At 42.9% G+C, this 519,161-nt stretch overlaps 6 protein-coding genes, 2 long non-coding RNA genes, 4 other non-coding genes and 1 pseudogene across 44 annotated transcripts; 9 read left to right on the plus strand and 4 right to left on the minus strand.

The window, feature by feature from the left end:
- Window positions 1–22,247: 22,247 nt before the first annotated feature.
- SKAP1 (src kinase associated phosphoprotein 1) lies at window positions 22,248–350,968 on the plus strand. Of its 5 annotated transcripts, none has more exons than XM_003827495.5 (13): window positions 50,936–51,146; window positions 82,992–83,097; window positions 115,871–115,896; window positions 133,660–133,761; window positions 290,926–291,003; window positions 292,509–292,592; window positions 295,585–295,709; window positions 297,978–298,041; window positions 300,191–300,385; window positions 309,762–309,812; window positions 317,839–317,939; window positions 342,754–342,862; window positions 346,280–350,967. In XM_003827495.5, the coding sequence occupies exons 1-12, from the start codon at window positions 51,101–51,103 to the stop codon at window positions 342,853–342,855; spliced, it is 1,080 nt and encodes a 359-aa protein (XP_003827543.1). In that variant the 5' UTR covers window positions 50,936–51,100; the 3' UTR covers window positions 342,856–342,862; window positions 346,280–350,967. The 5 variants fall into 5 exon arrangements, with proteins under 5 accessions (XP_034797414.1, XP_057156226.1, XP_003827543.1 ...); XM_008952854.4 differs by having other exon boundaries at window positions 317,842–317,939; XM_034941523.3 differs by lacking the exons at window positions 50,936–51,146; window positions 115,871–115,896 and adding an exon at window positions 22,248–24,044.
- Window positions 97,165–97,380, plus strand: LOC112437700 (small nucleolar RNA U3). The gene has a single exon (XR_003026251.1). It is a non-coding gene; the product is annotated as a small nucleolar RNA U3 (small nucleolar RNA).
- LOC130540928 (uncharacterized) lies at window positions 172,538–186,004 on the minus strand. Its single transcript, XR_008954961.2, has 3 exons — window positions 185,836–186,004; window positions 184,746–184,805; window positions 172,538–173,036 (listed from the first exon to the last, which is right to left on the minus strand). It is a non-coding gene; the product is annotated as an uncharacterized LOC130540928 (long non-coding RNA).
- Window positions 268,977–269,289, plus strand: LOC106633952 (U6 snRNA-associated Sm-like protein LSm3; annotated as a pseudogene).
- Window positions 283,634–283,740, plus strand: LOC112437713 (U6 spliceosomal RNA). The gene has a single exon (XR_003026257.1). It is a non-coding gene; the product is annotated as a U6 spliceosomal RNA (small nuclear RNA).
- Window positions 350,969–357,341: 6,373 nt separating the features above from the next.
- On the minus strand, window positions 357,342–372,569 carry SNX11 (sorting nexin 11). Of its 6 annotated transcripts, none has more exons than XM_055101279.2 (9): window positions 372,266–372,501; window positions 369,337–369,396; window positions 368,977–369,060; window positions 368,016–368,070; window positions 367,441–367,527; window positions 366,701–366,801; window positions 361,290–361,385; window positions 360,903–361,115; window positions 357,342–358,852 (listed from the first exon to the last, which is right to left on the minus strand). In XM_055101279.2, exons 3-9 carry the CDS (start codon window positions 368,994–368,996, stop codon window positions 358,579–358,581), a joined length of 846 nt encoding a protein of 281 aa, XP_054957254.1. In that variant the 5' UTR covers window positions 368,997–369,060; window positions 369,337–369,396; window positions 372,266–372,501; the 3' UTR covers window positions 357,342–358,578. The 6 variants fall into 6 exon arrangements, with proteins under 6 accessions (XP_054957254.1, XP_054957252.1, XP_003827545.1 ...); XM_055101277.2 differs by having other exon boundaries at window positions 368,977–369,208; XM_003827497.4 differs by lacking the exon at window positions 368,977–369,060 and having other exon boundaries at window positions 372,266–372,529.
- Window positions 372,570–378,510: 5,941 nt separating this feature from the next.
- Window positions 378,511–412,313, plus strand: CBX1 (chromobox 1). 2 transcript variants are annotated; one of them, XM_003827494.3, is made up of 5 exons: window positions 378,511–378,825; window positions 405,269–405,445; window positions 406,132–406,309; window positions 407,207–407,301; window positions 410,793–412,313. In XM_003827494.3, exons 2-5 carry the CDS (start codon window positions 405,306–405,308, stop codon window positions 410,935–410,937), a joined length of 558 nt encoding a protein of 185 aa, XP_003827542.1. In that variant the 5' UTR covers window positions 378,511–378,825; window positions 405,269–405,305; the 3' UTR covers window positions 410,938–412,313. The 2 variants fall into 2 exon arrangements, with proteins under 2 accessions (XP_003827542.1, XP_008951093.1); XM_008952845.4 differs by lacking the exon at window positions 378,511–378,825 and adding an exon at window positions 378,866–379,341.
- LOC112437716 (U6 spliceosomal RNA) lies at window positions 393,148–393,254 on the plus strand. Its single transcript, XR_003026260.2, has one exon. It is a non-coding gene; the product is annotated as a U6 spliceosomal RNA (small nuclear RNA).
- An 8,614-nt stretch (window positions 412,314–420,927) lies between the features above and the next one.
- NFE2L1 (NFE2 like bZIP transcription factor 1) lies at window positions 420,928–434,249 on the minus strand. Of its 15 annotated transcripts, none has more exons than XM_003827492.5 (6): window positions 433,970–434,249; window positions 430,790–431,811; window positions 425,829–426,041; window positions 425,303–425,392; window positions 424,921–425,079; window positions 420,928–424,128 (listed from the first exon to the last, which is right to left on the minus strand). In XM_003827492.5, exons 2-6 carry the CDS (start codon window positions 431,297–431,299, stop codon window positions 422,782–422,784), a joined length of 2,319 nt encoding a protein of 772 aa, XP_003827540.1. In that variant the 5' UTR covers window positions 431,300–431,811; window positions 433,970–434,249; the 3' UTR covers window positions 420,928–422,781. The 15 variants fall into 15 exon arrangements, with proteins under 15 accessions (XP_003827540.1, XP_008951082.1, XP_008951081.1 ...); XM_008952834.6 differs by having other exon boundaries at window positions 425,829–426,008; window positions 433,970–434,116; XM_008952833.5 differs by lacking the exon at window positions 433,970–434,249 and adding an exon at window positions 433,568–433,700.
- Window positions 434,250–434,351: 102 nt separating this feature from the next.
- On the plus strand, window positions 434,352–439,961 carry LOC134729491 (uncharacterized). The gene is made up of 2 exons (XR_010110621.1): window positions 434,352–434,803; window positions 434,967–439,961. It is a non-coding gene; the product is annotated as an uncharacterized LOC134729491 (long non-coding RNA).
- A 4,659-nt stretch (window positions 439,962–444,620) lies between these two features.
- Window positions 444,621–456,258, plus strand: COPZ2 (COPI coat complex subunit zeta 2). Of its 7 annotated transcripts, XR_004667124.3 has the most exons (10): window positions 444,621–444,759; window positions 445,501–445,575; window positions 448,480–448,561; window positions 449,122–449,213; window positions 449,683–449,738; window positions 450,191–450,268; window positions 453,251–453,302; window positions 453,917–453,955; window positions 454,638–454,751; window positions 455,950–455,985. XR_004667124.3 is itself a non-coding variant. In XM_063598958.1 (9 exons), the coding sequence occupies exons 1-9, from the start codon at window positions 444,649–444,651 to the stop codon at window positions 454,689–454,691; spliced, it is 639 nt and encodes a 212-aa protein (XP_063455028.1). In that variant the 5' UTR covers window positions 444,621–444,648; the 3' UTR covers window positions 454,692–456,258. The 7 variants fall into 7 exon arrangements, 6 of the variants coding, with proteins under 6 accessions (XP_063455028.1, XP_034797418.1, XP_063455027.1 ...); XM_063598958.1 differs by having other exon boundaries at window positions 454,638–456,258; XM_034941527.3 differs by lacking the exon at window positions 454,638–454,751 and having other exon boundaries at window positions 455,950–456,258.
- On the plus strand, window positions 445,194–445,254 carry MIR152 (microRNA mir-152). Its single transcript, NR_163077.1, has one exon. It is a non-coding gene; the product is annotated as a microRNA mir-152 (primary transcript).
- A 44,493-nt stretch (window positions 456,259–500,751) lies between the features above and the next one.
- CDK5RAP3 (CDK5 regulatory subunit associated protein 3) lies at window positions 500,752–513,547 on the minus strand. 3 transcript variants are annotated; one of them, XM_003827484.6, is made up of 14 exons: window positions 511,406–511,597; window positions 511,151–511,196; window positions 508,912–509,043; window positions 508,531–508,631; window positions 508,114–508,162; window positions 507,221–507,399; window positions 506,905–507,044; window positions 506,545–506,689; window positions 505,736–505,846; window positions 504,647–504,725; window positions 503,608–503,696; window positions 501,732–501,937; window positions 501,196–501,367; window positions 500,752–501,093 (listed from the first exon to the last, which is right to left on the minus strand). In XM_003827484.6, the coding sequence occupies exons 1-14, from the start codon at window positions 511,409–511,411 to the stop codon at window positions 501,028–501,030; spliced, it is 1,521 nt and encodes a 506-aa protein (XP_003827532.1). In that variant the 5' UTR covers window positions 511,412–511,597; the 3' UTR covers window positions 500,752–501,027. The 3 variants fall into 3 exon arrangements, with proteins under 3 accessions (XP_003827532.1, XP_008951079.1, XP_034797421.1); XM_008952831.6 differs by lacking the exon at window positions 511,151–511,196 and having other exon boundaries at window positions 511,249–513,547; XM_034941530.3 differs by lacking the exons at window positions 511,151–511,196; window positions 511,406–511,597 and having other exon boundaries at window positions 508,869–508,918.
- Between the last annotated feature and the right edge of the window lie 5,614 nt (window positions 513,548–519,161).

The raw sequence follows: 519,161 nt of genomic DNA on the forward strand, positions 1-519,161 counted from the left end.
GCAGCTATCTGCTAAGCCAAGTCTGAATTTCATCTCCTTTTATATCTTCTCTTCTGGGCAGAGGGAGCTGACAAGCAGTAATATAAGCATAATGGAGGCGGGGGGAAATAGAAGACCTATGCACTCCAGAAGGATCTGAACAATCTCATGTCCATTGTGAAGAAAAACCAAGGGAAATATCACAATAGAACAAGGTTCTGAGTTCCCTCTTCTCATCTTAATAATACTTGGTCATCTGGGTGTTTTTAGGGTTGGGTTTAGATTAGGTTTAATTTATAATTATTGTCTATGTTAGGATTAGGGTTAGGGTTGGGTTCCAGTTAGGTTTAGATTTCAAATTGGGATTCAGGTTTAGGTTAGGGTTAGTTTAGAGTTAGGAATGAGAAATTAGGTTTATTTATTTATTTATTTATTTTTTGAGACGGAGTCTCGCTCTGTCACCCAGGCTGGATGCAGTGGCGTGGTCTCGGCTCACTGCAAGCTCCGCCTCCCGGGTTCACCCCATTCTCCTGCCTCAGCCTCCCGAGTAGCTGGGACTACAGGCGCCCACCACAACACCCGCTAATTTTTTGTATTTTTAGTAGAGACGCGGTTTCACCTGATCCGCCCGCCATAGCCTCCCAAAGTGCTGGGATTACAGGCGTGAGCCACTGCACCTGGCTTAGGTTTATTTATTTACTCATTCATTCATTCATTTATTGAGACAAGGTCTTGCTCTGTTGTCCAGGCTGGAGTGTAGTGGCATGGTCATGGCTAACTGCAACCTCTGCCTCCTGGGCTCAAGCAATCTTCCCTGCTCAGCCTTCTGAGTAGCTAGAACTACGGGTGCATGCCACAATGCCAAGCTTATTTTTGTTTTCATTTTTTAAATTTTTCAGACAGGGTCTCACTCTGTCACCCAGGCTGGAGTGCAATGACGTGATCTCAGCTCACTGCAGCTTTGACCTTCCCAGCTCAAGGAATCCTCCCACCTCAATCCCACAAGTAGCTGGGACTATGGGTACACATCATCATGCCAGGCCAATTTTTGTATTTTTTTGTAGAGATGAGGTTTCACTATGTTGCCCAGGCTGGTTTCGAACTCTTGGCCTCGAGTGATCTGTCCACCTTGGCTTCCCAAAGTGCTAGATTACAGGTGTGAGCCACGTGCCTAGCCTTAGGTTTATTTATTTATTTATTTAGAGACACAGTCTCACTCTGTTGCCCAGGCTGGAGTGCAATGGCATGATCTCAGCTCACTACAACCTCTGCCTCCCAGTTTTCAAGTGATTCTCATGCCTCAGCCTCCTGAGTAGCTGGGATTACAGGCATGTGCCACCACACCTGGCTAATTTTTGTATTTTTAGTAGAGACGGGTTTCGCCATGTTGCCCAGGCTGGTCTCAAACCCCTGACCTCAGGTGATCCGCCCACCTTGGCCTCCTAAAGTGCTGGGATTACAGGCGTGAGCCACTGCGCCTGGCCTCCTTTGGTTTATTATTATTATTTTTTTTGAGACAGAGTTTCTCTCTTGTTACCCAGGCTAGAGTGCAATGTCACAATCTTGGCTCACTGCAACCTCTGCCTCCCGGGTTCGAGCAATTCTCCCGCCTCAGCCCCCCAAGTAGCTGGGATTACAGGCATGCGCCACCACACCTGGCTAATTTTGTATTTTTAGGCCACCACACCTGGCTAATTTTGTATTTTTATTAGAGACAGGGTTTCTCCATGTTGGTCAGGCTGGTCTCAAACTCCCGACCTCAGGTGATCTGCCTGCCTCGGCCTCCCAAAGTGCTGGGATTACAGGCATGAACCACTGTGCTGGGCCTGGTTTATTCTTAAAGTTAAGGTTAATAGTATTAGTTTATTTTAGAATTAAGGTGAAAGTTGAGACAGCATTTCTAAAGTTGGCAATATGGACATTTGGGGCTGAATAATTCTGTTTTGAGGGTGCTGTTCTGTGTATCCTAAACATTTTAGAATGTTTAGCAGTATTCCTGGCCTCTACCCATTAGATTCCTCTTTTTTTTTTTTTTTCTTAAGGCTAGTCAAGCGAAGCAGTGGGAGTGGAGAAGGAACAAAGAAATCTGTAACTGGTTGTGATCAGTTAGTTGTAAACACCACTGCACTTGGACCAGCCTACGGATTAGATTCTAGTATTTCCCCTCTGCATTGTAGGACCCCAAAATATCTCTAGTCATTGCCAAATATTCCCTGAGAAGAAGAGGGGTAATCACCCCTGACTGAGTTAAAATAAGGATTAGGGTTAATGTTGAGATTGTTTTTAGAGTGAGGATTAGGATCTGGGATCAGGTTGTGTTTACATTTTGAGTTGGGTTCAAGTTTAGATTAGGATTAGAGTTAGGGTTTGGAAACGATTTAGATTTAGGGTTAGGAGTAAGGCTAAGGCTCAGGTTCAGGTTCAGGTTCAGGCTAGGTCTAGAGCTTGCACTTTGGTTAGGTTTAGGTTAGCACCTTGCAGAGACAAATGTATTTCAAAAATATTACACAATGAATTTCAAGTCTGAGTACAAACAATTGTAGGGCTGCCAAGCCACTATTTCTCTCCATTAGCCCTACTGGGAAGTGGCTGTCATAGCACACTGCTAGGAAATATACCCACACAGGGGAGCTGCCCATCGAACCTTGCTGAGTCTGGGGAAGGTGACTTCATAATGGCCTTCAGGACTAAGGAAGGTGATAATTTGGGGTTGTTCCTTATCTATACTCTGTGTGACATGCAGACTTCCGGAAACTGGCCTGTGTGTGCTCGCATGCATGTGCATACATACTCTTTGTGCAGAGTGATGATTTACATCTTATTTCGTATCCCTATTTGCACACGGTGGCCACAAAGGTCCTTATGCTTACTGTTAAGAAACCAGTGCAGCTGGGCAGGGTGGCTCATGCCTGTGATCCCAGCACTTTGGGAGACTGAGGCAGGCGGATTACTTGAGGTCAGGGGTTTGAGACCAGCCTGGTCAACATGGCGAAACCCCGTTTCCACTAAAAATACAAAAAAAAAAATTAGCTGGGCATGGTGGTGGGTGCCTGTAATCCCACCTACTCGGGAGACTGAGGCAGAGAATTGCTTGAACCCAGGAGGTGGAGGCTGCAGTGAGTCAAGATCACACCACTGCACTCCAGCCTGGGTGACCGAGTGTGACCCTGTCTCCAAAAAACAAAACAAACAAAACAAAAAAGCAGTGCCTATGTGAGGGCTCTCCTTCTGTCAAGTTGCGCAGGTATGAGGAAAGGGTTCCTAGCAACAGTAAGGTGACTCAAAGACCCCAGCAATGGGAGGATCTTGGAGCTGGACACCATGACACCAATTTATTCTCATCTTCATTGTCCTACTGTGTGTAAAATCACAGACAAGTTCATCTCTCTGTCTCAGTGCTCTCATTTGTAAAATAACCAGAATAAACCTTACCTGAAATCTTACCTGGAAGTTCCATCAGGGATAAAGTTTATTTCAACAAGCTCTTGGAATGTTTGGGAAGGAAGATGCTGCATCAACCCAAAATATTTTTATTGTTTCTTGTTTCCAGAAGGAAAGGGTGTACAGAGCTTCCTCCAGCACAGCACCCATCTGCCCATGTCAGAGAACACAGGAGGAATGGTGGTGCCAGAGGCAGATGCAACAGAGAGGGAGCCATGCTTCACTAGCTTGTCAACATGTCGTTAGGGTGTTCCTGTGGGAACCAAGAGCAGAGGCAGGAGGCAGGAGCCGTGGGAGGGAGGGAGGAGGGAGGAAGAGAGAGAAATGGAAGAGATGAAGGGGTCCATGCCAGTACCACATTCATCCCTGTCATGAGGAGAGCTCTATCAAAGCAAGGCCAGGCCTATAAATCAGGCCATAATTAGTTGCAAAGAGAAAGCTTTAACATCCTCATCAAATTGATTAATACATCTTGCAGCACAGGACAGGCTGGCCCTGCCTTGGAAAAACTGCAGGCTCGCCCAGCGAGGTGGGAATGGAGTGGGGAGAAAGGATAGCTCTAGCCCTGGCAGCACGAAGTGAGGTGAGTCCTGCCCCTCTGTTCACTCCCTTGAAGAAGGCTCTGACAGGCGGCAGTGGGACTGGCTCTTAGTGCAGGAGTTCCTCATGGGCCTGAAGCCTGGAGAATCAAAGGAATGCGTTAGTTTTGCCAGGAAATAGCCCCGATACTGTTGGCAAGTCATTTATCCCCCCTCTGGGTCTCAGCTTTATCATCTGTAAAAGGGCTATGTTGGACCACAGGAACTTTAAGTTTGTTTCCAGTTCTGACATCACAAATGACTGAGCCTAATGGACAAGGATTTTTGAGGGTCATGGCTAGCGAAGACCTCACTTGGGGTTTAATTTCTAGGACATCCGATGAGAAGTCAGGAGTTTGGGACAAACTTAAATAAATCATTCTTACTTCAGGCTTGAGATTACCAAGCATTACCTATGTGTCCATTCCTGAGGCCTGAGCAGCAGATACCCCTCGTCCTTCAAGGCAGCACTGAGAGGGAAGATAGCAGATTAACTTGGATTCATGATCTGGCTTAACCACTTACTAGCTCTCTGTTTGGGAAAAGTTACCTAACCTCTTCAGCTTCCTCCTCTGCAAGATAGGTGTAATAATGCCTACCTTGCTGGACCATTAGGAGGAATAAATAAGATATAAATAAAGTGTCCAGCTCAGGGCCTGGCTTACAGTAGGTGGTCACCAAGTAATAACCAGTATTATCTTTGTGGACATGACTCTTGACGTCTTCACAATTACATCCAAATTACATGGAAACTCAAAAAGTAAAGTCCAGTGAAAAAGTAAAGTCCTTACTCCATTTGAGATGTCCAACTAGTCACCCTCTCAGGATAAAAAAAAAAAAAAAATCAATATGTAGCATTTTTGTTTGGTAAAAAGCACTGGACTGAAACTAGGAAGACTTGGGTTCAGATCTCACCTTTGCTATTTATGAATTGTGTGATTTTGTGCAAGACCTTTCACCTCTCTACGTCTAGCTGTCCCTAATGAGGAATGTTTTCAACATCCAATCAAACAATATGTACAAATGATCCTTGTAAACTATAAAGTATTATTAAAAATATAAATCATTTCATAAGCAATGTTCTGGGTATCCATCACCCTTGTCTGCTGCTGAATGCCCCTGAACTCCCCTGTCTGGAAGGACAAACAAAACAGTCTCTTTTCAAGCCCCTGGGACATGTTCCATTACTTGAAGGGATCCTATGTCCTTATGTCCTCTATGGATCATACTTTCCCTGTCTCCACTTTAACAAAAAATCTGACCTAATTGCTCATAATAACTGAAGAGCCTCTACTTGGTGGTATCTGGGTCACATCTAGGTTGATGTAATGACACTATCCAAAAACCTGTTCTTTCCTTCTTCTACAATAATTGAACTACACGGCATATGGCTGCATACACACACACACACACACATATATATATATATACACACATATATGTATACACATACATATATATATATTTCCCAGCCACCTTACAGTTAGGGCAGATCATGTGACTAAGCTCCTGATCATGGAATGCAGGCAGAAGTGATGTGGACCACCTATGGGCTGGGACCTTAAGAAAGGTGCCTCGGCTGGGCACGTTGGCTCATGCCTGTAATCCCAGCACTTTGAGGCCAAGGCTGGCGGATCATGAGATCAGGAGATCAAGACCATCCTGGCTAACATGCTGAAACCCCATCTCTATTAAAAATACAAAAAATTAGCCGGGTGTGGTGGCGGGTACCTGTAGTCCCAGCTACTCAGGAGGCCGAGGCAGGAGAATGGCGTGAACCCGGGAAGCGGAGGTTGCAGTAAGCCGAGATCGCGGCACTGCACTCCAGCCTGGGTGACAGAGTGAGGTTCTGTCTGAAAAAAAAAAAAAAAGAAAAGAAAAGAAAAAGAAAAAAAAAGAAAAAAGAAAGGTGCCTCATCCATACTTTTTATTCTTCTTGAGACCTAGAACATGAGGGTACCCACAATCTAGCTTGGATCATGCAGACGAAGGCTATACCTGACTGGGTGTTGTCCTGTAATCCCAGCATTTTGGGAGTCCAAGGTGGGAAGATCAATTGAGCCCAAGAATTTGAGATTAGTCTTGGCAGCATAGCAAGAGCTTGCCACTATTTATTTTTTTAAAGAAAAAGGTGGAGGGGGTGCCGCCAGGCACAGTGGGCTCATACCTGTAATCCCAGAGCCTTGGGAGGCTGGGGCAGGAGGATCACCGGTGGCCAGGAGTTTGAGACCAGTCTGGGTAACCTAATAAGAACAAAAACTAGCTGGGCAAGGTGGTGTGCCCTTGTAGTCTCAGCTACTTGGGAGGCTGAGGCAGGAGGATCACTTGAGGCCCGGAGTTCAAGGCTGCAATGAGCTATGATCATGCACTGCACTCCAGCCTGGGCAACAGAGTGAAAAACCTGTCCCAGAAAAAAAAAAAAAAAAAAAGGCTACAGGCTAGGGAATGGTGGAAAAGCAAGATAGAAGGAACCTGGGCACCTGCATGATTGCATGAAGCAGAGCCGCTTGCTAAAAAATAAACTTCTATCTTGAACCATTGAATTTTGAGACATCTTTATCAGATAAGCTTAATCTTTCATTCTAACTATTTGCAAGAGTCCAGAAGTTTTCTGACTAATTCTACTACCTCTAAGTCATAGTGCCAATCCATACCAAATGTGTAAGATGTTCTCCATTTACTTTTTTTTTTTTTTTGAGACAGAGTCTCTATCACTCAGGCTGGAGAACAGTGGTGCAGTTACAACTCACTGAGGCCTCGCTTCCCAGGGCCAAGTGATCCTCCCACCTCAACCTCCCAAGTAGCTGGGACTACAGGTGCGCACCACCATTCCCAGCTAATTTTTTTCTACCTTTGGTAGAGATGAGGTCTGATATTGGTTAATGCTGAAATGAGTTAAGATTTGGGGGACTGTTGATAAGGCATGATTGGTTTTGAAATGTGAGGACATGAGATTTGGAGGGGCCAGGGGCAGAATGATATGGTTTGGCTGTGTCCCCACTGAAATCTCAACTTGAGTTGTATCTCCCAGAATTCCCACATGTTGTGGGAGGGACCCAGGGGGAGGTAATTGAATCATGGGGACTGGTCTTTCCCGTGCTATTCTCGTGATAGTGAATAAGTCTCACGATATCCGATGGGTTTATCAGGGGTTTCTGCTTTTGCTTCTTCCTCATTTTCTTTTGCCTCTGCCATGTAAGAAGAGCCTTTCGCCTCTTGCCATGATTCTGAGGCCTCTCCAGCCATGTGGAACTGTTAAGTCCAATTAAACCTCTTTTTCTTCCCAGTCACGGGTATGTCTTTATCAGCAGCGTGAAAATGGACTAATACAGGGTCTTGCTATGTTGTCTAGGCTGAAGACTCCCCAGTTTTAAAGACATTTTAGGAGATCTCTCTGCTCCTGTTTTCTTGAAGGCTGGGCCTGCAGCTAGCTCAGAATCAGTAATAATTTTATTACAAAGCTCTATAATAATAATAATAATTATTATTATTATTGAGACTGAGTCTCACTCTGTTGCCCAGCCTGGAGTGCAATGGCATGATCTCGGCTCACTGCAACCTCCGCCTCCTGGGTTCAAGTGATTCTCCTGCCTCAGTCTCCCCAGTAGCTGGGATTACAGGTGCCCACCACCATGCCCAACTAATTTTTGTATTTTTAGTAGAGACAGGGCATCACCATGTTGGCCAGGCTGGTCTCAAACTCCTGACCTCAAGTGATCTTCCTGCCTCGCCCTCCCAAAGTGCTGGGATTACAGGCGTGAGCCACTGCACCTGGCCTCTATTAATATATACTCAAAACTATCCTATAAAAATGTTTAATTTTCTTCCTCCTTGTACCATCATATTATGATAAATCTTACTCTATTCCTGGAAGGCAGCTGCAACTGGAATGGGTGGGAAGATGGGACAGAAATTAAGACAACTGCAGATAAGAAGGAGGACGCCTGGGGGAACCCACAGGAATCTGAACTTCAACCCTGGCTCAGGAAACAGGGCAGGAAGCGCTCAGGGAATACAGACCTGGAGAAAAGGACTAGAGATGCTCAAATGACTCATCATGTGCCTCAGGAAGAGGAATTTTGAAAGTATGGACACTGAGTCTTGTGTTTCTAATCTCCAAGAAAACGTGATGCTTTCTAGCTGGCCCACTTCCTCATCAGTTAAGATTTTCACAGAGCCTCTGACATTTAGAAAGCCTATCTCCTGACACCCACCTTTTGGAATGTGGTCCTGGGCAGACTCAGAATTGCTGTTTAAAATGTTTAATTGAGCAGATGGTTTGGAATGTGAGGACTGAATACCCCCTTTTGAAAGCCAAGAGCTACGGGAGTCTATCAGGCATGGGATGGGGGAAGAGGAGAAAACGAAGGAAGGACATCATTCCAAATAGCCACAGGTGGGAAGCCAGAGTGGGGAGGAGGGGTGGCCTCACTTTGTCACACCACTGACCTGAATCACAGGGCAGGGCCGGAAGGGAATGCCAGTTGCAAATCTTCCCACCTCATCTCACAGCTCACCAAATATTACGGCTTCACACATAAAAACCAGAGTGCTAAGCTGCCAGGAGTGTTAAACTCAAGTAGCTGTGACCAGAAGCAGGCAGGCTCTGGGGACAGGAGTGGGGAGGCTGTCACAGCAGGGCCAGCAGCTCCCATTGGACCCTCCCAGTTCTTAGGTAGCAACTGAAACTGAGCAGGAAATGTAGCTGTTGCCCTGAGAGCCACCTCTGCTGCTCGCCTCTCCATGCTGACAGCATTTAGGGGAGTCCTGCACCTCCTTAGCAGGAGCTGGGCTGCCTCTGAGCAGAAAATAAATGCTTTCAAGCCACATAAATCAATGAAAATTAGCGGGAGTCAAGGTAAAAATCCATCCTCCACCACTTGGATGTTTGAGCCAAGGTTCTTCTCAGTGATTTAGAGCCATGTAATTAGAGTGATCCAATCTCAGTTGCTGTTGTTGTTTTTTCATCCTCCCTTCTCTTTCCAGACAAAGTCCTCTCCTATGAGGCAGGTTCCCACTGGCCTCTAGCTCCTCTGGCTAGAAACAGGTGTGTGCACCTGTCAGCTTGGCACCTTGATGGATCTCTGTGCTATCTTGGTTCGCCTCCTCCCTGCCTGCCCCTAATGAACAGTCCGCCCCAGGCTAGGTATGAGATGTGGGTGGGGAGACACACCATCCTTCATAGTCGCCCTCTATCCTCCGCAGAAGTAGAGAGGTGTGGCTGCTAATCCCCAGGTGAAATGTGGCCCCATCCCAGAGGTGGAGGAGGGGGCTGGAGTAAAGAGAGCCTCTGACCTCTGAACTGGGGAGAAGATTGATAATGGCATGAAGGTTTCCCAGCCTTGTGACCCCTGCCAGATTAGGAACATAATCCAGCAGTTGACAGACATGTAAGGTGGGATTCAGAGGAGTTAGGTGCCTGGATTTACATTTTAAAAAGGCCCCAAGGCCCAGAGGGACAACATGACATGAGGAAATGCAGATAGAATTTAGAGTCCCAGAGACAAAGATTCAAATCCCATCTCCATCATTTCCTATCCATATGACCATGAACAAATTTCATCAGCTCTTTGAGCCTCAGTTTCCACAATTTAATTTTACTTAAAATTAAAATATTGATGCTATCTCACACAGAATTCTAGTGAAGATTAGATGAAGTAATCAATGTAAAGTTCTAGCATATAATGCCTGGAACATAGCATTTTTTCCCAACACGCTACCTTTCTGCCTCTCAAATCTTCTCCTTGCTTGAGGCTGTACAACAAGCTAGGAAAGGAATTACAACCCTAACCCAGCTCCTGACATCTTGCTCAGGAAGTGACCTATGTGGGGCTCTCAATCTAGATGCTCACTGAATGGCAGAGAAAACAAAATTAGTAGTTTCCTTCAGGAGGCCAACTAGAACATGCCGCCTCTGAAGAGCGAGGAAGCACGACCAGCATGCTGTGAGGTACCTTGCCAGGTTCAAGTCCTGCCTCAGCCTTTTTTTTTTTTTTTTTTTTTTGAGACAGGGTCTCTCATGCTTTGTCACCCAGGCTGGAGTGCGGTGGTGTGACCATGGCTCACCACAGCCTCAACCTCTCAGGCTCAAGTGATCCGCCCACCTTAGCCTCCCAAGTAGCTGGGAGAAACACCCCCAGCTAATTTTAAAAATATTTTGTTGAGACAAGATCTCACTACGTTCCCCGGGCTGGTCTTGAACTCCTGGGCTCAAGAGATCCTCCTGCCTCAGCCTCTCAAAGTGCTGGAATTACAGGCATGAGTCACCACGCTCAGCCCCTCAGCCACTTTTAAGTTATGACCCTGAGCAATTCCCGAAGCCTCAGTATCTCCCAATGTAAAGTGGTTATAATTGTAATTCTTGCCACAGGGTGGCTCTGAGATTCAAAGGAAATAGTGAATGGGAATACCCTTTGCAAATGATTCCGTATGTATAATGAAGTAACAACTTTACTAACAGAATTTCTCTTAGGAAGGGAATTCTGCTTAGAAGAATGCCTTGATGTGCTTAACACATGGCAGATGTGCTCACAACTTCAGAGAAGGGAGAATATTGCTCTGCATGAGAGAGAGAAGAGAAAAAAGAGGAGGAGGAGCAAGGCACCAACGGGATGGAGAGAGGCCAGGTGTGGAGAAGGGAGAAGTGAAACTCCATACCGTTGGATTGACAAATGGGTGTTTAATAACAATGATGCCCATTGTGCCCCTTCAAGTTGTCTGTGCTGCATAATGTAAGCTCTCTCTTTCTCCCCTACAAAATCTTTGAGTATATCTATTAAACTCACAATTTTTAGAACATCAATCACAAAATCTGGTGATTTACACATATTCTTTCATTTATTTCCCCTATAACTTTTCACAGATGAAGATACAGGCTCAGAAAATATGGACAACTTGCTCAAGGTCACACAAGTGACAGCTGTTGGAGGAGGGCTCTGGATACTGTAGTGCGTTGCCCTTCTGGGCCTCAGTTTTTGAGGTTAAAAAGGTCACTTAACCTCCATGGGTCCCCAGTTTTTCTATATTTAAGAAGTATCTTGGCTGGGCACAGTGGCTCACTCCTGTAATCCCAGCTTTTTGGGAGGCTGAAGCAGGTGGATTGCTTGCCGCCAGGGGTTCGAGACCAGCCTGGCCAACATGGCAAAACCCCATCTCTATACAAAAATTAGCCGGGCATGGTGGCGTGCGCCTGTAGTCCCAGCTACTTGGGAGGCTAAGGCAGGAGAATTGCCTGAACCCAGGAGGCAGAGGGTGCAGTGAGCCAAGATTGTGCCACTGCACTCCAGCCTAGGTGCACAAAAAAACACAAAAATCTTTATTGCTTCTTTCCTTGGTCACTCAGATACTTGATAGATGAAAGAGGTCATAGATGTAAAGTACTTTCAGAGATTTTAAACAAACAACTGTGAAAGAGAGCTGTTTATTAATATAATACACATCTCCCCATGCTAAAAGGTCTACTTAATCCATCCTGTCCTAAGAAGCCAAAGAGAACTAACCTTCACTCCTGTTTAGAGAGAACAGTTTAGTTTGTCCTTTCTAGTCCAGTGCCAAGTCTATTGCACTTTGCTTTCTCACAACAGAAACCAAGCATATAGATCTCCCTTAAAACCACACAAGTCCAAATAACATGATCATCTCAAAGGATTCCCTTTCTCCTGGAAAATATTTAACAAACAGCTTTCCAGAAAAAAAGTTAAGTCCTGATTTGTTGCATTTGTCTATTTCCTTGGTGTAAATAATTCCACCATGCCTGATTTCAACTTTCTTCATGACATCATTGAAAACAGGATTAGGAAGAGATGTGCAGTTATAGTGTTTCTACCAGCTAGGTACACCACACATAAATAACCCTAAAAGGTTAGATAGCAATGAAATTTAGCAAAATAATTAGGAAGTGATGATATTTAGTATCTTTTTTTCTTTTAAATATAATTTGGGCCACGTACAGTCACGGTGGCTCACACCTATAATCCGAGTACTTTGGGAGGCTGAGGCGGGAGGATCATTTGAGGTCAGGAGTTCAAGACCAGCCTGGCCAACATGGCAAAACTCCGTCTCTAATAAAAATACAAAAATTAGCCAGGCATTTTGTCACACACCTGTAATCTCAGCTACTTGGGAGGCTGAGGCATGAGAATCGCTTGAACCTGGGAGGTTCAAAGGTGACAGAATGAGACTCAGTCTCAAAAAAACCTATATATATGTGTGTGTGTGTGTGCATAAATATATACGTTTGTATATATATACATATAATTTATTGTAACTTTATACCATTTTAGTTTGTTTTCTTTTCTTTTTTTTTTTGAGACGGAGTTTTGCTCTTATTGCCCAGGCTGGAGTGCAATGGTGTGATCTCAGCTCACTGCAACCTCTGCTTCCTGGGTTCAAGAAACTCTCCTGCCTCAGCCTCCTGAGTAGCTGGGATTATAGGCACCCACCACCATGCCTGGCTGATTTTTGTATTTTTAGTAGTGACAGGGTTTCACCATGATGGCCAGGCTGATCTCCAACTCCTGACCTCAGGTGATGTGCCTGCCTCGGCCTCTGAAAGTGCTGGGATTACAGGCATGAGCCACAACATCTGGCCAATTTTAGTTCTTTTTAAAAACAATTTATTTTTGCAAAATTCTTGACAGTTTAACAATCAGTGCTCATGAGCAAGAATGTGGCAGCTTCACTTCCCTCCTTGTGACCTGCACTTGCACCTGCACTCAGGCAGGCCGGAGCACAGAAGCTGAGGCATGTTGGAGAAAGTGCCAAGTGCTTCTGTGATATATTTTTCATTTCTAAAAACAAGATTCACGAAGAAATAACATGCTGAATTGAAAAATGGTTATTTCGATCTCAAAGATTCTTTAATTGAAAATACTCATCTAGGTCAATTCCCTAGCCATGAGCAAGAATTCTTTCTGGTTCTGTTCTCCAGGGTACCTTATTGATCACAGTCCTGTTGGAAAACAGATGGCACACTCAAATGGGGTTTGTCTGAGAAAAGTTTAATGCAGGCATATTTACAAAGATATGGGCAGGGTTCAGAGAAACCCATAAGAAATGGTGCGGTTAGCCAGAATAGGGAATAATGACCACTCGAGGCCTAAAGGATTGGGAAGGAGCAGTCCTCACAGTCTGGAGAGAGTTGTAGGAGAGGGTTGGCCCACAGGAGCTGTGGCCTTTAGTTGAGAAACATAGCCACTGTCAACCTGAGGCCCAGCTGGGGGAATAAATATCCTGATGCTACCCTCAGCCTTTTCCAGTGGCTTGCTGCATAAAAAATTATAAATGCATTCTCCTGTTTCCCTATAAAAACTTCAGGTAAAGTCACTATTTTTTTTTCTTTTTTGAGATGGAGTTTCTCTCTGTTGCCCAGGCTGGAGTGCAGTGGCACGATCTCTGCTCACTGCAACCTCCGCCTCCCAGATTCAAGCGATTTTCCTGCCTCAGCCTCCTGAGTAGCTGGGACTACAGGCACATGCCACCACACCTGGCTAATTTTTGTATTTTTAGTAGAGACAGGATTTCACCATGTTAGCCAGGCTGGTCTCAAACTCCTGACCTCAGGTGATCCACCCATCTTGGCCACCCAAAATGCTGGGATTACAGGCATGAGCCACCCTGCCTGGCTGGTAAAGTCACTATTAATGTCACTTAAGTCACTGCTTCTTGAGCACTGACCATTGGCTGAGCCCAACCAGAAGCCAGATGACAAGGGAGCCTGTTGAAGCAATGAATAAAGGAAGCGAATTCATCAATTCACTTCTTAGTCCCAAGAGCAGGGGAATAAGGATGGCAAGTGGATTTGGAAGGGCAGAGAGATTATCCAGCACAGTTCCTCAACAGCTCACTGCAAGAAGTTATTCCCATTGAAGCATCTAGGCTAATGCTCCTGAAATTTTATTGGACATACTTATCACCTAGGGATTAAAATGCAATTTCTGATTCAGTAGGTCTGGGATGAAGCCTAAGAGCCAGGTGATGCTGATGCTGCTGGCTGGAGACTACCCTTTCAGTAACAGGATCTTAGGCTATCCCTGACCTCCATCCTAAGCCCCATTGAGCTTGTCTAGCTAAGGGGATCGGGGCCAAAAAAAAAAACCCTTAGTGCTTCCCTTCCCACTTCCTATCTCTCTTTCCTCTCCTTCTACCAAAATGTCTTCCTGATGCAGCCCAACTACCTAGTAACAATCCAGAATTCTGTTCTCTGTCCTCCTCTTCTCCCAAGGCCAAGCTGGAAATGGGGTGAGTTTGTGGACCCCCAGTACTTTAAAGCAGACCTCTTCAATGGAGGAAATCCTTAGGGAATATTCCAAATTCCCCACAACCTCCCCTGTGTAGTTTTTTTGTTTTTTGTTTTTTGTTTTTTTTGAGACAGAGTCTCACTCTGTTGCAAAGGCTGGAGTGCAGTGGCATGATCTCGGCTCACTGTGACCTCTGCCTCCCTGGTTCAAGCAATTCTCTGCCTTAGCCTCACGAGTAGCTGGGATTACAGGCACTCGCCACCACGCCTGGCTAATTTTTTTTTCTTTTGTATTTTTAGTAGAAACAGGATTTCACCATCTTGGCCAGGCTGGTTTTGAACTCCTGACTTTGTGATCCACCCACCTCAGCCTCCCAAAGTGCTGGGATTACAGGCGTGAGCCACCACACTCGGCAGTTCTTATTTTTTCTCCTCATCCTCATCCTTATAGTCAAGGTTTCTGGAGAAAGCCAGTGATCTCTCAAAAGAAAAAAATTTTCAGCCAAGCCATGGGATGGGATTGGGCAGAGAAGTGTCCCCACTCCCCATTAGAACTTTTCATTGCATGGAGTAGCTCAATGGCCATTCCACTCGTGCACCTTTGAAAGCTGCCAGGGTGTCATTATTGACTGGCTCTGGCCATGATAGAGGTCCCTGGAAGGCACAGCGCTGGGAGTTGTTCACAAATCTTGAGCATTAAATAAAAGATGTGCCTGTGTTTGTGTGCGGGACCGATTGGCCACCAGGAGTAAAATTGTGGGTGGTATGTCCATTCCTGGACATATGCAAGCCAGAGAGGCTCCCATTTCTGGATTAATGGGAATCTTCACTCAGCTAGTAATGAGTGCCAGGAAGCAGGTTAAGTCTTCATTCCTTACAAGGCAAGGATGCAATAACTCACAAGACTTAGGAACAGGTTTATTTAGCTCTGTTCTAAAGCAGGAGGAAGTAGCTGTGGCCTTATCCCTTGGACCCTTGTTCAGCTTGCTTGATATAAGAAAGATTGGCCCTACGACTATTCCCATTAATTCTAGATATGATGCAGGTATTCATGCTAGCAGGTATATATGTATGATATATGCTTGGTGGGGGGCAATGATTGTAAAGCTGGAAGTTGGATCAAGGTAGTTTAAGTACAACTTCTCCTCCTCAGGAATGTAGATAATCTCCTCCTCCTTCTCCTTCTTCTTTTTGAGGTGGAGTCTTGCTCTGTTTCCCAGTCTGGAGTGCAGTGGCGTGATCTTGGCTCGCTGCAACCTCCACCTCCCAGTTAAAGCGATTCTCCTGACCCAACCTCCCAAGTAGCTGGGATTACAGTCATGCACCACCATGCTCAGCTAATTTTTTGTATTTTTAGTAGAGGCAGGGTTTCACCATGTTGGCCAGGCTGGTCTCGAACTCCTGACTCAAGTGACTCGCCCACCTCGGCCTCCCAAAGTGCTGGATTACAGGCATGAGCCACCACGCCCAGCCAGGAATGTAGACAATTTTCTGAAAGGAGGACAATGCAAGAACAATAATTAGATGTAGCCCTTCTGAGACTTTCCTCATTATCTATGTTCACTTACCATAGTTCCCACATGGGATAATTTCCATGCACTGTTCTAAGAACAGGAGCCACAGTAAGGGAGGGCTTCCCAGTGATGGCTTGCTAGTGAAGTCAGCACCAGATATTCAGACTCTACTAGTAAATGACTCCCCAAGGGGCATGTATCTGGTGGCCTGGGGATAGTCCTGCTTGCCCCTTTTCCTGAAAGAAAGCAGAAGAGGATGTGTCCCCAGGTTCCTGGCAAGCAAATGAACCATCCCATAACACCCACCTTTCCATTTATTTGGCACTTACAAACCTGACACCATAGAGCAATTTAGTTTATAAGGAACTCTTTGACTACATTACCACATTTAATTTTTACACAAACCCGTGAGATAGTTAGGGCAGGTTTATTACTATTTTACAAACAAGGAGCTCATGTTTGGCCGGGTGCAGTGGCTAATGCATGTAATCCCAGCACTTTGCAAGGCTGAGGTGGGAGGATCGCTTGAGGTTAGGAGTTTGAGACCAGGCTGGGTAACATAGTGAGACCCTCGTCTCTAAAAAAATATAAAACTTAGCCCAACATGGTGGCATGCACGTGCAGTCCCAGTTACTTGGGAGGCTGAAGTGGGAGAATCATTTGAGCCTGGGAGGTTAAGGCTGCAATGTGCCATAATCTCACCATTGCACTCCAGCCTCAGTGACAGAGTGAGACCCTGTCTCAAAAACAAAACAAAACAACCCAAAAAACAATCGAGGTTCACAAAAGTTAAATTATGTACCAACTCATCTAAAGTCATAAGACTCTTAGGCGGTAGAGCCAGGACTGGAGTTCAGGTGTTCTGACTCTTAACACGGTGTCTTTCTTTAAGCTGCCTTCCTTTTATACACTTTTGTCTAGTAGCTAATTTTAATTAATTCCTGAGTTTGTCCCCTACAGATTTGTGAGTGCTCAGAGAGCACTCTGAGAGAGTCTTTATCTCTTTCATTTACTAATATTCCCTCAACACTTTCAGCAGTGCCTGATACCTAGGATGTGCTTCATAAAATTATGTTGAGTAAAGACAGGAAATAGATCACCAGAAGGTGGGACTCTAATTTTGACTTCTTGGTATCCCTTGCAATATTTACACAATGAGAGAGTAAATATTATTGATAAGCATAATGACCTAACATCCAGTGGGGGTGTGATGACTCCCAGGAAGCCATCCACCCTGTAAGGTAATATATTTTAAGGAAGAGGATCCCTGCCATGGCTTCCCAAATTCTAAGCACTAACTCTCTATTCTTAGCCTTTCTCATTGTCTTCAACTGCCCCTCTCTCATCCTCAGGGTTAGGACATTTGCCCTTCAAACAGACTGCCCGGAAGTTGAGGCTTGTGTCTTTTTGATTTAGGAAATAGGCTCTATGGAGCCTCGTAACAATAGCTCTCATCTCCATGTGTTCCCACTGCCACCAGAAATTATAAAATGGTTTGTTTTTCTCTTGGCAGCCTCCACCCAACGGTTCCCCATGCGTGTGTTGCTTTCTTCAATTTTCCCCTCTACAAAATCTGGTCATGTTTAATAACAATAAATCAGAGGAGAGATTGCAGCCCAGAAGAGAAGTCTGAGGCAGCCGGGGTTTCCACATCTGGGGCCCATTCGATTTGAAGTGATGACAATTCCTAATAAATGTTAATGGAGAACCTCCTCAGATTCATACACTCCAGCCATAATTTAGCCTGTCTCTATGCCAGATGACCTTTTGAATATCCAGAGTACACCCAGCATAGCAGCAGCTACAGCCCTGGACTGCTTCCTGCATATGAAGTGGAAAAAACAAGGCTTGTTGTTATTGATTATATTTCTCCATTTTCCCTTCCCTGGATTTTTCTTTCAAAGGCTCACAAAGCCTTGGGACTCCCTCAGCCACCCAGGTGGTTAGAGACAACACAATCTAGTTAAAGGATGTTACGCTCTGCTCCTACAGGAGAGCTCCCTAAGAAGTCTGACAGCCAGTGCTGGTCACAGAGAAGACAGGGCTGGACATCAAAATTCTCCCTTTCCAGCCAGGTGCAGTGGCTCATGCCTGTAATCCCAGCAATCAAACGAACAAAAACCAAAGCAAGCAAACAAACAAACAAACAAAACCCCCACAAAATTCTCCCTTTTCTTGGCTTCTGAGACCCTCTGCTGATTTTGTTTCTCTATCCCTTTCACCAGCCACGGCTTCCCCCACCTGCCCTTGCTAACTAGGCAGTGTGCCAGTCTGGCTTCAGTCTCTGGCTTTTCTCTTCCTATACCTGTCACCTCCATGAGTCCAATGACCACAAGCGGTTTTCTGTTCTGACTTCTCTCTGAAGGTGTAGTCCTGAATTTCTTTCTTTCTATTCTTTCTTTTTGTGAGGCAGGGTCTCACTCTGATCCCCCAGGCTGGAGTGCAGTGGTGTGACTTCAGCTCACTGCAGCCTTGACCTCCTGGGCTCAGGTGATTCTCTCACCTCAGCCTCCCGAGTAGCTGGGATTACAGGTGCGCACCACCATGCCCAGCTAAGTTTTTGTATTTTTAGTAAAGCCGGGCTTTGCCATGTTTCCCAGGTTGGTCTTGAACTCCTGGACTCAAGCAATCCACCCTACTCGGCCGCCCAAAGTGCTGGGACTTACAGGCATGATCCACTGTGCCTGGCCTAGTCCTGAATTTCTACCTAAGGGCTAGGCATTTTCGCTTCATAATCAGCCATTGTCTAAATTCTATTGTCTAAAATACATTATCATTTCTCCCAAACACAGCTGGCCTCTTCTCCAACTTCCATGTATCTATTAAGAGCATTTCTATTATTTCAGCTATACAGGTATAAAATCATGGCGCTTCCTTAGGCACCCTCTCTCTCCTGCCTCCCTTTCCCATCAGGCGATAGAACTATTGAATCTTCCATCCATCCAAATCTCATTCCTTTTCACTCCCACTGCCACCCCACACTTTAGGCCCTTATTCCTCCACCTTGAAATTACCTTCTAACTGCTCCCTCTCTCTGCTAAACCATCTCTGAACACAGCGATCACATATATCATCTCAAGATGCTTTTTTTTTTTTTTTTTTTTTTTTTTTTGAGACAGAGTCCTGCTCTGTGGCCCAGGCTGGAGTGCAGTGGCGCAATCTCGGCTCCCTGCAACCTCCACCTCCCAGGTTCAAGTGACTCTTCTGCCTCAGTCTCCTGAGTAGCTGAGATTAGAGGCATGCACCACCATGCCCGGCTATCAAGATGCTGTCTTGATCGGTCCTTCCACAGCTCAAAATTACTCAGTGGCTCTCCATTGACTGAGTATTATTATGATTCAAAGTTTTTCACAATTAGGTGCCCATTTACAATGGAGTGAATCTTTATGTTTCCCCCAAATTCATATACTAAAATCCTAGCCCCCAAGGTGATGGTATAGGAGGTGGGACCTTCGGGAAGGGATTAGGTCCTAATGGTAGAGACCTCGTGAATGGGATTAGTGCCCTCATAAAAGAGGTGGTCCCAGAGAGTTAGCTTGCTCTTCCCACCATGTGAGGACACAGCAAGAAGGCACTACCTATGAAGAAGCAGGCCTTTACCAGCCACCAAATCTGCTAGCACCTTGATCTTGGACTTCCCAGCCTTCAGAATTGTAACAAATAAATTTCTGTTGTTTATAAGCCACCCAGTATATGGTATTTTGTTACAGCAGCTGGAGCAGAGTAAGACACCACTGAACTATCTAAGATCACATAGTGTAGAAGCCAGATGTTTAGACTGTAAATCCTATCTCTTTTTCATTATTTCCCCCTTACCTGGTCTAGTGACATGCCCTTATTAGAAAGAATTTATTTAACAAATTTTTTTTGGCCAGGCACAGTGGCTCACGCCTGTAATCCCAGCACTTTGGGAGGTTGAAAAGGGTGGATCACCTGAAGCCAGGAGTTTGAGACCAGCCTGGCCAACATGGTGAAACCCTGTCTCTACTGAATTTTTTTTTTTTTTTTTTTTTTTTTTGTGACTGCTACATGCCAGAGTTTGCTGAGTACTGGAGGATGAAGTTGTGAATATGACAAACATTGTTCCTGCCTTTATGGAAACACTTTCTAATGGGGGAGACAGACAAATAAAAAGAAAGAAAATAGGCAAATAAAATAATTGCAAACTGCTAGGAAATAAATAATTTATAAACTGCTAGGAAAGAAAGCTAAGAGAAAATAAGGCAGTTCTATGACTTTATTTTTTGCTCAAGGCTGAATCTTGCTGTTACCCAGGCCGTAGTGCAATAGTGCGATCTTGGCTCACTGCAACCTCTGCCTCCTGGGTTCAAGAGATTCTCCTGCCTCAGCCTCCCAAGTAGCTGGGATTACAGGTGTGCACCACCACACCTGGCTAATTTTTTGTATTTTTAGTAGAGACAGGGTTTCACTATGTTGGCCAGGCTGGTCTCAAACTCCCGACCTCATGATCTGCCTGCCTCGGCCTCCCAAAGTGCTGGGATTACAGGTGTGAGCCACCACACCTGGCTCAGTTCTATAATATTTTAATTAGGCTTCCAAACTCTCATCTCTCCCATTGCTACTTTTCTGGTTCCTGAAGATGATCACTTCTTAAGGACCCACCTTCTAATAGCTCCAGTAAGGAAAACCATAGATGATACTTTGTAAATGCAAATAATTCCCTGAATGCACCTCTATTTTATTCATCTAAATATATAGTAAACAATTCAAGCTAGATTTGGACATTTAGAATCAAAGATGTAATCTAGTGATCCCTCATTTGGACCACAAATGAGATAGATCTTTACATTAATGTATGATGGATTTAGGTTAGACACAATGAAGAACTTTGCAGCAAAAGTTCAGTGGAACAGGTACCTGAGGGAGTGTATCAGTCAACTTTACTAAAATAATGCTGCATAACAACTAATCTAAAATCTCAGAAATTTATAACATTTATTTTTTGCTCCCAGGTTTGTGGATTGGCTGCAGTGATTCTGTTCAGGTTGTGAATCTTGTTCAGGTCTTCTCCATGTAACTTCTCATTCTGGGACTCAGGCCGAAGTGACAAGGGCATGCTCTTCTCGTGGCAAAGGGTAGAGGTGCAAGAGACCAAGCTTAACCAAGCAAGTAGAGTTAAAGCCTCTGTTTACATTCCATTGGCCAAAACAAGTCACATGGCTAGACCCATCATCAATGGAGTGGGGAAGTTTGCTCCCCCCACGGAGGGAAATAGAGAAGAATGAATGTTTGCTGAGCAATAATACACTCCACCACAGGGAGGTTATGGAGTTTCCTTCACAAGTGGTCTTTACAAATAGAAGAGGTTGTTATCTCTCTGGGTTCCTCTGGGTACCATATTACCTGAAGTATAGCAAAGGAAGACCAGAAGACATGATTTCTTAAAGATGCCTGTTTTGGTACAAGGGCAATGTAATTTGTGTTTGATATCTGGTTGCCACTGAAGCCCCTTTTCCTTTTCCACCAGAGCTGTGCCATGGGGGTGATTTCCAGGCCAAGTCTTAATATCAGAGTCTCTGCGTGATTGTATACAAGTGACAGTCACACAGCAAACATAAATACAGATGGCTCTGATACCATCGGGGAACAGTATTCCTGCCATCGGGCCAGTTTTGTCTGCTGCTACAGTGCAGTTAACTCTGGAATGAAATTGGAAAACTAACTGATGGTCAGAGAGGACTGGAAAGATTTTCATTTGTAACTCAGACAGGCAGGGCTCAGCAAAAGGTGATGCAAGAGCAGATTTTACCATAGGCTCAGTAAATCCAGCTAACAAACATGCATGCATTGTATTGAATCACTTAAGGATCTTAATATTTGAATGTATTCAAATGGAAAGACGTGATTGTTCACTCACACCCTCAGCGGTTTTTGACTCCAAGGCTTCATATTCTGTACCCTTTGCACCCTTGGTGATAACCTTTCCTTCTTCTACCTCTGTGTGCTCATTCTCCCTCTTCTCCCTCCCCAATATCTGTTATCAGGAACTCCTTAGGTCCTACTGAAAGTATAGTCCCCAGACCAGCAGTAGCTGGTCTCAGGTGCATCACCTGAGAACCTGTTAGAAATGCAAATTTTGGGGTGCATTCCCCAGACTTGCTGAATCAGAATCTCTGGGTTTGAGGTGGGGAACAGTTGTCTCAGGAAATTGTGTTTTCATAAGCTCTTCAGATGAGAACTTAAGCACATACACAGAAGTTTGAGAACTACGGCAATTCTGACTCAGTAGGTCTGGGTGAAAGCCATGACTTGCATTTCTAACAAGCTTGCAGATGATACTGATGCTGCTGTCTGTGGACCACACTTTGAGTAGCGCTGCTTTAGAACTCAATTACATACACATGAAACGATGGCCAACAGTTAAAAGCCTTACTGGTCCTAAGTGGATAGGATCAAAGTCTTAGTGAATAAAATGAGCCACTAATGGTGGAATTTTACGCAACAGCCACCAGGTTTTTTTTAAAGTATGTTTTGAGCCGGGCATGGTGGTTCACACCTGTAATCCCAGAAATTTGGGAGGTTGAGGCAGGCGGATCACTAAAGGCCAGGAGTTTGAGACCAGCCTGGCCAACATGGCGAAACCCCATCTCTACTAAAAATACAAAAATTAACTGGGTGTGGTAGAGTGTGCCTGTAATCCCTGCTACTCAGGAGGCTGAGGCAGAAGAATTGCTTGAACCCAGAGGTGGAGGTTGCAGTGAGCCGAGATTGCGTCACTGTACTCCAGCCTGGGCAACAGAGCAAAACCCTGTCTCAAAAAAAAAAAAAAAAAAAAAAAAAGGAAATGTATATTTTGGTCAGAGGGTGGGCCTGGAGCCTCTGAAGCCACACTGTGTGTGATTACCTTCCGTCCCACATACAGAATCCATCCTGTCAATGGATGATTAAAGAATGAATGTAGCACGGAGGGAAAGCACTGGGCTGGGAGTGAGGAAATCTGGGTTCCAGTTCTTGCACTGTCACTGAGATTGTGCACGTTGTTGGGTCCCTTACCTCTCTCATACTCATCTATATAACTGAAAAAATGAACTGATGAGAGATACACAATCTCCAGCATCCCTGCCCCACTGTGCCCACTTTTTCGCCTTGGTTTTTCAAAAATATTTGTGGGTAAATAGTAGGTGTATACACTTATGAGGCACATGAGATATTTTGGTACAGGCATGCAATGTGTAAGAATTACATCATGGAAAATGGGTATCCATCCCCTCAAGCATTTATCCTTTGTGTTACAAACAATACAATTATACTCTTAGTTGTTTCAAAATGTACAATTAAAGTATTATTGACCATAGTACCCCTGTTGTGCTATCAAATATTAGGTCCTATTCGTTTTTTCTATTTTTTTTTTTTTGTGCCCATTAACCACCCTACCTCCCCCTCAGGCCCCCCACTACCCAGCCTCTGGTAACCATCCTTCCACTATCTCCAGGAGTTCAATTGTTTTCTTAGATCCCACAAATAAGTGAGAATATGCGATGTTTGTCATTTTCCATCTCTTTAAAAATTACACAAGGTTATGATTACCTTAGCAACGATTTCCTCTTCAGACGAGTAAGCGAGTCTCAAAAAATGGTAAACCAAAGCTGCAGAATTGAGGGCCCATAGAGTTGAATGCTGTGAACCATGAGTAGAGTTGCGCCCGACTCTAACCATCCCACCACACCCGCCTTAGTGCCTACTCAGGGTCGGGGTCTCCACTTCCCACTTCCTAACTGGGTGACTTGGGGCAAATTACTCTCTCTCCTGGAACTGTGGTTTTCTATTCCATAAAATGAAGATGAAAATAACACCTACCTAATAGGGTTGTTGTGAGGTTTAAAATCATTAATACATGTCAAGTGCTCAGGACAGTGTCTGGCACGAGAAGAGCATTCGATAAATGTCAGGGACTATTACTCCAGGAGGAGGAGGGGCCGCCCTCATCAGCCCCCGCCACAGACTGTTGAAATCTCGAGCCCAAGCTGCAGGTTTTCCTCTGTCCTGTAGGTGGCGCCTCCCCGCGTTGAGCGTGCCACCTGCGTCCTGGAGCGCTTCCAGAAAGCGGAAAGAAGTAAGTCTTCACATCTCTGCTCAGTTCAGGATTGCTAGAGAGGAATCTTCTGCAGTCACCTGAAGCCTGTGCCCAGGACAACCAGGTTTTGGGATCCGATTTCCTTCCTGGAGTGGCTTTAAATCCATTTCTCGCTGCACCCCACCCCCATCACCTGGGCGCCTCCCCTGCACCTGCAACCCAGAAAGGCTCCTCGGAGGATTGCACTCCCAGCACCTGAGGTAGGCAGTTGAGTGGGAGTTTCTTTGCTACTCGGTTAAAATGACAAATTGGTACACGAGTGCTTAATGAAAGATGCTGGAAACATCCTTGGAGATCAGAAAAATCGCCTCTCCGAGCTGACAGCCAGGCCATCTGCATTCCCGCATTCCTATTAATTCCTTAACAATAAACGACAGGAGCGCCTAGAGGGTTAACAGCTTAATTTAATCTCTGAGATTCCTTCCTGGAGCATTGAGAATTAGAAAGGCATTTACACAACGTAATCTGCACACCTGATTTTTCCCCACTTGATGTGTCTGGGACTAGTCACACCCATTTCTGACACATCTCCAGACAGAGGCTCTGCCTCTCTGGCTGATGACTGCATAGTCGCCACAGGTTGCTGTGGACTCTGAACCACGTGACTGGACTCTTAGTGTCACAAGATCTGGCTTCTTAGCAGCTGCCCCCATAGTTGCTTTACATTATGTTCCCAGGGCCTTTCAGGGACAGGAAGGTCCCCAAATAGAGATAGAAAGGTGGTGCCCAGTTGGGAGTGAATTTCCTTCCCTTGTGGGAAGCAAGGCAAAAATGGGAAGAGGTACGTGGTAGCAGCAATCAGCTTGGAGAGCTGTGAGGTCAGATTTTGAGAGTCCCTGGCAGATTGAGAACTATTCTTTGGAAATGCTTGACTGTAATGCCAGTCCTCTCATTTTATGGGTAAGGAAACTGAGACTTGGAAATGTCTAATAAATTTGTTTAGGCCCTATGTCCAGGTAATGTCAAAGCCCCAAAGTAGAATTCAGGTCTTTTTACTCCTGGACAAATATTTGTTTCACGATAAGGTTGGCAAATAGATTTCATCTTGCATGGTAACTCCCATCATAGGCTGGTAGGGGCTGCCCAGGGCCCTATGGGCTTCTCAGGGTATGTCCAGGCATAGCAGGAAAAGCCTCAGTGACCATTTGAAGATGTCTTCCAGGAACAGGGAAGGAGCAAAGGTGCCAGATATTTGCTGTCCCTGCATTTTTCATGCTGTTTCCTTCAGGTTAAAGCATTTAAAGGCTCTATTAAAATGGAAATGTTAGCTGGGAGGGGTAATGCATTAAGCCATTATCTGTCATTAACACCTTGGGTAAAATACATTGAAGATTAGTTTGCTAGTTGCCCAGCAGGTCCCTGGAGGAATGAGAGTTTTGACCCAGATAGGGGCCAGGGAAATGACACACAGCCCTGCCCATAGGGGTGCAATATTTGGAGGCCCATTGCAGATAGGAGTTAGGTTGAACACACTGGATATCTAGTGGAAAGAACTCTGAGGTACCAAGTTAGGGAAAGAAGTGACCCTGAAGACATTTTTGCACAATTCTCTTCTTGGTTTACCTTGTATAACACAGTTTCTACCAGTCACACTGCTTGATCCTTCGTTTCTCCACCTGTAAAATAAAATTAAAATTTTTAATACCAATGCTTGCCTCCTACCCCAAGCCAATTAAATCAGAATGTCCGGGAATGGGACCCTGCTCTCCCTTTCCCCCAACACTTCTCTATAGAACATTCTGGTCTTGGTATTAGTCATCGTACTGAAACGGGAAATTTTCCTTGACCCCTTCATGGACCTTGCAACAGGGGTGCCTCAGTTACTTAGCCCCCAGCTCTCAATCCCTCACAGGAGGGGGAGCACACAAGTGAGCAGGTGCAGGAGCCAGAGTGACTGCTTTTGGGTGCTGGCAGGAGCAAAACTGTGCAGCCCTGCAGCAGCATCTGTGGGGGTACCCGCAACCTCTGAAGACCCAGAGGGCATGTGTTACAGTGTGCTCTTTTAGCTTTTCTGTCCATGAATGGCTTAAGTGTTAACAGCTCAGTGGAGGGTCAGTGTGACAACCTTTTGCGCCCATACCTGAGTCCTTGCAACCAAGGTTGCATGAAAAAATTGAAGGGTGATGAATGCGGAGAATTTTATTACTGATGAAAGTGGCTCCCAGCAGGATGGGGAGCTGGAAGGGGGATGGAGTAGGAAGGTGATCTTCCCATGGAGTCCAGCAGTCCCCTGCTGTACACTTCTCCTAAGTCCCACCATCAAGCCATTCCTCTGAAGTCAAGCTGTTTCTTTCCAATGTCTGGCTACTTCTTCTCTTCTCTCCTTCTTTGCCATCTGCCAGTTGGGCCAGGGGATTTAATGGGTACAGGATGGGGGGTGAGACAGGTCATGGTGATTTTGGAAAAGGCAACATTTGAGCAGGAAAATAGGAATGCATGCTCTCACTTTGGACCGCGGTTCTAGGCTTGAGGGTGGGGCTTCGCCAGGGACCCTGCCCTTTTCTGCCGAGAATTTCCCTGCTTCCTGCCCCTACCAATACCATCCTGTCCTTATCCACACGCTAACATATTTTATATACTTACAATGATATAGATTCTGTATCATTTTATATTTTGAATGTGTCAAAATGCAGAAGCAGGTAACAAAAAACTAAAAGTGTCAATAAAAGTTCTTACTCTCTCACAAAATAAGAAATGTAGAGGTCTTATTTTGGTTCATCAGCTGAAAAATGCTATGACTGACCAGGCTTCCTTCATCCTTTTGCTTTTCTACCTTCAGTGTTGGCTCTTGGTCTCTAGGCTTGCATGGTTGCCATGGTTGAAGAAATCATGTGCTCATACAACTATATTCATAGACATGAATGAAAGAGTAGGAGCCTCATGCATACTCGTCTTTTTAACTAGAATAAAAATGTCCTCAGACGTCTCCCAGTAGTCTTCCCCTTCCTCTCCTTGGCCAGAACTGTGTCATGTGGCCTAATATAATCTGAATGTTTGTGTCCCTTCAAAATTCATAAATTGAAATCTAATCCCCAATGCAATATTTTAAAAGGTAGGGCCTTTAGGAGGTGATTAAGTCATGATGGTGGAGCCCTCATAAATTAGATTAGTACCTTTGTAAAACAGGCCCAAGGGAGCTTGTTCACTCCTTCCATCATGTGAAGAAGCAGCAAGAATGCACCACCTATGAAGCTGAGAACACGCCTTCATCTGAATCTGCTGGTACATTGATCTTGGACTTCCCAGGCTCCAGAACTGTAAGCAATAAATTTCTCTTGTTATGAATTATCCAGCCCGAGGTATTTTGGTGTAGCAGCATGAATGGACTAAGACAAGGCCATTCCTAGTTGTAAGGGAAACTGAGAAAGCAAGAATCTGGTTTTTCAGTCTCTGTTGTGAGAGGCAGCTCTGCCAGAAGTATATTTGAGAAGCAGTAAGTATATTTGAGAAAACATGGGACAAAATTAAATATCTATAACAGCAGTTGAGGACTTAAATGCAGCTGCTACTTTATATACTATTTTCTTTACCAACTAAAGCCGTTTTCTTCATATCTGTGGTTCTAGCTCCTGAGACCACAAATTCCTACCTAGGCAGGAAGTATAAAAGAAGATCAAGGCCATTTAGATGTGTTTGTTAATTTGTTCTGTGACTATAAATGTCTTCCTGAACAGCAGACTCTTGTCATCTGGGATCTGATTCCTCCACCTCATCTTGCTAACTAACCTCACAGTGTTGAGACCTTCATCATACTCTTGAACAAGGGAGACTGCCCACTTTCTGGGATCTGTGCTTTCATCTCTAAATCCCCAGACCTGGTGTGTGTCTCTCCTTAATATCTGCACAGCTCTCTAGTGATCTTATCTCCCTGACAGGCAAACCAGGTTCTGCTGTAGAGTGTGTGAAAAAAGGCATGACTATAGTTATAAATCTGAATATCTATGGAACAAGCCAAATGTGTAAATATTTAGGAGATACCAAACCAAGGAACCATCAGCGGAGTTAATCAAATTAGGGCTAGCTCCTGGCAAAATTTGACATTTAAAAAAAAGGCCTTTGGTTAATGGGTTAATATCCTTAATGTATAAAGAGTTCTTACAAATATGTAAGAACAAAGGGACAAATATCCCTAAAGAAAAATGAATAAAAAGTAGAACAAGGTAATTTATAAAAGAAGTAATATGAAAGGCCAGTACATACAGTTTTAAAAGTTTATCCTGGCTGGGCGTGGAAGCTCATGGTTGTAATCCCAGCACTTTGGGTCACTTGAGCTCAGGAGTTTCAGACCAGCTTAGGCAACCTGGTAAGACCCCATCTGCACAGAAATAAAAATAAAAATAAAAATCAGCCAGGTGCGATGGTGCACACCTGTAATCTCAGCACTTTGGAAGGCAGAGGTGGGTGAATTGCTTGAGCCTCAAGAGTTCAAGACCAGCCTGGGCAACATGGAGAAACCTGCCTCTACAAAAAAAACAAAACAAAACAAAAAAAAACAAACTTTAAAAATTAGCCAGGTGTGGTGGTGCATGCCTATAGTCCCAGCTACTTGTGAGGCTGAGGTGGGAAGATCACTTGAGCCTGCGAGGTTGAGGCTGCAGTGAGTCGTGATGACCACTGCTCTCCAGCCTAGGGTGGGCAGGGGACAGAGTGATACCCTGCCTCAAAAAAACAAAACAAACAAAAAAAGCCCCACAAAGCTCATCCTTACCAATAATCAAATAAATATTATTTAAAACAGTATACCAATTTGTCAACTTGACAAAGGTTTAAGAAGGTTCTAAAAAATGTAATATATATAATATGCTAGATAAGATTAATTCACACTTGATATTCATTCCCACTATTTCTGATGTGCTTTTTTGTACTGCAGAAGCTGTAAAGTAAAATACTGCATCTTCCAGACTCCCATGTAGCTAGGGTTCTGGATGTGAATTGGGTTCTGCAAGTTAAATGCACTTTGCTGAGATTTGTATGATGCTGCCTGCCGCTGTGCAGAGGCTTTAGCCATGATTCTTTTGGGTTAGATCTTTTAAGTAGTTGAGCCCTGTGGCAAATAATAGGCTTCGTAATAGCTAATGTGTAGGATGCTTTAAATAAGATAGAAGGCCAGGCATGGTGGCTCACGCCTGTAATTCCAGCACTTTGGGAGGCTGAGCGGGCAGATCATGAGATCAGGAGTTCAAGACCAGCCTGGCCAACATGAAGAAACCCCGTCTCTAATAAAAATACAAAAAATTAGCTGGGTGTGGTGGCACACACCTGTAATCCCAGCTACTGGGGAGGCCGAGGCAGGAGAATCTCTTGAACCCAGGAGGTGGAGGTTGCAGTGAACCGAGATCATGCCACTGCACTCCAGCCTGAGTGACAGAGCAAGACTCCGCCACAAACAAACAAACAAAAAGAAAAGAAAAGAAAATTTCCTGTATATTAGCTTAAGGAAATTAATTATTTTGTCCCAATTTTGGCTCTGGCTTCGTGGCCTTGAACAGGTCACCTATCTCTCTGGGTTTCAGTTTCCTCATCTATGCGGTAAGCGGTGAAAGATGTATCAGATTACTCCTGCTGTCTCCAACATCCTAGCCCCATACCAATCAAACACAGGGCTAGCTCATTTCTCTTTAGGAGCATCTGTCATTCAGGTGACCCTAACTTGGCTTGAAGATCAGTGGGGAACCCCAGACTCCTGTTGTGGCAGATCAAATTTCATTTCTTTGGTCAACTCATTTGGTCACAGTAGAGATCACATGTACTTGCAGTGTTAGTATTTATGTGTGTTTGCCATTTTAGTTCCATGACTCTTCTACACAAGTGGGTGGGTTCATGTGGTTTTACGGTGCCTAGGCCAGGGTCCTTAAAACTCTCCTGCCAATGATTTCCCACCCCCCACCCATCCTGAATGCTGGCATAATGCATTCACCATTAGAAATGGCTCTATTAGGTCAAGGAATTGTTTCTAGTTAAAGTGAAAATACATTATGAAAAGAAGTGATACATTAATATATTAACCTCAGCTAACTTCATTAGCACTTATTACACATAAGGTTAGCTAACTGGTTATCATTTTGGAGGGCAGAGAGCAGATCTGGAGGAGAAAGGGAGCCCAGGCTTGACAAAGTTTGACTGGGAGAAAGGGTTCCCGAGAAAAGCAAGATTAGGTGAGGCGCCACAATGGGACACACTGGGAACCTTGGAGACAGCATGAATGTATGAATGTACTTCTTTATTTATTTATTTTTTTGAGCCCAGACTAGAGTGCAGTGGTGTAATCTTGGCTCACCGCAACCTCCGCCTCCCAGGTTCAAGCAACTCTCCTGCCTCAGCCTTCGCAGTAGCTGGGATTACAGGCACACTCCACCACACCCAGAACATTTTTGTATTTTTAGTAGAGACGGGGTTTTGCCATATTGGCCAGGCTGGTCTCGAACTCTTGACCTCAGGTGATCCACCTGCCTAAGCCTCCCAAAGTGCTGGGATTACAGGTGAGAGCCACCGCGCCGAGTTGAATGTACTTCTTTCCTTCATTCAAACAAATAAACATTTATCAAGCCTCCATTATATGCTAGGCACTCTGTCAGGTGTTGTGGATACAGAGATGAGTAAAAATTAGTTGTGATTCCTAAGGAGATATGATCTAGTTGGGGAGAGGGATGAAATGTAAAGTAGGCAAGAAAGTACTACATGCACACACACAGATGTATATATGTACACATATACATCTTCAGTGCGTGCACAAGATAAGGAGTGGCCAATTCTTGGGAGGCATCAGAACAAATTTCATGGAGTCAGTATTTCTTTCCTTCCTCATATGAAGAAGGAGCCGTGAGGGGGAGGGAGGATGAACAAGCTGCAGCTACCTCATTATTTTTATCTAGGGCCAGCCTTGATAAGGGAAGTGAAAACTCTTCTTTGTGATTGGATAATGAGACAAATAAATTTATAGAGGAATTGGAGGCAGAGTCCCATTTGAATCCTATCCTTTGACCTTTGGAGGGCAGGCTGTCTACCCAGCATCTGAGAGTCACCAGTAGCAACATGGGGTACAGCTTTTGGTGGCTGAGAGCAGGGGCTTTGCTGTCAGACTCTCTGGGTTTGAGCCCTGGCTCTTTGACCTTGGGCAAAGTACTTAACATCCATGGCTCCGGTTTTCTTGTTTGTAAAATGGGGAAGAAAATAACACCTGTTTCATGGAGTTGGGAGAATTAAATGTAATAATGCATAGAAAACACTGTAGTAATTATCATGGATTTTTCTGAGATGTGTTCTATAAAACAAAAATGACCTAATTCAGTAGTAGAGCCGAGTGATTCTAGCTCTAGTTCAGTATCTTTTACCTCACTGGCAAAACTGACAGCTAGTCGGTGGTGTTCCAGGGATCTTGCAAATCTTTTTTATAACCCCTTTGTCTGCCTTGTATTCCCATCCAGTTCTTTTGTAATGATCATGCCTCACATTCAGAAAATTCAGGACAGGAAAATCTGAGTGTGTTAAATTATACATCTAGGGTTTGTTTTTTGTTTTTTTGTTTTTACTTTAAGTTTTGGGATACACGTGCCGAATGTGCTGGTTTGTTACATAGGCATACATGTGCCATGGTGGTTTGCTGCACCTAGGTTTTAAGCCCCGTGTGTATTAGGTATTTGTCCTAATGCTCTCCCTCCCATTGCCCGCCACCCCTCAACAGGCCCTGGTTTATGATGTTCCCCTCCCTGTGTCCATGTGTTCTCATCGTTCAACTCCCACTTATGAGTGAGAACATGCAGTGTTTGGTTTTCTATTCCTGTATTAGTTTGCTGAGAATGATGGCTTCCAGCTTCATCCATGTCCCTGAAAAGGACATGAACTATTCTTTTTTAAGGCTGTATAGTATTCCATGGTGTATATGTGCCACATTTTCTTTATCCGGTCTATCATTGATGGGCATTTGGATTGGTTCCAAGTCTTTGCTTTTGTAAATAGTGCTGCAATAAACATACGTGTGCATGTGTCTTTAGGATGATTTATAATCCTTTGGGTATATACTCAGTAATGGGGTTGCTGGGTCAAATGATATTTCTGTTTCTAGATCCTTGAGGAATCACCACACTGTCTTCCACAATTGTTGAACTAATTTACACTCCCACCAACAGTGTAAAAGCATTCCTATTTCTCCACAGCCTCGTCAGCCTCACCAGCATTTGTTTTTCCTGACTTTTTAATAATCGCCATTCTGACTGGTGTGGGATGGTATCTCATTTTGGTTTTGATTTGCGTTTCTCTAATGACCAGTGTACCTCTAGGGCTTTATATTCGTATTACAAAATAATTATTTGTTTTAAAGGAGAATTAATCTTTATGAAGTTAATTTCCTATGTACCTGCAAAGCTGAATGCAGAATATAAAAACTTATTTTTACATACATCTTAGAATCATAGAATTGTGAAACCTTAAAGTTGGAACAGGCCTTAGAAATCATCTAGGCCAGTGGTTTTCAAATTTTTATTATAGCTGCCCTATTTCTGTAAAAGTGTTATATTTCTTAGATGCATGATGCAGATGAAAGCAGAGTTACTCTGATTAAACCAGGATGGGGAGGTGAAGTACTCACTCCTTTGCCCTCTTGCCCTATCCTGGAAGCAGCTTCTGAACACCTCTGAGTAAGCCAAAGGCTTCTAGGAACATAAATTTGAGTTCCACTGATCCCACTTAACAATTTCGTTTTGTACATTCCTTTTGTAAAACGTGGTTCTACTGTTTTTCTATTAATTCAACTGTCTTATTTTCTTTTTTAAATTATAGGTTCCTTGAGGGCAGGAACCTTTTTAATAAAAAAATTCTGGGCTGGATGTGATGGCTCACACCTGTAATCTCAACACTTTGGGAGGCCGAGGTGGGAGGATTGCTTGAGCCTAGGAGTTCGAGACTAGCTTGAACAACATAGGGAGAACCTGTCTCTACAAAATAAAAATAAAAATAAATTAGCCAGGTGTGGTAGTGCACTGTATAGACTCAGCTACTCAGGAGGCTCAGGCAGGAGGATTGCATGAGCCTGGGAGGTCAAGGCTGCAGTGAACTGTGTTTGCACCACTGCACTCCAGCCTGGGTGACAGAGTGAGACTCTGTCTCAAGAAAAAAGAAAAAATTCTTAGTGTACTTTCTCTGCATGTGAGTATTTAAGGCCTTGTCAAAACCTTCCTGTTAGTGTCAGAAATGACCAGAGACTATAATTATATATAAACATCCTTTATTGAATCTTTGAAAAGTGATTTCATAGAACCATAGAATTTTCAGCTTGAAGGGACCCTGGAGAACATGAACTTTAACATTCTCATTTTCTGGATGTGGAAACTGGGGCCCAGAAAAGTGGTTTGGTTGATGTCATGTAGTGAGTTAATGGTAGAGCTGGGACAAGAGTCCTGGATGCCTGATTCTTGGTTTAGGGCTGTTTCAACTTATAACTTACACTGCTAGGATATTATAGATTTGTATTCCTGAGAATACACTTCAACTACCTACAAATCGTCTAACTTTTCTCAATAGTTAGACTAGAGAACTATCTTTATAATCCATGGCCTATATTTTATTATGTGTTTGTTTTGTTTTGTTTTGTTTGTTTGCTTTGAGACTGGCTCTCACTGTCACCCAGGCTGGAGTGCAGTGAGCGGCATGATCACAGCTCACTGCAACCTTGAACTCCCAGGTTCAAGTGATCCTCCTACCTCAGCCTCCCAAGTAGCTGGGACTACAAGCATGTGCCACCATGCCTGACTAGTGTTTTTTAGTCTTTGTAAAGATGAGGTCTCATTATGTTGCCCAGGTTGATCTTGAACTCTGGAGCTCAAGCAGTCCTCTCGCCTCTCAAAGTGCTGGGATTACAGGCATGAGCCACTGTGCCTGGCTCTGTGTAATTTTTTTAGTAATAAAAATTAAGAAGTACTGACATGAAGAGATGTCCATGATATAGTAAATAGAAATGCAACTATTAGATGTGTCCCTTTTTGTTTAAAGCTTTGGATATTTCCCTAAGGTTTATCTGGGTGTATTTTTCTATGGTCACTCTTGACTCAAGTATCTAGTGAACACCCAAGGATTTAATGATATAATAACCACATCTGTTAATTTTTATAAGTTGGCTTTCATGCCCTTATAACTCTTATAACAACCATAAAGTTATAAATTTACTTTCTTATTCTTTTTAACTATTACAGTGTTGCATAGTATCTATGCATCATAATTTTATAATTTATTTACTCAATTCCTTATTGACAACATTTAGGTTATCTCTGAATTTCAAAAAGTTGCAGTGAAATTCCTCACACATACATCGTTTTGCATAGCTGTGAGCATTTTTGTGGGATAGATTCCTAGAAGTGAAATTGCCGGATCAAATTTTGAGATACATTCATCCTCATATTTGTCTTTTGTTGCTGAAACTAAAATGAATAAACTCCAACATCTGTACATAACTTTGTAGTCTATCAAGGTTTTTACACACAGAAAGGTATTTGAAGCTTTAAACATCTGTGTGGGTTTATGGATGGAGAAAATGAGGCTTAGATAAGTAAGTTATTTGCTCATTCTTAGGGCTAGGGAGTGTACAGTCAGATTTGAAAACTAAGGCTTTTCACTCTAGGTATAGGGCTAAAAGTCCCTAGTGAAAACACAGAAATAAACTTAGGAGGACAACAGGAATGTGAATACATTTTCTTTAGGCATGAGAGCCCACAAGTTTGGTCTGTTGGTAGCTGTCAGCTGAAGCAAAAACATATCTGGACCTTACCCTGATGCCTTACTGAAGAGAGCACCAGCTTTCCTGTCAGAAGCCATCTTCATCTTCGCGAGTGTTTTGTTTGTTTGTTTGTTTGTTTGTTTTTTGTTGTTTTTTTTTTTGTTTCAGACAGGGCTTCACTCCATTACCCAGGCTAGGGTGCAGTGATACAATCTCAGCTCACTGCCTTTGCTTCCCGGGCTCAATCGATCCTCCCACCTCAGCCTCCTGAGTAGCTGGGATGACAGGCACCCACCACCACGCCTGGCTAATTTTTGTGTTTTTTGTAGAGATGGGGTTTCGCCATGTTGCCCAGGCTGATCACGAACTCCTGGGCTCAAGCAATCTGCTTGCTTCAGCTTTCCAAAGTGCTGGGATTACAGGTGTGAGCCACCGTGCCCAGCCCATAAGTCTTTATTTCCTGCGCAGTCTTCCAAACCAGATGTCCCCTGTCCCTCTGAGATGAGGACCTTTGGTGAAAAGTGGATGTTTTTAGATAGAGGTAGAGCATGTCTAAGAGTCCAAACCTTTAAATTATCCTGAGAACAGTTTGGTTGTATCTCCAGAAATGAACACTGCCATAGTCTGCCATGGTGACAAGAGGTTCAAAGGGTATTGAGAAAACTATTTGTGTCCCGGATGCAGAGGAGAGGAGAAGCCCTGAGATACGTGAATTAGACCTACTGGACAGGCCTTTATGAGCAAAAAAGCTGTATCTGTGTGAGGGGAGAATGTGGCATGAGACAGTTTTTCTTCTGGAGACAAGGAACTCTGTTCTGGTGAGCTTCCTGCTGTGCTCTAAGGACCTTCAAGTTGCCAGAGGATTTTTAGCATGGACTGGGCCCCATGAATGTCCGGTGACAATAAAGATATTCCTGGATAAACATTTCTTTTTTTTCTCTCCACCAGGGCCCTGTCCATGCTAACTTCTTTTAAACTTTTCAAACCGATTGATGGTAAAGCATACATCAAGTCATATTCAGTTTAATAGACATTTAGCGGGTGCCTACTATGTGTAAGGCCCTGTGGATGCAAAGCAGAAGAATATACAGAGATCTCTGCAGAAAGACTGCGGGGGCTTCTGTAGCACCTCCATTCTCAGCCACCCAATCCTACCCAACCACAGTATCTCTTGGGAGCAGATGCTGCTGATGTGGGCAGAGCAGAGTTAGCAAAGGCACGACTTGTCACACACCACTGCCACAATCCGTGGCTGTAAGAGGGCCTCAGCGACCTTTTGGGCGTGGGCTGTTTGGTTCAGCTTCCTCTTCTGAGACCCCATCTCCTAGCTGCATATTATGCTAGCAGGACCCAGAGAGATTTATTTGGTGACCTTTCTGCATGCGGAATCCAAGCAGGGGGAGGGAGAAAATCAGCTCCGAAGCGGTTAATTTTGCTGGCTCCTAAATTGATAAGCGGTGGTACGTCAGTCTGAAATGAACTCGCCTTGTTCGACGGGGTTCTAAGACAGCGGAACTCAATCAACAGCGGGCCGCAAGGTTCAAGGCTGCAATTCATCCCGCCGTGCCTCTGAAAAATGGGAGGTGACAGTTCATTTTGCCAGTGACAGTCTGTCGGTCTCGCTCGCTGCTTCTCCTGTCGATTGCCTGGCTGAGGTGAAGTGCAGCTCAGAAACACCCTCGTTTGGTATTCTACTCAGCTGAGCAGGATGGTCCCAGGACCCAAGGTGTGCAAATCTTACTGCCCCTACAGCTTGTCTTCTTCCCTTCTGGGAAGCTCTGAACTGCTCATGCATGATTATGGGTCCCAGGAGTCATCTTCCCACTTCCTGTCCTTCACCTTTCCCTCCAACCTTCACTTCCGGTGAGCTGGGCTTCCTCCTATCGCTGGGACTTTGTGAAAGAAAGCTAACCTGCTCAGGAGCCTTCCAGCCTACCGATAGAGGACTGCATAGGCAGCGACAAATGCGCGTGGTGCAGAGAAGTTACTAGTGCAAGTGGGGGCTTGAGGGAACACCAGACACAACCAGCTTGGCTCTGCCTTGGCAACCACAGCTTTAGTTTTAGAGAAAGCCCTTGAACAAGGGCAGAGAGAGGGGAAGGAGAGAGAGAGGTTACCTTATGAATGCATGCACCTAATCCCAGACTGCCACGTTTGCCTAGCACTTTCTACTTCTCTGAAAATGATAACACATATTTGAATTAAAGTTCATGTGTCTTTGCTAACTTTCCTCATTTTGATAACCATACTGGGTGTTTGTGGGGTTTTTTGAGACGCAGTCTCACCCTATTGCCCAGGCTGGAGTGCAGTGGCACGATCTGGGCTCATTGCAACCTCCGCCTCCTGGTTCTAGCGACTCTCCTGCCTCAGCCCCTGTTACTGGGATTACAGACACATGCCACCACGCCCAGCTAAATTTTGTATTTTTAGTAGAGATGGGGTTTCACCATGTTGGCCAAGCTGGTCTCGAACCCCTGACCTCAAGTGATCCACCCGCCTTAGCCTTCCAAAGTGCTGGGATTACAGGCGTGAGTCACTGCGCCCGGCCTCTTACTAGGTGTTATTTTTAAGGGAATATCCTCATTGTTAGAAAATACCGTTGAAGTTTTTAGGGAAAAGGAGCGTGATGACTGTAATTTACTCTCAAATTCAGAAAAAAATGTAAATTAATCTAGTACTAATTACTTTTCTATAATTAACATTTTATTTATTATGAAAAATAAAGTAAATTTAATAATTGATGATTATTAAATTTAATAATTAATAATCGAAGTTAATAATTGATAATTCCAAGTGAATGGTATACTTGAGTTCTAGATACTATGATAACTTTTCTGTAAGTTTGAAATTATTTCAAAATAAAATTATTTTTAAAAAACCCAACAGGCCAGGCATGGTGGCTCACGCCTGTAATCCCAACACTTTGGGAGGCCAAGGTGAGTGGATCACTTGAGGTCAGGAGTTCGAGACAAGCCTGGCCAACATGGAGAAACCCTGTCTCTACTAAAAATACAAAAATTAGCCAGGTGTGGTGGCACGCACCTGTAATCTCAGCTACTCGGAAGTCTGAGGCGGGAGAATTGCTTGAACCCAGGAGGCAGAGGTTACAGTGAGCCGAGATCACACCATTGCACTCCAGCCTGGGTGACAGAGCAAGACTCTGTCACAAACAAACAAACAAACAAACAGACTTACCTTGTAGCACTCACTCAATAATCCTTTATTGAGGACCTACTATACACCAAGCATAGTAGTTGCTGGGAATACATTAGGAAATAAGATAGGTAAGATCTGAACCCTCAGGAGGAGAAGACAGGTGGCAGGTAGACAAGTATTAGGTTGGTGCAAAAGTAATTGCTGTTTTTGCCATTACTTTTAATAATTTTAATAATTACAGATGGGATGTGAGTTTTGAATAGCAGGTGCTAACTGCTACAGGAATGTAGGAGAGGGAAATATAACCCAGTCTGGGGAGCCAAGGTTGGTTACCAGACAAAATGAAGTTGAGACTTGAAGCATGAGTAGGAGTTAGCTGGGTGAAGGGGAAGGGGAAGAGTGTTGTAGACAGCAGGAACAGCACATGTGAGCAAACGGAAGTGGGAGTGGGTATGACTCATTGAAAAACTGCAGGAAGTCTGTTACTGAAGATGATGGAGAGTAAAGGGTCCATGCAGGCAGCAAGGCTAGAAAGATAAGCAGGAGGTTATGGTGGTGGCGATGGTAGACGCTTGTTAGCCATTGTGAGGAGTTAGGAAGTGTAATATTGGGAAGCTACTAAAATTTTAATTAGGAAAGAGGCATGGGCAGATTTTTAAAAATGACATCACTGGTTTTAGGGTGGAAAATGGGTTGGTGGGGCGTAAAACCAGAGGGTTGCAAGGTAGAAGATGATGGTGGCTTGGACCAGGATGGTGGCAACAGACTAGAGAGAAACAGATTGTTTGAAACATATTTTCCAGCTAGACTTGGCAGAGGAAGAAAGAGGGAAGAAAGATGACCCCCCAGAGTTCCAGATTGGGCAACTGGATTATCCATGGTGCCATTTACTGACCTAGAGAAGTTGGAAGGAGAAGGTGACTTGGCCAAGAAGGGGGCAAGTGGTTGTGGAGTCTGAGTCCACCCTGCACATTTCACATCCAAAAATGTAACACCAAGTATAGCAGAGTCCCAGGCAGGATGGAACTAAGGCTTCAGTGAGTGGAGTGAGCATAATCATATCCCTGATTTTCAAGGGCTCAGAATTGGAAACTTTTCTATAATGATTCAGGCATACATAGGCAGGTCTGAAGAACAAGGGTATGATGGATAGATTGCTTTTTCTGTGCAGCAAACCTACCCATTTCTTCCAGAAATAACCAACTGTGTTGTCTAAGAATTTCTTTTCTCCCCTATTCCACACAGTTTCTGTAGGAGATGTTATGTAATTGACACCATCTCACACCCCACCACACCCCATGGCCACAACGCAGTCAGGTTGGGCCTACCAACTACTGGAGTATTAACAACTTGGACCGACATGAGTAATACATAAATGGTTGCCTCCTCCTCCTCTTTAAAACACTAAAAGGAACTTCAGTGCATGTTCCTGGAGTCCATGGTAATCCCTGGGAGCTGGACAAACCCTTGGTGCTTGCCACACTGATGATGTTAAGCTTGAGGCCAGGGAAGCCTGCTACTTACAAGATATGTGTTAAATGCTGTAAAGGGATCCTGGAAAAGGTTGGGAAATCTCCACCTTTCGAGATCATGGAGTTCTGGCATGTTAGACCTAGAAGGAACCTTATTTCCTCATTTATATTTGGGAAACTGAGTCCTTTAATAAAAAGGAAAGACAATTAAATTACCTGTCCTAGATGGTTTAGTTACTCAGCAACCAGAAGACATAATGTCAGACCAGATGTTCTCTTGGGGTTCCTATAAACTCCACTGTTCTTTGATCTTGTGATTTTGTGTTGGACACCAGCCAATGAAACCCCTGAGCAATCAGGTTTATACTCTCCTCAATGGCCTTAGAGAAAGAGTATGGCCTGGGTGGAGACAGTTGTGTGGAAGCCCACAGTTCTGTCACGTAACTATTTTCTTCTTTAGAATCTTCTCTCTTTTGGCATCAGCTGACACAGGAAGTGGTAAAGCTATTATCTGTAGATTCAACCAAATCACCATTTCCTGATTCTAATGTTCATCAACCACTTTTGAATCCTCCCCCCACTTCCCCTCTATTTTAGTTTGAGGTTCAAAAGCACCCATGAGGTAAATTAATACTCAGCCAAGCAGAGTGAGGCCCTGATGCTCTTGTGGTTCTGCCATTAATTTGCTGTAACCCAGAGACATCCAGGCTAGTCCCTCAGGTTTCTCTCTGTAGGTAAAAGGGTTTCTAAAGTTCCTTCCAGCTCTGAAATTCTGAGATTCCTTGTTGAATCTCATTCTGCAAGGGGAATCTTATGGACCAGCTCCCTCTGGGAAGAAAAATATTTCATGCAACCCTATGAATCTCATCTTAGTCCAAATCTTTTTTTGTTTGTTTGTTTGGTTTTTGTTTTTGTTTTTTAGAACACTATGCTGGAAAAGTGAAAGAATCAGAGAAGCAGGATAACTGGCAACTGAAGTCGGCCAGCATCTCATGTGAATTAGAAATGGAATCGGGGTGCTAGCATCCAAGTGACCAAAGAAATTCTTTGCTGAGGTTGCATGGAGTTTAAGGAAAGAGGCTATGGGGTCCTCCTTTGATGCAGCTACATTTCCCTCTGAGCCTCTGTCTGTTTCCTGTCAGTTTAGTGCAAAACTCTAGTCTACTACTCTGGGCTGGCTTAGAAAAAATGCATCCTGGTTTTGTTCCAATTCAGGATAGAGGTGGGGAAGTCCTGCTGAGCCTCTCCCACAGTGAGCCTTCCCCTCACCACTGGCAGCACTGACACCAGTGACTAGCATTCACTTCTTGGGGTATGAGTCCACTGAGGGTGGGAGGATCCTCACATTAACCATTATTGGGTACCATCTTAAATTGCGGACTTTGGAAGCCCTTGGCCTTCCCTTTCCCAGGCATTTTCTCCTTGGAGTGAAGATGTTGAAAGTTGGAGGTTAAATGACTTGCCCTAGGTCACACTGTTGGTGGCACAGCAGGGATGAAAACCTTGGCCAATCTTCTGAGTCCTTGGTCTGACCCTTACGCCACAGCTGCTCTTTGTATAAGGGACAGTCTCACCTCCCAAGGACACTGGGCAAGGATGCCAGGTATTGATATGACTGTTGTCCCAGTCCTCAGTGACCTTCTACATCCTGCAGCCTGCTCAGACAGTAGAGGAAGCAGCTCTGGGGCAGAGGGAACTGCCATATGCAGAGCTGCCCTGGTGGAGATAACAGGTTGTCTGTCAACGTATGAAGCCTATGTAGGGCCAGGACCACAGAGCTTCCATTGCAGGAGAAATTAAACCTGTCTTGCACACCAATCCCAGTGCTCTGATTACATTTACAGAGGTCACGGCCTGCATTCTGTCACCATGGAAACCTCTCAGGCTGCCAGGCTGTTGTCTGTGCATGTGGTTGATATTTAAAGGCAAAGTCGCAGCCCGCATTGCTGAACTATCAGCTGCCAGGGGCAATTGCTCTCCTCCACCAGCCAGCGTCCTGGTGCTTCATCCCAGAGATAAGAGGAAGGGGAAGAGATGAAGAAAAGGGCCCACCTGTCTCTAACAGGAAGGTCTTTTTAGTAGAGCCAGGTTTGTAGGGAGGCAGGCTATAGGGTGCAGGTGCTGGGATAGCAGATGACGGGCAGTTAAAAAGGGCCCCAACATTGTCAGAATATAAGCATTTTCTCGCAAGAACACAGGCCCTCATGTTTAGTGCATCTCATTTTTTCTCTGATTCCTCCTCCAACTCATGAGCACATGTCATAGTGGCCATATGGACCTGGGGAAGCCCCCTTTGCCTGAATGCCCTTGGTGGTTTCAATTTTGCACATCTGGTAGCTGCATGAATTGTGCTGATAACAATATAGCTTATGAAGGATCCCTACTTCTTCTAAAGACCCCATAGCACTGTCCTGGAAAAAGCTACCATGGGAGTGACTTATCAGGAGTCCCAGGTGTTGGAAGAGGTAAATAACACCAGATTCAACAGAGTAAGAAAAGAACACAAGTGCTGACTCGGCTTGTGACCATCAATTTTTTCTTTCGTCTCGAGACAATTATTTCCACACCATTGAATGAAGTGTAGATAACACGGGTACCTTAATAGGCTGAGAGCAGAGGCTGTTTAGAGGAGATTTCAAGCACTGTGAGCATAAAATGAACATGAATATTCTGCAATATGCATCTTACAATTTGTCATTAAGTGGATGGCCTCAGTGATGTGATGCAACAGGCTTTGATTGGAATATTGAGCTCTGAAAAAGGAAATTCTGCATCAATAGTCTCATGATGCAAAATATCACATATTACTCAATAAGACGTGTCATTGTGTTGAAAGTGCAGATGCTAAAAAGTACAGCAGCAGATAGGAACAGCTTGATCCACAAGGCACTTTTCTTTAGGAATTTACAGCCATTCCCTGAAGCTACTCAATTGTCCTTGGAGGTAGAACATGGTATAGCCTGAAATTACAATTCAGGAAATGAGGTGGATCTGTTTGATTTAGTTTCTAATCCTTCAAACTATGAAGACTTCTTTATGATGTTTTCTATTTCTCCACTTATTTATCTTTTCATTCAACTTCTCATTCACTCTCTTTTCCCTTTTTCTTTCTCACTAGCCTCATCCCTAGGCCATCAACCCTCCCACACACTCCCCAAGTCATGTCCGTCTGCCACAACCCCAGCCCTTCTGTAGAGCTTAGCCCTGCTGGCAGCTCTCCAGACTAAAGGGACTACAGACTCCTAGGATATGATCTTCTTTCTGATTGATTCTTTGCAGGGTCTTTATTTATAGTGAAAACTTTGTTTTTGCTGCAATAAGTGAAAAGAGGTGTTAATATCTCACGCCTTCCAGATCAGTGTTTCCCCCATGTGGTTTGGAGAACACTAGAAGTATTCTAGAATAGATAGGGCAGGGAGGAAATCTCTGGAGGTGGGTGGGGAGAATCTGATAACCTTGATTTGTTAGAGCCTGGTGCCAAGGAAGCCAAGGCCACTCTATTCATCTCTTTAAAGGCAGATTAGCTTCATAAAGAGGAAAACTCTCATCCTTGGCAACCAATGATACCTATATCTTGGCCACTCCTCAAATATATCTTTAATGAGTAAGAAAGATCAAATGAGAGATTATGGATAATTTGTATATATATTTATTGAGCATCTGACAGGTGCTAGTTTTTGCAGGGAATGCAGGGACAGTAATCACTAAACTTTACAAAGCACCTACCATGCTGCAGGCAGGTGTAAGCACTACATATATTAGCTCTTTGGATCTTCACGACAACCTTGAGAATACAGTTACTATTGCCATTTTACAGTGGAGGAAATTGAGGCATATGGAAGATAAGTAACTTGTCCAAGGTCACAGCAAGCGGTGGCAGATTTGAGCACAGGGTTGTCTGACTTTAGGACCACTACATTCTATACTCTATCACCTCTTTGATGGGGTCAGAGCCATGCTTTGGGATATATACTCTGAAGCTTATATGAGGGGTGGCATGGGATGGTGGGGAAATTGGATGTGGGAGGCCGGGTTAGAAGCCATTTCAACATATCACTTCCCAACAAAGATATTGAGAACCAAACCCAAAGAGGTGACATTAAGGACGCAAGGAGGGTAAGGATTCAAAAGCCACTGCGAGGAAGTAAGACTAGTGGCCTTAGTGGCTGTTTAGAATGAGTGAGGAAGGGTCCAAGATGACTTCTATATTTTGAGCTTGAATTACCAGGAAAACAGCAATGCCTTTATAACATTACCTTTTTCTTTTTTTTTTTTTGAGACAGAGTCTTGCTCTGTCTCCCAGGCTGGAGTGCAGTGACACGATCTCGGCTCACTGCAACTTCTGCCTCCTGGGTTCTAGTGATTCTTGTGACTCAGCCTCCTGAGTAGCTGGGACTAAAAGCGTGCGCCAACATTTCCGGCTAATTTTTTTATTTTTGTAGAGATGGGATTTCGCTGTGTTGGCCAGGCTGGTCTCAAACTCCTGGCCTCAAACAATCCACCTGCCTTGGCCTCCCAAAGTGTTGGGATTACAGGCGTGAGTCACCACACCCGGCCTAACTGTTGCAATTTATGGAGCATATACTATATACATACATCATCCTACTTAACCTTCATAATAACCCTGTAATGTAGGGATTATGATCTCCAATTTACTGATGAGGAACCTGAGGCTCATGGAGCTTTGCCCAGAGTCTTAGAACAGGTAGGTGGCAGAGCCAGAAACGGGGCCCAGGTCTTTCTGATTTGTAAGCCCATGCCCTGTCCACTGAGCTTTGTTGCTATTGCAATAATTAAGGAGAGAGGAAATAACAATTTGGTGGAACTGCTCAGATATCCAGGTGGGAATGTGGGGCAGAGGTACAAATCAGCAAAGCAATCTGTACAAAGGGGAAAGTAGTAGTAGTGTGAGAATAAAACCAATAGAGACTCAGAGAACAAAGAGAGAAATGAAAGAAGAGGGATGGGAGAAAGGCAAGTAGAAACTCTGGCGAATACCTATGACTAGAAGGTGAAATGAAGAGAGCCAAAGAAGGAGGCAGGGAAGTCACAGACAGTTAAGATGGACAGAAAGAGGATCAGATAGGGCAATGCCAAGCAAGCTATGTGCTTACAGCAAGAGCAGGTGGTCAAGACCATCCAATGATCCAAAAAGAAGGCTGGTGAAGACAAAGGAGAGTGGAGAAGGAGGTCAGTGATGCTCTTGGGAGAGATATCCCTTTGGTGGTGTGAAGACAGGCAGGCAAGGTTAAGAGACGGAGGAGAAAGGACATGAGATTTGATGGAGGAAGTTGATGGGGGCAGGGAAGGAGAGGAAAGGATGAGAGTTGGAGGAGGTAGAGGGGTGAAAGGAAGATCTTGGTTTTTAAGGATAGAGAAGACCAAGGATGTTAGCAGGCAGAAGGAAAGATTGAAGATGAAAAGAATGTGAGACTGAAGATCTCAAAGGTGGTGTAAGAGAGTGTGATCACAAATTCTAGTGGAGGGATGAGAGGAGGCAAGACAAGAGTGAAACTGAAAAGCAATGCAACATGAACTGACAGTGCCATTTTGTGTATGAAAGATAGTGTGGTTTACACAGGAAGAAAATGTTGTGGGAATGGGAGTCCAGGGATATTTAAGAATAGAGGCCGGGTACAGTTGTTGGCCAGACACGGTGGCTCACGCCTGTAATCCCAGCACTTTGGGAGGCCGAGGTGGACAGATCACCTGAGGTAAGGAGTTTGAGACCAGCCTGGCCAACGTGGTGAAACCCTGTCTGTACTAAAAATAAAAAAATTAGCCTGGCATGGTGGCATGTGCCTATAATCCCAGCTACTAGAGAAGTTGAGGCAGGAGAATCACTTGAACCCAGGAGGTGGAGGTTGCAGTGAGCCAAGATCCCACCATTGCACTCCAGCCTGGGCAACAAGAGTGAAACTCCATCTCAAAAAAAAAAAAAAAAAAAAAAAAAAGAATAGACATTTAGAAAGAAAAAAATGAAAATGAAATGGACACTGACACAATTCTGAAGGCAAGGAAAGAACATATCTTGAGGACCAACGATATCCACTAGGGCAAAGGTATTTTTACTCACTTTCTTACTTCGAAATAATCAGCTATTGCTGTTTTTATCTCTGACTCTAGTGCTTCTGTCTGTATTTGAGAATGCTAGTGGCTCTTGTTAGATTATATCCACTCATCTTAGTGTCAGTATCCTCCAAAGCACATGAGCACATGTGCAGTGCAGGCCAGAGCTTTCTACCAGCTTCTAAATAACTGCCCCTTCTCTCACCTTGAATCCCCCTGCTCCAACTCTGAATTCTAAGACCTGTAGTAAAGTGAGGAAGAAGAAAGGATAAAAAGTAAGGAAGGGGTTTGGGAACTTAAATTTTTTTACCTTTGAAATAACAGATGAAAAGAAACCAAAGAAACCCAGTTCGACTTTAGGAAATTGCTGTCCTTCTACCTTCAATCTCCTTAATCCCCCAGAAGAAAAGACTATTTCTTCCAGCTAGTTTCCAAAGTTATGTCTGCAAATATATAGTCTATAGTCTATAAAATTAGTCTTAGCCTCATCTGCTCTCATGCAGATTAGCTACACAGACTGTTTCCACATCTCACTCAGAGTGCACAGCTCATCTGGCTACAGCTGATACATTCTGAGTCCCCCCATCTCCACTTCAGATCCCCAAGAGAACCAATCAAAAACAGAGAATGTCAGAGTCAGCAACCTCTTTGGTCTTCAGGTCCTCTGCTGGGCTCAGCAGTGCCCCACGGGGATATCTAATGTGGTCTAAAGGATAGGTAAAGAAGATTTAAAAAAAAAAAAAAGGATTGGGAACAATAGAGAAAAAATAATAAGACGAGTGATAGATAAGATAAAGAAGAAAGAAAGAAATGTTACTATTTATTTATTTATTTCAGACAGGGTCTCAGCTTTGTTGCCCAGGCTGGAGTGCAGTGGCACGGCAACCTCGAACTCCTGGGCTCAAACAATCCTCCTGCCTAAGCCTCAAGAGTAGCTGGGACTACAGGCTTATGCCACCATGCCCAGCTAATTTTTGAAATTTTTGAATTTTTTGTAGAGACAGGGGTCTCACTATGTTGCCCAGGCTGGTCTCCAACTCCCTGCCTCAAGTGATCCCCCTGCCTCAAGTGATCCCCCTGCCTCGGCCTCCCAAAGTGCTGGGAATGAAACATTACTATTTAGATGGAGGAGGGCCAACAGTGATGACTTCGCAGAGTGGCTCAGTGATCCCTAGGCTGTAACTATCTATCTTAGGTATTTTTCAGTTCTACAAGAGCTTTGTACCCGATTCTAATGCACAGCTCCTGGTAAGCTGGGGGACCCTGGGTATAGTGCTGGGTCTGTTCCTTATCTTGAATTTGCTCCCTTTGAAGATTCTTTTGAGTTTTTATATAGTCCCTCATCCTGTTCCAAGCCTGTACCTCACTGAGAACCTGCTTATGGAATTGTTTCCTGATGTGATATGAGAAGCTGCTTATTTTGTTGTATGTATTAAGGCAGAGAATCTAGGAGTGTGAGCTGGAAGGGGAGACCATTGGAAGTGTATTTGTGTGAGTGTGTGTATAACAGGACCCTCCTAAGTTGAAGAGTTAGCTAATTGGTAAGAACAAGGCTTCTGGCAAGCCGTGGAAACTTCATTTTTAGGCCACTGAAGTAACATGCCCAAGTTAGCATCTTATGTCCATCTCCTCTGCCTTCAAGGTGGCATGATGCTTGGTTTCTGGAGCCTTGCAAAACATACAGTGAGCCTGGTTCTTGGCACCGACAGGATGCATCATCTCTCCTTCCACATCTCTTAATGAAGTGTGCAGCTCTTGGCCTCATTAGGCCCCAGCATTGTCAATAAAAGAGTCAATAAACCCGGTTGATGGGGTTGGGACCGAGAGGCTGAGAGGCAGTGGCTGCACATCCATAGGGCAGACGTCAGCTCCGCCACATGTCATGACCCAGCATTCAGGGATCAATAACCAGCTCGGAATAAAGCCTCAGAGCCTGCCCTCTGCAGTTTCCTCTCCAGACCCATTTCAGCCAGGGCAGAGCGGTGCCAGCCAGCTCCTGCTTTGCTTGCAGTTGTGTTCCCACTCCATGCCATTCTGGGTGCCAGATGCTTTTGTTTCTTCCTGATTGGTCCCTCTGGACATCCCATAGATGCCTATTTAGCGAGTGCCCACCTGGCATGAGAACATGTAGACAGCATTCCCAAGAAGCTCAGAGGCCAATATGGGCCCTATTTTCTGTGTCTTCTGTCTGCTGACAGTGCGTGAAGGGTCCCGGTGGACAAGGCGGTGTGTTTTCTGCATGTTGTGCTGCTGGACTCCATTCCTGGCTGTTCTACATCTCTTTAGATCCCCTTATCTTATCTAATTACAAGGAATTCCAGATTAATTTCATGGCCTCTGCTCCAAAGGACCTCTTATCTGTGAGGGCCTTGTATTTTAACCTTGTCATTCTTTTGTTGTTTGTCTTTAAGGGGCAGGCAGCTAAGAAGAGGATGCTAAGATCTTGCTGGAATTGGGTCTGGGGGGACGGGAAGAAAAGGGAGGCAGACAGACCTGAGATTTGTGTATTCTGTTCTGTCCTCCTGCCTGTGTGCAGAGACAGCTGGCTGCTTTCTTCCATGACAGCCATATAGTACCCAGCCACAGAGAACAGGACCCAGGCAGGGACTCAGCTACTGCCAACCTCTCCAGATTGCTTTGATATTTCTGACAGAACAGTAAAGGACTCGTGACTATCACGTTTTGCCTTGCCTCTCTTCACCTCCTCTAAGACTCCTCCGTGTGGTTTCCATGGCTACCCCCAATCAGATTTGGCTTCCTGCGAAATTGGATTTCAAAAAAGGACAAGGCTTCAAAGGAATTTGTCCATTTAACAGAATGTCATTAGGAGTGGGGCTGACTGCTGAAACAGGGTCCTCAGATGATTAAGGAAGGGCTGCGTTCATGTGTGGAAGCAGATTTCTGTCTGCAATGAGGAACCTTGATGCAACATGACAATACTGTATTGGAATCTGCCAGTCACTCACTACATACTACCCGACTGTGCACCTCCCTCTACCCCTGTCTCTCTAAAACCCAGAGATTCTTGTAAGGAAGGATGCATATAGAATACGTACACTGTGAGTTTTTGGTGTAAGTAAGCTATGACAGGCAGTGAAGCCTGCAAAGAAGTGCAATTACCTGGGTTTACTGCTCTTTATCAAACAATTCATTAGCTGGTAGCTTATATTAGTATGTGACACCATATCCTTGAAGAAGAGGGGGAGGTTATCAAATTTTCTTCTGTTGCCAAGAAGGAAAGCAAGGCAAAGTTTAGGTTGACATATGGGGAGACTTTGCTGCCCTTGCTGTATTTTTTTTGTAACAGTTTAGATTTACCCAAAAAAAATTGAGATGATAGCACAGACAGTTCCCATGTATCTTTCCTTGCTTTTTAGTATGCCTCATAAGTACTTCAAAATGATTCTAGAGCAGCTACAATTTTATAGGTGAAGTGGTGAAGTTGGTAAAAATGCCATGGGGGTACCTGGTACTTTATCCCAAGCCTGAAAGAGGTAGTCTGCACATTGCTATACTTTCTTTCTTTCTTTCTTTTTTTTTTTTTGAGATGGAGTCTTGCCCTGTCACCCAGGCTAGAGTGCAATGGCCTGATCTCGGCTCACTGCAACCTCCGCCCCCCGGGTTCACGTGATTCTCCTGCCTCAGCCACCCGAGTAGCTGGGATTACAGGCGTGCACCACCATGCCCAGCTAATTTTTGTATTATTAGTAGAGACAGGGTTTCACTATATTGGTCAGGCTGACCTCAAACTCCTGACCTCGTGATCCGCCTGCCTTGGCCTCCCAAAGTGCTGGGATTATAGGCGTGAGCCACTGCGCCCAGCCACCCATTGCTATACTTTCTCAGGGCAGGAAGGAGGATGAGCAGGAGCCAGATACCCCAGAGAGACTCATGCCAGCCTCTGTCCCCTCACCCCAATTTACTGCAGCTTGTAGGTGGGTCATGTGACACTGAAACCAATGCACCACTGCTTTTCAGATGGCAGGATGCACTGTACTCCTTAAAGGATCACACCCTCATCTTTGAGGCTGTATCTCTGGATGGGAAACAGTACAAGGAGGCAGGCACTTCTATCACACTCATCCTTCTCGATGGTTTCTTCTTACTGCTCTTGCCCCGTCTGCTAGATTGAGTCCATCATTATTGCCCTTATGGCTGTTGTAAAAACCATTTTACCCACTTCCCCCTGTGTCTTTTCCCACCACTCCTAATCTTTTCTACATATTCTGTAGGTTGAGTCTGAGAATAGAAATGCCATTTTTTACAAAGAAGGAAAAAGGCAGAGGTGGAGATGTGTGAGGCCACATACCACCCCGGAGCTCTGGTTAGGTCACTCCCAATCTCAAAAATTGTCAATGGCTCCCCAGTGCCCTCTCAATTAAGTTCAACATTCCTATTCTGACTTTCAAGTCCCTTCACAGTAGAGCTGCAGTTTATCTTGACAACCATAGTCTTTCTACAACATCCAGTAAAAGAGGGCTACTAAGTATTCCTCAAGCTGGTGAGGGCTCTTCCATCTTTCTTTACTCTGGTCCTTCCACCTGGAAAGTCCTCTGGCCCTTCAAAGTCTGGTGTGTTTTTCAGAGCCCATCTCAAACACCACATGCACCTTTAAACACTCACATGCACACTGGCACTTCTTTTTTTTTCTTTTTTTCTTTTTTAAGAGACAGGGTCTTGCTCTGTTGCCCAGGCTGGGGTACACTGGGGTGATCATAGTTGGCTGTAACCTCAGATTCCTGGGCTCAAGTGATCCTCCTGCTTCAGCCTCCCAAAGTGCTGTGATTACAGGTGTGAGCCACAATGCCTGGCCTCTTTCCTCCTTTTCTGGTATTCAGCTCCCTTCTTTTATCAACCATAGCACTTTATACTTTTTTCATGGCAGTTGACCTATTGTACTTTAAAAACCTCTTTATTTTGAGAATTATAGATTCACAGAGTTTCAGAAATGATAGAGGAACTCTGTCTACCTTTACCCAGTTTCCTCCAAGGGTAACATCTGGCACTATTACAGTACCATGTCACAACCAGGACACTGACACCAACTGTCCCTTGAATGAGACCCTGTGATTTTGTCCTTCACTTTCCTCCCTTCCGCAGCTCCTGGAGGGAAAGGGCTCTGTTCTCCTCTCCCTCAGCTTTCTCCCTGAGTTACCCCTTCCTTTCCTCAGGGCCTTTCCATCCTGAGGGAGAACAGCACAGTTTGGTTTCCTGTGTCCCTTGCTGCCACGCTGCCGCGATTCTCCCAAATGTTGGTGTCCTTATATTGCTTATTGGGAATTAATCATTTCCTTTCAACATTGTGGCTTCCCAAAGAGCGAAGTTTTGCCCTCTTTTCTGGGGATGGAGATGTGAACTGGACCGGCAATTGAGGGGTGCTATGCTTGACGGGGATCTCTTCCTTGGATTCTGCCTCCCCGCACCCTACTTCAGGCACCCCGTGGTCTTTCAAATCTGCCACCGTGAGGTCAACTGTTCGGTGCTTAGGATGGAGTGTCCAAGGCCGTGGGTCCTTTGAGCCTTGTGAAGTCTTTTGTTTTGGTGGGTGCTGGAGGGGCGCATCTTTGGCCTCGCACAGTGCGGTGCTTCCGGCACCCCCAATCCTTCTACCGTGGGGCTCCGGCGTGAGCGCCACGTGCACCCACGCCCCGCGCCCCGTTCCGGTCCCCGCCTGCCGCCCGCGCCACTTCCTGACGCGCCCGGGGACCCACGGCCCCGCCCCGCGGCCGGGCTGGGCGGGCGGCGACCGCGGCTGAGGTACAGGTGCCTCGCGGTGCAAGCCGGGTCGCCTTCCAGCCCGTCCGCCTCCCGACCAGGGCCCGCGCCCCGTCCCGCCTCTCTCCCGCCCAGCCAAATGCAGGCCGCCGCCCTCCCTGAGGAGATCCGTTGGCTCCTGGAAGGTAACGCCCTGGCGCAGGCCCCCTCCAGTGCTGAGCCGAAGGCCGAAAGGGGACACCAGGCCTCCCACGGCCAGGCTTTCTTTACAGCTTCGTCACTCACCTCCTTCTAGAACCTTAAGGCTTCTAGAGCCCTCAACTCCCTAGAGCCGGCTTTCCATCCTCTCACCTCAGGGCCCCTTTCACTCCCTGGAGTCCCACATCTTCTTTTGCCTTGAGGCACCTCCACGCCTCCACTTCACCTCCCCGGCTTCTAAAGTCCTCAGGCCAGGTTCTTGGTCCCCCATGCCACCTTGCCTGGTCTCCGACCTGTCCCTTTCTCCGAAGGACTGCCCTACATCTGTAGGGTTTCCCGTCCCCCTCCTTCCCCAGCCACGACTTCCTCACCTCTCACAGAAGACCCCAAACCTTCCTGCTTAGAGGTCCCCGAGGCTCTCCAGGGGGCTGCGAGGGGCTCATGGGATCCCCATGGGCCAAGGCCAGGTGGTTGACGTGAGTTTTTGTCAGTGCGAAAACCCCAGCCCTCCCTTTATCACCCTGCAGACGTCTAGGGGTCTCACCCACCCCAAGGCAGGCTCATTCTCAGTATGGGATTTCCTCCTTTTCTAGAAGTGCCCCCATTGTGGTGTGTTCACCTTCCAACTCCCATTGTGGTGTGTTCACCTTCCAACTACAGTGTCTAAGCGGTGGTTGAAAGAGTTCCGGCCATCCCCATCAACACTCAACACACACTGCCAACACTCCAAAGAGATGTCGCAAAGAGACTTTGCTAACGGGCAGTTTCATCTGCTGGGTTTCGTGGTGGAAGTCACTTTTACTTGCTTTCCTGTAACTAACCTTCCAGGGAGGACAGAGGCCTGGAATCTGCAGTCCCATAAGGCTCCCAGGAGGAAACTATTCAGAATTAAGCCTTTTGGCATCTAAGTTGACATATTTGACACATATTTAACAGATGGCCTGCTTTGGGCAGGTCATATTTTTGGCAAGCAGTATTTTTTTTCAGTTTCTCTCAATTTAATTGGTTTTATATCTCCATTACCTTGTTATCTCGGTATAAATGCCTCCTAATCAAATATTTGGCAAGTCCTTTTGGTCTCTGTCTGTAGCACTATTTCCATTCTGGATTGCTTCTATGTAAAAGCTGTCAGCTAGATATTTCTTTTGAGGTGAGGTTTCCAAAATCCATTTTACTTACGATCAGAATAAATCTAAATTTTGGGGGTAGAAAACTATTTGCAGGGTAAAAGAGCATTATCTGGGTGTCTAAGAAGAAACAATCCAGCCTTTCCCTCTGTTGTTGGTTTAATATTAGGCTTGTGAAGGAAGGCTGTAATTGTCTTTGGTTTCTAGGAGAGAAGGGACTGTGGCAAAAAGTTTAACTCTGCCCTTGCATTGAAATATATAAACTGATTCTTTTTATTGGTATCTGTCATTTGATGAGAGGAAACCTATTTTATAAGCTTATTAAACTATACTTCAGTTTTGTGTCTAGGCTTGGTAGAAAATTCCTTTTTATTTTCAGAGGCTTGCAATGAAATCCATTCCTTCAGCATTTTTGATGTGCAGTTCTTTATTGTTCAAAACTGACACTTTGGTAAACAACTCATTTCTGCACCTGCCACCTTCCTTTAGCTTAGATTATTTTCTTGTTAGCTGACTGTTTTTAATTGAAGTCTTCAGATCTCCTTCTAAAGCAGAACCTTTGTTTGCTGACAAGTAGAGCGGGGTATGAATGGAGATTAATTGCATGTCACATACTTCTGTATCAAGCTTGCTGTGTCTTAACAATCTCTGTTGGTGCTCAGGTCTTTAAAATATATGGAGGAGTCTGAAACCAAATTATAAGGAGCTTCGTTGGTTAATGTATTTCTTTAAGGCTTTTTTTTTTTTTTAAGTTTGCAATTAGAACTTGAATCTGAAGTAGAGAAAAAAATGTAAAGTGTGATTCATCCAGTAATTCTATTGAAAAATGTTTGAAGAATATGTTTTTTAAAGGTTCCTGTAACAATAATAGCAATATATTGGTTACAAGTTTTATTTCTTTTGGAACACAGTCACTGGTGTAGACCAGGAGGATTATTCATTGTGTTACAAATAATCTGTCCATATTAGAAACCCAAAATGGCCATCAATTTGTTGTTTGTTGCTATTTGTCTCCCCCACCACACACTTTTTAAGGTTAACTGTTGACAATTAGAAAAAATGGAGGTCCTGATCTCTATATAGTCACTCTGTGGGAGGGAGTCACAGGATGTGAGGGCTGCAACTCTAGTGCTGCCACATGGCTGTGGGGGTGGGGTTTCCACAATGAATTACTACTTTCATAAACCAAGGCATAAGCATTTGCACAGTGATTTAACACTGGACATCACAGCCATAACTTAAGCATTTATTTATTTATAACTACACAAGCATAAATGACAGGGGCATTTTTTGACATAATGTGTGTGCTTTTAAGAATAAAATATGTAAAGCATTGTGAAAGGTAGATAACAAAATTTTGCATAATGAAGAGAACAGAAATTCTCAAGGCCTAAAATTAATTTTGTTTAAATATAAAATTTGAAACATTTGGAAATGTTTCACTTGACCTAGAAACCTCACTTCTAAAAATCTGTCACTGAAGTGAAAGGTCATGAAGTAGTATATGCACGAAGATCTATCCTAAATGTTAATAAGTTGGGAGACTCAGGGTGATGGTTGAATGAATTATGGGACATTTGTCTCATGGAATACTTCACAGCCACTAAAAGAGTATTCTGTGGATCTATATATAGGCTTGGAAAGTGTCCATGGCATATTTTTAAGACTAAAAGGCAAAATGCATGATAGTACATGTAATATCCCATTTTTGCTTGAAAACCAAAAGACAAAACAAGAAAAGCCACATATGTTATAAATATTTGTGTAAGCCTAGGAAGAAGTAAAAAAGAATATATACCAGACTGTTAACATTGGCTTCCTTGAGAGAAGAGTGAGAGTTTGGAGGAGGGGAGGTTATTAATTTTTATTTCATACATCTTTGTGTTGTTTGAATTGTGACAATGACCATGCATTACTTCTGTAAACAGGAAAAAATAAACAGTAAGGGTATTTAAAAGAAAAAGGAACAAAAGACAAATAGAAACTCAGAGAGGTCAGAGTGCTAACGGACCATTTACTATGCTTGTGGTCATGTTTTTCTCTTTTTAGCCCTGAGGGGTATGGAAGGTGGAGAAATTAAAAAAAAAAACGCTATCTTGGATTTTTGGCAAATATCAAAACAGTGTGAGGTTTCTAGAGTAACTCAGGAAGTAGCTTCTTTAGATAGACTCTGTCAAGCTCTCATATAGAAATAGTAACTAGTCCCCTATCAACAAATAAATACCTCATAGATAAGTAAAATGGAGGGTGCTTTCTGCTTTATTAAAGAGGAGGAAATATTCAGGTCTGTTTTCAAATAATGGGGCTTCAGATGTAGAAGTTATCTTTTTGTTTTTGTTTTGTGATAACCACACCGAAAACAAAAACAATGAAGTGCTGGCAGTTTGCATAATCTTTGCTCCACAGATATAAACATAATCAGTCTCTTCTTCCTGGTCTTTCTAGCCCTGCTTTTGAAGTCAGAAGCAAAAGAGACGAGTATGAAGGAGGTGGAATAGATATTTCTTTGGTTCGTAGTTTGTCCTGTGTGATGGAATGGTGCCTACTGACATTACCCTGGTAGCTGATAGGTCCCAACTGCCTACATGGTACTAAATCCTGCCCAGAATATGGATTTAAGCCAAAATAACATTAACAACCTGGCTGCATGTAGTAGCAATTGCTGTGTTAATGCTGATTCTGATATGCCTATAGTTATTTATTTTTAAACTTCCTTGTAAAGAAGCAGTCATTAATCATTTCCTTCCAGATTGTTCTCCAGATCTGTATTCGTCAATGCAGTCAATCATAAAATCTGTTTCAGTATAATAAAATTCCAACTATGGGGAACTTGCAGAAATGAGTTGCTCTGGATAGCTGAGGAGATTCTCTTTAAGCACTCTTATCTTCTTATTATAAATATTTGTGATCAGGTTTTTCCTAAAATGCATTAGGAATTTTTCTTCTTTAGCCAACCAGTCTACGGCTATCTTCAAATGAACCTCTTTAGAGCACTCTTTAACTCAAAGTTGTTATAGTGAATATCTATTACCATACTTTATGGTAATGTATTGTTTAGGATGTTTGGCCGTAGTTGCCCCTGAACTGCTTTGTAAGTGTCTGTGTCTGCTTTATATTTTTATTTTCATTATTTTTTTCTTGCTGTTAGGCCAAGGCCTATCACTTTGCACCCTTGTCTGTGTGTCTACATTCCCAGTGCTTCTGGTACATCAGATAACCACGTTAGTTGGAATTGAGATATATGTAAAAGAAGTTACAAAGAGCTTTCTTGATGAACAAAGTACCCACACCTTTAAGTGTGGGCTTTGTAAGATGTATTTTGGCTGCTCAGAATCTTTTTTGCTTAATTTTTGAAACTGGATTGTCTTGCAGATCAGTGAGGCTACTGCTCAGTTGAATTCTGAAAAGTGAGATATGACTATAGTTCTACTCCTTTTTTATGTTAAAATTTTCTGATTATAAAAGTAATAATGCTAATTATAGAAAATTTAGAAAACACACAATAGGATACAGTTACTCAGAATCAATAATTGTTAAATTTCCATGTATTTTTCTCAGTGTTCATTATATGGATATACTTTAAAAGTTGGGACATATTTGTGCACAGGTTTGTCTATTGATTTTTCTACTTATAATTTTTCACTTGTTATTGTCTCCTGAGGGTTTTCGTTTCTTTTTGAGATGGAGTCTCACTCTGTTGCCTAGGCTGGAGTGCAGTGGCACAATCTTGGCTCACCACAACCCCCGCCTCCCAGGTTTGAGCAATTCTTCTGCCTCAGCCTCCTGAGTAGCTGGGAATACAGGCGCACGCCACCATGACAGGCTAATTTTTATATTTTTAGTAGAGACAGGGTTTCACTGTGTTGGCCAGGCTGGTCTCGAACTCCTGACCTCATGATCTGCCTGCCTCAGCCTCCCAAAGTGCTGGGATTACAGGCGTGAGTCACCCCGCCTGGCCTTTCTGAGGGTTTTCATTTTCTTTTTCTTTCTTCCTTTTTTTTTTTTTGAGACAGAGTCTCACTCTGTCTCCAGGTTGGAGTACAGTGGAGTGATCTCAGCTCACTGCAACCCCCGCATCCCAGGTTCAAGTGATTCTCCTGCCTCAGCCTTCTGAGTAGCTGGGACTACAGGCCCACGCCACCACACCCAGCTAATTTTGTATTTTTAATAGAGACGGGGTTTCAGCATGTTGGCCAGAATGGTCTTGATCTCTTGACCTCGTGATCCGCCTGCCTCGGCCTCCCAAAGTGCTGGCATTACAGGCATGAGCCACCGTGCCTGGCCTTTCCTGAGGGTTTTCTTAGATCACGGCTATGCTCTGGATGTTTGTGATTTGCCAAAATTTTTATGTTGAAATCTAATTACAAATGTGATGGGAGGTGATTAATGCCCTTATAAAAGAGGTCCCAGAGGGCCAGGCGCGGTGGCTCACGCCTGTAATCCCAGCACTTTGGGAGGCTGAGGTGGGCGGATCACAAGGTCAGGAGATTGAGACCATCCTGGCCAACACGGTGAAACCCCGTCTGTACTAAAAATACAAAAAATTAGCTGGGCGTGGTGGCGGGCGCCTGTAGTCCCAGCTACTCGGGAGGCTGAGGCAGGAGAATGGCGTGAACCCGGGAGGCAGAGCTTGCAGTGAGCTGAGATCGCGCCACTGCACTCCAGCCTGGGTGACAGAGCGAGACTCCGTCTCAAAAAAAAAAAAAAAAAAAAAAAAAAAAAGAGGTCCCAGAGAACTGCCTTACTCCTTCCACTATGTGAGGACACAGTTAAAAGGTGATATCTATGAACCAAAAAGCAGGCCCTCAGCAGAGACTGAATCTGCCGTTGATCTGGACTTTCCAGTTTCCCACTTGAGAAATAAATTTCTGTTGTTTATAAGCTACCTAGTTTGTAGTATTTTGTTATAGCAGCTCAAATGGAATAAGCCAATCGTTAAGTGAGTTTTTTTTTCCTTCAAGTTATATACCCTATTTTTATTCCACAAATAGTTTTACCCTAATGTCTTAAAATAAAAATCGGGCCAGGCATGGTGGCTCATGCCTATAATCCCAACCCTTTGAGAGGCGGAGGTGGGAGGATCACTTGAGCCCAGAAGGTTGAGGCTGCAGTGAGGTGAGATTGCACCACTGCACCCCAGCCTGGGTAATGTAGTGAGATCCTGTCTCAAAAAACAAACAAACAAGAATGTTTTCCCTGCTTAACTTGTTCATTTCTTACTTTTGGTACCATGAATTTTTCATCCTTGAACGCTATTTTATCTCTTAGATATTAACACTGTGCTGTTGACCATAATAGCCACTAGCCACATGTGGCTATTTCAATTTAAATTATTAATTAAATTAAATACAAAAAAAAAGTTGGTTCCTCAGTTGTGCTAGCGACATTTCAGCTGCTTAGTAGCCACAGTGGCTACTGTACTGGACAGTGTGTAAAGTCCTGGTAGTTGATGATCTAGAATATAATGCTGAGTGAATTTCTCAGGAAGGGTACTTTGATAATAGGCTTACTAAGCCTCTGTATGTCTGAGAATGTGTCTCCCTTATTTCATATAAACTTAGCTGTGGGCATGAAGTTCTGGGGTCACACTTTTCCCCTTCCTTCAACCTCCCCCCAACTAAGCCTCTAAAAGTTGTGCCATTATTTTTTGGCCTTCAGTTTTGTGAAGGAGAAGTGTGATGCCAGCCTGGTATATTTCATTTATAATCCACTCCTTTCAGCTGGGGTAGTATAGAATATTTTTCTTTGCTCTCAAAAATGTCACTAGTTAGTATCAAGGTCTTACTTGGACTTTTTAATACTTTTTGTTGTTGTTATTCAATAGCATGCCAGGAAGGCCTTTTAATAATTTTGCCTGGTATGTAGTGAACCTGCTTGATCTATGGACTCTGGTCTCCCTTTGAGTTGGGAAAGTTTTCTTCTATTATGCTTCTGCTCCATCTGTTTTATTCTGTCATACTTGGGTTTATAGCATACATATATTGGACTCCTGATATGCTCTCTCTGTTTCATCTTTTTTACTGTCTCATCTGTCATTGCTTTCATTATGGTTTTAAATTCAACATTTATTTATTTTTTAAAAAGTTGCCATGTATTCTTTCCTCATCATTCATTGTCTCATTTTCATTACGTCTATAAAGTGCTGATTTGTACATTTAATGACTTTTTGGATGTTGCCGAGAATTAGAAATTTTCTAAACATTTCTGTTCTTTAATAATAAATCTGCTTCAGAAGGAGGCATTGTCTTTAGTTCTTCAGGTGATCTTTTCTTTTTGAACATTAATGTTTTCTCATAGGTCCTGTATATTTTCTCTGTGTGCAATTTGCCTAGATTCAAATTCTAACTCTTCCACTTTCTTACTACCATTTACTCACTAAATGGACCATGGGCCTCAGTTTCTTGATCTGTAATATTGAGATAATAATGGTACCTATCTGTAGTATTGAGATAATAGTGGTACCTATCTTACAGAATTTATATGAAGAATAAAGGAATGAATATTTGGAAAGAATTTAGAACAGTATCTGGTATGTACTAAACACCATATAAATGTCTGATAAATAAAATTAAATTTTTTTTCACTTGAGTTATCCAGCTGACCTCTTTTGTTTGTTTGTTTTGGCAGCTGCCTTTCCACAGTAAAACTCCCAGTCATGGTCTTTTGCTTATATTGGTGGCCCATCCCTGTTTTTATCCTTCTTCTCCATTATGGGAGGCTTTTTGTTTGTTTGTTTTGAGATGGAGTCTCACTCTGTCACCAGGCTGGAGTGCAGTGGTGCAATCTTGGCTTACTGCAACCTCTGCCTCCTGGGTTCAAGCGATTCTCCTGCCTCACCCTCCCGAGTAGCTGGGACTACAGGTGCACACCACCAAGCCCAGCTAATTTTTGTATTTTCAGTAGAGATGGGGTTTCACCTTGTTGGCCAGGATGGTCTCGATCTCTTGGCCTTGTGATCTGCCCGCCTCAGCCTCCCAAAGTGCTGAGATTACAGGTGTGAGCCACCGCGCCCAGCCCGACTTTTAGGGATTCTTTCAAAATCTCCATTTCTTTCCTTCAGAGTCTAGTGATCATTTTGATGAGAAACTTTATGGAGGAAGGAGAGAGAAAATTAGCTTCATTGTTTTTGTTGTCACCTAGCCTGCAGTTCTCTGAGTTTTCTATATTCTTATAGATTCCCAGGCATATAATTTTTCTACCCTGATGTTTCAGTTGAAATTTTGTTTTGTCACAAAAGGATTCTCTGAGATAGCACTTGAAGCTTTACCTAGTCTGTTTGTGTATGACTGAGCATATCAGGAAAGATAAGTGTTCCTTGCCTTGTTATAGAACACCCTGTTTTGTGGCTGGGCATGGTGGCTTACACCTGTAGTCCCAGCACTTCAGGAGGCCAAGGTGGGTAGATCACCTGAAGTTAGGAGTTCGAGACCAGCCTGGCCAAGATGGTGAAACCCCGTCTCTACTAAAAATACAAAAAATTATCCAGGTATGGTGGCAGGCGCCTGTAATCCCAGCTACTCAGGAGGCTGAGGCGGGAGAATCACTTGAACCTGGGAGGCAGAGGTTGCAGTGAGCCTCCCGCCTCGTGCCATTGCACTCCAGCCTGGGCGACAGAGCAAAATTCATCTTAAAAAAAAAAAAAAAAAAACAAAACTCTATTTTGTGTGTGTAAAACTAGTATTTTGCATTAATTCTCAGTTTTAAAAAAAGGTCTATTCTCCTCCCTTTTGTTTGCTAAAATTTAAAAAAACGTGGTAGAGATATTTGAACTTCATTCTGATTATCGTCTAGTGTTAGATGGACTGCCTAGGTCTTTTGAACTCTAGGTAAGAGCTGCTCCCCATGGAATTTCACAGCTCTCCTCAGGATCAGGGTGATTCTCAAAGAGCATGCCTTGTCAAGGTCAGCTTTCCCTCCAGGCTTCCCTGCTGCTATGCATGCTGTCTGTCCTGGGTTGTGTAGGCCCAAACCAGTGGTTGCCAACAGGGGTGATTTTGACCCTGGGGGCTTTTGGCAACATCTGGAGACGTTTTGGTTGTTACAGCTCGGGAGGGTGCTCCTGGCATCTAGTGGGTAGAAGCTAAGGATGCTGCTAAACTTCCTACAGTGCACAGGACAGTCCCTCCACAGTAAAGAATCATCCAGCCCGAATTGTCAATAGTGCTGAGGTTGAGAAGCCCTGGCCTAGACATGTTTTCCTTCTCAATTTCCACAAAAGCCTATTCACATGAAGTCCCTATGAGTATAGAAAACATCCCTGGAGAATCAGGGGGTGCCAGGATGGGGAGGAAGGGTTCACATTACAGTAATGCAAATGATTTGAGCATTAGGCGTTCCTATTCCTAAATACCCTTCTGCCACCCCAGTTATCAGGGTATATCCTCTATTCTTTCACTTGATTTAGTTCCCAGCCTTATGCCTTCTCATTGTCACTTTCTTTCTTTATCCAATCTAAAGTAAAAAATACATATATTTTTTTCCCTGCCACATGAAAAGGCAGTTTAACTATCTGTATAGTTGTTTAGGTTCCCACCAATAGCGACACACAGCAAAACAAGTTATTTTCCCAAACAATGACAGTTCCTTCCCTAAGAGAAACTGTAGTACCAGTTATTAAGATAATATTTTTACCTAATTTCATAAGTATAATACTTAAACAGTTTTTAATCATTTTAAATATAGGAAAAATAAGGTAAGTATCAAGTTTTACCACCATCTGAGAATCTTAACATATTGACCTAACTATCATAGATCTAATTTTTTCATGTTATAACCCATTACACCCTACAGAAATCCTATAATTTCTGCTACATTTATTCATATTTGTTTCCCCTGTGTTTCCGAGTTCATTGCTTGCTTTCCAGTTTGTCAGTGCTGCATTATAGGTTAGGTGATTATAACAGATGGATTTTCAGGTTTGGAGTCTTTGAGTTCCACTGCTTAATTTTAGTATCCAGCATTTACATGGAAGATAGGACAGATCTGAGCTCAGGAATAGAGTGGTCTTACCATCCAGATAGCAAGTCTTCCTCAAGGCTGCTGACTCTAATAAAATCATTTGTGAATTATTTGAATTCTCATTTAGGGTCTCCTCCTAACATTGTTGACATTCTAATATGAGTATGTTATGGGAAAATAAAATTTTTATTCAAATAATAGACGCTTTACTAAAATATATCCAATGGCACATATTTGTGCTTAGTTAAACCAATATTGTAGTAGCTGGAATTAATTAAGGTACTATATATTATAAATCTAGTATGAGAAGTAGGCTGGGGTGCATAGGTAGCTACAGAAAACATCTATTCACTGCATTTTAATAAACCTTCTTAAACTACACTCCTTTAAAAATATCTTTTCTGGCCGGGCATGGTGGCTCACGCCTGTAATCGCAGCACTTTGGGAGGCTGAGGCGGGTGGATCACCTGAGGTCAGGAGTTCGAGACCAGCCTGACCAACATGGTGAAACCTCGTCTCTACTAAAAACAAAAATTAACTGGGTGTGGTGGCACATGCCTGTAATCCCAGCTACTCTGGAGGCTGAGGCATGATAATTGCTTGAACCCGGGAGTTGGAGGTTGCAGTGAGCCAAGATAGCACCACTGCACTCCAGCCTGGGTGGCAGAGCAAGACACTGTTTTGGGAAGAAAAAAAAAAGCCCCAAATTATTTTCTTTCTCATAACTTTTTGTATGAGCCCTTTTATCCATTCATCCATCTATTAGGTTGGTGCAAAAATTGAGGTTTTTGCCATTACTTTTAAATGGCAAAATCTGCAATTACTTTTGCAACAGCCTAATGTTTCTTTCTCCCTCTCTCCCTCCCTCTCTCTTCTTTTCTTCCTCTCTTCCTCCCTCCCTTCCTTCCATTTTTCTCCCTTTCTTCTTAGCACTTTAGGTATGACTTACATACCATTTATCTTAAGCGTTAAAATTGGTTGACTTAAACATATATAGACACCTATGTGACCACTCCCCAGATCAAGATACCTTATCAATATACACCCACACCACCTTCCATCCCCCTAGAAAGTTTCCTTTCCAGTCAGTATTCCCTCCCAGAGCTAATAACTGTTCTGACTTCTATCATAATGCAATCAGTATGTACTTTTTTGTATCTGTTGTCCACACTGTATTTTTGAAATGTATCCATGTTATTGTGTGTATTGGTTTGTTCCTTTTTGCTAAATAGTATTCCATTGTGTGAATATTCCACAATTTGTTTATCCATTCTTATGCTGATAAACAATGAATTGTTTTCAGTTTTTGGCTATCATGAATACAGCTGCTATGAGCATTCTTGTATAACTTGTTTTGTGAACATAAGCACTCATTTATCTTGGATAAATATATCTAGGAGTGGAATTACTAGGTCATAGGGTAGTTGTATGTTAAACTCCAAATACTTTTCTTAAGTGATTATACCCATTTTCCACTTCCACAAGCAGTATATGGGAGTTCCTGTTGCTCCATATCCTTACCAACACTTGGTATTGCAGTCTTTTTATTTTTAGACATTCTGGTTGATGTCATGTCCCATGCATTTTTTAAATTATGAAAATAACTGATAGATATATTTTTATTGTAAAATATTTGCACAACATAGAAGTATATAGAATATTTGGTGGGGTGGTTGTTTGTTTCTTGGGGTTTTTTAGAGACAAGTTCTCATTCTGTTGTCCAGGCTGGAGCGCAGTGGCACGATTACGGCTCACTGCAGCCTTAATCTTCCAGGCTCAAGTGACTCTCCCACCTCAGCCTCCTGAATAGTTGGGACAACAGGTGCATGCCACCATGCCCAGCTAATTATTTTTATTTTTAGTAGAGATGAGAGTCTTGCTGTATTGCCCAGTCTGGTCTTAAACTGCTGAGCTCAAGCAATCCTTTCTCTCCCAAAATGCTGGGATTACAGGTGTGAGCCACTGCACCCACCCTGGTTTGTTTTTATTGTTGTTGTTGTTTTTTTTTTTTACCATAGCAGTGTTGGAGACTTTTTCATGCAAATCAATCTATCCATCTATCTATGTGTATATATATTTAAATTGCTACATAGTATTTAACAATTTATTTAGCAATTGTCCTATTGATGGATGTTTAAGGTGTTTCCAAATATTTTATATATCCACACTGCTGTAGAAAACATCTTTATCTGTGTATCTTAGTGTACATATGCAGAATTTTCTTTTCTTTTCTTTTTTTTTTTTTTTTGAGACAAAGTCTCGCTCTGTCACCCAGGCTGTAGTGAAATGGCACAATCTCAGCTCACTGCAACCTCTGCCTCCTGGGTTCAAGTGATTCTCACACCTCTACCTCCTGAGTAGCTGGGATTACAGGCATGTGCCACCACGCCCGGCTAATTTTTGTATTTTTAGTAGAGACAGGGTTTCATCATGTTGCCCAGGCTGGTCTTGAACTCCTGACCTCAGGTAATCCTCCTGCCTCGGCTTCCCAAAGTGCTGGGATTACAGGCGTTAGCCACTGCACCTGGCCATATGCAGATGTTTCTATAGAATATATTCTTAAACTCTCAAATAAAGATTGCAAAAGTGTTAATCCTGGATTTCTAGGCTAGCTGCTAGTTAAAACTTGATCTAAAGTACTCTCATTGTTTTAGTTTCTGGTTTTTGTTTTCTCTGTGTTGTGAGTATATAGGTATTTTCATTTTTCCTCTACAGGAGGTAGAAGGAAAATTAAAAATACAAACGCTGCACATTTCTTAGGTCATGGGGCAAACACAGTTAGCAGGTCGAACCTAGCCACAACCAGAACATGCCCACGACTTTTCTATTGTAATGCTGACAACTTCCTGCAAACCAAAACAAAGCTGGTAGGTATAAGGTTTGATTTTAGCCTGCCAACACGTTTTCCTTCTTGGCAAAAGGTAAAAAGTATATGCCTTAATGATGACATTTTTCAGATCAAAAGTTTTAGGTAAGTTTAAAACATGTTCTAGACAAACTGAAAGTCATTTTTCCCCACTATGGTACTTTTATGTAATTGATGTGAAAATAGTGAAGGTTTCCATGAAGGTTTCAATTAATAGGACAGGAAAATTAAACACTAAAGTCTTAGAGGTTTGATTTTAGTGATATATTTAAGAGTGACTGCAGAAATCCTAATGGTCTGATAACTTCAGTGTACCTGTGACAGGGAATTGGGAATTATTATTTTTGTTTCTACCAGAAGCTGTCAATGAGACTTTATACAAGTGGGATTACCAACTAGGTTGCTTTCTTCCATAAAATAGCAATATGTAACTTAACGAGATACTTGTGACATTTAATTAAATGTATAGAATACTCAGATACCCTAGAATGAAATATGGTTTTCTACTGTTTCCAAGGTGGAGATTGTTTTGGTGTGGCAGGCATGGTTGGCTAGACATGACAAGGTGGTTAGGCATAGCCCATTATTTTTGGAAAGATTGTCTTACTGTTAGTAGTTCACTCATGGAAGTCCTGGGGATAACACAAACAGATTTTTAGTCCCTGCCCACCACCACCAGTACAAGGAGAGCCCTGGGATGGACCCCTGGGAGTCCCTCCTTTGCTTGTTCTCCTTTCCTCTTCTCCTCCACAAACCCAACAAACCTTTTCTATCCCTCTACCCTTTTCCACCCAGGGTCCCATCTCCAACCGGGAGGGGTGATGTCTGGTCTTTTAGGTTTTAACTGCTTCAAAGTATTCAGAGTGAAGTGTCTGCAAGATAAAGGAAACATTTTCCTTATAACTAGAAAAAAAATACAGGTATCATTGAAAATTTAAGAGAAGATGAGGCTGAAATAGCATCCTGCTCCTACAATTTTTTAAAAGTCAATACATAGATTATTTTCCAGTGTTCACTTAGATATATTCTTATAGAAGCAATGTTTTTATGGGAAAAAGGACCATGTTTTTAGGCTGATTTGCAGGCCAACCTATTTTTTAAAAACTACTTTTCAAGTATTATACCTAGAGAAGAGGACTATAGACAATATTTTGATGGGGGCTCACCTTCCAACTTGGGCTTCTGAAAACTCCTTCTCTGCTGAATATCTCCCCCTTCTACTTGCTTCCTCTTGTTAGTTGGGGGAGTGCACTCTTTATCCCCCTCCTCTCCAACTCCAAGCTCTGATGCTGGTACTTGTGACTGGGGAATGACTCCATTGAGCAGGGCTGGGCAGGAGTGAGGAGCTGATGGGAGCCAGGTTCGGGTTCTGAGGATTAGGGAAGAGACCATCTAAGGGGACAGAATGAGGGCAGGAATGGGGCCCCACGTAGGGAGGAGGTGAGAACCAGTGGAAGGGCCGAAAGGGAAGGGAGAACAGAATTTCTTCTTATGTCTCTCCCTTCTTTCCCTCTCCTGCACTCCCACCTCCAACTCTATCTTTCTGTTGAGAGTGTGACTGCCAACCAACAGGCTTAGAGGGCTATGAAAAGAGGAGAGGGGTTAGGGGATGGGACGAGGGATGATGGCAGAAGTATGCAGGGGGCTGATGAAGTAAAACGAGAATAAAATCACCAACAAAGAGAGAGAATGGACATTTCTGTAATTATGCCCAGTGAGGACAAGCATTCACATGTAAAGAGTATTTGCCAGTACTTGAGACTTTTTTTTATTTTTTAATTTTTTTTTGCCAAAGGGTGGTGCTAACCCTTTTCCCCATAGACAAAAACCTCAAGTATTTTCTTGAGTGTAATGCTAGAATAGGCGGAAATTTATGCCATTTTTCTTTTTGGAAATGTGAGTTCTGCTTTAGTAGTTCAAATACTTTTACGAAATTTCCCCTCTAGGAACACTTTGATTGGTATTTGGTCGGTGGAGTTGTTTTCAACAGCATTTGGCCATTCATCCTGCCTCCAAATAAAAGGTTGATTGAAGTGAACTTTTGAGTTTTAGAAACATATATCAACAAAAACCCTTGCAACTGTTAGGGAACACAGACAAATTTTTTTGCTTTTAGTGTACTAGGAGCATTACTTAGAAAACAGGAGGCAACCTTAATCTTTTAGTAGTTTGAAAAATGTGACCCATAAGATGGTCATTCTCCTCTAAATAAACAGAAGAGCAGCTTTGTGAATGTACAAGATGAGAGAATTTGGGAGAATGTAAGAAACTTTCACCAGTCTACAAAACCTAGTGCTCTTGGGTGCATCTTGCCAACTCAGAATCTTTTCAGCTGGCCTTCAAATTCTACAGCAGTTTTTCGCTGGGGTGTGATAATCATATCATGCCTCTAGTGTTGCAAATACCCTCTTTTCCCTTGTCCTTCAGTCATCTTTTCCTGTTTGCTTTTCCTACCCTGACTTGCTGACATAGATACCTATAAGCTACCTGGAAGCTGAGAGAATTTTCGTTTTAGGGCAGCTATGAATTATAACAGAAAGATGCATTTTTGTCAGAGCTGTGTTTAAGTTTTAAATATGCGACTTCAAATGATTTTGTATTACTTTTAGTATAAAATACTGTATATTGCTACAAGCTTGCCCTCCATATTAATCTTTCACCACCCTTCTCCTGACCTCTGTGTTCTGCCCTCCAATTTGAAATTTTTTGTCTCTCCAACTAAACTGTGATCTCTCACCTCTGGACCTCTGCATATGATGTTCCCATGCCTGGGCCATTCTTTTCCTCATCTCACCAACTTCCCACCTTTCCCCCAGTACACATTCTTGGCCTGCTAATTTTGGGGGTTTCAGGTGAAAGATGAGTTCTCTGAGAGGCCTTCCGTGACTTACCTTCCCCTCGAGACTAGGTGCCTCTACTATGGGCCTGTACACCCATAACTTCCTTTGTTGTCACAATTTATTCTGATTGTCTATTTAAGTCTATATTCTTTGCTAGACTGTAAACTCTTAGTTAAGGTAGAGATTAGATCTATTTCGTTTACTTTTTGTGCTTAGCCTGTGATAAGCATTCAACAAATATTTCTTGAAGAATAAATGCATTTAGACAATGTAGCATTGTTTATGGTTGTTTTTGATTTTTGCCTTTTCTCTTTGGTCTGAGGACATTTACACCATGCGGTATTGTTCACTCCCTAGTTAAAGGTAACTGTGGGAAGACTCTGTAGCATCAGGTCCTACATAGAGTGAATGCTGCGATGTTAGAAGCATCTGGGGGATGTTCTTATGCAGTTAGTGGTGCTTTTCACACTGGGTGTTACACTTACAGGAAGCTCAAGGCATTCAGATGTGACTGCACATGATGTTTATATTAGAAGAGCTCTTGTTTGTAAAAGGTTGATCACTTCATAGAAAACCCACCAGATAGAATAATGACCTTGGTTAAATAAAGGAGGTAATATATTGAGAGATCTTTTAAAATCTCTTCCCTGTTCAGTGGTGAGTAGTGTGTTCTGAGGGGCCTCTTTGGGTTATGGGTTGTAATCACTGTGAGTGGCATCATCTTTTACATTGAAGAGCAAATATATATATATATATATTTTTTTTTTTTTTTTGAGACGGAGTTTTGCTCTTATTGCCTAGGCTGGAGTGCAATGGCACGATCTTGGCTTACTGCAACCTCCACCTCCCAGGTTCAAGCAGTTCTCCTGCCTTAGCCTTTCTGGTAGCTGGGATTACAGGCATGTGCCACCATGCCTGGCTAATTTTGTATTTTTAGTGGAGACAGGGTTTCTCCATGTTGGTCAGGCTGGTCTCAAACTCCTGACCTCAGGAGATCCACCCACCTCAGCCTCCCAAAGTGCTGGGATTACAGGCGTGAGCTACTGCGCCCAGCCCTGAAAAGCAAATGTTTTATATACTGGTCTGAAGTTTCCTTTCCTAGGTCTTCATCAAGTTTTGGTATCAGAGTTATACTGGCTTCATAAAATGAATTGGAAAGCACATATAATACTGGAGATATGATCTCTCATGTAGACCTTGCTTTTTACTTCTTTATGGTTTTTTTTTTTTTTTGGTTATATGCTTATTCATCTAGTAAGTGTGTGGGTGTATTTTTAGAGCAGATTTTTTAAAAAAGCTGGATGAGACAGATGGAAGAAGTTATCTTTGTGACCTTTTATTCCCCTGAGTAGTGCAGGTAAAGAAACAAGTACTTAAATTAACATGTGACCTCCTAAAGTGTTTTGAAAGGAAGTCTTTTAAAAATTAATATGGAACAAACTTGAAAAGTAAAATCATAATAAAAACAGCTTGTCCTTAGTGACATCATTGGGGGATAATTATATCATGTTAATTATTTTTTAACAATTTTAGTATGCACAACTATAATTACATAGGCTATTTTACTTATAATTTAGTAAGGATATTTGTCAGTTATTACTCAAGAAAGCTGGAGGAAAATGAATTTAGTAAGAAGAGTTGATGTTCAAAATTATATATAGGTATAGTATTAATCATCTACAGGAATAAAGTATATACTTTAACACTCCACCTCCTGTAGGATCTTCTTTATTCCCCATTTGATCTCTGACCAGGGGGCTTCCTTTCCTTTTTCACAACGACTTGAGCTGATCGCACTACTACTGAGTGAAATGAAGATGAGGACCAAAAATTAAAGTCTATCCAATTTGTGAGTAATATTACCTCATGCTTGCATAATGATTTTTATTTTACTTATTTTTTTCTGATTCCAAAACACATATATTTAGAACATTTAGAAATATAGAGAATATAAAGAAGATGATGAAAATGGCAGCAATTCACTACCCAGAGATGGCCATTGTTAATGTTCTGGTATTTATCACAGTGCCTGACTGGCACAAAGGAAGGACTCAGTAAAGATCAGGTTAATGAATGAATTGAACCCTATCTTTTTTTTATTTGCAAAATATTAAGATTATACCATATGCCACTTTTTAAATTAATAGGCTTTATATTTTTAGAACAGTTTCAGATTTATAGAAAAATTAAGCAGATAGTACAGAGTTCCCCTATTCCTCGTTTCTCCTCCAGTTTCCCTTATTGTGAGCATTTCAGATTAGTATTGTACTTCTGTTACACTTAATGAACCAGAACAGATACATTCTTAACTAAAATCCACATTTCATTCAGTTTTCTTTAGTTTTTGCCTAATGTTCTTTTACTGTTCCAGGATCCCATCCAGGATACCTCGTTTAGTTTAGGCTCCTTGGGCGCCTCTTGCTGCAACAGTTTCCCAGACCTTTCTTGTTTTTGAGGACCTTGACAGTTTTGAGGAGTACTGGTGAGGTATATTGTAGAATGCCCCTATATTAAAATTTGTCTGGTCTTTTTCTCATAACTAGACTAGGGTTATGGGTTTTGAGGAGGAAGATCACAGAGGAAAAGTGCTATTTTCGTCCCATCATGTCAAGTGTACGTGCTATCAGCATGATTATGACTGTTAATGTTGACTTTGATCACCTGGCTGATATGATGTTTGTCAGGTTTCTCTATTGTAAGGTGACTTCTTATTCATCCTTTCCATACTCTTTGGAAGACAGTTGCTATGTGCACCCCACACTTAAGGAGTGGGAGTTATGCTCCCCCACTTTAGAGTGGAGTAGTACATAAATTATTTGAAATTCTTCTGCACTGGAGATTCATCTCTTGTCTCCCATTTATTTATTTATTTATTTATTTATTTATTTATTTATTTGAGATGGAATCTGGCTCTACCACCCAGGCTGGTGTGCAGTGGCGTGATGTCGGCTCACTGCAACCTCTGCCTCTGGGTTCAAACAATTCTCCTGCCTCAGCCTCTCGAGTATCTGGGATTACAGGTAGGCACCAGCACACCCAGTGAATTTTTGTATTTTTAGTAGAGATGGGGTTTCACCATGTTGGCCAGACTGGTCTCAAACTCCTGACCTCAAGTGATCTGCCCGTCTCAGCTTCCCAAAGTACTGGGATTACAGGCACAAGCCACCGTGCCCGGCCTCACTTATTTATTTATTCAACCATTTATTGATATAAGTATGGAATCGTGCATACTTATTTTATACTTTGGGTTACAATCCAATATTACTTTATTTTGTTGTGGAAATTGTTCCAGTTTTGGCCACTGGGAGCTCTTTCAGTTGGTTCCTGTGCCCCTTTTTTTTTTTTTTTTTTTTTTTGAAATGGAGTCTCACTCTGTCGCTCTGTCACCCAGGCTAAAGTGCAGTGGTGTGATCTTGGCTCACTGCAACCTCCACCTCCTGGGTTCAAGCGATTCTTGTGCCTCAGCCTCCCAAGTAGCTGGGATTACAGGTGCCTGCCACCACACCCCACTAATTTTTGTATTTTTAGTAGAGACCAGGTTTCACCATGTTGGCCAAGCTGGTTTCAAACTCCTCACCTCAAGTGATCCGCCCACCTTGGCCTCCCAAAGTGCTGTGATTACAGATGTGAGCCACTACGCCCGACCTCCTGCGCCCCTTTTGACATGTCCCATCAGTGTCTGTGTGCTTGTGTGTGTGTGTGTTTTCAGCACTTCCTTACTTTCTGACACTACAAGATTCTTTAGGCTCATCTTATATATTTCCTTCCCCAGTCCTAGAATCAGCCATTTTCTAAGGAGCCTAGGTTCCTTTTATTGAAGATTGGTACTAGAAATCAAGATGTTTGTGCTAGGTATGCTCCTTGTTACTGTGATGTCATTTCTTTTAGGTCCTCTTAGCTGACAAAGCAAGGAAATACACGTGTATATATTAATAATAACCTGATTTATATGTTTCTATATATAACCAACTGTATCTGTGTAAAGTGAAACATGGGCTCTTACTGATGTCTCCAATTCTAATTCATTACCACATGGATCATTCTAGACTCTTCGCCTTGCTATTCTTGCTACCTTTTCCCCTCCTTTCCACTCCAACAGTGAGAAACCTGGCACCCACCATTCATCATCCATTTACTTAATTGTTCAATTACAGTAAACATGTATAGTAGTATAAGAATTGTTAACCCATACACCCATGGCAAACAACTTTATTGACTAGAGTTCAATGTTTATGTTCAGTTCCTTTTGCCTGTAGTCTTGCAAATTCTGCTCATTTCCAAAGCTACTTAGGTCAGCGCCTTTTCCCTTTCCCCTTCAGTGAATTTATTTCTTAGATTGGTAATACAGTTAGATTACGTTGTTACAGTTTACATTCTTTCTTGAAATCTCCTAACCTCCTAAATGACTTCTTGAAATTTGCAGGCATTAAGGCTCACTCTGTGTTTTAAAGTTCCATAGGTTTCAACAAATGCATGATGTCATGTATCTGCCATTATAGTATCATACGGTATAATTTCACTACCCTAAAAATCCCTTATGCCTTACCTGTTTATCCCTCGCCCACTCCTGAACTCTATCTTTTTCTAGCTTGAGAGTTCATTCCTTTTTTTTTTTTTTTTTTTTGAGACAGGATCTTGCTCTATCACCCAGGCTGGAGTGCAGTGGCACAATCTCGGCTCACTGCAACCTATGCCTCCCTGTTCAAGCAATTCTTCCACCTCAGCCTCCCTAGTAGCTGGGACTACAGGTACGTGCCACCATGCCCAGCTAATTCTTTTTTGTATTTTTGGTAGAGACAGGGTTTCACCATGATGCCCAGGCTGGTCTTGAACCCCTGGGCACAAGTGATTTGCCCGCCTCGGCCTCCCAAAGTGCTGGGATTGTAGGCGTGAGCCACCATACCCAGCTGAGAGTTCTTTTTAATGCTGAATAATATTCCAGGGTATGGAGGTGTCACAGTTTGTTTATCTATTCACCTATTGAGGGACATTTTGGTTGCTTCCACTCTTTGGCAATTATGAGAAAATGTGTTATGAACATTCACTTGCAGATTTTTGTGTGGACATAAATTTTTAGCTTAATTGGATAAATACTTAAGAGTATGACTGCTGGATCTTATGGTAAGACTATCTTGGTTGCACCACTTGCTAGGTGTGTAACCTGGGAGCAAGTTCCTTTACCCAGAAAATGGAACAGCAGTATCTACCCCATAGGTAGCTCAGCCTATCCTGATGTGACATGATCTGATGTATATGTTAGGAAAGATTTTATTTTAAAAAGATTGATCACTTAGTGGAAAACCCATCAGGTTGATGGGGAGCTTGGTTAAATAGAGAGGTGACCTATCGAGGGAACTTGTTAAGTCTCTTTGCTGTTCACTAGTGAGTAGTGAAGTACAGCAGTGAAGTTGCTCAGGCACCTGCAGATCACATTCACTGTGAGTAGCACCATTTTCTAAATTGAAGGGCAAATGTATTGTATATTGGTCTGCAGTTTCTTTCCTTAGTATCTTAGTCATAAAGTTTTGGCATTGGGGAATACTTCTGTTTTACTACAGTTTTGTCACTAGTAGATATAAATACCATTAGATGACATTTTTGCCATTTATCAGGAAATTTTTTTGATTTTTTAACCTATTAAGGAAATATACAATGAATCAATAGTATTGAAACATCTTTACGTTCCCAATATAAGCTTTACATTAATATTTTAATGTATTACTAAGTTTGATTTACTAGTATTTTATATAGGACTTTTGTCTCTCTACTAACCTTAAACTGATTGCTTTCTGTGCTTTTAGAACTAGGGTTATGGTAGCTTTTACCAAATATTTGAACTTTTCCTCTTTTTGTATGCTCTGGGATAGTTTATATAGAATGAGAATTATTTATTACTCAAAGGTTTGAAAGACATGTATAAAACTATCTAAACTTGAACTTAATAAATAAAAAACATTTTGGCAACTTTCTTTCCCCCTGCTTATTAGCTTATTCAGAATTCAGGTTTTTCATTTCTCAATTTAGTTTTAGAAATTTATATTTTTCTCAGCAACTTTTCATTGAGATTTTCAAATTTATTTGCCTGGTGTTTTATTTTGTTTACATGGCACTTTATTTTTCAAAATAGCTTTTTAAAGAGATAAAATGATGCTTGTTATCACAAAACTTAAATTATATATAAAAGTACAAAGAAAAAAATTAAAAGCACTTGAACTCTTACCACTTTTGTAAAGTATTTCATGATCTTTCTAAAAATTTTGTTTTTGCTCCTTTTTACTCTGCCTAATTTTTGTATATTTGTGCTTTCTCTCCTTCTTCTTGATTGCATTTACTAATGGTTTATCATTTACTGGATTTCCCCCCCCTCTGAAAAATTCCAGCTCTTACACTTACACTTATGTAGCATTTATATATTCCTCCCCTGCCTTTTTTTTTTGGAGACAAAGTCTCACTCTGTTGCCCATGCTGGAATGCAGTGGCATGATCTCAGCTCACTGAAGCCTTCATCTCCTGGGCTCAAGCAATCCTCTTGCCTCAGCCTTCAAAGTAGCTGGGACTACAGACATGCGCCACCATGCCTGGCTAATTTTTGTATTTTTCTGTGGAGTTTCATCATGTTGCCCACGCTGGTCTCGAACCCCTGAGCTCAAGCAATTTGCCTGCCTGGGCCTCCTAAAGTGTTGGGATTACAGGCGTGAGCCACTGCACCTGGCCTTTCCCCCCTATTTTTAAGGCTTATGATTTTTACCCACTAAGTTGTACAATGGAACTCTTTAAAAAAAATAAAACCGTATGTGAAATCCTGGCATATAAAAGCCAAGCACTTGTGATTAAATCAAAGGGGAGTGAGGAGAAGGGAATTTCCCACTCTTTTTCTTTCTTATCAGAGGCTTGTGAGTCCAGAGAGCACTGTTAGAAAACCATTGTTCTGATACACTAATTTCTGCTTTTATCTTTATTGTTTCCTTCCTCCTTTTTCCCATAGACTTGTTTTATTGTTCTGTTCTGACTTCTTGAGTTTGGTGTTTATTGCATTTACTTATGTTCTTTCTTATTTAACATCAAAAATATTTAAGTCTATGAATTTGTCACTCCATCATCCTGGTCATATCTTGTAACATTTTATATAGGCTGTTTTCTCCTAAGTGGTAATTATAATTTTTGAGTTTCTCTTTGACTCATGGTATATGTAGGAGTATGTGTTTTTAATGTTTAAGTGTAGAGGGGTTTGTTTACTCTTTTTAATATCAAGTTCTGGTTTTATTTCACTGTGGTAATAAAATAAGATCTTTCTAGGCCAAACACGATGGCTCATGCCTGCAGCACTTTAGGAGCTGAGGCAGGAGGATCTCTTGAGCCCAGGAGTTCAAGACTAGCCTGGGCAACATGGCGAAACCCTATCTCTACAAAAAATTTTTAAAAATTGGTTGGGCGCAGTGGCTTACACCCGTAATCCCAGCACTTTGGGAGGCCGAGGCGGGCGGATCACTTGAGGTCAGGAGTTTGAGACCAGCCTGACTAACATGGGGAAACCTCGTCTCTAATAAAAATGCAAAAATTAGCTAGGCATGGTCGTGGGCACCTTTAATCCCAGCTACTTGGGAGGCTAAGGCAGGAGAATCACTTGAACCTGGGAGGCGGAGGTTGCAGTGAGCCGAGATCGCACCACTGCACTCCAGCCTGGGTGACATAAGTTAGACTCCGTCTCAAAATAAATAAATAAATAAATAAATAAATAAATAAATTAGGGAGACATGAGCCTTTAGTCCCGGCTACTTGGGAGGCTGAGGTGGGTGAATCACTTGAGCCCGGGAGGTTGAGGCTGCAGTGAGCCGTGATTGTGCCACTGCACTCCAGCCTGGGTGACAAGGCAAGACCCTGTCTCAAAAAAAAAGAAAAAAAAAAATTCTAATTTTAAATTGTTAAGAAATTATTGATTTTCCTGTAATTCAGTGTTTAATCAATATTTATAAATTTTCCATGGTAGTTTGTAAAGTTTGTATGCTGCTTTTGTTGTTGTTTTTTTGTTGGTTTGTTTTTTTGAGACGGAGTCTTGCTCTGTCGCCAGGCTGGAGTGCAGTGGCATGATCTCGGCTCACTGCAACCTCCGCCTCTCAGGTTCGAGCGATTCTCCTGCCTCATCCTCCCATGTAGCTGGGACTACAGATGTGTGCCACCACGCCCGACTAATTTTTGTATTTTTAGTAGAGATGGGGTTTCACCATGTTGGCAAGGATGGTCTCGATCTCTTGACTTCGTGATCCACCCGCCCTGGCCTCCCAAAGTGCTGGGATTACAGGTGTGAGTCACTGGGCCCAGCCTGTATTCTGTTTTTAGGTTACAAAGTTTAGTTCACTTCTTACTTCTGTTATCTTTTCTGTTAATTCTATTATTTGAATCCTCTATATCTGCACTGATCATCGTAGTAGCCATTCTCTGTCTGTGGCTATTAAGCATTTGAAATGTAACTAGTCTGAACTGAGATATAAGTGTAAAATGCACACTCGGGGCCAGGCACGGTGGCTCACACCTGTAATCCCAGCACTTTGGGAAACCGAGACGGACGGATCACCTGAGGTTAGTTCAAGTCCAGCCTGGTCAACATGGTGAAACCCCATCTCTACTAAAAATACAAACATTAGCCAGGCATGATGGCGGGCACCTGTAATCCCAGCTACTCAGGAGGCTGATAGGGGAATCACTTGAACCCAGGAAGCGGAGGTTGCAGTGAGCCGAGATAGCGCCATTGGACTCCAGCCTGGGTGACAAGAGTGAAACTCTGTCTCAAAAAAAAAAAAAGAAAGAAAGGAAAGAAAAGAAAAGAAAGAAGGAAGGAAAGAAAGAAAGAGAAAGAAAGAAAGAAAGAAAGAAAGAAAGAAAGAAAGAAAGAAAGAAAGAAAGAAAAAAAAAAGAAAATGCACCCTGGGTTTTGAGGATGTAATGCCAAAAAAGCAAAATAGCCCAGGAATAATTTTTATATTGGTTACATATTGAAATGATATTTTTGGTTAAATAAAAAATAAATACTATTAAAGTTAATTTCATCCATCTTTTTAGTACTTTTTAAATGAGGCTACTAGAAAATTTAAAATGAAATGTGTAGCTTCCATTCTGTTTCTGTTGGACACACTCCAAACCATTATTTATTTTTGTCTACTTCATCTATCCAAGACTAGTAGTAACATTAAAATGTTTTTTTTTAGTAATTTCTGCTTCTCTCACAGTTTTCATTGTATGTATTTTAGTGTGTTACTTAGCACATAACAGGTCATATCTATTGTGGATTGTACTTTACATCAAATGAAATTACCACCTTTGGCCTTTTAATAATAGTTTCTTTAATTCTATTTCGATATGAATTATTGCCATTCTTGCTTTTAAAAAATCATTTTGCCTAGGATGTTTTGTACACCTCTCTTCTTTTATTTTCAGCTTCATTTGTTTCGGATATCTTTTAAATAGTAATTAAACTTGTGTAATTTTTTGATACAGTACAAAAATTTTTGCTTTTAATACAGAAGTCTAACTTTTCACTGTTGTCATCTTATTTTATGAGTTCCACTTTTATGCTATTTTGCTTTTCTCTTTTCTATATTTTATTATATTGAATATTTTAAAAACCTTTAATTCTATTTTTATTACATTTACACTTCGAAAAATCATAGTTAAACCCATTGTCTTTAATTATCACTGTCAAGGATGAAGTAGTATCCATTGACCCTATGTAAATGTGTAATTTAGTATATATTTTCCTCTCTATTCATTTTCTAACTAGGAATTAGACTATTTTTACATTTTTTACATTGTCTCGCCATACGAATTTTTGTTTTGGTTTTGTTTCTATAGAGTTTCACCCTTCTTGCCCAGGCTGGAGTGCAATGGCATGATCTTAGCTCACCGCAACCTCCACCTCCTGGGTTCCAACAATTCTCCTGCCTCAGCCTCGGGAGTAGCTGGGATTACAGGCATGTGCCACTACACCCGGCTAATTTTGTATTTTTAGTAGAGATGGGGTTTCTCCATGTTGGTCAGGCTGGTCTTGAACTCCCAACCTCAGGTGATTCGCCCGCCTCGGCCACCCAAAGTGCTGGGATTACAGGTGTCAGCCACCTCACCCAGCCAAGAATTATTTTTGATATTAATATTTTTATAAATTTTAAACCATGTAGACCACAGTGATTTCTATTTTTTTTTTTTTTTTTTCGGAGACAGAGTCTCACTCTGTCTCCCAGGCTGGAGTGCAGTGGCGCGATCTCAGCTCACTGCACTCTCCGCCTCCCAGGTTCAAGGGATTCTCCTGCCTCAGCCTCCCAAGTAGCAAGGATTACAGGTGTCCGCCATCATGCCTGGCTAATTTTTTTGTATTTTTAGTAGAGATGAGTTTTCGCCATGTTGGCCAGGCTGGTCTCAAACTCCTGACCTCAAGTGGTCTGCCCACCTCTGCCTCCCAAAGTGCTGGGATTACAGGCGTTACCCACTGTGCCCAGCTGTGATCTAGATTTAACTTGTTTTGCAGTTTGACATTTATCACCACCTCTTTCTCTTCGTGGATCAGAACATATACTTGAGAAGATTTTCTCCTTCTATATGGCCAAACCAACATCTTGACTATGCTTGGAATTCTTAGAGCACACCATTTTTCCTTTAAAACTTTGTACACATCTCATCTTCTGATGCTTATTTTGTAGCAAGGCCATTTTGATTTTGTTCTTGTTGCTGTTGTTCTGTAGGTGTCTTATTTTTTTCTCTCTGGGTGCTTGAGAGATGTTTTCACTTTCCTTGAAATTTTGAAAGCTCAAAAGGATATGTGTAGGTGTTGTTATTTATACACACACACACACTGATACATATATATATGTATATATATTTTAACTATGATTTTCAAAGTGTAAATGTAATAAAAATATTCAATATAGTATTTTGAGACAGAGTCTTGCACTGTCACCCAGCTGGAATGCAGTGGGTTAATCACCGCTCTCTGCAACCGTGAACTCCTGGGCTCAATGGATCCCACTGTCTCAGCCTCCCAAGTAGCTACAGGCGTGCACCACCACGTCCAGCTAATTAAAAACTTTTTTTTTTTTTTTTTGTAGAGACAGGGTCTTGGTTTTTGCCCAGGCTTGTCTTGAACTCCTGGGCTCAAGCAGTTCTCCTACCTTGGCTTCCCAAAATGCTGAGATTACAGGTATTTATTTATTTTTTTAAACAGCTTCATTGAGATATAATTCACATACTATACAACTCACACATTTAAAGCATACAACTCAATGGCTTCTAGTATGTTCACAGAATTGTGTAACTATCACCACAGTAAATTTTAGAACATTTTCATTACACGGAAAGAAAACCTGAACCTCTTAGCCTTCACTCTCCAATCCCTCTTCCTGACTTTCTTTATCTACTTTCTGTCTCTTTAGATCTGCCTATTCTATACATTTCATGTAAATGGAATCATACAATATGTGGTCCTTTGTGACTGGCTCCTTTCACTTAGCATAATGATTTTAAAGATTCATCCATGTTGTAGCACATATCAGCATTTCATTTCCTTTTATTGCTGAATAATATTCCATTGTATGCTACATTTTATCTATCCATTCATCAGTTAATGGATATTTGGGTTGTTTCCACTTTTTAGCTATTAAGAATAATGCTGCTATGCCAGGCATGGTGGCTCACGCCTGTAATCCCAGCAATTTGGGAAGCCAAGGCAGGCAGTTTGCTTGAGTCTAGGAGTTCAAGACCAGCCTGGGCGAAGTGATGAAACCCCATCTCTACTAAAAATACAAAAATTAACCCAGCATGGTGGCATGCACCTGTAATCCCAGCTACTTGGGGGGCTGAGGCATGAGAATCACTTGAATCCAGGAGGCAGAGGTTGCAGTGAGCTGAGATCGCACCACTGCCCTCCAGCCTGGGCAATAGAGCGAGACTCTGTCTCAAAAAAAAAAAATGCTGCTATGAATATTTCTGTAAAGTTTTTGTGTGAGCACCTGTTTTCATTTCTTTTGGGTATTTCCTAGTAATATAATTTCTGGATCCTATGATAATTCTCTGTTTAGCCTTTTGAGGAACTGCTAGATTATTTTTCTAAGTGGCTGCACTGTTTTACATTCCTACCAGCAATGTATAAGGTTTCCAATTTTTCTACATTTTCAACAACATTCATTGTTGTTCTTTTCGCCTGTAACCATTCTAGTGGGTGTGAAGTGGTATTTCATGATTTTGATTTGCATTTCCCTGATGGCTAGTGATATTGAACATCTTTTAATGTGCTTATTGGTCATTTGTGTATCTTCTTTAGAGATATGTCTATTCAGTTCCTTTTCTCATTTTTCAGTTGGGCTATTTGTCTTATTATTACTGAAATATAAGAGTTTTAATATATTCTACATACAAGTCTTTCATCAGCTATATGATTTGCAAAAGCTTTTCTCTCATTCTGTGGGTTATCCTTTTGCTTTCTTCTTGGCCTTCTTTGAAGCACAATAGCTTTTAAATTTGATGATGCCTTGTTTGTCTATTTTTTTATTTGGTTGCTTTTTTTTTCTTGGTGTCATATCTAAGAAACCATTACCTAATCCAAGGACACAAAGATTTACATCTGTCTTTTTCTAAGAGTTTCATAGTTTTAGCTCTTATATTTAGGTCTTTGATCCATTTTTAGTTAATTTTTTTATATGGTGTGAGGTAGGAATCCAACTTCATTCTTTTGCATGTGTATACTCAGTTATCTCAGCACCATTTGTTGAAAAAACAAGTTTTTCAACATTTAATTGTCTTGACCCTCTTGCAAAAATTGACCATAAGTGTGAAGGTTTATTTCTGGATTCCCAATTCTATTCCTTTGAACTTTATCTCTGTCCTTATGCCAGTACCATATTTTCCTAATTGCTGTAGTTTTGTGGTAAGTTTTGAAGTCAGAAAGTGTGAGTCCTCCAAATTTGTCTTTCTTTTTCTTTCCTTTTTTTTTCTTTTTTGAGACAGAGTCTTGCTCTGTTGCCTGGGTTGGAGTGCAGTGGCGTGATCTCGGCTCACTGCAACCTCAGCCTCCCAGGTTCAAACAATTATTCTGCCTCAGCCTCCCAAGTGGCTGGGATTACAGGCACTAGCCACCACACTCAGCTAATTTTTGTATTTTTAGTAGAGACAGGGTTTCTCCGTGTTGACCAGTCTGGTCTTGAACTCCTGACCTCAGGTGATCCACCCGCCTCAGCCTCCCAAAGTGCTGGGATTACGAGTGTGAGCCAACACACCTGGCCATTGTCTCTCTTTTTCAAAATTGTTTTGGCTATCTGGATTCCTTACATTTCCAAGTTAATTTTAGGATTAGCTTTTCAATTTCTACAAAAAAAGCCAGCTGGGATTTTGATAGGGGTTACATAAAAGCTTTAGATCAGTTTGGGGAGTATTGCCATTTTAACGATATTAAGTCTTCTGATTATGAACATAGAATATGTTCTATTTATTCGTAAGTGCTTAATTCTTAATTCTTTTACCTGCTTTATTTCTTTTCTTTTTTTTTTTAATTTTTATTTTTGAGATAAGGTCTTGCTCTGTCACCCAGCCTGGAGTGCAGTGATGTGATCTCAGCTCACTACAGCCTCAACCTCCCTGGGCTCAAGTGAGGCCACCTTAGCCTCCCGAGCAGCTGGGACCACAGATGTGCACCACCATGCCTGGCTAATTTTTGTATTTTTTGTAGAGGCGGGGTTTCATCACGTTGACCAACTCCTGGGCTCAAATGATCTGCCCGCCTTGGCCTCCCCAAGTGCTGAGAATAATCCCAAGCATGGACCACCATGCCCATCCTACATGCTATCTTAAATGGAATTTTATTAATGTCCTTTTTGTTTGTTCATTGCCACTATATAGAAATACAGTTGATTGGCTGGGCATGGTGGCTCACACCTGTAATCCCAGCACTTTGGGAGGCCCAGGCGGGTGGATCACCTGAGGTCAGGAGTTTGAGACCAGCCTAGCTAATGAGGAGAAACCCTGTCTCTACTAAAAATACAAAAATTAGCCAGGTGTGGTGGTGCGTGCCTGTAGTCCCAGCTACTCAGGAGGCTGAGGCAAGAGAATTGCTTGAACCCAGGATCCAGAGGTTGCGTGAGCCACCACGCCCAGCCTGGCATTGTTAAATGACGTGAATATAAAACAAATTTTTAGGTGTGCCTATCCAACTATATAAATTCATAGCAATATTTTGATAGTATGTATCAGGGGTCCCCAACCTTTTTGGCACTGAAGACTGGTTTCATGGAAGACAATTTTTCCATGGACCGGGGGTGGGGGGGATGGTTTGGGGATGATTAAAGAGCATTAGATTTATTATGCACTTTATTTCTATTATGATTACATTGTAATATATAATGAAAAAATTATACAACTCACCATAATGTAGAATCAGTGGGAGGCTTGAGCTTGTTTTTCTGCAACTAGATGGTCCCATCTGAGAGTGACAGGAGTCAGTACAGATCGTCAGGCATTAATTCTCATAAGGAGCACACAACCTAGATCCCTCACATACACAGTTCACAATAGGGTTTGTGCTCCTATAAGGATCTAATGCTGCCACTGATCTGACAGGAGCTGGAGCTCAGGTGGTAATGCAAGTGATGGGGACCAGCTGTAAATACAGATGAAGCTTCACTTGCTCACCTGCTGCTCACCTCCTGCCATGTGGCCCTTTCTTTAAAATTTCATAATTATCAGATCACTGAGGAAATAAGGTTCCTGTGTGTGGCCCAGGGGTTGGGGACCCCTGATATATATGATACAGTTTCATATTACACGCACAATTTTTGGAGGTGGAAAATTTTAACTATATTATTTATACGCTTTTGGGGGATGACAAACCTTTTGTGCAGAATAAAATGTGTAGCCAGTGTTTCTGGCAGTTGTAATCATTATCAATGTATTTTGTCTTTGAAAATTTGTAGAACCACCCCCCCTCCGCAATTTCTTCCTTCAACATGACGTGATTTGTTTCATATTATGTATTTCTATCATGTCCCTATTTTATAATATATGTTCACATTAATTGCAGTTCCCTTCTCTTGGAGACATTTGTCTTTCTCATGTGGGTTCCTTCACTTGGTTGTATTGTCATTTTCATTGATGATGCATCTGCTAATTAATATTTCTTTGAATGCCTGCCCTTTTGTTCTTGATTTTTGCAGTTCAGCTCTATTTTTTATTTCGGCTCTATTTATTGGTATTTCTTTCTAGCTTCTATTGGCCTGTGACCTTCTGTGACTTATTTATAATATTACATGTTTATGAAATTGACAGTCCAGGCCGGGCGCGGTGGCTCACGCCTGTAATCCCAGCAGTTGGGGAGGCCGAGGCAGCCTGATTGTCTGAGCTCAGGAGTTCGAAACCAGCCTGGGCAACATGATGAAAACCCATCTCTACTAAAATACGAAAAATTAGCCGGCCTTGGCGGCGTGCGCCTGTAGTCCCAGCTACTCAGGAGGCTGAAGCAGAAGAATCACTTGAACTTGGGAGGTGAAGGTTGCAGTGAGCCAAGATGACGCCACTGCACTCCAACCTGGGCAACAGAGTGAGACTCCGTCCCCCCACTAAAAAAAAGAAAGAAATTTACAGTCCATTCTCTGCCATCAGTAATAATTAATATGTAAATGTTTACTTAAAATTATTTAGAAAACAGTTATTTCTTATGGCTAATATATGTCATAGTTTTCTAAATTCATAGCAAGGTCTTGGATTATTAGAACATGTTACCTACAGGTATATATAAAATTTTAGTTATTATTTATTCTGGTAACATATACAAAATATAAATTTTACCATCTTAACTATTATAAAGTATACAGTTCTGTGGCATTAAGCACATTCACATTGTGCCACAACTATAAAGTTTTTTTTTTTTTATCATACTTTAAGTTTTAGGGTACATGTGCACATTGTGCAGGTTAGTTACATATGTATACATGTGCCATTTCTTAATCCTTCTGATTTTCCTTTCTCCCTTAGTACATCTTTTCTGTTTTATCAACTTTCATTTTCTTTTAGATGCTGAAGAGTTTCTGGCAGAAGGTTTGCGGAATGAGAACCTCAGCGCTGTTGCAAGGGATCACAGAGACCATATTCTACGGGGCTTTCAGCAAATCAAAGCCAGGTTTGTATAAACTGGTTCCATTAATCTTCTTCATAAGCTTTAAAACAATTTATAATCAGTAAAATAAAGTCACAAGGTAAGACATACCTATCATAGTTCTTTATACTTGGCAGAAACTTAATAAATATTTACTGAATTGAACTGGAGGCAGGCAAGCATAGTTAGTGTAGTTTACCAAAATAAAAATGTTTTGATAATTATGTATGTATCTTGAGGTAATTATTCTGCTTTTAGCTTTGGATTTTTATGTTAGCCTTTATTGACCACTTTTGCATTTAACTAAAAAAATGGTGAAAGCTTTATGCTTGTCCAAATTATTAATGAGAAAGTGTTAGGCAGTATGAGATAATGTTCATTATGATTTTTGGTACTGATTTTACTTCCACATCTCCTTACCTCATAGAAAACTTAAATGAGACTTATCAAGTTGATTCTTTGACTATATTGGGATGTTTTATTTCTGGACTGGGTTGAAATATTATGTCATTTTTTAAAAATAAGAGGCCCTGATGTAATTTGTGCATTTTAGAATGTGAGCATCTGAGAGATGCAAACACTTGCTTGGGGAAAAAATAAAAATTTTCCTTTATAATATATTTTCTGACCACCTATTGCTTGAAATGGGTAACTGAATGAGAGCAAGGGATAAGTGAGTGTTCCTTAAGCCTTTTCAAACCTGGTGGCAATGTGATTCAGAATGTTTAAACTGAATATTCTTAGAAAAGGAAGAGCATCTGCAGGGTTATGGTTGGGATTTAATTTGCGTGGCTGACAGTTCTTAGTATCTGCTCTAAAAACCTCATTGAAACTCCATAGAAGCAGAGAATTTTATCCTTCGGGAGGGCACAGCCAGAATCTATTCCATTCAGGAATGTGAGAGAACCTCATGAGATGCCCTGCTGGATCTTAGTCAATCTTTCCTGCTGGCTAATTAAGCATCACTTTTACTCAGCAACTGGGGACTGTGTAATTATCAGCCTGGGTTGCCCTGAATAATTGAAACAAACAGAATGCAAAAGATGGGAGTTTTTTGCAAAAGTGGGAATATCTATAATTTTTGGTAGGTTGAAAGAGTGTTTAAAACAAAGTTCTCCATAATGTTATTTTATTAATAGATAAGTTTAGGCTTAGTTACATACCTGGAGACTTAGTAACCTATAGATTTTTTTTAATTTCACAAGTTTGCCTTTGTATTTTATGATTACTCTAAGGGTGGCATGCGGAATAAAGGTGGAATTATTTTAAATTGGGAGAGGAATACCCTAAAGATAATGGTGTATTTGGTGATTCAGTTGGTATAAATCTCTGATAAGGAATGCAAAAACACTTTTACTGCAGCTGTGGGTACAAATACACAATGAGGAGGAATTCTTTCCTGTATTTGTACCACAGCATTGAGAAAGGACTAAATTTCAATCTTAAGTTGGTAATAAAAGGCAAATTACGGTAACTCATTACTGTCAGCTGCATATTATTATACTTCTTAATCCTCTTTTAAAATACATACACACATGCACACATGCATGAACACACACGCAAGCTGAATTTGTCATGGGATAGAGTCAGTTTCTTGTTCTCAAATTCTTGTTCTCAAAGAACTTTCTGTGTGGTTTGTGGGGTAGACATTCAGGAAATCATCAGCGGGAACTTTAGGAAATATCTGCATTGTTGATGGGAGCTTTCTGTTCATTGACTTGTTGCAAGAAAGATGACACTTTATTTAGAATTTCATAATTATCAGATCACTGAGGAAATGAGGAGCCAGAAATTAGATACTGTACAAGAAAATGGAAAAACGAGGCTTTCCTTTGGCAAGCTGTTTGAAATTGCCTTACATCCACCCATTCAATCATCATTCTGTTAATGTAACCCTTGTTTTCCTGAATCCTCTTCTTCAGCCATATCACCTCTATTGTGCCATTTATAGCTGCCACATTTACTTATGTTGTGTGGCAGTTATATGTCCCCCAAAAAGCTTGGCATAAAAAGAAATTTAGAAGTCATCAAACTTGAGAGTTAAACATGTATGGCAGGCTAAAACGCAGTGGCTTACTCCTATAATCCCAGCACTTTGGGAGGCTGAGGCCAGAAGATCGCTTGAGGCCAGGAGTTTGAGACCAGCCTGGGCAACATAACAAAACTCTCTCTCTACAAAAAATAAAAAGTTAGCCAGGTGTGGTGGTATATGCCTGTGGTCCCAGCCATTTGGGAGGCTGAGGTAGGAGGATCACTTGAGCCTAGCAGGTTGAGTCTGCAGTGGGCCATGATCATTACATTGCACTTCAGCCTGGGCGACCAAGTGAGACTCTGTCTCAAAAAAAAAAAGAGTAAAAAATAAACATATGGCAAATACATGAACCATACAGTAACACAAAAATAATTAAAATTAATGAAGATCATTTAAAAGGTTTTCTTTTTAGTCATTTTTTTGTTTGTTTGTTTTTTGCTTTTTTAGACAGAGTCTCACTCTGTGGCCCAGGCTGGAGTGCAGTGGCACAATCACAGCTTGCTGCAGCCTCGACCTCTTGGGCTCAAGCGATCCCCCGACCTCAGCCTCCTGAGTAGCTGCACATCACCATGCCTGGCTAATTTTTTACTTTTTGTAGAGACAGGGTGTCACTATGTTGCCTAGGCTGGTCTGGAACTCTTGGACTCAAGCAGTTCTCCTGTCTTGGCTTCCCAAAATGCTGAGATTACAGGCCTGAGTCTCTGTGCCTCGCCTATTTTTAGTCAGATTAAAACAATAATATTTTAGGAGTTTGGTAAATTTGGGGGGGTGGTAACCTATCTAAAACTATAATTTAGCACTTCAAGCCTTATTTGGAAGGTAGATGAATCTCTAGCAAGATAACCTGGAAAAGCCACTACTAGATAAATGTAAATTATATATTTACACACACATATATATATTTTACAACTTCCTAGTCTCTTTGTTGTTTCCTTGCTTCCTTTAATTCTTTCCTCAACGTGTATTGCTCTAGAAACAAAAGGGTGGAGAGAAATAAAAGTAGCACTGCCTGTGATTCTTGGTAAACTTTAGGGGCTTAGCTCTTATTTTTATGGCTGGCTTGGCATTCACTGGTATTTGCCATGGTTGTGGACTTGCTGTAAATGGAAGCATCTGACTCCATCACAGCTATTACAATGTGCTTTTTGCTATTTTTTGTTGTCTAGAGTGAATGACCACAGGAAAAGACAATTGTGTCAAGAATCCTGGGTGTTCTCCAAGTGCTCATGTTTTTCAGTACAAATCACTTTAGCTATTCTGTGTTTAGACTTAGAAACAAAAAATAGCTATCTTTTTTTAGACTTAGAAACAAAAAATAAAATCCTATCTATATTTACATACTCTTTTCTTTTTGTTTGAAAGTGTTACCAATGAAGGCTAATATTTTCCATGTAACACAAAATAAAAACGGATAGCAATTTCTGTGATTCCAAGGAAATGAAGCCCTGTTGTGGTATTTGTTGTCCTAAGCTGTGATTTTCATTGCTTTTCTTAAAAACTAAACAGCTTTCACGTTCCAAGTCTAAGTTTTCATTGAGCCCTTTGGAGAATGGCTAGTATGAAAGCCAGGCAAAGGCACTTCCTGCTTTATTACGATGGTCACTGCAGGATTAGCACCAGATGTGAGACACCTGGAATGAAGCAGTTGTGACCTGTGCTCAGACACTTGATGGCATTCTAACGCATTGGGAGAAACAGTAGAGCATTTTTTAAATGTTTGATTCAGTGGAGGCCATCTGACTGCAAGAACACGTTGAGAGTGGGGGAGGGGTAAAGAAAAAAAAAATATATATATATATATATATTTTTTTTTGAGACCGAGTCTCTGTTGCCCAGGCTAGAGTGCAGTGGTGCGATCTTGGTTCATTGCAACCTCCACCTCCCAGGTTCTGGCGATTCTTGTGCCTCAGCCTCCCAAGTAGCTGGGATTACAGGCATGAGCCACCACACCTGGCTAAAGTTTTTTGTATTTTTGGTAGAGATGGGGTTTTACCATGTTGGCCAGTCTGGTCTCTCCTGACCTCAGGTGATCCACTCACCTTGGCCTCCCAAAGTGCTAGGATTACAGGAGTGAGCTACCACGCCCAGCCAAAAATAGAATATTTTTATTATTGAGATATGGCTTAATTTCTCTCTCAACGGCCCTTCTTGGATGACTAGTCATTTATGCTCCCTGTTGGAAGTGAAGGACAGAGCCAATGGAAGCAAACCTGGAGTATTGTTTCCTTCTGTGAAACTTAGTAATGCTGAAGGAGTTCCAAAAAGAGACCAGTAGATTTATATCACATTGAGATGGAAAGAAATAAAGAAATACATTTTGTGTAACAGGGTTATGGCACAAAACTCAGGACATTTAAACTACAGGCTGAAAGAATATCTTGAACGTGTCTCATTTGTGGGTGGCTAACCTATAGCTCTGTGTGAAACATGATATACTAGTAAAATCTCATAAAAATAATTCTGACTTTCTTTGGGAATTTCACGTTTTCTTTTCAGCTTAACGTGGATTTAGCTTTAAAACAAGATTTAGCTTAAGAATGTATAATTCTGATATTTTTGTATTATAGGAAGAAAGACAAGGAGTTAGTCTGATAAAACTCTTGGGAGCAAGAGTTTTGAAGTAGTATACTGTAAATATAATTACCATTAATTATATAGAGAGTTTTACTTTTCTTAAATGTTAATTATTGAGCTTAAAAATCCCCAAAACAAAACACATTCAAATAAAGTATGCTTATCAAAAGAACTAATGTATAATGTGCTATTAGTACATTTATGTTATTCACAAGTTTCAAGATTTACTCATAACATCTTTTTCTGTTTTTTAATTTTGCTACTTGTACTGGAGCTTCAGTGCCAATGCAGAAAAAAAAAAAAAAAAAAAGGAGGAGGTAGTTGAATGATCCATCTAAGTTTAAATAGCTCTGAAAAGGCTCTAAAGTCATAGCAATAATTTGACCACATCTGGAAGGTTAATAACTCATTTCTTCCTTTTTCAGTCTTATCCCTCCCTCCCATCCTTAAAGGAAGAAAAAACAAACCCACAACAACTTCAACATTATTTCTCAACTCATCAGTTATATCAGCCAAATTTTTGCTTAGTTCTCTGTTATTCAGTGGATGAATGTTGAGATTTCACAACTGAGTTAAAGAGTTTTGTGAATCTACTTCTCTAGGAATGAGAGGTTGTATTTATTGCTCTTTTAATCTGGAATGCCCTACAGGTGAGAATGATAGAATATTACTTACTGTTGATCTCTTGGCTTAACTTTTAAGACCTGGTAAGGAAGATCATCTTATGTGTTTTTTATGGCAAGTCTCTGGCCTTTCAAAATAGCTTTGAAATGTATAACTCTCCTTATAATTTTATCATAATGATTATTTTGTTTATTCTTTCATATGTGAGGCTATCTGGAAGTAGAACAATTTTTCTTAAATAACATTTTTTAATGTAATAATGACCATAGTCCTTGGTGGTTCAGAATAAACCATACCTTTGATATTTTCATTTTATATCTTTAAGATTTTAGATTGAAGTTCAGAAAAATGTTTTTTGTTATTGTTGTTGTTTGTTAGTTAGTTTTTTGTCTTTTTGAGACAGAGGCTCATTCTGTCACCCAGACTGGAGTGCAGTGGCATGATCTTGGCTCACTGCAACCTCCGCAAATTCAAGCAATTCTTGTGCCTCAGCCACCCGAGTAGCTGGGACTACAGGCGTGCACCACCATACCTGGCTAATTTTTGTATTTTTAGTGAAGACGGGGTTTCACCATGTTGGCCAGGCTGATCTTGAACTCCTGGCCTCAAGCAGTCCGCCCACCTTGGCCTCCCAAAGTGCTGGGATTACAGGCGTGAGCCACCGCACCTAGGACAATGTATTTTTAAGAGAGTTTTTAGATCACTTGCAAAACTAGATCATGTGTAATTCTTCCCAGTACTGAGCTCCTCAATCAAGAGTGAAAAGGAGTTTGGGATTGTGAGCTAGAACACAGGCAGGTAACTGAACTTGCACCCTTACAGTCTGACTAACCCATTAGAATAATAAGCTGAGCCGTACTCTTTAACTGTATAGTTAGGTCACTGAAATTTGCTTTACTCCTGATAGAATTTTAGCCATCGTTATCACTTGGGCACATTCCTATTAGCTACTCAATATGGATTTGTCTTGGTTTCAGAAAATCCTGTCTTTTTTTTTTAATACGTGAAGCCTCGCTGTCTGTAGATGGACTTAATTCATACCTTGTGTGAAAAGATCATCTGTATGAAATTACTGCCTTCATTTTTATCACCATTTGCTTTGGCTTTGATTTTAAGTCTCATTTGATCTGGAGCTAGCCTTTTGTCCCAGAGCTATGCTATTTTCTCTGTTTAAGAAAAGCCAATGAAAAAGGCCTCTCTGTATTTATCTGTTTGTGGATTCCAGGAACCTGTGGCTTGGGATCTTACTGATGATGGTTTTCTCTAATTTGCATGTTTTCTCTTGTTTCTGATATAGACCCAGCCTGTATCCACTTTCTGTGTTACAGGGAAACTGGAACAGAGGGGAGGGAAATGCAAGAGCACTGGGCCAACTGTCAGGAGCCAAGCCCTTTGTTCTGATGTTACTTCTGTAACACTGAGTCACTTGAAGATTCCCCTAATGATAATCTTATGTTTTCTTTTTAGGTTGCTTACCCAAAATGTTGTTTGGAATTATTTTTTTAAATAAATGTTCCAAAAATGCACACATTACCAACCAAACCTTAAAACTTCTATTTGATTTCTTTTATGGTACCCCCATGACTTTTTTAAAAATTTGGAATGTGATGCAGGAAATTTCATTTCTTGGGATTTTATTTCATGATTCTGTTGAAAATTAGTTGAGCATAAAGTGGGTTTTTATAATCACACCATGTGAATCATTTCTTCTTTGGATTCTGGATCTTCTCTCCTAGTGTGTAGCCTCCTCTAGTCTCCCTGAAGTACAGTGCTAGCAGGGTTGATAATGAAATGCAGTTCTGCTTATCACACTCAGCAAAGGGCTCAGAGAAGATGGGAAAAAAATCAATCCCACAGGAACTTCTCGAGTGCTAGACATCCATATTTAACCCCCAAGCATTTAAAATGGAAATGAGATATCTTAGGGTTTTAGTTTTTGATTTACACAAGATGTCATTGCCTCCTTGGCAACAGGAATATTTTAGAGACCAACTGCTGACCTGTTTGGGAAGATCTCAGCCTATCGCCCCAGGCGTGATGTAGTTTCTTCATATTTCTTTCAAAACTCTCAGCAGTGCTTTGCAGTAGCTTTGATTCTTTGGGCTTCGAAGGGTGTCCCTTCCAGGGCCCATCTTAGGAAAGAAAAAAAAAATAGTGTAGGGGAACAAACAGCTCATAAAAGAGGTGCTATCCCTGTGGCAGCTCTTACTGTAGTCAGACAATTAATAGAGTTTACAAACCAGTAGTACTAGAGCATGGCAAAGCCAAGAAAATTCCAATTTGATGCTGGTGCCTTGTTGTTACAAAATCCCCACTTGTAGTGAGCCATTCTTAAATCGTCCAGCTTCTGGTAGTTTTTATCACAGTGTGGTTTATAAAAGATATGTTATAATTAAATGCTGAAACTCAAAGCTCCCTCTTGAGTTTGTGAGCCTTGTTGAGGTTCTCATTATAATTTACAGAAAACTTTATGGCCACATAATCTCCAATTAGCTATTTCTCCAAGTTATATTAGTGAGTGACTCTCATTTGTAAATTCTACCATAACCACAAGGCCCAAACAATTTGGTAATTTAGACCTTCTATCACGTTTACCAAGTGCCTTTGTTCTTTTGTTGATGAGAGAACTGGTATATGAGAAATTACTCAAAGTAACAGAATTTGTTTAAATATTAGGATTTAGAATTTAGAATTTTATCTAGCCAAGCCATCAAAAAAATGAAGTGGCATCTTTCAAAGATTATTGGTTTTAAAAAACTGTAAACAAATATTGAAGTCTAGTTAATTATATGCATGCTGAATTGTTTGGGGATGGAGTGTTCTAATTTGAGCAGTTTGTTTTGGAATGTATAAAAAATAATATGGATGGAAGGATATATGACAAAGCAAATAAAATGTGAATCACAGCATATATCCACTAGATTGTGGGTGTACATGTGTGTTCTTTCAACTTTTGTGCAAAGTTGAAAATTTTCATAATATAAAGGTTTTTTATTGTTGTTTGTTTGTTTGTTTGTTTCCTGAGACAGAGTCTCACTCTGTCACCCAGGCTGGAGTGCAGTGGCGTGATCTCGGCTTACTGCAACCTCTGCCTCCCGGGTTCAAGTGATTCTCCTGCCTCAGCCTCGTGAGTAGCTGGGATTACAGGCATATGCCACCATGCCCGGCTAATTTTTGTATCTTTAGTACAGACAGGGTTTCACCATGTTGGCCAGGCTGGTCTCAAACTCCTGACCTCATGATCCGCCTGCCTCGGCATCCCAAAGTGCTGGGATTACAGATATGAGCCACCAAGCCCAGCCCCATAATATAATGTTATAAAAAATACTTCATTGGTTTGACTTTGCATTTCAGGAACCATGGATTTTATTCACTCTGGTTTCAGAAAATCGTAGACTGCCTCCATATGGGATATGGTTTTTAAGGATGATAATTTTCTAGAAATAATCTTATTATTTTTGGGTAATACTGAACTAGGGGATAATCCTCCAGTTTGTTATTTCTGACATAAGTAACAGGAAGTAGCTAACTTTTGTACTTCTTTAAAACTTCTAAACCAGCAATTATTAGGAGCTAAAATTCAATTCAAACATTCTACCTGGGATATCCTGAAATTTTGATTTTTTTTAAAAAAAGGAAAGGTAATTTCTGACTTTTCTCATAAATTTGATAAAAGGAAAGCTAATATGAGATTGGTAGTCCAGCAGGAAATGGAACTCAATTTTATAATTTAAAAATCATTTTATGGTATTAAAAATGACAGAGGTTAGAAACAAAGCTCTTATTCTTTTATTGAACTAGAATTGAAAGTGGCAGAAAATCATTTTGGCCCTAGTGCAGTAAATGTTATCACTAAAACATGTTCAGGGGATATTAGGACAGTCTCTCAAGCACCAGAGACAAAAGTTCACAAAGCAAGAACTGATTTTTCTGTCCTTATCTTGAAATTATTAAATGTACAGGAGACATGAAGGTATCTTAGTTCTAAGAGGACTGGAGATGAAGTATATGTTGAAAGTGATAATATTTCCATTCTGGAGAGGTGAGATGGAGAGAAGAGATAGTGGCATGGATGTCTCAGCAGTTACAGGCACGGTGGAGGGAAGAGAGTGCACAGGGATAGGAGGGTTCATGAACCAACACAGAGCTGAGAAATCCAAGACCACAAAAAATTATACTCATGCAATATTGTGAGCTGATGATGAAAATGGTAAGGAAGCAAGTGATACTATTCTTTAAAAGAATTGTGTGAAGATTATATTTAACAGGGAGATTAAACTGGGGCTCTCAGCAGCTACTTTATTTTGCGAATCTTGTAGGAGAAAAATGTTAAGTCCATTTGGGAAAAACCAATCATTTTTGAGTGTGCAGTGTGATTATGCTTCAGAATTTTGCATAAATGGAGCAGGTTGGTAGGCATATGTTTGCTGATCCTAAAATGGTTAAAATTCAGAATAAGTAAGACTCTTGTGAAATTGAGTTTTCAGGTTCCAGCCAGTGTTCTATGCTGCCATATGGCATAACTAGAATTAATTGCTGTTCTCAGTCTCTTGTTCTTCTACTGAATATTTAGGTGCCCTGTTTGAAATATTAGTGGTTCCACAGAAGTATTTAATCACATGAGATAGATGTTTGACATGTTCATGAAAGCAGTGTATGTAGCTAATAGTTGCTTAGAAGAAAAAGCCCCTCATGAGGTTTTCTAGCTTCCCTTCCCTGCTCCTGCCCCCATCCCCTAACTTGTTTTAATTAGAAAAATGGACACTGGATAGAAGGGTTAGCAAGGAAAGGAAGAAAGATTATCACGACTTTATAGGGGAGACAAGAAAAGATCAGACAATAAATTGCTTTCGCTAGTCTTTAGATCCTTGATACTCCAAGTATCAACATGGAACAGCAACCTGGAAACTTGTTAGCAATGCAGACTCTCAGGCTCCATTGAATGAGACCTACTTAATCATAATCTCATTTTAATAGGATCCTAAGTTTATTTGTACAGTATGCACATTAACATTTGAGAAGCACGGTTTTCACACATCAGATTCATTTTAAATTCAGTTTCTCAGAACTTAGAATACATATTTCTGGAGATCATAAGCTCCTTAAAGGCATGAATGGTCTTATAGTCACCAAAAAAAAAAAAAAGGTCTAGCATGGTGCTGGCATGTTGCATGAGTTCAATGATGTGAGTAAAATGCATGGTGAAAAACTGTTATAAATGTATTTTTAGGTCCTAGACTAGACCTGAGAACAACAAAAGACCCTCTTTATTAGGAAACTTACTATTTAGTAGCCAACCCTACATATTCTTTCCTAGAAATAAGGATGCTTTCTTTTTACTGAGTGTTAGGAGAGACAGAACCAAGGCATCCATCTCTTCACGTGTCTCCTCTAATAACATATCTCTAATATTCTAATTGGAACTGTGACAAAAGGTTACAGGGCTACTGACCATGTATTGGAGTTCTATCGCAGCATGGATGCCAGGCATTCCAGCCATCTTTGAGACCTATCAACAGCCCTCTACATTTGGCCGGCAGCATCCCTATTCAGCTTTGCACTTCCTTGTCTCTACCATTTCTCCTCTTTCTTGAAGACCTCTTTTCTAACTCCCCTGTGTTCCCTAGAATCTACGTCCTGTTATAACCAAACCCCACAATATCCTCCACCTCTTTTCTGCATCCTAAAGGATGGTTCTCCCACAGGACCCTCTTTGCTTGCGGCCCTCTTAAATAGAATCTGCTCGTTTTCCCAAAGTGCTGTTGGCATTCTTCAAGCTCCCTGCTGCTACTTCTGGACTTTCACTATTCAATCTTGCTTCACACCTCTCCCCTTTTAAAGTTTGTCTTTGTGGCTTTACAGTACCCTGTCCTTTTTTCATCTTTTGAGTTCAGAGTCCCCCCACACAGTATTTGAGGACTGAAGCATTGGCTCATAGTTGTTATCTTCACTCCATTCTTGATGTAGAGACTTCCTCTTTCTTAAATTCAGCTTTTCCTTCTTCATTATGTCTCTCCAATAATTATATAAATATACTCAAATTTCTCCTAATATTAATAAAATCATTGTGTCCTACACAGTGATTCCCTCTTTAGCTACTGTCTTTGCATCTATTTTTTTTTATTTTGTGCAGGCAAACTTCTTGAAATAGAAGCCTAGACTAGCTATTTCTGGCTTCCTGGTCTCTAGTCACTTCCCAGTCACTATTCAGTCCCCTTTAATCCAGCTTCTGCTCCTATTGAGCAACTTTCTCCAATGTACCCAGGTCTCCAATTGCCACAGCCAGGTGCTACTGTTAAGTCTTTGTCTTATTTGGTCTTTCTGTAGCATTTGACACTGCTAATCACATCCTTTTTCTCATAAATGTAAAAAACTCTACATTGATTCTCATGAATTCTCCTGGTTTTCTTCTTCCTTGTGTTTATGCTCTTTTTTAGGCCCTTGAGCTCATTTTTCTACCCTGCCCTCTTTGCTCTTGTTCCTCAGGGTTTTCTCTTTCCTCACCACGTTCTTCTTAGGAGGCAGTTACAGGCATGTCCATAGCTCCACAGCTTCCCCTGTGCATGGGAGACTCCCAATTCTACAGCTCAGCTGCAGTTCTCCCTCCAAGGCACCAGACAGCATATTGCATACCTCCTTCTGGGTGTACCTCAAACTTCACAAAGCTGGGCATACCCTGCTGGATGCCTACTCAGCAGCCACCATCCCTTCTTCCTTGACAACAGAATCATGATCTATAAGCCATTCTGCTTTGCCAGTGCTTGGTCTAGAGTTTACATAAAATATTGTTATGGCCAAATAAATGTAAGAAGACTTCTGAAAGATTCTCACAGGATAGTCTTATAGTTGGGAGATAGTAATACACTGAAATGCAGTAGGACGTTACTCTGCTCTAAGGTGTTAGAGCAGAAATATGGGAAGAGCCTGGCTCCTTCATGTCATCGTTGGGCCCTGCACAACTCTAGAATCGCCTGTCTTCAGACCTTTTGTTTTGTGGGAAAAATTAACTTCCACTTGTTTAGGCCCTTGTCAGTCAGGTTTTCTGTTATTTGTGGCTAGAAGAATCCTAACTGCTTGAATGTCCGGAACTGAACTCATTATCTTACATTCTGCTCACCTCTGAAGTCTACCTCTGCTTTCTCTAGGCCTGGGCTCCCAAGGCAAAATCCTGGGAGTCATTCCTGATTGCTCCCCCTTCACTCCCCAAACAAGAATCAACAAGGCCTGTTGATTCTTCGTTCTAAATGTCCTCCTCTTTCTCTTCCCTTTGTCACTAGCTAAACTTTAGTCTTCATAAAGTTGTACTCAAGCACTGCAGAATTCTCCTTTCTGGTTCTCTGCTTCCAGTCTCTCCCTGTTCCAGTTTATTCTGCTCCTCCATTCCATGTTGAAAGAGCAAACTTTTTAAAAAGGGTAATTTATTCGCTGGCGTGGTGGCTCACACCTGTAATCGCAGCACTTTGAGAGGCTGAGGCAGGTAGAGCACTTGAGGTCAGGAGTTTGAGACCAGCCTGGCCAACATAGTGAAACCCCATCTCTGCTAAAAAAAAAATACAAAAAAATTAGCCGGGCATGATGGCGGGCGCCTGTAATCCTAGCTACTCGGGAGGCTGAGGCAGGAGAATCATTTGAACCTGGGAGGCAGAGGTTGCAGTGAGCCTAGATTGCTCCACTGCACTCCAGCCTGGGCAACAGAGCGAGACTCCATCTCAAAAAAAAAAAAAAAAAAAAAAGGGCAGAGATTTAAGAGTTGAAGGATATTCAGTTTCCAGGTGGGAAAGGAGGTGGGAATGACAGGGAGAGATGTGGGAAGAGAAAATTAGGCTTTAATTGTGCAGCCTGGCCTTGGGTCACTTCTGTGCAAATAAACAGCTCTCTTCCGAAGTGTTTTACTCTGTGCTTAAATACATACACATGAAAATGAAATTATTTTTGAGCCTTGTGAAATATAGCAGTACTTTGAGTTTTATTTTGTGATTATTTTTCTAAAATTTTTTTTTTAATTAAGGAAGTTGACTCTCAAGGCCTTCATTAGATGAGGTATCACTGACTGGGAACAACTTCCATTTTTCAGATGTTATCCCTTTGAGCTGCACTGAACTGACACAGGATGAATCCTTCATTAGAAGAGGATTATCTACACTCTGTGTGACTATTTAGTAAAACATTTGTATTTGTCAGACTACTTTTCCAAAGTGAGGGTGCTTGAGTAAACCATTCACTTCCTCCTTCTCAAAACATCAGTCACCATGATTGATTTTTATGTTGGTAATAAAGAGAAATGGAATCAACTAAAAGCCGGGTGAGGATTATAGACCGGAAGCAGATAATTTACTTAACAAATATGTATTGGCTATTTGTTTATGTCAGGCACTATGCCAGGTGATCGAGACAGTGTCAGATAAGACATATTCTTGTTTTTCAAGCAGTTCTTGGGCCAGTGAGCGGCTAGACTCATCTTAGCTCCTCCATAGACCAGCATGGAGCCCACTACCCCCAGATAATCTGCTCTAGAAGGTTTGAAGGTTTGTTTTCAATTTATTACATGCCTGCAGTTTCACCCCTTAGAGATTCATTTGGGTTCAACGTCCTTTTTTAAAATTCAAATTCACCTGGAGGGTGAAGATACTTTTGGTTGTTCAGTCATGTGTACTAGACCTGTTCAATGGTTTCCTTCCAACTTTTGGTTAAGATGGCTTCACTGAGGACATTCAGTGAAGTGGTTTTTTGAACCACTATTACAGGCAATGCACAGTGCTAGGTATACTGAGGGTTATGGAAGTAACAGAGGATGCCTTTTCTCAGACAGAATGAGGACTTTAGAGGTTCGTTATCTCTGCAGCTTAAGAATAACAGTCATAAAGACTATACTTTCAGGGATCATTTCTATAGTTAGTTGCTAGAGAAGTTTCTCTGGACATGTGGAGCACCAGAAACCAGGAGGAGGAGATGTAATGTTCTCTCCGGAGCATGAAGCTGGCTCTTAGTGTTGCTTCGCTGCACCTGCCATTTGCCATTGACAATCATTCTTCTCTTCCTCTGGGAGAGTAAGGAGGAGAGGACACAGTCTGAGTGGTTCCCATTTATGTGGGTTTTTTTAAATTATACTTTAAGTTCTAGGGTACACGTGCACAACGTGCAGGTTTGTTATATATGTATACATGTGCCATGTTGGTGTGCTGCACACATTAACTCGTCATTTACGTTAGGTATATCTCCTAATGCTATCCCTTCCCCTCCCCCCATGTGGTTTTTTTTTTTTTAAGAATAATAGTCACAGCTAACATTCATCACACACATACCATGTGCCAGGCTCAGTGTCAAGAGCTTTCCTTACAACAGGTGTGTGAGGTTGATACTGTTATAATCCCTATATAGCAGATGAGAAAACTGAGGTTCAGAAAGGTAATGAACTTGCTCAAGGTTACATAGCTATTAGGTTCTAGAATTGGAATTTGAACCCAGCTAGTATGACTATTGGGAAAGCACTCTTATTGAGGCTCAACCTTGTCATAGAAAGTGAATAATGCAACTTCATTCATTCACTCATAGTTTCTACAAATGTTTATTGAACATATACTATGTGCAAAGCATTTTGTGGTGAACACAACATAGGTCCCAGTCCTTCTGTAACTTATTTTTGAGCAGAATAAACCAAATCATTATACAATACACTTACCTTGTAGGGTTGTTGTTATGTACATAAAAGTGCCTAACACAAACATGTCACATAGTGGATAGCCAACAAATATTCCCAAGAAATTTATAACCTCATGGGAAAGATAAAAAATCCTGCACAAATAACTGTAATTCAAGATATATTGTGGCAAGGTTTTAGAAGAGGCCATATTTTATTTTATTTTCCAGTTTTATTGAGGTATACAAAACACTGCACATACATAGTACTGTAAAAGCCCAGAGAAGGAAATCCCTTCTGGTGGGCTTGAGAAGCCTTCATGGATGAGTTGGCATCATGACTTGGCCATGGGGTGAATGGGATAGGTTTTTGGTAAGATACATTGCATGCAGAAATACCATGTGCTAAGACACAGAGGTGATAAAGTTTAGGCATTTTTGGGAACCAAAGGGTGATTCTGTTGATTAGGTAAAAGAGAGTAATGGGAGGTATGGCTGAAAAGACAAAATGGAACCAACTCCTGGAAATAAGAGTTTTGATCGGGTTTGAGGAGGACAGATAGGTAGTTTGGAAGAGTAAAGCATGAGGCACTGATAGGTAAGCTGAGGAGGGATGCTTTAGTAGTGGATAACATTTGGGTCTTTGGCACAAGGGCTGAGGCCACTGGAAGGCAGAAAATGGTTGCAAAGAAAGAGCATAAGAATGTCAAAGGTTGCCTATGTTCCCTGTACCCAGAGAAGGAAGACAAATCTCCTTTGCCATACTTGATTTTATTTTTCAGTATCATTGGGTATAATTTGTATACAAAGCACTGTAAATAAGGAATGCATACAATTTGGTGCCCTAACCACTTTTCAGAATGTTATGTCAATGGGAAAATACATTCTATGGATATATGCTTCAACTTTCGAAATATGATTGGTCTGAAAATTAAAGACTGTATTCACAAATTTTCAGATCTGTTAACAAGATTTAATAGATTTTCAAAGCTGGCCCAGGCAACTTTCAACTTTGTTTCATTAAGAAAATGTATTCCAAGGCCCAAACAACTGGAAATGAACTTTTAGAATACAGTCAATACTTGAATTGAGAGCTGCCTGTCTAGAATTTCCTTAATGGGCAACCACTGGTAAATATCTGTTTCCTTTAACGTATTTTCCAAAATTGCCCCATCATCAGGTTTTTTAACAAAAACCTGGGGATTTTGTTAAAATATATAGATTTCTAGGCCCCTACCCTGGAGATGCTAATTCACTAGGTCTGGGGTGGACCCTGAGAATTTGTGCTTCAATAAAAGGTCCAAGGGATTCTTAAGATCAGGAAAGTGTGTACAAATCTTTATCAGAATACCCTGTTTTTTGTTTTTTGTTTTTGAGGTAAGTGACTATTTTGGTTCTCAACTGAATTTTAACAATGAAGGGAAAATCTTTCCAGCAGGGCTTAAGACCTGTCAGTAGCTGACAACATTTCAGCCTGATTAGCTCCTGGGGTGAGGAGATGGGGATATGTTCATATGCTGCTCTGTGCTTCCTTGTGAACTGGCAACATCTCAAGATGTTTCTGATGCTGGAGAATCCCTCAAAGTGGGACAGAACTGAAAGCCCTGGTCCCAAGATGAGCCAGGTAAAGCCTGGGATTGACTGGTTGATTGTAATAGAAACTCTGAGGACCCCTGACCTGTACTGATATAGCCACAGAGCTGGTCACGTAGTCATTAGCTTTTAGATCAAAGTCCATTCCATTTTTTTATGGCTTGGATAATTGGGTACTTTATGTAAGGGTTTAATTATGACAAAGTAATAAATGGGTAAGAATGATACTTTAGGCCGGGCACGGTGGCTCATGCCTGTAATCCCAGCACTTTGGGAGGCCAAGGCGGGCGGATCACGAGGTCAGGTGTTCGAGACCAGCCTGGCCAATACGGTGAAACTCCATCTCTACTAAAAATACAAAAGAATTAGCTGTGCATGGTGGTGGGCACCTGTAATCCCAGCTACTCAGGAGGCCGAGGCAGGAGAATTGCTTGAACCCGGGAGGCAGAGGTTGCAGTGAACTGAGATTATGCCACTGCACTCCAGCCTGGGCAACAGAGTAAGACTCTGTCTCAAAAAAAAAAAAAAAAAAAAAAAGATACTTTAGTATAGAATCTTTACAATTAGGGACAAAAGTCAACTTGAGGGCAAAAGCAATAATCTGGATTAAGTAAGATGGTATGAATTTAGGAAAAGTGTGAAATAATTTTAAAATGATTTCTGGATTTCTGTATACATCTCAGTTCTTAAATAGAAGAAAGTGTACACATAAGGATAGGCATTTTATGAAAATGTCAGTAATTCATTGTAGTTCTTAGAGTGGTTACCAGTAGAAGCTGGCTTTCTAAATTCTGTTATTTATTGATTCACATTTTGGTGTAGTGTGAATGAGTGAAATAATGTTATATCTTTAATTAGGATTCTGTTGTTATTTTTCAATTAATCTATGTCAGTAACTTTAGCATTTGTATTAAATCATTTTCTTCACGAAAGCTTCTAATGAGGAAACAAATTGATTGTATTTATATATTGGATTCTTGCCACCGCAATGTGTATTCAGTCGTGTCTTTTGAAGTATATTTTTACTGGTCATTTTGTGGTTTGTCTTTGAAGCCAGGCTTTGGGGGAAAAAATTCTTCATTTGGATGAAGGTTTCAATTTAACAAAGCTTTCTTATTTTTGTCTCTCTTCTTTTTCATCCCTTACTTTGATTTTCTTTCTTTTTTCCCCTCTTGACTTTGTGTGAGTGATTTAGAGGAAAATGAAGGCACCCCAGCCCCACCTTTTTGGAATAAAATCCATACTTCATAGCATTGCCTGGAAGTGCCTTGCCCTCTGCCTGCCTCTCCAAGCTTGTCCCTACCCCTCCCTGAAATGCTCTCTTATACTGAATGAGTCTCATACGGAACTCAGACAGCCCTTCCTGTTTCTTACCTCCATTCGCTGATTTAGCAAACATTTATTGAGCACAAGCTCTATGCCACTGCCCCTTGAGGGCTCAGTGACAGAGAGACAAGAAGATGCTAATATGGTATTATAGGTGCTACTGAGAGGCATGCACAAATGTGCTGTGGGAACCCTAACATAGGACACTTAGCTGAGCCTCAAAGGATCATGGAGGGTCCGCTAGGAGAAGAAGGAGGCATGAAAGGAAAGGTTTGCTGGCAGAGGGTGCTTGAACAAGTAGGCAGGAGTGTGAGCGGAAGCCGGGGAGGACCTGAGAGCTGAGGTGAGCCATGGAAGGATTTCAAGCAGGAGAATGATAGGACCAGGCTTGCCTTTTAGGTCATTAAGATAATGAAGGTGCTAATGACTAACAGCTGACATTTATTGGAGGTTTACCAGGTTCTTTACGTGCATTACCTCTGTTAGTCCTCCCAAGAACCAAATGAGGCAGATGTGGTTATTATTTCTGTTTTAAAGATGAGGAAACTAAGGCTGCAGCAAAAGTCTCAGCTAGAAGATGGAGGAGCTGGGACTTCAACCCAGACCTGTCTGCAAAGACTTTGCTCTTCATGCTCATTCCATTCCCTTTTCCATCAGCACTGAGGAGAGTAGGTCAAAGGGAGGAGGATAAGGGCAGATGGACCGTTTGCGATGTGGTTACATGGATGTGGGTGAGGCCTTTTGAAAGCTCAGATGAACTCAGTGTCTGCAGAGATGGAGAGGAGATTGATTAAAAGGGTATTAAGGGAGTAGAATCTACAGGTCTTGGTGACTAATGGGATATATATAGTAATATAAAAAGAGGTATAGGGATGATTCCCAAGTTTCAGCTGGGTGGATAGTAATATCATCCATTGAAATAGGGAACACAGGGGTAGGAGAAGTTTGGGACCTGTGGCACAAAGGACAGTTCTACTCCTGAAAGAGAAGAGCAATGATATCTCCTGCTTTTGAATGTTTTAATGGACTAAAGTATTTAATATATGCAGGCACTATAGTGAAGTCTTTGGCAATTGGTTTCTTCTCTGGTCAGCCTGAGCTCTATGACCTATCCCTCTAGTCCTCTAGTCTTCTCTGATTCTCTTGTCTTTTCATCCCACAAGCCTAGAAAAATCCTAATCTTGGATCATCAGTTCAACTGTCCATCTTCTCTGTTTGTATATCTGGAAAGCTATTCAGTTCTGGAGAAAAATTGCACAATTGGATTGCGCCATAGTAAACCTTTTTATTTAATTTTTTTTTTTTTTTTTTTTTTTTTTTTTTTTTTTTTTGAGACAGGGTCTTGCTCTGTCACCCATGCTGGAGTGTAGTGGCGCAATCATGGTTCACTGCAGCCTCAACCTCCTGGGCTAAAGCAGTCCTCCCACCTCAGCCTCTTAGGTAGCTGGGACCACAGGTACAAGCCACTACACATGGCTAATTTTTTTTTTTTTTTTTTTTTTGTAGAGATGGGGTCCCACAATGTTGCCCAGACTGGTCTGAAATTCCTGGACTCAAGTGATCTGCCCACCTTGGCCTCCTAAAATGCTGGAATTATAGGCATGAGTCTCCATCCTGGCTGCACTACAGTAAAGTTTAGTCTTCAACCTCAGTCGAACCCTTAGTGATAACTGGTAGTTATTTCACATGCTCCACATCAGCAACCTTTTTCCTTAATTTTTTTTCCTCCACAAACCCTTGTCAGTCTTTACCTCATCATATTGCTTCTCACTCTTTCCATGACGTCACAGCCTACTTCACAAGAGAAAAGAGAGGCTCTCAGGTTGGAACCTACTCAGTATCCTACCCTGTCCCTTACTCAACATAACTGCTTTGGGGTGCTAGGCCGGTCCTTTGCCACCTTCTCTTCTTCTGGACCTGGCCCCTCTGCCTGACCTCCCTCTGCATCTTGGGCCTGGCCTCTCTGTGACCCGACCCTCCCCTTCCAGGCTTCTCTCTGATCTCGAATCCTCCCTTAGCAACTCTTATCTGCAGGCAGTAAGACATTCTGGCATTAGTCAGACATGGGTTCTTCTGGTCCCAGTTTTTACCATTTGCATGTTCCGGGCCAATTACATCACTTCTACACAATTTGATTATTTCGGCCAAACTGGTCCACAGTTGGGTTTTCTGTGCTCTTAGTCCCTCACAGAGTGTCTGGCAAATAGTGGAAATTTATTCATCTCTACTACTGAGAGAACAAACGCAGTATTCGTAACTTGAGATACAGAGACTGTGTTGGCATGTTAATGCTGAGATATCCACCTTGCCTAGATGAACTCTAATAACTAATCCAGCTTAAAAATTTTTTACATAACATTTGCCTTCAGGTGAATAATATGTCCATGTTCATAACAAGGAAAATATCAAAGGCATGATAGCCGAGTTTTTCCAAGGAGGTTTTAAATGTTTTTGTAGAAATTGTCTCATTTTTAAATGAATATCACATTTTTGAACTTGCCCCTGATTCTGTACAAGATAAACTGTGGTGGCCCCACAGTGTGGACTTTTAAACTCCTATGGTGCAATCAGATAACCTCTCCATGCTTCATTGTTCTCATCTGTAAAGTGAAGGCTAGAGTAAATGATTTTAAGTGTCCTTCCAGCTGTAAAATTCAGTGAGTATATGGGCCACAGTCACACATTCACTCAGCTACCAGTTATTCACTAATCAGATAATGGCGTCTCAGTGGTCGAAGAGTAGCTGTTAACCTGAAGCAAGCAAAAAATAAAACAAAATTAGGTTTTTAAGCGTCAACAGTGACAAAAATGACAGAGCAAGGGCCAAAGAGACAACAGTTTAGAATACAGTAATCAGCTGGAGTTATTTGTACATAAGCAGTACCTTGTTTTCTCCAATACACAAGTTTGGAACCGAAAGGCGTCTCTGACTTTCCTCTTGATGCTCTCCTCCTAGCCAGTCTCTAAGTCTGTTATCTAATGTGTTGTCTCTTCTCTTGCTCTCAAGTAGCTTCCTAAACTATCTCCCCACTTTTCTCCCTCCCATCCATGCTACACATCTCTGCTGGATTTGATGTGGACATCATTCTTTATCCTTAAAGACAAACAAACAAACAAACAAACAGACCTTTCAATGACTCCTTTTTATTTACAGAAAAAAACCCTCCAACTCTGACCTGTTATTTAGTGTTTTTATTTTGCCACAATGTATTTGGCTAGCATTTTTCCTTTATTAGTTCATCGAATTATAGTTTGTTGCCTATTACATGGAGGAAGTATGGGGATTGTGTAGACATACTAGTGAGATTTGCTGGTGAAAAAACAGTCCTCATGCTAGAAAGTAGGGGAAGGAATGTTAGAATGTGGGTTTCCAGTGTTGCAATCAGAAAGCTTAATCACTCACTGATCAAAAAGAGTTCTTAGGTTTCTTAATGTTTATACTCATGGTGGGTGTTTCATTGACCATAGCAATGATTCCATGTAGCAAAAGTGTTATAGGAGACTCTAGTGTTAAATAGTACTTTAATTTCTTTTCAAAATTTAATTTCTTTTTTGCTGTCCAGGAATGGACTTAAAAATTGTGGTGGGGGAGCAGGTGATGAGTTATACTGTCAATCTCAGATAATGTTGTTTATTATTTAATAAAAGTTTGATTGTGATCATTGTATTTAGTAGGTAGGTGAACATTGTATTATCTACCTAGATGGGCTTGTAAATATAGACTCAAGACCACAGAAATATTACATCCCCCAAAAGAACCCAGGACCTTCTTGTGATATGTTCTTCTATTATATAATTGAGTTATATGCCTATTGTCTGTTGTTACAATAGTATTTGTCATATTAGATTGTCATCTCATTATACACAAAGAGCTCATATTTTAGACTAGATTGTAAGCTCCTTGTAGGTAGGCATTAGGTCTTGTACTTTTGGTGAGATTAAGGAATTGGGACTAGAAGGATCACCTGCTCTTCCACCAAAGACCTTCCTTTTGCTGCCCAGTTGTTTCTAAGGCTGGTACCTGGACCCCTGGGTCCCAGGCCTTGGATGCCTCCACTGGGGACTTCCACCAGATGGTGCTGTTTTCCCATTTCTGTTGTTGGGTGTCACTGGCCATGTTACTATTTGCCACTAGTCCATACCTTCTGCAAGGTAGTAGATGGGACACTTTCAGAAGATAATTTGGAAGCAATATGAATCTTTCCAAGTGAGAAAAAAAAATTATAGGAAATATTTAGTGTATAGACTCTTAGCATTGCTCAGCAAAGCCATTTCCTTGGGCATAAATAAACTTCTACCATGTGGCTGACTGCTCAAGATCAGTTGCAAGGGGTTTTCCTAGCCTTATCAACTTGCATGGAATCCATGCCCAACTAGGTGTCCGTCTGAATCCTAAGATTCAATTTTCAATGCAGGATAACTCTTCAGTGTTAGCCTCTGCAGTCTGTTTGGAGACAGCCATTATCAGAGAACAGAGATGGTCCAGAGAGAGATAGAAGTCTTTGGACACTGAGTATTGCAGACAGCCTATGCATTCAGAAGGCATTGCTGTTTTAGTACAAAAAGGAAGTTCAAGCTGAATGCAGTGGCTCACATCTGTAATCTCAGCACTTTGGGAGGCCAAGGCAGGCAGATTGCTTGAGTCCAGGAGTTCAAGACCAGTCTGGGCAACATGGTGAAACCCTGTCTGTACAAAACAAAACAAAACAAAACAAAAAAAATTAGCCAGGCATGGTGGAGCGTGCCTGTTGTCCCAGATACTCAAGAGGCTAAGGTGGAACGATGGCTTGAGCCTGGGAGGCAGAAGTTGCAGTGAGCTGAGATTGTGTTACTACGCTCCAGCATGGGCAGCAGAGCAAGACCCTGTCTCAAAAACAACAAAAAAGAGAAGTTCAAATTTGGATGTCCTTAAGTCATTAAGAAGAGATTTGATTTTGTTCAGCAGGGGTTTACCAAGGCAGAGAGTATATGATGTGTTTTAAATTTCCATAAGTCACAGGTAAAATAACACTTTTAATACTTCAGTTGCAAAAAAAATTCATCTAGATGTTCTAGAGTTATAACATCACAGATGTTGGCCTTTCTGGATAGCTAGTTTTATAGTGCCATTACAACTCTATTCACCTAATTCAGTGGGTCATATCACTGAATGGTGTGTGTGGGGCAAAGGTGAGTTATTGACACTAATGAGGTCTATAGACTCTTCTCCAAGAGAAAAGAAAACAAGTGTTACATTTCACCCACAATTTTAGAGAGTTTAGGAAATCCCCTGAAGCCCAAACTATGGACTTCAGGTTAAAGACCTCTGTCTAACCACTCCCTAATATTCATATTAGGGTTGATTCATGCCCATAGGCTATCTAACAAAACAATTGTATCTTCTCTTAAGTACCAGATTTATTATTTTTTTATATTACAGCCAATAGGAAAGCAGTTAATATGGAATTTAAGAGCTTGGGCTCTGGAACCAAGTAGACCTGTGATATGGTTTGGCTCTGTCCCCCTACCCAAATCTCATCTTGAATTATAACCCCCACATGTCAAGGGAGGGACCTGGTGGGAGGTGATTAGATCGTGGGAGCAGATTTGCCCCTTGCTGCTCTCATGATAGTGAGTGGGTTCTCACAAGATCTGGTTGTTTGATAAGTGTCTAGCGCTTCCCACTTCTCTCATGTTCTGTCTCTCTCCTGCCACCCTGTGAAGAAGGTGCTTGCTTCCCTTTCACCTTCCACCATGGTTTTAAGTTTCCTGAGGCCTCCGCAGCCATGTGGAAGTGTGAGTCAGTTAAACCTCTTTTATTTATAAATTACCCAGTCTCAGGTAGTATCTTTATAGCAGTGTGAAAATGGACTAATACAACCTGGATACAAATCTTGGTTCTGCCACTTAGTAGCTATGTGATCTTGGCCAAGTTGTTTGACCTTCCTGAGTTTGAGTTTCCTCATCTGTAAAATGAGGATAATAGTAGTCCTGGGCTGGGCATAGTGGCTCATGCCTGTAATCCCAGTGCTTTGGGGAGGCCAAAGCAGGAGGATCACTTGAGGCCAGAAGTTCGAGACCAGTCTGGGCAACATAGTGAGAATTTGTATCTACTAAAATGAAAAATAAAGGAAATTAGCCAGGTGTGGTGGTGCACACCTATAGTCCCAGCTACTTGGGAGGCTGAGGCAGGAAGATTGCTTGAGCCCAGGAGTTCAAGTTTACAATAAGCTATGATTGCACCACTGCATTCCAGCCTGTGTGACAGAATGCAACCTTGTCTTAAAAAAATACTGACCTCCTAGGGTTTTTATGAAGATTAAATAAAATAATACATGTGCCGGGCATGGTGGCTCACGCCTGTAATCCCAGCACTTTGGGAGGCCAAGGCAGGCAAATCACCTGAGGTCAGGAGTTCGAGACCAGCCTAACCAACATGGAGAAACCCCTGTCTACTAAAAATACAAAATTAGCCGGGCATGGTGGCACATGACTGTAATCCCAGCTACTCGGGAGGCTGAGGCAGGAGAATCACTTGAACCTGGGAGGCGGAGGTTGCGGTGAGCCAAGACTGCACCATTACACTCCAGCCTGGGCAACAAGAGCAACACTCCGTCTCAAAAATGAATAAATAAATAAAATAACACATGTAAAACATATACCTAGCACAGGGCCAGACGTGATGGCTCATGCCTGTAATCCCAGCACTTTGGGAGGCTGAGGTGGGTAAATCACTTGAGGCAAGGAGCTCAAGACCAACCTTGCCAACATGGGAAAACCCCATCTCTACTAAAAAGATAAAAAATTAACTGGGTGTGGTGGCACACGTTTGTAATCCTAGCTACTCAGGAGGCTGAGGTACGAGAATCGCGTGAACCCAGGAGGCAGAGGTTGCAGTGAATGGAGATTGTGCCACTGCACTCCAGCCTGGGTGACAGAGTGAGACTCTGTCTCAAAAAATATATATATGATGTATATGCATATGTATATGTGTATATCTAGCACAATGCCTAACATGTAAGTGCTAATAAATGTTAATCTTTTTTTATAATTGGGAAATAGAATTATTTTTCCTTTCTTTTTTTCTTTTTCTTTTCTTTTTTTTTTTTTTTTTGAGACAGGGTCTTGCTGTGTCACCCAGGCTGGAGTGCAGTGGTATGATCATGGCTCACTGCTGCCTCAACCTCACAGGCTCAAGGGATCCTCCCACTTCAGCCTCCCAAGTAGCTGGGACTACAGGCATGCACCATCATGCCTGGCTTTTTTTTTTTTTTTTTTTTTTTTTGTAGAGACAAGGTTTCACCATGTTACCCATGGCTGGTCTCGAACTCCTGGATCCAAGCAACCTACCCGCCTTGGCCTCCCAAAGTGCTGGGATTACAGGTGTGAGCCACCACACCTGACCAGTATTTCTAATAATATGAGGATAGCTACAGTTGTTTGTCTGACCTGTTTCATCAGGATCTATCTAATTAGCTGACTGAGGGAATAAAGCTCTGAGTACTTTAATCTCAATAACCATGTTCTTTGGTTAGCTCCATGGCCAAGAATCTGATATTCTCTCCCTTGCAATCTGTTGATTTAAATTCAGTAGCCCTATTTTCAGCAGAAGACTGACAATGTTTTCTGTGAATTGTTTATTTTTTACAATTTCAACTTTTATTTTGGACACAGGGGGTACATGTGCAGGTTTGTTACAGGGTATATAGTGTTATGCTGAAGCTTGGGATACAAATGATCCCATCACCCAAATAGTGAGCATAGTACCCAATAATTTTTCAACTCCTACCCCTCTTTCTCTTTCCCCACCTCTATTAGTCCCTAGTGTCTATTGCTCACACCTTTATGTTCATAAGTACCTAATGTTTAGCTCCCACTTATAAGTGAGAACATGCAGTATTTGGTTTTCTGTTTCGGCATTAATTTGCTTAGAATAATGGCCTCCAGCTGCATCCATCTTGTTGAAAAGGACGTGATTTCATTGTTTATTATGGCTGCATCGTAGTCCATGGTGTATATATGCCACATTTAAAAAAATCTAATCCACTGTTGATGGACACCTAGGTTGATTCCATGTCTTTGCTATTATGAATAGCACTGTGATGAACCTACAAGTGCATATGTCTTTTTGGTAGAATGATTTATTTTCTTTTGGATATATACCCAGTAATGGGATTACTGGGTTGAATGGTAGTTCTGTTTTAAGTTCTTTGATAAATCTCCAAACTGCTTTCCACAGCAGCTAAACTAATTTACATTCCCACCAACAATGTAGAAGTGTTCCTTTTCTCCACAGCCTCACCAGCACCTATTGTTTCTTGACTTTTTAATAATAACCATTCTGGCCAGGTGTGGTGGCTCACGCTTGTAATCCCAGCACTTTGGGTGGCTGAGGCGGGCTTGAGCTCAGCAGTTTGAGACCAGCCTAGGGCAACATTGAGAAACCTTGTCTCTACAAAAAATACAATAATTAGCCAGGTGTGATGGCACGTGCTACTCCCAGCTACTGGGAGGCTGAGGTGGGGAGGATTGCTTGAGCCCAGGAGGTTGAGGCTGCAGTCAGCCATGATCACGCCACAGCACTCCAGCATAGGTGACAGGGCGAGACCCTGTTTCAAAAAAATATAATAATAATGATAGCCATTCTGATTGGTGTGAGATGGTTTTGATTTGCATTTCTCTGATGATTAGTAATGTTGAGCATTTTAAAATATTCGTTGGCCACTTGTGTGTCTTCTCTTAAGAAGTGTCTGTTCATGCCTTTTGCAAACTTTTTAATGGCGTTATTTTTTGCTTGTCCGATTAAGTTCTTTATAGACTCTGTGAATTTGGGGTGGCAACCTAGAACTGTGTGTTTGCAGTATGAAAGATACTGAAATATATCTGTAGACGAATCATATCTATTATAGTCATCATTTCATCCATAGTACCTGGGCAAAGGGCTTGTCATAGAAGACATTCAATAAATATTGAATTGGTTGACCGAGTCACTGAATTATTTTAGAATAGTAAAATATCTTTAGAGAAAGACTCAGTTAATTTTGATGATTGTTTTAATTGTTAGATTATATTTTCAAGACTTTCCTCCTTAGTTTCTCGTTAGAGGTCCTGTTCTGAAACTGATTGTTGGTGGTGGAAACTTGTCCACTTGTCCATTAGCTTTCTTATGATGGGTAAGTTATTTAATCCTTGATGCCTCAGTTTTCTTATTTAGAAAATGGGCATAATAATAGGGTTAGAGTGTGAGGAAATGGGTTAATGTAAGAAAAGTGCTTAGAGCAACATCCAACAAAATGTTCATAAATCTTAGCATTGTTGTTAGCACTACTGTTATTACTACTACAGTGACTGCTGCTTATCAAGATTCCCTCAATACTGTGGGTTCAATTTATTTGTACCTTTCTCCAAACTAAAGTTCATTTTTTATTTTTTACTTTTTTTTTTTTTTTTGAGAGAGGGTCTCACTCTGTTGCCCAGGCTGGAGTGCAGTGGTGCAATCATGGCTCACTGTAGCCTCAACCTCCCAGGCTCATGCAATCCTCCCACCTCAGCCTCCTCAGTACACACCCAGCTAATCTTTGTACTTTTTGTAGAGACAGGGTTTTGCCATGTTGTCTAGGCTGGACTCAAACTCCGGGGCTCAAGCAATATACCCACCTTGGCCTCTCATAGTGCTTGGATTACAGGTGTGAGCCACTGCATCTGACCTAAAGTTCAGTTAAAACATCTTTATTTATTATTTATTTATTTTGAGATGGAGTCTCTCTCTGTTGCCAAGGCTGGAGTGAATGGTGCGATCTCGGCTCACTGCAACCTCTGCCTCCTGAGTTCAAGTGATCCTCCTGCCTCAGACTCCCAAGTAGCTGAGATTACAGGCATGCGCCACTATGCCCAGCTAATTTTTTTGTATTTTTAGGAGAAACAGGGTTTCACCATGTTGGTCAGGCTGGTCTTGAACTTATGACCTCCGAAAGTGCTGGGATTACAGGCGCAAGCCACAGTGCCTGGCCAAAACATCTTTAATTTGAAAACACAAATAGCATACTCTACAATTTAGTACTAAAATTTTAAGACTGTTCTGTAGCTTAGAGAAAATATTGTGAAATTTTATTCTTCCATTTTCACTTTTGGAGGCATAAGTGAAGATGGGTTTATTTTTACTGAATGTAAAAATGATCATCATCAATATGGTTGCAACATTCTCTCTCTGCTCGTTCTGTACTCATCATTTTTCAGTTCCAAATATCATTTGCATGGTCCTGATGACACTGAGTATGGATATTGCAGAGGAGTGATAGCTTCCCTTTCCTATTGAAGCTGAAGCTTCAAAGAGAAGATTAAAGAAGTGTTTGTTATCTATCTGCACAGGCCTGATATGAAATTCTCAGAGGCTTTTAGGATAAACACAACTCTGTATGTGTGCATTTATATGCTTTTTCTTATGTATACTTCTATTGTGGTCTTTGTATTTTGGTTTAAAATTTCTAGTCTCAGACTTGTTGGACTCTCTGGCTAACAGAGAATTGTTTTCAGAAAAAGGGTAAGAATTGGAAGATGTTGGCAGGATTTTACTAAATCCCTCCTGAAGAGTATAGAATTCTCTATTGTGGAATTATATTTCTAGAGAACATGATGAAGGCCACCCAGGGAATATCTTTAACAAGACAAGACCAAGATCTTAAAGGTGTCCAGCAGGGACTAATCTGTGGTGCCCTCCAGTGAGGGATGTGATTGCTCACCTTTTGGGCTTTCCTTTTAGAAGTGTTCTTTGTGAGCTTTGGAATAGAGGTGTGGCTTTTTTAAAAAACAAACTCCCTATAGGGTTAATCCATAAATAATATTTAGAGAAAGAAGACAGGGAGAAAAGGTAGGATAGCAAGATACCTTCTGAAAAAGAAGGGAACTAACATTCCACTTCATACTGTTCCACATCAAGTTCTACATATAATTTTTATTGTCAGAGTTTTCTTTTTTTTTTTTGAGACAGGATCTCGTTCTGTTACCCAAGCTGGAGTCCAGTGGCGTGATCACAGCTAACTGCAACCTCAACATCCTGGGTTCAAGCGATCCTCCCACCTCAGCCTCCCGAGTAGCTAGGACTAGCATGTGCCACCACGCCCGGCTAATTTTTGTACCTTTTGTAGAGATGAAGTTTCGCCATGTTTCCCAAGCTGGTCTTGAACTCCTGGGCTTGGGCAATCCTCCTGCCTTGGCCTCCCAAAGTGCTGGGATTACAGGTGTGAGCCACCACACCTGACCTCAGATTTTTTTAAATTGACAAATGCAGCGGAATATATTTAAAATGTACAGTATGATTATATATATATATATACACACACATACATATACACACACATATACATGGTGAAAGGATTACCATAGTCATACTAATTAATACATTCATCACCTTACATGGCTTACATGGTTACCTTTTTTTTTGGTGAGAATGCTTAAAATCTACTCTCTTACCAAATTTCAAGTATGTAATACAGTATTATTAACTATAGTCACCATGCTGTACATTAGATCCTCAGAATTTATTCATCTTATAATTGAAAGTTTGACAGAAATACTTAATTATAGTATTACCAGGAATAAAGCAGGTTCTGCTATTTAACATCAACTAGATGGACCTACTACTTTATTTGCTACTGCTGAGTTCTTAAGGTATAACTACTATTGGCAGAAGCAATACTCTTAGTATATATGACTTATAAGATCATATTTCTTCTCGACTGACAAGAGAAACCAGGAAGCCAGGGCACTTTAAAGTAGGTAGAGAAAAGGACTGAAAATCTGTGTTAGTTGGAGTGGGCATCATGGGACAGGGAGGCACAGAAGTGGCTGAGATCATCAATAACATACTTCGCCTATTTAACAATTTACCTAGAGCACCTTTTAACTGCCACTGCATGACTAGGATTTTTTCTGGGCCAATAAATGAGAGCAACAGCAAAGTTCCTGCTGTTGCCATCATCAATATTTTGGAAAGAAGAGAGAGAGTGTACGTACACATGTGCACATACATGTATGCACATACTCGAACCCTAATTTCTATTTATATTAAATTAGAAGTTGGGTAATGATAGGAATTGGGGGTTAGGGAAGTGCCTCAAGAGAAGATGGAAAATAGCAAGAGTAGATGGAAAATTGCTCAGCCATTTGATGATTTGCTTGATTAGCTATGTTTTACAGAAAGGAGTTTTATGGAAAATTCTTCGTGGTGGCCAGGTACAGGTGCACTGTCTGCTAGGTGGAGATTGACCCATCATACTATTATTCACAACGTATTTAAGTTTCAGCCAGTTTCAGCTTACATATGCCCCTGCATTGATATGGACACTCCTTCTTCCCAGATTTTGAAGTGTTCCACTTCCCACCCCGTCCTCTGCCCCTTCCTCTCCCCTTTGCTACTGCAGATGTCAAAGCTGTCCTGGAATTTCCTCACCCTCTAACCCAAGTATCTTACATTTCTCTTCACCTGATTGCCAGCCCAGGAACTGTTCTGAAAAAGGAAAGGAACAAGGAAGGACGAATTGTCAGGTTTTTTCTCCACTTTCTTATGTCTGATAATGTTCCCCAAATTAAACTGTGAATTATGGCAACATACTTATTCTCCACTGACCTCTTCTGTCTTTATTTTCTGAAAATTTGTCACACACTAAAGAAATAACCAATATACTCACTGGGCTGATACTCTTCCCTGAAGAAGCTAAGCCTAATTTTAGTAATGTATGTACTAGAAGACACACCATTATCACCTATCACCTTTTCTGCATCTTTTTGGGGGGTTTATGGACCCTTTAAACTGCAAGCTTGTCCAACCTGCCTTATTTTGTTGTTGTTTTTCTTTTGTTTTTGTTTTAGGCTTTTAGCAGGGTGAAGCCATGATTTTTAGTTTCTACCTCTAGTGATAAGTGGAAAAGAGGGATGAGGAAGGGGCTTTAGTGGCCCTTTCTTAGTTTCCAGAAACAGAAACTAAGAACCCATGACTGTATTCTCTCCCTTGGGCACCCCTGCAAAAGAATTCTATAAAAAACTGTGGACTCCCTCCCTAGGTTAAAAAAAAAAAAAAGCTCCGACGCACATCTACACTCCTGAGAGGTCAAAATGAGGATAGAAAAGCATCCCTTATATTTGGTGGCGTGAAGGTTATTATGTCTATAGCAAGAGTTAATGTGCAATGGCTCTGAGCCTGACTGGAGGATGTTGAGTGAGTGGGCAGTGAGGGAATAAAATGAGCCAAGTGTAGACAGTGCTTTTGAAAATGTCACTGTGATGTGACGGGAAACAGGACAGCAGGTGGAGGGATGTGAAGGGGTGAGGGAGGATTTGCTTTATTTTTATATAAGCATAAATGCTGATGGAAAGGGCCAAACTGAGAGGAAGAGGTTGAATACAGACAAGAGAAAAATTGATAAAGAATAATGTAAAGTTCCTGTGAAGGCAGGAGGAAATGGGATCCAAAATACAGTAGTCTTTCTTGGGTAACCATCATATATAACATTGTTTTTGTGGGGAAAGAAATGCAATTTAGTTTCCAAATAAGTGACTTACAAATGATCCTTTCCACCACTGCTATTTTGTTAGTTTAAGACTTCAAGGGTTGCTGGATGCAGTGGCTCATCCCTGCAATCCCAACACTTTGGGATGCCAAAGTGGGAGGATTGCTTAAGCCCCAGCCTGGGCAACAAAGTGAGACCCCATCGCTACAAAACAAAAACAAAAACAAAAAAACAGTAACTGTTTTTCACTCTCTCATTGCAAGGTTGTTGAGAATTAGTAGTAATGTGTGTAAGCATCTAGGTGTGGTGGCGTGTGCCTGTGGCCCCAGCTACATGGGAGGCTGAGGTAGGAGGATCCCTTGAGCCCAGCAGGTCAAGGCTGCAGTGAGTGACGTTCATGCCATTGCATTCCAGCTTGGGTGATAGAGCAAGGCCTAGTCTCAGAAAAAAAAATAGATAAATAAAAGACTTCAAGGGTTGTCAGTTTTGCCAATTATTTCCCAAAATAATAGAGGAGATAGGATGGTACAATGAACTGCAAGAGCCCCATTCTTGGCTCAGACACTAAAATGTTAGACAACCTTAAGTCAATTGCACTAAAACGTTAGACAACCTTAAGTCAATTGTTCATGTTTCAGTTGTTGTTGTTGTTGTTTGTTTTGTTTTGTTGAGATGGAGTCTCGCTCTGTCACCCAGGCTGGAGTGCAATAGCGTGATCTTAGCTCACTGCAACCTCCGCCTCCTGGGTTCAAGCGAGTCTCCTGCCTCAGCCTCCTGAGTAGCTGGGATTACAGGCACACGCCACCATGCCCAGCTAATTTTTGTATTTTTAGTAGAGACAGGGTTTCACCATGTTGGTCAGACTGGTCTCGAACTGCTGACCTCGTGATCTGCCTGCTTTGGCCTCCCAAAGTGCTGGGATTACAGGCGTGAGCCACCACACCCGGCCCATGTTTCACTTGTAAAATTAAGAATTTAGGTTTAAAAGGCAAAGCCCAGGAGTTCGAGGCTGCAGTGAGCTATGATTGTGTCACTGTACTCCAGCCTGGGTAACAGAGAAAAAAAAAATTAGGCTTCAGAGGCATTTGAGATGTGTTGGTGTTGGTGGTGGGGTTTGACTGTTATAACAACTGGGAATGCCTCTGGTATTTGGTACCTAGGACCAGTGATGGTAATGGTCCTGTAATACACAGGCCAGATTGTCACAACAAAGAACCATCCTGCTGAAAGCCTGTAGAGCTCTTGATGAGAAACCCCAGGCCACCACTAGGTTCCCTTTTAGGACCTTTCCAGGTCTAAAGTCAAAATTACGTGAGGAATTTCAGTGAATTAAATGCATCTTTTAAGCCATTGAGACTCTTTCAAATCTCAGGGATAACCTTTTGTTTTTCTCAAAATTAGTAGTGACTTTGGCTGGTTATAGACTTTAGCAAGCTTTTTGGACCAGGTGCTATAGCTATGGTAGGCCAACCAAAATTGAGAAATACAAGTTTGACTTATTCCCTTTTTTTTCCCCCTTGTATTTCAGGTACTATTGGGATTTTCAGCCCCAAGGTGAGTCCTCTTTGACCACGTATGGTTTTATGCTAAAAATGTGTAAATGGGATTGTTTATTCCTGTCTCTTCTCTACAAGCTTCTCCACAGAGTGGCATTAACCATTTCCAAGGAAAGTTAGTGGAGTGTTTAATTAACCTTCACCCTGCTGCGCTCCCCTGCCCTGCTTTTTAGCAACAAGAAGCTCTATGCTTCCTCCTTCTGAGTGGACTGTTGCTAGATTATTTTATAAAACCAAGGCTATAATATGCTTTAATTCCTTGAGCTTTGTTAGGTGCCAACAGGATCCAGTAGCATTCAAATAAAATGGTAGCCAAGTCCATAATAAAAACCTTGGGAGGGTTCCAACTCAGCTAATCCTTCATTTGCTCCAGAAATAAATTCCAGTATGTTACCTTCTCGATCACAGTGCCCTTCCACACAGCCTGCCTGTCTGGCAGCAGAGAAATGTCAGAAATGGAGCAGTGTTGAAATTCCCACTAGAACAGTGTTATCACATTTTAATATGAGCCTTGCTGCAGCCTCAGTGCTTCTAATTGCTTTCAAACCATTGTTTTCCTGCTTTTGCTTGATGAACCCAGCATCTGGCATGATTTTAAAAAGTACTACAGACAGCTGTGTGCAAAATTAAAAAAAGAAAAAGGCCAGGATTAAAACACATTTTTAAAAGGTTCAGAATTGAAATATTTTTTTCCGAATTCAAACAGTTTGAGGGGATATCTTTTAAAGTATTTGCCTTCCTTCTTTTTAGTACTCTGGTTGAGAATGTCAGAAACATCAACCTGAATATTATCTTAAGTTATTATAAATGGAGGGGCTTTATTTTCTCAGATAATCACAGAGTTTTAGATCAAACTTACAAATAGCTTTATAAACTATTTTGCTCTATAACTTTCTTAACCAATTGTAAACTTTTAAAGTACTTTTTATTCTCTTAATGTTGTCACTGTATCCAACCTCAGTGAATAGTAATAACTTAAATAAATTAAAATTGTGAGTGATTATAATAGTTTTATTAAAATTTTTATTTTTCTGGCTCATACTTTTAGTGTATTTCAAGTTTTTATAAAGCTTTATTTTAAAGCCATCTTTAAGAAATAAAAACCATATATTTTCAAAGCTTCTTGACTCTCGTAAGTTAAAGTTGGAGCACTTACACTATTTTACATAATGTGATGTGCTGTTACTATATATCTCACTGTCCTAAAGCATTTATAGCTGAAAACATAGATTGAGCAGTGGATAATTTTATGTAATAATGTAGCAATTTGCTTCGCAAAATGTGAATTGCACTATTCAGGGGATGGCCCTATAGTTCAGGGTTTAACAGATGTTAACCAAAATCCACAGGGGGAAGCACATGATTGTGAACTGGCAGAAATGAATGGAACTGTGAGGGTAGAATTAATTACCTAAAGGAGAAATAAAGAGTTAGTGTCAGAGATGTGGTATAGGAATAGGCTGAGAAGAGAAAATAATTTTGGAGCTTAACACAAGAGACTATATGGGACTAAAAAAGACAAAGGGCACATCTTACCAGATTCTTGAAATGCTGGCATTGCAGTCATCTTTCAACATAAAGCAGCTTCTACCCATCCTTTCTCTCTTGGAGACAGGACAGAGGTAGAGCAGCCAAGGAGACAAGTGAAAATAGTTTATTTAGAACAGAAAACTGTATTCGCTTCTTGACAACGATTAAATATATGTGGCAAAATCTTAGTGCATTTGGAAGTAAATGTAAGGAAAGATGACATAGAAAAACTCATGCCCTAGCCCCCAGTCTCATGACTTCTCACAGATATTTTCAGGGGTAGGAGGAGTTAGTGAGAGGGTATCTTTTACCTTGCCCTTTTGATCAGACCTTAGCTGATTATGTGCTTCAGAAGCTGGTGGGATGGGTAGGAGCAGTAAGTGGTTTAGATAAGGTACAACAGGATAATTTAAGATTATGAAAAGATTAGAAATATGTAAGAAAGAGAACAACTAGCAGAAGAATCTTAAAAGCCCTGGAAAACTGGGTGGTGTTGGGATGGGAGTGAGAAAGAACAGAAATGCTGGCCCCAAACTTTCTGAGCATTTTTATCTGTGACAGGACCCTCTGTACAAGAAGATGATGGGATGAATTTTATTAACTCTGCATCTGCCTAAAAACACACTTGAGTTCTTCAAGATATTTGAACTAAACCAGGTCTGGTGCCTGGAAGGAAAATAGTCTTTAATTATAAAAGATCCATTATTTGTATATCCTTTTAGTAGCACACATTTTAAAAATAGCAGCCTTGGCCGGGTGCGGTGGCTCATGCCTATAATCCCAGTACTTTGGGAGGCTGAGGCAGGCAGGTGGATCACCTGAGGTCAGGAGTTCGAGACCAGCCTGACCAACATGGTGAAACCCTGTCTCTACTACATACAAAAAATTAGCTGGGAGTGGTGGTGCATGCCTGTAGTCCCAGCCACTTGGGAGGCTGAGGCAGGAGAGTCACTTGAACCTGGGAGACGGAGGTTGCAGTGAGCCGAGATTGTGTCATTGCACTCAAGCCTGGGCAACACGAGCAAAACTCTGTCTCAAAAAGGAAAAAAAAAAAAAACAAGGCAGCCTTATCAAGATATAATTCACATACCATAAAATTTACCCATTTAAAAGGTACAAGTTAGTGGTGTACAGTATAGTATAGTATAGTATAGTATAGTACAGTACAAGTTGTGCAACCATCACCACTATCTAATTTCAGAATGTTTCATCACCCCAATAAGAAACCCTGTATGGATTCTAGAGCCCATTATCTCCAGAGGTCGAGAGCCCATACTCTTCGTGACTGTTTTTCACTGTCTCATTGCAAGGTTGTTGAAGATTAGTAGTAATGTGTGTAAGCATCTAGCTTAGTACCTTGACATAGTGGGGAAAAAAAAGCCAGTAGTTTCTATTTATCATAATGGGACATTAATGGTAATTCTTTCTCTCACATTTCCACCTGCGTTTTTTTATTGGTCCACTGTCAACTTCCTGAATGATATTTATTTTAAAAAGGAAACAGGGAAAATAAAACATGATCCAAAGAATACATTACTTTAATGTAGAGGGGATATAAATGGAAGGGCACTTTTAATGAGCTTAAACATAATTGGAGAACATGAAAGAGGCTTTTTATTTTTACTTGACAATAAGACATAATATTGCTTTAATAATTCATGTCCTGCTTACTCAAAAAAAATTTCTACTTAATTTTTTACTTAAAGTTACAAAGAAAAGCCAGTGGAGTTTTTGCCATGGAATTTTTATAATTTCAGTAATCAATATCTAAAAGGTGATATCGATAACGCAATATTAATTTTGCCCTTAGATTTGATGGCAATATCACTTAAAGTTATTGAGCAAACTGATTTCCTTCATTTTGCTTCAGTTTCCCCTTTTATAAAATGAGTTAGTGATAGTTTTAATCAAAAATTTGATTATAAGGTATAATGTTTATAATTCAAAATTTATTTGCTATAAAAAATCTTCATGAATATTAGATTGAATTTCCCACCATAGACCCAGAATCTAAAACAAATGACATAATATTTAAATAAAAATCTAGGGAAGACCATGGGAATATTATATAGAATAATATCTTTTTTTTATCCAGTGGTCACTCACATTACATTTGTGGTAGTGGTAAACATGGGCCAGTGGAATCTCTTGCCAACTTAAAGATTCTTTGAGTATCTCTATGAGTGGTGTAAAAGGTTTCTGAGAAAATTATTCAGTATATTTCATTATGAAAAAATTCTACTTTGTGAAGCTTAAAAATCTCATTTTGAAATGGCAAGCCTATATTCACGTCAAAGTAAATCGATGCCTAATAATATAGCCTGGCAGGCCAGGCACAGTGGCTCATGCCTGTAGTCCCAGCACTTTGGGAGGCTGAGCAGGTAGATCGCTTGAGCCCAGGAGTTTGAGATCAATCTGGGCAACATGGTGAGACCCTGTGTCTACAAAAAAAACAAAATTAGCTGGGCATGGTGGCACAGGCCTGTAGTCCTAGCTGCTTGGGAGGCTGAGGTGGGAGGATCACTCAAGCCTGGCAGGTTGAGACTGCAGTGAGCCGAGATCGCGCCACTGCGCTTCAGCCTAGGAGACCGAGCGAGACCTTGTCCCAAACACACAAACAAAGAAATAAACAAATAAAAATATAGCCTGGCAAAAACAAATAGTGCTAAGTGAATAAGGAAATTATAAAGCCATGTTAACTGTAAATTAAGAGATTTAAGAGGTTTACCAATGAATGTATAAACTTTGTGCATTCTGAGTCAAGCAAACTATTAAAAAATGACATCTATGAGAGAATTAGAAATTTGAACACTGACTGGTTATTTTATGTTATTAGGAAACTACTGGATTTTTTTAGGTGTGGCAGTGGTATTATGGTTAATTTTTTTAAAAATAGTTCTTTATTTCAGAGAGAGGTGTGCCATGATATTTAAATATATAATGTCTGACAAATAATATGGGAGAGGAGAAAGAAACAGGGTAAGTATAGATGAGATGAGATCGACCATAAGTTGACACTTGTTGAAGCTGGATGATGTATATATGGGAGTTTATTACACTGTTTTGTCTACTTTTATACGTGTTTAAACTTCTCCATAATGTAAAGGTAAAAGAAAAAGGTTGAGATTGATTAAAAATGTAACATTTTTCTTTTATCTCTATCATGAGATCTAGTATATTAATGCATATATTGCTTTATGCCTCTGGATATAAAGTACATAGAATAGTGAACTGATTTTTTAAATTGTTGTTCAAGTTAATGTTTTATGATAGAAAGAACCTAAGCTTTGAAATCATACCTGAATTCGAATCCCAGCTCCTCTACTTAGAAACTTTGTTAGCTACGGCAAATTACATCAATTCTCGAAGCTTCAGTTTCCTCATGTATAAAATCTCACTAATAATATCTACTTCACAGTTACTATGAGTTGTAATGAGTTTTAATGAGATTATAACTCATAAGGAGTGCTTGCCACATGGTAGGCACTTACTAAAGTGGTAACAAGTATTATTATGTCTCAAAGTAGGGCGAGGCAAGTACATACATGTATAAAACCTTAATAATAAAATTTTCACGTATCTTTTCATAAAATTCATTCATTCATTCATTATAGCTGAACCCTGGTGTAGGGCCATGAAACTCACCATGTATATATTTGTAAGGTTTGTATTTATAGAGAGCATTTTTATTGGTGGTAGCCACTTCAGAGGCTAGATTTACAAGCTTTTTGCTATATGGTGTCCGAGACATGTTGAATGGAAGCACAAATGTTGCTTAACTTCTTGTCCCTTATGGTCACATACTTGGATCATGTAGTTATGACAACTACAAGAAGCAAAACATTAAAGCAGCAAAGAAACACCATCTTTACACTTTAAAAAAAAGAGGAAGGAAATTTCCTTTGAAGTTGAAGAGAAGTGTTTTTGAATTAATGGAGTGTACAGTGATTTTACTAAATTTTATTTATGAAAATACTCTTTGCATTCATGCCAAAAGGTTTTAGCACAGTCATAAGTAGGATTTATACAAAGAAACACAGCCCAAATTTATGACGTGTTTGCAAATGTAAGAAAAAGTCTAAATTTACAATATTTATAATTTATTTTTAAGTATCTTTCCACCACTATTCCTGGAATGCTGATATTTTATAAACACAAGCATTGGTTTTGAACCTAGACTATCTCAACCTATACTACTTTTTAAAAAAAGAAATATTCCAGCATGTTTTTCATGTCTTTTGGGGATTTAATAAGAGGGAAATGAACCCAGGCTGAATACTCCTGCCTTTGGCTTTGACTCAACCTTTTAACATCAACAGTCTTGACAGCTGCTTTTGTGGCTTGACTTCCTTCAGGCATTTTCCCCCTTTTTCTTATTTGCTACATTTTATACAAATTAATCTGTAGCAAGTGGACACACACACAAACTGTTTTTGAAGTTAATTACTAATTTTGATACCTTTTCAAATAATTTACTTCCTATACATCTACTGGTAGGGTTTTTTTTTAGTGGAATAATGCATTTTTTAAAAGGGCAGAATAATGCATTTCAAAATTAATGCAGCAATTGTTTTGCAATGACTATCAAAGATTCTTTTTTTTTCTTTCTTTCTTTTTTTTTTTTTGAGACAGAGTCTCGCTCTGTCACCCAGGCTGGAGTGCAGTGGCGCGATCTTGGCTCACTGCAAGCTCTGCCTCCTGGGTTCAAGCAATTCTCCTGCCTCAGCCTCCCGAGCAGCTGGGACTACAGGCGCCCGCCACCACGCCCGGCTAATTTTTTGTATTTTTAGTAGAGACGGGGTTTCACCGTGTTAGCCAGGTTGGTCTCGATCTCCTGACCTCATGATCCATCCGCCTCGGCCTCCCGAAGTGCTGGGATTATAGGCGTGAGCCACTGCACGCGGCCAAAAGATTTTTTTTTTAACAAAAAGACTCACTTTTTTCCTTTCTAAAGTTAACATTTCCCAAGATTTTTATGTCCTTTCTAAAAGTCCTTCCTATTCTGTAATAGATGATATTAAGATATAAAAAAAGAACTAAATTTTATGCAGGTAAAAGAAATCATTGGAATCAGGTAATGCTGCCTTCTGTATTCCCTACACAATGTATTATGTACAAGGATGTTCATGATAGCATTGTTTGGAATAGCAAACAGACAGCCTAAATGCCCAGCAATCGGGGACTAGTTAAATAAATATACACCCATTTAATGGAATGCTATATAGAGTTAAAAGAAAATGATACATATATATGTAATATGTATGTAATATGTAATATGGAAGGTTCTCCAAGGAGTATTGTTAGATGAAAAGGGTAATTTGAGCAAACTAGTGTGTATAGTTTGTTTCTGTGTGTGTGTGTGGCACAAGCACACGTGTTTTTATTTGTATATAGAATATTTTTGGAAGGATACATATGTATCTATTAACAGTGGTAATCACTGTTGAGGGGGATATTGATATGAATGAAAGAGAGAATATTCTTTGGTGCTATTTGAATTTTCACCATGTGCATGTATTATTTTTTAATGTTAAAAATTGGTTAAAATAAAAAATGAGATAAATCTATATTGCTGACATGGAGCAGTTGTCAAGATAAAGGGTTAGGAAGAAAAGCTGGATACAGAACAGAACAAATGTTACCATTTGTTTAAAAAGAGGGAAAAAATACATATGCCACACACACAGAGACCCTTGTTATATTAGATACAAAAATTCATAGAACACCCAAGAAATCTCACAATGGTTGTCTCTGGAGAGAAGGATCAAGAGAAGAGAGGATAGATGAACTTTCATTATATGCCTTCCTGTAACATTTGAAGGTTTTGCTCTGGGCATACTTAACTTTTTTTATTTAATAAAGAAGCTTTCCAAAACAAACAAAAAACCAGCATGGTAGTAATCTATTTTTCAGTAGAATCATGATTAGCAGTTTCTTACCCACTCAAGTTTTCATCTGTCTATCTATTCATTTATTTATTTATTTTAGTTTTTGAGACAGAATCTCGCTCTGTCACCTAGGCTGGAGTGCAGTGGCTTGATCTCAACTCACTCACTGCAGCTTCCATCTCCCAAGATCAAGTGATCCTCTCACTTTGGCCTCCCCAGTAGCTGGGACTACAGGCATGAGCCACCATGTGCAGCTAATTTTTGTATTTTTTTGTAGACATAAGGTCTCACCATGTTACCAGGCTGGTATCGAAATTTTGGGCTCAAGAGATTTGCCCACCTCAGTCTCCCAAAGTGCTGGGATTACAGGCATGAGCCACTGCTCCTGGCCTATTTATTCTGAAATGTTAATTAATGGGAAAGGCCCTGATGATGGTATAAAACAGCAGCATTCTCTGTTGTTTAATGTTTGAGAACGTTGGTATATATAGGTGTGTTGAGTTTACTTATCACTTAAAAGTGAATTTTTTTTTTTAGACAGAGTCTCGCTCTGTCACCCAGGCTGGAGTGCAGTGGCACGATCTCAGTTCACTGCAACCCCCACCAATAGGTTCAACCAATTCTTGTGCCTCAGCCACCCAAGTAGTTGAGATTATAGGCATGTGCCACCATGCCCGGCTAATTTTTGTATTTTTAGTAGAGATGGGGTTTTGCCATGTTGGCCAGGCTGGTCTCGTACTCCTGGCCTCAAGTGAAAAAGTGAATTTAAAAATAAATTATATGGCCAGTCATGGTGGGTCACATCTGTAATCTCAGCCCTTTGGGAAGCCGAGGGAGGCTGATTGCTTGAGCCTGGGAGTTCCAGACCAGCCTGGGCAATACAGAGAGACCCCATCTTTATAGAAGATACAAAAATTAGCCAAGCATGGGGGTGTGCACCTGTGGTCCCAGCTACTTTGGAGGTTGGGGTGGGAGGATCACTTGAGCCTGAGAGGTCAAGGCTGCAGGGAGCTGCAATTGCACCAGTGCACTCTGGCCTGGGTGACTGAGTGAGACCCTGTCTCAAAACAAAAACAAAACAAAAATAATAATAATTTTAAATTAGTATCGTATAATACTCATGGTGACTGATAAGGATACCTTTTCTTACCCCATCTTAGTCTTTTTAGAAGTTCACAGAACTTCAGATTTTCGTCTTCACATAGATGTCAAGGAAAATCAAGTCACTGAAAATTAATGACTGCTTTAAGTTTGTTTGATTAGCCCAGGGGACTTTGGTTGAGGAAAAAAACAACTTATAAATGATTTCTCTTAGAAGGTATCATTCCTGGACTAACACAGAAAATCAGGTGGGGAGTACAGTTTCTGAGCACAGAATTTTTACATAAGAATTAGTGTTCATCAAAACTTGTGCCTCTAACAAATTTTCATGTTCTAAACACCAAATATTGAGAGAAAAGTGTAGTCCATTTGAATACAAGCTTTTTTGTTTTTTTTGCTTAAAACTTTTTTGTGAGTAAGTAGGTTAAGCCTTCAGACCTGAAACCCAATGAATTTGCTTGATATTTTGAGGCTAAATAATGTAATAGGTGGACCCAATTCTATTAGAAAGCATTTATTTTTCATTTGGCTTCTCATCAACACATGCTTCTTTCAGAAACTTGTTTATGAAGATGGCTAAGTATCACTAGCACAGGAAAGGGACTGCTAAGTTATAGGCAAGGGGATTTATATGACATATAAAATAAAGATTCCAGTTTCTGCTGACTCTTGTGAGGCAAGTAGTGGAAGAACCAATCTTGTGAACCCTATCGGTCCTTGTCAGCTGATGTGAATTTAACACACATTTGCCATCCTGGAAAAGTTATTGATCATGATTAATCTCTAAAATGTATTTTCCTAAACTTAAAAAGTGATACCACTTACCCTTAAGATTTATGCACTTTACTTGTGTTAGTGATGCCTCAATTAAAAAGTAAGTTTTTTAAATAAAGAGATACTTTTTCATGTGAAACTTTTTTTCCAAGGAACCGAATATTGAACTGAATTCTTGACAGTGAGAGGTTTTGGCTGTTGATAATGATGTTACATACATGTTGTCAAATACGTGAATGAGAATCCCTGTTTGGAGTGGGATGTGGCATGGGGAGGTTGAATCTTGTCACCATTTGCCATTACAGCTTTAGTGGTATTGGAGGTTTATGTTATCACAAAGAAAACTTACCCTTTCTTCAGTATGTTAAAAGCTGGCTCACATGTTTAGGCCTGCTAATCTTACCCATAATCCATTCTTTACTATGTATTATTTTATTTTTACTCCTTGGACTTTTGAAAAACATTTCTTATATCTACCTGTAGCCTGTACAACATGTCTTCTTCTTCTTCTTCTTCTTCTTCTTCTTCCTTTTCTTCTTTCTTCTTTCTTCTTTTCTTTTTTTTTGAGACGGAGTCTTGCTCTGTCACCCAGACTGGAGTGCAATGGCGCGATCTCGGCTCACTGCCACCTCTGCCTCCTGGGTTTTAAGCAATTCTCTCTGCCTCAGCCTCCCAAGTAGCTGGGATTACAGGCACCTGCCACCTCGCCCAGCTAATTTTTGTATTTTTAGTAGAAATGGGGTTTTGCCATGTTGGCCAGGCTGATCTTGAACTCCTGACCTCAGGTGATCCACCTGCCTCGGCCTCCCAAAGTGCTGCAATTATAGGCATGAGCCACTGCACCCGGCCATCTCATTCTTCTTTAATGGAAGATATTGGAATCCAACTAGACTTATAGTTTCTCTCAAGAAGTTTCTTAAGTAATGTTGGCTTACCAATTGGGGCATAGTAGACCCTAAAATGCATCAGGATTGTAAATAAGTGCTAAGGCCTACTACAGCTTGCTGTTTGGGAGAAAGGAAAGATGGGACAAGAAAGCAAGATGAACCAATAGTAATAAAATTGCTACATTTATGTGGCATTATATATTTTTCAAAGGATTTTCCTGCTCTGAGACTTAAAGCATGATGGTGCCAGAAAGGAAACACATTCTTTAACCAAGCCAGGTCAATGCTATATTTAAGTATCCAACAGAATCAAACAGAAGGTGCTGGAAAAAAATCAGTATATTAATTTCACTAAGCCTGAGGTGGCTGTTCAAATTTTGCAAGCATGAAATTCATACCAAAAAGTGATATTTTGAAAAAATTACTACATTACTCGATAATAAATTTCAACTATGAATTGGACCACTTCTTTCTTGACCAAATCATTGACCAAATTTTGTTTTGTCTGTCAGTTCTACTCTCCATACCTAATGTGACTACTGCTATTATCACTAATAATCATAATTTATAGATTTACTTTACTAAAGTTAAAATACTAATTGATAGTATATACCATAAAGTCAACTCACTGGCTGTCATTCAATATGCTTTGCCTTTGAGTAATGATCATGATTTATTAAACATGCAGATTTTCAGGCTATATAGTTCAGTGGATTAGAACAAGAGCTTAGTAATCAGACAAGTTGGGGTGAAAGTCTGGCCCTGCCACTTATGAGTCACCTATATGACTTTGGGTAAGTTATTTCATCTTTGTGTCTCAATTTCTTTATCTTCATCTTTGGGATAATAATACATCTCAGGATTGTTTTGAGGATTAAATGAGATAGTCCACAAAAAGTCTTGACCCAGAGCTTGTACCCAGTAAGAGTTTAGCTAGCTATTATATAATTATTATTATTATAGCTAACTTTTTCCTATATGTCAAAAGATACTGAAAATTCAGTTGGATAGCTTTGTAATAAGAATTAAGGACTGAGAATACAGTGGCCCAAAGAAAACAGAACTATGAGCCAATAATTCCAGATTATGATTGCCTGGTTGCCATATGATAAATGCATTCATTTTACAATATATTTATCCACATACTACCAAATACCTAGGTTTATATATTTTGAATTATGTCAAAATCTCATTACTGTTGAAAATATTCCCACTCAGCAGGTTCCATTTTAGTACCAGTTGAACAATACCAGTGGTAGATGGAATGTGTTAGTGTGAAGCTGGAATGACTGCTGACAGGCTGTAATTTGCTTTATGAAGTGTTGGTTGTCACATATACAATTATCTGGTTTATATTTGTTGCTGCCAGCCCTACAGTTTGTTAACATCCAGGAGTTATGCCTTTATGTGAAACCTAAGAAGGGTTAAAAATCCTAGCATTTTCTTAGAGGGTGGGAGAGGAGAAGACAGTGGCTGCTTTTTTTTTTTTTTTTTTTTTTTCTCTTTTCTTGTTTCTTTTTTTTTCTTTTTCTAAGAACTAGGATGATGCTACACACTACAGCTCGCCCTACTGGTCAAAATTAAAAACTGCATTACAAAGGACCATTTTCTTGAGGGAAAAAAAGAAAAAAAGAACTTTTCAATTAGCTCCCACTGACATTTTCCTGTCCAATCCACCACTGACAGATATAGTTCATTCTGAGAATATCATTAAGCTATGCTGCCCTTTCGGTTGTTGGATTCACAGGTGTTGTTATAGTGATTATACTAAGAGTGTCTAATCAATTTGGCTCCATTTGTGATTATTTAGACTGTGCCACTCTCCTCAAATGTTATCTCTAAAGGTTCTTAAGAAGGCTGTTATTCTTAGCATGATTACATAATTAGCAAACAGTAAAAAACTGTAGTTTTTTACTAAGCTAAGCTAAAAACTATAGTCTTAGGCTCAATTTACTTCTTGTACATTTGAGATCCAGTTGGAGCAACTTTTTAAAAGAATGATAAATGGAAACTTTCTTTACCTGACCTATCATTTATTCTGTAGACTTAATGACATTCAGTACCATTACACTCACTGCCAGGGCCTTGGGGGGAAAAAAGGAATATTTATACATTGAATTATAGATAGGTGTAGTAAAGGAAAAAAAAAAAGAGATAGGCAGAAAGTCCGACTGTATAGAACAGAGAAGAATTTGAGACCTTCACTATACATGGATTAATCACAAGAACTAACCACACAGATCCAAATGGATATTTAGAAATTGGTGAAGCCTCTAGGATGTTCTCTGGAAAACATAGTACATTTTCTAATGCATGAATATGTGCAAGATGGTATGTAATTTATAATGGAAGTGTTGACAGAATTTTAGTTTTGGTGCAGCAAAAGTGCTCTATAATATATTTACGTGTGAGTAACATTTCATATATGGTCACATCTGTACCCAACATATATCTTTAGTTGGTATTAGATTCAATAACTTAGTTGAATGGTTATAATAAGTACCAATAAGCTGCAGTTTTGCTAACCTTACTATAGTTCAGCTTTGGGAGCTGTATTACTATTAAATTGGCCCATGAAAATCTGGCAATATTAATGCTATCAAGCATGAAAACTAACTGGACTTGGATCAGGGAGCTTTATTTGTAGCATTTTAGTGAGAATTTATTAGTTTAAAGAGGGAGCTGTATTTCTTATGGGATCTTAAATATTAAATAGAATAGGAAGTCATGTGTTTCCTTCCAACAACAACAATAATTTAAAATTTTTCAATTTTAAATTAATCTAAATTTCCTTATATAACCCAGAGATACTTGGTGAAGTAATAGCAAACCCTAGTGTTTTGTTGTTGTTGTTGTTCTTTTTTGTTTGTTTGTTTTTGAGATGGAGTTTTGCTCTTGTTGCCCAGGCCAGAGTGCAATGGCACAATCTCCGCTCACCGCAACCTCTGCCTCCTGGGTTCAAGCAATTCTCCTGCCTCAGCCTCCCAAGTAGCTGGGATTACAGGCATGCACCACCATTCCCGGCTAATTTTTTTGTATTTTTAGTAGAGACAGGGTTTTCCATGTTGGTCAGGTTGGTCTCGAACCCGAAACTCAGGTGATCTGCCTGCCTCGGCCTCCCAAAGTGCTGGGATTACAGGCATGAGCCACCACGCCCGGCTGCAAACCCTAGTTTTTAACCACGCCATATAAACAGTTGGTTGCAAATATGAATAGAGTCTTTATAATATAGCTCACAATTAATTTGAAGAGAAATAAAAGACGATGATGTAGACTAACAAAAAAATCGAGACTTTACATATTGAATAAGCAAACATATATGTTTTCTCTGTTATTTGTTATTTTCTCACTTTTTTTAATGCTTAAACCATTTTCTGTCTTTTTAAATTTCTTTCTCATTTCTCTGGTAAAATTGTCATTATGGCCTGTTTTTGTCTCAAAATAGTATCTGCAAATTCAGGACTAAACGGATTTGCTGTGAACTAAAATAGTTACAAGGGGAACATCATCATGGTTCATTTTTCTCCCTGTTTTATTTGGAATTGAATTAGTAAATGAAAGTTTTAGCAGTTTAATTCACTTCTCCATAAAGTTTATGGAGCAGCAACAGCTGGTTGAATCTGTGGCAGAAAAAGCCAACTTCTAGTGGCCAAGACTATTGTTTCAGAATTAAGGGAGAAAACTCATTAACTGTTAATGAAAACACAGGGAATAAAAACAAATAGCACAGAAACCCTAGGAAATAATTACCTTACACCTGACACAAAGCTGCTTTATTTTTCTGCTCCAACCCTCAGAAATTCACAACTTATCACTCTGTGGAGCATGAATGAGATTGAGTTTGACTCTCAGAAAAGAATAGAGAAATCATCCTGCTTATGGGCCCCTCAACATGTACTGGGTGGACAACCTGCCATTGAATATACCAAGGAGTGTATCTAACCCCCAATTCTTATGACACTTAGGCTACAGGAGCAAATTACCTGCTAATAGCAGGTGAACCTTGATATAGTTCCACTAGATCTTGTTTAGAAATACAAAGAGAAAGGACTGAAGGTAGTGGATGTGATTAATGGAGATATGATGTGTTAGAATATATATCTGTATAGAAATATATTGATTCTGAGGGAGTTGCAGTGGGAAAGTGTGTCTCCAGTGGCAAGGGGTCTTGCTTGTGAGAAATCCACTCTAAGCAGATAGAGTTCTAAGCCCTAATTGTAGAGCTGCTGAGTGGAAATGTCTGTCACTATAGTTTGTGATCATTTATGTCTGATCCCACTGGACTACAGTTGTGGCCATTTGGAACTGCATTTGTCAGAGCTATAGACAAATCCAGAGAACACGTGCGGTTATGTTTTAAAGAAAAATGATGTTCTTAAACAAATCCAAAATGACCACAATAATTGCTGTTCTTCTATAAAACTTTTCACCCATGCATCCTCAGTAGTTGTAATCATTTCAATTACACGGGAGTGTATATTTATATGGTATTATAGCCTTGTTTCTGTGTGTGCCCAAGGGAACTGGGTCACTTGATATGACACTAAAAACACTTATAACAACATCTCCATCATCAGGAACTAATTGCACTTGGGTGTAAAGCTTATTTCTAAATGTTCCCGCACCACAACCATTTGTACTACTGACCTAGGCTCTGTTTTGCTGCATTGAGTTGTATATCTATGTCGTTGTGTACTTTACAGAGGAACTGTCTCATGTTTGACACCAGGGGTGGCTGTTGAAAGCACACCTTGGGTGACTATACTCAGAAACCATAGGAATCACGTGGAAGTGACTTTTCCATCTGAAGTTAGGAAAGCAAGTGCCAAATCCAGGCAGGTGTTTTGGGTAAGACTTTAAGAACTGAGACTGTGAAGGCAATGTGATACCCTGGATTGGATCCCAAAACAGAAAAAGTACATTAATGGAAAGCTTGTGAAATCCAAATAGAGTCTGTAGTTTAGTTAATAACAATATACCAATGTTAATTTATTGGTTTTGGCAGATAGACCTCAATTATGTAAGAAGTTGACATTGGGGGAAACTGGGTGAAGGGTATGTAGGAACTCTGTACTATCTTTGCAACACTTACATAAATCTAAAATTATTCCAAAATGAAAAGTTCACTAAAAAAAAAAAAAGCCCTTCCTGATCTGCATGTTTTTTAAAACACTTAGAATGTGAGCATGTACTTTTTCTTTCTTTCTTTCTTCTTTTCTTTCTTTTCTTTTTTTTTTTTTTTTTTTTGAGACAGGGCTCACTCTGTTGTCTAGGTTGGAGTGCAGTGGTACAGTCATGGCTCACTGCAGCTTTTACCTCCTTGGCTCAAACGATCCCCCCATGTCTCAGCCTCTCAAGTAGCTGGGACCACAGGCACAAGCCACCGTGCCTGGCTAATTTTTCTACTTTTTGTAGAGATGGGGTATTGTCATGTTGCCCAGGCTGGTCTTGAACTCCTAGGCTCAAGCCATCCACCTGCCTTGGCCTCCCAAAGTGCTGGGATTATTGGTGTGAGCCACTGTGCCTGGCTAGGTTCTTTTTCTTTAATGGTGGATTTGCCACATTTTTGAAGCAAGCAGAGAACTTGGAGTCCAGAATAATAGTTTATACATAATGTTCAGTATATCCTACAAAAGTTAAATTTTGCTTGGCAATTCCAGTACTTTTTTTATTTTTAAGGATTTTTATTTGGCTTAAAATAAAAATTCCATTTAACCTTGCAGCTCACTTTCAGGTTACTAGCCAGGCAGTCCATTTAGATTGTGTTGATAATATAATTTTAGTGGACTTCCAGTGATGTAAAATTTGAGCATTTTAATCCTCAGTCCAGTATTTGAGAATTTTTCTGGTTATTATGGAAATTACACAGTGATGCTTTAAGCATAGCTATAAACTTTGTATACTGATAAGTAAACTAATAAAAGAGAGTATTTCTTCTGGCTTTGGCCAATGACTATTGTGTGAGTTTTCTACAATTTTTATTTCTCTTTTTCATAATAAACTTTATAGTTTATTTCTAAAGTCCTATATTTGTAGGTGTTCAACTCAGTTATGGACATCTACCTACCATACAGCATTTGAAGAAGAGTCTAGATATGATCATCTAATTTATGGAAAGAGAAGGCTACAGCCATTCTCTTTTTATCATTTTATAACCTCCCTGGCTTTCTAGTTTAATTGTAGGAAATAAACCTTTAAAGTGAGGCAATACAGATTCTATGTAGGTTGTTTGGTTTCACAGCTCCCTAGTTGAAATCCAAGGCCAAAACTCTACAGTATTTACTGAGATTAGCATTGATGATTTCCTTTGGAAATTAGTATTTGAGATAATATTAAATTCAGTTGAAAATCCTATTTTCATGTTTGTGAAATGAAATAAGCAGCTGTCAGTGTCCTTTTATTAGCAGACTGTACCTCTATTTGGGGGATTTTAAGGAAAGCCATTTGCAATACAGAGCCTTTTCTTCCGTTTTCTGAATGAGCTAACATCTTCTGTCTGAACCTTTTAAAGTATCATAATAACATCAGTCACTTCTACAGAATACAATCCAATGTATATTGAAAACACACAAAAGAGATTAGCATTAATTGCATAATTCAGTATTGTATATACATTACCTTTTATCAAAGCCATTTTACAGGACAAATATTATCTTCTTAGGGCTTTTAGAATTCCTAACAGGTCGGTTGCCTAGGCTGTAAACTAGAATTACAAAGAAAGAACTTTGTTAACGTTGCAGAACAAATAGGAATACAGTCCAGCAAAGTCTAGGTTTTCTCTATTTTTATAATACTTCTCTTACTTTTCAGAGAAAGACTATTGACCTTGCTATATTATATTATGTATAGAAGGTTAAACCTTTGGGTCAGTCCTATTTCATTTGAAATAGAGGCATGCAGGGTAAAGGTTGTAATTATTGGAGACATAGTATATATGAATATAAATTTAATTCTTTTTTTTTTTAGATGGAGTCTCGCTGTTGTCACCCAGGCCGGAGTGCAATGGTGCAATCTTGGCTCACTGCAACTTCTACCTCCCGGGTTCAAGCGATTCTCCTGCCCTAGCCTCCCAAGTAGCTGGGATTACAGGCGCCCACCACCACGCCCTGCTAATTTTTGTATTTTTAGTGGAGACAGGGTTTCACCATATTGGCCAGGCTGATCTTGAACTCCTGCCCTCAGGTGATCCGCCTGCCTGGGCTTCCCAAAGTGCTAGGATTACAGGCGTGACCCACCGTGCCTGGCTGAATATAAATTTATATAGCTATGTTTTTATTTTAAGTATGATAGAGAAATTTCTTTCTGGTGGCAAGAGGTATTCCCACTATAAGCTAACAGTTCCTAAGTTTTAGTGAGAGAGTTACTTGAGTGGAAAATTTTTCATCCATGTAAGTCAGTTCTTGAACCTATTTAACTGTTTCCTATATGTTAATGGATAGTGGCCATGTTCATCATCCAGTAAAAGATACATTTTTTTTTCGAATACTGGAAGAGTTCATACATAGATCCTTTTATAAGGATGTATCCTTTTATAAGGATGCCCAAAGATTGACCTTATTTTCTGTCTTTTTTGTCCCTCAGGGGGAGACATTGGACAGGACAGCTCTGATGATAATCACAGCGGGACTCTTGGCCTGTCCCTCACATCCGATGCACCCTTTTTGTCAGATTATCAGGATGAGGGTGAGTGTTATCCTTCTGGATTTTGGGTGACTGCCATACTTCATTATCTTTTGACCTGACATCTTTGCCTTTTGTCATTTTTGTATCTAGCAGCCTTTGGTGGGTTTTCTGTACTGGTAATCACTAGTTTGCAAAGAACAACTATTTGTTTCATTGTGGTGCTGATCCTCCTTGGTAATTCAATACTTCTGAAGTTAATGTACTTAGGGAGACACTAATTCCATATTGGAACAGGAAGACATCATTATTGATCTTTTTATAAAAACCGTAGCTCAATAGCTAAGAGGGCATTTTAAGATTTCAGGGCCTAGTTTATACCATTCTTTTGGATTTTTTAGCTTCACTGATTTACATGAGAATTGAAGCTTTTATTTAATGATTGTTGGATTATTAATTTTCTGTGGATCATTTGAGACCCGTGAGCTCATCATAGTATATAATAAGATACCATTTCACCTGTACTTCTCACATACCCCTGACCATATTGGTATTGCTCAAGGGGAAGGGAAAGCCACAAGAACCACAGTGTGAATCTTCCTAGAGCATCAATTTTACTTGAATATTTGGGAATGAGAGGAGTTAAATAATTCAATTGTTAGAAACATTATTTTTATATTCAAAATTCCACAGTATATAACATAATGAAATGCAAAATATACATGAATTTTTAAGATAAGACATAAAATATAAATATTTTGGCCTGATGGCTGCCAGTTTCTGGCTCAGGCCTAGATTTCCCAAGTGTGGGGATCCGCTGTGCCTCTTCTGTCATGTGGCCACCTGAGCAGAAGGTTTCATCATCATGGATGCGCATGGTTTTCTTATCAGAGTCTCTCTCATGCCTTCCCAGTAGGGTTAAAAAGGTAGAGATGCTACTAAATTGAACATTAAATTGGAAACACATTATTCGCTTAGGGATTGGGAATAAAGTTGGTAAATTATTCCTTACTTTTCTTTGTTAGTCTGCAATCTTTCCATTTCTTTTTATTTAGATTTCAAGAGCTTATAATTTCTGTTTTACTCTCTCTTTTTACTTTATCCATTGATTGTTATTTCATTTAGCCCTTTTGACAATTCATGTTTTTTTTCCCTTTCACTGACTTGATAACCTCCACATAAGAACTGGGAGTTGAATCACACAGAAACATTTTATTTTGCTTGGGCTTTGTATAATAGCACAATTAGTAATACCCAAGTTTTAAAATGGGGTTTGTAATATAGGATCTGTGTATTGATTCAGGTATTACACTAAAAACATTGTTTGGATTGAAAGTTTAATAATTACATTGGTAGCTGATTAATAATTGTAGAAAATTAACAGTGCAAAACAGGAAGAAATCAACTTTTCATTTGTTTTTGATTAATCTAATGCTTGACAGAATTAGAACAATAATGCCTCATTAATCCTTAGGTCACTTATTTGGTATTTCCAACTTTCCCAAACACAACTGAGAACACAATAAGTAATCCAGAAAGGCCTCTAAGTGGAAATAGATGTGACTTATGTACCTTGCTCTTGGAAGAACCCCTAAGGCCCTTTGCTGAGGAATCTTCTTACAAGTTTCTAACCAATACAGTGTTTTGGTTTCTCAGCCCACAGTAGAGCTTCAAATTAGAAGAAGGGGTACTATAAAGGCATCAATTAACAATAAGATTAAGGTAAGAAACAAGAACAAAACTTTATATAGAAAACAAAATCTATAAATAAAATTTATCTAAGAATAATTTTTTTAAAATAGCAGTTTGGGGTCATTTTCTATGATAGAGAAAAAGAGTGCATGCTCACCTAAGTGCTCAGTATCTTAATAAATTAAAACTTCTTTAGCCAGCATTTATTGCGCACTTACTATTTGCCTTGCATCATCTGTATGGTAAGCACTCTGCGTATGTCATCATTTGATCCTCAAGACTGCCCTAAAATGTGGATATTAGGTTTATCCTTATTTTACAGACAAGGAAACAGACTCAGGGAAGTTAACGTATCTAAAATCACACAGCTGGTAAGTAGTAGTGCCAGGATTTACACCTACATAGTCTGGTTCTAAAACCTCTGCTCTTAACCACTCTACTATCCTTACCACTATCCTTATCTGAGATATCCAAAAAAATAGATTCATACTCCAAACATTTTGGCAGATTCATACTCCAAACATTTTGGCTAAGACCATACAGATAAAAATACTATGCTTAAAAATATTTTCATTAAAATAGTTGAAATTTAGGAAAAACATTTGTGTTGAAAGAGGTAAATCTGGAAAACTCCAAAGTGCAAAACTCATAAGAGGAGTTAATTATATTAGTAATATTAAATTCTTACTTAATAAATTTTTGTTTTTAGTTCTATGCATGAAATTAAAAGAATTCCCAAAGTGACATAGTCAATGGTAGAGGTAGGAATAGACCTATTTCTATGTTAAAAACTTGATTGTAAGATGATGTGATACTGTTTAAATGTGAGTTTCTGCAAAGCATTGAATCTAGCACAGTGCCTGAGTGCCTAATACATAACAGGCACAATAAATGTTCATTTTCATACCCTGAAAATTAAAGATACATACATTTCCTGTGAAATTAAAGAGAAAGTTATAAAGGTGTCAAAATTTTTAGCAATCTCTATATCCTATTTAATTAGTTTTTACCATTATAGAGAATGGTAACACTTGATATGCTACTTATTCATTTTTTTAAACAAATGTTTGTTTAAAGATTCCTAGGTAACACCAAGACACTGTGTTAAGCTGCAGGTGAAAAATGCAGTGAGAAAGCAGATACAGTCCCTGCCCTCATGGAGCTTACCATCTCACTGGGAAAACTATTAATAAATAGACAAATAAAAAAATATAAAGTTAGTGTCTTTATAGATAGCTAAGTCAATTATTTATGAAGAAAAAATATTCCTCTTTATTTTTTATTATTTTTCTTTTTGAGACAGAGTTTCGCTCTGTCACCCAGGCTAGAGTGCAGTGGTGGGATCTCGGCTCACTGCAAGCTCTGCCTCCTGGGTTCATGCCATTCTCCTGCCTCAGCCTCCCAAGTAGCTGGGACTATAGGCGCCGGCCACCGCGCCCGGCTAATTTTTTGTATTTTTAGTAGAGACGGGGTTTCACCGTGTTAGCCAGGATGGTCTCGATCTCCTGACTTCGTGATCCACCCGCCTTGGCCTCCCAGATATTCCTCTTTAACATTCTTTGTAATGACAGTTATTTTAGGCTTTTCGAATTTTGTCTTCATTAGAAAATGTGAAAATATTTCAGATATTTTGTCTTCCACTGTCAGCTAGAGTAGTATCCTAGACTTGCCATTATAAAAGTATACACAGTCAGGCCCATCCACCCATAACTTTAGTGATGAGGGGCAGTAACCATGCTGCATATTGTGTTTAGGTCATGACTTTGTGAAAACTACAAAGAGTGCTAGAAGAATGTAGAAACCTGGCCAGGTACACAGCAAAAAATGAAAACCAAGGTTACAGGCTAACCCATGCATAAAAATGAGAGCCTGTTGCCACCTAATTACAATTCCTTCTCCTTTTCCTTTGTAAATGCCCACAATTTGAAGGCAGAGAGAGACACCCACAAGAGCACAGCCCCACCATCAGGAACAAAAACTTGCTAACAAGTAATAACATTTAGATTTCTGAACTAAAAGCATAGTTTTTACCATATGGAAGGAAAAAAATGTAGTAGGAAACACTGACCACAATACTTAGTACAAGAGCCAGGCAACTACAAAGCTCAAGATCTGATTGTTTTCAGTGTCCAAAATATACAGTGGATTTTAATGTATTTATAAACTTACTTTGTTAGTATAATGAAGAATCCCTGCATACCTACATTATTTTTTAAAGTGGATTGGGGAAAGTGATCATTCTATAAGCAGGATATAGTGACTCCTTCTGGAAGAAAAAGAAAAAATAAAATTATTTTAGAAGAAACCTAAAATCTATTATAATGTATTATTTGTTATATATGTTTACGTTCTAATTAAAGAATGGGTGAATGGATATTGAACAATTAAATCTGGATAGAAGTGAGAATATTTTAGAGCTTCTTTGTGCATCAGGATGTTGAAGGTTAGAGAAGATTCTTATTCTTCAGCAAAATGAGAAACAACTGGAAAAGGAAAGACCTGTAACTATCATTGGAAAAGAGTAGTAATGAATAACTGAAGAGACTGTTGTTGATTGATTTTATTACATACTTGATTTAAAAGGAACTGCAAACATGTTAAAGTACCAATAGTAGCTATTTTCAACTCCATGCCATTTCTGAAAAGTACATTTAAAAATATAGAGAATATTCTGGAAATAAAAAGAACCCTTTTTTTACAGTGCTATTTTTAGCACTTTTAAGACATTTCTCTGTTTTCATTTTAGTTCTGAAATACAAGTCAATTTTGGATTTAAGATTATGAATAATAATAGACTAGATTTTGTTGATCATTGTGGGTTTTATTTTTATAATAGTGGGGAGAAAGCATTAGATATGAATCTATTTTAAACAAAACTGTTTTAGTATTCTGAAATTAAAATGAAGGTTTAATTTACTGATTAAATTATTGTAGCCAGAGTTCAAGTTTGTCTTAAATTTCATGGTGCCAAAGTTAGTATCATGGAATCTGGGAGTTGGAAGGGATGATAAAGTCATCTAGTAATAGGAACCATTTATCGAGTGTTTACTATGCTTTACTAAGTGGTTTCCATGGGTTATCTCATTTAATTCTCAAACCAGCTCAGAGAGGAAGACACTGTTACCCATTTTACAGGTAAAGTATTCAGGCTTAGAGAAATTAATTGACTTGACCAAGGATGACACATCTAATCCACATGAGGGAATAGAGTTCCAATAGATTTCAAAGCCATTGCTTTTTGAAAAGTTCTGCTGAGGTGGATGTTTGTTCCTCTGTAGACATCTACTCTTACGGGCTTTCCAACTCATTTTCCTTATTGCTTTTTTCACTGGATATAATGTTGATTTTTAAAATAAATGTGTTCACAGCTAAAAGTTATCCTCTAAATGCTTTTACTGCATCCCACAAAATTTCATTCATAATTATTCTAAGTGTTTTATCATTTCCTTTATGATATTCTTTTTAACTTACATGCTACTTAGAAGCATTTTTTGTGTTTACATTCTAGTTTTTATTTTAGTTTGTTTTGTTGTAGTTTCAAGAATTTTAAAACCTACTCTTTTATTATTGACTTCTGATTTTATTACTTTATAATCTAAGAGCACAGTGTATATTATTTTGATTCTTTGGACTTTGTTGAGACTTCCTTTGTAGCTGTAATAATCAGGTTTTGCTTATGTGCTATGTGTGCTTCAGAAACATTCATTGATTACACTCTTACTCTTTTTATTTTTATAAATAATACTCTTTAAATCTTTTATATTCCTAGATTTTCTTTTCTCTCCTGAGAGGACTGTGTGAAATCTCCAATTACAATTGTAGATATATTCATTTTTTTCCATGTTTTGTTTGTTTTGTTTTCAGGGTCATATTATTAGGTACTTATAAAGAGCTCTAATTGATTAAAAAGACCCCCTCTTAATGAACTGAAATCCTATTCCTAGAACTTCCACTTATTAAGTTAGTTTCGCCTCTAAATCTATGACAGCACCCTCGATAGACTTTATTTTATTTATTTATTTATTTATTTGAGACGGAGTCTAGCTCTGTTGCCCAGGCTGGAGTGCAGTGGCATGACCTCAGCCCACTGCAACCTCCGCCTCCTGGGTTCAAGCGATTCTCTTGCCTCAGCCTCCTGAGTAGCTGGGATTATAGGCGCATGCCACACGACTGGCTAATTTTTGTATTTTCAGTAAAGACAGGGTTTCATCATGTTGGTCAGGCTGGTCTCGAACTCCCGACCTCGTGATCCACCCGCCTCGGCCTCCCAAAGTGCAAGGATTACAGGCATGAGCCACCGCGCCCGGCCACTGGTAGACTTTATACTCAGTGAGTATAAAAAATGTTCATAAGCCAGTTTGAGATCCCCATTATTGTGAGTCAGGGGTAAGGCCTGATTTTAGTGTATAAATTATATTGTTTCACAGAGTAAATAACCTGAGCTTCTTACAATGTTTACTGAGGTATGTGAATTAATGATGCAGGGATTAGAGGTAAATGACCTCACTGATCAGGATAAATCTTAGGTGGAATCTTGCTGACAACTTTGGAGTAAAATGTGCGTAATTTAGGGCTGCTTTACTTGGAGTGTTAGAAACCTATGTAGGTTCAGTCACTGGTACCCTAGCACCAATAATACATAGTATTCTAGCACCAATAGGACCCTAGTAGATTGAAAAAATTAATGGCTTAAAAACAGCAAGCCATTTGCTTCCTTCTCACTGATGGGGTTAGGCTTGTTAACTTTCTTCGTGTGTATTTTTTTAAAACTATGTAAGCTATGTGAACATATTTGGAGTTTTTAGTTCCTTTTTATTCTATGATATGAAGATAATGAAAATGATTCAATATAGTCTCTTTCCATAAATAAGTCTATAAATAAACATATATGCATACATACATATACTCAAGCAAGCATTTTTCTCATTTTCTTTTTATTCTTCAGATAACTGCTTTGATCTTTGTTGTTAGCTAGAAGGTATATTTTTCTTTAATAAAGGCACATGACTCCTGTCAAAGCTAATGGAAGTTATGTATGTGTGTTTAGAGGCACATACTGTGGAAGAACATAAAAACTTATATCCACGTCCGTGTTTTTGGAGCCAAATAATGAATTCCACAGTAGAACACACACTTTCATGAACCTGGTGGATTTCTAAACAAGTTTGTGTTGGCTTTAGGTGAGTCCATCAGATTTCAGATCATTGGGAGAAATTAAGGACTTGGTGTTGAGTTTACTGTGATAAGGGTAAGTAAACTGTCACTCAGGATCACAGTGGCTTCCTTCATGAAGATAAATGTCTTATTAGATCTAAGACATCGTGTCGTTTATATAGTCTGGTATAAATCACAGATGAAGATGACAAACTGGGCTTCCAAGTTGACAGTAATTTATATTACTTAAACAAATGGTTACCAAGGATTATACATGTTTTCATGAAGAATTAAAAAACAATAACAATTATCTGTCTATGAATGACCCGTTTTTCATTTTCAACCCAGCATTTTGGGCTGTTGGTGTGTGTTTAAACTCTAACTTTTCATCCAGTACCCAGTAAAGTGCTTTCACATGTGTTGATAGCTGGACATCTTCCATAATGCTTCTTTCACTGAAACAAACTCCTTGCAAATTTAACCCATACATTTGGGTTAAATTCTACATAAAATCATGGAATTTAAGAGCTGGAAGAGAGTTGGCAATCACCTAATCTAGTCTCTGTTTTAACAAAGAGAAAACTAAATTTTAAAGATGGTAAGTGGTCAGGCGCGGTGACTCATGCCTGTAATCCCAGAACTTTGAGAGGCCAAGGTGAGTGGATCACTTGAGGTCAGGAGTTCGAGACCAGCTTGGCCAGCATGATGAAACCCCATCTCTACTAAAAATACAAAAAAAATAGCTTGGCGTGGTGGCAGGTGCCTGTAATCCCAGCTACTCAGGAGGCTGAGGCAGGAAAATCGCTTGAACCTGGGAGGCAGAGGTTGCAGTGAGCCAAGATTGTGCCACTGCACTCCAGCCTGGGCGACAAGAGTGAAACTCCGTCTGAAAAGAAAGAAAGAAAAAGAAAGAAAGGAAGGAAGAAAAGAAAGAAAGAAAAAGAAAGGAAGGAAGGAAGAAAAGAAAGAAAGAAGGAACTAAGTGAAGAAGGAAGGAAGGAAAGAAGGAACTAAGTGAAGAAAGTAGGAAGGAAGGTAGGAAGGAAGGAAGGAAGATACTAAGTGTCTCCATCCTACAACTAGCAAGTGATAGAACCAGTATCATACCCAAGACCACCTCTCTGAGAGTGACCTCTCCTGGCTTACACTGCATGCATTCCCTCACCTGCATGATCTCAGCATGCTTTTCAATGCAGCCTCCAAATGGCTTTGTAGAAGGTCTGATCTTGGCTCCTAGATGATTTCTTGCAAGTTTCAGTCAAGTTCTTCAGACACATGTGTCTCTCTTGCCTATATATGTTCTTACTATTTTCCTAGGATGATTTGGAAGTGGTATAGTTTATAAAGAATTTCAAAAAGGCTCCATAAATGCCAACAATAGTTATGAATAACATGCATTAAGCCCCTGAATTGATTTGACATAGAACTAATTAATTATCTTTTTTGGCCTTTTTGTCCATGTTATAGATTTTAATACACTACTAATGAAGAGTTCATTATTGAATACCAATATTGAATGTCCTTATTCCATCACGAGTTTGGATGCTATGTAGAGGATATGAAAAAGGAATAAGATGTGATTCCTTAGTGAGCAAATAATCTAGTTGAAGAGAGACGATTCGGGCACTTTCACAACTAAGCATATGGTACATAATCCAGTGTTGATGACTGGGGACAGTTTGCAGAAAAGACTAATTGGTTGGACTTGCCGTAGTTCGGAAGAAAGTTAAAATAATATTTGACCTAGGTTCTTGCCAAAGTGTTTTTAGAAATCTTTTCCAGAGCCGAGTATGAGCAAAAGTCCATTCTTTGAAAGGTCAAACATTTATTGAGTTTCTACTCAGTAAATGGCAAAATAACAGTGAGCATTTTTAAGTGCAAATAGTTGATTTTTAAATGAGTGACTTGACAGATGAGAGTAAGCTTTTTTGTTATGCCTTGAGTATTCTTTGTCTCTCTCTGAATTCTAAACTAGTCAACAAATGTAATGGTAATGTGAAAGTTCTAGTATATGATTATCAAAGATGTTATATATATATGATTGATATATAAATCAATCAGAGGTGGGGAGGGGTTATGTATCTTTGGATGCTGTTGATTAGAAAATCTTATACAACATATTTTATTACCTTGTTCTTAGAATCTGTACATGCATTATAATTAAATGTAGCATCTGCTTTATAGATGAACATTGAATGACCCCAAGTTTGGCTATCTTTCCTAGGACAATCAAGACTAAATTTCTAGAGGTCTGAATTCTGAGGTATAATTTTAACCAACAGACTGTCCTTCCTCAAGCTCCAAAGTCACTGACCATTTTTACCTCAAAATCTCAAATTCACTTTAATCGGAAAGAATTTTGTTTAGGCATAAAATAACTCTTTTGGGCCAAGTGTATGTTTGTGTTTATACTTAATATATATATTCAACTCTTCCTGCTTTGATAGTTTTTGTTTTTCTACTAGTCATAATTTATTTTGGCCTAACATAGAAGTCTGACTTTTCAAGTAAAAAAGAAAGGTTAATAACACTATTTAACACAATGCTGACCCACGTCTTAGTCTAGAATATTATGGCTTACTAGGGAAAGGTTGTTGAATTCATAAACTATATGATACTTCTGCTCTAGGCTGCCTTTCTAACTTTGAGTGACAGCCTTTTTTATGTTGGGCCCTAAGTAGCTTAAGTCCGGATACACTGGTCTAGCAGGAAAGAAAGATTATATGGAATGGATTCTCTGGCTTGTAAAAGATTGGGATTTAGAGAGGAATTGTTCCTTTATGGGAAGTTTTCACTTATAGAAGCCCTTTCCAATTTGCTGACCCATTTTGTTAGAATATAGCTTATATGGTATAGTATATTTTCACAGAATACTCTGAAAGATATACATTGTTGTCTTGGTTAATTTTATTATTATGTTGTCTCATTATAATACCCCAGATTTTATTTTAATCAACAAAACATAGGGTTAACTAGAATTACTAGCTCTTCTCTCTACAAGTGATCATTATCATCAATGAAAGACATTTGTGAATGCCCAAGAATACAATTGAACCTAGAGATTGTCAGAGCTTAGGGAAAAAAATTACTTTGAGTTATCTAATCTAGCCCTTCTAATGAATTCACATCATTCTTACTAATATCTCATTTAATTAATTATCAAATATAGTGATTACACTTTGGGTCCTCCCTTTGCCGGACATCTTTCCCGCCCAACTATTATTCCTAATTTATTCTTCATGTCTAACCTAAACTTTTCCTTCCTTAGTTTCAGGCCATTGCTCTTTTCTATACCATCTTCTGAGACTGAATAATTCCCCTAATTCATTTATATTGTTACCTTTAGAAAGTATTAAAGACTGAACATTTATCCCCAGAGTCTTCACTTTTCCAAACTACATAAATTTCAGTTCTCTTAATCCTTACCTCACTCTGCCCCTGTCATACTTCCAGTGCTTAGGTATTTTATCACACTGCTTGATATTTTCCATTCCAAGGGGATCACCTAACCAAGAGAGCTGCCCTATGGGGAGGGGAGTGCTCAAGAGTAAAATCTCATATAAACCACTAGAAGATGCTTAAGTGTTTATTAGATGTTGGTATTGGTGATCATCTGGAGAGCACACCAGTGTAGTGCTTGCTTTGGCATATGTTGGGATATATGTGTATTTTAATGCTTAATGTATTATGGCCTGTTGTAATTGAATGTCTATAAAGTAGCAGTTAAGAGGGTTTTATAGACCTTGAAAGAGATCAGAATTCTCTAGCTCCCTCTCGTGGTAAAAGGAAATACTACTTTTGGGCTTTTCTGGATTTTTATTTTGTTTTGCTTTAGTGAAGAGGAAGGCTAAGATATGTAAGTTCACAACATGTGAGCTTACGTAGTGAATTCAAAAATTAAAACTGTTATATGTATCTGTGCGTACACATACGCATACTCAGATATGAGAAATTCCTGTTCTTTTATTAATTCCTTAAAACCTCAAAAATATTACTTTCTTAAAATCATTTCATATGTTCTTATTATTACACAAGTTAAAGGGAGGACAAATAAAACTATAATCTTGAGGGTTTGTTTTCCTAAACAGATAAATAAAGGGAGTGTGTTAAATATGAATTTTAAACCAAATTCACAGATATTTTTTTCTTTGCCAATTACAAATGGATGTGGTTAGCATTTCTAACATATTTAATCAGATCTCCTCTGTCTCCTACAACATATTAATTTTACCAGTTTTACAATTATTTTACAACTTATTATTGTAGCATTCCTTCTATGGTAGACACATTTCAGATATTAAAGTTCTAAGTAAGTAGCAAATAGCTGAAGAAGACACTGAACTGGTGTGCAAATGTCTTCATGTGAATTGCCTATGGAATAAATTTTTACAGGTAGCAAAAAATTATGTTTGTTTTCTAGGAGACTACTAAAAGTAACCCTTCTGCCTTGAAATAGTTGATCTCTAGACAAGAATCAATGAAAAGTTGCTATTAATGTGTCTTAGATGGCAATGCAAAAACTGATTAAAATTAGACAGTATCCCTTAGTTTGTTTTGTTTTGTTTCAGGCTATTCAGAAACTTGAGTAATGGTTAAGGTAGATTGCCTTTATGCTCAAATCACATTCTGATGAAAATATGGGGTCCTATTTAGTTATTCTGGGAACTCTAGGAATAAATTTGAGACCATGATTTTTAATATTAAATATTGCCTTTTTTCCTCAAAAGGGAACTGAATATTATACTAATTGAGGAATTGTAAGAGAAGAATCATATAGACATAGCAGAACAAAATGAAAAGGGGTCAGTCGCAGGTGAAGTGAGTGAGAATATACAATGATCAAATATTAATTAGGAAACTCATAATTTTGACTAATTTTTCTTCTTTCTCCCCAACTTTAAGAGATTATAATTATTTTTTTAAATAAGGAAATCAATTTACTTTTATTAAACTATGTGCTTCTCCCTTAAGATATGTGAATAAAATTTTAATCTCAGCTATTTATTAATATTAATTTTTAGTATTAACATTCCTATGAGCACCTGAAGACAAAATTTAACCAACCTACAGATCAAACATCTTAATAGCAAAACATTTATGGATCTACATAGGAATGATCTAATTTGTATGTATTTTTAAAAAATAATAATTTGATATAAAATTTTTGAGATTTAACTATAATCAGGTTAGGCAATCTTACCTTGATTTCTTGATCTGTGTCAGATTTCTTAGATACCTGCTGGGCCTGATTTTTTTTTAATGTAAAGGCCGTGCTTTCATGAGACAGATAAAATTGTGGATTTTTATAAAAACTCTGGAACATTCTTATCTGAGTAGAGAAGCAGAAGATGGCCTTTAGTTATACCTGTGCTATTTACTACTATGCATATTTCAATTGCTTTGGCCACCAAAAAGTTGTGATTGTTCTTGGGTATACATTCTTTATTGTTTTTAAGTTACTTGATATATTTTCACAAAGCTCTCTGAAGGGATCTGTCTTTACTTGGCTATTGGGAAAAGGTTCATTCTAGAATACTTATTTTTAAAACAGAACTTATTAATTAGCTTAATATTTTGTGCTCTTTCTTTTAGCACTATTAGGGAAATTACAATGACTAATTTTTTTGAATATTAAAGTTGATAACAGTATAATATAGAAATTGTTTGCAGAAGTTTAACTTGTGTAGCTATAAGAAGGTGTCAGGGTCTCTTGGGGTATCAGAATATTTGTCAAAGTGTAGGATAGAAGGGAATTTCCTAGGAAACTGCATCTGAGTACCTGTTAAGTATCTTATTTTAAATATAACTTTTTTATCATATAATTGAAACTGAAAGTAAGGCAGTTTACTTCTACCTTCTTTGCTTTCTAGCTCTGTGTGTGCAAATGCTTTCATCTGTAAAGCAAACATCTGCCTTAATTTTCCTAGGAAACATCAGGATGATTCAAGGAGCTCTTCATGTGGAATCTATTACATGTTTGCTTTCTCAAAAATAGCAAATTTACTTAAATTTGATAGTATTAGTATTTTAAATGTTTTCTCCCTAATTTGGATTCATTAAAATTCTCTATTTGTTTGGGATGAGATACATTAGAAGGAGCTAAACAGGGAAAACTTTTTACTGCTTTCATATTTGTTCCATGGATAAAATTTTAAATTTTAATATAATTCCCTAACTCTAAATATATTAATTTGGTTAGATATGTTTCATTCAGTGTTAAGAGGCAATATATATGGCTTGTCTTACCAGCAGAAAAACATTTTCCAGCAATATAAAACGTCTCAGCTTTGTCTAATTGAGATAAAAAGGTATATGAAAGAATAATGACTTTGCCTATCAGATGCAAAGAAATTTAGGACAAATGGTGGAAAAGTTCCTATCAATTCCAGTGCAGTTAGGAAGCCTAGGTTACTCCACTAACTAGATCTGGCAAAAATAAATGAGGACTAACTTGTGAAGGCACATAAATCATAAGCTTTCAGAGCGTTTACATTTTTATTTAATGCTGGCCTTCTGTCAGCCTTTTTGTTGCTTCTTACAAGCTTATGTTATTTCTTACATTATTACATTTTGTTGTTTCTTTTTGTTTTTAAGAAGTTATTTAAGGCAAACAGCTGAAATTGCACAAGTGGTGATTTGGTAAATTCTGCCAGTTGAGTAAGTAATTGTGACACATTTCATAGTTTGCTTATGATTGTTACAGGGTGAGATACTGTATATTGAAATTATGGCTGTTACAGTATGAATCACTGTACAGAACATTGCAGAGGTCCTGGTCTGGCAATGCAGAAGCCACAACCTAGGTAAAACGTTTCACAACTTTAAGTTTACTTTTCCTATCTAGAATAGGCAAAAATTGAATTCTGTCCGATTTAGTTATAATGTTCTTTAAACTCTTACCCATGTTATCACTCATAATAATTCTAACATATTATATTTTTCAGTCCAAGTGATATAAGACCATGCTGGGTATGATTTTCAATATATGGCAAAAGTGTAAAATTAAGGAAAGATTTCTATGAAATTTTTTGCACACTCTGCTAAATGAATTATTGAAATTCCAATAAAGAATTTTTTAAAAACCCTAAAAAGCAGTGTGGGTTTTATTTTTCCCTCAATTCTTTCAGCGCTCATAAATGTCTCCATGAAAGCTATATCTGCAGAGTTAGAAAAGGATATATTCCATAATATTTACCCGATCAGGAAGATTTTTAAAACGTGGCATCTTGATATGAGATATTGACTGAGGTGGGCTGGCTAGTTTTACTGGCCTGGCAGATGCAGCAGGTTTGCAGTAAATCCTTGTGGTTAAAAATCCCTGAGAAGTTTTTGATTAAGAAACTTTTACTATCCTTTTAAAATGAAATATGCTGGTCATTTTTTAAATGATAAAAGCAGATATTTTATGTTATCGTCTAAAGTTTAGTTTCTGAAATATATTTTAATAAGTTTGTTATATGCAAGTTCCTGGATTTCCAAGATGTTAACTTAAATTATCATTTCATAGTCCAGCATATCCAGAGAGCATGTAAAAAGAAATTATAAAAAGTAAGCCTATTCAACAAAAATAATAAAATTTTATATTTTAAATCAGAAAACCTGCATACAGAGAAGTTAATATGATTATTCTTGTATAAATGTTGAGTTATTTAAAGCTGTAATAATATAATAAACTATGCTGAAAGGTAAAATTAAAGAAAATGTACTTTAAAATAAGAATGTAATTATTTTTTAAAAGTGCTTTTAAAAAACAAACTAAAATCATGAGGTGGTTTTTAAAAAGGCATTACAAGTTACTTTTCTACTTAGAATCAGTAAGGACAATGATTAATTTACAACATAATGTGAAGAGAGTGACAAAATTTTATTGGGAAGGTATGTTTAGAAATAATATTTTGTATAAAAATTCACAATTAAAGTTTATAATTTATCGAGAATTAAATTTTGAAGATGATGCCTAGCCCTTTAAAAAGTCACATGTTCAATGAACATATTTTCTCCTTCCTTAGATGCTTTATTAACTAGCTTATTACTAAAAAAGCCATATATGGCCTTTCTTCTTAAATTTTGCATGAAAGCTAGTATTTTGCATGAAAACTAGATTTTTTAAAAGCCTTATATGATTATCTTTTTTTTTTTTTCCTTGAGACGGAGTTTCGCTCTTGTTACCAGGCTGGAGTACAATGGCGCGTTCTCAGATCACCGCAACCTCCGCCTCCCGGGTTCAAGCGGTTCTCCTGCCTCAGCCTTTTGAGTAGCTGAGATTACAGGCATGTGCCACCACGCCCGGCTAATTTTGTATTTTTAGTAGAGACGGGATATCTCCATGTCGGTCAGGCTGGTCTCCAACTCCCGACCTCAGGTGATCCGCCCGCCTTGGCCTCCCAAAGTGCTGTGATTACAGGTGTGAGCCACCACGCCCAGCCTATGTGATTATCTTTAAACTTTTTGATTTCATGAGGTAAGAGCCTAAGAGCAGAGGTTAAAAGAGATGTATGTTTCAAATTAATTCCTGGTTGCTATCGAAGAATGTGTCTATATATTCTGCCAAATTAAACTTATTTTTTTTTAAAAATCCACATCATATTAACAAAAACTGCTCCCTTAACTCACTAAGATTCTGTGTTCTATTCCACAATTTCAAAAGAAGTAGCTAAAACAATCGGCATCATTCTTCACCTAGATAATGCTTTCTCTGCAGCTAATAGCCCCTTGTTCATCAAGGAAACGAATGTGCACGGAGGTGACATGTTCTTCACCCACTGCTCTTTGTTCTAGGGTCCCTCAGACTGATTATATCAGCCTCAGCACTGATAAATATCCCCCCAAACTTTAACACTATGTTAAATTGAGTTATGAGGTTTTAAGGTTACACTCCTCTGGCTGAAGGCTGATTGTCTCTGAGAGATAAAGGAATCATGCTCAACGATAACAGAATCCTTGCCATGGGATAATCCTGGTTATTGAACTCATAGCTCTCTTTACTTGGTTACCTGGTCACTCTTTGTTTTTTTTTTCCGCCCCCTGGGGAAAAACTGGCTACTAAATTTGTGATTCGCCACTCTTCACCCACACCCCCAAAGATATTTTAGCAGGACCCACAACACTATAGCAGTTGAAAGAACGAGACAACTCAAGCAAATAAAACAGCTTCTTGAAATGTGCTGTCACTTAGGGTGTGCCAACTGCCAGAAGCAAGAGGGACACAATTCTTATTTGCCCTTCTGGCAGCATGAATGAAGAGGGCGGGTTGCAGAATGCTTCCCTTCTCCTTCCCCCAGCCTTCCAATATCTCATGCATATGTTTAACCTCTGGTGGTTTGTTTGGTTTTGGTTTTTCTTTTTAGAGTTGTAACTTTTGGATTACGCTCTGATGGCAGAAATTTTAGACTTGCTGTCCAGGCAAAATGTTAAGCTGCAACCTTTGTTGGTGACAGTGATAGTAGCAGTCGTTTATGCCAATCTGCAGTTCCAATCCACATACCACTCCATAAATGTCTTTATAATAGTAAAAACTACCAAATAATGGTAAATTAAAGGCTTTCTGATGAATTGTGAATACTCAATTTTTTCCCTCTCATATAAAATTTTTAAAACTTTTAAATTAAAAAAAATAATTAACTGGAATTGATAATACCATAGAGAAAAACTTAAGTTTACCTGCATTCTAGGAGTACGAGAGAAAGCCCTGTATAGGGAGAAGTGTTTAAACAAAAGCATAAATACTACCATCCTGCAAAAGATTTATTAGCCTGGCCTTCATTACCAACAACAGCAATCACTTACTTAGCACATAACTATGCTGAATGCATGGCACTCTATAAGGTGAATTAATAGTACCTGCTTTCTATAATAAATTTATTGAATGCCTACCACATGCCAGACATAGTATTTTACACACATTACCTCTAATCATCATTACTACTGTGCATTGTAGGTATTATTATTTCCTTATCACAGATGAAGAAATTCGAGTATCAGAAAAATTAACCTGCCCAAGTTCCTCCACTAATAAGGGGGCAGAGGCAGGATTTGATCAAGTCTCTGTAGTTCCAAAACCCATATTATTTCTAGTATGCCACACTGCCTCACAGAAAAGGAAGTAACATTGATTGTTTTTTGTTTTTTTGTTTTTTTAGACAAAGTCTCTCTCTTGTCCCCCAGGCTGGAGTGCAATGGCCCGATCTCAGCTCAGTGCAACCTCCGCCTCCCGGGTTCAAGGGATTCTCCTGCCTCAGCCTCCCAAGTAGCTGGGATTACAGGCGCCTGCCGCCACGCCTGGCTAATTTTTGTATTTTTTTAGTAGAGACAGGGTTTCACCATGTTGGCCAGGCTGATCTCAAACTCCTGACCTCAGGTGATCCTCCTGCCTTGGCCTCCCAAAGTTCTGGGATTATAGGCGTGAGCCACCGCGCCCAGCCACATTGATTGTTACTCCTCCAGATTTTTGTGTGCCCTGGTAAAAGGAAAACAGAGACTCCGGAGTTACTTTAAAAAGCAGTAGCACATTAATAATGGCTACCATGAATTGAGCACCTGCTCTGGCAGGCATTGTGCTAGGCACTTATATAATTTCTTATAGTTATCTTTTAAGACCAGTATTAAAAAAGACAAAGGGCGTCTAATTTCAAAATTCATACCTTTCCCACTACACCACATTGTCTTCCACTATTGTAGAGAAAAGGGGGCTCTAGCACTGTCCAATAGAACTTTCTGTAGTGATGCAAATGGTCTATAATATTTGCATTTTCTAGTAGAGCAGTCACTAACATTTGTAACTATTGAGCACTTGAAATGTGGCTGGAAGACTAAGAAACTATTTAAAATGTAATTTTTTAGTTAATTTAAATATACCCTTAAATAACCATATGTAGCAAGTGGCTACCAAATTGAAGACCACAGCTCTAGAAAAATGACTTCCAAACTAAATAGTCAAGAGTACCTGAAAATAGTATTTCAGAAATTTCTTTAAAAACAGATGGAATGGAAGTTTGGTGGGCGAGGGAAAGTAGAAAGGAAGGCTCAGATATAGGCTGGTTGAGAAGGTCAGAGGGGCAAGGTAGGTGAGTAGGCAGGAGAGCCCTCAAATAAATTTATGTGAGAAGCCCAGAGAAAACAGGATGTGGAGTGGAAGAAAGGAAGTGACCTGGCAAAGTGCTTTGAAGAAGAGCATTAGCATCCATAGTTAATGGATTTGCACAGATTGAAAGGTAAATAAAAATCAGCACTTTTTTTTTTCAGTATTCACCCACTGTAAATCACTACTTGACATTTTGATTGGTGGCTTTGGAGTAAGTTGTTTAAATGGTACTGAGATGTTTGTGTAGGACAGAAACTTACACTGCTATCATCCTATAGAAATCACAGAGCTCCTGGGTCATAAGGCTGTAAGTTTCCTCGGTACGGGGGTATCATTTATTCCTTCACAAGTATTCATTAAGTCATATAGGCCCTCTTGTTTCAAGTCAGTGTCATATCTAATCTTTCTCAAGAGATAGATTTTTCCAACACATTAAAATATTTTTTCATTATAAAAGTATTTAAGCCCCTGATAATAAGTAATGCTGTCACGAATTTGTACACTTTATAGCACTTTACACTTTAAAAACCTTGTTCAAATGCATCACCACATTTAACCCTCACAGCAGTCTCAGAGGCGAGTAGTATCCTTGTTTGATAGGTGAGGAAACTGAGCATGAGATTCATCTGGGATCACACATCTCACATGTAGCAGAGATGGAACCCAGATGAAAGCCAGACAGTTGCAGAGTATGGGTTCTCTGATCTCACTCTTGCCATTGTTGTTTCTCAGTATTCAACTCTGTCTGTGGTGATAATTATGGACATCGCAGTGAGCTGTAACACTTTTGTGCATGAGTGTCCATTTTTCTGATTAAGAAACAGAGGCACGGTGGGGCACAGTGGTTCATACTTATAATCCCAGCACTTTGGGAGGCCAAGACGGGCAGATCACTTGAGCTCAGGAGTTTGAGACCAGCCTGGGCAACATGGCAAAACCCCGTCTCTGAAAATAATGAAGAAAAAAATATTAGCCAGGTGTGGTGGCACGCACCTGTAGTCCCAGCTACTTGGGAGGCTGAGGGAGGACGGCTTGAGCCCAGGAGGTTGAGGCTGCAGTGAGCCAAGATTGCACCACTGTGCTCCAGTCTGGGTGTTAAGAGTGAGACCTTAGAATAACATGTTGAATTGCCTTCCTAGTAGGCAATTAGCAAAATGCAGACAGTGGGAAACTCCAGAGTCAAATATTCCGGTACTTAAATGGATAAATTATAAGGAAAAGAAAGGGATGAAGGGCAACATGTAGATTAAAAGAGATTTTTAAAACATAATAAAATGTCTTACATGGGCAAGAATTTTTTCAAAAGAAAAGAGAAATTAAAGTGCAGATGTATTGGAACCCTGGTCTGAAAACCTGATTTATTTTCTGCTCTATCACTTAGTCTCGAACTTTATACCTTTCTGTAGCGAAACTGACAGAATGTTCCATTAGCTTAATATTCAGTGATCACTTTGGAAAATACATATTTAAAATTTTTAAAAATAAATAGCAGTTGTTGCTCTTTAGTGTGTTGATCCTAGTGTCCCTTCTGAATGACCATAAACCTTTTGCCTATGCAATTTTCTTATTATGCTGGGCACGGTGGCTCACGCCTGTAATCCCAATACTTTGGGAGGCCGAGGCGGACAGATCACCTGATATCAGGAGTTTGAGACCAGCCTGGCCAACATGGCAAAACCCCGTCTCTACTAAAAATACAAAAATTAGCAAGGCATGGTGGCGCACGCCTATGGTCCCAGCTACTTGGGAGGCTGAGGCATGAGAATCACTTGAAGTGGGAGGCAGAGGTTGCAGTGAGCAAGGTCACGCCACTGCACTCCAGCCTGGGGAACATAGCAAGACTCCATCTCAAAAAAAAAAAGAAAGAAAGAAATTTCTTGTCACACACCTTGTGGTCGACACTTAAAATGGTTCTTTAGAAGGAAAGCATTTTAGATTGGAGAGCTTTATAATAAATTCCCAGTATTCTGTAAATCTTGATAATACTCAAGTTTAAAGTTCTGTGGTCATCAGAATGGGGAATAATCTAGAAAAACCAGTGGGGGGATTATTAGATATGTATTAATGTCCTGCTCTGAATTCTGATCCACCATCAACCTAGGAATAAAAACAAACATTTAAGACAGTTTTCAAACATAAAAGGAAAGCGCTTATAAGGTGAGCTATAATGTCCAAGTGTTCAAATTTGATCTAGATAAGCCATTCAAAACGAAATCACTTCTTCACTTACAGGGATGCTGAGTTTGCAGAAAAAAGTGTTCCAATGACAGACAACCTTGTACATGCTATTTCCAATCAATTCTGAAGCACCAGAAGATTGAGGCGCCTGAGCCATTTGACCTATAGAGCTTCCCACAAGCTCTATAGTTTCTTTTGTTTTTATCATCTCTATTTCTGTAGCTTTGAAACAAATGAACTTATCATGATTTTAAGAATAATATGAGGCAGGAAGATTTTGACAGGAGTTTTAATTAGTCTGGCCCATACTAAAACAAACAAATGCATTTCCCCCATTTATGGAGACAGTTCTGGCAAAGAGCAGGATGTATGTACAAGGATGTTCATTACCAGATTGTTTATAATAAAGGTCAAATTATTTATGCTTTACACCCCTGGAAGGATTACAAAGTGTTATAACATTAATATAACATAACTTTTTAAATTTCCCTATATTCTACTTGGTTATAACTTGTAGATTTACGTTGTTTGCACACAAAGATAATGATGATGATGTGTGTGTACATTTTTGACAATACAAAGTGTGTTTGTGTGAATTAATGAACAGTTTTCCCTTTAAAATGAAAGCTACTTATAGGATGAAGACTCTTTTGCTTGTAAATATCTGGTAGAGCACTTTTGTCATGGATTCTGAAATAGAAGAAGGTCAAAGTCTGGAAAGATATACATTGTTTTCCCTTCCATAAAGATTACTCTACTAATGAATGCTTCTCTCTAGATTGTACTTTGGTAATCCCGGACACTTCCTATTTTTATTTAACACCTATGGATTCTTGTACAGCACATTATATCTAGAATTGAAATCCAAAAGAAAATAAGTATAAACTAACTGTCCGACATTATATACTTTATTAAATAAATCTTGAAAATCTAAAATTTTTTAAAAGAAATTGAAATCCATAAACCAGCTTGGAGCATTTTCTTTAGGAAAACAGGGAGTTCTGACACTAATCTGCACCTTCATCCAACATTTATTGTGCCTGTTGTGTGTCAGGCATAGCCAGGCACTGGGACTACAGCAGTGAATAAAACATGACCCTTACCTCCAAAAACAGGCACACAGTCTAGTTGGAAAGATAATATTCGAACAGTAATTTGACTACAGAGTAGTAAGCACCAAAAATGAGGAGCATAAATGGTGATATGAGAGCATAGTGGAAGGAGCAGTAACTACACTTGGAAAGAAAACTGGAGATGAGGGAAAGCCTCTCTGAAGAAAAGATATTTAATTATGTCTTTTTTTTTTTTTTTTTTTTTTTGAGACGGAGTCTCACTCTGTCGCCCAGGCTGCAGTGCAGTGGCCTGCTCTCCGCTCACTGCAAGCTCCGCCTCCCGGGTTCACGCCATTCTCCTGCCTCAGCCTCCCGAGTAGCTGGGACTACAGGCGCCCGCCACCTTGCCTGGCTAATTTTTTGTATTTGTTAGTAGAGACGGGGTTTCACCGTGTTAGCCAGGATGGTCTCGATCTCCTGACCTCGTGATCCGCCCGCCTCGGCCTCCCAAAGTGCTGGGATTACAGGCATGAGCCACCGCGCCTGGCAATGATATTTAATTATGTCTTAAAAGAGCAATAGAAATGTATCAGGCTGGCCATGGTTGGGTGGCAGTAGGTGAAAATACTCACTGTTTGGTAAAAGTATAGGGAGTGACCACACGCTGCAGGTGGGTAAATAGTTTGGTATAGTCGAAATTGGGCAAAATGTAACAAAAACCTTAAATGTAAATGCCCTTTGGACTTACCAGTTCAACTTTTAGGAATGTAATTCAAGAAAATAAGTATACACAATAACATTTAATAATGTTCATTGTAGATGTTTACAAAAATTGGAAACAGGAGAAATACCTGAGCTACTACCATGCAACAGAATATGTGCAACCACTAAAAGTGGTGTTTGTAGAATAATATTTATATAATGACTATGGAAAGATGTTAATAGCTTGTTAAGTGAAAAAATAAGGTTATAAGACAGTACATACAGTGAGCTCCCACTTTTTGAAATGTATGTATATGTGTGCAAAGAAAAAAGACTATAATTCTCTTCACCAAAACATGTATAATTTTTATAATTAAAAATAAGCAATGAAAGTTACTTTTCAGAAAGCTTGGAAATAATACAGTTCCTGGAACATCAAGTAATTAGAAACAACCTAAATGTCTAATTACATGGGATTGGTTTAATAAATTATAGTATATCCATGTGATGGAATGCAGTGCAGCCATTAAAAATCATGTTGTCAGTAGAGGAGTCATATTATCATAGGAAAATGTTCATGATATATTAAAGGGAAAAGGCAGGATACAAAACATATGGAAAGGACATATACCAAAATGTTACCAGTGGGTTTTTCTGTGTTATAAGATTATGGGTTGCTTTTTTTTCCCCTTTGTGCTTTTCTATATTTTCTAAGTTTGCTGTTTGAACATGTTACTTTTTAAAATGAAAGGTCATTGGTTGTTTTTGTTTTTTCAAATGAGCATGCTAGAAGTTGTGACATTAAATAAGTGTTGAGTGTTAACAGCTCAGAATACATGAGAATCCACAATAACATGAGAACGTGTCAGGAGCAAACAGCAAAACAGCAGCATGTGTTTGTAAAGGTCAGAGTGTCCCTTAGAATATGCCAACCAGACCTGGGAAGACTCCCTGATCTGTCCCTGGAGCAGTGTTAGGAACAGTAGCCAGCCTCAACACTGTGGCTTATTTGGAACCTGACCCCACTCAGCATTGTTCCTCTTGTCCCTCCTTTTTGTCCAGGCCTTCCTATGTATCTCCCTCTTCGTTATGTTCTTTTTTGAAGGTAATGCTAATGTCTGATTCAACTTTGTGTTCTCACTCTTCCAGCCTCTAGGATCTGGCATGGTACTTTTCACATAGAAATGCTCAACAAATGCATTTATTCTTAGTATAATGCATATTATTACTAGTAAATACTTGTTAAATAAATTTGAAAATAACTAAATTTAAAGCTAAAGGTCACAATGCTTTCTATCATAATGCCTTGGATTTTGTGCCCTGTTTGCCCAGGGCAGCCCATTTAACTAACATTTTCAAGGATAACTTTCTAATGATCTAAGTGAGAAATTTTTATTTGGTTTTAATTGTTGAGTTTCCATAATCCATTAAATATAATTTGGACTCTGTTTATAAAATTTCTTGTATATTTTCCCTGTACTAAAAATGCATTAGCTATGCTGGAGCTCATCTGCCATTTCTCTTTCCGGTGATTGATACACTCTTCTGAGGTTTTACTGCAATTTGTCCACATTAACTTGGCTTCTTTTTCTCTTGCTTTTTTTTTTTTTTTACTGTTGTCTGAAAACTTAACTATTTCCCTCTTCCAAGTTGTAACATGCTCTGCTAATTGTCTACCAACGTTCATTCTACCTTATTTCTTTTTCTTTTTTGTTTTTGTTTTTGAGACAGAGTCTCACTCTGTTGCCCAGGCTAGAGTGCTTTGGTGTAATCTTGACTCACTGCAACCTCTGCCTCCTGGGTTCAAGCAATTCTCCTGCCTTAGCCTCCTGGGTAGCTGGGATTACAGGTGCATGCCACCACGCCTGGCTAATGTTTGTATTTTTAGTAGAGACGGGTTTTCACCATGTTGGCCAGGCTGGTCTCAAACTCCTGACCTCAGGTGATCTGCTCGCCTTGGCCTCCCAACGTGCTGGGATTACAGGTGTGAGCCGCCACGCCCAGCCATTCTACCTTATTTCTTACTTATAGAACCCTTATTTCACAGGGGCTATGTGCCCAGCTGAAAAGTGCAGAGGGCAGGTTTTTCTAATAAGGACATGAGACACAGTTCTGACATCAAGGTGTAAAGTGAAGTCACTAGAAGAACTGTCTCTCCAAAATAAGAAAGTTGAGAAAGCCGTTTGCCCCTCCTGTCTTCACCTTTGCTATTGTTCTGTCACCTTCCTCCTGCCTGGAATATAGACTTGCCGCCTATAGATACAGCAGCCACTTGCTCAGAGATATTATGTCTTACCCATGGCAACAATCAATAAGTAGCAAAGCTAGAAGAACATAAATATCCAGTCCACTCTTTCAGTTATACCTTGAGTGTAACTGTCAATGAACTTCCCTTTATTGCAGATTCTAGTAATTTTCCCACCCCCAAATGAACCACATATCAAATGAAATGGGTCTAAATATATATGCATACACAAATATGCATAATACAATTCAGCAAACATTTCAGTCTCTTCCTGTGCAAGCTCTGTGCTAAGAAATAAAGAGGAGAGCAAGACTATCCCTGCCCTCTGGTGGCTTATAAATAGATTTATGTGCAAAAGTAATGAAGGTAGAATATGCTAATTTTATAATGTAGCAAGAGAACAAAGTAATGTAAAATCCATCTTGAATGGGAAATTCTACAAAAACTTTAAGAAGGTAGTAGGCTTTGAAGTACAGTCAGCAGTTAAAAATAAGGAAAGATAATGCCAGGCAGATAATGAACTATAAGCAAAGATATGAAAGGAGACATTCAAAGGGGTTTCTTGGGTAGAATTCAGTAGTAGGCTATGGCTAGACCATAGGCTGCACAGGTAGGAACAGGAGAAGATAAAACTGGAAAAATAATTTGGGTATGGATTGTGAAGATTATGTTCAACCTTTATTTTGAAGGTGATAGGCAGCTGTGAAGTTTTTTTTAAAAATCACAGATTGACTTAGTCAGGTTCATATTTTGGGAGGAAAGGGTGATTAGAGAGAAGATTAGGAGATGCTTGCTATGGTGTTGGTGAGCAGTGCTGAGGACCTTTCAATGTCAGTGGACCTTTCAATGGAGAGATGGACTGGAGAGAGCATTTTACCTTTAAAAATAATGAAACAGGCCGAGCGCGGTGGCTCACGCCTGTAATCCCAGCACTTTGGGAGGCCGAGGCTGGCGGATCACAAGGTCAGGAGATTGTGACCATCCTGGCTAACACGGTGAAACCCCATCTCTACTAAAAATACAAAAAAATTAGCCGGGCGTGGCGGCAGGCGCCTGTAGTCCCAGCTACTTGGGAGGCTGAGGCAGGAGGATGGTGTGAACCCGGAAGGCGGAGCTTGCAGTGAGCCAAGATTGCGCCACTGCACTCCAGCCTGGGTGACAGAGCGAGACTCTATCTTAATAATAATAATAATAATAATAATAATAATAATAATAATAATGAGACAGAAGGATGAGCTGGATATAAAAGATCATTGTGGAATATTGTTCCTGAAAATCTTTTAAAATAGGGTGGCTAACTATCTCTATCTTGAACAAGTTACATATTTATATCTAGAGAGGTAGGGAATTGGCCCAGATGATTTCTTGAGGGGTCATTCTTTGCTTTTGGGTAATTAGAAAACATATACAAATGGGTAGTTCCTTCTATACTCCAGTGAGATTCTTGGTTAGCTGAGTGTTGCTTGTTTCTCTCCATTCTGTTGGAGACTGCTAGCCATGTTACTGATTAGTATCACATCCTCTAAAAAATGTTGGAGAAATTCTGGGACCTCACATGCTAAGGGTGCTCATTATCTGGATGCCTGACATTGGCATCCAGGCTGGCCTAGGCCTGGAAGCATAGATTTCCACCAGAAACAGAAAGAATTTGACGTATAATGTGTTCAATAATCACAGCCTTCTGCTGCTCCTTGCCCAGCATAACAGTTAAATGAGAGTTTTGAAGTATCTAGGAATTTTATTCATTATTGTTCTTTTAATTACTACTATTACTGATAGTAAGAAATGCTTTTTCTTTAAAAAAAAATTTGGTGGAGGTAGAGATGGGATCTCACTATGCTACCAAGGCCGGTCTCAAACTCCTAGGCTCAAGCAATCCTTCTGCCTTGGCTCCCAAAGCACTGGAATTACAGGTGTGAGCCACCACACCCAGCCAAGAAATCCTCTCTCTTTTGATAAAAACTTGTATGATTTTTTTCTCTCTGATTGCGTTTTCTTTGCCTTAGTAAGATTTTTAAGAGAAACTTACTTTCTTTTCTATATTGCAGTAACCATTAGTATTTTTAGGAGTTATAAAGTTCAGGCCAAATAATTTACTTTTATTTAACATTTATAAGTGTGCTGGGCACTATGAGTTTCTACTATGTTATAGGTTTTTATAGCAACTTATTTCCAGGAGAGTAAAGAAAAAATTTACTTTTGAAAGACATCCTTGTCTAGAAGTATCAGTTTAATCTTAAGATAATATTACTGATTTATTATACCTCTCAGAATAGACTTAGGGGCTTTTTAAGGTGTACAGAGAACCAATAAGATCACTTAATTAATACTTAAGGCTGAGTTTTTCCTGACAACATGTTCTTGAATTGTTACTCTGTTATTTGTGGTTCATGAGAGACTGTTTCTTGGTAATAATAGATATCATCAATAGGAAACTCATCCTTTTTTCCTTTTAGCTTCATTTTTATTCCTAGGTTATCTTGCATGCCTTTGGATCTCTTGCCTCATGAAATATCCTGGTAATTTTGTTTTCAGGGTTTTTTTAACCTTTGGATTACTAAAAGACTATGAGATTATTTGTCCATTTAATAGATGGTTATCATATTGGTTATCATATAAGGGATATTTTAGATACTTGGTCATAAGCTTTCTTATCAAGCCTTCAAAATTTTTATTAAAAGAGAGGAATTCATTTATTTGCTTGTTTGTTTGTTTGTTTTTTGAGACACGGTCTCACTCTGTCACCCAGGCTGGAATGCAGTGGTGTGATCACTGCTCACTGCAGCCTCAGCCTCCCAGGCTCAGGTGATCCTCCCACCTCAGCCTCTTCTGTAGCAGGGACTACAGGCCCATGCCACTACACCCAGCTAATTTTTGTATTTTTTGAAGAAATGGGGTTTCACCCTGTTGCCCAGACTGGTCTCAAACTGGGCTCCAGTGATCCACCCACCTTGGCCTCCCAAGGTGCTGGGATTACAGGTGTGTGCCACCACACCTGGCCCAGAATTTTAAAATTACTGGTCCAGTCAAGCTATGGAGCAACATCATTGACTACCATGATCTACTGCTGTTTCTTATGTCCAGAATACTCTGATGGAGAAAATAATTGACATCTCCAAGTTTGTCATTATGTTCCCAGTTGAAAAAGTCTTCTCTAATTCTTTCTTTCTTTTTAAAACTAGAGACAGGGTTCTCTGTGTTGCCCAGGCTGGTCCCAATCCCTATTCTTTTACATTAATTTAAATGTCATGCTAGAGGCTCTAATTAAATTGTCTACTCCAGGACTATAGAAAGGGTGTGGCAGGTAAAGATTGTCCCAAAAAGGATTCCTCTGGAGATGAGAAGACCTTGGGATTTATGGTTGAAGTGCTTCTGCAATGTACCTTTAAATCTGTAGGGGACTAGAAACAACTGAGATCCAGCTCCAGTTTCATACTCCTGATCAATTCCTTTTGCCATTCCAGTCTATTTCTTCTGTTTTGTTCACTCTCTCAGAAAACCATCCTCATAAAGCCCAAAACCTCATGTATTCAAAAGTTATTCTTACTGTTGTGTGTACTTCTTTAAAGGTTCATTTCTCCTTTTTGTTTCCACTTCAAGAAGGTTATTTACATTAAGTTGGGAATTCTCGAGCCTTTGAATAAATTGAAGCTAATAATAGGAATCTTAATTTTTAAGAAAGCAAATATTTTTTTTCCCTGAAGCAAGGTCTTGCTCTGTCTTGCCCAGGCTAAACAGTGGTGCAATCATGACTCACTGCAGCCTCAACCTCCCATGCTCCAGGCGATCCTCCCACCTCAGCCTCCAGACTAGCTGGGACTATAGGCACATGCCATGCCTGGCTAATTTTTAATTTTTTTTTGTAGAAATGAAGTCTCACTATGTTGCCCAGGCTGGTCTTGAACTCCTGGCCTCAAGCAGTCCTCCTGCCGTGGCCTCCCAAAGTGCTGGAATTACAGATGTGAGCCACCATGCCCAGTCACAGAAAGCAAAGATTTTTAAAAGGACAGTTACGAATACAAATACAACCATTTGTATTATCCCTACATTATTCCAAACACATGAGAGCCTAATTGTGATGGTGATGACAGCAAATTGTGTAAGTAGCTTAGTGTGTCAGAAAAGCCAAGTGAATGAAAATATCAGTCTTGATGTAATTATAAGTGGGACCTCTTAAGTGGGCCACCCAGCATGAAATCAAAGTGAGCCAGCCTCCTGCTTTGGGTATAAGATAATTGCCCTCTGAGGTCAAAAAGAAATGATGTTCTTGATATAGTATTGCACCATTAGGTGTATTATTGAATTTGGGTTGGTGAGAGTAGAGCTTTTCTCTGAAACATCTGTTTGCTGTCAGGGCAGCATGGCAAAAGGGATGGACCAGTGGTCTGTTTCAACATGGCAATTCCTACAAAAGAATGTAGAAATATGAATGTCTTCCTAGGGGCTTATGGGCTTATGAATTATGGTGCTTTACATGAAATCTAAAAATCATTGGTATTGTTCATGTGTCATAATGAAAGTTTATTTGCGCTTTTCTGGTGTCATTAAGTCTTTTTACAGTATTACACTTTCTAAATCTTTTCATTTTATTGATACTTCTGTTTTGCATTATTTTTCTCTCATACCTGTTGATTGCATTTTTTTCTTGATTTAACTCCATTTTATTTTATTCTTGAAGTACTTTAGTTTCTACCTCTACCCTTTGATTGCTTCTCTGTTTTTGCTGATTTGTATGATGCCTTCTAACTTAATGTCTCATGAGAGTTTAATATTTGTTCTAGTTTCAGCCATTGATAAGCATAAAACACATATCCATCCTGAAAAACTCAACTAGATTCTTATTTGAATTATTTCAGACCTTGAAGTGACCTGAAGTTACTTCAGTTCCTTTTGTTTACAGATACAGATACTAAGATGTAGAAGTGTTAAGCAACTTGCCTATTATCATTTGTTTTCAAGTTTTATTTAACTTTTGGTACATGAAAATTATTCATATCCAAGTATATTTATTTCAAAAGGAAATTTTAATGAACATTTTATATGACCAGCTTACTGGTCTAAGTATAGAATTATGCTTTGCTAGTCCAAACCTTTGAGCACTTTCATTTCTTCATCTTTAAAATTGTTCCTATTACATAACTTGATTTCTTAATTTAATTCAATTTTTAAAACGTTTAATGCCATGTTTGTGATAGTTCTACTTCTGTTTGGGAATTGACCCCTAAAAAAGAAATGAAGGTCAACTGATCATCATTTAAGTTTAGTCTTTATTTTATGTTCGTCATTTTTATATCAACATTGAGATAATTTTTTTCCTCAATTATCATACAAGGGATTGGTGATTTTTCATAGGTTTATTTCCATTGGGAGTCCCTTCTCTTCATTCAGCCTTGTCAACAGATGAATGCCCACGAACATCCGTCTGAGTATAGAGTCAAGGATCATCATTCAGTATGGCTCGGAGAGGCTGGCACTTTTCGCTCCTGCATGAGCATCTGGGCCTCAGATTGTCATGGCCAGGATGTGACTGTCAGCCCTGCCCATGATCCAGGGGCTGGATACCTGCCACATGTTGGATGTGATAAGGGAGAAGATGAAGGATCAGATAGGGATTTTTTTCCACAAAGGCTACTAGGGGAGATAAGATCTGTATAAAATAAGAATGGTATAAAAGAAATAGTGATAGATACCATAAGGCAGATATGGTTTCAGTGTTATGCAAGTTGGGGAAAGAGAGAGCTGATTTTTAGCAGTCTGATCAATAGCTCATCTTAGTGTGGTGGTCTCTGTCATGTGAACATTCTTTTGAGGTTCATATTCAAATGAACATTAGGTGGAATGTCTGCCAATTGCTTTGACTATTCTTCATCTATTCATTTATCATTGAGGACCTACTATGTGCACGACCTTAGACTAGTACTGGGGACACAGAGACGAAGTTGACAAAACCCTTAGCCACATAGAGCTCATATTTTACTGGGGCCGATATGTTATATAATGTCAAGCCATAGTAAATGGTCTGAAACTAAACACAACAAAAAAGACTGAAAGGCAGAGAGAGAATGACTAAAAAGGGTGACAGTAGATCTCTTTGAGAACAGGGTGATCAGAGGAGGCCTCTGAGCAGAAACCTGAATGAAATGAGAGATCAAGCCATGGGTTGATCTAAGGGACGAGCATTTCAGACACAGGGAATAGCAGATGCAAAGGCTCTGAGGTAGAACCCATCTTTGAGTGTCTTCAGGGAATAATCAAGAAACTTATGTGGCTAGAGCCACACCTGTGTGGCTAGAGTGAGACAGAGTGTTAGGAAATGAGATTGAAGAGACAGAAAGGACTAAGTCACTGAAGCCATAGTAAGATATTTGGATTTTATTTTGCATATCATGGGAAGCAACTAGTGAGTTTTAAGCAACAGACTGGCATAATATAACTTACATTTCTAAAAGAATTCTCTATTCTTTGTAGAATTGATTTTAAGGGGGATAGGAGTGGAAGAGGGGAGAGACTAGGGTGAGGTATACTGGATGATCCATAGGCGATGGGAAGAAAATATTAGCATATATGTATATACAGGTTGAGTATCCCTTATCCCAAATGCTTGGGACCAGATGGGTTTTGGATTTCAGATTTTGGAATATTTCCATATACCTAAAGAAATATCTTGGGGATGGGATCCAAGTCTAAACATGAAATCCATTTATGTTTCATATATGCTTTATATGCATAGTCTGAAGGTAACTTTATACAAGATTTTAAATAATTTTGTACATAAAACAAAGTTTGTGTTAAGTACTTATGAGTAGAAGTTTCTACTTGTGGCACCATATCAGTGCTCAAAAAGTTTCAGGTTTTGGAGCATTTTGAATCTTGGGCTTTTGGATTAGGGATGCTCAACCTGAATATGAGAAATAAATTAAGCTTTTGTAATATTAATGAATTATTAGTATCATATATAAGATCTGTAAGTATACACAGTAAATGGATAGTTGTGTCTAATAAAAATTTACAGTTGGGGAAATCAATTTTAAAAAGTTTGAAAATCACTGTTCTACATGAGAGATGATGCTGGCTGTTCATTGGCTTCCAACATCTTTTCTTTGGAAATTGTCATAATTATTTTTGTCCTGTTATTCTTTTTCTTATCACTATGTAGCAGTGGTTCTTCATTGCCATAAAAATGAGCATGCACAGGGAAGCACACATGCATATTTGCATATAATTTCAGAGTGTTCACAGATACCACATTAAGAATCTTGACTGTAGAGGATCATTTCAGAGCATGCTCAACCCCAGGGATATAACATTTATCCATTTTTCTGAATGTTCCAGCATTTCTATCCCTGTTTTTGTCAATCCTAAAATTATTATATGAGTACTAATTTTTTATTTACTTCTTAAACCTGGAATTCTGACTTGCTAGTGAGGGCAGTTTGTTTTAGTTATATTTTGCTATCCATCCATTTGTCATTGAACTATCTTGAGGCTTAGAACAATAATGCCAAATCCAGTATTTCTCTCACAGTATAGGCATCCTATTTCTCTCTGTTTCCTGGAATGTTGCCTGGGATGTCAATATTAATATATATTAACAAAGGCCCTTATGATAGCCAACAGGAATTAGAAGCAATGTTTTTATAATCCATGATGTGATTTTTAACATGGATCCCAGCCATCTGGCTATGTGTTGCTTTCATCAAAGAAACTGACATTCCTCTGTACTTTCGTGGTTACACCTCAGGTTCTTGGGTAGAAGTGGGAGTTGAGATCAGGCATTTTTCAAGTATTCCTCGGATTTTTTTAAAAATAATTTTTGTACTTTCCTAAGTGATGGAACATAGCAGATTTTACCTGCCTTTTAGAAACTACCTAATGGCCCAACATTGTGGGAACCTTCCAGCCTATTTTGTTATGTCTGTCCAACCCTAGTTACAATTGACACCATAAAATGTTAATTTTTAAGAGATTTCCCTCTGTGTACACTGTGATAATTTCCTACTTAAAGAGTTTAGCCACCTACTTTTTTTCCCTCCCTGTTTGCTGAGGCCTTTGGTTTCAAAGTATAATTAAAAGTAATTGCTGATAATAAAATGCAGGATACAGGTCCACTGTGATGGTCAGATGAAAGATTACTTTTTTCTTCCAATGTTGTTGAATTTTTGTAAGGGAGGACACAAGAAGCTCCACCAAAATAAACAGGTGATTTGACTTTATCGGTGTTTTCTTTCCAAGTCTTTTGTCCCTTCTACCTATAAAGCCTGTTAATGTTGGGAGGCAGTAGGGATATGATGCAAAAATGATATAAAGGAAAATCGACTGTCATTTTGTTTCTGAGAGAACATGATGCCCCTGTATATAAACTATGACATAAAGAAGTGAGAAAAATTTCTTCTTTGTTTACTCTTTGCTGTTTAACTTTTTGCAATTCATCTTTCTTTTTCAACAGTCTAAGACAAGATAATGAAAACTATCTGTGATTTCAGTTTATTCCTTTTAAAAATTAACTTGAATTAGAGACGAATATTCACAAATTCATTTTTTAAAGTCAACTCATAAAGTTTCCATCAACCTTAGTTTTGCTTTTAAATCACATATTTTATTTTTAAAAATGTATCCCATTATTTAAACTTTCTTATTAAAGTCTTTGCTCGGGATTTGTTGTACCAAACTTAGCAGACATCCCCCACCTCCCCACCATCACACACATAGTCCCTTTAAAAAATACAGAGCCCTATGGTTTAAACTGATTATACTAACTCTATTGATATTGCCTGTGTTTGCTTTATAACCTGAAGTTTGTACATTATTAGGAGAGAGTCTGAATCATAATAGATTGATGCTAAGAAGTCAGAAAATTTCAGAACCTTGTGGGAACTTTCTAGTTTCCACTCTTTAATCTCCTCAGAAGACTTTTTCATGAAAGACAGGGATTAGTGACGACTTTCTAATGCAGAGTTGGTCTTTAGTTTTTTTGTTTAAAAATGACACTTTGAACATGTAGTGCATAATGCATTGGAAGGTCTATTGCCAAGCAGCTTGAAACCTAGGGGGCATTGTTGAATTTGAAGGAATAGTGGGTTCAGGGAAGGGACCAAAAGAAAACTTGAGAAAAATAGAGTAAGACTGAAAGTGTTCTATGATAATTAGAATAAAAATTGGATATCAGAACTTCACGGGTCAGCTTCTGTTCACACATTTAGCCTTCACCTTGCAAAGAAAGGGATGTATCAGGTAATTAGGTCAAATCAATGATTATATATCTTTAACTCAAGTGGAAGGGGCTGTAATTGTGATGAAATTTGTCTGAAGGGGAACGCATGGGGAATCTTGTCAAAGGTCATGAGTTCAAAGGGGAAATTAAGTTCAAGGTTCGGTTCCTGTTCACACCAGCCGCGCCCTCCCACCCCCCCCACCACCCCGCCACCAATAGTGCATAACAAGAAACCAAGCAACCCATATTTCTATAAACAAGTTATTTTATCGTTTTGGAACAAGAAGATTTTTTCTCATCCATATCCCCTTAGGAATATAGAATTAAAGTAGTTATACCTCCTTAATGGAGCATTTTCTCCTGATGTAGACAGAAAGAAAACCTCTGGTATTATATTTCTGGCTTGTTGGTTTCTTCTGCTTTGTTACTGATCACACAGAAGACACCCAGCTGCATGGAATGCAAATAAACAGCCCACCTCCAAGATATCATATGGCCAAGTATCTCCTAATGCAAATTCCTGACTTGTTTACAGAATAACAATAAAACGTTATAAGTTTAAGATTGGAGGCAATGAGGAGACAGCTAAGAAAGTTGTTTGGGGGTCTCTCTCTCTCACACTCTCTTTTCCTGAATTCAGTTTCCCCTTAAACTTGACAAAGTGGAACAGAAATTCACCCTTGTCTTGGTCATTCTTGTGAAACAAAGGGTCTATTCTCTCTTTTAATGCATGTAGAACTTCCATTAAGGTTGACCGTAAGCTCTTGCATGGGATGAAAAAAGAAATAGCCCTCAAATCTTTTCTTTACCCTGGTATTATTTTTAAAGGACAAACAATAAGAACATAGTTTCACATAGTGTTATAGAAACCCTTGCTGAGGAGACACAGCCTTTAAGACCAAAGGCCTTTAAACATTCTGGATTCTACGTCATCCTAATACATTCTTTTCTATAAAATTGTTCTAGTAAGTGTTTTAAGAAAGAGAAGTATATGCAAGAAAACAAATTACTTAATTACTTAAAACAAATCAAGAAAATTCTTGCAGATATTAAAAGTTTTTTTTCACCCAATCAGATTTTACCTTTGCACTTCATATAGTGACACTATTACTGATTGGAAAACAAGAAGCATAACTGGTAAAAGGAAAACTGGCAATCTGCTTTCTCTACAGTAGAATTTGTGTGTTTGGACATGTAACCACACATGCACTGGAGCCCAAACTGGGCTAATGGCTAAAATCGTATGTTAATGTTAAATGTGATTCATGTAACAGAATACAGAAGTACTTCAAATATAAACACAAGGAGCCAAACCCCAGATGCTTGTGTCTTCCTTAGAAAGATTTTTGTAGAAATAGATTATTGCCATAAAATAGGACAAGAAAGCATTTGATGAAATCCTACCCATATTTTTGCTCATGATTTTCCTTGTATTTATCATGGCTGGTGCTTGGATAGGCTTATTATCCTGGGGTTTCTTCTTGAACAGCTCTATCTTTTTGTGTCAGAATATATGTGATTTCTGTCTGTAAACTCTAAAGTACTTGCCGAATTTTAACAGAAAAATAATCTCTGACACAGATCGTGATTGATAAACCATTTTGGAATAACCAGGCCTGTGAGTGAAGATCCTAGGAGGCAGGTGCCTCGCTTAACTGAATGGGTTTGGGAGGGAGGAATTAAAGGGCAGGGGCAGTTCACACTTTGGTTAAACTCTAGCAACTAAAATTTCTACCCTGGTAAAATTTAGAAGTTCAAGGAATAGCACTGCCATGATATTAATGACCTTTGGGGGCATATAGAGTTCAGAGTTCATTTTCTATTTACAACATCCCTTGCTGCTCCACCTCTTACCCTTATCCTTCCCTCCTCCCCCGCAAAAAAGCAATTATTTAGGGCATTGTGACATTCAGCCTGGCTAATTTTTATACAAAAAATAGAGTCAGTGTAAAATATAGCAGTTACGTATTGGTAATGGATAGAACTGGGGATGCCCAATGTGGGGAGAGGGTATCTCCTGAGCAGTTCAAAGTTCATTCTTTGTTCACATATAATGAAAAGTCTTCAGTTATCAGGTATTTAAACCCAAATCAGCAGTTCCATATCCGTAACCTGAGCTGAGTGTTCCTCCATCTAATGGCCATGCTTCTGTCGTTTGCAGTGAGTTGGGTGACACTCGATTTGTACTCCGAGACGGGAACAGATGGGCTTTCATTGTGAGACTCCGCCTGTATGCAAATGTGAACGGAGTTTCACCCGATCCCGGGGTCTGACCTGACCGTGCACATGCATTTACTCAACGTGGCTCAGCCTGGGGGGGCGGCGAAGGGGGAATAAAAAATGGCAATCGGATAGTACCAGCGGCAGGTCAAGTTTACCATCCGTCTTTCAGTGGGACTGAGATGGCAACACAGTTATTTAGTTTCAGTGTTGATGTGTGTTGCAATAAACTCCATCATTTCACCTGTTTATGAACCCAGCCTCGTATGAGATCTCTGTGAAATCAAACAAAGCTGGCAATCAACTCTCTTGTTTCCAGCAGAATAGGGGATTATGGACTTTTTTTTTTTAAGCATCTTTAATTGTTCCCCTGCCTTACATACATAAATCAATATTTTTTTCTCTTGCCCTTTTATTTCTTACATTGAAATTATTATTTTCCGATTTGGAGGAAACAAAATACATTTTCCCCAAATGCTTTTTGTTTCAAATTAAGAAATATGATTATTAATGTCAGAATAAACAACCAGCATTTTAGATGTCGATTAACTGTTTTGCATGTACATAGCAATGTACAGTCTCTAATAAATCTTACAATTAAATGTGCAGCCCTTCATTAGAGTGAAAATATGAACAGCAGTAATCATACACATTCTATTGACAGAGAGAAATTTAGTTTCATTTGTAATTTTTCACATTGGGAGAGAATGAGAGATGAATTGGAACCACAATTGTTTCTGTAACTGTGGAGTTTTTCTTCACATGTACAGAAGGACAACAAACCAGTGTCTCTGACTTCAGGGTCTAACAGCAGTGATTTGCCTCAATTTTCTTCTCTCATGAAAGTAAATTTCTCTTGGGAAACATATAAGCCTTTGGCTAGAAAACCCGTAGGACAGTCACTCCAAACTGTAGCAAATAACAAATTGATGCATTTCTTCAGTACATCTGTTCATTAAAGGGTTTTGTTAACTGATGTCTGGAACTGGCATAAAAGAAAGAATTGCTAAGAATATAGTGAAAGTTGGTGCATGCAGCAAAAACTGCTTCTGATAAAAGATATTGCTTTTGGTAATGCAACCATATTGCTCAGAATGGAAAGAGGGTCTTTCGAAGTAGTATTTGTGCAAGTGCAGGCAAAACCAAGACAGGCTTCCCTCAAAAATGGTGCCGAATTGTCATTGCCCAAAGATTCCTTTCCACCTTCCCTTATTCCAAGCCTCATTAAAGGTGCAAGGCCAACATACCAAGACAACATTTTCAAGCAGTTCTAGAGAGTTAGGCTTGAAATTATTCCAAATAGAAATAAATGGTCAGGACTAGAACTATGATTTGTCTACTAGGCACCTAGTAGTAGCTGACAGACATAATAAAGAATAAAGAATTGCATGACAGTATAGCAGGTATTTTAAAATGTCATACTCTTCTCCTTGGCTATTGAAAATGGATTTGATTATCTTTCTTGGTCTCTGAATATGTATTTACAAATAGATGGGAGGTTTCAAGAGAGTATATATGTGGACATATATGTATATATATACCAACACATATGTATATATTTATATCTGTGCATAGAGACCCTTCCTTATACAAACAAGGTTTTATGTGAATGCAGGATTTTGTGTCCACATAAGCCTTTGCTCATGGTTGAATTATTACAGGCCACCTTAAGTTAAGGATATTATTTATATCCTTAGAAAATTTACTTGAGAATTGTCAAGGCCATGCTTACTGGGGAATTCAAAACATTTATTTATGTTAGAAGCAGGGGACTCATACGTTCTAAGTTTAACAAGAGGCTTAACAAAGTTATATTCTGGCATGAGTAAGCGCCTAAAGACTTTTTTTTTAATATAGTGGAAAAGTAACATGAAAATATTTACAATACAAATATCGGAACCAAGTTATTAGAACCACTACTTATGGTTGTTTTTTGCTTTAGTAAAATGATGCATTTTTTTAAAGTGTTATCTAAAACCTGGTTGAGATTTGGAAATCAGCAGTTTCTTTTTTTAGTGTCATATTGAAAGTAATACCATGAATTGGGATGAAAATGCTTATTTTTTAAAGTTCTTGAGGAAGAAAAAGCCCATACACCGTCAGTTACCCCGATCAGAGCTCTCAGGTATCAAAAAAGATGATACTTTTCAGGTCTTTATGAAATCTATGAAAGTTTATTTTTCTCAAGTGATTGTGTCACGAAGTACTTGTCAAGGAGGAACTGAGCTCAAATAAACAATAATAATAATAACAAACATTTATATGGCTTTTATTATGTAACAAGGACTTTTGTAAGTGCTTTATGTATATTAACTCATTTAATCCTGGCAAAAATCCCATGAGGCATAGTTCCTATTTTTATCTCCATTTTACAGATAAGGAAAACGAAACTTGCCCAAAGGTTAAATAGCTTCTCTCCAGAACAGAAAATGAAAAACTGTGAGAAATTAGGACTCAGACTTTTAGAAAGACCTTCCATGTAATTGGATGAATGATTTGTCTTTCTATGCCTATTTCAGCTGTAGAAAATTATGATGTCTTCTATAAAAATCACATTTATGAAATATGCAACATGTTTGCTAAGCAACAAAAAGGAAATATGTAATATTTCCACTCCTTTTAAAGCCTTGCAGTATTGGAGATCACTGTTCTTCAATGATGGCATGATGTGGGACTTCTAAGAAAGTTTTGCAAAGACTTCTCATCAAAACTCTCTTGTGGTAAAATATCAAATCCAAAAGTAGGTCTAGTTTAAGTGAGAATAAGTTGTATACTTTTCTTAAAATTTGACCTTGTCTAGTCTACGACTATGTTCATTGACAACAAAATTAGGTTCCTCTGGAGTCTTTTATTATCTTTCTTATTTTGCTCTAAGGATAGCTCAGTTGTACTTTTGGAAGGATGGGTGAAGAGAAATTAGGCAAATACAAAGGTATTTTTCTTTCTCCTATTTTTAAAGACCAATTTTGCATTGTATCTTAGTGTACCAGGGTCTTGGTCATAAGCCATTTACTTCACAATGAAAATAATGGCATTTATAGATAATAATTAGCTCTGAATTGTAGTCCGCCTGGAGAACTCAGCAAAGGTGTACATCGATTGGCTTGAGAGAAGGGATTGGGGGAGCCACCTTGTGGCTGGAAGACGACCCAGCAGCCTCCAGGACTTGGTGTGTTCAAAGTAGAAAGGAATGGAGATGAGGCTAGAAACCAGAGATAAATCAGAAATATCAATCACTAAATATTTGCGGAAAGTGGTAAGGGATATAAATAGAATCTATAACTACAATAACACTGAAGCTGTAGTTGTAAATATACATTATCCTCTTTAATATGACATAGAGTAGATTGAGAACTGAGAAATTATTAAGACCCCCACACAAAAAAATTGGAAAAAAGAATGAAAACATTTAAGTTAAAATTATGTTCATTTTGTAATTCAATAAAGAAATCCCAGAGACATATTTTTAAATTTAATGTTGTTTTCTAAAGCACAGAAAAAGCCCCACAGACATCTGTTTGCATACATTGTGTGTCAGGCAACATCAGATCTGAATGGAATTTATCTAAATTTTATATGCATGGCTTGATGTAAATTGAAATAAATTGTACAGCATACTCTGCGTGGACATATTGGTTTTTCCATAGCTGCTTGAACTTTTAACCCCAGGGCCTGAGCCGGTCACACGTTGACCTGTCTGAACTCTGCTGGTAGATCCAAGTGTGAAAGGCTGACCTTGCATCCATGGCAACCATAAAGTAGGGTCCATGACTCTTCTCTCCCTTTCTCTCTCTTTTCTCCACACTCCAAACAAAACAAAACAAAACAAAACAAATTAGTATATTCTCGCACAGTCAGTCAGTGTAATCTTGGAATAGTTCTACCAAAATGCATTTTGCCCCTAACCTAAGCTCTAAGCAAAGCTTTTTCAGCTTGCTTGTCAGATGTTAATGAAACTTTGAAATGAAAGCCTTTATAAAAGTTAATGGAAAAGACCCCTTCCTGGGACACATTCAGTTTGCTTGTCTACTATTATAATAAAATATACTTCACATACTCATATATTAAGTAATGTTGCTATAGGTATGTTAGACATGCAGATGAAAATTATACTTGTCTGGGAATTCAACATAATCCTTTGTGGGTAGATTAAAAAAATACTTACATAAGTTTTTACCGCTACCTGCAAAATCCCTATCAGATCTAATATTTTCCAGTGTCATGGAATGATGTATCCGAAAGGAGTAATAAGCATTAGGGATCTAGAGTTAATTTCTCTATTATAGGTTGTAGTCTCCATTTTAATGAAGGTACTTTTACACTTTTGGTTTAATTTAGATGATCTTTAAATTCATGTACCAAAAATTATCACTTTCACAATCTTGACGGTAGTCTAAAGGTGTTATTGATTCATTCTAAAATTGAAATTCTGTTCATAGGATGTATTTGTGGTTCTTCATTTATTAATGCAAGAAGCATTTGTTGAATACCTACTATGGTAAATAACTTCAACTAAGTACTATGGGTGATTTTTTTTAAAAAAGGTGTGTAACTGGTTATAAGGAATTACAGTTTTGTTGCAAGATATGTTATATTATTTAGAAAGAGAAAAACTAGAGAACAATTAGACAGCAGTGACAAATGCGTAATTGTTTAAAATTGTATACCAACTGACAAGGAAATGTGGCGTAATGGAGTGACCAACTGGGAGTGGATTTAATGAAGTAAGTCCTCTTATGAACAAAGCCTTGAAAAAGGTGGTTGTCCAGGACCACTAAGTAGACATTCTAGGTGTGGGAGGTTTCATAGAATAAGCAAAATCTGGGGTTGTGTTGGTAATGTACAAGAGTTAATAAAGAAAAAAAATGACCAGAGAAAATGGGATATGTTATACTGGGAATAACAAGTATCTTTGAATGCTCATGGACTAATCTGCCATCTTTTCAGATCCTGGGGTCTCTATACATACTTCAGTTATTTGTTTCTGAAGGTTTTGCAGCAACAAAAATTTTTAACACATTTGTCAGATTTGAGTTGTAGAGGCCTCTATTATCCTGTTTTAGAAAGAATAAAGAAAATTTTAACTTCTAGAAGCTTTATGTATAACCTGAAAATCTCAAATGTTCCACAACTTGTCTTTGGGCAACTACAGGTAACAGGATTGATAGGAGAAGAGTCTGGCGAAACTAAAGTTTTCATTTAGAGAGCCCATGAGGTAGTTTAAAAACAGCAACAAAAAAGCCACAAGAATTTTTTTTTTGGTCAGGCCATATTGAAAATAAAAAAGGCAATATAATGTAAGCAAGAATCAGGAAATTCTCCCAGTCTGCCTCTAGCAAATTCTATGAACTTGTGAAGTTACTTTATCTCTGTAGGCCAGAGTTTCTTCATGTGTAATAATAAAAATATCTCACATTTACTGAATCCTTACTTTATAGCAGGCACTAGTGTTCTAAACACTTTCATTTAATTCTCACAACAACCCTATCAGATAAGTACCATTATTGTTCCCAGTTGACAGAACTGGAACTCAGGGAACAGGAAACTGAGGCACTCCATCTTTTCCAGCATCACTCCCAGCTAATCTAGCTTTAGACTTTATGTCCTTCAGCCACTAGACCAGAGGTCAGTAAAAATTTTCTATAAAGGGCCAGATAGTAAGTACTTTAGGCTTTGTGGTCCATACAGTCTCAAGAGCAGCAAATGCGCAAATATATCATAGTGTGCAAGTGGCCTTAGACAATACGTAGATGGATGATTGTGGCTGTGTTCCATTAAAACTTTTATTATAGGCCAGGTGCAGTGGCTCACACTTGTCATTCCAGCACTTTGGGAGGCCAAGGTGGGAGGATCACTTGAGTACAGGGGGTTGAGGTTGCAGTGAGCCATGATTGTACCACTGCACTCCAGCAGCCTGGTCAACAAAGTGAGACCCTGTCTCTTTAAAAGTAAACAAATAAATAACAACAACAACAACAAAAACTTGACACTGACACTTGAATTCCATATAATTTTCACATCAAGATATGATTTTTCTCCAACCATTTAGAAATATAAAAATCATTTTAAGCTTCTAAGACCTACAAAAAATGGTGTGGGTGAGATTTTGCCCAAGTCATAGTTTGACAATCCCTGCACTATACTATATTGCCTCTCAATATACAGAATAAGGAGTTGAACCTGATGGTCTCTAGTTCATTACTACTATTAAAGAAAAAAATTTTCCCAGTCAGAATGGATTTTATTAAAAAGACAAAAGATAACAGATATTGGTGAGAATGCAGAGTAAAGGGAATTCTTTTTGTTAAAGAAATTTTTTAATTCAATGACTTCCTAGCTCCAATGGTAGGGTTACTACTTTGAATTCAATACTATGTAACTAAAGAATTGAAACCTGCCTTGGAAAACAAGACTTCCCATAGCTTGTCTTTGGAAAACAAATACGACATCTAAAGTATCTCAGAAAGATGAATAATTACTTCTGTTTCGTTGATATTTTGAGAAAGATGCTTCATTATATCCTTTAAAAAGCCACTTTATGTTAATGGCTGTTCCTATCAGGTTGTGTTCCTCATGTTTAGTCTGAGTCTCTCGTGATGCAGCAGAAGCCCATTAGCTCTGATTTTTAGAAGTGGAGATGAACTTGTCTCTGTCTTCTACACAATTCTACACTACCTTCTATAACTTCTACATCACCTCCTGCAGCTGAAGTTAAGAATTTCCCATCATTCTCCCACACTTTTATTCTTTGCTTATCTACATTGCTTTCTGTTCTTCCAGCTATTATTGTAACTTTCAAAGGAATCTACTCCAAAATGTCTTTATCCTCTTGTATGATGGAACCAGGAATTAGACAGGTTAGAGACTTCCTTTCCTTATCTGTATCTAAAAGTTGGATTTTCCAAAAATGCATATACAAAAATGTCTATAAGTGTCATTATTACATAAAATAAGTGTTTTTTATAGAGGTCCATTATGCTTAATTTATAGTTACTTTAGTTATATAATACTTTGGTATTACATTAGATGTAGCAAATCATCCCTTCTTTTAAAATCAAGTAATATAGCTGATTGTGAATTTAAAACTCTTTCATTTTTTCTTTTAACTTTAAAATTCACAGCCATTCCCAAGTTTACTTCTGTTTCCTTAGTGTCTATTGAGGTGATGTGATAAAAACAAAATATGAAATCTCACACATATTATGATGTTTCTGTGTATAATCCCCAGTTATAACCTTAGCATTCACACTCCTGAATAGTCTAGTGACCTGTACGCCTTAGGGTTTCCCAAACATTGACAGTTTATTTCATAGATAGCAAGAAAATATCCCCTTATTATCTAGCAACCTTCTATGTGTCCTAGGTATGATAAATTCAGAGGACTGTATTTCATCTTGGAAATACCCATTGGAGTCAAATTTTTGAAGGTTTTTCCCCAAGCCTGTGTATTCTACAGATATTTTGTCAGAAAACTAATATTTTGCACATATATAGTTTTCTGACATAAGATGGTTCTATAGCCACAAAAATTGAGGAGCCTGAAGGAAAGCGGTCCCTTTAAAGTCTGCCTCCTTTATGTGTGTTCAATATGGTCTTAGCATACTCACTCAACAACTTTGGTCATAGAGCTCTAGTGAGACCAGGTGAATAAAGTGCTTCTTAAGAGTAAAATGCTCATCTATTTATATTTCCAAGACTACTGAGTAGTATTTGATGAATTGCATAGGCATTAAGGTAAAAGACTATTCATAGTTTATTTGAAGTGGTTGAGATGAGAAATGATTTGAACTAGAATATCTAGGGATAGAGAGCCTTCAAAAGAGAAAACCATACTGTGACCAGGAGACCCCCTTCCCCATCACAGTATCACAGGACAGTGGCCTTGGAATGCTCATCACCTGGTAATGTCTTAGCATAACCAGAAAGCAAATTTAAAGTTGCTTGTGAAGTAAGACTCTCCAATATTTCTTTGGCCAAGTTTGCTACCTTTAAAGACCTTTATTTCGAGAACAATCTGTTCAGTGACTAAGCTACTCAATGTTTTTGTCTTGTTTTTTCACTTTGTACTTGTTTATATATTATTTTTGTAGCATTTCATTGATCTTTAAAAACTTATATTTCAACTTTTAAATTTAAGCAATTCTATATTTTAAGATAAAGTTTAAAATATATAATTGCCCAAAACACAGCTCACTCTTTTAAAATTATTATTCACTGTGATTTGACTTCTTCAAATCACTACCAGTCTTATATGGAAATTCTGTGCTTACAAATCTCTATCCCTCACTGGATTCTGGCTTTTTGCAGCCCTAGCACAATGCCTGTCCCCAAGTAAGTGCTCCCAGAGTGTTTGTTGACCTAAACTGTTGAACCAAATAGTGACAAAGAGGATGGATTTTAACTGAGCATTAGAATGCACCACAGAAACTCATGGATTCTTTGTATTTTTGGTGGTTAGGCCCATTCTAAAGGAATGCTACAAGTAAACAACTATAGTAAGCTAGTATTGACTTCCTTGGGCATTTCATATTGCTTGCAATAAGGTGGACAGCAAGGTAGGGTAGAGAATTGGCTGAGTAACTTCAGCATATATACATGTGAAAGAAGTTGAGTGGCACTTCAGCTGCTCCTCACCACTCTTAAAGGTTTTCCATGAAATGGAGGGGAGAAGGAAACTTCACTTCCTGTTAGTGAAATTCCATAGCAATATAAGACACCCAAGAGCAACATAGTAGTACAAAAGTCCCTACATCTCATTGATTATCTTTAAGTGTTTGGATTTGAAGTAAGAATATGTGTTCTTCTACCCTCTGCAGAAAAAAAAATCGTATTTATTAAAGATGTCCTATCAATATATTATTATAGTAGTGATTGGCTCAGTTCCTGGATATAGTTTAGTATATATCATATCAGCTACCTGAAGCACTTTCTGGGAAAATGCTCAAGAAATATAGGCTATCAAATAATATAAAAAGTGGTTTATGTTTGGGTCAGTGGGAGACTCACTTGATAAGTTTGGCTGATTAGCATGTTTTGAATTCATTTTTAAGTTGTTGATCACTACCATTGATCATTATGATACGCTATTTTACATTGGATTATTTATTGTTGGTTTCCTATAATCTCAACAGAAAATCAAAATAACATAGTCTTCATTATATTTTTTGATAAATGATAATTTTTTAAAAATTTTGTTGTGTACAACTGAGGATGAGATATTTCCTATTTCTGTAAGCTCATTAAAGAAAGCTATGTGCCCTGATGCCAGTTGTAGCATTGAGACTACTGCAAGGTTCCTAACATGGTGGAAGAAAATCAGGAGCCAGGGGACCATAAGGAAGGTCTAAGAAATGTAGATTCAGACTGGGTGCGGTAGCTCACGCCTGTAATCCCAGCACTTTGGGAGGCCAAGGTGGGCGGATCAGCTGAGGTCAGGAGTTCAAGACCACCCTGGCCAATGTGGTGAAACCCCATGTCTATTAAAAATGCAAAAATTAGCTGGGCATAGTGGTGGGTGCCTGTAATCCCAGCTACTTGGGAGGCTGAAGTAGAAGAATTGCTTGAACCCAGGAGACGGAGGTTGCAGTGAGCCGAGATCGCGCCACTGCACTCCAGCCTGGGTGACAGAGCGAGACTCCATCTCAAAAAAGAAAGAAAGAAAGAAATCTAGATTCAATTCAAATACTCATGGAGTCTCTACCATGTGCAATGCATAATGCTAGGTGCTGAAGGAATATAAAGATAGGTAATTGAGAATCTCCCTGAAAATTTATAATTTATTGGATATTGGGCTGATGGGAAGGGTTGGTGGGAATAGAGAGGAAACAAAACAAGAAGATCTTTGCTCATCTTCCAAGGAGCAGTTTCAGTAGTCTACTAAAAACAAGCCTAGTTATTAGTGACCTTAGAGTGAGTACTCAGAAACTAGAGGCTGTGGGTATACGTTACCTTAAAAAAGTTGTTTGGTGAAAAGAATGAAAGGGATAAATGGTAGGAGGAGAGAGGAGCTTTTTGGTTATTTTGTTTTAGTTTTAGGAGAGGGGAGATCTGAGCTGATTTTCCAGCATATGAGAAAGAACCAGTCTAAAAGAGAAGATAATGGATAGAATCAGGTCCTGGAAAGGTAGAAATGGGTCAGTCAATACTATACAAGAATCAGTCCTGGCTAACAGGCAGGGGACTCGTTCCTTAGAGAAAGGAGTTAAAGCATAGAAGAGAATGAAGATACGGAGATATTTTTACTTGAAGGGAGGAGAAGGCAAAGCCATTTACTAAGAGTAAAAAGCCATGGAGCAGGGACTGGCCTAGGGCATAGGGAGACTGGAGAGTGGAAGTTTAAGGCAGCCATTAAAGAGATGTGACAGGATTAAGAGAAAACACATTATTGTTAAGCAGTAATTAACATATACAGTGAGAACCATCTCAATCTATTCAACAAACATTAATCATTAAATGGAGAATTCATGGAGGAGCAAAATGCTAAAAGATTCTGATCCATTTCATTTTTAGGCTCACCCCTCATCACTCTCTCTTGGTATAATATGTGGTTAATAAATATAATATAGCCTCCAGACCATGGGAAATCACATGCAATCTCACACTGAGCTGTCTATCCCTTTGACACCAGGACCCAGTCCTGAAGAAGTATCACATTCACAGAAGCACAACAAAAGTAGGAATTTCTGTCCTCAAAAATACCTGTAGCCCATTTTACAAGGCAACTTTCTCCTCCTTTTTCAAAATCCCCAGAACTCCCTGGAGCCTCTCACTCTCCTGTCCCAGAACTCTCTCACAGTCCCATGCCATTCTGCCCTGTCTCTCTTAATCCTTGAAGATATGGGGTGGAGACTGCTTCTTCGCTCCCTGTCTTCTACTGTCAACCTAAGTATCTTATTCTCCACATTCTCCCCATACTGCATCACAAGGCCAAAACACTTGACTGAGAATGGCAGAGCCCTCCTTGGATGATGGTGAGCCTGGGAAGGACCTGAACTAGTGAAGCCAGAAACTCTTGAGCACACAGGGGAAATAATAAGCTAGGAACACTCATAGTTAAAAACTGTTTTCTCATAACACTGCAGCTTCATGACCTACACTTATTTTGAAGAGGATTTGAAACCATGACCTGAAATACTGAGCCTACCTTTCATCTTACCTCCTACATGTGAAACTCATGCCCCAAACCCCAGCCTCACAGGATTATTCATCATCATTCCGCAAACCCAGCCCTGTGCCTTCCACCTGGAGTGCCTTTCCCATCCTCCCATCCACCCACTCATCCTTCCAGGCCATGCTCAAACTCCCTCTTCTCTAGCTGGCTTCCTAGTTGCCCCAAGTTGGACTCAACCCCTTCCTGTCTTGCATTTTACTTGATCAGTTATCATAGCTGCTGCCTACCACCATTTACCTGCATTGTATTACATACACTGGCATCTCCAAAGGATTGTGGGCTGTCAGCACATATTAGACATTCAATAAATATTTGTCAGATTGATCCCCTAAAATGTGATTGTATGATCCAGATTTTCAAATCACACACACACACACATACATATATATTCTGTCATATCCTAAAGAACTTTCAAAGAACCTTGAAATAATAGTAGTCTCCTGTTCTATACTGTGTCTTAATGTGCCACAGAGTGACAGCCTCCCCCTCTTCCCCCTTCAATGATATCTGGAGGTTTTCCTCCCTTAGACATCAGAAATACTGAAGGATGGAAAACACTATACCAGATAGATCCAAGATAAATGTTCACTTCCTTCAGTAGTCTAGCTTATGAGTATAAAGCCAAATGCTGGACGGTACATTGACACCACAAAGACAAACGAAATAGACAGGAACTTTAGAAAAGGTAAAGGAGGCAGCCAATAAGGGCATGCTCCATTGTGTATGTTACAACTCAGGGAAGAGAAAATGGCAGCAAAACCAAATCTACATAAGAGTTTATATCCCTTTCACTACTGAAATATGGTTTATGCTGAAATGCCAACAATCTGTGATCACCCATATGAAATGAAAATGCTCATATTTATATGGTGCTTTTCGTCTAGAGAATCCCAAGGTGCTTTATAAATTATAAATACGAATGTTCCTTATGCAATGTCCCTGATATTCTCCATACACAAAATCCAGTTTCTGATGGTCAAAATCTCCCCCACGCCTGCCATACCACTGAATATTAAACACTTTTATCAGATCACGATTTTTTATCTTTACAAAAATCCACTGTATTAAAAGGTCTACAGTTTACACTATTTGTCTTCTAACATATGCTGCATCCCTCCTACCCACTTCCCTTCCCCCACTAACATGGAAAGTGAATTCAATTAGATTTAAGACAAAGAGTAATTGCACTGGAAAATAGAAAAAATATCTCATCCCATAGTGATTAAGCTCTTTACCTTATAGAAGGAGTTTAACTCTTTCATGAAAACAGGATCTCATGAAATAAATGAATATAGGGATTTGCTAAATCAAAATATAGCGTCTTGAAGCGAATTACGTAGTCATCAGGGAGCTTTTTGCTCCAAGGGAATAGTGTACTACTCAGTGTAAGACGCATAAGAAATATAAAATAAAGTCTAAAACAGTTAAGAGTTTTTGATTTTTGTCTTTTAACTATTCTTATTTTATAGTCAGTATCTCAAAATCTGAAACTTATTCTAAACTCTTGGATTCCTGAAAGTGAATTCAATCATCTACTTTTCTAGAATTGGGAATCCAGGGTAACCCCTTCCACATAGTCAATCAGAATCAGTCCAAGGAGAGCCTGAGTTATCCATGCTACCAAAACTGCTTTGCCCACAGCTTCTGACTAGTTGTTTGTTGACGCTCACTCTGACTTATGCAGAAAGATAATAAAATATTCTAATGTGACAGGTTCTTTATAGAAGTCCGGAAACTTTAGATGACCAATAGCTAAGGATGACATACAGAACTGTCATTTCCAATAAATATTTAAGGTGGGGAAGATGGTGTCAACTGCAAGGGAAACTTTTAAAAGGTAAACGCTGGAACATCTGGAAAGAGTCTGGAATCAAGAGGCAGGTCAAATGTGCAGGTATAGGCTGCAGTCAGCCCTGTGGGAGTGGCTGCTCAAGGTTGGAGTGCAGCAAACAGAAGAGATCTTTCTGAAAACAGGAAATAGGTTCAGGTGCCTTAAACTAAGAAATCTCCCTTCTTGGACCTTTTCCCGCTTATATTATTCAGGCATTTCATACCTATCAGAGTGGTTTGGCTTAAGTAAGACTGCGACTGCCAAAATTTCTGAAGCTAGCCCTGTTTTTATACCTTCAATGGTTCTTTGAAATGGTAAAGTTACATAGGTCCATTCCCTTATAGGCCCTTTTGTTCTTTTTAATAACCAATAAAATAAGAACCACACATTTTTATGTCACATTTACAAAAACTCTAGCAGCTCAAGGTATTGGCTTGGTTTTGACTTTAGTTTCTCATGGCAGCATGGCTTTTTTTCTTTTGAATCGTGCCTGAACTGAACCATGTATATTTTTAATCATTGATGAGACTCTACTTTTAATTGGTTAATACCCTAAAAGGGTAGTAGGTCTGATTTAAAAGGTAAAGCAAGGGAATAAAAGTGAACACTTGTTTTAGAAGTTTTGTACTACCTATCTCACCATATGATCTTGTTTTGCCCCATTCCTAACTAAGAATGATAATAGCTGTAACTATTTATAAGGTTATAAGGTCATTTATATTGTTCTTCAAGATCTGCTGGTGAAAGGCACTATATAAATAAATCTCAATGTTAGTAAATGTATATATTTACCCGTATCTACAAAACCTGTTGTACACAGGACTGATTCATTTATTTATATGTACTTAGTTTGTTACTTTTAGCAAAATTTGTGTCATGATAAATAGTTTAAAATAACCATGTTAACCAGGGATTAGAGAGACTGATTTATAGACTTAGAGTAGGTGAAAGAGTAAAATAAAACCACCATCTATTTAGGTCATGGAATCATGTAAGTTTAGAAGTTCTTAAGTGAAATGTTTTTAGTCAGTCAACAACAGGGTAAGGCTTACCAAAAGGAGTGTCTATAAGGAAGTAACACAAGGATTTTTTTTAAATCTAGAAATATGTGAGTTAGGAAAATTAATGTCTAACTCCTTAGACAGAGAATGCTCCTTTCAAGTTTGATAAAGGTCATTTTCAGGACAGTCTAAGAGAGGTTACAGTTCAACTTCCACCAGCAGGCCTTCAGAAAAGGAAAAATGGCTTCAGTTTCTGAAGCTGTAGTGCTTTTTTTTTCCTAATTAAAGATGATAAAATGCAAATGATTACCTGTATTCTGAATATTTTATAATAATATTTTCTATTTTTCTCTGAAAAAATGAGGAAGTTATCACTTTTTCCCAAGACTGGAATGGAGAGAATACCAGCCAACCATGATGCAGTGAATGTGTGCCAGTGTCTACTCCCAGCTGCTCACGTAAATCTTTCCTCACAGCAGGATTTGAACAAAAACTTACCACTTAATTGAATAGTTCAAATGCTACTGAGTAGGAAATTTTAGTTAGACCAGAATATTTGCAAACTTAAAGTAGATACATGTATTCTGGCAGCATATATGGTATTTTGAAACATCAAAACAATTTTAAAGAAATCTATGCTCTTATGCCAGTCGTGGGTATTACTTGTTTTAGGACTTTGAAAGTATTTCTTTTATACTATAGCTGTTTTTTAAACAACAACAACCACCTTGCTTCATTTTCCTTTTTATTTTTGAGCTGTTTGCAACCTATTTTCCAATAGTGAGAAACAATGCAATTAATTTTCTCCAGCGCAATCATGCATAGATTTAATAAGCATCCGAAGGTAGGATCCATCTGTAAAGTATGCATTGCATGCTAAATTACTTCTCTTCTGTGGTTTTTTTTCTTTCCAAACCTTAATTAATTGAAGAAAAAAATGTTTATTAAAGTGGGAACAGGCTGGGCTCTGGCTCTCCATCTCTGGTTCAAAAGTTCATACAATTCCCTGAAGGCTCATCTGAATGTGTGTGTCTCCCTCTCACAATCTTTCTTTCTCTGTCTCTATAGTAGGGATAAATGCCTAGAAAAGGTGTATTGTTTTGTTCCCAGGATCAATTTTAATAATCTTGAGTAAACTAAGTTTTTCTATGTACAGATTTGCATATATCGTATGTGTATATGCATATATGTTTTGCATATATGTTTACATAAATAGTATATACACATAGACACATAAATGTGTTATGTGCTCATTTTCCTAATGCTTAGAATTTTAAAAAATTGGTATATCACTCTCGGTGATATCTTTAAACAGGATGTAGATGGAGACCAGGAAGTATAATTCTACAGGTGGATCTCAGACAGGAAATTAAAGGAATTACGTATGAAAAGAAGCTAGATCCTTATGGATAAATTTGTGCCAGACACAAAAATATTAAATATATCCAAATAGAGCAATGTTTACCCATAAACAGAGAAAATGGAAAAAAAAAAAAGAGGAAGTGACTCACTGCTATGAGAGGCTTTGGAAACTGAAGACATTTCCTGATCTGTAGCAAGCTTTATGTGACCTAGGTGGAAAACGGCAAGCTTATTGTAAAAGAAAAAAAGTATCTTTAAAGATGGACTCAGAATTTTTTGAATCCTTTCAATTGCTTGCCTAGGATGTCATGACCTTCCTTTTCTTTTTTCAAAGTATGACTTTTTTCTCCTTATCATATGCTACAATTTTTAGGTCCCTGCTTAAAAAAGAAAGGAAATACAAGTTGTAGTTTATGTTCAAATTACTAGTTTCTCTTTTCAGTTTAAAGTACAATAAGTCTTCTTCCTTAACACAAGTAAGGTTTGCACTGTCACTTCCAGATTTAGACGTCTATGGAATCAGAAAGCAGTGCTGAACTTGACTGTGATCTTGCCCAATTGAAGTCAACTTCCTTTGCCCAGTTGCTTCGTGCAAAACATAGTGATCATATAAGAGTCTAGCAGAGGGCTTTCTACAGGTTGTTTCATTCTCTGTTTTAGACTTTTGTGCCTAAAACTACTGGTCTGTTAGTCATTTAAATTTTTACAAATAGCCATTTAAGTTGGGAAAAAATAAGCAGTACCAAAAGCTATTTTACTTTGGCATAGATGCAGCCTTTGTCATGCTGGCTCTTTTTGTCACATACATGTACCATCATATACCCTTGCCATGTGTCAGATGAGCCATGGGGACATTCCTGGAAAGAATTTTAAGGAATCAACGTTCCATATTTTCCTCTCAAAGTAACTGTTGCTACTATATATTGACATGTCCAGATTTAGGCCACTTTTGAAAACTTGTGAGTCAAATCACATGGAGGTGATGCTGAAGTATCATCACCACGTAACAGCCATAATTGATGTCTTGGGAACTTGAAGACTATACTATATAGGTCATGTACTATGTAGGGCATCTATTTATGTGTATAACATGTCATAATTTCCCCACACCCAAATTTCTGTGACTTTTGGAGGAATCTTGATAATTGCTTTCTACACAGATTTTGGTTTAGACTTCTGTGAAAACCCTGAATTGAATAGCTGTGGGTTTCACAAATTACATGCACGTAAACAACATACCTTTGAAAGCAGGATGTGTGGACCCTTTCTCCTATATGCTTATGTCTCTGTTGTCGTAGATTGGCGTCCTTTGTGAGCTATTCAGTGACATTTCAGAACCATTTTGCTCTGCAGAAAACCCGCAGTTGTGTTTCTTTAGCTGACACTGTGGCACTTGCACTCGAAATTGCTAGTTAGAAAAAAAAATTGTTGAGGCCGGTGGCTGTAATCAGCGTTGTTGCTGTCTGTTTCCTCAGACTAATAGCAGAGAGATCCGAGTCTGAGAGTTCAAACAGAGGTTATCTTTCCCAGGTAGCATCTCGTCCAACGAGAATTTGATTTTTTTCTATAGGACTTTACTCCATTAGATTAATGAAATTTCAATGAGAGCCTGGCGCCCCCTGAAGCTTTGTTAAGAAAACAAATGGTGATTCTGTAGGTGTGACAGCTTGCTTGGAGAGTTACCAGAAGGTGAATACATCCCCACAATCCAGGCAGCCTGGAACACATTGATCTCTATTTAAAGCACCAATCGGATTTTTGTTAATTATAAATGATTGATCTGCAGTTTTTTCCTCTCTCTCCTCTTATATGTGTGATTCCCCCTCCTTCCCGCACTTCTAACTTCTTTGCATGCTGAGCGCAGAGCTTTTTGTTTAAAGGAACAATCATAGAGAGCAAATTATAGCAATACCCGGCAGCAATGCTGCTGTGAATGTCAATGTCAGAGCGTTCACTGTTCATCCGACAAAGGTGAGCCCTGAAGTAGATTTCAGTCTGACTCCATGTTGCCTCTTTACTTAGCTTATTCCTAAAATAAGGGATGATTTTAACAAAAAGAAAAGCATAGAATCACTAGAATAGTATCATAGATGCTATCATTATTACGTTTTAAAAGCTGACTTGTAAGCCTTGTACACCAATTCCACAGTGCTAACTCAGAACCTCGTATATATCAGGATATGATGTGTGATCAAGCAAGCCCGTGTGGGACAACTAGGGAAATATCTAAGGGATATCCAAGGAATATCTTAAGTAAACTAAGGGAATATCTCTGACCTTAAATCTCAATTTATAGGCATTTAGGTGATTAATACACCTTTTATCATCTCTGTGGAGTAGTTTTTAAATAATGTTTAGAAGGCTTACTGAATTCAAAAACAGACACATGTATTATTCCTGATAATTGCTCACCACACATAGTTCTGAAGACCACAGAAGAACATTCCAAGCTTCTTTGTGGATCTATTTTAGTGAAAGTATCTGAGCTTTAAATGTATTTATTTATTGAATATAAAAGTACGTAATTCCTTCTAGTTATTTATAACATATACAATACATAAAGAAGTTAATTTATGCAGCTCTTGGAAAACATATTTGTAAAAATTACAGCTTAAGGATTACAGATATTAATATATTATATTGAAAACTACATAGATTTCACAATCTAACTCAAATGTAGATTTTTTATGAATGTGTCTTTCTTAAGTTTGAGCCTTTAAGTTTTACGACATATATTTTCAAGTTAGAAAAATGAACTTGCCCCAGTGTGCTTTTTAAAAAATTGTCTAAATAATCCACAAGAGATTGTTCTAGACCAAGAATCTTACAGTAGTTTATAGTTTGCAGTGACAATCCTCTTCAAAATCCTTTAGATTTGAAAAATTGTTACCTCATTTATTTGTTCTGAAACTTTGCTTAACTTCCTTATGAGTTGCAGTATCAGTAATTGTGTATGATAAATTCAACAGCATAAGAGTAATTCTGCCTTTAAAGCAGCAGCATGAAAAGGTCAAGACCTGCAGTATAACTTACCATATCTCCCCATGCCCAAAATTCAGTGACTTTCTGAAGAAGCTTGCTATTGCTTTATGAACAGGTTCAAAGTCTATAATACTCATCCAAATATGAGAGGTGTTCTGACAGAACTTCCCCATAAGGTAATTATTTAATGATCTTGTAAATACTGTTGGGAAGACTAGATTTAAAGTATAATTTTGTGATGTAGTATTTTTTCTTGGTATCTTAAAATATGTATTTTTTCTTTTTATTGTTGCTTATTGTGTTTATCTCATTTTAAATTAGCAAAACTCATGAAGGCATATTTATAAATAATTGTAACTATGACTTTTAAAATCAGATTTTGAATCAGCCAGAAAAAAAGCGATGTGTTTTTGTTTTTTTGGTTTTTTTTACAAATGTTAGCACATCAGAATAGTTGTTAACATCAATGACTAAACGATTGACCAACGACAACATTAAGAAATGAGTGATCATGGCAAATTCACCAAGTTATTTTCATGAAATTCTTCCAGAGGGCTGATTTTAAAATGTTTTAATTTTATCCCTGTTGGAAGTTTTCTTTTTTCTTTTCTTTCTTCCTTTCTTTCTTTTTTTTTTTTTTTGAATAGGCTAAACTAATGATTTTCATTAGTGTATTTGTAATTTATGTGATTTTAGTAGGTTATACCAAGGTTAAATAATTTAAAGAAATAAACCCTTATCTGATATAAGATAGCTAATGAAGTATATTAGATACTTGCCCTATTGCTGTATGAAGTGGATCTCCAAAGCTAACAACAGCTTTCTGCAGGAACACAAATCTCTATATAAATATCCAAATGTAGCAAGATGTTGCAAATTTTTAAAGATATGCCATAAAAATAGATTAACGCTAGTATGCAGTCCTGTTCAACTGAATTACAAAGGGATATCATGGGATTGCCAGTGACATTCACATAAATAAAAAATCAATTCTTAATGATGAGGCAGACTTGTTTTAGAGCATTACCCAGGTTAAATGACAGCACACAAAGACATCAACTCCTATAAGACTAGCGGAATCATTGTATATTAATATGATTTAGGGAGCTACACACCTCAATGGAATAATTGTTATTATATCTATAGAGCCAGATGGCACTTGGTGTAAACAGCCATTGAGCACCTCAAACACAAGTGTGGCAGGTGATCTTTAAGATGTTCTTGCATCCTGCTCACTCATCTTATCATTGGAATCTGCGTTACTGTTTGCAGAATGATTTGATTGCCAGTACGCAAATTTTTCAGAATGGTGCTGTTGTTCAATAGGAATCTAAGAATATGGAATGTCCTCAGCAAGAGAATAGATGAAGCAGAATAGATGAGGCAGCTGTCTGGATTTGTGTGGGTTAGCACTGAATTTTTTACAAGAAAGAGAACAGAGAGAGTAATGTTTTTTCCAGCACCAGTGGCCCCAAAATTCAGAAATTTTAAAAATTAACTCTCAAATTTTCAGTGAAGTGGGCTTTAGTAATTACTATTTTCAAAGTAACCCCATGAAGGTGGTCAACAGGTATAAAAATTTGTGCTTGCAAAGTTAGAGAAATGCAAGTTCTGAGCAAAAGTTTATGATTTTGTTTTTGTTTTTGTTTAAGACAGGGTCTACTCTGTCACCCAGGCTGGAGTGCAGTGGTGCCATCATAACTCATTGCAGCCTCAAACCCCTCCTGCCTCAGCCTCCTGAGTAGCTGGGATTACAGGCGCATGCCACCACACCCAGCTAATTTTTTTGTCTTTTGAAACATTCTCACCATGTTGCCCAGGCTGGTCTCAAACTCCTGGCCTCAAGCGACCCTCCTGCCTTTGCCTCCCAAAGTGTTGAGATTACAAGTGTGAGTCACCACACCAGGTCAGAAGTGTCTTTAATTTTTTTGTAAAATATTTCTCTTTTCTTTGAATGTTTAAAATTGACTTCTGCTAACCCTAATTATCCAGTTAAAGAAATCTCATTCATTTATTCAACAGATATTTGCTGGGCACCTACTATGTGCCAGGTACTGTTCTAGGCACTGGAGATATGTCAGTGGAAAACCCTGCCTTCACATAGTTTGCATTCCTCAGGGGGGCAATAAATGAAATGACATGATGTAATGTAAACTATGTGAGAAATAAAATAGGGAAGAGAGACAAAGTGTGCTAAGGTACAGTGTAAAGCTTAAGATTTGCCTTTCCTTCCTCAAGAACATAAAACAGATTATCTGGGAAGAATAAAAGAGGCTGGGGAAGTTCTTGTTTATCTTCTGACTTAATCGATCTTGTGAAATTCTAGTGCATTGTCTGATAACCCACCTGCTGTTATAGCCTCAGCTCAGCAGCCAGGGTTAAATAGTTGGAATGAGTGTTCAGTGTAAGCTTAGATTATTGGCTTGAATTAAATTTAATAATGTTACATAATTTTTTAATGGTTTGGTTTCTTTCCTCTGATAATAACATTAAAAAACATACCATCTTTAGTTACAAATAATTCTTGAATTGCCCCTTTCTCTACCTTGTAACCCATGTTTAGTTTCTAATCATCAAGGACATGAAACTGGCCTCATAGAGGAATTGTTATCATAGTAGATTTAGTGGATTTTGATATCCAAACATATGAAACAGATTTTTCAAGTACCTAAAATAGAGAATGTGCCTCAAAATTTTGAGATCTTATAAATCCATCTGTCCCTTAATAATAAAATTCATACTAATTCTGAGAATATTTCCATCACCCACTTCAGGGTACTATTGACTGCTTAACTCCTGGATTTTAAACTAATGTTCAGTTCTTCAGCAGATGTAGTTTATTATATAACTGCAGCCACTCTTTAGGTGAAACATGGTACATGTTCTGAAATACTCCTTTAGTTTAGATGAAAAAATAAAATTCATTTTGTAATATGACGTAGTCTTCATTCAGGCTTACTTTTGATTAAATATTAATTTTTAAATATATATATATACTTATTGGTGCATAGATAAAAATACTGAAAGGATGTGTTCTAAAGTGTTAATAATGACTACAGATTACAACATAATAGGGCTAATATTTCTTTTTTCCTTGTACTTTTCTGTATTTTCATTTTTTTCTGTAATGAACTTGCATTCTTTTTGTAATCAAGAAAAAACGCTCAATATTATTATTTGAAAGCTAACAGAGCCTAAAAATTTATACTTCTGTTTAACACAATACCTCACAGCTGGCAAGTGAATGCAGATCAGTTTTGCAAATATCAGAAAGTAGTAGAAATCAGCAAACATTAATATTTAAATAATGCTGTGAAATTACTAATTTTACCTATTTCTATTTATTGTAGTTAAACAGTACAGTGCAAAATTTGATCAGTTTATCCCTTCTTTTATTTCCAAGATATCAAATTTTTTTTTAAAAAGTAGGCAGGAATTTTTTTAATGACATGCCAAATATACCAAATTTCATAAGGAAACATGTTTTTAATTTCAGGCCTTTGAATATGATATTACTCATAAGCATGAGTATTTATGAATATATAGGAAAAAGAGGCTTGAAAACTTTATTTCTTTTAGCAGTCAACAATATTTAGCCTATCAGAATGCTTGAATAGATAAACATTCCTACTGTTTTAATTTTGAATATAGATTGTCTTGTGCTGATGGGAAGTATTGTTAATTTTAATAAAATTAACTTTATATTGTTATTTCACCACTTTATAATAATTTTACATGGTGCCCTGGGGATGCCTCTGTTTTACATTATCAGGTGTCACATTTGCCATTTGGTTGGCATAGCAGCGTTCAGCTTCACTTCTCTGTTCAATTGCCTGAAGCCACCCTATTCATGTTATATTACAAGTAGCTATTTTGCTATACACTGCACAAGTTTATATACTTTTATTTTATATGTATATATCATTCTTGTATTTTCTCAAAATCACTGTTTTGTGCTATTTCCCAGCATTTCTCTTGCTTGCCTTTAGGTAGACACAGTTATGATAACAAGTTGGCTAAGATTCCTAGCAGTCTGCCTCCAGTACTAAAATGTTTAAATTTCTTTTCTTTGCTTTGGGTTTTTTTTGAGATGGTCTCACTTTGTCGCCCAGGCTGGAGTGCAGTGGCTCAATCTTGGCTCACTGCAACCTCCATCTCCTGGGTTCAAGCGAGCCTTCTGCCTCAGCCTCCCGAGTAGCTGGGACTACAGGTGCACGCCACCATACCCGGCTAATTTTTGTGTTTTTAGTAGAGACGGGGTTTCACCATATTGGCCAGGATGGCCTTGAACTCCTGACCCCAGATGATCCACCCGCCTTGGCCTCCCAAATTGCTGGGATTACAGGTGTGAGCCACTGCCCCAGCGTAAATTTATTTTCAATCTGGTAGTCAGCCACTATTTTGATAGATTCTTAGCCAGTGCTTCATTGTTTTTAATGAATTATAGCTTAAAAAACCCTTAAGATATAACTTTTTATAGAGAGAGAATTATTGCTATTTAAAAATAAGGGGAAATTATTGATGACTTTCATAACTCACTGTATGTCAGACAGATCACTGAGAGATAATTAATCAGAACACGCCTTCATTAAATGTTACCACTTGTCTTAAACTCTCCCATGAATTCATAGAAATCAGACTAGCAAATAATCAATTAGAGAATTCAATATTTGTCAAATTAAGTAACACTGTTACTAAATATACAGTAATTAAATTAAAGATATACCAAGTTCCTCTTGAGTCAGTCCATGTTTTTACCAATTTTTCTCTTTTTTAAAAAACACAAGTTTATGGCTTAGCTTTGAGCTCCATCTGCTTTGAATTCTGTTACGTGTTTTTATTATGATGCTATGTAAGACGTAAGAGAGTGCTAAGACATTTTGGTTAACTGTGTCAAATATTTACTGTGAACAATTCTAAATATACATTTTAAATAGGCTTTCTTTTCCACTTGTGTTTGTATATATGTGTTGATAAGCAAGCTGGTATATGAGACCTTATGCACAGCTGACGGGTATTTGACTGATAAGCTAATGAACTCTAGAGTCTGAGCAGCATTTAACTAACTGATAAATAATAGCAAGCAAACTAATCAATTTAACCCTGTTTTAGTACTTAATAGTCAGAGAGCAAATAAAAATTAGTACTGAGAAGTTTTTATAAAAGTATGCTTTATATTGGCATTTTTATTTTTCAGAAATGCCTCCTTTTTTTTTCTTTCTTACCAAAAATTTCTGTGCCTAGTAGGAACTATGTTTCTGCTTTGAATTATACCATTATTCCATGTTATTAGGAATCATATATCACTTCCTTTCACACCTTCGAGTTTAATATTTTGTGTACACTCTTTTAGTTAGAATCTTGGAACAATATATAATAGTCTTACCTTTGGTTCTACTAAAAAAAAAAAATGTAATTACCCTGACATTCTCTTAAAGCCTAGGTTGCTTATTAGATATATTTTTCATTTTCTTTTATTATTGTGAATTTTGTAGGTTTGAGGGATGTTGCTGACTATAGGTAATGAAAATGTCGAACCATGTGGTAAGAGTCACTCCTGTGTTCTAGCTGTGGCACTGGCACAATTTGCCAAATAACTTTGATAAAGAAATTAAAATTATCTAGATTATTTTTATTTTATTTATTTATTTATTTATTTATTTTTGAGACGGAGTCTTGCTCTGTCGCCCAGAGCTGGAGTGCAATGACACGATCTTGGCTCACTGCAACCTCCACCTCCCGGGTTCAAGCCATTCTCCTGTCCCAGCCTCCCGAGTAGCTGGGATTACAGGCGTGCGCCAGCAAGCCCCGCCAATTTTTGTGTTATTAGTAGAGACAGGGTTTCACTATGTTGGCCAGGCTGGTCTCGACCTCCTGACCTCGTGATCCACCCGCCTTGGCCTCTCAAAGTGCTGGATTTCAGGCGTGAGCCACCGCGCCCAGCGAAAATTATCTAGATGATTAAGATGAGCAATATGAAGAGGAGTTATAAGAAAGTGGGGAAGCAACTATTAAGCTGATTTCAAAGCCAAAAGAACTCTTGCTCTTGAGGAAGAAGTCGAGTGTGTGTGTGTTTGTTATGGGATGTGGTAGATGTTAATTTGCCTGTTGAATGCTTATATAACTTAGATCCACTCAGTAATTCCTAGTTGGTTGTTTGCCTCTGGCTGAATTCATACACTTTATTTTTGCTTTTCTAGTTCAAATACCTAGAGATCCCACATATACTATTTGAAGTGTTACATATAGCAATTGCAATGGCAATATTGCAAAGAAATTTCTTGCAGAAATTTAGCAGGACATAGGGAGAATTTGAGGCTAAAAATTGTTTGCATAATCTCCATTCTGAACCAGAATTGGAGACAAATGACCTTTGTGCACAACAAATTCAATGGCTATTAATACATTTCTGAATTTTTAGAGGAAAATTATTTGAAAAGATTTTATGAAGTCTCTGGATGTAGGTAATTTGAATCATGTTTATAAATATTTTACCTGCCTTGAATAGATTAGTTTTGCCCAATAACAATTTCAGAGTGGCTAATGTGGCAATATAAATATGAATATTTAGGGTGGCATTTTTTCTTTATGCAGCAAACGTGATTAGTAATGATTTCTTTTACATAAGTTTTTTATAGAACATTGCTTTATAAAGGAAACTTGAAGTTAAGTTTGAGGAATTACATAATGAAATCTTCTGGGAGTATGTGGTTTAGGTATAATTACAAAAGTGAAAATATATAATTTATACTTGCACAATACCTCTCACTGAAGGTTATAAAAATAAATCTTGTTATATATTCCAGGCTTCACATTTCTTATATGCATCCCTATATGATTGAAACAGCCTTCCTGCTGTGGTCTAACAATAATTCCACATTCAGAAACACCTAAAATTTAGTCTTATACAGCAGATCTTCTCTGTAAGGTAAAATGAATGACACCTCATTTGTCTTCTTGTTTGTTTCTATGTTTTCTCCTTTCATCAAGCATTTGAGGTAGCCTCCCCAACCTGTTTAAGACTTTTCCCCAAGCTGAGTCACTGCTATCAGAAATTACTGTTGCAATCATTTATTGAGAGCCCTTTATGTGCTAAGCACTGTACTGGCTATTTTCCATATAATATCTCATTTTAATTCTCACAGTAATTCTGTAAAGTAGATATTACCATGCCCATTTCATCGATGTGGACACTTGAGAATCAGAGAGGTTAAGTAACTTTCCTAAAGCCATACTGCTCAGCTGTGGCAAATGAGGAATGTTCATATACATCTGACTCCAAAAGTAAATGTCTGAGAAAACAAGGAACAGATTAAGGAGCAATATTCAGAATTCCTGTCTCCTTTTCTCACCACAGAATTGCACATAATGGCTGTTATGATTTCTGGTGGAGAAAAAAATGAATGATAAAAATGCAGCATTTGTTTAGGGTCAGAGGATCAAAAGGGTTCATAGGAAATATTGACAGAGGGGCTCCCCTTTTTTTTTTTTTTTTTTTTCAGATGGAGTCTTGCTCTGTCACCCAAGCTGGAGTGCAGTGGCACGATCTCGGCTCACTGCAAACTCCACCTCCCGGACTCAAGCGATTTTCCTGCCTCAGCCTCCTGAGTAGTTGGGATTACACGCACACGCCACCATGCCCGGCTAATTTTTGTATTTTTAGTAGAGACAGGTTTTCACCATGTTGGTCAGGCTGGTCTCCAACTCCTGACCTCGTGATCCACCCGCCTTGGCCTCCCAAAGTGCTGGGACTATAGGCATGAGCCACCGTGCCCGGCCAGGGCTCCCCTTTTCTCTCTAGACTCAGTATGACCAGAAAGAGGAGGTGGTATCGTATAAAGGAGAGGAGGTATAAGTAAGCTTTCTGCTCCTTTACTAGAATCACCACTCCCATCTTATTCCCTTATTCAAATATGTTGCTAAATGCCTCTTTTCTCATCCTTAATAACATCTTGGCCATAAAGCAAATACCATAAAAGAACATTTAGAGATGGCTGTGAGGATTTGGAGAGCTTAGAGAGTAAATGCACCAAAACCATAAAACATGGCCCTCTCTGTGCGTCAGAAGAGGACTCAGGCCTACTATAAGAGAAATCTCCATATATTAATAATTGCTCTGTAGGCAAATCCATACCTCAATGTCTTTCAATATGACTTTCATAAATCTCAGCAACTAAGAATTTCAGTGTGCTGAAAACTACCAATCTGGTAACCTGATCAGAGTTTAATGACTACTATAGGAGAATTGTGTTAAATTGTGAAGAAAATCCAAATGCTTTCAGTCTTACCATGTATGTCTCCACCAATTCTTTAGCAGCCCCTGAAAGGCAGGTCCTCCCAGACTTGGCTAAAGTCTGGTTTCCTTTAAGATTTCCAACCTTCTACAACTGCTAAAATATATGCTAGTTGACATAGATATGTTCTCTAGTTAAGGTGAGAGCAAAATTGTCAAAGATGTATAGATCCCTGCGTTACTTATAAAAAAGGGATATATTGAATATAAGTGTATTTTTTCCCACAACGTGCCAACTGTGCTTTTTGGAAGCTGTTTTTGAACATGATGACAGAGTATGTCTGAACATAGAAGTCACCTGTGTACTCATATCCAAGTCTCCTTCATAGATCATCACCTTTGAAATTGGCAGAACCCACCATAGGCCCATGTGCCTCTGAGTACACTGAAAAGAATGACATTTTGTAAATTACCTATGCTAAAATGGCAAACAGTTTTTCCTCTATGTTCTAATAACTACTCATGAGTGGTCTGTTTCAGTGTTTCAAACCCACCATAAAGTTTTTATTTGATATAGAATGTCTTAAGAGAAATTGGCCTCCAGAAATTATTTCTCATCTTTATTGGTTCTATTCGTGACCTACTTTTTAAAAACATTATTATAAAGGATAGCCCCATTAAAATCAGAACAACTACAAATGTTTGCCATAAATGGAGTTGAATTGGCCAGTCAACAAGTTGGCAGCTCTTAATAGGAGAAGGGACTGTGTGGGATTTAGCAAGAAGGAGGGGGAAGCAAGTGGAAAGGTAAAGGAAATCTTAGCAATATGAAAGGGAGGGAGCAGCTCCTTTACCTGTGAGCTGAGTTTAGGCTGGGCAAACAATTTCAAAGTTACATCCCAGGCATTCTAAGAGGAGTAGACAGAGAATGGCATTGAAATAAACTGAGTAATCATGGTGTTCCAAGAATGACAGGTGAGAGTCTGGGACATTAATCAGGGAGGGAAGTACAGTCTGATCTCAGAAGAGGAGGCTGGCTAGAGTCCCACTTCTGCCCTGGGGAACTAGCTAGGTACAAGATGCCCAGACAGAAGGGCCAGTTAGGCAGACTGAGAGCACATTGTCCTCCTTATTCCTAAGTTATTTCCCACCCAGAGGGAAACAGAATGGAGCAGCAGCTTGTATCCAGCCGTCGCTCACTTCAGAAGAGGAATCTATCCACCACCACTAAGATCTTCAAGAGTTAGTGAGATCCTGCCCCCTGCCTGCTGCTAGATTATAGTGAGAGTGAAATATAGCCAGTCAGCCAAGTCAACAGACATATGATCTCTGCTGTATGGTTGATTGGACCAAGGCTGATGCATCCATAGATGGCAGAGATTATTATAAGCACCTAGAGTCAGAGTCTGAAAGGGTTAAATAACTTGCCCCAGGTCACAGACCAAGAGGAAGTTGAACTGTGATTTGAACCCATGCAGTCTGATTCCAGAGTTTATCCTGGCTTTAAGCACTATGCTATGCTGCCTTAATGATATATGCATCTAAATTTTATTATTATTTTATTTTTCTTATTACATCTGAATTTTAGATACAACTTTAAACATGTCTTCCCTTAGGAAACTTTCCCCAGCTCTGTATCATAGTCTACTCTAATCACTTTTCTCTGCATTCTCTCATCAGTTATGCTGGGTGGCAGGGGGAAGCTTGTTTGTCTTGACTCACAGCAGGAGTCTCTTGATATTACCTATATTTTACAAATGCCCAACACGTCTAAGCCACAACTTCATTGGTGTTTCTGTATTCAGGTAATTATTAAATTATATTCTGTCTCTGAAATTGGAGTTTGACTCTCCCAAACATCTTCTTAACTAGAAAATGCACTAGTTTGTGACTATTTTAGAGATCTCAAAGTACTTGCTTTTTTTAGCCAAACTGAGAAAATAATTACATGGAATTACATAATTGCTAAGAGTGGATGGCATTTTGTAGTTATTGTTCCCTCAGATGGGTGAGTTTGCATTTATCAGAGGAGCACAAAAATGTGCAATTTTCCTTACCAAAAAAACGAGCAGTTTCTTTTTTTCTTTTCTTTCTTTTTTTTTTTGAGACCAGATCTTGCTCTGTCACTGAGGCAGCAGCAGTGCAGCGAGACGACCTTGGCTCACTGCAACCTTGACCTCCTAGGCTCAAGCAATCCTCTCACCTCAGCCTACTAAGTAGCTGAGACTACAGGCGTACACCACAATGCTTGGCTGACTTTTTACTTTTTCGTAGAGCTGAGGTCCCACTATGTTGCCCAGGCTGGTCTTGAACTCTTGGGCTCAAGCAATCCTCCTGCCTTGGCCTCCCAAAGTGCTGAGATTACAGGCATGAGTCACCTTGCCCAGCCAAAAGCAGTTTCTTAGTTTTGATAGTTATACTGTGGTTATGCAATATGTTAGCTTTGAGGGAACAGGGTGAAGGATAGATGAGGACTCTGTACTATTTTTGCAACTTTTCTGAAAACTTAAAATTATTTCAAAGTAAAAAGTTAAAAAAATAAGGCATTAGTTTGGGTGGAGGTGAGGAATGAATGGAGGAAAATAGAGGAAACAGAATTGGCCATGAGTTGATAATTGTTGAAGCTGGATGATAGGTACAGGAGGTTCATTACATTATTTTCTATACATTTGTACATGTTTAAACTTTTTATAATTTCTTAATCTAATAAAATGAAACAGAAAGGCATAAAAGAAAGTATTAAGTGCAGTTCAACTTTGGGTAAACATAAGAATTTTCCAAATGATATTGTTAGCTGAGACAAACATATTATTTTGGGATTTCTGTTTTCTTTGCCATTCTTATCGGTGCATGAAGAATCAAGTAAATGCTTGTGTGATTTTTTTAACTGTAGAATATGTACTCTTAGTTACACTTAGCTGTTCTTCTTCAGGTTTTCCTCATTGCTGCAGTACTAAAAATATATGCATTAGATAAACTAGAATTTTTAAAAAGTTGTCTTGCCTGTCCATAAACTAGTAAATATTAATATTTATTTTTTGTCTGTATTTGTTTTTCTAAACAATATGAGTATGAGGGCATGCCTAATGGCATATATTTTCTCATTGATTTTATAATAAACTTATACTGTTCCAAAGATAATAAATTATACTAGATCAACACTTATGGGTAAGAGAAGTTTTCAGTGCCATGTTAAAACTTAAGCCATGGATCACTAGATGGTGGCCACAGTGTTAATTTCTTATTTTCTAAACCTCTCCTTTTAAAGATACCTAAATTAGATTTTCCTTACAAGTAAATTCCCTTAATTTGTTTGGAAATATAAAGGTTTTTCTTTAAAGCACAATTTGAAAGCACGCTGCCTCTGCCTACCAGCCTAAATGAGCAGCATTTGATGTGCGATCAGGCAGTCTCCACTTGGAGAGCATCACAGGCACTAGGAGCAGTGAGAAGAACCCCATCAGGGGGTGCCATGACAATGACAAAGAGCTTCATGGTTTCTTATTGGGCACCAGTAGACTGAAGTGCTTTAAAACTTGAGCTCTGGGCCAGGTGCAGTGACTCACGCCTGTAATTCCAGCACTTTGAGAGGCCGAGGTGGGTGGATCACGAGGTCAGGAGATCAAGACCATCCTGGCCAACATGGTGAAAACCCATCTCTACTAAAATACAAAAAATTAGCCGGGCATGGTGGCATGTGCCTGTAATTCCAGCTACTTGGGAGGCTGAGGCAGGGGAATCGCTTGAACTCGGGAGGCAGAGATTGCAGTGAGCCGAGATCGCGCCACTGCACTCCAGCCTGGCAACAGAACAAAACTCCATCTCAAAAAATAAAAAATAAATAAAAATAAAAAAGTAAAAAAACCTGAGCTCTGGGTTTAGACTGCCTAAGTCTGAGTACAGGTTCTGCCTTGAGTGTTTATAACAGCTTTATTCACTGAAACTGAAAACAACCCAAGTATCCATCAACTGGTGAGTAGATAAACAAATTGTGTTTCTATTCAGCAATAAAAAGGGATAAACTACTGATACACACAACTACATGGATGAATCTTAAAGGTTTTATGCTAATTAAAGAAAGCCAGACATAAAATATTAGATACTATATGATTTCATGTATTTGACATCCCTAAAAAGTCAAAGCTATAGACACAAAAATAGATCAATGATTGGCAAGGCCAGTGATAGAAAGAGTGGATTGACTACAAAGGGGCAAAAAGGAGCTTTTCAGAGTGATGGAAATATTCTATATCTTGATTTGTAGTGGTTATACAACTACTATATATGTATGTATATATTTGTCAAAATTCATTAAACTGTACATTTAAAAAGAATTGTGTTTTTTGTGTGTCGTTTTTTGTTGTTGTTTTTTGTTTGTTTTTGAGACAGAGTCTCACTCTGTCACCCAGGCTGGAGTGCAGCCTGTCATCCAGGCTGGAGTGCAGATCTCGGCTCACTGCAACCTCTGCCTCCCAGGTTCAAGTGATTCTCCTGCCTCAGCCTCCCAAGTAGCTGGAATTACAGGCGCCCACCACCACAGCCAGCTGATTTTTGTATTTTTAGTAGAGACGGCGTTTCACCATGTTGTACCACGCTGGTCTCAAACTCCTGACCTCAGGTGAATCCTCCCACCTCTGCCTCCCAAAATGCTGGGATTCCAGGCATGAGCCATAGCGCCTGGCCAAGAATTGTATTTTATGTAAATTATATCTCAATAAAGTATTTAAAACCAAACATACAAAATATGTTTTCCAGAACTCTTTTTGATTTGTCTAGTTTCCATAAACAAGCTTATTATTATTGCTTTAGATCATTTTTCTTTCTAGAACCAAGCAATATATGAGTTCTTTCCATGAGAAATAAGTATATTTTCTTCTCTGTCTGCTCTCTTCTGATAAAACTGTATGACAACAGGACCCCAGGGAATGAAGATAGCAAAGGGACCTTGGGTTAAATGCTGGCCTTAGGAGACAAGCTCTTAGAAGGAACTGTGAGCACAGGAAAGAAGGATTTAGGGAAAATGGAAGCTGGCCCAGGCTACGAAGAGAGAAAGACCCAAGAACAGAGTGTTGGTGGGCCATAGGAATGGAGGAGATGGATGAGATGACCCCGTTGGGGAAAGGGAAGCTAAGAGAGTGGAATGAAATATACTTCTTTAGGTAACACAGCCCTCGAATTAACATGTTTACACATTCATGACACCCAAGTGGCTTCAATTTCTCGGCAGTGGAATTTATCACATAATTAGGCTTTTAGAAAAAAATTCATTTTTTTCCATTAAAAAACCTGACAAATGGTCCACATGTATCATTTGGACACAGGTCACATTACCCAGATAATGAACTCTTTCATGTAAAATTTCCAGTAGATTTTTAACATGCAAAGTCCTCCTCATATGTTATCCTGCATTGATCCGATTGGAGCTGTTAGTGTCTAGTGGATCAATGATCAGCAAACTAAAAAGTCACTTAGTGACTATGACACCCATGGCAGTGTTAGAATCTATTGTGTCAGGAATCCTTGTTTTACTAACTCTGTAATTACCTGTTCAGCTGAACCGGTGAATTTTATTACACATTTTCTTTCACCTGAACAAGACCTTTGCACTTCTACCAGCGCCCTGAGGATCTTCTCTTTTTTTTTCTGCTCCATGTCTTTCTCCAGTGCTCTTTGGCTTAGCTGCCATCTATTTTGGCAGAGAAGTGTGTGGGAAGGAGGCCTTAAGAATACCGTCACCTTGCTTTGGAAGCTGTTAAGTGGCCTCATCCTCCAGGATAGTTGCTTCAGTTGAGACACATTTAGTACTCAGAAGTCAGGAGTATAACTCGGCTTGCAATATATTGGTGTTTTCCTTAAACAAAGAATCATATGCTGTGTGGCCTGGGAGTTAACAACATGGACTTTGGAGGCAGGTCTGGGAAGCAATTAGTAAGTTATGTAAGCTCCCTCAGCCCAGGTTTCCTGGTGTGTAAGAGGGGAGGATAGGAATAGTTCCCTCCTCATAGTAACACATGGATGTCTTTCCAGTACCTGACTCAATATGTCTGAAACTTTGTTTTCCCCCCTAAAATCTGTACCTTTTCTTCTTTCTCTTGGTAAATGGTGCTCTCATCTTTGACTTCCTGTCTCTCTTACCCCAGCCCAGTATCCAGCCACTCACCAGATGCTATCAATTCTTCATCGTAAGTATTTCTCCGATACTTCTGTTACTCTCCATCCCTGCCATCTCCACCAAGCCATTACAGATTCTCATCTGGACTATTAATCATTCAACTGGACTTCCCAAAATTCACTCTTGGCCGTTCTTCAAAGACTTTTGTTATCCTTAGCATTAGGTTCAACATAATTAACACATCTGGAAGACTTCACATGATTCCATCCTTTTCTCCACTCTCGTTGAACTGTTGTTGTACTAGAATTATATTCTATTATAATTGAGGTCTCGTTGTGCTAGAATTATATTCTATTATATACATGTAATTTATTTTTTCATTTATTAACTCATTCAACTAACACACACCGGACATCTACTACTATGTGTCAAGAACCGTGCAGGTAAAGAAAGAAAAAGAAAAAAGAACAGCGTAGGCACTGAAAATTCAAATGTGAAGAGAGTCCGTTCTCTGCCCAGGATGAGCTCAATGCCTAATGGGGGATAGAGATACAAGAAAATGATTATGGTAAAATGTAACATGGGAGCAGAGAAGAGAGAACAAAGAAGTTAGCACAAAAAAAGCTTTGTAATGACAGTGACTATATTATGTCTGGAAGGATAAATAGGAATATGTGTTTGTGTGTAATGTTAAGTTAGATGTTTCATGCTAGAAAATATTTTAGAAATATGATAAAAACCCAAAGCATAATTCTTATTTAGAGTATGTAAAAGGTGCTTAATGGTTTCCCACATCATAGAGATTACTTATGTAATAACCATTACTATTCATAATTTCCTTTAGAACAAATAAAGCTGAGGCCAGGCACAGTGATGCCCAAGCCTGTAATCTCAGTGTGTTGGGAACCGAGGTGAGGGGAGGATCACTTGAGGCCAGGAATTCAAGACCAGCCTGGGCAACATATTAACAAAAATAAAAATAAAAAATTGGCTGGACATAGAGGTTTGAGACTGTAGTCCTAAGCTACTTGGGAGCCTGGGCAACAGAGCAAGACCCTGTCTTTAAAATAAATAACAAAGTTGATTAAACACCTTTTTATTTTCATTGAGTGCTTTTCTATGACGTTTGTTAAAAATTTTTTTCACTGGTTTTTCATGGCTAATCTAATAACCCCAAATTTCCATTTTCTTGAAACCTGTCTCAAAAAGTGGGAATTGAAAAGGCTGTTGATGACAGAATATGGTCGGAATCAACCAAAAAATAAATTAACATCTTCAGAATTTGAGCCTTTTTCTAATCAGGAATGCTCCATATATTCATCGTGTAATCAGACCTTTTTAAATGTTTAATTTCAGTATAGATAAATTAGACTATCCGCAAATGACAGAGGTTCTGTTAGTTTGAGGTTTTGTGGCTTGACTAAGCACAGATTAGGTATGAAATATCTAGTTTTCTAGGAATGCAACTTTAATACTCAGCTGCTGCTGAATGTCCACTTGATAAATTTAACTATAAATAACACTTTCTTTTACAAATAGAGCCTTCAGATTGTACTTTGTTTTCCTAACCTTTGGAAAATTGAAAGCATTCTCTTAATTTTTGAAAAATGTATTAAGTAAATGAGATCATTTCTGTAATATAAAAGAAGTATTCTTAAAAGAGAAACTTAAATTTCCTTTTAGGCCTATGATGCTTATTGACCATATTATTGTGCAGACATTTCATAGAAATATTTTTTACCAAAAGGAAACTGATTCATAATCACAGACACTATTTCCATTGTTGGAGGTCATCTCCTGTGTCTAAAGTCTGTCACATAAAGATCTCAATGCACTTGTTACATAAAGTATTTTAGTGTTCTTAGTTTTAAGCCCAGTGTCTAAGATACAGAGAAACGCATACAACTAGCTCAATCTGTGCTTCTGAAAGAAACATATATCAATTAAGCAAAATTGAATTGCTTGTAAGACCTCTGAAAGTACTGATGATACCTCAGTTGTGAAGAGCAACGGGAACATTACACTCTGCTTCCTTCACCTAAAGAATAGAAATAACAAAAGTTACCTGACCCAGGGTGAAGTTGACCTAGAACTCTATAGACTGTTTCATTTGAAATGATTAGGGAAGTACCATGTATGGAACAAAAGAAATTAAGCTGAAAAAATGTAAAGCATAAGTTAAGAGACCTCATCATTATAGCAGCATCACCCCTTCTGCTTCCTAATTCTTCCTTACTGATGCAGACTGTGAAGATATAAAGATGAATAAGACCTAGTCCCTGCCTTCAAGGAACTAATAATCCAGTGGAAAACAGATGTGTACAACTAACCATAATCATTAAGATATATTAGTGTTTTCAGCAAAGTGCTGAGTGGAGGGAGAACAAAATAAATGATTAATTTTGCCCAGGGGAATCAGGGAAGACTTCACAGAGGAGAAGACATTTAGCCAAATCTTGAAGGATAAGTAAGATTTAACCAAATAAAGAAAGTAAAGATTCCCTAGAAAGAGAAAGTAGCAGAAAACAAAAGCAAATTATATAAAAATTCTTGGCACATTGGAGAATATTTAGAGAGAGTGGCTGGGGGGGGTAGATTATGGTTAGTTGTGAATCATATGGTTATTTATTTCTCTCTTGATCCAATCCTGTCACCTGCGGTTGATAGTTAGGCTTTATTTTTTAAGACATTGGGGACTGATCAACCTTAGTATTTTGTGGTGGGCATGTTTCATTGCTTGCCATTGCAGTGAGACCCTCCCCCTTCCTATAAACTCTCTCATCCCCTTCATGTTATCTCCTATTACGTGTGGTATTAATAAGGTATAGTGGTCCCTTTCCACTATCAAATCCTTCTTCACCCACCTCTTGTGTTACTAGGGTCCAACCACATGATTTAGGCTTGACCAAATGGATATTTCCTCTTTGAAGACTTTGAATCTTAATCAAGTGATTCAAAGATATGAGGACATCTGGTGATGATATTCATAGCAGCAGCAGCAGCAGCAACAACAACAATAGTTGGGATTTTTGCTGTGGTTCCTGTCCCTTGCCCTCAGGAGCTCCCTTGATTCCAACCTTGAGTCAGCTTCTGCTTTGCAGCTAAGAACCCTGACCCAACAATGTCCAAAACCAAACTCATCATTCAAGTTCAAGAACTTACACACTGGGAACATGGAATTACAAGTTCAAAACTTCAAATGAAAGGCTTTTCAGAGATGAAAAAAGATTTAACATCCCTTGTATTAAAGCTGAGAGTTAAAGGTCAAGAGATAGATAATCCGGGGAGAGACTATAAAGGAAGAAAACAAGAGGACCAGAGATAATATCCTGAGAGATGTCAACATACGATGAAGCAGACAGAGGAGCTAGCAAAGATCCCCCTAAATGGATATCAGAGGTAGGAGGAGAACCCGGGGAGGAAATAATTTCAAGAAAGGGCTCAGCAATATCAAATACTGCAGGGAGATCAGAGAGAATAAGGACTAAGAAGAGGTCATTGGGATTGACAATTAGCAGGTCACTGGGTACATTTGAAAGGACAAATTAAGAGTAGCTTTAAAGGTGGGAGCCAAAACTCCATGGTTGAGGAAGTAATGGGAAGTGACAAGTGGAAGCATCAGTACAGATTGCTTTACTGGAAGTCTGGTAAAGTGAAAGGGAATGAAACAGCCACAGGGATTTGAAGTTGAGAGAAAATTGAGTCTTTTCTCTAGCAAAAGAGTTGGTGGAGGAGGAGGGATTGAAAGTATAAGACACAGGAAAGATAGATGATGGAGCATTATCTAGGAGAAGGAAGGAGGTGATGGCAGTTGTAGCAAGGTTGAATGGTTGGCCTCGGAAGGGAGTAGAGCCTCTTCCTTTTTGGAAACAGGACTGGAAGAGGGAAGAAAAGATGAATATTAAAATCACTGGAGCCAGGCACTGTGGTTCACACCTATAATCCCAGTTACTCAGGAGGCTGAGGCAGGAAAATCACTTGAGGCCAGAAGTTCAAGACCAGGTGGACAACATAGTGAGACCCCTGTCTCTTTAAAAGAAAAAAAATTTTTTTTTTTTGAGAAGGAGTTTCACTCTTGTTGCCCAGGCTGGAGTGCAATGGTGCGATCTCAGCTCACCGCAACCTCCACCTCCAGGGTTCAAGCGATTCTTCTGCCTCAGCCTTCTGAGCAGCTGGGATTACAGGCGCCTGCCACCACACCTGGCTAATTTTGTATTTTTAGTAGAGACGGGGTTTCTCCATGTTGGTGAGTCTGGTCTCAAACTTCCGACTTCAGGTGATCCACCTGCCTCGGCCTCCCAAAGTGCTGGGATTACATGTGTGAGCCACCAAGCCCGGCCAAAAAAAAATTTTTTTTTTTGATGCAGAGTCTCACTCTGTCACCCAGACTGGAGCGCAGTGATGCAATCTCGGCTCACTGCAACCTCCGCTTCCTAGGCTCAAGCAATCCTCCTACCTCAGCCTCTGGAGTAGCTGGGACTACGGGCCCGTGCCACCATGCCCAGCTAATTTTTTGTATTTTTAATAGAGACAGGGTTTCTCCATGTTGGTCAGGCTGGTCTCAAACTCTTGGATCTGGTCTTAAATGATCTGCTCACCTCGGCCTCCTGAAGTGCTGGGATTACAAGCATGAGCCACCTCGCTTGGCCTAAAAATTTTTTTTAATTAGCCAGGCATGGTGGTGTACGCCTATTGACCTACTTACTCAGGAGGCTGAAGCAGGAGGATCCCTTGAGCCTAGGAATTTGAGGCTGCACTGAATAAGCTATGATTGTACCACTGCACTCCAGCCTGGGTGACAGAGCAAGACCCCATCTCTAAAAGTAAACGTTTTAAAATAGAATATAAATCACCAGAGTTCTTAAACCTGGAGATTCCTCAAGCCTACCCTTAGTGAATTAGAATATTAGTGCAAGGGGCCCCTGAATCTGCATTATTAACAAGCTGCAGGTGACAATTATTCATACTAAAATTGAGAATCACTAATAGAGACTATACAAAAAGGGAGATAGAATTGGAGCTAAAGAGTGATAAAAGAGCCGGGCACGGTGGCTTAGCCCTGTAATCCCAGCACTTTGGGGGGCCGAGGTGGGTGGATCACCTGAGAGGTCAGGAGTTCGAGACAGCCTGGTCAACGTGGTGAGACCCCGCCTCTGCTAAAAATACAAAAATTAGCCAGGCGCGGTGGCAGGTGCCTCTAATCCCAGCTACTAGGGAGGCTGAGGCAGGAGAATCACTTGAACCCAGGGAGGCGGAGATCGAGCTGAGATCATGCCACTGCACTCCAGCCTGGGCGACAGAGCAAGCTCCGTCTCAAAAGAAAAAAAAAAACAGTGATAAAAGTTTGGCATATATAGCCCTTGGGAAACAAGAAATGGAATCAAGCAAAGGATTTCTGAAGAATACTAAGCATCCAGTGGAGGTTGAAAATTATAAATAAATTAAATATGTCAGTTACCTAAGCATTCTGTTTATTTCTGGTATGCTTGATTATGCTTGATGGCCCAGGAGGCACAGAAAGGAAATGTTCAGATTGATGCAAAATGTTGGGAATTGCAGGAGTGTAATAGATATCAAAGGGAAAGGGTATCGAGGGTGGTTGATCCTGGAGTTCATGCTGATTAGGCAGGAAAGTGAAATGGTTCTAAATCGAGTAGAAATAAACATCTTTACATAGAGAAGCTCCATTTCCAGGAGGTTGGCTGGATTGAAGGAGTGCAGTTGGCACAGCAAATTCTGAGCTGCTCTTTAAGAGTTTTAATGATCAAACCTGCTATACTTTATCCTTGTTGCCTTTCAATATTTAAACATATTTTAGTGCTGCAAAAGTCATTCCCAGTGTCCCAATGACTTGTCAACTCATGTTAAGACATTGACATTGAAATTTATGAAAATAAGATCCTCTTCAGCTGGGCACAGTGGCTCACACCTGTAATCCCAGTACTTTGGGAGGCCAAGGTGGGTGGATCGCTTGAGCTCAGGAGTTCGAGACCAGCCTGGGCAACATGGTGAAACCCCGTCTCTACGAAAAATACAAAAACTTAGCCAGGAGTCGTGGTGCACATCTGTGGTCCCAGCTACTTGGGAGGCTAAGGCAGGAGGATCACTTGAGCCCAATGGGCAGAGGTTGCAGTAAGCCAAGATCGCACCGCTGCACTCCAACCTAGATGACAGAGTGAGACTCTTTCTCAAAAAATAAAAATAAATAAAAATTAAAAATAAGATCATCTTTACTTAGATAGTTCTTTGTCCCTAGAATCTGGAACTGAGAAAGAAGACTTATAATGGCAATCGCAACAATTCCTAAGTCTTAGTTCCCAAATTAAAAAGGAAGAGGAACACAATGTCTCACGCCTGTAATCCCAGCACCCTGGGAAGCCAAGGTGGATGGATCACCTGAGGTCAGGAGTTCGAGAGCAGCCTGGCCAACATGGTGAAACTCCGTCTCTATTTAAAATACAAAAATTAGCCAGGCATGGTGGCACACACCTGTAATCCCAGCTACTCGGGAGGCTGAGGCAGAAGAATTTCTTGAACCCAGTAGACAGATTGCACTGAGCTGAGATCGCACCACTGCACTCCATCCTAGGTGACTGAGTGAGACTTCATCTCAAAAAAAAAAAAGGAAGACAATTTATTTTAAAAACATCTGAGAATCATTACTGCTTTTATAATATTTAAATTTTCTACATGAATTAAATAGCCGAAGTACATAGTTATCTATCATTCATCTATCCAGTAAAATGTTATGTATTTATGATGCACAAGCATTATAACTAACTTTGAGATTCAGAAGAAGTATACCCTTCCATGTTTTTTTTAAAAGAGGGATGTCAATTTACTTAGGAAGTCAAAACATAAATTGATGAAGTAGCAATAGATAAAAAGCAACACTTCTCAGACAAGAAGTAGAAGTGGTATGGGAGGCATGTATCAGAATCCCCTAAGGAGATTTTTTGGAATATAAATGTCCTCACCCAAGTCAAATCAGAAGATTGGAGAAAGTATGCTTGGTTTGAAAAGTTCCAAAATTATTTTAATACAGTTCCCACCAGCTCTTAAAAATCACTGAATAGAGAAAAAAAGTCAAGAAACAAGAATAGTCCAGGTGCAGTGGCTCATGTCTGCAATCCCAGCACTTTGGGAGGCTGAGGCAGGAAGACTGCTTGAGGCCAGTAGTTCAGGATCAACCTGGGCAAAAAAGCCAGACCTCGTCTCTACAAATGATACTAAAAAAAATTAGTCAGGTATGGTGACACACGCTGTGGTCCCAGCTACTCAAGAGGCTGAGGTGTGAGGAACGCTGGAACCCAGGAGGCCAAGGCTGCAGTGAGCTGTGATTGTGCCACTGCACTCTGGCCTAGGCAGCAGAGTGAGACCCTGTCTCAAAAAAAAAAAAAAAAGAAAGAAAGAAACAAAGAAACAAGAATATTAATATCACTGTCAGGTTTAGTGAATGAATATTGCTATTTTGTTGACTTTAAATAAATATATATATATAGTTTCCAATTTAAAAACTGTTGGTACTCGTAATATGGTTATAATAGAAATATAGTGTTTAGATTCTTAGGCCAGCCTAAAAAAGTGTATGTAATTGCTGATGTGGCTAATTATAGGTCACTAACCTTTTTTCTGGAGTTTAAAAATAGAGAGGTGTGTAATAGGAGTTTATTCCTATTTTCTAGGCACAAAGCCAGCTACAGGAAATGTTTAAAAAAAGAAACAAGCAAAATTTTCCTTGGTGCTCTCCTATCTCCTTTTGACACCTCTCTTCTTCTGCTCAGGTTCACCATATGTTCATGCCCCCCTCCCACCACCCCCTCCCCCCGCTTAAACCTGCACTACCTTTAAAAGCATTTCCAAATTCATTTGTACAAAAATTGAATTCCAGCATTAATAATTATAGTGCAAATTTGGAAACAACCTAGGTATCCATCAGTGGGAGATTTGTTAAACAAATTATAATGTATCTGAATCATGAACAGTATGTCATAAACACAATGATAACAATCTACTTTTTTGGTAAAAAGTAGCCTTGACCTTTTAGAAGGTGAAAAAGCATGCTACAAAACAGCATTAAAGACTTACTTGTTCACTTGACTAGCCTTAAAAAGATAAAAAATAAAAAATAGGGCCGGGCGCAGTGGCTCACACCTGTAGCCCTAGCACTTTGGGAGGTCGAGGCCGGCAGATCACTAGGTCAGGAGATCGAGACCAGCCTGGCCAACATGGAGAAACCCCATCTCTACTAAAAATACAAAAATTAGCCTGGCATGTGGCGCACACCTGTAATCCTAGCTACTCAGGAGGCTGAAGCAAGAGAATCGCTTGAACCCGGGAGGTGGAGGTTGCAGTGAGCCGATATTCCACCCTTGCACTCCAGCCTCAGTGACAGAGCGAGACTCTGTCGCAAAAATAAATAAATAATAAAATTAAATTAATTTAAAAAATTTTTAAAGACTGACTTGATTTTGCTAAAATTAGGTGTGTATGTGTGAGCACATGCATGTATGCAAAAAAGTTATCCAAAAGAAAAGTCACAAATACTGAGATATTTTTGATGACTTTTATTTATTTATGTTTTCCATATCGTTTAAAATTTCACTATGTTTTTCATATTTTAGGACGCAGAAAATATAATAAAGTTGTTTTCTTTTTGTTGAGACAGAGTTTCGCTCTTGTTGCCCAGGCTGGAGTGCAGTGGTGCCATCTCGGCTCACTGCAACCTCTGCCTCCTGGTTCAAGCGATTCTCCTGCCTCAGCCTCCTGAGTAGCTGGGATTACAGGCATGCGCCACCACGCCTGGCTAATCTTGTATTTTTAGTAGAGACAGGGTTTCTCCATGTTGGTCGGGCAGGTCACGAACTCCCGACCTCAGGTGATACTCCCGACCTCAGGTGATCCTCCCGCCTCAGCCTCCCAAAGTGCTGGGATTACAGGCGTGAGCCACCGCACCCGGCCTCATTTTTTAATAATAAAAAATAAATTTTTTATTAAACTCACAAATCACTTACTTTCCATCCCCACTAGATAAAAGCTCTCTTTAACTTAGTGCAGCTTATCACAGCTAGATGTAGGAGGTAGCTAAGCTAATTAATTTTGTGCCAATTTGTGAGTGATTGTTATCTCCACTATCCTTCAAAACATATTTGTGTTCTCAAAATATGAATGAATCTCTAAATGAAGGCATTTAAGGTGGAATAATGATGGAGCACAATAATTTGGGCGATGTGGGTTACATAATTTTGTACAAGAATATGACCTTATAGCAGGTTAACTCTGCCTGGAAATACAGGTCCCTCAGGGTCAGCTTCCTGAAGCTCTTCCCACTTATGCCACATTCTCTAGTCCTGGTGTAGACAGATACCAGTCTCTAGTGTATCTAGTGGACTAGTATAGATCTCTAGTCCTGGTGTAGACAGATAGTTGTTACACACAGAAGTTATTTTTTGTTTTGTTTTCTCAAAGTGGTCAAATTTATTTATTTACTTTTATCACTTCTAACTTAAAATGTCCTTTCTTCTCTAGAGTTTTGTTCAACATTCAGTTCTTTTCTGGTTTTTCTATAATTTGACTTCCGTATATTTACCTTTAATTCAGGTGGAATTTATTTTGATTAGTGTGAGACAAGAATCTAAATTGATCTTGTTCCAAATTACTATTCTCTTCAAAATCATTTATTCAATCACCCTCTTCTACTTGTGGTGCATTATTTATTATATATTAGTATATTACATCTAAAATGAGCTCTTTATCCTATTCTATTGATCTATTTTTGTACCAGTACTAGGACTTATGTAGCTCTAGAATGTTTTAAATATCGTTAGTGTCAGTCATGACTTTTCTCTTTCAAAATTTCAAAATGCTATTTTCACCCCTTTATTTTTCCTGTAAATTTCAGAATTGTTTTATCAAGTAACTTAAAAATCTTACTGTGGTTTTAGTTTGTATAGCATTACGGTTAAAAATTAACTTGAGGCCGGGCGCAGTGGCTCACACCTGCAATTCCAGCACTTTGGGAGGCTGAGGCGGGTAGATCATTTGAGATCAGGAGTTCAAGACCAGCCTGGCCAACATGGTGAGACCCCGTCTCTACTAAAAATACAAAAATTAGCTGGGCATGGTGGCACCTGCCTGTAATCCCAAGTACTCTGGAGGCTGAGGTAGGCGAATCACTTGAACCCAGGAGGCGGAGGTTGCAGTGAGCAGAGATCACGCCACTGCACTCCAGCCTGTGCAACAGAGTGAGACTGTCTCAAAAAAAAACAAAAAAAAATTAACTTGAATCTCTCCACTTCGTACCAACTCATCCTTTTCAGTCTTCCAAGTATTTTCCGCAGCAGCTCTGTGTCAGATATGACAGCAATGAATACACATTATAGGTGGTAACTCAAGGGTTTGTAAGTCAGGATTGCCTGTACTCAAGTTTTAGAAAATTGTCATTTAGGACTTTTGACTAGTAAGCACAATATGTAACACAGGTATGGGTTGTTTTTTTTTTTTAAGTAGTCTTTTGTCATGTTATTATTTCAGGTCAGTATTTGGAGGGTTAGCTACTGATTGTTTGGTTGCCCAGGACTGATATCCTTTGCATCTTCTTCTCATTTTTATAATTGGCTTATTATATTGCATGAGGCCTCTTCAAGTTTTCTTTCTTTTTTTTGAAACTCTAAAGAGTAATGTCTGTCTTTCAAGGATTTGATGAGATTCATTTTGTAAAGCATTCCAAACCTTACACTGGATTATTACATTAACTACCTTTATGATCTCAGAGAAGTCATTTAAGTTCTCTGATTTTAGCTTTTCTCATCTGTAAAATGGGCATAATACAAACACAAGGTAATAATGTAAAGGTACCTATAAACAACCTCTGTATAATCACATGAGAAATGGTGTGCCTTTCCATCTCTCCCTTCCCTCCATTTATCTGTTGGTATCTATTTTGTCAGGTCCTCCCCTGCTTTGGTTCTGTAATTACCCTTCCTAACGGAGTTCCTAAACATCTCCCATGGCTCAATACTTAAGAGCAAGTGGTGAAAAGAACAGAAATATAGTAAATAATTTTGTAAGCAATCTAGTATTAAATTAATTGATATCAATCACAAATCATTTTAATAGTAGCAAATTAAACTAAGCAAGTGTGTTTGCTCTTTTAAAAAAAATGGGTTTAGAAAATTATCATTTTCTAAGTTATTAATGATTAATATAGGGCAATAATTTGGGTGTTGACCTTAAGGACTTGTGTATAGAGTATCTATTAGTACCAAGTGGTAATTTGAAGTATAAATGCTGATTGTATCACCTTAGAGCCAAAATCATTGATTAAACAGGCATATTCAACATTAAAGTGTGTGTGTGTTTAATTAAAATTGATTTTGGAAGAATTCTCCAACTACTGTTCCTTTTGTTCAACATTATTTTTTGATTGTGAGAACAAAGTAAAATTGAGTTTAAGTTAAATCATGTATGTTGAGAAGTATCTAATTTTGTCTTTTTTTCTCTAAGGCCTAATAACTTATATATCTACTTCATGTCTTAATTTCACTTAAAGCTAAAAAAGGCTTACTAGTGTTCATAATTCAAAAGTTGGAAATTTATCAGAAGATCCTAAATGCTGTAGGAACATTCAGAGCCCTGAGTATAGGGAAAGATGTGGAAAACAAATTTGAGGAAAATAATTATTGGCTTGGCATCACATTTTTTTCATGATAAAATGATATTCTATGTGCTAATTCTGCCATCTGCTATGTTCTATGAGGGCTTTCCTTCAAGCAGTGAAAGCATTTCGTGTTGAGTGTTAGTCTAGTCACAGAAAGAAAGAAAATTCGTGTATATTTGGACATTTCCACTTCATTCACCCAATAATTCTCTCTAGTAATTGTAAAATAGAAATATCATTTTTAAATTTCAAAAAAGAGAAAAAGAGGAATAAGAAAAGGAAAACAGGGCCGGGCACGGTGGCTCATGCCTGTAATCCCAGCACTTTGGGAGGCCGAGGCTGGTGGATCACAAGGTCAAGAGATCGAGACCATCCTGGCCAACACGGTGAAACCCTGTCTCTACTAAAAATACAAAAAATTCGCCGGGCGTTGTGGCAGGCGCCTGTAGTCCCAGCTACTCAGGAGGCTGAGGCAGGAGAATGGCGTGAACCTGGGAGGCGGAGCTTACAGTGAGTCAAGATTGCGCCACTGCACTCCAGCCTGGGTGACAGAGTGAGACTCTGTCTCAAAAAAAAAAAAAAAAAGAAAGAAAGAAAAGAAAAAAAGAAAAGGAAAACAAAATTTCTAAAATTAAGTTGCTTTCCAGCCACAGCCTTGATTTCTTGAACTAACAGTTTCAATAGTGTATTTATTGTTATGTATAGTATAATTCGTATTTTACAGGCAACAACTATCCATCTGTTCTGATAGGTGGAAACTGTCTTTAAATAATAAAGGAGCTCCTTTCTGACACAAATGCTCTCTACCTTTGAACTAGAAATATGCAGGATGATGTTTGCACCAGCCTAACAATTTGCATTAAGATCTATTTGATATAGCTTATAAAATCTATTATTTTTGCCAAATACTTCAGTTGAATAGACTAGGCTAGTGTGCGTGTGTATGTGTGTGTGTGGGTGTGGGTAGGTGTGGGTGTGTGTTTAGATTGTCTCTAAAATATTTCCAGCTCATTCACAGGTTAATAATCATACAGTGATGTCAGCCAAACCAAGTGCTGACAAGGAAATGAGAGCCCTGTTCAGGAGAGAATGAGTAAATATCCCAAGAGAGGAATCAAACAGCAAGCAGTCATTTTTCATAAAGAGAAAAATCACTAAACTAAAGAAAAGAGGTTTTAAAAATAAGTTAAGTTGAAAACTTGGACAACCTAAACAGACATGCAGATGTGAAGATTCTAACAGGGGAGGCATTTGGAGCATGGCCAGCTCCCTGTTCCACCTGCCACAGGAGTTTGCCTTTGGGCAGATACAGCTCCCAAAGGTGTTTTCTCCCTAGTTTCATGGGGGGAGGGAAAGAGAAAGGTTACAGTTCGGGTGTGTTAGACACACCTCTAGCCAGAGTGGTGTTCTGAGTTATTCACATTGTTGATGACAACAATACTAGAATAAAATAAAATGTGAAAACTGTGCTGATTTTTAAGTACCACGTCGATATGCTTAAAAAATAATTTGAGGTTTTGTGTGTCTTTTCTGAATACACAGTAACCACACACCACAGTGTCATAGCTTGCTTGCTTGCTTGCTTTTTTTTTTGAGACAGGCCCAGGCTGGAGTGCAGTGGCACGGTCTCAGCTCACTGCAACCTCCGCCTCCCAGGTTCAAGTGATTCTCCTGCCTCAACCTCCCAAGTAGCTGGGATTACAGGCATCTGCTACCATGCCGGGCTTATTTTTTGTATTTTGAGTAGAAATGGGGTTTCACCATGTTGGCCAGGCTGGTCTTGAACTCCTGACCTCGTGATCCACCTCCCTCAGCCTCCCAAAGTGCTGGGATTACAGGTGTGAGCCACCGCACCCAGCCATAGCTTTCTTACTAATTAAAAATTCCCAGATTTAGAGTCTTTGGAGCTTCAGTATGAACTAACTTCCCAAATTAAAACTGGATTCAGGTACGTCTGTTAACAGATTGGAATTCATTAAATCCCACCACAGACAAATGCTATAAAAAGTGTATATTGTTTCAAATAGCTGGAAAGGAGAGCAGCCTTCCCCATCACTCACCAGAGCTGTGGCTCACCCCAGTAGAGTCATGTTTTTAGCAAGGTTCCTGTGGGAGACCTGTTTATGAAAGTGGCATTTGTGATTCAGACTTCAGCTCCCCATGCCAGCTTCGGAAAGTCAAACAGATGTTTCCTCGTTGACTGCAGCATAGCTCATCACTTATCCCAAGAGGAAAATCAGAAGAGGCTGGGGACAAGTACAGTTCTGTCAGCCACAACCACAAGAAAATGGAGATGGAGGGTGTGTGTGTGTGTGTGTGTGTTTTGTAGATTTGATTAAATGTAAGTTTAAGTATTGCTTTATTTAAAGATAGAATGATTCATCATCATACAAAATTTTATCCTCTACCTAAATTTCCTTTTCTACTCCCTTTTCCCTCCCCATTTCCTGGCAAAGTTCAGTATCTTTATGGGTCTCTTTGGAGTACAATCTTTGTGCTTTTCAGTTTTGCCTTGGATTAATAGGTTGTCTGAAAGGAAAGCTTAGCTCCTGATTTGTTTTATAAGAATAATAAGACCAAAGTTACTTTTCATTCACACATCAAAACACATGCATACCAAAAAAACAAATAAAATGTACATTGAATCTCATATACCACAGTAATGTGGCCTGGGAATTAAACTCATTAAATGGATTTCAAAGAACTGGGTAGTATGTAGTGGAAAACAATTTTGCAGTAAACCTGAACTAACATTAGGTAGAACATAGTGAGACCTCTTTATTTCTGATCTCTGTGTGTGTGTGTATATATATGTATAAACATATATATGTATACATTATATATATATAAAGTAGTGTTGCTGATTTTTAAGCTAGATATTAGATGCTTTAGAAAATACAAAAAATCAATTTTAACCATTTCCATGTTTTTGTTTTGGACATTTATTAGATATAATCTTGCCTAATTGTAGTCTAAAGTCAGATTTTTAAGTTAGATTAAAAAAAAAAAAAGCTGATGTCTCTTTGCTTGGATTGAATTCCTCTAGTCCTAGGCCCTAAAACAGTAGAAGGGTTGCGGCTGATTTAGAAGTTTCTCTGCAAATGTACGCCTCTGTCTCTCCCTTTCAGACACTCTCGTTTGCTCTCCTTTCTTGCTCTGTGCAAACGCAGAGTGGTGTCTGTGTTTCAGGAAAAGAATGTGTGTTAAAAGAACTAATGGTCTGACTGTCCATCAGACTGGGCAGCAATGGAGGTCATCTGGCGGTCAAAACCAAATAATTTCAGCCTGTTCCTAAAGCCCCTGAAGCTGTTGACTCGATGACTGGAGTTCACCGCCTCTTGTTGCTTCTGTATCCTCTGAAACCTGGGAGCTTTATTTTTGGAGACAAGAACGGACATATTTTCTCCATAGCAACTGTGTGCACAGTGCCCACCATTCAGCATTTGCTCAGGTTAGCTTGGCTAAAGTATACAGTCAGTGCTCCCTCTTGATACGTGTCTGCCCTGAATAGAAGATAGATCAGATTCTAAACCTAGAGGCCCCCAAAATATTGAAAGAGTCAGGATACTTGTGCATGTTTGAAGCTCATTGTTATACAGAAAATTTAAATATTTAAAAATAGAAAATATTTGTCTGCTTTTATAAAGAGACCCAATGTTCTTAATGCAAAACTTTCTACAGGCACATATTTTAAGGTGACTTCCAAGTTTCCACATTCATATGGAACAGATGGGAATGGAAGTAGTTTCAGTGTGGTGACAACTCCATTAAAAATGTTTTAAAATCCATAATCCATAAATCTGAACCACATATTGGTTATACTCATAGCCCTTTCAGTATTTCTTGTACCCTATTTGTGAATACCACCACCTGCTGGTAGTTAATGACAAGCTCTCACTTTGTTTACTGAAGAATCAACCTAAAAGTCAGTATTAAGTAAAATTTAAATGTTTTTAAGTAGGTACAATTTTGAGGTGAAAATCTATTTACTGTGTTAGTTTGAAACATCCTAACCACAATTAATTTGCAAAAACTTTTAAACAGACATTTGAAAAAAATTGCACATGAAATACTGTTTTGAAATGAAAGCTATTCTTAAATGATAACAATTTTTATTATCTTTTAGCTTCTTTTTCCTTGCTGACAACATTTCAAAGTAATGTTACAGATATCCACACCTTCAAGTCTGAGTTTCATCTCTTCTACTTCTTTTGTTTGCCTGCTTTCTAAAAGAAGTGTGTGTGTGCAATGAAATACCAAGGAGGAGGGACAGGAAAGCATGGAAAATCTACAAGCTGAATAATTAAGTGTTGACTTCTAAAGATTATGTCTGTGACTGAAGGATTTACCACTCTTACTTTGGCATTGGCTCATAAAACATATGTTCACAAAATCTGTTTTATGGGCTTTTTAACAGGATAAGAAATTTAAAATGTACAACAGAATAGGAAAATCAAATCTTCATGCAATGAGATTACAATATACATTGTTTATTTTAATTGTTCAAGTTTTTACTCATCAAACAGAAATATACTATAATACTTTACAATAAAATATAATGTCACATTGCCCAAAACAGTGAATGACAGAATTTTGTGGATTAAGGATATGGATTAAGGTAATCCAAAACTGCAGTTTATTAAACTTCCCCCCAAAAAAACCATGTGTTGTTCTTATTCTGAAGCTATGCTCTTGGAGTTTTCTGGCTTTCTTAAAAATGCATCCCAGTCCAATTTTAATATATGCCTTTTGGTGAGTCATTTTTATGATCTCTTTGCTATCTACTGAGACTCTTAAAATGTACTGGTTTGAGGCCGAACTTGGACTGTGATTCCTTCTTCTTAAATATGGTCTTCTAACCTCCTGACTGGGGGCCTCCTGCAGGTGGATGATTCTCTCCAACCCTCCAATGTAAGAGGCTCTGCCGCCTCAGGTAGGCCCTCCATCTTCTTTGTAGGCAGCCACACTACTAATATTTTTAGATGTTTGCAGCATTCATGTCTCAATATGTTCAGTATTTCAGGCAATTCGAAGTTGCAGACCCTTGGCAGCAAGAAACAAACCCTCACTGAAACTTTGTTTTACTTACATAGCCTGTGCTAAGTTTTATGTGTTATCTGGAGAAGAATGAAATTGATCCAACGCCTTTCCAAGAGGAAGAATGACTTCCAGAGATTTTTCTCTCTCAGGGGAGCTTTTACAGAACTTTTTCAATATTCTTTCATTGTGTGTATGGTTTTTTCCCCCACCATAAAACAAAAGGAACCTGTAATGCCATAAGGGGGCAAGGAATAGAAAGGGTAGAAAACAACGACACCAAATCCCTTTTGATGTGGGAAACCTAAGTAACAAACTCTATTAATTAGCCTAGGAAGTTTCTTCCTCAATTTGAGAATTCTGGGTTCAGTATGGCCCTTGCTTTGGAATTTTTACAGTTTGTTCCCCCATGACTCTGATCACTGCTACCAGGCCTGACTTATGCTTCCTGCTGCTTACATTTAAAAGGTCACCAGGACAATGACTAGGTGACCGCCCATCACACAGTCTGTGAGTACATCCTCCAATAGCATCCTCAGTGTAAAACGCCCCCTACTGCTTCCAGGATGCCAGTTCACTAATAATTCTCAGGCCTTACTCCTAGCAACCAAACTAACCCTGTAGCTCCCAAGGATTCCTGGGTATATAAGGAGAGGGTAAAGGTTGGTGCCACATTTCTTTTTAAGGCTTTATAAGGCTCTATTCAGAGTGAGCCACAGGCATGTCACTCTTCTGTTGTTCACCAAAGCATAGATTCTTTACTGTCCACAGCATTGAAGCATGGCATATTTTGAGAGATGGTTTTAAGTCATCCTTTCAACTAATTCAGATAAACATCCTTGCAGAGCATGGCATCAGAAATTTTCCAAAAATTGTCAAGGACTGACCCCTGCCCTCCTAGGACTTGCAGACTTAGGGGTCGTTCAGATCCAAACACAGCTATAATAATTCTAATTCTAAAATGTGATAATTGCTATAATAGAAGTTTTTTTAAATACTGCAGGAGAGGGAGTGATTAATTTCACATCAGGGATTCCGAACAGCATTTTAGAGTATCTGGATTTTGAGGTGAATCTTAAAAGATGAACAGAAGAAGAATGTTCCAGGCAGGGGAACAGTAGTACTAAGAATGTGGCATTTGTTTTCACCAGGTTTCTTGCATCCCTTGACCACTTGGTTGCCTTTGTTGTTAAACTGTGTGTGTGTGGTTAACCAATTAAGGAAAGGAGAAAAGCTGATTCGAGATAGCCATGGTGTGAAAAAGCTTTGATCTGGACGTTTACCGTCATTTCTTTTCACATGGTGATTCCGATATAAATAATGTCATTAACTTCCTTTTTTTCCATCTTACAACACATTTACCTGTTTCTTTCCATGTATATTGATACACACACACACCCCTCCAGTGTTTATTCTTGGGCATTTTCCAGTTTCTAATATGATGTCCACGAGTCAAATCAATTAAATTGAACCGATAATACAACTTAATGACCCTTCTTATCTTTGCAAGTAAACTTGAGAATGGAATGAATCTAAATGCCAACTCATTAACCTTGAAAGACAATTCAGGTGGTTTTATTCTAATGTTTCTAGTGTTTGTTTATAGTTGAGCACACTTTAAATATGTCTACACTGTTTAATAGCCTCTTGTACACAATTTTTTGATGGACTCAATTGATATTCTTCATTAAAGACCAGATCCTAATGAACTCATCTCCCTTACTCTTAAATTCACATTCAAACAGGAGATTTCTTAATGGCTTCTTAAAATGCTAAGTTACTAGTTTTAAATTTATGTATTTCATGCTGCTAGCCTCGGAGTTTCTTGTCCACATCAAATTCCTAATTATTTCTTTTAGATTTGTGGGAAACAATTGTCCAACCCTTCTCTCTTTTCATTTTTTTCTAATTTTGTCATCCGTGCTGCTCACTTTTCATGCTATGGTTGTCTTCATTAAGAGATTGGTGGGATTTTGGTCCCTAAAGACAAATAATTTATTAGCTCTTAATGGTGATCTGGAAGGTTACATTTCAGGAAATTATTTATTTTAGTATGTTTCTAACTTGTTTTTAAGGAAGCTTCCTCCTCCTTTTACATTTCCAACTGAGAAGAGCCATCCAGAAATGTCTCCACTGCCACCTACTTGCAGTTTGGAAATTTACATGCACCTGGCTTTTCAAATAAAGCTGATCTTTTTTCCTGCCAAGGCAAGATTACTGTCAAGAAAACTGTAGGTGGCATTGTGGATTCTCCTCATGTTTTTAAGGGCATGGGTTTTGTGAAGTTGCTAGAAAAACACCTACGTTATAGGATTTTTACTAACATTCATAGCAACAGCTTTTTCTGTAAATGTGGTATGTCTTCTTCTATGATAATTGTATTGCTGCAAATTATGTAGGTAACAGTCTAAGTGAAAATATCATTCCTAAATGCTTTATTCATATTTATATTTGAATTACATTGCTATAGTCATAATCCTTAATAATTTCTTATAAAGCACATTATATAATGCATTCATGATTACGCTATGGAAAGCTGTTACCTAACACGTTGTAAAAGGCAGACATTTTAAAAAACAATGTATGTTCCTATTTAATACAGAGAGATGAGTTATCAGACACTGTGTGTATTTGTAATTTCATAAATAATAATAAGGTATGCATAAATGGCTCTTTAATACCCAATGTTATTATGTAGAGAAGAAAGTGAACTATTCTAATATAATAATAGATATGAGAATTTTGAATTATTTTTTCTTCTTATCGTAACAGTGACCACTCTTTGCCTAATGATTTCATTTTATTGCGAATCCTCTGCTTGAAAGCTTAAAGATTTGACATTGTTATGCACTTTTAAAATATAGGTTATTCTATGTTTTATTCAGCCTACTAAAAGTATATTGCCCTGTCTTAGCATATTTAACTGAAAATCCTAGCTTGAGTCATTTTTGCAGCATGTACTGTAGAGTCCCCCATTTTAAAAAATTACGGACATTCAAGCATCTGCCTAAAATTTTAATTGTTACCCAAACATCATCTACCTCATTTTTCTCAATTTTCATACAATATAACTAGACTCAATTTTAAGTATAGTTTGGAAAGTATTAATCATTCTGAATCTGATAAATTATTTGGATCACATTGTAGGTACAGGTACCTACATATGAAAACATGATTAGTGATGAGAAATATTTTATTCTTTCTCATGAATGCAGAGTTAGGAGTTCAGAGTACAGGCCTGGTCCTTCTCCAGAACCATTCAGTACTATCTAATTTCCCATCTATACAGTTTGTCCCTAAGTGACATTTTAAAAGCAGCTGTAACTTTATGGTTGTTTATGTTCAGTGACTGTAGAATGCTTGTCTGAAGTAAAACAAGTCTTTGCTGTGTGTTCCATAGCTGGTACACAAACAGTATTATGTTTGTACTTTTAAACATCTTCTAATGTAATCTGATTTCATTTGTATGCTACACACCCTTTTTAAGATTTTTTAAAATCTCATCTAGAGAAACTGCAAGTCATTTAAGTGTCCTTAACGGCACCAGTAATGTATATAAATCTTGTTAGCATGCAGTGCATTACAGAGTGGAGTGGCATTAAAACTCTTTTGTTGCACAGTCATGCTTTAAGGAAGGCTTCCAGATCCTGAGATAAACTGTGTGCTTGGTGAATCCACTTCATTTGAAAGTGACTAGAATATAATTTGTCTTATAAGGACAATCTTTTCACATAATATAGAAACCAGGTGAGTTCTTGTTAAGCATATGGAAATCTGCACACACATGAAATAAAGTTTTATATTTTGCATCTTCTCTGTTAAATGCAATAGAAGAACATTTTGGACTTTGTGGGAGACTTAATTTATGGTTGTCATTCAGGTGAACAGAGATCTTTGAAATTTCAGTATCAAAAGCACCATCAGAGGACTGTCCTTTTGGGAATACTGACAATTTGCTACCTAAGAGCATCAGTTTAACTGGCCTAGAATCCTGACTTTTTTTTGTTGTAGGATGATAAAGCACTAGTGTGTCATGATGCAAGCTTTTTGCTGGAACTTGGTGCAAGAAGACAGGTGGGCCAGAAGGTGATTGTCCTCAGCAGATTTCTAATGTTGGGTCGCTTTTCTCATCCATGTGGCCCATTCTCAAAGCTGCTCTTCCTTTGTGAGCAAATCAACCTCTTGCATGCATTCAGGAGATATATGAACAGCTTCAGAGGCTCCAACTATCAGCTTCTCTTCTACTTCAGGAAATGAAGAAGCTGCATACACTACAGTTATTTTTAAAAGACTAATAACTTATAGGTCATGGCAGTTTTTTTCTATAGTGTTATTACCATTATTATCTTCTACAGCAGTAAAAATTGATTGTTGAGATGAGCAGTGTGAGAGACCCTCAAATTCAGGCACCAGGACTAAATCTCCCATCTAGATAACCAAAAAAAAAAAAAAAAAGAAAGAAAGAAAAAAGAAAAGAAAAGAGTATATTAAGCTGCTAACCATCTTCCTTCTTTGTAAGTTTCCGACAAATTTTCTGAATGTCCATGGATGTACCACAATACATCCTTCAAAGTGAAGCTGCATTTTTAAATTATAAGTCTTAAGTCTGTGACCATCTGTCACCTGTTTTGGTCCTCTTTACCATATTTGCATTACTACTATAATTATAATACCTTCACACATAGCTCCACATGTAAGATTTGTGTTTGTAGTAAACCGGCTAAATACTGTTTGCATACATACTTGGGAATCCAGGTAAATGTGAAAAAGGCCAATTTTTTTAACCCCAGAATATGTTAACAGAAAATACATCTAGCGGTTAAAATGGAGAACAGTAAGTCAGGAATCCTTCAGTTTCATAACCTCAAGCTACAGTCAGTACTTTCTAGACTCTGTAGGTAGTGAGACTTGTTTTTAAAAGTTAAGATAGACCTTTTAAAATACAAAAAAAAAAAATTTAAATGACAGTAAGCTAGGCTCTCATACAGTTGTGAGGCTTAAACATTTGAGATTATCAAAATAACATTGTGTGTTTTTTCATCTCTTTATTGCATATTAGTTCTTTAGTATCATCCTTGTGCTTAATCAAGTAGACATGTGAACACTTAAAACCTCTTTGACTTTAGGGGGTATTTTGCATCCTTCTAAAATCACAAGAGCATCAGCAGTATTTGGACCAAGTGACTTGTGATATTGGCTCTATTCCATCTTAAGATGTGGCCACTCTCCCCTCCATATTGAGATGTATTTCACCATCATTAATAATGCATCATCCACATACCATTTCTAGAAATATTTTTTATTTATAGCTTAGCTTCTTCCTTCCTTACCTTCAATTGCCAAAGGAGCCCTCAGAGCCTCCTGTCCCATTTTTACCTTCCTTCTCTCCTTTCATAGGCAATGTCCTTTACAAGACTTTCTCAGCACTGATAAACAGATCAGTCCTGCTCCTTCATGAATCAAATTCTCCATAGAATAAAGGGGAATTTCTCTGCATGAGGCTTTGTACACTACCTCACAGCTATCCTGAAAACTAGGACTAGGATGCTGGTGGAGTCTAGTCTCCTTCATTGTCAACGTAACAGTGTGACTCCGTGATGCCGCAGACTAAAAGGAACATTTGCTCTTCGGGGCCCTGAAAATATTTTTGTTTCTTTTTATTTGTAGACTTGATATTTAAAAGTATCTTTTGGCTAACCACTTTCACCTTTAAATATTTCATTTTTATTAATAGTTATTTTCAAATAAGAATGTCAATTATAATTAACAATTTTTTCATCATTCAGTCTGTATGTAATATCAGACCATTAATAAAGTTTACATGGGATTGATTTACTTGAATTTTTCTCTCTTACACTACTCTCTGGACCTTTTGGCCCTAGTTCTATGTGTGAACTCCTCACACACACACACACACACACACACACATTTTGGTAAACTGAAGAATGCACATTATTAAGAAGAGAAGCCAGTGAGAAAGTGACAAATGCATGGGGATGACAAGGAAGGAGGAAACCATGCTAAGTGTGGCTATTTTATAACCTTATTTATATTGATTTAAAAATGCATCTTTGCAGAAGCCTTTTTCCTTTGCTCTTTCGGCTGCTAAACTGAAGAAGGAGAAACCAATGATAGCCAGAGTGTTAAGCAGAGAGCAGACGGTAGTGATTTAGTAAATATTGCAGTGTCCGTTTTATTTCATTTATACAATTTATTTCATTGAGAAATATTGGGTAAAATAGATTTCCAAAACAAACGTTATGACTTATATTCTCCTAGGGTGAACAGACTGCATTTTTCATAAGCTGAGGCTGCAGATCTCTTCGAAGGAAAAATTATGGGAGTTGATATTACAAACCTCCTAGATAGCTCTTAGGTGTAGATTTTGAGGTAGTAAGACTAGAATGTTTGAATATTGTGGGATGATTGTAAAACAAAAACTATAATCTCTAGCCACGTTTTGTTTAAGTTAGGGAAAACTTTAACCTTCAAATTTTTTACTGGAAAATTAGTTTCTCTGCTAGATTACATGATTATCAATGTTAGGGGAATCATTTTGAATGTAATAATTTTAGAGAAAGGTCAAGATTTTTAAAAATCTATTATATTGTATCCTGTTATACCATATTCTTTATCCTAATGTGCAATACAACTATATGTAAATATATATGTATATATATATATACATATATATATATTTAGTTAGTACTGGTGCAGAAAGGAAAAAAATCCTTTTTTATGTGGCTAAGAAATAAAAAAAGAACTTGCCTATAAGTAGCAGTGCAAAATGGGAGACCCAGAAAGTAGTGGAGGTCACCTTTAATGAGTGCAAACAGATGACTGCAGTCTCCACTCTTAGACATAATTCTGATTTAAGATCCAGTCATTTTGTCTGGCTTGAATTTTAATTATATTCTGTTAATTAAAAACAAGATAAGCCCAATAAGAGGTTTCAGACTCTTTTCCTCTTCCTTTCTTCACCAAGTATGAGCTTATCACCATCTGCCTTGCACTAGGTCCCTCTGTCTCTCCTGTGATGACGTTCAGCATTTGAAGGAGGAGTACTAGCCCATCCAGGGGAGGAGCTTCTGATTCATTTCAATGTGTAGAGAAGTTTCCATGAAAGGGAAAGAAGAAATCTCAACAGCTTACCCAAAGGAAAAAAGAAAAACAAAACAAAAGCCCAAGCTATAAGAAAATTCAAGTGCTCTTGGGATCATATCATAGATTTTCAGACCATTGCTGATGATGTTAGAATTGTATTTGCTTGTATTATTGAAGTTTACATCCTTATTGCTTTGAATTTGCAGAATTTTATGGTATTTCTAGGTGACAGAAGTATAGGAGAATCCTTGTCACTTAAGCAGGAATAATACTATGTTTAAGTTAAATAAATCTACTTTTCTTCTAAGACGACATACAGAAGCAACTTTACATCTTGCATCTAGTAGGTGTTCAGTAAATATGACAGAATGAATTAATATTCCATGAACACCATTGAAAAGCTAATGTGTTGTCAAAATTCTCTAAAATAACATGGCTATAATATATTGTAGTGTGGACTTAAGTAATTCTTTTGTTTCTTTTTAACAATGCATCTATATATATGTGCACTTGGGATTTATACTTTATTGCCCATGCAGACATGATTGCTTATACTATGTATCAAGAAACTAGTTTAAATTTCTCAAAACATTTATGTCATATGTGGAAGGCAAGATTTAGAGATTTAAATCAATATGTTCAGTAGCAGTAAATGGCAATTAATAATGTGCAAATTTTGCATATTCCATTCTAGCTTTGTGATCAGGAGTGAAAGTTACTTTACACATTGCACATTATGAACTGAAGGGGGAAAAAAGGAAAAGAAAACATCTCTTGAAGGAAGTTTCTCTTACCAAAAGTTTTCCTAGTGTTATTTTTATAGCCGAGTGAGAGAGAATTTACAGGGAGTTGAAATCATTGAAGCTAATTAGTTGAATGGCCCTATTATTTATCCAGGGACACGTAGTACAATAATTGCTATTGCAGGTTTGAAGCATCTCAGGGATATTAATTCCAGAGCTTTCATGTCATCTCAGTACAGTAAAACTTCCTAATGGCACCCTGAAGGTGCATAATCTCATTTTAAAACTACTTTTTCTTATTTTTTTCTGAAGGAACTGGCAGAATCTCCTTCCATAAAAGCTGAAAAAGGGGAAGAACTCATAATATTTTCCTCATAAGAAAGCAGTTATATTTTCTTCTTATTATTTTTTTTTTTTTACTGTGTGACCTTTCCTGCCTTCTGATGAGGGGTTTGCTATGGCACTTTTATCAAAAGTTTATCTGAACTCTGGTCCTTTCCTCCCCTTGGTGGCAGCCAGAGCATCTCTTGATCTCTGAGAGAGAGATAAGGAAGGCATGAGGTGGCATTGGCTCTGGTCCCTTCCACAGTCGTATAGAAGAAGAGGTCTCATTACAGAACACAGCAGGGTCCAGGTTCAGTGGGGAGAGATGAGTCCGGCACCTATGCCTAAGAGAAGTATCCTGTAGCCATCCTAATCCGTACCTAATTTGGATTCCCTTGGAGAAAACTACAACCATAATATCTCTATAAAATCATACCAAGAAATGCCACTTGTGTAATTTTAGAGAGAAATGAAGCCATTGCTCATAAAACTGCTAGCACTGCCTTGAGTCAAGAGTAGTGTGGATTGTTTGGCAAATATCCCATGCTCATCTCTGGAAAACCATCTCTGTTCTTACATTTATCTTTCCTTCTCCCTCCTTCCCCTTGCTTCTTAATTCTAGGCCTTGCCACAACTTGAAGGCCCAGAAAAAGACTCAGAAAAAAAGAATCCAAAGTTTTAAGGGTTAGACTTCTAAGTGTCCCCCTGGACTCTTAGAGGGGACTCGTAGAAACCATTTCATCCTTGCCTCAGCCTTAGCCTCTCTTTATACTCCCACCTTGCAAATCTCCAGAGAAAGATTGGCAGCCCCCCTTTAGTAAGAGCTAGGATGGCTCACAACCTGAAACCTATCATGCTTACTTCATGTTGCAGTTCTTTAAGTGAAGAGTGACCAGAGGACCACAGTGACATGTTCCCACTGGGGACCAGAATGATGTCACTCAATCTGTGGTCTTAAAACCTAGACAACAATTTGTATCCAGTTTTCAAAATCTGAAAAGCAAATACAACTCTTACTATGCCATTAAACCCGAGAGAAGTTCTATAGCATCTACTCCAGCAATAAAGCAGCAGAGACCTCCAGGGAAGCTGATGCAATTAGGAAAACTTGACTTAAGTACAGTATATAGATCAAAGTTCCTCCCTCATATTGGCTGTGGTTGTAAGTAGCTGGATCTGTACACACATGAGCACATATCCACACACACACACACACACACACACACACTGGCTTAGAGCTTTGGCCATTTTTATCACACAGTCTGATTCCTTTATTAAGGTTTCCTTGAATTCCTTTAAATCCACTGTAAACTTATCTGAATAGCAATTCTATTCATTAAGGTCTTAAGTAGAACAAGACACTAAAATGGAATGTACTATCCTCATATTCCTTCTCTAGAGTTCATTTTAAGGATTTTCCTAGAAGTCACTGGTTGCCTTCTCAGATATATATGTAAAGTACAGGCAAAGTAACAAGTTCATGGATGAAATCCAGCACAAAACAACATATACCAGAAAATTCTATAGAGCTGCTATGGGACCTCTCTCTTGCTAAAAACAGTACTATCTCTTTATCTGACTTTTGGTCTCAAGAAGTGCTACTGAGTGAGAAAACTGGGATTAAAATCAAGGACTGTGTCTTCCTGTCCTATAACACTCATGTGTGTGCTCTTCTCTTTATTTCTGTCTCTCTCCTTGTGTTTCTCTCTCTCTCTCTCTCCCCCATTCTCGCTTACATATATTATTTACTCAAGAGTCTATACCAACCCTTTGGGGGCTGTTAGAATCTATTTTATAGTTTGTTGGTCACTGACCTGATAAGTCATAATCGCTCAGAAAGAATCATCACAATTTTATCAGGTGAGAGCAGCTGCTGCACAGGCACAGTAAATTCTTAGCGTTAAAATCTGTGCAGTTATTTTTTTCCAGAATAAATGTTAAATGAATACTTAATACATGCATCACAAGACTATCTATTCTTGTTTAGAATTTAGCAATGGTGTTTGGGAAGAAATAATTAGCAAGTGTCCAGAGAAAGAATTTAAAAGATAATTTTGAAATTTTACATAGTTCTATGCATATTCGACTTTGAAACCTTTGTAACTTCTCCATGCCTGATTTTTCATTTGTAAGAAAAGGCAATTATTTTTGTTGTGTGTTTTGAATGTGTGGCAGCAGGTCAGGAGGTGATACATGAAATTTCTAATCTTTAATGTCCTTTAGAAAATTCATGCACATAGAGAATTTCATGTTTTAATCAATTTTATAGCTGAAATGCCTTTGAAAGCTATTATGGTGGAAAACAAAGAAAATCCCAACCAAATGTTTTAAATCACTAGGATATCTATATCTTTTGCCCCAAGATGGACCTTAAAAAGTCATTAAAGATAAATGAATACAGCAATTCATTTCCAGGCCAAGTTTCTCTGTATTAAAGTTCTTTTTAAAAAACATTTTCTTGTCCCTTTCAAGTTATAAACTTGTGACAACAAGGCTTTGCATAAAAATGCTGACAGACCCTTAACTATAACAATGTGAATGGTGCTACTTTCACTTTAATTTAACTTGATTTAAATGAAAAGAATGTAGAATAAAAGAGGGTGTACATTTGGAGGTGATTCTATATACTTGGTTTTAACCAACAGTCTTTATAAGTGTTCATTAAGAAACTCCACTAGGCATGTTTCCTGCTGCAGAATAGACTTTAACGGAAGAAATAAAGCTGTGAAGATTCCGTTTTCACTTTGTTTCTCATAAAGACAGTCAGGATCCAACATAAACAACAATTTACACCCAGCATTTATTCTGGAAATTACAGTATCGTGCAGTTAACGCACACAGATAAATAATGTTTTATGGGATGCTGTGGAGTCCTTTCAGGGTAGCGGATGTTTAACCGAATTAAAGGATTTTGAGAACTCAAAGCTCTCGTTTTAAGCAGGTTTAAATGGTTAATATTACAAAACACGAGTTCAGAGGATCTGGCCCAAATATATTTTTAATGCATAGTTATTTTATTTTCATGATTTTCCATTTTGGTTTTATTACCATTTGGCACCTTCCATTTTTACTAAGTTACTTGTCTCCCTGACTGTCTCCCTCAGGACTTTGCTTGCTTTATGGTGACATTTCTTAATCCACTTTTTAATCCTCTATATATCTGCAGGTGTGGAAATATCAGAAATGGAGCTATAATTCCTGAGAGATGGAGTTATATAACAGAGATGATTATAAAAATAAAGAATTTTTACTTTAAATAATGCCAAAACACTATTTTTTTTTAGAAAAATGAGAAGATCACATATTTAGACTAATTTCTAACCTTTCGATTGATGAAAGGGGCAGCTTAAAAAAACTATCTGTGGCCAGGCGTGGTGGCTGACGCCTATAATCCCAGCACTTTGGGAGGCCGAGACGGGCAGATCACAAGGTCAGGAGTTTGAGACCAGCCTAGCCAATGTGGTGAAACCCCATCTCTACTAAAAATACAAAAATTAGCTGGGCGCGGTGGTGCATGCCTGTAATCCCAGCTACTCAGGGAGGCTGAGACAGGAGAATTGCTTGAACCCAGGAGGCAGAGATTGCAGTGAACTGAGATCATGCCACTGCGCTCCAGCCTGGGCGACAGAGTGAAACTCCATCTCAAAAAAAAAAAAAAAAAAAAAAACCTGTCTATGGCAGCAAAATATATATATTTTTTCATTTACTGCAATTTCATAATATGTTTTATATTAAAATGACTCCAAACTGTTATAATCTCACAGCTTATAACATAGATCTCATAGATTATAACAGTTTGGAGTCATTTTAATATAAAACATTATGAAATTGCAGTAAATGAGATGTAAATATTAGGGAAAGAAATTGAGGAATGAGTATGTGAGAAAAGGCAGGAGATATTTTAATGGCAGCATGAGTGAGGGTAAGAGACTGGATAGGATGCTTCAGGCAGAAAGCAACAGCTCCAACCAGCAAGCTTTAGAAAATGCTCCTAAACTCCTCTCTTACCCTTCTGAGCTGTAACAGATCTGTGTCATTTTCAAGAGATGGCTCCCTATCAGTGCTGTTAGGTCTACATCTTTCTCACTCACTTATAAGGCCTCTGTGCCCTCCCAGATAGGCAATATGCATTAAAAGCTATCAGTGAGTCATAATTTTTAGTAAAATTCCAATTGTGATTTTAAATTTTACTCAACTTCTATTTTTAAAATATAACCTTAGGAAAGAATTGTGAAGTGGTTTTTGCGGGGGGCTTTCGGGTTTTGTTTTTTTTTTAAGACAAGGTCTTGCTCTGCCTGGAGTGCAGTGGCATGATCATGGTTCACAGCAGCCTCGACTTCCGGGGTTCAGATGATTCTCCTGTCGCAGCCTCCCGAGTAGCTAGGACTACAGGCACACGCCACCACGCCCAGCTAATTTTTTGTATTTTTGGTAGAGACAGGGTTTCATCATGTTGCCCAGGCTGGTCTCAAACTCCTAGGCTCAAGCCATCTGCCCACCTCAGCCTCCCAAAGTGCTGAAATTACAGGTGTGAGGCACTGTGCCCAGCCAAGAATTGTAAAGTTTTAATATTCTTCTTTTGTCCATGTATTTTCTATAAGGTACTATTTTCAATACTATTATAATGTTAGTTTAGCCGTAGCTAAGGTTAAGCTGGTATTTCTATTCTAAATCACCTTTTTAGGTTTTTGAAACTTGACCTTTTAAATTCTAATGGGACTAAAGCTGAGTAAGCTAGACCAACTGAGTGTGATTAAACATACATAAAGCCATTAAAAACTTGCTTTGGAGGCCACCTGAATAGTCTAATAGAACTATTTTGCATTGACAAGTTATTGTCTATTAGAGGATCTCAAAGTGTTTATATTATTTAATTAAATGGTTTTTCTTTGTTTTTTTTTTTTGTTTTTAGTAGAGACGGGGTTTCACTGTGTTAGCCAGGATGGTCTCGATCTCCGGACCTCGTGATCCGCCCGCCTCGGCCTCCCAAAGTGCTGGGATTACTGGCTTGAGCCACCGCGCCGGCCTAATTAAATGTTCTTATCTAAACTTGGGGTATGTTAAGACATAACATGATTTTTTTTTAAAGGCCCTCTATTAAACCCTGTTCGTTGATAGAAATTAAACTTATCTTGAACTCAGATACTACCACCACTCCCAGGGAGCCCTTCCTGATCACACAATCTAAGGCAGTTTCTCCCTTTGTTGATTGATATCACATGTTGACTGCATAATTTTTTTTTGCATTTGTCATTTGCTGTCTTATATTACTATGGTATTGCTGTAATCACATAGGCTCCTTGGCGGCAAGGATTATGTCTTAAATTTCTTATCCCCTACAATTTGTTTGTTTGTTTGTTTCTGTTTTCTTGTTTGAGACGGAGTCTTGCCCTGTCTTCCAGGCTGGAGTGCAGCGGCGCAATCTCTGCCCACTGCAACATCCACCTCCTGGGTTTGCGCGATTCTTCTGCCTCAGCCTCATGAGTAGCTGGGATTACAGGCACGTGCCACTATGCCCGGCTATTTTTTGTATTTTTAGTAGAAATTGGGTTTCCCCATGTTGGCCAGGCTGGTCTCAAACTCCTGATCACAGATGATCCAACTGCCTCGGCTTCCCAAAGTCCTAGGATTACAAGCATGAGCCACCTGTGCCCATCCTCCCCTATAGTTTTTCATACAGTACCCTATACAAAGAAAATAATAATTACTTGGTGAAGAATTGGCAAAAGTAAAAACTAAGAAGACTACCTGTTCCTGCGCAGGCCATCCTTGGAAGAATAAATGGGTAAAAATATAGCTCATCAGTTCTACACTATGAGGTCTGTTCATTGGCCTCTTTTATCATGACCTATTTGCCTTAATAGAAATAGTGTTGTTGATCATTCATTCATCGATTCAGAAATTTCTTGTTGAGTGCCTACAATGAAAGAATAAGATAGATGAGTTTTACATTTAAGGAGAGTAAACTTGAGGAGTTTTACATTCTACTGGGGAGACCGACAATAAAGAATTAAACCAATAAATAAAATAATTACATATTGTGATTAGTGTGATAAAGAAAATAAGCAGGTCATTGTAATAGAGATATGCCTTTCTTCTGCTTTCCTCTTTCCAGGAAATTCATGAAGAGAGATTCCAGGAAAGAAGTAGAACAGTGTTGCAAAATTAAAGTGTAGCTGTTATGCATCGAGTATGCATCTATAGTATGTGGTTTGCACTTGACACCTCCCTGCTGAGTTTATTGGGGGAAAAAGGATGAAAAAATATATATATAAACACTTTGAAAAATTAAAAGTGGTGTATGTATTGTTACTATTACTTACTATCTCCAACTGGAAAAATATACGTGAAATGATATTTAGTCAAACTTTGGTCAGCAACTAAAACTTTTGTGAGGTAGGAAAAGACGGTTACCTTTAAATCATTGAGTAAAGAAAATGAATGATAGAGGAAAAGAAATCAGAAGTGTTGGATAGAAGGAAACAAATTGTATGGGGCTTAGCTTGCAAATTGCAGCCCCATAAAAGAGACAGCGTAAGATATGCTGCATAGTATTGGCAGCTTCCTCTGTAACTACTACTTCTTTAGCCTCCCTGAATCCCTTTTTCTAGCTATTTGCCTTCGTTATCATGTCCATGCTTTCATGGTGCTTAGTTAATAGATGTCTAGTTGTGCTGTATACAGGTCTTCCCAATGGAATGTGACTAATAGGAAGGCAGGGTTTGGTCTCCTACTTCTTTGGTAAATTGTGTGCATACTTGGAAGTGAAATGCACACAGTGAGTACACAGAGACTTTTGTAAAGTAAGTGAATTCGTGTATATGTATTAGGTATAGTGACACTTTTCTGCAGATGTGGAGGTATTTATTTATTGTGCACTAGAATTGATGGTTCAATTCAGATAGTTGGGTTAGAGAGAACTTTTGAGACTGTGAGAGGTATGAGTCAGGGGGATGGGAAAGGTTGTTTAATTTCCTTCTTTCTAACATTCATTCATACATTAATTCAACAAATATTTACTAAATGCCTTCTGGTTAAGACTGTTCTAAGCATTCCAGGGATAGACAGAGGTGTCAAAGGCACATGAGAGATGACGTGGGAGATAAGTTATGCACCCAAGTAACTGAAATTCAAGAGGCTGTGTGATAAGTACTGTAAGTACATAGCAGCTCCAAGGAGATCAGTCAGTTTAGATTAGAGTGATGAAAAAGACCAGCAGGATTGGGTGATTAACTCTCAGAGATCTCTGCACTGTTAGGAGACCTGAAATGTGGTCCAAGCTGTAGCTTGATGTCTTTGGGCAAATCACTTAATCTCTGCATGCCTTAGTAAAAGGAGAAATTAGATCATTTAGTCTCTAAAGCTCTTCCAGCTCTAGAACTCCACGAAGAACCGTATTTGAATCAGGCTTTGAAGGATGACTATAAAAATAAAAAAATAAAGCTTTATGGTTTGAATGAGAGAACCTCTGCTATGCTATGATTTTAACAGGTAGAGATAGGGGAAGATAGAAGTGAGAATAGTGAACTCCAGGGCAATGGGGCTATACCCACAAAGGTGTAGGTGTGGGGAAATGTAGAATGTGTTCAGGAAACACCAAATAGTCCGGTCTAACAAGGGTTACTTAATTGTAGGAGGATGATGAGAGAAGACAGTAAAGGTAAACCAGCCTAATTTGTGGAAACCTTTGAATGCTAGTCTGAAGTATAATATTCAGCTTAATTAAAGATTTTTAAGAATATAACCAATATCCTTTGCTTTAGATACAGTACGGATAATGAAATTACCTAGGTCTTCCATTTTATATGTGTGTTAAAATGTACAGAGCCCCTACAATGTGCCAGGCTCTGTTCTAAGTGATTTATGTATTTTAACTTATAGCAACCCGTTGAGAAAGGCATTATTATTGTAAATTTTTGTGGTTTTTTTGTTGTTTTTTGTTATTGTTGTTGTTGTTGTTTTGAGACGGAGTCTAGCTCTGTCACCCAGGCTGGAGTACAGTGGCACAATCTTGGGTCACTGCAACCTCTGCCTTCTGGGTTCAAGCGATTATCCTGCCTCAGCCTCTTGAGTAGCTGGGATTACAGGCATGCACCACTACACTGGCTAATTTTTATATTTTTAGTAGAGACAGGGTTTCACCCTGTTGGCCAGGCTGGTCTCGAACTCCTGACCTCCAGTGATCCACCCACCTTGACCTCCCAAAGTGTTGGGATTACAGGTGTGAGCCACCGCACCCGGCCTCTTATTGTACATTTTATAGATGAGGAAACTGAAGCACAGAGAGGTTAGGTAACTTTCCCAAAGTCACACAGCTAGTAAAGTGTCAGAGCTGGAATTCAAACCTGTTTGTTATAACTACCATAGAAAACTTATTATAGTAAGTGCTGTCTTCATTTTTCTCTCTTTAAAGTCACATGTTATCTAAAAGCACATGTAAAAATTGAAAGATTGAGTGAAATAAGCCAGTATGGATCAGTCATTCTAAAGCATAATAAAGGCACTTTTAAACAACCCCTATTGGAGCAAAAGTCTACTTCTCGTAATCAACAGCAGCCTGTGACTATCGTAATTTTAAAAGACTTAACTATTTTGTCAGAATGTGTTCCTTAAAATGATGCTTTTACAAAAAGAAAAAAGAAAAAAAAATCAGATTGTGGGCTGTGTTTTAGAAAGACTACAGTCATTTTTGGTTGTAATCTTATATCCCAGAAATTCAAGAGGGGCAGCTGCTCCAGCCAAGTCAAGGAGGAAGATACCTACTATTTTCCAGGTTCCTACCATTTTAGATTCTATAATTTTGGAGCTGCCAGCAGTACTTCAGGCAGATGGTTTCCCAAGTGTAAAACTGTTCCCCAGGAAGGAAAGAGAGTCAGGTTACTCCTTCCTCATGTGCCAAAATTCTGAAAGTAAAGGGGTGTATTCTTTCTCCAACCTTGGGCCTAAGCATGACTTTGTATTGAGTTACTACTCCTAGAAATCTTCTGTTTTCATTTTCTACGCTTATGGTCCAGGTTTTAGACTCAGGAACAAATGGCAAGCATCCATGCATCATTTGGAGGTTCTAGAAGAAAGAATGAAAGCCCATGACACTATTCAGCTCTTTTATTTTGTTTGGATGTAAATATAAGTTTTAACTAATTATTTGACTCATTTTCCCTGTGAACGCATCTTCTTTTAAGTGGATCTCCATGCTTTTTGCTAGGCAGTTTGGTCATTTCTTAGTCTGGCCAAACCCTTTCTTTGAGGTTTCCAAGCTTCCTTTGGAATACTATAACTGTGTATCATCAGCAGAATTTTCAGTTTTCTTTCCCCCAACTACTTGTTAATGTTTGCTGAAAGGAACCTTTAACAGGAAGTAAACTTGCTTGGCATGGCCCAGCTGTGAGTGAAGCTTGAGTGAGAGGTATTTATGACCTGACAGGAAGATAAAGATAAAGATAAAGATGAAGCTGACTTGGTGGCTGTTAGCAAGGGGAGAAGGAAATGTTTATGACCCCATCTGCTGGCGTTTCAATAGGATAGAACTGCCTTTATGGCGTCAATCTCCCCTGCGACTTCCTTCCATTTGGGGAGTGATATCTTATTTCAAGATGTTCCCACCGAACACACTGTTGTCCCCTTTGTTTAGGGGCAAAGGAGGAAGGAAGGACTTTGTTACTGGAATGTGGGGATGGGGCAGTATTTATGGTTATGACTCAAGCTGGAGAAAAGGCTTCATTGGAGTTGACTGTATAGTCCAGGAAAGCTGCCATGCATTCTGCTACTTCCTTAAACATTATCCACACTGAAAGCAGAACCACATTAGCTCTGGTCATTATCAGGCATTAAGGCTAACCATTTTCTAACATTATTATAAGTAGAATTAGTGTAGCTTGATTTCATTGCACACTGTGGGGAAAATAATTTTATTCTCTTAGTTCCTTGTTTCTTGTCTTTTATTTAACATCTCTTCTTTTTCTTCTCCTGAACTTTTTTCTTTCTTTTTCTTAGAGGAGGAGACATTTAAAACCAACAGGTGCCATATCTGCTTAGTTCAAAATCTATGTACATGTAACAAAAGCAGAATGAAATGATTCCTTTCTTAATGCTAGCCCAGGTTAAGAGTCTGCAGATAGGTTGATAGTCCTTTGTGAGGTAATACATTTTTAAAGTGCCAAAAATGTAGGAATATTTTTAGAATACAATAGCTTATGCATCACTGAAGCCTGTTTTATATATATATTAATAGCATTCATTGTACTGCAAAACAAGTACTTATTCCTCGGTTTTATTTGCGCTTCCCCCAGGCCCATTGGTACAGATTAAATTTTTTATATTGATGCTCAAATAATCAGCACAATATATGTAAATCAGGGACTTTAAGTTCTTTGGCACTATTCGTATGGATATATGTTACCATGTTCAACATGGCCTTTTTTTCCCCTTTGCAAAAACAGGATTTTGTTCCTTTTTAGTGTGAAGATCCTATTTCCAAAAGATGAACTGTTTGACAAATTACATATGCAAAAAGCTCAAAACCACAAAGAGAACAACTTTCTTATTGCCATTGGGTTTGTCTGATTTATAGAACAAAGGGAAGAAGTTTTGTTTTGGGGGTAAAATACCCAATCATGGGCTTATTATATCTCTTTAAAGTCCTATTTTTATTTTTACTAGGGGAAGTCAGGGAATTTGAAAGGGCAGGGAGGGAGATGGCTTGCTCAAGCATTTTTCACCAGAGAATTCCACAGTAATATTTGTTTTAAATGGGAGAGTCCTGTAGTTAAGTTGTGAAATTAGTTATAATGTTTGTATCTGATTACCTAAAGACTGGAAGGTAATAGTGTGTGACGAGTTACATTTTACATCACAGTCCAGGTATAGTCAATTTGCAAAATGGAAATATTGTGGTGGCAATGTTCCTTCGAAGAGTTAGAGCTATCACAGAAATAAAACTTCATGTAAGCATTTATTGTTATAATGCCAAGAGTTGATTCTTGATTTTTACAGAACTTTCTCCAAAAAATATTCTACCATTCCTTTTACAGTACAGGCTCAAGTCTTGGCATATTCAATAGACTAGCCAATCCAATTCTAACCGTTTTTATTCAGTGTGGTTCCTGAGAATAATTTGATAGACCTACTAGGGGAGATCCTATCACACTTACAGTATTCTAAGACCTTCTTTTGCACTACAGGTTATCAAATGGCCTTCCTATTAACAAAGGTTCAAACCACACCATCAAATGGTTCAAACCACATAACCCCTTGTCTTAGGAGTTAAGCTAGCTTCCTAACCCTTCCTTGCAGTGGTTAACTCCACTGAGGAGCTTTCTATCAGCAATAATAGCTTCAAGGTGGGAAATAAAAAATGGAGAGTGTTTAAATTGTTAATGGGTTTCATGTTCTTGTCACTGTTGAGGGTTTGTTCCCTTTTATAAACTCATAGTTTTTGGTTGACATTGCTTTTATGCGAGCCATCAGCCAGTTGGTGATGGTGTTGCTGTGTTAGACCATTACTGCCGGATTGTATTTGCAGTAAAGAAGGAGAATGGAGGCTGTAAATCTGTAACTGGAGATTTAGGGCTCTGTTACTCTGCAGTTTAGGCCCATGTGCTGGGGAGTCCATTCTCCTCCGGCAGAATTATACCCTGAAAACATGCCTTTCCAGGCACACTGATCGACGACGTTCATTCCCTGGGCTACCAAGGCACTTAATACAGCTAATTCAGTTAAAGAAGCCCGAGGGGTGAGGTGGATGAGCCTCTTTCCCTGCTGGAAGCCAGATGCCAGGCAGGTTAGTGATATTGCTTTATCCCTTCCCCCAGGTAAAGCTTCCAGGAGAAGCAGTTACTGCAAACACAGAGAAAAATAATAAGAAAATGCTTCTAGTGTTGTTGGACTCAGTTCTCCTTCAAGCAGGAAATGCTGTCTTAACTCAACCTCATTAACCCCTTTGATACTAAGCCCATTATCAGGAATATTCAGGAAGCACATTCTTTCAGAATTCAGGATGTGTCAGGAGCTTTGATATCTTGACATCATTGTACAAAACTACCAGCAAAGAATGGAAAGTAAGAGAATAAGTGCTTTTGGGACAGGTAACTAAAAATGGAAAAAACTCCCAGTTTGGAAGATTATATCTGTTACTGCTGGGTTCAGAAATATTTTGAAAAGACATCAGAATTAAGTATATTTAGAATCACTTTATCAATCATGTGTCATTTCTACTATTAGATGTTTTATAGTGAAAAGAATGTTGGAATGTTTCTTTGGCTGGTGAAAGTTTTAAGCATGGTTTTAGAGCTGTTTTGTTTTGCTTTGTTAGGCCTTCCCCGAGAGAGGAAGAGTATTAAATATAGACTTATCTGCATGATCCATGTGAGGCATCTGGGTCTGCTTTTTGTGTCAGCTGAGGCACAAATGTGCATGATTTAACCATACAACTATTGAACTAGCATTGGCCTATTAAGACTTCAGATGATCTGTTCATGAGCTGTCAGCCCAAATTGAGCTTGAAGCCTGCTGTAAAAGATCTAATTTTCATAATTATCCAGAACCTTCACACCCTGCTTCCCTTCAGTACCACCCACCTCCACACATGCACACAGAGGAGTAAACACATACATATGGACACAGAGACACAGGGCAGCACTGTCCCTGGAGATTCATCAGGCCTCTTGCCCGAAAATGCAGAGTTCATCCAGGGGTCAGAACTGGCTTTGACTTCCTGTTTGAGGAGCCCCATGTGTGGTGTTCCAGCATTGCTAGAGGCTAGTGATGACTAAGTAACCTTTTCACACTATAGCCTCCCACCAAGAAACAAGGTCCCTTATGATCTTGGACCCAGAGTGATTAGGGCACAACAAATATCTTTTTAATATATAAGGTGGAACTAATGCCAGTAGAAATAGCACTTTGCTGTCTCATGGCCTCACATTTATAAAAAGAGGATAGAGCTGTTGTCTTTGAAGATGAAGAATTTTAAAGGCAACCTGATTTAGTCTCAGAGTACACTAGGGACTTTCATCGTTTAGTAGTTGCTTAAGGCTAACTTTGAGCTTTACCTGACCCAAGTCTTCAAAGGAAGCCATCATACCATGTGTGGAGTTCAGCTGGTAATATCTTTCTAGGTAACCTGGATTGTGAACCAGTGGGAACAGGCAGCACTTTCAGGTTTAACTCTTTGCAGCACTGGGATAACTAGCACATGCTTCAAGGATTAGGTCATTCTGATGTCCCTCCAGTAATTCCACTGGAACAACACTGCACAATAAACCATTTGGTTTCTGAACATATATTGCCCATGTGTGAAGGGAAGACAGGCAGCACTTTACTAGGTTCTTCTCATACAACCTCAGGTTTTTGAGGCTGCTGAGGTTTAAATCCCTTGTCTGAATATGGGACAACTGTATTTCTACATTGGTTGTCAATTGTCTTTGCCCTCAGAGGGCATTTGCTGCAACTCAGGGTTCTACAGTTAGAATAAAAGGAGTTATTTCCTGTCTTCACTGCTTTTTTGCTTTTTTTATTTTTTTATCATGAGTGGAGACCGAGTACATTACTCAAACCTTGGCTTCTCCCTGAAGTCCGTTGTTTACAGAGAGACATTTGGGTCCCTGGGGCTCACTCCCATAAAATCTTATTATCATATATTTCAAGGCATAAACTTCAGTTGTCAGCTCAGGAGCAGTTCTGAAAGCGCTGGCTGCTCTTGTTTTTCTTCTCCTTTACTCTGGTTTATTTTTCTTGCAGCTTTGGCTTTTTTTTTTCCCTTCTCCCTCATATCTAGCAATGCTCAATTCCAAGCTGGCTCGCTCCTTATTCCACTAATTAGACAAGAAGTCCAGAGAGGCCATTATTAGATTCTGAGAATCTTTATCAGAGCCCATTATGGCCTTAAATACTGCACAAACATTTTACTAACTGAATCCATGAACATTTCAGCTGATCCACCTTTGGTCTTTAACATCTACCTTCTTTTGTACCTATAGAGTTATGTTACTGATGATAGAGGTTCTCAACAGCTTATTTTTCTTTGTATTAATTTTCTTAGAGGCCATGATTCAAGTTCATTCTCTCTCTCTCTCTCTCTCTCTTTCTCTCTGTCTCTCTCTCTGTCTCTCTCTCTCTCTCATTCTAATTACTGTTGGTCGGGGTGGAGGGGGTTCTGAGAAGCCTGCTTTTCCTTGGTGAGATACGTGTGAGTGTGTGTAATGTCATATGTGTTAATGTCACCAGTGAGTAGGATTCATGGTTGCCTGTTTTTCTCTCATTTTCTTTACAGAGCCAGGGATTATTTGTATGGACCAATGGTCTCAGTTTTCTTTCAATGGAAGAATAATTCTGCATTATAATATAGTAACTGCAAAAGAAAGCTTTTTCTATTTCACTCTTTTCTTTCTTAATTCACTGTCTAGTGAGTTTCTGATTGACTCACAGACCAATTAAAGTAAAATTTAATGGAAGAATAGATTAACTCCCTGAGGTTTCCCTACCATCCATCACATTTTTATAGCAGGAGCTGTGAGGAAACTCATAACTTCATGCTGTGAATGTGATAATAAAGAGGGCACAGAGAGGATTCCGATTTACTGCCGGGCTGATGTTCGCCAGGACAGAATTTACTGCCCAATCCCCTTCCCCTTTTTATTCAGGAGGAGGTCACTAGATCTGCCCTCAGCCTGGGTCTGAGATACTGAAGGGCAGATTGTCAAGTCGAAATTCTTTCCCTTTAATTGGGCTGGTGGTGGTGCGGAATGTGAATTTCACTGTCCAGAGATGGTTATTGTGTTAAATTCATTTCTGTCTTCAGGAAGCTGCGGTCACCCCAAGTGTTCATATTTTTAAAGGGTACATTTGATTTGTTATGATTCATATAGAAAATCAGAAGTAAGGCCAGATATTTCTGTTTTCAAGTCACTAAGTCATTGTCTTTTATTTATAAGCTTTTTCAAATAACTAAAGATACCTGTCTCTACATCTTCATAGTCAACATTAATAATGTCTTTTTCTGGGCATCTTTCATTTGAAGATCTCAAAAAGTACTTTATAACCATTATTTTGGTCTTTCTGACAGGGCCAAAATAACCTACTAGCCTTCCAAACATTTCGCCAGTTCACTGTTTCTCTGAGTCATCTTAAAAATAAAGTGTGACAAGGATCACAATATAATAGTAGTCATGTGATGGAGCTCCATATCCATGCCTAAGATTAATTTTGTACACTTATTACAATTTTTTACTTCATGAAGCAAAGTCTGTTTTTTAGGCCTTGACTATTTAAGCCTATGTCAACTGGGCGCGGTGGCTCATACCTGTAATCCCAGTACTTTGGGAGGCTGAGGTGGGAGGATTGCTTGAGCCCAGGAGTTCGAGACCATCCTGTGCAACATAGGGAGACTGCTGGGCATGGTAGCACACGCCTGTGGTCCCAGCTACTCAGGAGGTTGAGATGAAAGGATTGCTTTAGCCTGGGAGGTTGAGGCTACAGTGAGCTGTGATCAACCACTGTACTCCAGCTTGGGCCACAGAATGAGACCCTGTCTCAAAGAAAACTCAAAATAAATAAATAAACAAACTTATGTCAAGTTTCATGACTACATGAAAGATAATCTTTTCGTCCCCAGAAGCTTGGTGAGATAGAAATCAATATTTTAAAATCATATTCATCTGATTGTCCTTGAAGTCAAAGCCTGTAATCCCAGCATTTTGGGAGGCTGAGACGGGTGGATCACCTGAGGCCAGGAGTTCGAGACCAGCCTGGCCAATATGGTGAAACCATGTCTCTACTAAAAATACAAAAATCAGCCGGATGTGGTGGCATGAGCCTGTAATCCCAGCTACTCGGGAGGCTGAGGCAGGAGAATTGCTTGTACTCGGGAGGCGGAGCTTGCAGTGAGCCAAGATCATGCCACTGCACTCCAGCCTGGGCAACAGAGCCAGGCTCTGTCTCAAAAACAAAAAACAAAAAACAAAACAAACAAACAACAACAACAACAACAAAAGCAGAGCGAGGCTCTATCTCAAAAAAAAAAAAAATCTGAACCAAACTCATGAATCTTTCCCTTCACCAGCCCAGTCTTCTTCATGTATACAAAATCTTAGGAATTATTCCACCCTTCAGTGTGTTGTGGATTGGAAACTTGGGAATGGTCCTAGATTCTATCTCTCTTGCACAACTAGCATTTCATTGGTCACAAAACCCACTGACTTTACCTCTTCAAATCTCTTAAAACCATTCCTTCTCTCTCCTCTTGCCTTAGTTCAAAGTTCTCATCACCTCTTTGTCGGATTGCCATGATCATCTTCCAGTTAATCTCCCTATCTTTCATCCTCCTCCAATACATCCTCAATGCTAATAAAAGAATAATCCCTCTAGAATGCAAATTTTGTAATTTTACTGCTAAAAATACTTAAATGACCTCTCATTGCTTGTAGCATAAATTTAAATGCTGTACCATGGCTTACACAATCTTTAGTAAGGCAGCATAGCTTCATGGCCTAGAGCAATGATTTATAGGTTTGGAACAGTATCATGGGATTGACAATTTTCAGTTTTGACCAGAACATTTTTAAGATCACTACCACCTTCTAGCTACGTGATTTCACAAACAAAAAAAGAATTTTGATGTCAGAAAATAGGAAGAACACAAGTTAGGAATAAAGTCTCTTATATTGAATAATGATACAACTTTATGGAAAAAATCACTATGTAGTCCTTATTTTCCTCATTTTACCATAGCCCTGAAAATCTTTATGACATTCTCTTATTGTATTTGGGAACCTGAAATGATTAGGGCACAACAAATACCCTTGTAATACGTAAGGTGGAACTAACAACAAGTAAGTGGATGGTTTCTGGAGTCAGAAAGAACTGGATTTCAAATCCAACTTCATGACCTAATAGTTGTATGATCATGAGTGAGTCACTTATCCTCACCAAATTCAAGTTCCCTTATTCATAAAATAGAGATAATGGTAGTACCTACCTCTTACTGTTGTTTTGAAGATTACATGATACAATGCATAAGAATTGCTTGGCCCAGTGCCTGGCACATAGTAAGAAATGTAACTACTTGACAATAGAGTAGATATTACTATTTTGACTTCCTGACCTCATTTCCTGTGACTCTCCTTACAAGCATCCTATGTCTACAGATATACTAAATGACTTATCAAGTGTAAAACACACTCTTACACACCTTAGCAGATACTTTTCTCTTTGTCTGGAATCCTGTTTCTTACTTGTAAGTCTGGTGAATTCCTTCTCTTCCTTCAAGATTTAGCTCAAACTTCGCAGTCTCAGTTAACATCCTATTCGTTCCTCCTCCTCCATTGGCAAGCAGTCTTCCATAGTCTCACAGCATTTTATAAATTGCCAGATTTACACCAAGTACTTTAAATTTGTTTATGTAATCTTATTAAGTGATTAAGTAACCTAATATGATAGAGAAATTTATATTTGGGGATTGATTACTTTTCATTCATTAATACAAGGAATATTTATCAAGAACCTGCTGTGGTATATAAACCTCTACATAGTGTATATTCCAATAATAGTAATGTAATATTCAAGATTTGGAAACAATTACCCTCTCTGTGCTCCCAAAGAATCTCGTAGAAACCTTAATACAAATGATAAATTGCATTATAGTTATTTGTTTACATTCTGTCCCCTTCTCCTCTAGACTGAGTTCCTTCACAGCAGTTATTTTACTCATCTTTGTCTCTCCAGTACCTAAAACTTTGAAGGTGCTCAGTGTATGTTTATTGAATAAGTGAAGGAATATCAGAAAGCATTTTCAACTTTAAAGAGCTTTGCTTAACCTTGTTAACTCTATGTATGAATGTATTTTTCTCCCTTGACTTTGAAATGTTACAATCATCACATCCAGTGTAACTATTTTTAAAAGGCCCAACATCTTTTCAGATGGTTCCTCATGAATTTTATCCTTCAAATTGTGTCTGCCACTCCACCCAAAAGCCTGGGCTGGCTCTCCTCTTAAATCAATGGATCATTTCTCAAAGAAAAGCAAGTGTGGTCCCTTGAGCTACATACCAGACTATTGTAGGAAAGACAGATCTTCTAGTATTCTCTGGTATATTTGACTATAGGCTCCTGATGAGTAAAGCAGGAGAAAGAGCTATGATTACTGGTCCAAGTACAAGCAAGACTTGCCTCTGGGTGATGTTATTCTGGGAGTGGAATAGCATCATACACTTGCTAAGTTCTCAGCACTGTGAGTTGGAGTTGGGAGGTGAACACCAACATTCTTTGCCATCCTCAGCTTTGCTGCACTACTGAAAGATTTCATGGCATTAAACCTCTCTCATGCTTGTCCTACTTTAACACAATTTCCAGCAGCATCTTGGATATTCTTCTATTGTCCACTTATCAGTTACCTTAGCACAGGATGAAATGACTGTGTCTGCATTCAGAGTTTTGTTGTAGTTGATCTTGTTCTGCAGTTTTCTACTAAATGGAGTCTGTGAGCAACTTTGATGAACTCACTAAAAAAAAAAAAAACGTGAAAGCTAACTTTTGAGGCTGTTCAAACTTGATAGTTGTCTAGCAAGTTAGGACAATTTGTTACTTTATGGACCTTCAACCATGGTGATGCTGAATGCTCCATGGTCACACATTCTGTGGTGTTCCCTAAGTATACACATTTATGTTCATTTCTCACTTTCTTTGTAGATCTCTGCCACTTCCCTATCTTCAGGTCCCTTTGCTGCTCATTCCCCTTTTATATATCAACAATACCAGATATTCCCCACTTTTCCACATCTCTCTTTTTCCAAATATTGTTCCATTAGTCTTACAGAACTCCTATTCATCCTTCAAAACCCAGCTCAGTCTTTGTCTCCTCTGTGAAGCCTTCACATATACACACAAGGAAAAACGTAACATTTCTTGAGCTCCTATTAGGATTCTCATGCTAGGAACTATGTTCGATACTTTTACAAACTTGCCTTGCTTTATCTTCACAAAGCATTTTAAAATACATTGAGATCTCCATTCTCAAAACATAAAACCAAGGCTAAAAGCTTTATGGCAAGCAATTGAAATATCCAGAATTTAAACCAGGGTCTGCATGATTTCAAAACTCATCCTTGTTCTGCCATATCATGCCACCATAAATCTCCTTTATTCATTTTGTATTAATGCATACATTTGTAATTTTGCTTTTTACTCGTCACATTCTGTGGTTATTTATTTGACTGTCTTTCCTACCAGAAGAAAAAAAGTGCCTTGAAAATAGAATGTATTTCTTATTTATTTTGGTACCCCCACAGATCTCAGAACATTACCTGACATATAACAGATGCTGAATAAAGGTTTCCAGGGTTGGATTGCATCTGATTAAAATTAAGTTGAACTGAACAACGTATTACCTTGAATTTCAGAATTTTGCATTTCTGATGATATCTGGGGCTCAGATGCCATTTACCTCATGCCAGATGACACATGGCCTCAGTTTTCTTCACAGGTGTCCATGTCTAGCCCTGTACCAATTTCATCCTAAACAACTGCCCATATTCCCATTAATGTGACATAATCATTAGCATATATAAGTTCCTAGAGAACTGCTTTCTATCTCATGTCTTTATTGTAGTCAATGGAGTATACTCAGTCTTTTAGGAATAATTAAAATATTCTGTGACTCTAATTAAAGTAGTCTGGATATTTTTAAGAAACCTATATTTAAGAACAAGCTGAGGGCTGACATCAAGTTAATTGTGTTATTTTTAGTGGAGCTATCATTGGAGACAGCAGCATGGCACCCAGTGCCTTTTTTTAATCCTCATATCTGAATATAAAATGTTAAATAACCAGCATCTTGAGCTCTTAAGAGGAAAGGCATTAAAGCATAAATAAATAAAGCTGTTATGAAAGCTTAGAAAATTATCTAAATGCACTTGAGTAAGAAGTCATGTACTTATTAAATTGCTAGTTATAGAGATAAATGCCCTTAAACCTTTCACTGCCAAAAAAACCAAACACTCAAACAACTTGGAACTCTTGTCATATAAGCATGGGGGATGCAGAGAGAGAAGCTGTTGGCTTGTATTTCTGCCACTCTAGTAAACATTTTTGTTTTCTCAAGACACAGTCTTGCTCTGTCGCCCAGGCTGGAGTACAATGGCACAATCTCAGCCCATTGCAACCTCTGCCTCCTGGGTTCAAGCAATTCTTCTGCCTCAGCCTCCCTAGTAGTTGGGATTACAGGTGCAAGCCACTATGCCCGGCTAATTTTTTGTATGTTTTTAGTACAGATGGGGTTTCACCATGTTGGCCAGGCTGGTCTCGAACTCCTGACCTCGTGATCCACCCGCCTCGACCTCCCAAAGTGCTGGGATTACAGGTGTAAGCCACCACACTTGGCCAGTAATCTTATTTTACCCATATTTTATACAATTAGTACAGTAAAATTTTATAGTATTATATTTTATCTGTTTAAATTACAGACTATTCTTGTTTTTACTAGAAGTCAGAATTTGTCCCCTTCTTTCTAGTTCCATCACCAAACCTTTGCCAAACAGGGACAACACAGTTCAACAAAACCACACATTCTAGCACTGCCATCCTTTCTCTTTTCTATTGATGTAAAGAATCATCAATATTTCCTTTTAACACCCTCCTTCACCTTAATCTCAACTGAACATTGAAACCCATTGCAAAGTAGCCCCATTTAATTTTCCATAGCTGAAATTGAGTTTTTTCAAATGTGAGATCCAGAACTGGTGACCTCCCCAGATTGTGGTACCCATTAGCCACAACTGCCACAGAGTTCCTATTGGAGATGGAGCATTTCTTTTGTAAAATTTACTCAGGAGACACTTGCCAAACCAAGCTCCTCTAGTATCTTGCTGTTTTCCATGATCAAGATTGGCAGAAATGCATCTCTCAAAAGCAGTCCAGGCACAGTGACTTATATAAGAACACAATCATGGTTATGAATATCCACTAGACATTCTGATTCTGGATAATCTGTGAACCTAAGAAAAGGAAGATCAAGCAGTGAATTTATTTGGAAATAATAGAACTGTTGGTTGGGTTTTGTAGGCTGAAGTTCTGTAGTTAATCATTATTCTGCGAAATCCTGAATGATGTTGCTTGTAGCTTTCCTATGCAGGCAGCGTCCCCATGGGAGTCCTACTAACGGTCTTTTGTCAGGCACTATCAGCAGTATTGAGCCAGCCTGAGCACCCTATTATTAATCCTTTTCTCCTAGTGACATGACAGCAATCGATGTCTGAACAAGCTATTGAAACTGTAGCAATCAAGTGGACTCTGGTTAATCCAATGGGATACTTACTCAGAGCCTACGAGAAGGGCAGGGAATTTTTTCTAACTCCATACTGTTCCCATATCCATATACTTTATGCTGCCAATATTTGGGTAAAGGCTGACATTTACCCAGGCCTGTAAAATACACAATGGAACCTTTACCGTTGACTCAAATACATTTGTATCACCTTTACAGCCATCTGTTACTTCTGTAAATAAACTTGTGATCATTATATAAATATTTGTGCCCATGTAAATGTAAAGCAAGAGCATTGAAATCTTTACATAAAAAGGTACCCACCTGGTGGTATCTTTGGACTCATAGAAATCAATCAGCAATTACAAAGAATAGTATATAGAACACGAGACTATCAGATTTCCTGTCCCTTATTCCAGATGGAAAGAAGTCTAAAATGGTGGTGCCCAACCTGGCATACAGATTCCTGAGTCCCATTTGCACAGATTATGATTCAGTTAATCTGAGGCACGCCCAGGAACTTGCATTTTTAGGTTCGAAGGTGACTGGCCTACAATAGCAGTTTTCAGGCTATATTCCTAAGTGCTTTAGTGTTTCCTAAGAGGCACCTATGTGGTTTGTAGGGTGAAGAAAAGGGGGTTAAGAAGGAAGAATATCAGGAAGGAGAGATCTGTTCTCAGCTTTGCTAGCAAGTGCCTCACTTTTGGCAACTCACCTCAGCTTTTGACTTCAGTTTCTCAGATTATAAAATATGTATCAGTAACGTGTGCCTTTGTTTTTTTTACATAGGTATTTTGAGAAGAATGAATAGGAGAATATAGAGAAAATAGGAATTATAGAAGATAAAGCCAACTTATCCATCAGTGTAAGAATCTATTAACACTAAGTTATATAGTCCCTGCTTAACCCTGCAGTGAGGTGAGGCTTCCTACCTCATGACCACCATTATTCCCAAAGGCTGGGGAGGTGGAAGCTCTCTAAGGTCTAAAGGGTCTTTCTCAGGCTGAACTTAACCCCCACTGTCATTAGCTTCAGCTTGTGGGTCCTAGTACTCCCACTACTCCCTATTTCTATGGGACAACCCTTCAAATATTTCAGGACAGTTAGAAGGTCTCAGCGTAAAATTCCTTGCTTTCTTTTTTTTTTTTATTAACTCATTTTCTGAAACCCTCTCAACTACATAGAGTATTTAGTACCCTTCTACTTGTGTAGTACCCTTCCTCAAACTATGCCAGTTGTTAAGTTAATTTGCTTTTGCTTTCTGCAAAAGCAGCCTTCTTTCTTCAGGCTGTGTAAGCATGTATGCTTTTACAACAGCTATTGCAATAATCCCTACACATTATTAGCTGTTTTTTGAAATAATGGTATAATTACTGGTCTGAGAGACCCTTAGTGTGAAGATCCCTCTCAAACATGGAAGCATAATAGAATAATTTAAGGGAGTCTGTTAAAAATGTAAATTTCCAATAACCTGACCCAGAAATTCATTCTGATATCTGGTGAAACAGGGGCAAGGCTCTAGAGGTATCTTTAAGGTGCCCAGGTGATGCAAATGCAGCTGATTTGTAAACCACTGTGTACACTAACTTGAAAATACTATGGTTTAAACAGACTGGGACAGAGAGATGTAAACACTGCCTGCATCTATCCCTTAACCTATCCCTGAATTAAATGCCCACAGCCTTCTTTCTTCATCATCTGTATCACATCTACCTCCTAAACTGTGCAGATTACATGAGATAATATATGTAATACATTTCATTATCATAAAGGACTATACAATATCTTTTTTATGCAAGTGTGCTTTTATGCAAAAATCAGGTTAATATGTCATTATGCCTCTATTCTATTCCATTTCATTACATGTCTGTCTAATAAAGATTTAGGATCTTACTTATAATTATATATGCTTACTCACTCATAAAACAATTTTTTTTGAGACAGGGTCTCACTCTGTCACCCAAGCTGCAGTGCAGTGGCATGATCGTGGCTCACCGTAGCCTCTATCTCCCCAGGCTCAGGGGATCCTCCCACCTCAGCCTCCCAAGTAGATGAGACTACAGGCACACACCACCACACCTGGCTAATTTTTTGTATTTTTTGTAAAGACAGGGTTTTGCCATGTTGCCCAGGCTGGTCTCACACTCCTGGCCTCAAGCGATCTGCCCACCTCAGCCTCCTAAAGTGCTAGGATTACAAGTGTGAGCCACTGCAACCGGCACATAAAACAAGATGATTATCTTCTTTGTGTATATGTTAGTGTAAATCACTTTTTGCCAGGCATGATCTTCCCTCTCCCCCATCAAGCAGTTCTGGAAGAATCTGCAGAAAGACACCTTTGAGTTTAACACAAAACAAAGCTTTGTTGATGCTCTAACCTAGTATGGACAAGAAAAGACATCCTGGAAGGCTGTCATGTGGACAGCAAGTTCTAAGAAACAGGTTACACAAGAACATTGCCTGGTTTATTATTTTTAATTTAATGAACATTGTTCCTGTAAAAATTGCAGGGCAGATATTCCAGGAAATCAACATCTTTTTTTAGCCCTAGAGCAGACAGCCCAGTAATGGCGATGGCTGGACAAGTATGCCTGACCTGCATTCTAACCCAAAGGGGCATTGTTGAAAAGTGAGAAGGATTTTTCAGTTCAAGGTCTGAGCCTGGATGCTCTGCCCTTCTAACAGAGACTGTCAGCATGGAGGCGAATTTTGAAACTAAGTTTTGTGGTGTGTGCACTTTCCACTAAAAACTGGACCAAGCCCAAGACTCATTTCTCAGGGTTTCCTATCCAAGCACAAGATGAGGAATGGTCTTTGGTCATTACCACTTGGTTTGGAATAGCCCAGAGGTGAAAGAGTTGCTATTAGATTTCATTAATCTGAAGAACACTGTTTAGGTTAAAATGTCTTCTTGCTGTTATAATTGGAGAGGGTGACGTTGGTGTTTAGCACCAGCCAAAATATATAAACTCAAGATTAAGGAGAAAAAAGTTATGAGTTGAACCTGTGAGTTAAAAAAAACTGCAAATATTTTATTTATTTTTTAATGTATATTTTATTTATTTATTTATTTTTGAGACAGAGTCTCACTCTGTCACCCAGGCTGGAGTGCAGTGGCATGATCTCAGCTCACTGCAACCTCTGCCTCCCGGGTTTAAGCGATTCTCCTGCCTCAGCCTCCCGAGTAGCTGAGATTACAGTCACCCACCACAACGCCCAGCTAATTTTTGTATTTTCAGTAGAAATGAGGTTTAACCATCTTGGCCAGGCTGGTCACAAACTCCTGACCTCAGGCGATCCGCCCACCTCGTCCTCCCAAAATGCTGGGATTACAGGTGTGAGCCACCACGCCAGGCCCGCAAATGTTTTATGATGACAAAAAAAGGTTTAGTACTGCTAACTTAACTGATGCTTCTAGGTAGTTGATGATCATCATTCTCTTGCTTTATTTCCAAGTCTATGTAATAAAAACAAAAATAAATAAAATTTTCATATTAAAGCTTCAGAACCCTAAGTTGAAAAAAGAGATTCATACTTAACCACAGGTCTTTTGGGTGCCTACAATGTGTCAGACATGGTGCTAAGTGTTGGGTGTAAAGAGAATAGGATCCAGACCTCACCCTCAGGGATGCACGACCAAGAGTACAGAGACTCACTCCAGACCTGAAGGCAGTGCTGAGAAGAGGCACAGAGGTCTCCTCTCTGAGCTGAGCATCAGAGGTTAAACTGTGGTGTCTTTCCTTATCTGCCCCAGCTCTTACCCCACCTGCCTGTAGAGGGCCTTGTGCCAGCAAACCACAGGGTTCTATTAGGAATCCCACCACAGTGTTGGCTCCTTTAGCCCAGCTCTGTGGTGCCTAGTTCTCTCTTCAGTTTTCCAAAACGCCTAGGACCTGGCCCAAAACCCCAGGCACTAAACCAAAAGGCTTAACTGAGCTCTGGCACTCACTAGCTGTGTAGTTTGAGCAAATTACTTAAACTCTGTATCCCTCAGTTTCTTCATTCATAAAATGGGAAAACGCCTACATCATAAGGTTGTTTTGAAACCTGAATGAGTTGATACATGTAAAGCACTTAGAACAGCAACTGATACATAAGTGGAGTCTAATAAATGCTCACCAGGCTATTTCCTCAGTTCTAACACAAAACCTAATACAAGGCTTAAATTATTCAAGGCCTACCTTTGCTATCTATTGGGTATGATTTGAGAATTTAACACAATACTGCAGCAATATTTGAATAATGCTCCAAAAGCAGAAACCAACCTATAGAAGCATCTATGATTAGCTCTGGTCAGATGTCAGAAAACATTTCAGGCTATTCAAGTGTCAGTGCTCTCTATGGGAGGTTTATTAACAATACAGATGTTCTATATTGCGTTTTTTAGTGAGACACAAATACACGGTGTGAAAAAATTAAGTATTTTAGAGACAGACATTTTCTTGGTGGATTAGAAAGATTTCTCATGCTCATTCAATCTCTCTATCTCTCTGTCTCTCTCTTTGTCTTTCTCTCTCTCTCTCTCTCACACACACACCCTACCCCACCCCCACATCTTATATAATTATGTTTCCTGCAATCTTAACAATACTGAATTACATCAGTGTTTCTCTATGCATAAGCCTGCAACTTAATTGTAGATATTAAATATATGCCATAATATCTCTGCTACTTATTAATGATCAGGATATACACAGAAATACACCTTGAAATGAATGAGAGACTTTGTAGCTCCAATATTTTTATTTATTTAACCAACATTTACATAGTGCATATTGTGTTCCAGACACAGTTCTAAGCACTATTTAGCAGTAATTCATTTTATCCTCGTAACAACCTTATAAGATAAAACTGAAACACAGAGAAATTGATCAGTTTGCTGAAGTCTCACAGCTGGTAAGGGTTGGAACCTGGATTCAGAGCAGGCTCTCTGGCTCCAGAGTCCATGTTCTTCACCACCACTCTCTACTAGCCAGTCAACTTCATTTCTTTCAGACCCCACAATAAAAATAAAAATGAGCTTCTCTTTGAGACTATGTTATGGAATCTCCCCTTGATAAAAAATTCCAAAATGCCAATCCTCTCTGCATTCTATAAAATTCTAAAATTCTTTTATTTTCCACTAGAGGTAAAGAATTCTAAAATTCTTAACACAAGGTGTTAGTGCTCAACTGGCATTAATTAGTGGCTATGATGATGCATAAAATTTAGGTTTTAAAACATTTTTCAGTCCCTTTCTGTACTGAGCTGGAGCTTGAGTGATGGGGTGCCCAGACAGAAACCAAGAAAGATCCAAGAATCTTAGGACAGAGAAGGAGCCATGAACTCATGTAGTCTAGCCTACCCATTCTGCAGACCAAAATGCAGATAAATCAAATGACTTGCTCATCATTGCAGAACTACTTTGTGTCAGTGCTAGGACTAGCGCACAGAACAAGAATAAACAGGGGCAGTTTAGGAAACAGTCTTTGTGGAAACTCTTAATTTTTCCCAAGCCCTAGAGCTCTTTTTTTATACCATGTTCCCTCTCCATTCACAGAAACTGAAGTAAAACTTGAGATATCATGCCAGTCCTGGAAGTCAGAGTAGTGAAAAGTCCAGAATCCAAGTTAAGTAGGGCTTGAAGAATTCACCTGTGCCAGAATTCAAAGCAAGCTCAATAACCAAAACTAGAGAGCCAAGCTAAGGTCAAGCCAAGAGGAAGATACACTAAAGGGTGAGGCAAGACAGGAAGCTCAAGTCCAGGCAAACTGGAAGGTATGGAGTTAGGAAGAGGTAATTGGAATCGCAGCAACCTGCCCATTTCAAACCCCACAGATGTTTAAGAATGTCTCAAACTTGGTGGAGGGTGCGAGCTCACCCTAAATAGCACATCCCTTTTGAATAAATTAAGCATCAAGTTTACCATGCAGACTGTATGGAATTTTTCAAGATCAAAACCACCAAAATCAAGTTAAACGTCCACTTCAAAAAAAAATAGGCAAGATTATGAGTTACTGCAACTCATCTGATAGATCTATGCACAATAAGCTTGTTAGTATCTTACTTTATCTGCCAGTGAAGACTGGAGGACTGAGCTGATTCAGCTGGGAATTGAACCTGTGGTTCCAGGAAGTCTGGATATTTCAAACCTCATACTTAGTCCATTAAGAGATCCCCTCCAAGAACACAATGTAGTTAAAGTAGACTTAGATATCTTTAATACAGAGAGTGGATTTTATTTCCACTTTGGGAATTTCTGATCCATAATAGAGATATAGATGAAACTTACCTACAATAGTGCCTATAGAAAAATGCGTGCATGTCAACATATACTGTCACTTTTCTGATTTATGATTAAGAAGGGAAAAAAAACGTATCTTGGGGGAAGTGGATTACAAATACTTCTGCTAAATGGAGGCTTTATACATAACTCCCTTCTCTTATTCTTTCTAAAGATCCATTCTTGCCTGTCTCAATAAAATAGAATAAATTATACTTACTCAAACAATCTGAAGAGAGACCACAGATTTCACACATCTGTCAGGTGGGTCAGTTTATTTGGGGGACAGTAGGGGAACATCCTGTACCATTACAGGCTGTCAGCCACAGAGAATGTTTACTAATAAGCCTAGCCATTAGGTTGGGTCAGTGATGGATGGTCTATGTTCCTCTGCCCTGGCCTGGCATGTGCTGTGCTACTCACTGACCAGCAGCAGCTGTTGTACTAACCGCCTTGTTAAGGGTCTCCCCAAGTGACATCAGCTATACATCACCCTGGCTGATACCTTTGATTATTTGGACAGCTCCTGGCATGATGAATCGTTGGGATTGATCTGTCTTTTCTCGCACGTCCTAGTCAGTGTTCTTTACTCATCTCTCTCAACTCTTCATTCTTAAGTCCAGGGCCCTTATTACTGCACTTTCAGATGTATGCATCTCCTACCCTCTCCAATTGAAGGGACCTGCTGGTTTCAGTATTCATAATAAGGATTTGAGATGAGGCTGCGGAAAATAAGTGCATCATAGTTAGAACAGGCAGGCAGAGGAAACAGCAGTCACTCTTGCAGCCAGAAAAACAAGGAGAAAAAGCTTTTTTCCAGGGGCATCTAGGGCTCAGCAACCTTCATTACTTAGGTCATGGGCCCTCCGCATAATCCATGTGGTACAAATTAAATTTGAATGCTGTTGGTAACCTGAACAATGCTTTCTATTTATAAGATCCTTTTCTCCCAAAGAGTGCAAATCATTTCACACACAGTATTTCAAGCATCACCATACGTAAAAGAAGTTTTATCATCTTGATTTCAGAGAGGGAAAAAATGAGCACAGAAAGCCTATATACCCAAATCTACTTGATAAATAAATGTGTGGCAAGATCAATAACAAGACCTAAAATCTCTGACTCCCTGCTGTATTCAGTCCTTTAATTCATTGATTTTTAAAATGTTGAGTAAGCACCTACTGTGTGTGCCAAGAGCTGGGAATACAAGGAGCCTCTATGGGACAGCCGTTAACTCATTCAATCCCATTTATGTTTAAATCAGTTTTAGTGAGGGAGAAGCATATTGAAATATACTACTTTACTTTAGAGAATTTGCGTACATACTAGAAATACAAATTCTATTTCACTTTACCATGAATGAACCAGAGGCCATAGTAGACTGCCCTTCTCTATTAAATTTTAAATTTCTGCCCCCTATAGTTATTTGTAGTCCTTTCCAAATCTGTTGAAATTGAATAGATTCAAATATGGCTATGTAAAAGCAGTAGTTCTCTAATGTGTTCTGGTACACTTGGCAAAACTTCATTAAATATATGTTTAATTCTATCATACAAACAACTGTACTGACATAAAATATGGCCACATTATATGTATGCAATATAAACTCTCAGCCAGAAGCACACCCATCTCCCCTCCCCCAAAAGGCCACTAAGTATGGCTTTTTGAACTAAGCATGATCAGTGGTCTCCAAAAATTTCCATTAATATATTTATTTACCATTTGTTCTTTTTTGGCCACCTAAAGTGGTAAAATAACCCAAGGTTTAAGAGAAAATTTAAATTTGATGACAGTTCCTATCCATTAACTAGGCATAGGTATGATACCACATTGTTCCAGAAAGAATCTAAGACAAGAACCAATTTACTTTGTTAAGAATTATTATTCTATTTGAAAAATGGAATAGCTCAGTCAATAGAAGAATAGTTTTAGAGCAACTATATTTAAATCATCTTCATCACTAGAAAAACACTGGCTTTATTATGTCATTTCCTGACTGAAAACTTTCAATAACTCTGCATAGCTGAGGAGACCTCCTAGCCTCTCCAGTTTAAAGGACCTACTCATTTCAGCATTCATAATGAGAAATCGGAGTGAGGGAAACTAGGGAAAACTAGATATTAGAACTTGTTAGCCTGACCTTTGAAATCTTTCAGAGTTTGTCCTACACCCATAGGATAAATGTTTAGCTTATTTCTTAGAATACACCCACACCTACATATCCACCAAAAGCTCCAGGCATCAGTCAAGTTACTGTTGGCTAAGAACACATTATACTCAGTGTAGACTTTCAAGCTCTTGCTTGTGCTGTTTCCTTTCTGGAAAGTTCCTCCTCCTCCTCCTCCTCCTCTTCCTCCTCCTCCTCCTCCTTCTTCTTCTCCCTCTCTCTCTCTCTCTGACTCCCATCTCTCAGAGTTCAGCTGAAGGTACTCTTCTCCACAGTCTATACACACTGCCTTCTCTGAGCTGTAGGTTTTTATTTTGGTACCTAATCATATACTTTTTTATTGTTAATTAACAATTTCAGGTATTCAGCTAGAGGCCATCTGCTTTTCCTCTCATACTTCTCACATACATTGCCATGCACATCTGCTGTTCCTTGGTACCTTGTACTTGTAGTCATAGAACATGCCAGTAAAGTTCTGAGTGAATAACCCCAAGCAAACTGTTAACCATCGGTCACTATGAGCTCATAAAAACTGGTTAACTTGGCTTATTTTCAACAATTGCTTATTTTCAAATATATGTGATAGTTCTTCTAGACTTGATTGATGGAAATTTGCAGGCATTTCTGTGCTTAGACTGATTTACCACTTCTGTGGCTTGGTTTATATAGATACATATCCACATGGGACATTTGCCCACACTTCAGTTTTCAGCAGTTCATAGATGATGCCAAAAGGGCATTTTCATATACTGCGCAGCATATAATGGTAGTAATGTGGAAATTTAGGAGCAACTAGGAAAGTATCCAGAATATAAGGGAGTGGACACATAATTCAGAGAAGTGCTGTGTTGCTCATAATTGAGCACCAGTGTCTTAGTTGTGCCAGAAAACCACTCCAGAGAAGTCAGAAACCTAAAATTGGAAGGGCCCTAAATTTCCACATAATAATTTTTATCTTACCTAGATCTTTGTTAAGCATAAGTCTACTTCTGATTCTTCAGACCTTAGTTGCTATAACTCAGTTTCCATTTACCAAGTGAGAATCAGCAGTTTTTAGAATGCCAGCATCTCCAAAACCACACAGGAATTGAGCTTAAAATCTGGTAACATTTTAACACTGGAAAGCTTGACTTCAAACCATGCACCTTTTAAGAGGGCTTTTTTTTTTTTTTTTTTTTTTTGAGACGGAGTCTCATCCTGTCGCCCAGGCTAGAGTGCAATGGCATGATCCATGATCTCTGCTCACTGCAACCTCTGCCTCCCAGGTTCAAGCGATTCTCCTGCCTCAGCCTCCCGAGTAGCTGGGATTACAGGCACTCACCTCCACGCCCAGCTAATTTTTGTATTTTTAGTAGAGACGGGGTTTCACCATGTTGGCCAAGCTGGTCTCGAACTCCTGACCTCGTGATCCACCCGCCTCAGCCTCCCAAAGTGCTGGCATTACAGGTGTGAGCCACCACACGCGGCCCTAAGAGGACATTTTAGGAAGCATTGAAATTATTCTACAGCACTTTGGGAGGCCGAGGTGGGCGTATCATGAGGTCAGGAGTTCAAGACCAGCCTGGCCAACATGGTGAAACTCCATCTCTACTAATAATACAAAAATTAGCCAGGTGTGGTGGCAGGGGCCTGTAATCCCAGATACTCCGGAGGCTGAGGCAGGAGAATTGCTTGAACCTGGGAGGTGGAGGTTGCAGTGAGCTGAGATTGCGCCACTGCAATCCAGCCTGGGTGACAGAGCAAGACTCCATCTCGGGAAAAATATATATATATAATTCTTCTATATGCATCTCCTATTTTAGCTATGTAAATTTTTCAGCTACAAAAGCAAAGCAAAACAAAACAAACAAAAAACCCAAGTCAGTTCATCAATATCTCTTGAATACGGTTTTTCTTAGAGGCAGAAAGAGTGTAGGAGTATGAAGGAAGAATAATTAATGGAAAGACAACTTCTAGAAAATCCTAGATGATAGCTAAAACTATTATTGATTTGTATTAGCGTGAGGAACCCTTTTTGTCATATTTGCCTAGGGTTTCCTCTAGACCAAGCTCCTTTTACCTCAGCTCCCTACGCTTAGGCTCTTTGTGGTTCCCTCTACTTCTCAAAGCCTATAGCTAACTGTAGCAACTTAATTTCTGAGAGAGTGGTAAGAGTTCCAAGTTACCCCTTAGACATTTCTGGCACCACCAACCACCATTGTTGTGGTTGACTGGGCTTATTATAATAATAATTCTTTACATTTACATACCATATTTCATCACAGAATCACTACAAATTATAGATGTTAACCAATTGGGCTTTCTCCCTCCTTTATCATCAGGAGGAGTGGGCAACAGAGACGTCTAGACAGAGAAACTGAGTTAGGGATATTTCAGTATTGATAAGTGAGTTTAGGGCAAGAGCCCTTAAAACATGCAGTGCTCTCTGTGAAGGGCAGATTTTTAAACTACGCCACCATCCCACTGTTGAACTGGAGAACAGAACTGAAAGAGACTGCAGGCAACCTTGTGGATTTCTTAAAGATACTCAGCAATTCTGATCCCACAATTATTTAACTTCTTGAAATTGCTCCTGTTTTAATTTAAGTCAATTTCTCTTGCGGCACGAACAGAATTAGCTGGTTAGTAACCTCCTTATAAAACATTTGATATAATGCACTATACAGTACTTGAAGGTTTAAACCAAAACACCATTTAGCCTTATGAGCTCCAGGCTAGGAAATACAAATTCTTTTAGCCATGCCTATGTAATTTCTCTAGGATTTTTAAAAAGTAATTCTGTAGCAAACTTTACTCAAGGAGAAACTGTTTTAGTCATTCTTCCTTTGTTTCCTAGTGTTTCAGAAGTTGACAAAGGCATTAGTTAGTAACAAACTACTTTGATAGTTTTTTGTCAACTTTTTTATTGCAATACATCATATATACAGAAAAATGCACAAATCATAAATGTAGAATTCAATGATTTATTTATTTATTTATTTTTTGAGACAGAGTCTCACTCTGTCACCCAGGCTGGAGTGCAGTGGTGCAATCTTGGCTCACTGCAACCTCCACCTCCCAGGTTCAAGCGCTTCTCCTGCCTCAGCCTCCTGAGTAGCTGGGATTACAGATGTGCATCACCACGCCCAGCTAATTTTTATATTTTTAGTAGAGACGCGGTTTCACCATATTTGTCAGTCTGGTCTGGAAGTCCTGACCTCGTTATCCGCCTGCCTTGGCCTCCGAAAGTACTGGGATTACAGGCGTGAGCCACCGTGCCCACCCCAGTGATTTTTTTTAACAAAGTGAACACACTTATGTAAGCCCTACCCACATCAAGATATAGAACATTACCAGCACCCCTAAAGCTTCTCTTTCTTTTTTTTTTCTTTTCTTTTCTTTTCTTTTTCTTTCTTTTTTTTTTTTTTTTTTTTTTTTTTGAGATGGAGTCTCGCTCTGTCACCCAGGCTGGAGTGCAGTGGCGCAATCTGGGCTCATTGCAACCTCCACCTCCTGGGTTCAAGCGATTCTTGTGCCTCAGCCTCCCAAGTAGCTGGGATTACAGGCATGTGCAACCACGCCCGGCTTTTGTATTTTCAGTAGAAACAGGGTTCCACCATGTTGGCCATGCTGGTCTCAAACTCCTGACCTCAAGTGATCCTTCCACCTCAGCCTCCCAAAGTGCTGGGATTACAGGCGTGAGCCACTGCACCTGGCCTGAAACTTCTCTTTATGCCCCATCCCAGTTATCTCCACCTAAATAACTACTATTCTGACTTCTATCACCAGATTAATTTTGCCTATACTTGAACTTCATATGAACAGATTCATACTATATATACTTTTGTGTGTCTGGACTCTTTCATTTAGCATTATATTTGTGAGGATTGTCCGTCTTTTTGCATGTAGCAAAACACATGTAGTTCCTTTGTTCTCATTACTATATAGTATTTCCTTTATTCATTTTATTTCATTCTATGGTAGGTAAACGTATGGGTTTTTTCTGCTTTGGAAATATTGTAAATAATGCTGCTGTGAACAATCTTATATCAGACTTTTGGAGCACCACTATGTTGGCATTTCTGTTTGGTATATAGCTAGGAGAGGAATTGCTGAATTAGAGGGTATGTGCGTATTCCGCTTTAGGAGATTCTACCAAACATTTTTCCAACAGACTTGTACCATTTTTACTCCCACCAACAATGTGTGAAAATTCCAGTTGCTCCTCATTCTCACTGATACTTGGTATTGTCAGTGTTTCTTAATTTTAGCAGTTCTGGTGGGTGGCTGTAGTAGTTTCTTCAATTGAAATAAACCAGCTGCCTGGAGGGATTAGGTCTCTGAAAATATCCTTTTTTCCTGCTTCCATTGTACATTTGCCAGTGGATCACAGGAACATCTCCTCTGTGAGGAACAAAGTGGTAGCCTAGCCCTCATTTGTATGACTTTGAACTGCTATCTGTGGCTGCTGTAGATTCTAGCCAGAGCAGACTGGGAGACACCGTGTGCAGCCAGATAACCTTTTCTTGTTCATTAAGGGCCCACTTAGCTCTCCATGGGGGTGCAGCAGACAGCCTAGAAAAGCAGGTAATGACTTTATGACTATATAATGCTAATCTCATCAATAATAATTCTAAGAGGAAAAAACCCAGAATTTAAATAACTGGGTTATGGTACCAACACACAAAAGTATGAAAGTCAGGTTGAGGACAGCTGTACTTGTTTTTGCAACTAACATTAACTGACATGACCCTATTCTCCATAATACGTATTCAGAGAGACTTTTAAACTGGATGCTGAAATCTAGAGGGGGAAGGGTTTAATTGCCTTGAAGTGTTTTGAAAATACTAACCAATAAACAGTCATATTAGAAATAGGCAGAACTGGTGCTTTATTTGAGGCTGGACATATAAGAGCTTCAAAAAGGTTTGTGGATGATAATTCCTCTCCTTTTGTCAGCAAGAAGTTCAAGTTCAGTGGCCAGTTTTTTTGCCAATGAGAAGTGAATAGTACAACTGACTTTTAAAATCAAATGTCACATTCCACATGGTTCCCACCTGGGTTTTAGTTTCTCAACAATGGAATACAATTTTCAATAAATCTAGAGATAAAAATTCTGCCCAAGTAACCTCATTAATATTGAGGGGACTCTTCTCTATTGGAAATCTGTGTGTTTTGTTCAAAAAATTGGAAGCAAAGAACTCTTTCAGGTTAATTCTAGAGATTCCAAAATTAAACATATACTATTAGATAAATACTAATAGGAGATTAGGTTGTTATATTTTTTCTCTTTCTCGTTCTTAATCTGCCTTTCTCTTTATTCCCACTGTAAAATGTGTGCATATTTATTCCTTTCTACTCTTTATGTTCTGATTTCACATGGCCACCCCATGAGGGTTTTTTTTTTAACAATCTGAAACCCCCAAAATATTGAATTATTATGGAAACAAGGTGCAATATTTCAAGCGTCACCCTACAATAAAAGTAACAGGATAATGATTTTCTTTCTCAGTTCAGATATTAGAGGCCCAAGTATTGATTGCCTGTTTCTTTTGCCTCCTGTCCTTTGATGAAACTACACTTTTGACACAGAGTCACAATAAAATGTGCCCTTTCCAGTATGAGATCTCTGTAAATGTCATTCACACAGTCATTGTTTTCTAATTCTCTGCATTTTCATCAGAGTAGCACACAAGCTCTTCATTGAGTGGAGACAGAGCAAGCAGTGTTTAAATTTAGAATTCACTAGAACAACCAAGTTCCATTATTTTGCTAAGGACAGTTACAGTCTAATAATAGGACTCCTTTTCCATAGTGTTTATGAAATTATTATTCTTAGAATTGATTAAGTGATGAGGATTTTGATAACTAGAGGTTTCATGAAATGCTGTTGGGAATATTGATGTTGGGTTTGCCAGGCAAAGAGAGGTTGTAAAATCAGTGTGAATGTCAGTGTTTATGGATGAGAAGGGTTGGTTGGTAACATAAGCTGAAGCCAAGCTGGAGCCCTAGAGGAAATGGCTGCTTCCCTAACCCAACTCTGCCAGCTAGTCTTCCTCCTGACCTGCAACATTCTTACTGTCTCAGCCCCAGGTCTCTGATCCTAGCTGTTAGCAAATGACTTGTGATTTTGTTTAAGGATAAATATCAGTGGTAGCCTAGCTTGAAGCCACCAAACTCATTTCATTTGTGCCCTGCACCAAATCTGATCCCAAAGGTGGCAAGCTGGCACATTAACACAATGTGATACTTAGTACCTTCCTCCTTCTCTATGAAATCAGTTTATCCAACAATATCTCATACAAATGACCTGCAAAAACAAGCCATACACAAAGCTTTCACTAACATCTTGATAAATGTAATTGGTGCACCTATGGCTTTTCAAGATGTTTCTATGCTGTGACCCTCTGTTTCACATAATGTAGCCTTTTAATTTATTTCCAATAGCTTCCCAGTCAGTCAGCACTGGCATCCTTTTTCAAACCTCAAATCATGGTCTGATAATCCATTTTGGTGCCTTTATTAGCCTCAAAGGTAGTTTGAGCTGTTAAAATATTTTTTTAACAAATTTCTTTTGGATAAGAGATATTGCAGTGGACTCCATATAATTTTTACCTTTACCTAACCTTTTCTTATTTATTTATTTAGAGACAATATCTTCCTCTGTCACCCAAGCTGGAGTGCAGTGGCACAATCTCAGCCCACTGCAGTCTCGACCTCTTGGCTCAAGCTATCCTCTCACCTCAGCCTCCCGAGCAGCTGGGACTACAGGTGCACACCACCAGGCCGGGCTAATTTTTGTGTATTTTGTAAAAATGGGGTTTTGCCACGTTGCCCAGGCTGGTCTCAAACACCTGAGCTCAAGCAATCCACCCATCTCGGTCTCCTGCAGTTTTTATCTGGCACCATTGCAGCTGATCCCATCTTGACAGCAATCCTACTAGAAATCTATTTAGAAACCCCTCTTCTGTTCATCTTTGCATCATCCTATCTGGGAGATAAAGTTACCCAGGAGACCACTGAGAGGGCAGGTCTCACTCTTTTTTCTTTTTTCTTGCTTTCTATTGATTGTCCCTAGAAGAAAGGTAACTGATTTAAGGGGCCTGAAAATGATTTGGACAGACTATAAAGAAAATAAAAATGAGATCAGTATGAAGAAGTCAATACCACACACCTTTTTCAAATTTGACAAAAACATTTAAGTTCTAAAATATTTCAGGTAAAAAAATAAAATATGTGATAAGAGAGAGGCTTACCTGAGATGTACTTTAGGAAATCTGGACTTCACTTCTTTCTTATATTCCCCCTTTTCACTCTCAACACATGAAATGCTGAAAATGGAATTTTTGCTTCTTGTATTAGAAGAATTTTCAACATTTAAATTTATTAGAAAGTTTTGAATCTGATACTTATAATATTTGCCAATCTGTCCATGAAAGAACATGCATTCTAGAGAATGTCTGACAAAAGAGAGGGCAAAATTTTATCTCTTATGAATATTCAGGCCAGGTGCAGTGGCTCACACCTGTAATCCCAGCACTTTGGGAGGCCGAGGTGGTTGAATCGCTTGAGCTCAGGAGTTCGAGACTAGCCTAGATAACATGGCGAAACCCTGTCTCTACAAAAAATACAAAAATTAGCCTGGCATGATGGTGTGCACCTGTAGTCGCAGCTACTCTGGAGGCTGGGGTGAGAGGATCCCTTGATCCCAGGAGGTGGAGGTTTCAGTGAGCTGAGATTGTACCACTGTACTCCAGCCTGAGCAACAGAGTGAGACCCTGTCTCAAAAAAAAAAAAAAAGAATATTCACAGTATTGGGTGCTTGTGCAAAGTGGACATAGGGTACATAGTTCTTAAGACTTATCAGCAATATGTTATTTCAATTTCATAAGCAAGTAAGATAAATAGTGGCTTTGCAGTTATCACACTATCAATGGGATGTTGTCAAGATAGAATCTCAGTTGTAAGCTCTCTATTCAGAGTCTTGTCTATAAAATTGTATTGCTTCTATAACTCAAACAAGATCAAGTTGTAGCTGGCACCATTTTCCTCAGAGTACCAAAGATATAACTGACTCCTGTTTAAGAAATGTCAAAAGTCACTGGAATTCATACTGCCAAGAACAACATGTGTGTGACATGTTGCTAAGCTTCCCTCTGCAGGTTTCCCCTCTGTGTCAGTGGTATGAACCCAGCAGCTCAGAATGAGGTAATTTCACAAAGGTGGGCATGTTGAACCCTTATGGCATCCTTCAGATAATGCATAGGTCAGAGATGGAATAAACAAAGCAATATGCTGAAAGCCAGCTGTTTAAGTGAGGAGGAACAGGCCTGGGAGTAAAGGGCTACATGGAGGACTGCAGTTAGGCTCAGGGGCTCTCCTGAAAGGTGAGCTTGCCCTGTTGGTGCTTATCTTACACAGTGAAAGGAAAGGAGGAAAACTGTCTCCAATTAGAACCAGGGAGAGCTGGTGATGCTGGGGCTGCCTCTATCTAAACCCTGATCTCATACTGCTTCCCTGTGGAGAATTCTCTGAACTGCAGCTTCCCTCTGTGGGCCCCTGCCTGTCATGTCCATCCAGTGTGGTCTCGAGCCTGGACTTGGTATCATCCAACAGCAGGAAAAAAAAAAAATTCTGTTAAGAACCTCAGCAAAAAGAATGGGGAGGCCATGAGAAAATGGTCCTCTCCTGAGTCCAGAGTCATATCTCACAACAGGCTAATCTGACACGTCTGCATCCTCACCCTTCCCTTTTTGCATACCTTTTTAAAAAGCCCAAAGCCTCTGTCTGCCCAATGGTGTTCCTTCGGTTCTGCTTTCGCAGATATATGTTCTGGCTTGCACCCTGGGGAATTCCAAATCAATTGTTAAAATTCCCTACTATTTCTCTGAATATTTTTCACAAAAGCCAAATCACAAGGCTATGGCCAACATAGAGGTTTCCACTTTTATCTTTTTATAATTATTATCACAGCTTTCTGCTTGTCTTCCTCCATACCCACCCAAGGAAGTATAGACATAGGCATTAACAAGAATACCCCTACCCTTCAGCTACCCTTCTTCAGAGGGCATTAGGGCAATAAAACACATTTTAGATATAGATCTATAGCTGACTATTTCATTATGATATAAAAACAGTACTGTAGGAGCATTGCAGTTAGTATGGTGGTTCAATTTTTTTATTTCTCTATAATTTAAAAACCAGAGGCCAGGTGCAGTGACTCACACCTGTAATCCCAGCACTTGGAGAGGCTGAGGCAGGAGGATTGCTTGAGCCCAGGAGTTCGAGACCAGCCTGACCAACATAGTGGAACGCCATCTGTTTATTTTATTTTATTTTATTTTACTTTATTTTGAGACAGAGTCTCACTCTGTCACCCAGGCTGGAGTGCAGTGGCGCAATCTCAGCTCACTGCAACCTCTGCCTCCCAGGTTTAAGCAATTCTCCTGCCTCAGCCTCCCAAGTAGCTGGGACTACAGGCACGCACCACTACGCCTGGCTAATTTTTGTATTTTTAGTAGAGTCAGGGTTTCACCATGTTGGCCAGGCTGGTCTCGAACTCCTGACCTCCAGTGATCTGCCTGCCTCAGCCTCCCAAAATGCTGGGATTACAGGTGTGAGCCCAGCCTCTAATTTTAGAAAAAGAGAAAAAAAAAAGGAACTGGAGAAAGTTCAGCTTCTCTTAATTAAGAAACAATCAGGCCCAGTGCAATGTCCTATGCCTGTAATTCCAGCACTTGGGGGGCCAAGGTGGTTAGATTGCTTGAACCCAAGAGTTTGAGACCAGCCTGGGCAACATGGCAAAATCCCATCTCTACAAAAAATTAAAGAAGAAGAAACAATCAGAAGCTAATAGGAAGCTATAATTAAAGTTTGATATGTTTTAGAGGAGATGAAGAAGAAGGCAATACATCCTTTGGGCTGGTCAGTGGTATTTTCTAGTGAATATTCAGAATCAGAAAGTATAAAGGAAGTTGAGGCTATAATTCACATTCCAGAGAGAACCTGTGATCCTTTCTGTTCCTCTCCTCTCTGCCTCTGTTGAAGGCTCGAGGATGAAAGCTGTAAGTTGAAGAGGACAAGCCATCAACAGAGGGTAACTTATGATGAGAAATGAAAATATTTGGATTAGCTATAATACTAAACCAGTGATATTTACAAATTATTAAACTGCCATCCTCACATCAAACGCTTTTTATTTTATGAAATGCTAAGCTGTACTTTCAGTTTGTTTCAAACTGTCAGGGCCATTATTTGATGTCCCTCTTTGTTTATCTTAATTAAGATGTAGAATCAATCATTTTTACTTTCTCTCTCCAAGAGCAGCAGTTGGCTCAGAGTCAGGATGAGGTCTGGCCACCCTTGAGTGCTGTGCAGGTGCTGAGCCGTGTTTGTTCACAGAGGGATAAAAAACACATTTGTTCTCCAGGTTGTGTGGATAGACTGACAGATTTTGATAAGAGGGAAAAAAGTCTTCCTCTGTGGTGAGAAATAACATTTCTATCTAGAATAAGTGAAAACAGTGGCAAATATAATTCCTGTTATGGAGATGATTTTCCTCAACACGTAGTGACAACTCAGCTGGGGGTGGGAAACACCGAGGTAGGTTGGAAATAGGAGGCAGAATGTGGTGACCCAGATCAAGCAAGAAGCAGAAGACGGAGAGCCCTAAACCTTGTCCTGTGAATATGACAGTTGTTCTTGCCACGCTAGCTTTCTTTTCCATTCCTGATGCCACAGTTCAATCTCCAAGCTGCTAGGTCATAGTCTCCTGAAAGTAGAATGGCTTATTGTTGGAGAGACCATTTCATATCCAAACTACTTATGTTCCTCTGTGCATAGAGGTACTTCTGGCCCATCAGCTCTGTATAAGGGCCTTTGCAGGGCGTTTACAACAGTACAGCTTTTTTTTTTTTTTTTTTTTTTTTTTTTTTTTTTTGAGACAGAGTTTTGCTCTTGTTGCCCAGGCTGGAGTGCAATGGTGTGATCTCGGCTCACTGCAGCCTCTGCGGTGTTCAAGCACGGGTTCAAGCGATTTTCCTACCTCAGCCTCCCAAGTAGCTGAAATTAAAGGCACCTGCCACCACACCCGGCTAATTTTTGTATATTTAGTAGAGATGGGATTTCTCCATGTTTGTCAGGCTGGTCTCGAGCTCCTGACCTCAGGTGATCCACACGCCTCAGCCTCCCAAAGTGCTGGGATTACAGGCATGAGCCACTGAGCCCGGCCAACAGTACAGCTTAATTCTGCTGAGGCACCCACTCTTTCCTACTCAGCCCCCCTTTTAAGAAGCATGCATCCCCTCAGAATAGCTAGCCAGGGATAGAGTAGCAGTCAACTAGACATGGAACAGAACTGAATTCTACACGCCAATCAACCCACTTGGTATAAAGCCTTGTCTCCTTAGCACCAGGTCACCTTCGTCTCCTTAGCACCATGTTCCTCTATCTAACTGAGCTAAATAGCCATACAATTCAATGAGCTGGACAAATGAGAAACACAAAGAAAGGAAACAAGTCTATTGCATGATTTAGGGAGATCAGATTGGAAAAGATACAGTGCTTTACTTTTAAAATCATCCTAGTCAGTGAAGCAATCCAAACATTGCCATAGACTTAAACAGATTATTTGTATTTTATACCACATGCATCTAGAACAGCATTATCTGTAACCCTCAAGTACTTGGAGCCCTAGAGTTAGGGAAAAGTATACCTTTTCATTGATCAGAATCTTTTTAAGCACATCTAAGCAAATTTGGGTGTGAAATTAGTACTAACATTTCTCCTACTTTTTGTGAGCACTAACAGCTAGCACACACTCCAGTGGTCTTATATGTTGTTCTGCTCCTGACAGTGTTATAGAAGTTAACTTCAGGAACTTGGACAAGAAGGCCTGCATTCCAGTCCTTCCTTAGGCAAGAGGTGGACTTTTGAATCACATAATTCCAAGAGGAAACATAACCTTTCAAAAGATAAACCAACACTTCATTTATTTGAGGCCTCTGTTATGATTCTTGGACCACAGATAACTACTTTGAACAAATTCTCACTCTTCATTAGTGGAAAACACTTTCCTCTAATCGCCACGAATTACCCAACACCTGGAATTAAGCAGTCTTCTCTTACCATACTCATTTTCTTTCTTTCCAGTGGGATATTCTAGGTTCATAAGGTGACTGCCAATACTTATTTAGCTGTGTGCAGTATTACTGGTGTAGCTGAGACTGCTAGCTCGCCCCCAATTCTGGGTTCGTGGCTGCCCAGAACAACTCCCTGCCTCCACGGCAACTAGATTTGACCACGTGATTTAACTTCTGGCTAGTGGAATGTGTAAGTAATGTGTCAACTTTTTAGGGCCACACACAAGTGTCCTTAAGCAGGTAGAGGGATGGTGGTACTGTCTGTGTTGCCCCTTTCCTCCTTCCTGCTGGCTGGAACTGGAGCCAGTTTGGACCATGACGAACAAATGACACACTTTATAAAGATAGAAAGAGCCTGAAGAGGAAAGGGCGAAGGGTTTGAAACATGGTGGACGATATAAACCAGCAACAAACTACCAACACCATAGAGGAGCCCCTTGATTTCATCAGGCTCAGCCTGGATAAATGAATTTATGGATAAATGAGAGATTACCAGGAGCTTCTAGGCAGATTACATGCTTATGATCTACATTTAAATATGTTATTGGGAGATGTGGAAGAAACTGTGACTACTACAGAAATTGAGGAAGAAGCCATCATATATAAGAGATATATAAATCAGCGAAACAGAATATTCGAATGCTCTTTTTCCCAGAAGACGTTTTGTCCTGGTTGTCCCTCCATTGAGAGTTGGCTGAAACAATTTATCCCATATGGAAAATAGGAGACTTTGTACAGGTACCTCTTTAAATGTTCAGGACATTCAAAAGAGAAACCAGCAAACATTTTGATATTAAGAAATTCTCCCACTCCTGAAATGAATTGATTTGCAGACAACTCATAATTTCTATTAAAAAAAAATTTTTTTTAATAGAGGTGGGGTCTCAGTGTGCTGCCCAGCCTGGTCTCAAACTCCTGGGCTTAAGCCATCCTCCCACCTTGGCCCTCCAAACTGCTGGGATTACAAGCATGAGCCACTGCACCCAGCCCAGATAATTCATAACTTCTTAAGCTAAATGGCATTTTTATTTTTCTCCAACCCTTCTAATAAATGTGATCACCAAGATGCAAAACTCTTTTTCAGGAAAAAAAAGAGGAGCATGAAGTGCCCTCCCATTCCTGGGGTGCCTCCCCCCAGTCTTTTTATACATGAGGGACAAATTACCTTCTATTTTGTTAAGGCCTCTATTATTTGGGGTTTTCCGTCACACTGGCTAAACTAATCCTAATGATACATCTGGTAAGGACTTCCTCTGGGGGGTAGCCGAGGACAAACTGAGCAGGGTAACACTCGGGAGGAGACTATGAGGAATAGAATGGGAAAGATACCACAGTGATGAAATGACTACAAGTGGCCTCCTCAGCCATGGAAACGATTAAAGCCAGAGTTATATTAGCACAGATAATAATTTCTTTAGTATTTCTTAAATGGTGTTATGCAGAAGTCCTAACTTTTGTTGGTTGATTAATATAGTTTATTCTAGTCTTGGTAATAATGATCCTGGGTAGTTTGTTAAAATTGCCATGTGTAGTGTACAAGTTGTCTTGGCTCTTTTCCAGGTCACCTTTGGTTACTTTGGTGCCTATAGCACTTCTCTTGCCCCTCGTGCTTGTTCTGATACTCACTGTCCAGGCCCTCCACCTGGGGGCCTCCCTGGGCCCACCTCACCAAGGCCCTCCAGCAAGCCATCAGGATGATAAGGACCTAACATACAAATCTACTCTGAGGCTGTGGTTCTCAGCCCTAGGTGAGCATCAGAACTACTCATAGAACTTTGTAAAAATAAACATGCCTCAGCCCCACTCCAGATAATCCTGAATCAGTATATCTGGGGTGCAGTTCAGGTATCTACACTTTTTTAAAAAGTAGACAGGTGATTCCGATGTGCAGCCAGAGTTACGAACCACGGCTCCAAGGTGTCGATGACTGATAATGGCTCCGTATAATATTGCCAGCCACACACACGTGACCTCATGGATAAGCGTCGCTACCTGACATCTGTCAGTTATCTACCTCTACTCAGTGGTCTACCGCATAGGTACAGACAGCTGTGCCTTATCCCTAGGAGAGCTGGAGCTCTGTGCCTCCTCCTCCCAGTGATTTCTGATGTCCTAGCTTGTTACCACACTGTGGATGAGAATATCTCGATTAATGTGCTACCTCTTCCAGAGGCGTTTGTAGTTCAACGGGGAATAATGCTTTAATCTAAGGGAATGGGCCCCAAATGATGGAATTTCAGGAATTACAGAAGTCAGTTGAAAAGATATTTTGGAAGAGGGGCCCTTTTCCAGTTAACTTAAACACACACCATTTAAGCAGCACCAATTCTACTTATAAAACAACAACAACAAAACAACCGGGCCTGATTCAGAAGATGTTTTAGACTTCTGAGGGGAAAAGTATCTATTTCTTCATCTTCCTTCACCTGCTGTTTGAAATCACCTTCAGCCCTCACACTTTCTCTTACCTCTAGAGAAGCAGTGCTGTTTGCCCCTAATTCAGCCATAGTTAAATGGCAAGAGAGCTCATGTTAAGAGAGCACATTACACTCTTCTGAATATCCTTTCATACATGGAATCCAACCTTAGAACACAGAGCAAAGAGTCATTTAGTGATCAATCCCCTATTACAGCACAGGCACAGTCAGTCTAATCAATATTTTCATGTATCTGGCCAGCTTTTACAAACCTGGGGTAATTAAGATTCTACAATGTCTTAGTTAATCCTTAATATTTCACTGGCTTTTCTTCTCAACTATTTTGTTTCTTATTACTTTTATCCTATCCTTCCAGACTCTGTAAATACAAACCTAATAGGACTATTATAAAAACCAAGTTAAATAGGAGGTTTGACAGTGCTCTAAAAAATTTTAAAGCCCCACATAAATGTATAATAATGTTTCTATAATAAGGACTGTATTCTTTGTGTAGCAGTACTTAAGTTTTTGATGGAAAGAGGAGGAGGAAAGACTGAGATGTAGACAGACTAATGCTAAGGATTGCCATGAGAATTCCTTCTGTTCCTGCCTTGTCCACTTACTAACTAGGAGGCTTGAGCAAGTCACTTTAATTTCTCCATCAAGAGAAAAATGGTCATTTTTCTTATTATAGAAAATTACTCATATTATAGAGGTAGTGGTGAGGGTTAATGAATCAAGGTATATTAGGAGAAGTAAGCATCCATAGATTTTGTAAATTCTGCAGAAAGAATCTGGAAGGGAGATTTAGATACAGGCCCAAGTCCTAGCTAGACATGGAACCCTGGCATCCAGACACTTGCCTCTCAGTTCTAATTATTAGCACACTCCCTCTGCTAAATAGGATAAAAGGAAGAGCTTTTGTTCTTATCCATTACAAAAACACATTGAATTGTCTATGGTGATTTTGTAACTGTCAAAGATTTGTTGCCCTGGAAATAAGGATTTGTAATAAGAGTGTTATCACACCTTTGTTGGTGTAAACTGTTCACTAGGAATAGTCAAAGAGATAAATGAAATATAAACAGGACAATGGGCTAAGTGCAGCCTCTCCTAATTGTTTATTTTCTTTCCAAACTGGCAAGAAGTTGTTGGAGTTTCATACTTCATTTTATATACAAATTGAGGTCCTGGGGGAGAGTATCCTTCATGTGAACAGCTCTCCCAGTTACAGGAGAAAACTGAGTAACGATAAAACCCTCGGGGACATCATTTAATATTTCCAGCATTTCACATGAGCTACTGACACTTGGGTCTTCAAGGGGAAAGCTGATTTATACCTTCAGTCGTTAGACAATGTAAAGGTGAGGTCAGGCATAGGCATCCTTCATCCCTTTCCCCGGTGCTCACAGGTCCCTTGGGCAAGGTGGAATCAAAGCATTTCAAATGGTAGAGGTCACAGGAGTGACATGGTAAGAGGTAAGAGAGCACAGCCTCCTTCCTCTACCAGTGGGTCTAACGCCCATATATCTTCATATTGCCGTTGTTTCCACTTGAAAAATTACATGCAGTTGGTTTTACTTTTCCTTCCTTCCTATTCTGAAAACACGATTTCCACTCCCAATCTAAAGTATAATTTATGTCAAGACTAATGATTATGTGTTTCTGATTATTTTTTAAAAAGGTGAAACCTTTAACATAAATGCAAGACAACAGGTGTCCTGTTTTATAGCCTTGTACTTTTCCAACCCTATAAATTAAAATCATGTCTGTGCTGTCTCTGTCTTTGCACTGATCTGAAGCCATTCTAGGACATTCTAGGAATTCTGTGCTCTCTGGCACAAAACCTCCCACGTGGAAGGTTCCAGATAAATTTTTCTTGATTTGATTTGATCTGCAGGTACTTGATCAAATTCTGGTCATGCCCAGTAATACAATAATACTTTGTAAATTGCAACCCAAGTTTATACCCTGGGCTTCTGACCCCAAATTTCATAATGGGATTCCATACCTTTTATTACTTATGAAATAAAACAGCTCTCCAGTGGAAAGAGACCTCCTGCTCTTGTGGGTCCCCTTGCAATGTAGGAAGAGCTTAGGCAAATTAGACGTATGGTATAAAGTACAATATTAGAATTGTAAATGAGTCTTAAAATTACATAAAGACTACAGATTATTAAAGTATTCTTAAGACAATATCTAATTCAAATATAACTTTATGTAAATTTTTTTCTTTTTTTTTTTTTGAGACAGAGTCTTCCTCTGTTGCCCAGACTGGAGTGTAGTGGCACAATCTCAGCTCACTGCAACATCTGCCTCCCAGGCTCAAGCAATTCTTATGCCTCAGCCTCCTGAGTAGCTGGGATTACAAGCATGCATCACCACACCCAGCTAATTTTTGTATTTTTAGTAGAGATGGTTTCTGCATGTTGGCCAGAACTCCTAGTCTTGAACTCCTGGCCTCAAGTGATCTGCCTGCCTCGGCCTCCAAAGCGCTGGGATTACGGGCGTGAGTCACCATGCCCAACCTGTGCAAGTGTTTTTAATAGCATTGTTTCTCTTCATTCTACACTGGTTTCTTCTTTCTTTTCTGGATTCCTTTGCCATGTACCTTCATACCAAGCTTAGGAATTTTGTGTAATCAGCCACTCAGAATGGACATCATTATATAAATATGGAGACATGGCTGTACTGTGAAATGGTTGAAAAACTATTTTTAAAATTTTCTATTTTTATTTTTATCAAAATAATGTATGCATATAGTTCTTAAAAATCAAATAAAGCCAGGCACAATGGTGTGTACCTGTAGTCCCTTGGGAGGCTAAAGTGGGAAGATTACTTGAGCCCAGGAGTTTGAATCCAGCCTTGGCCACATAGCAAGACCCCATTTCCAAAAAAATTTTTTTTAATCAAATAATACTACAAGCAGTCATCCTGGAGTTCTGCTTTCCAGAGGCAACCCCTTTCCATTTTTTAAAAATTAACTTTTTCATCCATTCTGATGTGTCTCTTCCATACTTCTAAATAATATGATTAGACAGCTATTTTTTTAGTTTATCAATTTCAGACATTACCTATTGATTTTATATTATGATAGGGGAGGAGTCAGCATTCCTATTCCATCCCAGCCATCAATTCCCCATTCTTCATGTGTCGAGTGTGGTTATATCATAATTTTTAGTTAATCAATATTTAGTGTTTACATTAACTATGTAAATATTATTTACGTCAACCCTTATAAAATTGTATAATTAAATTTTATTTCTTTATTTTTTATAACAAGGGGTATAAAAAAATACCTCTTTATTTTTTACCCAAGAGGACTGGGTTCGTAGAGCTTCCAGATAACTGACCACGTGGAGGTTCCTGGAGGGTAGCATAGCCAGGGAGGACATGGACGCTCCACACCCCTTCCCCCATACCTCACCCTATGCATCTCTTTACCTATATCCTTTGTAATATCCTTTATAATAAACCAGGAAATGTAAAAAAAATTCTTGTTTTTCCTAGAGTTGGCAAATGCCTTGACTTTCTTCATTTGCCTAGTTTTCTAAGTCACCATCCCTAATTCTTTCCAAACTTTGCAGAATTGTAATTTTCCACATGATCAAACACACCAGATGATCCATCAGTTCCATTTGTGCTTCTAGTCTCTCCTGGAGATCTCCATCCTCCTCCCCACTCTGGGCTGGCTGCTCTCAGGCCTCCTGCACAGCTGTCATCCTGGGACTTCCCTTTCATCCCTTTCCTTCATCAGAGCACCACGTTCTGGACCCAATGTCACCTTCTTTCTTGGTGGACTCCCTCATTTTGATGGAGCACATATTGTGGTGGCATCCTGAGAAAGGATGCCTGGGAGGTCAATTTCTTGAGACTTTGAATGTCAGAAAACCTCTGTATTCTACTTTTACACTTAACTGTTAGTTTGGGTGTGAGAATGCTAATGGAAATCATTTTCCCTTAGAACTTGGAAAGCTTTGCTTCATTGGCTTCCAGCTTTCATTGTTGCTGTGGAGAATTTCAGTGCCATTCTGATTCTTAATTCTTTGTATGACTTGTTTCTCCCCCCTGATTCAGAAGGTTTTAGGATCTTCTTTTTAAGAATTCTGTTCTGAAATATCACTGTGATTACCAATATGTGAGTCCCTTTTCATTCATGTGCTGGGTGTATGGAGGACCATGTCAATCAAAAGATTCCTATCATTTTGAGAAATGTTATTATTTCTTTGATAATGTCCTTCCCTCTGTTTCTGTGTTCTAATACTTTTTATCTTTTCTGGTTTTCTTTTCTTGATCTTTTTGTTCTATTTAAGATTTCCTCGGCCAGGTGCGGTAGCTCACGCCTGTAATCCCAGCACTTTGGGAGGCCGAGGCATGTGAATTGCTTGAGCCCAGGAGTTCTAGACCAGCCTGGGCAACATAGCTAAACCCTGTCTCGACCAAAATATCCAAAAATTAACTGAGCGTGGTGACACGTGCCTGTAGTTTCAGCTACTCAGGAGGCTGAGGTGGGAGGATTGCTTAAGCCTGGGAGGTGGAGACTGCAGTGAACCAAGATCAAGCCACTACACTCCAGCCTGGGCAACAGAGTGAGACCCCATCTCAAAAAAAGAAAGAGAGAGAGAGAGAAGGAAAGAAAGAAAGAGAGAGAGAGAAAGAAAGAAGAAAGAAAGAAAGAAAGAAAGAAAGAAAGAAAGAAAGAAAGAAAGAAAGAAAGAAAAGAAAAGAAAGAAAGGGGAAGGAGGGAGGGAGGAAGGAAGGAAGGAAGGAAGGATTTCCTTGACAAGTATTTCTACCATCTTAAATCATGCAACATTTTAGTAGTTGGTCTTATGGAACTCTTAGCTTTGGTAATGTGGGATGTGCTGCTCAGATTCTGCATCAGAGCTATTCTTGTTCCTCCTTTCATGTGCTCTACACAGTTTGACCCATAGAAGTCCAGCAGTCCCACTCAATGTCTGGGGCTAAACATCCCTGTGAACCTCATACAGCCCAGGTACCTGTCTCTTCTCTGGTAATGCCAAAGATCAGATCCCATTTTAAGGCTGAATATCCTGGACAACTCCCAGGCATAATGGCTCCATTTAGTAGTATATTACTGTAGCCATTCTTAGCAGAATGGGGTTCCTAAAAATCATGAAATTTGGGCTGAGAAATATAGAATTAAAGCATTATTCATCTTGACTTTATAGTTAGGACCATAACATACATTAGATAAAATGTGTAGCATGGTGTAGCCAAAACAAAAGGAAAAAAAAACTGGATTTGGAGCTTAAAAATACCTGAGTTTTGGCTGGGCACGGTGGCTCACGCCTGTAATCCCAGCACTTTGAGAGGCAGAGGCGGGGGAATCACCTAAGGTCGGGAGTTCGAGACCAGCCTGGCCAGCATGGTGAAACCCCCGTCTCTACTAAAAATACAAAAAAAAAAAAAAAAAAATTAGCCAGGTGTGGTGGCACATGCCTATAACGCAGCTACTCAGGAGGCTGAGGCAGGAGAATCGTTTGAGCCCGGGAGATGCTCAGATCACGCCATTGCACTCCAGCCGAGATCACGCCATTGCACTCCAGCCTGGGCAACAAGAGTGAAACTGTCTCAAAAAAAAAAAGAAAAGAAAAAAATCTGAGTTTATATCTTGGTTCTTCTTCTTCCCAACTGTGTGAGCCTGTTTCAGCTTCAGAAGGCCAGACTGGTGAGATCTTTCTGTCTGAATGAAGAAGATCAGAATTAAGGAGGTGTCATACACGAAAGCATTTTATAAACACTAAATAAAGTGTTATCCAAATGTAAAGTATTACTATTATCATGTTACTGTTGTAATTATTTGGTCAGGAAAGCCTGAATTTCATGCTGCCTCTCCTATGTGCTTTGTAACACCCAGGCAATTCCACAATTAGAAGTGGCTTTTCAAAAAAGACACTTTAGTTCTTTTTTTCCTTGAAAACAAATGAATCTGGAACCAATCTACCTTAGCCATCCAATATGTGCAGCCTCTTTTGTTCAGGAACAACCTTAAGGTAATAAACTTCTCTGCCCCTGTGACAGAGAAAAATGTTAGAAGGAAATGGGTTTCCATCTCAGGCTTCCAAGGTGCTATACCAAACAATAACAAGGGAAAAATTATTCAGTTAAACACACCTGACGTGCATTGGCATCCAATATGCCATCCTCCTCACCAGGCATTATTACTTATATACCTGCCTGTGAGAAAGGCTGCTCGGAAGAGCTACTCTGCTTTTGTCAGACATACATTTTGGAGACTTTCAAATAAACTTATACAGCAATACCGAGCTGCATGTCTTCTAAACTTTGCTATTTCATCCGTCTATACCAAGTGCCGTGAAGCAGAATGGATGTGCCTTCAGCTTTCTACAGTCCTGGAAAATGAGCCAGTCCACTTAACAATAAATGGTGGTTGGTTCAAACACACATGACTGGTCTAGTGAAGAAGAAAAGAAAGTTGAGCTTAATGAAGTCCAGTGTCTGTGTCCCTGTGCACGGACAGGAAAGGACGAGTGTTTTATAACTGTTTATTGGAGTTAATGGTAATAAATTCCTCACTTGTGATGCATTAACTTTAATGTTTTCATTACTTGGTGATTTAGGTTTTCCCTTTTCACATTGTAAATCATGTTGTCCCAGTAGCAGAGCAGGTCGAGTGCCTGCCATAATGTTCATAATGTTCAGTGGGGAAAGAAATGTTCTCTTTCTCTCTCCTGCATGGTCTGAGAAAAGATGCTTTGCCTCATCCCGATTTGCTACTTGATAAATAAGCAATAAAGACAGACAGACAAACAGATGCATCCAACCACAGTGTAGCAGAATGTGGCAGGGCCTAGTTTAGATCCAAGGGAAATATAGGTCTCTATAGTAACTTTCCAAATGTATTTGGTACTAAAGTTTTTTCTTTTTCTTTTTTTCCCCGTTTGCTGAGTGTGAGCCCTTAGTTAATGAGCTGTGCAAATAGATATTGAGATTTAGTGTTTTTATTTTGCAATTACAGACTTGGTGATTTGGTTGGAAAATTTTGGGTTTAGAAACATCACCCTCATTTTCCCCTCCTAAATCTTTTTCCTTGCAAAGTTTGACTTCAAACTTGCTTGAGTTTTGTCAGATGAAACAGAAGAATCCAGAAATATTTAAATCTAGAATTTGTAACTTCTTTTTTAAGGGAGGGTGATTTTTGCCTTAAAGGTAACTTATCACAGCCAACATCATTTTTCTGTCTCTGAGCCCATACTGCTACACAGAGACACACATGGAGCTGTCTGAGGGTGAGGTTTGGCTTGGGAGTGGCCCTTTGACCAGGAGATAATACATACCAGGTCAAAGCCACATTGCTAAGATCACTGCTTTCCCATCAAGTTCTTCCTGTTGGGGTGTAAGAGTTCTCATTAGATCACCCACCCTGAAATACCCCCAGAGAATCACGATAATTAGTTCCTGAGTCTTCTTTTGTCTTTTCTGCTGTGTTTGCTTTTAAAGTTTTCTCAATGCAGTACTCTGATGATATCTGAATGTCTTTTACTAGAGAGACATAGAGAAGGCAAAATTATTATCATTTGATTCCTCCTTAAATCTTTTGCTTTGGATAGCAACTAAAATAGAGATGTCAGGAGTCTGTCACACTAATCTCTATGTAGCCTTCACCATTAACAGTATTAAATGCTCAGACACACATAAGATGTTTGCTCACAGGATGCAAATCAATGTACATGTAAAAGCTCAAAAGGAAAATGCCATTTCTCCAGGAGATAAATAAAAGAACAAGACTGAGGAAACACTATCAGTGACCAAATTCTCAGCCACTCAAAGTCTATAGCTCAGAAGTTGCTATCAATAGCTATTTCCTAAAGAGTAATCAGTTATTCATTTGGCACAGTCTTTTGCCTGTTTATTGTTTCTTCTGAACCCTGTTCTGGAGATAGATAAGGTCCAAGGCAAACAGAATTGGTGTGCCAATCAGGCTGTAACATGGGACTCAGAAATTTATTTCTTGGCCAGGCGTGGTAGTTCACACCTATAATCCCAGCACTTTGGGAGGCTGAGATGGAAAGATTGCTTGAGACCAGAAGTTTGAGACCAGGAGTTCAAGACCAGCCTGGGAAACATAGTGAGACCCTGTCTCTACCAAAAATAAGAAATAAATTAGCCAAGTGTGGCGGTGCACACCAAGTAGTCCAAGCTACTTGGGAGGCTGAGGGCAGGAGGGTTGCTTGAACCCAGGAGATGGAGGCTGCAGTGAGCCGTGATTGTACCACTGCACTTCCGCCTGGGTGTCAGAGCAAGAGCCTGTCTCAAAAAAGAAAGAGAGAGAGAGGAAAGAAGGAAAGAGGGAGGGAAAGAAGCAAGGAAGAGAGAGAGAGGGAGGGAGAGAGGGAGGAGAGAAGGAAGGAACGAAGGAATGAAGAAAGGAAGGAAGGAAAGAAGGAAGGAAGGAAGGAAAAAGAGAGAGAGAGAAATTTATTTCTCTCCAGTTGAGGTTCATGGCATTTTATTCTAATTTTTTCTCCAAAATCCTTTTTGGTCCTCTTTCTTTCATTCTCAGCGCTGTGATACGAGCTAACTTCTGCACCCCCACTTCCTCCTTGTTGTCTTGGCAAAATCCTCCTTTCCTTGCCTCTTCTTACTTTCTTGTTTTATATGATACCAACCCTAAGATTAAAGTAGAACAAAAATTACTGTTTGTGACTTAAGCGAAAATGGTTTGACTAACAAATATTCACTTCCATATTGCATTCCTAGATCACAAGTCCTATTAGGCTAGAAGTGGTTTCAGTTCAGTTTAACAAACATTATTGGGTACCTACTGTGTGTACGAGGCCCCTGGGGATAAAAAGAGAAACAAGTATACAAATAATGAATTGCACTGCTCTCTATGAAAGGGACCAGATTTCCCACTGGCAGCTTTTCTTTAGGCTTCCAGAAATTAAATAATTAGTATCACACTCCTTACAGTGTATTGTGTTTATTTAAGGGAAAGATCCTTCTTAATTCCACATCAGTTCAACAACTAATTAAAGAATGGCCCAGGGCCGGGCGCGGTGGCTCATGCCTGTAATCTCAGCACTGTGGGAGCCTGAGGTGGCTGGATCACCTGAGGTCAGGAGTTCAAGAACAGCCTGATCAACATGGTGAAACCCCGTCTCTACTAAAAATACAAAAATTAGCTGGGCATGGTGGTGGGCACCTGTAATCCCAGCTTACTCGGGAGGCTGAGGCAGGAGAATCGCTTGAACCTGGGAGGCGGAGGTTGCAGTGAGCCGGGATTGCGCCATTGTACCTCAGCCTGGGCAACAAGAGTGAAACTCCAACTCAAAAAAAGAAAGAAAGAAAGAAAGAATGGCCCAATCTTGTGATGAAGCTCAGCTATTCACATGTTCCAGTTCCTCCTCAATTTAATTCTTTTTTTTTTTTTTTTTGAAACAGAGTCTCCTTCTGTCACCCAGGCTGGAGTGCAGTGGCATGATCTCGGCTCACCGCAACCTCCACCTCCAGGGTTCAAGCAATTCTCCTGCCTCAGCCTGCTGAGTAGCTGGGATTACAGGTGTGCGCCACCACACCCAGCTAATTATTTTTGGTTTTTTTTTTTTTTTTTAGTAGAGACAGAGTTTCACCATATTGGCCAGGCTGGTCTCAAACTCCTGACCTTGTGATCTGCCCACCTCGGCCTCCCAAAGTGCTGAGATTACAGGCATAAGCCACCGCGCCAGCCTTCCTCCTCAATCTAATTCTTACTCTTCTTACCTAGACAATTGCCATGAAAACCCTGGCCCATCCCCCTACGTGCATGGCTATATGCACCAAAGAAGAATCTAATATGCAACTTCTTTGTTTCCCCATTTTAATCCAGGTACTATAACGTTCTGTTCACTTAATTTCTTCCATGGTGTCATCTCTTTTCCTATGACTGCAAGATCTATTTTTACCCTCCTCCCTATTGCCTTGTACCCAGGTCCACAACTACCGTTCTTTTCCCAGGAATAGCCCTTTTTCTATTTGCTTTTTCAAGGATTCTAGCAGCTTTACATTGTTACTAAGGTCTTATGGAAACCCAAGCAAAGTGGCAAGAATGGAGCACGTTGAGGAAAAGATTTAGGGTCCCTGGGAGCCAAGACTGTGCTATAAAAATGTTCTAGAAAATGCTATAGAAGCACAGAAGAGGGAGTATATTTTACATGGTGGAATCAAAGATTCAAAGAGGATGTGACATTTGAATTGAAGGAGCACTCCCAACTCGGCAGCTGGGTGTAGAGAGAGGAAGTTCCAAACAGGAAAAACAGAATACACAGAGACCTGGCAGTGTAAAGTGCATGGCATGTTCCACAGGACAGAGTCTGTTCCTTATTGTTGCTGGAGTACTGGAAGGTGACAAAGTTGGGAGAAAATGAAACTGGAAGGTAGGAAGACACCAAGTACTTAAAAGTCTTTGTATGCTGGAGAGTTTGAGTTTCATCCTGTAGGTAATAAAAAACCATTACAGGATTTAAGCAGGAATGTGACATGATCTGTGTTTTAGAAAGATGACTTCTGGCCACAGTTTGGTGAACCAGTTAAAAAGTGATTCTAAACCCAGGCAAGGCTCTTTTCTTTTTATTTCCTTTTCTCTGTGTTCTTATCACAGTCCAGTGGCATAGTAAATAAACAGATCTGAAAATGACATTTCGTCATTCGTTTTTAAAGATAGGCTCTCAAGTGATGCATGTATAATCGTGATCTGACTAGGGGGAATACGTCGATCTTGCAAAGTTTGTAAAAAGACAATGTGGCGTTTTAAAATCCTCTCCTCCTTTTTAGAATCATGAGACCATTGAAGGATTGCTGCCTTAATTTGTATCAGGATTCCCACTTTGCTCTGTTGCCACTTACTGTGACTTAGCTGCTAAAGATACTTCAGGTCTTTTGCAGTTCTATATTAAGGATGGATTCTTAGGATAAAAATGAAGCTGAGGATGTTGGGTTACAGATATGTGTTATTGATAAAATCAAAAGACACATATGCTTAACCCACCACCACAGAACACTCATGGTTTTGAAGGAACACAATTTTTTTTTCAAGTAAATAAAGCACTGTGGGAATTCATGATGTCACAATTATGATAGTACATCAGATTCATTTCATCACTATAGGCTGTAGCATACATAGGATAAGCTATAAGTTATTTTTGATTGACTTTTCCCTGTAAGAAAGCGTATCAGAATGCAGTGAATGGTATTGTTATAGAAAAACTTAAAACCCATTCTTATTCTAAAAGTAAATTATTCAAAATCTCTGTCCTTTAACTGATCAAAGTATACCAATGTTTCACGATTGAGAAGCAATGGATTATTATAGTTAGTCATTCTTTAAGATGAACTCCTGACACCTACCAGAAAGTATTGATTATTACCATTTATTTAGATACTATCATTAGTGCATTGAAGTTACCATGCTTGGAGTTAGAAGGGCTTTTTCCTAACACTTTCATTTCTCATAAGTAAAATCCCACGGAAAGTGAAGATGTGGAAGAGAGCATCTTGCAAGATCACAGGTCTCCTAGACAATTAGCATGTGTTGCCCCTTTGTAGGAATGAGAGGGTTCTTCATCCTCCATGAATACTCATGGTTTCTGTAAGTTACCTTGTGGCTTGGCATTACTGAGGGAATACTTTATGAAAAGAAACCAGTTTGGATATTTGGCTTTAAAATCCTTTTGTTTTGTTTTTGTTTTTTGTTTGTTTGTTTTTTGTTTTGTTTTGAGTCTTGTTCTGCCACCTAGGCTGGTGCACTCTCAGCTCACTGCAACCCCTGCCTCCCAGGCTCAAGCAATCCTCCTGCCTCAAGCTTCCAAGTACCTGGGACTACAGGCACATACCACCATGCCTGACTAATTTTTGTGTTTTTAGTAGAGACGGAGTTTCACCATGTTGGCCAGGCTGGTCTCAAACTCCTGGCCTCAAGTGATCTGCCTGCCTCAGCCTCCCAAAGTGCTGGGAAAAATCTTCCTTTTCAAACCCAAATCTCTTCCTTCAAGAGTAAGTAAATCATGTCCAAGATTTCTGCATGAGCCCTACACTGGAACAGGGTTTCTTTTTTCTAGATGATCACCCTTGCATCAGAAGAGGTCTTACGAACCTTGGTGACCAATCAGCATTTATTTTTTTTTTTTTTTTTGAGTCGGAGTCTCGCTCTATCACCTAGACTGGAGTGCAGTGGCGCGATCTCGGCTCACTGCAACATCCGCCTCCTGGGTTCAAGCAATTCTCCTGCCTCAGCCTCCCAAGTAGCTGGGATTACAGGTGTGCACCACCATGCCCAGCTAATTTTTTGTATTTTTAGTAAAGACAGGGTTTCACCATGCTGGCCAGGGTGGTCTTAAACTCCCGACCTCGTGATCTGCCCACCTCGGCCTCCCAAAGTGCTGGTATTACAGGCATGGGCCACCACGCCCAGCCCCAAGCAGCATTTTTTGAGAGCTTCTGGCTGTGCCCTCTTATAGGTACTTAACTCATGCGTCCTTTTATTGAATTCTGAGACTTTCTTGTATTTTGCTCTATATCTCTGTTGACCTCTTGGATTTCACATAGATCTGCCCTAGGAGGCAATTCCAAAGATTAATCAGTTAGTACATTTAAAAGTAACCGAGTGCTCACTTTGGCAGCATATATACTAAAATTGGAATGATACAGAGAAGATTAGCATGGCCCCTGTGCAAAGATGACATGCAAATTTGTGAAGCATCCCATGTTTTTGAACTAACGCAGAAACAGAAAACATAATATGGCATTTTCTCACTTATAAGTGGGAGCTACACATTGGGTACACATGGACATAAATATGGCAACAGTAGACACTGGGTAAATGCACGAGGAGGTAGGGAGGGAAGCAAGGGTTGAAAATCTATTATTGGGTACTGTGCTCACTACCTGGGTGACAGATTATTCATACTCCAAACCTCAGCATCACACAATATACCTTTGTAACAAACCTACACATGTACCCTGATTCTAAAATAAAAGCTGAAAAACATAAAAATAAAATAAAACCTGCTCATTTTACTCAAAAAAAGGAAATAAGAAATATAGATACTAAAATAATTTTTTGACACCAGGAGTTAGAATAACCACACATCATGCCTGTTTCTTCTTCCAAAAAACAGGGTCTCTTTTTGTGGGGGAGTGAGATAGGAAGACCCAATCTTTCCTCATCCACTTCTGTGCATGTCTGAAGCTCAGAGTATTGGAAACAGCATGGGCTATTCCAACTGAGCAACCTTCAGCAAATTATGTCATTTCATTACACCTCAGTTTCCTAGTCTGTAAAGTGGGGATGATAATAAAACATGCCTCATAGGGATATTGTGGGACTTAGATGTAAAAATGCTTGATACAATGCTGATGAATTTAAAACTGGTTAGGGTTTTGGGGGGCCATTTTTGTTAAAGCATATTCATTTTAATTATTTTGTTTATTATCTGCTTTTTTTCTTTGTACTACTGACCTAGAACCTCAGAGGTTTTTTTTGTCTTCAGTATAACAGGATTTTCTCCACAGATTTCTGTAACCTGGGTTCACTATAACCTGGATTCACTGGTATTTTTAAAAGACCTTCAAAAATTAGAAGGGCAACATGAGTCTATTGAGGTCTCATGAAAGTTGTCTTCTGTGTTGGTTTGCTAACTACAAATGTGTCATTTCTACACATTTTCTGGGGTCCTTTAGTCTAGCTCCTGTTGCTCATGTTCTGTTTCCTAGCTTCTTACATCACAGCTTGTTGAAGAACTTGATTAAGTACGTTGTGTTCATTCCCTTCCTTTCATCTGTTGTCCAATTTATTTCTCCATGAACAGTTCCATTCAGTTAGTTTAAAGCCATCTGTTTGAGTGCTTTCTATATCTTTGAAATTTTAGATGCTAAATCTATTACTAATGTTTTAGAATTTTTCACCTTTCATATGTTAAGCTAAATTCCTTTATAAGTGAAGCACAATGCAAGAAAAATGTGTAGTATAAGTGTAAACTCAGGTGGATATCAAATGGAACCACGGAAGTTAAAGAATTATATATGCCTGTTCAAGGGACTAATCAAGGAATAGTCATTGAAACCAACTTCCTTGTTAGCATCGGAAGATGACACTTCCTGCCAGACACTACAAACTATCATTTATTGACTGGTTCCTGAAAATTGAGAAGAAGGCAAAAAAGTAACCCAGAAAAGTAAGAAGCTAAGGAAAAGCAGTAATGAACATATTAAAGAAGGCCACAGAAATCAAATGCACAAAAGAGAGGTTCATGAACAGATTTGAAATCCACAATAACCAGACAAGAGAAAACTACCCCCTCCCCAACCTATCTGCAATACCCTCCTCACCTTGGTACATTTGAGGCATTTTAAAGCGTGTGTTTGTGTTTATGTCTGCAGATGCACACACACCAGCCATCTGTGACTGCATTGGAATTGCAGGTGGAATTTGACCATTCCCAGCCTTCAGATGTTAAATTTTCTCCAATCTCATACACCCAATCCCCAGGTTTTTTACATGAGTACTTTAATGAAGGATCCTGCTAAACTTCACCCTGTCTGAAATTCACCCCTGTTAGCTATTAGTCTCTAGGCTCAAGTTGGTTAGGTCCCTCTTTTAAACAGTTGAAAAGAACTTGAATTAAAAGGAAGAGGGAGGATGGGAGAAGTCCATAACTTAACAGGGGACGATTTGAACAAAAGATGTTTTTTAAAAAACTATTTATTTTCCTTTCAGGATGATTTAGCAAGAGACCAAGCCAGCTGCCTATAATGAAAGTTAGTGGGCACCTGGTTTGTTCTGCAGGGGCTGCAGCCTTTTTGCGTGGAAATTGTGTGGCCTCCTGTGCTATTAGCCTTGTGCTCTGGTGTTGCCAACTGATTTCTCCAATTCTCTTTTCTCAGTGGGCTAGAACGCAGCTGGTTAAATAGGCCGTGACTCACATAAGCTCTCGTGTCTTTTTTATTGACTGCTTTATGGAAATGTATCACACTCCAAAGGGTCCCCATTGTTGTTGCTGTGCATAGCTGACTAAAGAGTCATGTTTAGCATTGAGAGATGGAATCCTATTCTGTCGTTTTTTATTGCTTTTTTTGATGTGGGTGGGATACAAGGGTTTAAAGGAATCCAGATGAAGAGAAAGATATCTGAGAATTTCTTTTATCTTGATCTGCCATGAAAGTTGGGTGGCCATCATTTCTAGGTAACATACTTCTCTGTTGATCTTATCTTTGTGGCCCCATATCCTTCAGCTAAGTGAATCTTTTCTCTATACGGGCTGTTCTGAGAGGTTTAGTTAAGTGTAGTGGTAGGGAGAGATTATGACACTAATGTAATTCTGTTTTGTGCTGATATAATGTAATACACCTTTAGACTTAGCCAAGAGGGCCATTTATTCTCAATAAATCAAAATCATTTTTATTTTTTCATGACGGTGGTGATATCTTTTCTCAGGTAATGAACAAAAAGCTTCTTTTTTTAATTGTATACTTAAATGTAAATTGTTTGCCTTAAAATAGCAACTTATACAATTGTTTGCAACTTCTTCCTATTTTTATAACCGTCCTTTAAAGCATATTTTACATACTTTCTATTATGCATTAAGTAGTTCTCTGCAGATCTGTTCGTTTACCAGTAGGTGTGGATCCAGGCATACAAGATTCCTGCCTCATCACCCCATGGCATGGCTAACACTGTTCATCCTCAGGATCACTAGTTCTTGATCAGTAGGACCCTGCGCTGACACTGAAAGAGGAGGTACCTTGCATGCCACTGTGGATTCCCACCTTGGTTATTTGGATTTGTCAGATAGATCATGGAGCTAATGAGATTGAGCTCAGAGCCAACTACATTGAGAACAACTCTGTTATTGAACTCACCACACAGTACCTTGTACACAGAAGACAGTTAGTAGACTAGAGACTGATCTGACCTCATTTCCTAATTTTTTTTCCGTAGACATTCTAAACTTAGCCTATAATCCCATTTTTTCCCACTGCCCATAAGGGGAACCAGGCAAGATAATTCCTCAATACAGATTCTGTCTAATGAATAAGAAAGCAACATAGACCGGGTGCGGTGGCTCATGCCTGTAATCCCAGCACTTTGGGAGGCCGAGGCGGCTGGATCCCCTGGGGTCAGGAGTTCAAGACCAGCCTGACCAACATGGAGAAACCCCGTCTCTACTAAAAATACAAAAAACTATTCAGGCATGGTGGTGCATGCCTGTAATCCCAGCTACTCGGGAAGCTGGAGCAGGAGAATCGCTTGAACCCGGGAGGCGGAGGTTGCAGTGAGCTGAGATCGCACCATTACACTCCAGCCTGGGCGACAAGAGTGAGACTGTCTCAAAAAAAAAAAAAAAAGAAGGAAAGAAAGCAACATAACACATCTTACTGACTATACACAAAAACACACCATATAAAAAGCTGTTTCCAGCTCTATTCCTTTTCAGAATCTTGTTAGTGAATGACCAAGAGAAAAAATTCAGCAGCTCCTTCGGTACCCAATTTTAGCAAACTGAGTTTGACTCCTGGGGAGAGAAGGTGGTGATGGTGCTATCCCTTGTCTCCTAGAATTAGTGACTTAGAGTTACATCTCTGCTGTATTATGTCTTTGTTTCCTTAGTGGTGGCATTCTTGGGTTTCAGTTGGTGGGGAGAGAAAAACCTCATGCTGATAATGTACTGAAAGTAAATGAAATTAAATAAGCGAAGCAGTGCTCATCACTACTTCCTCCCCCCTGGGTAATTCAATTCAAGCTCTCTCTCTGATGGCAACTCACAGGGGCTGTCTCTGTCACCCCGCTGGGGCCTGGAGTCTTAACATCTAAATAAAAGTTTCACTCAAGCATTTTTTATGCTCCTGCCAGCAGGATCAGTGAGCTGGTGTGGGCACATTAATGTAATATTCATACTCACAGACTCTCCCTGCACACGAGGCAATGTCTTCCCATTTTCATAATTATAGATGTTCCATAAAATGGCATTTAAATTTGCATTAAAAAAAGGAGGTTTGAATTCTAATAGAACGTTTAACATGTCTTTTATGATTCAGACTCTTGGCATCTTTGACAAGGAGCTGTGTCTCTAAGTTTAACAAGACCTTTAAAAAGAAAAGAAAAAAAAACCTGTGGAAAGAAGAGAAGGAAACTCCCAGCTTATGGGATCGTGTTTTCCTCATCTCCCTATGTCTTTCATTTAATTTTTAGGCCTCCAGGAGCAATTTTTTTTTTTAAGAGGCAGGGTCTCGCTCTGTCCCCAGGCTGTAGTGAAGTGGTTCAATCACAGCTCACTGCAGCCTTGAACTCCTGGACTCAAGAGATCCTCCTACCTCAGCCTCCCAAGTAGCTGGGACTACAGGTTTGTGCCACCACACCTGGCCTCCCCAGGAGCAATTTTTTGACAGCACTTCAGAGAGCCTTCTCTTCTATAACTGGTCCTCACCCCACTCAATGCCTCACCCTCAGTAGAATCTGCTACTGTTTCCTTGGAGGGTGTTTTCAGAGGGGTAGGAGAAATGAAAGAACCCTAGAAAAATGAACTTTCCTTTGCTGCTGTTCATCTCATGCGTGCACCCTGAGATTGATTAAAAGGATTTATGGCAACCACATAGTTTGCTAACTGTGAAACACACAAATAAAAGTAGTCCATGAACAAGGAGGTTAACAATAAGGACCAATTGGGTAAAAAATCAGGCACATAGACACACTTAAAACAGAAAAAGACACTCTTCTGATCTACCTTTCTATAACTAAGCTTGAAACAGCTTTAAAGCAAAATGTAATTTTGATTGCATTTTAAATTGTCGTAGATGTTACTTTAAAACAAAAAGTAGGAAAAGCACTGAGCAAAGTGCCAGCTCATAGCCACCATTGAATAAATGTTATTGTAGGAAATGTTCAAAAAACAATTGTTTGAAAAAAAGTTATTTCAACCATAACTCTCAAGATACTCTATAGGTGGCCCAGTTGATTCATATGTAGTTATGCCTCACTTTGTTTTGTATTTGGTTTGCTTCATAAATTATTTAAGACAATCCAAAAGAGATTTGAGTTCTGGGACTAAAAAGAATAAATGTTAAAATACCGCTAGCCCAATTACCTTCATTTTGCCTAATTAAGAAATGTGGAGTGTGTTCTTAAAAGAGGCTTTTTTTTTTCATTCTTCTTTCATTTTATTTTTTGAGAAGTAAATTCCTTCTTTGTCTCCATCCTTTGTCCCTCCCTTCTGTGAAGTAAGTATAAACCCCAGTGGAGGAAGATGGATTAGGATCTTGACTTCTCAATAAATTTGTACCTAACAAGGCTAATTGAAAGCCAAGAATGTTAGCAGCATACAATTAAAGGCTGATGTAAGTTTCAGGGTATTATTTGTGAAGCCTTTTACAGTTCTCAGATTCTTTCGCATGCTTTTTTTTGTTTGTTTTGTTTTGAGACGAAGTCTCATCCTGTCGCCCATGCTGGAGTGAAATGGCACGATCTCGGCTCACTGCAACCTCCGCCTCACACATTCAAGAGATTCTCGTGCCTCAGCCTCCCGAGTAGCTGGGATTACAGGTGTGTGCCACCATGCCCAGCTAATTTTTTGTATCTTTAGTAGAGATGAGGTTTCACCATGTTGGCCAGGCTGGTCTCAAACTCCTGACCTCGTGATTTGCCTGCCTCAGCCCCCCAAAGTGCTGGGATTACAGGCATGAGCCACTGGGCCCAGCCTCTTTCTCAGACTTTTAAGAAATCAGGATTTGACAGTTATTGCTAAGTTCAGCTTGCATAGCCCTTCTTCTATGAACTTAAAAAAATTTATGTTCACAGAGGTGGCTATCTGTTTGTTAAGAGAAAAAAAATTGAGTGTGTGTTTATTGCTCCCTCTTAGGTGACTATGTTTATGGTGGAATCTATTACTCATTAAAGCTGTCTGTGCTGGTAGCTATTCATTTGACTTTTGATTATCTCAGTGAGGTTTATCCAACTTGGAACTTATATCCACAAAAAAATTCTTAAGTTTGGCTGGGCGCAGTGGCTCACGCCTGTAATCCCAGCACTTTGGGAGGCCAAGGTGGGCGGATCACGAGGTCAGGAGATCGAGACCATCCTGGCTAACACGGTGAAACCCCATATCTACTAAAAATACAAAAAAAAAAAAAATTAGCCGGGCGTGGTGGCAGTCGCCTGTAGTCTCACCTACTTGGGAGGCTGAGGCAGGTGAATGGCATGAGCCCGGGAGATGGAGCTTGCAGTGAGCCAAGATCGCGGCACTGCACTCCAGCCTGGGTGACAGAGACAGACTGTCTCAAAAAAAAAAAAAATTCTTAATTTTCTGGAGTCCTTTTCCTGCCCATCAGTGCATATTTACACTACCTCACCTTACTACAAATTAGTGTATATTTAGATAGTTTTAAGCAATTTTAGCATTAGATATAATTGAAAAGAAAGAAAATTGGCTGGGTGTGGTGGCTCACGTCTGTAATCCCAGCATTTTGGGAAGCCGAGGCGGGCGGATCACTTGAGGTCAGGAGTTCGAGACCAGCCTGGCCAGCATGGTGAAACCCCATCTCTACTAAAAATACAAAAAACATTAGCCAGGTGTGGTGGCGCATGCCTGTAGTATCAGCTACCTGGGAGGCTGAGACAGGAGAATGGCTCGAACCTGGGAGGCAGAGGTTGCAGTGAGCCGAGATAGCGCCATTGTATACTCCAGCCTGGGTGACAGACCAAGACTCTGTCTCAAAAAAAAAAAAAAAGAAAAAGCAAGAAAATTTACTTTTCCCTCCAATCATACAGAAATTGTTTTATTTTGTACTGTGTTTAAGCAATTGCCCTTTTTGTACTCTGTTATTAATGTGAATTAACTAAAGTAGCCTAAATAAATGAAAATTTTGCCAGGTTTCAATAAAGCATTTTGCCATTGGTCCTTTTAGGAATGGAAGACATCGTAAAAGGAGCTCAAGAACTTGATAACGTAATCAAGCAAGGATACTTGGAGAAGAAAAGCAAAGGTATTGGTCAGACCCACAGATTTCAGAACATTCCAGGAAGGGAAGGGAAGTGAGGAAAAAGAAGGCTAACACATTGGATGCCTTCTCTGTGCCCGGTACTGTGCTAGGCGGATACAAGGCAAAAGCAAAGCAAGGAAAGGAAAGGAGTCTGGTGTTTTCGTGTAGGCTAAAGAGAGATGTCCCAGCCTTGAGCAGACTGTAAGCTTCATCAGGATAGGGATGGTTATGTCCTGCTCACCTCTGTATCCCCAATGCCTGGTATGTGACAGGTGCTTGATAAAACTTGTTGAATCCATGAATGGTGTTCTTGTCCTCATCTCTCAGTGTGCTCCCACTGTGTAGTTTTTATATCATATGTGAAGCAGTCTACTTTCAAATTTCAGATAAACCCAACTCTTTTGTTTTTTGTTTTTGTTGTTGTTGTTGTGGTTGTTGTTGTTGTCTGAGACAGAGTCTCACTCTGTAGTGCAGTGGGTGTGAACCTGGCACACTGCAACCTCCACCTCCTGGTTCAAGCGATTCTGCCGTCTCAGCCTGCTGAGTAACTGGGACTACAGGTGCGTGCCACCATGCCCAGCTAATTTTTCATATTTTTAGCAGAGACAGGATTTCATCATGTTGGCCAGGCTGGTCTTAAATTCCTGGCCTCAAGTGATCTGCCCGCCTCAGCCTCCCAAAGTACTGGGATTACAGGCATGAGCCACCACACCCGGCCTTTTTTTTTTCTTTCTTTCTTTTTTTGTTTTAAGATAGGATCTCCCTCTATTACCAAGGCTGGAATACAGTAGCGCCATCATAGCTCACTGCAGCCTCTAATCCTGGGCTCAAGCAATGCTCCCACTGCAGCCTGTCAAAGAGCTGAGACAACAGGTGCACACAACTGTGCCTGGCTATTTTATTATTTTTTTATAGAGACAAGATCTCACTTTGTTGCCCAGGCTGGTCTCAAACTCCTGGCTTTAAGCATACTTCCCATCTCAGCCTCCCAAAGTGCTGGGATTACAGATGTGAGCCACCACTTCTGCCTTCAAACCCAACTCTTGACCTTTAACTCATTTAATTAGAGTAGGTACCACTAGAGTTGGCATCTCAGGTTTAACACTCAACAGGCAAATTGGCTCAGCACCAAAACAAAGGCTCTTTCATGGCCATGGCCTGGAGAATCATTTTGCTTTGTCAAAGGCAACACATAAAGATATAATGGAGAGTTTGAAAATGTACAGGATGAGATTAGAACCCGAAAGATATAAAGGAGTCTAGATAAAAAGACAGCTGTGGGGGCACAGAGCAGGCAACCCTGTTTAGAACTTGGACCTTTAACTGAGCTAGTCCCCTGGACCCTGAGTCAATATGGGATAACCTGTGGGAGTGAAAAGGACGGTTTTACAGTCCATTAACCTGGGAAATAAAACAATAACACACTGGACTGTATGTTGTTGGATTTTACAGACTCTTCAATGATGGTAGTTACCTGAATTTATGTCCCCTACTGCTGTTCTGTTTAGATCATAGTTTCTTTGGATCGGAGTGGCAGAAGCGATGGTGTGTTGTCAGCAGAGGTCTCTTCTACTACTATGCTAATGAGAAGAGTAAGTGTTCTTCATTTACACAGCAGCATCTCACTCCTGGATGCAAACACTTCGTAAATTCTCAAGCACTTAGATCCCAAGATAGCAGTCCTTAACTAACACCCATAAAGGGACATGCTTAGGAAAGAAATTGGCATGCACAAATAATACCTTGCCCATCACCGAAAAAGCAGAACCCAATTTAGAAATTATTTCACCTTTAAACACTAAGAGTGTGGTCAGCACATCAAATGGTTATCTTTTATGATGATTAACAACACATTATCAAAGTGGAATGTTTTGGTTTTTAAAAAAAATAAAAAGAACTCCAAACTCTTTAGAGGCATCAATACCATAGCTAAAAATTGAAATAAATTAATTCTGAGAAAGACTTAAAGAACTTAAACAATGGCCCAGAAATAGAACCCCCTAAGGGTATGCTCCCTGCTTTATCTTAATGACTGCTAGTAAGTAAGTAGTCCAGTGGACATTCCTATAGCCATGGAATATTGAGACCCAAATGGTTGCTGTACCCAAGGCATGCCCTTCAGCCAGATGACAGCAGCAGTGAAGTGTTGACTCGGGCCAGAGATAGTTTCTTAATGAGCCACCACTGACTTAATCAAGTCAACACTCATGAGCTAACCCTAGAAGACCTCCCATCCATGTTTAATGTAATTGATTGGTTTATGAAAAGAAATAGAGGATATAAGCACAATTGGAGGCAATTACAAATAAAGACAAGCTAAAAATTATTATTATAGATGAATGCAAACTTTCGAATAGGGGATACTCTTCTACAGAGTTGGACTGCCCCAGGAGTAATTCTAAGACGCAAGAGGGAGACAAAGTTTAAAAAGCATCAATTCTTCTTGGGGCTTTCCTTGTACTGTGCACCTTCGTACAGAGGCCAGCGATACAGATTGAGTAGACTCTTCTTTTTCCTTGCAATCATTTTCTGTTTCTCCTTCCTCAAACTTAGTGCTTTCCCAGTGCCTGGATATCCAATATAGGGAATAATCAGACACCCACCCAGTTGCCTTTGTACTTCCTGCACCTGTGGCACTAAGGTAGTGGAAAGAACTGCAGCTTTGGGCCAGGCACAGTGGCTCACGCCTGTAATCCCAGCACTTTGGGAGGCCAAGGCAGGCAGATCATGAGGTCAGGAGTTCAAGACCAACCTGGCCAACATAGTGAAACCCCGTCTCTACTACTAAAAATACAAAAATTAGCCAGGCATGGTGGCATGTGCCTGTAGGCTGAGGCAGGAGAATTGCTTGAACCCAGGAGGTGGAGGTTGTGGTGAGCCGAGATCACGCCACTGCACTCCACCCTGGGCAACAGAGCGAGACTCTGTCTCAACCAAAAATAAATAAATAAATAAATAAGTAAATAAATAAATAAAAACTGCAGCTTTGCTAAGTGACTTGAAATCCTTAAGATTTGCCCAAGCAATTGTCTCACACTGCCTGCAGTAGTTATCACAGACCTTTGCCTACCTTTCACTATCCTAGATTCCTCAGAACATTTCCCATCTAGGGGCAAAGGCTAAAGCCCTGTTTGGGAAGGATAATAGCATAGTTTGTAAACTGAGCTACAAGTCCTCTGTGTCCTTCCAACCCCCAGCCCACTCTCCAACCCAGCAACCACAATTTCTCCTCTAAATTATAGGCATTCAATCCAGCCAGTTGTTCTTTTCTTATTTTAAAACTTCAAACTAATATGACACTTCTCACTGTAAATATGTTCATCATTTCTTTTGCATTTAAATAAGTGGTTGGCATATCTAGATATAAAACCAGGTGTGTCACATCTGTTCATTCAGAATCTTCCATACTCATGGTGAGAGAGGAGCAGGGAGAGCAAGAGCAAGAGACTCGGAAGCTTTTATTGACCATTTTGCCATTAGGGTGAAATAAAATCTGGTGACCAAAGAAACAACAAAACATTTTAGTGGCCAGTTAGAACAAGGAGAGATACTTTAACAAAAAAGATTCTGGTGTCAAAAAGCACTGTTCCATGGCTCCCTTCTCGCCAGTTATTTCTTACTGTGCCCATGACATTTTCTTAGTAAGAATAGTGTTTGTGTATTTCTTTTAGCTCAACCAGGTGAGCACAGAGTCTTTTTTCTTCTTCTTTCTTTTTTAATATTGGCATCGCACTGCCATCCTTGTCATCATTATCATCATCGAAAGGCATTTATTAAGCAATTCATTTCACATGATATAGAGCTCAAAGCATCCCAGACACTGTGGTTCCTGTTCTCTGTGTGTTCTGCCTGACCCACACAATGAGGATACAAAATTCTTGAGAGTCACCTCCTCTTTTTCTGTTTCTAACATTTTTTTTAAGTCGTGACAAGCAGAATAGTCTCTCTTCACTTACGGTCCTTTTCCTTTTATCTCCTTCCTCGTCATCTAATAATACTCAACATTATTCTGCTACTTCCCAGGTTGACCTCTTACAAGGAGGATAAAATACTGAGTTTTAATTATTCTCCCTCTAGCATAAATTCCCACCTGACCAGCAGGGAAGGGGGAGAGAAGTTTAGCCCAAATGCTACATAGGGCATGGGAGGCGATTCCGGGACCTATAATGCCCCCCTGTGCTGCTGTCCCTCCCCTCAAATGTGAGCTCTGCTGGCCCTGATAATAATGTTTCAGCTCTATAATAGCCTTCAAGAGCCTCACATTTACAGCCACACTCTCTCTGCTGTAATAATTCCTTCTTTCTGTTATTATAGATCTCTTAACATTCTAATAAATTCTCTGTCTCTGTTGTACTCTTTTGGCAAAATAACCTTTCACGTTGCATTTCCCTAGCTTGGCAGTGATATCTGCCTTACTGTCGCAGTAGCCTCTTCTTAAGCTTCTCTAATAACCTTTCCTTGACTATTGTGGTTCCTCAGGGATGTAAAAGCTGTTTCTGTGCTTTTATTTTACATACCAGAGAAGATGCCTTCCCTTGGCAGTTGCATCTCTCTAGGGATACAGGGAGCTTTCCTGTCTTGCAGGCAAGCAGCCCAAAGGGACCTTCCTCATTAAGGGCTACAGTGTACGGATGGCCCCCCACCTGCGAAGAGATTCCAAGAAAGAATCCTGCTTTGAACTGACCTCCCAGGATAGGCGCAGCTATGAGGTAGGACGCATCAAGGAGATGGTGATCCTTCTTGGTGTTGCAGTTTCCTTCTGTATTGCATGTGAGCCGTGGTTGCTATGCTGGGTTCCAGCCTTTCTTTGTTACCTGCTCATTTCATACCAACTAAGACCCTATTTCTTGGCATGTCCTCATATTTGCTATGCCACACCCTCCCCTCTGTTGCCACTCTCATCCTAGATACAGACTTTGCTTGGCTTCCATCCTTCATTCCTCCCCTTCTCAATTTCACTTCATAGGTGAGATGCTTGTCAATTGCAGCACACAATCAAATTCCTTACTTATAGTCTCTGATTTTATGGTTTAAATTCCCATTCTCTTTATTCTTTGACTGATTTTCTTCACTTCCTTCCATGAAATCCCAAAAAAAGATCTAACTGTAGAGTGAAAAAAAAATTATTTTCCCATGTTCATCTTGCTATCCAAAATAATCTTCCTGTGTGTAGATGCTTTGCATATCTCTGGAAGGATTTCTAAGATATTGGTGATGATAGTAACAATAATAATTGAAGGACTAGAGGACCTGGTCGGGACAAGAAAGACTTATTCCGTACTGTGCTCAGTTTGAATCTTTACCTCATTATAAAATTAATGTGTTTTATTTTATTTTTGCCACCTTCATGCTGAATGACCAATAAAATTTAAAAATTTCTGACTGTGGAAATATAGTGATTTTCACCAAAAATGTATGTTTGCATGTGTGTGTGTATTGTTTCCTGATTTTTGGTAATTTTTATCTTATCACAATTTTATTAAAGCAATTTAGAAAAACTTTAGCTTATGAAAAAGGAAAACACCATACTAAGAGTAAATTAACCACTTAAGTAACACTTTTAGTCTTCAGACTTTTCTCAGCATTCTTCTTTTTTATTTCTACAGTATCTTAACTCTTATTTTGTTAAAGGACCTAGGTCTTCATTATGTAATTTCCAGAAATTTTTTAAAATTTGAACTAAAACTTTTCTATAGAGTCCTTTATGAATATATATAATATAGATCTATGCACTGAATATGTTCCTAGTTATTTTTATTATTACATTCTGATAGTAACACATCCAGGTAAAAGTTTATGTAACAAGTCTAAACCAGTATTTCTAGAAATGTTTTTATAGAAATTTGTTTTTAAGAAATCAAGAATAACAATGTCTATTAATAAGCATTATGCAGGAATCCAGTTTCTTTGTATAGCATATACCTTTACCTTACCCTAATGGCCAGATAATTAAAATATTTTTCAGGAACAATTATTTCAAGTTGATTCATTTAAAATAAAAAAATTACTAAAGGCTGATGCTTGACTGGCCTATTTTGTTAATCAGAATGTACTTTATTTACTTCTTTTCTTTGGCCTATTGAATCCAAATCGTTACCATGGTCTGTGGTTTCTTCTTCTACAATATCCTTTGGCTGTTTCCCTTCTTATTTATTCCCACAGCTATCACAATAGTTAAGTTCCTGTCACTTCATCCAGAGGACCAGTTGGTCTTCTGCCTCCAGATTTCTCTATTCCAATCCTTCCTACTCACTGCTATTGAAAGAATCCCCCACTCCTTTTGCTAGAGCTGATAGTGGCTTCCTGTTGCCTGCATTTTAACTCTGAACTCCTAGTACTCAGAGCCCTTTTACCAACTCTTCTCTGACCCTCAACTCTCCAACTTCATCTGTTATTGTTCTTCAGTCAAGCTGATCTGCCAGGCTTCCCCATAAGTCATGTTCTCATTCCTGTTCTTTTGCACATAGGCCTGCCTACCTAAAATGTCCAACTCTGTCCACCAGTTTCCACCAACTCTTCTTTAAAATCCAGCCAAAATGGTATTATTTCAGCAAGCCACTCTGACCTACTCTAGGCAACAACAGGTGCTCCCTGTCTCCTCTTGATATCCAGTTGTTACAAAATGTGCCTCCTTTTAGTGTTCCTGTTTCATGTGTGTGGATCGGTTTGCTTCTTTTTCTTGTAAACTTTTCTCAAATAAATGTCTGATGAAGGAATAGATAATCAAATGAAAGAATGCACAAGGACATGAATGTCTAGACTCAAAGAGCTGTCATCTCTGAGTATGCAAAATTGCAGAAGGAAAAAATCAGTTTGAGTGAAATATTTGGTCTTTTTTCTATATGTTAAGCAGGCAGAGAATCCTGAGCTTTAAACTTGACTCTGAAACTCAGTGGTTCCTCCCCCTTGGACATCCCTGTCAAGATTCATGGAAATTTTAGTGACAGTGATAAATTAATTCACTGATTTTTCTCTAGTTTACAGCTACTAGTCCAGCAGAAGCCAGAGACTGGGTGGATCAAATAAGTTTCTTGTTAAAGGGTAAGTGTCATTGTTACAGAAATAATACTTGAGTTGATTTGCAGTTGAAGTTATGTTGCATAAATATAATCTACAGACTTCAGTATGTATTTTTTCTGCCCTTTCTCACCTCTACCTTTCCTACCACATTCCCCATATTACAACAACAAATAGTACTATGTGTGAATGAGAAGATAAAGACAGTATCAACCTTGAGAGGACCTCTGGTATCATAGCTCATCCACCTACCTACAGGCAAGTCTGTAATATTCAAAATCACTAGAAAAGGAGATTCTAAAAATCAGCTCAGCCCAATTCGGTGTCTCCTAACCCCTTATATTCTGGAAAGGAAATTCATAATATCCAACTTAAAGTCATCTAGTTGCAATTGAGGTTCAAAATCTCCTTATTTTAGTCTTAGGAGGAAGTAGAAATCTAAACCAATCTAGATGGTCTTCAGGGACATTGGACATTAAAAACAAACTGTTATTTCCCAAGCCACAATAAGATGTTCCTTGCTTTGGGATGGGAAGAGTCCTGCCTGAAGATGGTAAATGACTGCTCTTAGAGTACCCTCTGCTGGCCAGCCTGTAGGCAAAGCAGAAACAGTGGCCAGGGAAGCCTTATCTGGGAGTGGTCTGTCAGGTAGAATAAGCCAACCTTGAGTTAGTCACTTGGTATTAGATAGTTGTCACCTACCATCATGGCAGGACCCTACCTCTGTTCTGCAGAAAGGCAGAAACACCAACTTTATACATGGCCCAAGACCTAGAAAGACACATGTCAAGCTAAAAACGCAAAGCCTTTTCATCTCAGATTTTTATTCTGCTATAAGATTTTATTGTGGATAAAAAGAAGGAAGCACCAGTGCTTTAATTACAAGAATTGCCTGTTTTACTCAGTTATGCCTTTGCTATCACAAAAGCAAACTATTGCATCTACCAACAGCGTCACGTATAATAGACTGGAACTAGGCAAACATGAACATTGATGGCGAGACTACAGGGTACACTCTCATCTAGGTGCCTTGGATTTATGCGTGTAATATACCCCTAAGTGTGTAAACCTCAATAAAACTCAAAGCAGCTTTATTGAGCTGTACCCTGTGGTACTTTCAGAATCCCACATTGAAGAAATTATTCATTCCATTTTATTTTAAAACAAACAAAATAATAACATATGGTTTAAGCCACAAATGTGTTTTTGATCTTTTCCTCATATGTGGTGGCACCAAAATTCAGATGAAAATTGTTGCAAAATCTTTATTAAAAGCCTAATCAAGCCAAACAATTTTATTGCATTTTGAAATGAAAGTTGGACGTCTCTCCATCCTTTCCTTCCCCAGAGTATGCTGACTGCACTCACCCATCCTGCAGAGGGCCCTCAGCAGGGTTTCAGAGAGCACTCTGTAGTACACATCAGAGAATGAACATTCCCAGTTCCCCATTAAAATAAAAAACCAATCTCCCTCCCCTGCCCTGGTGCTCCCCAGTGCTGTAATGGCTCAACACCTTCTATGCAGTGACCCACTTTAAGGTCAGCTAGACTGTGCAGTTGCAAAAGGACATGGTAACTGCATTGTTCAGCCATTCCATTTGGTCTTGTATTACTGTTATATTTTTCCATACCCCGTTTCTTTTTATCTTCCACTGTTGCCCATCTTTTTCTCTGCAAACAAACTTGTCTGAAATTCTGCAGTGAAATCACTGGGGAGATAAGCTTCTGACAGCTCCAGCACCCTACAGAGGCCACCTTAGCTCCCATGGCCTGAGTACCCTGGAGGACTGCAAGCCTTCACTCACCCTTCCAGTTTTCTACGTGATAAGCTGTGTACAGCACACTGGCTTTTCCTCTTCTGGCCTATTTTCTTCCCTTTGCCTCATGTTCTCATTCACACACCCATACTTTTCAGGCTGCTTCAATCTGATCAAGTTTTATTGCAAGGAAGGATTTATGTTGATGGTTTAAACCTGATGCAGTGCTATTCTGGCCTGTTCTGTAGATTTCTTGCCACCAAAGCCCACATTAGAAATAATAGCATTTAACCTAATGTTTCATTTTCATTTGACATATTTTACTCTCATCCCTCCTCCTCCTTCTCCCTCTTTCCTTTCCTGTCTTATTTTCTTTTTCTCTGTTTCTTGATTCATTCTCATCTTTGCCCTGTTAGATCTGAGCTCCTTAACCATTCCATATGAAGAGGATGAGGAGGAAGAAGAAAAAGAAGAGACATATGATGATATTGATGGTTTTGACTCCCCAAGTTGTGGTTCCCAGTGCAGACCCACTATCTTGCCTGGGAGTGTGGGGATAAAAGAGCCTACAGAGGAGAAAGAAGAAGAAGATATTTATGAAGTCTTGCCAGGTGAGAAATTTTGTCCTCTGATTATCTTATGCTAGTTTCAGAAATTCATGACCTGGTGGAAGAATAATAACTTTGAAAATTCCAAAGGAAGCCAAATCTAACCCTCATCCTCTGAAGGAGATAATGTGGGACGCTTTATGAGATTGTAGGGAAGTGGGTAATGAGGCTCTGCCTTGCTCTGGGAGCAAGAAGAATTTGATTAATGAGTGTCTTCTATCCATGCCATGTGAAGTAACTTTTTACATGTGTCCACCAGGTTAAAGAGTCAACAATACTTACATTGGTTTTTATTGGTTTATTGTGAGTTTTGGAATGAGTCATCAAAATTCTCTAGTTTCAACTTTTTGGTGTGTAGTTGTGAGAATAATGGAAAATCGCTTCAAAATTATGAAGGATTTCAAAACTCTGAAATATGCAAATGCTGACCAACCTTTCTAGTAATACCTTGATAGACCAAACCTTGATAGTAAACCTTGATAGAGAACAACTCATTATTACCTAGTTCAGATATACCATGAATCAAATCACATCTCTTAAAAATAACCCTAACATGTTTTATCTGCTCATCATTACAGCAGGTCTACTCTATATATTTCCTTTCTTCCAAAGGCATGAAAACTAGCATCTCAAAAAATGTATAGTCATCACTGCTTCTGCATAGCCATGTCTGGTGGGGATAACAGCAGCTGGTGAATGGTGCAAAGCTCAGTGGGGGTCAGACAGTGGAGAACCAAAGCCTGAGCCTTTTAATTGTGAAGTAGTTAGACCACAGGAACGCTAATCTTCAAGTCCATTCAGAAAGATCATTCCTATGGAAATTTGCCAGGAGTTCAGTGCTCTGCTGAGAAATTCAAGTTAAGCCTAAATTTATAACAATTTAGATCCCAGATGAACCCAGATGAACCTAAGAGCTAAGGTGAATCTAACACTCAAGTCCCTGAAGACAGGGCTGGTTGCTGAAAGCATCATCAGTAGGCAACTTGCATTTCAAGGCTTCCTAAGAAGAGCGTCCAACCCTCTCCACACTGCATTCATCTCTTCCTGGGGAAGAAGCTACGTCATTGCTTCCTGAGTCAAGTGGCAGGACTGTGACCACATGTCCCTGCCCTGCTGGGGACTTCACCCACCCACCAAGGAGAGCCTGCTTCTTCTCCTAGCACTTCCAGCCTCTGCCAGTCCCGATTTCTCCAGCCTTTTTGTTGTGTTTTATTATGCAAATGATATCTTGGTTGAGGTCGAGCCATTTCTTGTGTCTGACGTTAAAAAAAATGATAATTTCCTCAGCAAGTCATCGTCGTTAATGAAGTTTTACAAAAACAGATACAACCAAAGGAAAATAAAATTTCACAGGTGATAAATTTTTCCAATTTCCCTGGCAGAATTCGATAGGATTGTTAAATTAAGAGTGAAGGTGTCTGTTAGAAAGCAACGAGCAGTGATGGGTAATTTTATAGAGTGGAAAATTGAATCAAATTGCTACATTAAAACACAGCTCCTCTGAGAATCTTCCCTTTCACAGTCGGCTCCATTGCAACAGCAGGGTGCAGAAATGGATCTAATTCACAATACTCCCTAAAAGGAGATGCATTCCCCAGCTTGGCCAGAATCTTCCTAGTGAGCTCACATTCTGCTCACTCCTGCCCAGGCTTGGGGAAATATCCGGGTGACACTCCACTTTGGGTTACAACTGTGGAAGAATGCTCTGGGAAAACCTCAGTGAACCTTCTCAGATGGAAAGAAAGGGCCTTTTTCTGCACCATGTTTCATTTTCAAAGGAGTCAGGGGGCGGGGGCTGGTGCTTAGAGACACAGAGCAAAGGTGAATAAAGAGGAAGAGTCCTCAAAAATAAGATGAGTTTGGGACTGTCACCTTACCCCAGGAGTGGGCAATGAAGGTATGATTGGCTTCCTAATGACCATCTTTCTCCTGCCTCCTAAACTCCTCCCCTTGGCCAATGCAGCACCGCCCAGAGTATCAGGGCATTTTTCCAAAATTTACACCAGCTGGTATGTTGGAGTGGCCCCAAGGGCATGAAGACTCGTCTGTAGGTACATTTAACCTCTATCCACAACAGCTGCCCATTGGAAGTGAGGAAGGCCACACAGTAGGAAATCCAGGATCTCTTTCTGCAGGTTAGGGAAACAACAGCTAAACTGCACCTAGTTTCCAAAGGACAACACTGTACCCAGCCAACAGGTTCTTTCCCATAAGCCTCTATCCATCACAGTTCTTAGAGTCAGAGTTGGAGGTGGGATATATTGGCATTTAATTATGATATGAATATTTCAGCCACAAGTTTCCATCACCCAGCTTCCTGTCCACTCCACTTAGCTGTTGCTTCTGAACTTGCTGCTTGAATTTTGCATAGTGCCACACCTGGAGAAATTAAGAAGGGAATGTGAGGGGGCCTAACACTGTCTCCTTTCTGCTGCCCTCTCATAAGACCACCTACCAAGCAGCGGCACATGAGACAGTAATGGTATCCTAGGCACAGATACTAGCTCTAAATCAGGATGGATTTGCTCTGCCACCTGCTAGCTGTGAGATCTTGAGCAAGTTACTTGCCCTCTCTGTCTGATTGTATTACCTGCAAAACAGGGAAAACAATAGTAGCTGTCTCAGATGGATGTGCTGAGGAGTCTAGAACTGACATGTGTAAAGTTCTTAGCACAGAACCCTGGCAAACAATGGCATACAGTGAGTACTCAGTAAATGCTGGCTGTTATTAATGTGATGGTGTTTACACAGGAAGTGTTACCTCCTTGAAGAACTGGGGATGGTTAGGTCCCTGCCCTCTCGAACCAGACCTGAGACAGTCCAGTTGGTTATTTCCAGCTATGTGTATGGAGCAGGCGAAACTGAAAATCCTGAGCAGATGGAATGTGGAGTGCACCTTCTGCTCAGGCCCATTTTTACTACGAGGCCAGGTGCTGGGTGGAGGGACAGCCTACAGTAACATTGGATTGTGCTAACATTGCATACCCATCAAGAGTCAAATGATGTGGGCCTCTAACATTTGTTTCCTTATAATAGGTAAATGTGCTTTGTGGAGGATATTTAACATTGACGGTTCTGCTAATCCTCCCTTTTGGGATGGGGCCCACACAAGCCCACACTGTCTCTATAGGGAAAGCCATGTAAGTGAGACCTTCCTTCCAGAGTATAATTTAGATGGGCTTCCTAATAGGGAGAAAAGTGTATGTAATACATACCAAGTCAATAAAAAATGTTTTTTTGTAATCAAAATAACGTATGGGTCATCACATTAAACTCACTCCATCACATTAATCATGGGATAATTAGCATTTGCTATGTGGCTAGCACTCTTCTCCCCATGAGGGAAAACCAGAGCCCTCAAGGTTTTCAGCCAGGCCACAAAAACGTTAGTCCTGGAAAATATGGTTTCAAGGTTGGTATCTGGTGGAATTTCTGAACATCCGTGTTGAGCATATGTGGGCCCTTGATTTTTTTAGGATCTCATTTGCAGTAGATTAAACTGCAGGGAACTACCACAAAGAAATGCTAAAGCAATATGTAGAAAATGGAGGCTTTTCTGAGCCCTCTCTCACCACCACCACCACCACCACCGAAGTTATTTTACAGGCCAGCATAGGCCCAGCTCCATGATTCAAGATTCCATAAAAGGACAACTTTTATCAGGTTTCGCTTTGTCTGAGGTCTCAAGGCTGGGATCCAGCAAGACGTCTGAGACCATTGAAGTGCTGTAACTGGGGCCTTGTAGCAGCTGCAATGGCAACGGAATCTGGCTGTGTTCTCTAGAGAGATTTCAGAAGAGCAAATGGAAAGAGAGATGACGAGCCATCTTTGGGAATTTCTGTGCACATTCCAATGCTGCCCACACTGCCCCAGGGTGTTATTATAGACCTAGAAACCAGATTGCTTTAAAATAAAGCATATAACTGAGTTTTTAAAATTTTGAGTCAAATGGAAACAAGCATTCTGTGGAATTATTTTTCCCCCTGTACAGTTGTTCAGACCCACAGGAAGGGGGAACAGTGAAGATAAGAAGTCTAAGGAAATGAAACAAAATGGAGACCAAAAATACAAAGTTTATGAAGAAAGAGCATCAGGGAAGAGTCAACACCAACATCAGGCCTCCTCTGAACTTCTGGCCTTTTCTCTGTTTTACTCCCATGCCCACTGAGCCCCAGCCACACAGTGCTGCTTGGCCAGCACCAAAACTAGAATCATGTTATTTCTTCTACCTAGACCATCCCCCTGATCTCAGCCTGTGAAATCGTACACATTCTGCTCAAATATGTCTCCTCAGTGACACCTTCCCAGATACTCAACTGGAATTAAGCTTTGTTTTAGCCCTCACCAGTGATTTGTATTCAGGTCTTTCTCCCCAGTTAGTAGATGCTTAGGTATTATTTGTGAAGTTAAATTCAGTGCATTCCAAGTGTTGCAGTTAGCACAAATTGAGTTTAATATCTTATACATCAAGCCCATATCACTGAAATAGGATGCGAATATTTTGAGCTAACAGTTGAGATAACCAAATACACAACAGAGAATTAAATGTGTTATTAGCATCTTGCTTGTATTTTGCATGTTGTCTGATGAGGTGCTATACATCCGTGGATTTATAACATATCTGTGCATGCCGGGGAGCAGTTTATTTCTACTTTTCTGCATGTCCCCTTTGCACCTTGAGTCTATCTGTATTTCTGTTGCATCTGTCACCACAGCACCTTGACATCTGGTTGCACATTTACACAGTTGGCATTTTTTGAAGCTTTTATCACTTTCTTTGTTTGGGGAAGTAACTGATTTCTCCTCTTTCTGATTTAGTCATTTTTTTCTAATGTTATTCTTTCTGATATCAGTGTAGCCAATGTCAGAGGAGTGTCAGAGCAGCACTTCAGAAAATAGCCAGGTGTCATGAGAAGCTGCTGGCTCCTCTCTGTCCCTCTGAGGTGGATTCAGTGTCCTATTCCTCTCAGCCTCTCATTAGTGTCCCTGACATTGTGCCAAGAATGTTTATTGAAATCGACTCTCCAGATACTGATGCTCATTTGTGATGCCCCGTGGTTCTCTTACATGTTCACACAGTTAACAGAATCTTCTTCAACTGTTTTCCCAATTGAGATGAGATATTTGGGGATCAAGTAGAGCATTTAATGTGATAAGTGGACAGTAATCTTTAGAGGTTAATTTGTTTAAAACCTGTGTAAGGTTGGGGTCCCATATGCCCTGTTAGGAGCAAGGACCATTATAATCCATTACTGTTTAAAGTTGAGCTAGAACATAAATTTTAATTCACTCTTAAATGAAGATGTATTTCAGTAGACATACTGCTGAAATGCCTAATAATATTCTTATAAAGAAATTCAACAAGCTCTTTAGCCTAAAAAATATTTTTCAAAATAGTCTCTTAAAATTAAAGTGTCACATTGAAGATGAATAAAAATGAGAACTTTAGCTATTTAACCCACCCCTTTTTGTGAGCAACAAGACTTTTTTTCTGTTGCCATATAATAGTTGTCTTTGACTCTGGAGTTGCAAAGACACCTGTTCAGTTTCATGGAAAGATCTGAGATAACTTGTATGCCTATTTGTATTGTGCCCTCTGAACCTAGGGAGGTGTCTAGGGGTGTAATTTTCACAACCAGCTGTGAATGGTGTTTTCCTTCACTATGTGACAGTGCCCCCTACCCAGTCTTCCAAAGACCCCAGAGGCATGTCGCCAAGCCCATCAATGGGCAGTCTTCTTGATTTGAGCCTACTTTCAGCTACCTGGGAAGAACAGTGTTAGATAAAACAGATGTGGGGATTGGAGCTTCCCCGTTTACATCCATCATCGTAGAGCTTAGTAATGGCGGTGAATGATATAAAAGCTCTATAGCCAATGATTTTTTTTTCTTTCTAGTTGATTCCAAAAGTGCAGTGGAAATCAAGAGTATCTGGTCTGGAACTGAACTGCATGGAACACATTTCTATTGTTCCATCTTTGTATTATGACTAGATTAAGTGCTGTTGCCCAAAAGAATAAAGGAATTAAGTTTTAGTTTTCATTTTTATCATTGCAAATACATTTACATTCTCCTATTTTACAAATGCAAAGAGCAGGCAAGCCACTTTCAATAATTTATTTTAAAATCAATGCTAATGAGGTTATGTCTCGTCAGTGGCCGAGTTTTACAATAAAGTCTGATTTATTTAGAAAAGATCTTTGGTGAAGCTTCCCATCTAATGGTGGTGGGAAGGAGGTGGAGTAGCAGCACTGTGACCCTCCAACTTCGGATCCAATTTGTAATTCACAGTGGAGATCTGACCCAATTTACATTGATTAGAATTGGGAGGAAGAGACAGCTGCGCACAGACAGCAGAGGTAGAATAAACCCTCTCTGCAAAAGTGCCTAAGCACAGCAAATTATTGGTCTTTGTGATGGAGTTGTTTGATATCAACAAAAGAGCTGCTCTCTGTCCAAATTATTGGGTATCTCTAAAACTGAGGATGTACCAACTTTTCCTCTAATGTTTCCAATCCTAAAATTAGTCCCATGTCAAAAAAGAAATGCATCATAGCTGAGAAAGGAAGGAAGTGGACGAGTAACGAGAAGACAATGTGCAAAGAATGTTTAATGTGGTTTATTTCAGCATGATCTGTTTCCTATATTTGATTTCACTCCTCCATTAGCTTAGGTTGTTTTATTCCTCGTGGTAGAGTTGAGGGAGCACTACAGGTGTCAAGTAGAACATTCTCTGCTGCTAGATCATACATGGCTATAAGAACTGTTGAGTCAAAGTGCTCCTTTTCCCATACTATATTGTAGGGCATATATATATATTTTATTTCCCAGAGTATCCGTCCTTTTTTTTTTTTAGAGACAAGGTCTCGCTCTGTTGCCCAGGCCCAGGCTGGACTGCAGTGGTGCAATCATGGCTTACTGCAGCCTCAAACTCTTGGGCTCAGGCAATCCTCTTGCTTCAGTCTCCCAAGTAGCTGGAACTACAGGTGTGCATCACTGTGCCTAGCTAATTTTTATTTTTATTTTTTATAGAGACAGGGTCTTGCTCTGTTGTCTATGCCGGTGTCTAACTCTTGGGCTCAAGTGATCCTCCCATCTCAGCCTACCAGAGTGCTGGGATTACAGGCATGAGCCACCACACCTGGCCGTATCAGTCTCTTTCTTACTTGAAATCAATTATTCCTTTAATGCTTTATAGTATTCTAATATATTTTTATGCTGCTCCTTCTTACCTATGAGCTTGGAGCTTACTTCCCCAGTTTGGCATACCGGAACTCATATTGCCCTATAAACATTACATTTAAAAAAAGAAAGAGAAATGTCAAAGTTTCATTTAGTGGCAAAACTATGGAGAAGCAAGACAAGCAAATGTCGTTAAGACTCAGGAGAAAGGAAAGTAAATGTGGCCAGGAGGAGCTGAGTATTCAGCCCTCAAAACATTGCTTACTATACCCTATCTACTGTGCATATGTGTGTATATATGTGTGAGTGAGAGAGTGGGAAAAGAGCATGGTGGTAGTGAAAAGAATAACGAGTGTATTTTTCTTCACTTTGCCCCATGTATAAAATAGCTAAATATGATTCTGGTAAACATATTTACATTATAAGGGCCCAATTCCTATTTTATCAGGTAATGTGACGAGATGAAACCGGTTAATGGGAGTAAGAAACTTAGGCCAATTATGTTATGACTTTGACCGTATAAACATTTGACTGGAGTTAGACACTGGCATTGAGTTAGAACCCATTGTGAATCTACAGCAATTAATTAAAAGACCATTCCAGCTACCCTCAGGAGCTTATACTCTAATGAACAAGACATGCTGAATAAAAACAGTAAAAAGATAACTATAAGCCCCAAGTACTAGGAACATAAAATTATGTACATGACCAGCCTCCATTACAGCTGAACAAAGATGGATACATTAAGGATTAAGGACTAATTAATCAAAGAGGGTTTTTTGTTTTTTGTTTTTTCCCCAGGACAGAGTCTTGCTCTGTCACCCAGGCTGGAGTGCAGTGGCACAATCTCGGCTCACTGCAACCTCTGCCTCCTGGATTCAAGCAATTCTCTTGCCTCAGCCTCCTGAGTAGCCAGGGTTACAGGCGCCCGCCACAGGCCCAGCTGATTTTTGTATTTTTAGCACAGACGGGGTTTCACCATGTTGACCAGGCTGGTCTCCAACTCCTGACCTCATGATCTGCCCGCCTCGGCCTCCCAAAGTGTTGGGATTACAGGCATGAGCCACCGCACCCAGCCAATCACAGAGGGTTGTACACACACACACACACACACACACACACACACTCTAACATCCTAACTCTAGAATGCTTAAAACTAGAGAGAATGCTTGCATAGAGATAATAATTTTGAAGAGAATTCCAGAGGGAAGGAGAAATGGAGTTTGAGGAAAAGGATTAGGATTCTGGTGATAGACATCTAAATAATCCAATGGACTGGAAGCTCCACAACGGCAGGAACTCTGACAGTCTTGTTTATTGCTTGTCCCCAGTTCCTAGTGCAATGTCTTGCATGTAATGAGCACTTCAACATGCTTATGAATAAATGAAAGGGAAGGGAAGGAGAGGGCCAGTTTGAAGGTGACAAATTAATATATTTTTTTAAGAACACGGTAATTGCCAGGCACGGTGGCTCACGCCTGTAATCCCAGCACTTTGGGAGGCCAAGGTGGGCGGATCATCTGAGGTCAGGAGTTCGAGACCAGCCTGATCAACATGGAGAAACCCCATCTTCACTAAAGATACAAAATTAGCTGGGCATGGTGGTGTGAGCCTGTAATCCCAGCTACTCGGGAGGCTGAGCTACTCGGGAAGAATCGCTTGAACCCGGAAGGTGGAGGTTGCAGTGAGTCAAGATCACACCATTGCACTCCAGCCTGGGCAACAAAGAGTGAAACTCTGCCTAAAAAAAAAAAAAAAAAAGAACAGTGATTAAACTTTCCTTAAAGAAGAGAGTATGATGAGCTCAGAGAAAGGGGACCTTTCCGTATAAAGAACATGAGACTGACTGGCTGGACACAGTAGCTCACACCTGTAATCCCAATACTTTGGGAGGCCAAGGAGGGCGGATCACCTGACGCCAGGAGTTCAAGACCAACCTGGCCAACATAGTGAAACCCCATCTCTACTAAAAATACAAAAATTAGGCGTGGTGGTGGGCACCTGTACTCCTAGCTCCTCAGGGGGCTGAGGCAGGAGAATCCCTTGAACCCCAGACGTGGAATTTGCAGTGAACCGAAAATCGTTCCACTGCACTTCAGCCTAGACAACAGAGCAAGACTCTATCTCGAAAAAAAAAAAAAAAAAGAATATGAGACTGTGAACCACTAATTGCTAATACTGATCATTTATCCCCCCAGATGAAGAGCATGATCTAGAAGAGGATGAGAGTGGCACTCGACGAAAAGGAGGTATAAGAGCTTCTAAATGCACAGGCACTGGGTAGGACATTATGGGCTTCTGATTAGAGAAAGCACCTTTCTCTGAGACTACAAAAATTACTGAACTCAATAATTAAGAGGGTACCTGTGTGTGAACCCCAAAGCCCCAAATAAAGTGACTGGGTAGGGAAATACCTAAACTTTAAAAGCAGCCATACATTCACTTTAATTAATGTTCCCAGAACAGCCAAGATTTATCCTAGAGCGGGTGGGAAGCCAAACCAGATATTTATTTTTTCCTATCAATATTTCTTATATCAGTACAGTGAAAATAGAATTGCCTCATCTCTAAGAGATCAGAGGATTGAGAATGGAAAGAATGGAAATGTCTCCTCTCTGAGAGGCCCGGAGATTGCAAGTTCAGAGGGGAATGGAAATGTGTCAGATCTGAAAAGTGAACACAGGGTGAAAGATAAAATTGCTTGGTGATGCTGACTTCTGATAGCCTGGTTTGATTCCAGGCACATTTGGAAATGAATATGTAACAGGTTTGTTGAATATAAAATTACATCTTATTCATCCCAGACTGTTAACCATGCTTCAGGCTGTTAGTGAGCCCATCCTTTCTAAGGTCAGATGCCCCTCTGAAGCCTCCTTAAGTGGACTAAGGACCTATTCCATGGTTGTCAGTAAAGGAATGCTGCACATTGCAAGGGCCACCTCAAGGACATTCGTTCCGTCAGCAGAGCCCTAATCATGACTGATTTAGATACTGGCTGATATTTTTCTTAGGGAGTCTATGAAAATCTTAAGCCTAGGAATTCTTGCCCTCTTTCCCTCCCTGCTCCTTCTCCATTACCTAGCCCTGTCTTTTCCTATTCTCCTCTCTCCTTTCCTTGTGCTTTTTCTTCTCTCCTTATCCATCCAGCAAAACCCCCATTTCTAGGTTCATTCTCTACAGAAAGTGAATACTTAAAAGGTTCAGGACCCAACTTCCTAAGGGTCCAGCTTCTCCCAGGGAAGAGAAGAGACAACGAAGATGCAGCCTCAGAAGTCATGCGCCAAAGCAGGAGAGAAAGAAAGCAGTGGAGGCGGGTGTGATGCACGGATGTGAGTGTAGCTGCAAGTACCTCATGACAGTGAACACATGTGATTAGGTCCATTCTGAAACCTATTTCCTTCTGTTGTCTACTTACTGTACAGAATTCCAAATGAAAATCTGTTCTGACCCGCCCATGTTCCACATATATCTTTTCTCAACCAACTTCCATTACCAGTGCAGAAAAGAAACACTTCATGTGGACAGCTTGGGTGGAGTAACTGTAAGCTTCCTATAGCCAATTTCATATTAAACTCCATTCAGAAAGCATTGATCTTTTAGCAAAGTCTAGAATCCAGTTTCAGACTCCTCCCTCATCTCATTTCCTCCTTCCACCTCTTTCTCTAAGGTTATATCTGGGAGGTGAGAGGAGATTTATTTCTTAACTGTTCCTACAGCTATAATTCAAGTAGGTTTAAAAAAAAAAACCTTTTGTTCCTCGTGATTCCTGCCTCCAAAATAAGTGTTGTTAAAGTATAGCAAGCTCTGAATATGTTTCTATGGTTTACACTTCCCACCAGTTATAATGATTGGTGACTTAGTGATTAAAAAACAGGAGGACTTTTTGCTCTCTCTGCAGAATCTGAGGCAGGAATTTTTATTATTTGTGTTTACTTATTTATCGATTGATTTTATATACTGCCTTTTCTCCAAAGGCGCTATAGAAATGGTGAAAAATACATAAATCCAAATGTCATCATTTAGTTTTGTAACAATAAAAGATAGAGGTCTGGGGGAAGGGCAGGCAACCCCAGTGAAGGCATTTAAAAGGCAGGGAGCTCTAGGACAGTGTGAATTCCTATGTCATAGACAAGCTACACAAGTTTGGGCTACTTAGTTTTTCTCAGGTGTGTGTTTTTTTGTTTGTTTGTTTGTTTGTTTGTTTTTTGAGACGAAGTCTCGCTCTGTTGTCCAGGCTGGAGTGCAATGGCGCTATCTCTGCTCACTGCAACCTCTGCCTCCCAGGTTCAAGTGATTCTTCTGCCTCAGCTTCCCGAGTAGCTGGGATCACAGGCATGTGCCACCACGCCTGGCTAATTTCTGTACTTTTAGTAGAGACAGGGTTTCACCATGCTGGCCAGGCTGGTCTGGAACTCCTGACCTCAGGGGATCCGACCGTCTTGGCCTCCCAAAGTGCTGGGATTACAGGCATGCGCCACCACGCCCAGCCTTTTCTCAGGTGTTAACATGCTTTTGGGGAGAAAAATATATATAAGCAAGTTGACCTTTCCCTTCTTCCTTTTTTCCCAAAAGATGCTATGGCTAGCAGAGTTACTTTTAAAATCCAAGTACTTTTCTCCAACCTCGATGGATCCTGTTCCTTGAATGCTGTGCTTTTTTCTCTGATGGAATTGCTAACATTCTGAAGGCCCAACTAGATCTTATCAGAATAGGGGGGAAGGGATTCGGTTCATCCTTATTGAGTGTTAATGATCCTGTAAGATGTAATTTCTTTTATTTCATTCTGTTACCTAGAAAATCTATCACAGCCTTGTAGTATTGATTGCTCAATCTATAAAGAGCTCAGTTTACAGCATGACTGTTAGTAACAGGGTTATTTTAATGAGTGACTCTTCAACACCTCAGAGTTTCACTAAATTCCAACCCATCAGCCCATTAAGGGTCTTAGGTAATGAGAACTTATCACCTTTCCCTGTCATGAAAAGGTAACCTCCAGGTAACCAAAAATAAAACTTCCTCTGTGTTCGTTTTTTATAGAAATTACTGGCCATTTGTTTGCATGTGCTATGTCAAATAAAAAGCAACCCTGGAGGCACAAATCATCCTTAGATACATAAAATCCCTGACCAAGGAAAACCTGAAACAGACCCCTCCCACCCGTACCTCCTTCAGTCTGGCCCCAACCCCAACTCTGAAATTGTGGAAAAACTAAGCCAAAAGGAGACACAGACCACACTATTGTGGTCTTATAAGCAAATGATTGCTTTTAGGAGGGCCAAAAAATGGTTGCTCATACCATTCCATCTCTGAGGCCCCCTTCTCACTTTAGTGCGCGCCAATAGAGTGAACTACTACATGAAAGAAACAAAGGGAAACCACAGAGGTGTTTGCAGCTCTTACCTTTTGAAGCCTGTTTTCCAAGACCAAACATGAGCTGATTATTAACCAGCTAAAATTATGGCCCAATGAAAAGAGGAAATGACATGAAAATCAGAATCTGAGTATACCCCACTTCCAAATCATACTTATACCACTAAGATCATAGTAATTTCAAAACTCAAGATTAAAGGGCTATGAAATAAGCAAATGGTATTATCCAATTGCTCTTCCTCCTCTGGTGCCACAGTCATTGGGGGCTTGGCAAATATTTTCATAGCTTTCTTCTGAAATAGTTAATAAACTATCAAGGCTGGGCGCGGTAACTCACATCTGTAATTCCAGCACTTTGGGAGGCGAAGATGGGAGAATTGCTTGAGCCCAGGAGTTTGAGATCAACCTGGGCAACAAAGTGAGACCCTGTTTTCAAAAAATTAAAAAGATTAGCTGGGTGTGGTGGCATGCACCTGTAGTCCCAGCTACTCAGGAGGCTGCAGGGGGAAGATAGCTTGAGCCCAGGAGTTCGAGGCTGCAGTGAGCTATGATTGTGCCACTGCACTTCAGCCTGGGTGACAGAGCAAGACCCTATTTCAGAAAAAAAAAAAAAAGGAAAAATTGTCAGAGTTTACTTGAATGAACTCAACATGTTAGACCTTTCTGACCTGGCTTAAAGAACATTTCAAGTCACTTCCAATGGGTCACTACTTTGGCGTTTTTTGTCCAAGTCTTACCATCCCATCCTCTCGTAGGACTGGCTTTATCCATCTTCATGTTTTGTCTCTCTTTTCCATAACTTAAGAGGTTGTACTCAATGCCAGGCCTTATTGACACGATCATTTTAGTAATCAAGAAAATGTAAATAACATGCTGGCCTACCTTTAGCCACTTTTCCCTGGTCACAGCCTGAATTCTGTTGCTACCCAGTGACTCCCAAACATAAGCTGAACTGTGGAAGGAACAGTCAGATTTTATTGTCCCTAAGGAAGGAGAAAGGCAGAGAGATGTCCTGGTCCTTTTTACCTTAAAACTTTGCTCGTCATACAGGCTAATTTTCAGCCATTGACTCTATCATCAGTAGCACCAACTTGGCCTCAGTTACAAGAGAAATGACTGTCACTAGTTGTAAAGAACCTGGCATGCAATGACAAATGCTTTGCAATAAATAGAAAAAAGAAACCAATACTTTTTTTTAACTTGTTCTGTTGCTACTCTTCTTATGACATTTTGGTTGCTTGGAGTTTAGCTTCCCTTACATAGGATAAAGAGAATAAGATGCTGCTTTTTTTTCTCCAGAAAAAGCCCTTCTCAGCTCTGCTAGCAATTTAAATGCAGTGATCATACCCATTAGCTTCTCTATCATTGTAATTGTTGTTAATTGTTATAACTGTTTTAGTTATTAGTGGTGTCATTATTGCTCTAGGTCCTCTGTCTGTTTTATGCTGAATATATTAGTGCTTTGCTTTTGAATTACCAGGCTTTATTTAGTGCAGAGTTATGTTTTTCAGAGAGACATTGAGAAATGCTGGCATTAAGCTTTATTCTTTTGTTTTTCATTCCAAATGGACAGACTGGAAAAAAAAATTAGATGGAATAATGTCCTTAAAATGAGAATTAGGATGTTTTGAATTAATTAAATGGTCAGAATGCTGCACCATTTCTGATTTCAGACGGCTGCCAGAGTAGTGTAAGCCTGAAGGAATCTAAATCCAGCCCATAGAAGCAAGCCTCACCCTTGGGCTCTCAGTTCCTCTCTCTGCTCTACAGAAATCAAAGTCGGCCGGGCACAGTGGTTCATGCCTGTAATCCCAACACTTTAGGAGGCCGAGGTGGGCGGATCACCTGAGGTCGGGAGTTCAAGACCAGCATGACCAACATGGAGAAACCCCGTCTCTACTAAAAATACAAAATTAGCTGGGCATGGTGGCATGTGCCTGTAATCCCAGCTACTCGGGAGGCTGAGGCAGGAGAATCCCTTGAACCCAGGAGGCAGAGGTTGCGGTGAGCCGAGATCATGCCATTACACTCCACCCTGGGCAAAAGGAGCAAAACTTCGCCTCAAAAAAAAAAAAAAAGAAAGAAAGAAAGAAAGAAAAGAAAAGAAAGCAAAGTCTCCTCATGCATTCTCTTGTTTATAGGATGAGTTGGGCAGGTTTAGGGAGAAGCTGGACTAGCCCTGCAGACTTCTGCGCTTTTAAGCTCTTCCTGGTGCCAAGCTTCAGGAATGAAGCCCTCCTCCAACTTATCTCTTCCCCTCTTCAAGGTCTTTAACACCCACTTGGCCAGAAAAGCCTTTTCTGACCCCTCAAACTATGTTAGATTCCCTATTACACACAGTGTCCTCAACTTCTCCTTCACAGACATATCATAATCATAAATAAACATTTGTGTAACTGTTTTATCCATGGTGCTTCCCCGACTAGAAGGTACCCTTGAGAGGAGGGCTCATGTGTGGCCAATGTGGGATTCCCAGTATCTAACACAGTCCCTGGCATTTAGTAGGTACTGTATACATGTCTGTTGGATGATGAGAATGAATTAGTGAAGTTGCATGCACACATACACATAAATGCATATCACATGTGTGTTAAACAGGAAGTCTGCAATATGGAGTCACCTTGCCCAGCTAAGGAATTATCCCTCACTGATTTCCTTAATAGAGAATACTTCTAGCTAGCTAGCAAGTTCAAACTTTTCCCAGTTTTTAGCCCTTCATTCTGCCTGTTTTTTTGGAGCTGTTCTACTTCTGACAATCCCTATTCTTGGGCTGAGCTAAACCATCTCCTGGATTCCTGAACTCTGTCTTCTTTTGGCCTTTAATATCAAAGACCTTTTCTATCTTTATTTTTTTCCTGGAAGGCTTCTGTTTTTCTCCTAGCTTCTTGCTTTCCCTGTGATCTTTTGTGCTTTTAGAACAGATCTTTTTCCAGATGTTCTCCCAGGCCCATATATACCCAATGTCAAATCACTTTTTATGTATACACCAAAAAGGCGCTCAATATTAGGACCTATCCCATATCCAGGCACACAGTAGGGAACCACACTCCAAAGTGACTATCTGCTAGGCCAGAAAAGACCAAGATAACCTTGTTAGTCTCCTTACCACTTAGAAATATTGTTATGGTTTTAGAATCTATTTTTACAAAAATGGTTTTCTCTACCATATATAAATCCATGAAAAATATTGATGTTAATATTCTTTCATTCCTGAATTTAGTCAAAATCTTGGGGTAATTAATCAACTCCATTAAAATGGAAAATTCATAATATATCCTCTGGGAAAACTACTTTCACTTTTCAGGGATTGATATTTCTCTATTATTTCATGTACTTAATATTTCCAAAAATGAATGCTTTGTCTATTCAATAACTAACATATTTCTTCCAAAGTATTTTTCTTCCAAACATATTATCAACTCTGTGGCAGAATGTTTTCACAGTAGTTATCTTGTTTGCTGCCCTCTGTTGTCTACTGCACACACAGACAATTTTATGTGTGAAGAAAACATGCCTGAATTTCTATATGGTTGACATTTTTACTTTTGTTTGCAATATCTGAGTTTTAACTAAATCGTTCTCTCCCTCCTCTGTTTTTGTACCCTTTAAGATTCCTACCAAAGTTCTCTTCCAGAGACATATAGGGATTTTGTCCCTCCGTGCCTTTATTATTTAAATTGCTCATAAGTCAGGAATAAGTAGAAAAAAAGCAAATATAGGGAGGGTGTCTGTGCCCCTACTGCCCACTTGCCCTATCCTCAGCCACCAATACTATCACTGCTCATGGGAGGGTAAAATGAATAAAGGGAAAGGTGGAAATCTATAGAACAGAGTCCCCCAAAATCATGTGAATTTTAATTAGAACCCAGGACTCCTGACTCCCATCTATTGAATTTCATCTTTTGTAGGTGCTTTGTTCACAGCTCTGATACAGAGCACCCCAAGGAAAAAGGAGCATGCCTGGTCTAGTGGGCATTAGCTCTCCTGCCATTCAAATCCCCAGATCCTCTCCCACTTTGTACTCTAGTGTTTAACCTTTCCGGGTAGAAGATCAATACAAATTCTTCATTGTTAAGAATCGATGGCTGTCCTGTGGCATCATTGCCATCTAGTTCTGCTGAGAAGCTCAGTAAATCTCTCCAGCTGCTTCTAAAGCTTGGTTTGTCGTCTTCAGTTGCTTTCATTTTTAATGCAGATCACTTTGGTTTCTGTTCCCCCGGGGCTTGCAGATAAATCTTGGCAGACATGTTCAAGGTCTACAAATGAGATGCTGGAAAAGGGCCAGCCCACCCAGAATTTAGTTGTAATGGATGAGACACCCCCTTGGTTCCACTTAAAGACTGGGCTATTCGTTTCAGTATTTATTGGTGATTACCTCATATAGTACCTAGGTGGGAAGTTCCCAGGACGAAGTTCCTATGGACAAAGAAGGCCGAAAAGTGAGCTGTGATCCAGAAGCCTGCTGGCTGACTAAGCCTTTCTTGTAAATAGGCAGAAGTCACAGATTTACTCTGATCCTTCAAATGCATAATGAAGAGAAAAACTAGATAGTTAGTTGCCCTGGATCAGGAAAGTCTGGCGGGAAACCTCTGCACTGCTTACTTACAAACCAAGTGAAAAATTACCTGCCTGATTTTCTTTTATTAATAAATAAATATATTTATCATATTGTTGAACGGCATCCTACTAGGAGTGATCTGTAAATATTTAATGTTAGTTAATGATCTCCTTCTCCCATAGTCCTTTGCTCATGCTGAGTGTTTGGCTGTATCTCATCTCAACTCCCCTTAATCTGAGGTTTCCTAGGGGCAATATCAGAACCCTGGTTTCCATTTGCAGCAAAAACATGGGCTCCTCGGAAAAAATAGAGTCCTTTTAACTTTGATTTCTCCTCTCTTTGATCAGTAGACTATGCCAGTTACTACCAGGGCCTATGGGATTGCCATGGTGACCAGCCAGATGAACTGTCCTTCCAACGGGGTGACCTAATCCGTATTCTGAGCAAGGTAAGGACAGAAAGTGTGGGGCTTAAATAGAAAGTCAATTTTTTCATTCTTGATTTAGTCACCATAAACAGAATTATTCCATGTCATACACTTCACATGGCTCCCTCACAATATAAATTCCCATTTATTCATAATTGTTAGGAAAAGTTTTAAATGAAAATCCAGATTCAGGAACCATTTTCACATTTAAAACTACAAGGCTAGGCCGGGCGTGGTGGCTCACGCCTGCAATCCTAGCACTTTGGGAGGCCGAGGCTGGTGAACTGCCTCAGCTCAGGAGTTCAAGACCAGCCTGGGCAACATGCTGAAACCCAGTCTCTACTAAACTACAGAAAATTAACCAGGTGTGGTAGCACATGCCTGTAGTCCCAGCTACTTGGGAGGCTGAGGCATGAGAATTGCTTGAACCCGGGAGGCGGAGGTTGCAGTGAGCTGAGATCACGCCACTGCACTCCAGCCTGGCGATGGAGCAAGACTCCATCTCAAAAATAAATAAATAAATAAATAATAAAAATAATAAAATAAAAAATGCAATAAAATTGGTATTATACCAAAACTATGCCAATCAAAATTTAATCTTTCTCAGGGACTTGTGCTTAAAGGTCATCACTATGTACATAATTTATTACCATGTAATACTATTGAAAACATTCTGGCCAAGTAAGCTGCCTTCTTATTTCATTTATAGATAAACAAGACTGTAACATAATTATGTATGGGGGAGGAGTCAGAGCTCGTTAACTCAATTGGTTTGAGCAATTGCTGATAAGGCCAAGAGAGTGAATTCAATCCCACACAGGCCAGCTAACTTTATTCTCTTACTCAGTCATAAGTTAACCCCTAGTTCCAGCTAACCATCTTACAAATAGTAGTGTTGACCATAAACAAACTGGTTTTCTTAAAAAAGGATGGATTATTACAGATCAATCACTGATGTGAAGAAGATTCAGAACTCATGGGCTACAGTTTGGGGGATCAGCAGCATCATGTTGGTAAAGAAAGACCATACATATTCTATAGGTGGGCTAAAATAATAGGCTCTGTCCCTAGCACTTATTAAAAAGTCCTCTCTCTATGCAGCCAATCAATCTCTACAAACACATTTTTGAAATAGGCACAACTTGCTCTTTAATTGCTGAGTATGTGGATTCCATAAGGGAAAACTGAAAACCCGTTGGTTATTAATCTGTCATTTATCGTTTATCTTTCTTCTTTTTTTTATGTGTCAGTATCTTTTATCTTTATTCTGTGAATTTCACTACCTTGGGCAAAGGTTTGTCTTGGTTTGAGATATACCATAAGCACCTTAGGAAACAGTCTATCTAGGTCTAACCCACAGCACCTTTCTATGGTTCCAACAGAATCAGGCCCCTTTAAATATGGACCCAATTCAAATCCAACCCTTTGTTTGCAAGAGAGTAGGAGGCCTGCAGGCCTTGTTGAGTGAGATCACAATCTTCTAGTGATTTCTCCTGGATCCTTAACTCAGTACCACCCTAGTGCCATTTCTGTGTGGCTCCAATACACCAAGAATAAATTGGAAGCAAAAAAGGGAGTGGACATTGGCCTGATTGGTATTTCAAATGCCCGAAAGCAAGGTTTGCCGTGTAATAGAATTTGTGTACATTACCACACTGGCATTACAGGGGTAATCGAGTTATCCACTCAGGTGTGACCAGGCCTCTGTTTGCCCAGAGCCTGCAGGTGAACAAATTAACTGTTTACATTGTCTGGAGGTGCCTGCAGCAGGAGGGGGGAAGAACAGAGCCAGACTGGCTGCTGGCCTTCTCTCTGTCATGATTATTTTGTTTGTTTTGCATGTCTTTTGCCTTTGTTAATGGCTTCTCACTGGGGGTCCCTTTCCTCTAGTTAGAAGGGGTTGTGCGGTGACCTGTCCTGCAGTATGGAGCTGTCTGTGGTTACAGTGGCTATTGTATTTTTAAGAAATCTCAAAGAACATGGGGAACTAATCCAATCTTTAAAAAGAAAAAAAAAAAAAAAACCTCTTCCCCTTCTCTGTTACTAAAAGCTAACATAGGCCAGGCATGGTGGCTTACGCCTGTGATCCCAGTATTTTAGGAGGCTGAGGCAGGAGGATGCTTGAGCCCAAGAGTTCAAGACCAGCCTGGGCAACATAGCAGGATCCCATCTCTACAAAATTAAAAATTAAAAAAAAATAGCTGGGTGTGGTGGTACATGCTTGTAGTCTCAGCTACTCTGGAAGCTGAGCTGGGAGAATCACTTGAGCCCAGGAGTTCAAGGCTGCCATGATTTTTGCCATGATTGCCACTGCACTCTTGCCTGGGTGACAGAGTGAGACTCTGTCTCCAAAAAGAAAAAAAGAAGAAAAGAAAGCAAATATATCAGAGTTTAATTCAATGAGAATACCTCACTGCCCTGTTTCTATCAGTTTCTTTCTCCTCTCTTCTGGAAGGTTCTGAGTCCATTTTCATCCTGTACCATTGTATTAATAGTAGCATATTTCTTTCCCAAAAAGCTACACCAGCTGGCTCCCTTCCCCATGTTGCAAATCCCTGCATATCAAAGAGGAAATGAGAAGTTAAGAGCTCAGCTGAATTTTCCCTCATGAAGCTGCATTCCAGTTAACATTGGTTTGGGGAGCATTTCAGTTTTGATTCACCTGTATTATATTACCTAATTCAATAATAGTCCTTGGACAGGAGGGAACCTTAAAAGGCCACCCAATCTATTCATCGCCTTGCTTCTAAGAAGCACAAATGAACAAATTCAAACAGATAGAAAACGAGATTCCACTACCATTCCCAGCCATCTGTCTATTCAGAAGTTCAGTAGTGCCTCATCTCTGGAATTTTCTCTCAAATAGATCCTAATTTATTCCCACTTTAGCCTCAGCTGCCTTCTTTTGCTGGGGTCCGTTACACTCTGCAGCTGCCTCTCACGCCTGTAAGGACAGAACTGACCCAAGTTGAATTTAGTCCCGGAAAGTGGTGTCTAGAAAGCTCTATTTTACTTTTCTTTTTGTCCAGTAGAAGCTCTGTTGGACAAGAAGGGCCTGCTGTTTAGGAATCTAGGGAAATGCGTTTCCCTGAGAGACACAGATGCAGCTGTGTGCAGCTCAGCTTAAGTGGACTTGTTTCTTCACCTGTTAAAAGAGAGCGTGGAGTTGGATAGCATCTAAGAATCCTTCTACCTCAGACATTCCCATTCTAAATATGGTGGGCCTGACACTGCAAAACTGCTAAAGAAGTTCCACACAAAAATGTGTTTTAGCTTTAATTACTTATTCAGTTTAAACAAAAAAGAATTTTTTTAAATTACCAGCTCTTTTGTTTTCAGTTCTCATAAATACATCTGGTTTCCCCCTCTCTCTCTATCTGATAAAAGTATTCTGAAAGGCAGAGTCCGGAGTGCAGAGGTTAGAGGATCTAGAAAGGGAGGTGAGATGGAGGTGGCAGGGGAAATGAGGATGGTAGCTTTAGTCGTAGGCTCCTGCTGCTCCCTGCGGTTTCTTTTTTTTTTTTTTTTTTCTTTTTGAGAAGGCGTCTCGCTCTGTTGCCAGGCTGGAGTGCAGTGGCGTGATCTCAGCTCACTGCAAGCTCCGCCTCCCGGGTTCGCGCCATTCTCTTGCCTCAGCCTCCCGAGTAGCTGGGACTACAGGCGCCCGCCACCTCGCCCGGCTAATTTTTTGTATTTTTAGTAGAGACGGGGTTTCACCGTGTTAGCCAGGATGGTCTCGATCTCCTGACCTCGTGATCCGCCCGCCTCGGCCTCCCAAAGTGCTGGGATTACAGGCGTGAGCCACCGCGCCCGGCCTCTGCTGTTTCTTAATAGTCACCCAAGCATGATCCAACTTTGAATCTTAGAAGCCTAGGACCAAACTCAGGAGAATCTTTTTTTTTCTTTTTTCTTTTTTTTTGAGACAGAGTCTCACTGTGTGGCCCAGGCTGGAGTGCAGTGGCACAATCTCGGCTCACTGCAAGCTCCGCCTCCTGGGTTCACGCCATTCTCCTGCCTCAGCCTCCCGAGTAGCTGGGACTACAGGCACCCGCCACCATGCCTGGCTAATTTCTTTTCTTTTTTTTTTTTTTTTTCTTTTTGTATTTTTAATAGAGACGGGGTTTCACTGTGTTAGCCAGAATGATCTGGATCTCCTGACCTCGTGATCCGCCCACCTCGGCCTCCCAAAGTGTTAGGATTACAGGCGTGAGCCAGCGCAGCCGGCCCAGAGGAGAATCTTTTAGTCTTGCCTTTGGGCAAGAATGATCACAGAAAGAGAGCTATTTATCGCATTTTTTTTTTTTTTTTTTTTTTTTTTTTTTTTTTTTTGAGACAGAGTTTTGCTCTCGTTGCCCAGGCTGGAGTGCGATAGCATGATCTTGGCTCACTGCAACCTCCACCTCCCGGGTTCAAGCAATTCTCCTGCCTCAGCCTCCCAAGTAGCTGAGATTACAGGCTTGCACCCCCATGCCCAGCTAATTTTGTATTTTTATTAGAGTCAAGGTTTTGCCATGTTGGCCAGGCTGTTCTCGAACTCCTGACCTCAGGTGATCCACCCACCTCGGCCTCCTAAAGTGTTGGGATTACAGGTGTGAGCCACCATGTCCGGCTATCCCTTTTCAAAAAAAAAAAAAAAAATTATCCAGAGAAGATGATTGACTGGGCAAGAAAGATGCTCCCCAGTGGCTAGGTGTGGTGGCTCATGCCTGTAATCCCAACACTTTGGGAGGCCGAGGCTGGCAGATCACCCGAGGTCAGGAGTTCGAGACCAGCCTGGCCAACATGGTGAAACCCTGTCTCTACTAAAATACAAAAATTAGCTGGGCGTGGTGGCGGGTACCTGTAATCCCAGCTACTCGGGAGGCTGAGGCAGGAGAATCTCTTGACCCTGGAAGGCAGAGGTTGCAGTGAGCCGAGATTACGCCACTGCGCTCCAGCTTGGGCAACAGAGCGAGACTCCGTCTCAAAAAAAAAAAAAGATGCTCCCCAGAGATAACCAAGTGCCCATCACCTGTCCTGTTCTCAGGGAAGCAAGTAAGTGCCTGTAACAGACGGGTTATTTATGACCCTGGGCAAAAATCTCCTAATCCTGATCATCTTCAGTTTCCTCACCTGTAAAAATTGGGAAATTTTATATTTATACATTTGTTGTGATGTTTACATTAGAGAATTTGTGTAAGGAAGTGCCTGGCAGGTAGGAAGTAGGAATATTTCCTTCCCTTTTCTAATAATAAACTTTTGGATCAGTGTTGGGCACATACTAGGAGTTCAATAAATTATTGAAAAAGAGATGATCTACAGCACAAAAGTCGCTCACTTGGATACAAAAAAAAATACCCAGTGAAGAGGCCTACATGAAAATCCACCATGCCTTTCCTGGTCTGAGAGCTTTCGTCCCTGACAGATTATTCAAACTTCATTTTGTGGAGAGACCAGAGCCACACATCCAAACTCTGAAATAGTAACCAGTGGCACAGTCAGCAGGAGGACTCCCACTGACCTCCCTGCATCACATCCATGCATTCCTTGGCCCCATGCAGTGTCATGCCCACTTAATTCACTGAATTCCAATTTGGGTCTCAAAATATATTAAAGGGAGATTTTAATAACGAAGCAGATCTGTGCATCCAGCGGATGTTCCTGTGTTCCTTTTGGACTCAGATATTTCTGAACAGCTTTTTCTGGTGAGGGACTAAACTTCCCTTCCTCCCCGGAGCCAGGATGCAGCTCAAGCCACAGCGGGGTGTTTAGCGCTCTTCAGTGGCTCCAGATTGTGGCGCTGGTGCAGGTCTCCTCATACGTAACCAATGGCTCCTGAGAGCCTGCGTCTCGTAAATTACTTCCCACGATGCCGGCGACCACCGCAGAATTCAAGTTTGAATAGAGTAGGGAAAAGGTGTTTGAAAGGCCTGTTCACTCAGCTGCATTTTAATTTCCTTTTCAATCTTGTCCCAATTAATTTCACAGAATTAATCTCACAGAAGCAAACTCGGCAGCATTGAGGCTGCGGTTTTAGCGTGGCGGTCGCTCTGCCTGAACATGAAATAGGAGCTAATATAAAAATCCATCTGCTGTGTTTGAAATACACGCCGGCTGCTGCTCAGTCCTGTCTGACATTCCAAACATCAACAGCGGGGAAAAGTGATTTGGGAGTTAGTGGCCATCAGTACTTGGCAGGGGTTCAACAACAGGTGTACTCCAAAAATCCATTCGGCCTGGGCACCAGGCATGACAGGGCAGGTGCCGAATCACCCGCCATGTGATAGTGTGGTGCCCTGGCTTAGTTCCTTTTATCTGCAGATTGCAAGGCCCTTTTGTGGACCAGCACCACTGTGGTCACTTGTTTTTGTTTCTGTTTTTCTTGAGACGGAGTCTCTCTCTGTTGCCCTGGAATGCAGCGGCGTGGTCTCGGCTCACTGCAACCTCTGCCTCCCGGGTTCAAGCGATTCTCCTGCCTCAGCCTCCTGAGTAACTGGGACTACAGGCAAGTGCCATGGCACCCAGCTAATTTTTGTATTTTTAGTAGAGACGGGATTTTGCCATATTGGCCAGGCTGGTCTCGAACTCCTGGCCTCAGGTGATCCATCTGCCTCGGCCTTCCAAAGTGCTGGAATTACAGGTGTGAGCCACTGTGCTTGGCCTATGGTCACTTGTTATAAGTGGGAGAAAAAGAGGTAAGAAGCCTCTATTTGGATAAGACAAGTCACAAGTCCTAGCTTTCAGAAAAGTGACCCTGTCTTCTTGGCTCCAGTGTCTCTCACTAGGGAACATTCTTTCCAAATAATAATAATGCTTGTTGGCAGGGCGTGGTGGCTCACCCAGCACTTTGGGAGGCCGAGGCAGGTGGATTGCCTGAGGTCAGGAGTTCGAGACCAGCCTGGCCAACATGGCAAAACCCCATCTCTACTAAAAATACAAAAATTAGCCAGGCATGGTGGCACGTGCCTGTAGTCCCAGCTACTAGGGAAGCTGAGGCAGGAGACTCGCTTGAACCCGGGAGGCAGTGGTTGCAGTGAGCCAAGATCATGCCATTGCACTCCAATCTGGATGACAGAGCGAGACTCCATCTCAAGAGAAAATAAAAATCATCATCATCATCATCGTCATCATGCTTGTTCCACTATTCAAGATAACTTTTTTTTTTTTTTGAGACAGAGTCTTGCTCTGTCACCCAGACTGCGAGACTGGAGTACAGTGGCACAATCTTGGCTCACTGCAACCTCTGCCTCCCGAGTTCGAGCGATTCTCCTGCCTCAACCTCCCTAGTAGCTGGGATTACAGGCTCAAGCCACCACACCTGGCTAATTTTTTGTATTTTTAGTAGAGATGGGGTTTCGCCATGTTGGCCAGGCTGGTCTTGAACTCCTGGCCTCAAGTGATCCGCCTGCCTTGGCCTCCCAAAGTGCTGGGATTACAGGTGTGAGCCACCATGCCCAGCCAAGATAAGACTTAAACGCCCATTTTTTAAAAAAGCATCCTGTTCCATAAGTTATTTATGGTGGTAACATGAGCTGTTCAGAAGATAAAGACAAATTAAAGAGGGAAAGAGAAGCTCTTTTTCAATTGACTAGGAAGGAGAAGAGGCCACTGGGTGAGATCTTCCATTTAAGGTAAACTGAGCCAGTGTACATCTCTTGGGCTTGGGTTGTGTGCCTCATAAATTGGTCTGAGGCTCTTCCAAGGAATTTTCCTGTGCCTTATTTCCATGGAAAGCAGCCTTGGAGCAACAAGTTGGGTACACATAAGATTTATACTTACACGGTGGCTTAGCTGGCGTGGGAAGGTATTCTCATGGCCCAGACACACCAGGATCTGGGTCATCTTCCTTGCTGATGGAATTGATGTGGAAACAGGGAGCCATACAGACAAAGTCAAGTTTAGCGTGGAACACGTGATGCTGTCAGATGGTCATGGGTCTTATGTGGAGAAGAATGGACTTTGTCACCCTGGACTGCAGCTACTTAAACTCAGATGGGATCCTGGCTCCACAGCCAGTCTAGTCATCTGAATGCGGCAGGCCTGCGCCAGCACACCTGGACTATGTTAACACAACACTATGTCAATTATAATGGGAGTTTTAACCCGGTTTTCTCCACCTACTTCCTCAATGGGCTACTTAAAAGAATGGAGACCTTTCCCCTCCCTTGACCCCGTTCTTTCCAAAAGAGATTTGTATGTTGTAAAAATTATCTTAATGCAGCAATACTTCCTCTTTTAAGTGTGCTTAGTTGAATGTGACAACAACCCTCATAAAAACAGATAAGTAATTCCTTCAATTGCCTTAAATGAAGGATTTCTTTTTCTTTTTCTTTTTTTTTTAAATTTCAGGGCTCTGAGGGAAAGGAGGTGTTTGGTGACATCTAGTGTCCATTTAGGACTTCCTCAGGCACCATACCCTCTGGTTGGCTGAGTGGGGGATGGGTGGGGGGGTTATCTGGGAGGTAATTTAGGGGTAGTAAGTGGGGAGAATATAGGCCTGGGGCACAGGCTGCCCAAACAGTGTGATGAAACTGATCAATGCCTGTCAAAGAGCTATTATGCACCTCTGACCTAATCAAAGGGGTGGGTGAGGGGATCCTATGGCAAAGTATCTTTTCTTATTTATGATGGTATGAAAGAGAAGCAGAAGCTGTCCCCACCACCCCATTTCATGTTAACAAGCAGGTCAACACTGTGCTGTGATGACGAAGATGATGATGATGGTGTTTTCTCTCATTAATAACCCCTATGGGAGGCAACAGAGTTAGGAGGATGGGAATGGGATTTGGGGTCAGCTGGAAGGCAACGGTCATATACCGGTCAAATTCAGTAGAGGCCATTCCTTTCCCCCAGACAGGAACCAATCGTCTAGAACAAACCCTGGCAGCCTCATTCCTTCCAGGTAATTTTTATAAATGAGGGGACACCCATTCCAAGAGAGGACAAAAGGGAGAGGGTGTTTATGTGTGTGTGCATATGCATGCATGTAAACCTGCTAACAAGAGGCCCAATTGCTCATCAACCCATCCTGCAAACCCTGACCATTTATTCTAAAACCCATTTTTTAAAAAGAGAATAAAATTGGCATTTTTCTGTCTAATCTATTTATTCCTAAACAGTTGTCCTGGACAAGACCTTTCACTTTTCTCTCTCTCTGTGTATGTGTGTGTGTGTGTGTGTGTCCATGGGCACACAGTTTTCAGTTGGGGAAAAGTCCAGACCAGATAATTAACTACGAAGCCCAGAAAGAAACGTTTACCTAGAACCATATAAGCCACGGCAGGGTTAGGTTAATGCTCAGAATTGCCCGATGCTTTACAAACTCCAGTGTAAAAAATTCCAGCCATTTATTTTGCAGTGAATTTATAACAAATGCTCTTAACGTCTTCATCTTTTGACAGAGGTAATAATAAATTCACTGTTAAAGACGGTAGTTTAATTCCTTATACCTCCAATACTGCACAGAATAAACCATATTCATCACTGAGTAATTTTTTACCACATAAATCTTTAAAACTAACCGGTGAAGGCTGCGGAAACTGAAATATTGTGAATTTATTAGATATGCCCATGTAGTATTGGATTCAGAGGTTTCCATTCGAATATATTATGGGGAAAATTTGTGTCTTTAACTGTGACATTCCCTCCATTCCCCACCGCCAGTATTATAACAAGCAGCTCCTCCAGAGTCAACTGCACATTTATTAGACAGAGATTTAGTAATAAACTCCCCACTAATCTGCCAAAGAGGCTGGATGACATTTTGGTGAGATGCCCTATTTAAAAGGAGTCACAAAAGCTTTGTTTCAGTATAATTATTTTCTCAAAAGAAACTCAGCCTCCTCAAACCTCTTCTGCCACCATTTCTTGGTATTGCATGATTCAGCTCTCCAATCAAACTAGCAAAATATTGAAACAAAGTATAACCTCATTGCTAACATACAGGGCAGTAACTTCTATGGAGGTTATAGGATTAGTTATGCAAGACTGAAGGTAATTGATTAGAACACAGAAAAGCTTAAATTTGCAGACATTCCCAGATGTATGGTATTTAAGGCTAATAAAAAGATCATATTGATTCTCAAATTAGAAATAATAGAAATGGTTTCAGAAAACTAGTTATTTAAAAACTTTCATCTTGACATATGAAACGTTAAAGATGCAATTAAATCCTCAGATTTGAACAAAAATCCTTTTACTCTACATATTAATTTTGAGTGAAAATCTGTACCTGATAGATGAGAATATTCTGAACCTTTCTCATGATTTGCTAGTGAAGTGACAATGAAACTAACCAAGTATATCAAATTGTAACACCCTCTCCAGTTTCATTAAGGAAACATTAATATTGCTAAAATGAAAAATATTTTTTTCTTTTAAATGCAGAAATGTTCATGATATTTAGCAAAGAGAGTCTGCAGTTTCTCTGTTCCTGATAATATTCTGTATTTGGGGAGAGTTCCAAATACTAAGAACTTACATGGAGCATTGTGAACTTTACAGTTTTTTAATAAAATTGGTTTCTAACTATTAAACAAAGGAGAAGAATCTCCTGGCAGTGCAAGGCTGTAGCCCATCCGAATAATTGTTAAAAGACAGAACCCAGCTAGAAAGATAGGCATAATACCAGCAATTAATATTCAGCATTTCACATTATAGTCAAGAGGATGTGTTTTTCTTTGTGATGTGGCTCATAAGCTAAGAGTGTTGGGAGCCAGACTCTGAACTCTGTCTTCTTTTTGTGGATGAGGATTAAGGAGGAAAAAAACAGCGACAACAATCCTGCTCCATCTGTAAATGAACAAACATCTTGATTTTATAGCTATTTGCTTTGTAAAACTAAGGAATGAAACAAAAATTACTGGATGCCTAAGTAACACTTTAATTCTGAATTCATTTACGCTATAGCTATGTAGTTGTCACAAACCATAATGCAGTATTTAATTAAAATAACAGAAGTGCATCTAGATATGTCCTGGGGTAGCTGTCACCAAATTATACTCTATGCCATCGGTATTTTATTTATGAAATGGCAGATTCTAAGGTGCAACTAGGCTGATACAAAAGCATGAACATTTTAAACTTGCATTTTTAGAAAGGCTCTTTTTTTTTTTTTTCCTGCTGCGTCTTTAAATGTTTTCCTTCTTCTATCTTTGGAAGGGGAGGGAGGTTAGTGTGATTGTTTAAAGATCTCTCTAAATCTTGCTTTTCAACTGTTGACCTCCTAAGTCTTCTGGCTGTGAAATCCCCGTCTGTTGTCATGGAAAGGCTTGCGAGGTTCACAGGAGCCACAGCAAGTGTGGGACATCTTAGGCAGAACTTGGACGTGGATTCCAGGAGGGTAGGGAAAACAGCAAACCGTTTCAGACTCTCTGTGCCTGTTCCCACATAATCTTCCTTGCACCTTTTTCCACCTATAAATACCCGTTGTTGTGTACACGCTTGCTCGCTCTACTTTGTGGATGTTCACATGCAGACATACTGCTCTTTTTCATAAGCGCATAGCATCTATCTTATACGCACCCACCATCTATCTCCTTGTTCACATTGGCTGTCCCATCCACCTCCTTGTCTGCAGAATTATGTTCAGCAAGGTCCCGATTTATAGGAAATAAATAATGAAAATGGAACGGACTGGGAAAGATAATCGAAACATTCAAATTGTTATTTTTCATTGTACTTTACACAAACAGAGCATCTATAAACACCTAGAAAGGGTGTTGGCTGATCCCTACAAAGCAATGCCTTTTGAAACATTGTAACCAAGGGGGTCTCTACACCTTTCCTGTTCCTCCTCTCCTGCTTTTTGATGCTCACAATTTTTAAATGGTAAACAATGCTGTGTTATTATTTTCATTCTTTCTGCTTATTTATCCTGTCTATAATGACAAGTTTTTGTCATCACTTATCCTCTACAAGATAATCCTCAGAATTACAAAACAGAAACAATAATTGCAATCACCTTTTTAAAGAAAAAAGCCCTTGTATTTGCTGTATAAAGATATTTGGATAATGGCATCATCGGATCACAGCCTGATCCTACAGCAAGGGTCTTTTGGAGAGTTTCTTCTACACACTTGTAATTATTTTAGCCCCTTTCACAGGTCACATAAAAAGTTAATTTCAATCGCTGCTAATTTCCGTCCAACAAGAGTGCAGTACTTTAAACCACCCAAAATAATTGGATTCAAAACAAATTTAGGAAATTGGGTGTGTTAGAAAGCAAATAAAGATATCCTTTTGGTAAGGAGGAGGGTGAAAGTAGTAAAAATGGCCTTTTTTTCCCCTTCTTTCCCCTTCACAACTTTGCCATTAAAGTTGCACCTACAGCTAGAAGTTTGTCCGTGAAAAATGGTCATTTTGTTTCTCTGCCCAAAGAATGTTATTAAAATGCTAATTTAAAAGAAAAAGGAGTTAAATATCTAGCGATGGTGCATTCTAATTGCAACCATAATGAGCTCTCTAAATGTGCGTGCCCCTGACACACACAGAGCATAAACAGCAGTAAACAGATCATTAGTACCCGCGTTCATTTATTCTGGCGACCTTACCATGACCCCACCGAGGGTAGGGTGAAAAGCAGGTGGATCTGGCTGTGACACCCCCTAGAGGGATCCAGGAAATGAAGCTATAAGCGGTTGTCATGGAAACGCCTATGTGTGCAGATGATGTAACACACCGACAGGCTGTAGGGCTCCGCAACTGGGACGTTGCTTTTCCCTCGCCGGAACAATCTTGAGGATTAAATTATTCATTTCTTTAATTCACAAAGCAAAAGGAATCCTAATTTTCTTGGTGATGTGCAACTCTCTTCCATTTGTCTAGCGTCTGGAACATAGTGACTTGTCATCCCTCTTTCTCCAAAACCCACCCCAGCTAGACCCAAATTGCTGAATCTGGCGCAATCAAGTGGGGAAAGGCAGTGGAAATCTGACACCCAACATCTCTACTTAAGGAGAGAAAAATCTAAGGTTTTAAGCTAAAATTAAAAATATAGACAGAGTCCTCTCCTAATGAGGGCATGTTGACCAGAGACTAAATGTATACTTGTCCTGAATGAGATGGCTTTGTTTAGAGTGGAGCAGAGACAGGGTTGGCCCTGGGAACTAACAAGCTGGTACCTGATGCCAAGAGTGGAAAGGAGAGAGGCTCCAACCCCAAATGAACACATCACCCTAGCATACCTTATGTGTGCTTTCTAGCAAGGTGCAAGGAAAAGAGATAAGAGAAAATGAGCATCTGCTCACCCTCCCATGTCCATTTGAGAGAATCGAGATTAATAAAAATAATTCTTTGGAGAATGATTCCACTCTATCCTACCCTGTTTTGCACCAAACAACCTCAATAACCTTAAGGCAACAGTAGAATAACTTTTCTTCTTTTTTTTAAAGGAAGCAGAAAAGACGATCTCTGGAAATTATTTTAAAATAAAAAATCTCCCGGCCTGCGCCTCCCCCAACACCCCCTCCCCATTGCACTTTAGATGAACCTGTGATATTGTAGCAATGGCCCTTGAAGTGCAGTAGGGAGGTGATTTAGGAGAATATTAAAGGCAATGTGGAGATTCAAGGCGCCTCTCTCAGGGAGATCTGGAGAAATACGCAGCACAGATGGGCCGAGCAGATTAAACATTTCCGTCACATTGTTTCCAAATTGTGTTGTGGTGCCTGAGGCTGGTACTGCGGTCAGAGCAAAACAGAGCGGTGCAGAGCTGCGCAGTTTATGGAATACATATTAATACGCCCGTCTCACATGGTATCACAATTCTATCAGCTCCGAAATGGTGCTGTCTCTATTGTTCCTGACTTCTGCACTTGGCACCTTGTTTTCTCCCATCTGCAAAGTGTTTACCTTCCCTCTATCCCTTCTTTCTTCTTTAGGTAAAGTTGTGTGCTTCTTTTCATTTCTCTTTCTTTACAGCCCTATTTCACCTTTGCTCCTACCTTCACAGCTTGATTGTTTTGTCACATACACTTGCACACACCCACTCTGTGTTTTGCACACATTTCACCCACAACATGCAGTGTGTGCACAGGCCCGGCACACCTCCGTGGCCTCAGCTTGATCATTATCCACTCCCACCCTGTTCAGGACATAAGCTTCACCTTTAAGGCTGAATGTTCTCTCGCACTCAAGTGCTCTGAGACCCTCCATCTAGAGAACACTTTCCTCTTCTCAGAACACTTAGCTCAGGGTGCGCTTTGTGGAGTTGTCACCATGACCCACCCCCCTCCCAACTGCTGTTGCTGACTACCCAGCCTTCCCATGTCCCCCTTCTCACACTTGCATACTTTCCCCTGTATCCAGGCCCATCAATCTCCAGGTTAGCAAGTTCCCTGAAATGTAACAATAAATAAAACTAGCTCAATTGAGGCAAATTTAATGATTCATTTTTATTATGATTTATAGACTAAAACTCTGAATAATGGAAAAAGAGAAAGTGATTGCCAAGAACTTAAAACAGATTGTAAAACAGCCTGGAGAGGCTGCCACGCTACCCAAGGTTTCAGCCAAGTGCTGAGCTTCGATCCTTTCACAAGTTCCAACATCACTAATCCACCGGCCACCCAACTCACCATTTCCTTTCTCCTTCTGGAAAATCTCTTCATAAAACTATCTGTGCTGAAAAATGGGCACTTTGTCTTTGGTGAACAATTCCTGTTCCCAGCCTTGTTTTTCTCGGCAGTTAGAAGGATGCTGATTTGGAGCCCTTAATTTATTTCATAGGGTATGATATCCTAAGAAAGCATTATATATCCAAAGCTGGATTTTAGGAGTAGAGAATTTGTGGGGAAATCCAGAGTAAAAATACGATGTCTGGGACTGACCCTGGAATAGTACAAGTTACTCTGCTTAGGAATTCAAATTTCCCATCTTAACTAATAGCAATGTATGATGCACAAACACTAATAAGAGAAATAAGCAATCATAAACCAACATTTCTGTGATTGATTGACCTTCCATACATATATCAAGCATTTACTAATCTTTCGGGTTAGGGGCTGATAGACTGTTCTCTTGAAGATGCATCCTCTTGTTTATAAGCACTGATATAGGGAACTTTTATGGTAAAAAGAACAAAAAAGTATGAGATATTTTCTGGGAATCTTGTTCCATGGAGACTTGGAACCCAATTCAATGTGAAAAGAGAATGTTTCTGTTAGGAGCTTTCTCCAGGGAACTGACAGTGTCAAGCAGCTTGCTCCAAGCCATTTGAATGGAAACTATGAGAAGACACCACAACTCTGAAGTCACAGTTAAACAGATGATGCCTTGGCCAGGCGCAGTGGCTCACGCCTGTAATCCCAGCACTTTGGGAGGTGGAGGTGGGCAGGATCTCTTGAGGTCAGGAGTTCGAGACCAGCCTGGCCAACATGGTGAAACCCCGTCTCTACTAAAATACAAAAATTAGCTGGGCGTGGTGGCGGGTGCCTGTAATCTCAACTACTCAGGAAGCTGAGGCAGGAGAATCGCTTGAACCCGGGAGGCAGAGGTTGCAGTGAGCCGAGATCGTGCCATTGCACTCCAGCCTGGGTGACAAAGAGCAAAACTCTGTCTCAAAAAAAAAAAGAGATGATTCCTTAAAAGAGGTACACAAGAGCAGTCGAACTTTGAGGAGGAACAGCCTCTTCAGCTGGAGGGCTGAAGCCCATGAAATCCAGCATGGAAGCAGTGAGGATTCTTGATTCCCCTTCATTGTTTTTTTTTGTTTGTTTTAAATGGAGTCTCGCTCTGTTGCCCAGGCTGGAGTGCAGTGGTGCAATCTCGGCTCACTGCAACCTCTGCCTCCTAGGTTCAAGCGATTATCCTGCCTTAGCCTCCCGAGTAGCTGGGATTACAGGTGTGCGCCACCATGCCCAGCTAATTTTTTTGTATTTTTAGTAGAGATTGAGTTTCACCATATTGGCCAGGCTGGTCTCGAACTCCTGACCTTGTGATCCACCCGCCTTAGCCTCCCAAAGTGCTGGGATTACAGGCGTGAGCCACCGTCTCCGGCCTCTCCTTCATTGTATTTTTTAAAAGCAGGGGCCTGTGGGGGGGGGGCGCGAGGATACCCACCCTGGGCCAAAGTACAGATCCAGCCCATAAAGACCATTGCATTTTTTTCCCATAGAGTGCCGGCTGGTAAACTGCAAAGGGTTCATAAACCCTTTGAGAATCTGATGAAAGTTCTGGGCCTCACCCCAGAGACGAGGCCTACGTACACATGCACACAAAATTTTACACCAGTTTCAGGAAGTTCAAAGATTCCTTCACATCCATCCACAGAGAGGCCAGGGGTTCACAGACTCTGGTTTAAGAATCTGTGCCCTGGAGGATGGTGAGTTCCTTTTGTTGGAACAGCCTAGGATTCACTGAGCCTAGAAATTGAATTCTCATCCCAAGACAGGATGGTCATTCCAGGTCATGTCTGTGCTACTCCAGGGGAGCCATGGAAGAGCTTATACAAATAGGAACCAGCAGGGAGGAGAGAAATTAAAATGTAGCAATCATGGAGTAGGGGTATTTAATCTCTTTTAAGGCTTATGATAGGCGCCTGCTGGTTTTCCCCCGATATCCCCTGACACCTACTGACAGGGTATTTGCAGCACCACACAGGGACTCAGGGCCCTGTGACAGGAGGAGCACTGAGGAGGTCCATGATAGTCTTGAAACCATAAACAGCAATAGGAAACCACTGGAGGCAGAGTCAAGCTGTGCAACATGCCCATTGTTGGTGGCCATACTGCTTTTTGTTATAGAATTTGCTGTTCTTTTTATGGCAGGTTTGGTAGGGTTTTTTTTTTCCTTGTTGATGGAGATTAGCATAAATCCTTTTATGGCAGTGTGAAATCTGCCATAAACACTTAGATTGTTGCTGATGGTGAGCGCTGCGTCTATTTCAGGTTCACTCAATGCTTCATTCATCCAGACCAATAGTTTCTAGAGCCATATAATGGAGTCCAAATAGCCAACTTTTATTTTTAAGACTTCTTCATGTGGGTTGTTCAAGGAGGTGGGGCAAGGTTGGTATTGAGAGAAGCAGATGTTTAGTCAAACCTAGAAATATTTATGAGGAGAACAAACCATACACTGTGCTTATTTTAGATGAAAGGTTTCTAAAAAGACTTTGTGGCAAGAAGCAAGCCCTGATGGAAAGGTTTGTGGTTTTTTTTTTAATAACTTTTTATATTCTTATCTAAAACATCTTCATTGAACAATTTTGTATAATTTAAATCTTAGCCCTACCATTGAGAATATATGTAGAGTTATGGAGTAGTGAGCATGTATAATTCTGAAGCCCTAACACGGTCACTTGTAGATGTGCATCCCTACCTTGAAGACAGAAACACTTCCAAATTGAGGATTTCAGGTCTCCTGGGAGCCTCTCAGCATTTTTCCAATCTTTCCAAACAACTGGGCAAAGAGAAATCAGACTTTATAGAAAACATTGATCCCAGAAATTCAGTTCTCTTTGCCATCCTAAAACTAAAACTCAAGAATCAGCAACTTAAGAAAAATGCAGTAAATTAGCACCTTTAGACAGGAGCAGGGTTCATTCAGAGCTGGGGTCTGCCTGACTGAGCCAGTACTCTCTCCATTTTAATAGTTTAATAAAAATTAGCATAATTAACGAACATCTGTATGATCCAGAGTGGTGCAATTTGGCACTTGGAAACGAGGGCTTAAACATGATTGCTGTGAGTTTAATGTTGTTTTAATTCTTTTTGGCACTGTGCAGTGAAATAAACGTTTGGTGGTGATAGTTCTCGGCCGGATCTCATTTGCATTTTTCTCCCTTTGATTACGAGCAATTGTGGACTCCCCAGCAATTCATCAAAGTAGAAATTATTTTAAAATACCTCGTGGTGTTCAGACTGGGCTGGAGCAATGCATGGGGGTGGTAGTGGGAGAGAAGGTTAGAAATTTTCCATTCATGCTTTAAACATCTCAGCCCTGCAGCCCTTTCCGGTTATACCGCCAAGGGATGAAATCTGGAAAAGACAGTCAGATCCCGGGACCTGTAGGTGCTTTGATTAAGCTCCCAGGCTCCCATAGCAGGATGCATATGGTCTCTGGGACTGTGCCATCCTCCTTACACTTCTGCCTGCTCTTTTGTTTTGAAGGGCAGAGAGTTGATTTCACTCATTTCAGTTCTCATCACTGTGGCGAGGCTTCTACATCTGCAGTCGGCAGGGTCAGTGTTCCCCTCGAGCAAGAGCAGACAGACTGGGAGCCTGGCTTTTGCAGGTACCCTGCGGAGACTCATCTGCTTCCTGTTCGCACCCTCTTCGAGTTGGCAGAGAGCACCTTCCCAAGACTTCATCCCTACTCCTGGCATTACGACTAAAGAGGGGTGCTACAGAGTGTTAGTCAAAGTTAGGAGCGTTGAACAACCCCCGGGGAGCAAATGCCTTACTGTCCCCTGCAGGTGATGCAGATGACAGCATCTGGCAGGTGGAAGACCACATTTCACACATTTCAGCAAGTTGACTTGGATCAAAAGACTCTCAGACAACACTGCCCACTCTCTGCCTGTGAGATAGCAGAAGAGCTAAAGCTAGTTTTTACGAGTTACAATGTGAGAGGTAGACAGAGTATGTATTTCCCCTTCACAGCAAGGCAACACTACAAGAAAACTTAAGTCAGAAACTGCCCTAATTTCAGTGTCGGAAAATGGACAGTAACATATCTTGTACCAAGAGGAGCTTAAAAATGCCCTGACAGGCTGGGCAGGGTATAATCCCAGCACTTTGGGAGCCTGAGGCTGGGGGATCACTTGAGCTCAGGAGTTCAAGGCTAGCCTAGGCAACATTGCAAAACTCTTATCTCTACAAAAAAAAAAAACAAAACAAAATAATTAGCAAATAAAAAATAATTAGGCAGTGGCATGCACCTGTGGTCCCAGCTACTCTGGAGGCTGAGGCAGGAGAATCTCGAGCCCAGGAGGCAGAGGTTGCAGTGAGCCGAGATCATGCCACTGCACTTCAGCCTAGGTGAAGGGAGTGAAATCCTGTCTCCCAAAAAAAAAAAAAAAAAAAAAGCTAAAGAATTATAGGTAATTTCCCATAAGACGTTGCGAACTGTAGGGAGAAGCTGGCCTGGGAGAGGGAGGAAATGAGGTGTGGTGGGTCAGGCACAGTGGCTCACTCCAATAATCCCAACAAGCAGGAGGATTGCTTGAACCCAGGAGTTCACGACCAGCCTGGGCAACATAGGGAGACCCCATCTCTACAAAAAAAAAAAAAGTTTTTTTTTTAACTAGCCAGGCATGGTGAAATGCACCTGTAGTCCTAGTTACTTAGGAGGCTGAAGCGGGAGGATCACTTAAGCCCAGGAGTGGTTGCAGTGAGCTATACTTGCACAACTGCACTCCATCCTGGGCAACAGAGCGAAACCCTGTCTCAGAAAACAAAACAAGAAAAGAAGGTGTGGTGTAGGAAGAGGTGGCAGACAGACACATTTAGTTATTTAAGGCTGATTTTCACAAGGCAATTCCCTGGTCCTAAAAGGATCAACTCAGTAGTCTCACTTCTTGTGGCATTTCAGACTCTTATTGTTGTATAGGGAGCCATTTGAGGAGACTGTCTCCAAAGGTAGTTGATCTCTTTCTGCCACAACTAGTTCAATCACCAGGGGAATATCTTGGAGTTAGTTGTAACTAAATCTGCTCAACTAACAATACAAATTCCCACTGCCCCCTTCATTTCATCATAATCTCATTTAACAAGTTTTTTTGTTTGTTTTGTTTTGTTTTGTTTTTATTTGAGATGGAGTTTCGCTCTTGTTGCCCAGGCTGGAGTGCAATGGCATGATCTCGGCTCACCACAACCTCCGCCTCCCGGGTTCAAGCAATTCTCCTGCCTCAGCTTCCCGAGTAACTGGGATTACAGGCATCCTCAACCACGCCCAGCTAATTTTTGTATTTTTAATAGAGACAGGGTTTCACCATGTTGGTCAGGCTGCTGTCGAACTCCTGACCTCAGGTGATCCACCCACCTCGGCCTCCCAAAGTGCTGGGATTACAGGTGTGAGCCACCGCACCCGGCCTCATTTAACAAGTATTTATTTGGCCCCACTCTGTGCTGGGTATAGTGCTGAATGCTGAGAACACAAAAGCAAACAAAACCAACAAGGTCCAGTCCTCAGAACTTTCCAACTAGTGATTGACACTGAGACAAAGACAGGCAGATAGAAGGCAGTGTAATCACAAGCTCTTTTCCAGGAAAGCACAGGGCACAGCACTGTGGACCGTGTAACCAGGACCCCACACAGTCAGAGAGTGTCAAGGAGAGGCTTCTAGAGAGTGAGTAACTCAGGAACTGAGATCTGAAGGCTGCTTAGGAGTAAGCCCCATGAAATGAGAAGGGAAGTAGAGGCTAAACAGGCAGAGGAAAGGTTCCAAGGTGAGGGAGCCTGTGGCCCATGGGAGCAGCTGAGACAAGTTCTATTTTACTAAGGGACACTAAATCTAGGAGGTGAGTGACAATGCTGAACAGTGAGTGGGACTGGGTCATGCAGGGCCTTGTCTACTTTGTTAAGAAGTTAAGGGGTGGCTGGGCACAGTGGCTCATGCCTGTATTCCCAGTACTTTGGGAGACCGAGGCAGGCAGATCACCTGAGGTCAGGAGTTCAAGACCAGACTGGCCAATATGGTGAAACCCCATCTCTACTAAAAATACAAAAATCAGCGAGGTGTGGTGGCAGGCACCTGTAATCCCAGCTACTCAGATTGAACCCAGGAGGCAGAGGTTGCAGTGAGCTGAGATCGTGTCACTGCACTCCAGACTGGGCAACAGGAGCTATGGCTCAAAAAAACAAAAACAAAAACAAAAACAAAAACCAGTTAACAAGGGGCACTGGGAACCCACCGAAAGTTTCCAAGCAGAGCAGTGACATTATCAATGTGTACTGTAGGGAGCGAGTCTGGCTGCACAATGAATAGAGTGGAGAAGAAGAATGCTGATACAGAGATTAACTTGGAGACTGTTTCTGTAGTTCTCACGTGAGACGATAGCTACATGACCCTAAGGTATTGGCAACTGGGAACGGAAAGAAGATGGAGGATTTTAGTAATATTTTAGAGGGAGAATCGACAGGACTCAAGGATTGATTAGAAGAGGGGGATGGGGCTGGGCGAAGTGGCTCACACCTGTAATCCCAGTACTTTGGGAGGCCGAGGCGGGTGGCTCACCTGAGGTCAGGAGTTCGAGACTAGCCTGGCCAATATGGTGAAACCTCGTCTCTACTAAAAATACAAAAATTAGCTGGCCGTGGTGGCACGTGCCTGTAGTCCTAGCTACTCGGGAGGCTGAGGCAGGAGAATTGCTTGAACCTGGGAGGTATAGGTCGTGGTCAGCTGAGATCATGAGATCACACCACTGCACTCCAGCCTGGGTAACAGACAGCAAGACTCCATCTTAAAAAAAAAAAAAAAAAAAGAAGAAGAAAGAAGAAGAAGGTGAAAGTGAAATTGGGAATGACTCCTGAGATTCCAGCCTGGGTAACAGTGCATTGTAGTACAACTCACTGAGATAGAGAACCAAGGAAGCAAAGATAGCTTTGGAGTCAGGATGGAGGTGAAGGCAGGATTACATGTTAAATTTAGGACATACTGAGTTTGAACAGCTTGGTGGAATGCACTTGGCTATTGGGGTCCAGTACAGACCTGGGGTGGAGCTGTGGTCATGAGTGATAAACACAGACATGGTGGATACTCTACAGAGATATATGGGATTGCTCTAGTAAAGCGCATCAAGACAGAAGAGAAGGCCAGGACAGAACCCTGGAAAACAACCACATGAAAAAGCAGAATTGAGCAAGATGAGCCTGCAAAGGAGAATGAGAAGAAGTAGAAGTAGAAGGAGAGAAACCAGGAGAGTATAATTATCATAGAAACTAAGAGAATAAAAGGCCTCAAGGAGGATCAATAGTGCCAGCACTGCTGAGAGATCAAGTAAGTTAAGGACTGAGAAGTGCTCAGGGAATTTGAGCAATGCAGAGGTTACAGGAGACCATGGAGAGAGAGCCTAAGTAGATAGAGGATGGCAACCAAGCCTGATGAGAGCGGCTTCAACAGTGAACAGGAAGGAAGTTGGAGCAGTGAGTGAGTAAACTTTTCCAACAAGTGTGGCATAGACTAGCAGAAATGGGAAGTAGACATCAGTGGCAGCTATTTAATGGTTGTTTTAAAAAATGAGAGAAACTTGAACACCATTCAGTGCTGGTGGAAGGAGCCATTTACTTTACAGGCAATGGTCAGTCTCCACAGAACCTCATCTCTCGGAAAGAAAGGAGAAGGGTTGCAAGTGCGTGTTGTGAGTGGTAGTCTTAAACCAGGGGAGGGGTGCTTCCCCGACTTTAATGGGAAAGAAAGATGGTTGTCAATACAGGTAAGTTCCTGCTTTGGTGGCTGGTGGCTGACAAATCTGATGGCTTCTCTTTTCCCTTTGAAGGTGGAGAAGAGGTTGTCAGAAGCAACAAGAGTTTGAGGAGGGGAGATATTAGATATCATAATTCTATGATAATTATATGCATCCAGAGATAAAAAGATCACCAGATAATGCTAGGGACTCTGAATTTTACATATCACCAATCTGGTTTTATTTCTTTTGTTTTGTTTTTCCTAATAGTACTCAGCAACCAAGTGTACAAAGAAGCAGTTAGCTCTTTGGTACCCCAAATCCAATTGAACTGGAATATGTGATATTTCCCATACTTAAAATTTCATTCGGGGCCAGGCGCAGTGGCTCACACCTGTAATCCCAGTACTTTGGGAGGCTGCGGCGGGTGGATGACGAGGTCAGGAGCTCAAGACCAGCCTGGCCAACGTGGTGAAACCCCGTCTCTACTAAAAATACAAAAAATTAGCTGGGCGTGGTGGTGCACACCTGTAGTCCCAGCTACTCAGGAGGCTGAAGCAGAAGAATCGCTTGAACCCAGGAGGCAGAAGTTGCAGTGAGCTGAGATCTCACCACTGCACTCCAGACCGGGCAAAAGAGCGAGACTCCGTCTCAAAAAAAAAAAATTTATTTTGGCCAGGCACAGTGGCTCACACCTGTAATCCCAGCACTCTGAGAGGCCGAGGTGAGCAGATCCGAAGTCGGGAATTCGAGACCACCCTGGCCAACAGGGTGAAACACCGTCTTTACTAAAAATACAAAAATTAGCTGGGCGCAAGCCTGTAGTCCCAGCTACTCAGGAGGCTGAGGCAGGAAAATCATTTGAACCCAGGAGGTGGAGGTTGCAGTGACCCAAGATCGTGCCACTGCATTCCAGCCTGGGCGACAGAGTGAGACTCTGTCTCAAAAAAAAAAAAATTTTTTTTTCATTCTAATTTTACTTCTTTCAAAAGAAAGAAAACATTTTCTGGTGCTATCAGAAATAGCCCCATACTCAGAGTGGGCACAGTGGCTCACGCCTGTAATCCCAGCACTTAGCAAGGCCGAGGCAGGTGGATCACTTGAGGTCAGGAGTTTGAGACCAGCCTGGCCAACATGATGAAACCCCATCTCTACCAACAATATAAAAAATTAGCCAGTTGTGGCCAGGCGCAGTGGCTCACGCTTGTAATCCCAGCACTTTGGGAGGCTGAGGCGGGTGGATCATCTGGGGTCAGAAGTTCAAGACCATCAAGGCCAACATGGTGAAACCCCATCTCTACTAAAAATAGAAAAATTAGCCGGGCGTGGTGGTGCGCGCCTGTAATCCCAGCTACTCAGGAGGCTGAGGCAGGAGAATCGCTTGAACCTGGGAGGTGGAGGTTGCAGTGAGCCGAGATTGCGCCACTGCACTCCAGCCTGGGAGACAGAGCCAGACTCTGTCTAAAAAAAAAAAAAAAAATAGCCGGGTGTGATGGCACGCACCTATAATCCCAGCTACTCAGGAGGTTGAGACAGGAGAATTGCTTGAACGTGGGAGCCGGAGGTTGCAGTGAGCTGAGATCTTGCCACTGCACTCCAGCCTGGGCGACAGTGCGAGACTCCGTCTCAAAAAAAAAAAAAGAAATAGCCCCATACTCTTCAACATCTGCTGTGCTTTTGAGAAGCTTTTCTGTATTCAAGGAGCTGCATCCTCACTCTGTGACTACCCCTTAAACTCTCTTTAAAACCCTCTCATCCTCTTTCTTGTTTGTTCCTCTCTGTGACTAGCCTGTCATTATTAATGTACCTGTCACCTCTCACCTGTTCTAGGGAAAGAATCTAATGTTTAGAGCATCTACTATGTATCAAACACTTTCAGTTGTTTTTACTTCAGTGATACAATTTACATCCCCACAAGATAGAAGGGAGATATTATCCCTACTCTCACAAAGAAGCTAAAGCTAGGAGAACCTAAGGTCATGTGACTACTAAATGACCAAGCGAGGATTAGATCTCAGTCTGTCTGACTCCAAAGCCCATTACTCTGCTGTAAGCTCCCAAGGAGCAAGCAATCTTCTGATTCATCATTACATACCTCATGGGAACTCAAACAGCACTTTGCACATAGAAGATGCTTGATAAATATTATTGATTTGAACTATGACTTGACCCCTTGAATATCTGTAGTGTTCTGGCAATTTAATGTGTGCCCAACTTTCTCTAAGAAGCCATACCATTCGGCTTGGTTTAAAAAAAAATGCTCTTCAGGTTCAGCAAGGGCATCAAATGTGCTAATTTTACAATGTAGACAGGAAGATGGCAAAAGGAAAGTGCTTGCTCTCTTCCTCTAGATGATTTTTTTAAATTTAATAATCCCATCAGGGAAGTTAACAGTTCACAGTGATAATGGCAACAATGAAACCACCAAACAGAATCTCCCATGCAATCACTAGAATAAATGAGCAGAAGCATGAACAAATTATAACTGACGCTATCCTCTTTTCACTTTTCAGGAGTATAACATGTATGGCTGGTGGGTGGGAGAACTGAACAGCCTCGTTGGGATTGTTCCAAAGGAGTATCTCACCACTGCCTTTGAAGTGGAAGAAAGATGAAACCCAGGTATCAGAACCATGGCCAATGAACTGCCTAATAGTTGAGTGGAACTTGTGGGCCACTACTTTGTTTCTCTGAAAGATGAGAGTTGCCAGTGAAGTAGCTTTTCTTCATTTCTCATACTAATGCTAGTGATTCACCACTGATGGAAAGAAAATGCCTCTGGAATTGTTTTTTTCTTAAATTTGGGGACAGTGTCACTTAGGATAAGGTTCAACTAATAGCAACATAAAATCTAAACTAAAAGTGACTTAATTAACACAGAAAGCCAGGCACAGTGGCTCACACCTGTAATCCCAGCACTTTGGGAGGCCGAGGTGGGCAGATCACCTGAGGTCAGGAGTTCGAGACCAGCTTTACCAACATAGTGAAACCTCATCTCTACTAAATATACAAAAAAAAAAAAATTAGGTGTGGTGGTGGGCGCCTGTAATCCCAGCTACTGGGGAGAATCGCTTGAACCCGGGAAGCGGAGGTTGCAGTGAGCCGAGATCACACCACTGGACTCCAGCCTGGGCAACAGAGTGAGACTCCGTCTCAAAAAAAAAAAAAATTAACACAGAAATGTATTTTTCTCTTCTGTAAAAATATAGAGGTAAGTGGTCCAAGGTATCCAGTCCCAGGTACCTTTTCTTTTTGTTCTTCTCTGTGTGCCCAACATTCTCAAGGTTACCTCAAGGCCAAGACAGATGCTCAATCTCCAGCCATCCTGTCTGCAACCTACACAGCACAGCAGGAAAGATAAAAGGAGAAGGTCAGGCCGGGCGCAGGGGCTCACGCCTGTAATCCCAGCACTTTGGGAGTCCGAGGCGGGCGGATCATGAGGTCAGGAGTTCAAGAGCAGCCTGGCCAACATGGTGAAATCCCATCTCTATTAAAAATACAAAAAATTAGCCAGGCATGGTGGTGTGCACCTGTAATCCTAGCTACTCAGGAGGCTGAGGCAGGAGAATCGCTTGAACCCGGGAGGCATAGGTTGCAGTGAGTCAAGATCACGCCATTGCACTCCAGCCTGGGCGACAGAGCAAGACTGTCTTGAGAAAAAAAAAAAAGAGAGAGAAAAGCATACCCTCTTCCTTTAAGGGTACTTCACAGATGTTGCACACACACTTCCTTTCACATTCCATTGGTCAGAAGTTGGAATATATGGACACAGCAAGCTGTAAAGAAAGCTTATAGCCCTGTGTCCAGCTTAGAATTGGGAGATTCATGATTAAATACAAAGGGAAGAATGGATATTGGGATAAAACTAGCAATTTTTGCCACAGGGATGGATCTAGGTTTATCCCCAGCTCTCAAACCCAGGGCACCATTTCCCCAAAATCCCCACATATTGCAATATGACTGACCAAGATTAGGAATCCAATATGAGGATTCCTTATATTGGAACATATGAAATATTGGAACTATGGAACATAATCAAATTAACTTTTAAGTAATAGAGAATATGGTTTGCAGGGCCAGGCACAGTGGCTCACACCTGTAATCCCAACACTTTAGGAGGCCAAGGCAGGAGGATCACTTGAGATCAGGAGTTTGAGACCAGCCTGGGCAACAGAGTGAAACCCCCCTCTCTACAAAATTTTTTTTTTAAATTAGCCACGTGTGGTGGTGCACGTCTGTAGGCCCAGCTACTTGGGAGGCTAAGGTGGGAGGAATGCTTGAGCCCAGAAGGTTGAGATGACAGTGAGCCATGACTGCACCACTGCATGCCAGCCTGGGTGAAAGAGCAAGATCCTGTCTCAAAAAAAGAAAAAGAATAGGTTTGTGTTTTATTAGCAAGAACCACATTGTGTTTCAAAATAGTGGGGGTGGGTGCCTGGTTTGGGTGGAGTAATAGTGGGAGCCACTTTGGTGCAGAGTGGGTTTTGGTTAGAATTAAGATTCTGATGGAGGGCCCCCAAGACCAGCATGTTGTCACTAGCTCCATCTTCTGGCCTGAAATAGGAGCAGTCTTCACTGCTGGGGGTAAAGAATGGCATCAGTGTGACAGTGATACAAACACTCCTTGGAGTCCAGACCAGAGCCCACTCTAGTGTGCTGCAGCAGCTGAGTGAACTCATTTAGGAAAATACATAAGGATAGATCTTATTCTCCAATGCCCTTGTACAACCATACAACACCAGCTCAGGCCTGTCACTCAAGGTTTGACTTTATGATTTTCCTGATGAAGACTGTTTCATGGCCACAAGTATAGAGGGTTGGAATTTTTCTGTCAAATCTAAACAAATCCAGCCAGCCGGGCATGGTGGCTTACACCTGTAGTCCCAGCACTTTCAAGGCCAAGGCAGGCGGATCACTTGAGGTCAGGAGTTCGGGACCGGCCTCACCAACATGGTGAAACCCCATCTCTACTAAAAATACAAAAATTAGCCAGGCATGGTGGCGGGCACCTGTAATCCCAGCTACTTGGGAAGCTGAGGCAGGAGAATCACTTGAACCTGGGAGGCGGAGGTTGCAGTGAGCCGAGATCGCGCCATTGTACTCTAGCCTGGGTGACAGAGACTCCATCTCAAAAAAAATAAATAAAAATAAAAAACAAATTCACCCTTTTCACTCTGTCATTTATTTGTTTATCTCTTCATTGTCTTTGGCCCAACAAATCTATTTCTAAGAATTTATCTGGCCAGGCGCAGTGGCTCACGCCTGTAATCCCAGCACTTTGGGAGGCCAAGGGGAGCAGATAACGAGGTCAGGAGTTCGAGACCAGCCTGACCAACATGGCGGAACCTCGTCTCTACTAAAAATACAAAAATTAGCCAGGCGTGGTGGCGGGCGCCTGTAACCCGGCTACTCAGGAGGCTGAGGCAGGAGAATTGCTTGAATCCACGAGGCGGAGGTTGCAGTGAGCTGAGATCAAGCCACTGTACTCCAGCCTGGGCAACAGAGCAAGACTCCATCTAAAGAAAAGAATTTATCCTATTGACCATTTTTGGTTTGGGTAAAAAAAGAAAAAAAAATAGAAATTATCCTACAGCTATACTTGCACATATGCAAAATGACAGGCACATACGGTTCATTGTAATAGCAAACACTTGGAAATGACCTAAATGTTTAACAGAGAACTAGTCAAATAACTATAGTACATTCATAGAATTGAATATTATGCAACAGTAAAAAAGAAAGGGAAACTGTGTGGAATACATTCTGAGATATGTTGGTAAGTTTAAAAAAAATAAAACAGCAAAGAATGGGAGCCAAATCTGCCCCATTTGTATAAAAAAGGACTGGAGACTATATATACCTATTTGTTTATATTTGTATGGGATATTTCTGGAGGGAGACATGAAATAATAACATGGTTGCCTCCAAGGACAGAGAAACTGTGAGACAGGGTAAGGGGGAAAACATTATACTCTGTGCCCTTTAATACATCTATATTTTGAATCACAAAAGCAAATTTATGTATTTTTCCTCCTTTAGGAAATATATTCTTCCCTCTCTCCTGCCTTTATGAGGAAACTGATCATCAAAAGTTCCCACTCCCTACTTCTGCCACCCCACCAACGCCTTGGACTCCTCTCTTTGCTGAAGAGACCCAAGTCTCTGACACCTCAGAGTGACTGTAAGCTACCAGTAAGACAAGTGGGAAGAGGCACGTTCATCAAACCTGTTACTAAACCAGCCTAGTCATAGCTCGTCCCCATCTCTAAATGTGTCCACACAACCACATCTGCCTTTTCCACAAGCTTTTCACAAAGAAGGTGAGAGAGAAGGAAACCTTGGGAGGAGGACATTGCTGGTTGTTCTGGCTGGTTTGAAAAGCACAAATAAACTTGGGATGTGGTTCCTTGCCATGTGTGATGATGTTGAGCTCCTTTTTGTAAAATGATATCAATATGTCAGCTCTGGGCATTTTTACCACCTCCCAATAAAGTGGAGATAGCATGAGAGAAAACAAAAGCCCAGAGAAAAAAGGAGACTTGGAATTGTCTTTCAGAGCAGAATCTTCTCTGGAATCCACGTCTATTGTTTATTTTTTGTCTTTTTTTTTTTTTTTTTTCTGAGACAGAGTCTTGCTCTGTTGCCCAGGCTGGAGTGCAGTGGCATAATCTTGGCTCACTGCAACCTCCACCTCCTGAGTTCAAACAATTCTGCTTCAGACTCCCGAGTAACTGGGATTACAGGCGCCCACCACTACACCTGGCTGATTTTTGGTTTTTTGTTTGTTTGTTTGTTTTTGAGATGGAGTCTCGACTCTGTTTCCCAGGCTGGAGTGCAGTGGCGCAATCTTGGCTCACTGCAACCTCCCCGTCCCCGGTTCAAGTTATTCTCCTGCCTTAGCCGCCCGAGTAGCTGGGATTACAGGCGTGCATCACCACACCCAGCTAATTTTTGTATTTTTAGTAGAGACGGGGTTTCACCATGTTGGTCAGGCTGGTCTTGAACTCCTGACCTCAAGTGATCCACCCACCACGGCCTCCCAAAGTGCTGGGATTACAGGGTGGCTGAGCCACTGCACCCAACCAATTTTTGTATTTTTATAGAGACGGGGTTTTACCATGTTGGCCCGGCTACTCTCAAACTCCTTAGCTCAAGTGATCCACCCGCCTCAGCCTCCGAAAGTGCTGGGATTACAGACATGAGCCACCGCTCCCACCCAGCTACTTGGTTTTTTTCCTATGTGCTGAATCTCCAAAACGAGACAGAACCAGAAGCAAGGCCTTGGAGTCAGCACATTGAAGAGTCCCTCTTCAGGCCTCGGGTTAGTTAACAACCCATGTGTCCTCCACTACAACACCTCCCAGGTAGGGGCTGAGGAAATGCTCTGAGGAGGGCTCAAGTATGGATACAGGGCTCCCTGTTTCCCTTTCCTGTTGTCTGTACCTAGCACTCAGGTTACCTGCATATTAAGAGGCAGCAAAACATAGTGATTAACAGCATAACATCTGCAACCAGACAGCCTGGGAATAAATCTCAGTTCCCTGTCTACTGTGCTCTCTGGAGCAAGTTATTTGACCGTTTATGCCTCAGTTTCCTCACCTTAGAAGGGATATACTCTATTCACTGTATCATTAGGTGATTAGGAAGATTAAATGATTTAACATGTGTAATGGTACTTGGAACAATGCCTGGCACATAATAACTGTTCAATAAAGGTAGCTGCTATTATTGCCTGATTTCTCTACAGGAGAAATTTTGAAAGACAGGCAACTGGCCGGGTGCAGTGACTCACGCCTGTAATCCCAGCACTTTGGGAGGCCGAGGCGGGCAGATCACGAGGTCAGGAGTTTGAGACCAGCCTGGCCAACATGGTGAAACCTCATCTCTACTAAAAATACAAAAATTAGCCGGGCATGGTGGCATGCACCTGTAATCCCAGCTACTCGGGAGGCTGAGACAGGAGAATCGCTTGAACCCGGGAGGCGGAGGTTGCGGTGAGCCGAGATCGCGCCACTGCATTCCAGCCTGGGCGGCAGAGTGAGACTCCGTCTCAAAAAAAAAAGAAAAAAGAAAAAAGAAATCCCTGTTCAGAGAAGCCCTGGATTGGTGGTAGCCTGCCTCTCCTCTGTAATGACCATGTTGCAGCACTGGAGTAAGACGCCCATCTCACATCACAAAAGAGAAACAAGGGGGCAAACAGGGATGTTAGTGGGCTCTAACTTACTCCAAAAAACATAGATCTTATACCAACTATTCATTTCCAGATTATCTGATCCAAGAGTAAAAAGAAGAAAACAGTTTCGTGTATGATGGATAACTGCATGGAATGAAAAGGGGAAATTTTAGGTTTAGGAGGAAAAAAAAACCCAAGTGAGATAAAGGCAATATAGTAGTGTCCTTAACGTCCCCCTACGCTTCACACAGAGTGCTAAAGGAGAAGGAACCACTAGGTGGCAGCATATGAGCAGGTGAACCAAAGAGAACCAACTGCCTCCAGTTTTAGGAGCCTTTGTACCAATCCCATCCCACAGGAAAGGACAATGGGCAATATTCTAAAGTGTTTAACAGAGGGAGCAAACACAAACCCTTCTATACTCCTCCTCTGCCACCCACCTCTCCCCCACTCCTCCATCCCCCGCCCATCCTTCCCTGGAGACCCAGGGACCCAAATCTGAAAAGCTGGGTGGCTAAGAGGCCAGAATATCATCGTGCCACCACTCTGTGGCTGAAAGACATCAGAAAAGGGGATACCAGAAGAGAAAGGGCCGGGATCTGGGACAGGATGAGGCTGAAAAAGGAAAAGGTCAGCTGGGTGTGGTGGCTCACGCCTGTAATCCCAGCACTTTGGGAGGCCAAGGTGGGTGGATCACGAGGTCAAGAAATCAAGACCATCCTGGCCAACATGATGAAACCCTGTCTCTACTAAAAATACAAAAATTGGCCAGGTGTGGTGGCGCATGCTTGTAATTCCAGCTACTAAGGAGGCTGAGGCACGAGAATCGCTTGAACCTGGGAGGCGGAGGTTGCAGTGAGCCAAGATGACACCACTGCACACCAGCCTGGCGACAGAGCAGGAAAAAAAGAAAAAAAAGAAAAGAAAAAGGTAACTCCTTCACTCCCTACAGAGTTCAATGCTCTCTAAATCATATGGCCATTGGCTTCCAGCATTTAAAATAAAATGTCCCTTCTATACCTATTTTCCAAGAGGAAACAACCACTTGCCAAACTGCAAAGGTCTTTGGGTACCGCCATACACCCCACCGTAGGGACCACACTCAGATCTCTGGCCCTTCTAGCTGTGAAACTCAGCAGAAAAAGAAATTAGGTTGGTCCTAAAGTATATAAACAAATGACCTCATTGGAAATCTGGTCTGTAGTTCTGGCTGTCTCTGACATTGTTATATGCAAAAAAAAAAAAAAAAAGCGGGGCGGGGGTTGGGTAGAGCATGTTTGATGTGTTGATGAGACAATCTACAGGCTGATGGACATTCTCTGCTAGGGGATAGTTCTAAAGGAGACTTTTTGGAAGCAGCAGATTCCTACAGCGTTGGAAACTAAACCTCACCCAGCAAAACTGCTCCACACCCAGTTAGCCCCTATCTTAGCCAACGGCCTCAGATGGCAACAGGCTAATTAGATTACCGCTCCTCTGTTTGGCTCTACTAACCAAATCCCCACCTCACTGCCTGCCACTAACTGGATAACTGGGGCATTAGACCACTTAACTAACCACATTATATGTAGGACGGCTTCTTAATCACTACCAATTGTTCTGGCAAGTGAAATAGGAGAGCAGTGGAGATGAAAGGCTTTTTTCCTTGATTTTATGTAAAAAGAAAATTTAAAAGCTAAAATCCTAAATTTAAGAAGTAAATGTATAATCATTGACACAGAAGGTACTGACTCCCAGTCGATAATCTAACCTGGGGCTGGTACAGTTTGGCCTGAATTGTCCAAGCTGGTGTCCAAGAATACTAAATGCTCCAAAAGCAACATTTCAGCTACATTTCATTAAAAATACATTTTTCTAGTGTGTTTTCCCTGTCATCCACATAGCAAAATAGCATAGACATTGTTTTGCAATTACCTCAATGTTAAATTTTTCCATAGGATGGCCTGGTATATCTCTTAGAAATCTGTATTTAATTCAAAGCCAACTATATCTTTCTTGATGGTGAATAAAAAATGGGAAAGAGGTGAGAATTCCTATGAAGTCTCATTCCCTAAACCCGGGTTGATTTTGTTTTCAACTAGAGTAGTGTCAAAGGTGGGGTTGACAAGGTGCCCTCCCTCCTGTTTGATTTTTTTTTTTTTTTTGAGACCTACTCTCCCCTCTGTCACCCAGGCTGGAGTGCAGTGATGCGATCTCTGCCTCAGCCTCCTGAGTAGCTGGGATTACAGGTGCCCACCACCATGCCCGGCTAATTTTTGTATTTGTAGCAGAGACAGGGTTTCACCATCTTGGCCAGGCTGGTCTTGAATTCCTAACCTCGTGATCCACCTGCCTCAGCCTCCCAAAGTGCTGGGATTACAGGCATGAGCCACTGCGCCCAGCTGAGACAGATTTTTTTATCTAAACAGAATTATGTAAGGAATTAGCATTGATCTCAAGTTGCCATTAACCTTTTTAAGAATTTTAGCTTCCCTAGTTGCACCACCTTATTTATAACCAGCTAGTATTTGCAAATGATGAAACTGAGGATCTTAAAGGTTGTGACCACTGGTTCAAAATCACAAACTCTGCCATGGAAGAGGAAATAAAATGAAAGCCCCTTGAAATTATCTGTCAGCTGCTTTGCTTACTGACTTACTCGAGTTCTGTTGCAATCAGACACCTCCAGTGAGACATCTTCAAAATCCACATTTCATGCCAGTCCCTGGCATCACAATAAAGCAGTGGTGTCAATGCAAAGTGCAAGATAATGCACGTGGCTGGGGAGGAAGACCCCTGCCTTTAAAAACCAGTCTGAGAAAGATGGAGTTGAAGAGAAGCAAGATGAAAAAAAAAAGAAAAGAAACAAAGTTGTGTTTTGTTTTTTTTTTTTTATGTCTTAAGAACAAAACTCTCAGATGCCAGGGACAGTGGTGCTTTCATCTTTGGCAAAACAAAAACAAAAATAAAAACGCAGGTCTCCCACCAGGAGTAGCTCTGGAAGGATAAATCTTGAATGGCGTTGATTTGTTAACTCCCAGAGCACCAGCAAAATCTGCAGGGCTGAGTTTTAAAAAAGCAGACCTCTACACAGAGGATTATCTCTGCGACACAGCCCAGTGACTCCAGCTCATTTTCTAGTTTGTGGATTACCATAGTCCCTTGCTTCTTCCCTTCCCTACTGCCCAGCTATTTCATTTCCCATTAGAACTTGCCGAGATTGGGTAGGGACTTTGAAATTTATAACTAAGAAGATTCTTCTTTTTCAAGGGATTTGAATTAGTCTCCCTTTTTCCCTATAAAAAACTATTCAGAAAACATGCTGTTTTTCTCCTCTATATGAATTGATGACCATTCTTTCGGATTCCATTAATGATACATTTTAAGATTTAGCCCATGCTGTACAAAAATCTTTTATAAATATAATGGCCCCCCAAAATACTTCCGTGTCAGAGGAAACTGAAGTACAATTAACAGAGTGATCGTATAATTTATTCTCCAAAGGAAGACATTTTTGAGAGTGAAAGGGGAGTTAATGATGATGCCAAGACCGCAGGTGTAAACTGGGAAGTGTGGTCATGCTAAAAATAAGGCAAAATGAGGTGCCCAGTCACCTGGGGAGTGGATGGTAGAGAAAGATGACCTGGCTTTCCTGGTATGAGGCTTGGCAATGTCCCTTCTAATGAAGTCCTCTCCCCTGCAGGCCTGGTTTCTAGGCAGACCCTGCCAACTGGGCTTTCTTTTCCTGATGCCCAGGCATTCTGAGGGGCCTGGTGTCTTTGGCATCGAGCTGCCTGTGGGGCTGGCCAGCTGTCAGCGGCTGTGTGCATTCAGTTCCCTCGTGGGGTCCCATCACAGTCCACCACCCCTCCAACTGGCAAAGCGCCACTGAAGGAAGCATTTTTGTGGCACCGGGCAATAGTATGCCACTTCCCTGCCTCCCGTGACAGAAGTGTTCCAAGAGGCTTCTAGTGCTGGTCCTCAAAGAGGGCATCTGGTTCCACTGTAGACACTTGCAGCCTGATGGTGAGCAGCTGGTCACCTTTTATCCTCCACATCCCATCATGGAACAGGAAGCAGGCTACAGACATTTCCCTTTTCCACACCATCAGACATGCCCGCATTGCTGTGCTGTGAGTCACCAAGGTGGCATATGCACACCACCAGCCCCATGGACGTGTCATGAACTGTTCCACCTCCGGAGAAGCATGCAGCATCTGGAGATTGAAGTTCATTTCTTCAACATCTCCACGTTTAGGGTACCAGAACTTGGAGCAGATTACTTCACTCTGTTAGTGCAGGGCTTCTCAACCTCAGCATTATTCATATTTTAGGCCAGATAATTCCATGTTGTTGGGAGCATTGTAGGATGTCTGGCCACACCCCTGGCCTCTACCCACTAAATGCCAGTGGCCTCCCCCTACCCTACCCCTGAGCTCTGACCACCAAAAATATTTCTAGGCAGTGCCTAATATCCCCTGGGGGCAAAATCTCCCCTGGTTGAGAATTGCTGTCTCAGGGCATTTGGGGTGTGTTTAGCACAAAGCAGAGAAACCGCCCCTCATTCTAGAAGTTTGTGCTTGAGCCGCTGGATTATGTGATAAGAGATTACAGCTAGGTTGAGAAGATACAGCATTTAAATGCCACAAATCCCGCAGGGCTTAAAAACCCTTTGCTCTACCTTTAAGATTTGCTCACCTGCACTGCTGCAGATTTGCACTACGATATGTTGGAATGAGCAAGACCATACTCGCCGGTTCAGAGCCGCATTACAGTCTCTCTCGTGTCTTCAGCCCTGTGATTACTATCCCTTGTTTCCCTTTTCTGTGACAGAAATCTAAAAGAGGAGTGCTTGAAACTCCCACTTAGGACCAAGTCAAATGCTGTGTACTTCAGATCAAGAAACACCACGCAGAAGGCAGCCGCAGATGAAAGGGTTCGGCTCTGGTTCCCTCCTCAGTGCACTGGGGGGACTGGGGCCGGGCAACATGCTTTTCGTGTGTTGACTACAGTCCCCAGGCAGAAGTGGGGAGATTCAGGACAGATTGCCATCTCTCGGCTGTGATTTTCCTGGTCCTCCGTGTTCATTTACTGGAAAGTTTTCTCATACAAAATGACTCCCAGGAGCTCTGTCCAGAACCAAAAAATAAATAAAACAAAAACGCAACCAAAAACCACTGCCTTCTCAGGAGGCCAAAATAGGAAGTGAGGTCCAGTGCCATTGTTGTCTCTGCCAGCACAGGCCAGACAGGAGGGCCATCACTGGCCCTGGTGCCAGCCAGAGCCCTGTCGACGCTGCCTCCCATGGGCCCTGAATCTGAGGCACCTGGAAGGGTTATTAGCAGGATTGGAACTCATCCCTCTGCTGGGACCAGATCATAATTACAGTAATTTTCTAACAGAGCTCGGCAGTAGGACTGTTTAATCAGCATCTGACTCCCTTGTGCTCCCAGCCCTCATTACTCAAGGAGAGGAGTGGGATGCCTCTTAAAGAGACAGTGCCCGCTTTTCAGCGTTTTGAACAGATGTGCCCTAATTGGTAGAATATATCTAAGTCTCACAGCTTATAGCAGGCAGGCTGCATTGCCTCCAACAAACTGCCTCAGGCATTCACTGTTCTGGGCCTTCTGCTGGAAGGATCCGGGTCAGGCTGCTGGTGGGGTGGGCTAGGCTTCCCACACCAACACAGCCACCAGGGAAAGGGACACACAGGGCTAGAGCACTTACAGGATTCGAACAGGCTGGCCCTTTCTGAACTGACGGTATCAAAGAAAATGTGCTTGGCTGAAGGACAGGAAGGAGAGACTTGACAGCCATGCAGCCATGCATGAAAAGAAATTTTGGCTGGTGGCTTCCCATAATCCAGAGATTCCAGAAGCATCTTGTGTTCCTGCCCCTCCAGGGGAAAAAAACCTTAGAGACTTCCCAGTAGTCTCCTAATTCTCACACCCTAGCTTTGTCACCTCTGTTTATTATCTGTGCCCCTTCGGCTACCATGAAAGTACCCCTTGGCTTTTTTTCCTTCTCCTTTGCTTGTGAAAATAGACCAGATCTCCCCTGAACAAAAGAAAAATTATTCACTCTGCTTATTGAGTCAGGAGGACTCTGTCTCCTAGGAAGTGTAGTTCTTGTTAACATTTTGAGCATAAGTTGTCTGTTTATTATATCTTGAGATTTGAGGTCTCCAGCTTTCCAACTCCAAATCCAGTCATGGCTAAAATAGAAGTGTTTTTTCCCCCCTAAGAAGTCGTATCTCTAATAAGGCCAGACTCAGTGGCTAACACCTGTAATCTCAGCACTTTGGGAGGCCAAGGAGGGCAGATCACCCGAGGTCAGGAGTTTGAGACCAGGCTGGCCAACATGGTGAAATCCCATCTCTAATAAAAATACAAAAATTAGCGTGGTGGTGGACACCTGTAGTCCCAGATACTCAGGAGGCTGAGGCAGGAGAATCACTTGAACCCGGGAGGTGAAGGTTGCAGAGAGCCGAGATCATGCTACTGCACTCCACCCTGGGCAACAGAGCAAGACTCCATCTCAAAAAAAAAAAAAAAAAAAAAAAAAGTCATTATCACCTCCCAAGCAAAGCTAACGGAGAGGATAGGAGGTACCTTGGACTCGGTAGTATGGATCTAAGGCCTTAGCTTGAGAAAACTAAGAACTGTGAAAGAGCTCTGATTTCTGAGAACAATTCTGAAAAGCCCTGCAGGGTTGTTGTTTTTTTCCTTGAATGTAGTGGTAGACTTTTTCTTTTTTGGGGTGGTAGGGGACTTGTCTCACAGAGCTTGGAAAGTATCTCTCATGTGAACATATTCCACCATCATCTAAAAACATGCTTTTTAAAAAACCACACTTGGCTGGGCACAGTGGCTCACACCTGTAATCCGAGCACTTTGGGAGGCCAAGGTAGGCGGATCACTTGAGGTCAGGAGTTCAAGACCAGCCTGGCCAACATGGTGAAACCCCGTCTCTACTAAAAATACAAAAATTGCCAAACGTGGTGGCTCACGCCTATAATCCCAGCACTTTGGGAGACTGAGGCAGGTGGAACATGAGGTCAAGAGATCGAGACCATCCTGGCTAACATGGTGAAACCCCGTCTCTACTAAAAATACAAAAATTAGCTGGACGTGGTGGCACGCGCCTGTAGTCCTAGCTACTCGGGAGGCTGAGGCAGGAGAATCACTTGAACCCGGGAGGTGGAGGTTGCAGTGAGCCAAGATGGCGCCACTGCACTCCAGCCTGGCAACAGAGCAAGAGTCCATGTCAAAAAATAATCATAATAAATAAATAAAATAAAAATAAAAATACAGAAATTAGCTGGGTGTGGTAGCAGGCCCCTGTAATCCCAGCTACTCTAGAGGCTGAGGCAGGAGAACTGCTTGACCCCGGGAGGTGGAGGTTGCAGTGAGCCGAGATTGTACCACTGCACTCCAGCCTGGGCAGCAAAGGCTGCCCATCTCAAAACAAATAAACAAACAAAAAAACACACACAAAAACATTGAGCTCAGTTTCCTCAACGAAAAAAGGAGCATATACCTAACCTACCTTCCTTGCTAGGCACTGAGAAGGGCCAATAAAATTATGTTTATAAAACTTAGTATTTTAATGTAAGAAAACACCCCCCTCACACACAAACACATTTCCTCCCACCAAACAACCTCCACAAGCTTGGAATCAGTCATCCTGGGTAATGGATGACTAGATGTGGGCCATGGAGGTATCTGACAGAAGAAAGGTGACTAAATCAGGACAGAACTTGACTCAAAACTAAATTCTAAACAAAATATTTTTATCCTACAAAACAGCTCAATGAGCCACTCCCCCCAGCTAATCCTCCATCTTTCATAGAGGTCATCCGGCCACAGTGGCTAGACCTGGGCACACGCAGGGACAGAGCAAAACAGAAGAGGGGCCTATGGCACTATCTGGATGGAGAGGAAAACTCATGTGCGCTATTTTTCGGATGACCCTAGGCTTGTATTATTAGAAAAGTGCTTTCCTTCCTAGGACTTCTCCTTCCAAGGCCTATACTCAGTTAAGAGAGAGACTGAAAAGAGATGGTGCCTGGCCTTAGATTAACTGAGGTGCTGTTGTATGCACGCTGCTAATGGATCATTAAAAAAGCTGGGAGTCAGAAAAATCACATCCATGTCTTTGAATGGCTCCTGCTGTCCCAGCAGCCTAGCCGGCTGGCAGAACTAGCTGCTGAGCACCAACTCCAGGAAGAAAAGGAGCAAACAGAAGAAGGCCAACCCAGCTTGCTGTTTTTTTGGCTGAGTAGGGAATTGACACAGACCACCTCCAGCTCCTGTCTGGAAGTTTCGAGATCAGAGAGCTTCAGGCACAGCTGGGTTCACAGCTGCACCATTTGGAGCATTGGGCTCATTAATATTCATGAGCCATCCCCACCAATCGGCAGAGCGGATGCCATTAGCTTAGCATCTGTCGGGTTTTTGTGAGGGTTGCGCATGGAGTTTTTTTCCCCTTTTAAATGAACTTCTTCTGACATTTTGGATTTGCCTCTGTAGGTTTTCTATCCTCGCCTTGCTCTGCTGCATCATATAAAGGAGAGACCCAGGGGAGGCGGGCAGGAAAGAGGGATGAATACCAGCCAGGCTTTGCATCTGCCTGTTGACAAACTTTATTTCTCTTTCAGCACCTGGCACCTCAGACAGACTGCGAGGATGGAAGCAGCATCAGGTAAATTATACCTAACAAGGTTCACGCCCAGAACTGTGAGAAGAGTTGGATCCCAGCTCTTTGGAAGACAATCCTTCCTCCAGTGGTGAACTTGAGCTGCACACACAATGCAGGAGGGCTACAGAGCACAGTTCTGAAGCATTATTTCCACACTGATAAATTCATGATTTATGAAAGGAAATACTGCCAGCACTCACTCCCTCCTTCTCTGCTACAGCTTGTTAGACACAAATTGCAACAACAATCTTAAATACTTGCATTTTATTTCAGGCCAAAGCCCCTCCACTCTGAACTAAATGCCATGACAGTCCCACAGCATAGGCTGGTAGTAAAAGAGCCCACAGACAGGGTAGGATAGCCAGAGGAGGGAGGAGTGGGCGACAGGGAGGGGAAGGATCACACACACAAACCTAAGAGTAGAGCAATGCAGAATGCCTGTGGCACTCGGCTCCTACCAGCTCTGGCTCTCAGTGGAGATGAAGAATGGCAGCAGGAGGACAGAATGCCTCATTGTCTGAAGGAGAGCGTGTTGTTTCTCATCTCCATCCCCAGAGCCCTCTCTTTCAGGCAGGCAGAAACAAAGCCCTTGCACCCCACTGCACTGCGCAACACAGCAGAGACGCTGGTGGTGGAAGCCCTGGAGGCAGGGAGCTGTTACCAAAGGAGAAGAAAAGGATTCCAAAAAGAAAGGAGCCCACTCTAACCCTGCGGAAAAGATGGCCACATCTCTGCTTTATAACCAGAAGAGACAGTAACAGCCCCGGACAGCCTTTCCCAAAATAAAGGCCCCTGGGCTGTTACTGTTCCCTCTGGCTGTGGCCAGCCACTTCTCTCTCATGCATGACCACGAGCTGTTGTGCAGGTCTCAGGCTCCACTCAGCCAGGCTAAGGTCTCGGGACATAAATCCCCAGCAGCAGGAGTCACAGCACCAGTTCCATTCAGTGGTATCAGTGAAAGAAAAAGCAAGGAGGTGGGAAAGTAAATATTCATCCCCCTGTCCATGCAAGGAGGTAGGCAAGAGGCCAGCCTCCCACAAACAAAGTGCTCTAGGGCTACAGCAAAAACTGAAGCCAGCCAAGATGGGGATACAACATAACCACTCCCAGTGGGATGATGTTCAATATGGCAGCTTAGAATTTGCCACATACGGGTCCCCAAAACTGGTCACCTGAGGAGATACTCCTGGTCCTACATACAAATGACCTGCAGAAACTCAGATCCCAGGAGAGTAATATAGGGTTCTGTTCAAAAGCAACAGCCCCTGTGTCTTATGTTTAACTTACAAACATCTGCACAGTATTTGTTCCCATGGAAGAGGCATAAGGGGCTGTTATGACTGACCTCTGTCAATCAGCCCAAGCAGAGGTGACTAGAAGACACTAAGCAGCCCAGCCTCCCACATACCTGCCCTGTGCCCAGTCCCACCTGAGTAAGTCTCCTGGCCCGCATCTTCTCTGACCATGTCAGAGCAGAACCCAGAGCTCACTTTTCCAAAACTGTTTCTAACTGACCAGGGTCCAAAGGCACAGCATGATCTCCTCCCACAGCCCTCCTCACAGACTGAAGAGTGGAGGCTCCCTCTTTGGGTCTTCCAAAATCACAGCATAATGGTGAGGAGAGGGGTGGGAGAGTGGGACTTTCCAAGGAAGGAACCTCAGAGTCAACAACTGGAGCCCACACTTCTAAATGGTCCTTTTCTTCACTGGGAGGCGGTGAGGGAGAGTTCCTCCTACCCGATCTTGGAAGAAAGCAGCAACTGGAAAAGAGTGGGAAAGGGAAAAGAAAGGTATGAACACCTTGGGTAACATAGGGAGACTCCGTCTCTACAAAAAAATAAATTAGCCAGGGATGTTGGCATGTGCCTGTAATCCCAACTACTCAGGAAGCTGAGGCCAGAAGATTGCTTGAGCCTGGGAGGTCAAGGCTGCAGTGAGTTATGATTATACCACTGCACTTCAGCCTGGGCAACAGAGTGAGACTCTGTCTCAGAAAAAAAAGTATGAACATATAAACAAAAATGAACAGAAAGGGAAGTCTCTCTGAGCCTGTTCTGACTCAGGAGGCTGCCCGATTAAAAAAAAAAATGGCTGGGCATGGTGAATTATTTGAGTCTGGGAGGTGGAGACCAGCCTGGGTAACCTGGTGAAACCCTATCTCAATTTAAAAAAATAAAAAAGAGGCCGGGCGCGGTGGCTCACGCCTGTAATCCCAGCACTTTGGGAGGCCGAGGTGGGCAGATCACGAGGTCAGGAGATTGAGACCATCCTGGCTAACACGGTGAAACCCCGTCTCTACTAAAAATACAAAAAAAATTAGCCGGGCATGGTGGTGGGCGCCTGTAGTCCCAGCTACTCGGGAGGCTGAGGCAGGAGAATGGTGTGAACCCGGGAGGCAGAGCTTGCAGTGAGCTGAATCGTGCCACTGCACTCCAGCCTGGGCAATAGAGCAAGACTCCATCTCAAAAAAAAAAAAAAAAAAAGGCCAGGTGCGATGGCTCACACCTGTAATCCCAGCACTTTGGGAGGCTGAGACAGGTGGATCACCTGAGGTCAGGAGTTCGAGACCAGCCTGGCCAACATGGTGAAACCCTATCTCTACTAAAAATACAAAAACTTAGCTGGGTGTGGTGGCAGGTGCCTGTAATCCCAGCTACTAGGGAGGCTGAGGCAGAAGAGTTGCTTGAACCTGGGAGGCGGAGGTTGCAGTGAGCCGAGATCGTGCCACTGCATTCCAGCCTGGGTAACAGAGCAAGACTCTGTCTCAAAAAAAAAAAAAAAAAAAAAAACAAACAGATAAATGCAAGTGAATGGATAAACAAAATGTGGTATATAGCACCATATAAATGGACTGCTATTTAGCCATAAAAATAGGGGAAAAAAAAGAGAAAAAAACAGTAATGACACATGATAAAATACAAATGAACCTTGAAAACATTGTTAGATGAAAAAAGCCAGTTACAAAAGACCACAAATCATATGACTCCATTTGTGTAAATGTCCAAAATAGACAAATGCATAGACAGAGAAAGTAGACTAGTGGTTGCCAGGAGCTGGGGGGGGAGGGAAGGACAGGGGAGTCACTACTCATGGGTACAGGGTTTCTTTCGGGGTGATGAAAATGTTCTAAAATTGACTGTGGTGGCTGACAGTTACACAACCCTGTGACTATATTAAAAACTACTGAACTGTATCTAAAAAGGTAAACTTTATGGCAGGTAAATTTTGTGTCAATAAAGCTATTAGGCCAGGCACAGTGGCTCATGCCAGTAATCCTAGCACTTTGGGAGGCAGAGGCAGGCGGATCACCTAAGGTCACGTGTTTGAGACCAGCCTGGCCAACATGGCAAAATCCCGTCTCTACTAAAAATACAAAACTTAGCCAGGTGTGGTGGCACTTGCCTGTAATCCCAGCTACTCAGGAAGCTGAGGCAGGAGAATTGCTTGAACCCAGGAGGCAGAGGTTGCAGTGAGCCGAGATCACGCCACTGCACTCCAGCCTGGGTGAAAGAGTGAGCGTCTGTCTCCACACAAAAAAATAAATAAATAAAAAGGGAGGGAGGAGGAATAAAAAACCAAATAAATGAGAAAGCTTTCCCTTCTTTCTCCCCAGGTTTCAGTAGGAGCCCCTGCTACCCAGTGGTGGGTTAACACAGACCCACCTGGATAGAAAGCCACGCACCCAAAGAACAAGAAAGGCTGTGAAAGGCTACCAATGCTATGACATTACTTTCCCTAACAAATGGACACCTCTCTGGTCCAGGTTATAGCAAACCCAGCCCCTGCTATCTCAAAGAGTACTCCAGTTACCTCTTAGGCTGGTCTCCTTTAGCCAGGTGAGAAGAGCTCTGCCTCTCTTCCTGGGCCCAGCCACAGTTTGACATAGCATATCGAAGAATGGCATCAGACACAGTCATGGTACTTCGGCCCTGGACACAGGCTTCTATCTCAGGCACCGAGAGCTGGCTTTGCAGGAATAGGTGCAACTGGCTGTCTGACAGGAGAACCACACTCTGCAGGACCCTGGGAAAAACACAGGTAGCACAACACAGAGCATCACCCTGAGGAACTGCTCTCCATTCCCCATCCTCTGAAGAACTTCTGGCTACCTGGGCAGGGAGCTCCATCCTGCCTGGCACATTCCTCCACCCCTGCCTCCACCCTTGGTGGCCAGCACCAGCCGTTCTGTCCACTCACTTTTCAAGGAAGTGCTGCAGACCTTGTCGTCGCTTCTCAATGAACTCATCTGAGGTGCCGAAGAAGGTTGACTTCCCAGGAAGTTCAGGAACAGGCCTGTGTAGCCACATGATATAACACCCATGATAAGTGTAACATCTAAGATGGTCATTCCGGCCTCTGATCAAGGAAATCCCTTAAAAAAGAGGCCTAATCCATACAAATAGCTTTTTTTTTTTTTTTTGAGATGGAGTCTCGCTCTGTCGCCCAGGCTGAAGGGCAGTGGTACAATCTCGGCTTACTGCAACGTCTGCCTCCCGGGTTCAAGCAGTTCTCTGCCTCAGCCTCCCGAGTAACTGGGATTACAGGTGCAGGCCACCACACCCAGCTAATTTTTTGTATTTTTAATAGAGACGGGGTTTCACCATGTTAGCCAGGATGGTCTTGATCTGACCTCGTGATCCCTGCCTCGGCCTCCCAAAGTGCTGGGATTACAGGCATGAGCCACCGTGCCTGGCCCCAATTAGCTTTTAATAAGGGGTGGTGCTAACATTGACTGCATGCCAAGTGTCAAGCCAGACTGTGCTAAATGTTTTATAAACATGATTTCATTTAGTCATCCCAAAACCCCGTGAGAAAGATATTAACTCACTTCAGATCAGAGAAGTTAAGTAAATGTCTCACTGTTACACAGCTAGTAAGCAGCAAAGCTCATATCGGAACCAGATCTATGACTATAAAACCCATGCTGATACATTATTTTTGTCTGTTTGATTTTAGAGACAAGGTATTGCTTTCCAAGCTGCTCTCTCCAGGTTGCCCAGGCTGGAGTGCAGTAGCATAATCATGAGCATAGCTCACCGCAGCCTCAAATTCCTGGGATCAAGTAATCCTCCTGCATCAGCCTCCCAGAATAACTATGACTACCGGTACGTGCCACTGTGTGCACCTAATTTATTTATTTATTTACTTATGTATCTGTAGAGACAGTATTGCTCTGTTGCCCAGGCTGGTCTCAAACTCCTGGCCTCAAGTGATCCTCCTTCCTTAACCTCCCAAAGCACTGGAATTACATGTGTGAGCCACCAAGCCGAGCCACACTATGTTGTTTATGAAACCCACTCCCAGCTTGGTGCCATGGTTCATGCCTGTAATCCTGGCACTTTGGGAGGCCGAGGTGGGCAGATCACTTGAGCTCAGGAGTTCAAGACCAGCTTGGGCGACATGGTGAAACCTCATCTCTCCTTTAAAAAAAAAAAAACAGCCAGGCGCGGTGGCTCACGCCTGTAATCCCAGCACTTTGGGAGGCCGAGGTGGGTGGGGATCATGAGGTCAGAAGATCGAGACCATCCTGGCTAACACGGTGAAACCCCGTCTCTACTAAAAATAGAAAAAACTAGCCGGGCGTGGTGTCGGGCGCCTGTAGTCCCAGCTACTCGGGAGGCTGAGGCAGGAGAATGGCGTGAACCCGGGAGGCGGAGCTTGCAGTGAGCTGAGATTGTACCCTTGCACTCCAGCCTGGGCAACAAGAGTGAAACTCTGTCTCAAAAAAAAAAAAAATTAAAAAAATACATAAATAAAAATACATAATTAGCCAGGCGTGGTGGCACATGCCTGTAATCCCCAGCTACTCGGGAGGCTGAGGCAGGGGAATCGCTTAAACCTGGGAGGCGGAGGTTGTGGTGAGCCGAGATCAAGCCATTGCACTCCAGCCTAGGCAACAAGAGCAAAACTCCATCTCAAAAAAAAACAAAAAAGAGAAAAGAAAAGAAAATTAGTAGGGCATGGTGGTGCACCCCTGTAATCCCAGCTACTCAGGAGGCTGAGGAAGGAGAATCACTTGAACCTGGGAGGTGGAGGTTGCAGTGAGCCGAGATCGTGCTACTGCAAACACTCCAGCCTGCATGATGGGACAGGAGCAAGACTCCATCTCAAAAAAAAAAAAAGGCCGGGCGCAGTGGCTCACACCTGTAATGGCAGCACTTTGGGAGGACAAGGCGCGTAGATCATGAGGTCAGGAGTTGGAGACCAGCCTGACCAAAATGGTGAAACCCCGTCTCTACTAAAAATACAAAAATTAGCCAGCCGTGGTGGTGTACACCTGTAATCCCAACTGCTCAGGAGGCTGAGGCAGGAGAATCCCTTGAACCTGGGAGGTGCAGTGAGCCGAGACTGCACCACTACACTCTAGCCTGGGTGACAGAGCGAGACTCCGCCTCAGAAAAAAAAAAAAAAAGGAAAAAAGAAATCCACACCCACCATCAACTATTATTTTTAAAAAGGAAGAAACTGGAGTGGGACGCAGTGGCTCACAACTGTAATCCCAACAACTTGGGAGACTGAGGTAGGAGGATCACTTGAGGCCAAGGAGTTTGAGAGACCAGCCTGGGCAACAAAGTGAGACCTTTCTCTACAAAAAATACAAAAATTAGCTGAGCATGGTGGCACATACCTGTAGTCCCAGCTACTTGGGAGGCTGAAGTGGGAGAATCCCTTGACCCCAGGCGTTTGAGGCTGCTGAGGCTCACATTTTTTTGTAGTTGTTGTTGTTTTTGAGACAGTCTCGCTCTGTCACCAGGCTGGAGTGCAGTGGCACAATCTCAGCTCACTGCAACCTCTGCCTCCCAGGTTCAAGCAATTCTCTGCCTCAGCCTCCTGAGTAGCTGGGATTACAGGCACCTGCCACCACACCTGGCTAGTTTTTTGTATTTTTAGTAGAGATGGGGTTTCACCATCTTGGCCAGGCTGGTCTTGAACTCCTGACCTCATGATCCACCTGCCTCAGCCTCCCAAAGTGCTGGGCGTGAGCCACCGCGACCGGCAGAGGCTCACTTAGCTAAGCTCTGTCTCAAAAAAAAAAAAAAAAAAGAAAAGAAAAAGAAAAACAAAACAAAAAAAAAACAGGCCAGGCTGGAGGATATAGGATTTGTCAGGGGAACGGAGTTTCACCTGGTTTATTAGGGCCTGCCCCAGGACAAAAGCCTCATCAGTTCCACATGTTAACTAACTGACTTGGTCACTCAACAGGCCACCTATCACCACTGAGTATTCAGTGACCATCCTACAGCAAAATCACTGTTGTAATTCTCTCCACTTTCAGGACTTATTTGGCAGGTGGGTGTGAGGAGTAAATAATAACTGCCTTCCCTCTCATATGTCTCTGGAAAAGGACCTCTGTATTAAAAGGGAAAAAAAAAATCATTATTTTTACATGTGAAGTGGATGGAAACACTATCTGTCAAATAAGTCCAGGTGCTTAAAATTTTCTGATAAGCAGATTTAAACTGTTTAAAATGTTAGCTGTATATTTGTTGAGCTCTAGACATATATGCATATAAAGAAAGAAAAATATTTTTGATGTTAGTATGGCTTTGTTAGGTAAAAATACTCGAAATTAGATTCTACTTTTTTCACTGACTTGAAAATATGATTTAAGAACATATATCTGGCCAGGTGCGGTGGCTCACGCCTGTAATCCCAGCACTTTGGGAGGCCGAGGCAGGCGGATTGCCTGAGGTCGGGAGTTCGAGACCAGCCTGGCTAGCATGGTAAAACCCTGTCACTATTAAAAACACAAAAATTAGCTGGGCGTGGGGGTAGGGACCTGTAATCCCAGCTACTCGGGAAGCTGAGGCAGGAGAATCGCTTGAACCCAGGAGGCTGAGGTAGCAGTGAGCCGAGATCACACCACTGTACTCCAGCCTGGGCAACAGAGTGAGACTCCGTCTCAAAAAAAAAGAAAAAAGAAAAAAGGCGGAGCATGGTGGCTCACGTCTGTAATCCCAGCACTTTGGAAGGCCAAGGCAGGTGGATCATGAGGTCAGTTCAAGACCAGCCTGGCCAGGCTGGGTGCAGTGGCTCACACCTGTAATCCTAGCACTTTGGGAGGCGGAGATGGGTGGATTGCCTGAGCTCAGGAGTTCGAGACCAGCCTGGGCAACATGGTAAAACCTCATCTCTACTAAAACACAAAATAGTCAGCCAGGCGTGGTGGCAGGCACCTGTAATCCCAGCTACTCGGAAGGCTGAGGCACAAAAATTGCTTGAGCCTGGCAGGTGGAGGGTGTCACTGCACTCCAGCCTGGGCAACAAAGTGAAACTCTGTCTCAAAAAAAAAAAAAAAAAAAAAAAAAAAAGCAAAAAAAACCCAGCCTGGCCAAGATGGTAAAACCCCACCTCCACTAAAAATACAAAACATTAGCTGGGCATGGTGGTAACCCCCTGTAATTCCAGCTACTCGGGAGGCTGAGGCAGAGAACTGCTTGAACCCGGGAGGCGGAGGTTGCAGTAAGCCGAGATTGTACCACTGCACTCCAGCCTGGGCGACAGAGCGAGACTCCATCTCAAAAAAAAAAAAAAAAAGGCCTGGGCATGGTGCCTCACGCCTGTAATCCTAGCAACTTTGGGAGGCTAAGGCAGGCAGATCACCTGAGGTTAGGAGTTCGAGACCAGCCTGACCAACATGGAGAAACCCCATCTCTACTAAAAATACAAAATTAGCCGGGAGTGGTGGCGCATGCCTGTAATCCCAGCTACTCAGGAGGCTGAGGCAGGAGAACCTCTTGAACCCGGGAGGTGGAGGTTGCGGTGAGCTGAGATCGCACCCAGGCAACAAGAGCAAAACTCAGTCTCAAAAAAAAAAAAAAAAAAAAAAAAAAAAGAACATATTTCCCAGCCAGGAGTGGTGGCTCACGCCTGTAATCCCAGCACTTTGGGAGGCCGAGACAGGTGGATCACTTGAGTCCAGGAGTTTGAGACCAGCCTGGCCAACATGGAGAAACCCCACCTCTACTAAAAATACAAAAATTAGGCAGGCATAGTGGTGGGCACCTGTAATCCCAGCTACTTGGGAGGCTGAGGCAGAGAAAATTGCTTCAACCTGGGAGGTGGAGGTTGCAGTGAGATGAGATCATGCCGTTGCACTCCAGCCTGGGCAACACAGCAAGACTCCATCTCAAAAAAAAAAAAAAAAATATTTCCCAGCCAGGCCTGGTGGCTCACACCTGTAATCCCAACAATTTGGAAGGCCAAGGCAGGAGGACTGCTTGAGCCCAGGAGTTCAAGACCACCCTAGTAACATAGGGAGACCCCCATCTCTACAAAAATATTTTCCAAATTAGGCAAGTGTGGTGGCATGCACCTGTAGTCCCAGCCACTCGGGAAGCTGAGGTGGGAGGATTGCTAGAACCCAGGAGGTTGAGGCTGCAGTGAGCCATGATTGCACCACTGCACTCCAGCCTCTGTAACAAAGCAAGACCCTACATCAAAAAAAAAAAAAAACAAAACCCAAAAAACAAAAGAAGAAACAACATATTTCCCAATTTCCTTAGTGCCTGGTATGTTGCAAGTTCTCTTCATTGTCAACTCCAGTTCCTACATAAGCACCCAAAAAGCCAGTCACAGACCCAAGAAGGAAGCAAGAGCAAACTCACACCAAACCAGCATTTCTCTGTAGCTGCTTTCTCAGCCATACGAACTCACGGTAGCGGCGCCGCACACAGGAAGTCTTGGCAGTAAAGGCTTTGCTGTTGGTCTATACATGAAAGCACACGAAGTACATGAAAAGGGTTTAGTGGAAATAGACAAGTTCACATGAGCTCCCTATCATTGCTTTCACTGAGGAGCCATGCCATCAGGCCACAGACCTGATCAGGTCCCCAACTAGAACAAGGTGCCACCAGGCAGCCCAAAAGCAACTCAAAGACATACCTCAAGCTCTCTTTCCTTTCCTCCCTCCCTTTCTTCTAAGTCTTCTGTCTCGGGTCCACCAGAAACACTCAAAAATAGGTCACACCTTGACCTGCACGGTGGCTCACGCCTATAATCCCAGCACTTTGGGAGGCCAAGGAGGGTGGATCACTTGAGGTCAGGAGTTCAAAACCAGCCTGGCCAACATGATGAAACCCCATCTCTACTAAAAAATATATATATTCAAAATTAGCTGGGCGTGGTGGCACATGCCTGTAATCCCAGCTACTTGGGAGGCTGAGGCAGGAGAATCACTTGAACCTGGGAGGTGGAGGTTGCAGTAAGCCGAGATCACACCACTGCACTCCAGCCTGGGCAACAAAAGCAAAACTCCATCTCAAAAAAAAAAAAAAGGTTACACCTCAGTACAAGCCCCTCAGCCCTGCAGAGCGCTGACCCCAATACAGAAGCTTGATGTACTCACATGGAGGAATATCTTATAATCCACATAAGAGTTCCAGGAGCCCTCATTCTGCACTCGGGGGTCCTGAACACGCACTGTAATCACCTCCTGTAGGTAAGAAAAGCTCCCTCAGCTTCAGCTACACAGCAAGGCAGCTCTGACAACACAGGTCGCTAGATTTTTCCACCCAACACCAACTTTCATTCACTCAACACCAACTTTCATTTATTCAATTCAACTTTCATTCACTCAATTCAGTCACTCAATTCAACAAATTTTTACTGAGCCCCACTACGTGTCAGACACTGTTCTAGGCACTGGGGATAAAGCATGAACAAGAGACGTAAGTGCCTGCCCCCATGAAGCTTACATTCCAGTATATTCCAATCAAAGGAAAATTTAGTCAGAATGGAACCCCAATTTCCTAGGAATGCCTCTGCTGTTGATTTCTTTCTCCTGACTTTATTCTGAGCTCATCAGAACCACCAAAGTAATACTGCAAGTAATGATTAATGATTTGCATCTCTATGTCCTCTTTCCTCCTAAATCCCCTCTCCAACTTTTACCCACCTGTTCTCTGCAGACCATACTCTTACCTCCTGTTCTTGGTTCTCCGACATCCTACACCAAAAGCCCATTGGAAGGAAACATCTGATGAGGGACAGAGGATACAGGATCAAGGTTAGTATGCCTCTGTTCTTATCATTCTTTACCAGGGAAAACCCCGAAAGTTTTTAATAGACCCCTGTGGGGAAACCCAGGCAACACTTTTTGTTCTTGTAAAACTTAAGAGGAAGCAAAAAAAAAAAATCCCCATTAGCTCAATGCCAAGCTAAAAGGCCCTGGGGGATTTGCCTCCCTTCTCAGACCAGGCCCTCAACTAGGCCACCTCTCCCCAAAGCGTGTTGGAGTCTACAGAAAGTTTGTCACACGCAGCCAGAACAGGCGGGTCCAGATGTAAAACTTTTGCCTTGAAGAATGCAGGCACAACAGGGTCTGGTGAGCACTCACATCACAGCATTTTTTTTTTTTTTTTTGAGGCAGAGTTTCACTCTTGTTGCCCAGGCTGGAGTGCAATGGCACAATCTCAGCTCACCGCGACCTCTGCCTCCTGGGTTCAAGCAATTCTCCTGCCTCAGTCTCCCAACTAGCTGGGATTACAGGCACGTGCCACCACACCCAGCTAATTTTGTATTTTTAGTAGAGACGGGGTTTCTCCATGTTGGTCAGGCTGGTCTCGAACTCCTGACCTCAAATGATCCACCCTCCTCGGCCTCCCAAAGTGCTGGGATTACAGGCGGGAGCCACCACGCCCTGCCAGATCACAGCTTTGAAAGCGAGCCTAACAGCACCCCCTCCCGGCTGTTTAGAGACAACCAAGTCCCCACAAACACCAATGCTTCTGCATTTCTCCCAGTCTCACTAACAACCAGTCAACTCCCCACAGGTGAATCATAGAGCTAGAGCACTCCAAGGAGCACCTGAGTGGGTTGCCCAGTTGGGACCTTCCCCTTATCCAATCCATACTCTGGAACCCGAGCCAATTGTTCTAATTACTTCCTCTCCTGACATGCCATCCGGTTTGTACTTCTGTCCAAGCACGCCACAGCTGCACAGGTCGACTCAGGATGAGTTCTGCTCCTTTGTAAAGATTCATTAAAGCCTCAGCCTCTGATTTTCCCCAATGTGGCAGTTTACGTGTATAGCGACATCACCCACTCCGACAAGGGGACCATGAAGGCTGCAGCACGGGGTTACTCAAGTCCAATGGGGCCCATGATGTCACCTTCTGTTAAAATACAGCACTAATCTTGTTACTTCTAGAACTATTCCAACAGCATCCACCCTGGCTGCCGCCTCCACCCCCTTCTCTCTTAAGAGAGAAACAATAAGGTTTAATTTCCCTTTCCAATTTACCTTGAAATGAAAACTGACTTCAGCCAATATGTACTGCCAACAAATGATCCAGGCTGGCTCCTGGGAAAACAAGACTATCTCTAATATCTCTAAGCCCTCCCTCTCCTCCCCCATCCCGTACCCATTCACATACCCACTCATTTTTACAGTCCCACAATTAATTTTAAACACATTCTCTTATTAGTTCTGCCTTACCATTAGAAGACTGTGTAATGAGTTTCCTTCTATTTTATGTTTTGCTAACACAAGGCTAACATTTCAAAAGAAGGGGAACTCATTTACACCATGAAATTAGCAAAGCAAACCACTTTTTCAATTCTCTCCAACATACCAGAAGTATCTCCACAGACAAACACTGCATGCAGAAACGAAGCTGCATGGTCCATGACAAAATTGGGCTACACAATATTGAGCAAACCTAAGGTTTTGTGATTTCAGTACCATCTTAAATGGTATTCTTGCTGACAATCTGATTTTTATCTGATGCAGCCACCACCTCCAAGGGGTCCTGAACTGAAAGGTGGGAAATTCCAATTCCATAACAACCCATATATAACATTCCAGATATCAGTCAAATGTCTGAGACCAAAAAGAGCAGACCTATTTGCTGTGAACAATGAACCTCCTTAAGTTTTTTTTTCTCTTCTCTTTGCAGGCATTGGATAAACTGCCAGCACAGGAGCAGAGAGTTAAATATTCTGAAGTGTCTTTAAACAAAACTAACAACGGGAAAGACGATGACAAGGAAATCACAGTCGTCCACTCAGTGGAGCTCATACATCTTTTGTGCCTTGAAAAAGGTTTGTCAAATTCAGGACCATCATTTAGGAACGAAATGATCATCATACCCTTGGTCTCAGGAAGTTTGTATAGGGCCCTGCACTACCTTCATGAAGAAATTCTTCTTTCCTTTGGGGCCAATACCACTCAGAAACAAATAGCTATGAACTGGCTTTTTAAAAACCTCCAGACACCAGCCTGGCCAACATAATGAAACTCCGTCTCTACTAAAAATAAAAAAAATTAGCTGGGCCTGGTGGCAGGTGCCTGTAATCCCACCTACTTGGGAGACTGAAGCAGGAGAATCACTTGAACCCGGGAGGCGGAGGTTGCAGTGAGCCGAGATCACGCCACTGCACTCCAGCCCAGGCGACAGTGCAAGACTCCGTTGTCAAAAAAAAAAAACACAAAAAACAAAAAACCTCCAGATGGGTCGGGTGCGGTGGCTTACGTCTGTAATCCCAGCACTTTGGGAGGCCGAGGCGGGCGAAATACGAGGTCAAGAGATTGAGACCATCCTGGCCAACATGGTGAAACCCTTTCTTTACTAAAAATACAAAAATTAGCTGGGCATGGTGGCGCGTGCCTGTAGTCCCAGCTACTCGGGAGACTGAGGCAGAAGAATCAGTTGAACCCAGGAGGTGGAGGTTGCAGTGAGCCGAGATCGCGCCACTGCACTCCATCCTGGCAACAGAGTGAGACTCCGTCTCAAAAAAAAAAAAAAGAAAGAAAGTTTCTGTTGTAACTGTCCTTAAAAACACTGGGCTGGCCCAGTGGCTCACGCCTGTAATCCAACACTTTGGGAAGCTGAGGCGGGCAGAACACTTGAGGCCAGGAGTTCAAGAACAGCCTGGCCAACACGGCAAAACTCCGTCTCTACTAAAAATACAAAAATTAGCTGGGCATGGTGGCACAGGCCTGTACTCCCAGCTACTCCGGAGACTGAGGCATGAGAATCGCTGGAACCCAGGAGGCGGAGGCTGCAATGAGCCAAGATCACACCATTGCACTCCAGCCTGGGCGACAGAGCGAGACCCTGTCTCAAAAACAAACAAACACTGGAACAAATACAAAAACCTAGACACCAAGTAGTAATTTCTAGCAACCACTCTTCTCCATTAGATTCCTCCCCACAGACACCACTCCTCAAAAGAAAAAGCTCAGTTCTGCCTCTGGAGAAGCAGCAGGAAGTTCCTAACTTTAGTTCTCTGATCTGGGAGATGGATCTGTACTTCATCCAAATAAGGCTAGAGTCAGTGACCATAGCTAGTTACATAACTTAGTGTTAACTACATTTCCTGGGCCCTTTCAACCACATCTGAAGTTTCCTTTACTTTCTTCACCTGTACGAGCACCAGTAGCTCTGGTGAGTACCCGATTGTTTGCTGTTTACAAGGTAGATTCATCGTAAAGCTTTCTAATATAGTAACAATGCAAGGCTTTAGTCTCACCATTTATTTTCTCTCCCATTTAAACAACTTCAAGAGACAGGTTAAGAAACAAATCAGGTGATAAAAGTAGATGGAACTACTGAGACTACCGTCCCTTCTTACTCAATCTTGAGCCTTTAGTGCCAGATGGCAGAAAGCAATTCAAAAAGCTCTCGCTCCAATTATAAATATCACAGGTACTAAACAGAGGAAGCTCCCAGTTCTGACCAAGCTCTGTGTGATCTCAACCAAGCAGTTATGCTCCATCTTTTTGTCCATCTCTAACCTACGCCTTTCACTTGGAAGGTAAGTAACAAAGGCGACCACAATCTACCGCCAAGTCTCCCGTGTCCACGTAAAATACTCGCCATTGCCCCCAGTCTTAGCCATTTAAGTAAATGTCCCCAGAGTCTTTTACTACGGCCACTCTTTCTCCATTCTCAACAAACTAGGACCGAAAGGTCCACATGGTCCTTCTTTCTTTCCGATTAAGCTTGGGGGGTAGGAAGTGAAAGATATACTTTAAAGGTAAACTGAAAAGCCGGGTTTCCTTTCTTGGATCTCGAGCAAGCCCTTGCCTTAATCCCGGGTGGTAAGAGAGTCCCTCCCTAGGATGTAAAGCGATGCCACCATCCCGAGTGCCACTACTGACGCTCAAGCCCACGCCCCCTCACAGGAGAGCAGCACCCACTCCCCGGGCCCCGCCCACGCCCTCTCACCTGAGAACAGCACCAGCTCCCCACAGCGACACCGCCCGCGCCCCACCATATAGCCAGATCACGGCTTCTCCTTCCGGGTGAGTCGCCGGTGCCCCGGTGCACGACGGGAGACGCCCCAATCCCGTGTGCCCGGGACGCCCCGCCCCTACAGGCCCGGGCTCTGAGTGGGATTCCCGCTTCCGAATAGCGCGGCTCCGCTGGCCAAGGCCCCGGACTGGAGTCGGGATCCCCCCTCCACTCACTTGGGACGCTGGAGAGTGGACGCAGGTGCCGGGTGAGGGACGGCGAATGGATATCCAATCCGGGGCCGCGTTCCGCCCACTGTCAGGGGAAGCCAATCAGCGGCCAGGGGGCGTCAGCGACGGGCAGCCAGTGGGTCCCGGGAGCAGAGGGGTGTAAGGGGGTTGTTACTCTTGTTCCCGCTATGCGAGGGATAGTCTGCAGTGTGGGAGGTTCGGGGCTTTAGGAAGCCCACATCCCTGGATCCTCACTAAGTCCCGAGAGCCACCATTTGAACCTCGTAGTTTGCTGTTCCCCAGCGGAGCTATCAAGGGGACTCCGATTCAGATTCGTAAAGCCACGGACCGATTGTCAGAGTGAAAGTCAGACTCGAGAGGGTCCGGCGACTCAGATTGCTCACACCGAAACAAACTCGAAGCGATATCATGCAGCTAGGGAGCAAGAGAAAGCCGTTCAATGTGTTGGTGGTCTTTTAACAACTTATTTAAAGATAATTTCAGCAAGCCTAGCGCGGTGGCTCACGCCTGTAATCCCAATACTATTAGGGAGGCCGAGGCGGGAGGATCGCTTGAGGCCAAGCTTGAGACACGCCCTACCAACTTAGGGAGACCCTCGCCTCTGCAAAATATTTTAAAAATTAGCCGGGCATGGTGGCACGCGCCTGTAGTCCCAGCTACTCGGGAGGCTGAGACAGGAGGATGGCTTGAACCCAGGGGTTCGAGGCTGCAGTGAGCCCTGATCACTGCAGAGCAAGACCCTGTCTGAAAAAAAGAGAGAGAGCTAAAAGGAAGAAAAGAAAGGAAAGAAAAGAAAGGGGCCGGGCACAGTGCCTCACGCCTGTACTTCCACCAATTTGGGAGGCGGAGGCGGGTGGATTACCTGAGGTCAGGAGTTCGAGACCAGCCTGGCCAACATGGTGAAACCCCGTCTCTACTAAAACTACAAAAATTAGCTGGGCGTGGTCATGGGCACCTGTAATCCCAGCTATTCAGGAGACTGACGCAGGGGGATTGCTTGAACCCAGGAATCGGAGGTTGCAGTGAGACAAGATCGCGCCATTACACTCCAGCCTGGGAGACTCCATTGTAAAAAATAAATAAATAAAAAGGAAGATAGCTGGATTCTCCTATGTGCTTCCCCTTTCTCTGTTGTGCTCTGTTGTTTTGGTACATTAAGAAAATTCAGTCTTATATAGATATGTAGTTGAGAAAAGGAAGAGTATTTTTAGCCTTCTCAAACAATTCTGAATACTCTTCTTTGATACTACCCAAATTCAACAAATGGTAACTTTTCTTTGTTTTTTTGAGACAGGGTCCTGCTCTGTTGCCCAGGCTGGAGTGCAGTGGCAGGATCACAGCTCACTGCAGCCTCAACCTCCAGGGCTCAAGCCATCCTCCCTCCTCAGCCCTTGGAGCTGCTGGGACCGCAGGCGTGTGCCACCATACTCGGTTAATTCTTAAAATTTTTATACAATTTTTTAAGTTTTTAAAATTTTATACAACATAGGGTCTCCCTATGTTGCCGAGACTGGAAGTGTTTATTTATTTATTTTTAAGTACACACCACCTTGGAGATGGAGTCATTTCTTAAAGGTTAAGTGTGATAGGGAGTCAAGCCATTTAGAAAATACTGGTACAGAGTTATGCAGATCAGCCAATGTTGATGCATTTATTCAATGTAAAAAAAATCACATTTATTAAATTCATCACTGATCTCATCAGGAAAGTCTCAAGAAACTGCCTACTGACTAGCTGGGATTACAGGCACGCGCCACCATGCCCGGCTAATTTTTGTATTTTTAGTAGAGATGGGGTTTCACCATATTGGTCAGGCTGGTCTTGAACTCCTGACCTCATGATCCACCCGCCTTGGCTTCCCAAAGTGCTGGGATTACAGGCATGAGCCACCGTGCCTAGCCTCACATGTCTTAATATTAAGACAGCCTCAACCTCCTGGGCTCAAGTGATCCTGCCACCCAAGCCTCCTAAGTAGCTGGGACCACAAGTGTGTGCCACCATGCCCGACTAATTTTTTATTATTATTTGTATAGATGAGGTCTCACTATATTGCCCAGCCTGGTCTTGAACTCTCAAGAGATTGAGACCATCTGGTGGTGTGTGATTGTAATTCCAGCTAGTCGGGAGACTGAGGCAGGAGAATCACTTAAACCCGGGAGGCAGAGGCTTCAGTGAGCCAAGATCATGCCACTGCACTCCAGCCTAGTGACAAAGTGAGACTCCGTCTCAAAAAAAAAAAAAAAAAAAAAAAAAAAAAAAAAAAAAGAATGGTATACAGGACAAAGGCAGTGATGGCCCTCTCCACCTTGAAACACACATATAAGAGCCAGAATTTACTAACACAATAAATATGATACATCTGAAACTGTTGTCCTGTAATGTACAGTTTAGGAAAATGATGACATTTAAATAGAGACCTCAGGGAACATGATGGCTGAACTTCAATATTAGAAGAAACACATGAAAGAAAGATAAGGCTTACTGTGTGGCTACAGATGCCAGAATTAGGGAAAATAGGTGGCATCTCCATGGGGAGCAGAATTCAGCTCAATACAAGGAATTAGGGATGGCAGCATTTTATGTAGACAGAAATATGGTTTGGGTGTTAGATAGAAATGAGATTAAATCAATCAAGAATTTATGGCCAGGCATGGTGGCTCACATCTGTAATCCCAGCACTTTGGGAGGCCGAGACAGGTCAAGGCCTGCTTGAGCCCAGGAGTTCCAGACCAGCCTGGACAATGTGACAAGATTCTGGCTCTACAAAATAGAAAAAATTAGCTGAGTAAGGTGTGGCTCAAAGCTACTCAGGAGGCTGAGGGGGAAAGATGACTTGGGCCTGGGGAGTTGAGACTGCAGTGAACCGTGATTGCACTACTGCACTTCAGCCTAGGAGAGGGAGTAACATCCTGTCTCAAAAAAAAAAAAAAAAATAGGCCGGGTGTGGTGGCTCACATTTGTAACGCCAGCACTTTGGGAGGCTGCAACGGGGGGATCACAAGGTTAGGAGTTCAAGACCAGCCTGAAAACACAGTGAAAACCCGTCTCTACCAAAAATACAAAAATTAAGGCTGGGTGCGGTGGCTCACACCTGTAATCCCAGCACTTTGGTAGGCGGAGGCAGTGGGACCACTTGAGGTCAGGAGTTCGAGACCAGCCTGGCCAACATGGTGAAACCTCCCTCTACTAAAATTACAAAAATTAGCCAGGCACGGTGGCGGGCAACTGTAAACCCAACTACTTAGGAGACTGAGGCTGGATAATTGCTTGAACGCGGGAGGTGGAGGTTGCGGTGAGCCGAGATCTCACCACTGCCCTCCAGCCTGGGTGACAGAGCAAGACTCAGTCTCGGGAAACAAAAAAATTAGCTGGGCATGGTGGTGGGCACCTGTAATCCCAGCTACTTGGGAGACCGAGGCTGGATAATTGCTTGAACCCGGGAGGTGGAGGTTGCAGTGAACCAGATCATGCCACTGCACTCCAGCCTGGGTGACAGAGTTAGACTCCATCTCAAAAAATTATAATAATAAATAAATAAAATAAAATAAAAAATAAACCAGGCGTGGTGGCTCATGCCTGTAATCTTAGCACTTTGGGAGGTTGAGGCGGGTGGATTGCCTGAACTCAGGAGTTCAAGACCAGCCTGGGCAACATGGTGAAACCCCCGTCTCTACTAAAATACAAAAAAATTAGCTGTGCATGGTGGCATGCACTTGTAATCCCAGTTACTTGGGAGGCTGAGGCAGGAGAATTGCATGAACCCGGGAGGCGGAGGTTGCAGTGAGCCGAGATCTTGCCATTGCACTCCAGCCTGGGCGACAGTGCAAGACTCTGCCTCGGGGGGGGGGGAAAAAAGCACTCATTAATAGTAGCTAATTATCATTACAACTAATTTTCTCATCATTATCATCAGTCAAAAACAGTACACTACAGGAGGAAGTGAGGAGATGCTTGCTTCTCACTTGCTTCTTCATAGAAACCCAGCCCAAATGTTTCAGGAAGAATTGCTCTCTTTGTGTCCGGAGTTGATTCCTTCCGGTGGGTTTGTGGTCTCCCTGACTTAAACAATGAAGCCGCGGACCTTCATGGTAAGTGTTAAAAACAGCTCTTAAAGCTGGCAGGGACCCAAAGAGTGAGCAGCAGCAAGATTTATTGTGAAGAGCGAAAGAACGCGAAAGAACAAAGCCTCCATAGCGTGGAAACCGACCTGAGCAGGTTGCTGCTGCGGGCTAACGGGAATGGGTGGGGGGCAGGGGGCCAGCTTTTACACCCTTATTTGTCCCCGCCCATTTTCCATTTCTGTCCTATCAGAGTGCCCTTTTTTCAATCCTCCCTGTGATTGGCTACTTTTAGATTCCTGCCAATTGGTGCATTTTACAGAGCGCTGATTGGTGCATTTTGCAGAGTGCTGATTGGTGCATTTTACAATCCTCTTGCTAGCTACAGAGGGCTGATTGGTGTGTTTTTACAGAGTGCTGATTGGTATATTTTACAATCCCCTTGCTAGGTACAGAGCGCTGATTGGTGCATTTCACAATCCTCTTGTAAGACAGAAAAGTTCTCCAAGTCCCCACTCGACCCAGGAAGTCCAGCTGGCTTCACCTCTCATCTTCTCTGTGCTTTCTTGAAGCCCTTTTAACTAAACTCTATTATGATATTGCTGGGCTGGGTTTTTCTTACATGACAGTTCTCCAGAGCCCTGAACAGTGCCTGCATCAGCAAAACTGTCTTATAAATGCAAACTCTTGCCTTTTGGGGTAGAGTGCAATAGAGTTTCCCTCTTCCTCCTGATTAGAAGGATACTTTAAAATAAAAAAAAAAAAAAACTTTAGTTATACTGTGGCTTAAAAACATGTTTTTTTCCTAATTGTGTGTTTCCTTGGGATGATTGGGTGAAAGGTGCTGACGGAGATTAATGACACTGAAAAAGGTGAGCACAACTTACAATGAAAAAGAGGACATTTTTGTGGCACAGCCAGTGAAAAGGGGGAAATTCAGGAAGCTATGAGAGGCCTATGGGGGGACCTAACCTACTCTAGGGAATCAGGGAAGACCTCGAAGGGGAAGTAATCTTAACACTGAACAGTATTTTTTTTTTTTTAGACAAAGTTTTGCTCTTGTTGCCCAGGCTGGAGTGCAATGGCATGATCTCGGCTCACTGCAACCTCCACCTCCTGGGTTCAAGCGATTCTCCTCCCTCAGCCTCCCGAGTAGCTGGCACTACAGGCGCCCACCACGACGCCCAGCTAATTTTTGTATTTTAGTAGAGATGGGGTTTCACCATGTTGGCCAGGCTGGTCTTGAAACCCTGACCTCAAGTGATCCACCCACCTCCGCCTCCCCAAGTGTTGGGATTATAGGCTTGAGCCACCGTGCCGGCGTGAGTAGGAATTTTACAGAGATTTGAGGAGGCAGAGATTGAGGACTAAGAAATCATTGGAAATTTGAGGCAGCGGCGATATGATAAAGTTCTCGTGAAGAATCTAAGATTCAAAAATTTTGAGGATGTGTATTACAGAACTGTCCAGAAGTGGTTGATTTTTGGGGGGCCAAGCATCGGGGGCTCGCTTATAAAAATAATACGTTCTAATTTTTTTTTTTTTTTTTTTTTTTTTGAGATGGAGTCTCGCTCCATCGCCCAGGCTGGATCGCAGTGGCTGGATCGCGGCTCACTGCAAGCTCCGCCTCCCAAGTTCAAGCAATTCTTGTCTCAGCCTCCTGAGTAGCTGGGACTACAGGCGCCTGCCACCACGCTCGGCTAATTTTTGCATTTTTAGTAGAGACAGGGTTTCACCTTGTTGGTAAGGCTGGTCTGGAACTCCTGACCTCAGGTGATCCACCCGCCTCGGCCTCCCAAAGTGCTGGGATGACAGGCGTGAGCGACTGCCCCTGGCCCATATGTTCTAATATTCTAGGTTACAACGCTCTACGCTGCAATCTCTCCACCGTTACAGTTTAAAAACTAGAAGTCCCTACCACCCTCGCCTACTGTGCGTGCGCGGCGCGCGGCGCGCGGCGCTTCGGACCTTGTAGTCTTGGACAGACCCCCGAGGCCCATGGTGCCGTGCGGCGGGTCGTTGCGCCTGCGCGGTGCGAGCGGCGGGCAGCGCAGAGTGCGAGGCTCTTTTGTTCGGCTGAGGGGAGGGCCGTTGGCCGGGGCCTGCGGTACGCCGCTTCAGTGAGGGACGCCACTGCGGCCACCCGGCTTGCTGCCTTCCTGGGCGCCACTCCCCCAGGCGACCCGACGCGACGCGCCAGTAGCGCAGCACCGATTCCTCTCGGGCTCTTGGGCGCTGCTCTGAGGTGAGGAGCCCGCTGGAGGCGGGAGAGCTGGGGGAGGGGGCGCGGCGGCGGCGGCGGCGGCGGGAGCCCTGCGTGAGGGGCCGCGCTTTCGAGGCGGAGGTTAGGAGCGGGGAGCGCGCCCGGGTCCAGCGTCCTGCTTTTCCGCTTCCCGCGCTGAGCTCTTCGCCTGTCGCTGAGGCGTCGGTGCTAGCTGCGTGAAGGATGGAGAGGGCGGGGCGCGAATCCTGAGCCAGAGACTGAGTGCTTGGGGGTGGGCCGAGCACTTGGGGGCCGCTCTTCGGGGCCCGGGTGGTCTGGAACAATGTCGCTTGGCTGGGCGGCTGCGGGATAGGGCGGAAGGGGACAGGCTTGAGGCTTGGATAGGCGTGAGGAGGCACTGACGACCGCACAACCCGAGGTTTGTAACTGTATTCGGAAGACGCCGGGTCCGGCTGGGACTGCCAGAGGAACCTGGCTTTGCAGGACTACGGAGGAGTAACGTCGAGTGAATTGGAAGAGGACCCAGGGCCGCACAAGGTGTGCTGATTGGAGGAGGAGATGTGTGGAATAAATTGGGAAAGGGGACACGGAGGGGGAGGGGCAGGCGTTTGCTGGGCCTGACTCTGGAAGGGGAGGAGCTGTTAGGATAAGTAGGGCGGAGATCCCGAGAATATTTCTGTAAGGTATGTAAGAAAAAAGGGGAAAGCAGGCCGCCCTTGCATCCTGATGGGTCCTTACAGTGGGGAGGCTGTAAGAATAATGTGCGAAGAAAGGATGGAATACGCTTTTTTCACTTTTCCAGGTTTCCTACTACCTTCACTCCATGATTCCTTTGGGGAGTTAAAAAAGTTCAAGTGCAGTTCTTGCTTTGATTCAAAATTAGTTCCGTACGTTTTTGTGTGGGATCGTAACTGGTCTCACAAAGGTGATGAAATTGTAAAAATATGTAGATGAGTTAATAGTTAAGGAACGGCGTGAGGTAGTGAGAGATTGTGAGATCGTGTGAGGTGCGAGAAATTGGGAGACATAGGAAAATTATGTGAGATTGTGAGGTAATATTTGTTTCGTGGGCCCTTCTGTTTTTAGCCAGCTTTTCCTTGTTGGAAAATTTGAATAGAGTGAGCTATATTTTACCTCTTTTTTTTTTTTTTTTTTTTTTTTGAGAAGAGTCTTCCTCTGTTGCCCAGGCTGGAGTGCAGCGGTGCGATCTTGGCTCACTGCAACCTCCACCTCCCGGATTCATGCGATTCTCTTGCCTCAGCCTCCCGACTAGCTGGGATTACAGGCACACGCCACCACGCCCGGCTAATTTTTGTATTTTTAGTAGAGACGGGGTTTCACCGTACTGGTCACGCTGGTCTCGAACTCCTGACCTCGTGATCCTCCCGCCTCGGCCTCCCAAAGTGCTGGGATTATAGGCGTGAGCCACTGCGCCTGGCCATATTTTACCTCTTTTTCAAAGTTTCAAATGAGGGTTTTTCATAAATTGGTGTTACATTTAGACGTGTTGGTTTAACGCAATTGAGGTGGAATTTACAAAAAGTTCAGCTATAATCAGTTATATACTAGAACCCCTAGCCCAGGGTAAAGTAGCCTCCTCAATTGTGTTAAGAGTCACATCAGCAGTTTGGAAAGATTGTGAAAGGTCCAAGGCTTTGGAATAGATTCAGGAATACCATGGGGAAATTAATGCCGGTGTTCCTCCCTAGGTGCCTTATAGACTTTTATATGAAAGTGGTGTGATTGAAAAGCACTTGTATTGAAACCGGTGGCACCTTAATGAAGCTTCAGGGGAGTGGAGGACCTGAAGTCGTTTACGGTTTTCCCTGTGGTGATATTTTTCTTCAATGGCTGCTGTATCCTAAATTGTTTCTCATTTAAAAAATAAATAGTAGGGTCGGGCGCAGTGGCTCAAGCCTGTCATCCCAGCACTTTGGGAGTCTGAGGTGGGCGGATCACCTGAGGTCTGGAGTTCGAGACCAGCCTGGCCAACATGGTGAAACCCCGTCTCTACTGAAAATAGAAAAATTAGCCCGGTGTGGTGGCGGGCGCCTGTAGTCCCAGCTACTTGGGAGGCTGAGGCAGGAGAATCGCTTGAACCTGAGGCAGAGGTTGCAGTGTGCCGAGATTGGCGCCGCCGCCCTCCAGCCTGGGCAACAGAGGGAGACTCTGTCTCAAAAAAAAAAAAAAAAGGGCCGGACGCGGTGGCTTACGCCTGTAATCCCAGCACTTTGGGAGGCTGAGGCGGGCGGATCATGAGGTCAAGAGATCGAGACCATCCTGGCCAACCAACATGGTGAAACCCTGTCTCTACTAAAAATACGAAATTAGCTGGGCCTAGTGGCGCATGCCTGTAGTCCCAGCTACTCAGGAGGCTGAGGCAGGAGAATCGCTTGAACCTAGGAGGCAGAGGTTGCAGTGAGCCGAGATCCGCGCCACTGCACTCCAGCCCGGGCAACAGAGCGAGACTCTGTCTCAAAAAAAAGAAAAGATAGATGATAGATAGATAGATGGTGTGTGAAATAAATAGTTTTGAATGTAAATAGAAGCCTAGTGGTAAGTAAGTTACCGTGGTCTTCTGCATTTCTGAATACAGGATACCTATAATTTACAAACTATACCTCTAAAGAAAGATAGCACTCATTCTTGTGCCCATTTTAAGGACTAGGAAAATGTTTCTCTTTGTTGTTCACACCATTTGAAAATAATTCATTAAATTTTGGCATCCTCTAGTGGTTTATCTAGCAAAACCTCCCTTTTTAAAAAAAAAAAAATCCTATCTGCAGTGGTGTAAGAGATTTTGCATTAGATTTGGTAGATTTTCACTTCATAGGTTCTTTCCACGAAGAGTTTCTGGTGTAGAAGGCTAATTGCTAGTTTATGGGCTCCCATAAAATGGGGCCATACTGGCCCCGTCTCTACTAAAAATACAAAATTAGCTGGGCGTGGTGGTGCACACCTGTAATCCCAGCTACTTGGGAGGCTGAGGCAGGAGAATCGTTTGAACCCGGGAGGCGGAGGTTGCCATGAGCCGAGATCGCGCTATTGCACTCCAGCCTGGGCAACAAGAGCGAAACTGTCTCAAAAAAAGAAAAATGAAAAAATGGGGACGCACTTCTTGTTCATTAGTGCCTGGCACATAGTAGGCCGTTCAGATTGTTGATGAATGAATGATGAATAGAGGAGCTTTGAGATCCATTCTGAGAACTCAGCCAAATTAATGTGCATAGTAGTTTGCTTGTCCTGTGTCTGTGACATTTGGCAGAGTTAAGCTGTTGCTTTGCCATGTTTGTCTTAGCCTCAGTTTCTTTGTTTTTGTTTGTTTGTTTGTTTTTTGTTTTTTTAAGACAGAGTGTCGCTCTGTTGCCAGGCTGGAGTGCAGTGGTGGCATCATGGCTCACTGAAGCCTCAACCTCCTGGACACAAGCAGTCCTCCCACCACAGCCTCTTGAGTAGCTAGGACTACAGTCTCATGCCACCATGCATGGCTTCTTTTTTGTAGGGACAGTCTCTGTTGCCCAGAATGGTTAGCTTCAGTTTTGTACTCACTCTGGTACTAAATATAGAAAAGGTTTACAGGCTGTGCAACTGGCCGTTTTAAATACCTCAGGCCTCAGATTCTGGGTTTTGTCAGCAAGCAAATAGCTTGAATATATCTGTTTTAAAAGAATCTTGAAAAATCTTCTGTGTCCTTTGTATTGACCTGAGCAATAATTTACCAGTAGCAATGTCTGTTGAAAAACTGAATAGCCTTTCCAAGGTTATTTGGAGAAGTTACTCAGATATGGACAAATTTAGATCTTGTCAATATTTGCATAGAATAACTTGTATTAAATCTTTCCTGCCTTTAGCATTTATACTTTGATGACCAGAAGGGGGCGACCTAATTTGTCTGTGAAATTGTGCCTTTTAAAATAATAGTTGACACTTTGAGTGCGTAACGGAACTATGGTATTAATTTTTATTTTTTTTTTTGAGACAGAGTCTCGCTCTGTCGCCAAAGCTGGAGTGCAGTGGCGCGATCTCAGCTCACTGCAACCTCCGCCTCCCAGGTTCAAGCGATCCTCCTGCTTCAGCCTCCGGAGTAGCTGGGACTACCAGGGGGCCCCGACAACGCCCAGCTAATTTTTGTATTTTTAGTAGAGATGGGGGTCTTGCCATGTTGGCCAGGCTGGTCTTGAACTCCTGACCAGGCTGGTCTTGAACTCCTGACCTCGGGTGATCTACCCTCCTCGGCCACCCAAAGTGTTGGGATTACAGGCGTGAGCCACTGCGCCCAGCCTATAGTATTAATTTTTAACTGACAAGAATGGTGTATCCTTATGGGGTACAATGTGGTGGCGTTTTTTTTTTTCTTTTTTTGAGACGGAGTTTCGCTCTTGTTGCCCAGGCTGGAGTGCAGTGGCGCAATCTCAGCTTACTGCAACCTCCGCCTCCTCGGTTCAAGTGATTCTCCTGCCTCAGGCCTCCTAAGTAGCTGGAATTACAGGCGCCTGCCACCACACCTGGCTAATTTTTTGTATTTTTTTAGTAGAGATGGGGTTTCATCATGTTGGCCAGGTTGGTCTTCAACTCCTGACCTCAGGTGATCCACCCTCCTTGGCCTCCAAAGTGCAAAGATTACAGGCGTGAGCCACCACGCCCAACTTGTGGTGGGGGTTTTTGAACTTTTATTTTTCTCACACAAATAGAGGCAGGGACTCACTATGTTGCCCAGGCTAGTTTCGAACTCCTGGCCTCAAGTAATCTTCCCACCTCACCCTCCCAAAGTACTGGGATTACAGACATGAGCCACTGCACCTGGCCCACTGTGGTGGTTTTTGTTTTTCTTTTCTTTTTTTAGACAAGTCTTGCTCTGTCACCCAGGCTGGAGTGCAGTGGTGCACTCCACGCAGCTCACTGCAGCTTCCACCTCCCAGGTTCAAGTGATTCTCCTGCCTCAGCCTCCTGAGGAGCTAGGAATACAGGTGCACACCACCATGCCCAGCTAACTTTTTTCGTATTTTTAGTAGAGATGAGGTCTCACCATGTTGGCCGGGCTGGTCTTGAAATCCTGACCTCAAGTGATCCACCCACCTCAGCCTCTCAAAGTGCTGGGATTGCAGGTGTGAGCCACCATGCCTGGCCACTGTGGTGTTTTGATACGTTTCCAATGTAGTCATAATTCTGGTCTAGCTTTCTAACCACTTTTATTTTATCTTAAATTCACCTTTGAAAGATAGCTTGAGGTATCTCTGTGTCCATACTAACATTTGTAGACTCTTGTGGCCTCTCAACCCAAAAATCTGTGTCAAAATATCCATGTCAACATACTCAAGGGGTTTTCCAAGTTTCAGAACACATCTCAGATAAAATTCAAAATGTATTCGCACACCAGCATTCTAGCCTTAGATCCTCTGGAATTCAAGGGCTGGTGTTTCTTTAAAAATGAAACTCCTGACTGGGCGTGATGGCTCACGCCTATAATACCAGCACTATGGGAGGCCTAGATGGGTGGATCACCTCAGGTGGGAACTGAAGACCAGCCTGACCAACATGGAGAAACTCCGTCTCTACTAAAAATACACAATTAGCTGGGCGTGGTGGTGCATGCCTGTAATCCCAGTGACTCGGGAGGCTGAGGCAGGAGAACTGCTTGAACCTGGGAGGCGGAGGTTGCAGGGAGCCGAGATTGCACCACTGTACTCTAGCCTGGGTGAAAGAGCAAGACTCCATCTCCAAAAAAAAAGAAACTCCTGCTAACTGTGTGTGGCATAAGTTCTTGTTTTCTGCTTAGTCAAGTTTTCCATCTGGAAAGCATTTGCTTCGCAAACAGCCACAGCTTACAGACTACAAGCAGTTTAGAAACAAGACTACCACCTGAATATACTACACATGCCTTCACCTGCCTTTTGATGATTGGTATGTAGTTGCTGATTCTTTCAACAAAAGGTACTTCTTTCTTGTTTTCTCTTTAGGGCTTATGGATCAGATTTATCTTGCTGCTTATTCCCTTAAAAGCTTATAGCTTTGGAATTCTATTCCCTGATGCTTCTGAGACAGTCATCCTTTTTTTTTTTTTTTTTTTTTTTTTTGAGATGGAGTTTTGTTCTTGTTGCCCAGGCTGGAGTGCAATGGTGCAATCTCGGGTCACCGCAACCTCAGCCTCCCAGGTAGCTGGGATTACAGGCGTGTACCACCATGCCCGGCTAATTTTGCATTTTTAGTAGAGATGGGGTTTCTCCATGTTGGTCAGTCTGGTCTCCAACTCCCGACCTCAGGAGATCTGCCTGCCTCAGCCTCCCAAAGTGCTGGGATTACAGGCGTGAGCCACCGCGCCCCGCCTGAGACATCCATCTTTATTGTCCATATAGGGTTCAACAACTTGTTCAGGTTCCAGACCTACCTTTAATTGTATGTGCAAGTAAAAATAGAAACAATGCTTTGGGAACCCCAAAGAAAAGAGAAATATTATTTAGCTAGGTTGGGTAGGCTTCATGGAGAAAGTAGCATTTTTAAGCTGAGTCTTGAAGAATGGATAGGATTTTGACTGTTGGCCCTGTACAGGAGCACACTACTTTCTTTTTTCTTTCTTTTTTTTTTTTGAGGCAGAATCTTGCTCTGTCACTGAGGCTGGAGTGCAGTGTCAAGATCTTGGCTCACTGCAACCTCTGCCTGCCTGGTTCAAGTAATTCTTGTGCCCCACCCTCCCAAGTAGCTGGGATTACAGGCATGCACCACCACACCTGGCTAATTTTTGTATTTTTAGTAGATATGGGGTGTCACCATGTTGGCCAGGCTGGTCTTGAACTCCAGGCGTCAAGTGATCCACCCGCCTCGACTTCCCAAAGTACTGATTTATAGGTGTGAGCCACCAAGCCCAGTCAGGAGCACACTTTTTTTTTTTTTTTTTTTTCCTTTGAGACAGAGTCTTGGTCCGTCACCCAGGCTGGAGTGCAGTGGCGCGATCTCAGCTCACTGCATCCTAACCCCGTTTTCCGGATTCAAGCAATTATCGTGCCTCAGCTTCTTGAGTAGCTGGGACTACAGGTGCGCCATGCTGGCTAATTTTTTTTTTGTATTTTTAGTAGACACGGGGTTTCACCATGTTGCTGGGCTGGTTTCAAACTCCTAGCCTGAAGGATCCACCCACCTCGGCCTCCCAAACTGCTGAGATTACAGGTGTGGGCCACAGAGCCCAGCCCACACTTTTTTTTTTTTGGAGACAGAGTCTTGTCCTGTATCCCAGGCTGGAGTGCAGTGGCGCAATCTCGGTTCACTGCAGCCTTCACCTTTCCCAAGTTCAAGGAATTCTCCTGCTTTAGCCTCCTGACTATCTGGGATTACAGGCGTGTGCCACCACACCTGGCGGATTTTTGTATTTTTACTAGAGTTGGGGTTTCACCATCTTAGCCAGGCTGATCTTGAACTCCTGACCTCAAGTGATCCACCTGCCTTGGCCTCCCAATGTGCTGGGATTACAAGCATGAGCCACTGCGCCCTACCAAGCCCACACTTCTTTTTTTTTTTGAGACAGAGTTTCACTCTTGATGCCCAGGCTGGAGTGCAGTGGCACGATCTTGGTGCATCGCAACTTCCGCCTCCCAGGTTGAAGCGATTCTCCTTCCTGAGCCTCTGGAGTAGCTGGGATTACAGGCATGCGCCACCACACCCAGCTCATTTTGTATTTTTAGTAGAGATGGGGTCATGTTGGTCAGGCTGGTCTCGAACTCCTGACCTCAGGTAATTCGCCTGCCTCAGCCTCCCAAAGTGCTGGGATTACAGGCGTGAGTCACCATGCTGGGCCTAAGCCCACACTTCTTAATACTTAATAGATGAGCAAAGCTATGGAGGAAACATAGGATATGTTCAGGTTGTGGCCAGGTTATAGTCTTTGACAGGAATGTAGATTTTGTGAGGGAAGAAGGGACATAATTAGTCTGGAATAAGAACCAAAGAATATAAGTGTTACACTGAGGACTTTGGCCTTTTGTTTTAAATGGGAGGAAACCTTGTAGAAAATATTTCCTATTCAGTCAGCTACAGCCCAAACTGGTTTATATGTGTCACATTGCCTTTGTTTACAACAGTTCCTGAAGCCAAATTGCCCTACCAGTACACCTTTTCAAATGCTAGTAAAGCCTGGTTTCAAACTCAGCTTTTCAAAATGTTTACTGATGCCCTCGCCAGTTCTTCCTCCAATCTCCTATAGTGCGTTTATGGCTACTTTTTATTGCTTATACTGCTTTTGGTAATTATGTATGCTTGCCATTTCGGACTCTCACTTGAACTTGCATTGTTTACCTTTTTGTATTTTTTTTTTTTCGAGACCTGTCTTCTGTGTCTTTTTTTTTTTTTTTAATTTTATTTTTGAGACAGAGTCTTGCTCTGTTGCCCAGGCTGGAATGCAGTGTCGTGATCTGGCCTCACTGCAACCTCTGCCTCCTGGGTTCAAGCAGTTCTCCCTGCCTTAGCCTCCCAAGTAGTTGGGTAGCTGGGATTACAGGCACCTGCCATCATGCCCAACTAATTTCTTTCTTTCTTTTCTTTTTTCTTTTCTTTTTTTTTTTTGAGACAGAGTTTTGCTCTTGCTGCCCAGGCTGGAGTGCAATGGTGTGATCTCGGCTCACTGCAACCTCTGCCTCCTGGGTTCAAGCGATTCTCCTGCCTCAGCCTCCCGAGTAGCTGGGATTACAGGCATGCGCCACCACGTCCGGCTCATTTTGTATTTTTAGTAGAGACTGGGTTTCTCCATGTTGGTCAGGCTGGTCTTGAACTCCTGACCTCAGGTGATCTGCTGACCTCGGCCTCCCAAAGTGCTGGGATTACAGGCCTGAGCCACCATGCCCGGCCTAATTAATTAATCTTTTAGAGATAGAGTCTCACAGCTGGGTGCGGTGGCTCACGCCTGCAATCTCAGCACTTTGGGAGTCTGAGGTAAGTGGATCACGAGGTCAGGAGTTCGAGACCAGCCTGGCAAAGATGGTGAAACCTTGTCTCTACTAAAAATAGAAAAATTAGCCAGGTGCAGTGGCGGGCACCTGTAATCCCAGTTACTCAGGAGGCTGAGGCAGGAGAATCCCTTGAACCCGGGAGGTGGAGGTTGTGAGCCAAGATAGCTGCACTCTAGCCTGGGCAACAGAGCAAGACTCCCTCTCAAAAAAAAAAAAAGAGAGAGAGAGAGATGGAGTCTTGCTGTGTTGCCCAGGCTGGTCTGAAACTCATGGCCTTAACCACTCCACAACCCTTGCCTTGGCCTCCTAAACTGCTAGGATTACAGGTGTGAGCCACAGTGCCTCGCTAATTTTATTTTTTTTTTAATAGATAGTATTAAAAGCTAGAAGATCTGGTCGGGCATGGTGGCTCAGGCCTGTAATCCCAGCACTTTGGGAGGCCGAGGCGGGCAGATTACCCGAGGTCAGGAGTTCGAGACCAGCCTGACCAACATGGAGAAACCCCATCTCTACTAAAAATACAAAAGTAGCTGGGCATGGTGGCGCATGCCTGTAATCCCAGCCACTCGGGAGGTTGAGGCAGGAGAATCACTTGAACCTGGGAGGCGAAGGTTGTGGTGAGTCAAGATGGCACCATTGTATTCCAGCCTGCGTGACAAGAGTGAAACTGCATCTCAAAAAAAAAAAAAAAAAAAAAAGATCTGGCTGGGCATGGTGGCTCACGCCTGTAACCTGAGTACTTTGAGTGGTCGAGGTGAGTGGATCACCTGAGGTCATGAGTTCGAGACCAGCCTGGCCAACATGGTGAAACCCCGTCTCTACTAAAAATACAAAAATTAGGCCTGGTGTGGTGGCTCACACCTGTAATGCCAGCACTTTGGGAGGCTGAGGCCGGTGGATCACCTGAGGTCAGGAGTTTGAGACCAGCCTGGCCAACATGGTAAAACCCCATCTCTACTAAAAATTCAAAAAATTAGCTGGGCATGGTGGCACGTGCTTGTAATTCCAGCTATTTGGTGGGGCTGAGACAGGAGAAGCACTTGAACCCTGGAGGCAGAAGTTGCGGTGAGCCAAGATCATGCCCCTGCACTCTAGCCTGGGCAACAGAGTGAGACTCTGTCTCAAAAAAAAAAAAAAAAAAAAAAGCTGGGCATGGTGGCGGGCACCTGTAATCCCAGCTACTTGGGAGGCTGAGGCAGGAGAATCGGTTGAACCCCAGAGGCGGAGTTCTAAAGTGAGCCGATATCGCACCACTTCATTCCTGCCTGGGCAACAAGAGTAAAATTCCATCTTAAAAAAAAAAAAAAGCTAGAAGATCTGCAGTTATGAACTTTGATAGCCATTAACTGACTAGATCTTCAACCTAAACTGGAGTTAAAAGAGGGGGAAAGAAAATGGAATGGTAAAAAGAACTAGATGGAAAAAGGAATGAAGTAAGAAGTGATATGCAAAATAATTGTCATCTTCTCCCTGCCTCCCATTCCCTCAGTCTAGTCGAGGTCTTTCCACCTGGCCATGTTTCTTTTCCTCAGATAAAGCAAGCTCATTCTCACCTTAGGACTTTCAAACCAACTATTCCCTAAACTTGGAGTGCTTTTCTTATTTTGGCTGAGTTGTCTCCTTGTAGTTCGGGTTTCTGTTTAAATGTTATTCTAAAGAAATTTGCTTTGTAACATTTATCAGTAATATTTTCTTGTTTATTGTCTGTGCCATGCTTTGCAAACACATGTGTGCACACACTCAATAGTGCTCACTCACTTGTCTGCACTAGAATAATAAGGTCTAAGAGATCAAGGATTTTGTCTGTCTTGTCTACCCCATTTTTCCAGCACCTCACACGTAATAGGTGCCCAGTAGATAATTGTTATGTGAATGAATACAATAGGAGCATGTTCATACAGAGTTAACCCAGTCTGGGGCTCTAGGGAAGGAATTCTAAGGAAGTGACATTTAAGCTAAGGAAATTGGTTAAGTGAAAAGTTGGGCAAAGCGCAAGGTAATGATGATTGATAGGTGTAGGTGCAGGGGCCTTCAGCTCAAATGCCCACAGATAATGATGTGAAGAGATAGATTTTCATTTTGAAATCACTGGCTAGTGTTGAAAATGAATTGGATCAGGAGTTATCCATTGCAAGAGATGATGGTGGCTTCGAATAGAGCAGCAGCAGTGGGGCTAGAAAAAAGTATGAATTGGAAGATATTTAAGATATAAAATTACCAGGATTTAGTGAGAGACTGGATATGGAGGATGAGGAATCAGAGCTGATTCCCATATTTTTGTCTTGAGTACAGCAAAAGCTATATGAATTCTGAGACTGTTTATTTAATTGGGTGATTGGCTAGAAAAAAATATATACATGTAAATAAAAACTGAGGTTGAAATCACAATCTTCAAAGTTTCTTAAGGAACTTTACTGTGTGGATTACCAAAACTGATTTTTGTACTTACATAGGTCATCAGAAATCTTAAAATTTTTGTCACAAATAACCGGGCGTAGTGACTCGTGCCTGTAATCCCAGCACTTTGGGAGGCTGAGGTGGGCAGATCATGAGGTCGAGATCGAGACCATCCTGGCCAACATGATGAAACTCCATCTCTACTAAAAATACAAAAATTAGCCAGGGGTGGTGGTGCACGCCCTGGAAGGCTGAGGCAGGAGAATTGCTTGAACCCAGGAGGCGGAGGTTGCAGTGAGCCGAGATCATGCCACTGCACTCCAGCCTGGGTGACAGAGCCAGACTCCATCTCAAAAAAAAAAAGTCACAAATAAATTTCGTTAAAATTTTCTGTTTGTATCCAGAATTTACTTCCTTTCTTTACTCCTTGGAAGGTAAATTCCTTTTGCCATTTATTTATTTATTTAGAGACAGAGTTTCACTCTTGTTGTCCAGGCTAGAGTGCAGTGGCACGATCTCGGCCCACTACAACCTCCACCTCCCGGGTTCAAGTGATTCTCCTGCCTCAGCCTCCCAAGTAGCTGGGATTACAGATATGTGCCATCATGCCCAGCTAATTTTGTATTTTTAGTAGAGATGGGGTTTCACCATGTTGGTCAAGCTGGTTTCAAACTCTTGACCTCAGGTGATCTGCCCACCTCGGCCTCCCAAAGTGCTGGGGTTACAGGCATGAGCCACCGTGCCCGGCCTCCTTTTGCCATTTATTACACAAACTTTGTGACTTTATTCTCCTCCCTGGGCCAGATAAATGGAAAAGCAAAAGAAATTCCTGCACTTTCGGTATATGCAATGTGATTTCTGTTTCTGGCAGCTCTTCTGTCTCAGTCCTCCAGAAATAAGGTCTTGGTTTCTCTGTTTTGTAGTTCTTGGTTCATTCATAGTAGCCATATCTGGGTTCTTCTTGAGTGTTTTCTGGAACTGCTCTGCTGTTTGGAGAAACCAAGTCATGAATTTCAGCCAGATCTGTAGGACAAAAATGTTGTTTTCTCATTGAGTTTTCTCAGTGCACTGGGTTTCAGAGAGCTATCTCTGAATATATACTGCTCTAGCAGTGTATAATGAAGAAGTAGAGTGTATGTGCAAATATATAAATAATTAATGCCAGGGGTCATAAAAGCTAACCTCTCAGGGCCGGGCATGGTGGCTCACGCCTGTAATTCCAGCACTTTGGGAGGCCGAGGCGGGTGGATCACGAGGTCAGGAGATTGAGAGCATCCTGGCTAACACAGTGAAACCCTGTCTCTACTAAAAATACAAAAAAAATTAGCCGGGCGTGGTGGCTGGTGCCTGTAGTCCCAGCTACTTGGGAGGCTGAGGCAGAAGAATGGCGTGAACCCGGGAGGCGGAGCTTACAGTGAGCTGAGATCACGCCACTGGACTCCATCCTGGGCGACAAAGCGAGACTCTGTCTCAAAAAAAAAAGAAAAAAAGCTAACCTCTCAGTTATCGCATGAGGGTCATTAAGTCTGTTTTACAGATGAAGAAACTGAGTTATATAGTAACTATACGTGACTACCTATAAACATAAAGTTGAGAGGTCAGAGAAGTGAAAGATATTAGGGGCCAAGGCTTGGAATCGTGACAGTTGTGCTTTGCTTATTGTCCTGGTGTTTGATTAAACAGGTCTTTCACTGAGAAGCAGACCACACAGGAACCCTAATCATGCTTCTGGTGCTCCTGTTACCTTTCTTCTGGTGAAAGGGACGCTGAGGATCTTTTAAGCAGTGCTCTTCCAGTTTCATTGCTGTACAACAAAGGTCTAGACTGGATGGTGTTGAATGTGATATAGAGGAGGTTTTGTTTTCAAGCACATCAGTTGTTACTTCCCTTACTGCTTCATCATTATTCTAAATGTGATGGGGAAAATAAAATGTTCACCAGCATTCTAGCGAACTATGAGAACTGATTTTTTTTTTTCTTTTTGAAACAGAGTTTTACTCTTGTTGCCCAGGCTGGAGTGCAATGGCACGATCTCGGCTCACCGCAACCTCTGCCTCCCAGGTTCAAGCGATTATCTCAGCCTCCCGAGTAGCTGGGATTACAGGCATGTGCTACCACGCCCGGCTAATTTTGTGTTTTTAGTAGAGACGAGATTTCTCCATGTTGGTCAGGCTGGTCTTGAACTCCCAACCTCAGGTGATCCCACCTCGGCCTCCCAAAGTGCTGGGATTACAGGCCTGAGCCACCGTGCTGGGCCCCGAGAACTGATTTATGTCTGCAGTAATGTGTGTAATTTCACTTGAGGAATATGGTTTTTGCCAATCCTCTTACAGCAGTAGCTTTTATCCAAGAATGTTCATCAAAATCACCTGTGGAGCTTTGAAAGCTGCAGATGCCTGGCCAGGCACGGTGGCTCATGCCTGTAATTCCAGCACTGTTGGAGGCCGAGATGGGCGGATCACGAGGTCAGGAGATAGAGACCATCCTGGCTAACACAGTGAAACCCTCTCTCTACTAAAAATACAAAAAAATTAGCCGGGCGTGGTGGCAGGCGCATGTAGTCCCAGCTACTGGGGAGGCTGAGGCAGGAGAATGGCTCGAACCTGGGAGGTGGAGCTTTCAGTGAGCCGAGATCACGCCACTGCACTCCAGCCTGGGCGACTGAGTGAGACTCTGTCTCAAAAAAAAAAAAAGATGCAGATGCCAGCTTTTAAAATTGAGCTATGAATTAATTACTCGATTCAGATTTATACTGTTCCTGGATTCCTTGGGATACTATAAACAAGTTTTGGGGTTTTTTGTTTTGTTTTGTGTTTTATTGAGACAGTCTTGCTGTGTCGCCCAGGCTGGAGTGCAGTGGTGTGATTTTGGCTCACTGCCAATGTCAAAACAGCATTCTTCATTATAATAAAAAAAGGAAACCATACAGTGGAATACTATGGCAGCTGTTAGGGATGGAGATCTTTATGGAATAATGTCAAAGATACATTGCATTGTATAAAATGGTAAACTGGTGCTTGCTTAAGCAGCACATGTACTAAAATTGGAACGATACAGAGAAGATTAGCATGGCCCCTATGCAAAGACGACACACAAATTCATGAAGCAGTCCATATTTTTAAGTATTTTTTTAAAAAATTCAACAGTAAGAAATTTTTATTTATTTATTTATTTTGAGATGGAGTCTCGCTTTGTCGCCCAGGCTGGAGTGCAGTGGCGTGATCTTGGCTCACTGCAACATCCGCCTCCCGGGTTCAAGCGATTTTCCTGCCTCAGCCTCCTGAGTAGCTGGGATTACAGGCATGCGCCACCACGCCCGGCTAATTTTTGTATTTTTAGTAGAGATGGGGTTTCACCATGTTGGTCAGGCTGGTCTCGAACTCCTGACCTCGTGATCCACCCACCTCGACCTCCCAAAGTGCTGGGATTATAGGCGTGAGCCACCACACCTGGCAACAAGAAAACAAATTTTTTTTTTTTTTTCAGACGGAGGCTCGCACTGTCTCCCAGGCTGGAGTGCAGTGGCGCGATCTTGGCACACTGTAACCTCAACCTCCCAGGTTGTAGCAATTCTTCTGCCTCTGCCTCCCAAGTAGCTAGGATTACAGGCGCCTGCCACCACGCCCAGGTAATTTTTTGTATTTTTAGTAGAGATGGGGGTTTCACTATGTTGGCCAGGCTGGTCTCAAACTCCTGACCTTGTGATCCGCCCGCCTTGGCCTTCCAAAGTTCTGGGATTACAGGCGTGAGCCACTGCGCCTGGCCACATTATATATTTTTGTAATTGAATGTTAATATATGATTTTAATTAGAAAAAATTAAAATAACTGCTTTAAAAACACCACTTCCTCATGTATTCGCTGTGGAGTGGGGTCTAGGCATCTGTATTTCTTCTTTTTTCTGTTTTCTTTTTTTTTTTTTTTTTTGAGACTGAGTCTCGCTCTGTTGCCAGGCTCTGGAGTGCAGTGGTGCAATCTCAGCTCACTGCAACCTCTGATTCCCCGGTTCAAGTGATTCTCCTGCCTCAGCCTCCCAAGTAGCTAGGACTACATGCGTGTGCCACTATGCCCGGCCAATTTTTGTGTTTTTACTAGAGACGGGGTTTCGCCATGTTGGCCAGGATGGTCTCGATCTCATGACCTCGTGATCTGCCTGCCTTGACCTCCCAAAGTGTTGGGGTTACAGGCATGAGCCACTGCGCCCAGCCTTTTTTTAAATTTTTTTTGAGATGGAGTCTCACTCTGTTGCCCAGGCTGGAGTGCAATGGCATGATCTTGGCTTACTGCAACCTCCGCCTCCCGGGTTCAAGCTATTCTCCTGCCTCAGCCTCCTGAGTAGCTGGGATTACAGGTGCACACCACCATGCCCAGCTAATTTTTGTATTTTTAGTAGAGACTGGGGTTTCACCATGTTGGCCAGGCCGATCTCAACTCCTAACCTCGTGATCCACCCACCTCGCCTCCCAAAGTGCTGGGATTACAGGCGTGAGCTATCACACCCAGGCAGGCATCTGTATTTCTAAACTCCATAGGTGATTCTGATTCTCATAGAGGTGAAGGTTCTTGACTCAGAGTTCGCTTTCCTCTGAATTTTTTTTTTTTTTTTGAGATGGCGTCTTACTCTGTTGCCCAGGCTAGAGTGCAATGGTGTGATCTGGGCTCACTGCAACCTCTGCTTCCCAGGTTCAACTGATTCTCCTGCCTCAGCCTCCTGAGTAGCTGGGACTACAGGCACCCGCCACCACGCCCAGCTAATTTTTTGTATTTTTAGTAGAGATGGGGTTTCACCATGTTAGCCAGGATGGTCTTGATCTCCTGACCTTATGATCTGCCCACCTCTGCCTCCCAAAGTGCTGGAATTACAGGCGTGAGCCACCGCGCCCGGCCATTTTTGTTTATTTATTGTTTTTTTCTTTTTCTTTTTCTTTTTTTTGAGACGAAGTCTCACTCTATAGCCCAGGCTGGAGTGCAGTGGTGTGATCTAGGCTCAAGGCAGCCTCCGCCTTCTGGGTTGAAGTCAAGTGATTCTCCTGCCTCAGGCTCCCAAGTAGCTGTGATTCCAGATGTGCACGACCACGCCCAGCTAATTTTTGTGTTTTTTAGTAGAGACAGGGTTTCACCATGTTGGCCAGGCTGGTCTCAAACTCCTGATCTCAGGTAATTTGCCTGCCTCAGCCTCCCAAAGTGCTGGGATTACAGGTGTGAGCCATCATGCCCAGCCCTGACCAACATTTTAAATGCCTCACCTTGGCATTTAGCTAGAAACCCTACTGGTTTAGTTTCTTAGGTCTGTAGGTGTTACCATGGCCTCACATTTATAATTTGGTTTTTCAAACTGGCAAGAAATCAGAATCGTGGAAGTTCCTAGCATAGCACTTCATAGTTCATGTTTATGGTGGCAGCCAAGAGCTGTGGCCATACTGGCTTCTTGAAGCCTTCTCGTACCCTTTCACAGTACAAACTATTTCAAACCAAAATGAAATGCCTAAGCTTGTGTCTGTTATGTTACTGCCTTCTGCAGTCAAGTAGCATTGTTGCTTCTTTACATTTTCTAGCTCCTCAGTGCAGGGGTGGAGGGTGGGTGAGGAAAATGACAACAGTACTCTTTCTCTTAAAATTGAGCTATGAATTAATTACTCTTGATTCAGATTTACACTGTTCCTGGATTCCTTGGGACACTGTAAACAAGTTTTGGGTTTTTGTTTTGTTTTGTTTTTTATTGAGACAGAGTCTCGCTGTGTCACCCAGGCTGGAGTGCAGTGGCGTGATTTTGGCTCACTGCCAATGTCTGCCGCCTGAGTTCAATTAATTCTCATGCCTTAATCTCTCGAGTAACTGGGACTACAGGTGCATGCCACCGTGACCAGCCTATTTTTTTTGTATTTTTAGTAGAGACGAGGTTTCGCCACGTTGGCCAGGTTTTTCTTGAACTCCTGACCTTAGGTGATTCTGCCCTCCTCAGCCTCCCAGAGTGCTGGGATTATAGGCGTGAGCCACCGCGCCTGGCCTGGTTTCTTAAAATTGACATTTTCTCAGTAGTTCTCTCTCTAGTCTGCTTGCTAGATGTTTAACTTCAAAAATTCTACACTATGTAGCACTTGTCAATTTAAAAGACTCAAAAGACTGCTGGGGCATTAAAAACCCAGCTTTGTTTCTGTCTGCAGGTTTAATAAACAATGAATACCTTCATATTCCAGAAACCAATTAAAAATCTTTTTTTTTTTTTTTTAACAGAGCCATACCTTTCAAGGTCTTTTCTGAGAAAAATCATTACCAGTCACTTTCTTATTTACCAGTGACAAATTGTAGGGAGGAGTCATCTTAAGAGACCTCTGTGTCCTTTCCTTATACAGGCTGGAGGGATATTACCCTGTAAGTTTGTGGCTAGCTGCTAGTTTTATGTGTTCAACAGGGCATTTAGCCTAGCCTTGCTAGATGGCCTTACTGAAGTGCAGTGCTTCATTTAATTGTGTGACCTTAGGTGATCTACTTCATCTAAATTTGGTCTATTTGTGAGGCAGAGATAACATCTGAATGGCTTATCTCACAGGATGGTTTTGAAGATTAAATGAGATAATGTGGTAGCACTTTGTAAACTGTAAAGTATAATGCAAATGTAAAGTATTATTTTTCTAGGAATCTTCAAATGTAGCAGACTCGGCAAATGTTTAGGTAAAAATTATGGCAATGCTAGATTTCTTTGTTTACAATATTGTGATATAAACCATACGAGTTGGCTAAGTAGGACAACTGAGGATCTCAAACTGAGGTTTGAGTACATACTGTAAAACCATACTCCCCCATTTGTAGTCCAGTCAACTCAGTTACTAGCTTCAACTAGTAACTCTTGGGAGTACTGGGTTTTTTTTGTTTTTTTTTGTGAGACAGAGTCTCGCTCTGTCGCCCAGGCTGGAGTGCAGTGGCACGATCTCGGCTCACTGCAAGCTCCGTCTCCTGGGTTCACACCATTCTCCTGCCTCAGCCTCCCAAGTAGCTGGGACTACAGGTGCCCGCCATCACGCCCAGCTAATTTTTTGTACATTTAGTAGAGACGGGGTTTCACCGTGTTAGCCAGGATGGTCTCGATCTCCTGACCTCATGATCCACCCACCTCAGCCTCCCAAAGTGCTGGGATTGCAGGCGTGAGCCACCATGCCCGGCCGGGAGTATTGTAAATAATAAATGAGTAGGCAGGGCGCCATGGTTCATGCCTGTAATCCCAACACTTGGGGAGGCCAAAGCGAGAGAATTGTGTGAGGCCAGGAGTTTAACAAGCTTGGCGCCCGGCACAGTGGCTCACGCCTGTTATCCCAGCACTTTGGGAGGCTGAGGCGGGTGGATCACGAGGTCAGGAGTTGGAGACCAGGCTGAGCAACATGGCGACCTGTCTCTACTAAAAATACAAAAATTAGCTGGGTGTGGTGGCACGCGCCTGTAATCCCAGCTACTCAGGAGGCTGAGGCAGGAGAATCGCTTGAACTCTGGAGGCGGAGGTTGCAGTGAGCTGAGATTGCACCACTGCACTCCAGCCTGGGTAACAGAGCAAGACTCCGTCTCAAAAAAAAAAAAAAAAAAGGAAAGAAAGAGAAGCCTGAACAACATAGGAACACCTTGTCTCCACCAGAAAAAATTGAAAAAATTAGCCAGGTTTGGTAGTACAAGCCTGTAGTCCCAGCTACTTGGGAGGATGGCTTGAGCCCAGGAGGTCGAGGCTGCAGTGAGTTATGATCAGGCCACCGTACTGGGCAACAGAGCGACACCCTGTGTCTAAACAAAATTTTTGAAATAAATGAGTAAAGTGTTTGTAATAGTACCTGGCACGTAATAAGCACTCACTATTATTAGATACTTCAGTGAAACTTTGCAGATAAACATGGCTGGTTGAACTACATGGTTCTACTCCTTTTGAAAATCTCACACAAGTAATGGTCAAAGGATTTTTTTTTTTTGGAGGGGGGATGGAGTTTCGCTTTTGTCGCCCAGGCTGGAGTGCAATGGCGCAATCTCGGCTCACTGTAACCTCTGCCTCCCAGGTTCCAGCAATTCTCCTGCCTCAGCCTTCCAAGTAGCTGGAATTACAGGCGCCCACCACCACACCCAGCTAATTTTTTGGATTTTTAGCAGAGACAGGATATCACCATGTTGGTCAGGCTGGTCTCGAACTCCTGACCTCAAGTGATCCGCTCACCTCGGCCTCCCAAATTACTGGGATTACAGGCGTGAGCCACCACGCCGCCTGGCCAATAAGAAGATTTTTAAAGAGACAAGAAAAATAGGAAAAAGACAAGTAGAGATGTCAGAAAACAGCTGGAAAACTAGTTACTGACCAGAAAAAGCTAAAAATTAAGTAGGACTGGATTTAGGAAGAGCCAAGAAGGTACAACAAACCAGTTTGTGTCACAGGATTCTGGAAAGGCCACTAGGTACCCCTGACAATAGGGGTGCAGGTAGAATTTACAAAGTGGTAATTGACCAGGCATGATGGCTTACACATGTAATCCCAGCACTTTGGGAGGCTGAGGCGGGAGGATCACTGGAGTCCAGGAGTTCAAGAACAGCCTGGGTGACATAGTGAAACCCTGTCTTTAAAAAATAAATAAATAAATAAAAATTAGGCCAGGTGCAGTGGCTCATTCCTGTAATCCCAGCACTTTGGGAGGCTGAGGCAGGCAGATCACCTGAGGTTGGGAGTTCAAGACCAGCCTGACCAACATGGAGAAACTCTGTCTCTACTAAAGATACAAAATTAGCTGGGCATGGTGGTGCATGCCTAATAATCCCAGCTACTTGGGAGGCTGAGGCAGGAGAATCGCTTGAACCTGGGAAGCCGAGGTGGTGGTGAGCTGAGATCGCATTGTTGCACTCCAGCCTGGGTGACAAGAGCGAAATTCCGCCTTAAAAAAAAAAAAAAAAAGATAATTGTGTCATTAAAAAAAAATAAAATTACCTGGCACAGTGGCTCACGCCTGTAATCCTAGCACTTTGGGAGGCTGAGGTGGGCGGATTACTTGAGGTCAAGCGTTTGAGACCAGCCTGGCCAACATGGTGAAACCACGTCTTTACTAAAAATACAAAAAAATTAGCCAGGAGTGGTGGTGTGCATCTGTAGTCCCAGCTACTCGGGAGGCTAAGGAAGAGGATCATTTGAACCTGGGAGGTGGAGGTTGCAGTGAACTGAGATTGCGTCACTGCACTCCAGCCTGGGCGACAGAGAGAGACTCCATCTCAAAAAAATAAATAAAATAATAGATCATTTTTCCTTTTTTTTTTTTGAGATGGAGTCTCGCTCTGTCCCCCAGGCTGGAGTGCAGTGGCATGATCTCGGCTCACTGCAAGCTCCGCTTCCCGAGTTCACGCCATTCTCCTGCCTCAGCCTCCCGAGTAGCTGGGATTACAGGTGCCCGCCATCACACCCAGCTAATTTTTTGTATTTTTAGTAGAGATGGGGTTTCACCGTGTTAGCCAGGATGGGCTCGATCTCCTGACCTCGTGATCTGCCCACCTTGGCCTCCCAAAGTGCTGTGATTACAGGTGTGAGCCACCACACCCAGCCTCTTTATCATTTTTTTAAAGACAGTCTTGCTTCATCACCCAGGCTGGAGTGCAGTGGCACAATCACAGCTCACAGCAGCCTCAACCTCCTGTGCTTAAGCGATCCTCCCAGCACACCCAGCTGATTATTTTTTGTAGAGATGAGGTCTCACTACGTTGCCCAGGCTGATCTCAAACTCCTGGGCTCAAGCAATCCTTCTGCCTAGGCCTTCCAAAGTGCTGGAATTACAGGTGTGTGCTGCCGAGCCCTGACCTCTCTACTGATTTTGACAAATAGCTTTCTTGAAACCCTAGAGAACTAATTGTAAACAAAAAAACACGTTGGGAAGGCTGGCTGGGAATCTCCAGTAATACAGTATCTCTGGATGTAGATGCTCTGGGATGAGCCAGTAAAGAAAGCTCAGGAAGAAGCGGGGATCTGTTTTCTATATTCTTCTTATTTGAGTTGCTCTTAAGACAGTACTTAAAAAGTAAGGAAAGGGCCAGGCTCAGTGGCTCAGGCCTGTAATCCCAGCACTTTGGGAGGCCGAGGCAGGCAGATCACCTGAGGTCAGGAGTTCGAGACCAGCCTGGCCAACATGGTGAAATCTTGTCTCTACTAAGAGTATTAAAAAAATTAGCTGGGCATGGTGGTGAGCGCCTGTAATCCCAGCTCTTTGAGAGGCTGAGGCAGGAGAATCGCTTGAACTCAGGAAGTGAAGGTTGCAGTGAGCTGAGAGTGCTCCATTGCACTCCAGCCTGGGCGACAAGAGCGAAACTCTGTCTCAAAAAATAAAAGTGAGTAAAGATCGAAGTCATGAGAATGCTTTACTTTAGATTTCCCCATTTGGGGGCTTTCTTTACCTAACAATTATGCCATTCTATGACTCTTCCTCTCTGAGGCCATGCTAATTAATGATAAAGGGAGGATAAGCTTGCAGTAGGTAGAGATCAGTTAGAAGCTATGCTGACCCTTTCGGCTCATAGCAGAAGGATCATCAGGTGGATAATAGTCAGTGCTGTTTTATTTTTTGGCCAGATCTCATGCCAGTAATCCCAGCACTTTGGGAGGTCGAGGCAGGTGGATCGCTTGAGACCAGGGGTTCGAGACCAGCATTGGCAACATGGCAAAAACCCTTCTCTACCAAAAATACAAAAATTAGGCAGTCTCATAACCTGGTCTCTAAATAAGCAAATAAATAGATTAAACTTTTCAAAAAGAAATGCTATTTATTTTTCTAAGACAAATTATATATATATATATATATTTTTTTTTTTTTTGAGATGGAGTCTCGCTCTGTCACCAGGCTGGAGTGCAGTGGCGCGATCTCGGCTCACCGCAACCTCCGCCTCCCGGGTTCAAGCAATTCTCCTGCCTCAGCCTCCCGAGTAGCTGGCACTACAGGCGAGCGCCACCATACCCAGCTAATTTTTATACTTTTAGTAGAGATGGGGTTTCGCCATATTGGCCAAGCTGGTCTCGAACTCCTGACCTTGTGATCTGCCTGCCTCGGTCTCCCAAAGTGCTGGGATTACAGGCGTGAACCACCGCACCCAGCCTTGTAGATGGACTCTTAAGTGCATTCTGTCTATACATGCCAGTTTTACAGTGTTTAGAAAACTTAATGATTACACTAAGTAAGCTTCCTTTCCTAAGGATGCTAGGAATAACCAGTTTAACCTCAAATTGGTATTATTTTAAACTCAAGCAGAGACGTAACTCTTCCTTGTCTTGGATTACCTGCCATCCAGGTAATTCTTTGGCCAGTTTTGTTGATCAATTTTGTTTCATTGATACAGTGCCATCTACTGACAAAAATTGGTAATCATAAGGCTTTAAGTCTGTCAGAAGTCAAAGAGTTGGGTCCGGGCACAGTAGCTCATGCCTGTTAATTCCAGAGTTTTGGGAAACCAAAACGGGCAGATCACTTGAGGTCAGGAGTTCGAGACCAGCCTGGCCAACATGCTGAAACCCCATCTCTACTAAATATACAAAAATCAACTGGGCCTGGTGGCGGGCGCCTGTAGTCCCAGCTACTCAGGAGGCTGAGGCATGAGAATCACTTGAACCCCAGAGGCGTAGGTGAGCCGAGATAGCACCATTGCACTGCAGCCTGGGCGACAGAGGGAGACTGTGTCCCCCTCCCCCAAAAAAGTCAAATTTGGATGAAGGACTAAATAAAATAGATTTATAAGGGACTAAAATTTCAACACTGGAAAAACCCTTAGATGTTACCTAGCTTGATGATGTATTTTATAAAGGAGTAAACTCAGATTCTGTTATCTTTGATAACTACAGTTCTGTTTTCCCCACACTTGTTTTCCAAATTTTTACAGGGTTCCAGTTTAGAGAATTTCATGATCATTCTGGCATTTTTATGACTCTTCCTTAGTTTTTAGAAATAAATTGGAGGCCAGGTGTGATGGCTCATGTCTGTAATACCAGTACTTCTGGAGGCTGAGGTGGGAGGATCACTTGAGCCTGGGAGTTTGAAACAAGCCTGGGCAACATATTGAGAACTTGTCTCTACTAAAAATTTAAAAAATTAGCCAGGCATGGTGGCGCACACCTGTGGTTCCAGCTACTCAGGAGACTGAGGCAGCGGGATCACTTGAGCCCAGGAGGTCAAAGCTGCAGTGAGCCATAATTACTTCACTGCATTCCAACCTAGGTGATAGAGTGAGACACTGTCTCAAAACAGAAAAAAAGTTGTAAAATAAACTAAATACAATAAGTTAACAAGAAATTTGTGAATCGTACGTTCAATTCAGAAAAGACTGCATAAAGAACAAGAGAACATGGCTGGGCACAGTGGCTCATGCCTGTAATCCCAGCACTTTGGGAGGCCATGGCGGGTGGATCACTTGAGGTCAGGAGTTCGAGACCAGCCTGGCCAACATGGCGAAACCCTGTCTCTACTAAAAATACAAAAACTAGCTGGGCATGGTGGCACACACCTGTAGTCCCAGCTACTCAGGAGGCTGAGGCAGAAGAATCACTTGAACCCAGGTGGCGGAGGTTGCAGTGAGCCAAGACTGTGCCACTGCACTCCAGCCCGGCTGGAGTGAGACTCCATCTCAAAGAGGGGGAGGTGCGGGGCCGGGGCTGGAGCTGGGTTCGGTGGCTCACGCCTGTAATCCCAGCACTTTGGGAGGCCAGCTCGGGTGAATCACGAAGTCAGGAGTTTGAGACCAGCCTGGCAGCTTGACCAACGTGGTGAAACCCTGTCTCTGCTAAAAATACAAAAATTAGCCGGGCGTGGTAGCTCACACCTGTAGTCCCAGCTACTCAGGAGGCTGAGACAGGAGAATCACTTGAACCCGGGAGGCAGAGGTTGCAGTGAGCCGAGATTGTGCCACTGCACTCCAGCCTGGGCTGGAGTGAGACTCCGTCTCAAAAAAAAAAAAAAAAAAAAAAAAAAAAGGCCAGGCATGGTGGCTCACGCTTGTAATCCCAGCACTTTGGAAAGCCAAGGCAGGCAAATCACGAGGTCAGGAGTTCAAGACCAGCCTGGCCAACGTGGTTAAACCCCGTCTCTTCTAAAAATACAGAAATTAGCCAGGCGTAATGGCGGGCACCTGTAAAACCAACTACTCGGGAGGTGGAGGCAGGAGAATCGCTTGAACCCGGGAGGCAGAGGTTGCAGTAAATTGAGATCACACCACTGCACTCCAGCCCAGCTCACAGAGTTGAGACTCCATCTCAAAAAGACAAAAACAGACCGGGCATGGTGGCTCAGCTCTGTAATCCCAGCACTTTGGGAGGCCGAGGCGGGCGGATCACGAGGTCAGGAGATCAAGACCATCCTGGCTAACATGGTGAAACCCCGTCTCTACTTAAAAATACAAAAAAATTAGGCGTGGTGGCGGGCGCCTGTAGTCCCAGCTACTCGGGAGACTGAGGCAAGAGAATGGCGTGAACCCATGAGGCGGAGCTTGCAGTGAGCTGAGATTGCACCACTGCACTCCAGTGTGGGCGACAAAGCAAGACTCTGTCTCAAAAAAAAAAAACTAAACAAAAAGCAGAAAGCAGAACTTTTCAAAATGGTGTATTAATCATGCAGAAGAATGGATTATATTATATATGCATATATGAAAAGAAAAAATTAAACTAGATGTTTAATAGGACAAGCTGTTTTCCACAGTTAAAAATTCAAGTCCAGGGCCGGGCATGGTGACTCACACCTGTAATCCCAGCACTTTGGGAGGCCGAGGCGGACGGATCATGAGGTCAGGAGATCGAGACCATCCTGGCTAACATGGTGAAACCCCGTCTCTACTAAAAATACAAAAAATTAGCTGGGCGTGGTGGCGGGCGCCGGTAGTCACAGCTACTCAGGAGGCTGAGGCAGGAAAATGGTGTGAACCCAGGAGGCGGAGCTTGCAGTGAGCTGAGATTGCACCACTGCACTCCAGCCTGGGGGCAGAGCAAGACTCCATCTCAAAAAAAAAAAAAAAAAAGAAATTCAAATCCAGTACTTTGATGAAAAGGAAAACTTGGAATAGGAGAAAGTATGAGTCAGAGAGTAATATGTAAGTTTTATTGATATGTGCACATTTTTAGGAGGACTGCTTTTCTTTTTTTTTTGAGACAGTGTCTCACTCTGTTGCCCAGGCTGGAGTACAGTCGTGCGATCTTGGCTCACGACTGGCTAATTTTTGTATTTTTAGTAGGGACAGGGTCTCGCCATGTTGGCCAGGATGGTCTTGAACCCCTGACCTCAGGTGATCTGCCCGCCTCGGCCTCCCAAAGTGCTAGAATTATAGGTGTGAGCCACTGCACCCAGCCTTTCAATTTAATGCAATATTTTAGCTACCATGCTCTTTTACAACGTTTTTTTTTGTGGAGATGGAGTCTTGCTGTGTTGCCTAGGCTGGTCACACACTACTGGGCTCCAGGAATTCTCCCACTTGGGCCTTCCAAAATGCTGGGATTGCAGATGTGAGCCTGCACGCCTGGCCCTAGCTACCATGCCTTATGGTAAAAGGAGTATTGGGAGCCTTTTAAAATTACCAAGAATGGGTATAAAAGTTTTAAATGGATACACAAGAATAAAGAAGTTTGCTGTGAAGGCCAGGCGTGGTGGCTCATGCCTGTAATTCCAACACTTTGGGAGGCCGAGGCAGGTGGATCACCTGAGGTCAGGAGTTCGAGACCAACCTGGCCAACACATAGTGAAATTCCGTCTCTACTAAAAAAAAAAAAAAAAATACAAAAATTAGCTGGGCTTGGTGGCACACGCCTGTAGTCCCAGCTGTTTGGGAAGCTGAGGCAGGAGAATCGCTTGAACCCAGGAGGCGGAGGTTGCAGTAAGCCGAGATTGCGCCACTTTGCACTCCAGCCTGGGCAACAGAGCAAGACTCCGTCTCTCAAAAAAAAAAAAAAAAAGTTTGCTGTAAGATTAATTGGGGCTGTTTTATGAGCTTTCTGGCTGGACATATCAGAAAACTATTGTGTATCGAGTGTGAGAAGAAGCCTAACACTTACTATAAGCAGCATACAATATTATCACCTGTCATGTCCCTGGTTTTCTTACCATCCAGATATTATCTAACCAATAAGAGTGCTCCCTAATGCCCTTTTTATTTCATTTATCATTTTAGCAGCGTCACCCTTTACACCAGAAAGCTGGCGGGCACTATGGGGAAAAAACAAAACAAGAAGAAAGTGGAGGAGGTGCTAGAAGAGGAGGAAGAGGAATATGTGGTGGAAAAAGTTCTCGACCGTCGAGTGGTAAAGGGCAAAGTGGAGTACCTCCTAAAGTGGAAGGGATTCTCAGAGTAAGTTTCACTGACACAGGTAAATGTAGCCACCAAGTGTTTATCAGGAGTCTAGAGATGTATGAGACCTCCAGTGCTATGATGGATACAGTGTGACTCAGTCCCCACCTTCATGGCTTATTGTTTAATTAGGAATATGGCCTACTGCTTATAATACAAAGCAGAATGACTTCTTTTTAAAAATTATTTCTTTCGAGACGAGGTCTCGCTCTGTCACCCAGGCTGGAGTACAGTGGTGCAGTCACAGCTCACTGCAGCCTCAACCTCCCAGGCTCAAGGTATCCTCCCACCTCAGCCTTCTAAGTAGCTGGTACCACAGGCATGCACCACCATGTCTTGCTTAGTTGCCCAGGTTTGTCTCTTAACTCCTGGCCTCAAGCATTCCTCCCACCTGGGCCTCCCAAAGTGTTGGGACTACAGGCATGAGCCACTGTACCCAGCCCATAGTGATTGCTGAGAAACAGTTTTGTGTGTGGCTATAGACCAATTTAAATTGACAAATAAAAGTCATTTGCCTTTGAAGGAAGCCAGTTTCTCAGCTTTCTATTTATACTAAAAAGCTTCCCCATTCCCCAAGAATTTCAGCTTTTCCGTAGACATCTGAGGTCTTGTCCTCTTACGATTATCCTTAGTATGAGTATACTTATTTGAGTGAAAGTATGACTTGCTGTGCCCTCTGGTTTCAGTGAGGACAACACATGGGAGCCAGAAGAGAACCTGGATTGCCCCGACCTCATTGCTGAGTTTCTGCAGTCACAGAAAACAGCACATGAGACAGATAAATCAGAGGGAGGCAAGCGCAAAGCTGATTCTGATTCTGAAGATAAGGGAGAGGAGAGCAAACCAAAGAAGAAGAAAGAAGAGGTAAGAATAGAAGTAAGAATTTTTACTAGCCCACAATTCAAACTACTGTCAAAGTAGTTTTGTTCTGCTTCTTCCCTGATATTAGCAGCTGTCTCTTCTTAGTCCTGAAATCTTAGGTAGGCTAATGCCTACAAAGTGAGAGTGTACTGTCATGAAGCCACATGATCTCTTACTTTTTATCCATGGTACAGGAGCAGTAAATGGAAAACTTGCTGGGGACAGATATAAGGGCAAGTGAATTCATTCTTGTAAAAAATAATTTTCAATGTTTAATCATTAAAGGTGTGAGGTGGCTATTTTGACTTAATCAGTATCTTAAAGTAAGTTGTTTTTTGAGAGTGAAGAGATAGTTGTAAACATTGATTTTGCTTGGGCTGTATGTCCCTTTTCACATAGGGAAAATCTCATGCGCTTCAGACATTGATGAATAATCACTCCAAAGGATTCTAACAGCTCTCTTACTTGAGCCAAGGTATTGGTGAAATATTGGCAAAAGAGTTTGTGATTGGGCCGGGCACGGTGGCTCACACCTGTAATCCCAGCCCCTTGGGAGGCCGAGGCGGGCGGATCACAAGGTCAGGAGATCAAGACCATCCTGACTAACACGGTGAAACTGGGCCTCTACTAAAAATACAAAAAATTAGCCGGACGTGGTGGCATGTGCCTGTGGTCCCAGCTACTTGGGAGGCTGAGGCAGGAGAATCACTTGAACCTGGGAGGCAGAGGCTGCAGTGAGCCGAGATCGCACCACTGCACTCCAGCCTGGGCGACAGAGTGAGATTCCGTCTCAAAAAAAAAAAGAGTTTGTGATTACATTAATCAGAGACACAGGAATGGTTCCAGTCTGGATAATAGTCCCATATAGATAAAATTGTTCTACCCATCTTGTTTTTACAGTCAGAAAAGCCACGAGGCTTTGCTCGAGGTTTGGAGCCGGAGCGGATTATTGGAGCTACAGACTCCAGTGGAGAGCTCATGTTCCTGATGAAATGGTGAGTCGGCCAGTGGCTCTGTGTGGTTGTTTTTTTTCCTCTCCCATTGGTTTCATGCCAGAGGAAAAGAGCTGGACCTTCGAAATTCCAATCACCCAAGTGTGAAATTGTTAAGATGGCATAGTCCTTCGATAGTGACCCTCGGCCTGACTGCCACCCTGGACTCATGAGTTACAGGTAGGAGCCCTTAGGAATCTTGGGTCTTTGCCCATATTTTTAGGAGGTGGGAGACAATCTAGAGTGGAAAGAGTGTGGGAAGGAATTACATTTCACTTCTGTAAATAAAGGGGGAGAAAATGAAATGTGATTGGACCACCCTCTCCTTCTACCACCTCCTTAATAAAGATGAGGCTGGCCCCAGAATCAGAAATTCTGCTAAATTCTCAGGGTTAGGAAAGAATCTGTAGTTCTTCCTTTTGTCCTTAATTGTTGGATCCCTTTCAATTTGTGCAGATTCTACAATTACAGGATCAGCCAGCAGGGGTCAGCAAGGCTCCTTAACTGCTATCAAGCATAGAGCAAGCCTGCTTTTTTCCATTATGAGTATAAATACCAGTGATAGTAATACTCCATGAAACAGCCTAATGAAGATAGTTGTCCCAACAATCTCTGTAATTTTCCTACTCTGTCAAAAGAAGGCCATTCTTCCTATTTCTTGCTCATTCTCCCCACAAAGTGGATCTCAATGATTGTATTTAAAATTTGGAAGGAATAATTCTAAGCCATTGCCAATGAAGGCAGCATTCTAGAAACTTTGTCCTTTAAAATACACACACACACACACACACACACACACACACACACACACACACACACACACAATGTCTATGGAGCTTTGTCCTTTTGTCAGTCCAGAACTTACTCTGAAACTCGTGTCTGTACTAATTATCCTCTTTTACAGTATGGCTGGAGGGGCCTAACTTTAGCACCACTGAAAGCCAGAGTCACAACTAACTAACCTATTCTCTTCTATGTATTCCCTAGGCAGTTACTGGAGCTGCCCCTCTTTTAGCTGATTTATTGTTAACCTATAAGAGAAAAGTTCATTTTTAAGATGCCGCTTATTGGGTGGGAGAAGTTATACTGTGAGTTACTCAGTTTAGCTAGAATATACTTTTTCTGCATGTGACCAGTGTGAGTTACAGTAGTATCTCCATATTGCTTAAGATTGTACTCCTTTGGTTGACTCACTACTGTCTTTTTTTTTTTTTTTTTTTTTTTTTGAGACAGTCTCACTCTTTCGCCCAGGCTGGAGTGCAGTGGCACGATCTCAGCTCACTGCAACCTCCGCCCCTCCGGGTTCAACGATTCTTCTGCCTCAGCCGCTCAAGTAGCTGGGATTACAGGCATGCACTACCACGCCCGGCTGATTTTTGTATTTTTCATAGAGATGGGGTTTCACCATGTTGGCCAGGCTGGTCTCAAACTCCTGACCTCAGGTGATCCACCCACCTCAGCCTCCCAAGGTGCTAGGATTACAGGCGTGAGCCACTGCACCTGGCCGACTCACTGCTGTCTACAGGTTAAAACTGGATTTGATTATAAGACCAAGTACATTTTAAAAAGTTATTTTACTGGAGAATAGAGATTTTTGTATATTTCTAAAAGTAGTAAATATTTCTGGGGAGTGAAATGACTAAATTTAACTCAGAGGGTGTTGTTCAGCTGTCAGCAAATGGCAGCATGCTTCAGATTCCCATTTCCCTCCCATTCTCTTGGGTCCATTGTTCAAAAACATACATTATCAGCTTACTCTTCTGCTCTATGGGACTGTGTGGCTCTGATTTCCTGTTATTAAGGTTCTAGAGATTTGGGGTGGTGCTTTGTCAGAGATCTCATCAGGTGTCTCCTGCTTGCTTTACGCTACTGCTTCTGTCTAGGACATTCCTAATAACCTGAAGATAAGAGTTTGTTTTTTTTTTTAAATGAGACAGAGTCTGGCTCTGTCACCCAGGCTGGAGTGCAGTGAGGCGATCTCTGTTCACTACAACCTCCACCTCCCAGGTTCAAGCGATTCTTGTGCCTCAGCCTCCCGAATAGTTGGGATTACAGGCGCACGCCACCATGCCTGGCTAATTTTTGTATTTTTAGTAGCAACACGGTTTTGCCATGTTGACCAGGCTGGTCTTGAACTCCTGGGCCTGCCCACCTTGGCCTCCCAAAGTGCTGGGATTATAGGCGTGAGCTACTGCTCCCTGCCTAAGAGTTTACTCCTAATTCCCTTATAATGTGTATGATTTTCAAATTTTGAAAACTTTTTTTTTTTTTTTTTTTTTTGAGACAGAGTCTCACTCTGTCGCCCAGGCTGGAGTGCAGTGGCATGATCTCGGCTCACTGCAAGCTCTGCCTCCCAGTTTCACGCCATTCTCCTGCCTCAGCCTCCCGAGTAGCTGGGACTACAGGTGCCTGCCACCACACCAGGCTAATTTTTGTATTTTTAGTAGAGACAGGGTTTCACCGTGTTAGCCAGGATGGTCTCGATCTGACCTCGTGATCCACCTGCCTCGGCTTCCCAAAGTGCTGGGATTACAGGTGTGAGCCACCGTGGCCAGCCACTTGAAAACATTTTAAAATTCAGAAAAATACAGCTCCCTCATTTTCTACTCCCGATGTTGAAACATCATTTCAAAGCACCTGGAAGTTATGCGAGGATAGCATTTGGAAGTGTCAGTGTAATTACGATTATGCAAAAAGTGTCCATCTTCATTTGCTCTGGCCAATGCCAGATGTGGTATTTAATCCTATTACGGGCCGGGCGCGGTGGCTCATGCCTGTAATCCCAACACTTTGGGAGGCTGAGGCAGGTGGATCCCCCTGAGGTCAGGAGTTCAAGATGAGCCTGGCCAACATCTTTAGTAGAGATGGCAAAACCCCATCTCTACTAAAAATACAAAAATTAGCCGGGTGTGGTGGCGCACACCTATAATTCCAGCTATTAGGGGAGGCTGAGGCAGGAAAATCGCTTGAACCCAGGAGGTGGAGGTTGTGGTGATCCGAGATCATGCCACTGCACTCCAGCCTGGGCAACAGAGTGAGATTCTGTCTCAAAAAAAAAAAAAAAAAAAAAAAAAAAAAAATCCTATTACAAAGCCAAGATTTCTCCATGGGTTCTTATCAGCTGGGATATGGCTTTTGGAGGAGTGTGGTAACTTCTCTTCCCTCAGAATCTAGGTATCCTCTCTTCCCTCAGAGAATCTAGAGAGTCATGCTTTTTGGGGCCTTGCCCAGATGTTCAGATGTGATTGGTTAAGTCCATTGACCTGGCTTTTGACATACCTGAATCCCCAGAGGGAATTTTCAACAGGAGAGTTAACTCTGAGGATGTCACTTGACATACAATTGCCAGTAAATGCTGCTTGGGCCACGTTTTCATTGTTCCCTAGCCTATTTTTCTAAAATTACTATTTTTAAAGCACTGTCCCCTGGGTTATCCAACTTAGGATAGACCATCAGCACCTGGTCTCAAAGTCTCTCTTTGCTTTATTCTGCAGGAAAAACTCTGATGAGGCTGACCTGGTCCCTGCCAAGGAAGCCAATGTCAAGTGCCCACAGGTTGTCATATCCTTCTATGAGGAAAGGCTGACGTGGCATTCCTACCCCTCGGAGGATGATGACAAAAAAGATGACAAGAACTAACGCTCCTGAGTACCAGCCCCTGTCACATCTGACTGTGGGTTTCAAGTGGGAAGGGAAGGAGTTCTACTTGTCTTGACACCATAGAGGTGGCTTGAGAAGATGTCCTTTGAAGAGCCAGTATAGTTTCTGTGCCCTGCAGCAGCCCAAGTGCTTTAAAGCCGTTTCAAGCTGTATAGTTTGCACACCCATCCCAGTGGAGGGGAAAGGGGATAAGTGTTTCAAGGCAACCTTTTCTGCACTTTGCTGCGAAAAGCAAAGGGCCTTCTATGAAGGACAAAACTTGCAGAATTGGGTGTGTGGGAGAGCAAAAAAATACTGTAGATCTTCAAAGAGCATCTCCACAACCCACAGCCTTCTTCCCAATAGTGTTAACTCTGCATTTTTACAGCGTAGCATGTGTGTAGTTTTTGGCTATTACTGGTGTATTATTTGGGGGAGGGAGGGATGGGGAGGGGAGAAAGGGAGATGGGTAGCATCATTTTGATTAACATTTGGGGCCTGATAGGGGAAATGGTGAAGCAATGGAAAAGAACAGACAACTAATGATTTGCTTCTATGTCCAGAATATTTTACCTTTAAAAAAATGTCATTGGCACCATAAATAAGGACTGTGAGAGACTGTTTAAAAGCTGTGAAAGTCTGAAACCTATAAGCCAAGGTGTTCCCTGCCTAAACTTATTGCTGTTCCCACAAAGGACTAAGCCTGTTCATAAGTTACCAAAGTTGCCATTTTGGAGATGGAAATTGACGAGGAGGGAAGGTCTTTTATTGGAGAGTATACAGTACAAGCAGATCATTCTGCCTTAGAGGTGCTAATTCCCGAAATTAGAAGACCCTTTCTTTTCCAGTAACGAAGTTATAAATATCAGCTTGTTCATCCAAGCCACTGGCTGAGGTGTTAGGAAGAGGAAGAGGGTGGTAGAGGAGGTAAGACAGTAGGGAAAGACAAGGGCCCATGCTCTTAGTGGGGAAAACTCTTGGAGCCGTTTTCTTTGAGCTTTGAACACTGAAACCATTGTTGGCAGGGTTCAGTCACTGACAGCACAAGTTTCACTGAATTGATCCAAGAGTTTAGTGATTTCAAAAGCCTTGGTCTCAGGAGAAGATTAAACTTTCATATTGGGCAGTGGTTCACTTTAAAACACACACATACACACACAAAACAATTTTTTAAGAAATCCTAATAAGTAACATACCCAAAATGCTCTGTCTTGAGTCATGAGATCCATCAGTTCTTGATATTGTCTAGACTTGCATCTAGAGCTACGTTGTAAAATTCTTTTAGGCATGTGTTAGATTTCTGTGTAAACTTTGTTTAAATGTAAACTTCATACTACACTGTCAGTTTTTGTCTTAATAAAACTATAGATTTATAATCCCTGATTTCTGTCTTAAGTCTTACCAGGAACCCTTCTTGCCTTATAGGTTCAGTCTGTTGGAAATGGCTTCCTCACTTGAATGGTTTTATTTCTTGAACACTGTAGGCTTGAAAATCTAGTGCCTGGCCTGAATCTTTCAGTGGTCACACCATGTTAATTTAGTAAATACTTAACTAGGCATTTATCAGTTGCTGCAGAGGTTGTAAAGATGGTCGCATCATGCCGTCTTCAGTACTGCCAAAAGTTTATTGAGCACTCTGACCTGATAGCACTTCCAAACTATGGTATATTTGGAAACATGGGTTTTTAAGTTAGGTTTAGATCCTGCCTATGGTATGTAATAGATTATATGACCTTGGCTAAAATCTACTTCTCCAAAATTTTCCAGGAATTTGGCGCCCTGTGTTTGAGCACTGATTTAAAACATCATTTTCTGCCTATGATTTTTTTTTTTTTTTTTTTTTTTTTTTGAGACGGAGTCTTGCTGTCACCCAGGCTGGAGTACAGTGGTGTGATCTCAGCTCACTACAACCTCTGCCTCCCAGGTTCAAGCGATTCTCCTGCCTCAGCCTCCAGAGTAGCTGGGACTACAGGCGCGTGCCACCACACCTGGCTAATTTTTAAATTTTTTTAGTAGAGATGGGATTTTGCCATGTTGGCCAGGCTGGTCTCGAACTCCTAACCTCAGGTGATCCACCTGCCTCGGCCTGCCAAAGTGCTGGGATTACAGGCATGAGCTACTGTGCCTGGCCTTGGACTTGCCTTTTTTTTTTTTTTTTTTTTTTTTTTTAGTCTTGCTCTGTTGCCAGGCTGGAGTGCAGTGGTGCGATCTCAGCTCACTGTAACCTCCGCCTCCTGGGTTCAGCGATTCCCCTGCCTCATCCTCCTGAGTAGCTGGGACTACAGGCGTGCACCACCACACCCGGCTAATTTTTTGTATTTTAGTGGAGACAGGGTTTCACCATGTTGGCCAAGATGGTCTTGATCTTCTGACCTCATGATCCGCCCGCCTCGGCCTTCCAAAGTGCAGGATTACAGGAATGAGCCACCACATCCGGCCAACTTGTCATTTTTGTAACAGACATAGGATTTCCACTGAGAACAAATCAGTGTAACAGTTGAGTACTACTCACTCGTGCAAAGCATTTGTTTAAAATAAACTGATGTGTAGATAATTTTTTCAGAAAGCCTCCTCAGGAAAGTTCTCAGGAGACATAAATGGAGCTGGGGAGCCTTACTGAAGGTCTGGGTCACAGACAGGCCTCCCCGCACAGAGGTCTGAGTGTGTGCCCTGGTGGTGGTTGACAGTAGCACAGCAGTCGGTAGCTAATTAAGGGAGTTTAAGTGGAGGTGTTCTGGTTCTGTTCTGCACCATCAGATGCACTGAAATGAAACTACAGCCTTGGTTTGTATCCCAAATGGACTGCTAGTCAGCTTTGGTCTTAACCTTTGGAACTGACTGACTTGTCATTTGTGGCATTCCTGAGCTGTTGTAAAAACTGTATCATTCTCCCCCAGAGAAAACAGTAATACTGATAGGCATGCAGTGAAAACTGAGTTGAAGCTAGGTAGTCACAATTTTGTTATTTTCAAAAGCCAATTAGCATATTACTAGATCAGTAGTTTAAGGATCAACTTTTTTGATTGTTGAGGCCACAAATTCAAACTGTTATAAATATAAGTAGGCACAACAAATCTTAGGTCAGCTTGAGAAAGTATTCAGAGAATATTTCTTTGTTTTTTGTTTTTTCTTTTGAGACAGAGTCTCGCTGTCACCCAGGCTGGAGTGCAGTGGCACAATCTCAGCTCACTGCAACCTCCACCTCCTGGGTTCAAGCGATTCTCCTGCTTCAGCCTCCCGAGTAGCTGGGACTACAGGCATGCCCCACTACACCTGGCTAATTTTTGTAGTTTTGGTAGAGATGAGGTTTCACCATGTTGGCCAGGCTGGTCTCGAACCCCTAACCTCAAGTGATCCACCTGCCTTGGCTTCCCAAAGTGCTGGGATTATAGGCGTGAACCACCACTCCCAGCCAAAGAATATTTCTTCAGGCAGTGGAAAAACATGTTTGTTGGGTGGTTTCCATGAAATTGCACCATCATAGACCTGCCCAGGAATTAAAGAGGCAATAAATTATCTTAGTTACTATTAGAAAAGGGGAGCTTGTTAATATTGTGACATCATTATTACCTGAGGTGTCCTGTACTGGTAGAGCCATTAAACAAAAATCTTGCTCCTCCATTGCCTTAAGTAAGTTTCTATTTAGTATTGTAAATGGATGGAATAATGACCACAGAAACACTCTGACAGTGCTGAGGAATAATTGTTCCTGCATTTAATATCATTTGAAAATTTTGACGACCAATTTTAAGTGATTTTAGTAATTAAATTTTTATTTATTTTTTTGAGGATAGAAATGGTCTCTGTCACCTAGTCTAGAGTGCAGTGGTGCTACCATGGCTCACGGCAGCCTCATCCTCCTAGGCTAAAGGGATCCTCCCACCTCAGCCTCCTGAGCTGGGACTACAGGTGTGTGCCATAATGCCCAGCTAATTCTTTTTTTTTTTTTTTTTTTTAACTTAGTAGAGATGGGGTCTCACTGTGTTGCCCAGGCTGGTCTCGAACTCCTGGGCTCAAGCAGTCCTCCTGTCTCTGCCTCCCAAAGTGTTAGAATTACAGGTGTAAGCCACTGCACCTCGCCTAATTAAATTTTTAAATACCTATTTTCAGATATGACCTTATATTCCAGAACTCTCAATTCTGTGGTGGCCATAGACTTGGCTCAATTTGATGTTAAACTTTCGCCATTTGGGGTTTGTCTGTGTGCTTGGCACATCTTTATGGACTGTGGCATTGGGAATCTGCATTATAAAGCAATTATTTCTCATAGTAAAAGGGAAAATGATAGCTTGGATTAATGTGCAAGTTGGGTCTTCTGATGAAGATATGTTCTTATTTATAATTTAAAGCTGATAGAACTGAACTAAGTCCAGGCTCAGTATTAGCGTTCAACTTAATAAAGGAGTCTTGGCTTTCAGCACTAGGAAACAATGATCAGGGAGAGGCATCCTAGTGTTTTGGTGTGGGATTACAGGAGTTTGATAGAGGAGAGCTTAAGATCCCAAGACAACTTGTCAATCTGTGGATCTGCACATCACCTTGTTTTGACGATGTCCAGCACTGAGGTTTTTTCCCCAAAAGTTACTGCTTTCCTATCTAGTGTGTGAAGTTTAAAGTTACTTGTCTCTCTTATGGATGACTTAATTGACCTTGGCCTTGTAAGTTTCCTGTTGAATAAACTACTGAATGTTGAAAACAAATGAAATGTGAAATAAAACCATCCTGCTGGGATGAAAAGCACAGTTGGCCCTCCTCTGTGGGGGCAAGCAGAGCAGTGCCTTTTAAAGGCTTTTTGTTTTTTTGTTTTTTTTTTTTTTCTTAGGCTAATGAAGTGGCAAAAGTGAGGGAAGGCTAAATATCAAGTTTAGAATAGGTGCTGACAATTCAGCTTCTGTAGTTTTTGGTTGTATTAAATAACCTGTTTTACAATATACCAGCGGCACAACTGGGTCTGCCTTGTGACCTTGTTGGTTTGTATGGTGGTTTGTGATAGTACCAAAGCCACTGTTTACCCCAAATGGATTTTTAAATCCTAGTTGACTTTGACCAAGCCTGCCCTTTTTGCTATTTGCATAGTTAGGGTCAGGCTGGGCAACTTTGACGCCTGGCTTTGGGACACTAGCCCATTTCAATTACTGCTTCAGCCCCTAATTGAGAATTGGAAAGTTCAAGTCAACTGTTATTACCCCAGTTACACTTGTGTTTGACACAAAAGGCAGAATGCCAACTCCTTGGTCTATTCTCCACCTCTCCCCAAGTGAACTAGATTTTTTGTTTCCTTAGTTGAAGAGCATCTAGAATTAAGTAAAAAATACTGTGCAACCTATCTCCATTCTGCAGTTTAAGTTAGTTAGGCTGGAAAAGCAGCAGCTTTAAGACTGGGCGCAGTGGCTCACACCTGTAATCCCAGCACTTTGGAGGCTGAGGCGGACAGATCGCTTGAACTCAGGAGTTCAAGACCAGACTGGACAACATGGCGAAACCCAAAATACAAAAATTAGCCGGGCATGGTGATGCACGCCTGTATGCCAGCTACCAGGAGGCTGAGGTGGGAGAATAGCTTGAGCCTAGAGGCAGTATTACAGTGAGCCAAGATCGCGCCACTGCACTCCAGCGTGGGTGACAAAGCTAGATCCTGTCTCCAAAAAAAAACCAAAACAGCAGGCTGGGCGCGATGGCTCACGCCTGTAATCCCAGCACTTTGGGAGGCCAAGGCGGGCGGATCATGAGGTCAGGAGATCAAGACCATCCTGGCTAACATGGTGAAACCCCATCTCTACTAAAAATACAAAAAAATTAGCTGGGCGCAGTGGCAGGCGCCTGTAGTCCCAGCTACTCGGCAGGCTGAGGCAGGAGAATGGCGTGAACCCGGAAGGCGGAGCTTGCAGTGAGCCGAGATTGCGCCACTACACTCCAGCCTGGGTGACAGGGCGAGACTGTGTCTCAAAAAAAAAAAAAAAAAAAAAAAAACAGCTTTAAGACCTTTGTTGGTATGGTGTATTCAAAAGGGAAGACAAAGACTTCTATCCAGCTAATTTTTGAAAACAGCCCTCTTTTGCAAGGTACCAGATTCTCACACTACTCCAGAGACAATACGTGTACTAAATTCTGTTTCTCAGCTAATTCAGGCAGACACGAACTGAACAGAACAAGGACTAGAACTTGTAATGTTAAGTTTCACACATAGTGGTAAGTTTCCCCATAGTCCCCAAATGGCTCATTCTCCACTCCAAAGTTCAGAGCGGGAGGCAAGGAAGATGATTGACTTCTGTGTAATACAGTAAAGGTAAAAAGAAAGGTTATTTTTGGTATATTGACAAAATGACAAGTTGAAGGTTTGTGGGTCCCTTTCACTTAACAGGGGGATCTTTGATAGAAAAACAAGGCTTAACTACTCATGATCATGAAGCACATGGGTTTTGCTACAAAATTTCTATACTTGGCTGGGAAAATGACTCAGAAGCAGACACCAATCTAGTACCTGTGTTTGTATACATATGGTACACCAATATGGAAACAGGCTTCTTGCTGTCCACCTGTTCACCATGGTGTGCCCTAAACTATATTTAGCGTGAGCTTCTAAAGTTGTTGCTCTTGGTCAGTGCCTACAGGATGAGGTAGGTGGCGGACTTGAGGATAGTGGGGATGTTGTTTTTTCCCACAAGGAACTGTTTACCAAGCAAACGTGAAGGGGGCAGCAAGGTTTGGTTTAGCTGGGGGTTATAAAAGCAGGGATGAGGCCAGCTTGACAGGGCTCTATGAAAAGTACCTCCCTGTTCACCAGACTGTTGGACTAACTATTACTCAGCTTTCCCCAGTAAAGGTGGGGAAATGTCAGCTATGGAGGCCAGTCTTGATGACACTGAAGCATGTCTCTAGATCACGATTTTCCCTCTATAGTTCACTATGCTATTTTTATTGACACTGAAACAGCCCCACCTTCATTGGTGAGATCTATGCAGGGCAGAGGTTGAAAATATGGGCCTATTTCCATCTCCTTAACATGAGTAAGATGTGAGAAAAAAATCAGTTTGAATGAAGCCTGCAACTGCTGAAGTCAAGACAAAGTAAGCTTTCCCACACCCACCCAAGTCAGTCACCCTGAAGAGTTTGGTCCTTTGTTAAGCCTAAGTCCTGTTCGGCTTAGGACCTCTTCTCACTTCCTGCCTTAGGTAGATGGCTAGTGGTAGCAGCCCTTCCACAGGCCTTACTTCAGTCCTCCTATCTTCCTGCCAGAAAGAGGCTGGAACACCCACTCTACCTGCCAGCAGAAAGAGGTCAGCCCCACAGCAGTGCTGACCAACTTGGCCCCATGCCCCAGCTAATCAGCACGATCCTAGACAAAACTGTACATATCTCTAAGGGGGAGGGGCTGCTAACAAAAATACTCCTTTTTTTTGAGACAGAGTCTCGCTTTGTCACACAGGCTGGAGCGCAATGGCATGATCTTGGCTCACTGCAACCTCCGCCTCCCGGGTTCAAGCCATTCTCCTGCCTCAGCCTCCTGAGTAGCTAGGATTACAGGCACGTGCCACCACCCCCGGCTAATTTTTGTATTTTTAGTAGAGATGGGGTTTCACCATGTTGGTCAGGCTGGTCTTGAACTCCTGGTCTTGAACTCCTGACCTCGTGATCCACCTGCCTCAGCCTCCCAAAGTGCCAGGATTACAGGCGTGAGCCACCATGCCTGGCCAACAAAAATATTCTTACTCAGACCAGGGACAACACTAGCAACAGGATTAAGAAGAATTTTTCAAATCTCTTAAGTCTTTTAAGTTAAAAAAAAGTTGCAAAATAAGGTAAAAGTTACAGTGTAATTACTGAACAAAAATACATATACAGTCATGTGCTGCATATTTCATGAGTGACAGATCACGTATATGATTATGGTCTGATAAGATTATAATACCCTATTTATACTGTATTTCTTTTTTTTTTTTTTTTTTGAGACAGGGTCTCACTCTTTCACCCAGGCTGGAGTGCAGTTGCACAGTCTTGTTGCGAGTACAGGCACTGAGCTACTGCACCCAGCCTATATTGTGCCTTTTCTGTTTAGATACACAAGTACTTATCATTGTACTTCAGCTGCCTATAGTATTCAGTATAGCAACATGCTGTACAGGTTTGTAGCCTAGGAGCAATAGGCTATATGGCACATAGGCTAGGTGTGTAGTAGGCACTACCATTTAAGTTTGTGTAAGTACACTATGACAAAATTGTCTAATGAGGCATTTCTCAGAATATATGTTGGCCGTTAACACATGACTGTACATACATTTCTAGGAAGGGTACAAGAATATTAAAGCTTAATTTTACTTCTCACAGTTTACCCTTCTATATATAATTTGTATTTCTTAAAGTATTGATATGTGTTTTTCAAACCTTTTTTTTTTTTTTTTTGAGATGGAAGTTTTGCTCTTGTTGTCCAGGCTGGAGTGCAATGGCACGCTCTCGGCTCACTGAAACCTCTGCGTCCTGGGTTCAAGCGATTCTCCTGCCTCAGTCTCTGAGTAGCTGGGATTACAGGCACCCGCCACCACACCCGCCTAATTTTTGTATTTTTAGTAGAGACGGTTTTACCATGTTGGTTAGGCTGGTGTTTGAACTCCTGACCTCAGGTGATCCATCTGCCTCGGCCTCCCAAAGTGCTGGGATTATAGGCGTGAGCCACCGCACCAGGCCTCAAACTAATTTTTAGTCTTGCTTTTTTCACCCCTTTATGTATCTTGGTTTTATCTGGCTTACAGACTTCAGTCAATTCTGAATTAGGAAAGAGTTCTTGTTTGATATGACCAAACCTTTCCAACTGGAGACTGGGGAGTTGTGGAGAGGCTCTTATAAACTGAAACATAAGAAATCATCATTATTCTTACAATTCTACTGAATTGTAAACATTACTGAAGTAGTATCACTAAAGGACTGAGCTGAACCAGGTTACAGGGTGGTATCCAGGAGTTTGAGATCACAGCTTCCATTAAGAGGATCATAGCTTCTACTCCTAAACCCTGCCCAATAATCTCACAGAAGCCAGGTGCAATGGCTCACGCCTATAATCCCAGCACTTTGGGAGGCTGAGGCAGGCAGATCACTTGATGCCAGGAGTTTGAGACCAGCCTGGGCAATATAGCGAAAGCTTGTCTCTACAAAAATTAGCTAGGCGTGGTGGCGTGTGCCTGTAGTCCCAGCTATTCAGGAGGCGGAGGTGGGAAGATGGCTTGAGCCCGGTGGCAGTTGCAGTGAGCCGAGATCACGTCACTGCACTCCAGCCTGGGAGACAAAGCAAGACCCTGCCAATAAAAAGACTGCTGAGTGAGTGTTCATTCTTCCAGCATCTACTAAACACCTGTCCTAACATGGGCATGTGGAAGTTCCAGCATCCCAGAGACCTTCACACATTACAGCTCTTCACAGGGCGGGTAGTTGAGCAGTTTGAGGGAAAGCAGATTCTAGCCCCCTCAGCTGGGGAGGTTTCCCAGTGTCCTAAACCTTGGCCTCCTGCTTCTCTTTAGTGGCCCTGCTCCTGCTTACACAGTAGTGCTTCTCACATGTTAGTCGCTGCCATGGATTTCTCAGGTTTTCAACATCATAACTACACTCCAATTCTCTGCACCCCTTTGGCAGGTGAGGCCACTAGAAAAATAACAGCACAGTTGAGTTTAAAAATGTAGTTTGTAGCAGGTGGACAGGTAAAGAGCTGGGTTAAATGACACCTCCACCTATCCTAGCTGTATGAGAATAAAAAAACTCCGAATCCTTCCTGAGAGGATTGAGCTGGCTAACCCTATGAAGTACATGGTGTCTAATGCCTGCCCCCAAGGTTTAATACAATATTTAAGACTTGCCTTTTGAAGTTCCCCACTGTCAACCTCCCCAGTTCTCCACCCATCTTCCCATGTGAGCTCTGCCTTAGCCACGCAATGGCCAGTCCTCCCTACAATGAGTCCATTTCCTTTATTCTCAATTTAAATTCAAAGTGGGGAAAAAGTGCACTTAAGAATGAATCATCCATTTTATTTTATTTTGTCATGTGCTCAACAGCATCTCTCTCTCTCTCCCCTCTCCCTGGCAGGTCACAGAGATAAATTAAAAATAAAATCTACAAGGAAAATAATTTATAAAAGCACTCCCAGGTTCACACCTTCTATCCCTACTGCTCAGTTAGGCACCCCCTAACTGGGAATCAGTGCTTCCCCCCACCCCCATTTCACTCCTGCTTGTCTGGGGCAGACGGTACTCCAGAGCCGGGCAGGGGTGAGGGCAGCAGTGGCAAACAGTTAAAAATAAAGACATTGTAGTCCTGGAACCATCTGGCCACCTTGGCACTCCCATGTCTGCCTCCCCCAGGCAGCCCTCCAGGAGCCTGTGCTAAGCTGGGGCTGTGGAGAAGCTGCCTGTGGCTGAGAGCTTGTGTGTTTGGGGAGGTGCTCTCAGCCTGTCATATGCACTTCTCAATCTTCTAGAAAGAAACCCAAAAAAGAAAGCAGACGACGACCTCGGGACAGAGGAGAAAAATCCCAAGTGTTCACACAGTTACACGGAGTCTTTATGGCAAAGAGAACATTTAGCAGCTTTGAATATTGGGCATCTCCTTTTTACTCAACACAAGCATTCTAGACCCTATAAGTGAAACAGGGCACAAGCCCTAAAAAAATCAAAGCGCAAGAAATTCTAAGAGGACTAGTTCTTTTGTTGTTGCTGGGTTGTGTAATTTTTTGTGTTTTCCCAGTGATAAGCCCAGCTGTTGGTAGGCAGAGGCCCGAGGGAAGGGTGACTCCCCAGTGTTGTGCTGAATCCTGCCTGGAGGCTGCTACACTAGATCCTCCATCATTCCTCTGCCTCACAGCAGTCCCAGAAGAGGAAGGCTGCAGGCCCAGTTCCCGGAGCACTGCCATCAACCTACCCCAGCTTACAGAAGAGCTCAGGCAGTCTGTGAGGGGTGGGGAACACAAACACCGGACCAGGGGAGGACGGCATACACATGCAGGCTCTGATGGAGACAATGGGAGCCTCAGCTCAGGGGTGGCTGGAGCACGGAGGGAGATGGAGTGGCGAGGCAGTGAATGACATGCGTGATGTTGGGGCTGTTGCAACATGGGACCACGTGACCCTTTCCTGTTCACTCTACCCTTTGACTCTAAATCTCAAAGCCAGTGTTGGGGCCCAGTGGCTCCATTCGATTGAAACATGGCCGATGATATCCAAGAGCTCCCCTTCAGGGATGTCAAAATGCAAGGAGCAGAAAGAGTTAACACCGCCCCTCCCCACCCCCACCCTGTGTCTGTGTACCCCACCCCCCCGGGGTGAAATGGGGTTTATCACACCAGTGATCTAGGCCCACCAGTCACTCCAACCTGCTGCCTGGAATCCTGGCCAGAGCCAACCTTAACCTTCCCTCTGATTTTCTTCCCGCTTTGATTTTTTTTTGGGGGCGGGGGGTTCCTTCCTTCCTTCCTTCTATCCCTCCTTCCTGAAATGAGACTTTCTGCCACCTTCCCTTCCTCTCACAGGTCCATTCCTTCCCCTCTGTCGGCCTTTGCTCCACATAGCTCCTCTACCTCCAGCAACTCCACCACCACCCCTGCCTCACAGGAAAGGGGTACGGTGAGGACCCTGTCCGTCTAAATGGTCTGGCCACTTCCACTCCACCCGAGTGGAGCTGAGCCAGCCAGTTGAGCCAGCCAGTGCCTGCCTCTTCCTGTACACTGACCCGCAGTCATCCCATCTGAGAAGATATATTGGATAAGAAGGCATTTAAGTCCCCGCTGTAGGTCCAGGTCCAGGTCCAGGTCCAGCCCTTCTCCAGTTTCGGTCTTGGTGGGCTTCAAACCCCCTTCTTCCCCAGGCTCACTTTCTCCGGTCCTTTGGCTTCCTCTCCTGCCGCCGGGCCTGCTGGTCGGCCATCGTGCGGGGGATGAGGAGGACACTGCCGTCCCCGGCGTACTGGAGCGCATACTGACTGGGCGAGTAGGGTCGTCCGTTCTCATCTCGCAGCCGCCCAAACACCTCCTGGTACAGGCTCTGGACCTTCTGCTTCATCTGTCGCAGGGAGCGCAGGAACTCCACTTTCTCCCGCAGCAGCCGGGCTTTGTCACGCTGCAGGTCCTCCACATCACGCTCCAGATTCAGGATGGTGTCCAGCTTGCGCTTGCGGCAGTTCTGCGCCGCCATCTTGTTCTTGCCCCGGCGCCGGATGTCTCGGATGAGGCTCAGCTGGGCTTCACTCAACTGGTATTTGGACAGCAGCTCATTGAACTCCTCCACAGGCAGGTTGATGATTTTGTCATTGGTGAAAGGGATCTTCATGGCTCGGGCTCGGTGCTCATCCCGGCTCATCTGCTTGTCCAGGAAGTCAGCCTGCTTCTCCTTGCTGCCTTTCTTGAGGGCACTGGGTGGTGGCAGGTCGGCTGAGTCCAGGGCACTGGGTGCCATGTTGTATGTGTGGTTGTGGCCCACGTGCTCCAGGTAGGGCAGGCATGAGAGCTGAGCTGGATCCTGGTAGCTCATGCGGCAGAACTTGGAATACTCAGGCTGGTAGCCCACAGCACCCTCGGCCTCTTCCAGATCCAGGGTCTCAGAGTCAGAGCTGTAGCCAACCGCACCTTCCTCAGAAAAGGAGGAAGAGGCAGAAGAAGAAGCAGAGGAAGAAGAGGAAGAGGAGGAGGAAGAAGAGGAAGAACTGCCTTCAGAGCTGCTTAGGGAAGAAGGGCTATGGCTCGAGTCTAAGGAAAGGCCTGAGTCAGAGTCAAATTCCTCCTCCAGCTGGGAGGCCTGCACAGGGTTAAAGCCTTCTTCAATGGCCAGGTCCATAAGGCTGATCTCATCCAACATAGCTTCATCTAACAGACCCCCCAAAGGGTCAGGCAGCTCTGGGCCTGCTGTGTCATTGGCTGTGCCATTGAGCTGGGGTGGAAAGAAGAGCCCTGTCAGGTTGGTGGAGCCGAAGGTGGAGTTGAGGCTGGTAGAATTGCTGGGGGCCAACGGGAGCAGCGTGGAGCTACTGGCCACAGGCAGGCTTTCCACCTCGGGACTGAAGAGTAAGAAGTCCTGGCTGCAGCCCCCCAGGGACGCCTGATGCAGGCTGACATTCTGATTGATGGGAGTGTTGGGGGCAAGGCTGTAGTTGGTGCTCAGTGGGTCTCCAGGAGGGGCACTGTACAGGATTTCACTTGCTGATGTGTTCACTTCCATGGCCTGGGAGGGGAGAAGAGCACCACTGTTCACTAGGAACTGACTCCCTCCCCTGGGGCTCACACACTGCAGGCACCCAACAGAGGCACAGCTGCATGGGTGTAAAGGCAAAATACTATAAACCAAAGCCCACAGTGTCAGCTCCTGACCCAGCTTCGTCCACCAGGCCTGGCAGAGATGGGTTCTTCCATGTAGGCTCCACCCTAATATAGGACTGATCAGCTTTTCCTCATGTTTGGCCAGACTCCCCCATCTTGGAGGGAGAGGAAGAAAACACTACCTTGTTACTGCAAAATCAGCACAGTGAAAAGAACACCCAGACTTAAGTCAGAAAACCTAGCTACACCACTTGCTGTGTGACGATGGGCACATCATTTAACCTCTGAGCTTCAATTTCCTCACCTTTGAGATAAAGGCTGACTAGATGACTGTGAGGGCCAAGTGAGCGAACGATAGCTGTGAAGCACCATGTGAATGTCAGCTATTATTAACGCAGAACCTTGGAAGCATTCAGCCAAGGGCCTATCTGCCTGAAGGAAAGGAAGAAGGCACACCCAGGAGGCAGGCCCTGATTTGGAAGGCTGAGTCCTGAGTTTTATTTAACCCAAACCCTACCTGTCTCCACCTCCCATTGCCCCAAGGACACACCTGGACAGGTTTCTTCTCATTGTCCCCACTTCTCTATGAATCAGGGAAAGTATTACACTTTCTCTCCTTGGAGATGGAAAAGCAACTGAGTGCTAAGACAATCTGTGCAAAATCCAATAGGTTTGTGCCCGGTTCCGACAATCCTACCTGCATTTCCATGATGGACATGAGATCTTGCCACTGCTGTTCCAAATCAAATGGTGACTCTGTCCCGGTCAGAAGAGGAGACAAGAGGTTGTTCTGAAGAGCAGGGGGCTCACTCTCACTAGGCACTGCTTCTGTTATGCTGGAAATGTCTGCTGGAAACTAGGGCAAAACACAGAGGCTTTAACAAGGGGGAAGGAAAGACCTTGTGCTTTCCTCCCAGAGATTACCACCTGGATCTGTTTCTGTTCTTCCTTCCTTTGCATTTACCCCCAGCAGCCAGAATAAGGCCAGAACCAACAGCTGGCCCCTCAGCCATGGAGGGACACACCAGGTACAGGCTGCCCTGGCTCACTTGGTGGGCTCTCACTGGAGTCCTGCTCACCTCAGCATTCTCCCCAAAGGGGCAGGTGGCTTCCAGCAGCCTAAGGCACTCTTCCAGGGACAGGGCTGTCTGGTCCTCCCCACTAGGCACCTGTGGCAACAGGAACTGTAAGTCTGATTGACCTGGGCCTTGGCTGCCTGGGGCTGAAGCTTCTTTCCCAGAATGGCTGAAGCCCTGCAGTCTCCCTCCCATTCCCAGGCTAATGGCTGGCCCCGAGTCCCAAACTCCCAGGAACAACAGAAGAGAGAGTGAAAGAGTCCTGAAGCAAGCAGGAAGATGCTACATGCTCTGCCCTCCCTTGCATTGTCTGTTGCCACGGCCTGGCCATTCTGCATCTGCTGCTTTCCACTCCCCCCTTCCAAGGCTCAGCCACTGTGACTTACAGACCCCAACCCAAAACAGAAATTCAGGTCCACCCCACACACAACCTGTCTTCTCTAAAGGAAGTTTCTGGAAGAACTCCAGCCTGGTTTGTGTCAGGGTAGTAGGGACAAGAAGAGAGCCCAGTGAGCAGGGGCGATGGTACCTGTGCAGGGAAGCTCTCCCCAGTCTCTCCATCCACTAGCAGGTTCCGTGCCAGAGCTTCCGCGCCCTCGCCTGCCCAGGTGTCCTGCTCGCCTCCATCTCGCAGCTCCTTCTCCACATCCTGCTCCTTCTGGCGATGACTATAGTCAAAAACCTCACGCCCAGCCCCCAGATCAATATCCTGTCGCCAAAGGATGTCAATCAGATCTATGTCCTGAAAGACAGATCACATGACTTTAGCTCTAAGATCCCAAGGTCCCTTCCTTGTCCTGCCCCTCAGAGTTCCCTCCTAGTGTCACCCCAGTTAGTCCTGGGTGGGGCCCCTCCCAGCTCTTCACCTGCCAGCCTTTACCCCCTGGTCCCTGCACCAGCAAGTGTTCATTCATCTACTTCCAGACACTATCCCCTTCCCACAAAAAAAAAGAGCCACTAGCAAAACCATTAGTGTGACTATCACCATAAGGGTGCAAAGGATTAGGATCTGGACAAAGACACACCCAGACAAAAGGCAGGGCCACCTCCCCCCTACATAAGAAAGAAGGGGAACATCAGGAGACACCTCTAGCTTTGGGAATTGGACCCCTTAAAACTTGGTTTGGAGGAAGCTGGCCATGGCAAGCAAGAGCGAATTGTCATGCAGAATTACTTAGCAGTGGCCAGGCTTGCATCAGCCTGTGGTACCATTTCATTTGCATAAAGGGGTGGGGTGGGCTAGAGAGGAAAATCCCTGCATTTCCAACCACCTGATGCAACCAATGACAACGCCATGCTGTCTCCAGCCCTTCCTATAGCCATTCCCCATTCCCCAGCTGGCAGCAAGAGTAAGGCTGAACACCCACAACTCCTCAAGCCCAGGCTCACCTCAAGACTCATCCCCGCCAGAATTCCCTCTCAGCTGATGCCTCCATTCCAGGGAGGCTCAGGCAGTCAGATGATCCCCAGGGGTGCACCCCACCCCCTGCTCAGGCCAGCCTCACTGTGTCCCCTACACCAGTGCTCTCATTCCCTCACCATACCCCAGGACTCACCAAATCCCCATCAGTCAACCCCCTCAAGGACATAAACCCCATCACTGCTCAGCTACAACTGCCACCTTGGGCACCAAAAATGCTTCCCTCCCGCTCTACCCTGGTGGCTCGTGAACAGTTGCTGCACCAACTGCCACCCCCACTAACAGCATATAACCTCAATAAATAGAGCTATTTGGGCTTCCTATACATGGCACCCCCCTGTAGTCGAGCCCTCCCCACAAGCCTGAAGAAACCCTAAAGTGTTGCCTTCCATCCAAGGGTTAAAATGCAGACACACACTTTCCAGAAAGCAATTTCCTTAGATCAGACCCTCCTCCCTACCTCTAAGTCGGTATTCTTCTCCCATTAACCCTCCCTGACCCTAAGACCTCCCAGACGTACTACTTTAGTCTCCCCACATACACCAACCTGAACAGAAGCCCTGGACCCAGGAGCAGAGGCGGGCTGGGCCACCCGGTGACCAGCCAGCAAAGAGTTAAGGGGCCGGCTGCCTTTGGCATGGCCCCCACCACTGTGAGAGCTGCGGTCCAGGCGGGTCATGGTCTGCGAGATGAGCCCCAGGGCAGCCGGTGCCGGGAAGCCGGACAGGGGGCTGCAAGGAGCTCTTGGCTTTCAGGGAGCACACCAGGCTGGAAGGGTGGCCCCTTGCTAGCTCCGAGGGGCCTGAGGAGGGTGCCCCGCCCGTGCTGCTGCCTGGGCGGCCCAGCCCAGCCCCCTTCCTCCATCCTTGAGCAGCCCCCTCCCACCTCACAACCCCAGTTCCACTCAGGCGCCCAGCTGCCCCCACCCTGAGCTCACCGCAGAGGCTGCAGTGAGATGGGACTCCCACCCCATGCTCCGTGCTCAAGCTGCAGAGGAAAGCAAGCTCCCTCCTGGGCCTATCCTCCCGCTCCTCCCCCCCACGCCCCCCAAACTTGTTACCTAGGCTGCAGCAGGGAGCCAATCCCCTCCCCCTCCCACCCCGCAGGTCACTGCTGAGGCTGCAGAGAGCCAATCCCCTCCCCCAGGTCAGCAGCTGGGCTGCGGAAAGAGCCAATCCCCTCCCACTGTCGTTACCTAGGCTGCGCCGAGAGCCAATCTCCTCCCCCAAGTCTCCGCTGGAGATGCGGAAGGAGCCAATCCCCTCCCACCGCCTGTTACCTAGCTGCAGACGGGAGCCAATCTCTGCATCAGGGCAGCTGGAGAAGCTGCCGCAAGGAACCAGCCCATCCCTGGGCCGCCTCCGTCTCCTTGAGGAGATGCGCCCAGGGGCGGGCAGCCCCACCCAGCCCAGTCAGTCAGCTGGGGTGGCGCAGTGAGAGCCCTGGGGGAAGGGGTGCCACTCTCCTCCCTCCTGTCGCATCTTGCTCATCCAGCCCACTCAGGACTGGGCAGACACTTCTCCCGCAGATTCTCTGGGAATCTAAATTATTTGCTGGAAGTGGAAAGAGTTATCCCATTCCTCAGGAAGGCAGTGGCCAGTTCTCAAGGCCAGGGATCACGAGCCAGGCTGGGCAGGAACCCAGGGCACCCAGGCCCACCATAAGCCGTAAGTTTTGTCACCCCAAAATAGGCCAGACTAGAGAAAAGGGGAAGGCCATTTTGCCCATGTGCAGCAATGTCACAGTGCTGGCCAGGCCTAGCCCCAAACAAGAGGAGGGGAGACACAACCCTGAAGCCCCATACTTAGGGAGACAGGTGCTCTGCATTCTCCTGGCCACAAATGTCCCCCCTCCCCTTTCACCCCGGCTTTATTCAAGAGCATTCTCTGCCTGATCCCTGGCCCATATCTCATCCAAGCAGGAAAGAAGCCCCTCACAGACTCAGTATCACAATTCAGACTCCCTGGATTGGTTTCTCAAGGGGAAATTTAGCTCCCTCCCCACTGCTGCTCCCCTGGAGCCTAAGGTCAGGTCAGAGAGACAGTATGTTCTCTCTGGTCACAGTCAGCTCCTAGCCTGGAAAGAGCTGTAAACAGGCCACCCCCCTGCTCTGGGCAGAATGCCAATCTCAAGGGGAATCCTATCCCTGACAACAGCCTAGGCTATGGCTGTCCATAGAGCAGGCCTGGCAGCGGGGGAGCACTGCCACCCCAGGGATAATACCAGTTCCAGCAGTGCCTGTCACATGCTCTGGACCTGGGTATTTTTATCCCTGAGTTGCTGAGGAAATGTTGTTCTAGACACATAATAATCCTCCCTTCCCCCATACCCAGCCTGGGCCCCTAATGCTGACCCACCCCACCTCCTAAAGGGAGTTGTAAAGGCCTGAGATGAGGAAAAGCACAACCTTCACGAGGGCCAAGAAACAGAGGAAAGCAGGGTCAAAGTCCCATCCCATTCGGCCCCAACCCACCCAATAATATCCAAAATATCCCATCCCATCCCAGCAGGAACAGATATGCAGCTACCCTGCAGGGTTTCCAGGAGCAAACCCAGTTACACCCACCCCTGGGGGAGCTACCCTGGGGGAGGAGCATAGAGCAGAGACTGGGAAGCACACTTCAGAACACTGTGCCAAGATTAGAGCCCACTTGAAGGAAAGGGGAAGCAGAAGAGAGGTGAAGTTCCAAGTGGCCCTGTAAGAAGCTAAACTAAGAGGCCCTGAAAGGTAAGAAATGTTCCTGGCTCCTGCGCTCAGATAATCCTAGTCTCTCTCAAAGCAGGTCCAGTATGAGCCATTTGAGCACAGAGCCGAGTGTCTCAATCCCTGCACTACTGACACTTGGGGTCAGACAAATCTGTTGTTTGAAGGTGTTCTGTGCCATTCAAGATGTTAACCAGCATCCTTGGCCCCTACCCACTAGGTGCCAGTAGCAACCCCGCCCCAAGATGTGACAACCAAAATTGTTTCACGATATTGCCACCTGCACCCTCGGGGACAAAATCACCCCCGGTTGAGGACCACTGGCCTAGAACAAGCCATACTCTTTGACAGTCACTAACAGTCAGAGAACTAAGCTCAGGAAAAGACTACAGAGCAGGGAAGGAGGGAAAACGTGGTCTGACCTGGCAGGCAGAGAAGCCCATTTCTGTAACATCTGTAAAACTTTTTACATTCCTTCACATGCCACCTCCAAAAACCCAATCGGGCTTTCTCCTTCCCTAATGGCCAGGGGAGTGCAGTGGGCCTCTTTCCCGGCTACTTAAGGCTGGATGGCAAGCGAGAGCCATACAAACCCAGAGCTCAAAGCAATCTTATGTTGGTGAGGCAGGGGCAGCAGCAGCCATTCACATCTTAAAAGGCAAAGAACTGCATCGCTTTCTGCCCAGAACAGTATGTCAGCCATGTGACAAGAGCTAAGGATCTATTCTGACAGCTCAAAGCAAGTTGACTTGGGCAGCAGAATGCAGTTTCTCTTTCTAGCTCCCAGACTTCTCTTCCCTACTCCCTGCAGTGGGCCTTTTGCAAAGATTGGAAGCCTTGGCCCTCTCCTGGCCAAGAATAACTATCCAAATCTACCCTTTGGCTCAGGCCCAGGAGGTCTGAATTATCAGGACAATACAACAACAGGCCTCACCACAAAGGAGAACTTCAGGGTATGTCTGTGTTCTGATGTGGGGGGAGGTACAAAACAAGAGTCCAAAAAGTATTTGTGTCTTAGCAACAGATGTACACTGCATCAAAGCCCATCACAACATGACTCCTCCCCCACCCCAGGCCTCCAGCAGTCACACTGAAATCCAAGCAGTAAACACCCTGGCATGTGTAGGAACCTCCCACTGCCCTGACAGTACATTTAGAGGTAGGTCAATGGTTCAACACAGGGAAATGCTCCCAGCCCCCAATCCTAAAGTCAGAAAGTTCAGCCCATCCCTACCCAAGAACAGTGCCTGAGGCCCTGCTGAAACCTGTCTGGCTCTTTACAGGGCTCAGTGTTCTGACCACAATCCTTTGGGACCAGCCCACCCCCAAGCCCCAGGCCCCACACACCCACCACAGGTCCACTAACCTCTTTGGTTAAGTCTCCACTGACTGGGGGGGCTACAGCCCCCAAATCCTCCAAATCTTCACCGAATCCCTGCTCCGTTTCGCTTTCTCGCACCCCGTTGTCTGGGCCTGTCACATCTTGGAGGCCACTGGAACTCTCGAGGGCGAGGCCTGAGTTGGGCTGACTGCCAGAGACAGACCCCTCTGGGTCTCGGTGAACCAGCCAGGCATTTACCTCAGTGGTTGGCACCTGGAACCTGTCCAGGGCCCTCACCTGACTGAGGAGCCGCCGGGCAGTGAAGTAATTGTCCAGGTCTATGCTCTTGGGGTGGATACCATAGCCATCCAAGGTATTCCTCAGGTTGTGGAACTGGGTCTGAGTATAGGCAGAACTGGGCCCCAGGATGATCTCCCGGAGTGGGGGAAGCTGTGAGGTCAGGTAAGTATCCACGTCCACCCGTACCCCAATCAAACTCAGCAGAATGGTGAACTGGAGAAGTCCTTCCGTTAAGTATTTCTTCAGAGAAAGCATTGCTGAAGGACCAGAATGTTTATGCTTTTTGGTTTTTAAAATCTTCCAAAAGACAAATCAAGGCCACTGCTCTGCCGCTTCAGCCAGCAGGTTACCCTCCTCAGTGTCAAACCCCGTACCCCACCCTGGCAGAACACAAGGGATGAGCTCCCTGACGGCCCCAGAGGAAAGCACACCCTGTGGAGCCAAGGCCAAGGACACACTCCAGACCACATTCACTTTCCCTTCTCGACACCTCACCTCTGAAAGTACAACTGTTCCTAACCCAGTCCAGGCCCTCAAGGGCCCACGTGACTTACTGTCTCCACAGTCCACATACAGTCACTTCCTCACTCACATTAGTTGTCCTCTCTGTAGATTCCAATGCAGGCTGTTCTCAGGAACAGCTGATGGATTTTTTTTTTCCTTCTCCCTCCTAAGGTTTATTTTCTTTGGCTGGAGCTACAGGCCTTTCGTCTTGGGTCAGAGTGTCCCGCCTCCTCCACACTTACCAGGGGGGTTTCCAGAGAAACCTGAAATGGGAATCACAAAAGCAACAGGATAAGATTCCATACTTTTCACATCATGATCAGGGTAGGAAAACCTTCACAGTAGAAGGTAGAAAACACATTCAAAGGACACTTTCACTTTTTTTTCTTTTTTGAGACAGAGTCTCACTCTGTCGCCCAGGCTAGAGTGCAGTGGCGTGATCTGTGCTCACTGCAACCTCCACCTTCTGCATTCAAGCGATTCTCCTGCCTCAGCCTCCCAAGTATCTGGGATTACAGGCGCCTGCCACCACGCCCTGCTAATTTTTGTATTTTTAGTAGAGACGGGTTTTCACTATGTTGGCCAGGCTGGTCTCGAGCTCCTGACCTCAGGTGATCTGCCCGCCTCGGCCCCCCAAAGTGCTGGGATTACAGGCGTGAGCCACTGTGCCTGGCCTAAAGGCCACTTTTACAGGAAAAAAGGACTACTTACACTCTCAGAAAAAAAACCCAAAATATAGCAACCGATCATAGAAGAACTATCAAAGAAAGCTACTGATCACGAATGATCTCAGTTACTGAATATTAAATGTGCAATGTCCTAAAATGTAGCTTGGTTTGAATAAGCAGACAATAACCAGGTCATCCAAAATATCTTACACCTTTGTTTTATTTACCAGCCCTCCTCCCCCACTACAGGCGCATTACCCAGCTTCTGTTTTCACATGAGAAGCCCATTTCCTGTCTTAAAAGTAAAGCTGGATTTTCACCTCTCGGGAGAAAACCACCCATAACAGTTGTCTTTTCTCAGTTCAAAAAGGCAAGATTATTAAACAGTGAGAGTGTGGAAGGACAAAAGGACAATGTTCAGGCCACCACTTCACCCAGAAGAAGAATGCCTTTTGTCTTCTAAACTTTGAAATCTGATTTCCCTTTCCTATCCTCACAACTTACAAAAAAAAAAAAAAAGGAAAAGGGCCGACGCCTGTAATCCCAGCACTTCGGGAGGCCGAGGAGGGCGGATCACCCGAGGTCGGGAGTTTGAGACCAGCCTGAACAACATGGAGAAACCCCATCTCAACTAAAAATACAAAAATTAGCCGGGCGTGGTGGCGCATGCCTGTAATCCCAGCTACTCGGGAGGCTGAGACAGGAGAATCGCTTGAACCCAGGAAACGGAGGTTGTGGTGGGCCGATATCGCGCCACTGCACTCCAGCCTGGGCAACAAGAGCAAAACTCCGTCTCAAAAAAAGAAAAAAAAGAAAGAAAAGAAAAGGACAGAAAAAAAGGAGGAGAGGGATGGTGGGGGCCCTACTACGCAGGACTATTCCGTCCAGAATTTGCACAGGCAGGTTTTATTTTCATTCATATGACCTTCTGAGCCAAAGCAGAAGGATATGGCCACGTTCTCTAGCCAGACTGCCCAGTGCAGAGGAGGTAAATCTGTTTCTGGTCTCCACTTTTGAGCTTCCATTAATGTCACAAACCAAGACATACCCCCTCCCTCTCCTCTCCTGCGTTGTGACCCATCTACCAACTTCATTCTACAGGGGGAGAGCGAGCTATACGTACACACACGAACGTGCGCACACACACACACACACTCACACTCCCTCTCTCTGGTCAGAGTAAACACAATTGCGACCCAGAATTCCTGCTTACGCTACCCTCCCGTTCTCACGCAATTTATTACTAAAACCTCCCAGGAGCCAATTAAGTTCGAGAAACCGGACAAAGTCCCTTAAAAATCGAGTAGGTGCAGGGCCCTAGCCTGAGGCTGGTCCCACCCTGCCCGGATACCCGAGTCCGGCTGAGACCACGTCGCCATGCCCACTCTCGGCGCCGGAGCTTCTAGCCTCCAGGGGCGGCCAGCGAACAAGTGCTACTTCCCTGGCCTTGACCCACCCTTACAGCAAACCCCACCCCGCCCTCCGTCCCGATGGCCCCACCCCACTCCCAAGTCCAGGCCTCACACCACGCCTTCTCGTGCCCTCAACCCTGCCCAGTCCATCCCACCCCGGAGCCAGCTTTCCTCGCCGCCCCGCGCGCGGCCCCTCCCTGTCAGGCCCAGGGCCGGGCTCTGGCGGGAACCCCGCTCGGCCCCCGCCTCCTGCACCTCAGCACCATCCCGTCGCCCCATAAGCCTCGGCCCCGCGGCGCTGCACCCCTCCCTTCTAGGAAAGGAATGTGCCCGATACCCACTGCTTAGCTCGGCGTCCGCCGCTGCCTCCACAGCAGGCCCTAAGCCCGAGTCCCGGCCTCGCCGCCGCCACCGCCGGCCGGCCTAGAGCTCGGAGCCTCCGCTTACCTCCCCGCCCCCTCCTGCTACCGCACTCGGAAACCCGCCCGCCGCAAACACCCTAGGAAGAGTTTCTCCAATCAACGAGCCGAGACCGGGGCCGTCGACGGATGTCCCTCTGATTGGCAGCAGAGAGGGCCCAATGGCTGAGTGTACCTCCTCATCCCCGGACCTGATTTCCCAAGACTGACATAATTCCCGGCCCAATGAGTACCTAGGCCCGCCCCGCGGTGTGGACCCACCAATGAGTAGGGCGAAGGCCCTAGTGTCTGGCATTCTGGGCCCCTCGGCCGCGCCTTCGCAGCGGGCGATGTTAGTGGGCTTGGGCGTTGGGCGAAGTATCCAGGTTGGGCGCTTCCAGCGCTTTCTGTGGCGGGGGAATGAAGGCCTAGGTCAGGGAATAGGAGGGTGTATCGCCGCCGGAGTGCGGAACACCCTCGCCTTGAGGGTTCCCACAGTGACTTGCAAAAGTCTAGTGAGACCCGAGAAGGCTGAGGCGGGACACGAAGCATGTGGTTCTTGTGGTTGCGACGCTCGTGCCGCCATCTTGGGTGCTGGCGGCGGAAACCGGTACCCCAACTTCCCCTCGGTGCGAACCTGGAGAAGCCACCCCAGCTGTGAGGGACGGTTGCGCCTCATGGCCCAGGCAAGGGTACCTTCGCTGGAGCAGTACCGCGGACGGATATCATGAGGGTGGCGGGACGTTGGCGGAACGTTGGCGGTGTGAGAGGTGTGGGGTAATGGCGATTTTTGTCATGGTAGAAACAGCCCAAAGGATCCCCCTCGTTTGGCCTCCCACGCAGCTTAGTCTTGCTTTTTTAGGGATGTTTCTCAGTTTTTAATTTCTCCAGTCCCATCTGGTTATATTTCCAAAACATGTTTGTGACTCTCAAACGTTAGTTTACTCCCAGCATCACTTGGGGAGCTTGCTAAGCTACGAATTCCGAGGTCCCACTGGAGAGTCTGATTTAATGACCCTGGAGTGGCGGCCGGATAACCTGCCTGCTGGGGTGATTTTAACGCAGCTGATGCGAAGACCCCATTTAGGGAATCATTGGGTTGGCGTTTGCAATGCGTTCCTCCCAGCTATAGGACAAAGAGGTGTCAACTCAACTCTGTCTTCTTAGAAGAGCCCATTATTTATAGGTGAGTCATTAGTCCCTGTACAACTAAGGACAAGTCCAACTGATAACTCAGTAAATAATCGAGTCCATTTTGTGCTTGCAGAGTTAGGAGGCTTAATTTGGGGTGGTTTGCAGATTAAATACTTTCACTGTATATAATAAACGTACACCAGCAAACCACTCATGGAATTCTTAAGAAAACTTCTGAGCTAGTTTACCAGTTTCAAAGACTAATTCAGAGAGCATGTTTTACCTGTTCTAGGCTGGACTGGAACTCCTGGACCCAAGCGATCTTCCCATTTATCAGGGACTACTGACGCGTGTCTCCCAATAAATACCTGAGTATAAACAACATGAGGACTAGAATTTTGTGCGTTAACTGTTATAACTTAGTAGACACTCAAATACTGAGTACTTGAAGGGGGACTCAAGCAGGCAGGCCTCTGATTTTCCTGTTAAAAGCAGAAATTAACCACACCTTGGAGGATGTACAGTTTTGAAGGATATGGCATGTTAACAATAAAATAGGAGACCATTCAGTCCCCGAAGTAGTGAGACAATGAAGATAAAGACTGGTATTGTATAAGAAAGGAGAAATATTTAGGTGTGGCCATCAACTCTAAAAATAAATAAATAAGGTTGAGAAGGAAGTATTTTAAACATAGAACTGGGCCCGGCGCAGTGGCTCACAGTAGCACCTTGGGAGGCCGAGGCGGGAGGATTGCTTGACCAGCCTGGGCAGCATAGTGAGACCCCCGTCGCTACAAAAAAACAAGTTGGGCTTGGTGCCACACATCTATAGTCCCAACTACTCAGGAGGCTGAGGTGGGAGGATTTCTTGAGCTGGGAGATTGAGGCTGCAGTGAGCTATGATGGTGCCAGTCTGGGCAACAGTGAGATCCTTCCTCAACAAAACAAAACATAAAATTGAGAGATATAAAGGCTCAACTACAGTGTTTAAATACAAGACAATTTTGAGAAGGTGAAAAGAGCATACTAAAGTTGGTCTTTTTTTGACAGAAGAATACAGAACAATTTTCAGTCCTAACAGTTCAAACTAAAACTGGACAATCGTTTATCTGTGGAGTTTCCTGCTTAGCCATTTCACAAAGGTGGGCAGAAAAAGGGAAAGAGTTGCAAGGGCCGAAGAGAGTAAAGGTGTAGAGACAAACTCAATCTCAACAGCAGGCCTAGGCCTGGCAGGGTGTGGGCGCCCAGGATATTTGATGCTCCATGGAAGGGAGTGGAGACAGAAAGACTGTCTTCCATTCTGTCTAGAGTTCCAGATCAAGTCTGAGCAGGTGCAAGCTTTCCCAGAACCTGCTGATTAACCTTGTAAAACCCAGGGTGTGTCCTTCTTCACCCAGGAAGCCACCCCCTCCTTTCCCCCAACACTCTCCCCCTCCCTTTGCCTGGGACAGCTGTTAATAGGACAATTACCCAAGAAGCAAAAGAAGGATCCCATGCTGATGTGTCATCAGTCCCGGTATATCCATTAAATCAGACTGAGAAGACCACTGGGAAAAGTGAGCGCATGCATGTGGCTCCCTAAGGGAAAGGCTGGCAGCCATTGTAAAACTAGGCCTTGCCCCCGCGACTCCAGGCTGGGCAGGAGAGAGAAGAAGGCAGTGGAAGCCGAGAAGAGGGTTAGGTCTAAAGCACAGGGATTTGGGGCCAGCTAACTATAAAACACGGAAATCCCCACCCCCACCCCAGGAATAGCAGTGTAGTGTCTACCGACCCAGCTTCCCTGGTAGGAAAAGCTGCTGCTGCCACCAACAGCCACATCCATCCTGCAGTCATCCCTGGAGGATGACACATGCCAGGAATCCTCAGAGAAGGGGCTGTGGGAGGGCAGGCTGGCTGGGGCTCTGATTTCTTCTGGAACAGTGAAATTGCTTTTTCCCAGAAGGGAAACCCAGGCTTTCTGCCATTCTGGTTGTCCATTATCTTTCCTCTAAAAATGTCTCTAAGGCCAGGCACAGTGGCTCACACCTGTAACCCCAGCACTTCGAGAGGCCCAGGTGGGCAGATCACTTGAGCCAGGAGTTTGAGACCAGCCTGGCCAACATAGTGAAAACCCATCTCTACAAAAAAAATACAAAAATTAGCCAGGCGTGGTGGTTCATGCCTGTAGTCCTAGCTAGTGGGGAGGCTGAGGTGGAAAGATCACCCGATCCTGGGGAAGTTGAGGGTGCAGTAAGCTGTGATTGCGCCATTGCACTCCAGTCTGGGCAACAGAGTAAGACCCTGTCTCAAAAAAAATAATAAAAAGAAAAACATGTCTTTAAGTTTTGTTAATCCATATAAGTATTTCTTACTCTGTAACCTCATCTAATCCAGGGGAATAGATTAGATAGATGATTGCCTGAGATTTCCTTACAGTCCTGAGAGATGGTAGGAATACATCATGTCAATACTAAATGTTAGCATGTTTTGCAAAGAAATCAATTAGTTTTCTGGCAAATCCGGACATATGGCCCTCTCTCTTATATGGTAAACATCATCAGCAAGCTTGTTACCATTAAACCACCAAAAAGTAAAGCTCTCCTGCAAGCCAGCCTCTTTCCTATGCACCACTACCACACTCTTAGAAGATTGCTTCTCAATCCTGACTGCATATTAGAATCACCCAGGTGGGTAGCTCGTAAGAAATACCAATGCCCAGGTCCCACCCCACACCAATTAAAACAGCTGCCCAGAGCAGAATTGGACATCAGTATTTTGTAAAAGCTCTTCAGGTGATTCTTAGGCGCAGCCAGAGTAGAGAATCACTAGGTTGGAGCAAGAATCCACATTGGGGTAAAAAAAAAAAAAAAAAAAAAAAAAAAGCAAAAGATTGTGGTAATACGGGAACACAGACTAGAATGATTATCTGACTTTTTTTTTTGAGATGGAGTCGCTCTGTGGTCCAGGCTGGAGTGCAGTGACACCATCTCAGCTCACTGCAACCTCTGCCTCCCAAGTTCAAGCGATTCTCCTGCTTCAGCCTCCTGAGTGGCTGGTATTAAAGGTGCACACCACCACGCTTGGCTAATTTTTGTATTTTTAGTAGAGACAGGGTTTTGCCATGTTGGCCAGGCTGGTCTCAAACTCCTGACCTCAAGTGATCTGCCCACCTCAGCCTCCCAAAGTGCTGGGATTACAGGCGTGAGCCACTGCACCCGGCCCGTTTGACTTTTAGGGTGTGCTCATTCTCAACCCTAAAATGTTCTTTCTTCACCTCTACAATGAAAATGCCTCATTGTTCATTAGTGTCTTAGTGTAACATTTTTTGAAGCTGAGTTCAACTGTCCTGTATGTCTTGCTATGTTGTCTCAAACAATACCAGGTAGTGTTCTTCATATAGCTCTGTGGGACATGTCACAATCAAGGAGCTGCCATTAAGAGGTAGGAGGAGTGGATGTTTTGGACTCATAGGTGGGTTCGAAAATCTGGCTCTGTTTCTTACTAGTTGGGCCATCCCGAGCTAAATGGAGATAACAATGTACATATTCATAAATCTTAAAAATCAGGTCATGTGTATAAAGCCATTCATGCCTGGAGGAAGAGCTGAGTATAAGGCCCTGTCTTGAATAATCCTCTCTCCACCCACCCTACAACTTTATCTCAGAGAAAGCCAAAGGCGATGAAGAAATGAGAGCTGTCCTTAGAATGGTCTACTAGAAACCCATCCTACAGACAGAGCATGGAAGCTTTAGTTTTCTCTAGAGGATGCCACCAGTACACACTTCCACGCCTCATATTCCACACACACCTCCCCCTCTTGACATTAAGCAGGAAGGATAGAGAGAGGCTGGTACCCAAGGGAGCTGTTTCTTCTCGTCACATAAGAACAGATGCTGAAATCCTAGGACAGACAGCACAGAAATGTGGCAGCAGGAGGGTGACTCAGAGGAAATGAAATGGTCTCCCCTTCAAGCTATACCAAGGCCCAGAGGAGAACCTGCTTTGAATCACCTGCCTCCTGGGACTCCAAAGGGCAGGGACCAATTCTGAGTGCACTACTTCACAGGTTCCAGCTGGGTAGGGATGTGCACAGCCCACCTCTCCATCCTACTGTACCTACCTGAAGGGAGTAGAGGGCAGAGAAACATGAAGGCTGCATTCTTTTTGAACCCAACTTGGCTTCCTCGAGCTGGGGAGGCTCTCCTGCCGAGTCTGCTGCTGCACGTGCATGCTTCTCATGTGCTGCCAGCCTTAAACTGGAAAGTCCTCTTAGGGCCATGCTCTGTGGAAGACACTGTCCCAATACTGGACACACATAGCTCGCATGTTTATGTGAAACTGCATTAAAGGTGCACTTCAGGATGTGTGGGGAAGCGGTTGTCATGGAGAGAAAGAAGTTCTGGGGTCTCTGTTGAAGGAGTTTGGGGAGGGGTTATCATTGGGGAGAATCTTGTCCTTGAAAAGTTGAACTTGGCTCTGAATTTAGTTATTCACCACTACGCTTAAGATGTAAAGAGATTTTATGGGCCAGGCACTGTGGCTTACGCCTATAATCCCAGCACTTTGGGAGGCCAAGGTGGGCAGATCACTTAAGGTCAGGAGTTGGAGAACAACCTGGCTAACATGGTGAAACCCCGTCTCTACTAAAAATACAAAAATTAGCCGGGCATGGTGGCACGCACCTGTAATCCCTGCTACTTGGGAGGCTGAGGCAGGAGAATTGCTTGAACCTGGGAGGCAGAGGTTGCAGTGAGCCGAGATCGTGCTACTGCACTCCAGCCTGGGCGACAGAGTGAGACTCCATTTCAAAAAAAAGAAAAGATGTAAAGAGATTTTAAGAATAGGAACAACAAGGCCAGGCGCGGTGGTTCACGCCTGTAATCCCAGCACTTTGGGAGGCCGAGGCAGGCGGATCACCTGAGGTCAGGAGTTCAAGACCAGCCCAAACAACATAATGAAACCCTGTCTCTACTAAAAATAAAAAAAATTAGCTGGGTGTGGTGGCGCATACCTGTAATCCCAGCTACTCAGGAGACTGAGACAGGAGAATCGCTTGAACCTGGGAGGCGGAGATTGCGGTGAGCCAATATCACGCCATTGCACTCCAGCCTGGGCAACAAGAGTGAAACTCCTTCTCAAAAAAAGAAAAAAAGAAAAAGAAAAAGCAACAACAGTGATAGATGTGGGGGTGATGAGAACTTTGTGGTTCCTAAGCTTCCTTCCCCAGCCTTCTCTCATTCCTATCCCCTTGGCCCCTCTCCAGTGCCTTCCCATCCCTAACGTGTATAACTGACTCCTTCCCCACCTCCCCTATGGAGCCAGCCCCCTAAGTCCCCTATCTTCCCAGGTCTTCCTCTGTCCCTTCTGGAGGCTGCTGGTCTTTCATAGTGGGTACCATAGCCAAACAGAGGCTGAGAAATGCTCCTGGAGGCTTTTTGGTGCTGTCCTTGTAAATATGAGCCAAAAAAAAAAAAAAAAAATGGACTAGCTCACAGAAATATTAAGACATCAAAATAACCAAATCAGTATTTTTTTTAAATAACATACCCAGCCAGCATGACCATTGACATAACTTCTGATGATCTGGAATCCGAAGAAATAAAATGCCCAAATGCTGGGTCTTTTCCCTGCCTGCTGTTATCAAATAGTGTCATTATGTTCCCTATTATAACTGATAGCCTGTAAGAAAGGTTCAGATGTGCCTTCTAAGTCATGATATAGGGAGGGTCAGTAGATGCTTCCTCAGATGTCTGCATGGCCTGCTTCCTCCTTTCCTTTAGCTCTTTGTTCAAATGTCACCTTGTTAAAGGTTTTCTCAGAGGACTATGAAAATGGCTTTCTGGCTTGCCTGTCCCTTACCCCTCACATTCCACATCCCATTTCTGCTCTATTTTTCTTTGCAGCACTTATCCCCAACTCATATAATATCTACTTTTCCCATTTATTTGTGTATTATATTTTGCACAGAAACGCACGCATGTACACACACAAACACTTGATTGTAAGTTCCATGAGAGCAAAATTTTTCTTTTGTCTACTATTGTGTCCCAGTGGCTAGAAAAATATCTGGTACATACTAAGCACTCAATAAATATTTGTACAGCACATAAAATATGATGTCTTTTTTTTTTTTTTTTGGAGATAGAGTCTTGCTCTGTTGCTGAGGCTGCAGTGGTGTGATCTTGGCTCACTACAGCCTCTGCCTCCTGGGTGCAAATGATTCTCCTGCCTTCACCTCCCAAGTAGCTGGGACTACAGGCACTCGCCACCATGCCCGGCTGATTTTTGTGTTTTTTTAGTAGAATCAGGGTTTCACCATGTTGGCCAGGCTGGTCTCAAACTCCTGGTCTCAAGTGATCTGCCCGCCTTGGCCTCTCAAAGTGCCGGGATTACAGGTATGAGCCACCACACCCAGCCAATATGGTATCATTGATAGGTACATTTTAATTATTATTAGTTAAAATTTGGTATTTGTGAATATTTATACATGATCTCCCTCATCCTGAATTCCTTTATTCATTTACTTCACAAATGCTTATTAAATATCTGTCATCGGCCAGGTGCAGTGGCTCATGCCTGTAATCCCAGCACTTTGGGAGGCCGAGGCAAGCAGATCACAAGGTCAAGAGATCGAGACCATCCTGGCCAACATGGTGAAACCCTGTCTCTACTAAAAATACAAAAATTAGCTGGGCGTGGTGGTGTGCACCTGTAGTCCCAGCTACTCGGGAGGCTGAGGCAGGAGAATCACTGGAACCCGTGAGGCGGAGGTTGCAGTGAGCCGAGATCTCGCCACTGCACTCCAGCCTGGTGACGGAGCAAGACTCCGTCTCAAAAAAAAAAAAAAAAATCTGTCACCAAGCCTTGTAAGAAACACTAGGGATTCCATAGTGAACAAGACAAACATAATTGGCCAGGTGAGGTGGGTCACACCTGTAATCTCAGGGCTTTGGGAGGCCGAGGCAGGAGGAGGGCTTGATCCCAGGAGTTCAAGACCTGCCTGGACAACACAGCAAGACCCTGCCTTTAAAAAAAATAATAATAAATAACCAGGCATGGTGGCACGTGTGTATCGTCCCACCTACTCAGGAGACTGAGACAGGAGAATGGCTTGATCCTGGGAGTTGTGTGTGTGTGTGTGTGTGGGTGGGTGGGTGGGTGGGTGGCAGGTTCTCGCTCTCTTGGCCAGGCTGGAGTGCTGTAGTGCAGTCTCGGGTCACTGCAACCTCCACCTCCCAGGTTCAAGTGATTCTCCTGCCTCAGCCTCCCGAGTAGCTGGGATTACAGGCACCTGCCACCACCCCCGGCTAATTTTTTTGTATTTTTAGTAGAGATGGGGTTTCACCATGTTGGCCAGGCTGGTCTCAAACTCCTGACCTCGTGATCCGCCTGTCTCGGCCTTCCAAAGAGCTGGAATTACAGGCGTGAGCCACCGTGCCCGGCCGACACTGGGAATTTGAGGCTGCAGTGAACTATGATCACACCACTGTACTCCAGCCTGGGTGATAGAGCAAGACCCTGTCTCAAAACAAAAAAAAAAACAAAAAGTCACATTCATTGGTTCTTGCAGGGCTCAAAGTCTGGGGGGGAGAAGGAACACTTATAAACAAACTAGTAAAGGCTGAGAATGGTGGTTCACGCCTGTATCCCAACACTTTGGGAGGCTAAGGTGGGAGGATCACTTGAGCCTAGGCGTTCAAGACCAGCCTGGGCAACATAGAGAGACCTTGATCATGATCACCCTCCTCCCCCTCCCCCTCCTCCTCCTCTTCCTTTCTTTTTCTCTTCTTCTTCTTCTTCTTCTTTTTTTTTTTTTGAAACAGATTCTCACTCCCATTGCCCAGGCTGGAGCACAGTGGCATGATCATGGCTCTGCAGCCTTGAACCCCCAGACTCGGGTGATTCTCCCACCTCAGCCTTCTGAGTGGCTGGGACTACAGGTCACACCACCCTACCTGGCTAATTTCTTTGTAGTTTTAGTAGAGACTAGATCTTACCATGTTGCCCAGGCTGGTCTGGAACTCCTGGGCTCAAGCCTTCTGCCCACCTCAGCCTCCCAAAGTGCTGGGATTACATATGTGAGCCACTGAGCCCAGACTTGAGACCTTGTTTCTACAAAAATAAAAAAAAATAAAAAAATAAAAAATTACCTGGGAGTGGTTGCATGCACCAGTGGTCCCAGCTACTTGGGAGACTGAGATGGGAGGATTGCCTGAGCCCAGGAGGTTGAGGCTGCAGTGAGCCCAGATCGAGTCACTGCACTCCAGCCTGGGCAACAGAGTGAGACCGTGTCTCAAACAAGCAATATTAGTAAAAATAATATTTAGAGATTGAAAAAAGTGCAATGAAAGAAAGAAATAGGAACTGAGAGAATGTGACAGGAGAGACCTATCAAGTCAGATATGGTGGCTGTCAGGAGGACCTTTTGGTAATTATATTTCAGCAGAGGCTTGAAGATAAGAAGACTTGATGCATTCAGTGAGGAAAACCCCATTCTGTAACCATCTAGGGTAAGTGACTGTGGTCCACAACATAAGAGGGCTTGAAGAGAATAATAAGGAAGAAATTTTGAGTCAAAAATCTGGGTTCTATCCCCAGTCAACTAGCTGTATAGTCTTGAAAAGGTCACACAACCTCTGAGTCTCTCTTCGCTTAAAATGAGGGTCCATTATGCCTATCTTACAGGTGTGGGCTATTAGATAATGGATGTGAAGGTGTCAAATGTAAAATACACACACACTGTTTTTACCGGTAAATGCATACGTAGCACTAACATATCACTGGGATGTGAATTTCCCACTTGCCAGTGTACCCTGAAATGAGAGCTTGTCTTAGTTAGACTTAGACCAAAGAAACCAAAACATGCTGCAAAGCCCGATGTCATTGGTGGAGCATTTGTGCTGCTGGGCGTCTGTCTTGCTTCTGATGGTGCCATATCTGTGACTTAGGAGAGCCTGGGGAGGTGTCTCCGGGCCCATGGTTGACTTCTGCAAGTAGTGAGAGAGGAATGAGAAAGCCTCTTCACAGAGGGGTGTCCCCAGAACTGTCCTCATTTGCTCTTGCTTATAGACCCTGTCCCTGAGATCTAAAGGGTGACCTGACGTATTTGTCCTCATGGTACCTACCAGAGGTCAACAGACAAAAGTGGGCTTTGCTTGTGTTTGCTGCTGGCCCCAGGACAGCCTATAGACACTGGCGCACACCAAAGCCACAGGCCAGAGAGCAGGCAGGAAGCAGGACGAGGGCTGGTCTTGGGGCACCCTGAGGATGCAGAGTTCGGGGCTGTAAGGGACTCGGGAAGGAGCCAAGGAGGAGAGAGGGAGAGGAGAAGTGGGGGAAGGAGAGGTGGGGTGAGGGCGGGAGGGGAGAGCGGGGAGAACGAGCAAGAGGACGGGGCCCCGAGGAAAGGGAGGCCACGCGCGAGAGGGGGCCGCGGGGCGGGCGCGGAGGCGGGGCGGCGGCGGCGGGCAGGCGGCGGGCGGCGCTGTCAGTGCGAGGCGGCGAGCGGAATGCAGCGGCCCGAGGCCTGGCCACGTCCGCACCCGGGGGAGGGGGCCGCGGCGGCCCAGGCAGGGGGCCCGGCGCCGCCTGCTCGAGCCGGGGAGCCCTCGGGGCTGCGGGTACGGAGCGGGCGGGCGCGGGGATCCCGGGCGGCGGGAGCTGGGCCGGGACAGAGCAGGGTTGGGGGGAGCAGCCAACTCAGAACTCGCGCGCCCGGCGGCTGGGAACTTTGTGTCACCCCTGACTGGCCCCAGGACCCGGGAGGAAAAGTTCGTCCCAGCGCCGACCGGAGAGGAGGCCTGTCCTGAGTCCGTCGGCGCGGGGCTGAAGTTCTGGGTCCGTTTGGAGTGGGGGTGGCGGGTGAGTTGCGATTCCGCGGGGAGGGTAAGGAGTGGCCTGTCCGTCCCAGACTCGGCTCCCATCACCGGTGGGTGATGGGCATGCTTCTGGAGTCTACCCGGGCCAGGGCCTGGGGGCGCGCTGACAGCGCAGGTCCAGCCCGGCCAGGGATCAGCTGGAAGAAGGAGGCTCGGCCCGCTGTCCCCCCCGGCCCAGGTTCTGTGATACACTCCGACTCGGGCTCTGGAGCAGTCAGTGCATGACAGAACTTGGGCCCGGAAGGACCTTCTGCACCCAACGGGCACAGCGCCCACTCGGGGCCTGCAGTGGAACATCTGCCTGGGAGTGGAGTGGGCACCTGGGTTGGCCCATGTGGCACAGGGCTGGGCAGAACCAGCTGTGGACCTTGAGGACTGGGGTTGCTGGAGTCTGAGGATGTATCCTAGGGCCAGCAGATCCCATAGACACAGGGTGTCCACCTCGAGTCAGGGGCCAAACGGAACTCTCCTCTCCGGTGTCAGTTGCAGGAACCTTCCCTCTACACCATCAAGGCTGTTTTCATCCTAGATAATGACGGGCGCCGGCTGCTGGCCAAGGTAACCTCTGACCCCACCCATGAGGGACACAGTTCCCACTCAGCTGACACTCCTGTCTCAGGAGAAACTCCACTGTGATCTCTGTGACTCAGGGCAGCTCAGCTTAGACCCCTCCAGAGGTCCTTCTCATCCTCCTGCCTTGTCAAGGTGCTGCTCCCTGAAATGAGGGGTCTCCTCTATTTCTACTCATGTTCCCTGAAATGTTTCCTTATCCTGCTACTGGCCAGTTGGACCTGGGCATGGGAAGGTTCTGCCTAATGGGTCAGTGGAGTGTTGAGCCTGGGACCCAGGAGTGTTAGTCCCCAAACCCCCACACAAGTTCTTTTGTTCTTTGGGGTTTGTCTCTAAACCTCCACTTTTGTTCTACAGCTTGGTAAACACTAACGATTTAGTCTAAGGAGTCTAAGGATTTAGAACCAGATGGGATTTTAGAGACTGTATAATCCAACTCTTTAATTTCGTAGATGAAGAAAATGAGGGGTAGAGAAGCTAAGTGAGTTGCCTGAGGTCACAAGTATTAATATCCTAACAGATCCAAACTCAAATTTTATTTATTTACTTATTTAATTTTTTCACTTCTCCCATTTCACAGGTTTCACAGGCAAACTCAGGTTTTTTGACATGAAGCTCAAGGTGGTTTTCACTGTACCCCCATTCAATTAGCTGTTATCTATCCTAGCAAACACGGCCTGAGCGAACCAAACTAAAATAATCCAAAAATAAATTTCTACTGTCAACACAATTAATTGTAGTGGAGCTATAGCATCTGCATTAGCTATGAAATGCATTATAAGGCCAGGCGTGATGGCTCATGCCTGTAATCCCAGCACTTTGGGAGGCCAAGGCGGGCAGATCACTTGAGGTCAGGAGTTCGAAACCAGCCTGGACAACATGGTGAAACCCTGTCTCTACTAAAAATACAAAGAATTAGCCAGGCATGGTGGTGGGCGCCTGTAATCCCAGCTACTCGAGAGGCTGAGGCAGGAGAATTGCTTGAACCTGGGAGGCAGAGGTTGCAGTGAACCGAGATCGCACCATTGCACTCCAGCCTGGGCAACAAGAGCGAATCTCTGTCTCAAAAAAAAAAAAAAAGAAAAGAAAAAGAAAAGAAATGTGTTGTTGTAAGGCCAGGTGCAGTGGCTGATGCCTGTAATCCCAGTACTTTGGGAGGCTGAGGCGGGCGGACTGCTTGAGCCCAGGAGTGCCAGACCAGCCTGGGCAACATGGCACACCCCATCTCTACAAAAAAAAACAAAAACAAAAACAAAAAACAAAAAAACGAAAATTAGCCGGGCGTGGTGGTGTGCGCCTGTAGTCCCACCTACTCGGGAGGCTGAAGTGGGAGGATTGCCTGAGCCTGAGAGGTTGAGGCTGCAGTGAGCCATGATCGAGCTACTGCACTCCAATCTGGGTTATAGAGTGAGACCCCATCCCAAAAAATAGATTTTCTGTTTGTTTATTTGGAACTGAAAGTTTTTTGTTTTTATGAAATTCAAATAAGCAGCGGCCACTAGGGAGATGGCTAATCTGCCTGCGGATTGAGTATTAAGTGGCAAAATCCACATCCAGAAAATTCAAAACTGAGCTGACCACACCTTGCCCCAGCAGATGGTCAGAGGTGGATCAGCAAGGCCAAAGGCTCTTCCTCCCTACAGATTAAGAAACTGAGTCAGAGAGAGAGGCTCACCATTCCCAAACAAAAAACATTAATTTAGTTATCGGATATGTGTGAGGAATTGTTTCTTAGATATTTAATCTTCACTATAACCCTGTCTGCAGTCAGACTGTCCTTAGTGGTCAAACCCAGCTTTGGCCTCACAACTGTGAGATGTTGGGGAAGTTACCTGACTTCTTTTTTTTTTTGAGACGGAGTCTCGCTCTGCTGCCCAGGCTGAAGTTCAGTGGCGCGATCTCAGCTCACTGCAACCTCCGCCTCCCGGGTTCAAGCGATTCTCCTGCCTCACCCTCCCAAGTAGCTGGGATTACAGGCACCCGCCACCATGCCCAGCTAATATATTTTGTATAATTAGTAGAGATGGGGTTTCACCATGTTGGCAAAGCTGGTCTGGAACGCCTGACCTCAGGTGATCCACCCGCCTCGGCCTCCCAAAGTGCTGGGATTACAGGCATGAGCCACCGTGCCAGGCCATTACCTGACTTCTTGATGCCTCGGTTTCCCCATCCGTGTAATGGGGATAATAAAGTAGCTGTTGTTATTATCATTATTATTGTTTAAGAAGGACTCCTGGTTTTGCCATCTTTCCTGTAGAGACTCAGGGTGCTGTAGAATTAGTGTGCCCTAGTGACCATGCCAATCCTTAGCACCCTGCACATCTGCTGAATGTACAAGATCCTCCAAGAAACCAGGAGGGGACTCCAAAAGCAGGCCTCAATATCCCTCTACTTTTTGGGACTTTCTTTGCTCAGAATTTGTTTTGGAGGGGGCCAAGCACAGTGGCTCATGCCTGTAATCCCAGCACTTTGGGAGGCCAAGGTGGGCGGATCACCTGAGGTCAGGAGTTCGAGACCAGCCTGACCAACATGGAGAAACCCTGTCTACTAAAAATACAAAATTAGCTGGGCGTGGTGGCACATGCCTGTAATCCCAGCTACTCAGGAGGCTGAGGCAGGAGAATTGCTTGAACCCGGGAGGTGGAGGTTGTGGTGAGCCGAGATCGTGCCATTGCACTCCAGCCTGTGCAATAAGAGCAAAACTCCATCTAAAAAAGAATAATTTGTTTTGGAGGAAGTAATGAGCCTGCAGGCCTAGGGTGCAGTAATGGAGAGATGGGGCAGGGAAGCAGGATCCCGCTTGCCCAGCGCCTACTCTTTCCTGCCCCCCAATCTAGGGAGGATCCAGGCTGTGTGGAAAGCTATGGTCCCTTCTCCTTCCCTTTCTCATAGTATTATGATGACACATTCCCCTCCATGAAGGAGCAGATGGTTTTCGAGAAAAATGTCTTCAACAAGACCAGCCGGACTGAGAGTAAGTGTCCCCCTCTTCCTCCAGCAGACTATCAGATGCACACTGTCATCTTCTCCATCTGGACACATCTGTCCCCATCAGCCTTGCACACCCACAGGCCATTTCCCTTTCTTCAGAGGCTTTTTGTCCTCTCCTTCCCAGCTGTTCTCCACTCCCTTCCTCCAGGGAACCTCCACTCCCTGTCACTCTCCAGTTCCCCCAACTACCCAACCCCCCAGCATCCCCAGGCCTCTCTCTAGCTGAGGAGGCCAACTGTGTTGTGGTCCCAACCTGGATCTGGTCCCAAGGTGCTGCACAGGGTGGGAGCGTGGGCAGGAGGTAAACGGGTCAACAACTGGGCTTGTTGACTCCTTGGCCTGAGGCAGTCCCTAGAAATAGAGTAGCAGATAAGGGGAAGGACATGGGGCTGCCTGATGGTAGTGTCCCTAGTGCTGGTCTTTCCAAGGGTTCTCCAGAAAGGGGAGAAGGAAATAGGAGAGTCACAGAGTCATACATGAGGAGGAGGGGCTAGGCTAGGACCAGGCAAGGTGGCCAGGACTGAAAGCTCCCTCCACTTCTAGGTGAGATTGCATTTTTTGGGGGTATGACCATCGTCTACAAGAACAGCATTGACCTCTTCCTATACGTGGTGGGCTCATCCTACGAGAATGAGGTGAATTCAGGAGGTTGGGGCAGTAAGAAGGGTCTGTCTATGGGGAAATGTTGTTATTTGGAATCTGGGCTTGAGGCTGGGACCTGGAGGCTCACCATTGGACCCCTCCTTTTAGGCTCCATGGGGTAGAGGAGGGCAGCCAGAAGGGTTCTTTCTGGGACAATGTGTATCTTCGATGCCCCTTAGTTTCCTTGGGAACCAGGAATGAAGTAATCACTTCATCTTCAAGGGAGGCTTTGTCCTTCTTAAACATAACTAGAGAAGGATACACTCAATGTCTCCCAGTGGAGAACTCCAGTTTCCCAGCCCAGACACATGGAAGTTCCCTCTAATGTCACACCGCAGTCAGTCTCCAGCCCAGGCCTCTGAAACTCTCCATTGCTGCCCGCACAGGTGGGCTCCAAGTGCTTCTTTTGACCTTCTCAATCTCAAACTCTCATTTTCCTCCTCCCGTATCTGCCCATCCCAGCTGATGCTCATGTCTGTTCTCACCTGCCTGTTTGAGTCTCTGAACCACATGTTAAGGTGAGTGAGGTTCTCTGCCCTCGGAGGCCCCATCCCCCCAGCCCTGATATGTCACAGGACCCTTCCTCCCTGTTTTTCTCCTGAAGTCCCCACAAGACTAAGATAATCCAAAAAGAAAAGTTCACAGTTGACACAATGAACGAAAGTAGGGCAGTGCTATAGCATCTAACCTAGTTGTGAAACGCATCTGGGGTCCTGTGGTGGGTGCCAGGGTGTCAAGGCCCAAAGTATGGGAGGTTGGACAAGGTAGGGTGTAAGGAAGCAGAACTGCCCTTTGCTCAGAAATGCCTTGCATGGGCTCTGTGCTCACTGCCCTTCACATTCTCCTTCCCAGTCCTTGTTTGGTGAGGGGTGAATGAGGCAGTCTTTGGAGAGTGGGGTCAGCCTCACCTAGGCAGGGACTCAGTTCCTCCCAGCCACAGGGAGGCTCAGGAGCTTGTGTCCACCTTCAGGAAGAACGTGGAGAAGCGCTGGTTGCTGGAGAACATGGACGGAGCCTTCTTGGTGCTGGACGAGATTGTGGATGGCGGGTGAGGAGGGGACAGTCAGGGACACTCACAGCAGGAGTGCCTTTGATAATCATCAGCCCCAGATGGCACCCAGCATGGCTAGAACTCTGACCAACTTCTCACTCCATTCCCCCAGCATATTCCCAGGGATCCCATTCCCCTAGCCCTTCCCCTTACTAGCGCCCCACTCATGAAGATAGAAGTTGATTTCAATGTTAGCCAAAGTCAAGCCAAACAAGAGAGTAACCTGATGTCAAACTATGGGAGACTGTTGAATAGGCAGGGTTTGGGGAAAATCCAGTTTGGTCTCCAATGCCCAGGGGAAGCACTGGCACAGATGCTGGCCCTCTCTGGAAGGACTTCAGACAGTCCCACCAGCCCCACATGTCCCGCTCTTAGGGCTCAATTCCAACACAAGCTAGATGCGTGACCTGGGTCAATTACTGACTCTCCCCGAGCCTTACTTTCTCCATCTTTAGGATGGAGGTAATAAGGGATTGTGGGGATTAAATGAGAAGATACATGTGAAGCTTGTGGTTCTCATTCAATAGATGTTGCCTCCTATTGGTATGCTAGTATATTCTTAGGAAGCTAGGAGCTCTTTTGAGAAAAGTTGGCTTGTGAATTTCCATCAGGGGATCAATATTCAGAGAGAAAAAGAAGTTCTGGCTCTGGGGCAAAGGATAATAAAAATTTCTTTTTTTTTTCTTTGAGACAGAGTCTCGCTCTGTCACCCAGGCTGGTGTGCAGTAAATGGCGTGATCTCGGCTCACTGCAAGCTCCACCTCCCGGGTTCACACCATTCTCTTGCTTCAGCCTCCTGAGTAGCTGGGACTACAGGCACCCACCACCACACCAAGCTAATTTTTTGTATTTTTAGTAGAGATGGGGTTTCACCATGTTAGCCAGGATGGTCTCGATCTCCTGACCTCGTGATTCGCCCACCTCAGCCTCCCAAAGTGCTGGGATTACAGGTGTGAGCCACCATCCCCGGCCAATAGAAATTTCTTGAGCTCCTTAAAAACATACATGCCTCTATCATTACATCATTTTATACATTAGGAAACAGGCTCAAAGGTTCAAGTGACACGCCGGAGGTCTCTCACACAGCTAGGGAGTGGCAGGGCCAAGATCTAAAACCATGTGAATAGTTCCAGGGGCCATGCTGTTTCCATGGCACTATACTGGACTGCCTGGGGCACTAAGGAATGCCTCCTGCAGATTTCTGGGACCCAAAAGGGAGTGGGGTAATGCCAGGTTTTGGGGAGCCAGAAGCATATATAATTTGGTGAACCCTCTTGAAGGAAAACTTTACACAAACACACACAAAACTATAAATGCAAAACAAGATGCAGGGCTCTGGATGGCTGTGCAAAGGAGGATGCCTGAGGTGTAAGCTTCACAAGCTTCCCGTCTCTGCCTCTGAGGAACTCAGTTTCCTGCCAAGAAAAACTGGGGAAGCGCCAGTCGGGAGGCAACGCCTAAACTGGAGCCTTGGCCTGGGATGCTCTTTCTTTATGGATTACAGGACCCCTGGTTAGGGAGCTTGGGACAGGGGGTGCTCAGCCCAAGGATGGGGACTGGAAGAGGCTCCCAAGAAATGTTTGTCATTTCCAGTGATTTAGTAACAAAGAGAAACAAAGCTTCTGCCTTGGAGGAGTCTCAGTGGGTAAGGAGGTACACTCAGATCCTGTCATCTTTGTCCTGCCGCAGTGACAGGCCCTCACGCCCATGTACCCTGTACATAACCCCAAGGCCTCACGAAGGAGCACCTGCTCTCTGAGAAAAGCTACAATATTTGGGTCTATCAAAAGGGAAGTTTTTTGTTTGTTTCTTTGTGTGTGTGTGTGTGTGTGTGTGTTTGTGTGTGTGTGTGTGTGTGTGTGTGTTTTGAGATGGAGTCTCACTCTGTCGCCCAGGCTGGAGTGCAGTGGCGTGATCTCGGCTCACTGCAACCTCTGCCTCCTGGGTTCAAGCAATTCTCCTGCCTCAGCCTCCCGAGTAGCTGGGATTATAGGCGTGCGCCACCATTACCGGCTAATTTTTTTTTGTATTTTCAGTAAAGACGGGGTTTCACCATATTGGCCAGGCTGGTCTCGAACTCTTCACCTTGTGATCCTCCCACCTCAGCCTCCCAAAGTGCTAGGATTGCAGGCGTGAGCCACTGTGCCTGGCCTAAAAGGGAAGATTTTAAAAAAAAATTTTTTTTTTTTAGACAGAGTCTCACTGTGATGCCCAGGCTGGAGTGCAGTGGCGCAATCTTGGCTCACTGCAACCTCTGCCTCCCGGGTTGAAGCGATTCTCCTGCCTCACCCTCCCGATTAGCTGGAATTACAATGTGTGCCACCATGCCTGGCTGATTTTTGTACTTTTAGTAGAGACAGGGTTTCGCCATGTTGGCCAGGCTGGTCTGGAACTCCTGACCTCAGGTGATCCACCCGCCTCGGCCTCCCAAAGTGCTGGGATTACAGGCATGAGCCACCGTGCCCAGCCTTAAAAAAAAAAAAAAAGGGAGGAAGTAGGGGAGAAGGTAGATGCTGATTTTTGGAGTTTCATTTCTTTTATGCAGGGCGTGACCCCATGCCATAAAATAACAGTGCAACAAGATAAGAACCCCCAGGGCCTCTCTTCCTAACTCTTTTCACAGGGAATCCAATCCTATACCCAGAAAGTGAAGTGAACTTTCAAGAGCTCTGAGTTTTGAGAGTCCCTGCTTTTGACAACCTGATCATCCTAGACCAGACTGTTCTCATCCAGTTTCAAAGATTTTGCCCAGGGATGACAAAGCATGTGGACCACTGGGTTGAAGCATCAAAGAATCAGAGCTGAGGGCTCTCCATGCTGAGGGAGAGTTCTGACTTGAGGGCTATCAGTGGGAAGGGACCTGGAAGGTGGAGATGTTGCAGGATGCATTGGGAGAGGGAAGAGGCTTGCCAAGGAGAAGGGGCGGAGGGGAGGATTGTGCCACTGATTTGCCTCCTGGTTTTTCCTCTCATCTTGTAGTGTGATTCTGGAGAGTGACCCCCAGCAAGTGATCCAGAAGGTGAATTTTAGGGTAAGAGTCTTCCTGAACACCTCCTCTTTTAGGCTGCCCTTCCTGTCCTCCCTGGGAATAGGGCTGCTAGGGCCTAGATGGTAGAAGCCCAAGCTCCTCTAGCAGAAGCCAACCACTGGGCTGACACACTTGTTAGGGGTGGGATGAGCAGCAGTTTCTGGGTGGGATGCCAGTTAATGGAAGAAATCTTCCTGTCCTCTCCCCGGCTAGGAGCACAAGTACCTCACCTCTTTCCTGGTAGGAAGTATAGACTGGGGAAATAAATACATCTTCAAAGAGGCACTAGGTGGCTGCCTTGGCCTTGAGGTTGGGGGTCAGGGGTATGGATAGAACCTCCCTGCCTTGTTTGGCTTTCTCATGTCTGGATGAAACCTTTCTTCCCATCTTTCTTCCCATCTTCCCTCACCCTCCATGCACCATAGCACAATCGCAGAGGTCCTGGCTTCCAAATGACAGGCTGCAGGACTTCTATTAACCAGTGACACAGGTGCAGCTCTGAATCACCCTAACCACTGCACCACCTCACCCATACCCCCAAGCCCCTTTCCTTCACCTCCCTGACCCAGGACCCTCACGCTGGCCCTACCCCACCCCTTGACTCTGCTTTCTTACAGGTAGATGATGGCGGCTTGACTGAACAGAGTGTGGCCCAGGTAGGCCCCCCTGCATCTGCTGTGGCTAGAAATGGTCTAGAGAGATACGGGGAGCAGAGCATCCTAGAGCATCCTGGGGGAACCCAGTGAAGTTATCAAGTCTGAAAAATCAGGGGTGAGAAGGGAAGGGATGAGGCAGTGACAGGTCATATCTTGGAAAGACTCACTGGAGGCCTCCGGGCTCTCCAACTCAGGGGAGCTGGGTACTAATGGATGGATGGGCGTGTTACCACCAGCCCACCTCATCTCCTGGCTTGGTTTAGTTGGATTGAAACTAGGATGAGCTGCCTACCTTGGAGATGGCTGGGTCACTTGTGCACCCCAAAAATCTGGGAACTCAGGCCTCTGATGCGCCCTCTACCGAAACCTGGAAAGGGTACCAAATAGGAGTTTGGCTCTTAACCCCTGTCCTTGCCACTTAGGGTGCACACTGGGATTGTTAAGGGACTCTCAAACCCATGATAGGATCTGACTTTCCCCACTCATCACTTGTCACCTTACCCCTGAGTGACCTGGCTATGGAAGAACCTGCCACAACCCTGCATGGTCTTATCTGGAGGTGCTTGCAGAGTGTAAGGCCAGGGGGAGGTTCCTGGCTCTGAAGCCTGATCAGTTCCCCAGCTGCACAAACTTCCTGCTAGTTCAGGACGACTGTCTTGACCTCTCTTCTGTCCACCTGCAGGTCTCTCTGCTCAGACTAATCCTGCTTGTATGGAACTTCCCGCCCTGGCGCTAACTCCTCGTGCTGTGGTGGCCCTACCGAGATGAGCCTGTGCTGTCTCGTGTGGAGTCCCAGGTGTGGTGCCCATTTTCCTGCACTGCCCTTAGCGCTCACTCTGCTTCGCCCTCCCCTCTGATTCCCCATGTTTCCTCATACCATGCTGGAATGAATGCAGCTGCAAGGCAATTTTCAGAGTGGAAAGAGGGTAGGGAGTAATAAGCAGAGCAGATAAGAACACAGGTGCTCATGGGAGTCATCCCAGGGTACGTGTTCTACCTTACCACCTAAAGCTGGGTGACCTAGGGCAAGTTACTCAACCTCTCTGGGCCTCACATAATAACAGGACCCTCTTCATGGAGTTATGAGAATTCAATGAGCCAATGCATGGCAAGCTCTTAGTAGGGCTCCAAGCCAGTTAACACATGCTGAATAACCATCAGTATTTCTCCAAAAGGAGAAAGAATGAAAACATAGCATTTTTGATGGAATTCTTGAGTAAAAACAAAGGAAGCTACAGGTAGCCAATGGGGGATAAAATGAGGACAAAGTTAGATTCTGGCTAGGAGAATCAGGGGAACCCTAAGCCACTGTCCCCAAGAGAGGAGGGAGACTGTGCAGGAGGAGGAGACACAGCGCTCCCTCCTTCTCTAGAAGGGAATAAGGCTGAGTGGCTGGAGGGACAATCTGAGGGACACACCTGAGTCCTGTCCCCCTCTCCTGCTTTGGTATTGTGCATGCACGTGTGCACTTGTATGGATTTGTGTAAGCACTGGGCTGAGACTTTCCACCAGGCATCCCACCGCAGGGTCTGGCTGGCCACCCTTTGCCAGCTATGCCACATCAGCAGTGGGTTGCGGTGGGGTGTTGAGGACACATTGCCAGCCATGGCCAGAGCTAGGGGTTTGCTGAGGCGTCTGAGCACAGGGAGTGTCAGGCCTGGGCCCCGTCTCCGCCTGGACGTGGCACTGTGGGCGGGAACTCTCATGGCATGACAGCGGGGAGACAGGCTGCTGCCACACCCACGCTGCAGATGCAGGAGCCAGAGGTCTGGGCAGGCTTGGGCCTGAGGTGGGAGCTGGCTGCAGCCGGTTTGGTCTGCGCTTTCTGACTTGGAGGGTTGGCCGCGTTTAAGCCAAGTGGAGACAAGCTGCTGCCACCTAGTGACCGGGAGTTGCAGGGGCGCTTCGGGAAGGTGGGCTGTGGACCTCCCCATGACTGTATGGAGGCATTTGACATTCTCAATTCTCTCTCAACCTCCGCCACCCCACCCCAGGTTCTTCAGTCTGCCAAGGAACAAATTAAATGGTCGTTATTGAAATGAAGGCTGTGGATTCAAGGCTCCCTGCCCCCCAGACCATTTCCCCAATCCTGGCAAAAGCCCAAAGATCCCAGGGTCAGGAGAGACCCCTCTGTATCCCCAGGTCCCTCCCAGAACTGACTCCTAAGGTCTCCAGCCAGGGCTTCTGAGATGCAAAGGTTTGGCCTCAGGAGAGTCACCTTTTCTCACGGCCCTGGCCTTAACTCATATCTTAGGCATTCCTGGCCCCAGGGCCCTAATAAACCTGCTTTTGTCTTCTGCCAAGGGTCTCCTTCTCTCTTGGCCTAGGAAGTGTGTGTGTGTGCGTGTGTGTGTGTGTGTGTGTGTTCATATAAGGGCTCCTGCACTTTCTGTGGCTCATCGTGGGGATATCCAGTACCAGGGTGGGGCGTGTCCCTGTGGTTGTGTGATTGGGCAGAGATGTGGGACAAGGGAAAGGGGACTATTTAACACCATGAGGGGGTGCGACGCTGATACCACGGAGCCCCATGTGTGGCGCATACTGCCAGGTAGGGGAGAGCAAAATATGGTACCCCTATTTTGCAATGCAGTACATACATGGTAGCTCCGCTGGGGATTCCTTGAGTCATTTTTTCCATTCCCAAACTCCAGAAGGGAAGAGAGGTAAGGCTTCCTCTGAACAAACCGAGAAACAGCATGGCTATTTTTCTTGGCATGCCTGGAACCGTGGAATTCCTATCCTGGCATACATCCTGGGCACTACAGCTCTCTGCAAGCTTGCGGGTGGTGGGGGCGAGGAAGCATCGCCAGCCCCCACCGTGCACATGTGTCCTGAGCACCGTGTGCGCTGCAGAGGGTGTGAAGAATTGCAGGTCCGGAGGGACAGGAGGGTGGAAGGGTGTCGCAGGGACAAACGGGAAGGGTGGAGATTGTATAGCCTTTCTGGGCGACACGACTTCCCTTCTCTGTCGCCGTCCCAGAACCTCTGTTTTCTCCTTTCCACTCTCTGACGCGTACACTTTCTGCGTCCCTGTAAATGCGTCCCTGAGCTTGTCTAGCGTTGCGTCCCTGGACAGCTCGTTTCCCTCGATCCTTTGCGGACTGCAGCTGGTGGCTCACGTTCCACCCCGGCTCCACCCCGGCCCCGACCCTGGAGTGCGCTGAGCACTGCGGGAAGCCCCGCCCCAGGAAAGCATCCGCGATCCTGTGGTGCCACCTGCAGGGACCGGCAGGAAACGCGCTCCCGCCGGACCGACCTGCTGACTAACTCCGCCCCCAGGGCGGACCCGACTCCGGCTCCTGAGAGTTACTGGTTGGTTTCCGACGCCGGCGACAGGACGTTGTCCTAGCAACCTGCACGCGTGACCCACCCTGCTAGTGCTGCGCCAGCGTGGGCACAGGAATTTCAGGGAAGGAGGGAAAGTGGCGAGCCGTGGACGTTAATACAACTTGTCCCTGCGGCTTTCAAGTCCTACATTATAAAACTGTTTAAGATTGGACATTTATAACGGGCTTGACTACTTCTGCAATTAGAGAAAATGATATAGTTATGTAAACATTTACATTGTAAGCGCTGAGTACATAACCCGTCCCAGTAAATAATGCAAAATGGCAACTCTTGGAAGGGGAGAAAAAAAAGAGTATTCGGTTAAATTCCGTGGAGTTCAGGGGCTAGTATGGCGACAAGAAAGGAGACATTTTCCAGAAATATTTTGGCAAATATGCGGCCACACCCAGGGCTTGGCTTCCTCCACCACCCTTAAGCGACCGCAAGGAGGGACGGGCAAATGCGCTTCTTAGCAACGCGGTCACGCCCGCCTCGGCCCTGCTATTCCAATGTAGCAGGGACGGGAATGTAAAGGGACAGGCAGGAGGCTGGGCCCTTCACACAAACTGGCTCACCGAATCCTGTGAATTACGCGATGCTCTCCCCATTTTACGGAAGGGAACACTGAGCCTCAGGTTGACGTGTTTGGTGTAGTTTCCGCAGGGCGGGCCTCCGGATGGGGAACTGCTGGGGACAAGTGGCTTTCTCGCGCATCCCTGCCCTAGGCCCATCCGAACCCCTGGCCCACACAGTAACCGTACTAGGTTAAAAGGAAGGGGCTGAGGGGGCATGGCAATGCCGAGAGGCTACCGGAAAGGTGTCCTCGCCCGCGATGGCTGAGGGATTGTGGGGAGAGGCGCGGCTGCGAAGCAGCCGACGGACCCACGCCGCGGCGGAGAGGACAGCGCAGAGCGGGCTGCGCAGCACTGCCAGAGGACCCGGGAGGGCCGGCAAGGAAGGGCGCTGCCCCTTCCAGAGGACCCTGAGTTTGCAGGCCCAGCTTTCCGGGGGCTGAGGCGGAGACCCCGCTGGGGGTGGAGGGCCGCCGGCTGCTGTGCCCCCAGCTCCCACGTGGCGCCCGCAGCTCGGCAGAGCCGCCAGGATGACAAGCCTGGCCTGCCGCCCAGAGTCCTGCCCGCTGGCACCGGCTTCCTCCAGACTGCCTCATTAGCGCTGCCACAGGCCGGAGCCGGTGGGCGCGGAGGGGAGCGCGGAGGACTGGTTTTCGGGAAGGGCGGCCGGCGGTTCCGTGCGGGAGGGCAGCCAGGGCCTGCCTTCCAGTGTCCTGCCATCCCCAGGGCCCCTCTGCATCTTTCTGCATTCCTCCACCCCCTTGCCCTCGTGGGCGACCCTGCGGGCCCCAAGTGTATAAGGGAAGGGGGCCTCAGGGCCTCTTCTTTCCTCCAGCAGAATGGGCACCGGGGCACGTCTGAAACCCAGACCCCAGGATCCAGGGCCCAGCCAGACGGCACGCACAGAAACACCGGCCCGGGGGCTCTGGCACGGAACAGGACGCCAGCAACAAGCAGAGCCAACTGGGGGCGCAGAGGTAACGCGGCCTGGCCCTCGGACCCCTTTTATACCACTTAGAGCCCCGCACGCCCCCTGCCTTCCGGCTATTGGCTGGCAGGAAGGCGGGGCTGGTCGGGTTGGCTGTCATTCAGGCGGTGATGGATGGCTCCCCGCTGGCTGGACCGCAGCCGGGCGGGGCGCTTTGCAGGGCTGCAAAGATTGGCGGGGGTGGGGCCAGCCAGGCCTGGGTGTGGGGTGCAGGGGGATGAGCAGGACACCGCCCGAGGCTCAAATTTTCTGTGCCCTTAACCACCCTTTGAAACTTTGCTATATAGCGGGGAAAAAAAAAAATCTTACCTCTAAATTCCTACTAGATACCCTTTAACTTTGGAGGCCGATGCAGGTAATGTTGAATAATTTACCCAAAACAGTCTGGGCACAACCTTACAGACCTCCATTTCCTTCCAATTTAGGTCTCATTCATTCAACAATATTTGTTTGTTGATTCATTATTTCAAATATTTGAGTGTTTGCCATGAGCCAGGCACTGGGGAAAGAAAGAGAGAGACTGATTAGACTCCGTAGTGGGGTGAGGGTGGAGGTTAAAAGGCAGGAAGGGATTTAAGAGATATTTGAAAGTAGAAACGCCTTTAAAAATCAAATGATGTTCTTTATTTTGATCTGAGTAGTAGTAAAAAGTCACAGGCCGGGCGCAGTGGCTCACACCTGTAATCCCAGCACTTTGGGAAGCTGAGGCGGGAGGATCACAAGGTGAGGAGTTCGAGACCAGCCTGACCAACATGGCGAAACCCCGTCTCTACTAAAAATACAAAAATTAGCCAGGCATGATGGCAGGTGCCTGTAATCCCAGCTACTGGGGGAGGCTGAGGCAGGAGAATTGCTTGAACCCGGAAGGCGGAGGTTGCAGTTAGCCGAGATCTTGCCATTGCAATCCAGCCTGGGCAACAAGAGTGAAACTCTGTCTCAAAAAAAAAAAAAAAAAAAAAAAGTCACAGAGTTTACACTTAAGATATGTGCTCTTTCCTCTAGGTAAGTCATACTTCAATAAAAAAGAAAAAGAAATTAATCGAATGGCTGCCAAATTATATTCTAGCATCAATGTGTGTATGGTCCTCATCTGTTTCCTAATCTCTTCCTCATCTCTATGAACAGAAACTGGTAAACATGTTAGATGAGTTTCTAAATAAATAAGAGTGTGAGACACATGTAAATTTTATACTGCACATATAGATTAACGCCATTCCTCAAAATGCACCCTTTGGTAAGAAAAGCAATGTTAATAATAATAATAAAATAAACTCTTTTGGAATGAATTCGTTCAACAGACATTTACTAACAGGCTGTTTCCAGGCCAGGTACCTTGCTGGGTGGGGATTGTTGGGAGCTTCTAAAATGAATCGGGAAACACCACAGTTCCCGACTCAAGGAGATTACAATTTGGCTGGGGACAAAGTCATGTATGCAGATAAGGAAATGATAAATATTCACAGAGGAAACGGTGTATTACATAACATGTAAAGAAGGAAGATGGGGAAAGAGACACCCCAAAGGGAGCAACAACATAAGCAAGGCCAGAGGTAAGGAATCTCCGTTTAGGCTGGGCGCAGTGGCTCATGCCTGTAATCTCAGCACTTAGGAAGGGTGAGACAGGCAGGTTGCTTGAGTCTGGGAGTTCGAGACCAGCCTGGGCAACATGGCAAAACCCTGCCTCTACAAAACAAAAACAAAAACAAAAACAAAAAAATTAGCTGGGTGTAGTGGTGTGTGCCTGTAGTCCCAGCTACTGGGGGGAGAGGGGGCACCGTGGGCTGAGGTGGAAGGATCACTTGAGTCCAGGAGGCTGAGGCTGCTGTGAGCTGAGATCATGCCACTGCACTCCAGCCTGGAGGACAGAGCAAGACCCTGTCTAAAAAAAAAAAAAAAAAGGAAAAAGAAAAAGAAAGAAAAAAAAATCTCTGTATTGTTTAAGGAATTTCAGATAGGCAAATGTAACTGGAATGGTGTGTGTCTGCATGGAGTGTGTTGAGATCTGAGGTTTCTTCTAGATAGGTTGCAACTGGGTCGCAGTGAGCAATGAATGCCATGCTGAAGAATGACTGCTATTTATTGAGTTTGCTACTATATACACCTTAAAATTACCATTGTCCTCAAAACAACCTAACAAAGTAGGTATTGATAGGCTGCTGCAGCCTCAACCTCCGGGGCTCAAGCTATCCTCTTACCTCAGTCCCCCGAGTAGCTGGGACCACAGGCATGTACCACCACACCCAGCTAATTAAAAAAAATTTTTTAATAGACACGAGGTATCACCATGTTGCCCAGGCTGGTCTCAAACTCCTGAGCTCAAGCGATCTGTCCACTTTGGCCTCCCAAAGTGTTGGGTATACCACGCCTGGCCCGTTAGCCTTCTTTTTACAAATGAGAGAGCTGAGAGTCTGAGAGACTGAATAATTTACCTCAGAGCTCATAGGTGGGATTTAAACCCATTCTGGTCTGACTCCATTGCTGGCTCTTCTTTACCCCAACCACAGAGCTAAAGAACTTGGCTTGTGGCCAGGCGCCATGGCTCACACCTGTAATCCCAGTACTTTGGGAGGACAAGGTGGGTGGATCACCTGAGATCAAGACCAGCCCGACCAACATGGAGAAACCCTGTCTCTACTAAAAATACAAAATTAGCAGGGTGTGGTGGCGCATGCCTGTAATCCCAGCTACTCAGGAGGCTGAGGCAGGAGAATCGCTTGAACCCGGGAGGCAGAGGTTTCGGTGAGCCAAGATCGTGCCATTACACTCCAGCCTGGGCAACAAGAACGAAACTCCATCTCAAAAAAACAAAACAAAACAAAACAAAAAGTCAGTAAAGAACTTGGCCTGTGTTCTGAAGCTAATAGGGAACCACTGAAGATTTTCAAGCTGTTAAGTGATATCAGCTCTATGTTTTGAGGGAGGAACTCTGCTAGCAACATGGAACCTGGGTTAAAGAAGAGAACAGGAATTCAGGGTCAATTTATGACCCCCAAAAGGAAATATTTTCATTACAGTCACTTCTCATTCTTGATCTAAAACAGTACCACCCAGCTTGATTGCTGATCTTACTCACCAAGCAGCTTGCAAAAATCAAGTCCACTCTCAGAATTTGAAGAGTTGGTGCTTGAATTAATTCAGATAATTGCAGGCAATCATTCCAAAAAAGGCCCTCCAAAAGGACCATTTTGTCAGGGACAATGATCTGAATATTTAGGTTCTGAAAAGTATGTTTAAAAATAACAAGTCGGCCGGGCGCGGTGGCTCATGCCTGTGATCCCAGCACTTTGGGAGGCCAAGGCAGGTGGATCACAAGGTCAGGAGTTCAAGACCAGCCTGGCCAAGATGGTGAAACCCCCGTCTCTACTAAAAATACAAAAAAAAAAAAAAATTAGCCAGGCATGGTGGCAGGTGCCTGTAATTCCAGCTACTCGGGAGGCTGAGGCAGGAGAATCGCTTGAACCCGGGAGGTGGAGGTTGCAGTGAGCTGAGATCGCACCATTGCACTCCAGCCTGGGCAACAAGAGCGAAACTCCGTCTCAAAAAAACAAAAAACAAACAAACAAAAAAAACACAAGTCTACTTTACATCTTATATATTTAGTGCCCTCTTATCACTCTCACGTACCCCACTCTGAAAATAGACACATACACTTCAAATGAAAGAAAAAGAAGTAGCAAGAGGGATCTGATTCCATTTGACCAGATCCACAGTTTCTCTTTGTCTAGACACCTGATTTTTTTTTTTTTTTTTTTTTTGAGACTGGGTCTTGCTCTGTCACCCAGCCTGGAGTGCAGTGGCATGAATACGGTTCACTGCAGCCTTGACCTCCTGGAGAGAAGTGATCCTCCTACTTCAGCTTCCCATGTAGCTTGGACTATAGGTGCACACCACGACGCCTTGCTTTTTTTTTTTTTTTTGCTTTTTTTTTTTGGTAGGGAGATGGGGGTCTCACTTTGTTGTCCAGGCTGGTCTCAAACTCCTGGGCTCAAGTGATCCTCCTGCCTCAGCCTCCCAAAGTGCTGGGATTACAGGATTGAGCCGCCATGCCTAGCCTTTTTTTTTTTTCCTAAGGGACAGAGTTTTGCTCTGTCGCCTAGGTTGGAGTACAGTGGCGTGATCATGGCTCACTGCAGCCTCAACCTCCAGGTAGCTGGGACTACAGGCACATGCCACCACACCCGGCTAATTTTTTGTTTCTTGTAGAGACAGGATTTTGCCATGTTGCCCAGGCTGGTCTTGAACTCCTGGACTCAAGCGATCCACCCAAGTCAGCCTCCCAAAGTGCTGGGATTACAGGCATGAGCCATCACAGCCAATCCAGACACCTGATTTTTAAGAGATTGAAAATATGTGTTTTACTCTCATGGCTGCCAGTGAGCCCTCATCTGAAACAAACAAACAAACAAATAAACTTGAAGATAGAAGAAAACTCTGGAAGTGATGAGGCTATAACCTTGCTTCCAGACAACAGCTTCTTAGTGAGTGACAGGGTGTTCTGGGGTGGGGATATATGGGGTGAGTAGGTGAGGACTCAGGTTCTGGGTGGAATGATTGGAAGACTGGTTTCAGCTGCTTACCATTCCTAGCAGCCTTGTGTTTGGAAGGTTGGAGGGCTCTTGGAACATCCTCTCCTAAGAGATGGCTGGAAAAGTCCAGAATTAATTTATCTTGGGGAAACAGGTAAGATAAAAACTTCTGGAATCGGCCGGGCGTGGTGGCTCACACCTGTAATCCCAGCACTTTGGGAGGCCGAGGTGGGCGGATCACGAGGTCAGAAGTTTGAGACAAGCCTGACCAACATGGTGAAACCCCGTCTCTACTAAAAATACAAAAATTAGCTGGGCATAGTGGCGTGCGCCTCTGGTCCCAGCTACTCAGAGGCTGAGGCAGGAGAATCGCTTGAACCCGGGAGATGGAAGTTGCAGTGAGCCAAGATCGCACCACTGCACTCCAGCCCTGGGTGACAGAGCGAGACTCCATCTCAAACAAACAAACAAACAAACAAAACTTCTGGGACCCAAAGTCCCCCAAAATCTCAGTGTTCTCCAGATGGCAGCAAGAAGAAGTAGCTCTCACAGGTTTGCCCAGAAGATGGTGCTGTAAGACAAGCCCCTCTTTCATCCTTAGCCTGGCCGGGATCAGTGACGGGACTATGAAAAGGCTTGCAGGAACCAGACCTAGAGGGCATCTCTACTCTCTATTGGACAGGAGTTATCTCACAGTGCTGAGCATTGCAGTCCATTCCTAGATACTCCCTAGACCACAGAGGAGAACCTTGGGGGTTCCCACATCAGAGCTGTGAGCACCTCCATGGGAACACGAAGGTGAGAGACCCTGGGAACCTGGGACAGCAATTGTCCTGAGAAAACAGGGCCTCTGATCAAGAAACACTGTCAAGAAATACAGACCTGGCTGGGCATGGTGTCTCGCTCCTGTAATCCCAGCACTTTGGGAGGCCGAGGTGGGCAGATCACTTTAGGTCAGGAGTTCGAGACCAACATGGCCAACATGGTGAAACCCTGTCTCTACTAAAAATACAAAAATTAGCTGGGCATGGTGACACATGCCTGTAATCCCAGCTACTCGGGAGGGTGAGGCAGGAGAATTGCTTGAACCCAAGAGATGGAGGTTGCAGTGAGCCGAGACTGCGCCACTGCACTACAGCCTGGGTGATGGAGTGAGACTCTGTCTCAAACAAACAAACAGAAAACAAATACAGACCTTTTCCTCCAACTCTGGAGATTTGGACCCATTCCCCAAGGTAGCTGGGAGGTTGAGGAAGGGGGCTGAGGGGCTTGGGCACTGACTGAAGTTTATACTCTAAGGTAGAAAAAAAAAGTGGATCTTTCTGGGAGAGCAAGCTAGAGGCCTTCAGATTAGGAAAGTGAAACTCAAAGGGTGACTTACCCAATGTCACACAGCTAACAAGGGGCAGAACTGAGACAAGAAAGAGGGTTTCCTGGAACCCTCTTACCTCTTTCTGCCCTGTGTTTTCTGCAGATCATGAGAATATAACGTTTATAAATAGAATTCCCTTGACAAGGAGTGCCTTCCTGGGCAGTAAGAAAAAATAGCAGGGCTCTTGACTCAAAACCCCAATGCACATTTTTCTTTGCATGCTTTTTTTTTTTTTTTTTTAACAGTCTCACTCTATCACCCAGGCTAGTGTACAGTGGCACAGTCTCTGCTCACTGCAACCTCCACCTCCCAGGTTCAAGTAATTCTCCTGCCTCAGCCTCTTGAGTAGCTGGGATTACAGGCACCTGCCACCATGCCTGGTTAATTTTTGTATTTTTAGTAGAGATGGGGTTTCACCATGTTGCCCAGGCTGGTCTCGAACTCCTGAGCTCAAGCAATCTGCCTACCTCGGCCTCCCAAAGTGCTGGGAGCCACCATGGCTGGCTCCAATAGCGTTTTCTAATTTTTATTTAATTAATTAATTTATTTATTTATTTATTTATTTATTGAGACAGAATCTTGCTCTGTCGCCCAGGCTGGAGTAAGTGGCGCCATCCTGACTCACTGCTGCATGTGCCTCCTGGGTTCAAGTGATTCTCGTGCTTCAACCTCCCAAGTAGCTGGGACTAGAGGCACACAACACCATGCCCAGCTAATTTTTGTATTTTTAGTAGAGACAGGGTTTCACCATATTGGCCAGGCTAGTCTCAAACTCCTGACCTCAAGTGATCCTCCCGCCTTGGCCTCCCAAAGTGCTAGGATTACAGACGTAAGCCACCGCGCCCAGCACGTCTGTTTTTTAAATAATGAAATTAATAAGTGAGTCCCATCAGCTGCACTTCTTTTCTGAGAGAGGATAATTTATATACAAGACACAGAAAAGCTTCTTGCACAATGTTCTTTTAATAGGATTTATGTAAACTCACATTTGTCAGGATCCGTAAAAGTATTCTATTTCTTTCACACATGTAATTTTTTTGTACCTCTATCTCAGTGAAGGAGGCAGGCATTGTCATTCCCACTTGTGAGGTGATTGAGGATGCTCTCGGGTCCTGGGAGCAGAAGCAATGCGGCCTGAACCCAGGTATGGATTTCATTTTGAAGAAAGGTCTCCTTGTAGGGCACTATCCTGGACCCAGTGGGCCTGCCCTTCCTATTTATTTCTTAGTGAAACCAGAAAGTTTGCTGGGGCCAGTATGATGGAGCATCGTGACTGACAAATGGCTGGGATTAGTCTAATGGGTAGGCAGCTGTATATGGAGGAAGGCGATGAGGGATCAGACCATTTCCCCAGATTCCAGTTGAAACTTTGCAGGCAGTAGCTAAATGAATCAGAGAAGATAAGAAGACTGGAATACCTTGCAGAACACTTACCATACCCTCCCACCTCCAGCCCCAAGGAGGATTAGGATGCAGGGAGTCTGCAGATGAAACAGTTGTTTACAAAGGCTGGAGAAGCACGCCAGGAAACTAGTCCAGGGGCAGTTTCCAGGGCCTGAGATTGATACTACTCCATCTTGAAAACTGAAAAAAAAAAAAAACAAAACAAAAAGGGTAAGTCTTTAGTTCTGTACTCCCTTTAGTTCTGGGAGTGCATTTGGAGTTTCCTTTAAATTCTATGTGGATACAGGATGCTGAAGGAGGAGAATCACTTGAACCCCAGAGGCAGAGGTTGCAGTGAGATGAGATGATGCCACTGCTCTCCAGTCTGGGCGACACAGTAAGACTGTTTCAAAAATAAAACAAAAGGCCAGGCGTGGTGGCTCACGCCTATAATCCCAGCACTTTGTGACTCCATCTCAAAAAAATAATAATAAATAAAATAAAATAAATTGTACGTGGATAAATTGAGGAGAGCTAAGGTGCAACACATGAGAAAGAGACAAGGGGTGGGGGTGGGCACAGTGGCTCACGCCTGTAATCCCAGCACTTTGGGAGGCCAAGGCAGGTGGATCACCTGCGGTCAGGAGTTCACCAGCCTGGCCAACATGGTGAAACCTTGTCTCTACTAAAAATACAAAAATTAGCTGGGCATGGTGGCACACGCCTGTAGTCCCAGCTACTCCGGAGGCTGAGGCAGGATTGTTGCTTGAGCCCATGAGGCAGAGGTTGTAGCGAGCCGAGATCACGCCACTACACTCCAGCCTGGGCAACACAGCGAAACTCCAACTCAAAAAGAAAAAAAAAAGGGGGCGGGCGTGGGTGCTGGGAAGGCAAGAAGGAAATAGCAGAGGAGAGACAAGGGAACTCCTGGCTTGGGAAGGCTCTTGCCTGTCCCACCTCATGCAAGCATAAGCACTCCTGCCAAGACGGGGGCCCTCCGGAGGATGTCCAACTTAAAGCTCAGATCCTGGGCAGCAGCAACGGGGAGGGGATTGGGGTGTCCTAGGGCAGATGGCCTTAAGGGACCTATTTGTAGAGGCAGAGGCCCAGAGGCTGTCATATGCAAGATGCTAAGGGTCACGAGAGAAATCCGGAGCTTCCCTGATGACCATCTTTCTTCTCCTCCTCTTTCTGACTCTCTTCTTCCTTCCACTCTCCCTAAACCTGCTGAATCCCTTAGGCAGCTGGGATCAACATAAGCTAGAAACTGATGCGTATACAAGGGAAATCGGGAAGCCTAGAAACAGCAGAACCTGGGAGGGGTACCTGTGTACAGGGCAAATGAAGGGAGCCTGAAAACAGCTGAATCTGGGGAGATGGAACTGCCTAGTGAGAGAGCAAGGGGCTTCTGGAAACTGCCGAATCCAGGGAGGCCAATTTGTATACCGGGGAAATATGGGGGAACCTAGAAACAGCAGGATCTGGGGAGACAGTCGTGTACAGGGGGCAGACAGAGGGAGTAGCCTGAAAACAGTTGAATCTGGGGAGGAAGATTCGTGTGCAGAGGGAACAAGGGGAGACTGGAAACAGCACAATCTGGGGAGATAGGATAGTGTACAGTAGAAGCTAGGGTGGCCTGGAAACCGGGGCTCTCAGGGGATGAATCTGCTTTAAATTGCATGGGGGGTGAGGGAGCCTGGGGAATCTGATGTGGCAGGCGCGAGCAGGGACACGGGCAAGCACAGGGGTGGAGTCAGGGTGCTGGTTGCATGGAAGGGGAACGCAATGGAACTCCCTGCCTTGTAGGTTTGAGTTAGACCCCTTGGCAGCCTCTTCTTGCAGACAGGGCAGGGTAAGGGAGTAGCTCTCCAATGGGGAGCCAGGATTTCACACGGCAAGAAGAGAAGGGCCTTTGTGTGCAGTTGCTGCCCTGGTCCTAAAATGAGCAAAGCCTGGAATTCCCTAGGGGAAACAGCCCAGGAGTTGGAGTGGGAGAGGATGAGGAGGTTGAAGGAGCTTCGGTCCCCTTGCCTGCCTTCTTCCCAACCCCTCTCTGACAGGGATAGGCCTCTTTCTCCCTTTCTACCGACCAGCCTGACCTCTCCCTTCGGCAGTTCCCTTCTGAGTGACAGACAGACAAAGACAGAGCTGTAGACCATTGACTGAAGGAGGCCCCACAAAAGTTCTCTCCCAACCCACCATCCCCCCATACCCTCCCCAGAGGCCCTGAGCCAGCCAGGGCCAACGGGAGCTGTCACTCTAGTGGAGCTGCCTTCAGGTAGGTGACAGGCCTTCAGGAGGCAGGGTGACTAGGGGCTGGGAAAGGCCTGAGATTTTTGGGATTCTGTCTGTGCCTCTTGGAAACCAGAGTTTCCCAGCCGGTTGCCTCTGAGAGAGGACTGGGAAACCAGAGTTTCCCAGCCGGTTGCCTCTGAGAGAGGAAAGGGGGCAGAACAGTGGCCACTATTGCAGAAATAAAAACCTGGTTCCACTATTTCTAGCTGTGGGATCTTGGCCAGTTGTCATTCCTCTCTGGATTTCAGTTTTTCATCTGTAAAATGAAGGATTGGTCCAGATCTCTAAAGGCCCTTGCAGCTCTAACATGAGGATTCTTAGTAGCCTTGGAGAGAGAGCTCAGCCTGGCATTTCTTCTTATTTGCTAATACGGCTCAGAACTTTCTGGCGAACATTGGAAGGAGGCTGGCATTTGGGATGTTGTGAGAGTGTTTAAGCAAGCTTTCCCTGGCATTGATAACACTTCTGGAACATGCGTGTTTCTACTTTTCGTCACTCCAAAGGGTTCCTCCCCTTGAGCAAAATTATTTTTTACGCCAACCACCTCAGGCTTCCTGCCTTGTGATTTAGGCTGGAAGGTGGAATCTGAACCCAGAATCTCATCTTCCTGTCCCAAATCTGCCTTCTTCCCTGCCGGCCTCACTCCCAACCTCTCTGTGCTCTCTTGCCTCTGGCTTCTGTTATTACCTCCTTTCTCCTAAAGCCAGGGATGTTTGGAAAGAGGGCTTATGCTTGGGATCTTATAGTGAAGCCTCAGAGTCTCAGGGAAAGGACCCTCCTCCCCTAACAGAAAGACAGCCAGGTACCCCAAGGCCCCGAGGCATCGCACTGCCCCTTGTTCATTACTAAGTCCGGAGAGGGTTCGCAGTGCATCCCTTGCAAGACTGCCAGCTGGGGGTACATCTGAGACCACCTATAAAAAACCACCCTCAGCCTGGAAGCATGGAAAGCATAGTGTGTGTGTGATGTGGAGGGGGTCAAATAACCATGGGCCTAACTCAGGCCAGGCCTGAGTGGCTAGAGTACCAGACCTGTGCTTCTCCACTCCTCCCTTTAGTCTGAGAAACCACTGCGTTTAGCACAAGAAGCATGGCTTGGGCTGATGCTCTGATGGTTCCAGAAACCCTGCCCACCTCCAGGCTGTGCAGATGAAATCATTCCCAGCACTTACAGAACGGGAATGGAAGAGTCTTGTCCACATGGAAGGGGAACTATGGTTGCCTGCCTTACCTCTCTTGGGGACCTCAGGTGACCTGCCTCAACATACCAAGGGGGAGGAGGAGGAGTCTTCAGGGGACAGTGCTGGGAGCTGGACTCCCGGGGTTCAATGTCACCAAAGATGGCCTGGGGACACAGAACCTCTTGCGAACCGCACTGGGTCCAGTCCTCCCTAAACACAGGCTGAGTGCGGGTCGTCTCTCCCCCACTCTGCCTTCCTGGGCACCGTCAGGGATGCGCGGGCAGTTCTTAATGAGTCCCAAGGCTGTGGGAGCTGAAGGGGTAGTGGGCCAGGCGGAGGAGGGAGGGGGGAGGGGGGAGGGGATCTGATTAGAATCCGGGCCGTATGGCGAACACTGCGGAGATGGAGGTAATCACTGAGCGGGCGAGACAGCGTGCTCGGCGACAGCAGGCGGCCCCGCCGTCGCCATGGCAACCGCGGCCTCCGGGGCGCGCGGCTAGGCGCAGCTCGGCGTCTGCGGCGGAACATCTGCTTTGCACAGGGCTGCTGGGAGCCAGGGGGCGCGGGCGCGGCTGCTCCCCCCACCCCGCGAAAAAGAAACAAATTAGGCCAACTGTCCAATGAGGGGCCGCAAATGTATTTATTAATGCGAGGGAAAGGTTGTTCCGGAGCGCAGTTTGATTAATGTTTGAGTCTTCAGCTTGTCAGTCTGGTTTTGTCTCCTGCAAAAGGGGAAAAGGGAGGGGTTGGGTGAGGGGCTGGTAGGGGACTGGGGAGGAGAGAGACAACAAAGCGGGAGGGGATGTTAATAGCCAAATAGGCTCTTTTTCATGTTTCCCCCAGCCTGCCATCCTTGATGGATGGCTCAGACAGACACCAGAGCGCATCAGGGAGACGCAAGCCCCTCAGAGAGATGGCGGGATGGAAGAGAGGGGACCGCTGGAGCCTGGCTGGGGTCGGTGCGGCGGGAACTCCCGAGGGCTGCCTGGAGAGGAATGGCCCAGGAAACGGGCAACTTCTGGGGAAACCGGAGGAAAACTGCACTCATGTTTACAAGTCTCCCCTCCCCTCCCCAGTTTGCCCCTCTGGGCCCTGGAGATAGCAGCGAGGTCGGAGAGTGAGAGGTCTCCATACTTTCTGGATATAGAAAGAGGCGAGAAGCTCTCATCCGTGTGTTAGGGACGGGAGAAGGGAAGTAGGCAAAAGCCTATGCTTCGAATTCTCCTTCCTCTCTCTTTCCTCCACCCTTTTCTTTTCTTTCCTCTCACCCTATGTCCTCGGCCATATATCATGTCTTCACTTTTGCTCCGTCGTCGCTCCTTCCTCTTTGTCTCTTCTGTTGTTTCTTTCCTCCATCTCCCCCATGCCCCGTTGGTGACATCAGCTGGCTGTGATAGGAACTGCCTTGCGAAGATGTCTTCTGTGACCAGTCTGAACACCTATAATGCTTTCTGTTTTTCCTTCTCTAGAGTCATGGGGGACCTGAGAGCCCCCTTGGAAACTCAAATTTGACGACCCAGTTTGTGAGAAAACACAACCCCACCCCTTTTCTACCCTCCCCACTAAATCCTCAGCTCCAGCCCACTAGGAATGTGGAGTGCAAACTGAAAATTACCGATTTCTGGTCAGGCCTGGGATTCAGAAACACAGGAGAAGGTCTGTAAAACTTAGGCTGCTTTGAGGTTAGAGGCTTCCTCTTTACTATCCCTTGACAAAAAAAAAAAAAAGAAAGAAAAGAAAAGAAATACCCCTTTAAAGCCTAAGCCAAATTCTAACATGACTATGCAGCTCATTTTACCTTCTTGTACAAGAAAGAAGTGCATTTCTACATCTGAAGAGCTTTGCAAGAGGGAAGTTATTGGACACCAAAAAAACCTATTTGATGGTGGGGCACAGTGGCTCATGCCTATAATCCCAGCACTTTGGGAGGCCGAGGCAGATGGATCACTTGAGGTCAGGAGTTCAAGACCAGCCTGGCCAACATGGTGAAACTCCATCTCTACTAAAAATACAAAAAATTATCCGGGTGTGGTGGCATGCGCCTGTAATTCCAGCTACTCGGGAGGTGGAGGTAGGAGAATTGGTGGAAACCGGAGGCAGAGGTTGCAGTGAGCAGAGATGGTGCCACTGCACTCCAGCCTGGGTGACAGGGCGAGACCTCATCTCAAAAAACAAACAAACAAACAAACAAAAACGTGGAGGAGATCAGAGCCCCACTCTCCACGGAAGATTTTTATTTATTATCAGCAGCATCACAATTATTATATTTAATTATTATTTACAGTGTTGGGATGGAGGGATTATTCTCTTCAAATGTGGTCATAGCACGGTGGTTGAGAGCGGTGGCTCTGGAATCAAACCATCTGGATTGAATTCTGGTTTCTCCACCTGCGAGCGGGATGACCATGGGCAAATTACTTAGCTCTCTCTAAGCCTCAGTTTCCTCATCAGTAAAATGGGATTATAGTTGTCCGTAGATCACTGGGTTGTAGAAAGGACAAATGACATAATCCATATAAAGTGTATAGCATTGTGTATAATGATTATTATGTGCCCAATACACATTGGCTGTTACTTGGTTATAGATCCTTTTCAAACACATCCCATGATCACCAGCACTGAATATGCATTGCACTCCAACTATGTATGTGGCATTACATTAAATATAAGGTAGCAAGAGATATAAACATGACTTCTGCTCTCAAAGGTTTACAGTCTTTCTGATGAGAAACAGTAGATGCATTAAAAATTACAAATCACCTAAGGAATCGTATGCCAAGTGCCAAATGAGTAGTCAAATGCCAGATGCTTCAACGCTCAGCTCCAAGGGAGGGATTGCAGGACTTGGAGCTAGGGGTCCCCCGCAAAAGGGGCCACAGAGCCTGGGTCTTTAAGGAAGTGAGGGGTGGAATGAAGTGAAGTGAAAAAGGGAATGGCATGAGCAAAGACTATGAGGATGGCTTGCTTTTGAATGAATGAGTCTGGCTGCACCTATAGAGGAAACTTGGGGCTGAGTAGGTGGCCTGTGCCGGTAGTTCCAGCTACTCTGGAGGCTGAGGCATGAGGATCACTTGAGTCCAGGAGTGTGTGACCCGGCTGGGCAACACAGCAAGACCTCATCTCTAAAAAAGATAAAAATAAAGTTTATCAGCCTGGGCAACATAGCGAGACCTGTCTCTACAAATAAAAAATTGGCCGGGCATGGTTATGGCTGCCTGTGGTCCCAGCTACTTGGGAGGCTGAGGTGGGAAGATGGCTTGAGCTCAGGCAGTCAAGGCTGGGAGCTGGGAAGGTGCCACTGCACTCCAGCCTGGGAGGCAGAGTGAGACCCTGTTTCAAAAATAAATAAATAAATAAAAATAAAGTGTAGACTTGATAAGAATCTTGAATACAGGGCCAGGCACGGTGGCGCATGCCTGTAATCCCACCACTTTGGAAGGCTGAGGAGGGTGGATCACCTGAGGTCAGGAGTTCGAGACCAGCCTGGCCAACATGGCGAAACCCTGTCTCTACTAAAAACACAAAAATTAGCCAGGCATGGTGGCGCATGCCTGTAGTCCCAGCTACTCAGGAGACTGACACAGGAGAATTGCTTGAACCCAGGAGGCGGAGGTTGCAGTGAGCCGAAATTGCGCCACTGCACTCCAGCCTGGGCGACAGAGCGAGACTCCATCACCAAAAAAAAAAAAAAAAAAAAAAAAAAAAAGAATCTTTTTTTTGTTTGTTTTGGAGACTTTTTTGGAAAATGGCAGCCATAGAAAAACATTCAAACCATCCCACCACCTTCCAAGGATGAGGATCTGGTTCCTTTGAGGAAAGCAACACAAATGTGCTGAAGACTCTGAAGATAATTCCCATGGAGCCTTCCCATTTTCCAAAAAAAGTTTTGAAACTGCTTTTAGCAATGGCAAAGTGCTGAAATAGAATTATAGCCTCCTACTAAGAAGTCATGACAACTGAGTGCCATCTATGATCCTGGATTGTATCCTGGACTGGCGGTAGAGAGGGTTTGACAATGTAAATAGTCATAAAGGACATTACTGGAAAAATGGATGGACATTGAATATGGGTTGTACATTAGATGGTAGTTTCATAACAATGTTAAATTTATTGATTTTGATCATGATACTGAGGTTGTTTGTGTAAGAGAATGCCTTTGTTCTTAGGAAACACATACTAGAATATTTAGGAGTAAAGGGACAGGATGTCTCCAATGTACTCTCCAAAAGTTGCAAAAAAATGCATATGTAAACATGTAGATAGATAAGGATGAAATGAATGGAGCAAAATGTAAACAATTGATGAATCTGGGTAAAGGGCATATGGGAGTTCTTTGTACTATTTTTGACTTTTTTTATAAGTTTGAAATTTATCAAAATAAAAAGTTACCAAAAAACCAACTATATAGCCTCCATCTGAAGGAGAGAGATTCATTTAGATGTTGATTCTTTCTTTCTTTCTTTCTCTTTCTTTCTTTCTTTCTTTCTTTCTTTCTTTCTTTTTTCGAGACAGAGTTTCGCTCTGTTGCCCAGGCTGTAGTGCAGTGGTGCCATCTCGGCTCACTGCAAGCTCCGCCTCCCAGGTTCACGCCATTCTCCTGCCTCAGCCTCCCAAGTAGCTGGGACTAGAGGTGCCCACCACCACACATGGCTAATTTTTTTTTTTTAGTAGAGACAGGGTTTCACCGTGTTAGCCAGGGTGGTCTTGATCTCCTGACCTTGTGATCGGCTCACCTCAGCCTCCCAAAGTGCTGGGATTACAGGCATGAGCCACCGTGCCCGGCCAGATGTTGATTCTTTCAAAATGGTCCTCTTAGGAGGCACTGTACTTTTCAACACTTTATCAGGATTGGGTGAAAACATGAAAGACAAGCTCATCAGCTCTGTGGATGACACACAGCTAAAAGAGAGAATTAATGTTTTGGGTGACAGGCTAAGGATTTAATAAGATCTTAGCAGGATGGGAACATTGGCCGAAATCGAACACAGTTTAACATGATGTATGCTCCATCAGTGTTAAATTGAGTTGAGTGAGGCGAAATTTAAAAGAATTAAATAAGTTTTATACTTGTCACCAAAAGAGTTAATTCAGTAGGAATGAGGAAGACATGGCCTAAGAGTGACATATACTAAAAACAGTAAGTTTAGTTGCCTGCAACCTCAATATGCTGATATGATAGAGAAGCTACTATGGGCCGGGCATGGTGGCTCACACCTGTAATCCCAGCACTTTGGGAGGCTGAAGAGGACAGATCACATGAGGCCAGGAGTTCGAGCCAGCCTGGCCAACATGATGAAACCTTGTCTCTACTAAAAATACTAAAATTAGCTGGGTGTGGTGGTGTAATCCCAGCTACTGGGAGGCTGAGGCACAGGCATTGCTTGAATCCGGGAGGTGGAGGTTGCAGTGAGCCGAGATTGTGACACTGCACTCTAGCCTGGGAGACAGAGTGAAACTCTAACCAAACAAACAAACAAAACTGCTATGATCTGCGTCTGCTGTAAAAAATTATAGATTCTGAGCTGCATTAATAAAATACAGTCTTTAGAACAAGGGAGGTGATGGTCTTTCTTCATCCTGTGCCCTTTGGAATTAATCTTTAGGTCTGGGGCACTATTTATAAAGAAAGGCATTGCTAATGAAAAACCCTATGGGATATATAAACAATAGTGAGATTTTGAAAGGAGAGCACTTGAGGAATAGGTGAAGGAATTAGGAATGTTTAACTCTCAGGGATTCCTTTTGGCTGCCTTCTAGACATTTGATTGGCATCTGAACTGTGGAGGAAGATTTACATATTCTCCATCAATTCACACAATGAAAAAAGGACAGAAGGAGGTGAATTACAGGGAAATAGTTTCTGGTTTAATATGAGAAAGATTTTTCTAAACATTAAAACAGGGCTGGGCGCGGTGGCTCACGCCTGTAATCCCAGCACTTTGGGAGGCCGAGGCGGGCAGATCACTAGGTCAGGAAATCAAGACCATTCTGGCTAACACGGTGAAACCCCGTCTCTAATAAAGATACAAAAAATTAGCCTGGGGTAGTGGTGGGCGCCTGTAGTCCCAGCTACTCCTGAGGCTGAGGCAGGAGAATGGCGTGAACCCGGGAGGCAGAGCTTGCAGTGAGCCGAGATGGCACCACTGCACTCCAGCCTGGGTGACACAGCCAGACTCCGTCTCAAAAAAAACAAAAACAAACAAACAAACAAAAACATTAAAACAGTCTGAAAATAGAAAGGCATTACCTAGTGAGGTAATAAGTTATCTGTGGCTGGAAGTATCCAAAGAAGGCTATTATGAGGGCTACTATAATAATAATTCTTGCAACAGGAAGGACCCTAGGTTAGGTAGACTGCTGGTCTGTTGAACTCTAAAGTTCTAGGTAATTACATGTCTATTTAGAAACAAAAACAAAAACAAAAACAAAAAAACACCTACCAGCCTCTCTTCTCTGTGGTCTTTATTATATAATGTTTACAGAAACTGCCCACACACCCACTGATTGTATAAAGCTTGGGACTGGACTGGGAGCTTCTTCATTTTGAATTCCTTGCTTCCCTACCCCATCTCTTTTCCAGCCTTCCATCCTGCCCCTTAGTTGCCTCTGTCCAGAACTTTCCATGTCTGCCTGCAGGATGGGACTTCTTGAGAGATCTGTAATATTGAAAATTCTGCCAGGCACAGTCGCTCATGCTTGTAATCCCAGTACTTTAGGAGGCTAAGGCGGGCGGATCACTTGACACAAGAAATACGAGACCAGCCTGGCCAACATGATGAAACACCGTCTCTACTAAAAATACAAAAATTAGCTAGGCGTGGTAGCACATGCTTATAATCCAGCTACTTGGGATGCTGAGGCACAAGAATTGCCTGAACCCAGGAGGTGGAGGTCAAAGTGAGCTGAGATTGTGCCACTGCACTCCAGCCTGGGCAACAGGGTGAGACTGTCTCAAAAAAAAAGAGGCCACATGCAGTGGTTCATGCCTATAATCTCAGCACTTTGGGAAGCCAAGGTGGGCGGATCACTTGAGGTCAGGAGTTCGAGACCAGCCTGGCCAACATGGTGAAACCCTGTCTCTATAAAAAATACAGAAGTTAGCCAGGCATGGTGGCACGTGCCTGTAATCCCAGCTCCTTGGGTGACTGAGGCAGGAGAATCGCTTGAACCCGGGAGACAGAGGTTGCAGTGAGCCGAGATGGCGCCACTGCACTCCAGCCTGGGTGACAGAGCAAGACTCCATCTCAAAAACAAAAACAAAAACAGGACAAAAAACAAAAAAACAAAAAAAGAAAAGCTGGGTATTGTGCCAGTCTCCCTACTGAGGCTGACTCTAACCCATAGCTGACTGGCATTTGCTCTCAGAGCACAGTTTCTGCATTTGAGAAATTTCGCTGGAATCCCAGCACTCTTCTTAGTGTGGCAGAAGGCAAGGTGAAGGTGTGAGTTAGTGGAATATGTGGGTTCTAAACACCAAGCGGAGCAAACCCCCAAGGATGGACAGCACATCTCAAGAGCAAAGGAAGGTAGAAAACAGAGATCAGAGACAGCCTCTCTTTCTCTCCTGTAGCCTTTCCCCTCAGTTCTTTTCTGTTTTAATCACAGGAAGAGTGATTAGTCAGCCGAGGAAGGATGGGGGAAGAAAGCAGATGAGTTTTATCTGGCTGGGGTCTGCCCGAGCCGCAGCCATGTGACTACCTGGCTGACCTGGGGTCTCCATCATGTCCCTGCCTGTCCACAAGACGGATCAGGCTGCCCTTCTCTGCAGCACCCACCCCCGCCCCCATTCCAGGAGAGGGTTGCTAGGATAATTATAGCCTACTTGTTTCTCTCTCTCCCTCTCTCTTATTCCTGTAGGTCCTGGACATTTTTTACTTTCTCAGAGGACTGGGGAACTTCTTCAACACTGTAGTAAACTAGAATCTGGAAAGTTCCTTCCAGCAGAAATGAGGAGGTTAAATTCTCAGAAATCATTTCTATTTTTTACCCTTCTCTACCCACCTCCCTCCCAATGTTAACTGGGAACCTATTGCTTTGCCCTTCATTTCAACAACACAGAGCCTTTCCCCAAATATTCAGGCCTCCCTGTCATCCTTAAAACTGCTCCCCTCAACCTGCTGGGCTCAAGTGACTCACTCACCTCAGGCTCCTGAGTAGCTGAGACTACAGGCATGCACCACTTCTGGCTAATTTTTATATTTTTTGCAGAGACGGGGGTCTCATCATGTTGCCCAGTCTGGTCTCGAACTCCTGGGCTCAAGCTATCTGCCCACCTTGGCCTCCCAAAGTGCTGGGATTACAGGCATGAGCTACTGTGCCCAGCCTCGGGTATCTCATGCAGTATTGAAGGAAACAGACCTGGCTTTGAATCCTAGTTCTATCAGTTGCAAGCTCTGTGACCTTGGATAAGTGGCAAAATCTCTCAGAGGATCCATTATTCCACTTGTGAAATGGGAATAATTATACCCATTCACACAATTTTTGTAAAAATTCAACAAAATAATGCATGTAAAGCTCTTAGCCAATGACTGGCAAAGTAAGTGCTCAAAAGATGGCAACTATTGCTCCTAGGGCTCACCTTTGTTTGTGCTAAGTGGATGAAGCAAAAGGAGATGGCAGGGGTTAAGGGAAACACACCAGAAAGGAGGCTCACAGAGGAGATGCTGAAAGGGATGGATTTGGTTAATGTAGGACAGATGGCAGAGAAGGAGGAAGAAGATGGGGAGAAGGAAAGGGGAAGGAAACGGCTCATTGGAGACTAGCCTGGTAGAGTAAGAGAGAAAGTTGGGATGCACAGAACAAGACAGAGCACGGGAAAGGGATGGACAAAGAGCAGATGGGAGAGGAAGACAGAATGACAAAGACGCAGAGGGCGGGGGAAACCCAGCTGGTGTGAAACAGACAAGAGGTGCTGGAGAAGACAGAAGAAAAAGAGAAAACCAAGGGGTGGGGGGCAGTGTCAAAATGAGACAGGGAAGCAGGGGCAGGACAGACAGACTGAGAGCGAGTTGGGAAAGCACAAGATGGACAGACAGATGGCAGGGACAAGAGGGTGCCCTGGGTTGCCTGCATTCTGCTGTGTTTACCAGCTAATTGAGTTAAATTGTTGTCAGAGATGTAATTAAAGGGTAGAGAGAGCTCTCTGGCAGGCCCGAAACAGATGGAGGGGGCTTTAATTGGTAATTAAATTCTTCCCTGGCAGCTGAGGAAGGAGCTTGTGCTTCAGCCTCACAAGGCCACGGGTGGCCTTCCCCCGACTCCTGGCCCCTCTCAGGGGCTCTTTGGGGAGGGGGCTGGGCCCTGCGCACCAGCAGCCCGGCAGGCGGCGAGGCCTGGTAACTGCAGGAGAATGAATGCCAAAGCGACCCTTCTTCCCTGCTGGGGCTGGCTCAGCTCCCATGAGCGAATCCAAGCACACCCACCCCCGCGCCTGCTCCTCCCCAACTTCCCCACCCTCACCCACCAAACTAGCATTGACCGATGAATTCCTACGTGGCCCCCATTGCTTCACTTGGGATCCCAGGGAAGAATAGTGGGGCTCTGGCCCTGCAGCCTGATCAGCTTGGGAAGAGTTAGTTGGTTTAGTCAGGGACCCAGGCAGACCCATCTCTTGGCATGACTCCCACGAGCCTGTCAGCATCTGCCCCCCTCCCCCTTCCAGGAGACGCTGTGCAGAGATTCTATTCTGCCTGGCACATCACTGTCTGGCGCTGACTCTGCTTCCATCCTTCTCCACCCCCTGCCCTCACCCCCACAGCAGCAAATAAGACAGGGATGGGATCAGTCACCCTGATGGGCAGATAGATTGGTTAGATGCTCTAAGATGTGGGCATTTAGACTAATCAGCTTTCAATTCCAAATCTCAATTTGACCTGAATTTCATTGGAGAAGGACCCTTGGGATGGCAGATTTCCCTGAAACCCACAAATTCTAGACGTGATCCATTTCAAAGAAAGAGATAAGTAAAAAGAGAGCACAGAGGCAAGGCTTTTTAAAAGAAGGCTGAACGGGAAGTTAGGCAGAAAGAAAATCCAGGGCAGACATTGTGGGATTATTGTAAAATGCATGGCTGACTATGAGTCAGCAATACAGTGCTATTCTTACAAAAGCAAGCTGCATGCCGGATGCATAAATAAGGAACCTGGGGGTCATTCTCTTTATATCTCAGCTGATCAGACAAAAGTTCTTTGTCTTGCTCTGGACTCCAGGGAGCCTAGAGAGTCACAGGCGAGTTTCAAGGGGTTTCTGGGAGAACTGTAGAAATGACAGAAGGATTTGTGAGGCAGAGTGTCCGATTGTATGAATTTTCACTCAGTTTGTCAAGCATTCTCTGTTTTTTTGCCTTCAGCCCCACATATGCTGGTCTCTCTGCCAGGATCTTTGCTCTCCACCCTCTCTTCCACATCCTTGGACTAACTGCTACTTATCCTAAGGCCGCAAGTTAGCACTCCTTTCCTTCTTTCCCCTCCCTCCCTTCCTTCCTTCCTTCCAGTTGAGTCTCACTCTCTTGCTACATGCTGGAAAGCAGTGGTACAAACACCACTCACTGCACCCTCCACCTCCCAGGCTAAAGCAATTCTCTTGCCTCAGCCTCCTGAGTAGCTGGGATTACAGGCACACGCCACCACACCCAGCTATTTATTTTATTGTAGAGATGGGGTTTTGCTATGTTGCCTAGGTTGGTCTCAAATCCCTGGGCTCAAGGGATCCGCCTGCCTCGGCCTCCCAAAGTGCTGGGATTACAGGCATGAGCCACCATACCCGACCCTTCATTTCTTCAGGAGGCTTTGCCCCACCCCATCTTACCATCCCAACATCTGCCCTAGCCTGACATCCTGACATGCTATTTTTTTTATTATTATTTTTTAGAGATGAGGGTCTTGCTGTGTTGCCCAGGCTGGAGTGCAGTGGTGCAATCAAGGCTCACTGAAGCACCGTGACCTCCTCCCAGGCTCAAGCAATCCTCCCACCTCAGCCTCTCAAGTAGCTGGGACCACAGGCATGTGTTGCCATACCCGGCTAATTTTTTAATTTTTTGTAGAGACAGGGTCTCACTATGTTGCCCAGGCTGGTTTCAAACTCCTGACTTCAAGCGATCCTCCTGCCTTGGCTTCCCAAAGTGTTGAGATTATAGGCATGAGCCACCATTGCAAATTTAACTGTCTGACTCCCTTAAAAGGCTATAGGATGCAAAAGCCAAGGATAGTGTCCATTTTGCTCATCTCCCCAACAGCTACTAAAGGACCTGGTGAGTAGGAGGTGCTGAATTAATTTTTATTGAATGAAGAAATAAACCCAGAACATTCAGGGTGAAGAAAGCAAACTCTGAAATCATCAGTGAAGTTATTATGCAGATGAGAGGCCTAGAAATGCAGCCAAGATTTAGTTAGGTTAGCTGTGGGAAAGAACCTTTTTTTTTTTTTTTTTTTTGGTCTTTCCCTATTTGCTAAGGGAAAATGAGGAAATCTCTTTTAGAAACAGAAGACAAAGTCTTATGACTGGTCAGCTGGTGGTAGCCTTCACCCTCTGCTGTGGGAGGTCAGGAGAGGGAGTGTGCTGGTTCCCAAACACCAGACCCCTCCCCAACGGGAGATTTTTAATAATCAGTATGTCTAGAGGCAGGGGTAAGAAATTGTACTTTTTATTTTATTTTTTAAAATTATTTATTTATTTATGTATTTATTTTTTGAGACAGAGTCTCGCTCTGTCGCCCAGGCTGGGGTGCAGTGGCGCGATCTCAGCTCACTGCAGCCTCCACCTCCTGGTTTCACGCCATTCTCCTGCCTCAGCCTCCTAGGTAGCTGGGACCACAGGCGTCCGCCACCACGCCCAGCTAATTTTTTGTATTTTTAGTAGAGATGGGGTTTCACCGTGTCAGCCAGGATGGTCTCGATCTCCTGACTTCATGATCTGCCCGCCTTGGCCTCCCAAAGTGCTGGGATTACAGGCGTAAGCCACCACGCCCAGCCTATTTTTATTTATTTATTTATTTTTTTTTTTTTTGAGACGGAGTCTCGCTCTGTCACCCAGGTTGGAGTGCAGTGGTGCAATCTTGGCTCACTGGGTTCACGCCATTCTTCTGCCTCAGCCTCCTGAGTAGCTGGGACTGCAGGCGCCCACCACCTTGCCCGCCTAATTTTTTTGTATTTTTAGTAGAGATGGGGTTTCACCGTGTTAGCCAGGATGGTCTCAATCTCCTGACCTCATGATCCACCTGCCTCGGCCTCCCAAAGTGCTGGGATTACAGGCGTGAGCCACCGCGCCTGGCCTAGAAATTGTACTTTTTAAATTGTCCCAGGTAATGACAATTCTGATGATTGGCAGATAGAAATCACTAGATTAAACGCCAGGTTTCTTTCAGTTACAAACATTTGTTTCTCCTCTCCTTTTCTTTTGCTTGCTGGCATTTTTTCCCACCAGCTAGAAGAAATCAGCCCAGCTGATTCTACTAGGCTTGAAAGATAGCAAGCTTGGGAATATTGAAATCTTCACAGAACCTTGGCAACAATAGCGGCGAAACATGCTTGCGGGGTGGGCCCTTCCACTACATGCAGAATGAGAGCTCCATGTTCACCCCTACTGTCCCCATCATAAAGACCAGACTGAAATACGATTTTAAGCCTGGTTCAGTAGCCCCATTCTACAAAACGGTACTGAAATACAAAAAATGTCATGGTCAGGAACTGCTGGAGCTATGGCTTGAGCCCTGCATTTGAACACTGGCCTCCACTTCCTGGCTAGCATCCTCCCCACCACATAAATTGATGAAGCTTATTTGGCTCCAGCTCTCCCTGGATTCATTCATTCATTCAGCATTCATTCTCCTGCAGTATCTGAATGGATTCAAATGTTACTTCATTTACCTTCACCCTGCGGGGCAGAGGCACAGTTGTGGGGAGGTGGGTGACATTCCCTCCCCTAAAGCCATCCTCCTGCCACCCACTGAGAGATCCGCTAGTGAGAGACTGCTCTGGAGGGTGCCACTACCTGCCGAGGCCACCAGAAGGCCTTGGGACCTGTAGGGTTAAGCAACTCCAGAGCTGCTTCCTGGATCATCAAAGTTGACTTGCCCACACAGACAAGGCTCGATTAGCTAAATACAGTCATAAAACCTAAGCCTCATCACTGTTGGTCATTCTTCCTCCTGCATCACCTCTTGTGGCCTGTTACTTAGACTCACAGGATTGAGAGCTGGCACAAATCTCAGACTTCAAGTCCTGGGTTTTGGCAAAGCTTGATGTGTGTGAGGGGAGTGGGGAACCCCTGTTTCAACCAACCAAAGCAGTTCTGTTTATGTGTGTTTTTTTGTTTTGTTGTTTTGTTTTGTTTTGTTTTGTTTTTCAGACAGAGTCTCACACTGTCGCCCGGGCTGGAGTGCAATGGCATGATCTCCGCTCACTGCCACCTCTGCCTCCTGGGTTCAAGCGATTCTCCTGTCTCAGCCTCCTGAGTAGCTGGGATTATAGGCATGCACCACCACGCCCGGCTAATTTTTGTATTTTTAGTAGAGATGGGGTTTCACCATGTTGGCCAGGCTAGTCTCGAGCTGCTGACCTCAGGGGATTCGCCCACCTCGGTTTCCCAAAGGCATGAGCCACTGTGACCAGCCTGTTTATGTGTTTTTATATAACATGTTAGAGTTCTGGCCAGTGTCGTGCTGCTAAAAGTTTACTAGCTGGCTCTCACTGGGAGTGCTGAAGCCCTGATTTGTAGCCTTTGCTTATTTCTGTGGTGTAAATATTTCCACAAAAGCCCATTTCAAGCCACCAACTGGAAATCCCAGTGCAAAGTTGGGAAATGCACATAATTGGCTTTTAGGAGCCAGTGCAAGCCAGCTTCAGCATGGCACTGGATCTGGTCTTTTTTTTTTTTTTTTTTTTTTTAAGACAAAGTCTTGCTCTGTCACCCAGGCTGGAGGGCAGTGGCGTGATCTCAGTTCACTGCAACCTCTGCCTCCCGAACTCAAGCCATCCTTCTGCCTCAGCCTCCCGAGTAACTGGGACTACAGGCATACAACACCATGCCCAGCTAATTTTTGTATTTTTAGTACAGACAACGTTTCACCATGTTGCCCAGGCTAGTGTTGAACTCCTGAGCTCAAGTGATCCTCCAACCCCAGCCTCCCAAAGTGCTGGGGTTACTGGCATGAGCCACCGTTGCCCAGCCTGGTCCTTCTTTTTAAAAAGAAGTGTGGGCCGGGCATGGTGGCTCACGCCTGTAATCTCAGCATTTTGGGAGGCTGAGGCAGGTGAACTACCTGAGGTCGGGAGTTTGAGACCAGGCTGGCCACATGGTGAAACCCCGTCTCTACTAAAAATACATTAAAAAAATTAGCCAGGTGTGGTGGTGGGTGCCTGTAATCCCAGCTACTTGGGAGGCTGAGGCAGGAAAATGGCTTGAACCTGGGAGGCGGAGGTTGCAGTAAGCCGAGATTGCGCTACTGCACTCCAGCCTGGGCGATGGAGCGAGACTGTCTCAAAAAAAAAAAAAAAAAAAAAAAAGTGTGAAGACTTTTCTATTACTACCTTTTAAAGATGAGGCAGCTGAGACCTAGAAAGATTAATTGTTGCTGAGAGCCACACAGCTTACTAGGACCAGATTCAAAAGTCCCTGATCCCCGAACCACCAGATGCCACACTCCACAATCCAACTCGGCTGGACTGTCATAGGCAGGGAGGAGAGGAGACAGACATCACCACAGCAGCACCCAGGCAGGAGCACAGGGGGCAATCGACAGTGGCCAATGTCAAAATAAGTGGCCAAAGGGTCTCGCAGCCAACCTTTGCTGGGCAAAACCAAACCAAACCCAAACAAACCCCTCAAACTTGAAGAGTCCTATTTTGACCCAACCCTGTTCATGTCCTCAGGGAGTAAATTATTTCCCATTCTGACTTGGATGAAACAAGAAGCATCCTCACCCCTCTTCCCCCAAGTCTCTCTCCTAAACCTACGAAAAGTCCTTGGGCAATGCACTGTATGTGGGTTGAGGGGGTGGGGGAGGAAGTGGGAAAGAATAACCCCTTTTAGACAAGTCCAGGAATAATTATTTCAGCAGCTGTTGTATTTTCTTCCCGGGTAAGGAGCAAGAAGGAAGCATGGTGCAGTGCTGAGTGGAGGCCTGGGTCTTCAAGAGCCCTGGATTCTCGCTCTGGCTCTTCTACTTATTTGGGTGGATCTCTTCCCCTCTCTGGACATCAACTTCCCCATCTGTACAATGAAAGTCTAGAACTTTCCAGCATCTTATTTATTTATTTATTTATTGAGACAGAGTTTCGCTCTTGTTGCTCAGGCTGGAGTGCAATGGCACGATCTTGGCTCACTGCAACCTCCCCTTCCTGGGTTCAAGCCATTCTCCTGCCTCAGCCTCCCGAGTAGCTGGAATTACAGGAGCCCGCCACCAAGCCCGGCTAATTTTTTGTATTTTTAGTAGAGATAGGGTTTCACTATGTTCGCCAGGCTGGTCTTGAACTCCTGACCTCAGGCAATCCACCCGCCTCGGCCTCCCAAAGTGTTGGGATTACAGGCTTGAGCCACCGTGCCCGGCCCAGCATCTCTTTCTTTTAAAATGCCATGAATTGCCGGGCGCAGTGGCTCATGCCTGTAATCCCAGTACTTTGAGAGGCCGAGATGGGCGGATCACGAGGTCAGGAGATCCAGACCATCCTGGCTAACATGGTGAAACCCTGTCTCTACTAAAAAAAATACAAAAAATGAGCCGGGCATGGTGGCGGGTGCCTGTAGTCCCAGCTACTCTGGAGGCTGAGGCAGAAGAATGGCATGAACCCGGGAGGCAGAGCTTGCAGTGAGCTGAGATCGCGCCACTGCACTCCAGCCTGGGTGACAGTGTGAGACTCCATCTCAAAAATAAATAAATAAATAAATAAATAAATAAATTAAATAAATAAAATAAAATGCCATGAATCACCGTGGGGTGAAATGGTAGGGAGACCACCCAGTAACGCAATAATGGTTCTCCCCCAATCCTTGCATCCCACTCTTTCACCAGCTTCAACAAAGGCCCTTTCCTTGCACCTCTGAAGATGCTCCTCACTCCACAGACACCCCACAAAGGCCCCCTCCCTCCAGTTTCTCTGACATCTCCCAGGGCTGGCTGGGGCTGCCCCAGCGTGGTATCTGGTCTCCTGTGTCCTAGTCATTCTTTGTGTCCGTGTTTCTTCCCTAGGAGCTGGGGTCACCGTGCCAAAGAGGAGGAATGAGAAGTGGGGGTCGTCTGTTTTCCATAGCCTCTGCTCATCTACCCCCCGAGTCTGGTTTGCCAGAAGAGGGGAAGGAGGATAGGGGTGGGTGGTAAAAGAACCCTGTGACCCGCCCCCCAAACCTGTCCTGCAGCTTCTCACCCGACTGTCTTCTCCTCCAGAAGGAAAATGGGTCACGCTCCACAAGGGCCTGTTATCGCCAACCTGGCCCTGCTGCTGCCTGATAGAGCCCAGCCCTCCCCCGCCAGATCTCATTAAGGGGTCGCTGCTTATGCTTCCCAGCCGCCCCCCATCCATCTTTGGCCATGGATGACAGACTGGGCCCGGAGGCTGATGTCCAGCAGGTGACAGGGTTAATGGCAGAAGAGGGCAGAGGGCAGAGGCCAGCCAACTCACAGTGGCGGGAGGGCAGTCTGGGAGGCCCTGGGTCCACTCCAGTTGGGCAGCCCCACAAATTACAGCACCTGGGGGAGGGATGAGCCCCAGACCCCTCCATCCCCAGGGAAGCAAGGTGGGCAGTATCAGCCACCTTGGCAGCAGATGGTGGGAGGAGAGAATGTTAGCCTGGGAAGAAGAGGAATAAAGACACTTAGAAGGGGAAGGAGAGCTGAAAAGAAGAGGGAGAAATTTCTATATTTGTAGGCTCAGTGAAAACATTGCTTCTTGGATGCCTGGATGCTCTTTGGCAAGAAACACACATTTTGCAGACGTGTATGAAGTCAGGTGAGTGTTTTGAAGATGGGTGCCCAGGACCCATTCTGTTTTCCCTCCCAGTTGCCTAGTTCAGCACCTGGCACAGTGGTTAGGAGTAAGGTTCCAGAGTCAAATAATATGAGTCCAAGTCCTTTTCAGGTCCTTTCTGTGTGACACAGGTAAATTACTTAACCTCTCTGAGCTTGATGTTCTCCATGTGTGCAATGTAGCTTTGGTATTACGCAGCTTCTGTGAGGAGAAACGACGCGGCACATGGGAAACACAGCACCTGGTCCTGGGCTGTGCTAGGATTAGCTCCTCTTGGAAGTAGCGGGCTCATTGCTTTAATTACTGCAATCACCTTTGCTGCCTCTCTCCCATCTCCAAGCTTTTCCCAAGCCGTCTGCCTGGGACCTCCCTCGTTTGACCTCATACATGCCTGTGATCACCTCCCGGCCTGCTCGGCTCACTCCCAGGGAGCCACTGAATGCTGCTTTGGGGGCAGCCGCCCCCATCATGGCTCCCAGAGGGGAGGCCCCATGGTGACAAGGGTTAGTCCCTCTGGGCCTTTGAAGCCCAGGGAGGGAAGGGGGAGGGGCTGCCCTGTGCTCCTGACCTGGGGGGTGAGGCTCACCCCGCCACCGTGGGAGGCGAGCTGAGAAACAATGGGCAGTGGAAGCCCGGCTCCCACGCCGGCCAGCTGGCAGTCAGGAGAGGGGGTGGGGTAAGGGTGGGAGTGTCCCCTCCTCAGAGCAAGCAGAAAGCTTCAAGAGGCTGGGGTCTCCCCAAAGGGACCCTGAATGTCAAAGGTATCCTATGGAGACAAGGAGAGAAATTTTTGCAATGTGGCTTCCTGGACAGAGGTTGTCCAGAGGCCCCAAAGATGGGGTGCAGGGAATGCCCCGAGTTCCAGGGACCCCCTCAAGTACACCCCGATCTCAGGGTGGGCAAAGAAGCCAACTAGCACTACTCTGCCCTCCTTCTCAAGCCTGGATGGAGATCCCCCGCTCTGGGGGTGCTGATCGTCTCCATTAGGTCCTCAATCTTGCAAGGATAATGCATGGCCCAGGCTGGGCTGGGGGAGGAGGCCCCTCTAGCAGAGAAGCCGGGAGGAAGGACGCAGCGGTGCCTGAGCAGAATACCAAGCAGCCGCCTGGTTGCCCTGGGCCTCAGGCTGCCTCTGGTGCCAGCAAATCTGGGCAAGGTGGGGGTCTGTCCCCTGGCCACCTCTATGCCTTTATGCCTAGCTCTACCAACTCCCTACTGTGGCTGAACTCAGTGAGGCTTCTCCGTGTGGTGTCAGGGTCCTGGGTAGCCTGAAACAGCCATGTCCACCCCACTCAACTAGACCAGAGCCCTGCTCATCTCAAAGTCCCTGAGGATGACCCAGTAAGATGAGAATTAACTACACCCCTGATGGAGGTAGGAAGTCACAGAACACAAGAACATTCTCCCCTTTCCTTGTCTATCCACAGTTGTCAAAGGAAATAAAGCTTTCTTCTGGAGTGAATGTTGGAATGGTGTGGCCTGCTTGTCACTCATTCAGTCCCCTTTGGGATGTTGCTGCTGCCTTTTGCACCTTGCTCTTGTTGTCCATGCCTCTAATCTTAGTGTATCAGACTCCAGCCTCCCTCGCCTTCTGTTGGGAAAGCCTTGTAGCCACCTCATATGATACTGCTTGCAGGTGATGGAGCCCCTTCACTTGGATAGGCTCATCTGACTCTCTCCATCCTGCCAGGTGGGACGGACAGCTGTTACTTCCCGGGAAGGCAGTGTAGCCTAGTAGTTAGGGGCTTGGGCCCTGCAGTCAGGCACATCCAGGCTGTCAACAAGCGTCCCTGCTTACCAGCTGGGCAAGTTTCTTAATTTCTCGGAGTCTCAGTTTCCTTATCTACTACATGGGGATTAAATCAGTCTCCACACACGGTGGTTATGGGACTGCATTAAATAAGATCTTGCTAACGATGCCTGGCACATTGTAAGTGTTTAAAAACAGCAAAGGGAAAAGGAATTTCTTAAAATTTCTGTTTTAGACGGGCAAGGTGGCTCACACCTGTAATCCCAGCACTTTGGGAGGCCGAGGCAGGCATATTGCTTGAGTCCAGGAGTTTGAGACCAACCTGGGCAACATGGCAAAACCCTGTCTCTACTAAAAATACAAAAAATTAGCTGGGTGTGATGGCCCGCACCTGTAGTCCCAGCTACTCAGGAGGCTGAGGTGGGAGGATCCCTTGAGACCAGGAGGCAGGGGTTGCAGTGAGCTGAGCTAACACCACTGCTCTCCAGCCTGGGCAACAGAACGAGACCCTGTCTCAGAAAAAAAATAAAATATAAAATAAGATTCCTATTTATTTGAGGCAGATGAGAGGTTGAGCTAGATCCCAGAGCTAGTGATTGTTTTGAATTGAGGTCTCCTGACCTCAGTCCAAAGCTTTCCTCATCACACTTTACAGATGCCTTTCTTCCCCTCCTGCTCCATGTTTCAGCCTTGTCCCCCAAATTCTGCATGCTCTCAGATAGGGCAGCAGGTCCCCGCTCCAGCCTCTGAGTCCTCCCTGCATGTGGAGGGCTGCTTCTCTCCTCCCATCAGGACAGTGTGGAAACGTCTGCAGTCATGGGAACCACAATCAGGATTCAAGGCTCATAATTCAGCAGTGATCAGATGTAGGGGAGGTGCCGGGACAGTTATATTAATAACTGTGCCATTAAAAACAAGCAAGCGATGTTCTCATAAAGCATGTGTTGGTTGGGGTAGTTAGGTTTGTTTATTTATTTATATATTTCCCTTCAGGAGTGAACAGGGCCACACAGAGGGAGACCATTAAATTATCTCTTGAAATGATTCCAGTAATAAGTTGGGCAGGTTAGAAGAGCTGTCGGCAGCTCCCGCCAGACCTCCTTCGACTTTTTGGACTATCTTTCACTTGGCCTTGTTTTATATGGGGCCAATTACTCCCTTCTGGGTTAGCTGTGTCCCTTGTTTAGAGCTGCTATTTACATGGACAAAATGAATTTTTTTTTCATCAGCCAAGGAAGTCAGAGTGATCGTATATTATTTCTTGCCGGGAATCAGAACATGCTGTGTGACATGGAAAAGAGGGGGAACCTGTAGGGACAGGGGCTTTACATATTTGAAATAAGTAGTCTTCTGGAAAATCCGCGGAGACCCAATAATAATAAATCAATAATAATAATAATGACATTTATATAGTGGGGGTGAAGGGCCAAGTTCCCTTTTGAGCACGTTTCATGTGTTAACATATTTGATTTTCATAATAACCCTACATAGTCAATTCAGTTCCAGCCACTCTGACTTCCCAGCCTGGATTCTCATCCACTATACTGCCTTGACTATTCTTCTCTGGAGATGGTGGCTTCTCTATCTTTAAAGGTCTGAAATGGGGATGCCCTAGCCTCAATTAAGCGGGTGAATTTTTGAAGCCTAAGAACTCCTTCCTGCCTAATAGTGTCACAGCTGTGGGACCCTGAGTACCTACTAGGAGTCAAGCACTGTGCAAAGAAACATGTTATGTGCATTATCTCACTCGAGCCTTAACCTTGTGATGTTGTCTCTGCAGATGAGCATATCAAGGCTCAGAAGTGTCTCAAGCCACATGGTAGCAAGCAAATACCAGATTCAAATCCAGGGCTGACTCTGCGGGCCCAGATGCCCTATGCAGTTCCTCCCATTTCCCATGCCAGGGTTTTATTTTTATTTATTTATCTCTTTTCGAGATGGAATTTTGATCTGTTGCCCAGGCTGGAGTGCAGTGGTGTGATCTCCACTCACTGCAACCTCCACCTCCCAGGTTCAAGCAATTCACTTGCCCTAGCCTTCCAAGTAGCTGGGATTACAGGTGTATGCCACCACACCCGGCTAATTTTTGTATTTTTAGTAGAGACAAGGTTTCACCATGCTGGCCAGGCTGGGCTTGAACTCCTGACCTCATGATCTGCCTGTGTCAGCCTTCCAAAGTGCTGGGATTACAGTCGTGAGCCACCACGCCCGGCCGGGATTTTATTATTCTAATACTCTGGTCTCAGGTTTGACCAAGCCCCAGTGCAGGGTGTTTAACTCATTTCTAAGATGCCTGGATCCCCAAGGGTGAGGTCCTAGGCCAGGGGACCCAGCCTGAGATAGGCACAGACAGGGAGGCACAGGGAGTCATTTAATTTTACATTAAAAGAGAAGGTCCCCTCCTCCTCGCCCCTCCCCCTGTCCCCTGCCTGGGCTCCCTTCCAATCACTTCAGAGACCCCAGAGGGGGCTTGACCTCTGTCCTCGGGGGAGGTCAGCCGGGGTGACCCTGCCTGTGTGCAGGATCCCGTGAGAGAGGCCCAGCTGCAGGCCCCCGAGGGCTGGAAGCGCACCCCACCCGGAAACAGGCCGGGGTCACAGAGGGCGGCCCAGGCTGAAGGGGCTTCCCTGGCCCTTTGTGAGCCAACGGGCAGGGGGAGATTCGTTCCACAGGCAGCCCCTGTGTCTCCAGAGAAAGGGGCTATTATGGTGCAACTAAAAATACAGGGCACAGCCCACCCCACCTCCCCTTTTATCGCCATGGAGATGGGGGGAGGTCTCTGGGAGGGATGAAGAGAGCAAAAGAGGGAGGGAGAGTGAAAGGCAGGTGGAAACGGGGAAGGAGCAGGGAGGGGGTGAAGTGAAAGGGGGAGGGGAAGCCGGCAGAGCTCCCGCCTGCCTTTCTCAACCAGAGGTGCTGGTGGGATCTCTCAGCTTCATCTCTCATTCTTTCCTTTCCACATCCTGCCTGCTGGGTCACAGACACTGCCTGGGGGCTACCGGGGCAAAGAAGGGTTTGCCCACTACCCTGCAGCTGGCCCTGTGACCTTTGACGGTGAGGGGTCCCACCATCTGGGATTAAATTGCAAGATGGCCACATGGAAGGCAGCTGGTGAACAGCTGCTAGGCCTCGTCCAGCCTCTGGACATACCAAGTGCCCAAATCATTGACTCAGAGTCATCTGACCCAACCTCCCACTCTCAGCAGTGTCCTCACCAGATATTGATCCAATGTCAGCCTAAGGTCTTCAGTGATGTGACTTTCCCACCTGTGCCCTTGCAGGGCATTTTTGGTTGTCAGAAAGGGCTTCCTTATATCAGGTGGAAATCCATCTCCCTGTTACCTCCACAGGTGGGCTCTAGTTCTGCCCTCTGAGGCCACACAGTGGAATAAAGTAGGGATTTAATGTCATGGAAAGAAAACATAAAAGCCTGACCCTTCTTGGCATAAAATACTTGAAGAAAGCTGCTGAGAAGATAACTCAGTTGGGAAAAACACATAGTCTGTAGTTTTAAAATATCCAAAGCTAAGTGAAAGAGTGAAAGTCCTGGGGTGAAAAGTGATTCTGGACACTGGACACTGGTGGGCAAAAGACAGGACATCTTAAGATGCCGGGCTCCCTGGTGCTGCACTGCCCTGATGTCAACACAGAAGTTGATGGGGCCAGGCTCGGTGGCTCACGCCTGTAATCCCAGCACTTTGGGAGGCCGAGGCGGGTGGATCACCTGAGGTCAGGAGTTCAAGACCAGCTTGGCCAACATGGCGAAACCCCGTCTCTACTAAAAACAGAAAAATTGGCCAGGCATGGTGGCACACGCATGTAATCCTAGCTACTTGGGAGGCTGAGGCAGGAGAATTGCTTGAACCTGGGAGGTGGAGGTTGCAGTGAGCCGAGATCGCGCCACTGAACTCCAGCCTGGGTGACAGAGCAAGACTGTCTAAAAAATAAATAAATAAAAGATTTAGAGATGATGACTGGGCTCCTCCAATTGGCAAGGTCATAAGTTCCAGCCTGCACTCTTGGGAGCCCACCTGCAAAGTGTCATGTCAGTTTCTGGCACCCAAAAGACCTTTTTTAGCAAGGTGGGTCAGTTACAAGGCTGCATGGAGCAAGAAGAATGGAAGTGGGAAAGAGGCAAACTCCATTGTGGAGGAAAATTCAGACTCTGATTACCTTTTTGTTCCTCCTCCCCCTCCTACCAGCTGGGGTGGCCTGGGAACCAGACTCCCTTAGGTAGGCATTCGGAACAGGTGTGGTTTAGGTGCATGAGGAGCCAGAGATAAGCTGAGAGTTGTGGTTGCATTTACCAAAGACTACATCCTGTGGTCAAGAACAGTTGTTTCAAAATACCAGGCATCCATGATATCAGAGAAGGCCGTGATTCCTCCATCTACAGAGAAAAAAAGGAGGTAAGTCCATGGTCCCTATTTGAATAATGCCAAAGCCCAGGCTGTCAAGAAAGGCAGGCATACCTGCTGTTGCCTCTTCCCACTCAATGCTGGGGCTCCTGCCCAAATGCTGGTGTCCAGATTGTATTTATGACTGTTTTAAGAAGGAGTGACAGAGCCTTTTAATATCCCTGACAGCCCAGGATGTTTTAATAGATGGTGGAGCTGGGCTTCGAGAGTTAAGAAAAGAGAGCAGAGTTGTTGAGCGAGCTGTCAGGGCTGGTTTCTATGACAGACCTACTGATCGACTCCACGACAAAATAAAATACGGGGCCGTGTCTCTCCTCGACCCTATCAGGTTGACAGACAGTCTGTCACCATTGTATGTCATCTTTCACCTCCTAATCGCTCAAGCTTAGGGGAAATCTGTGTTTAATGGGGAATCTCTGCAGGATTTCCTCCCAAACCTGCCTCCTGAACGGCAGGCCTCTATTTCAATCTCCCGGGGCTCCTGTGGGCGTTCTCCAATTTTCTGGATTTCACACAGAACTCTTCTAGCTACAGGGCCCTGCCTCCATTGTTGCTGTTTGTTAGAGGTGATTACAGGTCTCCTAGGACGGCTCAATATTCTGCAAAAACAGAATGGATAGTGATGATGGTGGTACAGCAATGTGAATGTCACTGAAGTGTACGCTCAAAAAAGGTTAAAATGATACATTTTATTCTATGTATGTCTTACCTCAAAACCAAAACCAAAACCCACAGATGGATAAGGAATGAAGAGGGCTGCCTTGGCTCTTTGATCCCTTGTAGGGTGTGTGCTTGTAACCCGTATGGCCAGCGCAGGGCCATTCCTAGTGTCTCCCCTTCCAGAAGCACACTCAGCTCCCCCACCTCCTGCTTCCTCACCTCCCTGGTTAATACATCTCAAGGTCATTTTTGGAGTTGAACATCTGGAGGCTCCTTAAACACACTTTTCCAGCACCAGACTTGGGGCTGGTCTGACCAGCAACTCAGTTTGTGGCTAAAGCCACTTTAGCCACACCCTTGGCATGTTTTGGCACTTGAGGTCTAAGAAATTCTCCCAGGTTTTTTTTGTGTGTGTGTATGTGTGTGTGGTGGGGGGGGAAGGATGGAAGCCAATTCAAGGGACCAGTGACTTTGCTTTTTTTTTTTTGTATTTTTAGTGGAGATGGGGTTTCAGCGTGTTGGCAGACTGGCCTCAAACTCCTGACCTCAAGTGATCCACCCACCTTGGCCTCCCAATGTGCTGGGATTACAGGTGTGAGCCACTGTGCCTGGCCTCCATGTTACTTTTTTTTTTTTTTTTTTTGATTCAGGGTCTCTGTCGCCCAGGCTGGAGTGCAGTGGTGTGATCTTGGCTCACTGCAGCCTCTGCCTCCTGGATTCAGGTAACCCTCCCACCTCAGCCTCCACAGTAGCTGGGACTACAGGTGCGGGCCACCAAATCCGGCTAATTTTTTGTATTTCTTGTAGAGACGGGGTTTTGCTATGTTATCCAGGTTGGTCTCGAACTCCTGGGCTCAAGCAGTCCACCTGCCTCAGCTTCCCAAAGTGCTGGGATTACAGGAATGAGCCACCGTGCCCAACCTGACTTTGCTTTTTCTTGAATGACAGACAGAACTGTCTTCTGAAAGAACTAAGTTCTTCCTTCCCTGTGCTTTAAGATTAGTTGTGCTGGGTCTGCCCTCAGGCATTTGGGGTTCCCCTCCCTTCTACCAGGGTTAAGGGGCAGTGCGGATGCTCCTCGGTCCTGGTCCCCAGGTATAGATGCAACTACCTCCCTCCAACCTCACTGGCCCAGGGCTCTGCGTTCAAGTCCTCTGCCAGGAGAGAGTTAAGGGCTTGGGTTTAATTTGCCCGTTAATCACAGTTAAAAGAAGTAATGAGCGTCTCCCCAAAGCCTGGGTGTTTCTCTGCAGATTAAGCAGCAATTTGCATAGCCCCTTTATTCATTCCCACCTTCCCCTGTGGGGCGGCTTGTCCTTTCAGACACAGCCAAGCGCAGCCAGCGGCGGGAGCGGTTTGACAAATGGCTTTGCCATGCGCGTGGTTTGGGCGAGAGGGAGGGAGGGGAATGCTGGGAGGGAGAGGGCAGCTCCCGACAGTAATGGATAGCCGGGGCGTTAAGTAGTGCCGAACTTTTTATTAGATACACAGGAGAAGTTTAAATATTCAAACTGGTTTTCTTTGAAGCCTGGGGAATGAGAGGAGGGTGGCGGGCTGGCTAAGTAAGAGTTTACTCAGGGCCAATTTACTCAGAGAGGCCCTGGCGGTCACCAGGGAGGAAGGGCATCTGGAGGACACAGGCAGATCCGGGTCAGCTGGTGCCCCCGGGCTCTACACGCCTGCAGCAGCCTTGATGCCCTCCTGCTGGGCTCAGGCTCTGCCAGGCGGGACAGCTACCCTGGACGCAGCTCCTCCGGCCTGATTGCTCAGAGGGCAGAACGGCTTGCTCAAAGCCCAGCAGATGGTGGTATTCAGACAGGGAGGAGGCCCCAGCTTTGATAGCAAACCTAAGTCTATGAAGCAATGATATCTCCAAAAGGATGGGACAACAGCCCTCTACTTTCCTCTCCAGAAATGTCCTCAACCAAACAGTGAAAGAGGAGAGATGAGGCCCAGAAATGATCCTCGGGGTAGGCAGACACTCTGCCCAGGCTGGTCTCGAACTCCTGGGCTCAAGTGATCCTCCCGCCTCAGCCTCCAAAGTGCTGGGATTACAGGCGTAAGCCACCCCACCTGGCCATCAGTCCATTTAAAAAGCTGACTTAACCCCAATTTTCTTCCCAAACTTCTTGTGCTTCGTGAGACTCTTCCTTTGTGTTAACTTGTAAGCCACATGATCATAATATGTCAGAGGTCAAAGTCATTTTAGAGAGCATTAAGACAATTAAATTTCAGAGAAGCTAACGTTTGATACTCCAAGAGAGACACAAATGTGGTCAAGACACCATTCCTGCCCGCAAGCAGCTCAGTGGGCAGGCACTTCAGGAAGGCATATAACACAATCAATAAGAGCTCCCCCCTCCTAAGGATATCTGCATGGGGCTGCAGGATGCTGCTGAGGGATGGAGTGACTAATTCTGCAGGGACAACTGGAGATGTCCACAGAGATGCATTTGGGCCTCATCTGAATCGGGGGTCAAGATGGTTTGGAGGGAGCCGAGTAAAGGATGGGGCCTCGAGGACACATGTGGATTTGATGTCTTGGGTGGGTAGCCCAGGCTGAAAAGGCTGGTGGGGTTCCAATTATGCAGGGCTTGGCGGCTGCTACTCTAGGAATTTGGGGCACTACAGAGCCTCGGAGTTTCTAAGCAGGGAAATGACTAGGGTGAAAAGGCCCAGAGCAACACTGAAAGGGTGGATTAGAAAGAGTAGCCAGCAGAGCCCAGGACACCACTGATGAAACTGTCAGGAAATAAAGAGAGATGCAGTGTGGGTGTGGACAATGGCTTTGATTTGGGACATGTTGGAATATGGGGCACCAGAACATGACTTTCTTTTTTCTTTTTTTTTTTTTTTTGAGACAAAGTCTTGCTCTGTCACCCAGGCTGGAGTGCAATGACGAGATCTTGGCTCACTGCAACCTCCACCTCTGGGTTCAAGCGATTCTCCTGCCGAGTAGCTGGGACTACAGGCGCACGTCGCCACGCTCAGGTAATTTTTGTATTTTTAGTAGAGACGGAGTGTCACTGTACTGGCCAGGCTGGTCTCGAACTACTGACCTCATGATCCACCTGCCTCAGCCTCCCAAAGTGCTGGGATTACAGGCGTGACCCACCACGCCCGGCCTAGAACACAACTTTCTAACCTCAGCCGAGGGTATTTCCACCCCACCGCCCTCTCACAACAGCTAGTCTGAGCCTTACTGTGCCAGGCACTGTTTTTTTGTTTTTGTTTTTGTTTTTGTTTGAGACGGAGTTTCACTTTTGTTGCCTAGGCTGGAGTGCAATGGCGCGATCTCGGCTCACTGCAACCTCCGTCTCCTGGGTTCAAGCGATTCTCCTGTCTCAGCCTCCTGAATAGCTGGGATTACAGGTGCCTGCCACTATGCTGGCTAATTTTTGGTGTTTTTAGTGGAGACGGGGTTTCACCATGTTGGCCAGGCTGGTCTGGAACTCCTGACCTCAGATGATCCGCTGCCCTGGCCTGCCAAAGTGCTGGGATTACAGGCATGAGCCACTGCGCCCGGCCTCCAGGCACTGTTCTAAGTGGTGTGCATGCTCACCACAGCTTCCTACCCAAGGTCTTCGTCTTCATTTTACAGGTGAAGGAAATGAGGCAGAGAGGTCCAGCAACTCGCCCAAGGGAGTAAGAACAGATTCAGAGTTTGACCCAGGCAGTCCAGATCTCAAGAACGTGCTAATCACCAACACACTGTATTACATGTTTGTCTTCCTATCACTTTTATTAGATTTTGTATGTGCATGTACAGGAGTTGGGAAAGAGATCAAACAAGTGGCAATTAGATTAAATAGGCCCAATGAGGTGGCTCACACCTGTAATCCCAGCAAGTTGGGAGGCTGAGGCAGGAGGATCCCTTGAGGCTAGGAGTTTGAGATCAGCCTGGACAACATAGTGAGACCCTGTCTCTATTAAAAAATAAGTTTAGGTTGCCGGGCACGGTGGCTCACGCCTGTAATCCCAGCACTTTGGGAGGCTGAGGCGGGTGGATCATGAGGTCAGGAGTTCAACACCAGCCTGACCAATGGCGAAACCATGTCTCTACTAAAAATACAAAAATTAGTTGAGCATGGTGGCAGGTGCCTGTAATCTCAGCTACTCGGGAGGCTGAGGCAGGAGAATCGCTTGAACCTGGGCGGCAGAGGTTGCAGTGAGCTAAGATCACGCCACTACACTCCAGCCTGGGTGACAGAGTGAGGCTCTGTCTCAAAAAAAAATAAATAAATAAAATAAGTTTAGGCCAGGCATGGTGGTTCATGCCTGTAATACCAGCACTTTGGGAGGCCGAGGGGGGTGGATCACCTGAGGTCAGGAGTTCGAGACCAGCCTGGCCAACACTGTGAAACCCAGGCTCTACTGCACCTGTAATCCCAGCTACTTGGGAGGCTGAGGCAGAAGAATCGCTTGAACCCGGGAGGCAAAGGTTGCAGTGAGCCGAGATCGCGCCAGTGTACTCCAGCCTGGGTGACGAGCAAAACTGTCTCAAAAATAATAAGTTTTAAAAACAGAAGAAATAAAAATCATTAACAGAACAGGTAGGAGTGTATGAAAAGGCAGAGAAGAGCCACAGGACCTGGGTTTCTGGGGAGAAACTGTACGCAACCATTAATTCTGGGGAATTAATGGTGGTTGGGAGGTGCATGTGAGGAGCTCCAGCAAGGTTGGCTTCTGCTCCCAAAGGCTGGGGATGTGCCTTTCTTTTGTCCTCAACTCCAGGCCAGGTCTCCACAGCAGGTTAATTCTTTAGATGGGTGAGGAGATGTTCACTCTGAATGATGCAGCTTGTTCCCTGCTCTGAACTGGCAATGGGAAAGGAATTCTAGATGTGCCAGACTCCCCATGATACTGGCAGGCCCTCAGAGGGGCACAGGGGGTGGACCGCTGGGACCCAGATGAACGAGCCTTAGCACTCCACTTATCCCATGTTCACAGTCAGCCACTGCAGGCTGCAGTGCAAAGGGATCCTACTTTTGTGGTCTATAAAGAGAACCACACCGGAGAGGACACGGTAGAACTGATGCAGGGAGAGAGGCAATGTTTGGGCAGAGAGGCAGTGAGTGGGGCTGAGCCGTGGCTGGATTTAGCAAGCAGAGAATTTTGGAAAGGTGACTCGCTGCTTCCTTATCTGAAACCGGGTGAGGAGTCTTAGCCAAGTAGTGAGAGGCGTTGCCTTAAATCCTCTCTGGAAAGAGGTGGGATAAAAGTCAACACAAAAGTATAGTGTGCTCTTGGCAGCATAATTCACATCAAACTAAGGATTCTGAGGGTGTAATCTTGGTGCACCGCTTCCCTCTTTCCCTGAAAGAGGGAAGTTTCAACCTGACTGCTTGAAACTTGGTCTCAAGCTCCCCTAAAGCCCCTCACCTCTCCTTTCCAAGAAGACAAGTTAGGCCAGGATGGAGAGTCCTCATCATGGTTCCCCAAACCAAAAATAAGAGCTCACACATGTCCAGCAAGAGCCTCCTCCGCACCAGGCAGCGTTCTAAGAGCTCTGCATATCTTAACTCATTCTGTCCCTACAACGACTTCTGAGGGCATTCTGAGATACACAAGCAGGAACCCAAATACAACCAGTGAAGCTCAGGGAAGCTGGAGGCAGACCTGAAAGACACAGAGCTGCTCTTGCCAGGGAGAACCAGCCGGGTGGATCCCTTCAGTGCCTTCAGCATGGCCAGGAGGGCTGGACTCAGGAAGCAGGCGGCGGTAAAGGAAAGGGAGGCTAAAGGTTCTGGAGAACAAACCCAATGTTATCGGGTTAAAGGCTTTTATGAAACCACTTGCCTCAGCCTGGGGATCAGGGTGGGCCTTGATGTCACCTGTTAAGCAGTCACCTAGTATCTCTGATCCGGAGCAGTGGCCTAACCACACTGCTTACCAAGGGGGCCAAAATCAGCTGAGAAAACTCTATCTAAACCCACTTCCCTTCCTGGGAAAATAGCCAAACCTCAGTGAGTACTGCTTCCCCTCGCTGACCTTAGGCAGGGCTGGGAAAGCAGGTCAGGTGCTCATCTGCAAGCACAGGGGCAGCTTTGGAGGCCTGAACCCGGTCTGCCATGGTCACCTGGTCCACGGGGTTTCTCCCTGAAGCTCCATTGCTGTAAGCAATGGAGTCTGCGTAACAGCTGGTGACTGGGCAAAGGACATTAGAGTGGGCAAGGGTAGCATGCCTCAGTGAACTGACTGCTACTGCAAGAGGCTGACCAGACGGCCAACGGAGCCAGCAGCTGAACAGGTGGCGCAGGAGCTAGCAGGCAATCTCCCAGAGGGAGAGGGACCAAGAGCAGCAGGCAGTTCCCTAAGCCAAGAGCATCCCTCCTGAGCACTGAGGCCAGAGTGCAGTCCACTTACCTCCTCTATACCCTGCTAGTCTGCGGAGTCTTACCTCCACGTTCAATACCAATATTTTTCCAATTCCCGGACTTCTCATTTCAGCCCCTGATCCCCCAGAAAGAGGTGACCAGGCAAAGATTGGGGGGAAGTGGTGGGTTGACATTAATTGATAGGAACGGCTTCGAGCAGTTCATGCTGCCTTATCTCTCTCTCCTTTGGCTAGCGTGTGTCCGCTGGAGTCCGCGGGGTCGGTGATTAATAGGCGCCATCACTCACTGTCCAGGGCGGCTGAAAGGCAGTAGGGAGGGGGTGGCCCTCCCCAGAACTGAGATAACAAGCAGCAGGAATAATGAGTGGTGTCACTCCACTTTTCATTTTGATGGAAAGTCATTACGGGAGTCAACGCCAGCGACAAAGAGCCATGAATCAACTGCTCTGCTATGAAATTAAAATCGAATTGCCAGCCACCCCCAACCCCTACCCTTCCTGGGAAATGGGGATGGGTAGGTGGCTTGGGAGAGGGCTGCTATCCTGGGGTGGGCTCTATCCGATCACAGAGCGGGCAGTTATGGGCAGGAAGTGGACAGGCAGCCAGGGAAGGTGACAGCTCCTGTCTCCACCTTGTTTATCAGACCCTTCCTCCCCAAACCGCATTTTCCCTCTGCCTGGAGGTAAGCTGTGATTAAAAGGAAAATACAGCTTTGCTGGCTCCAACAAGGCTGCTGCTTGACTGCTCCCCCAGGGCTTCTGGCCTGAGTCGGGCGGCCTGGGCCTGGTTATGGAAAGGGGCCCACATGTAGCCATCCCAGAGCCCCTTACTGAACCATTTGTAGATGTGGGGTCCTCCTTATCACCAGAAGCAAAGGGGAAAAGTCCTCAACTTGGGGCTCCACAGTGACAGCTGATGGCCTGGGGAGCCCACCTGGATCAGGGAGCCCACCTGGATCAAGAACCCCACGAAAACAGGTGCGAAGCCTCAACTGCAGGCTCAGAGAAGCAGCATAAGGAACTGTCAGTACTGAAGCAAGAGTTTTTTCCTCTTTTATTAAGTCCGCTATACTAACTAGAAGGAGAATCTGTGGTTTTCGCCTGATAGACCACAGGGCCAATCACCACAGCTTCTTGTAGAGAACACGGAGAGTGCCAAGATCACCATCAGGTGCCGCTTCCTTCCTGTGGCTTTCCATCTTCCAGTCAGCCTGGTCTTTTGCCTTGAAGGGCCCCAAAACAACAGCCCTGGCTATCATCTTCATCCCAAAAGCGGAGAAGATGGGCAGGCAAGAACACGGAGGGTGTCACAGAGAGGTTCCCATCAGGTTCACAGGGCGCCCACTGTACCTCCTGGAGATGTCAGCTTCAATCTGAAAGAGTGATACCAAGTGGGCAGAAGCAGGGGTGCTCAGGGCCTCATTTTGCACAGACTGGGAGTCCTCCCACTGGCAGGCCTCCCTTTCCCATCTCACCAGCTTCTGCAGCGCCTTGGTCTTCTCCAGTAGCAGGTCCAGCTTAGGCTCCAGAGCCGCCTGCTCCTCAAGTGCCTCCTGCTGCTTCTGCACCATCAGCTCTTTCTTCAAAGCCAGCAGCTGGGACTGCTTCAGCTTTTGCTGGAGGAATTCAGTCACTCGGTCCACATACCTGTGCGGGGCACTCAGGTGAGTGCTGGGTTAGCTGTGCATCCTGAGCATTCCCATTCAGCTGCTGGGGAGGTGAGAGGCTCGGGAAACCAAACCCCCAATTGGCCGCTTACCCTCACATCCTTAAACCCTTTCCTTTTAAGGAAAACCCACTCCCAGTTCCCCTGTCCTACTCAGGAAGCAAGCAGATTCTTCCTGTATATGTGAAACCTCCCCCTCTTGTCCCAAAGAGAACCCCTATCCCCAGTGGATGGCAATGGCCAGGAGGCAGGGATGGGGTTTAAGGGGTCATGGAACAAGAGGAGGAATACAAGGAGGCAGAGCTGCTCAAGATGGCAGAGCCTTGCATCAAGGGGAAGCCAGACCTTGGTGAGGCCAGGATCATAAACAGGTGTTGCAGCTGAAGACTGGTAAGCTTGCCAATCAGATCCTCCAGCACTGACACCATGGTAACCATCTTCTCTTTGGTCTGGCCCTGCAGGATGGCTGGAGCCAGCTGGAACTGGCTCACAGACAGGACATCTGCCTCCTCACTCAACTCCACTGCTCTCTGGGCTAAGAAGATCTCAAGCTGAGGACAGAAGAAAGATTGGTTCAGGCTGTACATGATGGCTCACACTTGCAATTCCAGCACTGTGGGAGGCCGAGGCAGGAGGATCGCTTGAGCCCAGGAGTTCAAGACCAGCCTGGGAAACGATGAGACCCTGTCTCTACAGAAATGTTTAAAATTAGCCAAACATGGTGGTGTATGCCTGTAGCCCCAGCTACTCAGGAGGCTGAGGCGGGAGGATCACTTGAGCCCAGGAGTTCGAGGTTATAGTGAGCTATGATTGCTGCACTGCACTCCAGACTGGGCGACAGAGAAACTCTTTTTAAAAAAAAAGGAAGAAAGAAAAAAAGAAGATAAATTGGTTCAAACTGAGAGAAGAACTCAGAATCTAAGCCCTCGGACTACTCGAAATGCAAAAATGAGACCTGAGGGCTAGACTCTGGGTAAGGAGTTTCCTCTGAACACTGTAAGCGCTAGGAGAGACTACTGTCACCCTTCAGTCCCCACCTCCTATCTCATCCTAACCCCGGACCTCTGTCCTTTCTCCCCAGCCTGGGATCAGATAACTGAGAATACAGAGACTCAAAGGGTTCTCTCTGCCCAGGGAAGGTATTTGTCTCCATGGGAGGAATGAGATTCAGGGAACAGAAATACATGTTTGAGAAGCACCGGATTAAGGCAAGGCTGAAAAGAATACAAGAGCCAGCCATATTAACTTATCAATCCTATTCTGCCGTTAAAACTTCACAGATATCTTTTGTCCTCTCCCCTTGAGGCTGGGAGGAGCCTCTGGGCAGAAAGAGGAGAGAACTGGGTGAGGACAGAACTTTCAGGAGGCTCTCCGAACCAGCAGGCTACTGGGAAGGGGGCAGATACAGAGATTAACAAAGACAGGACCCCGTCCTCCCAGCCTTACAACAAAGGTCCAAGAACGCTGGCTCCTTACGCTGGGCTGCTCAACACCTTAGCCACAGGGATCGTGCTTAAACACAAATGAGATCATGTTCCTACCCTGCTCGAAACCTCCAACAGCTTCCCAGTTCACTCAGAGGCAAACCAAGGTTCAGACGCTACATCTCTGAGCTCTTCTACTCTCCACCAGCTCTCTCTCCTCAGCCACACCAGCCTCCATGTTGCTGGTCAACTGTGCAAGGTCTGCTCCCACCTCGGGACCTCTGCACTTGCTCTCTCTGCCTGGGAAGCCCTTCTGCCAGACATCTGCATGGTTCTCTCTGCACCGCCTGCAGTCTTGATTACAGGTCACCTTCTCAATGAGGCCTTCCCTGACCACCAGATACAAAACCATAGCCCTTTCCAACATCCTCGTCATCCTCCCCTACTTTCTCTTTCTCCGTGGCATTTAGTGCCATCTAGCATCCTGCATATTTTATTTATTTACCTTCTTTCCAGTCTGCATTCCCCATTAGAATATAAGCTCCATGAGGTCAAGGACTTTGACTGTCTTATTCACCACCCAAGTTCTGGTGCCTAAGATAGTGCCAGGTGCCCAGGAGGTACCTGATAAGTAACTGGATGAATAGGAGGCATCTAATACGTGAGGCTCCTGCTGTAAGACACAGATAGCACTCACACCCTTCACACAAACAGGAGGGGTCAGGTCAGGCATCTGGAGTGAGGCCACCTGTGCTGGTGCCATGCCTCCCCCCTGCATCTTCCAGAGATGACAGTACCTCCATGAGCTCATCAAGGAACTGATTCCGGGTCTCAGTGTATTCAAGCAGTGTCAGGGCATCTGGGCCCCTGGCAACACCTTCTGGAGCTGCCAGGAAGAGACAGAGAAGTGATAAAGGATCAGAGGACTGGAGAAGGAAAAGACCCTCAAGTGTGAGAAGCCCTGGAGGATTAATACGGACAGACTCACTGTGCTAAAGCCACTTCTTGTTCTAATCCAAGGGGGAAGGCTACCTTGTCCCAGGTGTCTCAGCTCTAATCAGGTACCACTTTCCAACTCCCAGACTGAGAGGAGGACCAGAGCTGAGTTCAGAGGGGTAGAAAGGCCGACTCTCTGCTCTGGTGGACCGCAGGAGGTAAAGTTTCATCCTGCACCGCCCTCTAGTGGCTCAGACACCACTACGTCTTCTCTGCTGTTGGGGCGGGGGTCATGTCACACTCCAGGGCCCCGATCCCCCTAGAGCCCTCCTACCATAACAGCTGGCCCACATTTGGTCTCTAAAAAGTTGAGAGTTTCTAAACTCTCAACTTTTAAGAACCTCTCTTGGGCCAGGCACGGTGGCTCACACCTATAATCCCAGCATTTGGGAGACCGAGGCAGGTGGATCACCTGAGGTCAAGAGTTCGAGACCAGCCTGACCAACATGGAGAAACCCCATCTCTACTAAAAAAATATAAAATTAGCTGTGCGTGGTGGTGCATGCCTGTAATCCCAGCTACTTGGAAGGCTGAGGCAGGAGAATAGCTTGAACCCAGGAGGTGGAGGTTGCAGCGAGCTGAGATCATGCCATTGCACTCCAGTCTGGGCAACAAGAGCGAAACTCCGTCTCCAAAAAAAAAAAAAAAAAAAAAAAAAAAAAAAAAAAAAAAAAAAGAACCTCTCTTGGTCCCCCTCAGCTCACATCCTCATCAAGGTTTTGAGAAACAGTTAAATGTGCAAGAAGCCTCATCTTAGTGCTGCATTTTTTCTGTTTCTACACACGTGGGGGCCCTTGAGCACCCCACTTTTGCCAGGGCTGCAGGGGATGGTGCACTTACCCTGGGTTCCTGCTTCCAGCACTGTGATCTGCAAAGCAACAGCATCGTCTCCCCAGTCTATCCCATCACCTCCAGGATCCTGGAAGGAGAGCAAAGAACCACAGCAATGGGGGGAGAATTTTCCTGAGCCAAGGAGCCAGAATAAACCAAAGCCCTTGATGAGGTCAATGGCTGCACATTCCAACTCTATTAAGGATTTGCAGCCCTGACTTAGGTGGCAAAAATGGCAGTATGGCCCATCATCCCTGCTCTGTAGTGTTCCCACCTGCCTTTACCCCTACACCCTGTACCAAACACCAAGAAAAAGGACATCAAAATTTAACTCTCACATGGGCTGGGCGCAGTGGCTCACGCTTGTAATCCCAGCACCTCAGGAGGCCGAGGCAGGTGGATCACCTGAGGTCAGGAGTTACCAGCATGGCCAACACGGCGAAACCCCGTCTCTATTAAAAATACAAAAATTAGCCGGGCGCGGTGGCTCACGCCTGTAATCCCAGCACTTTGGGAGGCTGAGGCGGGCGGATCACGAGGTCAGGAGATCGAGACCATCTGGCTAACATGGTGAAACCCCATCTCTACTAAAAATACAAAACAATTAGCCGGGCGTGGTGGCGGGCGCCTGTAGTCCCAGCTACTCAGGAGGCTGAGGCAGGAGAATGGCGTGAACCCGGGAGGCAGAGCTTGCAGTGAGCCAAGATGATGCCACTGCACTCCAGCCTGGGCGACAGAGTGAGACTCTGTCTCAACAAACAAACAAACAAAATACAAAAATTAGAGGGGTGTGGTGGTGGGCGCCTATAATCACAGCTACTTGGGAGGCTGAGGCAGGAGAATCACTTGAACCCGGGAGGCGGAAGTTGCAGTGAGCCGAGATCGCACCACTGCATTCCAGCCTGGGCGACAGAATGAGACTCTGTCTCAAAAAACAAAACAAAACTCTGACATGTGACGTGTGAAACTCTGCCTCCCTTGGACTATACCTGGTCTTAGAGCTATGAACTTCAAGTGATGCCTTTACAGACACAAATGACACTTTTCTTATGGTTAGAGTAGTGATCAGAGAGAGACAGACTGAGAAGGCCTCCTCACCTTTGAATCTGATTCCGGGAAGATGCCCCAGTCGATTCCAGCAGCCTCGGCAGAGATGCCAGAGTCAGTCCCCTCAGACACTGCCTCTACCCCAAAGTCGCCCCAGTCAATCTGGAAAGGGAAAGAGAGTGTTAGCTCATGGAAGATGGATTTAAAAAGGGCCGGGCGTGGTGGCTCATGTCTGTAACCCCAGTACTTTGGGAGGCCGAGGATAGTGGATTGCTTGAGCCCAGGAGTTTGAGACCAGCCTGGGCAATATGGCAAAATCCTGTCCCTACAAAGATGTTAATAAAAAATTAGCTAGGAGTGGTGGTGCAAACCTGTAATCCCAGCTATCTTGGAGGCTGACTTGGGAGGATCGCTTGAGGCTGAGAGGCAGAGGTTGCAGTCAGCAAGGATCATGCCACTGCACTCCAGCCTGGGCAACAGAGCAAGGCCCAGTCTCAAAAATAAATTAATTTAAAAAGGAGGGTGGGGCTGCCTTCCCACAGGCCTCAGCTGCTTCTGTAGAGAGCACACTGTTCAAATGCAGTGGCCTCTAAGCTACCCCAAAGAAAGCCCATCTTCAGAGAGCTCACATGATGGAGGTTCCGAGTTCAAAGCGAACCACCTTGCAAAGCCTCTGTGGCACTCACTCACCTATACTCAGAAAAATAAAGGAGTAGGGCCTCCTGGGCCCTTCTACCTACGGTCACTCTCACAGAAATCCTCCCTTCTTCTCTCTGGGTCTTGGGTTGGGCTGTTGGGGGTGGGGAGGGGACAAGCAGCTCCCACTCCACTCCTACAGCTCATCACAAGGCCCATCTTACCGCATCTTCTGCCACCTGCTCAGGAAGCTCCTCGAGGTGGGGTCGTTCCACCACAGAGGGCTCTGTCCCTGTCCTCCACTCGTACACCGTTGAGTTTCCCCGCTTCTGCACGAACCGCAGCATTGGCAACACCTGCTCTGTGGGGCTTCAACAGAGCACACAACTGACTCTCCTGCCGACCATGCATAAGGCCAACACTGGGCTTTGGCCTGGGCCACATGGTCAAATGGGCAAGGCCCCCACAGGTTCAGGTGTGTAAAGAGTTCAAATGTTATATGGGAACAAGACAACTGGAGAAGGGACATGAGCTGGGGAACACAGGCGAAGCACCCCCACCAGGAGAAGCTGAGGCCTCTCTACCTCTCACACACAAACCCCACAGATGCCTGGTACACGTCAATGGCTTCCCCCAGGGACTGCTGAGCCGCTGCCCCAATCTCAGCCAGCTGACTCGGCAGGTCCTTCACCAGGGCCAGCAGTTCTCCTCGGACATTTTCGCCCTAGAGAGGGGAGAAGAGGTGGAGTCCAACAGATTGAAGAAAACATCCAAAGACCGAAGAAAAGTAAGACACTGGCCCAAAGGGGGCGCAACCAGGCTGAGGGGTCAGACGGGGTCAGAGGAAGACAAGCAGGGGCCCAGGTGTCCTCTGGCTGCAAAGAGGCTGCCGCCGCTCACCATGATGCCATACTGCTTGCAGGAGTGGTAGAACTGCTCCCGCATCTCGGCAGCCCCTGCCTGGCACTCCTCCTCCTTGCGGCTGTATTCTTGTTGCAGCTGCTGGCACTTGGCAATCTGCTTCTTCAGTGAGGGGATCTCATAGTTGACATTCCGAACCAGGAGGCTAGAGAGTTCCACTGAGAAGTGCCCAGGAAATTCAGCCCAGGACACCCCCACATGAGGCAGGCATGCCCCAGGATGCACACACACCCTTTGTGGTGGTGAAGAGCACGAAGTCAGCTTCCCAGCCCCACTTGTTCCCAGCTGTGGAGCCTAAGACAAGTTGTTTAACCCCTCTAATCCAACCCTCATCGGTAAAACAGCGACAATAACATTTATCATGAAGATGCAAGAGAGAATCCCCATGACACACCAAGCACAATTCCTTGCATTTAGTAGATGCTCAGTAAATATTAGCCATTATTATTATTTATACTACACCCAACCCAAACACAGTTAGTCCTGTAGTTGCTCTCTCTCAGGCACTTGATATTCGCTCCCAGGAAAACCCGTGCCTCTTCTGCCTTGTGTAGAATGGGGGTGCGGGGGTGGGGGTGGGGGCAGCACACTCCCGCTAACCAAGAGGTGAGTGGTGGAGGACCCACACACACCTGCTCGCTGAGGCACGGCGAATGCCCACTACCGGCCTGGACCTCCTCCTTCCCCCAGCACTCCACCCAGGGAAAATCAATTCCATCAAAAACAATTGATTTTACCACCTACAAATAGGCAACATCTACACTCCAGTCTCTTCCCACTCACACACTGTGCCTCCTATAAGCCTGGTATCTCAGAACTCTGAGAGTGGGCTTCCCCATGGATACCAGGGCTCCCAGGCCGGGCCACTTTACCTAAGTAGGTGTTGTCCTTCTCATACAGGGCTATAATCTCCTGCCAATCCTGAGTAAGAACAGAAAAACAATGTTAAGCCAGAAAAGCACTCGACAGCCACATCCCAGCTCAATCCCTAAACAGGGTAAGTTCTCCCAGCCTTTACATCACATCAAACAGAAACTCCTTGTCCTTCTTTCAACTCTGCTGGCTGGACCACCCACTTTAAGAGTGCAGGCAATCCTTAAAGCAGTGGGTTTGAAAATTAAACTCAGGGATAGGATCCACTTTTGGAGTAAACTATAGAGACAGAGTGAAAGTTCAGGAAATATTCTATGTAGGCATCCCCACTGGAGCCTCAGAGAGACCACAGAGGCTATGACTCCTCGGATTGGATGTCCCCAACCACATACTACCAGCCCTTGGCCCACACTTGCCTTCATCCGCTGTGAAGAGTATCGGCCAAAAATATTCTTCGTGGAGGCCTCTGTGCCTTTGAGAAGGTCCAGGATTCTTAGGCAGTGAAAGTAGTGAATGTCTAGAAAGCAAGAGACGGGATTTTGAGAACTAAAGTATCTTCTTCACCTACTCTGGGCACTGCAGGTGGCTGATTCATGTATAATATACTGCCAGTAACTTTAGTGTGTAGCTTTTCCCTAAATCATTTCATAGTGGAAGAAGCCAGCATCTATACCTCAAATAAAAATCGCTCCCTCTCTAAAGGCCAGCCCTGGTGGCTAAATAACAAGAGAGTAGCTCAGCTGATACATACTACCTCAGCAAAGAGGGGACTCCAGTGACAGCCCCTAAGCACTCACAGGACCCAGACAGCAGCTGGGCGATCTCTTCGCTCTCTGGCATGTCCTGGATGGCAGCATTGATCTTCTCGCGGATCGTCAGCACCAGACTCTGCCATTTCAGGCTGCAGTGCCTTCTGTCCACCAGCCAATCTACGTGAGAAGCACCCAAATTAGAGCATTCCCATTCACATCACCAAAATTCCATCACTAATTCGAGTGAAATACACTGAAATTAGTCTAAAAGTTTTCTTTACATTGGTTAAAGTATGGGGGTCATGGGAAGATGGGAATAAAGACAAGCCCAAAGAGATGCCTGGGGCTAAACCAGGCTCTGACAATCTGACTTCATTAGCAGTGTGATTTTTATAGAGCAATTGCCTCAACAAAGGGATAACAAAAAGTTTAAATTGGTCCTGAAAGTGCCACTTTTGACCATTCTCAATTCCCCATAGTATTTTTGCTTCTATGAGTAATTATATCTTTCTTCCTGACAAGAGGATGCTGCTCAACTTCCATTTCCTCAGGGCTGGGATTAACCATGACAATGGAAAATACAAGATGGTTATGCCAAGTACTGGATGAATGAACAGCTGCAAAGCCCCTAATACCTACAGCGCCCTAAGGACTAGATAACATGACTCTATTGTGAACAGTGAAGTACCACCCTGTACATGTGAATACCAATGGGACTGACCTCTCAAAGTCTGGGCCCAGATTTGTGGCTTCAGAGCCATGCATATTTCCTCAGTGAGAGCTAAGAGCTGAGCTTTGTGGTCAGATGGTCCTGGGTTCTCGTTATCAAGTTTCTTGAGCAAGTCTACTATTCTGTGCCTCAGTTTTCCCACATGTAAAATGGGGAATAGTAAGACACTGACTAGAAAAGGGAATGCAGGTAAAACATTGAACAGTGTGCCTGAGACACGGCAAGGACTCAAAAAATCATAGTGATCATTTTTATCATGTCAAGTGCCTAAAACAGCACCTGGTACAAAAAAAAACCCTCAATGAATGGTGGTCATTTTATTGGTCCTTTTCATGACCAAGAACAAGCTCACACACCAAGACTGCACATGGGCTGAAGGGCCAGTACAAATCTGAAGGGAGGCTAAAGAAGCTTCCCCCGTGACCACCAAGCAGGACTGACTAAATGGCACTACAGAGTGGTGAATTCAGAACTTGAACTCTGCCAACCGGTCAAACGCTGGGGTCCCACACTAGTATCAGTTATACTCTCTCTGCTATATTCCTGTAAAGTTTTCAGAAAGAAAAATTCTGTTGATGTCACAGAACTAGAAGCAACGGACTGGGGTAGTCAAACAGACACCATCTTAAGGACAAGATTGGCATCAAATCCATGAATCCAATAAGCATTTTAAAATGCCAGGAGCTGTGTGATCAGATGAAGAGGCCTACCCTGACTATGAACTGGGGAGGAGGTATGTAGGCCCCATACAGACAACCTGGAGATGGCCTGGACACTAAAAGGTTTTCATTTGCAACTGGGTCTTAGGTCCCTCTTCCTCCTAAAATCAAGGGGGAGGTGGAAGCTTTTTAAATGAGGTGTTTTTTTTCCTGGCATAATGCAAAAGGCATGGACAGTGGGTCAGACAGACTTAAGTTCCAATTCAGATGTGCCACTTAGTGGTTGACTGTTTTTTGTCTTCTTTTTGAGATGGAGTTTCGCTCTCGTTGCCCAGGCTGGAGTGCAATAGTGAGATCTCCACTCACCGCAACCTCTGCCTCCCGGGTTCAAGCAATTCTCCCACCTCAGCCTCCCGAGTAGCTGGGATTACAGGCATGTGCTCCCATGCCCGGCTACTTTTTATTTTTATTTTTTTGTATTTTTAGTCATGGAGACATGGAGACAAGGTTTCTCCATGTTGGTCAGGCTGGTCTCGAACTCCCGACCTCAGGTGATTCGCCCGCCTCGGCCTCCCAAAGTGCTGGGATTACAGGCATGAGCCACCGCGCCCGGCCGTGGTTGACTGTTTTTAAAGCGAGTCATTTATCCTGTCCCTGAATGATACGATAACATATGTTATTAAAGGAGAAAACGCAGGTCAAACAGACTGTACATATGGTTCGTTCCCGCTGCTATCAGGGAAGCAGGTCTGGCCACAGATGGGGCATAGAACGAGGCCAGTGGTCAGCATCTCGACTCAGGCTTTCGGGCGTCAGAGCTCCCGGCTATTGGACACAGGGGGCAACGCACAGGCCTCCCCCCGACAGCCAGCTGCGCGGTGGCGCCCCCTCCTACCGAGCAGCTTGCTGGTCTGGATGTCGATGGGCACGTGCTGATGGTCCTGGCGGGAAACACGGTGGGGAGGGGGGCGTGAGCGCGGAGAGAGGACGTACCACTCGCGCGCTCATTTCAACGTCCCAGCCACCACCCTGCAGGGCCAGAACGGGGCCAGAGCGATGGGCTGGGTTGAGCCGCTCCCGGAGGGAGACCGGAGACACAGGTTAGGGGTCCGCGGCCAGTCCCCAGCACACCCAGCTCCTGTCCCCACACCTCCATCTTTTCTCCACTTCCGCTTCAGGCTGGAGACTGTGGCCCGCCCCGCCCTACCACCAATCCAGTGGCGTTGTGGCCGAGCCTCCGTTTAGACACAAACGGGCCTCCTTCGGCCACGTCGCCGCCTTCCGTACAGCCAATCAGGGTTTACGCTCCACTCAGGCCTCAAGCCCCGCCCACCCCAGGCTCCGAATGGCTGAGCTCGGGAGGGGCGGGAGAATGGAGACAGCCAATTGGAGACGCGAGGCGGGCTCAGGGCAGGGGACGGGAGGGGGTGCGCTGCAGCGGCCGTGCGATTGCGACAGGCGGCGCTCGAGAGCCCAGCCTGGCAGCCGCTTCCCCTGGCGGGCACTGGGTCCTCTCCACGCAGATTGAGGCGTCTGCTGGCGGGGTCCTAGCGCCGATCTGGGAGGCCGTTGCAAATACCTTCTTCCCTTCTTGCGTCGCTTTACCATCCAGAGCAGTGTGCAGGTCTTTTGTGGCACTTGTCATGCTTTGCCTTCTCATTCAGTTTCTCTAATAGACATGGTTGAGCACCTGCAACGTGTTGGGCGATTAGGGCAGGGAAGGGGAGGGAGGAGAGTCGGTGAGACGTCCCAAAGAGAACACCTACACTGAGTCTAAACGAAGAGCTGAAGATAGCTGGGTGATGTGGGAAGAGGAGTTTTAGGTGGAGGAAACTACACAGACGAAGCTTAGGTGGCCACAAACTGCAAGAGGGGTGCAAGCAACAACAGGAAGGCAGGACGGGCAACGTAATTTGTGAGGTCCAGTGCAAAATGGAAATGCACAGCTGCTTGTTACAAAATGATGAAGAATTTCAAGATGAAGTCGGCTCCGCGGGCAGGCCAACCTCTATGCCGTAGATGGTTTGAGGCAGCGAGTGGCTAGAGGAGAGGCTGTAAGGGTGGAAAGGCCATATCAAAGGGAGCCTTATTAAGGAACCTGGACTTCATCCTTTCAGACAGAGGAATCACAGAAGGGGTTTGAGGCAGGGAGGAACCTGTACAGATAGGCTGCTGGGATGATGGATGCATGGGAGATAAGACTGGGGACAAGGAGGCTGGAAGGAGGTTGTTATCGAGGGATTATAGCCTGAGCTGGGACACAAGATATGAGGAGGAAGGAGAAGGGCTGGATCTGAGGAATATTTAGGAGGAAAATGTATAGGACTTGGCAATTGATTGGCTGTTTGGGTGGAGGAGAGAGACACTAAGGATGACACCTAGGTGATTAGGTAGGAACCACCACCTGAGACAGGGATGCAGGATGCTGAGCAGGTGTTGGGGAGGAGGGGGTCTAGCTTTGAACCTAGTCTGGCAATGCTGGGAGACCCCCAGATGGAAAGTGTGCAGAAGGCACTTGGGTCTATAATTTTGGAGTTCGAGGGAGTTGTCGGGGCTGGAGATACAGCTTGGAGAGTCACAAGCTGGCTAATATGTGGTCCGAGTGGTGGCTGAAGCTAAGGGAGAGTCTGAGATTGGCCAAGAAGTGGGTAGAGTAAGGAGGGAGGGTAGGCTGAGGCCAGATCCCCCAGGATCTCACAGCGCTGGGTATGCCTTTTCTTTTCTTTCTTTTTTTTTTTTTTTTTTTTTGAGACGGAGTCGCGCTCTGTCACCCGGGCTGGAGTGCAGTGACACGATCTCGGCTCACTCCAAGCTCTGCCTCCTGGGTTCACGCCATTCTCCTGCCTCAGCCTCCCCAGTAGCTGGGACTACAGGCGCCCGCCACCACGCCTGGCTAATTTTTTTGTATTTTTAGTAGAGACGGGGTCTCACCGTGTTAGCCAGGATGGTCTCGATTTCCTGACCTCGTGACTCTCCCGCTTCGGCCTCCTAAAGTGCTGGGATTACAGGCGTGAGCCACCGCGCCCGGCCCTGGGTATGCCATTTCTAAATATTCCTTCCCCAGCTCCTGTTCACCACAGCACAACACTTGAGGCTTAGTAAATTTTTGATTGAAATGCATAGTGTGATACAGCAGCGGGAAGACCTAGATTCTGCCCAGTGAAGTCTTGGACCATTTCTATAACCTATCTGATAGCCACAGTTTCCCCACATGGAGATAACAGCTATCCTATCTCAGGGTATTTTTGTTTAGAGGCTTAAATAAACACACTAGTAACTCATGACAGTTTACAACATACTGTGGCTATATTTCTCATGCTTTGTAAACTCTCCCTATATGAAATATCATACATGGGCCGGGCGCGGTGGCTCACGCCTGTAATCCCAGCACTTTTGGGAGGCTGAGACAGGCGGATCACCTAAGGTCAGGAATTCGAGACCAGCCTGATCAACATGGTGAAATCCCATCTCTGAAAAAAACAAAAAACACGCCGGGCACGGTGGCTCACGCCTGTAATCTCAGCACTTTGGGAGGCTGAGGCGGGTGGATCACGAGGTCAGGAGTTTGAGATCAGCCTGATCAACATGGTGAAACCCCATCTCTACTAAAAATACAAAAATTAGCTGGGCGTGGTGGCGTACGCCTGTAATCCCAGCTACTCTGGAAGCTGAGGCAGGAGAACTGCTTGAACCCGGGAGGCGGAGGTTGCAGTGAGCCGATATTGCGCCACCGCATTCCAGCCTGGGCGACAGAGTGAGACTCCATCTCAAAAACAAAACAAAACAAAAAACAAACAAACAAACAAAAACAAAAACCATCCCGGCGTGGTGGTGCATGCCTGCAGTCCCAGCTACTCAGCTACTCGGGAGGCTGCGGCGGAAGAATCACCTGAACCTGGGGGGCGGAGGTTGCAATGAGCCGAGATTGCGCCACTGCACTCCAGCCTGGGCAACAGAGTGAGACTCCATCTCAAAAAAAAAAAATATATATATATACATATATATATATATATGTCATATATGATCATTATTATTATAGAACGGATTGAAAAACTGCTCTGAAAATGGCTCATAGGGCTGAATTAAGGGCCTTTTCAGGGATCTTTCATGGGAATTTGGCTCCCATCTGAGTCAGCCTGACTCAGACTGTAGGAATTGCTCAGGCTTCTCCATGATTAAACACACACTTAACTGGGCCCCGACTATGTGCTCGGGGCTGTCTGGGACATCTCAAGAAGCAAGGCACTGCCCTGCCCTCAAGGTGTATCTATCTCTCTTCCTTGAACCAACAGGCTGGGCAGAACAGGACAGGGTGGGTCTGGAAGACCCAGCCCAGGTGAGTTGATGGAAGCAGGGACCACCAGCACTTCAGCCCCACCCACAGCTCCCCAAGGTGACTCACGTGGAGCAGAAGGATGTTTGAGAACAGTTCTGCCCAGCTACTGACTCCAGGGAGGCTGTCCCAAAGCCAGAGGCTCTGGGAGAGAACCTGCCTCTGCTGACTGCAGAGGCTCTGGGGGAGAGCCTGCCAAAGGCACATGCTTCTGTGTTCCCAAAGAGTGTAGGAGCATGGGCCTTTGGCGGGTTTCTGCACTTTTCCAAGGCCACAGGGAACTTCAGGGTCTGTGGGCAGATAAGCACATAATTGGTCTGGCATCCAAGGCATTGACTCTATCTCCTTCAGGAGACTTTAGTCATCGGGGCTCCCAGCAGCTAGAAGGAGGCAGAGAGAGGTATGGTAGGTTTCTGACCAGGAATCTCTCAGTTCTCTGCTGATTTAGCAGATGGGACCCTGGGAGAGGGGCAGCACATGTAGAGAGGTGAGGAGGATATACCAGGGCTGCGCCAGCTTTGGACAAGGAAGCACAGAGCCCCGAGGCACCGTGTAGGCAGCCTACCTTGCCATCCATTATTGTTGTTGTTAGCTTGCTTATTACGTGATAAACATGCCCACGTGCCAGTGTAGATCTAAATGTTTTACAAGCCTTATCTAATGTGATTCTTCTAACAACCTTATAATGTGGGTACCATCATTAACCAGATTTTAAAGGCAAGGAAGCCAAAGATTAATTACGTAACATGTTGAAAATCATCCAGTGGGCCAGGTGCGGTGGCTCACGTCTGTAATCCCAACATTTTAGAAGGCCAAGGTGGGTGGATCACAAGGTCAAGAGATCGAGACCATCCTGGCTAACACGGTGAAACCCCGTCTCTACTAAAAACACAAAAAATTAGCTGGGTGTGGTGGCACGTGCCTGTAGTCCCAGCTACTCAGGAGGCTGAGGCAGGACAATCACTTGAACCCAGGAGGCGGAGGTTGCAGTGAGCCGAGATCGCACCACTGCACTCCAGCCTGGGTGACAGAGCAAGACTCCGTCTCAAAAAAAAAAAGAAAAGAAAATCATACAGATACAGTGGGCCAGGCGCGGTGGCTCACACATGGAACTCAACACTTTGGGAGGCCGAGGCGGGTGGATCACCTGAGGTCAGAAGTTTGAGACCAGCCTGGCCAACAAGGTGAAACCCCATCTACTAAAAATACAAAATTAGCTGGGCGTGGTGGCACATGCCTGTAATCCCAGCTACTCGGGAGGCTGAGGCAGAAGAATCCCTTGAACCTGGGAGGCAGAGGTTGCAATGAGCCAAGATTGTGCCACTGCATTCCAGCCTGGGAAACACAGAAAGACTCAAAAAAAAAAAAAGGAAAATCATACAGTGGGTAGTTGATGAGGCTGGGATTCAAACCCAGGCCTGTTGGGCTACCCAGCCTGCATTCTTCTTCTCTGTGTGATGTGCCTTTGCTTCTCCTGCACCCCTGCCTGCCCCTTTGGCTCAGCCACAACAGCTTCAGGTCTCTTCCTTGGGCCTGATTCCTATTTTCTCCCCAGTTGTTGTGCCAGACGCTCAGAACTCCCACCCCTGCAGGCCCTGCCCCTTTCCAAAGTTCATTCTTACCACACCCCATTCTGGGAAAGGGAGCCCATTACTTATCCTCCTGCAATATCCATAAAAGAAGGCTTACTTTCAACATTCAAATAACTCATTTATTTTATCTGCTATATTTTTATTACTTTATGGTCTGTGTGTTTGCTCACAGCCACACTGACTATGGGGTGTGGTGTGTGGTGTGTGTGCCTGTGTGTGTGTGGTGTATCTGCCTGCTAGGCTGGAAGCTCTGGAAACATAGCAGCCTTGGGCCTCTTGCTGCCCGGAGTGTAACCACTGTGTTGCTTTTTTCTTTCTTTCTTTCTTTCTTTCTTTCTTTCTTTCTTTCTTTCTTTCCTTTTTTTTTTTTTTGAGACAGAATCTCGCTCTGTCACCCAGGCTGGAGTGCAGTGGTGTGATCTCAGCTCACTGCAACCTCCTCCTCTTGGGTTCAAGCGATTCTCCTACCTCAGCCTCCCAAGTAACTGGGATTACAGGCATGTGCCACCATGCCTGGCTAATTTTTGTATTTTCAGTAGAGATGGGGTTTCACCATGTTGGCCAGGGTGGTCTTGAACTCCTGACCTCGTGATCTGCCCACCTTGGCCTCCCAAAGTGCTGGGATTACAGACGTGAGCCACCATGCCCGGCATGTTGCGTTTTTCAGTCTGTCTCCCCACCTAGTCTGCGAGTACCTGTGGGCTGGGAAGCCAAAGCAGACTTGTTCATCTCTATAACCCCAGCATCCGGTGTGACACTTGACATTGAGTGTCAGGAGCTTAATGGATGCTTGTAATGAAGGAAAGCCGTATGCAGGAAGGCATTTGATGATGGTGGTAGTTGTGATAAGTGGGGACCATGATTGCTTTGTCTTGGGACAAGAGGTTCAAGGTCCCCAGATCCTTTTCTCATCCTTTCCTCTACAGCTCAGGACTTGGAGTCAACATCCTCTGAGCCTCTTGGGAGTGAAGGGAGGAAATCAGGGAGAAGAAATTAGGGGTGGTCAGCTTCACGAGTTTGGTACAGACCAGTGAAAGTGTATGTGGGGCCAGTCACCTGGGTCATGCTCTGGGGCCACTCATTGCACCCTTAACTCTGGCAACTCATGCCCTCCTGGCCACCTCATCCCTCCACCTTTGTTAGTCTTCTGGGGAAAAAGAACTCCCTGGGTGGCTTCATGAAATGGGTCCTGTTTGTCATTTTCTAAGGATGCCACTATTTCATTATTTCACCATGCTTATCATGGAAGGGGGTGGGAATCTAATCTGCTAAGAAAAGGAAAACCAAGGATACTAACAAACCACCCATCCATTCACCTCTTTTCCATTGGAGTTCAACTTTATGCACCCTGAGCACCTTATCACGAAGACACAGTCCTAGGCCTCAAAGGAAGTAAAAGTATGTTGAGTGAGGGGCCCACTACCTTCCAAATCCCATGACGACATCTCCAGAGTGTGTCGTCACAGAGTGTGAGAGTACTGTGCTCATGCATAGAAGGTGCTCAAAAAATCTATGCAAAGCAAATAAGAGGCACCTGTAATCCCAGCGCTTTGGGAGGCCGAGGCGGGCAGATCACCTGAGGTCAAGAGTTCAAGACCAGCCTGGCCAACATGGCAAAATCCCGTCTCTACTAAAAATACAAAAACACAGAAAATTAACTGGGTGTGGTGGTGCCTGCCTGTAGTCCCAGCTACTTAGGAGGCTGAGGCACAAGAATCACTTGAACCCAGGAGGCAGAGGTTGCAGTGAGCTGAGGTCATGCCACTGCACTCCAGCCTGGGCAACAGAGCAAGACTGTCTCAAAAAAAAAAAAAAAAGCTAATAAGAGGTCCACTCAGAGATGCTCAGAGTGCTAAGGGAACAGAAAGAAGGAGACGGAGTATCCAACTCAGCATGGGAAAAGGCAAAGGAGAAGGACAGAACACCACCAGAGCAGGCTCTTAGGAGAAGTAACACTTGAGCTGAGTCTTGCAAGATGGCATGAATTGTAATAGAAAGGAGAGGAGAGAAAAGAGGAAAGGAGGTGACAGGTGTCATTCTGGGAAAAAGGAAAAGCAAGGACAAAGCCCAGAGGTGAGAGAATGGCTGTTCCAGAAGGAAGAAGTTTATTATGGGAGCATGGATGTTTATGGGGAGAGTGGAGAGAAATTAGGTTGAAGAGACAGGCAAAGGGAGATCTTGAAGAACTTTCAGGTCTATTATAAAGGGTCGAAATTTAATTCCGTAGGTTAGGATTCCCAACCAATGGGCAAGCAGGTCCCTGGAAAGCTGTAGAAATATGCAAAGGTGGGAAGATCGCTTGAGCCAAGGAGTTTGAGGCTGCAGTGAGCTATGACTGTGCAACTGTATTCCAGCCTGGGTGACGGAGACAGATGTAAAAAAATAAATAAATAGGCCGGGCGCGGTGGCTCACGCCTGTAATCCCAGCACTTTGGGAGGCCGAGGCGGGCGGATCACGAGGTCAGGAGATCGAGACCATCCTGGCTAACACGGTGAAACCCCGTCTCTACTAAAAATACAAAAAATTAGCCGGGCATGGTAGCGGGCGCCTGTAGTCCCAGCTACTCGGGAGGCTGAGGCAGGAGAATGGCGTGAACCCGGGAGGCGGAGCTTGCAGTGAGCCGAGATTGCGCCACTGCACTCCAGCCTGGGCGACAGAGCGAGACTCCGTCTCAAAAAAAAAAATAAATAAATAAAAATAAATAAATAAATAAATAAATAAATAAAATAGAATTATGCAAAGGTGCCAGGGATCCATAAATGCAATGATTTTTTTTTAAGTCAGTGGTTACTAGAAAGACAACTCTCATATGATGAGATGCAGAAATTTTTCTACATTGAAGAAAATGGTCATTTTGGCTGGGCATGGTAGCTCACACCTGTAATCCCAGCATTTTGGGAGGTTGAGGAAGGAGGATCACTTGAGTCCAGGAGTTCGAAACCAGCCTGGGCAACATAGTGAGACCCTGACTCAGAAAAAA

This window comes from Pan paniscus, chromosome 19 (genome assembly GCF_029289425.2).
Source record: "Pan paniscus chromosome 19, NHGRI_mPanPan1-v2.0_pri, whole genome shotgun sequence".
Classification (NCBI taxonomy): Eukaryota; Metazoa; Chordata; class Mammalia; order Primates; family Hominidae; genus Pan; species Pan paniscus.

Excerpts from the sequence above, each read along its gene's own strand:
- SNX11 (XM_055101279.2), bottom strand. The coding sequence starts at position 368,996 with ATGGCATGTCAGGAGAGGAA. Across the intron at positions 361,386-366,700 it reads CAGAGAAATGCTGGTTTGGT|GCCTGTTCCTGAACTTCCTG; the intron begins GTGAGTTTGCTC and ends GTGGCTACACAG. Across the intron at positions 361,116-361,289 it reads CTGCAGCACTTCCTTGAAAA|GGTCCTGCAGAGTGTGGTTC; the intron begins GTGAGTGGACAG and ends TGTTTTTCCCAG.
- NFE2L1 (XM_003827492.5), bottom strand. The coding sequence starts at position 431,299 with ATGCTTTCTCTGAAGAAATACTTAACGGAAGGACTTCTCCAGTTCACC. Across the intron at positions 426,042-430,789 it reads GTGGAGACTTAACCAAAGAG|GACATAGATCTGATTGACAT; the intron begins GTTAGTGGACCT and ends TCTGTCTTTCAG. Across the intron at positions 425,080-425,302 it reads CCTTTGGGGAGAATGCTGAG|TTTCCAGCAGACATTTCCAG; the intron begins GTGAGCAGGACT and ends GTTTTGCCCTAG.
- CBX1 (XM_003827494.3), top strand. The coding sequence starts at position 405,306 with ATGGGGAAAAAACAAAACAAGAAGAAAGTGGAGGAGGTGCTAGAAGAG. Across the intron at positions 406,310-407,206 it reads CAAAGAAGAAGAAAGAAGAG|TCAGAAAAGCCACGAGGCTT; the intron begins GTAAGAATAGAA and ends TTGTTTTTACAG. Across the intron at positions 407,302-410,792 it reads CTCATGTTCCTGATGAAATG|GAAAAACTCTGATGAGGCTG; the intron begins GTGAGTCGGCCA and ends TTTATTCTGCAG.
- SKAP1 (XM_003827495.5), top strand. The coding sequence starts at position 51,101 with ATGCAGGCCGCCGCCCTCCCTGAGGAGATCCGTTGGCTCCTGGAAG. Across the intron at positions 309,813-317,838 it reads TGGCACTCGACGAAAAGGAG|TAGACTATGCCAGTTACTAC; the intron begins GTATAAGAGCTT and ends CTCTTTGATCAG. Across the intron at positions 317,940-342,753 it reads TAATCCGTATTCTGAGCAAG|GAGTATAACATGTATGGCTG; the intron begins GTAAGGACAGAA and ends TTCACTTTTCAG.
- COPZ2 (XM_063598957.1), top strand. The coding sequence starts at position 444,649 with ATGCAGCGGCCCGAGGCCTGGCCACGTCCGCACCCGGGGGAGGGGGCC. Across the intron at positions 449,214-449,682 it reads GCTCATCCTACGAGAATGAG|CTGATGCTCATGTCTGTTCT; the intron begins GTGAATTCAGGA and ends TGCCCATCCCAG. Across the intron at positions 450,269-453,250 it reads GACGAGATTGTGGATGGCGG|TGTGATTCTGGAGAGTGACC; the intron begins GTGAGGAGGGGA and ends CTCATCTTGTAG.
- CDK5RAP3 (XM_003827484.6), bottom strand. Across the intron at positions 501,938-503,607 it reads TCCTTGATGAGCTCATGGAG|CTTGAGATCTTCTTAGCCCA; the intron begins GTACTGTCATCT and ends TTCTGTCCTCAG. Across the intron at positions 501,094-501,195 it reads CCAAGGCGCTGCAGAAGCTG|ATTGAAGCTGACATCTCCAG; the intron begins GTGAGATGGGAA and ends TCACTCTTTCAG.